Here is a 496,947-nt window from a genome sequence, read left to right on the forward strand (position 1 = left end):
TATTATTAGAAACTTTCATTAACATTTAACTGCTATACTGTCTATAGTATTGTCTTTGTTTAAAAATAATCTAATATTTATTCACTTAAGAAATTGGAGAAGTTCCTGTTAATACCAAACTCTAAGGGGACACAATTCCAGAGCATAGAGTTCAGGGTCACCTGGTGCCAATGTAATCTACAATGGTTTATACCTCGAACACAGGGCCTTGCTGTTTGTGAAAGTGCGTTTCATAGTTAAGGAACCTACAGAGAGAACAAATTAAATCATGATTCAGCACAAGAAGCCCCTGGTCTATGTAGAAGTGAGTTGAGTTATATATGGAGAATAAAGTGCAAATATGCTGAAAAGGGCATGGCATGAACCTGTTAGATAATATTTATAGGTAGTGATCCTGATTATATATGTCTGGCTATGGTATGGTGTAAACTGTGTGTGGCAAGACAGACCAAAAAGTATTCTAATTGAGTAGGTGGGGTTAAATTGGAAAGGACAATCAAGGAAGGCTGACACAGAGAGAACACCAGTAATACAGTTGCAAATGCACCACAGCAGTTTGATAAAGCGAAAGGATAAGAGTAGTCACAGTTTCTTTGCTATGAAAAAGCAGATAATGGTATGACTTAGAAACTCCAGGCTCGTGCTCTTGTAATCAGATAATGAGATTGTAAGAGAGTGTCTCTTTTTGTATGATCCTTACCCAAATATTTGGACTGATGCTGTCTTTTCTACTCTGAAGTGAACTGGGCCCTGCTAACCAAGCTCCAGAGAGTGAGCTCTGACCCTTAAAGTGTATGTACATATTGGCTAATTCCTGATTGACATAATTAACGTACCTATAAGACCATAGTAAATGGTTCAATGTGTACCTAGGACTGGTAAGTTAAATGTCTGTAGCACTTATTGTACGACCACTGCAGTGAGATAATGAAAACGTGGCACAAGGTCTGCAATCACAGTCTAGTTGGGCAGCATTTAAACTACAAACCCGACATAGCAAAATAAACCCCTTTGCCATGTCCACATTTTCCTTTTTAATATTTATAAGAACTGCTATGGAAGGCCTTAGCAACCCATGAAGCATGATAAGAATTTTTTAAAAAGGACATGTTATTTTATGCTTTACATGTCCTGACAGTAAACAATCGCAGTTGTTGTTTTCTCTGTAGTAAGGCAAGTAGTCCCTTTGGGTAACATGGGTTTTCACTAGCCCAACCGCTAAGTGCTAACGCCCATTTGGGACCACTGAATGTAGTACTCAAAGGTATCAAATTAATTAGTATATTAAACCCGACTTGTTGCTGAAGTTTGATTTAAGGTAACTTTTAACATTAAGGTGACTTTAGAAAGTTACCACTCTCTTGCCCCAATCTTCCGGTAGCAGTTTGTGATTACCTACAGGAGCTATCACCTGGTACAGCCTCCTGCCCTCCTGACAAGTGGTGTGAAGCATTTCCAGGAACAAAGGGACCTTTTGGTGGGATAAAGTGTGGTCTCCAGCAAAATGTATGGAGGGCTTTGGTCACAGATGGCCAAGCTTCAAAGAGGCTGCCGCCTGTGATAGGCAAATGCAAGATGCACTGTAGCCTGCCCACTGTTTCGTGTAGGTAGACAGGCTGGCATTTCTCCCACAGGGAAAAAAACCCAGTGCAGAACCAGTTTCCAGGGGAGGGAAGGTTGCCTCATTATACTGGACACATCTCAGGGGTATATTCATAGCTCTGACCTAGGGAAGAAGGCTCCTGGCATCTTGGATTTGGGCAGAGAGGTGCACTGTGATTTTGTTCAGTACCAACCCCACAGGAAATGATGTAAGAGTGGGTAGGGTTGCCCTGTGGGAATTATTGCCCTGTTGGCTAGGGAGTCCTCCTCAACCACAAACTTGAAACTGGCATAACAGTGTTATTCCTGACAATCAGCCTCAGAACACTGCTGGATTCGGAAAGAACAGAAGAACTGAACCGGCTAAACCTGTGGACCTCAGAAAGAAAGGCTGCACCAAGGGTGATTGCACCTGCTGCACCCACTGAACCAAGAGAGGACTTCAGAAATAGAAGGGCTGCTCCTGCTGTCGAACCCATGGCAAGAGACTGTAAGGCTGGATCTACTCCTACTTGTCCCAAGGACCAGTGAGTGGACTCCAAGGGCCAGTTTGAAAGCCTCCTATTAAGCTTCAGGTGCACAAAAGCTAAAGAAGTCTGCACCTGTACAGTTCCCAGCTGACCAGTTTGTACTGGACTTGCTCTGGACTCTGCTGGTGTAACACATGAGATCTAGCCCTAGCTCCAAGAGGTGCTCCTCAGGTCTTGGACTCTTAACTGGTGCTAGAGTGTACTTTTTCTCCCCACAGATCTGTAATGTGCAAGCTTAAGCAAAATATAAAGTTCTTTGGATACAGAGGCCAAGGATCATAGAGAATTGCTACTTACCGGTTCATAGGTAGCCTTGAACGCCGAGAAAACCAAGGCTCTGCACCGGACAACTGTACTTCACCTGTCTGTCTAAGTCAAACCCAATGCCGGAATCAAGCTGCAGAGGACTCAACTTGACCGTCACTGAGAAAAAGAACAAGAACAGTTGCTAAGTGCAAACGTAAAATCTTGACCAGGACCAACCCAGCACCTGCCTCCGACCCGAATTACACTGATGTTGGCCTGAAACTCTGACTTTGCCTTGAACCCTTGCGTTCCAGGTTCACAGACTTCCGCTAAGAGTGAAAAGCAGTGATTTATCAAACTTTTTACAACTTTTGGGAGTGACATGCAGTGCTTTATGAAAACATTACAAACATCATAACTCTGGTTCCATTCATCAGATTTTTGTCATTCCAGTGCCTAATTGAAGATAAAAATAAGTAATTTTTGTATAAAGAGGAGTGGGGTTTTTATTGTGTCGTGTCTCTTATTAACCATTATGATACTGTAAATGTTTTACACTTGATTTCCTTTGAGTTATGCCTAACTGCTCTGTGCTACATGGAGCTGAGCTAAGATTTGATTTAAAGAAACTGAACTGGACCTGATATGGAATAGTGACATTATTACTTGGTGAGTTGTCACAACCACTCCAACCAATAATCGATTTTTCTCAGAGTTGAAAGGAAAACCTAACATTTAAGGTTTAGTTACTGGTGTACAAGGAGAGGGAGGAAAAGAAATAGATGGAGATATTACAAAAAAGAGGCTACAGGGAAGAAAAGTATGCCAGCTTTTATGAGTTAATATGGAGGGATTCGGTAAAAGAAGGGATTGGGAAAAAGGCCGGACTTTTGTCTGCATAAAAAGATGCATTGAAACCCGAAGATGAAATGACTGATGATACAGAAATAATATAAAGCGAGAATATTAGTGGGCTGACAACAGTACCACATGGATCTCTCTGTAATAAAGGCTTTGGTAGTAAAAGTGCAAGTCTACACCTCTTAGAGCTAATGGCAGTGTTGCCTTACAAAGAGATCTTTTCTGCCTGTGTTTTTCCATATGACAGGAGCATTGGCGGGATATGGATCTTATGACCACTCACAAGTAGGTCTATTAGAGTGAGACCTCATCTCTGTCTGTGCTACCACATGCCACCTCAAGTACCAGGAATTTGGAGTAACAGCATCTTGCCTTCCAACACTAGGTGGGTCTTTTGCTCCAACCATCAAGCAAGAAGTTATCTCCAAACCATGCTATTGCCTCCTCTTCGTGAGCAATGACATAACTCTTGGTGGTCTGCCCTTGCCGCCCCATATTCTATTTGTGGAGCACAGTTATCTTTCTTCACCCTTACCTGCAACCTCATTCATTTTATTATTACTCCACACCCAAGTATGCCCTCCCATTCATGTATGAGATTCTTCGCTCTTTGATTTCATACTTCACTATCCTCATTCAAGAAAGACCTATTCAATCACTCTCCTGCAGGAGATCGCTTCAAGTACAAGTCAGCAAATATCCTCCATTATTCTTCATGTCGGCTCCTCCGCAAAGGTGAAGGAGTGTTGTCCAACTGCCTGGCGCAGAGCCAGCTAACAAAAATAAAACGATGCTCTAGCATCCTTTTATTTTTCATTTGCCAGCTTGTGTAAGCAGGGGCAGGGCATGTGCGTGTGGAGGAGGAGTGCTTGTGCACTCCCTAGTCCCTAAGTGCTCATGTGTGTGTTAGCCGGCTGTCTCAGGCCGACCAAAAAACACATGCACACTTAGGTTTCTCCAGCCTGGCTGCTGGAGAAACCCCCACAGACTCCCTGGTCTGAGCAGGGTGTCTTTTCAGCCTTCTCAGACCAATCCCAGCGCTGCTCTGCAGCACAGGGATTGGCTGGGAGTCTGACCCAGGGGCTGCTGAGATCCAGGAAGAGACCAGCAGAAACAACGGGAGCGGGAGGCGGCCGGTGGCGGCAGGTACATTTTAAAAATAAATATTAACCTCTCCCGTGTCCCCCCGTGCTCACTCTCGCACCCCCCCATGCTCCGCCCACCACCCTTTGTTACTGGTGGCTGCCATTGCCTACACTTTTTTCCACGACTCGTTTCTCAATCCCATCTGCGAGATTAGAACAGAGCTGTGATTAGTTAAAGAAATAAATGGTATATATACAATATGTTTTTGCAGCAGGAAATGGCCATTTGGGGCCACAAAAAAGCACATTCTACTGTACATATACTGAATTGCGATTTGGTAATTTGTTCCCGAATCACAATTTGGTTTCGCGATTCAGTATTTTGAAGGGGCATGTTTGTTTTGCTACTGAATTCAGGTTGCAAAACATAGATTTTTCACCTTCACCTTGAAGGAGGTGGTAATCTATTCGCAAATGAAAAGGAGTGTCCAAGGGACCTCTTCCCGTTTCAAAATGTAAAAAAAAAATATATTTTTAGAGCAGGCAGTGGTCTCATGGGCAGCAGCCTACTCTAAAAAAGTGCAACCTCAAAGTTTAATATTTTTCTTTTTAAACACATCCCGTTTTCCTTTAAGGAAAACGGGCTGCTTTTAAAATAAAAGTTTGCTTTAATAAAAAGCAATCAGTGACATGGTGGTCTGCTGACCTCAGCAGACCACATCCCTGTAATGGCTGCATTTCCTCATGGGTCGCAAATTGCAGGCTACCTCATTAATATTCATGAGGCAGGTCAATTTGAGACCCACTAGGAATCAAAAGATGTACATTTTCTCACGTCAGCAACTGTGATTTCCTATTCGTGATTCGGTAAGAATCGCAATTAGGAAATCGCAATTCTAGATTTTAGTACATCTGGCCCCAAAAGTTTTGCATTATATCGCTTGACAGGCAATTTTTTTTTTAAAGAGTTTTATATAGCGCGAACTAGACCTGAAGATATCGGGTATCAGAGCGCTTTACATAGCACCAGTTTCGTTACATGAGGACACATTCATTTTTGTTAGGCACGGGTAGATTAAGTGATTTGCCCAGAATCACAGGATGTTAAGCGACGTTGCTGAGACTTGAACCTGGTTCCCCAGCTTCGACGTTGACCGCTCTAGCCGCAAGGCTACATCCTCTCCCCAACCAGTAATGCTTTTGCCATTTGTCAATAATTGTGGCCGTGAGTAGGTTTCAGCAGTGAGCACAGCTTGGCCACTCATCACCTCCAGCCTCAGCAGGCCATCAAGAGAAACAAAGATGCCCTCTGCCACAGGTTGCCCTAGAGATGACTCGATATAAAATGCTTCTAGTTTTTCAAGCTCTGTAAAAAAATATAAAGAATTTCTAAATTAAAATTAAGGACTACAGCAATGTAAATAAGATGCCTATTCAACTCAATGTAACATTCATATTCTGTTACAAATAGCGTATCATGTCTATACAGGTGTTTGTCTATATTTTGTATCAATATAGGGCTTTGGGGGGGGGCAGCCGGAGCTCAGTGGGCTGGTTGGGCTCCTTTGGGCTAGCGTTGGGCTTGCTGGGCTGGGGTTGGGCTGGTTTTGGGCTGGGGATCTTTATAACCGGCCATCTTATGTCACGAGCCACCATTTTGGTGGTTGTGACACAACAGCCGGTTTGCAGGGTACACACTGGGCTTGTTGCTTTATCACTGGGCTGGTCGATTTGTTGGGCCTGTGTCTGGTTGATCGCATTGCGGCGTCCATTCGGGATAGTGGGTGAGACATTGGTGGCAGCGGGAGGTTTGCAACGGACGCGGCAGCACAGGAGCATTTGCAGAGGGTATGGCGCGCTTGGAGGATCCGCTGGTGCTGAAGGTCATCCGCCTCCTTGAAGACGCGGGCCGCACAGACCTGCTGTGGCCCGAAGCGAAGGTGAGGCCCACTAGACGCGCAGCGAGTGGCGTCACAGCGGCAGTACTTGCCTGCGAGCCGCCGCGCACGGTGAAGCGAGTAGCAACGGAGGGGGGGGCGTGGCTGCATGGTGCCAGCGGCAGAGCCGTTAAAACGTCGGCATGGGGGGAGGCGGGCGCGGTCCCGAAGCCCCCTTTGAAGTTTAGGGAAGGAGGGGGGGGGCCATGCAGACAGGGCACAAGCAGGTGCCGCGGGAGGCACAGCAGGCGCGGGGGGCAGCGCCCAGAAGCAGAAGCGGGGCAATGGGCGATGCGCGGTGGCCACGAAGCAGGGGAGGGGCGGTACGGGGACGCGCCGGCACCGGGAAGCAACGGGGGTCCTCTCCTCTGATAATTGACAGCTCTGAGCAAGGGGAAGGGGAAGGGAGCAGGGGGGGATTGTGGGGGGTCAGAGGGTCCACACGGAGGGTTTGAGAGCAAAGGGGTGCAGGCCAGGCCGCGGAGTCCGGGGTGGGGGAGGGGCCAGGTGGGTGGGAGGTGGGGTAGCGGGCTTGGTCTAGCCGCCCTGGGGGTCCGTGAGGGCTCTGGATGCAGCGGATGGGCGCTGGGGGTGCGTCGGGGGGGCCTTGGGGGAGATGGCAGGAACGTCGGGTGTGGGGGGGGTGCAGGAGAGCCAGGGGAGGCTCAGGGGTGGCGCGATCCGCCGGGAACTGGAATCTCTGGTGTGGAGTGACAGGGAGGAGGGGGCAGGTGGCTGGGGGGCCGGGGGTGGGGCTCTCTGGGCAGTGGAGGGGAGTTCGGGGCATGGCGGTCTACACCTTCGCAGCGCGGGGGTCATTCGTCTGGGAGGGGGATCCCGGGGGGACTCTGGGGGATGGGGCAGAGCGGGGGACATTTTTAACCCTGGCATGTTGGACTCCACCTATTTCTTTCGGCAGGAAAGTGTGGCGAGGTGCTTGGGAGAGCAGCATGCGGCTCCAATCCACCGAGGGGATGAGCCGGCTCTGCCTTATGCAGGCGGTCGTGCTTCCATGTGGGACCTGGCAGTGGCATCATATGGGAGGCGGGGCGGTAAGTCCCCGGCAGGCCCCACCCCGAAGGGTTGATGCGGCCACCGGGGGACAGAGGCAGAGGTCCGTCAGTTCAGATCGGGACCCAGAAGAGCGGCACACAAAGCAGAGGAGGGAGAGTGTGGATTTAGGAGAGCTGCGCACATGTAGGGAACGGGCTGGGCTGAGCAGGCTGGAGCCCGCGGAGGGCGGCCTATGGCAGGAACACATGGGGGGGCTGGACACCGGGGAGGGTGGTGCGCAGTTGGACTACAATGAGGAGAGCGTGGAGGAAGAGTAAATACTGGAGCAAAGGCGGGGGAGGGTCAGGTTGGGGGGATCAGAGTAATGCTCTTGCTAGTTTCTTGCAGGATGCGCACCAGAGGCCCAAGGCAGGGAGAGTGACGGCCCCCCCTGCTCCACTGGTTCGGCGGCGGGATGCAGTGCGGACACCGACCTTGACACCAGGTAAGGCACGGAGCGGGGACCGGGTCAGGAGGGGGCCCTCGGGACAGGGTCTTGGTTGGCACAGATGCAAGGGGGAGGAGACGGGGGTGCGTTTGAATAAACGACCATATGTTCAGGACACTGGGGTGGGGCCAGATGAGGTGGGTACAGGCGGGGACGGGTCCTCGGGCAAAGAAATAGATGGGGGGACTCACAAGGACGGTAATGAGGGGAAGGAGAGTCATAATGTCCCAGTGCGCAAACTGCCGTATATGGGCATTACGAAACCCTTGGGGGCACACTTGTTGTTGGCTACCAAGGAGAAGATATGGAAAGGGGAGTACGTGGATATCCTGAAGCTCCTGCACCAGGAGTTGGCCAAGCAGCCGAGAGTGCCACTGAATATAGAAAATTGGTCGGCGGTTTTCTTGATTTTCGCCAGTGTATACTGAGAAAAGTACCCGGATAGGTTGGTCGCCCTTTTTAAATACATGGATGTGATCCGGCGGGCGCAGGTCACGTATTGGGGTTACGCGTGGTCGCACTATGACGAGGAGTTTAGGGCGCATTTGGCCTGGGACCCGGAGGCGAAATGGGGGGAAATCGACTTGGATCTGTACCAGCAGACCATGGGAGGGGTGAAGTTTGGCAAAACGATTTACACGGCCAGCGGGTTGCCGCTCGCGCCCGCCCCTTTTCAACCTGCCCCACCTGTGGGGGGGTGGGGCAGGGAGAGAATACCGTCGGTGCCATGGTGGGAGCATGTTGGGACTGCAACAAGGGCGTTTGTGCTTGACAATATTGCAAATTCCGGCACAAATGCTCCATATGCGGGAAGCGTCACCCGGTGGTGCAATGCTGGGGAACAGGAGGTGGCAATCAAGGTCAGCAATCGTCGCCAATGGGGCAACAGTTGGGAGGCAGGGGAGGTAGGGGAGGCCAGGGGACTCTGGGCAAGGGCGCTTACGCCAGTTGAACAGGACCGGCTGGAACCCCTCTTGGCGTCTTATCCACGGACCGAAGACGCGGGGCTGCTACGGCAAGGTTTTTGGGAGGGTTTCCGGCTGGGGTACGAGGGTCCGAGAATCCTGTCCGGTTTGACACTACTGCACCATCATCTGCGCTTGTCGGCAGGAACGAAGGAGGACCTGCGCATGTGGCGGGCCTTCTTAGAGCGATTTAATGGTATTCCGATGGCTCCCCCGGAAGATTGGGAATGGGACGTGACCATCTCCTCGTACGCGGCGGGGGTGAGCAGTTTTGGTTTGTACTGGCAGGTGAGGTGGTGCGCCACACTGGCAGGACGGGGGGAGGAGCATCGCTTTCTTGGAACTGTTCCTGCTAGTAGTAGCAGTGACGGTGTGGGCATGGGTGTTAGCACACAAAAGGGTGATTTTCAAAGTGGACAACATGTCAGTGGTCCATGTCGTCAATAGGCAGTCAGCTAGGGACCCACAGGTGCACAAGTTGTTGAGGGTGTTTGTGCTGCGATGTTTGGAACATGACATCTTGTTTCAAGCCCGGCATGTGCCAGGGGTGGACAATGACATTGCGGATGCTTTGTCTCGTTCACAGTGGCAGAGGTTCCATGGGCTAGCCACGGAGGCAGACGAACGCAAGACGCCAGTGCCTGCGGTACTGTAGTCAGTAGGAGAGAAAGGGTCGTACAACTGGTAAGAGGGTCTGTGGCCGTTTCCACATGGAAGGCATACGAGCAGGCATGGCGGGAATTTTTGGATAGTAGGGCGGGGTGACATGACGATCGATGGGAGAGGAGCGAACAGGTAGTGCAGTTTATTCTGGCGATGATGGACAGGGGGATGTCGAAAGCGACGATTGCAGGCAAGTTGTCAGCCATAGCATTTATGGGGAAATTGTGGTGGGGCTATGCGCCGTCGGCGGGGGAATTGGGCGCACGTCTATTGGAAGGTTGGGTGCAAGAAAGGGGCGCCAAGGCCCATCAGCGTCGTCCCATCACGGCGAGTATTCTTGTCTGCTTGATACAGCTCCTGCTGAGCGTCTGCCGCAACCGGGAGGAGACCACTTTGTTTTCCACACTCATGTCGTGGATGTATTTTGGGGCCTTTCGGGTGTCTGAGCTGGTGGGGCCGAGGGGAAAGCCAGGGATACAATGGGGGGGAGGTGTAATTGCGGTCCAGGGAGGTGGCGGTTCTGTTGCAGTGCTCGAAAACTGATCAACGGGGAGCGGGGAAATAGGTTGTCATGGGACCCTCGTCGGATCGGGCGGTGTGCCCAGCGGGGTGGGGGGAGACTTTGGCGTCCAGGGTGGCGGTGGCAGCGGGGGAGGTTTTTCGCTGGGTCGACGGGGGAAGGGTGACAGCAGCCCAGGTGCTTTGGGTTCTTTGGCACGCCCTGCACATCATGGGTGAGGACCCCAGACTTTTTGGGACGCATTCTTTTCGCATAGCTGCGGCGACGGATGCAGCGAGAAAAGGGTGGGGGAGGGAGGAACTTGTGCGCTTGGGGAGGTAGAAATCGGACTGCTACAAGACGTACGTCAGGTTGCAGGGTGTCGGGATGGAGGAGGAGGCATGAAGTGCTGTTCCCCTGTCTTACATGTGTGTCTTTTCAGGTGCGGTGGCGGGGCTGGACTTGGCCGGTTTGTCCATCCTCATCTTAGGACACTCTTTCGTGAAGCGAGCGGAGCGTTCCGAATGGGACAAGAACAGGAATTTTAATTTAGAGTTGGATCCTAGGCTTTTTCGTTGTCATTGGCAGGGAAAGGGGGGCATGAGGTGACAGGAGCTATTTCCGGCGTTGAACAAGGTGGTCGGGGGGGAGTTTGTCCTGATGTTTTAGTCATCCACTTAGGAGAAAATTATCTGGTGCAATGCAAGGGCCTGGCGTTGTGGAAGCAAATGAAGCGGGACTTGCTGGAGAGTCGGAAACAGTGGTCAGGTTGCCATATCATATGGTCTGAGTTTATCCCTAGGAGAATTTGGAGAGGGACTGAGCGGCCGGCGGCCATAGATAGGGCGCGTAGGAAGATCAATAGGGACATGAGGATTTTCTGCGATAGGGAAGGGTTAGGTAGGATGGAACACCCGGAGCTGCGCTATGCGGCAGTGTATTTCTTTAGAGAGGATGGGTTCATCTGTCTTGATATGGCATGGAATTATACATAATACAGCTGAAGGAGGCTTTGGACAGGGCTATAGGTGTGTGCAGATATCTGAAGCGTCAGGATGCCTAAGGGGTGGTCGAAAGCCGTCAGTCCCGACTTTCGAGTGGCGTTTTTTCCTAAGTCATTGGGGATATAATGAGGTATGGTTACAGTGTGATAGAACATAAGAAGTTACCTAGTTAGGTAGGTGTAGAAAAGTTAGGAATTGTACGTTTGTGTTTATAATTGTTGCAGGGAGAAAACATGTTTAGGGGAGGGGGTGGGGGGTAAGATAGGAAGACTGTATTTTGTGAGGATTAGTTTTGTACAGCACAGACCAAGGGACGTTGTTTGCAAGGTGCACCTGTTTCCAATAAAGCGGCCTTTTTCACACCAACAAGCTAGTCTGTGGTCTGTGCTGCCCCCCTGTTTCGCCCAAATGACCATTTATGCAACAGAGATCGTTCATTGAATTCTTTTGGCATTCATTAATAAGTGTAAATTACGACCAAATACAGTGTCATTTTCTCGATCAACCTCAGACGAAACTTTGAGTTAAACCTACAAAAACATAACTTTATTCCTTGCAGGTTATGTTCAGTTGTTTGCAGCAGGTGCTTAACCTACTAAACTACGAACACGGTCATGAACCCGTGGGCCAGCAAGTCACAAAAACAGCTTCTCAAAAATGCTGGAGCTCACTGCACTATTATTAATACTGCGTTATGCAATCTGAAAGTTACACTTAGTGCTTCACTGCCGGCCCATTACCCCTCCGAAATATTTATGATTGTTTAAACTTGTGACCTTAATTTTACAGACAGATCTCTGTGGCAAGTGCAGAAACCCCCTGAGATATCTTTCCAGTATTATAGTTGCTGGAACCACATTTATCTAGACTGCAATGAGCCATCTCACCAGCAGATAGCTCAGTGGTTAATGCTCCTGCCAAGATAAACTGAAGAAAACCTGAAAATAACAGATTTAGATTTTGGTGGGGCTAGCTTAGCCTTCTTTTAGTAGTGAAATAAAAGACAACACTAAGTTCAGTGATGATAACTGTGACTATCTTACATTGCCTGTAGACAGCAAGACTTTGGGAAGAACTAGTATTTAAATAATACAAGTAAAATTGTGTGTGAATGTATCTTCAGTTGTAAACAAGCATAGGCAAAACCAACAGGTCTGGTTTAAATTTACTTATACATATAAAGGTAGCCAGGCTTAAGTGTGCGCTGGAGCATACGTTAAGAACAATGAATTGCAATGCATGCAATCCAATGCAGGAAGAAGGATACATTCAAACAACTATTAGCATAAGCTACGAGAGCAATATCATAGGTTTGTTTAGACATCCCAGCTGTCAAATTCAGTGGTAAAAATTGGTAATTTTCACGTGGGTGGGTTTAAAGTCCAGCTATGGGTTAAGCAATTATAACACACATAATCAACCAATATGAGGTGTTTTTTCTACATTTTTATGGCTAGGCTTGACAGCACAGCTGTCACCACACGAATATGTGACTGGCGTGAAAGTGCATTCGTAAAACAGATCTATTGGCATTGCCAATGCTTGTTCTTCATCTGTGTTCCTCTTTTACCACCTCTTGATGCGAAAAAACAAGTTATCTACAAAGATTACAACATAAAGCAAAAGTTTTTACAGTCATGGGTTTTTACTGTACGAAAGGATATATCAAGCGTGTTATATTTTTAAGCAATGTTTTACAAGAGATTGATCATCATACTGTATTCAAACAAACAAGTGCTGCAAGTGACGGTGCATTAAAAAGTGAAAATCAGTGAGCTATAACAAATTACATGAAAAAAGTACAAAAATAAATGAGCATTTACAATATGTAAAGATAGCCCATACCCATGGATTTCAAGATTGAAACAATTACAAACAAAATGCTGAGAACATTAGAGTTTGGGTATCCAGCAGTCCCTGATATGGGTAGGTGGATGGGAAATCGATGTATCGACCCCTAATTAGACAAATTGTCTGGTGTCTTCATCAGGATGGACATATGGTAGTCAACTATTAGGGAAAGGTATACAGTCCATCAGGCTCAACTCAGTAGAAAAGCTGACTGAGCAATGGTTGAACAAACAAGAAGTTGGATCTCCTAGCCTGACAAATCACAAGTAATTACAACAAACAGGCAGGAGAACAAAAGTTGCACATTCATAGTATACAATCTTGCATTTCCTGGGATGAGATTGTTCAATTGTCTTCTATGATAACGCCATACTGTCTTGCCTGTAAATTTCCAAAAAGGAAAGTACTGTAATAGAGACACGGTTGAAGTAAACCATTTGTTTTTCATTTTCAGCAATAGAGACAGAAAAAATGGTGGAAGCCAAGCGGTTAAACGAGCTTGCCAGTCAGAACATGGTAGCCACGCAAATGCAATCGCGTCTACGAGGCTCTAAAGGAGGCGCAAGGAGTTTCCTTCTTCTGAAATCACTCACTCGGGGTTAAAGGTTAAATTGCGTACAAGGAAAGGCGTATGTCCTCTACGAGAGGGACCACGTGAAATGTTCTCTTATAATTCACCATAAATTAAAGTGCTTTCTCTGACCTGCCACCGGAGTCTACCTCATGAATAAGGGATACTTTTGTTCAGCATGCCGGCACTTGTAAAAACATTTTGTGTTTTCTAATCCTTAGGTAAAGTGCTCTGGTCCCTTACCTACAAGCTAATTCACTTAATAATCGTTTTTATTCGAGGAATGCGCAACAAATGGTGCTAGTGGATCGATTCGCAGTTGCTTTCTCTTTAGAGGAAACTCAGCTTAGAAACTTTTTACACTGGAAGTATAGCAGTCCCGCAACTTTTTGGATGAAGCCACCGAACCTCCAGGATGTACAATATTTTTATGGCCCAATTCACTATTGTTTGTGTGTACCTAATTATACTCACACCAGCTCTTTATTGAGATGTGGTTGGAGCACAAGCTCTATTAGAGAAATGGGAGTTTCTGTAAATCCCTGCACCATGTGGCAGACATAGAGACGGTGCAGGGCTTTACAAGGGAGCACTATAGGTGCCCCCTAGGCCCACAACCATAAGCCCAGGGGAGAAAAGGGCCCTGCTAGGGGCCCCCAAATTCGCTTTCTGACGGGCTTTCCATGTCGGAAAGCCCGACATGGAAATCCTTTTGGAAACCGACATCATAATGCCGACCACGAAAACGCAGTCATAAAGGGATTATGTGAGGGTTGGAAGCTCATCAACCAACATCCAAATCTGCCCCTTAGTGTTTTAATATGATTTAACTAAGGCGTCATTTATGGCACCATCAAGTTAGTTGCTGCTGAGGATTTGCATGTCAGGGTCTTTTTTTACTTTTTATTTCTTGGTGAGCGACAACAGTGTCTGTGTGCCGATATGAACAATGTTGTAGTGCCAGCCCAAGCCGAAGTGCCCATGTTGTCATCATTGATATATAAGAGCTGGAGGTGAATTAAAAATAAAGCCTGAGTCTGTTAGGAAAGGTTTAAGAAATTAAGCAAAGTGGAGGTACTATGTAAATAAACAGGAATATGGCCTCATTGGTGAGTGTTAGAAATTGGGTCTCTAGCTGGCAAAAGCTTGCGCCCTGTTCAAGTAGGGACCACAATCCTAGTCAGGGTAAATTGGATACACATCCTAAATTGACATGTGCTCACCTTCTGGTAGCCTGGCACAGAACAGTCAAGCTTAACTTAAGAGGCAATGTGTAAAATATTTGTGCAACACTTACATTACAGTAACACAATGAAAACACCACCAAAAAGACTCCCCACCAGTTTAGATAAACAGAGAATAGTTATCAGAGTAAAATAAGATCAAACAAGAAAAACCTATTAAGTAGAACTTGATATATGAATTTTTAAAGAATAAAATGAAATATAGTGCTTAGTAGTTGTCAGAGTGGGAGGAACGAGATGGAACCTTTCAAAGATCCCGAGGAAGACATACCATCGGGTATGTCAGGCAAAGCCTTGACAATCTTTCAATTGCCTTCAAGCCCATTCAGCAAGGTCAGGCATGGGATAGAGAGACAACAGTAAGCACCTCCATCTTGGAGCCTGAGCTGAAGGAGGAGGAAAGGATAGAAGCACTCTGTCCCTTTAAATCAATGGCAACCGTGGAAGTGAGGCCAGACGCTGATCCGAGTGTCGAGTGTTCAGGATCCTGATGAGGAGAGGAAAAGAAAATCCAGGAAGACAACAGGGGTGAATTGGACACTGGCGGAAGACGACAGAACAAGAAAAGTGAGAAGATGGCTCTAGTTCCCAACCTTGAGTGGAGCACCAGTTTATGGGGAAGAAGACGAGTCGGAGATGGCGAAAGGGAGCCAGAGAGCCACCGGACAGGCGCAACATCCAGCAATGTTTCAGGAGGAGCCTGATTTGGCAGGTATGATCACGTCTCCTGGGAAGATATGGGAGGCAGGAGGGGGAAGAGGAAAACCTTTGGGAAGATGACGCAACTTATCAATAATTACTGATTAAAGAGTAACTTTGCATGATATATGTTGATCGGAGCACTTACTTCTAGGAGACAACTAATTTTCTTTTTTTTGGGCAAAAGAGGTAAACAAAGAAGATGACCTTCCAGCCCTAATTAAAAAGTTACACGGAACTAACCTTTTTATTCAATTTCCCTTTTTGGGTCCTGATAAAGTGGAGTTTATTCCCACATTAAAGGTTTTTTTCTTTTTAGAAGCGTGTGTCTATACACTGGGTGAAGGTGATGGCAAACTAAGCACCTATATTAGGGATTCCTCACACCCCTACCTAATAACTAAAGGAAATAATAAGACCAAACATGCCTACTTACCTGTGGCCTTTGTCTTCCTCCGAGGGGCGTAAGAAATACTGGTGGTCCTGGTATCCCAATCACCTGAAGGAAAAGAAGAAGACCTTCTTTATTGAACACATCAAGAACAAGTTGTGATTCTTCATTCAGTATCACTAATAAAGCTACATAACAAAACAATGACTACATTTCCACTGAGTGTTAAAGCCCGCTTTATTACAGAAGTCAAAAGCGCTTAGGGGTTACATGAGGTTGATCTGGACCAGGGTACATCCAAAGTTCCAGCCAACAGTGATGGAGCACAGGCCGGCTACAATATCCATGCAGGGCCTGCTGAAAAAGTACCTTGGATGGAGCAAGCATTGGCGTCGAAGTCTCGATACGTCAGTTCCAATTCACCCAGTCAGGTCATTGCGTCATCACCGAGCCTTGCAGTTGGGTCCTACGTCATCGTCGAACCTGTCATGATTCAAACATTGCGTCGAACCTCACAGTCGGGTCCTGTGTCATCTGCGAGCTGCACAGGGATGTCCTCGAATCCGCTCCATGTCGGCGTCGAAGGGCACTGTGTCGGTTCTGATTGGTGCAAAGTCGTCACTGCATCTATTTTTGTGGGAAAATAAATGCAGAACTCACTTTCAAGGCCCAGGATTGGATTGGCCCCTCTTAGCAGGGCAAGAACGACAGTTGGTAGAGTCCAGCATCTGAGGCAAAGTTGAAGGAAGTCTTTGATGGCCCTGAGACTTCAAAAACAGAGGGCAAGCCAGCAAGCCCTTGGAGAACTTGGGTTGAAGGATGTAGAGAGCAGGCCCAGTCCTTCTCACTCCCAGGGCAAAAGCAGCAACCCAACACAGGTAGCAAAGTGGCAGTCCCTCCTACAGCACAGGAATCAGCAGGCAGCAGGCCAACACAGCAAAGCAGTTAGCAAAGTGGCTGTCCCTCCTGCAACACAGCAGCTCTTCTTCCTAGCAGAATGTCCTTGGTTGCAGAAGTGTTCTCAATTGGTGGTGTCATGGGTCCTGTACTTATACACAGTTGTGCCTTTGAAGTGGGGGAGACATCAAAGAGGCCTTTGAAGTACACAAGCTCCCTGCCTTTCCTGCCCTAGCTCCAGGATCACTATAGTGGGGGGGGGGGGTATAAGCTCTTTGTGTGGGGAGAGGCATAGCCCTATTCATGTGCAAGTGTCAGCTCCTCCCTCCCAATGTAGCTCAGGAAGGCCCATCAGTCTGGTGATGGGCCATCAGGATATCAGTTTCACACCCCAGCTCCCCTTGTGTGTGACTGTCTTGAGAAAATGCAAAAGGTCCATCTGTCACACACCCCAGACGTGTAATTTGAGACAGGCAGAAGCACAGAATGGTAAAAGTAAGAGAATGACAACTTTCTAAAAGTGGCATTTCCAAAATTACATTTTAAAATCCGACTTCACCATAAATTGTGACTTTAAATTGTGATTCCAGAGACACCAGATCTGGGGGTCCAATCTATTCCTAATTGGAAATTACATTAATAAAATGTAATAAGGTAATCCCAATGCTATCTTATGGGAGATTTAGGCCTTGCAGTAGTGAAAAACGAATATAAGAGTTTTTCACTACTAGGACATATAAACTTATTATTTTTTTAATACACTGCACCCTCCCCTTGGGCTGTCCAAAGCCTACCTTAGGGTGACTTATATGTACTGAAAAGAAAGGTTGGGCCTGGCAGTAAGGTTAACTTCCCAGGTTGACATGGCAGTGTAAACTGCAGACACAGACCATGCAGTGTCAGGCCTGAGACGTGTTCATAGGGCTACTTAAGTGGGTGGCGCAATCAGTTCTGCAGGCCTACTAATAGCATTTAATTTACAGGCCATAAGCACATGTAGTGCACTTTACTAGGAACTTATAAGTACATTACGTATGGCAATTGTGGATAAGCTAATGTTACCATGTCTAGAGTACATAGCATGTGAAGTTTAGAACTGGTTAGCAAGAGTAAAGTGCCCAGAGTCTTAGAGCCAACAAAAATAATTTCAGCAAAAAAAAGGGGAGGACGAAGAAGGCAAAAAGTTTGAGGTGATCCTGCAGCAAGGGTAATTTCCAACAGCGGGGTAATACCAGTAGTTCATTAACTTCAGTATCTACATGTGAGTGTATGGAGCTTCCAGTCAGTTCAGGTCGACTTAGCCCTAGGCGCTTTTCTGAGATTGATACCTCATCTCCCGCTATGCACCGTATAGCAACAAGGAATGAGATGGCACCGGCCCGCCTATTTTTCTCATATTCCTCTATCCATAGAATGCACTTGTATAAAATTTAGAAGCAATTTGGAAAATAAAAGAATGGCGTGGTTGCACATACCGTCCACTCTACCCTTCCCAAATTAAAAAGTGATACCAACAGTGCATACATCATAGGAAGCAGCAATGCAATCTTTCCTCAGGCACAGAACAGGTACATCATGTTAGCAGAATGACAAATAACAGGGGAGGTCCCAACTGTGCGGACCTCCTGTCACTGATAGTGTTTGGAAGAAAGGTATAGGGTGCAGGCACTCACACGAGGGAAATTCTTCAGGTTATATGTACCAGAGAGAATGATACAGAAGTACCTTCCTCCATGGACTTTCTGCCCCTAACAGTGTATGCAGGAGGAGGGAGGATGAGTGCATCAGGTTGCTAGATGGTTCAGGGCAGGGACCTGCTGATGAAGCCTCTGTCCAGGAGTATTGCTATCAAAAGCACAGCAGGTGCAGTGCCACAGGGCCCTTGGGAGTGATGGGGAAACTTTACTCCAATTAGTGGCTATGTTTTACTACTATGGGGATGGGAGCCCAGTTTTTCGTTTACATTAGGGTGCAGGGATGCCCTTTTTACACCACTACCTCTTTTATCTCTTAGAGACCATTTAGGGCCAGATTGCTCTTTTGACCCCTTTACACTTACTGTTGAAGTCCTTCATCCAAATACTAAGAGTCTCATAACTCACAGTCAGTTAGCCTAAGCTGGCTACCTAGACAGTCCTCCGCTTGCCTTCAGATATATCTGCCAGTTCTCAGGGGGCCTTGACTTGCCCACACATTAACTCAGACACTCATAAAAGATACTTATCTGGAGTCATTAACCCTGTCTTAGGAGTTTATGACCCTCAGCTCATTAATTAGCCCTTAATGGACTCTCTGACACCCTTGACTGTAGTTATTTTAACCAGCAATGTAGTAAATGCTCTTTGTGTGTGGTAAGTCATGTTAAAAGGGGAAAGTCCATTTACCTGGTCATCTCACACCTCAAGGTTGCGTGATAGACTATACTACAGACCTTATTTGAAGTTTTTAGGTTGCAGGACATCTGGTAAAAAGTGGTGAATGTTCCATCCCTCCTGTTTAGGGTGCTTAGAGACCCTAAACAATCTAAATAGTTTGGATGGGAAATCCGTTCCACTGGTCAAGAGACACAACTGCCCAAACTGGCCAGTGCAGCAGAGTGTCTCTTCTGTATTCCCGAATAGTGCTTCCTTCTGACATTGTACAACGGTGGGCATTCCTCCCACCAGTTGCAGATTCATCCACTAAGGAGCATGGACCACATGTGCAGAGAGTATATTCCAAGGGGTAATTAAAATCCCCCGGGTAAGGACCTTCCTTCTATTAGTCCAATAACTCTTAATACATTGACTATTTTGCAGTAAGGCCTCTAATTTACCATCACATTAGGCAATTTGTATACACTTTTCTGTGATCCTATTGCAGTTAGAATGTCAATAACATGAATGTATTTATACAAGATGTGACTACCTGGCAGTATTTTTCACTGCGCAAGTAGATTGTCTTTTTTCTAATATGTTTCAATTAAGTTCGTGATTATTATTGACAGAGGTCACTTTTAATTTTACCTCTAGTATTAAAATATTATTTGAACATTTATTAAACTTTGTTTTGTAATGCCCACGATCTGTTGCCTCTACATTTGTATTCTGTTACTTCTTTTTTTTTTTTTTTTTTTTTTTTTTGGTCCTCATCTCACCCATAAACACCTGTGGATCTTATGAAGCCGCTTAAACGATCTGTGGGGAAGGCACCGCCTGGCTTACCACATATGTTTCCAAAGGTCGACCAGTCCCATGTTTAGTGTAGGTATCTGGCGTAATCATTGGACCTAAATATTTAGCCGTAGGTTATGGCCCCAGCTCATAAAAGGATGCCAAAGATTGGTAGATTTTTCCTCTACTCCGCCATATTCCAGACTAGCCATAGCAAAGGTAGCCTTAAGCCAATCTTCTCTGTTAGGAGGTTGAGGGTCCTTCCATCTCTTACATATTTCTCTGCGTGCAAGCAGAACCAAATATAACAATAGACCTCTTTGTTGTTGTAAAGCCCTTGTGCAAAATGAGCCATCATCTCCAAAGAAAATCAATGACATATTAACCTCGATGTTAGACTTAAACACATCTTTGAGGATGACTCCAATTTCCTTCCAGAAGGTCTTTATTTCTGGGCACTCAAAAAATATGTGGAGGTCGTTAGCTAGAGGAAACTTACACCTTGGACAGTTCGGGGTTGGCGCTGGGGCAAATTTCGCAATTCTTGCTGGGGTGTAGTAGAGCCTATTGATGACAAAGAAGTGGTTCTTTTTGAAAGCCGCAGGTTTAATGTATTTATACAACAGCTTCAGTGATGGCTCAAACAATACTTCTATTGTGGGCTCAAAAGGGGACTGCTCCCAAATTTTGGTCGCTGGGGAGGTCTTTGGATCTACAGCTTCTAGGGCTAGGTTGTACCACACCGATATCTCTTTTCTTATAACCAGGGTAGAGTGACATAACCTTTCTATCTCCCAATTTCCTTTCAATTGCTCTTTCTCAGCCTCAAACCACGAAGCTAGCTGTAGGAATTTAAACCTAGAGAAACCGGTGCCAATCCTAGACCTCAAAACCTCCCAAGGGAGTATCCCCTCTGGGTCTGCCAATTCCGACCAGATTGTAATTCCAGCCCTCTTAATAGATAGAGCCAAGCCATCCTTTAAACAGTGAGGTGTCCCGGGGGAATCCCATATGGGGGCATAGTGTGAATAATACCCTATCCCCCATGTTGTTCTGACTTTATACCAAAGAACCAAGGCTGCCCTTAAAACCTTTAGGCGAACTTTCTTGAAGAACTTTGGAGCACCAAACTTGTACAAAAAGGCCTCTTCGCTTCCTCCCCCCGCCTCCGCTCTCGCCATCTCTCCCAGGAGTCTCCCCCAAGCCGAATTCTCGGGTCTCATCAGTAACATGCGGAAAGCTTTAAACTGGAAAGCTACTGCGTACCAGCTGTATTCTGTTACTTCTTGAAGAGGACAGGTTGGGTAAGAGGTGGTCTGATAGCCGACACATCGGTAGTTGGGTGAAAATATGAGTCTTGAGGAGCAGTCTAAAGACGGGGAGCTTGGGTGTTGGTGAGTGATGCTTGAGTTGTTCTTTTAAGAACAGCAGTTGGGTCTCACTGAGCTGCTCTTCAAGAACTCCCTGGGGCATATTAACTAGGAAGTAGCGGAGCGCTGCGTTAGCCCCTTGCCACGCTCCGCTACTTCCAAAACACAGGGCTGCACAGTATTTATAAGGACACGGTGCAGCTTTGCGTTTCACCCTGCGCTGGCGCTAATTTTAACTGCCTAGCACCAACGCAGACACCCTTGCACCATAGTGCAAGGGTGCCTGCGTTGTAGAGGAAGATTGTTTAGGTGCAGGAAGGTGTCTCTCCCTGCACATAAACAATCTGAAATGGCATTTTGAAACTTCTATGTGTGCTACTTAATGCAGCACTCATAAAAGTTGCAAAACATCATTTTTTATTGATTGTTTATGTGTAGGAAGGGTCCCCTTCCTGCACATAAACAATCAATGGCCTTTTGCCGTTTCTATGTGTGCTGCACAATGCAGCACATATAGAAACAGCAAAAACGAGGAGAAATGAACTGTTTTTCTTTTTGCGCCTGTTTAAGACCAGGTTTTTTGGTGCTGCCCCATATTTATGCTGCACTTGTAAATAGGGGGCAGCGTCAAAATCAATGGGTGTAGCGGTGGAACGCCCACCGCAACACCCATTTCCCACCACTTCCATGCTAAGTATAGCGTGAAAGGGTGCCTTATTTATAAGGCAGCGTAAAGCTACATTAAGTGGCTTAACGCTCCCTTGTAAATAAGGCGAAGACCCTATCCCCACCACAAAATCCAAAAAAGTGACTTTGTGGTGGCGATAGGGGCTTGTAAATATGCCCCTCCGTTTCATGTGGTTAGTGCCAAGCATTTGACTTCTCGATCCTCTATCGAGATTTTAGAAGTGAGGTATTTGGATAATGATTTACTTGTTGGAACACAACTTGCCTTTTGTGCTGCCTTGTTAGTTCTGTTCTTTATGTTTGGTAGTGTCCCTCAGTAAATGGCTTTTGTGTGATGGCTACAAGCATGAACATGGATCAAGAGCCGGGGGTTAACCTCCAGGAAGCACGACAGTAGAAGATCTCACCCATCACTTCCTACAAAGTACAATGCGTAAGGAGGGTCACTGCAGCGTTAAAGGCCCGAGCCGAAGGCGAGGGACTTTAACAAAGCAGAGGGACTTTAAAAGCCGGTATAGCCGTGCTACGAAGGGCTATAAGGCTATTAGAACATTCTGCCACTAGAGGGCAGAATGTTCTAACAAAACAAAGCCTTCAGGGAGCGCGAGGGGATTGAAATCCCCGCAGGCTCCCTGAAGCCTTTGTTCACAGCCAGAGCTGTGAACAAAGACACATTGGAATGTTGGTGCTCCGGGCTTATACCGGCCATTATAAGCCCGGAGCACTCCATTGTTTTCAATGGAGCTCCCAACATTCCAATGTTCTAATATAGCCTTATAGCCCGCCGTAGCGGGCTATACCGGCTATTAAAGGCCCGCTGCAGCGTTAAAGGCCCGAGCCGAAGGCGAGGGACTTTAACAAAAGCAGCGGGACTTTATAGCGGTATAGCCCTGCTATGAAGGGCTATAAGGCTAGTAGAACATTCTGCCGCTAGAGGGCAGAATGTTCTAATAAATTAAACAAAGGCTTCTCGAAGCTCGAGGGGATTTAAATCCCCTCGAGCTTCGAGAGGCTTTTGTAAAACATTGGAATGTTGCTCTGCGGGCCTTTACCGGCCCGTAGAAGCATGGAGCACTCCATTGTCTACAATGGAGTGCTCCACATTCCAATGTTCTAATATTCATTATAAATTGGAGCATTGACATCAGTGAATTAGCAAAATGAAATGGTAGCATTAAGAGCTTCTGAGACCAGCTTTACTGATGTCACAGCTGACGAAAAATGCTTACAAATGTAAACTGGTCATGGGAAAAGTGTAGATCCTCTTCATCAGTGCTTAATTTGTAAAAAAAACGTAGTGCCAGGGCTCTCGACAGGAGGACACTAGAGCTTGCACCATCTGTTGCCCCTGGCAGCACTGACAATGACAGCACCAACACACTACTAATCATCATACTCTTAAAGGTGTGACCATTCATACTATTACAGCCCCCAAAGCTATAAGAATGGCTTTGGAGTCAAATACTACTAATTGGAAATGTAAATTTAAATAATAAACAGAAATTGTTGTGCTTGTACCAAAATTGGCAGACACTTCTACCAAGTGGCAGACAGTCATAAGCCCTGGAGCTGGCAAATAAGTGCCGGTGCTGAGCACCAGAAAGCACCGGCACAAATTAAGCACTGCTCTTCAAGCTCCTGTGCTGACCTATTTGTGGTGAGACACACACTGATGCAGTGCAATTGGAAAGCAGCTTTCTTTATTATCTGAAAAGGCGCATCTTGTGCATAAGACTCTAACTGTTGAACTACGGTGGGTGAGTTTTAGGAGTGGTGCTGGTTTTGGTGATTTATTTTTTTGTGGAGTTTTATATAGCGCGAACTAGACCCAGAGGTATCAGAGCGATTTACATGAGCACCAGTTACGTTACAGATGGACACATTCATTGTTTGTTAGGCACGGGAAGGTTAAGTGATCTACCCAAAACCACAGAATGTTGAGCATCCCTGCCGAGACTCGAACCCGGTTCCCAAGCCCTGAGGTCGACCGCCCTAGCCCTTAGGCCACATTCTCTCCCAAATTTGTGAAATTGAAGTATTGCCCCCTGGAGTGTTATAAGATGCAGCGATAGGCAAGACCTTCTGATTTTACTACAAGTATGTGTATAATACACCTACTTATAGGGACTTTCTCCCATCCATCCATCCACAGCCATTTGTTTATTGTTGTGTCAGTCAAATTTCTCCTATCTCCACTACATCAGCCCATTCCAGACACTGACTTACTTCACTGTTAGTGAGGGCATTCTGCGCTATCACAAGGAGCAAATGCACACACAAAGAAGTTCCCTACTACAGCAATCTGCCCTATTTTTGGACCACAAATAGTTTCGCTTTTGGCCATTTTTTTATATTGCTAAAGGCTCTGCAGGTTCTCCAACAATAATGCTTTACAAAAACCATGAGAAAACAAAACAAGCAGTGAGAAAGCTGATTGTTATTCTTATTTGCATTTGGGATCACTGAAATCTTGTGAATTGGACACAATCTACATGCATTTCATTAACGGTGTGTGGTTTTGTCAAACTTACTTCAAAAACATACCTCTAGGCTATGTTCCCATGTCGTTAGCTCAACATAGGTTTCATGGCTAATTTGGGGTATGTGGTGGGCGGGATGTGGGCAAAGACTTGTATATTCTGCGATTAGAGCAGGATCATGGCCTGTTCAAGCTTGCGGTATCCAAATTGTCATGGTGATGTAATTGTATATATATCAGATATAAACACCGGAACACCTCCAGTGCACAGCTTGGAAATACTGGTGAGCGCAGTTCACAGACGTACACTCTGATCACCTCTCCAGGTCGACCTTTGCACGAGAAAGATGACAAAAGGGCTTTCTCCTGACCTCAGTCGGTAGAAAATGACCATTGTTCTGCATTTGGTTGGCATGGAGGGTAGACACTGAGGGCCCGATTCACAGAACTAACTTAAGACAAAATCCTAAACTTACTACTTTTGGTATTCACAGAAGTTAGGATTTTGTCTTAAGTTTGTCTTAAGTTTGTCTTAAGTCTGTCTTAAGTCTGTCTTAAGTCTGTCTTAAGTTTGTCTTAAGTTTGTCTTAAGTTTGTCTTAAGTTTGTCTTAAGTTTGTCTTAAGTCTGTCTTAAGTTTGTCTTAAGTCAAATTTAGGACAAAATCCTAACTTCTGTGAATACCATAAGTAGTAAGTTTAGGATTTTGTCTTAAGTTAGTTCTGTGAATCGGGCCCTGACTTTCCAGCACTCCCATCTCATGTTCTGTCATTCGAATCACTTGAGTGGTTTCAAAGGCAGCTCAGAATTACACATTGCTGTGGGGGGTAGTTAAAGATTGAGGAGGTAAGTTGATTCTAAAATCATTGAGGGGTCCAAGTCAGGGCTAGCGCAATGCATGGGCAGTGTGGGCAGCTGTCCAGGGCCCCTTAGTTAGCCCTCCAACTTGGGCTTTGCACCAATGCAAGACAAACAGGCAACAGCATGCAAGTTGACACCTTGCAAGTGTGCCACCTTATGAGACCCCCCTCCCCTGGCCTCACTGCCATGGTGTAGCAATGGGCGCCATTCCCAGTTACAAGAAGACACTTTCCTTGGGTTTGTCCGGCAATTAGGCCTTCACCCCCACCCACGCAGAGGCATAGCGTGATGGCCATTGCCCTGCTGTTTAGCTCTTGGCAGTAGTAACCCTCTCTGCAGATAAGCAACCCTCACACCTTCAGCCCTTGATGAGATGTTAAGAGGTGCTTGCTTGTAGGTGGCTGAGAGGGAGGGGCTGCAGCCTGAGGAGCATCTATACAGATGCAAACAGCCCTGAAGGTGTCACGACTATGCAATTTAGTGGGGCCTCGCACATTCTCTTTCTGCCCAGGTCCTCAAAAATCCTAGAACTGGCAAAGTGAGATAAAGCAACAATAAAATGCCGCTACAAATATGCGATCTGGCTCTTGGGTGTTGTGTTGGCAGCTTTCGGAGCACAGAACCGGCCCAGATCAATAATGCTGAGGGATTAAACTGATTTAGCTCAAGGTAATCCATAGTGACAGGCATTCCATTACAAAGTGCTCCTTGTTTTACTGTTAACTCCTGAAACAGGAGGCTGGTATATTTCTTGCCAGAGGTATTCTCAGACCATATTCAAAACAGCACCGCTTGGACACCACCAATTTCCACTTTAGGCGGGAAGAAGAGGGAGAGGACGATGCTAACCAACTGCACAAACGATTCCTTGTGCCTGTCAAACAGCACAGGTTGGCACCTTGACGGGCACGGCCCAATGTCGCAAGCCTTTAGCGCAACGCTTTCGCTCATGCTAGTCCTGGTTGTGTTTTCTCTGGGCTGCACGGTAGAGGCGAGGAAGGTCTGGTCCCATATCCAGAGACCTTGGGGAATTGCGGTGGGTTTACTCTGCCAGTTTGGAATCATGCCCCTGACGGCCTACCTTCTAACTCTCGGTTTCCCCGTGAAGCCCGCGCAGGCTGTCGGGGTCCTCATCATGGGGTGCTGCCCCGGAGGGATCATATCTAACATTATCACATTATGGGTGGAAGGAGACATGGACCTCAGGTAAGACTATGTTGTGTCTTTGTCATATTAACTTGTGTTGCCTGCAATGTATGTGTCAATTTCCAGAACAGTGGAAGCCGCAGACTGCTAAGTAAACACTTTACTCCCATACTTTCACAGAGGCCACCCCATCCTCCAAAGGTGAGCACATGTTCGCCTCAGGGTTTGCTGGTGTGGGTGGAAGTTTATTACTTTAAAATAAATGCATGCGCGACATAATAAGCATTGCCAATGTCGTGTCATATTAAGTGACATTACTTTTCAGAATTATGGAGGAGAACATTGATGTTAAGCAATGAGTTATGAATATGTGTAGGTCTATGTTTTCTTAACTTGTTTTTCTTTCCTTTTTTCTCGCCTCCCTGATATGCATCTGTGTGTCTTCACAGAATAAGGAATTTCAGTTTGGAAATAATTGGAGATTGAAACGCAATTTTAATTTATAATATTAATGTATTCTGAAAGAAAAAACTGTTGTCACAAAAGCCCTTGATTTTGTGTGTGGTTTTCTAATTTAAAAGTAATTAACAAAAAAATATGGTGATAGGTTTCTAATTTCTCTTTTGAAAACACTGCACAGTGCCACACATTTCCCACGTGCATGTTACACGCATAAAAAAGCCCAGCCAGTATTTAAGGACCATTGTAGTGGTATTAAGGCGTTGCCATGCCCATCTTGAAGTGACGCTACAGAGGAACCTGACCGCCTTAAAAAACTATGGGTCCTTAACCGAGGTCCATATTCTGCTGAGTTCCTTGGATCTGTCATCGTGACAAATCGGTCCTCCTTCTGGAGACTTGAAGCCTCCTCATTGACTACCAGTTTGGTATCTACACTTTTTTAATTTGTAAAAAAATAAATGTCAGGAGGCAGCTTGCACCAGCCCATTTCTCCTGTTAGCACCGCCTAAAACAGAAACAAATACTAACCATAAAAGTGGGAAGAGGATGTGGCTACTGGCCAGAGCTGCAGTGGTCGGAGCTGGGTAACCTGGTTCGAGTCTAGGTGTGGGCTCAACACCCTGTGATTCTGGGCAAAGCACTTAATCTCCCCGTGCCTACCACAAATGAATGAGTCCTTAACTGGTGCTCATGAAAAGCGCCGGTGTTGATGATTAAGAGTGGCTCAAATTAAGCACTGGCCATGCCACAAGCAATTAAATCATAAACATGAGAAAAGAGTCGTTCAATACCAGACACCAGGACCACTCTTGTGCTGCTCTGATAATGCCCGCGCTCTCTGCCCAGCAAGGGAAAGTGCACATTTAAAGCTACCCTTTACAGGCAACATTGACGGGCAGTTTCAGGGGGCGGTTGGGAGCTAAAAGTAGTCCTGGAAAATGGGTTTCTACCAGATCACTAGTGTAGCGAGTGAATGTAGCGAGTAAATCTAGTGGGTAAGTCTCGATGGGCGCAGGAGGAGTCGAGAGGGCAAATGATATACTTGTCAACCAGAAAATTGTGTTATTCCCTTAGGGCTGTTTGCCAAACTGGGAAGATAATGAATGAATGAATGAATGAATGGAATTTGGTATAGCGCAAAATAGCTACTCCAGCTAGAGTGGCCTGGTGCTAAGATTGAGAAAGCTGTGACTAATTCTTGAAAAGCCAGGTAATGACACCATATTGCTAATGGTGCCCGCCCCCAAAGCAGCCTCCTGGTCCTGGGCCTACCAGGGGTTATCCCTGTGTCTCATATGGCCAGTCCAGTCTGGGGTAAGAACAATTATGGTGCTTCGAATCTGTAGGGAACTTCCGCACCCACCCTATATAACACCACCCATTCCTACTGTCAACACCAAATACATAAAGGCTCTGGAATATTACGATTGGCCTACATATCCATTACAGCTCATTTAAAATAACCAAGCTTAAAAATGTGGAGGGAATCGAAACAAAACTATATGTTGTTACGTGCAGAAGAAAACATACATCCCCAAAGAAAATCAGAACACCACACTCTCTTCCTGCCGCCATTTATCGAGGAGATCTTCAGTTAAGCACTCATAAACCTCTACTTTTAAACTCAGCCACCAGGTAAAAGCTCAAACCACCAAATACACGGCTATAGGCACCTTTGCCTAAAAAGACTTTGAGAACCAAGATATCTGTAAAATGTATATCATAATTGCAGGTTAAAAGTTATTTAAAAGAAGGTGCTGCTCATAGCATATAAAAAATATTTCCTGAACCGGATTCCACAGTGCTGAGTTAGTGGGATTTCTAACAGTGGAAGGCATGCAGTGTTCTCTTGTGTGTGGAGGTGTGTGTGTAATTGAAATTGAAATTGTAAATTGTATTTATATTAAGCTTACTACCCATGACAAGGCATAGAAGCTCTTTGAGGCCAGCAGCACGCTACTCCAGAACCCAGGGTTAGAGTTAAAATTAATAATGCAGAGTAGTAATATGTGCTTGCTTTTTGCTTGTGGATTAGTTGTTGTAAGTTTGTGATGTTTGTGCTCTTGAGATCTCATGCATTTACTGTAGTGTTTCGCAAGTTGTCGATTAATCGAAGTGGATTAGTAAAGGGAAGATGTGAGATCTTACTGGAAGCGGTGGACTGCACTGCCCCTAACATAAACTGAACTTCCCGCTTTTCACCCCCAATTTCTTCATTTGATCCTCTCGGATGGATCTTTTAACTTCGAGAACGGATTTGCGCTGAATTGTATTGAAGGGACCAGGGGTACAGTAAGAAGCACTATACAACAAGATATAAGAATATATCAAAGGAGGATCAAAGGGAGACATTTTTACCGACCACTAGAAGACTAATCCCTTTAATTCTAAAACTAATACCACAGCACATAAATCTAGGGTCAAATCAAAAAAGATCAAGCAATTCAAACATGTAAATTGTCTACACATGAACCGTGAATCCCATCAGCCACCAAAATAGCAGCCCATATCAGTCAGTCAGTCATGAAAGCTTTATTCGATTTTCAGAGTAAAATCATAAAAGCGTACATACATATGAATAAATATGTATCATTTGGGATCCGATATGTATCATTTGGGATCCGATAGCCCTGTCTGAGCCATCAGAAAGATCAAGGCTGCAAACAGTACGTGCACCTCTCTATACATCTTGAGATGAGGTGTATAATTGTATTGAAGGGACCAGGGGTACAGTAAGAAGCAACCACGGTGCGATTTCAATTAAAAATATGAAAATGAACTTTTGTTGCTCCCCAACCGGACATGTCCAAACAATTTAAATGCATATGACAATGTAGGGAGTAAAAGCACATTAGGCCTTACAATGAAAACTGGACCAATAGTACAGTGAAACCACGAAGGTTTATTAAAGGTTTAAGTCATTACAAATGGTTAGGAGTAAATTAGTCATTTAAATAAGATAATCAAATAAAGCTCAGAATAAATGCAATTAATAAAATAGCAGAACAAAGTATAGTTCAGCTCAATAATATCTTATAATTCAGAGATCCAACAAACATAAAGATCAGAAAGAGTAATCCCACACCCTCAAAATTGGGCTTCATTTATAATGCAAATATATCATGAAAAGGATACATGATGACAATAACAGTAAAATCAAATGGATTGGACCAATCAGGTTAAAGAAGAATGCATTTCAGAAATTACATTCTTCAATAATATCCTACAGATTCACACAATGCAGTTTCCATCCCTAGTGCCCGTCAGATGCCTACATTATTAATTCAATTTCTCCACATAATTTGCAGGGACAATTTCTCATGAGAAACCATGATGGTCCTGAGAGGTGAGGCACTGAAACAATTAGCTCTTAGAGGAAACTTGTGCTACAGAACTCTAAATGGAAGAAATATCGGTCTGTACCTGGAAAGGTTACATTAAATCTCAGAAAAGTGTTTACAAAGTTGCTACTATATGAATCGTCTGAACACAGGGTGAGGTAGAAAAAACGAGAATTACATGTCGAAAGACGGCTGCAGACAGCACCAACCATTTTGAAATCAAGGCCTACATTACTTGTTAGCATACGCACAGTTGCTCAACAAATTTGCTGCGCTACGTGGTGCATGGGAGAAAATAGTGTGGAACCATATCTACTATAGTAGCCTGCTGCTGGTGTCATCCTTGCTTTGGCACTATAAAAAGGCTGCCTTGTGGACAGCACAGTCTAGCTTCATGGTGCAGAGGAGAGTGTGCGCTGTCTAGCATTGGATTGTAGTAAGAGAATACCCTTCCAGTATAAATTCCAATGCTTAAACAAAACCAGAAATATCCCCAGGGGCGGCCGACATGGCTCGCGGGTGGGAGTCGGGCGCGGAGCAGGGGTGCTTGTGGGCTGCTTTTAAAATAAGCGTCTTCTCTCCTGCTCGCCTGTGTCCGACTCCAAGTCGGAGCAGGCAGCCAGCCTCCCACCCCATAGCCAATCACAATGCTGCAATGCAATTGGTCTGAGCACCATGACACGGCTCTCAGCCAGGGGCTGTAGGGGTTGGCATGTTCTCCATGTAGGCTGTAAATCAGCCTGCATGGAGAACAGGGAAGTGCGCATGACTTTTTGGGTGGCCTGAGAGGGCCAACCAAACAGTCACTGCGCACAGGAGTGTTCTACAACTCCTCCTTTGCAGGCCTGCCCCACCCCCTCACACACTGCTGCAGCAGGAGGAAAAAATAAAATGATAATAACATTCTGTTATTATCATTTTATTTTTTCCTTTCTTTACAGCTCCTGTCAGTGGGTGAGGCTCCTCTGCCTCAGCAGAGGAACTGCCACTGAAGATCCCACACATTGCATGTGTTCTATCACTACAGCACACGTGCAATGTGCATTTTGTTTTTTAGAAATGAACGAATTTCTCCTTGCTAACACCTGCTTCATTGATTGCACTATTCAGTAAATTGGGGTTTGCATCAAAACCTATGGGTATTTGTGCTGATCCATCCCATTAACACCCTCATGATGCAAATCAGCACAAAGGGGAGTTTGTGCTGAGATAAGGCACTTTCCAGTAAAAACACCCTGTGTGCAGAATAGTTTAAGAAAATATTGATTAATAATCTGACCTCACAATTGAATTGGATTTTTAATAGCTATTAAATATAGTTATGTAATTACTTTTGCAAGTTGACCCATTTTCAAGGTACACTATTAGTATTTAGATTTGTACTCTGTTTTTTTTCGTAGGAAAGCTAGGCCTCCAAGGTGAAAAAAGTCTTTTGGCCCTGTCACTGTAGTGACATGGGAACCTTAATGTTCCACATTTCCCACATTAAGACTATGCACTTTGCTTTGTGCGCTACTAGGGCTAAATAGGGGTGACTTATTAATGTTTAAAAGAGAGGTTTTTACCTGGCAAAAAGGGTATTTGGACAGGTCCCAATGCAGGTTTATCCTGCAACCATCAGGCCACACAGTGTAGATCTGAAGCAATGTTTTCACTGCAACTAGAGGGAGTGACGCAATGGGTGCTGCAGTTTAACAGTGGAATTCAACCTCTAGCCTTAGGTGCACTTTGTACACCACATAATGGGAATTTATGTTCGAATCAAATGTACAAAGTAAGAATAAGCTAATTCAACCATGTTTAAAGGGTGGAGCACAAGCACTTAATAACTGGTTAGCAAGAGTGAGGTGCACAGAGTTCTAAAGCCAGTGCAAATATAGAGTCCAGCAAACTGCAAAAAATCCAGGGTGACCATGCCATAAAATGATTTTCCTACACGGACCAACCTTGGGCAAGACCTAGGGTAGACTACTGAATCCGTTGATGGACTTACCTGCTCTGTGATAGAATGTGGACAACTTGCTAATTTTGCAGTGGCACTTGTCTGTTCTATGGCCCTTTGAGCATATCTGCACTCCTCTGCTAATATCTTCCCTAGCCACTAACTCTGCCCATGGGGAGCGCTTCTCCTCACCTGCAGACCCACTTGTGGGGCGACTACCCCTAGCTTGCTTACACATGTGTCCCAGTAGGCAGACAGTATCACCATGGACAACAAGGTGAGGTGGCCCATTCTGCCCATTATATCAGCCTTCTATCCCCAATTTTGGGCACGCCCTGCCAAAAAGCTAACAACCAATGGAGGACAGTGACAGCTGTCAGATTCAGAAACCAGGTCCAGAGCCATCCATTGTAAGGTAGAAGCTCCAGTATGGTAATGTCTACTACTTTCTGGGACCTTACTTCCAGCTGGGGGACTGGCAAGGGGGCAGCTCCCTTTGGTCCTCTTATGTTTCTCTAAGTGGGGGCCTACAACTTCAGGATGAAGACAATCTCCTTCGACTCTAACTTCCACCATCTCAGGGTGCCACCCTGAGACTGGCTCCTCAGCTCAAGGTATGTACCCCACGAATGAACATGTGCCTGGCAGTCCAGGACTTTCTGGGCTGACACACAGTCCCCCTCAAGGGAGGTGGTCTACCTGATGCAGGTCTTCTGTCCTCTATCTCTGTGACACTGCAGTCAGCACCTGCAGGTCAGAAATGGCCTCACCAGGGTCTGTCTTGGGGTGCACTTCTCTATGAGCAGCAGCTCCTGACCGTCTGGTCCTTCTACTATGGATGAGAACCACCTTCCAACCTTTCCTTTCTGTCTGGGCCTCAGTACCCTCTGTTTAGGGATGGTACACCCAGAAATCTGTGCTTTTGAGGCACCCCGAGAGCAGCCAGTGGGAGCCCATTGCCAAGGATGCAGTCCATGGGAATCTGGGGACTGACAATAGCCCTCCTCTGGGCAAGTACCTCCTCTCACTCTAAGGATACCATGGCCATAGTGGACATACTCCTGCCTAGGAGCCTGCAGGAGTGTTCCTAAGTTACCAAGCCTTACGGTAATGATTAATATAATCACTTCTGTAAGTCGGCTGCGTAAAAAAGGGTAGAGTCATGACTAAAAATTGGACATTGTAGTGGTGTTCAAGAACTCCTAGATGGCAGCGAAAGAAGGATCAAGTAGTGCGCCATTCTAGTGTTTCAGGAAAGATTCCCTGTGAAGCTCAGAATAGAATCCCCAGTGTGCAATTGTTCTACACTGTGCACTTCACTGAAGTCTTTCTGAGAGTAGGTAGGATTTCCAAGTGCTCCAACATGTTAGTTAGATGATGTCAAGAATTCCTGTCATGCGAGGGGAGGAAAACGGTAACCAGCGAAAACGGACTACATCTCCCAGGATGCTTAGCGGTTGAGAGGTTATGTAAACAGGAGAGCTGTTACATAACTCAAGGAAAACACACCCTTATGTAAACAGGAGAGCTGTTACATAACTCAAGGAAAACACGCCCTTATGTAAACAGGAGAGCTGTTACATAACTCAAGGAAAACACGCCCTATAAAGGGAGGAACCGGGAGGTACAACGCTGTCGGATATTGTGTTTACACCGACGTACCTGCTTAGTGAAGAGCAGTGTTCAGGAGTGGTGCTCCAGTAAGGCAAGAACGGAGGTAGGTCGAGTCGTTACTCCCTGGGCCGTGTCTTGCCCCATCGTCACCTGTGAAGGACCCGGAAGCTCTACCGGATAACCATTGAGCTTCGCTTTTTGACTCGGCTGAGTCAAAGCGCAGTGGCGCTTTTGCTGGTTGGAGTCGTAACTCCCAGCCTGACCAGAGATACAGGGACTGCCAGCTGTAACGCACACCAGGAGGTGTTTGCCGCGTTACAGACTCGGAAGTCCACAGGATCGATCGAGCGGCTGCTCTCGGTTTAGTCTTCTTTGCTTGTGATTGGGGTATCGGTGACGCATCACCAGGAGGTGACTCCGCGTCCCGGTGCAGTCTGAGGAAGAGGTTGAGCGGCTGCTCCCTTCAGGTAGAGACCCCGGCTGGGTGTTCCCTGACTCCTCGATTCTCCCAAACACTCTTCGTGCCCCTCACAGCCTACCGATTGGCATTGTCGGCCATTTCATTTCTGCCCTCTGTTGGCATACGCCGGGATCGGCGTATATGCAGAGGACGGTTAGGACCATCCGTGCTGTGGGCTGGTAACGTACTTAGCCTGGAGGATTCCAGTGACTATAACCTTTGTTTATTCCTTGTATTATTTTTGCCTTCATTAAAATAACTAAACCTTCACAAGTGGTTGCGTTCTCATTATCGTGTCTGTTAAACGATCCTGAGACGTTCAGGGCGTTACAAAATATCCGACCTTAATAACACTAACTGTCTCCCGGTCGATAACAGACATGGCAACACTTGATGATGTGCTGGCTGCTTTAGCGACCGTGCAAATTGAATTGGCTGCCTCCAGGCAAGAAACAGCCGATGTAAAAGCCAGACTGGATGCTATCCAATTGGACCCGCTCACGCCCAGCACCTCCCTCACGAACCAGACCCCTGCGGTAGTAGTGGAAATGCCGGTAGCCGTCCCCTTGGCAACACCAGAGAGGTACAGTGGGGATCCTAACACAGTGCAGGTATTCCTCACACAAGTGGCGCTACATTTATCGTGCAAACCAAGGGCGTTCCCCACGAGTCAGGCTCGTGTGGCTTTCCTTATATCCTATTTGGCTGGAAACGCGGCACAATGGGCCGTACCTCTGGTGAGCAGGGACGACCCCATCTTATGTGATTGGGGTGCTTTTCGCGAGGAATTCCTGAAGGTCTTCGACAGAAGGGCTGACTCGTACACGGCGGACCGTGAAATGCTTGAGTTGAGACAGGGATCCAACGACCTGGTGCAGTATCTCAACGCGTTCCGAAGGCTGGTTGCGGAAACCAAGTGGCCTGTTGCTAAACAGACGGCGCTCTTCCATCACGGGCTGTGCGATGAGCTCAAGGACGCCGTGGCTCATATTGACCCACAACCCAAGACATGTGAGGGCCTTATCAACCTGGTATTACGGCTGGAACATAGGCTAAGTGAAAGAAAGGGGGATCATGGGAGAAAAGGAAAATCCCTTCCATCCTATGTGACAGTGGGAAGTCCTGAAACTTCCACCGCATCCAAGGGAGAACCCATGGACATCGGCGCAATACGAGCGAGCCTCACAGCCACGGAGAAAGAGTCACGCCGTAAACAAGGATTGTGCCTATATTGTGGCAAAAAAGGCCACTATGTACGTGAATGCCCTGCCAAACCGAAGACGTCACGTTATCGGGCCAACCGGTCGGTAACAGCCGTGGTGGACGTACCGGCGGAAAACTAGAGGACTCCCAGACCAAAGAAGGGGCATCTCGGAGTCACTCATCCATCCCTTCACTTTCCAACTCGGTCACTAAGGGACAACGACACCTGTTTCTCACGGTGCACGTGGGAGTGCATGACCAGTGGATACCCGTTGTGGCCATGGTGGATTCAGGGGCCACTGGCATGTTTATGGACCACAACGAGGCATGCAGGCTAGGGCTAGTGCTTCTTCCCAAAGCTGTACCCGAAGACGTCTATGCTGTAGACGGAAGGCGATTGGTGACGGGGCCCATCGGGCAGCACACGGGGGTCCTTCCGATGAGAAGTGGGAGGAACCATTTGGAACAAATCGATTTTAACATCATCCGAGCGCCCCATTATGGCGTCATATTGGGATTGCCGTGGCTACAGAAACACAACCCCTCTGTGGATTGGCCAACACATCGCATCGAACTGACGTCACCGTATTGCATCCTGCATTGTGGAATAGGAACGGAATCCCTTGACGCAGATGAGAGCGGGAGTCAGACGGTGGCTACAGCGGCAGAAAAAGGTGTGGCTCTCCCCCAGGCTTATCACAGTTTTGAGGATGTATTTGATGAGGTGAAGGCGGAAGTGCTACCACCGCATAGACAGTTTGACTGCCAGATCGACCTGGTGCCAGGGGCCAGCGTTCCCAGCGGCAGGCTGTATGCCCTGACGGAGCCTGAAAACGTGCATCTCCGGGGGTACCTGGATAAACTCCTCAAGCTAGGATTCATCCGCCCGTCCAAGTCTCCGGCCGCCTCGCCACTCTTCTTCATCCCGAAGGCTAATGGGGAGCTGAGAGCCTGTGTGGACTTTAGGGCATTGAATGCGATAACCGTAAAGAATCGGTACCCCTTGCCTCTCATCAGTGTACTCCTGGAATAGGTCAAGAAAGCTCGTATCTACACCAAGTTGGATTTGAAAGGGGCATACCATCTGGTGCGCATGAGGGACGGAGACGAGTGGAAGACCGCCTTGAAGACCAGGTTCGGCCTTTTTGAGAACCTCGTCATGCCGTTCGGTCTGTGCAATGCCCCGGCAGCCTTTCAGTACTTTTTGAATGAGGTATTCAGAAAGGAGTTGGATATCTACGTGGTCGTATATATCGACGACATCCTCATCTATTCGTCCAGTGTGGAGGAGCACGTACACCACGTCAAAGCTGTGCTCCAAAAGCTGAGGGAAAACATGCTGTTTTGTAAACTCAGCAAGTGTGACTTCCACGTCACATCCGTGGAATTCCTCGGAGTGATGCTGAGTCCAGAGGGACAGGAGATGGCAGAACGAAAGATCAAGGCGGTGAAAGAATGGCCGGTGCCCCAAAGCGTGAAGGACGTCCAAAGTTTCATTGGCTTCGCCAACTTTTACAGGCGGTTTATAGATGGATTTTCAGGATTGGTGGCCCCAATCACACAGCTACTGAGGAAGTCCAAGGAGTTTGTCTGGTCCCCTGAAGCGAACAAAGCCTTTGAGGACCTGAAAAGCGCCTTTGGTAAGGCACCGATGTTGGCTCACCCCGATCCGGATCTCCCCTACGTGGTGGAAGCGGACGCATCGGATGTGGCGCTGGGGGCTATCTTGTCCCAACGCAACCACGACACAGGGGTGCTTCATCCCGTTGCGTACATGTCCCGCAAACTCAACGACGCCGAACGCAACTACCATATGGCGGAGAAGGAGCTTCTCGCAATCAAGGACGCCTTCACCGAATGGAGGCATTGGTTGATGGGGGCAAGACATGTGGTATCGGTGTACACGGACCATCGGAACCTACAGTTCATGACGGCCACAAGACACCTTTCTCCCAGACAGCTGCGGTGGATGATCTTCTTTGCGGGGTTCAACTTCCGCATCACATATCGGCCGGGGACGGAAAACCGGAAGGCGGACGCCCTGTCCCGTCAATCTGCAGTTAAGGAACCATTGCCTGCGACCGAGCATTCCATCATTTCCCCGAGGATGGTATTGGGGGTTATCCAACCGGATACTTTCCTGAGGGGAATAAAGAGAGGGATCAGGTCATTCGCATGGCGGAGGTGGCTCCTCAGTCACAGAGAATGGCAGCTGAAGGACGGGATACCCCTGAAGGGCAGGTGCCTATTGATACCCACGCCTAGGCTAAGGAAACAAGCATTCATCTGGTGCCATGACTCTCCATGCGCAGGTCATTTGGGCTTTGAAAAAACTGTGGCTAGCATGGGACGGCATTTCTGGTGGCCAACCATGAGAGTGGATGTCAGGAGGTGGGGACAGGAGTGTCCTACGTGTGCTACCATGAAGGCCGACCATGGCCGAACCCAAGGGCTCTTACATCCACTTCCGACCCCGGATAGACCATGGGATAGCATATCACTGGACTTCATGGTGGGCCTACCGGTAGACCAGGGGATGACGGCAATACTGGTGGTGGTGGATTACTTGACGAAAATGGGGCACTTCATCCCCTGCAAGAGAGTCCCTACGGCCGGGGAATTGGCGTCACTACTCCTAAAGAATGTGGTACGACTGCATGGATTACCTGGGGTGATCGTGTCGGACCGGGGGTCGCAGTTTACTGCGCAATTCTGGAAGACTTGGTGCACTGCGCTGCATGTTAAGACCGCCCTGTCCACCAGCTACCACCCTCAAACGGACGGCCAAACCGAGCGCCTGAACCAAACGCTCAAACAGTATCTGCGATGTTTTGTGGACCAGGGCAGGGAAGAATGGGTCGACTTGCTATGGGTTGCAGAGATCGCCTATAACAACGCCACTCACAGCTCCACACAGTCATCTCCGTTCTATAGCAACTATGGCCAACTTCCCAGGTTCTTGCCATTTCTACATCCGTTCAGAGAGGACAGGATTCCCGCCACAGCGGACAGGGTGGCACACATAAAAGACACGTTGATGCGCTCAAGGGCTGTCCTAATAGAGGCCAAGAGAAGATACAAGGCTGCGGCAGACAGGAAGAGAAGGCCCGGGCCACTGTACCGCACTGGAGACTACGTCTGGATATCCACAAGAAACATGAGGTTTCGAAAGAACAGTGTGTTCCATCCCAAGTACATGGGCCCCTATCGAATTACCAAGTGTATGGGTCCCGTGAACGTGAAGGTGTGCTTGCCCCAGTCATTGCGGATACACCCTGTCTTTCATGTATCATTGCTCAAACCAGCACCCTCCAAGCCGTCTGGGACACCTAGGCCGGTATGCGTGGAGTCGGAGGTGGAGTATGAAGTGTCGGGCATACGGGCGTCCCAATGGCGCAGGGGGAAGCTGTGGTACCTGGTTGCGTGGAAAGGCTATGGCCCGGAGGAGCAGTCATGGGAACCGGCTGAAGGGGTTCATGCTCCGCGCTTGGTCTCCTTGTTCCATCGGCGTTTTCCTGCCAGCGCTGGACCCGTGGGGAGCCGCTGAGAGGGAGGATGTACTGTCAAGAATTCCTGTCATGCGAGGGGAGGAAAACGGTAACCAGCGAAAACGGACTACATCTCCCAGGATGCTTAGCGGTTGAGAGGTTATGTAAACAGGAGAGCTGTTACATAACTCAAGGAAAACACGCCCTTATGTAAACAGGAGAGCTGTTACATAACTCAAGGAAAACACGCCCTTATGTAAACAGGAGAGCTGTTACATAACTCAAGGAAAACACGCCCTATAAAGGGAGGAACCGGGAGGTACAACGCTGTCGGATATTGTGTTTACACCGACGTACCTGCTTAGTGAAGAGCAGTGTTCAGGAGTGGTGCTCCAGTAAGGCAAGAACGGAGGTAGGTCGTGTCGTTACTCCCTGGGCCGTGTCTTGCCCCATCATCACCTGTGAAGGACCCGGAAGCTCTACCGGATAACCATTGAGCTTCGCTTTTTGACTCGGCTGAGTCAAAGCGCAGTGGCGCTTTTGCTGGTTGGAGTCGTAACTCCCAGCCCGACCAGAGATACAGGGACTGCCAGCTGTAACGCACACCAGGAGGTGTTTGCCGCGTTACAGACTCGGAAGTCCACAGGATCGATCGAGCGGCTGCTCTCGGTTCAGTCTTCTTTGCTTGTGATTGGGGTATCGGTGACGCATCACCAGGAGGTGACTCCGCGTCCCGGTGCAGTCTGAGGAAGAGGTTGAGCGGCTGCTCCCTTCAGGTAGAGACCCCGGCTGGGTGTTTCCCTGACTCCTCGATTCTCCCCAACACTCTTCGTGCCCCTCACAGCCTACCGATTGGCATTGTCGGCCATTTCATTTCTGCCCTCTGTTGGCATACGCCGGGATCGGCGTATATGCAGAGGACGGTTAGGACCATCCGTGCTGTGGGCTGGTAACGTACTTAGCCTGGAGGATTCCAGTGACTATAACCTTTGTTTATTCCTTGTATTATTTTTGCCTTCATTAAAATAACTAAACCTTCACAAGTGGTTGCGTTCTCATTATCGTGTCTGTTAAACGATCCTGAGATGTTCAGGGCGTTACAGATGAAGGTAATGGCATCCTTATTCGTCATCTAGTTTCTTCGTTTACAGTCTGGCCGAGTAGTACCTAGTCTCAGGAGACTAGTGTACCTATTCTGAGTCACCTCAGTATTCACGCACTACGCTGTCCTCCAATTCTGACAAGTATCTTCCGCCCAAAAATACATGTCTACTAATCTCCTGACTAGGAGATTACATTCAAGTATCGCACCTGCCTGGAGAAGTGAGCAGTGCTCTTCACGTTCGCTTGAAGAAGCAAGCAGCCTTCTTCTCGCGACGCTCAGAAAAGTGAGCAGTGTTTCCAGCTTCGACTCGAGGAAGGGTGCAGCGTTATTTGCCCTCCTGAGTCAGAACTAAAATTACTACCGAGCACAAATTCCTGCAGTTCTTCAACTGAAGAACTCTTCGAGGAAGTACTCCGAAGATATAAGCTAAGTAACTAAAGAAACGAACTGTACATGAAATGATTCAGTCAGTGTTGAGAAAATAGGTTTTAATAAAGAGAGTTAATATCAAATAGTTGTTAATTGTTAAAGAAATCCAAGAACATAAGAACTTTGGGTCTAAGGAAATATCATATTCACTTACCAGGAAATGAACTGAAGAAGTGGACAATATCTTGAGATGTATAGCAGTTGAACCTGAAGAAAAAACACAAGAAGGTTAATTATAATCTTCTAGGTATACACAATAAAATACATACTCATTAACAAAAAAAGGCAACTATACATCACAGAAGAGGCAAGGTCTTAATCTTTTTGGGGTACGTAATTATACATGGTATCAGAACATAGACATTTTTAGAGCACCTGGGATTGTATTGATTAGTGTAATTTGTTAAATTTCCTCAGTTGTTCAGTAAACCTAATACCACTGGATGCAGATAACAAGAACTTCCCTAGCTGAAAGATAGGCGTACTCCAACGAGGAGAGAAGATAACCACCAAGATTAGGCAGTCTCTTCTCTTTCCCACCGCCTTTCCCCCTTGGAGCACTCCGGTCACACAGTTAAATTTGGGGCGGAAGGTTTCATGAAGGGAATTGGGAAAAGTCTTCATTCTGCTCCTGTGGGAGTTTGGTTAAGCAATACTTCTGACAATTACTTTACAGACCTGCCCTGGGGAAACCACCCTTGCTACGACCATGGTATAGCTGGGGCAGGTACCATGCAGAGCAGTGATAGGGACCCCATTCACTGTGGCATCCTGGATGTAATGTCTACTAGTTTCTGGGATCAAAAGCTGACCTTCTTGTTCCACCTCCCAGAGATAATATGATATGCTGTACCCTCTCCTCCTGGTAATAACCTACCCTTACAGCTAAACTGGTCACCCAGGCCGAGTGCCCACCTGTGAGTGGTTTCCTGGAACATAGAGACCTCATCCTTATGCCCGGTCTGTAGACAGTCATAACATCATGCCTGGTGAGATTGTACCATGGGCTGCCTTCTTCCCACCAAAACCCCCCTTCTTGTGCTCAGAAACGTTCTGGGGATCCCTCCTCTCAAAACTCTTTTGGGGTCCTTTAGCAAAGTTCTCTGTGTTATCCTGGCCTTCCCATTCCCTCCACGGTAGGGAACCAGAACAACCCTTTCTAGTGGTCACACCCGGTTACCTATTTGGATACTCTCGTGATGATGCAGAGCTCAGCTTCTGTCCCAAGATTTCTGGGGAGAGTGAGCTTGGAGTCTATCAGGTGCTGGTGCAACGCTTTTACTAAACTATACAACCTATCATAATCCTTTAACTTACAGCCTTCCATGAAACCATCCAGTGCCTCTCTAGATGAGTCCACAAAATCCAGCCAAGACTGGTGTGAGTTCATATGGCTATCCATGACCTTCAGGCCATACCTTTCTGGGGTTACACCAAATTTTCAGATAAGGGCTTGCTTCATTGCAACATACCTAACCTGGTCATCTGCATCTAGGGCTAATAGTGTATCCCTCCCAACTATAGGTATGTTCTTCCATATGCTAACCCCCCCAGTCTTTCTATGAAACTCAATGCATACACTATTTTGGTCCTGAAAGCCTAGGGGTGTATGGACAAATGTCAATAGAGTGTGGAGGAGTGGAAATAAATATGTTTAGCAATGCTTTTACACACTTAGATACATATTTCACTCCCAGGGTTTATATTGGTATAACTAGATATACATTTTCCCACAGAAAACAGGAGAAGGAAGAATCAGTCAGCAACTATGCAACAGAATTGAAGAGGTTAGCCATAGACAATAAGTTTGAAACACTTCATGAAAAATTTGTAAGGGATACATTTCTGATGTTTTCCAACTATCCAGCCATATATAAGTGAGGTTCTGGGTGAATGGTGATCCTGAACATAAGGATATCACAAATATTGTACAAAAATTATAGATGCCTGAGTGATGCACCAAAACTGTAAAAAGGAGGCCAATAGAGTAGAAGGCGAAGTGGTAGAAAAGATTAACATCAAATGACAGTTTAAGGGCAATCACACTAGAACAAGGAGGGAAGGGATAAAGGACGAATGAGGTGGAAAACAACACTGCTTTAGATGCAATAGTTGCAATCACTTAGCATACAGCAGGAGTTAACCGGTGCTTAAACAGAAGTGTAGTAGGTGTGGCACTGTAGGACATTTCTCTAAAGTGCGTAGGAAGAAATCACGCAATCCTAGAGTTAGGTGGGTGGAGGATAGAACACCGAGTGATGGTTCAACAAGACAGTTGTAATGGTGTCTTAACTGTGAAGGAAAGTATGCTTCTAAATATGTGCCCTATGTGGTGTTGGAATTCAAATTGTTGTAGATTTGGGTTCTTACCTAAAATCAGAGTGATTATAGCATTGGTTAGCGGTGGCAGATGGTTTTCTAATATCTACCCCCTCTCCAATGCCTATTTCCAAAATATCTTACAAGAGGTACATTATGTTTATCAGACCAGATGGTTGTTACCAATTTAAAGACATGCCACTTGGATTAGTGTCAGCAGCATCATCCTTTCAAAGATGGATAAAGAAAAAAAAGTAATATATTTCCAGGATGACATACTTTTTGTGGGCAAAAACTAAAAAGGAATATGATTCTAAGTTGGAGAAGGTCCTGAAAATTATGAATAAGAAGGGATTGACAGTTAAATATTCCAAATGCAAATGTGCAGAGAAGAGAGTTAGTTCGTTATTTGGTTCACTAAATTAGCAGATTTGGGATAAAACCCAAAATTAAATTCAAAAAAGCAATTTAGAAAACTCCTGGAGCACCAAATAAGATGTAATGTCCTTTCATTTTTGAGGCTGGCCATAATTTATGCCAAGTATGTTAATAAATTTGTCAACAAGATGTATCATATCAAAAAGGTATTGGAATGAGAAATCTAAATTTGTATGGTCAAATGAATGTAAAAAAATGTTGTCATGATATAGAACACTATCTGTGCGGCTCCTCCCTTGGAAGGCTTTGACCCTTAAAGTAACAATGTTATTAAAACAGATGCAAGCAAAAAAGGATTGAGAGCTATCTTGACACATCAAGTTGAACGTGGGAATGTATCAGTTATTACTTAGCTTCACAAGTTATTTCACCAGCCAAATAAATATGGATGGTTATTCAATGAGAAGCTCTGGCAGAGTGTATGGCCTCTTAATCATTCTAGAGTATTTGTATGGGGGCAAAGTATTAATTGTTAGGTGTGACCACAAAGATTAAGCAAGGATGCTGACCACAGATGGAAAAGTGAAAGCTACAGCTAAAATGTCACAAAAGTAAATGCTGCTACAAGACTGTGGGCCTTATTTAGGTGTGTCAGGCAGGCTGCTGTCCGTTAGGTTGTCAGAAGTGTTGCCTGCCACTCGGGCCTGACCACCGCCCATCAAATTACAAAATCATCGCTGGCCCCGCGGTGATCTCTGTGCCTAAAGAGAAGCTGCCTTCCCAGGAAAATTTGGTGCACCGCCACCGTCTTTTAGACAGCCATTCACCAACTCTTTTTGTTTTTCAGAAACAAACTCCCACATAGCGAGTCTGTTTCTGAAATGCAACAAAATAACGACCACCACACCCTGGGAATTTTTCCCCAGAGTATGAGGACCATTAGTTTTTTGTTTTGTTTTGTTTTGTCACAGACAGTAAAAAAACATCGGAACATCAGCCCTAAATAAAGCAAGCGGTCTGGAGCTCTTAAGGACAGCCCCTACTCCATAGGGTTAGCAGAGAAAGCATTCTGCTGGCAGAGCGAAAGGGGGCGCCACCACTGGAATGCCGATGGTCACCCTGACTCATAATTGAGCAGGCAGAGCGATGGGTTATCAGACAGCTTACTCCCTCACATTTGTGGCAGGGTACTCTGGGGCCCTACAGCTATAAAATGCAATACTTACCTGGCTAGAATTTTTTTTTTACTAAGTGTCTATCAAGAATTCAAAATGAGGAAGGGATGTCTGGAGATTTTGAGTAGTGTATGTGTGGGATAGTGGATTTTTCACTGATCTCAAAGATGAATGGGTAGGTGAATATGAGAAATGTTTGCATGTTGTTAAACTGCATTTGGGAAGTAAGAAATTAGTTATTTTGTTCAGGAGGCATGGTGTCTAGAGGAGATAAAGTCATCCCTCTTGAACCGTAATTAATATAGCAGAATTATTTCTGAATGGCACGGAGGACATATTGGAATCATAAAAACTGAAAAAGGGTTTGAAAACGCTGTACTAGTGGCCTAACGTAGACAGTGAAATTGAAAGAGGGTTAGAGAGTGCGATAATGATTAAGTTATGCTAAGTCCCATGCACAGCTCGGATGTGGAGAGTGATGGTGATGCAGAGGAGTGTTCCATGAGCAGTGTTGGGGGTCGTTTTAAGTAATTATAGGATCAGTGATGGTTCTGGGGAATCTCACGCTGCTGTGAGTCCAGATATGGGGATACCCTGAGTGGAGGTTGGAAGGAAGTGCCAAAGTTGAGCGTTGGGAGGAGAGTGCCTACTAGAGGAGAAATAAAAGCCCCCCAAAGATTTGATGATTGCATTTGAGAATGTGAAGCTGGTCACTGCTTTGTTCATTGTAAAATGTAGTGTATTTGGGAAGCCTCTTGTGTCTGTTACTGTTCACCACACTTTTGGTGTCTTGTATTCCATTCTCCTTTCAGGGGTTGATCATTACAATATTTGTATGCTTTCAAACTTTGTTTATGTAGAGGATAAGTACGTGTGGTGTATTCTCATGTCCAGGAGCGCCAGAAGAGTTGGCAATGCATAGTACATCCTCAGGCTGACCCAACCTCCTCTACTCCAAATTGAAACACAGCAATGCATAGGACTCACATTTTTACTGGGGCTGTCACAAAGCAGCCTGAGACGCAGACCACCAGTGCCACTGCTGTGGTGTTTCCTATTGATGCATTGGAAGGCGCTGGACTGGACCCACTGGAAAGGATAACAGGAAGTGGGTTTTGGGAACTGAGCAGCTTCCTGTACTACGCCTTCTCAAAAAGACAGCTGGACTGGTAATAGAAGTGAGGACAGAAGGAGTGGGTGCTCCCCATTAGTGACTTAGACTTCACACGTCACATCATCACATCTCTTGATTGAAAAACAGTATACCTTCTGGCAATTCTAGGCGGGATCCTTGAGTTAACCAGTGGTTTTGACAAGCACTTGTACAGAAAGATTTTTGACTCACGATCTAGTTTGTGTTGCCACAGGTGCCTTTATGTAAGTGGTGAGAAATTCTGGGGGATATTTACAAGCCTCTATCGCCACTGGAACATCACTTTTTGCGACATTCCTGTGGCGATAGGGGCTTCCCCTTATTTAGAAGGTGGCTGTGACGGGGCCCCTCGGGTAGCACCAGGGACGCAGGAGGGTACGGACTGGTGGACACCGGTGACGAGGGTCCCTAACGTTCTTCCTTCTCCACAGAATGAGTGGGCAACGGACATAGAGGAACAGTCTCCGCCGGCCGGGACCGGGCCCTTTAACTGGATCGAGCCCGGCGCTCAAGCCCCGCCCTGGGACGACGTCACGAGGCCGGGAGATTCAAAAGGAGGCGGAACCAGGAAGTGGACGGACGGCGATTCCCGGAGGAAGGACGAAGGCGAGTCAGAGTACAACGGTGACGAGGAGAATAGCGAAACGAGAGAGAGGACATCCGAGGAATCAGAAGGACAGAGAGACGAGAGACCCGGCGGGTACGGACTCCGTGAAGCGCCCTGCCACGTTCCCAGGGGAGGAGCGTGGCTCGGACAGGTACGGGACCGGGTAGCGGGTTGGATGGGGAGGCGGGAGAGCCCGAGTCACTCGAGCAACCCGTAAACATCCCTTCACGGCGTAGCTTGAAAAGAACCCCTCACCTTTTCTACCACTTCCCTATTAGTCAGTAACAACTACGGTGAATCCTCACTCCCCGGTCCTTGGTGCTAGGGCTGCGCGCCTCTACCTCACAAAACTAATATCGTCCCTTATCTCTCTCTCCCTTGGGGCATCCGGAGAACCCATCTCGGAACTACTGACGACATCATAGAGGGAAGGAAGAGAGATCCACCCCGGCACTCCTCGGATACCACCACCATCACGGATCCAGCGACTTTTGCCAGGGAAAGGCTAACCAGCCGGACAAAAAGGAAACTTATTTCAATAAAACCACGTTTACCGAGAGTTCGTGTCGTGTCCCTCCTTGACGCCCAATCACAGTGGCTTTCAGCCACCTAACGTGGCTTAACACCGCCTTGTAAATAAGGCCCCCTGTCACGCTAAATTTAGCATGAAAAGGGGTGGGCAATGGGTGTTACAGTGGGCGTTCTGCCACATCACCCATTGATTTTGACGCTACCTCCTATTTACAAAGGTGGCGTAAATATGGGGCAGCGTCAAAATTAAGACCAGGGAAAACCTTGTCTTAACGTGGCGAAATGTGGAGAAATTATTTATTTCACTCTTTTTTGCTGTTTCTATGTGTGCTGCATTGTGCAACACACTTAGAAAAAGCAAATTGCCATGAATGATTGCTTATGTGCAGAAAGGTTTCCCTTCCTGCACATAAACAATCAATAAAAAAATGACGAATTGCAAATTCTATGTGTGCTGCACAATGCAGCTCACATAGGAGTTGCAAATCGCCATTCTGGATCCTTTATGCGCAGGAAGGGATTCCTTCCTGCACATAAACAATCATCTCTAAACGCAGGCACCCTTGCACCATGGTGCAATGGTGCCTTTGTCGGTGCTAGGCAGCTGAATTTAGCGCCCGCGCAGGGAGAAACGCATGGGCGTGCCGTATTATTGTAAATACAGCGCATCCCTGCGTTTCTAAAGTGGCAGAGCACAGCGTTAGCAATTTTGAAGCTAACCCGCGCTTCGCCACTTTCTTCTAAATATGCTCCGTAGTTTCTTGATGAATTAAGACAATCAATCATATTTAAGATGGTGTGCTAACTGGGTAATCACTGACTGTGTACTGTGGGTAACATAGAATGGAGTTTTCTGACAATGGACTTGGATGAAAATCATAGGCCAGTGCACCCTCTTCTTCTGTACCTCACCCTATCCTGAGAGAAGGGTCCCTGATTTTCCCCAGCATTGAGGATGGGTAAAAAGCCCATCCAACATTCTGCAGAGCAGGGGTGTTCAATTTAGGGCAAGTACAGAATATCTACAGAAGAAAGAGTTACATAAAATAAATCAACATGATAATTATTTACATAGTCTGTGCTAATACTGAAAATCGCACACCCCTCCTTGACCTATGATGGATGTCCCCACTGTTAAGATAGCGTTGGTTCAAAAGACTGTGTGTTCATGGATAACCGTCTGTTCATTCTGGTAAACCGGTATGTTTTCTGGCAGCAAGGCCAGTATCATGAGTATCCTGAGTAAGGCTCTACCTCATTATGGTGTGTTCCTCACTGACTGAGTGTTAGAGTCTATTAGGGCTTTGGGGTGTCAACGTTTTGGCAGGGCCGACAACCATCCCCATGCCACAAACTCATAAGAGACCATGTGCCCCAAGATGCAGATGCACATCTGCGCGGAGGCGTTGAGCTTGGCCAAACTCTACGTTAAATTCTCACATGATTGTAACTGGTCACCCATGCACAATTTGTACCCTGTCCCTCTTGTGCTTAGCGTAGAAGATGGTAGAAGCCAGAGCCACAGTAACTTTTCTAGAGCTTCACAAGATTACTGTACATGTTTACTTAAGATAATGTAAACCTCACGCCTTTGTTTCAAACGAGTAGCAGTGCTTGGTCACTGCATTTGACACTTGTGCTGCCTGAAGTAGATGTTCTGCACTCACTCCAAACTCCAAGAATAAGCCCTGACTGTTCTACCCCACCACCACCTGAAAGTGAAAGTTAAAGGTCTAAAAGGAGGCCCTTGGAATTTCATTTAGCTTGCAGTTGCATCTGGTTTCTGCATTTCCAGGAGCAGTGGCAATACTGTTGGAAGGATAGCCTGAATGCCACCTAGTTCTGCAAGTCCAGGAGAATATTTCAATTCTCTCAGGGATTCGAGGAAAGTTTTCAGTGGTTTCTAGAAGTCTTAGTACAACAATTTAAATAAAGCTGACGCTGATCTATTTCTTGAAAACGTAAGAGGGCTGTTAATATTCACCCACCTTGGTTATGGAAGTCAAGCACTGTGACAGAGATGATCTGCTCAAAGGAGCTGCAGTTCACTGGTACAGGTTGTGCTTTCTGATAAATACTTCAGCCATCCATTCGAGCAGCTGCTTCAAGCACCAGGAGAAGATGAACAGCTCAACCAACACGTCCTTGCTCCCCACCAACAGAACCATAGTTAGCGTTGGGGGATACAGCGCTGTCCACAACCTTCTAGGAGTGGCCGTGTCTGCCATGCTTGCCCTGGTTATCTTTTCCCTGGGCTGTACTGTAGAGCTGGGCAAGATGTGGGCCCACATTAAGAAACCTTGGCCGCTCTTTGTGGGAATGGCGTGCCAGTTTGGGTGTATGCCTCTTTCAGCTTATGTACTGGCAACAGCATTCTGTGTGGAGCAAGCCCAGGCCATTGCTATTCTGATCATGGGATGCTGCCCCGGGAGCATCATTTCCAACATCATCACTTTCTGGATTGATGGCGACATGGACCTCAGGTAAGCACACATTATCTTCTACTAGTCCTAGTGGGGATCAGATTGTTTTGTTATTGTTCGAACAGTTTCTAAAAAGGTAACAAATACAATGCACGTCAAAGGGTAAAATGTGGAAAAGCGCAGGGGAATGCCGCAGAAATAGACACTATAACTCATATGCGCCTGGGGTTTTTGGTCAATGGGTTTGCAACGTTTTATGCTGCTGAGTTAAACTCCATTTGAGCTCATGGAGCAAAATGTAATGTACAACGGTTTAGAAATTAGATGATTCTTACTGGCTTCGCCTCGTGAAAAAATGTGAGCACTGGATTCAATTTTCTGATAGTTTTTATATAAGCTCTCGAGAGAGGGTATATTAAAAAGGATAATTGAGCATGTTTCATGTGTGCCTTGTGGGATGTATTAAAGAGGGGGCACTTCTTTGTGTCTTAAACAGTTGTGAAGTTGTTACTGTTGAGCTATAGTGTTCTTGCCATAAAAAATGTGCGTCTTACATTTGTTTCCTCCTCCATTTTTATGGAGATACTGGTAGAGATCATAGAAATGACAGCTCGAGCGCTTGAGATCTTGGAGAGGAAATGCGGGATTCATCATCAACAAGCAAAAGCAGGCTGCACAGGAAATGGGACTGAACAACAAGTACTAACTTGGCCCAATCAGAAGAGATTAGCAAGCTGGCATTGAGAATGGTTGATGCAGATCTAGACAAGTTGCATCGCTGCCTAATGCCCACATGTCTTGCATGACATCATCAGGCAGAAGCATTTTGCTTTTAGTTTTTCCAGTTGTATGGTATGGTACGGTATGGTATGGTATGGCATGGTGAGTATTAAGGTATGGTGTGATACATAGAATTTGTGTAACGGGCACTTGCCATTGCTATGGCTGTATGGTTGCATTGCGCTGTGGTCTTACACGTCCTGAGATACAAATCCTGATCTTTCTGAAGATGGTACACACAAAAAAAGAGAAAAGTGATATGTGTGACTTAGTCTCAGTCACTGCTAATTACTCTGAGTCATATTTCCGTTTATGATTTTACTCTCACTGTGCCACTAAATACAGAGTCCAATCATATGCAAATCAGCCTCGGTCCAACAGGACCAGTCCAACTCAAACTGGCAGACCAGACCACATCTCTCCTCTAAGGGAACACAAGCAAACTCAGATCAGATTGGGCCTGTTTGGGAATTGTTAGTGAGGTACAGATTGGGTCCTGTGGAATAGTGAGCTAGGTGCATGCCCTACCTTGGATGGACATACATGTCCTACGTAAGGCATCCCACTGAGAAAAGTAAAAAATCGATGCACGGAATGCTTGAATTAATCTCAGTCACTGTTAAATATTCTAACTAGACCACATTCCAGTACATGATGGTTTTTCCCACTGTGCCACTGGAGACAGGGACCAGCCGTATGAAAATCAGCCCTGTCTTACTCTAACAGAAAGACTGCACCCTGAACTATTAGGCCACACGAGCAGGAGCACAAGGAACCCCACACCTCTGAAGGCATTGTGTGGCCACATCAGCGAGGTGCAGCTCGAGCCCTGTGACACTGCGAGCGATGGGACTCATGGCTGTCTGACTGAGAAAAATACAAATGTGATGGAACTCCGAGGTCCCCTGCACACGCTAGTGGTACATAGATTTTAGTTAGTTCAGTGATGAGTGTAGGAAAGAAAGAAACACTGTTCATCCACTGCTCTGTGTGGTTCCAGGATTTATTGTCCTTGTTGTGTGATCCTTGGTACAGAGTCTTAGCCTAGCCAACAAGTGTTTCATCGCTACCATGAAGTACACAGCGACTTCTTCAGGGCTAAATTCCTATGATTACGGTCCTTATTGTTGGTTGTACTTCCGTCCCGAAGGTAAATAGTAGTAGATGGTCTCAAGGGTAAGAGAGATCAGAATTCCATTTAATTAAATTTTCCTCATGAAGTAGATTCTATATTCTGTGATGCAGACAAGTATTCAGATTATGCAGCTACTAATTATTGTGTGACCCGATTCGTAGGGTTATGGCTGTCAGCCAGCTTTGATTGTGTTGCCGCCGGTCACCCGATCCGGTGAAGCAGCTGGTGAAGTCTCCTGTGTGTAAGAGGGACGGCGCTGTGTACTTTATGGTAGCGACAAAACACATGTTGGCTAGGCTAAGACTCTGCACCAAGGAACGCACAACAAGGACAATAAATCCTAGAGCCAGACAGAACCAGACAGAGCAGTGGATAAACAGTGTTGTTTTCTTTCTTACACTCACTACTGTACTAACTCAAATATATGTACCACTAGCATGTGCAGGGGACCTTGGAGTTATTTGTCTGCTGTTTACCACAATCTAGGGAGAGGGGTGGTTCTCCCTACCCTTTTGCACTGCACTTACGCCTAAGATCACCCTATAATATTTGCATACTTCCTCAGAGCGCCATCACCCCACTAGAACAACCACCGGGCGTGCAGTGTCCACAAATTTGATGGGTTGCCTGTTTGAATAGAGATTAACCACTGGTAATTTGTCTCGCTCACCTTCCCGTCCCTCGGCTGGTCTTCAAGGACAGAACAAACCTCTTGTATAACACTTACTATTCAGGACCAAGGTGAGAAAAAAATATAAATCACCACAAGGTGCACACTAAGTTAATGCAGGATGAACTTACAACAACAGGCAGCACCACATACGCAAAGGAATGAGACCGAAACAACAAGTACTAACCCGCCCAATAAACAGGTAGAAAGAGGGAATTGAAAATAGGTGGTACATATGCTGCCCAGCTGTAGAGCTAGCAAATATCCTCGTCTTGCATGACATAAATTCTTTACGTACGTTATGGTATAGTATGCCATGTTACGTTATGGCGTGTTGCGTAATATTTATTTAGCACAATTACGCCATTCCTATAGCCATAATTTGAGTGCCGTAGGGACCTGCAAGTCCTACAAAGCACAACACTGATGGCTAAAAACAAGGACTGGCTGAAGGTGCTACACCTGCCCTGCAGTCCATTCTGTTATTCTAGCTCACGTTGCAGGTAGAAAAAAAATAGTGCCCAGCTGGCAAAGGAAACAGGTAGAACCAGGATGGAACATACCCTCAGTTACAGAGTGCTCAGCTATCAAGAGGCACAGGCGTGGAAATGGTGAGCTAGAAGCAGGCAAGTAGTACTCAAGACCCAGATGCCCACGACAACGAAAGACTACAAGGAAGACAATGCATCACTCGAGCTATGTGGAAACTGGAAACAATGTTATGAATCGATTCTAAATTAGGTCCTAGAGTATTGTGGGCAACGGTTACACGACATTCTGCAGGCCCATCAGAACAGCACTCCCCCCAGTGGACATATAACTGATCCTGACACCCATCGCTTTCTTTCTTGGTTTGTCATATATTGATTCTGTAAGAGGCAGCTCTAGTTATCAGGATCTTGTTTTCTTTTGTGTGAAACGCAACACAGGCATTTTGACACCACCAGCCACTGTTCTTATCACCCGTCCACCACAGTTGTAAATTCCTTGCCTACATGGTGCTACTGCTGCAACTGTGACTTTGCCGCACAATCAGTTATAATAATAATAAAGGGCATTTTTATAAAGCGCACAGCTACCTCCGCTGAGGTGTCCCGGCACTAAGGCGGAAGCCAACAGAGCAGAGCGAACGAGGTGCTAATCCCTATGCCTGAAAAGCCAGGTTTTCAATGCCTTTCTGAACTCCAGCTCTGAGTTCAGCATGCGTAGGTGGAGAGGCAAGTCAGTCCACAGTTTGGTGGTTCCCACCCCAAACGATCTACCCCCTAGCCTGGCTTTGGAAAAGCGAGGGACAGTGAGGTAACGTCTGTGGTTGGATGTCAAAGACCTCTCCTGCTGGTAAAGGAGAAGTCTCTTCCTCAGGTAACTAGGACCCCTGCCTTTGTAGGCCCGGAATGCAAACGTAAGGGCCTTGAATTCAATTATATTGGCGACTGGGAGCCAATGGAGTTGTCTGAGATGAGGTGAGATATGGTGGCCGAGTGGAACCTTACGGACTAAACTTGCGGCAGCGTTCTGCATTGTTTGCAGCCTTCTGATCAGACAACGGGGTAAGCCCAGGTAAAGGGCGTTGGCATAGTCGAGGTGCGAGGTCACCAAGGCATGCACAATGGTTCTTCGGCTTTTATCCGGTAGAAAGTAAATACATTTTCTGCTAGTTCTCATCTTTCCAAAGTAGGCTGCCAAAACTTGCTGGACATGGGTCGATAGGGACAGGTCTTTGTCCCATCGAACACCAAGGTCCTTAACCGAATCCTGTACTGGTGGAGCGCCGAGATCTACAAGCCACCAGAGGACTGGGGTGGGTGGGAAGCTTGGTTAAAAAATAGAGCCTCAGTTTTATCGGCATTGAGCTTTAAGAAGTTACTGTTCATCCAGATAGCATTGTTTTTAAGACAGTCTCTGAAAGATTAAAAGACTGACGATGATAGACATCTGAAAGAAAACATCAGCTGGGTGTCTTCCACATAGGATATCACCTTGACCCCATTCTATGCGATGAGATCCGCCCGTGGTGTCAGATCGATGTTGAAACATAGTGGGCTCAAAGCCGAGCTCTGAGGCACTCCACATCTGAGTGGTTTCGCAGTGGAGGTATAGGAGCGGTGAAAGACTTGTTGGTCTCGGCCGTGGAGGTAGGAGGCGATCCATTCTAATGCCGTCCCCCGGATGCCTATTTGCTTAACTATGTCAAGCAGGATAGGGTGTGACACCATATCAAATGCTGCAAACAGATCGAGAAGTACCAGCATGACTGACGAGCCTCCGTCGACTGACCATCGGATGGAATCTACTACTTCAATCAGTGCCGATTCCGTGCTGTAACCAGTGCAGAAGCCAGATTGAGAATCATGCCGCAACTCGTTGGCTTCTACAGAGGCGGCCAGATGCTGATGGGCCAGTTTCTCCAATATTTTTGCCGGAGCTGAAAGTAAGGAGATTGGCCTAAAATTACTGGCTACTTCGGGGTCGGCGTTGGTCTTCTACAGGTTAGGTAATAAGAAAGAATGTTTCCAAGCAGAGGGGAAAATCCCTAACCTAAGTGAGGAATTCCAGATAGAGCTGAGGGCCGGGTTGAGCCATTAGGCTAGTAAACTATACTGCTGTGCTGGCCAGGGATCCCCTGGTGACCCGGATTTGCATTTCCATAGTTCAGCCAGCGATACCTCCGCGGGAACCATTGAAAAGTCGGTGAACACCAGCTGGTTATTGATAAGGCAGTGGGTGTCACCCTCCGCACTGGGGCAGGGAGATGGGGAAAAAGGAGGCATAAATCTGCAAAATGTTATCTTCGAAAAAGTTCGAAAGTCTGTTGCACAGGTTCAGAGAAGGGATAGCTGAGTGCTCAAGTGCTGTGGGATTAGTGAAAGATTTCACAATCCTAAATACTTCCCTGGAGGAGTTATTAGCACTCGCGATTCGGGTGGCCAGTAAGTCCCTTTTCTTGTTGTTGAGTAATGTATGATATTCTTTCAAGACTTTTCTGTGAATAATTTTTGCATCATGTGAGTAGGCATTTCTCCACTCACACTCCAGTCTTTTGCAATCGCTTTTTTTGGCACTGATATCCTCAGAGAACGATGGTGCAGAGGGGGTAGCTCTTGTAGAGCTGACAGATCTCCGTGGAGTGATTTTATCGAGGGCCCCCGTAACCCAAGCATTCAGGTTTGCCCTACTGTCGTCAGGGTTATTCGTGAGGGGGAGCCTAAAATCCTTCAATAATGGGCCTCATGCCTCCGGTGTGACCCTGCTACAGTTTCTCCTAGTTTCCTTAGGAGGGGCTATGGCCCTAGAAATGACCTTAAGATGGAGCTGGAAAGGGACCAGATAGTGGTCAGACCAGATAACCTGTATTGGCTTGTCCACTTTTACCGCCTGCAAATTTGAGCAGATGAGGTCCAGCGTGTGGCCAGCTTTGTGAGTAGGGGAGGAAACCAATTGGGTCAGGTTAAAGCGAGCAAGCGACGAAATTAATTTTGTGCTATGCGTACAGAGTGGGTCGTCCACATGAAAATTAAGGTCACCTGGGACCGTAAAGTTAGAATACCGGGTACAAGCCTGGGCGACATAGTCTGCCAAAATTGGCGTGGCACTGCGGCAGCAGCCCGGGGGCCGGTAAAAGAGAAGCCCAGAGAAGGAGGCAGTGGGGAACAGTTTTATACAGAAAGGGATGTCCTTCTATACTGCCTATTTGACTAAAATTGGCAGTGACCATCTCCCAAGTGTCTTTGTGAATTATAGCCACCCCACCCCCAAGTCTGTTGTTCCCCAAATTAGCACAGACTATGCGATAGCGTCTTCACGTAACCAAGTCTCCGAAAGAAACATTAAGTCCCAATCATTATCTATGAAGGATTGGTGTATATCGAGTGCGTGTTTAGGTAGAGACAGGCTTTTAATTCAGAGGAGCTGGAGGTCCTGGGAGGCGCGAGACCCGCTGCCGCTGCCTCCTGATTAGCGAATTTGGGGTTGAGGGTGAAATGACAGCTAGGGCAGCAATATGATCTGTCTTTCTCTCTCAGTGTGGCATAAGAAGCACCAGGGTAAATATTGGGCCTAAGCGCCAGTAAATCATCTCGGCCCCATCCTACCGTAAGGCCTGCAGCCATTTGGGCAGCATGTCTGGTGCTGGCCGCAGTCCAGACGCGGACAGGTGCAGACGGGCTTGCCTTCGGCGCACCAGCGGTGCGTCCGCTGCGCGCATCCGCTGTGACTCCGAGTCGCCGTGTCAATTAAGTCCCAGACAGTCAAAAGAACTGGACTGCTAACTCCCTGAAAATGGCGGCGGTAAATGTCACTGCCAGCGCGAGGCAAGATGGCGCTCAAGCGGGACGTCTTCATGCCACACAGTATGGTAAGGGGAGGCCGGAGTCAAAGACCCAAGAAGGTAAGTGAATTAAAATAATCTAAAAAGAGGATCTGTGCACCCTGCAACACGCAGCAGTGCACAGCCTGGATAAAACAAATTAAAATCAAGCCACTAAAAGAGTAGGTAGTCACACATAAAAGAGAAAGGCTGAGCACCCTGCAACATGCAGCAGTGCACAGCAAGAAAGATAATAGATAAGAGGCAGGAAGTGGCGAGTTACTGGCAGACACGGACAGCAGTACGGGCTTCCACTCTGAAGACCATTGCGCGTCCGCGTTGCCGTGGTGATTAAGTAGCAGCCATTCAAAAGAACTGGACTGCTAACCCCCTAAAAATGGGGGGCGGAAAATGTCACCGCCGGCGTGAGGCAAGATGGCGCTCAAGCGGGACGTCTTCATGACACACAAATGTGAGTTCACAAAAGACCAGTAAATGTTGTGATCCGTGATAATCCATCTCACATACTACTGTAGCCAGATGGTGTCTACCACGGTCGCACATTGGCAAGGCAAGTAAAGTCACCTGCCATTCTGAAGGTCTAATCCTGCAGGGATGTGGAATTCCTATAGCCCGACACCCAGGACATATTGTTTGGGGTCAAGGGCAACAAGTTTTCATGTGTATTTTTTCATGTGTATTTTGTCCTTGGGACAAGTAGGCCCAACCCCCTGCAGTACAAACCCTTTGGCTGCCAGTTTGCTGTACCACATTATGGATCAGGGAAGGGCACTGTCTGCAGCTAAGGTAATATTTTTGTCCATATGTTAATACTGTTCAAACTTGTATCTATGGTTTATTAATTGAAAGCCTTTATTATTAGGGTGAGCCGAAGCTCTAAGTAAATGTTGTAAGCTCTGACTGCACTACTGACAGTGGTAAAGTATAAATATATGTACACACGTTTTCAAAGTTTAGCAATATGAGGTTACGTATAATGCTCCCAGAATGCTGTCTGATTTGATGCAAATATTTGCAGAAGCTTGAAAGCAAGATTGATGATTCTTTGCTTTCAAAATAAAATGTTCATAAAAAAATGAAAGCAGGTAAAAAAAAACACTTCGCTAAACCACTGTAAAAATGTAGGTACCATTTCTTTGCAGCATCATTTAGTAACATGATGGATCTCCCTTATATCCACTTACTCTTCACTCTGCAGCGGGTCCACCCCCCAATACCATCTCAGCTCTTTACCCGCTTATAATTGACTTGGGTGAAGTAGCTGTTAGGCTGGAAACAGATGAGGGCTGTCAAGTCAGTACGCCGGTAGATTTAGGGACCCCCCTGCTGCCATCCCCCTCGGCCGCTATCAAGTTACTATCTTGGAACATTGCAGGGCTAAGGAGGAACCTCACAGATCCTGTTTGGAGTGATTTTATCGACAAGTTCGATGTTATCCTCTTTCAGGAAACCTGGAGTCTGCTCCCCCTGCACAGATCAGGGTTTACTACCTTTTTCATTCCAGCTGTTAGGTCTACACGAGGCCGACCATCTGGGGGTCTCTTAATTTGGGTCAATATTAGCTTGAACTGGACAGCTAAGTGGCACCCAATTTCATCTTATGACCTCCTGCACATTTCTATTAAGGGGTCAACCCATCAACTTCCCCTAGAAATATTTAACATCTATGCTAGGGGCACTTCTGGCGGAAAAACTAGCCCGACTGTTTCAGCTCTTGAGTCTGAACTTTCTGTAATCTCCCCTAAGGCGGGTGTCATAGCTGCCGGGGACCTAAACTGTACCTTTGAGCCCCTGAGCAGTGATGACATCCTGGGCACTGGCGATATTGACTCCAAACAGGGCATACCCCAACTAACGCTTCCACCGTTAAAGAAATGGTCTAAGAGAGCAGTACAAATTAATGCTCTCACTTTGGAGTTCAACTTGAGGGCTACAAACGGGCGAACCCATTCAGATGGCTCGGGTGCTCCCACATTCACGAGAACTGGTGTCCCCTCACGTATCAACTATATCTTGCTGAGCACAGAGCTCTGGCCGGACCTAATTGATATGGTTGTGGTTGATAGGCCCGAGAGTGACCATAATCCCCTGTTCATGCAACTCAGACGGGGCTTCGTCACTACTTCCATCGAGCCCCTAATTGAACAAAGGCCCGGGGCAAGAGACGCTGCCCCCTCAAACTGCAATAGGCGCTTCAAGTGGCCTAGGGTGGCAAAGCGAGAGCTGGACCTGTGTAAAATCAGAAGCGTAATTGTAGATGGTATTGTAGCTATGGATTTGCCCACGGGCTGCCCCTCGAACACCCTCCCCCCAATGAGTTTATAGAAGTCTATCAAAGGACGGTAAAAAGGATTGGGAACTTCTTCGAGACGCAGGTAAAGGGTGACCACAAGCGGCACCCCCCAAAAACAGGAAACCCTTGGTTTTCACAAGATTGTATGGTTATGAGACAGACCCTATCCCGAGCTATCAAATCCAAGGACCAGCCAACTATTACTAAGGCCCGGAAAATGTACTATATTACCATAAGGAAGGCAAAGCGATTGTGGGACGAGTCCCACTGGCAGGACCTAAAGGCTGCAGCCCTGCTAAAAGATTCGTCCCTTTTCTGGAAACTTATAAATGTCAACACCAGGAGCGGGGCTGATCTAATCCCGAACCATATAACAGGCTCCCAATGGCACTCACACTTTACAAACCTTTATTCATCTAGGGAAAGAGTGGATCACGAGGAGCAGTTGTCGGAACCGGAGTACTCAGAACTTCTGGAGTTGGAGGCCGATTTTAGCCTAAATGAGGTCCGGTCCGCAATAAATATGATTGCCCCGGGGAAAGCAGCTGGCCCTGATGGTCTCCCAGGTGACCTATTACTCCACGAAAAAGATCTTTGGGCAGAATTCATCCTCCGGATTCTTAAACATCTAACCCAGGGCTGTCCAATTCCGGACTCCTGGAAGGGGGCGGAGGTGGTGGCCATTTACAAGAAAGGGGATAGAGGGGACCCTGCCAACTACAGACCGATTAGTTTAATCGATGTAATTCAAAAAGTGGTTGGCAGAGTCCTCTTAACCAGGGTCAAGGCCTGGACAGATGAGGAGGGTATTTTGAGCCATCTGCAAGCAGGTTTTAGGGAGGGAGTAGGTACTATTGACCAGGTCTTTAGATTTTGTATCATTTACTGGAAATCTGTGGTCATCGAAAAAGGCAGCCTCTATTTGGCATTCATTGATTTAAAAACAGCCTTTGACCTGGTGCCACGATTACAGCTGTGGCAGGTACTGCATGATCAAAAATGCTCCTTGCCCATAAAAGAACTGCAGGGGCAATATTGAAACTTCAGAGGCTCTCACTTAGTAGGCCAATAGCGGCGGCCGTTAAGGTTTACGAAGGGAAGGCACTGTCAGTAGCCCTCTATGGGGCGGAACTGTGGGGATTTGAAAACTCGACAGAGTTACTCAAATCCGAGAATAAGTTTTTTAGAGACTTAGTCTCGCTTCCCATGTCCACCCCGCTAGCTCCACTTCGCAGCGACCTTGGTAGACAAACCATCAGCAACGTGGCCAGGTTGCGCCCGATACTGTACTGGGCAAGGATTAGAAGATCCCCTGAACTCCACCATTATGCTTCCGCCCTGGACGAGTTACTACATTTGGGAGCTGATCATAAGATCCCCTGGGTAATGAACTTGAAAAAACAACTGCAAGAAATTGGCTTGGAAGAAGCCTGGGTGAGCCAGGCTCCTCCCCCCAAACTAATGATAAAAAAAACTTATTGGGATTGGGTCATGGCTGAAACCCTAAGAAAACAGGAGGGTGTGCTTAGTGTGAACTTCCTGGATGCGAAACCGGCTCCTAGCTTGGAGCCTTTTCTGGATTTCATTGAATTACCTGAAGACAGATCATTATATCTTAAGTTGCGATATGGCACTTTTCCACTACATGATTTCCAAACTAGTTGGAGCAAGGCAATTACATCCTTAAAAGGTTGCCCAGGCTGTGCCTCGCCTACAGAGTCTATTGGCCACTTCATGTTTGCCTGTCAGGCCTACAGACAACCTAGACTAAGGTGGCTAAAACCTGTCTGTAAAAATCTGGGTATAAGGTCTGCCAAAGAGGCACTGCGCATTCTGCCCTATGATACCTCTGTTCGAAGTGTAACCTGTGGGACCGCTAAATACCTGGGTTGGGCTTGGAGGTTAAGACGCAGGTTACTTAAGGCGCACCATTCACAAGTAAATCACCCTCATTCTTGATTCTTGCAGCCCATTACTGTTTACATTACTAATTGTAGGGGATATCTGATTATGATATGTGTATATACAAGCAGTTTTATCTTTTTTAATCTTTTTAATCATATATGGATTGAAACCATTTGTTGTAGTATGTCTTTCTTAACTGTTTTAAATATATGCTGTACAGAACTTTTATGATATTTTTTTATATGTCGAATAAAGTACTACAACAACAACAACAACATGATGATGCATGCTAGTATTTCCCAAAAATATTCATAATAGAAAAATCAGTTTCAATAGGATTATGGTAAACAAAAATAAACAAGCATTGGCAAAGCCAGCAGGTCTGAAATTGGTGGTCAGCTTTTTAGTTTTGTCAATGTGTGAATTGTTTTCGCATGGTTTGTAAACCCTTATCGGCGTGGGGCTGCCTGGCCTTCACCATTATAACAAACGTTTGGCAAAAGCAAAGTTGTTTTTGGTCTTAAAAAGCACACACTGCCACAGTTACTGGCACTGAACAAAACTTTGTGTGCCGATATGCTCCTTGTGAAAGAGCAGAATGCTGTCACTCACAGTGAAGCCAGATGATACAGAGAGAGACAGAATTTTAATAAACTCAAAAGGTCACGGTCAACGCCAGACCAAATTAGGGACCCAATTATTAAGGAAAGTCTCAAAAGTGCATCCATGGTTTATGTCCTTGCATTAAGTGCAGCTATACGGCTTTCGTGAATTCCCAAGAATTTACAGAAGTAGGTCAAGAAATAGTACTCCTAGAAAATATTTGTGAACTGCATTTTAGCATGAGCAAATCTGCATGTGTAGATTTGCTCGTGCGAAAATCTGAGTGTTTGCAAGTTCACTTTCCCTCCAACCACTTTTTTCCCCAACTCTGGAATAAGGTTTACATCTAATGCAAAGGGAACAATTGATGGACAGAATGCTCAACACTGCAAACATTCCCCACCAGTCACAAAGATCTGGGTTTAATCCATTGTTCTTTTGCTCACCACGCCACCCCAGTTTGGACCCAGCCATATGCAAATCAGTCTGGACCCTGTGCCTCATGGGAACAGTCCAGCCCAAACTGCCAAGCCAGGTCCTCCCTGGACCGGAAACAAGCATCTTGGGACCAGTTTCGGGGTATCACCCCATATCAGCCAGGCTAGCTTGAATCCAGTGGTGCAGTGAGCACGGGACCCACGTCTGGGCATCGCCTTCCCATTTGGGGCAACAAATGCAAAAGTAACAATTGATGGACGGAATGCTGAACAATGCAAACATTCACCCCCAGTCGCAAAGATTTTGCATTTGTCACCCCGAGTGGGATGGGTATGCCCAGAAGTGGTTCCCATGCTCTCCATGCCACTGAAGACAACCTATCCTGGCTGATGAGGGGTGTAACCCCTAAACCGGTCCTAGGATGCTTGTTTCCAGTCCAGGGAGGACCTGGCCTGGCAGTTAGGACCATTGGGTGCAGGGTCAAGACTGATTTGCATATGGCTGGGTTCAAACTGGAATGGCATGGGGAGCAAAACAACGATGGGCCCGATTCACAGAACAAACTTAAGACTAAATCCTAAACTTAGTACCAATCTGTAATTCACAGAATGCACCTAGTACTTCTGGTATTCACAGAATGAACTTACTACTTTTGCTTTTCACAAAATGAACTTAGGACTTTTGCTATTCACAGAATCCATTTACGACCACTAAACTTACGTCCGCACTCGGGCCGGAACTTCCGCACCCGAAGCGGAATTTCCGGGTCCGGAGCGGAAAGTCCGCATACGGGCCGGAAAGTCCGCTTACGAGCCGGAAAGTCCGGCTCCGGGCCGGAAGTTCCGATTACGGGCCGGAAAATCCGGTTTGGTGGCCATTGATCATGTGAACGATAAAGATGTGTTGTACCTGCACACCTATTCTTGAGTAAGAATCAATGATATAAGAACAAGTAGGTTTGTTATAACTGGTATCAGCGTTCTGTCATGTGTTAGGGTTTCAGCCCTGGCCCTATCTATGACATTGAACATGAAAAGGTGTGGAGTGATCCACACCTACATGATGCACAGCAATCGCACTCCGGAGAGTTTTCAAAAGGTAGTATGCAATTTTAATCAACCAATATTACAAAATAACATGATTGTTTGATATTCTAATACATGATGTGAATCAAAAGCGTATTATTAAGCATACGTTATGAGTAAATGAAACATAATTCATGATTGAAATACTTGACAAACAAAATGAATCTGCTGAACAATGTGATTCCTTAAAATTCAAAATATATCAGTATTTTCAACATTTATCCCAATGCATTTCGGGTTATTAACCCTTCTTCAGGGGATTCAGTTCATGTGCATCAGAAAGCAGTTCCACGTTTACAACACTACAAAAAAATGAAACAGTCGTGCTTAATTGACATCGGTAATACTAGGATTTGCACTCATGGTCAGAAGTGTGTAAATGAGCAAAAAGTTGTATTATATAGCCCGGTGTTGTTCAGAAACGAAGAGAGTGTTCGTAGCCAAAGAAAAGTTTAGTGAATATCGTGCAGGAAACGGGTGATAGGATCAACGCAACCTGTGTCCAAAGGAAAACTCAAGTGAATATCGTGCAAGAAACAACCGGAAAAAAGGAGAGAACCAAAGTCGAATCGCACTAATGTAAAAACCATGAAAGTTAGTGTATCATACTCACATTCAGGGGTCCAAACAAGAATATAGGGACCGTAATCTTGTGGCAGTATTAGGCTATTGAAAAGGTACGAGAATCTTATTAGTGCGCGAACGACTTTCTGAAAATAGTGACTATCAAGAGAAAGCATTAAAATCTTACCCTTCCGTATTCTAAATGTAATCCTATTCAAGTGTTGGACAAGTCTATGGGGATAAAATAAGCTTAATTGAGTACGGTGTATGACCGGCACAGAACTAATGGGTTAACGAAAGTTCAAAAGGTAGCGAAGGTTCAAAAGGTAGCGTAGCTTACCCGTCACCAGATCCGAGAAACGCGAGACGTGGGAATCCTGATGCGTTCGTAACAGCGACGCGTCATCATTGTGAGTCGTGAAAAAAGGCTTTTTTTATAGGCAACCTGGGTTGTATGAAAAACTTTATTGAGCCCTCGGTTGAAACTTGGGTAGCTGTGAACAATCCTATGTGGCTAATGAGTGTCATATAAAGATATATCATCATACTAACTACGGAAGCAAGAAATAATAAAATCATAAATTGAATAATAGGGTAGTATGGTCTCAGGACGTACTTAAAGCGATTAGTCACTCCAGTAAGTTGTGGGAACCAAAAAAATTAAAGTGGAAAATATAAGCGCGTAAGTGTCGGTGACAAGAAAGAAATTCACCACTATCCAATTTATGATTTTATTATTTCTTGCTTCCGTAGTTAGTATGATGATATATCTTTATATGACACTCATTAGCCACATAGGATTGTTCACAGCTACCCGAGTTTCAATCGAGGGCTCAATAAAGTTTTTCATACAACCCAGGTTGCCTATAAAAAAAGCCTTTTTTCACGACTCACAATGATGACGCGTCGCTGTTACGAACGCATCAGGATTCCCACGTCTCGCGTTTCTCGGATCTGGTGACGGGTAAGCTACGCTACCTTTTGAACCTTCGCTACCTTTTGAACTTTCGTTAACCCATTAGTTCTGTGCCGGTCATACACCGTACTCAATTAAGCTTATTTTATCCCCATAGACTTGTCCAACACTTGAATAGGATTACATTTAGAATACGGAAGGGTAAGATTTTAATGCTTTCTCTTGATAGTCACTATTTTCAGAAAGTCGTTCGCGCACTAATAAGATTCTCGTACCTTTTCAATAGCCTAATACTGCCACAAGATTACGGTCCCTATATTCTTGTTTGGACCCCTGAATGTGAGTATGATACACTAACTTTCATGGTTTTTACATTAGTGCGATTCGACTTTGGTTCTCTCCTTTTTTTCGGTTGTTTCTTGCACGATATTCACTTGAGTTTTCCTTTGGACACAGGTTGCATTGATCCTATCACCCGTTTCCTGCACGATATTCACTAAACTTTTCTTTGGCTACGAACACTCTCTTCGTTTCTGAACAACACCGGGCTATATAATACAACTTTTTGCTCATTTACACACTTCTGACCATGAGTGCAAATCCTAGTATTACCGATGTCAATTAAGCACGACTGTTTCATTTTTTTGTAGTGTTGTAAACGTGGAACTGCTTTCTGAAGCACATGAACTGAGCCCCTGAAGAAGGGTTAATAACCCGAAATGCATTGGGATAAATGTTGAAAATACTGATATATTTTGAATTTTAAGGAATCACATTGTTCAGCAGATTCATTTTGTTTGTCAAGTATTTCAATCATGAATTATGTTTCATTTACTCATAACGTATGCTTAATAATACGCTTTTGATTCACATCATGTATTAGAATATCAAACAATCATGTTATTTTGTAATATTGGTTGATTAAAATTGCATACTACCTTTTGAAAACTCTCCGGAGTGCGATTGCTGTGCATCATGTAGGTGTGGATCACTCCACACCTTTTCATGTTCATTGATCATGTGAGCCAAGGGTGAACCTGTCCAAGTCCCTACCATCCCCCACCATGCATCAGCTGACACACTCCAGCCAATCCTAGCTCGGCAGCACGTATAACTGCAGAGCAGACACACACAAACCCTTTCAACATGTCACTGAATGTGTTTGTTGCACTGCCCCTTGCCATGCAGCAAAACCACTTGAGGAGGAGAGCAGAGAGGATCTTCAGACAGAGGATCAACTTATTTGGAATGTCCAGTCAAGATATAAGGGCCAGGTACCGTTTCCCTCCTGAAATCATCTTGGATATGGTATGTGAGTGGGAGCAGGAACTTGACTCCGTGACCTGCTGCTCACATGCAATACCAGCATACCTAAAGATCCTATCAGCGCACCATTTCTTTGCCACTGGCTCATTCCAAAGGGTCTCCAGTGACCATGTGGGCATATCCCAGGCGAGCCAGTCGCGGTGCCTGCATCAGGTACTGCGATCCATCACTGCAAGATCCCACCACCACATACATATGCCTCCGACACTGGCCCTGAGACAAAGGGCAGCACGAGATTTCTTTCGCATTGCACAATTTCCACGTGTGCTGGGTGCAATTGACTGTACCCATGTGGCCCTTAAGCCACCCCGCCACATTGCACACATCTTCTGCAACAGACACCGATGGCATTCCATCAACGTGCAAGCTGTCTGTGATGCCAGAGGGAGGTTCATTGATGTGCATGCGGTGTTCCCCGGCAGTACCCATGACAGCTTCATATTCCGCATGTCACCTCTTGCCCTGCGGATGGCTGCGGAAGAATTTGGCAACATGTGGCTACTGGGTAAGTACCAATCGTTAGAAAGGAGGAATATGTGTTTTTGGAATGTCTGAATGCCCCCCAAAATTAACCATTGTACTATAAGAATCATAAAGCTAGATACAGGGCCCATCTGACAATGCATGTAATACAGTATAGATCATGTCCTGTGCAAGTCAAAGAGGGAAATCTAACCAACTGCCCTTTGCCCTCTACTCAGGTGACGCTGGGTATGCACTCACCCCACATCTCCTCACCCCTTACAGGCGTGCAGACACTGTACCACAGCGTAGGTACAATAGGGCACACATACGGACCCGAGCCATCATAGAGCGCACTTTTGGTCTGTTGAAGTCGCGATTCAGATGTCTCGACCATACAGGGGGGGTGCTGCAGTACTCCCCAGAAGTAGTGTGCAAGATCATTTTAGCCTGTTGTGTCTTGCACAACATTGCCTTAACGCATGGCTTACAGATACCGCTGGAACCTCGGCTACCTATGAATCTGGGAAACCGGGCCATGGCACATAACCGAGGTCAGGGCATGCAAGTCCGTGAGCAGCTTGTTGCCACGTTTTTCACATGAGCAACCTGTAGTGGAATAGACTAAATGTGGATTGCTGTCTGTTGCCAATGATGAAACTTGGATATACACGACTGTGTCAATAAATTCCTTCCTGAGGCAACTTTGCAAGCCACACTAACTGCATGTTAAACACAGCTCTTGACAGTAGTCAAAAGGTTGAGCCTGCATCAGCACATGTGCCCATGTCAGCGATCAGTGTAGTGGATGTCCCGAAAGAATCTATAGCCGCAGATGCAAGATGATACATGTACTGAGAGACACAGCCGGACCTCATGAGGATGGGTCTCTTAATCAGAAAAGGCCATAACCATAGCATTGTCGGCCCTGTGCCATCAACAGATGTGACTCCCCCACAAATGATGCACCCACGACGTGAGTGATGCAATGGGTCAATCAGACACCATGGGGCAGATTAATGTGGGACTTGCGGCCCTTTCACGCTGCCGTTGCGTCACTTTTGTGACGCAGCGGCGGTGCAAAGCCAGCGCCATGCTGCGGGGTATGTACTATATGACGCATCTGGGAGATGCGTCACGTTGTAAAGGCCTGCGCCACATGTAGGCGTTCTGGCGCAGGGGGGGGGCTTCCGGCGCAGGAACGCCTCATAAAAGTGGCTGGCTGAAATCTACAATATTTCACGCAGTCACTTTTAAGGCCATGCTGCGTCAAAACCCTGCGCCTGCTTGAAGCAGGCGTAAGGATTGACGCAGCATCATAGGGATAGGGCACCCCTGAGCCTTGCTGGAGCTGCGTTGTGCATGCGACGCAACTCCAGCAATGCGCCGCCTTTCCAACGGGGGATGCGTCACACATCTGCACATCCGAGCAGCAGGGTGCACCAGATTGTCAATGCGGCGCATCTGTGTTGGCACACGGGTGGGCAGATGCATCGCAACTCTTCTGACGCATCTCTGCTGATTAGCAGAGATGCGCCAGAAGCCGTAAATCTGCCCCCATGTGTCTGTGATATGTCCACACTTCTCAAACACAATGTTCCGGAACACATCACACAACTCTGCAAATGAGCACCTAATATGGACTACATGTACCATAATGCAAAGCATGAGAAACTGAAACAGAAACTGCAGAAATGTCTTGAAATGGTCTCTTCACCCTCTTGTCACATTTAAATAATTCTCACATGCACTGTCTTTTCTATCCACAACAGAACAGCAGGATGGCAGTAGATGTGATTCCAGATTGTGGATGGATCTGGATGAATACAAAATGGCAGGCAACTATTTCCTGTGATGTATTTGCTGCCTCCCACTCCCTGTCAAACATTTCCTGTATGGAATTATATGTTCCGGGTCATTTTCGGAATTTGCGGCCAAAAAGCGGAAGCTCCGATGACGGAGCGTACGGCCCGTGTGCGGACGCTCTGATTACGGAGCGTACGGCCCGTGTGCGGACCCCCCGCTCCGGAACCGGAAACTGCGCTCACGGACCGTAAACTCCGAAAATGACCTGGAACACATAATTTCATTCAGGAAATGTTTTACAGGAAGTGGGAGGCAGGAAATACATCACAGGAAATAGTTGGCAGCCATTTTGTGTTCATTCTGAGTCATCCTCTATCACAGACAGATCCTCTGACATCCTGCTGCTCTCATCCTTCTTATTATCCCCATAATGGCTGAGGGTTACGAAGAGAAGGCACCCCCTTTCACTGAAAGTGAGTTGGACATCTTGGCTGAGGGGGTGCTGGCCAAATTTTCTCAGCTATATGGGGACCCTGAACACCAGCTGAGCAATGCAGCCCGGGCCAGGCTGTGGGCCAACATCGCCGAGCGCTGCAGTGCAGTGGGAGTCCACACCAGGAGTGCGAGGGCATGCCGCAAGCGCTGGGAGGACCTAAAACGGTGGGCCCGGCACAAGGCTGAGGAGCTGGTGGGACAGTCTTCCCAGCACCATGTGCATCGTCCTCGCCTATCCCCACTGTACAGGAGGGTCCTGCGATCAGCTTGGCCGACCCTCCATGCTCAGCTGGAGGAGCATGAGCAGCAGGGACATGGTAAGTGCATCATATGCTAAATGTGTCTGGGAGTATGATGTGAATGAAACAGTGCTGTACCATTGTGTGTCCGATGCCTCCATTCACAGATTCCGTGTCCATGCAGCAGTAACCAAGCTTACAAAGGCACACTGTGGCATATGGACTGTACAGGGCTGTACAGGGCAGAGTGCATTTTGGGAGTTGGAGTCTCGTCATGACAACTGGCTAAATGAGCCATAATTGTGCATTTGTACTGAAATCTGCTCTTCCCGCACCACTACAATTGGCACTAGGAAATCATGTGTGCATTGGATGAGCAATGGTACAGACACTGTCCAGTGTGCGCATGGCAGGCCAAAGGGTATTGGATGCTATGACTTGCATTGCATTTTTAGAGTTTGGGTTCCAATTGTGACAAAACATCATGTGCCATGGAGTCAAGACAGACTTTGACATCCTTGCATCACTCTTAAGCGCTTCTAAATTTACAAGGGGTGTCCACTGACAGACGTCTCAGCCTCAGTGGCCTGTTTCACATTTCACATGTACAGGTAGCTGTCACTAAATTCCCCCAGTGTTCAGCGGTGTACTGCATTACCATATCAGTCACCAAAGCCAATATGTGCCACTGGATTGTCAGTACATGTGTGGGGACAGCCAAAGGCTAGACTCACAATTTAGCTACAGAAATAGGCCAGAGCCTCAGTGCATGTGTGACCCACATTCGCCACTTGTCGTGTCCCATACAATGCTACAAAGCAGATGACACTTGTCCAGACCTTCAATAGCTGCGACTCCCTATGAATGTCCATAATCTGAGATTCGGAACTTCATGTTCTCCATTGGTGGACTGCTTTTGGAACCTGCACATGTAGCTGTGGCAGGACACACAGATCACCAGAATGCCAGGTTGAGGGTTGGCCAATACAGTTGTGTAAGCCAAACACATCCACGTGAGATGGCCATGTCAGACTCAATCCAGTAAATGACGGTGAACATACACGTAATGTCAGCTCATAGACACTGACAACTATTGAGTGTGATCAGAGGAAAATAAGTCTGACCTTGGCTCCTATGAATGTGTCTCGCCCTGCATGACACAAACATAACATTCGGATTTTGCTTACATTACAGCAGGCACAGCTGGCGAAACAGAAGGGCAGCAGGACCAGGTCCGGAGCAAGAGGCCACCAGTGCGGCGGCGGCTACACCCTCTTTCCACCAGCGAGGAAGAGGAGGATGAGGAGGGACCCTCAACATCAAGAGGCAAGGGGATTGCGCCCACCCAGACTGACAAGGGACACCCTGATGCTGGTGCCACATCCCGGGTGGAGGCTGCAGACATTGAATCAGGGGGGGGGGGGGGGGTGAACACGACACCTCGGACCATGAGGTGTTGGGGAGCTACTCTCCTCAGGAATCTTCACCTGTGGTCCCTGAAAAGGTGTCCTCGGGGCAGGCCAACAGCCCCTCCCTACCTCTAGAGTTCCCCATTCCATCGGGGGACCCAGCTGCATCCCCTGCAACCAGTCCCCCTCATCGTAGCCACCAGCTCCCCAACATCATTGGCTCCGGACCTCAGGCACCACATCCCTCCTTTTCCCCCCAGGCCCCTCCCGGTGTTGTTCCTCCTGTGGCTGTGCCAGTGGACTTGATGTGGATGTGTGAGGGTCAGCCAGACATGTCCGCTCGCATCCAGCTACAAGTGTGTATGGAGGTACGCATGATGCGAGAGGACATGCTCCGAACAATGGCCACCCTCACCACCAGCATCAATTCACTGTCCGCAGCCATCTCGTCTGTTGTCTCCCCAATCCCTTCCCATACCACTGTCAATGTCTCCCCCTGTCCGTTGGCCCACACTGTTTCCCCCCGTACTCCTCGTGTGGCACGAACCCAAGTGGTGCCTGTTCCTGCACCCGCCAGACGTGTGCCTGCATCGGACTCTGAGGATCTGGACATTGTGGTCCTAGAGGATGACCAGAAGGACACTTGACTTTTGACGGGAACAATTATTTCATTTTCCCCTTGTAAATAGACTGTTTTCCCTGACGCTCCCTGACGTGTTATATTTTTTTTGCCCCACCCCAATCCAGGTTCCCATCTCCCTCTGCATTAAGATCATCATTTGTTTTCCTTTCTCCCTTCCAAACGGACGGTTGCTCTTTTGTACCTTCTTAAAATACAATTCGGAATACTAATAACTTCCACTTGTTTTACTTCATTCTGAATGTCTGGTTCTGAATATGGACACATATTTGGTGAGTCATCTGCTATGCACATAAAGGCTGGTTGCAATGATGGGTTACACTTGTAACTGTGTCACACACACACACATACCTTCTCACATCTCGAGGCCACCTGCAACGTTACACAGGACATGATACACAATAGATTTTTATTTTTGGTAGGTGTTTATTTGGTGCACACACAATCACGTGATCACATTGTCCTGGGTTCCTGTCACTGGTGAGTGCGACGCCGCAATTTGGGGGGGGGATGACCGCTCCGAGTGCTCAGGTCTGGCTCGCCGCCTACGTGGAGGTGGGTACTGTCCAAGGGACTGTCCAGGGTCATCCACATGTGCTGGGGCAGATGGTGTATGCACACTTGATGGTTGTGCCTGGACAAGGGCAGGTTGTGCAGGTGGTGGGAGTGCCTGTACAGGTGGTGGTGGTGGTTGTGCAGGTGGCGGGAGTGACTGTACAGGTGGTGGTGGTGGTTGTGCAGGTGGCGGGAGTGACTGTACAGGTGGTGGTGGTTGTGCAGTTGGCGGGAGTGACTGTATAGGCGGTGGTGGTTGTGCAGGTGGCGGAAGTGACTGTACAGGTGGTAGTGGTTGTGCAGGTGGCGGAAGTGACTGTACAGGTGGTGGTGGTTGTGCAGGTGGCGGGAGTGACTGTACAGGTGGTGGTGGTTGTGCAGGTGGCGGGAGTGACTGTACAGGTGGTGGTGGTGGTTGTGCAGGTGGTGGGAATGCCTGTACAGGGGGTGGTGTTGGGAGTGCCAGTTCAGGCCGCTGGTGTGGATGTCTCCCTTTGCTGTGTTGGTGTGCAGTTGGTACAGGTGTGGGGATGTGCTGTCCTGTGGGCAGATATCATGGCTCCCCTCCCTGCGTTGACCGTGAAGGGAAAGGTTGGCTCACTCTCAATATGCCCTCCATCATCTTCATGGCCAAGGCATGGTGTCTTGCACTCTCTTCCCTCTGGATGGATAGCATGTCTCGCATATTTCTGGACATGTCCTGCCAAGTCCTATCCATCCTATCCAACACTTGGCTCAGCCTCTCCACCGCCTGAGGGAAGTGGACCATGTCCTGCAGGGAGTCCGACATGGCGGACAGGGTAGCCCCTATGGCACTAATGTCCTGCCTCACATCGCTCTGCTGTTGGAAGAAGTCCTGCTCCCACTGGTCATCACAGCCAAGTGCAGGCCCTCTCTGCAGCTGTCTGCCATGGATGGGATGTGCAGGTCCTACGGCAGGGGGTGGGGTGGGAGGTGGGAGCCTGTGGGCAGGTGAATGGTGCCCAGGGGATTCCAGCAGCACAACAGGGCTGGTACTACCCCCAGATGGTGGAGAGGATGGCAGGGATACACTGTCTAGGGAACAGTGGGTAGGGGAACCACCATGTTGCTCCTGGACGTGAGGACTGTGAGGGAGTGATGTCTGTGTTGTGATGCGTGTGTGCTGTGGCTGGTTTGCTCGAGTCTGGGGACAGGCCATGGTATGCCTGGGAGGAGGCGGAGGGACGTTGCTTGGCAGAGGAGTTGATGCCCTGACCGATTTAGCCAATCTGGCACAATATCGCGCATTGGCATCTTCATCGTCAGACATGTAGTCCTCATCATCCACCAAGTAGAGGTCCTCAGGAAATTCTTCCTCCTCCTCCTGAGCAGTGCTTGCAGCCGACATCACAGCTTGGAGGATCAGGGGATTCTCCCCTCTGATTCCACGTCGGCCCGCACTGGTCATAGGCCTGTCATCCTCGTCATCAGCATCCCCTGGAACAGAGGTTGCAACCGTATTAGGGATTGACCTGGTATGACATGTGGTGCAACACAAGGGTTTGTATCAACTGTACTTTGCATCAACAGATGAGGATCATGTGACCTGTGTAGGGTACCACCACAAATGACAGCTCACACCATAGCACTGAGGTGTTACACATATACAGGCAAACTCACCAGCTCCGGCCACAACTCTCTGTCCCTTGGTGTTCCCCCCTAGTGTCACCTGCTGGACCTGTCTCCTCACGGGCCTAGCTGTCCCTGAACCAGCAGCTGTAGAGGGAAGTGACAACATTCTCAATTATCTGCATCACCAATTGTCAGACAGGCACATGACACTCCTGATTTGTATTTTACTTTGTACACAACAACTGCTGATTACATGCAGAGGGGAATCAGGATCTCTGTCATGGCTTTGGAGTCGAAGCCAGTGACACACCTCATGCTAGAATTACCTGAAGGACGGCTGCGCAAGGGTTGGATGTCATTCAGTCCCCGGGATGGTGCATGCTGCTGGGGTGTAATCCGGTCAGCAGCTGTGATAAGACATACAGGTCTATATTTTGCAATAACAGATGGTAGCTCTGAGCCAACATGTCATTCTCAATGACCATTTGTGGGTAATCCAGAACTATGTGCAGCATGTTTAGCTCCTGAACTTTACATTTGGGCACCTTCTCCCATGCAGCAGTTGCCAGCCATTCCCTCCACACAGCAGTGACATCAATAAGATGACACATCAACAGACACCTCATGCTAGAATTACCTGAAGGACGGCTGCGCGAGGGTTGGATGTCATTCAGTCCCCGGGATGGTGCATGCTGCTGGGGTGTAATCCGGTCAGCAGCTGTGATAAGACATACAGGTCTATATTTTGCAACAACAGATGGTAGCTCTGAGCCAACATGTCATTCTCAATGACCATTTGTGGGTAATCCAGAACTATGTGCAGCATGTTTAGCTCCTGAACTTTACATTTGGGCACCTGCTCACATGCAGCAGTTGCCAGCCGTTCCCTCCACACAGCAGTGACATCAATCAGATGACACATCAACAGACACCTCATGCTAGAATTACCTGAAGGACGGCTGCGCGAGGGTTGGATGTCATTCAGTCCCCGGGATGGTGCATGCTGCTGGGGTGTAATCCGGTCAGCAGCTGTGATAAGACATACAGGTCTATATTTTGCAACAACAGATGGTAGCTCTGAGCCAACATGTCATTCTCAATGACCATTTGTGGGTAATCCAGAACTATGTGCAGCATGTTTAGCTCCTGAACTTTACATTTGGGCACCTGCTCACATGCAGCAGTTGCCAGCCGTTCCCTCCACACAGCAGTGACATCAATCAGATGACACATCAACAGACACCTCATGCTAGAATTACCTGAAGGACGGCTGCGCGAGGGTTGGATGTCATTCAGTCCCCGGGATGGTGCACGCTGCTGGGGTGTAATCCGGTCAGCAGCTGTGATAAGACATACAGGTCTATATTTTGCAACAACAGATGGTAGCTCTGAGCCAACATGTCATTCTCAATGACCATTTGTGGGTAATCCAGAACTATGTGCAGCATGTTTAGCTCCTGAACTTTACATTTGGGCACCTGCTCACATGCAGCAGTTGCCAGCCGTTCCCTCCACACAGCAGTGACATCAATAAGATGACACATCAACAGACACCTCATGCTAGAATTACCTGAAGGACGGCTGCGCGAGGGTTGGATGTCATTCAGTCCCCGGGATGGTGCACGCTGCTGGGGTGTAATCCGGTCAGCAGCTGTGATAAGACATACAGGTCTATATTTTGCAACAACAGATGGTAGCTCTGAGCCAGCATGTCATTCTCAATGACCATTTGTGGGTAATCCAGAACTATGTGCAGCATATTTAGCTCCTGAACTTTACATTTGGGCACCTGCTCACATGCAGCAGTTGCCAGCCGTTCCCTCCACACAGCAGTGACATCAATCAGATGACACATCAACAGACACACATGTATGAGAAGATTACTGATAGGAAGGGATAAATGACCCAGATTCCTCCCCATTACACTGCTATCACCTTTGCCATTCAGACTTACCTATTTCCAGAGTCTCATGTTGTTTGTTGTCAAGTCAGTAAGGGTTTCATGTGTGAGATTTACAATAGTCAGGGACATGATGTTGCTCATTTGTGCTTCCCCACACATGAAGTCACACATATTTGTATGAGAGAACACAGATGTCTTATGTCCATCCTTTGAGTGTCCTCTCTTTGCGTACTCTATTTCCCAGATCATGGTACTACTTAGCTGACGACGATTGGTGTCTTGTACAGCAGACATCCAAACCTCTTTTGTCAAACACTCACCTATACATGTGAATACAGTAGGAGAGGAGGCATGCAGAATGTAACATTTGGTTTATACTCACACATTGCGGATAGGCTGAGAGGCTTTGATGCCTTCTGCCTGCACGGGATTAGCGTGTTGCACTTCTGCCTATTCATTTAGCAGGTGTAACTGCATGAAGATTCACCTTAGCAGCTCCTACATTAATCTCAAAGGTACACTACTGGCATCAGTGTTGGCCTCAGCCATGCAATTTTCATCACGGTGTTTCCTATCATTGAATTGCAAGCCGGTTGTGTTTTGGTCACTTCATATGACTCATAGTACTATTGAATGTCCATTCTGCACTCACTTGGCATACATTTTGTGTCATCCTTTCATTAGCCACCAGGGTCTGATCTTGCATGGGTTCAAATGCCATATGTGAGCATATTGTGATGCAGATCAACAGTGTTGTAATACACATGCAACATACGGCGGACGTGAAAGGCACATTTCATGAGCAGTCAGCCTGATATATTCTTGGGTTCCCCTCCCTTGGCCCAGCACGGGAACAGTGTGTGGGCCCTGAACAGATGTCACAGCCAACCTTGTAGCAGAAGTCAGTGTGTGTCTTTGATTCTGGGGGGACCTCGTTGTACCTACAATGATAAGTGTGTTTTGCTACTTTACATTCCGGCAGCCACATGTGATGCACTAGATTTCTGGCACAAAGGATGAGCACAAGCAGTTGTGGGCACCAGCGTTGCATTAGTGTGTTATACGTAATATCATGATTGCTCCCACATAACTTCGAATGGGCCCACTACCTGGATGCACCCTATATCACAATGACATGTCTACGGATCCTGATGTGAGGTCCACTATTGTGTTTTGTTGATGGGCAACACAAAAGCCAGACAATGTAAGTGGTACATGACCAGGTGTGTGGACTGGGAATTTGATCTATATTGGAAACATTCAAAGTTGGACAGTGTATGCATTGTCAATACTAATGACCCTGGGATCTCACTTGTTCATCATTGCCATATTTCAATCAATTACTTTGACTGATTACGTCTACAGACACCATTACAACATAGTGGGGGCACCCTTTTGAGTAGTTGTGGCACTCGATAACAGGATTGGATTCCCAGGTCTGGGGCTGTTGCTGTAAAACATGTCATGTTCCGCAATTACGAAGGTTTGATGAGCCAAGACATGTAATATATTGTCTTCAGCTGTTCACAATTATAATTAGCTAAAGGTGGATGTCCATTGACTACTCCAATAGTAATGCAGCTATTTGTTCATCTCTGGTTGACTTTCATATGTGGGCACTATATGTCCCTCGGTCACTCCTGACAATGTATGCATTTTGACCATCTCCTGGCCACTTTGACTTACCAGTCGGTGAGGGTGTACGCCACCGCCTCCCAGTCGATGCAGGGACCTCTGCTGCGGCAGTTGTCTGTGCTCTGGCTGAATGTGTCAATGGGTGAGAAGAGAGAAAACTAAACAAATGGGAAATGTGCTTGTGGAACTTTTCTGTGATTTCCCCATTTCTTCTGCATGCTAACAGTGTTATGCAGTACTGCTGCTGACTGGGCAGGTAGGAGCAGTGTTGCATTGGGGTCGTAGTGGCGTGGCAGGGTGGGAAATGTACAAATGAATAGGTGTCTGACTTTTGGACCAGATGGTTCTCTCACCTTCTGCTTTGTGCTTTAAGCTTGCACGGGGTGATTTACTTCTTAGAGATTTAGTGGCATGTTTCCACGCCCCTTGTAATACATTTACACCGCAGTTGCGTCACTTCTGTGACACAGCGGTGGGGTAATACAGGTGACACATTTAGACTTATTCACAATGTTATGCATCTATGGGGATGCCTCACGGTGTGCGGTCCTGCGCAACATTAAACATGCATCAGCTGTGATGTAGGCAGGGTGTGTGTTTATTTGGTTATGCCTCGTACAAGTGATGCATTGTAATTGACGGCATTTCACGTAGTCACTTTTCATAGGGTGTTGCCATGCAAACTTAAACCAGCTTGAGGCACCTGTAATGAGTTGCCCTGAACGTTAGGTGTAGGCGGTCCATGGACATAGTTGGAGTTGCGTCACACTTGCAACACTACTCCAGCAGAGCATCCCCCTAATGCCATCAGTTGCAACACCCATCTGTCTATCCCAGCTCCACAGTGCACCGCATTGTCAATGTGACGTATCCGCGGCTGCACAAGAGTTGGATTCGGTGTGGCATTGTTACTGGCGCATCTCTGCTGTTATTTGTCAATTGCTACTTAGCGGGCTGGTGTATTAGTGCTACTGGACAGTGGCCATGTTTTCAGAAGTGGGGGAGGGATTTGCCATTTCCATCGCTAAGGATTGTGGGACTTGTAGTGCTACATACAGAGGGTGACACAGGAGTCTCTGACTGACGAATTAATTTATACACTTTGGACTACTTCCTTATTCACACTGACAGTGCAACACAGACATTCTATTCATGCACTTTATCTTTTCATCCCACTTACCTGGTACCACGTAGCGGACGTCACTGACAGGCAGCCCATGGACCAAGTGGGGGTGTATGGTTGTCAGGATGTTCTCCTCCTGTGTGGTGAGGCGGATGCGTGGTCCAGAGTGTGCGGCTGGGAGGATCCGTTGTAATTCCATCCTGGAGTATTTCTCCTTTACCCTCAGCCGCTCATCCTGCCATTTTTTTTAAGGTCTTGGACAGTGCGCCTCTCCTCCCCCAATGCTGTGACAGCAGTGGCTAATTGCTGCCACAGGGCTGCCTTCTGGGTCCCACTGGTGCAGTAGGGTGGGAGTCCATAGAGGCGTTTGTGGTGCCTGACAATGAACTCCACAAGCATGGTGGTCTCCTCTGCTGTATAGTTCCTCTTTCTCTTCAGGAGCTCCATTTTTCTTAGCCGGTCTCTGCTTGCAAATACAAACTGTGTGTGGCCAAACCTGTTCCTTCACTGTGTGCTGCTTTTAAATGTTTTTTGCTGCTGGTCAATGAGTGTTAATTGGCTTCAGCTGGATCATGGTGGGGGATGGTAGGCACTAGCAACATGATGGCTAACTGGAGCTGTTGGCTGGGATTGGCTGGAGTGCGTCAGCTGATGCATGGTGGGGGATGGTAGGGACTTGAACAGGTGTTTCCCCTTGGCTCAAATGATCAATGGCAACAGTTAATGTAGTCTGGTCCCAATTCTGATGTTCCGGCCCGGGAGCGGATATTCCGCGTCCGGAGCGGACTTTCCGGCCCGCGTGCGGACTTTCCGCTCCGGGCCCGTAAATCCCGCTCCGGGTGCGGAAATTCCGGCCCGAGTGCGGACGTAAGTTTAGTGGTCGTAAATGGATTCTGTGAATAGCAAAAGTCCTAAGTTCATTTTGTGAATAGCAAAAGTAGTAAGTTCATTCTGTGAATACCAGAAGTACTAGGTGCATTCTGTGAATACCAGATTGGTACTAAGTTTAGGATTTAGTCTTAAGTTTGTTCTGTGAATCGGGCCCCTAGTATTTAAGCACAGATCTCTGTACTGGGGAGAATGTATGACATTGTTCCGCATTCTGTCCATCAATTCTTCTTTTGGCAGAAGGTTTACGTCTGCCATTGTCAGGAGTAAATTGCCAACATTTCTTAGTATGGGAACAGATTAGAGAAGAGTTGTTGAAAACCCCTAAAACATGCAAGTTAAGAGGTTTGCACAGACTCAAAAGGGCATTCTAACCCTAGAACTATTGCTTACCACTACCTTCAGCCGCAGTATGTAGATCTGCTGAATCGTGGCAACATAAAGGGATTGCAAGTATTCAAACAACACTTTGGTATGAGCCCTTGCATAATCAGAGAGGCTATATCAGAGCTCTTGTATAATGAGATTGCTGCCATAATGTGTCGCCGCACTACATGGCACCAAATGGACAAGTGGATTTTGTTACAGGACAAGTAGATTTATGAAGCAACCTGCCCCATGGACAAGTAGATATTTTATTAAACCCCACACTCCTGAATCCTGCAGATCAGGAATAGAGGGTCTCTAGAATAAGGCTAGGAAGAAGCAAAAAGTCTTCCGGGGGCAGAATGCAACCAGATACCAGGGATTCTTTTTAAAATCATAATTAGCGGTTGGGGCTGCCCAATATGGGCATTCCCATGCCCCCACCCGCCGCAAAAATGACAGCCTTTCTGCCCCCCTGGGGGGGCAAAAAGCCCACTAGATGCCAGGGATTTTTGGGGGCAAATCTGAATTAGGGTGGGGGCTGCCCAAAATGGGCATGCCAATGCCCCCACCCCTCCCCCACAAAAATTACAGCATTAGCCCCCAATCTGGCACCCGGGTGGCAAAAAGCCCAGTAGACGCCAGGGATTTTTTTGGGCAAATTTGAATTAGGGTGAGGGCATTGGCATGTGGACTTTCTGCCCCCCCTGGAGGGCCGATGGGGGCATTAGCCCCAAATCTGCCTCGCCAGGGGGGGAAAAAAGCCTACTAGACACCAGGGATTTTATTTGGGCAAATTTGAATTAGGGTGGGGGCTGCCCAAAATGGGCATGCCCATGCTCCCACCCCTTCTCCCGCAAAAACGACACCCTTCCTGCCCCCCCTAGGGGGCAGATGGGGCAGTAACCCCCAATCCCCCCCAGGGGGGTAAAATGCCCACTAGAAGCCAGGGATTTTTTGGGGCAAATTTTAATTAGAGTGGGGGCATTGGCATGCCCTTTTTGGGCAGCCCCCAACCTAATTAAAATTTGCCCAAAAAAATCCCTGGCATCTAGTAGGCTTTCTGCCCCGCCTGGGGGGCAGATGGGGGCAGCAGCTCCCAATCTGCCCCCCCAGGGGCAGAAAGTATACTAGATACCAGGGATTTAAAAAAAATTATAATTAGGGGTGGGGCTGCCCATAATGGCCCCCACCCCTTCCGCCGCAAAGGTGCAGTCTTTCTGCCCCCCTGGGGGGCAGATGGGGCAGTAGCCCCCAATCTTCCTCCTGGGGGAGGCAGAAAGCCCACTAGATACCAGGGATTTAAAAAAAAATGTATTATTAGTGGTGGGGGATGGCCAATATGGGCATGCCCATGCCCCCACCCCCTGCAAAAATGACAGCCTTTCTGCCCCCCCGGGGGCATAAAGCCCACTAGGTGCTAGGGATTTTTTTGAGCAAATCTGAATTAGGGTGGGGGCTGCCCAAAATGGGCATGCGAATGCCCCCACCCCTACCCCACAAAAATTACAGCCTTTCTACCCCCCTGGGGGGAAAGATGGGGGCAATAGCCCCCAATCTGTCCCCTGGGGGGCAAAAAGCCCAGTAGATGCCAGGGATTTTTTTGGGCAAATTTTAATTAGGGTGAGGGCATTGGCATGCCCGTTTTGGGCAGCCCTCACCCTAATTAAAATTTGCCCAAAAAAATGCCTGGCATCTAGTAGGTTTTCTGCCCCCCCGGGGGGAAGAAAGACTGTGATATTTTGACCGGTGGCATTGGCATGCCCATATTGGGCAGCCTCTAAGCCTAATTAAAATATAAACAAAATTCCCTGGTATCTAGTGGGCTGTCTGCCCCCCCGGGGGCAGATTGGAGGCTACTGTCCGAAAGATTATTTTTTCCCAAATTCTTATGGGGGGAGCAAAGGCCCTTGCCCAAGGGGCCGCTCGCCCCTCCCTGCAGGGGATTCTGGGTAGGAAAATGTTGGGCCAAATCATTTCTCAGGCCCACGTGTCAGACACCTTGCCCGGGCATCATCTTTGTGAGTGACTGGTACCACGTGTGCAATGTGTTTTAGCATAGAAGGTGAATGTATGGCCAGCATCGGTGTTATTTGTCTACAAGTCAGGGCCTCCTTCTCCCCCAGGCCAGTTAACCCATCATGAAGCGTTGCACCATTGCGGTGGGTGCAGGTTAACTTTCCGGATGTCAGTCAGTGCAGTCCTGGTGTTTGTTGTTGCCCAGTTCCCAGCATGGCCTTGTGCTCCCCACAACAGAGCCCAGTGTCAGACATCGTGTCAGTCCATTCCCACTCCCTGTGAGGCGAGCATGGTTCAGTGTGAGCTTGCTGGGCAATGTGGGTGGGTGGGGAATGTCTATGACTGCAACTCCCATCATGCTCTTGGCTACACCCCCCTTCCCAGCATGCCCATACTTCCTTCCTTTTGACTCTGCTTCCCTGTGAGGGGGTGTGACAGCAATGGCAAGATGGCTGACTGTACATTCCTGGTGTTTGTTGGTGCCCAGTTCCCAGCATGGCCTTGTGCTCCCCACAACAGAGCCCAGTGTCAGACATCTTGTCAGTCCATTCCCACTCCCTGTGAGGCGAGCATGGTTCAGTGTGAGCTTGATGGGCCATGTGGGTGGGTGGGGAATGTCTATGACTGGAACTCCCATCATGCTCTTGGCTACACCCCCCTTCCCAGCATGCCCATACCTCCTTCCTTTTGACTCTGCTTCCCTGTGAGGGGGTGTGACAGCAATGGCAAGATGGCTGACTGTGCAGTCCTGGTGTTTGTTGGTGCCCAGTTCTCAGCATGGCCTTGTGCTCCCCACAACAGGGCCCAGTGTCAGACATCTTGTCAGTCCATTCCCACTCCCTGTGAGGCGAGCTTGTTTCATTGTGAGCTTGATGGGCCATGTGGGTGGGTGGGGAATGTCTATGACTGCAACTCCCATCATGCTCTTGGCTATACCCCCTTCCCAGCATGCCCATGCTTCCTTCCTTTTGACTCTGCTTCCCTGTGAGGGGGTGTGACAGCAATGGCAAGATGGCTGACTGTGAAGTCCTTGTGTTTGTTTGGCTACAAGTCCAAAGAGTGCCCCTGTGCTTCACACAGCAGTACCCAGTACGATGTATATTTGGGTGATATTTCTCTACGGTGTGAGTCAATGCATTCTACCCGTTGAATTGTGTGGAGTTTGTGTTGAGAGGTGTGTGTGTCTCCACATGCTGGTAAGTATGGTCAGAGCTGTCAGTCCTCCTTCCCACCCGGTCAGACATCCCACCATGAAACGGGCTTCCATTGGAGGGCGTGCAAGTTGTCTTTCAGGATGTCAGTCAGTGGTGTCCTGCTTCTGATTGGCGCACAACCCCTACCAGGGCCTTGTGCTCCCCACAGCAGGACCCAGTGTCAGCCATCTTGTCAGTCATTTTCCACTCCCTGTGATGTGGGCATGGTTCAGAGAGGTCTTGCTGGACCAATTTTGAGGGGGAGCTTTATCTGCGACTACAAACCCCTTCATGCTTTTGGATACACTCACTTTACCTTCATACCCACTATTCCTTCCTGTCAGTCAGCTGCACTGTGAAGTAGTGTGTTTGTGGTGGCAAACTGTCTGGCAGTGTTTATTTGGCTTTGCGCCACTGCCTTGCCCTATTTGTTTGTAGGTTTGTACATGTCATGGCACAGTTACAAGTCACTATGAGATGGCAGGTATTGTGTTTGTCTGACTAGCATACACATCTTGGGATGATTATCTATTGGTTATTTTGGCTTTGCTAACAGTGCATGGTTTCACTGTCCCCTTGCCACACAATATTGAGTATGTTGGTTGTGTACTCACCAGGCTCTGGTATGTCTGCTAGACCATGGACGCTCTCTGGTGGTAGGATGTCCCGCACCTTCTCCTCCCAGGTCCTGAAGTATACTGGTTTGGCAGGAGGACCACCGCCAGTGCGCTGATTCAAGGCGTGATCTTTCTCGATGAGTTTCTTGACCCTCCTGCGCACGTCAAACCACCTGTTCTGGATATCGACCTTTGTGCGCAACATTGGTGCTTGTGCGTTCACCTTGTCCATAATCCTCACCCACACCTTTGTTTTCTGTGACATGGGGGTCCTTTGGTCCAATGTACCAAACAAATGTGGCTCTACTCTGATGATCTCATCTACCAGCACTTCTAACTCACTATCTGTGAACTTTATATTCTTCTTTGGGGGCATGGTGATGGGTGGTGGTGGTGAGTGATGTGTGTGTGAGGGTACAAGTGAGGGTGGGTTAGTGTTGGTTTTGCTAGCTATATGTGTGGGTGCTTTTGGTGATGTGCTAATGGTGTGAAAGTTGTGTGATGGGTGAGTTGTGAGTGTGTCTGTGGTTGCTGTGTGATGGTGTTTTCTGCTGGCTGTTGTCTTCTATTTGCAAAGGATCATGGTAGTGATTGATGTCCTTTATATAGGTGCAGTTGTGGGTGTGTCTTTGTTCCAGTTTTTTTTTGTGGATATTTATTGACTTTGTCATTGCTTGTTTGGTCCTTTTTTTGTATTTTTTCCTTTGGGTTTTCTAGGCATGAAGAAGACGTTCTTCTGACCGAGACGGACGCTGATGTTGGCTCGTGCGGGCTTCTCCGGCTCGTTCACGCTGACTTTCTTCTGTGTTTCATACGCGTCGGTCGCAGAGATCTCTATTGCTTGAGGTCCCTGTTTTCTGTACATGTCGGTCATGCGGCTTTGGCTCCGTGCGAGTCGGTCTGAGTTTACACGCATTGCATCGTACTGTGTGGATCGGACATCGCGAGTATGTGTCGGTCGGGTTCATTCCTGGTACGTTTCGGTCGGTGCAAATCGCGTCCATTTTCCAGGCGAATCACTGTTTTCCCTACGGCTCGGTCGTACGGCTTGTATTCCGTACGTGTTGGTTGTAATTCACACGCGTTGCATCGTACTGCACGGGGTCGTACGGCGCCGGTCCGTGTCGGTCAGTCTCCGTTCCGGGTCCATGTCAGTCAGTACGTTTTGCGGCCGGAATCAGAATCGGCCCCTAAATGGGGGAGGGTGTTGTGAGGGGATCACTGACAGAATTTCAACCACCACAATATCGACCTACACAAATATCCAAACCTAAATATCGTTGTCAAAAATATCGACCTCGTATTTTTATAATTGTAAATACAAAAATATCGGAAACAAATATAGTTGTAAAAATTATCGATGTACAAAATATCGTTAAAATAATGTAAAATAAAATAAGTATTAAATGTAACTTTAAAAAAAATATTTACTTTTATTTGTAAATTGTAACAATTATAAGTAATACATTTAAATAAAAAAATAAACACAAATATAAAATGTAATATATATATTTACTTAAAAACAATTAATAAATAATAATTTTAATTAATTTGAAATGTTCTAAATATATAAAAAATTATCAATAAAGAAATATATACATACACCTGTAACATAAAAAGTAATTTTTTAAAATTATAAATTAAAACATTAAGGTGCCAATTCCAATCCTGTAAAACCCGGGCACGAATGGTCGTACGGAGCGTATTCTCCATACGACTCGTACCTGGGAAATCCACCTTACAAACCAGCAAGTACGATTCGTACAGATATACCATTTCCGTACAAACTGTACAAAACTACGAACGGCTAAAAAATACCAACTATTCTGATCCGGGACATCGCGTACGTGACGTCCGTACGGAGTCAGGCAGCGTTTTATGGACCAGCAAGTACGATTCGTGCCTACGTCACTCCGCACGGCTCATTTTTTACGGCAGCCAAAAACTCCCGGGGAATTGAGTACGACGCGAATAAGGAGCACCGGTACGCGTCGGACAGCCATGGACCCCATCCTACGTGTCATCCCGGCCCTCCTAGCCTACGACCTGGTGCAACGAACCCGACGCACACGCCGCAGAAGGTGAGAACAACACCCATGGGTCAAGGGGGGGTGAGGGGCATGAAACATAACCCCTACCCAAATTAAAACATACAATATGGAGGACATACATTACCTCCAGGGTCTGGTCACTTCTGGGGGCGTGTCCACCAATCCCTGCGTACCGCAACAACGGAAGTGGACATGTACGCGTACCCGTCACCACTACAATGGTGGTACGGACCGTACCCCCGCTCTGAGGGCGTGGGTACGGTCCGTACCACCATTGGAGTGTGCCGTAGGGGTACGCGTGGTACGGACCGTACCCACGCCCTCAGAGCGTGGGTACGGTCCGTACCACGTGTAACCCTACAGCACCACCACAATGGTGGTACGGACCGTACCCACGCTCTGAGGGCGTGGGTACCGTTCATACCACGCGTACCCCTACGTCACCACTACAATGGTGGTACGGACCGTACCCACGCTCTGAGGGCGTGGGTACGGTCTGTACCACGCGTACCCCTACGGCACCACTACAATGGTGGTACGGACCGTACCCACGCCCTCAGAGCGTGGGTACGGTCCGTACCATCATTGTAGTGGTGACGTTGGGGTACGTGTGGTACGGACCGTACACACGCCCTCAGAGCGTGGGTACGGTCCGTACCACCATTGTAGTGGTGACGTAGGGGTACGCGTGGTACGGACCGTACACACGCCCTGAGAGCGTGGGTACAGTCCGTACCACCATTGTAGTGGTGACGTAGGGGTACGCGTGGTACGGATCGTACCCACCCTATGAATGCGGTGGTACGGTCCGTATCACCCATACCCCTACGGCACCAGTACATTTGTGATACAAGGCGTATCCAAGCCAGGAATGTTGGCTTAGGGCCTGGTGCAGCATATAACCAGTATATTGGGGTGTGTGTATGTCCAGGACAGCAGTGTACTGCACCAAAGGTGCGGGTGGGTGGGTGGCTGCCTAGGATTCCCAGCAGTGGACAAAGACATGTGAGGTGTGGGTGCCTATCACTCCCAGCAGTGGACAGAGACATGTGAGGGGTGGGTGCCTATCACTCCCATCAGTGGACAGAGACATGGGGGTGGGTGCCTATCACTCCCAGCAGTGGACAGAGACATGTGAGGGGTGGGTGCCTATCACTCCCAGCAGTGGACAGAGACATGTGAGGGGAGGGTGCAGAGGAATACCAGCAGTGGACAGAGACATGTGAGGGGTGGGTGCAGAGGAATACCAGCAGTGGACAGAGACATGGGGTGGGTGCCTATCACTCCCAGCAGTGGACAGAGACATGGGGGTGAGTGCCTATCACTCCCATCAGTGGACAGAGACATGTGAGGGGTGGGTGCCTATCACTCCCAGCAGTGGACAGAGACATGTGAGGGGTGGGTGCAGAGGAATACCAGCAGTGGACAGAGACATGTGAGGGGTGGGTGCAGAGGAATACCAGCAGTGGACAGAGACATGTGAGGGGTGGGTGCCGAAGAATACCAGCAGTGGATAGAGACATGTGAGGGGTGGGTGCAGAGGAATACCAGCAGTGGACAGAGACATGTGAGGGGTGGGTGCAGAGGAATACCAGCAGTGGACAGAGACATGTGAGGGGTGGGTGCAGAGGAATACCAGAAGTGGACATAGACATGGGGGTGGGTGCCTATCACTCCCAGCAGTGTACAGAGACATGTGAGGGGTGGGTGCAGAGGAATACCAGCAGTGGACAGAGACATGTGAGGGGTGAGTGCAGAGGAATACCAGCAGTGGACAGAGACATGGGGGTGGGTGCCTATCACTCCCAGCAGTGGACAGAGACATGTGAGGGGTGGGTGCCTATCACTCCCAGCAGTGGACAGAGATATGTGAGGGGTGGGTGCCTAGCCCTCCCAGCAGTGGACAGAGACATGTGAGGGGTGGGTACAGAGGAATACCAGCAGTGGACAGAGACATGTGAGGGGTGGGAGCAGAGGAATACCAGCAGTGGACAGAGACATGGGGGTGGGTGCCTATCACTCCCACCAGTGGACAGAGACATGGGGGTGGGTGCCTATCACTCCCATCAGTGGACAGAGACATGTGAGGGGTGGGTGCCTATCACTCCCAGCAGTGGACAGAGACATGTGAGGGGTGGGTGCAGAGGAATACCAGCATTGGACAGAGACATGTGAGGGGTGGGTGCAGAGGAATACCATATGACTCCCAGCAGTGGACAGAGACATGGGAGGGGTGGGTGCAGAGGAATACCAGCAGTGGACAGAGACATGTGAGGGGTGGGTGCAGAGGAATACCAGCAGTGGACAGCGACATGGGGGTGGGTGCCTATCACTCCCAGCAGTGGACAGGGACATGTGAGGGGTGGGTGCCTATCACTCACAGCAGTGGACTGTCACAGCACGTAGGTGAGAATGGAGAGAGAGGAGAGAATGCGGGACTACGACTCCCAGAATGCCTGCCAATGAGTGAAGCGGGTGTCCTACTTCTCTTTTCACCTTCTTCTCTATGTAACCTCCTCCCTCCCTGAACACGGGGCTCGTCACCTGATTGCAATGTTAGACGCCGAGTCCCGTCAAGCCCTGAGTATCCGGTGTATTCGGAGGAACCTCGTAAGACCACAGACCTTTGCCGGGTAAGCCTGAACCTTGCCCCATCGCGAATTCCCTGTCGGATTTGGAGCGAAGCCAACGCGGATCCCAGCGCTAGACCTGGAGTGAGCGCTTGTTGTCTTGGCTCTTGAACGGCGGACTGCCCTTCGGACCTCAAGCACCAGCATAGGTGCGGAGCCCCGTAGGCAGACAAACCACGCCTACCTTTCCCGTCCGTCACCGGAGCACCCGCGCATAGGAGCGCGAGTCCCTGCACACCGGGGGTGACTTCCACAGTGCCCCTTACCTTCCTGAGCACCCGCGCATAGGAGCGCGAAAACCCGCACTCGAAGGATACCTACGCTGCCATACCTTGAAGCGCAGAAGCGCTTACTACTTACTTAGTACCTTATCTTGAAGCGCAGACGCGCTTACTACTCACTTTGTGCTGTACCTTGAAGCGCAGAAGCGCTTGCTATTTACTTTGTGCCATTTACTTTGGAGAGCTGTGGCAAGGCTCTTCGGAACATGCGCAGGAGTGCATTATAATTGATTCTGAGACATACGTCATAGGCAAATACCGTTACGTGGCGGTTGGCAACACACGTGCGCCGCAGAGCGCTGCATCCCTTTATTATTTACATTAAGAGGATTAGCTGCCAGACCAGGATTCTAGTGCAAGACGCACCCCTATGAGGTCGGAAGAGAACTGTGCCGCCTTCCTAAGTAGACTGGGTGCTTTCTTCCTGAATGCCTGGGGCATCAAGGTACGTGAATGCCATGCACTAATGTAAGGAGTGGCGGAGAGGGGAGAAATAGGGCTCCATTCATGGTTATGTTGTGTGTCTTTACTGCAGGAACGGATGACGAGAGAGAGTGAACGATACAACTCCTTGAAGTTATCCCAAGAGTCCTGCGGCCTCTACCTCCTTGTTTCCTTTACCCCTTTTGTCCCTTTCCCCAGTCTTTGTGGTCTTCCCCGATGAGGTGGCTCTTGTTCCTCTCTGGGGGGAGCACATAGATAAGGGCAGGGGTACCCAACGTCCAGCATCGCTCCCGCTGCAGCCGGCTTAAGGTGAGAGCCTACACTCCACTGTGACAGAGTGACGAGCCCACGGTTACTTGCAGCCTGAGCGATGGATACCAACACCGTGCTTACCTCGGTGCTAGAAACTCTGACCGCTTTACGAATGGAAGTGGACGCCTTTAGGGGCGAAAACCAGGAATTGAGACACGAGATGGGAACCATGAGAAGAGAAGTGGCAGGTCTGTCTCGGGTACCCCCCGCAGGCGCTCGAGGGCCATCCTACATCCGTAATTGGACTCTTCCGCCTCCCTCTTCCTCCAACCCTTCACCCGAGCAAGGGGGGAGTGGAGGACCATCCACTATCCAAGTTATCCAACCCTTACACTTGCCTTTAGCCCCTCCTGAGAGGTTTTTTGGGGACCCAAAAAAGTTTAGTGTATTCTTAGGGCAATGTAAGCTACACTTTATGTGTAAACCTGCTGTCTTTCCAACTGACCAGACCAAAACCGCGTTCATAATGTCGTATCTAGGGGGGAACGCGGCTAGTTGGTCCTTTCCTCTTATAGAGAAAAATGATCCAGTCTTACAGGACTTTACAGCTTTTTGCGAAGAAATGCGCAAACTATTTGATAGAAAGGCTCATCAGCTTTCTTTAGACAGAGAACTCATTACCCTGAGACAGGGGTCACAAGATCTCTTATCTTATATCACAAATTTCAACAGATTGGTAGTGGAAACCGAATGGCCAGCTGAAAAACGTTCCTCCTTGTACTATCAAGGGCTCAGAGGAGAACTAAAGGACGTGTTGGCCCAAGTGGTGCATATGCCAGCCACGTGTGAGGAGTTAATTGACCTGACAGTCCAGCTAGATCACCGATTGCAAGAGCGGAAGACTGATCGGCAACGGCCAGAAGCCAGATACATGCCGATCCGGCTAAAACCCCCTTCTGAAAGTACTGCGGTGCCCAGCGATGGAGTTGAACCTATGCAAATTAGCGGAGTAAGAGGACCCCTGAGCGCGGAAGAGAGAAACCGTAGAAGACTCCTGAAACTCTGCATGTATTGCGGGAAATCAGGGCACTTTATTAAAGACTGTCGAACCAAACTCTCTACTACCATCAGGGAACAGAAAGAGGTCAAGAAGGTGCCAGTAGTGGAGCGAATGTCCGAGCCTTTGGGAAACGACTATGCTCAAGCAAGTTGAAGACCCCTTGTTTGAGTCAAGCAGCAGAAGAGGTCTTTGCCGCTCAAAGCCATGTGATACAACCCATGGCTCCCCACCTGCTCATCGGGGTAACGATGCAGTGGCCGGGATCGGACCCTGTGATGGGTTACGCCTTGGTAGATTCCGGAGCCACGGGCAATTTCGTAGATCAACGCTATGCCAAAGATATCGGAGTTCCATGCATAAAAAAGGAGATTCCAGAACCAGTGAAAGCGGTGGATGGAACCGATCTAACCTCCGGTCCGGTGAGTTTGCATACACAACAACTAGTGATGCAAATCGGAGCCGAACATTTTGAGGGTATAAAATTTGATCTAATAGATGCCCCTCATTTTAAATTGATATTGGGTCTGCCTTGGCTCACATTACACGATCCTTATGTGAGATGGGCAGCCAGAACGGTGACCCTAAACTCCTCCTATTGCAAGGAACATTGCACCTATACCCGAGTTCACACGACTACCATCCCTGAGAATCCTGCAGTGCTACTGGCGCTTGGATGTAGCACGCCGGAAGCGGATCCGATTCCGGAATTGCCCGCAGAATATCACAGATACCAAGATGTGTTCAGTGAAAAAGAGGCCAGTAAGCTACCCCCACACAGAACATATGATTGTGTCATCGACTTGGAACCAGGAGCCAGCATACCGTGCAGTCGCATATATGCACTCACAGAGGCTGAGACTACTTATCTACAACAATACCTAGAAAAACTGCTGGTCCTGGGGTTCATACGTCAGTCTACTTCTCCCGCCTCTTCTCCCCTGTTTTTTATACCAAAACGTGAAGGAGGATTGAGGGCCTGCATCGATTACAGAGCATTGAACAGAGTGACAAAGAAGAATCGCTACCCCCTGCCATTAATCCCTGTACTACTGGACCAATTGAAGGGAGCTACTGTGTTCACCAAGTTAGATCTCCGAGGCGCCTACCACCTGGTGCGCGTAAGGCAGGGAGACGAATGGAAAACGGCATTTCGGACGAAATTCGGACTCTACGAATACATGGTGATGCCCTTCGGCCTTTGTAACGCCCCTGCCGCCTTCCAATACTTCATGGATGAGGTATTGAGAGGCCTCCTGGATGTGTCATGTATAGTATACATAGACGATATACTGGTGTATTCACAGTCCTTAGAAGAACATAAGAACCATGTGGCAGAAGTACTAGAACGACTCCAGCGGCATGCGTTATACGCCAAACTAGAAAAATGTTTGTTCCACGCCTCTACCGTCGAATTTTTGGGATATATCATCGGTCCCGAGGGGTTATGCATGGATCAGAAAAAGATTCAAGCTATTTTGCAGTGGACCTCTCCATCCAGCGTTAAATCCCTACAAAGCTTCCTAGGCTTCGCCAATTTTTATAGGCGATTTATAAGAGAGTTCTCCAGGATTATTCAACCATTAACTCTCCTGTTACGAAAGGGAGCTACCTTTCGTTGGACTGAGGAGGCCGAACAAGCATTTCAGACCTTGAAATCATGTTTTACGACAGCCCCTGTTCTACGTCATCCGGATGTTAGTCAACCATTCGTGATGGAAACAGACGCATCATATTACGCAGTAGGAGGCATCCTTTCCCAGCGCCATCCCGAAACGGGACAACTTCATCCGGTGGCCTTCTATTCGAAGAAATTGACGCCTAGCGAAGTGAACTACAGCATAACGGACAAAGAGCTGTTGGCCATCAAAAGGGCCTGCGAAGAGTGGAGACACCATTTGATGGGGGCTCGACACATGGTGGAAATCTACACCGACCACCGTAATCTACTTTTCCTGAAAAGCGCTCGTGCGTTGACCCCGCGCCAACTCCGGTGGTCCTTATTCTTCGCCGATTTTGACTTCATAATCAAGTTCCGACCCGGGCCACAGAACGGAAAAGCAGATGCATTGTCACGAATATCCTCTGAGACGGAAAAACAGCCTCTTGAAGAACCCCCATGTATCTTGCATAAGGCCACCTTTCAGACCGAAGTATTGGCCACCTCTGCGACAGGGGCATTTCTACGCGAAGTGCGTAACGGAACCAAGAGAGTGAACACGAAAGCCTGGATAGCCAAAGACCCCGAGCATCGTGTTCTCATTGACCAACTGCTGTATGATGATAATCGTCTATACGTACCAGAGAAATCTCTTCAACTACAGGCCTTACAGTGGATACATGACACCCCCCTAGGAGGACACCCAGGCAAAGATAAAACGATTCAACAAATGTCCCGATACTTCTGGTGGGAAACGATGTCTACAGACTCCCAGCAATACGTCGCTGAATGCGCCGTGTGTACACAAGCCAAGGCAGTACATCAACGACCCCAAGGGCTGCTGCGACCAATACCGATACCTCCGGCACCTTGGCACACGGTGTCGATGGATTTTATTGTCGATATGCCACCCAGTCTTGGCCACAACACCATTTTAGTGGTTATCGACCACTTAACTAAGATGGGGCACTTTATAGCCCTCACCAAGCTACCCACGGCTGGAGCATTAGCTACCATCTTTCTGCAGGACATTGTCCGGTTACACGGAATTCCAGCAGTTCTAATCACCGACAGAGGAACCCAATTCATCTCTAGATTTTGGAAGGCCTTATGTACCATTCTAAAAATCGAGGCCAAATTATCTACAAGCTATCATCCCCAAACAGACGGCAAAACCGAGAGGTTGAATCAAACCCTTGAACAATACCTTAGGTGCTTCACCTTGCAATATCACGAAGAATGGAGAACCCTGTTATGGACTGCAGAATTCACGTATAATAACACCCACCACTCTTCGTTAGGGACATCCCCGTTCTTCTGTTTACATGGGTTCCACCCTAACATGTTACCTTTCGAACAGCCAGGAACATCCACACTACCTACCATACAAGAACACCATGCCCGTTTGAAACTCATACTAGCCAAAGCCAAACTCCACCTAGAACTAGCTCAAGCTCGAGACAAAAATAATGCAGATAAAAGGAGAGTTCCATCCCCTTCCTATCAAGTAGGAGACAAAGTATGGCTGAGCACAAAAAATTTACGTCTCAAGGGAAACACTAGGTTACAACCCAAGTTTGTGGGGCCGTATGAAATAGTGGGCTTGGTCAATCCAGTAGCTATGAGACTACAACTCCCAGACACGTGGCACATACATCCAGTCTTTCACGTTTCCCTCTTACGCCCTTATCGCAGTGGCACGAGACAACCAGTAAAACCCTCTCCTGTAGAAATAGATGGGGAGGTGGAGTATGAAGTACACGAAGTCCTAGATTCTCGAAGGGTCAGAGGGAGGTTACAATATCTCATTGACTGGAAGGGTTATGGGCCGGAGGAAAGGTCCTGGGAACCAGTAGCACACTTACATTGCCCACACCTCATTAGAAGATTTCACACACGGTGTCCCAACAAGCCAGGTGGTCCGCCGAGACGGCGGACATTAAGAGGGGGTTCTGTCACAGCACGTAGGTGAGAATGGAGAGAGAGGAGAGAATGCGGGACTACGACTCCCAGAATGCCTGCCAATGAGTGAAGCGGGTGTCCTACTTCTCTTTTCACCTTCTTCTCTATGTAACCTCCTCCCTCCCTGAACACGGGGCTCGTCACCTGATTGCAATGTTAGACGCCGAGTCCCGTCAAGCCCTGAGTATCCGGTGTATTCGGAGGAACCTCGTAAGACCACAGACCTTTGCCGGGTAAGCCTGAACCTTGCCCCATCGCGAATTCCCTGTCGGATTTGGAGCGAAGCCAACGCGGATCCCAGCGCTAGACCTGGAGTGAGCGCTTGTTGTCTTGGCTCTTGAACGGCGGACTGCCCTTCGGACCTCAAGCACCAGCATAGGTGCGGAGCCCCGTAGGCAGACAAACCACGCCTACCTTTCCCGTCCGTCACCGGAGCACCCGCGCATAGGAGCGCGAGTCCCTGCACACCGGGGGTGACTTCCACAGTGCCCCTTACCTTCCTGAGCACCCGCGCATAGGAGCGCGAAAACCCGCACTCGAAGGATACCTATGCTGCCATACCTTGAAGCGCAGAAGCGCTTACTACTTACTTAGTACCTTATCTTGAAGCGCAGACGCGCTTACTACTCACTTTGTGCTGTACCTTGAAGCGCAGAAGCGCTTGCTATTTACTTTGTGCCATTTACTTTGGAGAGCTGTGGCAAGGCTCTTCGGAACATGCGCAGGAGTGCATTATAATTGATTCTGAGACATACGTCATAGGCAAATACCGTTACGTGGCGGTTGGCAACACACGTGCGCCGCAGAGCGCTGCATCCCTTTATTATTTACATTAAGAGGATTAGCTGCCAGACCAGGATTCTAGTGCAAGACGCACCCCTATGAGGTCGGAAGAGAACTGTGCCGCCTTCCTAAGTAGACTGGGTGCTTTCTTCCTGAATGCCTGGGGCATCAAGGTACGTGAATGCCATGCACTAATGTAAGGAGTGGCGGAGAGGGGAGAAATAGGGCTCCATTCATGGTTATGTTGTGTGTCTTTACTGCAGGAACGGATGACGAGAGAGAGTGAACGATACAACTCCTTGAAGTTATCCCAAGAGTCCTGCGGCCTCTACCTCCTTGTTTCCTTTACCCCTTTTGTCCCTTTCCCCAGTCTTTGTGGTCTTCCCCGACGAGGTGGCTCTTGTTCCTCTCTGGGGGGAGCACATAGATAAGGGCAGGGGTACCCAACGTCCAGCATCGCTCCCGCTGCAGCCGGCTTAAGGTGAGAGCCTACACTCCACTGTGACATGGACAGAGACATGTGAGGGGTGGGTGCAGAGGAATACCAGCAGAGGACAGAGACATTTGAAGGGTGGGTGCAGAGGAATACCAGCAGTGGACAGAGACATGGGGGTGGGTGCCTATCACTCCCATCAGTGGACAGAGACATGGGGGAGTGTACATCATTATCAGAGGACCACAACTCCATGGGTGTATGTACGCATCCCTAATTTTCGACTATGTTGATATTGCCATAACAACACATCACTGACAGCAGTGTCCCACTCCCATGAGAATGGATGTCTTTTCCCCACTGCATGACACACCACATGTGGGTGTGAGGACAAATGACACATGCATACCCATCCCTGGCTTTTGCAGCACAATACACACACAGAGATCATGCCACAAGACTGTATAGTCATGTCAATGCCTACTAAACTAAGAGAGCCAAAGGGAACACACACTGTCACGCACTTCCCAGGACTGATAGGAATGTACAGGTGCTGGGACAGCCACCAAGATGTTGTCTCTCATGGAAGGAATAGGGTGGAGTTCCCACAGATACAATGCCCACAATTGTGAGTCAGGTGCTCAAATACCCTGCAGAACAAGTACCATATGTGTGCTAGGCTGGGATTACACACATGCATAGTGCGGAAAAGGGAGAATTTCTCCATGAAGGCATGGCAACGTACTCAATACACAAGTACAGTGACTAGCAAGGATGGCACAGACGATGCAGCCGGAGACATTGCTGAGCAGGCATGGCCATAGTTGAAGGCATCCGTCACCAACAAAGGGAATGTATACACAGGTCAGCACAACAATTGTGCAACTCTCTGCAGGGAAGATGTCAGGTGCCACGGAGGAAGGAACACTCCTTGGTACAATGTCTCAAAAAACAAATAACACACACAACCAAAGATTCTTCGCAGAGACCTTGTGATGGCACGCAGATCCCATGGTCCACCTCATGACCATCAGACTCGAACCTTTGCCAGAAACATAACACATTACCACAACCCCAATCCTGGAGCATCAGCACCAACATCAATACCTGAAATGCGATAGTGTTCAAAGTAAAAAGAAAATGCTTTAATCAGCATAAAAAAATTATTTTCAAGAACACTATATACACAGGCCAATGGCCAGTCCAGAATAGAAGTCCTTGGGGGGACACATGGGCACGTGTCTCCCCTAGCTTGCCTGCACAGTGGAACCCTCAGGTTCGTCGACTGGGTTGGGGGCATCATGTGGGGAAGGACCAGGCACCGCAGGGACAGGAGGTGTAAGGGTAGGTGTGGTGGGTGCAGGGCCAGACGCCTCCACCACAGGGGGTGGGGCAGCGCCAAAGGTGGAGGTGAGCTCGGCGCTGCATACTTCTGCCAGGGCGTCCAGTGTATCCCCTGCACCGGAAGAAACCACAGGCACAAAGGAGGGGGGGGGGGGTCAGAGGGATGGGGTGCAGCGCTTCTGGGGGAGGGGGTGGACATGGGAGGGGACTCAACTCCCCTGCTCGGGGAGTCCCTTGCCCGCTTGCGGGCTGGTGACACAGTGGGGCTGAGGCCCAGCACAGACATGTATCTCTCCTTGTCTGACTGTGTAGCAGGGGAGCCAAGGGAAGTGCTTTTGGAGGGACTGGGTAGTGAGGCATGCGGACTCAGACTGTGGCTGCGTGTACGTCTGTGTGCCCCAGACCCAGTCGGTGTGCCTTTATCCCCCTGAGTGTGCGTGCCAGGAGGTGTGTGCTTGCCCTTATGTGGTGGTGTGCTGCCTGTGTCTGGTGGGGTGCGTGCTTGGGAATGTCTGGGTGTGCATGGGACAGGTATGGGAGTGGGAAGTGTGGATGGGGCTGGGGTGGGGGGGGACGAAGCGCTACAGGAGACTCACTGCTGCCGTCAGTGTAGAGTCCATGGACCTCAGCAACATCCGTTGCTCAGACATCGTTGCTGACATGCCCTCCATGAACGACACCATCTGTGTCAGCAGTGTGGTGTGGCCATGGAGGACATTCAGCATTGATGTCTGGCCAACCTGCAACTGCCGCTGAATGTCCACAGACTCTGCAGTGAGGGCAGCAGGGGTGACAGGGGCAGGGGGTGCGGTGCCTGGCACGAAGGGGACATGGTGGTGCCCTGCACGGACAGAAAGGACCGGAGCAACTGGGAGGGCGGTGATGGTAATGGAGGAGGCGGGGACAGATGTTGTGCTGCTGCCAGGTGTTGTAGCAGCCTCCGCCTCCTCAATGAGTTCAGCCTCGGACCGGTCAGCCTCGTAGTTTCTCTCACCACCAGACAGGTCCTCCGCCTGACTCCCCTCGCCCTCTGTGCCACTTGCTCCCGCAGACTCGCCAGCACTGGTGGCACCGGTGCTGGATCCCTCCTCCAGGTCCATGCAGGTGTCTCCATCGGTTTCCTCCGATGATGCTGTGGGCAAGGTGAAGATACAGAAAATAATCAGTCACCTGTATACATCTGACACATGAGTCAAAACAAAATAGGTCACAGTGCATATCAGGCAATGCATCATGAGTAACATCTAGATTACTCCGCACATATATAAGCCCTGTACTCCCCAGTTGGTTGACCCACCATGCCACTTGGAAACAAGGAAAAATAGGACACAACAGCCAAAAACTTGAATTAGAAATATACTCAGAAGCTAGTGTCTGGGAACAGTTGAGCACAGCAATACTATGAAGGCATGCCACCTCTTGTTTACTGTGAAAGAAACAGTATTGGTGCACCCAAGGCTAAATAACAGACCTCAATGCTAAAGGTGTCCCCACACTCAGAGACTGTAAGTACTTTGGAAACCCAAACGAAATACATTTTGATCCCTTGGGAATCACACCACTTTACACAATCTACATGTTTAGAATGTGTGACTGTGCCACTTTGTGAACAGAACACATGTGCCTGTATAAAAGAAGTCACACAAGGAGGTGCACACAAAACTACATTTACACAGTCATTGTATGAGCTGCCAGCCTTATTCAAAGAAGACACTGTTAGAAAGAAATGGGGTTTCAGAAAGTACATATACATGGGACCACGGCGGTCTGGACGACTTGACACTCGCAAGTTGGTATCACCAACAGCCAAGGACTTACCCAAATGCCACCACACTGTGGGAACATGGATATGTATAATCTGAAAAACAGTCTGATTCAAACTGTGCCTTTCGGTAAAATGTATAACTTGTTCCCTGAAAGTGTAAAGGTGGTTTCTTGTGCACTTCCTTGGGAGACATCTGTCATGCAGGCACATTATTGTCCTTTACAACAAAACATCAAAGTCAGGCATTGAAAACATGAAGACATGTTGACAAGTGTAGTGAGTGCCAAGGTACAAGACTTTTTGACTAACAACTTGAATCATGCCACCTGTCACATGGCCATCCGTACCATGATGACACAGTTGGCAACACATCTGACCCACTGCCTGTCATGTGGAGTGGCACACATGTCCAAACACAGGACAATGCATAAGCTAATGGGCATGCAATTGTGTTGGAATAAGGCACACCTGCACTGAGGAGACACCCTCATGGCAAGCCAGAATGTCCACACAGATGTCAGCACACAAAGACAAAACTACATAGCATCTGGACCACACACTGGTGCCAAAAATAGATGAGCAGGAATCATGTATTTAAACTATTGACACTTGCTGCAAAGCACAAACATTAAACCCTGCACAACATCACTGGGTCACTGCATGTTGAGTGTCTGTCCAGACAATTATCACACACAGGTCAGACCTGGCAAGGAGACATAAGGTTTGGACATGTAGGCCTCGCCCGCACAAACCCACCATACCTGAGACAATGTGATTGAGACAGATCAAGAAGTGACACCTCTTAATCAGGGTTTACAAAAATGTGCATCAAGAATTCCCAAATGTACTCCACATCACCTCGTGAGGCAACCAACACATATTTGTGACAAACAACCATCAACAGATAGTTGTGAATAGACACACAGGCACTGCCCAGTGTGAGTATGCACAAGCCAAATGGGGTCACCCTGTCCAGTGGACACATGTAGCACACTTTAGATAAATACAAATGAGGCCAGGGAACAATGCCACAGAGGCCAACCTATGCTGAACACACAGAGAATGGGCACAGTGTTGGATGACACACATGATTACGAGGCAAGGGTGTCTCAGGGGACTGTAGTGGGCACACTGCTCCATGGTCCTGGAATGATCTGACTGTAACATGAGCAACCGTCCTGGCCTTATGCATATCTCCCACTCATGCACATCATGTCTGAGGACACAACATCGGTCATGCATGCTGCAAGTCTGTTCATTTGAAACCTCACACTCCTATGTTGAGACTCAGCATCAGTGCCAACAAATATGGACCCCCAAATGACTGAACAGGACAGGGCACAGGCAAGGTACCAACACATGTCACAGACCACCCCCACACATGATGCAGAAAGCAATGTGCACTTGGATTAACTGGCAGCCTAGATGACCATGTGCAATTGTGATTACACACAGACCAGGGGACACATGTTAAGGAGAGGAAGGGAGGAAGAACAGCACCGGTTGACTTGGGGAACAGGATATGCACTGCACATATAAACCCTGGCAGTGTATCCAGGCGACTGAGCACTTCCAAAAGCTGGTGACGCACAACAAACACACATGTACCTACCCCCTCCTTGCTGCTGTCTCTTCTGTAACTGCCTATCCATGTCAGGGAAGACCACCGCCAGGACACGCCTCATTTGGTGGGTCAGGCGTCGGCACCCGCCGTGGGGGCGTGGAGGTGAGTCCCCCAGCTGGACCCGGGCGATCCTCCGGGTCCAGCACTGGATGTCCTACCACTGTTTTCGGACTTGGGCTAGGCGCCGACTGCGACCCTCCACCGATCTCACGGCCGTGGCGGCCCGCTTCCAGATCTCCCCCTTCTCGTAGGAAGCTACCTGTGAGGATGACAAAGTGAGACAACATCACTACACCTGCTCCATGTCAGAGAGACACACATTTGAACATCTTTGATGTGTTGAACAGGGCATAGGATGCTGCCAAGGAATAGCATCTTTGTCTTATGGACATTGGCCTCTTTGGAAGCCCCAATGCACTACATGGCATTGAAAGTACACAGGTGGCATGAGGGGTGCGACACACTCCATGATCATGGCACACACTATGCATCACAAGCAACACCAGGCTGATGGACAGCACCTCCAAGCAGTTACATGCTCCAGGCCACTGACGCAACCTCAGCAGAGTACACAGACACATACAGGCACAGATCAATCACCTGCCATTGGCAACAGCGGATACAAACCTCACTCTGCACATGTGCCACTTGCCTGTGGGGTGTCACAGGTGTGGGGCTAGCTCAGCAAGTCAGACACACAGCACGGCTTACTTCTCACATCAGATGGGTAGAGCTGTTGCCTCCTCCATGCAGCTGTGGTGCAACACTACACATAGACACTCACCCACATGACAAGGAACATTCATGCACATCAATGTCCAGGGGGCGTACACATCACTTGGACACTCTCACCACAGCTCCACTCAACTCACACACATCTGTGGGTACAGTCACCTGTCACACCGGGGGGACCACTGAATCACCTCAGGACTATAGACAAAAAATGCCACAAAGGATTAGCCAGGCTGAATGTGTCATGCACTATGCAGTGAATGTCACAGTAAGCACAATGCAAGTGAGGAGTGCACACATGAACTATATCATGCTCTCCATGGGAGACATAAGCCATTCCCCCCCTGGGACCCACTCTAAACAACATTGCATGTCTGTCACTCCTGGACACAATGCCAGAAGTGACAGTCACAAAAAAGGTGCACAGTCAAAGGACGTGGAGTCAGCACTCACCTGCTCCCCTGGTCTCCCATACAGGCTGGTGTACTGTGGGAGGATGACATCCAGCAATGCCTCATTCTCCTCCTGGGTGAATGGCTGGGCCCTCTCCACAGACCTTAACATGGTGCCAGAGGAAGCACAGACAGCAGCAGTGTTGTCAACAGGAAAGTTGTGCAGGCAAGTGCCCTCTCATGGGTTCTAGCTGACTTATATCTGTCTTACTGAGGGGCATTCATTTGGAAGAGTGCATAGTGATTGGTCAGATTCATTCGCATCTTACGTTTACTCCAATCCCTTTCCACATACACCAGTGACAGCATTTGCATTGTTCAAATTTTGAGCATCATGTCAAGTCAACAACCACTTTGCAACATTGTATTTTGTGGCCAACTGACCTTTCCAGGACACCTGATGGAAAAATTTGAACTGAAAACTCTGTATCCATGACAACCAGCATGCATTTAGTGCATAATACTTGTCCCTTATGTGTCCCTTATGTAATTTTCAAATCCACACACAGGTACGGTGCGTTTCACACGTACCCCTACGGCACCAGTTGCACAGTGCGTTTCACACGTACGTGTAGGCACTGGTAGTACACGTACCCGTACGTGTACTACCAGTGCCTACACGTACGTGTACTACCAGTGCCTACACGTACGTGTACTACCAGTGCCTACATGTACGTGTACTACCAGTGCCTACACGTACGGGTACGCACTGGTAGTGCACGTACGGGTACGTGTACTACCAGTGCGTACACGTACGTGTAGGCACTGGTAGTACACGTACGGGTACATGTACTACCAGTGCCTACACGTACGTGTACTTCCAGTTTCTACACGTACGGATACGCACTGGTAGTACACGTATGGGTACGTGTACTACCAGTGCGTACACGTATGTGTAGGCACTGGTAGTACATGTACGGGTACGTGTACTACCAGTGTGTACACGTATGTGTAGGAACTGGTAGTACACGTACGGGTACGTGTACTACCAGTGCATACCCATACGTGTAGGCACTGGTAGTACACGTATGTGTAGGCACTGGTAGTACACATATGGGTATGTGTACTACCAGTGTGTACATGTACGTGTAGGCACTGGTAGTATACGTACCCGTACATGTACTACCAGTGCCTACACGTACGTGTACTACCAGTGCCTACACGTACAGGTACGCACTGGTAGTACATGTACCTGTATGTGTACTGCCAGTGCCTACACGTACGTGTACGCACTGGTATTACACGTACCCGTACATGTACTACCAGTGCCTACACATACGTGTAGTACCAGTGCCTACACGTACCGGTACGCACTGGTAGTACACGTACCCGTATATGTACTACCAGTGCCCACACATATGTGTACTACCAGTGCATACACGTACGGGCACGCACTGGTAGTACACGTACCAGTACGTGTACTACCAGTGCCTACACGTACGTGTATGCAATGGTAGTACACGTACCCGTACGTGTACTACCAGTGCCTACACATACGTGTACTACCAGTGCCTACACATACATGTACTACCAGTGCCTACATGTGTGGGTACGCACTTGTAGTACACGTACGTGTAGGCACTGGTAGTACACGTACCCGTATGTATACTACCAGTGCCTACACGTACGTGTACTACCAGTGCCTACACATACGGGTATGCACTGGTAGTACACGTATGGGTACGTGTACTACCAGTGCCTACACGTACGTGTAGGCACTGGTAGTACACGTACGGGAACGTGTACTACCAGTGCCTACACGTACGTGTAGTACCAGTGCCTACACATACGGGTATGCACTGGTAGTACACGTACCCGTACGTGTACTACCAGTGCCTACACATACGTGTACACACTGGTAGTACACATACCCGTATGTGTACTACCAGTGCCTACACATACGTGTACTACCAGTGCCTACACGTACGGGTACGCACTGGTAGTACACGTACGGGTACGTGTACTACCAGTGCCTTCACGTACGTGTACGTGTACTACCAGTTCCTACACGTACGTGTACTACCAGTGCCTACACGTACGGGTACTCACTGGTAGTACACGTACGTGTAGGCACTGGTAGTATACGTACGTGTTTACGGTCCGTACCATGCGTGCTCCTACGGCACCACTACTATAGTGATACGGACCTTACTTGTATGGTCCGTACCACGCGTACTCCTATGGCCACACAACTCTAGTGATACGGACCGTACACACGCCCTCAGAGCGTGTGTACGGTGCGTTTCACACGCTTACACTGTTGATAGGATACGCACACGAAAGGAATGGAGGTCTCGGACTCGCACAAGGATGTACATCAAGTCATTGTCATTGCTGTCCTACATGTGCAGGGCCTAGGTGTGTCAGGCAGTGATATTGCACATGTCTCCTCATGTATTTGCACAATTGATGTGTGATGTCATGTCATGTGTGATGGGGCACTATGTGGCACACTTCCCCTTCACACTTTGCACATGTGTGCATATAGTACAAACGTGTCAAGCACAGCATCACTGGTATGGCACAATCACTACCACCCGCAACTGTCCCTGATGCCAGGTACAGGGACACTAACAACTGACATTTAACGACCAGCGTGCACCGATGTGACAATGTCATGTGTGTGTCATGTGTTCCCATGAGCTTGCTGTTGGTGTTCCGTCAACTGCATCTGCTGTTGCTGCATCCAACATGTGTCTGTGTGTAGATGGGCATGGCACACATCTACACACACCATGCCACATGTGGATTTCCACGTAACGTGTGTCTGTATGCATCGAACATGATATTTTTACATGAGGACATATCTGCGTCGTCTCAATGTCTGTGTTTTCTGTTTTCACGGGTGCTCCTTCATCACAATGTGTGTGATCTGTACATTTGACATTCCATGTGATCTGTGCATCTAGCTTGCCGTCAGCTGTCTGTATGAGATGACATCCTTCAAATGCAGATATGTGGATGTATGTCACTCTTGTGATGTCTCTGGTTGTTCACCGACACTGTCCCACAGCTCGTTTCAGGGCATGTCATGTAGGGTGTAGCTGGCTTTTCGTAGGAGTATCACCTGGCTGGCATACGTGTCCTGGATGTATTGCACAGACCAGACTCTGTATTTAGCAAATGTGTATTAGCAGTTGAGCATGTGCTCAGTTCATTGACATTGATGTTGTTATGTTCTCACTCTTCGTTATTCATTCCAATTTTCTGCAGGGCACCGCCTGTCCCCAGACCAATGCCAGACTTGGGTGCCATGAGGGAACGTGGCTGCATACGACGTTACAGATTCACCCAACAGTTGATTGAGGACTTGACCGCCAAGCTGGCACCACACCTCCAACCACGACACAGGTATCCTACTGCGCTGACCCCCAAGATGAAGGTGATGGCAGCCCTACATTTTTTTGCCACAGGTACGTTTCAATTCACCATAGCTGATGTTGGTGGCATGTCACAGACGATGTTCAGCCGTGTCCTGCATGATGTTTTAGCAGCCATGTTGGAGCACCTGGATGAATTCATCCATTTTCCGACTCCTGAGGAGTTGACAGGTGTCAAGGGTGATTTCTATGCCCTGGGAGGGATGCCCCATGTCATTGGGTCCATTGATGGGACACATGTGTCTTTGGTACCACCACAGGCACAGGAGGTCGCCTATCGCAACGTAAACATTACCACTCTATAAATGCCCTTGTGGTGTGTCTTGCTAACATGCTGATTTCCCATGTCTGTGCACGTTTTCCAGGGTCAGCACACAATGCCTACATCATGAGGCATAGCAGGGTGCCACAAATGATGCTGCGGCTGCACAACGAACGAGCATGTCTTGTTGGTGGGTATACTTTGTTTGTCCTGTGTTTTGCGGTATCTTTGTATCTTACGGCATCTCCCGACCAACTTCTTTACATGATGTTTCCATGTAGGGGACTCTGGCTATCCCAACATGCCATGGCTGATGACGCCTCTCTGCAACCCAAGATAAGCTGCAGATCACCGTTACAACAATGCACACGGGCAGACCAGGCGAGTGATTGAGAGGACGTTTGGCCTCCTGAAGAGCCGATTCCGGTGCCTTCACAAGACAGGCGGGTCCCTCCCATATGCACCGGCAAAGGTCTGCAAAATCTTCCTTGTGTGCTGCATGCTGCACAACATGGCAGTGGAGAAGGCAGTGCCACTCATCCTGGAGCAGCATGAGCAGGAACATCCACCTGTGGAGGATGAAGGGCTTGGTCACGAGGCAAGTGAGGAGGAGGAGGAGGATATCCAGAGTCAGCTCATACGCAACTTCTTCTCATAATTGTGAGTCACTGGGTCTGAGTGTGCACGCTTGGAGCCTTGTGTGGCATGTGTTGCAATGTATGTGTCCAGCTGACTGTATGCTAAGTGACTTAGATGTGTGTTCTGATGTGTCACTCGAGTGATGATGTCATTCCACTCATTTTAGCTGAGACACTACATTTTCAATTCGCATGGTGACAACACTATTCCTGTAGAGTGAATGACCATGTATGCGGATAACAATCTTTTAGCTGACTTCTTGTGTGTCTGTCATCCACAGGTTCTTGCGCATGTTGTCTGGTCGTGTCATCGTTGGCCTCCTGCTATTCCTCATGAGTATTGCAACGTGTGCTGAATCAGCGTTCCATGCACGGACATGGGGAAAAGTCATTTTGGGTGAGGATTGCAGTAAGGCATTTTGGGGGTGTCACGTGTTTGGAATGTGTGGGGACTGCTCCTGTGCATGTTGGCTTACCATGCATACATGTCGACTCACCATGGGGCACATGACATGTAGCATGACTCCCATGAATTGATAGTCAACCTTCGTGACAGTCATCTGTAATGGTTTGTGGATTCTGATGAAGGCATCAATGTGTGTAAAACGTCCCTCAGAAACATACGGGATGCTACGGGTGGACATAGTGTGGGACATCCCCATACGGGGCTCAATGGGGAATTGCAGCCTCTCCATGTGCAGCAGGGGGTGTTTGGCTCATCCCCTTAACTTGTGTGCCAGGCCATTTGGATTTCCAACATCTGTGTTGTGAAGGGGGTGTCCAGTGTAGGTCCCACATGTTCAGCCAAATGACCTGTGAGTCTGTTCATATTGATGCATTGATGCATGGCGGAAAGTCTATGACCCTGCTGAGTTAACAACTTATAAATCCCTCCTTATACTGTACAAAAAGGCCATTATATCTAGGAAAGCTGAGTACTATGCGGAGCGCATTGCTAGCGCGCTCAACATCCAAAAGGAGACTTTCAAGATCTTGCAAGAACTTAGCAAAAAGTCTGACATCAACCCTGCAGCAGCACCTTCTGACTGCAATGCTCTTCAGGTATTTTTTCTTCAGAAAGTCACTGACATTCTTCTAGAGATCAAAAACATACGGTAACTACATGTTCCTCGGAATTGCCCACTTCTCCATCTTTTAAGGGCAATCCTATTACCAGCTTTCCGCACCCAGACTCAAGGACTCTTTCATCTTTGGCCTACGGGTCCAAGTCAGGCTCCCCTATTGACGCTTGCGCCCCCCGGATCTTTAGAATGGCACTACCTGCTTTGGAGAATCAGATTCTCACGCTCCTGAATAAGTCCCTGGGAATCGGTCAGGTCCCCGCTAATATGAAGGTGGCCAGAGTTATTCCACTTCTAAAAAAAACAGGTGCTGACAGGTCTATATTAAAGAACTATAGGCCTATCTCTCAGCTTCCCTTTTTGGCGAAGGTCTTGGAGAAACATGTTCTGATAACTCTCTCAGCATTTCTGGAGAAGCATGAGATTCTCCAGGTCCATCAGGCAGGATTTAGAGCCCATCATAGTACAGAGTTGGTTATGCTGTCGGTCTTGGACGAACTCAGACGAAAGGCTGACAATAAAGAATCGAACGCCCTGATTTTATTAGATCTGTCAGCGGTGTTCGACACGGTCTGCCACCAAAAACTACTCTCTCGTTTGGCAGACCTGGGCATTCAAGGACAGGTCCACAAATGGCTAGAATCCTTTCTATCAGGATGAACACAGAGGATCTAATTGGCTGAGCAGGTATCGGACAAGGGCAACATCTCCTGCGGAGTCCCTCAAGGGTCCGCACTTTCCCCTCTTCTCTTTTTTTTTTTTTTTTTTTTTTTTTTTTTGAAACCGTTTATTGCAATCTCAAATATATACAGGTAGGGGCCTACAACCTTCTGGCCGGCCGCTAAAGTGACGATAACAAATGACATACATACAGTGAGGCACTTAGCTTTACATAGACACTAAGGCAGGAGGTATCCACAACGCGGGCCATGTGGCTCTGAGCCCACAATACGGTTTCATTTTATACAACACAACAACATAAATAAACACACACCCGCAAGGCAACCCACGATCGAAAGTGGCAGCACGTGCTCCTCAAATGGGGGACCCCAAACCAACCACTGAAAACCCCCGAGAGGGGAAGGGAAACAGGTCTGGGACCGGGAGAATACTGTGCTCGGAACTGAGGGAGGGAGCAAACTAGGGGGATGGAGCTGGTGAAGCGGGAGGCAACAACGGCGGCTCGCAGATATCCCCGCGGTAGGCGTTCCAGGGGCCCCATATCTTCACCCATGCCCCAGGCTTACCCCGCGCCACATACACCACCTTTTCTCGGAACATGCACCAATCCATGTGTTCTTTCCAGGCCGACACCGCCGGGGACCTCTGGGATCCCCACAGCTGTGCAACGTCCCGTTTAGCCACCATATAGCCCAGAGTCACCCATCGCGTCTGCGGAACCGAGTAATCGGTCGGTTCCCACACATTCAGCAAACATCTCCTCGCTTCAGGCAACAGCGCGACATGCGTAACCGCTCGCAGGACCTCATGCACACCACGCCAGAATCGCTCCACCCTCGGGCATTCCCACAAAATGTGCAAAAAGGTCGCTGAAGCACCACACCCACGCCTACACAATCCGTCCTCGGCATAGCCCATACGCAGAAGCCTTGGCCCCGTCATGTACACCCGGTGGAGTATCTTAAGCTGGACGAAACGAAGGCGAGCCGGGATGGCCACCTCCTTCGGAGAGGCCACCGCGGAAATCCAGTCCTCGTCGTCCAACTCCAGCCCATCGGCAACCCAGGCCTCGCGGAGGCCAGTCAGTAAGCCCAAACGATCATTTATCAATTTCTTGTAAATGAGGGAGATCGTGCTGTCCGGAACATGGCCATCTAGCACTCGATCCTCCAGGGGGGAGGACTCCGGGATGGAGGCCACGTCTGGGAAGACGGAGCCCAGCGCGTGACGGACCTGCAGGTACCGAAAGTATTCACTGCCCCGCAGCTGAAACTCCGCCTGCAACGTCTCTAATGTTTTAAATCCTCCCCTCGTCCAGAGATCCCCCACTGTACTGATGCCTATAGTGTCCCACTGCTCAAAGCCCTTCGAGGTCCACAGAGAGCCCAACCTCTCAGACGCATACAGCGGTGACGCCCGGGTCAAACGGTCCTTCCAACCCATAGCTGCATTAGCCGCGTGCCATACTCGCACCATGACCCGCGTGGGTCCCGTCAAGCGGGAATCGGGCACACTAGCGTAGAGCGCTCGATTGTAGTCGCCACCGGGTAGGAGCATCTTGTCCATTTCAAATGCCGGGTTTAGGGCGGGCCCATAGAGGCCCTGATTAATTGCAGCTAACTGGGAGGCCCAGTAATACCGTTTAATATCCGGGAGGGCAATCCCTCCGTCGTACCACGGGAGCGTCAACTTTGCCAAGGCTATACGCGGCCTCCCATCCCAGAACAGGCGGCGCTGTAAACCTTCCACTTCACGGAAGTAGCGCGCTGGGACCAAGTCCATAGTGTTCTGGAGAGCGTACAGGAAGCGCGGCAGTGACATCATCTTGAACAACGCCGCCCGGCCGAGCGGCGAGAGTGGCAAGCGCCTCCAGCGCGCGACATCCTCCTTCAGGCGCCGGAGGGGGGGAAGCAAATTTCGCTCGTAGCGGGCCACCGGGTCCAGCGTAATGTAGACACCCAAGTATCGAAATCCCTCCGAGGCAATCTGGATCGGACAGCCCCGCGGGAGGACAGGAGCCTCCCCGGAAAGCACATAGACACAGGATTTGGCCCAGTTGATGACAAGGCCTGAATTGCGGCCAAAAGAGTGCAGAACATCAACCAGGACAATCAGTGATTTGCGCGGGGAGGCCAAGTACAAAAGGATGTCGTCTGCATAGAGAGACACTCGGTCCTCATACTCAGGGGTCCAACGGAGACCTCGGATAGAAGGGTGCCACCGCAGCCACTCCGCCAGGGGCTCCAAGGCTAGTGCGAACAGGAGCGGCGACAGGGGGCAACCCTGTCGCGTGCCCCGTCCCAGCCCGAATGGGGCCGAGACTCGACCATTCACCACCACCTGTGCTAGTGGGTCCGAGTACAACAATTTGACCCAGCTGATGAAACCCGGCACAAAGCCAAATTTCGCCAGCATCGCCCAGATGTACGGCCACTCGAGTGTGTCGAACGCCATAGTGGCGTCCAAAGACGCCAAGATGGCCGGCTCCCGCACGAACGGAACACGCGCTAGCACGCCGTGCAGGCGTCGCAGATTAAGAGCCGTATTGCGGTGGGGGATAAAGCCGGACTGGTCTTGGTGGACCAGGTCGCCCACCACGCCGACCAGCCGGTTGGCGAGCACCTTGGCGAGGATTTTAGGTTCCGCATTCAAGAGCGAGATAGGCCGATAGGATGTGACCCGATCTCGAGGTCTCCCCTCCTTGTGGATGACCACGATGGTAGCCAGACGCTGGTCCGGTGGGAGGGAGCCCCGCGAGTGGGCCGCAAGGAACATTGCGCGGAGGTGGGGTGCCAGTACATCCGGTCGCAGCTTGTATAACTCGATGGGAATGCCGTTCGGGCCCATGGCCTTGCCAGAAGCGACCGAGCGGATGGCGAGGGCGATTTCGTCCGAGGTGGGGGCGGCATCCAGCAACTCCCTGTCCTCCACAGAAAGGGAGGGGAGCGCGATGTCACGCAGCAGGGCATGGGAATCCTCCTCCGAGCAGGGAGAAACCGGGGAATATACCTCGCGAAAATAATCCGCGAAGCAAGAAACAATGCCTTCCGGCTCAATGACACGCACACCATCCGTCTTCTCAATCAGCGGGACCACACGACTCGCTCTCTCCTTCTTATCCAGCCACGCAATCAACTTGCCCGCCTTATCACCCACATCATACAATCGCCCCTGTTGCTCTCTGCTGAGGCCCCTGGCCGCCTCCGTGACGAGGGCCCTATAGGCCGCCTGCTTAAGGTGCAGAACGTGGAGCGCAGCGTCAGTCACCCCACTCCCCAAATCACCCTCCAATTCAGTAATTTCGGCATCCATCCGGGTCACCTCCTCCTGTGCGCGCCTCCGGGCATGGGAAATGAAGGAGAGGGCCTCCCCTCTCAGCACTGTCTTGAAAGCCTCCCACAGGGAGATAGCCGATAGGACTGACCCCACATTCTCCTCGAAATACCGTTGCAAGGATTTAATCAAGTCAGCGCGAATAGTGGGGTCGCGCAGGTACCAAGCGTTGATTGGAGCTACCCTGCCCTCCCCCCTCGGGAAGACATCAAAGTGCAACAGGAGCGGGGAGTGATCTGAAATGCCCCTCGCCAAATGGCGCACCTCCCCCACCCTCCCGGCATAGGCCGCAGGGACAAGGATATGATCAAGCCGCGAAAGGCTACCATGGGCACCCGAATGGAAGGTGTACTGCAGCTGAGTGGGATGCTTTAAACGCCAGCAGTCCACCAATCCCAGTGTGTCCAAAAGGCCCGACAGCCACGCCTGTGCCCGGGGGAGGTCCCTAGGGGGATAACGATCCATAGTCCCAGAAACCACCGCGTTGAAGTCCCCCCCGACCACCAGAAGCCCCCCCGGAAGGTCAAGAAGGAGGCGTCCCAGGTCCGCAAAGGTGGTGGACTGTAACCCCGGTGGGACGTACACTGAGACAAAGACGACTACTTTGCCCTCCATTCTCCCCACCAAAACAGTGTAGCGTCCCCTCTCATCATGGCGCACCTCATCTATTTCTAGCGGGAGCGAGGTCTTGACCATAATGCCCACCCCTCGTGAGCCTGACGTAAAGCCCGAGTGGGCCACCAAACGATAACCACGTCGATTCATGGCACAAAAGGAGTTACCAATAAGGTGTGTCTCCTGCAGAAAGACCACATCAGGCGAAATCCGTTTCAGATATTGCAGGACCACACCCCGCTTAATCCTATCCCCCAGCCCGTTAACGTTCCAGGACAACACAGTCAGGTCCCTACCCCCCATCACATACAGATGCCATCATTTGTCCCCCCGAGAGCAACTCAAAAAAACCAGTACAATAAAGGGCTTGCCTTGCGGTAGAAACGAACCACACCCCACCCCAACCCACCCATCCCAACAGAACTCCCCCCACCCTGCACCCCTGCATGAGCCCAAACAGCCCCCCCAAAGTGCAGTGTGCCTGTCGCCCCATAGAAAGAAAACTAACTAGTACCCCAGAGGAGGAGGGAGATCCCCCAACAGACCCCGCACGACCTCCACAGGAGGGGAACTTACCCTAATAGTCAATGGTGACAATGGTGACAATAACACAGCCCGGAGCAAGGCCTACCATTAGTCCCTTAGGCCTGACCCGGCGGGCCCTCCCCACCAACCGCACCCCCCCCGCCCCCCCGGCCCCGATCCCCGGGCAAAGTGTCCAGCCAGTCCCCGGCCGCCTCGGGACGATCAAAAAAGTGCGTGCGGCCATCTACCTCCACCCTCAGCTTAGCTGGAAAAAGCATCGAATATTTAAGATTCAGGTCTCGTAGGCGACGTTTGACACCCAGAAAGCTTAGTCTCTGCTTTTGGACCGCCGGGGTAAAGTCAGGATAGAAATTAATATCCATGTTGTCAAGTCTGACTGGCCCTTGGAGCCTAGAAGTCTGCAGGATAGCGTCTCTGTCCCTAAAATTGAAGATCCGGGCGATGAGAGGCCTCGGAGGGGCGCGGATCCTAGGCCTACCCCCGGGGACCCCATGGGCCCGCTCCACTGCAAAGAATTTGCTCAGCCCCCGAGGCTGTAGGTGGGTGAGGACCAGGTCCTCCACGAACAGATCCGCTGCCTCCGCCTCTCGTCCCTCTGGCACCCCGATAATGCGGACGTTGTTTCTCCGGGCCCGACCCTCGGAATCCTCCAGTCGACGATTCATCAGGGCGCTCGCCTGGCCAAGCCTGCGCACCTCCTGTTGGAGGGCCGCCACGTCAGTTGTGAGGCCCGAGGTAGAGTGGGCCAAAGAATCGACCCGGTCATTCGTTTTAGACAGATCGGCTCTCACGAGGCCCACGTCCACGAGGACCGAGTCGATCTTCTGCGCCAGAGTGTCAAAGCGCTGGTCCACCGAGGCCTTCATCTCGGCGATGGCGCCCATGACGTCCCGGAGGGTCAGGTCCGTGGGCGGAACAGGAGCATCAGTCGGGCCCGTGGGGGACCTACGCAGCACCTCTGGAGATCCCTTCTGGAGGGTGTAGCGGTCCATGTTGTTGGATTGTTGGGCCGTGCCACGACGGGTCGACTTCACCTTGGCCCGGTCGCCATCTTGTTTTGTGGCCATGGTCGCAATCCCCGAATCGAGCCAATCTCCTCAAAAAGGGGGCAGACAATCCCGTTCAAGGGCGCCGGGGGGGGGGGGCGACCACCGCTCCTCAGGACGGTTCGCAGCCGGCGGGCCGGCAGGGCAGCCCAACGAGGCCACAGCACCGCACACCGCCCCGCAACCCAACCTCGCCTGGCAGCGAGGAGGGCGCAAAAGCGAAAGTGAAAGTGCGGGGCACGCGAGCCACCCAGCCTCGCCCGCCGCTGTTGTTCACTTTGTGTCCGGATCGCCCCACAACTCCAATACGGGGGGCCGGCGTGGAGAAGGCCGCAAACCTCAATCGATGCTCCTGCCGGTGTCCGAGGTCCGATTTAAAAACGGAAAACGGGCGTCACCTCTGCTCGGGCTCACAAATACAGTCCCCTCATCTGGGACAGGATTCTGTCAGGATTTATGCAGGAGGTCGCGGAGGTCCTCGGGAGCCTCGCACCTACGCGGCCATCTTGGTTGCGCGCTAGGCTCCTCCCCTCCCCTCTTCTCTTTAATATATACCTAGAGCCCTTGGTGGCTGCGTTAGCCAAAATGGACTGCAGAGTGTTCAACTATGCGGATGATACTCAACTCATCCTAAGGATTGAGAATTCAGCCTACGCCCAACAGTCTGCTCAGAGCATACTCAGGTTCATAGTTAACTGGATGATGGCTAACTCTTTAAAAATCAACCCTGACAAGACGGAGGTCCTTTTCTGGCCCCAGGAGTTAGGAGTCCCCCCCATTCCAGTACCTGTGGGGAAAAGACTGGGCATAAAGATCGACTCAGAGCTCTCTATGACCAATCAGGTTAACGCGGTGGTCGGACCCTGTGTCGGTCTTCTGAGACAGCTGAGGAAACTGGTTCCCCTCCTCTCGGTCTCGACCTTGAGGACAATCATAGCAGCTACAATAGTCTCTAGACTCGACTCTGGGAATGCGCTATATGTTGGGCTACCTCAGAAACTCACAAATAAATTGAAGATAGTTTTGAATGATGCAGCTAGGCTTATTTTTAGATTGCCCAGAAGAACTCATGCCACCCCCCTGCTGAGTGAATTGCACTGGCTACCCATTAGGCAAATAGCCAAGTTTAAGGGTTTGTGTATTACTCACAAAGTCCTCTACCGACATGCCCCTGAGTACATAAAAGAACAGGTACTCAAATACGTGCCAGGACGTGTGCTACGTTCAGTGGAAGCCAGTAGACTAATATGCCCTCGTTTCAATTCTACAACCAAAGGAGGGAGAGCTTTCTCGGTCCTCTTGCCACAAGTATGGAATCAGTTGCCCGGAGAGCTACGGAAGGAACCCAGACTTTTACCCTTCCGAAAAAAACTAAAAACCTTCCTTTTCAGAGAAGCGTTTAATATGGTTGTAAAACCCTCCAGTACCTGAGGACCCGGCCTACTCTGTTGTTTATGTTTCTTCCTCTGTCTGAGCGCTATGAAACCTGTCGGTATATATGCGCTATACAAGATTAAATTAACAATATCCATAACAATTTCCCTTAGTGTGAGCCTGAGTAATAAAGGGGTTCCTCACCCTCCAAGGTGCCTCATCTCTGTCAATGCAGGTCTCTTGCCACTTTGCATGCGGCATCTCTGGCATAGTTGTCAAAGATTGTGCATATGAGTCTATGTGTAGTTTGGCTACATGCATGCAGTTCTTCATGGGTTAGAATCTCTATTGTGCATGAAGTCCATGGTTGTGTATGTATTTGGGCATGTTGGTCCCCACAACGGGCCGTCAACGCCTGCTGAGGGTGTGTCTCCTGTGCGTAGCTCGCCCTTCTGTTTCCTGATCCTGTGTCAGTCATCTTTGGTGATTGTGCATCCATTTTCTCTGGGTGTGCCATGGGTAACCGGACACTCCTTCCTTTATATACGCCTGTTGCAGTTGTCCTTTCTGACATCCTTGTCTTTGTGCGCTACTTTTGGCATAGTTTCCAGGACATGCCGCCTGCTGCTGCGGCCCCTGCAGCAAGGGCCCCCAAAGTAGCGGGATTCGGCAACACACACGCCTCAAAGATGCTCCTCCCTGCCTCCCTCCACCCATTCGTTTGGCTGTCATCATCTTGTCTGTGCCACTGTTGCGGCCATGCGGTGCCAAAGGCAGGACCGTCAGCACATGCAACGTGCACATTGCACGACCCTCATGTCCTTGCATGACCCACATCACACTACAGTCTGATGTTGCAGCCACCCTCCAAGCAATGTCCATCCAAAAATCAACCGCCTGCTCTCAGGCATACCCTAAGCGCACACACGACACCTTTGCGTGCTGAGTGTGCAACTCCAACTGCCTACACAGCGCTGCCCCGCCTTCCAGGCCCTGTCACACCAACCAGATCATGTCCCTTCTACTCCACACCGGCTCCGTCCACCAGCAAGGCCATGGGAGTGGGACTCAAGCCTTCAGCTTGTAGTATAGTGGCGTCATCTGGCACATGGCCCAGAGATCATCTCTCAGCGTGTCAATCTTCAATGTGTCCAGGACCCCCCTCTCCACCATCACATGCGCACACAACCTCATCATCATGTCGTATGCCATTGACACCCAGGTGCTCCTCACCCTCACCAAAGACGCAGCCATTGCCAGTTCCAACATTCAAGAAGGCATGAGGTCCGTGGATGAATGGCTGAACATCAGCCACCTGAGGCTGGACTTGTCCAGGACTGAGGTAATCATCTGAGGATTGTCCCCTTACAGCTGGCTCAACTCCTTGTGTCCCACCCGCAAGGGCCCTACACAAGCACCCAGTGACCACGCACACAAGATGGTGTGCATCATGGATTTGTCACTCACATTTGCCATGCAAATCACCAGCATCTGTACCTCATGCTGCAACACCCTCTGTATGATGCACACGATCCACAGATAGATCCACTGCAAGGAAAGACAGACCATCCCCCGGGTCCACGACACCAGCTGTGTCAACTACTGCCCCGCCCTCTACGGAGCAAGTACATCCAAACTCACGGGAAACTTGTCCACATCCAGGGTGCATCTGCACAACTCAGCTTCAACATCCCGCACCCCATCCACATCACCGTCCACCTGAGATAGCTGCAAGGGATCACTGTGTGCTGTAGGATGACCTTCACACTCCTCACACACACTCAGGAGGCAGTCAACAACCCCAGACCCCCAAATCAACCTTGTACGTCTGTCATCCAAGACCCCTTTGGCCCAACTCTATGCACCCGAACTTGGCCTGGCCACCATTCGTCACATCCACAAAACTCCAGCATGAAGGAGATGGTTCTCCCACCTGGCCAAACATACCTGGGACTCCATCCCCGGGAACCTCCACATGAGCCATGACCTCTAGGCCTTCATCATCCTCTTCCTGATTGGTCTGTCCGCACAGTATTGCAAGCCCCCCTCAGCAGCTTGAGGCCATCACGGGTGAGTATTGGGCTCCCAGGCTGTATCAGATGATACATTGTGACCCGTGTGTGTCCTGTACCGGACTCAGATCCCAGGGTATGGATGGCTGGAGTTAGTTCAACACTCAGGCATAGTTTGACATTTACCCACACGTATGTTGTAGACTAATGCAAAATGACTGCAACATCTAATAATAAATAAATAGTTTTATTCTCGGTGGGGTGCGTGTTTTGTTAGAAAAAAATAAGGTGCTCTATCGGGTGCATAGAATCCAAAGTTCACAGGGGGAGATGGAATCCTTGGCATTTGAAGTCATCAGAGTCCAGACCACAGTGTTGGTCATCATTGGTGAGACTGTGACCAGCAAGTCCATGAGGCAGAGAATGTCAGTGAATGAGGTGCTGCTGTTGCGCATGAAGGCCAGGTGCCAGGCCAGGTGACCTGGGAGATGTGGATGGTCCGCTGCCTCTCACGGTCTTTTCCGTGGACGACCCACCTTCCTCCGGGGACCCTCAGATGCAGGACTTGATGATGCTTGGGACGCTCCGTCAGACGAATCCTCCTCCTCCCTCCCTGTGGCTGGTGTTGGTCTTCGCCTGGTGGCACAGGGAGGGTTGGCCATGTTGTCGGCGATCTGACGGAGTGAACGGCTTATGTCCATTTGCACCACCAGGAGGTCAGCCAGTCTTGCCTCCATCCGTCCTTGGTGTTGTCGTTGACTGGCGTGTTGCCCGGCCTGCTGATTCTTAATGTCTGTGATGGTCGCCACTACCTGACTGATAGCCCTGGTGTCACGCCGGTATGCCTCCATGATGTTGCGTACGTGTAACATACCGGTCCCTTCAGCTGTCTGGTCAGGTTCTGTCTCCACTCCCACCACCCCTGCCCACACGAGCCTGGCCTGCCGTTGTGGGCACATCGGGTCTACGGGACCCCTGAGGGATGGCAGTTGCGGTGTTGTCTGCCTCCTCCTGGGTGTCCCTCCAGGTCAGACTGGCTCAGTTGTTCAGTGTGGGCAGGGCTCCTGGGTGTCTCCTGGGATGTGGCAGTAATGGGGGTGGTGGTTGCCACAGATGTACCTGAAGCAGGTGCTGCAGGGGCTTGGACACCAGAGGGGCCAGGTGGGTTGGGGTCATCCGCGGAGTGTTGTGAGGTGTCGCTGCCGGTGGGATCAGGTTCCTCCCGAGCCTGGGACTGTGGTACTTCACCCCCATTGTTGGGGGGAGATCCATGACGTTGCCCTGTGTGTGAGAGAGAGAGACAATGTTAATGCTGTTTAATGCGACATCCATGTTTCATACATATTCTAGTTGCCACAGTTCCTCCAGGTAGTTGTATGTGCCTAGCATTCACATCAATGTTCACTTGTGGATGGGTATGTTGCAGGGGACTGGTTGAAATGTTCTCCAGGGTGTTTGACATGTCGAAATTGGGCTTGGATGCTTCTTTGGCTGTGGCTTGATCTTGTTGTGTCACATGTCCATTGTGAGAGTGGGTAACTCCATTGGCTGCCCTGGGGGTGTGTGCTTGTGTAAGGGGTGAGTGATCATCCCTCAGACCAACGCTGTTCAACCTCCACATGGCCCCCCTCACACAAGTGGCCCGCCACCACAACCTCAACATCATCTCCTATGCCGACAACACCCAGCTCATCCTCTCCCTCACCAAGGACCCGCACACCACCAAAACAAACATCCATGAGGGTCTGAGGGCCATCGCCGACTGGATGAGGAGCGGCCATCTGAAACTAAACTCGGACAAGACGGAGGTCCTCATCCTCGGACCCACACCCTCAGCCTGGGACGAATCCTGGTGGCCGACCGCTCTGGGGACAGCACCAACACCCACCGACCATGCACGCAACCTGGGATTGATCCTCGCATCCTCCCTCTCCATGTCCAAGCAGATCAACGCCGTCTCCTCCTCCTGCTACAACACCCTACGCACGCTCCGCCGGATCTACAGGTGGATCCCGACCAAAACAAGTAGAACAGTGACACAGGCCCTCGTCAGCAGCAGACTGGTTTACGGCAACGAACTCTACGCAGGACTCCCATCCAAACACCAACGGTGGCTACAACGCTTCCAAAACACCTCCACATGACTGATCGTCAATGCCCCCCGCCACAGCCACATCACCCCCCTCCTGAGTGACCTGCACTGGCTCCACATCGACAAGAGGATCACCTTCAAGCTCCTCACCCACGCACACAAGGCATTCCACAACGCCGGACAAGCCTACCTGAACATCAGACTCAGCTTCTACACCCCCACCCACCAGCTCCGCTCCCGCAGCCTCGCCCTCGCAGCTGTCCCCTGCATCCAACGTATGACTGCCTGCGGCAGATCCTTCTCCTACCTCTCCGCCAAGACCTGGAACACCCTCCCAACCCACCCACGACTGACCCAAGACCTACTTGCCTTCAGAAGACTCCTCAAGACCTGGCTCTTCGAGCAGTAGTGGACCCCCCCCCCCCCCTCAGCACCTTGAGACCCTCACGGGTAAGTAGCGCGCCTTACAAGTACCCTGATCGATTGTTGATTGATTGATGGTGCCTGCTGGTGGGTGTAGTGTGATTTGGCAGTGGGTCTCCCAGGTGATGTATCTGTCCCCCCATGGAGCATGCTGCCATGTCAGTGAGTGTGAGTTCCTGTCCAAGATATCTGAGCTTGTTGTGTTTGTGTTTCAGTTTGCAGTGGTCACAGGAGGGCCTTGTGCTGCCTACAGCAGGGCCAAGTGTCAGATACCTTGTCAGTACTTTTCCAGTGCCTGTGCATTGAGCATGGTGCATGGGTATGTACCTGGGCCATATGCGCTGAGGGCAATGGTGTCTGTTTCTGAGTTGTACAATATGTTTTGTGATCCCCACCCTCCCAGCATCCCGGACATCCAGTATTGGGTTTGTGTAGCCTGGGACATGGCATGGCCTTGCTTTGTGACTGGGGCATACACATGTTAGTGACATGAGCGTTGTTTTTGAGAGTGGTTGTGTCCGGGGAGGGCTTGGGGGTAGGTGAGTGCATTTGTTGTAGTTGGGGTGTGGATGCCATTACCCCCATGTTACGTAAGTTGTTTGTGTACTCACCAGGCTCGGCAACTCCTTCGACTCCGTGTACTCCCACCGGCAGAAGCAGGGCCATCACCTTCTCCTCCCAGGGATGGTAATGTACCGGTCTGCGGGGCAGCCCACCTCCAGTGATGTTGCTCTGGGCGTAGTCCTCGTTCATTTTGCGCTTGACTGCACTCAGCAGATCGTACCACCTGGCTTGGCATTCATTCCTGGTCCTTCTGATGGGCGCAACAGCATTCACCCGATCGACGATCCTCTGCCACAGGCGTGATTTTTCGGCTATGCTGGTCTGTCTGACCAATGTTCCAAAGAGCTGTGGCTCGACTCTGATGACTTCGTTGACAAGGATGTCCAGCTCCTCCCTTGTGAACTTTGGATTCTTGTCTGTGGGCATGGTGTGGGGTGTGGGTGTGGATGGTTGTCGGTGTGTGGGTGTGAATGTGTAGGTGTGTGTATGAATGTGTAGAGGGGGTATGTGTGAAGGAGGTTGTGTGAAGGTGTGTAAGTTAAGGTGTATGGGTGCAGTTGTTTGTGTGTGGTGTCTGTCAGCAGTGGGTCTGTTGCAAAGGCTCATGGTTTGTGAGTGTGGGCCCTTTTTATTGGTCCATTTGTGGATGTGGCTGGGTTTTAAATTTTGGTTGGTGTGTTATAAGAGGTGGTTGTGAGTTTGAGCCTCTGTTTGCCTGTTTGGGTGTGCCAGGTCAGTCTTTTAGATGTTTTTTCTACTGTAGACGTGTTTTGTGGTGTTGTGCGAGTCGAATTGACCCTCCTTGTGCTGTTTTACAGTGTCCTGGTTCTGTAAGAGTCGTTTTAGCGTATGTAAGATGCGTACATACGCGATGTTGTTGTACAGTGCTCACATATGCAATGTTGTTGTACGGTTCATACATACGTGATGCTGGGGTACGGTGGTGGGGTACGGTGCGTCCAAGTATGGGGCTGGGATACGGTCTTGGGGTGCGGTGCGTACAAGTACGGTGCTGGGGTATGGTGCATCCAAGTACAGGGCTGGGCTATGGTGGTGGGGTACGGTGTGTACATGTACGGGGCTGGGGTACGGTGTTGGGGTATGGTGCGTACATGTACGGGGCTGGGGTACGGTGCTGGGGTATGGGGTTGGGGTACGGGGCTGGGGTACGGTGCATCCAAGTACGGGCCTGGGGTACGGCGCTGGGGTACGGTGCGTCCAAGTACGGGGCTGGAGTACGGTGGTGGGGTACGGTGCGTACAAGTAAGGGGCTGGGGTACGGTGGTGGGGTATGGTGCGTACATGTACGGGGCTGGGGTACGGTGGTGGGGTACGGGGCGTACACATACGGGGCTGGGCTACGGTGGTGGGGTACAGCGCGTACACGTACGGGGCTGGGGTAGAGTGCGTTCATGGGGGGGGTACGGTGCTGACATATGGGGGGGGGCTGTACGACTCGTATCACGGGCACAAGTTTACCCGGATACGAGTGGTACGGCGTTCGCTCCGTACGGGGCCTTTTCCATGCGCTTGTGTTTTCGGAAGGGCGGTACGGATCGTACTTGCGCGCTCGGACTTCAGTTTTACGATTTGTATGTAAAACTGTCCGGGGGCGTCTCGTAGACTTTTCCCTTCATGAAATATGATAGCGATAGTAGTATGTGTTTTACCGGAAATTGATATTTGTCCTGCTTTAAAGTTAGTAATCTGAGTCTCTAATTTTGTGCCATCTACCCTGCATTATTGTACTATTAAAATAACATACATGCACCTTCGTGCTACACATAAAGTTGACACAAGTTCTGTTCAACAATTTGGGCATACATTGTTTTGCATAGCTCATCTCAGCAATCTGTCAAAAGTCACACTTTTGAAATCTGGGAACGATAAAAAAATTAAATGCTCTAAATCTATTTCTGTAGTTGAGGTGTATGAGCAATCTCCACATTCATGGTTCCATGAGTAACTAAGTCCAAATATTTCATCAATAGTTATTTCTTCTTCTCCTAAAACAGCAAACATCACCATTAAAAACTAATTTGCATCCTCTTGAGATTTTGGAATAAACTGTACAGATCCACTCCATGTCTACAAGGTCTCAAATGTGTGGCACACAATGTGTTTTAGTTCTGTCACGATACAGACAATGCAACAAAACACACAGTGCAGAGACCACACAGTTCTGTTGTTTCTCTTCAATTGCATCTACAACACAAGGTAATGCAAACAATGCGTTTAGCACAACATTAGCATAGCAGTATACCCCAGAGGGGTTTGACAATTGATAATCAACAATATCTTCCTCATTTGAAATTTGTGTTTCTTGTCACTTTCATTTCCTTCTTTGCAACAACATCACTACATTGATTTGAAAGTTTCAGCTTTGGACAGATGGAGTGTTTATCATAAACTGGATACTGTCCTAAATGAGGAGCATAAAGACTTCTTAATTGGTTGTATTCTTTTACACAAATGCAGCAATATTCAAACCAGACAATCTCCTAACTCAAGACAAAGCTACAAAGGGCATACCTTCCTTAAACACTGTACTAGCAATATTAATAAATGCTGCATGTACACTTAAGCCTTGTGATTTATGAATAGTAACAGCATATGCTAGAGAAATTGGAAACTCTTTCCGTCTAACAGATATATCTTTAACAAGTAAAAAACGTGCAGTATATTGTCCGATTTGCTTTGCATTGTCATTTTGATCAAATTTAATGACAAGGTCCTAGCTCCTCCCCCACAATGCTGTGCTCGTGCCCGCTACACACACCACACATGTAGGGTCACCGGCAAGATTCTGATGGAGGATCGTTGTTGAGAGGCATGATTCCTGCCCCATATGGCCCCTATTTTGACTGCATAATTGATGTGAATTTGAGCCGGAGTAGTCACCAAATGCTGAATGTTACCCTAGGGCCATTGCCACAGCACCGATCCCTCCACTGTCACTGCACCTGGCCAGCTCGGCTTGTGGAGGCAAGTAGGTACAGGTGTACGGCAGGACAGGCCCAGGGGAAAGCAGAGGTGTTAGTGCAAGGTTTTGGTGCACATTGTGGTACAGGGCGCTTCTTCCCTCTGTCTGTGACTCCTCTTTGGTGCTTGGTGTCTGATGTGCAGGGGGGTTGGTACTGATATCGGTCTCAACCTAGAGTTGAGTAGGCACTGGACTGCCTTTAATCTCAGCTTTAACCTCCCCTCCCAGCCCTACCTTCCTACGTCAATCTTTTATTAAAAACCCTGCTCCCAAGTCCAAGTAGAGCCAAAGCACCAGGACAATACTATCAGCATAGGACACTGGAAGTTACTGGCTACCCTATAGCCCCAGGGGCCCTGGCCCTGGGAGTGTGTGGATTAGGCAGTGGCCTGCAAGCCCAGGGGGGTGGTAAATGGATCCTTTTGAATTGTTCCATCTCTTGCTTACAGCTACTGCGCTGCTTCCTCCTGTCCTATATGGGCAATATATTTTGATATCAAATTCTAAGCCGTCGCTGGTCCCTCCACTGAGGAATAGAGGGAAAGCCATGCTTAAGCCACCTGCACCGCTGGGGGACCACAAGCCCCATCAGGCCCCATAACTCTGCATTACTAAACACATGCAACGCTGCCCTGTCATAGCCCAGAAGAGGCCGGGTTGGGCCACCTCTCCAACGTTCAGGATCTTAAGATGGCGCAAATAAGGGCCATGGGGAAAAAGAAGGACAATCGTCAATAGACAGGAGGAGGAGAAATTATACATTCTCTTAATTCCTTTCTCATTAGAGCAGAGAACATTTTAACTAAGGAGATTGATATCACAGAACAAAGGCTCTCAATTGAGGAGGTAAGAAGTGGCAAAATTATTGTTGAAGACCCGCTGGGATATAATGATATTTTGGAATCTGGGATGGAGATGGTCCCTCCACATAGCCCACAGACATTACAACTTGCACATCATGGATCTCGATCTTTGGTTCCAACTGACCCCCCCGACAATTTAGTGCACCTAAATCTACGAAAGAGAAGAAAGCACTTGGACTTGATCCTACATCCCAAGGCCATTTATCTGTCAACTTGGACGATCTTTGTCATAGATTGTATGGCATCTTTCATAAGTCGATTTGAATTGATAGAGCAATGATTGTCACAAATATGTATGCATCCTGAGACAAATCAGAATACGCCCGATAGAACTCTATCTAGTGCCCTGAATCCCCTATGAACTCTCTTATGACAAAATTAGAGGCGAGAAGTAAAACTAGGTATGGGGAGGGAGACATGGGCCCACAACGAAACATGCAGCAGTAGGTCCCCGCGAGCATATCACAACTAGATGCAATGCTCCCTTAGCACTAGTTCAACCAGGCTCAAGTATTGCTGTAACCCCTAATCTGGCTAGTCACCCCATGAACCAAACAGCTCCTCAACCCTTGCCTTCAGAGATAGTCTCAAAACCAAGCACAGAGGTAGCAGCAGGTAGGGAAGAACGTGGAGGGAGGTCCCAGAGGATCCAGATATTAGATCTGCCACCGTCCGCTGCCCCATATGTCCTTGTGTTGGTAAATGTACCAGAGCTAAGACAGTCCAAGGTTGAAACGACAGAGCAATTGATGGCTGTCAAGGTTTGCAAGAGGCGGACCCAATTTGTCAGTGCATATTCTGATGGCAAGACGAGTAAAATGGGTAGGCACGCACAGAAAAGGTTATTGGGGCATGTATGGTGGTGAACCTAGATAGTCCAGGCTTAGTAGGGAACCCCCTCGGCCAACTTCCAAATATCCCCTCCCTAAATTCACAGATATTTGCCCTGCCATTACGCTACTTTTATAAACCGCAGAGCTCCCAGAGGGTAAAGAGGGGGAATTCTACAATCACTGATACTTTAACTCAGGGAAATGAGATTCAAAGTGCTTCTTCTCAGAAATAAATGCTCCCTGCTAGGGAACTTCAAGGTCTGCGACTGACTGGATGTCAAAGACAAAGTATTAGCTGAAGACCGGCAGTATAGAGTAGCGCCCGCAAAGAAGGATGTTGAGGTGCAGGGCGGGATAGACTTCCTAGGACTGGTTATGTGGACTTATCTGAAGGCTCTAAATAATCTGCTGATGACATGAAGTCTGGTGATCTTAAACACTATAAATCCACTTACTTGTGCCATGGACGTGACATTTGGGAGTGTTGATAAGGGGTCCACTTCGGAAACGATTAGTGGGAGAGTAGCAAAAATTACAGGGTTTAGTGATCACACTGTCCTTGAGGGTGACCTGAAATGGGAGGGTAAGCCAAGGTTGGTTGAATAACTTTATTCGATGTAAAAAAAAACATCATAAAAGTATATAACAGGTTAAAAAAGAGAAAAAAAACACTTCATTATTTACATTATTATTTTTTTCTTTTCAGTAGCATGAACTTGAGTCCACTATCCCCAATATGGCCAAATTGCATATTCAGTGGGAAATGTAGCATACAACAGAGTAATACATAAAACCAAATTGCAATACATTTAAAACCCAACCATAGCGGGTGGACTGGGAAAAAAATGTGATCATAGCAAGCTTATTTATCTATTATTTCATTTGACAGGCTTTTGCCTTATCCTCCATGCGTTTCCTAGAAACTTTGCTGTGCCACAGGTTACACTTGGAATTAATGTCTCATATGTTAATATACGTAGAGCCACCCTGTGGGATGAACAACCCAAATTTATGCAGACTGGTTTTAGCCACCTTGACCTCACTTGGCTCTAAGCCAAGGAATTATGTTGATAAAGTGCCAAAACCACTTTTATGGAGGTAAAATTGATATGCCCTAAAATGGGATAAAGTAGATAGAGCAACATTACTCCCCCAGGTGTTGCAATCTAAGCAGGCTGAGATCATGACCTGCCTAGACCTGTGCAAAAACCCCAAACACAGAAAACTCACATTTGAAGAGTTACTAGCTGAAATCAAGAGTCTTTTGAGACAACCATTTCAAACCAAAATGTCTCCTGGAGAACGGTAGCTTGATACATCATGCACAAGGGGCCCCTCAAACCTTCACAATGCCTTGCACAGAGTCCCAAGAGATGCTCCTTTAATTAGGAGAATGAGGATCAAATATAAGGAGGCCAGAACAAATAGATTAAAATTCCTAAGGGAGAAAGCATGGGCGGATCTGAAACGAGCATCGCAAAAATGAAAGACAAGAGAGAGTTTTGAAAGACAGTGAATGCCCCATTCCAAAAAGAGGCTGAAGGTCCCTCATTAGGCACTCATATTAAGGAAGCAGATTGGGTGGCACACTTCTAAAGTGTCTTTCAAGGTCCCATGGAGATGTCGAGTCCTACTAGTTCCTGAGTAGAGGGAGAGAATAGCCCACAGCTAGCGTTTGAATTGGCTGAGATATTGCAAGCAGGAAAACAATCTACCTCACTAAAAGCCCCTGTAGACGTATTCCTGGAGTCCCAAAAGCTATCGTTCCCTCTTTTGATGAATGTCTTTAATGTTATAGCTAAGTTGGGCCCTCCAAATTGTTGGAAGCACTCAATAATTATCCGAATATATAAAAAGGGGGATAAGGGAAACCCAAAACAACTATAGACCAATATTTTTGATTGATAGTATGGTTAAAATGATGGGACGTCTATTACTAAACAGATTGGAGAACTGGGTAGAGGAGAGAAAAGGTCAGACAACAGCCCAGTATGGGTTCGGGAAGGGCAAAGGGACCATTGATCAATGTATTAACTTGAGTATGGTGGTTGCCAATTACACAGTGGCAAAGAAGGGTCATCTCAACCTGGCATTTAGGACCTCTCTGCCACATTCGATTGCATAGTCCATAGTAGGCTATGGTAAATTATTGAGACCATGGGAGGAGATCCAGTAATAATTAACTTCATAGGACAGCTTCATGCTGGGGCAACGGCCCGTGTCAGGTAAGGAAGAGCGGGGTAATGTGCAAAACCATTTGGTATTGGGTAAGGAGTAAAGCAGGGGTGTTTCCTCGCACTATTCCTGCTCTCACTCCACACAAATAGAGTGGAAACGGTTTCAGAAAAATGCACTAAGGATATTCCGCAAATAGAGGCGTCCCCCCCACTCAATACTCCTCTGTGCAAATGATGCAGTGCTCCTGGCAAGAACCCCTAGAGCGCTGCAGAGACTCATAGAGGAATACACTAGATTTAGGGACACTTTGGATCTACACCTTAATGAACCTAAATCATATGTTTTAATCACACGGCCGCCTTTGAAGAAACCCCCAGTTTTTAAACTAGATCACCATAGAGTAGAGGTGGCAGGCACGTTTTTATACCTTGGGATACTTTTTGATGGAACATTCTCATGGACAGACATTGTCGCAAATAGAGCCTTGCATCTTGAGAGAAGCATTGGAGCCCTTTCTAACTTCTCAAAGAAACTGGGGAATGAGCCTATACCAGAAATTCTACAAATCAACATGGCAAAAGCAAAGGCCATAGCCACATGTGGGGTGGCAGTGTGGGTCATGGTAGACATAGGCTGACTACAATGAGTGGAGGATGCTTTTGCCAAAAGTTTGCTTTCACTGCCCCAGAGTTTTTCAAATTACGTCTGTCATAGTGATCTCTGTCTTCTCTACATAGGTGATGTAGTTGGCCTGGTCCCATTGTTAAAATGGCACTCCATTTGGAAGAGGGAAACAGGGGCATATTATCAAGGACGGCGTTAAAAATTATCGCCGGTTTAGCGGCAGAAAACTGCCGCTACAGCGGCGATAATGGGCTTGATAATATGCCCTGGAGAACTCCAATAGAAGCCCATTTTCACACCAGAACATGGGCTTCTATTGGAATTCTCAAAAAATTAAAAGCAGTGTTAGTTTATATAATACATCTCCCTCAGCAAAACTAGACAAGCAACTCTATCTGGCTTTTGTGCATAATCTGCTGCATCATTTCATCTTGGTTAGCTTCTGTTTAAATCTCATACCGCTCATACTGGGATTCCCGGCAAATATCTATTTGTACAAAACCTTGATTACATGCCCTTGTGATGGAGTATCCATTCAGTCAGTTCAGCACATACTTTTTGTTTGTTCCTTTTACTCCCAACACAAGAAAGGATCAATAGTACCATATCTGCATCGTGCTAACGTTACTCAATATAGACCGGTACTGCCACACTTTCAACAGATAGAGATCTGGTGTGCTATGTATTGGCCACCTTCAAGGCCGCACTGGCCATAGCGGGCATCAGACGTTTCCCCAGGAGACTGGAAGGGTGGGGCCGGTTTTCCAGTGGGGGGAGCCAGTTTTGTTACTGTGGACTGGTTTGCAGCGGTGCTGCAATATCGGCCCCCTGTAACAAAAGCAGCAGTGCTTCACACTTTCCCCCCAGGGGGATGGTCTGACAAAATTGCCAGGGCTGCATGGGGCTCCCAGGCCAGCCCTGGCCATCTTCTCTGGTCTGCCATGAAGTGCAGGAAATAACTAGAGATCTCTGGGATAGGGAATGTGTGTCCCACGAAAATGGTCAGGTAAGGCCCCATGTGAAGTTGTATTAGCTTAATGGACTCTTTATTACCCCCTTTATGTAACCCGGCTAGGTAAGACTATGATACTTAAAGAAGCCTTGAACATTTCCACATAAATTACTAGTTCTAGATGTTCTTATAGAATTTATTAATAGTTTAAGACATTTTAATATTTATATATGATTCACAGAATCCATCAGACAAAGGTCTATGATGTTTTTAGATAATAAATGTAATTTGATCATCTTAAGACAAATAGTTGTGCTTATTAATTAAGATGTAAGCTTTTATGTACTTTTATTCACTAAAAATTATGCAAATAAAGTTTTCTGACTGACTGACTGACAAGGTATTCTACCTCATTCCTGTTTAGAAAATTAATACATTTAATAACTTTACCCATAGCACCATTAACCAAACCTTCTTCAACATTTAAAATTTGGAGCAAAGTGACTCTACAGTTTTTGCATACACTTAAACATTTCTCAAATCTGCAGTTCGTGAAACAGGTTTCTCTAATTAATCCAGTTTTGTTTGTAACTTTTCATTTAGTAATACAGTGACACCTTGGTGTTCCATTTTATTTATTGCCTTCAGTTGCAAAATGCCTTTTTTCTCCAATTCCAGCAATTCATCGTGGAAAGAAGCACACTCCTCCAAAAGTAGACATTAGACACACAATGGGGTCGATTCCGATTCTGTATTTTTTTTTTTCGTACGACTCGTAACCGTAATTTTTTTGTACGAATCGTACCAGTCACATCCGACCCGTACGGGAAAAATACATACGGATCGGCCCGATCCGTACGAATCGTATCGGGAAAAGTTGTACGAGATGGACACGGACCCTTTTCCGTACGAATCGTAAAAATACAGTCCGACCGTACAAGTACGATCCAGACCGGCTGTCCGATCGTACGGAAAACGTCCCGTACACGGGGAATGACTTTACCAGCTACAAAGCGAAGTTTGTAAGACTCATATCCCGGGAAAAGTTGTTCCCGGGGTGCGAGTCGTACAGGGGTACAAGTCGTACATGCCCCCCCAGCACGTATGTACGGTGCGTACCCCCAGCACGTATGTATGGTGCGTACCCCCAGCGCGAATGTACGGTGCGTATCCCCAGCGCGTAAGTACGGTGCGTACCCCCAGTGCGAATGTACAGTGTGTACATACGCGATGTTGGGATACGCACCGTACATTCGCACTGGGGGTACGCACCGTACATTCGCACTGGGGGTATGCACCGTACATACACCACGCACGGGGGTGTTTTCCTGTACGACTCGTACCCCTGGGGACTCAGCTTTTATGGCTGTTATTGGCTCCCGTAAAAAAAGAGCCGTACGGAGTGACGTAGGGACGAATCGTACTTGCTGGGCCGGAAAACGCTGCTTAAATGCGTACGGACGTCGCGTACAGGCTGTTCAGGATCAGAATCGTAGTTTTTTTTTACCCGTACGGTCTTTTGTACGAAACGTATGGAAATAGGCTTTCTGTACGAATCGTACTTCCTAGGTTGTACGGAAAGTTTAACGGGTACGAGTGATACGGAGAAAACGCTCTGTACAACGATTCGTAAAGCCTTTTTCCAAGATTGGAATCGGCCCCAATATGTTTACCTTCTTGTATAAAACTGAACATTAGTTCTGCTGCTGTCTTCGTTGATGGATAAAGTTTTTTAAGAAGACGGCATTCTAGAACACATCATCCCTCTTTTGAAAGAACACCCACTTTAATATCCTTCAGAATATTACAATATCCAATGTCAAGCGCTTGTCATATATATTGCAAATTAATTCTTTTTATTCGAAATTTACCCAAATATTCACATTTCCAATACTTCCCAAAGAATTCCTGGTTTCACCATGAAGCAGTGTTTTGAACATTGGCTGACCCTTCACAGGTATAAGTTGCAGTAGGTGTCCAAAACTCAAATATTTTCCTCCAAATAGGACATCATAATCCATTCTCAAAACATCTGTTATTCTTAAATGCACAAAGGCAAAAATTAAGGTTGAGACTATGCTCACCTCATCAATGACTAAATGTTACAACTTTTTTCACACTCTTGACACTTCATGACAAGCTTCACCGGATAACTTTTGGTATTCCAGTTTGTTGTCATGCTTCACAGGCAGCATCAGAAGATGCTGTTAAGAAATATATTTGAAATTGTTTGCAGGTAATCCAGTAGATACTGTAACCACACACGATAAATTACAGTTTGTGGTCTTCTGTAGAAAAGCCGTAAGACCTTGTATTAAGAAACTTTTATCAGTACCAGCTCGAATGCTGACATACAATAGTATAGGCTTCAATGTTGAACATGCACATTTTTTCTTGTAATGAAGCAATCCATGCACAACTGTTGCTTTCAATTCCATATGTATGTCCATTTGCTCATCATTTAGTTGTCCAATGAAATCTGTCAAAATCAATTGTTTCCTGTCATGCTTGCTCCATTGCAGTCTCCATCTCATTAATTGCAATAGCAGCTTCATTTTGAACGATTAGTTGTCCAAGTGGGTCCTGACTTTGAGGACCTGAACTTTGGCTGCTTTGCAAACTCTCCTTAGCTACCTCAGCAGCAATTGTCTATTGTATAAGCTTTATTTCGACAGCTCATGTCATAAAAGCTAAAAAAAGAATAGGACACTGTACCCCACATTTTTTACTCCGCTTGCCATTACCCTGCATTTTTCACTCTGCAAAAACTTTTCCAATGCAGGGCTTTACAACGCAATCCATTCCAACGCATTCCCCATTCCAACGCAATTGCTATTCAAACTCCAGTGAGGCGTTTCTTTGGGGAATGCATTGTAACAGTTTGTGGTGTAAAGCCCTGTGTTATAAAAGATTTTGCGGAGTAAAAAGTGTGAGATAATGGCATGCGGTGTAAAGCATGCGGGGTAAAGGATATTTCCCAAAAAAGAAGTATAAAAATAGACAATTCAATTCATTCAGCAGCTTGTTACAATAACATACAAGAAATTGTTCATCATGATTCACAGCTACAGTGAAGGAGCAGTATAAGATTCGGCAAATCAATGGTAAAAGACAATTGGTACAACATTACAATATTAACACGTACTTAAAACAGTGTGGAAGGGAAGGAAGAGCGTCACGGTATTTTTGCACTACGGGCTACTTTTGATTGAACCTAATACACAATGCCCAGCAGATCTTTTCATTGCTTTTTTAACCCTCTCAAGACAGAGATGGAGAGTAATTATGTACAGTAAAGTGCATGTGCATAGCAATTGAGTGAGACATATGAGTTACCATCCTATGAGCCTTCGGGAAACTGTGTATGAAGGTCATCCTTCTAGATACTGTGACGTCCCTATCTGAGCCTTCCTCCTTATAATCCATGTGTGACTTAAAAACTTGGCCACTCCACAGGGAAAGAGTGGTCTAGAATCTGATTTCAAAATGTGCAAGGAGTCCTGATGGTTCTGTGTGCCCAGTTGCCAGCAGATCGGTTTTAGCCATTTGGACCTGGGTTTGGCATAGGCCTAGCATGACATGAGCAACGGACTCCACTGGGTCCTTGCAGCTTAGGCAATCTCTTGGGGTTTGATTGCGTGGATGCGAATTAGCTGTTACCTCACAGACAGGGACTGTGCCAAACCTAAAATGGATGTATTGCATCCTGTCTCGAGGGGCCTGGCTTATGTCTAGGTAGGGCTCCCGATATCTGCTCTGTTTATGGAGGAGAAATTCTGTGGTGAGTTTCCCCGGATTGGGTTTGCTGGATTTTTGCTGTTCCACCCATTCCCAGTAATATCGTTTGAGCACTTCTTTTCGGGGTGGATCTTGTTTGGCCCAATGGGCTTGGAGCCCTGATTCAGACATCAGTTTCCTGGCATTTGTGATCCAGCCTATATTATTGCTCATGTCTATCCTGATAACCTCAGATAAGGCTTGAGCATAGGGTAGGAGCGCCGAGGTCCGCCTAATGCAAGCCCAGAAAAGCAGCGGGTGGAGCCTTGAAATATCACCAATGGAGCGCCTGCCCATATCAAGCATTAGGGGAGAAAACGAAGTGCTTTGAGGCAGCATCACAATGTCCCTTAGGAAGTTGTAGTCAGATCTGCAGAGATCGGGAGTCCTATCGAATCCCAACAGCTTTGCGCCATACAGAGCTGTGCTGACTGCTTTTGAGGCATAGACCTGAAGGGCTGGAGCTATAGGTCTGCTGTCTGAAGAGCAATGTTCCTTTCCTGGTGACCCCATTACTCGCTTATGGCCCAGTAGCATCTTAGTTAGGTGAGGCTTCCATGACATTTTGTCTGAAAGACAGACACAGAGATAATCAAATTGCCAACTCTTTCCAAGGGGGTCCCCTCTAACATTGGGCTGCCTTTGTAAACCTTGTGGGGGTTAAAGGCCATACATTTGTTTTTGAGGTGTTAATGACTAGGCCCCTAGTGTCGCAGAAGAGGTGGAATCTATCAAGTAGTAGCTGCAACCCTGCTGGGGTTTTCGACACCAGGAGTGTGTCAACTGTAAACAAAAGAGTCAGTATCTTCTCCCCCCCAAAGTTGGTGCATCGGCTGGTTCTTATTTATTATTTTATTTATTTAAAGATTTGTAAAGCGCCTGGTGACCCGAAGGCATCCCCGCGCTGTAAGAGCTTGAATTAGTCAAGAGGGGAGAGAGGAATTATTTTGGGAAAAGTAAAGTTTTAAGTTGCTTGCGAAAACGCAGGTAGCAAGGTTCCAACCGCAGACTGTGGGGGAGCGAGTTCCAGCGGGTGGCTGCCTTAACGGAGAAGCACCGGCCTCCAGCACGCACCCTCCTAAACCTGGGGACAGTCGCAAGTCCCTCATTGTCCGAGCGTAAAGATCTCGGTGCTTTGTAAGGGGTTACCATATCTCCCAGGATCAATGGACCTTGTCCATTGAGAAGCTTGTGAGCGATGCACATTGCCTTGAACTCGATCCTTTCTCGGACTGGTAACCAATGCAGAGCCTTGAGCGCAGGTCTGGCAGAGGTTCTGGAGGGGAGACCCATCAGCATCCGGGCCGCCGCGTTTTGGGTTCGTTGTAGCTTGCCCAGAGAGGCTTCAGGGGCTCCTAAATAGACAGCATTGCTGTAGTCCAATCGTGCCAGGACCAGTCCTTGAACCAGGAGTTTCCTGGATTGAAGGGGGAGCAGAGGAAGGATCTTGCGGACTGACCGCATAAGTCCGAAGCAGGTTCCCGTTGTTTTAGTCGCCTGGGTCTTCATGGAGAGGTCCGGTTTGAGCCAAACCCCAAGACTCTTGATTTCTTTCTTAGGGGCGGGAACCTCACCCATAATATCGGGCCAGACAGATGGTGGAATTGCTGACCACTTCTTCCCCATCAGCATAACTTCTGTTTTGGACCCATTAAGTTTGAGTGAGGACTCGCAAATCCAGAGATGAATTTTCTGGAGGCAGTGCAGAAGATTATCTGGGCATTGCTCAAGATGAGAGAGAGAGACGACCAATTGCGTGTCGTCCGCATAGCTCACAGTCTTGATGCCGAAGGGGGTGACTACGTCCTCCAAAGGGGCCATATATACATTAAAGAGAGTAGGACTAAGTGAGGAGCCCTGGGGAACCCCACTTGTCAGAGGAAGAGAGTCAGAGCGGGAGTTGCCATCCCAGACCTGGAACGAGCGGTCCGACAGGAAAGACTCTATTCTTGTTGCAGAAAGCTGACCACTCCGTTCATGTACAGAGAGAATAGGGTGCGAGCCAGCACACAACCGTGTCTAACTCCCTTGCTGACTGGGATGCGCTCAGTCAGTTGGCCATGTGCCCCCCATCTAATCTGGGCGTAATTCCCTTTGTGCAGCTGATCTACTACAAGGTTAAGAATGGGTTGCGGGATGTCCATGTCTTTAAGTACGAGCCAAAGTTTGTACCTGGGGACTAAGTAAAATGCAGTCTTTAAATTGACAAGGCTAAGCAGAGACTTCCCTTGCCGATCACTACCACGTTCCAATAAAGGAGTAGAAGGCAAAATGCCTGATTGATGATCCCCATCTTAACCCTGAAGCCAGCCTTGTATTGGGATCAGATTGCATTATCGTCTGCCCATAACTGGATCTTCTGCAGGAGAGCTCTACAGAAAACCTTTTGGAGGGCTTCGATCAGGCTAATGGGCCTATAGTTTGAGGGTTCATCTCTACCTCAATTTTACATAAATTGTGACCACCACTGCACCCTTCCAGGACTCTGGGAGTGGGGCACCGCTAGCTATTGCATTTGACAGAAGTAAAATATAGTGGGCCCAACTTGGGATATCAGCTAGGAATAGAACCCCCGGGATGCCATCTGGCCCTGCAGCTTTGGACGGTACTATGTCGACTGATTGTGGCCTCTATTTCTCCCAGGGTAAATAATTATTTATCCAAAGATTGGCTATGAAAGGCAGCCACCTCCGCTGCAGGCATGTCCCCAGAGGTTGTGTAGAGCTTCCAGAAGTGGTCGTACCATTCCTGGCCATTTATGTGATTGGGGGATGATTGAGCCCCTGAATAACTGACCCTGGTGGCTTAGGACCAGAATGACTTGGTGTCCTTCTCTTCACTTGCTTCCTTAAGCTGCTGCCAATAGGATTCGTCCCATGTCCTTTTTGCAGAACACAAAATGGCCTTGTAGTGCATCCTAGAAGTATTAATTAGGGAGCAGTTCTTGGTTTTGATGGCTGAGGCTAAGATCGAGCACTCGCATCTGCAATCCTCTGTGTACCACGGGTACACTCCTCCTGTGGAGATACTAGGCTTTTTATCTGACCTCTGAGCTTCAAAGTTGGAACTGAGTCAATCAAAAGTTCAAGAGTGGGCTGTGACTACATCGGCCACTCCATTTTTACTTTTGGCCAAAAACTGAAGCTCAAGGACACCTACTGACAGATCATGTTGTATGCCCTTGATCTTGTTAACTTGCAGACCCACCTTTAGCCATTTGAGAGATCACCTATTGTTAGAGAGATAGATCTCCTTGGTGTAAGTTGGGGGTGAGTTGCTCTTAGGGTGGTGGAAGGCTTCCCACAGGGGATTCATGCTAAGGCAGAGGGGATTGTGGTCTCTGTCTGTTGTGACACCCACACTTATATCGACCAGATCTCTCCAGAACCTCAAGTCAAGGAGGATGTAGTTGATAAGGGATGGGCAATTAACTCTGTTGTACGTATTCACACCCTGCCTGTCGGAGGGAGTTCTTCCATTTACAGCCCTCTGGCCGTAATGAGTTGGAGCGCCATCTGTGTCCATTTTTTAACTGGGGGGAGGTCTACGGAGGGGACAGCCCATTTAAGGTCGTCGTCTGCGGAACCTATTATTTCTTCTTTGTGGAGAGGCTCAAAAGTGCTATTGAAGTCACCTGCAACCATTAATCTTGAGTGGGTTGTGCATCTAGCTAGTCTCTCTTCCATTATGATGAGAATGGGTGAATGTCTACACCCTTTGGTCCCCCTCACATAGATGTTGAACAAATCAATAGAGTATCCCCCCAAGGGTCCCTTGATGCGGATCCCCAGGATATCTGGGCTAGGGCTTGGGATGAGGGTGATCTGGGATCCCAAAGCAGTACCCACCCAGATGATCAGCCCCCCTGATGGACTCCCTCTCCCTATTGTAGTTACAGGTGAACAGTAGCATGCATAACCGGATTTGAATAGGGGGACCAGACTCCAGGACTCCTGAAAAATGCAAAAGTCATATCCGTCAATTAGATCATTCCAATGAGGGAGTGACATTTTGCTGTTTAGCCCAGTCACATTCCAGGATATTACCCTAAGCTGTCGATGATAATCAAGGCTAAGGGAGAGTGCAGCATTTGGGTTGGAAGGGCAATGGTTAATGGGAGCCTGGGTTGATGCTTGAGGGTTTTGGTTCTCACTGGAAACCAACCCGCTGAAATTGGTCAAGGTGCTACTGGCATCTACTTCTGGCAGAAGCCCATCCTCCCTTGTATAGAGCGACTTCTGTTGAATCTCAGCCCATGGGCGGTTATCTGCATGAGTGAAAGGTGTAAGGTGTAGCCTGGAGAGCTGGTGTTCTTCCCTCGAGAGTCAATCATTAGATTCTAAGTAAGAAGCTCTAAGTGTTTTCCCTAGGGGTGATGGTGGAATGGGTTTACCCTGTTCATGGGGTATAAAGCGTTTAAACTGGATTATGGAGGTGTCAGGGTAGCAAGTTCAGTATTCTAGGGCAAGGAGATTTTCGGCCAGACCCAGCCCTTTGAGTGTAAGTTCAATGCAGTCAAAAGGTTGAGCAAGAAGGGTGCATCTTCGAGCCCTTATGATGTTGTCACGGATCAAAGAATGGCATCCCCTGATGTGACGTATCCAGTGGATTGTTTTGTTGATGAAGGTGTCTTCCCTCTCTTACCCCATTCTCCTACCAAGTTTTGGGACATTGACCATAAAATTTGTCCGGGTGGGTGGCTGGCTTGGGGGGACTGGTGGTGTTGGCTTATTCCTTCCATGGTATAACAGTAATTGCCCTCGGGACGGGTTAGTATTACTGATCCCAAGGTTATTGGGGGGACCATGCTTATCCATTGGTTAAGGCGGATAGTTGACTCGATTGGGCGTGGGTTTGGGTTGTACGTGGGTGCATGGGGTGATAACAGGGTGTAGCTGGGGGCATCAATGATGACGGGGTCCCTTTGGTATGTGGTTGGCCAATTTGGCATGGGTTAGTTGCAAGTGGGTTGGCTGCCTAATCCTATTGTGGGTTCATCGGACAGTGGGGATCGCGGGCCATTCTGCAGTAGTAGTTTAACTAGTGTTGGTTCCACGTCAAGGATGCCTTCGCATTCGCTTTGCAGGCTGTCAATGTGGTCTAAGACACAATTGCTGCCTGGATGTTTGGAAGATTTCCTGACCTTTTTCCCCTTCCCAGCTTGCCCACCTCCAGTACCCTCCATAGCTTTTCTCGTCCCCATCCCTCAGGCCTCAAAGGGCACAGCCCGAGGTAGATTGGAAACAACAGTGGTCTAAACCTTTCCAACACAAGGTGGCAAAGTGCCAAAACAGGGTGGCTGTAGTGAGAGCACCCAACCCAACTGAAAATCAACAGTCAGAGGGCTTTGATCCGGCCTACGAAGTAAATTAGTGATAAAGGAAAGACAAGTGTTGGACTTGGCCCTTTTTGCAGGGTCATCCCTAAACTTTTTGCCTTCCTCCTGCATTTTTTCTGACCTGTTGTTGGCTGTTTTATGACTCTGGGCACTTTACCACTGCTGTTCAGTGCTAAAGTGCATATGCTCTCCCCATTGTAAATGTATATGTTGGTTGGATTCCATGATTGGCTTATTTGGTTTACTATCAGACCCCAGTAAAGTGCACCAGGAGTGCCCAGGGCTTGTAAATACAAATGCCGCTGGTGGGCTTGCAGCACTGGTTGTGCCACCCACAGACGCGGCCTGGTAAAATGTGTCTAGGTCTGCAATTGCAGAACCTGCGTGCAGTCTGGTACTGACATGCTGACTGGCAAGTGCACCCACTTGCCAGTCCCTAAACCTTCCCTTAACTTCATGTTAGTCACCCCTATGGTAGGCCCAAGGACAGGGTGCATTGTAGCATAAGGTAGGACAAGCCCTGATGTGTGTGGCATGTCCTAATAGTGAATTACAGCCATTTTCGTGTTTCACTATTGTAAGGCTACCCTGTTCTCATAGGCCAGAATGGGCTGTTAAGATTGTTACATCCTATAATCCTAACAGACACAGGGAACATGGTAGAAAATCGATTTTAGTATGCCTGAACTCAGAATAATAAGGTACATCTTTTAGTAAGGTTTATTTTAATATTCTGCGTTTGCAAATGCCACTTTTAGAAAGTTGGCCTTTGCTTGCCTAACCATTTCAGCCCGCCTCTGCGTGATGTGTATCTGCTGTCTGGCTTGTGTGAGTGACAGGGCTGGGGAAACCCAGATGGGCAGGGCTAGGTAGCCTGGAGGTGATTAGGAAGATTGACATACAGATGGGTGGGAGGAGTACACCTGGACTCTGAATAGGGCTGTGCTCTGCCACCACAATGCTGGCTCCGCCTCCTGTGGAGCGTCTGATAGCTCTGCCCTGCACCCTGAAAGAAGAAGCCTGCATCGCATCAACAAAGTGCTCCAGAACTGGACTGAACTAGGCAAGGGCCCCCCTGGCCTGAGAGAACAAAGGATTTGTGGTATAAATGTAGGAGCCCTGCTCCTAAGAAACTAGATCCTGTCCTGCCAAGAAGAAACCTCTGTCCGACCTGAAGGAACTGGAAAAGCTGCATGGAGGAGTACTGTCCCTGACCTGGGGGATTGGCCTGCAGTGGTTGCCTTGCTGCTGAAGAAGAGGAAGAAAAGACTCAAGGAACTTTTATTTGACTTGTGCTGAGAGATCTCCAAGGGCTTGTGAGTGAGTTTGCCCCCTGAACGAAGTCCCAGGACCAGTGGACTTCACCACCGTGAGATTGCCTTGGAAAACGGACCGTTTTCCCCGCATCTTCAACTCGAACTGCTGCGTACGTCTCGTTGATCTCAGCGTACCCCCTGAAAGCTGGTATCCCGCTGTCCGGTCCGAACAACGTGACTAAGGCCCCTCTACGAGCCGTAGCTCGCACCACAAACGAAGGTATCGTCCGGCCTGAGCAACGCGACTAACAGGCCCCTACAAGCTGTAGCTCGCACCGTAACGGAAGGACTGCGAACCGTACTTGCTACTATCCCCTACGAACCGTACTGCCGGCGTACGCTCCTTTCCCCTGCTTTGGAAAGGCTGCGGTGCGTACGGTAGTTGCGTAAGTCTCCCCTGTGCGGAGCGTACTGTTCGCTTGTATCCAGTGCTTTGAGTCAAGATTGCTGATCACATGGTACGGCACGAACGCCGCGATGAACGTTGAACGCACCGTCCCCTGAAGCCCAGCACGCCCAAGGTCTAACGTACCGTAGTACGCATCGCACCAGGAGGACAACTCACCGTACATCGCGCTTGATGTCAGCGCAGCATCCGTGACAAACTCATCAAGTAAAGGTACTGTGCCTGTTCGCACCGTAGGGTGTACGCTTCATCCTGAAGCCCCTACAGTGCGTGTGAGACCCGTTCCCAAGCAGTTTTTACCGCGTACGAAGCGTACGGACAGGAACGAAGCAGACAGAACTTTAAAACTACGCTAAAATCAAGAACTCTTTGTTTAATAAGTATTGTGGGCCGTTTTTACGTTATCTGGTCTTGTGCTAAGCCTAAACTATATATCTAAAGTATTATTTTTCTATATCCCAGTGTGGAGTCCATTTGTGGGGTTGTCACTGAGTTACTGTGTGTGTGTTCACAACTGCTTAACCTGAACGCTCTGAGATAGGCCTTGTCTGCTCGCGCCAAGCTACCTAGAGGGTGAGCAGGGGTTATTGTTTGAGTGTACCCCCCCACCCTGACTAGAGGAACGGTTCCCTGCTTGACACAAGTACCTACCTGTGTCAACCAGAGACCCCGGATTCTAACAACAGGGAGAATACTTTCCAGAAAACACAAAACGACAAAATGCCTGGGTAAGTCTTCCCAACAGCAGGTAGAGGATCATAAGAAAGCTACTATGAACAAATGTCTAGATTTGCCACAGAATGACCTAAAAAACTCGAGCAATACCATATAATCAGCGTCAATGGGCAGTGTCAATGTCAGATAGTGAGCCAGGAGACAATCGTAAAATAGCTGTGGCCTGGATGATGCGCACCCGAACCTGGGCCTGAACCGGCAGATGAGGGGAAGAAAAGCAAATCAATAGCCCCTCCCTCCTGGGAGCGAAGGCTTCTGGGGGCCTGTAGTCCCCAAAGGGGTGCTGCAGGGGTTGCGGTGGCAGCAATGGCAGCGTCCCGTGTCGTGGGTGTAAGGTGGCGCTTAAAAGCACGTCGACAGCCCCTTCCTCCTGGGAGTGAAGACTTCTGGGGCCTGTAATCCCCCAAGCGGTGCTGCAGGGGTTGCGATGGCAGCATTTGTATCTTCCTGTTGAATTTCACAATTCAATATTTGTAAATAGTTTAAAGAGACTGAGCACTCAATGTATCCTTTGCAGCATTAAAAGAGTCTTCCTAGCAGTCAAACTCTCCTAGTAATTCTGTTTCAGAACGCCAAGGTTTAAACAGCTGCAAAAGTGCAAAATAGAAAAATTCTCTTTTGTCAGCAGCCTGGCAACGCAGTTTTTTATGGTTAATTAGACTTGCCTTGCTATGTTTTACCAAACACCCATTGTAACCAACTAATTCAAATTTACCTTCATCTAAACTTTCTGTCACATTGTTTTTATATGTGTTTTACTGGAGCACCTCATGTAGACAGGCAATTTCTAGATGTACACTCCTTTTTGGACGGTAAGTGTCAGCATGTTTTTTCCACAATGTCTGTACAATGTGCTTCAAATTCTACAAGATATTGAATATCTGGAAAAGATTTCTAAATCTGTTTGGACTAGATGCTAGGGCTAGACTCACCCAGACAATTATTTTTGACTTAGAATATAAAGTAGCAGTCATTAGATCACAGCATTCAAAGGATCGAATTTATCTGTGCAGATGCATCTTCAAATTGAAGCTGTAAAAATTTATTTGTTAGAGACTTTTCAGCAGAAATCTCTTCCCACACATCTTTAATCCTCGTCTTCTCAGATTTTGTTATGTATTTAGTAACATAACGAGAGATAGCTATAGAGTTGTCTTCCACAAATTGAATATCCACATTGGTAGTCCCCATTTTCAAAATAACAGGATTGTAGTCATTAATATATTTTGAAGCCTCTGTTTTTCTTGCGGTTATTTGTGTTTTTTGGTGGTTTACGTGTAAGTGCATGTCCCACTGCGGACATTTTACTCTTCCTTTTGAAATAACAGGTCTTAGAGATCCAAAACAGCATTTTGTATAAAACTTTCCTTTTGCTCTGTACTTCCGTTGGCAGTACTTTCCACATCTATGTGATTGGAAACGCAGGGTTGTATGACATAATTTCGAAAGACAAAAATTCGACCTACAAAAATATCGCTACAAAAATATCGTGGTCAAGAATATCGACATCCTATCTACAACATAGTAAGTACAAAAATATCGATAATTTAATATCGATGTCAAAAATATCGTAATTCAAAAATATTGTTTTTTTTTACTTAAAAAATATATGTAAAATAAACCTAATAATACTTATAAATCAAAGAAACATAATAAAATATATTTTATAATATGTAAAATTTATAATAAATATATATAATTAAATAAAACTTTAATTAAACATATATATATAATATATAATATATACACTTACTTAATTACTTTTAATAATAATTTCTGTAACATATACATTATTAAATATTTATTACCAATACATCTATACACATAAAACAATAACAGTAATAAATATTAAATAATTACATATAGCAAATAATAATCAATATTTTTTATTTGAATAATTTTTATTATTAATTATATATTACAATAGATAAAATATTACAAAACATATTAAATATCAGACACAATAAAACTACTAGTCCAACTTCAACAAAAACAACAGTAAGGAAAATGTTGGGTAGCGTAGGGGTAAAAATAACTATTCCAACTCCCGAGAGTGCAACAGTAGGGAAAACATTGGATAGCGTAGGGGTAAAAATTACTATTCCAACTCCAAAGAGTGCAACAGTAGGGAAAGCGTTGGATAGCGTAGGGGTAACAATTACTATTCCAACTCCAGAGAGTGCAATAGTAGGGAAAGTGTTGGATAGCGTAAGGGTAAAAATTACTATTCCCACTCCAGAGAGTGTAATAGTAGGGAAAGTGTTGGATAGCGTAAGGGTAAAAATTACTATTCCCACTCCATACAGTGCAACAGTAGGGAAAACGTTGGATAGCGTAGGGGTACAAATAACTATTCCAACTCCAAAGAGTGCAACAGTAGGGAAAACGTTGGATAGCGTAGGGGTAAAAATTACTATTCCAACTCCAGAGAGTGCAATAGTAGGGAAAGTGTTGGATAGCGTAAGGGTCAAATTTACTATTCCCACTCCAGAGAATGCAATAGTAGGGAATGTGTTGGATAGCGTAAGGGTAAACATTACTCTTCCCACTCCAGACAGTGCAACAGTCGAGAAAAGGTTGGATAGCGTAGGGGTAAAAATTACTATTCCAACTCCAAAGAGTGCAACAGTAGGGAAAGCGCTGGATAGCGTAGGGGTAAAAATTACTATTCCCACTCCAGGTAGTAAAACTGTTGGGAAAGCACTAGATAGCATAGTGATTCTATGAACATCATAACCAATTCAATAATTTCTTATAAAAAAATTGCATGTTAACAATATTTTTAAAAATAATTATTATTAAATACCAATTATGTAAAATAAATGTTTAAATAAATAAATTTCAATTACATCCCACACTAATCCCCCTTTAACCCACAACACACTACACATACAAAATACACAATAGATTTAAATATCAATTTATCTCTTATTTACAATTAATAATACATTCTTTATAATTAATATAGTTATTATTTGACTAATTAATACATATTACCTACAAAATTACAAATATTCACCTATTAATTATTAATTAACAATACATTAATTAGCAATAACAACAAATAAAATACAATAATAAATTATTTATATTTACTATATTTAACTAACTAATAACAATTAATTAATAATAATTACAAATAAATAAAAAATATCATTATTTATTTTATTTTAATTACATCCCACCCTATTCCCCTATAAACCCACAACCCACTACACATAAAAAATCACATAATTAATTTAATTATCAATTAGTCAGTTAATAAAATTAAATCACCAATTAATTACTAATTAACAATTAATTAATTAACAATAACAATAAATACATATTAATAATAAACTAATTATAATGTATATAATTAACCAATTAATAAAATAATTTTACAATTAATAATTAATTAACAATGAATTAATCTATTAATATAATTAATTACCAATAATTAATTAATTACCAATTAATTAATCATAAATACCAATTAAACAATACATATTACTTCATTAATAATAATTAAATTACTTCCCACCCTATTCCCCTATAAACCCACAACCCGCTCTGATACTAAAACGCTAAATTAAATTTAAAATAATTATTAATCTCTAAACATTTATTTTTAAATGTATTAAAATACATTACAATAATCTTTAACATACAAATAAAATACATATTAAATTACATTACACTAAATAAATATCGCTATTATTGACATCAAAATTTTTGCTTACGATATTACTTACATCGATATTAATTACTTCGATATTATTAACTTCGATATTACTTACCTTGGGATCGATTTTCTGTCCATCGATATTCTTGACTTCGATATTCTGTACCTACGATATTAAAAACACGATATTATTGTAGGTCGAAATTTAAAACTCAATATTTTGACTAAACACCGAAGCGCAGTAGTTGCTGATTTAGGCCCTTTTCCTCAGTTTCTTTTGGAATGCTACATGTAATATGCTCCTCCATTAAAGAAATTATCGGCTCATCTGTGTCTGTTACAAATGTAGGTGAATCTTTTAACCATAGCAGGATGTGCATATAAGGAGCGTCTCTTGCTTGGTACTCTCTTTGACAAAAGAAATCAGTAAATTCTCCATGAGGTACAATTTTTTTGTGGCAGATGAAGGACAGCGTAACTTGAGATCTGTGGTTAAAATACTTACACACATTTGCAGGATCCAAAGAGCACAGTTCACCTTGTGGTTTCAATTCGATGCCTTGAACGTTAGAGTTTGCTTCTCTCAAAAAGTCATGTAAATCATACCATGCATACTCTGCACAACTCTGGGTTACAAACAAAGTTGCTGCAACATACACTTCAGATCACTATGACAATAATACCACTATACACATTGGACCCCCACTGTTACATGGAAGTTCACAAAGAAAAAAATCTTAATGTTTCAATTGATCCCTGATGAATACTAAAAATACTATGGCAGAACCATTTATACACAGGGACATGTCTATGCCTTCCTTGTACCTCTTCAGCTATTTCTTCCTCCACATTTCTAGGAACCATCTCCTCTTTTGCAATTGGAGTATTGTCTTTTACCTCATAGCACCAGCCAGTCGTTTTAACTGCATGCACTAATGCGTTCTCTTGGAAATAGCTTTTTTCAGTAAAGAAAGTCTCAATACAAGACGCATACTTCCATTCTCTTTTGAAATTAAGTAATAATTACATTTATTAATAGGCCTTTTTTGGCTTTTTTTCTTCATAGACAACACTGTTTTATCCAGTGTTCTCATTCTGTTTAGTATCAAGATAAATAGTTTGTGCTTCAGGGCAAATGCTTCATCCACCACACTCTCAATATATTGTTTTTGTTTCAGTGTTGCCCTTCTCTTCTTACACTGCTTCAACTTTGGTACCAAATTTAGTTTTACCCTACTTCTAAACATTCTCTTTCATATTTCTTTAAATTGTCTCTGCCTCCCTGTCAAATTAGGTGTTTTTTGTAACATTTTCCACTTCAATACGACTTACTCCTTCTACATCGTGAGTTGATAGTAAACCTTGTATTTTATGTGAAACTTTTTCCTCATTTTCCATTTTCATATATACTGTTTTAACAAACTCCTTAGTTGTCTTACCAGTAGCTCTTTTTTCCAGTACATTCTCCACATCATGTGCTTTGTTACTCTCACTTTGAAGGAGATAGTACTGTTTCTCCTGTTTGTTTCTCCTTCTTTCTTGGCATTTTAAATCCTCCTCTTTAAACACAAGTAAATATCTGAAGAGCAAATATAGAATACATGTAACTTTATATTATATACTACTTCATTACATACTATAAGCAAATCAATAGCTACATATGTGGTTATGTCAGTTTGTAACATGCTATCGAAATATCTAAGTATAACTGTATAAATGTGTATATGTGTATATAACTGACTGTTTGAGGGGTGACTAGCTGCGTCACTGATTAAGTGGATATGTAAGTAACTGTATTAGTGCCTCTGTGTCTGCCACTGGATGTGTAAGTAGCTGTGTGGGTGTGTCACAGTCTCTTAGTGATTAGATATGAGTTTAAATGAGTATATAACTAGCTGCATGAATTGGTAACTGTGCTAGGAGTTGTTTGGGTGTGTAGCTATGTGTGCAATTGGCTCTGTTGGTAGTGCATGCATAACTGCTGTGAGTAGATATATAACTGCCTATGCCACTGTCCGGCTGGCTGTCTATAAATCTGTTTAAACAAGTATGTGAGTAGCTGTATGTATGGGTAACTTGGTGTGTAACTATGTATCGGTATATAACTGTATATGCAACTTACTGTCTGACTGCTGGGTACATGATTGCCTGTATAAGTGTGTATGTGGGTGTAACAGTGCCTGTATGGGTGTGTGAATGACTTCGTAAGTGAATACATTAGTGAGTAAATGAGTGTGTGAATGGTCTTATAGATGTGCTACTCACTATGTCACTCGATGTCTGGCTATATGCGTAGTGGGTCCATAACTAATTTTCTGGAAGTGTAACTGTGTGTTTAACTGTCTGTGTGCAAGTTATACACTATTAAATTGAACACTATAAGCAAGTACCAACATCTAATTTCAAACACATTCATTCATTTTGATTAAATAACATATCTATATTTTCAGTATAGCAATTCTTCTTCCTCCTTTGCTGCTCACTATACTTTTTGGTAATATTATCATCTACTCTCCCTTTTATTTTGCCTTTTTCTATAATTCTACAAGCTAAACATTTTCTTTTAGCTTATATTTCACTCATAGATTTATTTTAAATACATTTTTCTTTTATAGTACAACCTAATTAACATACCGGTAAACTCTCTTTGATGTTGTTCAACTTTTATGTAAATATCTGATTATATCTTTTCCAGTGCAAATATGAAGTCAGAAATCCCTCAATTCTCTTCCACTTTCAGCATAAAATTACCAATAATGGCTACCCTTCCTACCGTCCTCTCCTTCATACTCCTGTACTTATCAAATCACAGAGTTGCTTTCATCTTTTATATTATTATACCACTCGTAAATGGGCACTATTTTTTAACCTTTCCATGTTTCCTATAAAGAGGTCCAATTTGGTAGGTTTTTGTGCGACCTGTGGAGCCTCTGCGATGCTCAGTGAGGGCCCCCTGTAAATCCTCAACAGATCTGCGGATCCACACGGAATCCCTGAAAAGCATTCAACAATCTCATGATAATGCTTTGCGTTTACATTTTTGTTCTAAAATATTACTAATTACAACAGATACACTCCGCACTGAACAATTTATTTACACCAGCATACTCTTAAGTTTCACAGTGCAAACACTTTTGTTCCCTTTCCCCACACTATTTTAGCTATGTTCTGTAGTAACCATGTTTCATGTAGTCTCCGCCTACCAGTAGGTGAAAAGTTCACAAGACTTTTGCTAAACAACATATTAGCTTACATTGACTGTAGCAGGTGTGGTTGACTGTTAGCATTTCCAAGCTTATCCTAACCAACATAATTTTTTTTATTTTTCCAAACCCAATCCCAGAGGTAGTTACTTTTTTTTGTTAAAGTTGCTACCAAACTTTAGTTCCCTTCACATGCCCACCATCCAATCAAATATGTTTTTCTATTTTTTACTTGCTGTCGTCCTTTTTAGCTCCGTTTCATCTTCAAAACTGTCTTATTCTGCTGCAACCTTTTCCTGTGTGCTACTCCTGCTTTTGTTTAAAATGGTCAGAGTCTTGCCTGTGGGCCGTAGTTTTGTTCTTTGGGCCAGGGAAAGTGTTAGAAAGAGTGGAATTTGCCAGGGACCTAGGTCTACCTAATGTAGACACTATTTTGGTTGGCCAGAGAGGGTTAAAGCGGCATCAGTTTCTGCCTTTGGTTGAAAGCACTGCAGATTGGCAACATCCAGACCTCATGATTGTGCACTGTGGTGGCAATGCCCTGGCACAATTACTGGGTTAGGACTGGAAATCCTAATTAAGGATAAATTAGGTAAATTAATTACAGTTTCCCGCATACTGCCTTAGTGTTCTCTTACATTTGTCAAACACAGAAGTGGTAGTGGTCAACAGAACTTTGTCCACAGACAGAAAACCAGAAAGCATGCCAGTAAAACAATTTTTGCATTCCTCAGAGGACACAACATGGGCTTTATATACCATAATAACTGACGGTTCAATATGGACAGAACTTATCGTAAAGATGGAGTGCATCCTGTATGTAATCATCATCTACACAACATAAGCACAAAACAACCCTTTTCCCAAACACTGGTTCTTTTTGCTTTGAAATCCTTTTAAAAGAAATTTTCACTTAGAACTGCTAAATTTCACTGGTTTTGGAGTGGAACCTGAGCCTAATTATAACGTCCCTATAATCTTTGATTTTTCAGTGATTTTCAAAGTTTTTTTAAATGCTAATTCCTAACTATAACGTCCCTGTAACCTTTGTTTTTTCCCAGTGGATTTCTATGGTTTTTTAACTAGTAACTTCTGACCAGCTCTCAGCGGTATCCCTGTCTGAGACTTACTGAAGGTAACAGAAGGGGTTTTTGGCCCCCAAGGACCCTCAGCATCCAAAGGGATTTAATCCCCCAACTAGCAGTGGAGGCACACTTTCAGAGTCGTGGAGAAAGGGGGCATGCCTCTGACAACCTCTCAGCAATCCCACAGTGTAGGACTTACTGGAGGCAACAGGGAAGGTAGTTGGCCCCCAAGGGCTCTCTGGAGCCAAGGAGACTTCATTCCCCAACCAGCAGCACACTAAGAGGTGTGTTTGCAGAGTGCAGGAGAAAGGGGGCCTGGCCTCCGTAGACCTCTCATCAATCCCACAGTGTGGTACTTACTGGAGGCAACAGGGAAGTAAGTTGGCCCCCAAGGACCCTCTGGAGCCAAGGGGACTTCATTACCCAACCAGTAGTGCACCTGGAGGTGCATTTGCAGAGTGGTGGAGAAAGGAGGCATGGCCTTGGAAGACCTCTCAGCAATCCCGCTGTTTGGAACTTACTGGAAATAGAGTGAGGGATTGTTGGCCGTCAAGGACCCTCAGCATTCAAGGGGACTTTGTCTTCCAACTAGTAGTGTGCCGAAAGGTGCATTTGGAGAGTGGTGCGGAAAGGGTGTGTGGCCTCTAACCATCTCTCAGCAATCCCACTGATCCTCAGGTTACAAAGGAACTTCATCCCCCAACAAGTAGTGTGCCAGGAGGTGGGGTTGCAGAATGGTGGAGAAAGGGTTGTGGCATACAAAGACCTCTCAGCAATCCCACTGTGAGGGACTTACTGGAGATAACAGGAGGTCTTGTTGGCCCCCAAGAACCCTCAGCAGCCAAGAGGACTTCATTCCTCAACCAACAGTGCTCCAGCAGATGCTTTTGCAAGTGGACAGGGACGCCAGTGACCTGCCAGTCTTTTTTTAATTGTTTTTATTTATTCTGGGAGGGGGCCCACATGGCCCCCCCTTTCCTGTGCCAATTGCAGCCCCAGGGACCCCATCCCCCAAGGCCAGGCCTATTTTGAATAAGGTAGAGGGGCCTTACAACTCCCCTTCCCACCGGGACCAAGCCTTTTTCATTTTTCTTAACTAAAAAGGAGGGGGCTGAGCTGCCCCGTCCCAGGCCAATGTGGGCCCTGGGGACCCCCCTCATCCCCTGGGACACCCACTTTCTAGTGTTGAGGACCGTGGAGGGAGTCTCAAGGTCTCCACGTCCTTGACGGCTCCCACCTTCTGCAGGAGCCGGCATTACTTTGACACAGAGGGAGCTGCTAACATGCAGCTCCCTCTCCGTCAAAGCAATTGTGCTCCGCTTTGAGCAATCAAGAGCAAAATGCTCTTGCGTGCTCAAAGCCAAACACAGTTTGCTGTGGCTTGGCAGGAGCCATAAAGCTCCTGCCAAGCCATAGCAAACAGCTGTATCCTGGGGTGGGCATTGGTGGAGCTGGGCATGAGGGGTGGCAGGACCCATAACCCATCTATGGCTTCTGGAACGGGCCACGCATCCCCCCTCCATTGCAGAACACAGCCCCGGAGAGGTGGTGGTCTCTGGGGTTGGGGGCTGTAAGGCCCCCCATTTTAATTGTTTACATTTGCCCCGGGGAGGTGGTGGTCCCCGGGGCTGCGGAGGGAGCTGGCCCTCAGCATTAATTTCACATTTAGCCCCAGGGAGTAGCCCTGGGCGGAGCCCTCCACTCTGCCCACGTGAAGGGCTCTTCTTTTTTGTAAGGAAATTAATGCACTTTATTTATTTTCTTCACAGATGACGTGTTTGCAGTCACAATGAAGAATGTGAAAGAGCGAAAATATCTTCCCCTTACTCAGCTCAATTAGGCTGAAATGCATCTTGTTTGGAACTTTGCTGGTAGCAGCTTATATATATAAATAACCTTAGCTTTATGTATATGAATATGTTCACAAATGACAGTTTGTATGGAGCACAATGGTTTAATTTTGTACAGCACTTTTGATGTGAATGTTAGATATATATAGCGTCGTTGAGAGAGGCCAATTTGGGCAGAATTGGCAAAAAGAATACTTGCTTTTATCCGTAGGCGTTTTTTCTAATTATTACCCAATGAGTAGTTTGTACTCAGAGATCTCGAATAAATATTGCTCTGGTACTTTACAATTGTGTATGAAGTAAAAGCCCACAGGGGCATGACCGCACGTTTCCAAACATATGAATGTTTTTAGTTGTCATGACTACGTCCAAACATTTTGAACAATGCGACAAATTCAGCAATGCGAGTGCACTTTAAAGCAGACGTGCATGAAAGGGAATTCCTCACTGTTATAAATTATTTTGTCATGAATCTTTACAATGATGTATTGTTTAATTATTGTGATCTGCAAACACACCACGATTCATTTTATTTTGATTCAGAGTGAGTGAACTCGGAATTGTAAAGTCTGTTTTCACTTGTTATGGAAGTTTAATCACATGACTATGTAAATGTCAGGAAGTGGCTACCACAGTACTCGTGATCAAGGGAGTGTTTCCCGAAACGCGTCGAGTTGGTCTGCTTTAATTAAATAAAATACCGTCTGGATAGCATTGTGTTTCCGCGGCTTGCTGTCACTGAAAAGAAGGTTAAAAGGCGTGGGTTTGTGTTAAGAGGCTCGCCTCCTTGCCGCGGACCTCCGTTGCAAGAGGAAGGGGAATGGCGTTTACAGTGCGCAGCACTGCTCAGCAGTTTGAGATATATATTTATATATATATATATCTATCCAGACTAACAGGAACCCATTCGAAAGGAGGCCACAAGAAATAAAATATACTCCATTTATTTGGTTTGGCAGCTTGCAAGCAGGTTCACAGTCCAAGCACACAGCAAACAGTTGAGACGCTAAACGCGTTTCGGGAGTGATCCCTTCGTCAGCAGCGTCATCTCATGAAGCGGGAAAGCGCCATGTTAGCATACACCTGATAGTTATACCTCTGCCGATAGGCGTGGCCATCACGCTGGCCTTGTGGGGCATGTAGTGCATGCATCGTATTCCACAGTGGGTGCGCTTCCCCAAATCATAGTTCAAAGAAATAAATCCCAAGTGGGTTGGTGTGTGGCTAAGGCGGATGCCTGCCCCGCTTTATAACTGCCAAACGAAGCGTCACTGATGCCCCCCTGTAGGGCATCCGATCTTTCTTTCCTCACGCTGAATCCGTCAGGCATCAGCAAGGATCCGCAGCCGCGGTGGGCCTCCTTTCACGACCGGGCAGGCCGTCAAATATATCCAGACTAACAGGAACCCATTCGAAAGGAGGCCACAAGAAATAAAATATACTCCATTTATTTGGTTTGGCAGCTTGCAAGCAGGTTCACAGTCCAAGCACACAGCAAACAGTTGAGACGCTAAACGCGTTTCGGGAGTGATCCCTTCGTCAGCAGCGTCATCTCATGAAGCGGGAAAGCGCCATGTTAGCATACACCTGATAGTTATACCTCTGCCGATAGGCGTGGCCATCACGCTGGCCTTGTGGGGCATGTAGTGCATGCATCGTATTCCACAGTGGGTGCGCTTCCCCAAATCATAGTTCAAAGAAATAAATCCCAAGTGGGTTGGTGTGTGGCTAAGGCGGATGCCTGCCCCGCTTTATAGCTGCCAAACGAAGCGTCACTGATGCCCCCCTGTAGGGCATCCGATCTTTCTTTCCTCACGCTGAATCCGTCAGGCATCAGCAAGGATCCGCAGCCGCGGTGGGCCTCCTTTCACGACCGGGCAGGCCGTCAAATATATCCAGACTAACAGGAACCCATTCGAAAGGAGGCCACAAGAAATAAAATATACTCCATTTATTTGGTTTGGCAGCTTGCAAGCAGGTTCACAGTCCAAGCACACAGCAAACAGTTGAGACGCTAAACGCGTTTCGGGAGTGATCCCTTCGTCAGCAGCGTCATCTCATGAAGCGGGAAAGCGCCATGTTAGCATACACCTGATAGTTATACCTCTGCCGATAGGCGTGGCCATCACGCTGGCCTTGTGGGGCATGTAGTGCATGCATCGTATTCCACAGTGGGTGCGCTTCCCCAAATCATAGTTCAAAGAAATAAATCCCAAGACGATCGGATGCCCTACAGGGGGGCATCAGTGACGCTTCGTTTGGCAGCTATAAAGCGGGGCAGGCATCCGCCTTAGCCACACACCAACCCACTTGGGATTTATTTCTTTGAACTATGATTTGGGGAAGCGCACCCACTGTGGAATACGATGCATGCACTACATGCCCCACAAGGCCAGCGTGATGGCCACGCCTATCGGCAGAGGTATAACTATCAGGTGTATGCTAACATGGCGCTTTCCCGCTTCATGAGATGACGCTGCTGACGAAGGGATCACTCCCGAAACGCGTTTAGCGTCTCAACTGTTTGCTGTGTGCTTGGACTGTGAACCTGCTTGCAAGCTGCCAAACCAAATAAATGGAGTATATTTTATTTCTTGTGGCCTCCTTTCGAATGGGTTCCTGTTAGTCTGGATATATTTGACGGCCTGCCCGGTCGTGAAAGGAGGCCCACCGCGGCTGCGGATCCTTGCTGATGCCTGACGGATTCAGCGTGAGGAAAGAAAGATCGGATGCCCTACAGGGGGGCATCAGTGACGCTTCGTTTGGCAGCTATAAAGCGGGGCAGGCATCCGCCTTAGCCACACACCAACCCACTTGGGATTTATTTCTTTGAACTATGATTTGGGGAAGCGCACCCACTGTGGAATACGATGCATGCACTACATGCCCCACAAGGCCAGCGTGATGGCCACGCCTATCGGCAGAGGTATAACTATCAGGTGTATGCTAACATGGCGCTTTCCCGCTTCATGAGATGACGCTGCTGACGAAGGGATCACTCCCGAAACGCGTTTAGCGTCTCAACTGTTTGCTGTGTGCTTGGACTGTGAACCTGCTTGCAAGCTGCCAAACCAAATAAATGGAGTATATTTTATTTCTTGTGGCCTCCTTTCGAATGGGTTCCTGTTAGTCTGGATATATTTGACGGCCTGCCCGGTCGTGAAAGGAGGCCCACCGCGGCTGCGGATCCTTGCTGATGCCTGACGGATTCAGCGTGAGGAAAGAAAGATCGGATGCCCTACAGGGGGGCATCAGTGACGCTTCGTTTGGCAGCTATAAAGCGGGGCAGGCATCCGCCTTAGCCACACACCAACCCACTTGGGATTTATTTCTTTGAACTATGATTTGGGGAAGCGCACCCACTGTGGAATACGATGCATGCACTACATGCCCCACAAGGCCAGCGTGATGGCCACGCCTATCGGCAGAGGTATAACTATCAGGTGTATGCTAACATGGCGCTTTCCCGCTTCATGAGATGACGCTGCTGACGAAGGGATCACTCCCGAAACGCGTTTAGCGTCTCAACTGTTTGCTGTGTGCTTGGACTGTGAACCTGCTTGCAAGCTGCCAAACCAAATAAATGGAGTATATTTTATTTCTTGTGGCCTCCTTTCGAATGGGTTCCTGTTAGTCTGGATATATTTGACGGCCTGCCCGGTCGTGAAAGGAGGCCCACCGCGGCTGCGGATCCTTGCTGATGCCTGACGGATTCAGCGTGAGGAAAGAAAGATCGGATGCCCTACAGGGGGGCATCAGTGACGCTTCGTTTGGCAGCTATAAAGCGGGGCAGGCATCCGCCTTAGCCACACACCAACCCACTTGGGATTTATTTCTTTGAACTATGATTTGGGGAAGCGCACCCACTGTGGAATACGATGCATGCACTACATGCCCCACAAGGCCAGCGTGATGGCCACGCCTATCGGCAGAGGTATAACTATCAGGTGTATGCTAACATGGCGCTTTCCCGCTTCATGAGATGACGCTGCTGACGAAGGGATCACTCCCGAAACGCGTTTAGCGTCTCAACTGTTTGCTGTGTGCTTGGACTGTGAACCTGCTTGCAAGCTGCCAAACCAAATAAATGGAGTATATTTTATTTCTTGTGGCCTCCTTTCGAATGGGTTCCTGTTAGTCTGGATATATTTGACGGCCTGCCCGGTCGTGAAAGGAGGCCCACCGCGGCTGCGGATCCTTGCTGATGCCTGACGGATTCAGCGTGAGGAAAGAAAGATCGGATGCCCTACAGGGGGGCATCAGTGACGCTTCGTTTGGCAGCTATAAAGCGGGGCAGGCATCCGCCTTAGCCACACACCAACCCACTTGGGATTTATTTCTTTGAACTATGATTTGGGGAAGCGCACCCACTGTGGAATACGATGCATGCACTACATGCCCCACAAGGCCAGCGTGATGGCCACGCCTATCGGCAGAGGTATAACTATCAGGTGTATGCTAACATGGCGCTTTCCCGCTTCATGAGATGACGCTGCTGACGAAGGGATCACTCCCGAAACGCGTTTAGCGTCTCAACTGTTTGCTGTGTGCTTGGACTGTGAACCTGCTTGCAAGCTGCCAAACCAAATAAATGGAGTATATTTTATTTCTTGTGGCCTCCTTTCGAATGGGTTCCTGTTAGTCTGGATATATATATCTATATATATATCCACTTCACACAAATGACGACGCCGTGTGCGGTTTTTTATTTGACTTATTTATTTATTTATTGTCTTATATAGATAACAGCGAAATTTGCACAATTTGTTACAATCTACACAAATTATAGATTGGTTTATTACGCATTTTGCACTTTATTGATTGCAAGAGTGTTGAAGTGTTTTTTCCATGTCTATGACACTAATGGTCACATGTTTACAATTTTGAACTTTGAACCCTGTGCGCTTGCTATTTATTGGATCATTTCTAATTCTCACGTTGTCATGTGAACAAGGCTCTGCTGAGCCGAAACGTCAAGACGACATCTTTAACGAAATAAATTAAGCACTTTATTGAAGGTCCGTGTCTGCCTGTGATTTGGAGCTGTGACGGTTATCGTCGTCTTCCTTGTGCCTAGCGGTAACTGGATATATATATCTATATATATCCACTTCACACAAATGATGACGCCGTGTGCGGTTTTAAGTTTTATTTTCTGCCGCTGCCAAACACGTTTCGACTGTAACAACAGTCTTGTTCACTGGACCAGTGAACATGGCATTGTCATTTGTGTGAAGTGGATTTATAGGACCCGTTCCCGAGGGCTCCGACGCAACTCTCGATCTGGCGTGGCAAGAAATGCTTGAGGAGGACAAGAGAATATATATATATATTTTTTTTTTACCTATACAATAGTTTTGTAGTTGATATACTGAATTCAATATTTGGGTAATACAAAATTTGAAAATGACATTTTGGTACTATGGATACCGTGTACAATTACTACTACTGTTTCTTGCGCACCTTGGTACTTGCTACTAGCAGGTCAATGGTACAATTAAAAAAAATAAGATGAACTCGCTTTTCTGGTGCTTCCAGTAAATATTTTGTTCCCGCTAATGCTGTGAGGGAGCTGCAACAAACGAAGAAGCAGGGGCATAATACAGTGCCCTGCACCTCCACACTCTGCTGTGTAGAGGTGGGGCCCACTGATGCCCATTATGGCCTACTACTACAAATAAAAAAGACATCAGTTGCACAATGTAGGCCAGATGAATGCTTTATTTTTGTACGGGCCTCTTTGAATAGTGGGTGAAAACTCCCTCCTCTGCAGATGCACCGCCAAACAGGCCTGAAATAGGCACGTTAGGCTGGATAGAGACTAATGGAGTAGAGATCTGCAGGAATCAGATGAGACACATGCACCAAAGATAGAAGGTGGTTATTAAAGAGTTCTGTTTTCTTTCCTTTCCTTTAAAATCTGATGTCTTTCCATTTGCTTATTACTTGGAAAGCAGCAGCAAGCAGTTGTTTGTCGACTTTCTTTTTGGATGTTGCCCTCAGGTGGTATTTAAGACAAAAGGTCTGGCAGGAAATGGAAAACTCAGTGAGGGAATCATTTTAGAACTCTGCAAGTGCAGGTACTGTGAGCTAAAAGCTGGTGAGTGCAATTGCAACACAGGTGCAAGTAACATTTGCTATTGTTTCTAGATGATCATAGCACCGATTAGTTTATCATATGCGTTGTGTACTTTGCAAGCCTGCATAAGTGAACGCTGTCTGTCCTATAATTATTTTTTGTAAGACTACTTTGCAGAAGCAAATGATCTTTTGTGTAAGTCTAGATACATGAGAATTTAAGGCAAAGTGTGTGTGCTGCGGACTCCAATCCCGGCTACACTACTTGGCCCAATTTTTTTATCTTAGGCAAACCAGATGCATCTTGTTTTGCAATACTGCGTCATTTAAGAACATCTATGAGTAAACAGCTCAGAGTGCGCTTGTCAGAATATACTCTTAGGGCCTCATTACGATGTCATCGATCAGACCGCCGACAGCCCGTCGTTTGGTATCCAACCGCTGACAGCCCTCCGCTTCCAACCGCGCTATTATGATACTGGTGGTCAGACCTTCAGCTGTCGGGCGCAGCACAGCTGTCCCTGCCAGGATCATAGATCCCGACGGTGCGGCGGTCAGAAATGCGTCCCAGAATGGCAGTGTTCCTGAGGCAGGCACCACTGTCAGGATTACGATATCCCTTTCCAACAACCTTTACATGGCGGGGATCACACCATATAAAGGTTGTCGGAAAGGGATCAAAGGGGCCCCAAACAGGGCCCCCTGGCATTGGAGCCCAGTGTAAAATGTGCCGGGGCAGAGCACATGTAGTGCCCCATACATTGCACTGTCATGTGTGCACTGATGTGCTGAAGGCGCTGCACAGTGGCAGCATCTGCTGCAGTACTGTCCTGTGGCAGCATCATGCCCCCGTCGGGGTACCGCTATGTTCCAATTACCACCCCGGCAGTCCTATTGAATTTGGGTGGTCAGACCACCACATACTCGTCGGGCAGTCTCCTGACCACTGCCAGGGCTGTCGGCGGTCTGACCACCCTGCATCAATTACACATTAGAAATTAAATTGTGGGCCTAATTCACAAAGGTAGACTGACACTTTTGTGAAAGTTTACTACTTTTAGGTATTCACAAACTATGTGACAAGTTTTACCACTCCACACTCCCTATACCTCTGTGTACAGAGTTCTCCACACCCGGAGACTCTGCAATTGGGTGGAGAACTCTGCACAGATAAGTTAGGGGAATATAGAGTCATGAAAATCCACACACAAGGGCTTATTTATGCGAGGCTTGCCCCACTGGAGCATCACTTTTTCTGACGCTCCGGCGGCGCAAACATCTCAACTATATCTATGAGGCCACGGAAAGCCACTTTGCATGTCTTTGCATGACCTCATAGATATGGAGTAAGACAAAGCAGAGCAAGTCCCTGCATTGCCTCACTCTGCGCCAAGGAGACATTCCATGGGCTTTGCAGTGTGTTTTCCGAAGCAACACCCATGGATTTCGACGTTGCCCTAGATTCACATAAACCTACACACACTTTTGTTGAACATTTTTCTCACATCCCTGCTCTCAGTAAGAAAAGGAACTGTAGTCAAGAATAGTCGACAGAGTGAATGATGTCAGTACCACCCTGCATACACAGGACAAAATAAGGAAGAGGTGGAATGACCAGAGGGAGAAGGAGTGTTCCATGGCCTCCAAGCAACACCTGGAGGCCCTGAAGACTGGTGGTGGTCCTCCCAGTGATCCATTACAACTTTTCCCTGGGAGGAGAAGCTCTTTGCCATCCTACATTCTGAGGACTTGACCGGAATACCTTGGTGAGTGGAGTCTGGTAAGTTACACCTCACTAACTGTCACATTACCTCACTGTCCTGTTTACTCTCAACTCAGCTTTTGCCATTATGTTGTGTACCTAGTTTCCTAAAATGCAATCCTCAAAGTATCAGAGATGTAGGTTTGTCTGTGTTAATGTATATTGTTGCAGAAAAGATCACATGACTCAATCTCCATTACATGCCACATGTTGGAATGCTATCTGTAAGTGTCTTACTATAAAAATATTATTTTAGGCCCCTTGATATGTATAAACATGTAAATGTATGGTCCACTCCAACTTCATTTTGACAACAGGTATGCTACACTAACCATTTTGCAAGTGTTGTCAAGTAAATATTGAAATTACTACAATTACAAAGAGGCCCCGTTTCTGTAACTCGAAACAAGATGAAATTGTGATTTTGTCCATTCTCACTTGTCTGACATGTTACAAATGATGTTCATTTCTCATGGAGTTAATCATTTTGCAAGTGCTGGAAAATAGAGATTGAAATGACTATAACTACCATGAGGCCCTGTTTCTGTAACTTAAAACAAGATGACATTGTGATTTTGCACACTCTCACATGCCTAACATATTACAACTGAATTCCAATTCTCATGTACTGAGCAATCTACATACAGTGCTGTACTCAGAGACATGTCTGCTTACTTAGCTTTATATCGTGCTGGTCTCTTCAACTGAAACTATTGATGTCATGACAAATGAGCAGCTAAAATATTGGTAAAGAAACAAGGTAACTCAGCTGATTGGAAGTGGCAAGTGACCCATTGGCTCTGCACTGCTCACATGATGACAAAACTAAATGTCAAACAAGTTGTGTGATCGCCTGGTTTGTACTCACCTAGGCTTTAGAATGGTCATATACACGTTACTGCTCTACTATATTGCCTTAAATGTTTTTGAGATGTAATGTTTATTCCTTAATCCAAAATGCAACATCTCAGGACATCTAATGAGCTGCTTAATTCGAGTACATGTATTTAATGTCTCCAAATGTCTTGTTAACAGGTTAAATACCACTGAATTATATCACAAAAGTAATTTCTACCTGTTTTGTTTTTCCTAGGTTTCTACTCATTGTGTTGTAAAACATTTGGATGCAGATATCACAGTTCCACCAATAATAATGTTCTCTATGTCACAAGAGGCCAATCTGGCAGAGCACCTGGCCAGAGCTTGGCCACCGAAGAGACTCCCACTCCAACCCAGGATCAAGCCCTCAGTGATGACAACACTCCTGGAGATCTGGACGTGGATGACGGTGCTGGTCCATCTGAAAGCAGAGTCCGGTCAACTACCAATATTCTGACTTGAGCAGACACATGACTAACTAAAATCATAAATTACCTAAAGTTGTATGATGTTCTGGGTGACAGTTGTCCCAAACAGCCCACATGTCTTCATTGTGTCAAGAGTGATGCTCTCTCACTACTGTTTCTCATCTGATGGTGGCCCTCATAGCATACAGTGCATTTAAGATGCAGTGACTGGCCAATACTTTCCATTGGTAAATTGAAAATATACAGCACCATGAGAGTGCAAACATCACTGGTGTTATAAGTGCATGTGCCTACATGTTGGCATGTGTACCTTACCCTGTTGTAGTTTCATCTGCACTACTGTTTCCAAACTGATCTGTGTCTTCATAAGTTGATGTCTGATTCCATCACAAATATGTATGCACGCCAATCTATATTTGGAAATTTGTATTTTTGATAGGTATACAGTTCATGTGGTACCACTGACAGGACTGTGTATACATTGGTGGGTGGTTGACACATACCCTAAGCCATCACTGAATGTTATTGGTCAGGTCCAAATGATGAAGTAATTAGGGATGTGACAGGTATACTTATAGCAATTTGTCACTATTGGAATTTCCATGGCATAGATGTGGGAGTATTCAGTTATGTGAACTGCACATGTTGATTTAGCAAGGTTAACTCACTGGCTGGTGACGTGCATCAGGGAGTGATATGCAGAAATGTAGGGACTATATGTGAGTGTCTACATTCAGTGTTGCAAGGCAATTTGTGTTTGCAATACAAAAAGGTACTGTGATGTGCCTTTCCATTAGGACAAAAGGGAATCCACCTTTATCTGTCATGGAGATACCCCGAGCCTCAACAACCTTCAATGGTCATATAGCTTTTAGGCATGCAATGTAAGAATGGTGCTGTCACCAGTACCAAGCTGGATTGGGGAGGTCCCAAGGCCTAAGTGAACTCTTATGCTGTAGATATTTGTAGCCAAATCTCCCAAAACTTTGGCCCAGATTGTCTACTACTTCTCTGTGCTACATGTGATACATAGCAATTCTACTTATGTACAGCTTTAATTAGACTATTCTGACAGAGGGCATATGAGGAAGTGTCAAATAGGAAGTGTCAACAGTGTGAAATAAGCAGTTGCATGTCAGCTGATTTCTGCTACTGCACATATTGCTGCAACATAGCCGTATTACTTGACCATCATTTCATCATGATGTGGTTTTAGTTTTATGAACATTTGCTGATTGGAGAGCCTTGGGTGGAATCTGTTGAAATGATTTGGTTATAGCCATCCTGTTTGATGAAATCAGGCCACTATAGTATACTACAAGGCCAAAGTATACAAGGTGCACAAGCATCCTTTTAGCTATATGAGGATGGAGTTGAGACAAGTTCACTCATACTATTAGAGCTGCCTGTGGTTATGACATCACTGTCGGCAACTGTTTACAGGTCATGTAGCATGCATGCATGTGCTCAAGCTAATGTTGAAGCCATTATAGTGGACTTTGTGTCTGGAGTCCTCTGTGCACTTTAGAAATGTTCTGTTGTAAAAGCTAATGGTCCAGTGTGTTAACACAGAGGCAAAAAACCTATTTTACATGTCATTTCAGCATCATACTAGGCAGGCGGAGGAGACAAGCAGCTGGCTGCTGTGTTTCCAGTTGTTACAACAAACAAATGATGGACGGAATGCTGACAATGCAGACATTCTCCCCCAGTCAAGAGATCTGGGTTAAATCCATCGTTCTTTTGCCCACTACACCACCCCAGTTTAGACATGGCCATATGCAAATCAGTCTTGACCCTGTGCCTCATGGGAACAGTCCAGCCCGAACTGCCAAGCCATGTCTTCCCTGGACCGGAATCAAGCATCCTAGGACCGGTGTCTGGCTATCAGCCGTCATCAGCCAGGATAGCTTGACTCCAGTGGCGTAGTGAGCACGGGTCCCACGTCTGGGAATACCCATCCCACTTAGGGCGAAAAGCGTTACAACAAACAAATGATGGACGGAATGCTGACAATGCAGACATTCTCCCCCAGTCAAGAGATCTGGGTTAAATCCATCGTTCTTTTGCCCACTACACCACCCCAGTTTAGACATGGCCATATGCAAATCAGTCTTGACCCTGTGCCTCATGGGAACAGTCCAGCCCGAACTGCCAAGCCATGTCTTCCCTGGACCGGAATCAAGCATCCTAGGACCGGTTTCTGGCTATCAGCCGTCATCAGCCAGGATAGCTTGACTCCAGTGGCGTAGTGAGCACAGGTCCCACGTCTGGGAATACCCATCCCACTTAGGGCGAAAAGCGTTACAACAAACAAATGATGGACGGAATGCTGACAATGCAGACATTCTCCCCCAGTCAAGAGATCTGGGTTAAATCCATCGTTCTTTTGCCCACTACACCACCCCAGTTTAGACATGGCCATATGCAAATCGGGCTGGACTGTTCCCATGAGGCACAGGGTCAAGTCTGATTTGCATATGGCTGGGTTCAAACTGGAATGGCATGGTGAGCAAAAAAACGATGGATTTAGGCCCAGATCTCTGTACTGGGGTGAATGTATGACAATGTTCTGCATTCTGTCCATCAATAGTTATTTTTGCATTTGTCACCCTGAGTGAGACGGGTATGTTCAGACGTGAGTCCCGTGCTCTCCATGCCACTGGAATCAAGCTATCCTGGCTGAAGAGGGGTGAAACCCCGAAACCGGTCCTAGGATGCTTGTTTCCAGTCCAGAGAGGACCTGGCTTGGCAGTTCGGGCTGGACTGTTCCCATGAGGCACAGGGTCAAGTCTGATTTGCATATGGCTGGGTTCAAACTGGAATGGCATGGTGAGCAAAAAAACGATGGATTTAGGCCCAGATCTCTGTACTGGGGTGAATGTATGACATTGTTCTGCATTCTGTCCATCAATAGTTATTTTTGCAATTGTCACCCTGAGTGAGACGGGTATGCTCAGACGTGAGTCCCGTGCTCTCCATGCCACTGGAATCAATCTATCCTGGCTGAAGAGGGGTGAAACCCCGAAACCGGTCCTAGGATGCTTGTTTCCAGTCCAGAGAGGACCTGGCTTGGCAGTTCGGGCTGGACTGTTCCCATGAGGCACAGGGTCAAGTCTGATTTGCATATGGCTGGGTTCAAACTGGAATGGCATGGTGAGCAAAAAAACGATGGATTTAGGCCCAGATCTCTGTACTGGGGTGAATGTATGACATTGTTCTGCATTCTGTCCATCAATAGTTATTTTTGCAATTGTCACCCTGAGTGAGACGGGTATGCTCAGACGTGAGTCCCGTGCTCTCCATGCCACTGGAATCAAGCTATCCTGGCTGAAGAGGGGTGAAACCCCGAAACCGGTCCTAGGATGCTTGTTTCCAGTCCAGAGAGGACCTGGCTTGGCAGTTCGGGCTGGACTGTTCCCATGAGGCACAGGGTCAAGTCTGATTTGCATATGGCTGGGTTCAAACTGGAATGGCATGGTGAGCAAAAAAACGATGGATTTAGGCCCAGATCTCTGTACTGGGGTGAATGTATGACATTGTTCTGCATTCTGTCCATCAATAGTTATTTTTGTGTTTCCAGTTGTGACACGACAGACACCGAGGGACCCAGTGGCCCACAGGGTGAGGGGAGTGCCACAGAGGACGCAGACTTAATATCGTCATCTGCAGAGTCATCCTCCTGTGGATACTCCCTAGTGGTGGAGGAGCACACAGGAACTGCACTAACACCTTCCTTGTCCACCACCCACCGTTCCACCTCCACCCTCCCTGTGGGGGGAGCTGTCTCCTTCGCTCCAGGCACCTCAGCCCCTGCCCCTGTCCCCCCACTGCCCTGAGTGAGGAGGCTATAAACCTCCTGATACACATCTCTGTGAGGAAGACTGCACTACTGAATGCCAGGGGCAAAGCAGCCATCTGCAACAGATTCTGGCCTACCTGGAAGGCGTTCACAGTGCTAAGTCTGGCCTGCAGAGGTCTTTTCAGGCTCTGGCCTCCTCACTCACGGCAGCCTTCCACCCACCCCAAACTTCAGCACTACCCCCTGCCTCTTCCCCATCCTACGTCCCTATTCCAATGCCTGTCCAAACCACACTCTCACATATGCATCCACCCAATTCAACAGCCCCAAGCAGCAAATGCAAACAGAAACACCACAAAACACAGATGCACACAACCTCTCACCTGACATTTAGCACCACCCTCCAGCATACCCCAAACAAAACACCCATACCCACAGACACATCAACCGACCCCAGCATATCCAGACACCACACCTGCACCCCAGCCACATCCACCAAAGCATACCCCCAGGCACCACACTCACAGACATCCACACCTTATGCATTACTCCAGACACCACACACACAGACACATCCACAATACTCAGCATGCCCAGCACCTCATCATGACACCCCCCCATAAAACTCAAATACCCATACTCACCTACACAACAGACACCTTCAAAACACACCTCAAACAAGCACAAGACACATCAGACCCACAGACACCTACACCAACACACACACAACTGACACTTCCACTCACTCTACCTCCCAAATCCTACTCCCTTCGGAGCATACTACCCATTTTCCCCATGAGAGCTTGCTATTTGCCCCTGCTCTTACTCCTGTCACACCCAAACCCATCCCTTCTGCATGTCAGTCAACCCCTCACTAAACTATTCCCCCATCAGGAACCCAGAACTACCCCTGAGAAGAGAAGGAAACCCCCTCTCAAACCCAAGATCACCCCTCCCAAGTTACATCATTGAGGTATCTGGACTGCCCAGTAGATGCCCCTTCCTGGGAAGGTTCCCCTTGCAGTTTTATTGGAGGCAAGCGCAGCAGTCCAGAGGACTTGAACTTTACATATGGATTGCCATTGTTTTTGTTGTATTTCTATTGGACTAATTGAGAGATGTATCCCAATTGTGAGAATAAATCATGATTTTTATTTTCACCAAATTAGTCCTGCATTAATTTTGCTTTGCATTCGTTTGAATTCTAGCAGTGTTTCATTTAAATACGTGCAGTACATATGTTTATTTAGCATAATGGCAGGTACTACTGCTTACTTTTTAAACGTCTACTATGTTAAGTGCATGCACTGGTTAACATGGAATATGATTGTCATTCGAATTTAGGTGCAGCCATTCAACATAGTAGTGAAGACTTGCTCCATAAATTAGTGGTTGACAATTGCTTTAAGGATAGTTAACTACCGGTGTGTTTGATTCAACTTCATTACTAATAGGTATGTACATATATGCATTGCACCTTGTTATATAATGTGACCATTGAAGTAGTATACAATGCAGGACTAGCTGTGGACAAGGGGAATAGCTACATAGATGATGTAGTAGAGTAAGGCTGAAAAGTTTGTTTTAGAGATATTCTCATGAGAATGAGGCATGCATGTTCACACTTGGCACATGCACTCTAACGAGTTGCATGCACCTTTAAGTTTCTTATCCCATAGAGCACCACTGTCAACTACACTGGCGTCGGGATTTTTTGAGGTGTCTACGATCAGTGATAAATTGCATACATACTGTTTACAACATGGAACAGACATTAATTGATGTAGTACTGAGTTTTTTCTTTGTGTTCTGGCAGGAAGCTGTTTAAGAATATTGTTTGTTTACATATCCTCCCCCTCAAAAAGGGTGCATACCCGAAATGCATTGGGGTTTAATAATAAGGGGTCATGACAAATGTGCTACAATAAACAATGTTTGACTCTTTTCTCGCATGTTCACTTAGCATTGTATAAATTTAGGTGACTTGCAAATGATGTATATTTGGTCACAAAATTTGAATTGTAAATACAATTGAATCGTGTGCAAATCTGTTGAATCTTGTTTACACGATTAAGTATACTGTTGAAACCTTCGTGGTTCATTGGCTGTGCGCTTCGCTTGAGCACGTGTGTCTTCGCACTCACTTTTGTAACTCTTTCTTTAGGGACAGAGGCAGATCCCGTACACGAGGCAGCACACATTGTTTAATTATTATAATCTCCATAATCTAGTTAACACCACATTAGTCAGGTGTGCAGGTTGATATTCACCATTGAAAATTGGGACTGCCATTTTTTAAAAAGTAATGTATCACTGACAGTCACCCCTTGTGTAGAGAAATTTCTACATGAACTTAGATTGCCCTTAGCCCAATGATGTGTGATGCATATTTTCAATTATGAAAATGCTCAACACAATTGTATGGTGAGTTTTTCCTTTTAGATTTACTATCCCTTTTTGTGCAAGTGTGCATTGTTTGTTGCCAACTAGCACCAAAGTTATGGACACAATGTTGTTGTACAGGTGTGTTACTTTAAATGTAGTTAACATCCACATTAGAGACATTTGCATCACACTTAGTGATGCTATTGGTTACCCCTGATATACTTGGAGCCAAGGGGCCTGTGCACAGAGAGACGTTTAGAGGCATGGGCAAAGTAGGCTCTGGCCCAGGAAGCCAGACTTTCAGGCTGCCCCCTGATTGAGTCAACCCTGTTCTACTGAGAGTCTTGCCATGATGACCTTGAAATACTTCTTCAACAATTGGTTGAATTTACATTTTACATAAACTACTTTATAATGTGAGAGATGTGTGTGGGAGTCTATTACAGACATTTTGCTGAGAAGGTGTGTTTCTGTTTCATGCAAAATCCATACTTAGGTTTATTTCATAACAACACAGGACCTAGCATTTTGGAAAATGGGAAGGTGTCCCAAAGTGTATTTGATGTAATGTTAGTGAGGAGCTGCTGTTGTGTTGCAATATTTAAAACACACATCACTATCCATGAATATTAGATGTAAACACATTTGGAATTTGGAATGGTGTGTCAGTGACCTAGCCAAAGAAGACAACAAAGAGGTGCATTTAGGTCATACTTTCAAAGCTGTTCTGAACAGGGACCCACAACATATGATGGGGCTTGGGCACCCAAACACCTCAAGATGTCCTGGCTGTACATCTGTTAACTGGGAAGCAGATGGAAACAAGGTAGATTGTGACTTTCCGTTGGTTGTGTCCATAACGGTTTGGATTTTGGATGTCATCAAGCAGCAACAGCAGGATGTGTACGATCGGCTCCATGGCGGCACAGGACATGTGCAGCTGAGTACAGGTGAGTTTCAGCCTTATTTCTGTCTCTTTCTGCCCACTTAGCTGTGGTGGTTTGTCCACTACAGTCACATTGGCAGGAAGGCACATCGTGATTAGGCTGGCGGTAACACTGGTAGTCTGCCCTCCGGCAGATGCATTGCCTATCCCTCTGCCAAGGTCAGGAGTTCCTGGCGGCGGTGGGTCCATGGCGGTCTTTTGTCTATGAAACTGCATGCATCATAATAGGGCGGGCAGCTCGCCAACTGAGGGGCAGTAAATCCAACGTCATTTCGAGGGCGGTACCATGACCTCCAAACTCGTAATCAGGCCCTGAGATGGAAAGATTTTTCTAGAACCATATGTTGTCATTAAATTGAATAAAACATTTTAAGGCATGGTTTTCAAAAAAGTTTAATATATTTTAGAGACTGTACAGTGGTGAGAAGGATACATCGGGATGGCGTACAGTGCAATCAGTTTATTGAGAGAATGGTTGTGTGATGGGGGCCCCCTCATCCTACCTTGGGGGGGGGGTTCAGGGATCATTATCCCACTGCAGAGGGGGTAATGCTCATTCTTAGGTGTGCGCTGTGTTGCAATTTGTCAAAAGACTGAATGATTCAGTCCTGGGGCAGATTCATCTTTAAGTTGTGTCGCCCTTGTGCCAAACAAGGGGGCGCAAGGGTAACGCAACTACTGAGTTCGATTTATCAAGCCATCCAATGTCACCATGCATTGCCCTGCATGGTTTGATAATTCTAGAGGAATGCAACGCAAATCACTGCATTGTGTTACCCTGCCCCAAGGAGCCGTTGTATGGGTGGAGCATGGGTGTTCCCATGTATACACTCACGTATTTTGGCTAATTCTCAGATTTACCATTGCTGGTGGACCTGGTAATGTGTCAAAATGCCATGCCTCCCCTCGTAAGGCGTAACAGGTAGAAATCTCTCTATTTCTCCTCGTTCTTCCCGCTTTCCATGTGTGCTGCAGAAAACACATAGAAAGCTTCCCCCTTTCTCTGTGTGCTGCAGAAAGCACACATAGAAGGAGGAAAATGTCTCAGAGGATTGTTTTTGTGGGAAAGGTGTCCCTTCCAACACAAAAACAATCCTATCCGCAACACAGGCACCCTTGCACCACTGTGCACACCCGCACACCACTGTGCAAGGGTGTCTGCACTGGCGTTAGGCAGCACATTGTGCGCCAGTGCAAAGAAAGAACAGGAATGCGTCGTTTGGTGTTAAATATGGAGGATTTCTACCCTTTCCCTTTCACGCAGCGCTGCATGAAGTAATAATAAATCTTCCTCGAAGTTTTCAGAATACTGTTGCACAATTCTTGAAAACAAGTGCCGTGCTTTCAATGAACCTACATTTCTAATAATCTCGCCGTTCGGAGGAATCGGAAAAGCAGAAACTTGTTTTTCAAGCCGAAGCTTCCACTATACAAATGTTGTCTTCACCTTCACTGCTGTCTCCTCTCCATTTGCACCGCACGAGAGTTCGGCATGGGCGAATAAAAACAAAATATATCAAACATTTATTTTTAGTCCGATCGAGAACGAGCGGAGCCTCCTCGCATGTTAAACAGAAGCGCTCCTGTTTGCGTTTCTAAAACCGTGAGAATTCATTAGGAATGAATTATTTGCAGTACTAAGGTAACCAATAGTAACAGGCATTCCTGCTGCTTAGATCCCACTTGGGCTAATAATGCAAAACGAATTCGAAAGTGGGGAAAGTTGGACGGGTGCCACTCTCCGAGTCCGGTGCTGGGACAGTGCTTCAGTGGTGCATTCCCGAGCAAACTTTCGAAGAAAGATGTTGAAAAACTGCCTGAATATTTCCTCGAATCTTCAGAATGAAACTTGCGGTGATCTGGCGCTTCAGGCTGGGGGAGGTGAAGTTGCCTCTGTAGTGCTTGGCGCGGTGATGACAGTCATGCTAGGACTGGTGGTGTTTTCTCTTGGCTGCACCGTGGAGCTAGCAAAGGCGCTGGCCCACCTCTATAGGCCTTGGGGGGTCGTCTTGGGGCTGCTGTGTCAGTTCGGCCTCATGCCGCTCACCGCCTCCATTTTGGCCGTCACTTTCTCCGTGAAGCCGGCTCAGGCCATAGCTGTTCTCATCATGGGATGCTGCCCGGGAGGCACCGTCTCCAACATCATCAGCTATTGGGTCGATGGAGACATGGATCTCAGGTAAGATTACACTTGTCTTGATGTTCTTTTTTTACAACTTTGAAGTCTTGAGGATGGAGTTGTGAGTGTAGACGGATGGATGAAAGTGTGAGTGGGTGTGGGTGTATGGGTAGATGGATAGACGTTTGGGTGGGTGGGTAGATTGATGGATTAGTGGATGAAAGAATGGGTGGGTCGGTAGTTTAGTGGGTTAAAGGATGGGTGGGAGGGTTGGTGAACTAGTGCATGGGTGGGTTAGTGAATGAATGGATGGGTGTGTTAGTGAATGAATGGATGAGTGGGTTGGTGAATTAATAAATGGTTGGTTGGGTGAATAGATCGGTAGTAGGGTGAATGGATGGGTGGGGTGGGTGGATGGATGGATTGGTGGGTTGAACGGATGGATGGGTGAATGTATGGATAGAGCAATAAACAAGGAGTTAAATGGATGAATGCTGAGATTTCTCTATCGCCATATACCCTAAGATTTTTCTGAGACTGCTTAATTGAAGGTTTACGTCTGCGGTATTTTTTGATGAGGCAACATTTCTGTAATGTCTGTTGCATTAATCTCAATATAGGATGTGTCCCAAATCATCCTCAAAGTTTTTTGCCAGTCTTTGCCTCGAAGAGGCCATGCCTTGAGCAAGTGGAGTCCATGAGTAAATTGTTTCTAAGAGTGCATGCTGTACAAGGGTGCCATGGGCCCCAATGCAAGCAAGAAAAATGCCCCCCCCCCCCTCCAATGAGTGATGTAACAAAACTTGAGGGGGTCCCTGATGCTCCGGATCCACTTCGGAGCTCTCAGGTCAGGGACCTGCCAGTACCGGATGGGGCCCGCCAGAGCACCGCTGGGGCTTTTGTTACACCACTGCCCCCAATTCCTTGTTTTGGTAGAGAAAACAATCTATAATTGTGGTACAGGGATACAGTGGTCCCCTCACACCACAGGGCCCTGGCTCCAGTGCACATGCTGCATTATTTATACTTATGTCCCTACTGCACACAACATAAGAAGACATTACACATAGGCATTTTCCAAAGAGGGACGAAAAACAGGCATTCTTAGTAGAGATTTTGAGGAGATGCCAAGGAGATCGAATACACATTAGGTCACCACCAGCAAAAGTTTACTTTTTTGGATATCTACAAAATTACATATATTTACTCATCAGGTTTGTTGGAATGCATAGCAGACACCCACATGGTTCTGGCGCAAGTAGTGCCAAAATAGTGGGAACATTTAACCAGTGGTAAAGATGTGCAGGATATACATAAAAAATTATGCCATCTACTGTAAAACTATTAAAATAAAACATGAATACCATATTGTTTAACCAACCGCATGCAAAAGTTTTACTTTGCCTATATATACCATGCGCTCAATGAATTAGTAAAGTAGCCATGACTCAATCATTAACTTGTATACCGTACAGATACTGTAGCACATTATAAAATGCACAATTTGCACATGAGCCACACAAGAGTGTTTTTGAGTACCCAAACAGCAGTAGCAATTATGCACAAGCAGGAGCGTAAATTATGCATTGTGCAGTGTAAATGCCTAAACCAAGACCTTTGTGAATCAGCCTCATAATGTTTGAGGCTAAAACAACAAGGTGATGGATGGAATGCTTGAATTAATCCAAGCCACTGGCATTCACTTGGGGCCACATCTCCAGACGTCATTTTTCTCCCATCATGGCATCTTAGTTTGGGCCCAACCATATGTGTAAAAGTCTTGACCCTACTCCTCATGGGAACTGTCCAGCCTGAACTGCTAGGCCAGGTCCTCCCTGAACCAGAATACAAGGAACCTAGGTCCATTTTCGTCCTAGTTAGGGCTCTTCAGAGAGGTATAACTTGGTTCCAGTGGCACAGTGATCCTAGGACCCACGTCTGGGCATACCCGACGCACTTAGGGCTCAAATGCAAAAACAAAGTGATGAATGGAATTTTTTAATTAATCCCAGCCACTGGCAATCGCTAAGGTCGCATCACAATTCATAATTTTTCATTTACCATGCCACCTCATCTATATGCAAATTAGTGTTTACCCTGCTCTTCTTTGGAATGCTGCCTGGGAGGCACTGTCTCCAACATCATTGATGCTTTTTTATGTATAGACACTAGATCTTTAGGATGTTTGCAAGTCAATGGAAACATAGTATTTAAAGCAATCTGACTGTGACAGATAATCTATTATTGACTGCTGTTTCTTTACAATGATATGAGCTTTCTGTCTATTGTTTTCTCCCGCTCTTTTGTGTACAAATTGAGAAAGTTCTGTGTGTGTTTTTTTATATGACCCGCCCTTGATACAATATAGGTTTTTATGCCTTTTTGATATATATATAACAATTTATTGTGTTGAAGAAATGTAATGGTTTACTGAAGGCTTGTAAAAAAAACATTTTTATTGGCATTTTGTCTTGAACAATAATCGATACATTACTAGAATATTCAATATCGCATACATAGTGTGATGAGACATTATACAGTAGTTGTTCACCTTTTACATTGATTAGAAAGTTCTGTCTCTCACTCATTGACAACATAGCTGCAAAGAGTCACATTACACATCACATCACAGTACTCTCGCCTCGGTTCTTTAATCACTATCATCTGACAATGGTTCCTCATGTGGGGGTTCGCAGATATTGCCCCGGAATGTATTCCACCTTCCCCACACCCTAGTCAATTTTGTGGGGCACCCCCTGTGGACATAGACTGATTTCTCTATTATCATTGTGCCGTCCATGTCACGACACCACTGTTGATGGTTAGGGGTAAGTCTTGATCCCCAGTGCTGAGCTATACTCCGCTTTGCCAATGCCATACCCAGTGTCACCTAGTCTTGAGCCGCATGGTTGAGATCTGTAGGCTCCCAAATATTGAGTAGACATCCCTTTGGTTCCGGCTGAACCGTAACTCCAGTAACCTGAGAAATCGTGTGCATAATCGTCTCCCAATAAGATGTGATTGCCGGGCATTGCCAGAGTGTGTGCCAAAATGTGCCTGGTGCACCACACTGTATCAGGCAGAGTGGTGTGTCCGTACTGCCTAATCTATGTAGAAGTGTTCGCGTATAGTAAGTGCGGTGTAGAATTTTCAATTGTATTAGTTTTAGTTTATAAGGTATCGCTACCTCTTTTGGGGACGCAATTCCCTCCTGCCAATCTGCCTCATCCAGTTCTCCCACGTCAGCCTCCCATCTTTCCTTAAGGGCTGTTGTGGGGTCCGGCTGATTATTTATTATTTTCCAGTAGGTTTTGGGAAATGGCTTTTTTGCTCAAGTAGTCCATCAGAAGTCTGTCCTCTTGCAGTGATGCCTCCGGCAATTGTGTGCCTGGTGGAATTATTGCCATGTGTGCATGTCTAATCTGCATATATCTAAACGTTTCAGTTCGTGCTAGTCTGTAAGTGACCTGTAGTTGGGTGAACGTGACAACCCTGCCTTTTTTCCACATATCTCCCTTTGAGATACCTATCAAGTCCCATTGTCTAAATCCCTTGGTATTTCGCAGTTTACCTAACCGCCGGGTATCCCATAATGGTGCAGCCTGCGTTACGACCCCCTTCCAGCCCAGCGCTCGTTGTGCTGCAAACCAGACTTGGACGGTGTGTGCCGTTGGGCCTGTGAGAGACATCCTCCTGGATTTATTGTACAATACCCCCAGAATCTCTTCAGCTTCCAGTAGATTGTAAAGTATGCTGGGGAAACTGGGATCGGGGTGTTTTGCAAGACATATAAGAATCTGGTAAGTGCCATCATCTTAAAAAGGGCTGCCCTGCCCAGTAGCGTGAGTGGTAGTGATCGCCAGTGTTTGACATCTCGGCGGAATCGCGCTAGGGGCTGCAGGAGGTTTTCTTCAATGAAATGCGTGGCCTGATGTGCTATATATATGCTGAGATATTTAAATCCCTTTTCAGCAATCTGGATTTTGCAGTTACGCGGGAGCCGCAGCGGGGGACCGTGGGGTACATAGAGGACCAATTTTGCCCATTTTATGGTATAGCCCGAGACCCGCCCATATGCTGCCCATATATCTAATAGGCAATTAATAGAACGCGCAGGGGATGCCAGGTACAATAACACATCATCCGCATATAGCGAGATGTGATCTTCTCATTCCATAACCCATTTTATCCCACGAATGACCGGATCCTGTCTTATCCATGCCGCCAGTGTTTCCAACACTATTTCAAAGAGGAGCGGTGACAGGGGGCAGCCCTGTCTCGTCCCTCTTCACAGAGGGAAGTCTGCCGAGATGCGACCATTTACCACAACCTGTGCCAGGGGTTTTCTGTATAACAATTGCACCCACACGCAGAACTTGGGGCCGAAACTCATGTGGCAGAGGACTGCAAAGAGAAAAGGCCATTCGACCAGGTCGAATGCCATACGCGCATCCAGGGACAAAATTACTGCGGTCTCTTCGATAGTAGGCCTATGCGCCATGACACTATGGAGCCTCCTCAGATTCAGCGCTGTGTTACGGTTCGGCATAAATCCGGATTGGTCCGGGTGGATCACTGTTGTGAGATATGGTTGCAGCCTCATGGCCAGTGCTTTAGCAAGTATTTTAGCTTCTGTATTTATCAAAGAAATCGGCCTATATGACATGCATTCCTGCGGCGGCTTGCCCGGCTTATGTATTGCAACTATTGTCGCTCAGTGCTGATCTCTGGGCAACTCCCCTTTTTCCAAACTATCCTCGTACATGTTAAGCAGATGGGCTACGAGCTGAGTTGCTACTTTTTTGTAGAATTCTACAGGAATACCATTAGGTCCTAGGGCTTATCCCGTATGTAATGCGCCTACTACTAGCGCGAGCTCGTCTGGAGTCGGATCTGCTTTCAGCGCTTGAGTTGCATCACGGGACAGTGTGGGCATTTGTATGTCCTTTAGAAAGGCTAGATTTTCTTTTATTGTGTTTGTGGCTGTGGGCGTGTATATTTTCTCAGAATGAGCCGCCAAAGCATCTACTATTTGCTGCGGGTCTGTGGTGATAATCTCAGTCTCCAATTTAAGTTAGGCCACCCATCGGCTAGCTCTTTCCTTTCTATCCAGTCAGGCTAGGAGCTTGCCTGCTTTATCACCAAGTTGGTAAATAGTGTGCTGCGTGCTGGTGAGTTTGGATTTCGCCTCCTCCCATGCAAAGACCCTGTATTCTTGTTGTGCTAAATTTAACTTATGTGTCGTGGCATCACTGGTGTCTGTGGCATGTTCAGCCTCTGCCTGGGCTACGCCTTGTTCCAAAGTCTCAATCTGCTGTCTTTGTACCTTTTTATGCCTTGCAACTAGTGAGATTGCCAGGCCCCGTAATACAGTTTTATATGCCTCCCACAGCATCGTTGGAGAAGACACAGAATTTTCATTGTCCGCAAAATATTGCTCTGTGGCTGTAAGCAGACCTTTCCCAATCTTACGGTTTTTAAGATACCCAGGGTAGAGTGGAAACAGTCGGCGTCGTCCGGGGTGTAGGATGCATATGTAATGAGCACTGGTGAGTGGTCTGAGATGCCCCAGGGTAAGTGAGGATCTCTAATACCCTTTCCAGCCCTGCTGCCAATGTGAATATGTAGTCTATTCTTGAAAGACTATTATGAACTACAGAGTGGAAGGTGTATTGTCGCTCCTGCAGGTACTTGGCTCTCCAGACATCTATGAGACCAATGGCGTCAACAAAGTCCACTAATTTAAGGTTTGCACTACTGGGGTCTCTAGGGGGTTTTCTATCTATGGATGCGTCAATCGTAGCGTTAAAGTCGCCCCCTACAATAAGTTCACCCTGCGGGAGTGATAACAGGAATTTCCCCAAAGCAGGGAAGGTTGTCCGGTACAGCGTCGGTGGGATATAGACTGATACCAGATTGTACGACCGTCCCTCCCATTGACATGATATCGCTGCAAATCGTCCTTGGTTGTCTGTCCAGGACCCAGTTACTATCAGTGGGAAGCGTTTATGGACCAGAATCCCCACCCCGAGAACCGTAGGTGAATTCAGAGTGTGCTGCCATTTTGTAGGCCCATCTATCCAGGGCTCTGCAGGCCGAGCCCATCAAATACGATTCCTATATCAGCGCGACAGCCGGACCCTTACGTTTAATGTATTGGACCAGTCCCCTTTTTATCTCGTCACCCAGACCATTTACATTCCATGAGATCACAGTGAAAGGAAGTGACATCTCCCTAGAGGTCAATGACTGGGTGTTTGAAACGTCCGTGAGTGTGTCTATTCGTGTCGTGTGTGACATCATCTATGTAGGAGTAGAGAGCGCCCTGTAATCTCAGCGTCATGTTGCCATCATGTATGCCATCAAGTAAATCACTATGTATCTGTAACAAACCAAACAATAACTTGTTTAACTGACCCCTACCCACCTCCCTCCTCCCTGCCTCCCTGCACGGTGGACTTAGAACTACCCGCCACCCCAACTTAGCAGAGCACTTATTTCCCAGAACTTTGTACTTGTGTGAGGGGGAGAGCCGTTCAGCGGTCTCCTGAAGTCCCTCCCTTATACTTTTATTTTATAGTGGTAATTTGCTCACACCTACATTTCACTGCTGCAACAGCAAGTGTTTCTGGTGACACCAGTCCGTATGTCTATTGTAATCCTGGTCAGTGGATTTCCCACAGCAAAGTATGGTGGTGTCGGGTCTGTGCGCCCAAGCCATTGGGGTTGTCCCCCACTTCGTCCCAAGGTCTGTGAAGTGCGACATCAATCCGAGTTCTCAGCTGCGTTCTGTTGCGTACCACCCAAGGCTTCCAGCTCCCTCGCTCCCGACAACGCAGATGCCATGGCTTGATGTCTCTGACTCTGTCCCTGACTCCTGGGCCCCGCAGCTGGGCGCCACCCCTCCAGCCAGTCGTGGGCTTCCTCAGGTGTTGTGAGGAACCAGGTTTTCCCTTCTGCCTCTACCCTCGGTTTCTCAGGGAACAGCATTGCATACTTAAGTTCTCGATTGCGCAGTTCTTTCTTGACATCCAAGAAATTACATCGCTGCTTGGTCACTGCTGCCATGTAGTCTGGATAGAGGGTCACAGTGCAGTTTTCAACATGTATTGGGGAGGCAATGCGCGCCGCCTGCAGAATTTTATCCCAATCTCGGAAATTGAATATATGTGCTAGTATGGGTCTGGGGGGGCCCCCAGCCGGGGTCTTCCCCCAGGCACTTGGTGGGCCCTTTCCACGGAAAAGAAGCTGGACACCTCACGTGGCTGTAGTTGATTCCTAATGAGGTCTTCTATGAAGAGGTCCAGTGCCGGTCCCCCCACATTCTCCGGTACTCCAACCAGGCATACATTGTTCCACCTCGAGCGGCCGTCCTGATCATCAAGCTTGTCTGCCATTTGCTTGTGTGCCAGTTCTAGTTTCCGGACCTGTCGCTGCAAAGTCGCCATGTCCATGGAGAGAGCTGCTGTGGTAGTTTCAACTTCCGCTATTCTCGTACACATCTTGGAGACATCCGCACATAGTAGTGTAATGTCTGTGGAGATTGTGTCAGTAGATGTTTGTACCTGGTGTAAGGTGGCCATTATGTCCTGCAGGGTGACCTCCTTAGGTTTTGCGGTCTGTGAGCCTTCTCCGCGTTCTGTGAGTGCCTCTGGCGTGACCGGCTGGTCTTTGTGGTAGGCAGATTTGTCCAGCTTGTTGCTTTGTACCGTGCGCTGGCCCCGTCCTACCATGTTATCTAGCTCTCCGGGCGGCGCCATTAGGCACTCAGGGGGGGGAGAACAGTAGTCACAGCCTGCCTGCGGGTGTATCGTCCACGCGCGGCCTTTAGGTTTTCCAGTTTCCCACTTTCGCCTCTCTAAGAGCAGGTATTACCACACGCGAGTCACTGCAACCCGGGTTAATTTTCAGTTCGGCCTCGCCGCCTCCACCCTGTAAGTCTATTAGGCTCCTCTGTTGCTGCAATAGCCCCCTGCCCTGCTCCAGTTTATCTAGGCAATGCTTGTCTCCCTCACGTGTAGCGGCTGCCAGGATCCTGTGTGTCAATTGTTAGTGGGAACTGCGGGCCGATATGTACAATCCGTCAATTGTGTACTTTATTTCACAATGTGGGGCCGCCAGATGATGGCCTGAGGATGCAGGAGAGTTTATGGCCCAGGGAATGCAGGGCGCGTGTCATTCATTCCACCAACCTTAGTACTATGAGCTCCGTTACTTCTGCACAAGCAGGCCTCGCCACCGTGGGATATCTGATACTTGAAGCGCACTCCTGACGTGCGTGGCGGGCGGGTTTTGCAGTGGGATGCCAGCCATCTGCAAGCCGCCCAAGTCCCCCCCGGTCCCTACCTACGCCCGTATTGTCTGCGTGGTGCTATTTGCAGATTATGGTCCCGGTCCGGGCCCCAGCATGGCTCTTGGTTGTTTTTCGCCCCTCCAGGCCGTCTGGTGAGGGCGGCGCCCAGAAATCTTTTTGGGTCCGGGCAGCTGCGTCGGTGATCTATACGCCGCGTTGTGAGGCTTGGCCTGCGGCTGCCATCGGTGCTATCTGTGCCATCCTGGTCTCTTCTACATCCGCATGGATCCGAGCCAGTTCCGCCTCCGCCCCAGGCAGCGCTCGAGTCACGCGAGGCCCCGGCGTATCTTCGGTGCCCAGGCGGTGACTCTGCCCAACGGTCTCAGTCTCTGCCGGGTGCTCGTACGGGCTCAGACTTTCAGCATCCCTGCGCTTGATGTTCCGGTGTCACCTCTACTGATTGGATTGCGATATGCCACCGGAATGATGACAGGATTAGTAGGGAGAGCCGTCGTCGATCGCGGAGCTCTCTTAGGCTGCGCCCGTTTTCATTGGCTGCTAGCTACGCCCCCAAAGGCTTTTTTTAAATGAAAATGATTTAAATTATTGTAATAGATTGTCTTAATAAGAGTTAATAAAAAACATTCTTTAGTATTTTAGATTTGTGAATTTATGTTCTGATGATGCTATATGGTTATATTGTGTGGATGTAACTGAATTGATTGATTCTGCTAAAGAGGAAATTTGGTCTTTCACTTGCTTCTTTGGAAGAGTCCAGCCCGAACTGCCAGTCCTGAACTGGAACACAAGCAACCTAGGACTGGTTTTGCCCTTGTTAGTGCTCTTCAGCAAGGTATAACTTGGTTCCAGTGGCACAGTGAGGTGGTGGTCTCCGGGACATATGTAAACTCCAGGAGGGGGGGTCAATTCGGTGCCTCTCCATTGTTATAAATAAAGCCCTAGGGAGGTGGCTGTCTCCGGGGCTCTTGGAACTCAATGGAGATGGGTTCCTGTCACCCCAGCCTAAATATCACTAAAGCACGGGGGAAGTGGTGGTCCCCAGGTTCATAAGAGGCAAAACAGAGGGCAGAAAAACATGCAGAAAAGTCAAAAAAGAGGGCAGAAAAATGAGTAGGAAAAAAAAACAGGGCAGAAAAATTAGCAGGAAAGGCAAAACAAAAAGGGTGAAAAAAACAAACAGAAAAGGCAGAACAGAAGAGGGCAAAACAGACAGAAGGAAATCTAGCAGAAATGGCAAAACAGAGGGCAGAAAACAAGCAGAAGAAACAAAACAGAGCAGATGAGGGAGAAACAAAGAGCACTCAAACACTCACATACCCACTCAAAGACTCATGCACCCACTCACAGATCCACTCAGAGACTCATGCACTTATCACATACCCATTCAGACACACACACACACACTCAGAGACTCACTCAGAGACTCATGCACCCACTCAGATCCACTCCGACACTCATGCACTCACTCACAGACCTACTCAGAGACTCATGCACTCACTCATAGACCCACTCAGAGACTCATGCACTCACTCATAGACCCACTCAGAGACTCATGCACTCACTTACAGACCCACTCAGAGACTCATGTACTCACTCACATATCCACTCAGAGACTCACACATCCTCTCAGAGACCCACTCAGATACTAACACAATCACTCACAGACTGAAACACTCATGGTGGTAACTGCAAACCAATTCAGACACTCTCACACCTATTCACAGACCCACTCAGACACTTACTCAGACATTCATGCACCCACTCACATACCCATTGAGTCACTCACTCACTCACACACCCACTGAGACACTCATGCACTCACTCACACACTGACTCTCAAAGGTTACAGGTCACAGTAAGAAAATTAAATTAAATAAACCTTAGAAATTCACTTAAAGAAACAAAGTTTACAGGGATGGTATAATTAGGAAATAGAATTGAAAAAAACTCTAGAAATTTAACCAAAAAAACAAAGGTTACTAGAACGTTATAGCTAGGAAAAGGAATTAAAAAACCTTAGAAATTCACTGAAAAAACAATGGTTACAGAGATGTTATAGTTAGGCTCAGATTTCACTTGTACAAAACCAGTGAACTCAACAGTTATAGTTACCTGAGCTAACTATAACTTATGTCCCGCAATGCTCTGCTTATGATCTCACATATGACATCACTCATGACATCATCCACAGAACCACTCTCACACCCACTCACACCCCCATAGAACCTGTAATACAGCCACTCCCACACAACCCATCACATACCCATTCATGGACCCATATCGGTACTCACACAACCAATCAGTCATCCATAGAGCCACTCAAACATCCACTGACTCATACTGTCACACACCTACTAACTCACCCATACAGCAACTCATAGACCGACTCACTCACCAATACTGCCACTCACACATCCAGCCATACAGATACTTACACACTCACTCATACACCCTTACAGCCACTCACACACCTACACAATCACCCATACAGAAACTCACACAGCCACTAACTCACTGATATAGCTACTCAGATACCCACACACCCTTACAGTCACTGAAACAGCTACTCACTCAATTATACAACTACTCACACACCCACAGAAACACTTACATACCCATTCATACATCTATACAATCACTCACACACCCACTCACTCATCCTTACAGCCACTCACACATCCACTCCCTTGCCCACCCAGCCACTCTCACAACCAGTCAATTACCCATACAGCTACTCACACACACACCTATGCAGCCACTCGCACAGCCAGTAATTCACCCGTTAAGCCACTCACACACTCACTCTCCAATACAGCTACTCACACAGCTACTCACTCATCCATACAGCTACTCACATACCCACTAACACATCCATGCAGCCACTCACTCACACACCCACTCACACACCCATGCAGCAACTCAGATATCCACTTATACTGATACAGTCACACAGCTGCTCTGATGACATATGTTAGAAATAGCATGACTAATTACTAGTAGAGAAAGAATAGTAATTTACCTTATGCTGTAGTTGATTATATATCTTTAAGTTTCCGAAACATTTTATGAAACACTCCTGAGATGATGCATTCAGTGATGTCATTTGAGATGTCGACAGTGATGTCACTGACCATGTCATGAGGGATATAATATGTGAGATCAGAAGCAGTGCATTGCAGGGGCTGTAGTGCTAGAGGCACTCTTGTGGTTTGACGCGCAGTGATGACATTTGACTACAATTATTTTAACTGACTTTAGTGTGTTATTTCATCCTAGCCTGGATGTACGACGGTCCTGCACATGCCTTGCTTCTCTTCTTTCTTGTAGTCTTGCTGTCTTTCAGTGAGAGCTGTCATGGAGTAGAACTGCCTTGCCAAGAGCAGAGCGTGTGGGATGTGCATTTGAAAGTGTGAAAGGGAGAGAGAGTTGTGGAATGTACTTTTTGGTCTCGAAGCGCAGTGTTGTGGGCAGTGATGCACACATGTGCTCAGTGTTGTACATTGAGAGATGAAGTGTGTGAATCTATGAGCAGTTGTGCACAATTGTGCATTGTGTTGTACATTAATGAGAATTATGAAGTGCTTTCTATTGGCTTTGACATGGCCTCATGTCATCCTTTTTCCTGGCTTTGCCTCGCTTCAGCTTTTCTGCATGCACATTAATGCTTGCAAGTTGCTTGGGTTATTCACGTTCAAGGTCTTTCTGTTTTTGTGAGGGATTGTTTATGTACTCTGAAAGGCTTTGTGAGCTTCGTCAAGATAAAGGCTGGAACATGTGAGATTTGGAAAAGGGGACGTGAGAACTCCTTCCTGCCGTGGGAATTCTTGCTTGGAACCTGGCCAGTTATGGTAAGATTCCTCTGGCCCAGGGGGAGGTCTTTCTCAAACCTTCTAGTGTGTTTAAAGCTGAGTGTTACTGACTCGGAAACCGGGAGTTTGGAATCTGAGTGGGGGCGGATGTGTCTACCTCAGAGAGTGGACCCTGGTTGCTGAGGCTCTCAATCATGGCTGCTTACTTCCCCAGTCTGAGATGCAGTGTTTGCACCAAGTGATGTATTGAGTTTTGGTTATTGCCATTGTGATGTTTGGCCAGTGGCTTTGATCATTTGAGGTGTTTTCTTTGTGATGTAGGAGTGAGTTGAGGTGCACATCCAAAGTAATCATCTGATGTGCATATATATATATATTCACTTAACAAACTCATGACATCACTGATGACATCATCCTTTTGATAGAGTGGCGGTCGCGCGAGTTATAGTTATCTGAACTAACTATAACGGGGGAATTTAATTGTTTTTTTACGAGTGAAATGTCCACCTAACTATAACATGTGTGAAACCTATTGAATTTGCAAGGTTTTTTAAATGCTAATTCCTAACTATAACGTGTGTGAAACCTTTGTTTTTATCAGTGAATTTGTACGTTTTTTTAAATGCTAAGTTATGTATTTATTATTATATTTTTTATATATTTATTTTACAATAAACTACGTATTAAACATTTTTTTTTGAATGGTTTTTCACCGTGCGCGCACCCCGCGAGTTTTTAAAAAAAAACTTAAAATGTTTTTTTCTGCCTTCAGGGACCCCCTGACAAAGGCTAGGGGGTCAGGAACTCTCTACCCTGCCCCCTTTTCACATTTGCCACCTTCCTTTTTCACTCTCGCACTCAAAACAAACAAAATGGTGGCCGACACTTCCTGATTTCAACCGATTCGAACGTTGACTGACATGTAACCACCAATCAGAATTACGCTTGCGCACGTTAGGGTGCGCGGCTATAGATATTTATGTACTTTAACTGCAATTTTCTCAGGAACTACTGAACAGATTGACTCCATATATGCAAAAGGCACATCCCTGACCTGAGGACTACCTCTTTGCCAAATTTCAAGTAATTCTGTTCAGCCGTTCGGGCTGTACCTTCGACTAAAGGTCCTATGGGAAAATGCATGGGGAAAACGCGTTTTGGGACCCCCCTTTTTTCTCGGCCCCTGCTTGACGAATGCCCCCGAAACTTTCAGGGTAGGAGCTGAGCGGAGTGCCCCATTAGTTTTGAAAATTTCGCCAGGATTCGTCAACCGGCGCCAAAGTTATTCAAAATAGAATTTTGAGATTTCCTATGGAAACACGGTCCTAACTATAACTATCTACTGGCGACCGCCAGTAGATAATATTTATATATATATATATAAAAAAAAAAAAAAATATATATATATATATATATATATATATAAAAAGTTTCACCATGCAAACAAGATTGCACACGTGCACTCCTTCCAAATATAGAGCGATTTTAAGATAAATCGATTTGAATTTATTCAAAGTGCATTAAGGCCAAAAAAAAGTAAACCCTACGCGTTTCGGCAAAAAAACACCTTGCTCATGGGTAACTTCACACATAGTGAAACAACATATATACAAACATAGATATTACGTACAACGTAATAATACTAAACATAAAGAGTGGACAAATGTCTTAAAGAAAAGTCGGCCGTCTTAGAATGGTTTAGAAAAGCGATTATCCAATTTACATTCACCTTTTACATCAGATGGAAAAGAAATTATAACGCCGGATAAAGAATGTCATACATTGATATCACATCTGGCCCACAGAAATTTCCAAAATTCATATTTTCTTATTTTAATTTATAATGGGCCACCCATCTGGCTAGGATCTATATATCCTTTGGCCGCCCAGCACACTGACCTAATTAGCATGTTTGTAAAATAAACCGAGCAGAGTCTCCAGCAAATCACTAATACATTAAACAACCTCTGAACAATCCATATTTAAATAATTGAAAAGCAATCATATAAATGCATTTCAAATACATAATTCCCAGGTATGTTGGTAACCTAGACAAATATCATGTTACAGTCGATCAGATCTGCATAAAGATCAAAAACAATCAAAATGAATTCAATATTAATTCATATTAATTCAATTCAACAATTGGACGTATCAATTTTAGCACCTGGGTCTGAATAGGGCTGTGCCTGCCTTCCACAATGCTGGCTCCACCTCCTGTGGTGTGGGTGTGTCGGATGACCTTGGCATACACTGACAAAGGAAGAAGGTGCACACTGGCAGAATGCACCCAGAACTGGTTTGAACTAGGTACAGGCCCCTCTGCCTGCAGAGGACAAAGGATTTGCTAGTATAAATATTGGGAGCCAAAGACTTTAGAACTGCTTTGGATCAAGAAGACTGCCAAGAAGAAGAGCTGGAGAAGCTGTGAGGAGGAACTACCACTTTGCTGTGTGCTTTGCTGTGTTGGCCTGCAGTGGTTGCTTCTGTCTTGGGCAGTGAAAGGACTGGACTGAACTTTCTGCAATCTTCTTTTGTGAGTTTCTCCAAGGGCTTGAGGTAGAGCTTGCCCCCTGTTCAAGAAGTCTCAGGAACAGCAAAGACTTCAAGCTCTTCTGCCCTCAGCCCTGGGAACTGCGTGTTTTGTGCTGCAACAGAAGAAAAGCAACCCGACGACTTCGGCGACGCCGCTGCCGACTCCATGTCCTAAAGGCACCGCAGAGGACACCGCCGCAATGCCGCACCGCGACTCTGGTCTCACCGACGATGCCTGCTGACACCACCACCGAGCTGCACTCTGCACCGCCTCACTTCACGACGACGCCTTGGTATCCCCAACGACGCCGCTCCAAGCTGGACTCAATGCCGCTGCTTGCACCGTGGTTTGAGGGCACCGCTTGTAAAGTTACACAACGCATCACCCTCATCCTGCACCGCAGCCTTGGCCTCCCAACGCCAGTGCCATCGACTTCAGTTCGTAAGCCGACGACAGCGCTTCAGCAATGACAATGACGCTGCTTGCACCGTGACCTGCCAGCACCGTGACGAGCACCCCCTTCATCTCACACCGCGACCCTGGTCTCACGGACGACGCCATCTGACACCGCCACCGAGCTGCTGCTCGCACTGTGACCTGAGGGCACCGCACACTGCACCACTGCAATTCGCACCGCAGCACCCTACGCCTGCTGACGCCAGCGCTCCTGACTTCAACAAAGAGGAGTTCGATCTGCAACGTGTGTGACTTCGAGGGCCCGACGACTCCTGCACTGACATCCAGAACCGACGCCTGTGGACACCGTGTTTTCAGAAGCTCAACGAGAGGTCATCGACACCCTGCATTTCTGAAAGGTACTGTTTGCGGGTCTTCCCGACACTGTAGCTGACCCGCGATGCCGCGGTCAGCCAGAACTGTTTGGTTTGTTGTTCACGACGCCGTGATAGCCCCGGATGGAGCTATCGGCATCAAGGAACTGTTTTTCAAGGATACTTTGATAACTTAAGATTTTTTAAGTACTGTATTGTGGATTTTTATCGTTTTTGGTCTTGTCTTAAGAATATCAAAATATTGGATATTTTTCTAAACTGGTGTGGTGTCCTTTTGGAGTGCTTACACTGTATTACTGTTGGTTATGTGCAAATGCTTTACACACTGCCTCTAAGATAAGCCCGACTGCTCGTGCCAAGCTACCAAGGGGGTTGTTAGATTAGTGTCTGATGTGACGTTGATCCTCTTCTCCGGCGATGCGAGGCGCTTCATGTTGTGAAGCGTCAGCGGCAGTTCGGCGTCACGCTTCTTGCTCGTGAGTCGCGCTTCCAGCACCTTGCGACACGCAGTCCCTTAGAAAGCCCAGCACAACTGCAGGCACTTCCAAATAACTCTTGGGGAGCTGGTTGGTGAAGTCTGTTGTCCCTAAGACTTCAGCAGGAGGCAAGCTCTTTTCTCAAGTCCTTGGAGATCCTTCACAAGTTGAATAAAGTACACAAAAAGTTCCTTTCTCCTCTCTTTGGCAGTCAGGCAACCACTGCAGGCCAATCCCTCAAGCTTAGGGATAGTCTCTCCTCAGTCTCCCTGGTTCCTCTCCTCAGCACAGGTTTCTTCTTGTTTCCCAAAGTGATCTAAAGTTCTGGGGTCTGGGTCCCCCTTTTTATTCACAATTTCTCTTTGTTCTCTGAAGGCAGAGAGGCATTTGCCTAGTCCAAACCAGTTCTGGGCAGTCCTGGAGCACTTTGTTGACAAGACTCCTTCTTTCCTTTCACAGTGTAGGCTAGGGACATCAGACGCACCACAGGAGGTGGAGCCAGCATTGTGGAGGGAAGGCACAGCCCTATTCAGGTCCCAGGTGCAACTCCTCCCACCCATCTACATGCAGATCTTCCTATTCAGCCCTGTGCTGACTCACCCTGTCTCCTGAAATCCCCCAGCCCCTGTCACTCAAACTCCAGACAAGGAATACACAACCAGAGGCTGGCCTGGATGATTAGACAAGAAAATACCTACTTTCTAAAAGTGGTATTTTCAAACACACAATGTTAAAACCAACTTCCCTAAAATATGTATTTTATCATTCTGAGTTCAGGCATAATAAACGCGAATTTCTACCATGTTCCCTGGCTCAGTTAGGATTATAAGATGTAATAATCAAACTGCCCATTCTGGCCTATGGGCAATAGGTAGCTTTGCAATAGTGAAAAACAAAAATGGCTGTAATTCACTATTAGGACATGCCACACACACAAGGGCATGTCCTACCTTATACTTACAATACACCCTGCCCTTGGGCCTACCATAGGGGTGTCTGAAATGAAGAAAAGAGAAGGTTTTGGAACTGGCAAGTGGGTACACTTGCCCAGTCAATACGGCAGTACCAGACTGCACACAGGCTCTGCAATGGCAGACCTGGGACACACTTTACAAGCTGCTTCCGTGGGTGGCACAACCAGTGCTGCAAGCCCACCAGCAGCATTTGATTCACAAGCCCTGGGCACCCATGATGCACTGTACTAGGGTCAGACAGGTAAACCAAATAATCCAATCATGGAGTCACTAATCCATACATCAATTTAACATAGGGAGAGCATATGCACTTTAGCACTGATCAGCAGTGGTAAAGTGCCCAGAGTTATAAAACCAACAAGAACAGGTCAGACAAAATACAGGAGGAAGGCAAAAAGTTCAGGGATGACCCTGCAAAAAGGGTCAAGTCCAACAGGGGTGAGCAGGGGTTATTTTAGGAGTGTAACTCCCTTACCCTGACTAGGAAGAAGGGTCCCTATTTGGACAAAGGTGCAAGCCCTTGCCAACTAGAGACCCCCATTTCTAACAAAGTGCAAAAAAGTTCTTCAACCTACTATAGTCCTTGAACAATGAGTTCTCAAATATTTTCAAAGCTTGGCTACATTTGATTTGATTACACTTTATGTATTTCGGGCCACTGTCATTCTCTTCTTCCCAGCTAGGTGTAAATAGTACAAGCTGTATTTTCTAATGCATTGATGTTTCGACCCCTACAGTCAGTATGGGTTACTATAATAATCCAATTGGGTCTTCCTCAGGATTCAAACTATAAGCATAAACCTATCCAAGCCTTGCTGATAGATATTTGCCCCACTAGGTGGCATCACAAGAATCACCTGATCAATTCGTAAATCCTTTGAATCAGGACAACTGAAGCATTGCCTCATACCGGCTCGAGTAGATTCTGAATTCATTCGAACCAGTGTGATGTAATACTGCATCCTTTCTGTATCATTCACTGAAATGTGCCACACATCTTATTGCTTATAATGGGCTGATCCTCTGAGGGCCCATTGTGTGACTCCACAATGCTTTAATATAGTATACTCAAAGGATTCACTAATTGATCAGGTGAACAACCCAGGTTGAACCCAAACAAACTCAGGTCGCAGTTGTGAGTACACAGTGTTGCTCAAAGCCCCCTCCAACAGTGGGTGATGACTTTTTCTTCGCTACAGTGAATCTTCTGGTATTGTGGGTCTTCACTGGGGATAGTGGATTGTGGCCAGTATTTGTTAGCATATTGGTTCTTCTAGGTACCTGGTCTCTTCAGTGGAATGCTCATGGAGTCACATTCAATGGTGCCCCATAGATACACATGTCAGTCAGCTCTCTACCTAGGAGCAATGTCCATGCAGATTATTCTGGCAGACTTGCAGAACTTCCCAGGTTTCTGGTCCTGCACATGGCAAGGGCAGTTGATGGTAAATACCCCACCGGTAGAGCACAGAGTGTTTTTAGATTGCCCCTGGTGTGGGACTTCTGATTCTGGTGGAGAAATCTTGGCACACTAGCTGGAAGTTTCTGTCCCATCTTTATACTAAAGTTTCAGGCAGCATTTGTGTATACCAACAGCCAGCTCAGTAGCTGGATGTGGGCAGTTCTTCCCTTTTTCTTATTCCTCTCACACTGGGTCAGCCATGGTCTTTGTGTTCAGGTGCCCTACCACTGAACAATGAGGCAGTAAAGGGCAGGGGAAATACCTCAAGATTCAAAGGGACCTTCAATCTTCTCTCTTCTACACCCAAAAATCTTATACACTACTAAGGATTTCTGAAATTACCTTGAGGAGCCCTGTAATTCACGCTGTTTGGAGCTCTCTCTGGTCTCCATTGTAGATACCATTTGGATGTAGGAAAACAAAATGGATTTCAGTTTGGTCCTAGACATGCGCTCTACACGCTTCCTCTGCATATGGAAGTAGCATATATAGGCATGTCATCCATGACCCACATGGATGGACAGAAGAACCAGGTTACAAGGGTCCAGCAGAACACTTTAAAAAAGTGCCGGATAGGCCGTAAGTGACTGTTCCTGAGGCTACAATGTTATCACTGGCACCGCTCTTATTCCTATACCACTCAGTGAGCTGATGGTAGTCAAGTAAGAAGGGGGACCCCTGAAAACAGATACGGGCAGGTATACCAGGGGAATATACAAGTACCAAAGAAAAACAAAGTACCTGCCACAAATAGATAGTGAGTACGGCCCTGAGGAGGGTCCGGATACTTAAGAGCTTCAACCAAAGGGCAAAACCAGGACAACAAGGATAACAAGTAGACAGAGTCTGAACAGATTAAGATATTTTTAGAAAAGGGTCTTTTTATTTCATCATAATTCGTTATATGGATATAGAATTCATTTTTTTGGAGAGGGTTTATAGAAAGGATTAAAGAAAGTTAACAGAGTAAATTCAACAAAGTATTAGAGAGGATAATCGGGATAATAACAGTCCCAAGAACCACTCCTTCAGACAACCTTACACTCAGATACTCTCACATCCGACAACATCAACAAACAACATACAACATAAATGTATGTAGATTAAAAACATGTGCAAAATAGAGATAGTCATTTTAACAAATCAAATTGGAAAGGGTGGACTATAAGCAGCCCATACAGCTAAAAAGCACCAATAGGCACGTTTACAATAACAAGAAATGTGGTGACAGAGTGCCGACGCGCGTTTCGGTGGACAAGCCCCAACGGGGGCTGCACCTTCATCAGGGCGAAGGAGGGCAGAGATGGTGGGACAAGCACACCTATAAACAAACAAAAATATAGAACAATAAGGGGGAGGTTATAAAAGGGATAAACAGTGTGTGGTTTATATACATCTAGGGCTCCAGTTGCAAAAAAACATTAGCAATTACATTGAAATACATAATACAATGTTAGACTCTGAACAGAGGTTTATAGAGGATTAGACCTATCATAATAAATCAGGTCTAAATAAAGTCTAATCTCCGTCCTAGAGAGTAATCCTTTATTTCATTTTATTATTTTTTCCTCACTATTATGGTATGTTGAGTCATATGTACCAAATGTCTATTACATACTTTTTTCCTCTCCCATTATTGGACGGAGATTAGATCTCCATGTTTGCACCTTATTCCGATGTTCCCATATCTATATCCATATCGCTTATATGTTCATATTATTGCTTCAACCATTTGTGGCTAACCAGTTCATGACTTATGATTGACTTTATTTAGACCTGATTTATTATGATAGGTCTAATCCTCTTTTTCTTTGGTACTGATGGTAGTCAAGTTCAGTAAGAAGGGTGCACAGGGTATGCCCCTCCTGATCAGGGATCGCGTCTCGATGTCATAGTTTTTGTCAGAACAAAGGTCTACTGACAACAAACAAGGCTACCCATATATACCCCCAGGAATATGTGTCAATAATCAGAGCCACAGAATTACCCCTAAAATAAGTCATATAAGAGGAAAGTTTACACTGCTTATTATGATTGCGAAACAATTTTTGCAAAAAATGCTCAATAATCAAGATGTTCATTATACATTCTTTGCACTAGACTTGAAACAAATTTACAAAAATTTACATAAAATCTAGGTTTTTTTTAAGGCTTTTCTCAAAAATAGTTGAGCATTCTTCAATGTAACAGAGTAGCACATTAAACAAACTGTAAAAACCTAAACACATTGGACATTCACATAATAGCAAAAACAACTGAAGAAAGTAGGACTAGAGAGTATCTGCTATACAATATAGAAATACTACAAAAGTGGAACACAAAAATATTTATCCATTTAGTCTGTCCTTTTCGATGTTTTGGTTCTCATAATTATTCCAGCTAGCTGTTCAAGATAGGTGGGTTAACTCCGGCCTTGTGGGTGTAAAATATAATGAATATAGTGAAGCCACTCAAAAACTACAGAGGAAAAATCAAAACAATCAGACAACACAATATACCCAGTGAATATATCACCAAATCATTTATAAAAATGGACAATTTCAAATTCTCCATTTAATTATAAATAGTTAATTTGATCAATAATAAACCACGTACATTTTAGGAATTAAAAATACACAAATTTGGCATTCTTCCTAGTATCGAAATGAAGATGATGTAATCAAGCTGTATAGATAACGCAGCATTCAACTCGGATACGAGGTATAAAACAATTCATTTATCAATACCGCCACCATACATCCATTATTTCAAACTATAGGGCACATTTATCATGGTTTTGCATTAAACTTGCACCACGCAAGGGGGCCCAAGGACAACGCGAAACCTAAGTGCGATTTATCAAGCCATGCAAGGCTACCTTGCATGCCCCGAGTTGCTTGATAAATCAGGCATAACGCAAAGCAGCTCAAATCGCTGCATTGTGTTACAATGTCAAGGGAGGAGTACCATGGGTAGAGCGTAGTTGTTCCCACGCATCCACCCATGGATTTTGGCACATTCCCACATTTACCATCACCGATAGACCTGAGAATGCATTCAAATGCTGTGACTTCCCAGTGGAGGCGCAACAAGGAGAAATATCTTTATTTCTCCACGTTGTTTCCACTTTTTAAGTGTGCTGCATTCTGCAGCACACTTACAAAGAGGAAAATGCCTCTGAGGATTGTTTTTGTGCAGGAAGGTGTCTCTTCCTGCACAAAAATAATCCTGTCTGCGACACAGGCACATTTGCACCACGTTGCAGGGGTGCCTGCATTTGCTCCGGGCAGCACATTGCACATCAGCAGAAGGAAAGAAAAGGAATGCACTGTGTCATGTTAAATATGGCGCATTCCTGCCCTTTCACGCAGCGCAGTAAAGCATCTTGCTACATTGCATGAAACTTTGATAAGTCAGTCCCTTGGTTTGTCAACTTACTCACACATGGTAAATAGAATTGAGCCATAACAGGATTTAGTCAACTGTAACACTGGCACAACAGCATAAAAGGGCTTCAGCCTCCCCCCTCCCACGTTAGATTTCGCTTACCGGGCGGATCCAGCAGGTCTGGTTGACCAGTCCACACACAAACATTTTGCTGACTTTTCTCTCCTGACAAGGCCATTGTCAGTTTGTTAGGCCACTATAACAATTTCCCCTAACTCCCCACTGACCCCAATTTCCTTGTCCCATATGATACCCGACTCTGTTCCTGCATCAGCAATGATCTGCTAAGTATCAGACCTGGGTGTGAATCCAAGCCCCAAAGAAAAAGACAATGAAGCAACTATCAGTTTGTAAATAAGAAACAGTGCTCTGGCAGGAAAGCATGGCACAGATTTTGCCTTCCCTAGAATAGGAAATACAAGTATTTATGTAATCCAAACAAAAAAACTGAGTTGTGATTTCTTTTATTGCTTTAGTGCTGTTTGGTCTTTCCTTACATACAGCACAGTGTGGAAAGGTGTTTATTATATGGTGTAGTTCTGCAAACTCACAGTGTAATAAACTGTGTAGATATAAATTGTTAAGCAAATAATAAATCACTGCTTTTCATTAAAATTGAAACAAGCATTGGCAACTACTCCAGTTACTTTGAAAACTTTTCTAAAGTTGTGTTCGGGTACTCTGGCCCAAATTGGGCAATTACTTTCAGCATGGAGCAATTCACTGAGGCCGATAAGGCTTGGCTCTCGCCCGACATCGCCTTCTTCACAGAGACCTGAACCAACGCATCCTCTGCCCCCGACATCTGCACCCCTATCTCAGACGGATACAAGATCCAGAGGAAAGAGTGCCCCAAGCACCCAGGCGGGGGCCTCGCCAGTGCCCACAAGAGCACCCTCCGCCTCATCACCTCCAGTGAAACCTTCTCCTCCGCCGAACACCTGCACTTCCAGAATCAAACCACCCCCAAAGCCACACTCTGAGGAACCCTCATCTACTGACTCCTGGCCCCCGAACACCCTACCCCACCACCATGACCGACTTCATCGCACCCCATGCCATCGCCTCAACAAACTACATACTCATTGGAGACCTGAGCTTCCACCTGGACAACCCCAGCGACCTCAACTCCACTATCATTCAAGACAACCTTGCCAGCATCGGACTTAAACAACTTGTCAAAACGTCGACCCACAAAGCAGGACACACCCTTAACCCCATCTTCGCGACAGGAAACAGCGTCCACTTCAGCCACACAACGCAGCCGCCATGGACCGATCACCACTGCGTACACTTCACCATCAACAAACCCAAGGCACCCAAACAAGCCCCACGCCCACCACGAAGGAGCTGGAGCAAGGTTACCGATGAGCAACTTAACTCCACCCTCACCCGAAACAACCACACCTGGGCACCCGATGCAAACGACGCAGCCAGAGAACTCCACACCTGGATCTCCAACTGCGCAGACGAGCTTGTCCCCGACAGACAATGCCCCAGGAAAGCCACCTGGTTCACCACCGCTCTCCAAGAAGCCAGACGCACCTGCAGACGCCTGGAGAAGAACTGGAGAAACCACAAGACAACCAAAAACCACACCACCTACAAGGACGCCATGACAGACTACCACAACCAGATCAGAGCCACCAAGAGGAACTTTATCCACAACAAAATCCTGGCCAACTCCACCAACTCCAAGGAACTTTTCAGTGTAATTCAAGAATTCACCAACCCACGCAGCGAAGCCACAGACATCACCCCATCCCAAGACCTCTGTGACAAGCTTGGAACCTATTTCCACCTCAAGATCAAAAACCTCTACTACAACTTCATTGACCATCCACCAGGCACCACAGACGCCCCCCCCCACCCCCCAGAAACAACTGCCAGCCCACCATCTCCAACTGGATATCAAACACAGCGGAAGAAACCCCCTCAACCATGAAAAGCATCCACTCGGGGACTCCCACCGATCCCTGGCCCCCTCACATCTACCAAAGAGCCACGGCCGCCATCACACCCGAACTAAAACGCACCATCAACACCTCCTTCAAAACAGGCACCTTCCCAGACGACTGGAAGCGTGCAGAAGTCAGACCCCTGCTCAAGAAGTCCACAGCTGACCCCACCGACCTCAAGAACTATCGGCCCATCTCGCTCCTCCCCTTCGCAGCCAAAGTTGCAGAGAAAACAGCCAACAGGAAACTGACATGATTCATTGAACAGAACACCGTCCTCGACACGTCCCAATCCAGATTCTGAAGCAACCACAGCACAGAGACCGCACAACTTGCCGCCACAGATGACATCCGCACCCTCCTGGACCAAGGCCACTCCACAGCCCTCATCAAACTTGACCTATCAGCGGCCTTCAACACCATCTCCCACCGCACACTAGTCGCCAGACTACATGATGCAGGCATACAAGGAACAACTGTGGAGTGGATCGGATCATTCCTCACCATAAGAAGCCACAGGATCAGGCTCCCACCTTTCCTCCCTGACCCCATGAAAATCACCTGTGGAGTCCCACAGGATTCATCCCTGAACCCCACACTCTTCAACATCTACATGGCCCCCCTCGCAGCCATCGTCCGACAACACAGCCTCAACATCGTATCCTACGCCGACGACACCCAGCTCATCCTCTCCCTCACCAAAGACCCCACCACTGCCAACTTCCAGAAAGGAATGCAAGACGTCAAAGTCTGGATGACCAACAGCTGCCTGAAGCTCAACGCCGAGAAGACAGAAGTCCTCGTCCTCGGTACCTCCCCTTCTGCATGGGACAGCACCTGGTGGCTGACCACCCTCGGAAGCCCACATACCCCCTCAGACCAAGCCAAGAACTTAGGCATCGTACTTGACTCATCACTCACCATGAACCGACAGGTTAACGCCGTCACCTCCAGCTGCTTCACCACCCTCCGCATCCTCCGCAAGACCTTCAAGTGGATACCCCCTGAGTCAAGGAAGACAGTCACCCAGGCACTCATCTCCAGCTGACTGGACTATGGAAACACACTCTACACCGGCATCAAGTCCCTACTCCGCAAACTCTAGGCAATACAGAACACCGCTGCCAGACTTGTCCTTGGCATCCCCCGACACGAACACATCAGCCAACACCTACAAAGTCTCCAATGGCTCCCGATGGAGAAAAGAGTCACTTTCAAAATCCTCACTCACGCCTACAAATGCCTACACAACAGTGGACCCAAATACCTCAATCACAGAATCAACTTCCACATACCCAAAAGAAACCTCCATTCTTCCAATCTCGCACTGGCTGAAACCCCACACATCCACAGAGCCAGAGCAGGTGGAAGATCCTTCTCTCACATTGCAGCCAAGACCTGGAACGAGCTACCGACAGACGTCAGACCCCCCCCTGAACACCTTCAAGAAGACCCTCAAGACCTGGCTCTTAGGCTCAACAGATCTGCGGACCCCCCCCCCCCCTCAGCGCCTTGAGACCCTCACGGGTGAGTAGCGCGCTTACAATTCCCAGATTGATTGATTGATTGATTGGCAGGACAGTTGCCTTGCAGTCAAGTCAAAACAATCTCCAGTCCAGTTTCAGGCTCTATGTGTCAACCAAAAACAAGTAGAGAGTTTCCCAGGCTTAACCAGAAGGGACCGGGTACGTAACAACGTTTAAAAACTGTCAAATTTCCCTCATGCATTTGCTCACAAGTCTCCAACTACAAGTTACAGATCAATGTATATTGAACCAAAGATAAGGAGTCCATAAGACTAAACACAACAACGATAAAGTCTATTGTTTTTTTATTTGATTTGAAAATTGTTCTGTATCTCAAATTTATATTACAATAATTTATCCACAATTATCAGAATGCAGTAGGGTAAATCTTCTACAAAAAACAACAATCATGTATGAAAAATAACTCTCAATGACAGATAAAATCATTAATTGCACATAATTAAAGCAAAAACATTTTATAAAAACATTCAATATAGAGATTGGTAATGCATTGCACACATTTAAAATTAATATACAGACACAAATATGGTTTTGTCCTCTTGTCGACGCGTTTCGGTGTAAGATATGATTTGTAACACCTTCTTCAGGACCAATGAATTAAAAGCAGCTCTCTCTATCAAGTTAAAACAATCTATAAAAAGAGAATGTATATAATTACAATCCATACATATACTTATGGTGTTCAACCCCATCTTTGGTTCGACACACTTGACTTTGGATGACTATTAGTCTCGATAGAATTTTAGGAAGAATTCTAGAATAATACAGGGTCTGTTGATAATGAACGGTGTAGAAAACTGCACCTGAGATTATCCCAGCCTCACAATTCTAAGACCTATATACGGCCTATCTTGTTATTGCCCATCAATATGTTAAATTGCTCAGGTATGGTATTATCAGTTTTGATGAAGGGCCTGCAAATCATTACATTATGTCAGGGGTATATTTTAAATGACTAAATCCTCCCCCACAACAATTAATTTCTAAATTAGATTGTTATTTGATTCTGTTATTGCTGGAAATGGGTCAAAATGATATATAGGCATATACTCACATGCAGTTAGGACCATTTAGAAGTAGTCCTTAAGTGACCAGAATAGCGTGTTGGCTCAGTACATCACGCTCCAATCTAATTTAAAGAATATACATATATATTTTTATGTCATGAAACATCTCCTTCAAATATGTCTCTTTTGTTTTTAAGTTGTTGGTTATATACTTACAAAAAAAAGTTTTTGACTCTGGATCGTAGTCTTTAATTAATTAAGGCGGCGTGACTGACTTGATCCACCGTATTTCAATCTAGTGTCAAGTAACATTGAAATTATTACTTAATTGTCTCTATTTCTCCATTGGTTACAGAGTTATTTATTCTAAGAGAAATGTTATGTTAACCAGTGAATGAGTGCTACTCACCCTAATAGAGCGGATGTCTTTTCTTAAAGCCGCTTGTTAGAGTTACAGGTAGATTATCATGTTCAGGTTCAATTAATTCTGTATAGACACAAATTCAATATGACCTAATTAATATCAAAAAGTAGATAGTGTACTCTGATAACTACTAATTTTATTGCATATTAATTTGCTTACCTAAAATTTCAACAACGGTCTATTCATTGATATCTTTTCTCTGTATGCGCAGAATGACCGATTATTCCGCTGAGCACCAAGGTGTCTGTAGATCTAACCTTCGTGTTTCTTTTTTGCGGAAACGATTTCTAAAAGTTGAAGGGAAAGACCGCTCTAAATGATGTAATGCTGGAAATTGTAACTAATGGAGCCATTGTAGATATCATTACAATTTAGGATATACGCCATATGCGTTGTCGGATGGTTAAACTCTGTATATCAAACTAACTTAAAAAGCGCCGTGCTCACTTGTAGGAAGTACAAGGTACCCCGACTGACATTATTTGTGCGCTGAGCGTCATAACGCGCTGTTATGAAATAAGTTATACCTGTCAGCAAATAGAGAGTATTAACCCCTTATTGTAATAAATTTGGTGGTGTCGCCTCTGATGGTTATATATCGCAGCCACCAAAACGCACGACATTTGAATGAGCGCCATGCTCACTCATAAGGAAAGCTTGATGCCCCGACTAATATTCTTCGAGCGCTGTGCGTTATAACGTGACGCTGTGTCATAACTAGTTCCTATTAGAAAACAGACTATATTTACCCCCTGTTTTTTACACTATATCTGGTAGTACCACGAGTTCTTACCTTTCAAGGAGCGTAGCGTCACCTCATATCGGCATCTCTGGTCTGGCTCACCTACTGAGATTCTGTTGTCCATCCTTTTTATACGTATTTACGTTTCCGGCAATAGCTTAATTACGTATATACGTATACTGCGGCCATTTTGGTAGTTTTGACGTCCGCTATGTCTGCATTACTTAATTTGCATATTTTCGTGCCGCACAGGTTCTATTTTTTATATATAATAAATGACATCAAGGCCAACTTTATAAAACTTAAGACGCTGCGGCCGTATCAACTGTCATATATTCATTGTATTCACATGTATCCATACCGTGCAGCCATCTCGCTAGTTTCTAGCACTATTTTTTTCGATAGAGACTCAAAAAAACTTTATTGAATCTCAGCCGCCACGTCGAGTTTACAGAGAACCTTACAATGAATATTGATTTTTATAGAATGGGGTTATATCTATATTAATTTCTTCTATTTGCATACAATCTAAGGGGATGCTTTGATGATAGCTACATGTTCTACATTCCCATTGATCGCAATAAGATGTTTTACGTGCTGCTAACATTGGCATTCGTGATTGCGATTACTGGAAATTAGTGGGGCTCATTGATCGAATTTCCATATAACTAAAGTAAGTTTAAAGGTGAGTATGTGGTACCATATAGGTATAAAGGGGTATAGGACTAAGGGATCAGAATGACAGGCCCTCTAAAAACAAGGACAACAATTAATGTTGTAAATAATGTAAATCAGTTTACCTAACAATTCTTTCCCACTCTTCTCTATTATTGAGGCCCTGGTAGTAGGTCTTGAATTTAGACATGAAAAATTGTTCTCTTTGTTTTCGTCTTTTGTCCATGTCGCCGCCTCTCGCTGAAATTTTTATTTTTTCAAGAATGAACCATTTGAGATCATCTTCCTTGTGTTTCATTTCTTGCCAATGATCAACCAGAGGGGCATTCTTTTTGCCATTTTTCAAGGCCGACCTGTGCTCTGTAAGGCGAGAACGCATCTCCCTACTTGTCTCACCTACATATCCATTTTGGCAGGGACAAATTAGAAGGTATACCACATTTTTTGTTCGGCAATTGACCATTTCATTTATCCAATGAGTTGTGTTATTCAGCACGATCTTTTGTTCTTTTACAATGGTTTTACAATGTGTACATGAACTGCACGGGAAATTGCCTTTCAGCTTCATTCCATCATGGATACTGGTTTGTATACTCATTTTTGGTTCACTGAAGGTTCTTACTAACTCATTCCGAATCGTTTTATTCCTTCTATAGGAAAAAATAGGTTTATTGAGTGGACACTGGCCTGGTTTATTCAATAGATACCAATTTTTGTTTATCAAATTTTTAAGTTTATTGCTCAAGCCATTAAAATTAGTCACCATGACAATTTCTTGTAGGGCTTTTTGGGGCCTATCATTGGGTTCAAAAATGCTGTCCCTATTATAGTATTTCGCTCTTTTGTGCGCTTCTTTGATGAGTCGTTTGGGATATCCTCGATTTAGGAGTTTTTGTTGCAAAGCCAGCGCATGAAATTCGAAATCTTTGTTTTCACTGCAATTTCGTCTAATCCTTAAAAACTGACTAAACGGAATGCTGTCCTTCTGGCATTTGGGATGATAACTTGTATGGTGTAGTAATGTATTCCTATCTGATGGTTTAGTGTAGAGTTCTACTTTTAGTTTATCTTCCTTTACCTTTATGGTAATGTCCAAAAAATCTACTGATTCTTTACTTCTATTTCCTGTAAATTTTAAATTGACATCACCACAATTGAGCCAATCTAGAAAAGAAACCAGTTCTACCTCATCTCCTTGCCAGATAAAGAACACATCATCTATAAATCTGGACCACTGTTTGATGTTTTCAAAATAAGGAGCGACTTCATTATAGATGTGTCGGTCCTCAAATTTGCCCACGTAAAGACATGCCAGGCTGGGAGCACATGGGGCTCCCATACTGGTGCCTTTGATTTGACAATAGTATGTATTAATGAATAGAAAGATGTTATTCATAAGGATGATTTCTATGCATTCAACAATGAACACTTCCAGGGGCGAAAGATCTCGTCCTTCTTCACTGAGTATTTCCTTTATCATCTCTACTGTATCATGTTGGGGTATGTTGGTGTATAGGGACTCAATGTCCAAACACACCAACCATTGAGTCTCTGGATTGAAACTTAGTCCTTCCACCTTTGAAATCATATCAGTTGTGTCTTTTATGTATGATCGAAGCTTTTTAACAAGGGGGCTTATAAATTTATCTACATATTTGCTCAGTGGTTCTGTGATGGAATTAATCCCTGATACAATGGGTCGCATAGGGGGGTCATTGATGTTTTTATGGACCTTTGGGAGGCCATAAATGGCTGGAATCAATGGGTGCTCGTTATGTAGGAAGCGAAATTCATCTTCGCAGATTACACCGTCTTCCTTCGCCAATCTCAAGAGATTGCTGACCTTGTCTTTCAATTTAAGCCATTCATCTGCATTGGATTTCCTGTAATGTAACGGTACATCCAATAGCTTTTGTATTCTCCTGTTGTAATCAGTCGTGTCAAAGACCACTATACTACCGCCCTTGTCGCCAGGTTTGATCGTGATGGAGTCACAGTCATGAAGGTTCTTAAGGGCAGTTGTTTGGCTTTTCGTTAGATTTCTATCCGTCCAATGTCTTTTGTCAAACATGGCTTCTAGCCCTCTAGTGATGACTTTTTCAAAAGTGTCCACTTCTTGGCTCACCATCCCAATTGTGGGTGTCCATGTGGACTGGGGTTTCAATCCAGATCTATTTTGAGTGGGCCTGGGTTCCTTATTTTCAAAGAATTTTTTTATTCTGATTTTTCTAAAAAGGTCACGTATATCTTTCTCCATTGTGTATTTGCATGCTGGCGCGCTGGGCGCAAAACCTAGACCCTTTTCTAAAGTGGAAATTTCATCTGTTGTTAGTACCCTGCTAGAGAGATTAATAATTGGGGCTTTAAGGGAACCCGTTATTGGTCCCAAATTTTCTGGCTGCGAGTCCGCATATAGGGTCTCCTCTGTCCTGTTTCCCTTTGCTGATTCCCAGAACGGCCCCTGCCTCTCGTTCTGAATGTTTGGGGGTGTCGCCGTTGTTGTTGCCCTAAAAAAACCGGGTAATCCCGGCTTCCACCTGCTCCTTCCTCTCTAGAATCATTTCTTGGTCTAGTATCAGAGTTTCTCTCTCCCTCTGAATCAGAGCTATTGTAAGAGGTATCTGAGAAGGTGACTGTTTTTTTAAAAAATTGATTCTTATTATACTGATTTCTAGGTCCATACCCTGTAGGTATCGGCTGGTCATAGTAATCTTTTTGTAAGTATGGATATATCAGCTCTGTATTGAATTTAGCAATATCCTTACGTAGTTTATTGGATTTCTTATTTATTAAGTAGTCCCTATAGCCGGTTATATCTTCCTGGATTTCTTCCAGTTTACGTTTGGCATCCTCTAGGGCTGTATTTTCTTTTAGTTGTTTTTCCAGGGTTTCTATTTCTTCCCTTTCAATTATAATAATTTCTTGGGCTGTTTCGATTATTAACAGCATCCAATCGCGACTACAGCGATTGGCTATTAGGGTCCAGTTTTCTTTGAATTTTTCATTTTTTACAAATAATCCGGGTTCGTTTTTAATTTGTAACCCTTTAGGGATTATGCCCTTTTTGCAATACTCTATCAAAAAGTCAGAGTGGAGTTCGGTACGAATCATTTTTTTCTTTAGATTCCATAAATTGTTCCATTTCTCATCATCTCCTTTTGTCAGGGTTACAGTGTTTATAGTCTTAGAAGTACCGTTAATTATTTTATTAAATTGGTCTTCCGAAAACCCAAATGTACGAAGAGTGTCCATTATCCTCAAAATCGACTCTCCAGCTACAAGAGCTGTATAAACCAAAAACAAGTAGAGAGTTTCCCAGGCTTAACCAGAAGGGACCGGGTACGTAACAACGTTTAAAAACTGTCAAATTTCCCTCATGGATTTGCTCACAAGTCTCCAACTACAAGTTACAGATCAATGTATATTGAACCAAAGATAAGGAGTCCATAAGACTAAACACAACAACGATAAAGTCTATTGTTTTTTTATTTGATTTGAAAATTGTTCTGTATCTCAAATTTATATTACAATAATTTATCCACAATTATCAGAATGCAGTAGGGTAAATCTTCTACAAAAAACTGACAGGTATAACTTATTTCATAACAGCGCGTTATGACGCTCAGCGCACAAATAATGTCAGTCGGGGTACCTTGTACTTCCTACAAGTGAGCACGGCGCTTTTTAAGTTAGTTTGATATACAGAGTTTAACCATCCGACAACGCATATGGCGTATATCCTAAATTGTAATGATATCTACAATGGCTCCATTAGTTACAATTTCCAGCATTACATCATTTAGAGCGGTCTTTCCCTTCAACTTTTAGAAATCGTTTCCGCAAAAAAGAAACACGAAGGTTAGATCTACAGACACCTTGGTGCTCAGCGGAATAATCGGTCATTCTGCGCATACAGAGAAAAGATATCAATGAATAGACCGTTGTTGAAATTTTAGGTAAGCAAATTAATATGCAATAAAATTAGTAGTTATCAGAGTACACTATCTACTTTTTGATATTAATTAGGTCATATTGAATTTGTGTCTATACAGAATTAATTGAACCTGAACATGATAATCTACCTGTAACTCTAACAAGCGGCTTTAAGAAAAGACATCCGCTCTATTAGGGTGAGTAGCACTCATTCACTGGTTAACATAACATTTCTCTTAGAATAAATAACTCTGTAACCAATGGAGAAATAGAGACAATTAAGTAATAATTTCAATGTTACTTGACACTAGATTGAAATACGGTGGATCAAGTCAGTCACGCCGCCTTAATTAATTAAAGACTACGATCCAGAGTCAAAAACTTTTTTTTGTAAGTATATAACCAACAACTTAAAAACAAAAGAGACATATTTGAAGGAGATGTTTCATGACATAAAAATATATATGTATATTCTTTAAATTAGATTGGAGCGTGATGTACTGAGCCAACACGCTATTCTGGTCACTTAAGGACTACTTCTAAATGGTCCTAACTGCATGTGAGTATATGCCTATATATCATTTTGACCCATTTCCAGCAATAACAGAATCAAATAACAATCTAATTTAGAAATTAATTGTTGTGGGGGAGGATTTAGTCATTTAAAATATACCCCTGACATAATGTAATGATTTGCAGGCCCTTCATCAAAACTGATAATACCATACCTGAGCAATTTAACATATTGATGGGCAATAACAAGATAGGCCGTATATAGGTCTTAGAATTGTGAGGCTGGGATAATCTCTGGTGCAGTTTTCTACACCGTTCATTATCAACAGACCCTGTATTATTCTAGAATTCTTCCTAAAATTCTATCGAGACTAATAGTCATCCAAAGTCAAGTGTGTCGAACCAAAGATGGGGTTGAACACCATAAGTATATGTATGGATTGTAATTATATACATTCTCTTTTTATAGATTGTTTTAACTTAATAGAGAGAGCTGCTTTTAATTCATTGGTCCTGAAGAAGGTGTTACAAATCATATCTTACACCGAAACGCGTCGACAAGAGGACAAAACCATATTTGTGTCTGTATATTAATTTTAAATGTGTGCAATGCATTACCAATCTCTATATTGAATGTTTTTATAAAATGTTTTTGCTTTAATTATGTGCAATTAATGATTTTATCTGTCATTGAGAGTTATTTTTCATACATGATTGTTGTTTTTTGTAGAAGATTTACCCTACTGCATTCTGATAATTGTGGATAAATTATTGTAATATAAATTTGAGATACAGAACAATTTTCAAATCAAATAAAAAAACAATAGACTTTATCGTTGTTGTGTTTAGTCTTATGGACTCCTTATCTTTGGTTCAATATACATTGATCTGTAACTTGTAGTTGGAGACTTGTGAGCAAATCTATGTGTCAACCTCCATAGGCATCAATGGAGTGGCCCTGATGTACAGGATACCGGATGCTGAAGGATGCTGATCCGGTTGACAGTAGTCTTTATGAGGACACCCTTTGGTCCATGAACACAGTGGGTCATCTTTGGCCACAGAGGTTGATGTCCGTCAAAGTTGGTCGAATTCCAGCCAAAACCCAGTTTTCACTGGTCTACTGGTCTCCGGCTAAAGCGAAACCAGTAGTTCCCTTCAGCTGATGTTATTGTCTGTTTTGGGTGACCAAACTGCACTCCGATAACTTGCGCTGGTTCAACAGCCTCAGGTGCAACTTTTGAGTGTTGAGACTCACTCTCACAGGCTGCTCTTCAGTAGTCAGTGGCTATGAAGTGATTGTGGCTACCAACTCATCAAGGCAGGCTTCTTCAGCTTTTGTGGCCCTGGAGCTGTAACAGGAAATCAGCCAACTGACTCTTGGTGTTCACTTGTTCCTTCTGGGGCTCGGGGGCAACTTTTCCTTGAGCAGGCCACCACAGGCACACTCCAAGGACCAGCAGGTCCCGGGAACAGCAGGGCAGCTCTTATTTGGTCTTCTCTCCAGTGAAGACGTGATCTCTGGTCTGGGTGCCAGAGGTGCCACTTATATGCCCACAACTTCCCCTCGGAAAATGTCGTGTGGTTAACTACTAGCTAATGGGCTACAAAGTCTCTTCCCGCCTGATGATGATTTCCTGCAAAATGTGCCCTCTAGCTGCCCCAGAGTCCAATATTCTAACCACTCCCAAGATGGCAGACCCCCTCTCTTGATGTGTGGAGCTTTATAGCTCACCCTAGAGATGTGGCTACCTGAGGGCATTTCGCACACAGAAAATTGGTTTGGCAACTATTTCTCCCTCTCTGTTCCAATCTCAACCTGTCTTCCAGAAGAAAAGAGTAGCTCCTCACATGTGTGTCAACCAGTTGCCCTTCAAAGTCAGCTCCCCTTTGAAGCTCTCCTTTTGGGCTAAGATCCTGTTGGGCCTTCCTAACAGGGAGAGCTAACACCTCTTCAAACGGCAGGCCCTTTATGTTCCTTCCTGGGAGTCATTCACACATCTCCCCAGGAGAGCAGAAGGCTGTCTTGTGGCCAGCAATTCTAAACTACCACTGGAAATCTTGGGCAACAGAGTGGAAACTTTCTAAAGTTGCCATGTGCTTAAAAGTTACATTAAATATTGACTTTGGCATAATGTTGCTTTTAATGTAACAATTGTTTTGATACCCTGAAATATCAACTTTAGTAGTCCGATTCAGAAGTTAGCACAGCTGAGTTGTCAGCACGTAACCCTGTACTCGTCAATTGGGAAAACCCAGCCAACTTTTTTAAATATACAGCACTCTGCCTTAGTGCTTGATTGACATACCTTAGTGATGACATATATATTAAAAAGGAAGGTCTGGACATGTTATTCATTTAAATGGCAAAGGTATGTTGGAAGTTCAAAAACTGCTCTGCCAGGGAGCAATGGCAGGCTTGGAGTCTTGTTTTGCTGTGTCACTTTCACAGTGGCACAATAAGTGCTCCAATCCATGAGGGGCACATTAACTTACAGGCCCTGGGACCATTTACTAGTGACTTATAAGTAAGTAAACTCATGCCAATTTGGATGATCCAATCGAACATCTGAAATCACCTTAACCCACAACCACATTTGCATCCTGAATGACCTGGACATCTTTTTAGATTGACATAACCTCTCCAACCAAGATCCAGCCCAAATGATCTATAAGCTCTCATCTTCTTCCATCTTGTCTTTTTACTACACATACCCTGGATGCAATTTGTTCTTAATTACTTAGCTTAATTATTTTAACACAGATTCTTCTCATCATCTGGAGTGACCACCACCTTACCTCAGTTATTGTGCCATAAGAACATCAGCTACTGCAAATAATGACATGGCAGGGGACCCACTATTATTGTTGCGGGCCATGGGATGAGACTCATTGCCACCCCTCCGGCCCCAGCCTCCAGTGTAAGCCGGCATTGCTCCTGTTAGCAGGGAGCAGCTAAAAATGCTGCTTCCTGTGCATGAGAGAAATTCTCTCCTCTGCTTCTCTACCCAGTTCACAGGGGGTAGGGAAAAAGATGAAAAGTCCACTCCCACAGTGCAGGAGTATTTTTGATGCTCCCACCAGCTGGGAGCAGACTTAGTGTTTTCTCTTACTTGGTAGGAACTTTAAAATTGCTCCCGCCAAGTGAAAGCAAATACCAGTTTCCTTGCTTGCAACACGCAGGGAAACCTTTAAGTCCCGGGGGAGGGCATATCTGGAGCTGGCCGTGGCGATGGGGTCCCCAGGGCCATTAATGGCTCCAAGAGGGGTCCCCCCTCCTTTTTTTCATGGCCAGGCCCCAGGGGTTAGGATCCCTGGGGCCGAAAATGGCTCACGGAGAAGGGCAGCATGCCCTTCCATTTACTTTTTTGTCTGGGCCCGAGTGGTGGTGTCACAGGGGGTCGAAATTGGCCCTGGAGAGGGGCAGCATGCCCCATCCCAATACTGTAAACGCTGGGCCCTAGGAGATTGGATCCCCAAGGCTGAAATCAGCCCTGCAAGGGGGCCAATGTGCATCCCCTGCCCAAAATTTATGAGAAAAATCCCCCCTGCACAGGAGACTGTGGATGCCATGGATTCACAGATGCTCCACAAATTTTCAGCCAACAATTAAAATAAAAGATGTTGGTCCCCAGAAGGGGGAGGGGGGCCTGTGGCACACTACCACTAGTCCTAGGGGGTCAGGATATTACTCCCCTTCCCCCCCCCTTTTTTTTTTTTGTTGCATTTGTTTGGGACTCGGGCTGCGTCCCGAGTCCCAAGATGTCTGCCAACACTTCCTAATTGAAGCATCGACAGCCAATCAGATCTCACCATGAGATCTGTCAGACCCTCCGTGTCCCTTGATATCTATAAATCTTTTTTTTTATAACTCCAAAACTACTTAATAGAGATCTTTCTGGACTAGGATCTAGCTTTCTGCCTAATTTGATGTAATTCTGTTCAGCAGTTCAGGATGTAGTCATGTTTAAAATCCCTGTAGGAAATTGCATGGGGAAAGCATGTTTTGGGGACCTCTCCTTTTCCTCAGACCCCATTTCATGAATCACCCCAAAACTTTCAAGACAGCAGCTGAAGTAAGTGGCTAACTAGTTTTGACAATTTCGTGAAGATTCCTCAAACGGCACCAAAGCTATTAGCAAAACAAAAAAACGCTCTGTCTATGGAAACTAGTTCCTAAATATAACTACTACTATCTATATCTATAAATTTATCTAGATATATTTATAGATATAGATAGATATTATCTGGGGGAAAAAAGTGAAAGTGGAGCTATATGTTGGTCTTCTAAAAATAAAAAATAATGAATTTAGACCAAAAAAACCCACTGAAAATCACCAGTCATAGTAACTGACATAAGTATGTGTGTGTGAGTGTGTGTATGTATATATATATTCACTGAAAAAAACATAGGTTTCAGGCACGTTATAGCTAGGAATTAGCATTTAAAAAACCTTAGAAATTCACTGAAAAAAACATAGGTTTCAGGGGCGTTATAGTTAGCTGGACTTTTCACTCGTACAAAACCATAGAAATTACCCCGTTATAGTTAGTTCAGCTAACTATAACTCGCGCGCCCGCAATGCACTGCTGATGACGTCACATATTACATCACTCATGACATGGTCAGTGACATCACTCATGACATCAGTGATGACATCTCAAATGACATCACTGATGACATCACTGATGACATCATCCAGTGAATGTGTGTTTTTCTGAAAATTACATATGTTTTATATATGTATATCTCAAGGTCGATGGAAGAATAAATGGGTATATAAGTGTCTAAATGGATGATTTGTTTTTGAAAAATTGATTGTATAACTGACTGATTAAGTGTATCTTAGTGAATACATGGCTTAGTGAGTAATGTTTAAATATGTAAATATCTGTATCAGTCTCTCACTTTGTGTATAAGTGGCTGCATGGGTTGGTGAGTAGCTACATGAGTGTCTATATAGGTTATTAGTTGGTTTTTTGAGTATCAGTATAAGTGTCTGATGTCTGTATGGTTCGGTGGGGGGGTATTACGTAGTGCATAGGTGCATGAATGAGTGACTCACTGTTTGTATGTGTTGAAGACACATACAAACAGTGAGTTTGGGTGGATGAGTGTGTGCATGGGTGTGTTAGTGAGTGAATGACTGTCTCAATAGTGTCTCTATGAGTAACTACATATGTTTTAAACTAGTATATGTGACTATTGGTGTATATAAGTGAGTATATGTGAGAGTGAGAGACTGAAAGAGTTCCTGTATGAATAAGTATGTGTTTCTATAAGTGATTGTTAAAAAGACTAAGTATGTGTAAGTTTCTGTAGAAGTAAGTGTGGTGGTGTGTGTATAACTGTATATGCAGGTAAACGGATGTTTGATTCTTTATTAGCATGAGTGACTATGTGTGGGAGTAACTTTATGGATGAGTGGCGTTGTGTAACAGGATGTATAGGTGTATGAGTACATATGATGAGTGAGTACATGTATGAGTGACTGTATAGGACTGTTGGTGAATGAGTGGATTTGGATCTTACAATTACTGAATAGGTTGTTGTAACTGGTATTGGTATGTCCATTGTTTTGAAAATTTTAATTTCTATTTTTGAATGTGTGTATCAAAGGTTATATTAGGGGGAGAGGAGGTCTGCCACTCTATCACAAGGATGATGTCATCAGTGATGTCATCAATGATGTCATGAGTGATGTCACTGACCATGTCATGAGTGATGTAATATGTGACGTCATCAGCAGTGCATTGCGGGCGCGCGAGTTATAGTTAGCTGAACTAACTATAACGGGGGAATTTCTATGGTTTTGTATGAGTGAAAAGTCCAGCTAACTATAACGCCCCTGAAACCTATGGTTTTTTCAGTGGATTTCTAAGGTTTTTTAAATGCTAATTCCTAGCTATAACGTGCCTGAAACCTATGTTTTTTTTAGTGAATTTCAAAGGTTTTTTAAATGCTAATTTCTAGCTATGCCTACAGAGATAGGACATGTGAAGAAAGAAGGAAAAACGCACAGAAAGAAAAAAAAGAAATGCAGAAAGAAGCAACAGAAGTCCTCAAAGACGAAGAAAAGTGCAGGAAGAAGTATAACGTGCAGAAAGAACAAACAGAAGAGCAGAAACAAGCCTTGTTGCAAAATCATCCTGTACCCTCAACTTTTTCAGACGGATACTGGTGGTAACTGAGTCTGTCCTAGAGCCAGTGCTATGTTAAAAGACACTCAGAATACAGTGAAAACACCTACATACACTAGGGCACACTATGTGTTGAGGTCCCCCTGTGATCAGCATGACCTCCTCTGTAAGCCCCTAGTATATAATAGGGCAGGGGATTAAAACTACCTCTTAAATCGCACCACAGAGCGCGTTTGAACACGTCACCTCATGCCCCGTCCCCTCCCTTCCCCACTGTGTAAACACGCCCTGTAGCCGTTTTAAGTTGGGAGATTAAGTCCCCTTGAATGCTGAGGGTCCCTAGGGCCCAACTAGACCACTAGGTACCTCCAGTAAGTGCCACAGAGCTGCGTTGCAGAGAGGTGTAAAAAGTGGCACGGCCTGCACCACCTCTCTGCAACGCAGAGCAGTGGTGCTTACTGGAAGCACCTGGTGGGCTAGTTGGACCCCAGGGTCCCTCAGGATTTAAAGGGAATTATTTCCCCAACTTAAAAACGCGCCACAGGGCCTGTGGGCGTTCTGAGTTGAGAGATTAGGTCTCCTTGAATCCTAAGGGTCCCTAGGGTCAAACTAGCCCACTAGGTACATCCAGTAAGCGCCACAGAGCTGCGTTGCATGGAGGTGTAAAAAGGGTCGTGGCCTCAGAACACCTGTCTGCAACGCAGCTCCCTGGCGCATACTGGAGATACCTGTTGGGCTAGTTGGCCCTCAGGGACCCTCAGTATTGAAGGGGAATTAATTCCTCAACTCACAACTGGCCAGGGGGCGCGTTTGCAGAGTGCTGCAAGGAGGGGGCGTGGCCTCCGGCGCGATGCCGGTCTTTAATTTATTTATTTTTAAGAAGGAGGGCTGTGTGGCCCCCTTTCTTTTTCTAATTCATTAGCCCTGGGGACCCAATAGCCCAGGGCCTGCACCCTAATTTATTTTGTTGAAAAAAATTTAATTTTGCCCTCCCAAGGCCTTAATCGGCCCCGGGGACCCCAACCCCCAGGTCATGGCCTTTTTTTTATTTTTTTATTCTTTAGGAGGGGGGCTGTGTTGCCCCCCTCCTCAGGCCACTTATGGCCCCGGGGACCCCATCCCCCGGGGCCGGCCTTTGTTTTTTATTTTTATTTTTTGAAAATATATTTATAGAAACACCTAAGACATGCTCGACAAACCGTATGTACCTATCACCATGACGATTTGCGTGATATTCATTAAAAGGCGACTATGCATACAATGAATCCACGTAGAATGTATTCACACCGCTAGTGAAGCTCTGACATGTCTGACACCCTACCGTGCCTAATCCCGGCGCCCCCGCTGGTGGGTACTCTCCAAGTAGACACCCTTGTCGTTTATTTATACAAACATGGGTAGCTATTGACGGGCACAATTAATACACATGCACACCAAGCCATTCAAAGGGGATTCGACAAAAATTCGACCAAACTATGCAAGAAACCCCCTCACGGTTAATAAAACACACATCCACCGCCGGATGTGTAATACTTTTTATTTTACTCTCTGGAAAGGAGACAAACCTCACTTGAGAGTCACAGCGTGCTCCTGGCTGAGCCCAATGCTGTGTTACACCCACCAGTGCCCGCCGAGTGCCACACACCTCTGTGTTGTATTCCACCAGCTAGTGCGTATGCTATGACACTCTCTAGCCCATGTGCACTGTAACACCACCCCGTGAATATGTCATGCCACACTTGCCTTCGCACGGGTTATATTGCCCCATCTAACATGCCTTCCTCGATGCCTATGTTATAAAGCACAGCGCTATGCCATACATATTACAATCTGGGATCCATATCTTTGTCACAGTGCATATGCAATGTTACACTACCCAGCACATATTTTATATTACAACTTTAGAGACTAGTTAGGTTACACAACACTGCCCTGTGCATATTACACTCCAAGGCGCATATCGCATAGCACGCGCTAGTGCCTGTGCTATCTAGCGCTCTCCAATGAATCTGTCATTGCGCACAATGTATTGCATATTATATTTCACGCCCCGGTTCATCTTATATCACACTTTTTGGTGCATAGTTTATACCATATACTATATCTAATTTTCATTTTCAATCGTGCTCTCAGGACTATGTTCTATATAACACTGCATCCACCTAACCTTTTAACGGGCATTACATTTTGCGATGGGGGGTGGAGGGTCAGGGGGTGTTTCTGCCAAGTGAGCCCGGAGTCACAGTCACAAACGTCCTCTTCTTCCTGAATAAAAGTGAGATTATGCTGCATACTTGTTCATATTTTAAGAAGTTCGCACAGACACACATTTTAAAAACAATAAAGTTCCTAATACCCACCTTCTCTGAACAGTTAGCTTGCTGCCCCATCCACCTCCTCCCTATGCTCTGTTGTCTGAATCCATGGACTAGCCTCCTCCCTCCTGCCATGAATGGTTTGATGTGCTGCCACTGCCCTCCATTTAGCATGATGTACCAGTCCACTCCTCCTGCCCCCATTGCCCAATTCAATGGCCCATCATTGACCTCCTGCTTAGCCTCTGTGCTTAGATTGCTGCCCCTATTCTCCTCCCCCCCTGCCCTCCGATGTCTTTGTGCATGCCCCTGCTCCATCCTTTTTGCCCACCATGTTCCATGGACCTGCCACTCCTATCTACTCTGAGTGTTCTGTTGAGCTGCCACTCCCCTCCCAGCTGCCTAGCATTGTCAGATGACTGTAACCTGTCCCTGCCACCTCCACCCTGCCTGTCCACATGCCATGCCCCTATCCCCTTCCTCCTGTCCTCCATGGTCCATTTTACTGCCACACCCTTCTGCCCTCACTGGTCTGTTGTGCTGCAACTGCTCCTCCTGCTTGCCCCGCGCTGTCTGTTGTGAGGCCCCTTCCCCTGAACTCTCTTGTCTGTGCCCAGGTCATGACCCTCCCTTCTATCCTCCATGGTCCTTTGTGCATGCCCCTGCACCCTCCTTCTTGCCCATCATAGCCATTGTGCTGCCACTAACCCTCCTGCTTGCCATGCATGGTCTTCTGTGCTACCATGGCCCCTCCCACCTTCCCTGTGTGGTCAGCTAGCTGCCCCTGACCCCCTCCCACCTTCCCTCCATGGCCTGTGTGTATGCCATCATAGTCTCACTGTTGCTCTCCATGGTGTGTCTTGTTTCTAGTGCCCATCCTGCCTGACCTCCATGGTCATCTTGCTGCTCCTGCCTTGCCCCCTTGCCCCCAGCCCTCTGTTTCCATGTGCAGACCCCTATTCCCTCCCTCCTGGCTTGTCTGTTCCATTGTAATGCCCCTGATCCGTCCCTCCTGCCCTTTATGGTCTGTTATGCTGCAGCTTTCTCTCCTGTCTGTCCATTATGGTCAGCTAGCTACCATTGCCTCTTTCCCCTCTGTTCTCTGTTGTCCATGTGCATGATCCTGTCCCCTCCCTATTGCTTTCCATGGATTGTTGTGCTGCACTCCCGTCCTGCATGCACTGTGTGGTGTATTGTGCTGCTGCAAACCCTGATGCCTGCCCTGTAGGGTCAGTTTGGTGCACCTCTCCATATCCCTCCTGTCCTCTGTTATCCCAGTCCATGTCCCTACCCCAATTCCTCCTGCCTACCATGATCCAATGTACCATACTTGCAAACATTTTGAACATGGTAAGAGGGAGATTTTGAAAAAAAACTGGGGTATTGATTTTCCCCTTTGAGTTACATTGAAACAGAGGAGATTGTAGACAGGAGACAGATCAAATAAATCCCATTTGAGCTTAAAAACATTGGACGTTTCCTGGCTGAAACGGGTCTGTTGGCATGTATGGTTGTACTACCACTGCCTCTTCCTTCTGCCCACAATGGACTATTATATTGCCACAGCCTCTCTTGCCAGTCCTGTATTGTTGGTTTGTTGCCCCTGCCCCCATTTCCACTGCCCTCCATAGTCTGTTGTGCTGCCACTGCCCTTCCTGCCTGTCCAGTGTGGTCAAATTGTTGCATCTGCACTCTCCTACCTGCCTTCAATTTTCAGAGTCCGTGCCCCTGGCCTCTGCCTCTCAACAGTATCCCAATGAACAACTAGATTGCTAACATTCTATATTTATTACAAAAGTGTGGAACACCTGACGTCATCTTGATTTAATCAAAACTGTAATACCTAGAGTATTTCCTTTGGAAATTACATATATGAGAGGGTCTTATATGCATCAAAATTATGGTTAGTGCTCTAAAAAACTAAAATGAGGACAGATTTTCAGAGCTTTCAAATAGCGACAAAGAACTTTTAAAATTTTTGTAATCTTTATGTTTTTTTATCCAGTTGACCACTTGATTAAATGTTGCACCTAGGGGAGAGGATGTGGTGTTACTTCCAGAGCTGCAGACTTTGCAACTGGGGAACCAGGTTGGAGTTTCTGCTTCAGCTCAACATTCTGTGATTCTGGTCAAATCACTTAATCTCCCCATGGCTACAACCAAAATGAATTTGATCTTGTGTGATGTAACCAATGCTCATGTAAAGCACTCCAATACCTGACTAGTCTGCACTATATAAAACTGAAAATACACAAAAAATAAGTGTTTTGCACACTTCTGTCATTTGGCTATACTTGGGCTACATCTGGGTGATATTTGGGCTACATTTGGGCTCTTTTGTCTCTGGTGGCCATCTTGCGAGATTTATTTGTTATGAAGTTTCCTAATTTCCTCATTTACTGCAGTCTCCTCATTGGGAATACTTTCAGTTTTTTATTTTGGTTCCATCAAGAAGGCATTCATATGTGTCACACATTTGCCATAAATTCTGAATGTAAGCACTCTAGTTGCTCATTAGATCACTGTAGTAAAACTACTGCTCACCAGGGAAGTCTGCTGCTGGTATTCAAAGTGCATGTTTCAGTCTGCATGTCAGAATTTTTTTATGAAATAGAAGAGGATTTGAGAAGTCAAAATGTGCCCTAATTTTTCTTTCTGCAGACCTAATCATAATTTCTATGGCAAAATGAACTCCCTCATTTTGTTCCTTTGTAAATTAAATGTTTTAAGTGTTACCACTTTATTCCAATCAAGATGGCTTCAGGTGTGCCATACTTTTGTCATAAGTAAGACTGTTAGCGCTCCAGTTGTTCGTTAGAACACTCTGGGACATTCTGTCATTGGGCTATACTTGGGCTACATCTGGGTGATATTTGGGTTACATTTGGGCTCTTTTGTCTCTGGTGGCCATCTTGGGAGATTTATTTGTTATGAAGTTTCCTAATTTCCTCATTTACTGCAGTCTCCTCAGTAGGAAATACATTCAGTTTTTTACTTTGGTTCCATCAAGAAGGCATTTAGATGTGTCACACATTTGCCATAAATTCTGAATGTTAGCACTCTAGTTGCTCATTAGATCACTGAAGTAAAGCTACTGCTCACCAGGGAAGTCTGCTGCTGGTATTCAAAGTGCATGTTTCAGTCTGCATGTCAGATTTTTTTTATGAAATAGAAGAGGATTTGAGAAGTCAAAATGTGCCCTAATTTTTCGTTCTGCAGCACTAATCATAATTTCTATGGCAAAATGAACCCCCTCATTTTGTTCCTTTGTAATTTAAATGTTTTAAGTGTTACCACTTTATTCCAATCAAGGTGGCTTCAGGTGTGCCATACTTTTGTCATAAGTAAGACTGTTAGCGCTCTAGTTGTTTGTTAGAACACTCTGGGACATTCTGGCATTGGGCTATACTTGGGCTACATCTGGGTGATATTTGGGCTACATTTGGGCTATTTTGTCTCTGGTGGCCATTTTGGGAGACTTATTTGTTATGATGTTTCCTAATTTCCTCATTTACTACAGTCTCCTCAGTAGGAAATACTTTCAGTTTTTTACTTTGATTCCATCAAGAAGGCATTCAGATGTGTCACACATTTGCCATAAATTCAGAATGTTAGCACTCTAGTTGATTATTAGATCACCGTAGTAAAGCTACTGCTCACCAGTGAAGTCTGCTGCTGGTATTGAAAGTGCATGTTTCAGTCTGAATTTTTTAATGAAATAGAAGAGGACTTGAGAAGTCACTCAAAATGTGCCCTAATTTTTCTTTCTGCAGCACTGATCATACTTTCTATGGCAAAATGAACCCCCTCATTTTGTTCCTTTTTAAATGAAATGTTTTAAGAGTTACCACTTTATTCCAACCAAGATGGCTTCAGGTGTGCCATACGTTTGTCATAAGTAGGACTGTTAGCGCTCTAGTTGTTCTTTAGAACACTCTGGGAAGCTGCAGTAGAACACAAAGGAATCAACTGACAGTCTCTGCCCTTGTTGGATGTACATGTTTTACTGAGAATGTCAGACTTCATTCTCACATGACTGAGAAAGATAATGTGAATTTACAGAAAATATGCTCTCAGTTTAGCTTATAGATCACCTTCCAAACCTCTGTGGGAAAAGCATGAGAAAATAGTTTTCTCTCAAACATGATTCATGATATCACAGCAGAAGGTTTTTTCACATGGTAAAATCACCTTAGAACACACCACAATTCCTAAAATGAGTATGGTACCATCAACAAATGATTTATAATGTAACTAAAGTCTTCAAACCTTCTATTAACTGCAATGCTTTTTAATGAGGTGCTATCATGTATATTGGTCCCAAGATGGCTGCCAACACTTCTTGGATGAAGTGCTGACAGCCAATCAGATCTCACGATGAGATGTGTGGTTAGGCTCCGCCCAGATATGTATGTGATTTTACTTTTGATTTTCTCAGGAACTACTGAACGGATTTACACCATTTAAGCAAAAGGCACGAGTCTGAACTGAGGACTACCTCGTTACCAAATTTGGTGTAATTCCGTTCAGCACTTCGGGCTGTACCTTCGACTAAAGGTCCTATGGGAAAATGCATGGGGAAAACGTGTTTTGGGACCCCCCTTTTTTCTCAGCCCCCGCTTGACGAATCACCCCGAGACTTTCAGGGTAGGAGCTGAGCGGAGCGCCCCATTCGTTTTGAGAATTTCATGAAGATAAGTCAACCGGCGCCAAAGTTATTCAAAATAGAATTTACAGATTTCCTATGGGAACTCGGTCCTAACTATAACTATCTACTGGCGACCGCCAGTGGATAATATATATATATATATATATATATATATATATATATATATATGTCTTTGTGTGGATATAATCCGAGAATTCTCAGCAAATAATCCAGCGGCACACCCAGGACAAAACAATAAGTTTATTTATTGTTTCAAACGAACAGAACTACGCGTTTCGGCGAAGCCTTTGTCAAGTTAGTGACCCGTGCCCCAATTCCCCTAGAAATACAGGTCAAGGTTGATAGACAGTGAAGAAATACTATCGCGGTCAAACATTTCATTTGTGTAAGTTTTTGTGATTTGAAACAATCCATGATAATGTTCAAAGCATACCAATAATTATAATCATGTTGATACAATTATTTACAAGTCCACCAGAAATTTTCTAGAAGAAGGAAAATTATATTACTGTCTATTGACATGCTAATGCGATGTCTCAATAATAGCACAAATTCATGTATGAATCTGATAAAGGTACCCGGAGTACATGGAATAACGTACTCACATTGTGACATAGAATGATTCACTACATAGACATTCCCTATAAATCATAAACATTTAGATTTAGCTTTGGTCACATCATAAATATTGCTAATGGTCAACCAATATTGTTAATAATCATCTGAAATACAATAATTACAATAGAAAAGGACAGGAATAATACAAGTCACAGTACAAGTTATCCATACTAAAGTGCAGACAGTAATATAATTTTCCTTCTTCTAGAAAATTTCTGGTGGACTTGTAAATAATTGTATCAACATGATTATAATTATTGGTATGCTTTGAACATTATCATGGATTGTTTCAAATCACAAAAACGTACACAAATGAAATGTTTGACCGCGATAGTATTTCTTCACTGTCTATCAACCTTGACCTGTATTTCTAGGGGAATTGGGGCACGGGTCACTAACTTGACAAAGGCTTCGCCGAAACGCGTAGTTCTGTTCGTTTGAAACAATAAATAAACTTATTGTTTTGTCCTGGGTGTGCCGCTGGATTATTTGCTGAGAATTCTCGGATTATATCCACACAAAGACATAAAAAACGGAGTTGCGACTGTGGCTGGCACCGGCGTCGATAGGAAGGAGAGCGGAGATTTCGCAACAATTTCTTGAAAACTACATATATATATAACCAAAACATCGTCCAGACCTAGAGCCAGTTTACTTCCAGCTCCCATAGCGGAAGAGTCTGTCCCGGAGGTTCTATCTGATTCACCAGCTACTCCCGAGACAATCGATAAGGCCCAATGTCCTAGACTAATCACAGCATACAGTGAGAACGAACGCAAAATTAGATCCATCATTAATAAAAACTGGGGAATAGTACTCACTGACCCCGTTCTGAGAATGAGTCTGCCATCTAGCCCCACTATAACATTCAGTAGAGCCAGAAACATGGGGGCCGTGTTAGATCCTACCAGCCCTGAAATAAGAACTAAACCCAACTGGTTAAAACCCAAAGATGGTTTCTATAAATGCTCATCTTGCCGGGCGTGCAAGTTCGGGGTGAACACAACAGAATACTGTACTCCATTCAGCCCTACACCACACAAGATAATGGGAAACTATAACTGTAAAACTGATTTTGCAGTTTATGTTCTCACTTGTACCTGTGGGCTCAATTATATCGGAAGCACAAAGCTACAGGTACATGAGAGAATCCTTCAACATCTACGTGCCATCTTGCATAGTGATCCCAATTACCCAGTGGCACGCCACTTCAAACAAGTTCATGGTAACAATTTATCTTGTTTAAAATACTATGTGGTAGCTGCTGTCCCTAAACCACGCAGAGGAGGGAACAGAGAGGCTTTGCTCAGGAGATTGGAAACCAAATTTATTCTTAACTTCGATAGCAAATGCCCAAATGGTCTGAACAACACCGAAGATATGTACACATGCTTGTAAATAGGTATTCTGTGTGTTACCCTGAGCAGTGTGCTTTATATCGTACAGATTTTTTGAGTTTGTTTTTTGACCTGGTTCTAGATGATCTATTGTTTGAGTGTGTTGGTATTGGTAAATTTCGTGGTCACGAAAAAAATGTTCAGTAATTTTGGACTAACGTTTTATAACGGTGATTAATTGTGTGTTTCACTCATTTACACTTCGGCAGAGACACTGTATTATAAGGAAAGCATGTATTGGTCTTTAAAAAAATGGTTAAACTTGGACGTGGTCTAAGTTTACAATATAACTTTCCAAACAAAAGCTGGTGCCATCCCATAATATATTTCACTTTGTGTAATATCTCAGCCGAGTTTGGGTTGCAAAATGCATTTTTTATTTTGTAACCATTTTACATTCATTATCTACATTAAACACCACATCAATTTGCACATGGTATATTTGTAAAATAATTCTACAATTAGCTCTGCTATGCACTTTATCTTCTTTGCACATTTCCTTCTAAAAGTCGCAAGTCAGTTAATGATTACATGCATTTATGCAGTTATAATGAATTTTTGCACTGTTTATAACGTGTATTTGGATTTATCCAGGGATTTTTAGATTGCCAAAATGAAGTCTTTTGATTTTGGAATTATATTGTAATTTCAAAAAGTTTTATTTTGTTTTTCTCCAGCCGACAATAATATACATTTCCGTTATAATATGATGGGAAATGCGGTTGGGGTTTTGTCATTATGATTTTTTTGGCACTAACGAGTATGGACATTACATTGATTATATTCGAGTCATGTAGTCTGTTTACTATGTTCTCCATTAACTTTTGGAACATGTGACTTTGGTGGGAAGGGCATATCACTTAAAATGGCGAAATCCACTCACAGCCTTTATGTGAACAATCTGTTGACTGCTGCTAGGTTTTTAATAAACATCTTGCCTGGAAAAAAGAAGTGGTTCGTTTCTCTTTCTTCGCTGCCGAGGCTTTGGTAGAAGTGGAAGGAGTGTTGTTTGCGATATATATATATATATATATATATATATATATATATATATATATATATATAAATAATCCAATCAACAAAGTTTGTCCCCAATGGAAGAGCCAACACAGGAAGGTTAATCTTCGCCGATTTTAATGATGGCTACAAACAAAGGTAAGCAGAGACACTGCATCAGTATATCCTCGCGAGACGCGTTTTGGGTATTTTCTCCCTTAATCATTGGCACTCCAAACGTCGAAACAAGACAGACTTTTGCAAACCAGTTAAATCCCTTTAACCTGCCCCAGTGGGCGGGGCCATTCGCATAGCTTTCTGGGTCCGGTAGTTTGCACAGTGTTCCTCAAGCGTGTCTGTCTTTGGACTCCGTATTAAAATATCAATTTTACCCCAGTGGGTTGATACAGTCTCGTTTGAGCAAGTTGTAATACTATGCCAAGCATTGCATTGCTACCTCCCGTCGAGTTGGTGGTTCTCATTCAGCGCCACCTCTGGGTAACCACACAAGCGGCAGGGCTCTTCCACGGCTGGGACACAGCTGCTAAAATCCAATCAACAAAGTTTATTCACTGAAAAAACTAAAGTTACAGGGATGTTAGGGAGTTAGGTTGAGATTTTAAACACACAAAACCATAGAAATTCCCCAGTTATAGTTAGAGTTACTTCAAGGAACTATAACTCGTGCTCTAAAGTAACTAAAACTCACACCCTTGCCATGCACTGCTAATCGCCTCACATATCAGATCACTCATGACATCTTCTATGAAATTATTGACAGTATCACTCAAACATTTGCAGTGAAATTTTTAATACAAAATCTGTGCATGGCGAGGATGCGAGTTATAGACACCTAACGGCATGAGTTATAGATAGTTGAGATACTTGCTGGTGTAAAATCTGAACCTAACTATAACGTCTGTGAAACCTTTGCTTTTTTTGTGAATTTTTAAAGGTTTTCAAATTCTATTGCCTGAACATAATGTCCCTGTAACTTTTGTTTTTTCAGTGAATATATATAACTGGCCGAATTATGCAACACCCAGCTACAACTATAGGTTGTTTTAACTATACACAGACCCTGAACAATATCCAATGAGTGCAGTGTATGAAAAGATCAGATTATTTAAACAATGAGCCCCCGAGGCAGTGGGGACAAATGAGTGCAATAGCATAACAATAAAGAGACTCTTTTTCTCGAGATTAGTGACACTGGAACTTATACAATGGGCGGACGGAGAGCACAATGGGAAAAAGCAGGTATGGATGTGTTTCGCGGTGTCACAACGGCAGTGGGCATGTGGCAGGAGAAATCGACAGTAGTGAGGACACGGCACACTGTGATAAGAGATCTGGAAAAAGCACGCATCGCGGAATCCCCAAAATGGCAGGAGATGCCATCATTGACCAGGTATATTTCGTGTAAAAGAATACCACGTGGTCTGCGTATTTTTGTGATGCCTACATTTGAAGATATGGATTCAAATTGATTTGAAGTATGTAAATCCAATACAGAAGGTTGTTCCTTCAGGCTTATGGAGATACTTATAACACATGCAAAGCGCTGCATGGAAGAACAGACGGTGATCATGGATTCACTCCTAAAGGATATTGAGACAGCAAAGAAACAAGAAAAAGTGAAAAATCTACTTAAAAAGATGGAGGAACGTATTGAGAAGCATAAAGAAGAAACACGGATGCGTAAAATTTAATAGAGACAGACTGGATTATCAATTTGGCAGGATTTACATTTTTGCCAAGAAATATGAACCTTTCAGAGCAAAGGAAAAGCTCAATATGAGGGGTTGCACACCAGCCGACATCAGTGACACGGACGTAAGTTCCGAACCTGGGTCCTCTGTGGATGAGGGGCCAGGGAGAGATTGGATTTTCAGGAAGAGATGTGGTAGCTGAGGATGGTGACGCTCCAAAGAGGTAGGGGGCAAAATCGAGGCCGTGGGCAAGGCAATGTAAAAAGAGGAGGGGTAAAAGGAAAAGGAAAGGCAAATACATGATGGAACCTCTGGACTAACATCCCTGAGTGACATAATAGAGGATGAAGAAAATACAGTCGTTAACATCTCTAATGTCCCCCTCACATCGGGTAAATTGAAAATCTTGAATCTTGGCCCAAGTTTTGGCCCATCAGTCAGACAAGGCTTTGTCAATCTTAGGATAGAGACTTATAGGTTTACCAGGAAATTGAAACCGTGCAAGCATTTTTCCATGAAAGACACCAGGATCACAACCAATGCAAATAAAATGGATTAAGCAACTGTCCAATACTCCATTGGTGACATCCCGGACATAGTAGTAATCAGTAGCCTGGACATGGAAGGAGGCATGAGTGGCCCTACACTGGCAGTAAATGAAATGGATATTCCACAACTAGAACAAATATGGTTCTCGACTTACCACACAATCAATAGTGGAATGAAACCAACAAGCAAGTTCACACCGCAACTGCCAACAGGTAACTTGGTGGATGCATTTCATGAACTGTTAACAGAGGAAAACAAGCTGAGGGTTGCAGCATGCCGTAAGCAGCATAGCAACTTTACAGCACAGGATAGGTGTGAGCTGAATGAGTTAAGGAATAATTAGTCCATTATCCTGAAACCCTCAGACAAGGGAGGGAACATTGTTGTCATGAGTACCAACCAGTATACCAAAGAGATGACCGGGCAATTGAAGGTCACAGAACATTACTTGGAACTGAAAAGTAACCCATTTGTGACCATCAGAAGGAATATCATGATATGTTAAAGGGCTGGACTGACTTGGGGCTATTGTCGACTAAGGAATATCGATATCTAAAGATCAATCACCCCAAGACACCAGTAATTTACTGCCTCCCAAAAGTGCATAAAAGCGTACATAATCCACCGGGGAGACCCATTGTTAGTAAGATAAGGTCGCTACTAGAGAACAGCTCCAGGTTTTTAAATCTGGTTTTATGGAACTATGTCACAAACTTACAATCATATATACAGTAAACGCATGATTTTCTACGCAAGATTAATAATATTCCTTGGCATAGAAGCTATTTAATGGTAACCATGGATGTCTGTTCTCTCTTTCTCTTCAACAAGAAGGTGTACCTCCAGAGACAAGGCAAGGCGATGGGGGTAGCATTCGCCCCCACGTACACCATCTATATAGGTTGGTGGGAGAAAGAGGTGGCGTGAGTGGACTGTAATGCGCACCACACTGATTAGATCGTTATGTGGGTGCACTTTATAGATGATATCTTTATCCTATGGGATGGGAATGAGGCATCATTGAATGAGTATGTAACATCTCTGAATAGTAATCCATACAACATACAATTGACTGTGAAATTGAGCTCATAATAAATCTAGTTTTTAGATGTAAAACTGCAAGTGAGAGATAACTACTGTATTTCAAAAGAAAACTGCCTGCAATTTAATTTCTGCATGGCAATAGGCATCCTCGATCACTGAAATGGAGCATACCATACACTCAACTTTTAAGAGCATGCAGGATCTGCTCATCAGATGAATTGTTTGAAATGGAAGCCAGGTCCATGATTTTGAGATTTTTAGAGAGAGGATATCCAGAATGAGTTCTAAGGGAAGCAAAACAGAGAGTCTTGACTAAGCACAGAGAGCAACTATTGTTCACAACCACACAGATGAATGGCACACCAGGAAACAATAGCAAACAAAAAAAAAGTGGATTTGGTTCATTATGGGGTATAACATGGAGCATAGCTCCATCTGTTCCCTGATCAAACGGAATTGGCACATACTGCAACATGATGAACACCTCAAAGAGGTAGTGGGCCAGTATCTAAGCATAACATATTGCAAGGCTCCATCTTTGAGCGATATGTTAACTAGATCAATGTTCCATCAGGAACCGGACTAGCTCACTAGTAGAAAACAGGGCTTCAAGAAATGGACCACTTGCAAAGCTTGCAAATTTGGAGACCCAACCATACCACTTATGTGACTTTTGACGGAAGGACGTGTAGGATCAGGGAGAAGATCACATGTGAAACTGAGCTTGAGGCCTATGTTTTGGAATGTGGTTGTGGCATGCTATATGTAGGAAGCACTGTCAATAAGGTCAGACTCAGGATCCTACAGCATATTAGGGGTGTCGAGCACCAAGATAGAGCTTACCCCATGGCTAAGCATTTTTGGGTGGAGCATCAGGGCAATTTGGCATCCTTACAGCACTATGGTATAAACAGACCCTCCAGGATTTCACGATTTCGCGATTTCGCGGCTTGCCGCGAAATCGGCACTTTTGTAAAAATGCCGCAATTTTTACAAAAGTGACCTAATCCCGTAGTTGATGATGAAAGGTTTCTGGAACGTGGCCACAAAAGTGTGCCTTTGTCCATCAAAACATGTGTAACCACAGAGGTTTAAGGGTGCTCAAAATCTTCTTGTTCTGGAAAAACAACTCCGCTGTCCCGTTTTCAGGTATTTCATCATTCAGCAACCATTTATTGGGATGCAATGTGTTAAAGAAATGGTAGAACAGTGCGATGCCAATCCAACGCAACCTGAGCCCACCCCAGATCTGCTCCGCCCTCCCTCAGGCCACTCAGCCAGCTCCTGGCTGCCCCTGTAGAGCTGTGGTGTCCAAAGACAAGTTAATGTTAATCAAGGCCCAAAGTGGGGCCGAGAGTGTGTAACGATGTAAGGAAAGAGGGCTCTAGAGAACGAAGCTGTTACAAGTTAGCTCTGATGCAAAGAACAGCGGCATGTTTACCAAAACAGACATTACTCCGGAGTTGAAAAAGCCCTGTCCTCTACACTTTCAGTGATTCATTATTCTACAGATGGCAAAGTACATATTTTCCAGAAATAGAAAAGAATGGAAGCGAGGAGGATACCTGAAAACGGTGCAAGAATGCACCTGTGTGAATAAAAGGTTCGCGCATTTTATTCCCATAAATGAATACATTGAAGTCTTATACTTGACTTTGTAAAAGATCCCTGTTGAAATCAGAAGGGGGATAATTAAAGGCAAGTCAGTTTTTGTTCTCTCACCTTCCGGTGAATAGAGAGTTCCTACCTGCCGCCTGCCCCCGTGCCGGAGAGGGCCAGCCTCTCCCGACTATTAAGGGCTGAACCTACATCACTTTCTTTTCCATCACACGGCAGTAAGAGTCTCATTTCCACCTGTCACTCTCATTGATTTACATGCATAGGAGGCTTTGCTGCAATTGTTTTATTATTTGTATCTGGGAAGCAGCCAATACTCTTGATCAATAAGGCAGTGAAGCATACATTAAAGAGGTGCAGTTGTCGGTAAGTCTCTGCAGTCTCGCCCGGAGTACTTCAGGGCCCGCAGAGGGGCTTCTCTGGGGATGCTTCTGATACAAGACTCTACACACTGGCATTAGAGACGGCCAAGAATGATCGACTGACGTTGACATGTAGAGGTGTCAGAGGGTGTAGAAGAGGCAGTGGGGCCAAAGGTTTAAGGGTGCTCAAAATCTTCTTGTTCTGGAAAAACAACTCCGCTGTCCCGTTTTCAGGTATTTCATTATTCAGCAACCATTTATTGGGACGCAATGTGTTAAAGAAATGCAAACGTGGTATTAACATATAAATATTGATCTGAGTCCATTGGGGACAAGCTTGTAATTGTGTTCTCTGCCTCTTGAAGGTCTCAGAGCATCTACAAAGCTAGCTTCTGTGAGAAATGCCTTCTGGGACAGAACAAGTAGTCTAGAGTAGCTTGCAGAGCCACACCCAGCAGCAAGAGTGCTAGGGGGCCATGCTAATGGAAGACCAATGTGCTTTGCAAATGACAAGAACTTGAAATACAAGGCACTTCAACCAGTGAGTTTGCAGTTCAGATCACAGGACTGGACATATTGCTTATTACTTAGTTCTGAGCAAGCATGAGGGAGAGATCTTCAAAATGCACTAGCATCAAGTATCTTCCAGGTAAGGAAAGGTTGGCGGTAATTGCAGTGTTGCGCTGTCGTGGCTTAGGCTTTAGATGCATGGATAACGCGCTACATAACAGCATATTGGCAATGAACTACGATTCCCACCGGGCCATGAACTCTTGTGTAGTCTGGACAGCTGGCCTCCATCTTGGATATCTAGGCATACCTTCGCTTGTGGTTGATGTCATCTTGGCTGGGCAATTGTGCTACAATCCTGATATAGCCGGGAGCTTGCTAGGAGGACCATGGATTTTCTTGACAAGAACCCTTTGATTTCCTATGGATTTGTATTGAAGGACTTTAGAAGATTGAGAGAAGTACTTCAGGAACAATAATAATAATACATTTATAAAGTGCAGGGCTACCCGAATGCGGGTTCCCGTCGCTACCAATAAGGAACAGATGCGCTTTAAAATAAATGGGCAGTGGTAGGATTTCAAAAGGTTTGCATACTAATAAAGTCAGTTATTTTTCTCACAGTGGACCTTCTCGGTCCTGCTCAAAGGGCCATGGCCTGTCCACGAAAGCGGTGTCCAGCCGCCCTCAGACCTTAAGGTGAGAAAAGGGTTACGGATGTGCCAAACACCGGTCCCGCAGTGTGTCAAAAGGTGTGATAACTGCTACCAACCTATACTAAAGCAAATGGAGAATTGCATTTCCAAAGGATAACAGGCTTCACCTGTGGGCTGCTTCCTCTGTTCCATATTCCAGGTTGCCTATTCAAAGTGGAATACTCTGCTAAAATACTTTCCATTGATTTAAGGCTGAAAATGAATGATTATGAGTAAAATAAAGTGCCGCAAAAATGCCGCTAAATTTCCATATTTGTGCCGCTAAATTTCCATATTTGTGCCGCTAAATTTGCGAATCCATGCCGCTATATCCTGGGGGGTCTGTATAAAGCATATTAAGATTCACCAACGCAGAGGTAACAGGGAGCTTGATTTGCGTCAGTGTAAATCCAGGATGATTGTTCTTTTAGTCACTGAAAATCCATGGGGTCATAGTCTTGATGCTGACCTGCATGTTCATCTATATAGGATTAGCATGTGTACCTTGCAAATTGTTGAGGCATACATTGAGGATCATAGAATGCTTGGAGGGTGCCCCATAACTGAAGGATATAACAGAGCTTGTTCTGGATTTTATTGCATTTTACTGCATTTTTGTTGTATTTTAAATGGCTTTATTGTTTGCACAGATGCTTTGCACAGGCACTTATAAGATTGGTGTCAGGGACACAGTAGCTTTTAGTAGAGCATTCAGACTGAAAAGGCTTTGTACTCGAGTTGGAGTCAAAGTGCCCTGTTTTTGTATACACAGGAACATTCTATATATTTAGAGAAATGCATGGATATTTTATATGCATAGATATCAGCATGTAATCAAGGGGAGTAGAATTTATGCTATGTTTAATTAACAGGTGCCTTATAGGTTTGTTATCAAGATATAATTTGTATAGACAGGCAATTGTACTTTCTGATGTAGCAGTAGCACTTTAAGTTAGATACAAGAGGTCTCCCATGGGAAGTATCCATATACATGCAATTGCACTTTTCAACATAGGGATATCACGTATACCTATGTATTGGCAGGAGCACTTTAGATAGGTTTGTTATTAAGTTACAATGTGTATAGACAGGCAATTGCACTTTCTGATGTAGCAGTAGCACTTTAAGTTGGTACAAGAGGTCTCCCATGTGAAGTATCCATATAAATGTGCTAGCAATTTTTCAACATAGTGATATTCCGTATACCTATGTATTGGCAGTAGCACTTTATAATGCATAATTACAGACATATGACCAAGGGGAGTAGTACCTATGTAATTTAGGAATAACAGCTGCACCTTAGATATGTGACCGTGATACATGGTTCATAATAGGTATTTGCATATATATATGTAGCAATAGCACTTTAAGGTAGATAGAAAAGACCCCTATTGGGAATTTACCATATATATATTAATTTGCACTTTGTGTTGTGAGTATATAGAGATGTTTTTATTAAGAGGATGAATTATGTGATTGTTGAATAAGTGTTGCACTTTATATATACCATAGAGGAAGACTGTTTACAATTAGGCACTGGCACTTCAGATACAATTGTGGAATATTTTTTATAAATAGGTATTTGTACTTAAGGTGCATGTATGAAGAACAGCAGCGCTATGAGATAAGATAGCATAGTCAAAACTTCTATACAATAGGATTTTGCACTTTAGGTCGAAGAGAGAACTTAGATACAGGAAAGGCTCTCCTTTGAATTTGAAGGCACCATGATAACCCAAGCAATAAAATTGTGATGAGTGCAATGGTGATGATAAACAGGAACTGAATACAACTGAAAATATTGGATGTGCACAAGGGATTACAATGTTGATATGTAACCAAAGCCCTGGGTGATATGTTTTGAGTGTATGATACCCAGATTGGAAACATAAAGTAGTTTTTGATGTAATGAGTTATATAACAAAATGTGACTCCAAAATGGCTGCCAACGTATGACCTGAATATGCGATAGCCAGGCTAGACACTCCAAAAGGGAAGTGAGTGAGGATCATGTAACAAACATTGTTTTAAAAAAATTAGAATATATATATATATATATATATATATATATATATACAGCGAATCACACAATATACGACAAAGACGCTGAGTTCAAACGTAGAAGAAACAGCATGCCGTGGACAGCAATCATTGCAAAAGTTGTCTTTAATTCACCAAGGTTTTGACAAAACTCAACGCGATTCGGGGTTGCCCCCTTGCTCGTCTTTGTTGTATATATATATATCTATATATATATATATCATCGTCATCATCAAACAAAGCTTCCCCAGTTTGAAGACGCACTGGAAGAGCTGATGAATTTAAAGGAAGCTGGCATTTTCATTCAGATGCATTTATTTGCCTTATGCGTTTCAAAGCACTCAGCTTCTTGATCACAGGCATGATGATACTGCACAGAAATGGTGAAAAGGCCCTCCCCTCTGCATGTCCATTTAATTAGCCTTCCGTTGGCGTCACAAGTGAAATCAACTAAGTGTTGCATGCTGGGATCAGTATTGCACTTTCAAAATTCCTTTACTTTTAGTGGGCTTCTGTGCAGTGTCAAAGTGTTCATTTCATTAAAGAGCCGTCCAGTGGTCCTCTGAGATGAAAATGTTCAGTTTCTTTCTCTTTTGTTCTGCTGTTCCGCTCAGGAAGACTCGGAGTAGTTCCATGTCCTCGTGGCCCCCTCACCTTGACCTTCAGGGGTGGTGCAGTCTTCCTGGCTGGACTGCCGGCTATAAATCATCAAACAAAGCTTCCCCAGTTTGAAGATGCACTCAAAGAGCAGATGAATTTAAAGGAAACTGGCATTTTCATTCAGATGCATTTATTTGCCTTATGCGTTTCAAAGCACTCAACTTCTTGATCACAGGTATGATGATACTGCACAGAAATGGTGAAAAGGCACTCCCCTCTGCATGTGTGTGTGTATATATATATATATAGATATAGATATAGATATAGATATAGATATAGATATAGATATAGATATAAACCATTTTTGTTTTGGTAATATCTTTGGAGCCGTTTGAGGAATCTTGACCGAAATTTTCAAAACTAGTTTGCAACTCAATGTAGCTGCTGTTTGGAAAGTTTCGAGGTGATTCGTCAAGTGGAGGCTGAGAAAAAGGGGGGGTCCCCATGCAATTTCCCATAGTGATTTTGAACACGACTACAGCCAGAACCGCTGACTGGAATGACACCAAATCTGGTAGAAAGGTAGATCTTTGTCCAGAAAGAGCCCTTTTTGCAATTTGGTGTAAATATGTTCAGTAGTTTTGGAGTTATTAGTGAAAAAAGATTTATAGATATCTAGGGACGCTATTCTTATCTGATTGGCTGCCACCATTTAACCAGGAAGTGATGGCAGCCATCTTAGGCCTCGGACACCCAAAAAAACATAAGGGGGCCGGGTAGGAATATGCTGACTCCTAGGCCTGGTGGTGAGGTCCAACAGGGACCCACCAGTGGACAAAAACAAACTTCTTTCAACTTTGTAATGACATTGTGGTGGTCTCCCGCACTAGCTTTTCTGTGCCCCCTCCCATGTGAGCCAGCTCCTGGGGGAAAGACCTTTTATATTAATAGAGAGGGGAGTGCAAGCAGCCCCCCGCCAGGCCAATGTTGGCCCTGGGGACCTCATTTCCGGGGTCCTGGCTTCAAACCAAATGGGAAGCGGTGCCTTTCCCAGGCCGCATTTGGTGCCTGGGACCTCATTCAGATGTGCATACGAAAGGGAGGGGGGCCGTGCAGCCCCCCGCCTGGAGCCAATATGGGCTCTGGAGACCCCATACCCAGGGCTGAGCTCCTGCTATGCCCTAGGATGCCTACCCCCGGGATGTAGCATGTTTGCTCTCACTTGGCGGGAGCAATTTTAAAGCCCAAGCAAGCGGGAGCAAATACTAAGTGTGCTCCCAGTGGAAAGGAGCATGAACAATGATCCTGCCAACTGGGAGCAGACTTTTAATCTGTTTCCCTGCCTGCACTGAAGGGGGCAGGGAAACAGATGAAAAAATTGTTCCCAGCCACAGGGAGCAGCTTTTTTTACTGCTCCCTGCGGGCGGGAGCAATGGGGCACCCACCTGTTACTAGCTAGGCCCCAGAGGATGGAGTCCCTGGGGCCGTAATCAGCCCAGAGAGAGGCCCTGTGCCCCCCTTCCTATTGATAATGTGGCCGGGTCCTGGGAGATGGAGTTTGTATATCTAGCTCAAACTAGATGAAAAGTTACCAAAAACAAAGCAACCTGTGCAGCTGAGCAGTGGAAGGCCCTTCATGAAAGTATTTTTGCCCCTGTTAATTCCCATAAGGATTTTGAACATGGTTCACAACCCAAACAGCTGGATGAAATTACACCAAATTTGGCAGAAAGCTAGCTCTTGGTCCAGAAAGAGTGTTGTTTGTTACTTGGCATAATTCCAGTCAGTGATTTAGACTATGCTACACCACTCTAATGTACTCCTCCACTCCACTCTACGATAAGTGAATAACCTCTATTGTACTTTACTCCAAACTAAGGGCCTGATTATGATGGTGGTCGGACTGCCACCGACAGACCGCCTGTGGCAGTCTGACTGCTGACAGCCCCTTGGTCTGCCCGCCAGATTACAATACCAGTGGTTGAACCCATAGCAGTTGGGGGGAAGACCACTGCCTCCAACAGGATGAGTGATCCCGATGGGGTGTCAGTCAGATTTCGTAGGCCCGAATGCCACTGGTGCCGAGGCAGGCATCGCCATCTGGATTACAATATCCCTTTCCAACAGCCTTTAGATGACAAGAAGACCGAAACAGGGCCCCCATCCATCACGGTGGCACATGTAGTGCTCCCACGGACCTCCATGCACCGGGTGCCATGCACCACATGGTGCATGGTACAGGATGCATGGACGTGCATGAAGTGTTTTTTTTTTACAGTGGCTTGTGTTGCACCCTTTTCGTGGGCCGCAGCACAAGCTGCCTTTGAAAAGGAGCACTTTGCAATGACCATCCCGGTGGTCACATCGTAATGTGGTGGCTGGACCGCCACCTGCCTGTTGGGCGGTCTACTGACAGCTGGCTATCATAATCAGGCCCTTAGTTATTCTGCTCCACTTATAATTAATGTAGTGTGTTGAGCGATGTGACAAGACTGTGTATGCAGGAGCGCGACTTATAGTAATATGAAGGTGTTGCATGCATTCTCAATTTAGAAAATTAACTATAAGTTTGGAATTTCATTACATGGTCAGTGACACCACTGATGACATCTCAAATGATATTAGTGATGACATCATCCACAGCATCTCTGACGTACCCACTCACACCCCTGTAGAATCTTTTATACACCCATCGACACTCCCACACAACCATTCACAAACCCATTCACAAAGCCATACCAGTACTTGCACATCCACTCACTGATTCATAGATCTACACAGACACCCACTCGCTCACCCATACTGCCACTCATAGACCCTCTCACTCACTAATACAGCCATTGACATCTACTCATACAGGCACTCACACACTGAGTGAGTCACCCATAGAACTACTCACACCCCCGGACACTCATCCATACAGTCAATCATACAGCCGCTTACTTACCCAAACAGTTATACAACCAACCACTTACTTTCTCATACAAATAGTAACACATACTCACTCAGCTTTACAGTCACTGATGGAAGCATGCACTCATCGATGTAGCCACTCTCAGATTTACTCACTCACATAGTCACTCATATACCCCATCACTCATGTTTACTACCTTTCACATACTCAATTACTCCCCATACTGACACATGCACTCAATCACTGACACAGTCATACAGACACTCACTCACCTATACATCTTCTCACACAAGCAACAGTACCCCATACAGCTACTGACTCACTCACTCACTGATCCATGCAGGCAGTCACACACCTCCTCACCCATAAATACAGACACCCAGACAAACTTAGACATAGTCAGACAACCAATCAATCACCCATATAGCCATTCACCTACCCACTAATATACTCATACACCCACTTAGACATTAACTGACAGAAAGATACACAACTAGTCACTCACCTATACATTCACTGAGAAATCTAATCACTCACTTATACAGTCAGTCATGCACCCCCTGAGTCATCCATACAGTCACTCATACATCCAATGATTCAACAATACATCTTGCTATATATATTTAACACTCGTAAACTTTAGAAAAAACACTCACAGTCACGGATGATGTTATCACTGATGTCATTTGAGATGTCATCAGTGATATCACTGACCAGGTCATCAGTGATGTAATATGTGAGGTCACAAGTAGTGCATAGCGGGGGCACAAGTTATAGTTAGCTCAGCTAACTATAACAGCTGAATTTCTCTGTTTTGGTACAAGTGAAATGTCAGCCTAACTATAACGTCCCTGTACCCTTTGTTTTATTCTGTGAATTTCTAAGGTTTTTTAAATGCTAATTCCTAACTATACCATCCATGAAACCTGTGTTATTTTCAGTGAATTTCTAAGGTTTTTTAAATGCTAATGTCTAACTATAACGACCCCCCATGCATTTTTTTTTACGTACCGGCGAGGTGGCAGTCCCCGGAGCTGCGGGGGCCCACTCGGGTCCCACATCTATTTAGATAATTGCCCGAGGGACCTGGCCCACCCGGGGCCTTAAAAAAAACCAAGCACGGTAGTCCGCGCTTCGTTTAAAAAAAAAAATCGGCACCCAGTGTGAATCCCGCTGAAAATTAAAAAAAGAAATGCTTTTTTTGGTCCCTGGGGTCCCTGTGGGACCCCCTGAGCATGCCGAGGGAGCCAGGGTGTTTCTGCCCTGCTCCCTGTTCTTTATTTTTAATATTTTTGAACCTTTTTCCTTGTGACTCAGTTCAACCGAGTCACAAGATGGCTGCCAACTCTTCCTGGTTGGAACTGTTGGCAGCCAATCAGATTGCAGGCTCGAGATCGGGAAGGTTTGTGGATCCTCTGCAGCCATATTTGTATATCTGACAAAATGTTTACATTTCGCAGGAACTACTGAACGGATTTATACCATTTAACAAAAAGAGTGCTTTCTGAACCAAGAGCGAGTTTTTTTGCCAAATTTGGTGTCATTCCGTTCAGCAGTTCAGGTTGTAGCCGTGTCTAAAGTTTCCTATGGAAATGAAAATGGAGAAAACATGTTTCTGTATGCCCCCTTTTTCTCGGCCCCTGCTTGACGAATCACCCCGAAATTTTGAACACAGTACCTGAAGTGACTGGACCATTAGTTTTGAAACTTCGCCAAATGGTGCCAAAAATATTGGCAAAGGAAAAATGCTTTTTGAATAGAAACAGGGTCCTAACTATAACTACCTAGGCAGTTCTCTCCCTAGACTTCCCTCAATAACATATAGGAAGTCAGTGTCTATGGCTAATGTTTTAGTGAAGAGCAGCCCGGAACACAAGGATGGCTCACCGCTAGAAAGGGGTTTTTCAAATGTTCCAATTGCAAAGCTTGTCTTTATGGAAGCAATAGAACATCCTACTTAACCGCCTTCAGTGACAAGCCGCAAATTATTAAATACCATCTTACATGCAGAACCGACTTCCCAGTGTATGTGCTAGAATGCAGCTGTAAGCTGGCATACATTGGAAGCACTAAGTTGGCAGCACATAAGAGGGTTCTTCAACATACTAGGGCCATCACAAACAATGATCCCAACTATCCGGTGGCCCGTCATTTTAAAGAACATCATGAGAGCAACCTAAAACATCTTAGATACTTTGTCATAGACACTGTTCCGCCACAAAGGAGATGGGGAGATAGAGAAGGAAAACTAAGACGTCTTGAGACACACTACATTCTTGAGCTAAACACTAAGCAGCCAGGGGGGCTTAACACGAGTGAGGACCTTTATACATATTTATAAGATATATAGTATAATACTAGCATTGTTTAAACTTGTGTTAATTACATTTCTGTAATGTCATCTTAGCCCTCAATTTGAAAATCAAGAGTCTTTAGGCCTGTTTGGATATTTTGACTGATAACGATATGAATCATCAACTTTCAAGTATTACTGGGTTTTAAATTTTGAGTATTTATGGTCCATTGATTGTCCGTACCAACTGACATATGGTTTTTGTCTGATACATTTTGTACATTTCTTCAATTGAACTTTGATAATGAGGTTTTAGAGAGAAAAATATATTTTTAAAGCAATAACAAAAGTTTGTTTTACTGGGTTTTAAGATGAATGAATTGTATTTGTAGGACTATATATGTAACTATTTAATATTTATTTATTTATTTACATATTTATAGATATATATTTATGATTGTGGGAATCATTTGTCTCAGTATTATAAAATCCCAGGGATATTTTCTGAAACCCAAATTTATTTGCACATGGTGTCATTTGCACAGGGGCTTTTCTTAGGCCAGAATCGTAAATTAATAGACAAGATAAAAATATAATACCATTCATGGCAATTGACATGACGTATTTTAATTTAGCACTAGCACTTTACACAGGAGACACTGCTGGGGTATTATATTTTGGGCACTGTAGGCACTTTTTATCATATTTAATTACTTGAACTGGTATTAACATAGATTATGATAGATAAGAAATGAAAACTTTGCATTTAAGCGAGAAATTTCTACAAAATGACAGGATAAAACTCAATGATACAATACTATATTTGTATTATCCAGGACAAAATGGTAAAGATACCTGTTTATTCAAACAAAATGTCAAACTGGTTGTTAAGAAAAACTTTATCCATTACATTTTACGATTGTATTCACAACAGTGTCAATGACATGCATTCATGCATGAAATGTACTGCATATATTTTTTCTATGCCTAGTATCAAGTAATTTCACTGGCACTTTAAAAAGAGGTTTCACGTAACTCAATACTGGCATGTGATCAAGGCAGGGATCTGCTGAAACACGTCATGGCAAACTTGATGGTGCGCTGAGCTAAACAATAAAAAATTGGCACCAAACCTGGGTCTACGCTCATTTTCGCAAAGAAGGCTGTAAGTGAGGTTCATGGCATATATATATATATATATATATATATATATATATATATATATATATATATATATATATATATATATACATATATATATATATATAGAGAGAGAGAGAGATAGGTATATATATATAGATAGATAGATATACACATATACATTTATTATTATATACATATATAATGTATATATATATAATGTATATATGTATAAATATTATTATATACATATATAATGTATATATAGATAATGTATATATGTATAAGATATATATACATCCAAGAAAGAAGTGACTCAAACAGATAGATTCACCAAAGAACAAAAATATATTTCCATTACAACGTTTCAGCTTCCGCCTTCCTCAGGTTGTACAAGATGGTTTGCTCTGTGGCTGCACAGATGACACAGCTGAATTTTCAAAAAGCATCATGATTGACGATTCCTTTTGGAATGTGGAATCAATGCAGTCCTGAGAGCTCTTGAGATATTCAGTAATCAGGTTGTGTTGTCAGTAATGTTCAGTCCATCTGGATGCAGTGATTTTAAACGGTACATCCAGAAGTTTTCCCTGGAGTCCAGTAGTTCTTCCTTTGAAACATGTTCTACGGGGAAAATCTTCAAATCTGAAAGTGAATGATCCACAAGGTTGAAATGATTGGCTATAGGCTGGTCAATTTTCTTATTAATTATTGCAGATTTGTGGTTCCTGAATCGTGTACGGAGGTCATTCACTGTTTGGCCTACATATTGTTTTTTACAGGTTTGCCATTGGCAGTGAATCACATAAATAATGCATGTTGAGCGACATCTGAGATGCTGCCTTATTGCATAGGTCCTTCTTGTAACAGAACTAGTTACAGATGATGTTTGTAAAAGATATTCACACGTGATGCACCTTTTAGAGTCACAGCAATGAACCCCTGCATTTCTTACAGCTTGTTTGAGTTCAGCTCTCACAATAAGAGATCGTAAATTTGGAGTTCTGCGGTAAGCAATGACTGGTGGTTTTGGAAAAACCTTTTGCAATTTTTCACAAGTGGACAGTAAGGGAAATGTTTTTTGCATTATATTTCTGTAGTTAGGAGCTGATGGATGATAGTCAACTACAAATGGAGTTCTGTCACTTTTGTTTCTGCCGTTGGTATTCCAAATAAGTGCTTCTCTGGGTAACTGCAAAGATTTGTCAATTTGTTGCTGTATGATATGCAGAGGATAGCCTCGCCTTTTAAATAATGTATCAAGCTCCTGTAGATGGTCTTTACAGGTTTCCTCATTGCTGCAGATGCGTCTTATTCTGAGTGCTTGGCTGTAGGTGATGCTCAGTTTAGTGTGGTGTGGGTGACATGAAGTCCAGTTTAGATACAAATGAGCATCTGTAGGCTTGTGGTACAGATCGGTTGTAATTTTGTGTTCATGAATGGTGAGTAGCACATCCAGAAAAGGGAGATGAGGCTTCTGTTTAGTATTGCTGCTGGTAAATTTGATGGTAGGATGGATATTGTTGATATAAGCTGTAAATTGTTCCAATGTTCTACTTCCTGCATTCCATATTATAAATATGTCATCAATGTATTGTAGCGATACCTGTGGTTTGATGCTAGAAGTAGCAAGTATACAGTTCTCTAGTTTGCCCATGAAAATATTTGCATAGGATGGAGCCATTCGAGTGCCCATGGAAGTCCCTTGTATCTGCAGCTAGTGTTTACCATTGAATATAAAGTTGGTGGATTTAAGGATAACTCTTGCAAAGTTGGTAAGCACATTTGTTGATGGCTTTTTCACAGATCTTTTATTAAGAGCTTCAGATAATGCCATAAGCCCATCCTCATGTGGTATATTGGTGTATAATGATGTAACATCAAATGTAGCCAGAAGAGTATCATCATCAAATGTGTAGGTTTGGTTTAATTTTTAAATAATCTGAAGGAAGTGACTGGTATCTTTAACAAATGATGGAAGTTCCTGTACAATGGGCTGGAGGTGCAGGTCGACAAATAAAGATAGTCTCTCAGTGGCTGTGTCATTGCCAGAGATGATGGGACGGCCAGGATTGTACATTTTGTGAATTTTGGGAAGCATATAAAATCTCCCAGGTCTTGGTTTGGGATGAACAAGTATATCTGCTGTTGTTTCATCAATGAGGTTTAAGCTCCTGTATCTTACAACCATGTTCTTAATTTCTTTGTTCAAGTCTTCTGTGGGAACAGTTTCTAAAGGTTTGTAAGTGTTGGTATCCATTAGTTGTCTCATTCCTTCCTCAATATAATCACTTACTTTCATGGCATCCACTGCACCACCTTTGTCTGCCGGTTTTATAATGACATCCATTCTCTGTTGAAGGAGGTGGACAGCTTTTCTTTCTTCTCGGGTGATGTTATCAAAAATCCTTTTAGGTGTTGATTCCTTGATGAGTTTCTTGATGGATAAAATGTATGTATCAAGGACAGTATTTCTACCACATTGAGGAGTCCATGATTTGGGATGGCGGAACTTCTTAAATGGATCTGGAAGGTAGCTTGGCAGATCAACATTAGAATTATTGTAAAAGTATTCTGCAAGTCTGCATCTTCTCTCAAAGGTTTTTAGGTCTCTCATCATGTTGGCAGTATTATGGTCCTTCGGTACAGGACATAAATAGAGACCTTTGCTCAAGAGGTTCAATTCGCCTGGTGATAGGAGCCCTCTAGTCAAGTCAATAACTGTGTCGGATGTCTGGAAGGGTTGTAGCTGACTGATGCTATGCAGCCTTTTTTGTCTTATAAATCTTCTATTCGTTTTCTGCTGTTTACTCACAGGGCTTTCACTGACAAGAAAATCTCCAAAAACAGAATGATTTATGCAGTGGTGAGTTGGAAGAGGAGGTATATGACATCTCAACATATCTCTTTTTAGTTTTGCAGATTTAATTTCAGTAGCTTTCCTGGCAGTCATCTTTTTTACAACTGCAATCCTCTGTAGTATGTGTGGCACTTCAGAGTCACTTTTTGTGTTCTTTAAAAGTTCCAGTTCTTTTTTTAGCTTGACTTTAAGCATCTGCATTTTTTTAATGGTTATTTTAATAGATACCAATAGTAGGGCCATTGATGAGTTATGCAGTAAAATATTCCATGTAGCGGACCATTCACAACTAGTTAGTTTAAAAGGTGGCTTAGACCTAACCTCCAACCCCATAGGATAGATGTTAAGTTTTTTATAGATTTATAAATGTGCTATTGTAAATTGGCACTAACTGATTTTCTCCAGGATGAACAGCGCATATCTAGGATGTAGATTTGTTCTTGACATGGTGGTTGCTTCTGGCTTGATTATCGGATCCAGAGAGGAACAGGTTTGTAATCCCAAAAACAGTATACTTGAAGATGAAGGATCACAAGAAAACAACAGCCAGCCAGAGCAAAAATCTGGATCCCAAAGGATACAATGAGTCACAGAGAAATAAAATATCCAAGAAAGAAGATTCACCAAAAACAAAAATATATTTCCACTACAACGTTTCAGCTTCCGCCTTCCTCAGGTAGTACAAGATGGTTTGCTCTGTGGCTGCACAGATGACACAGCTGAATTTTCAAAAAGCATCATGAGTGAAGATTCCTTTTTTGGAATGTGGAATCAATGCAGTCCTGAGAGCTCTTGAGATATGCAGTAATCAGGTTGTGTTGTCAGTAATGTTCAGTCCATCTGGATGCAGTGATTTTAAACGGTACATCCAGAAGTTTTCCCTGGAGTCCAGTAGTTCTTCCTTTGAAACATGTTCCACAGGGAAAATCTTAAAATCTGATAGTGAATGATCCACAAGGTTGAAATGATTGGCTACAGGCTGGTCAATTTTCTTATTAATTATTGCAGATTTGTGGTTCCTGAATCGTGTACGGAGGTCATTCACTTTTTGGCCTACATATTGTTTTTTACAGCTTTGCCATTGGCACTGAATCACATAAATAATGCATGTTGAGCGACATGTGAGATTCTGCCTTATTGCATAGGTCCTTCTCGTAGCAGAACTAGTTAGAGGATGATGTTTGTAAAAGATATTCACACGCGATACACCTTTTAGAGTCACAGCAATTAACCCCTGCATTTGTTACAGCTTGTTTGAGTTCAGCTCTCACAATAAGAGATCGTAAATTTGGAGCTCTGCGGTAAGCAATGACTGGTGGTTTTGGAAAAACCTTTTGCCATTTTTCACAAGTGGACAGTAAGGGAAATGTTTTTTGCATTATATTTCTGTAGTTAGGAGCTTCAAAAATAGAGATAGGCACCCATACAGACACTCAGACAACCAATCAATTGGCAATATATACACTTATTTAGCTACTCATCAACCCATGCAGCTGCTTACACACCAACTGACAGACTGATACAGACATTCACACAATTTAGTCACGAACCCATGCATTCAGTAAGACACTTTTAATCACTCACTTATACAGTCAGTCATGCACCTACTAAATCATCCATTTAGACACTTTTACACTCACTCATTCTTCAATACACCTTGGCGTATATATATATATATATATATATATATATATATTACCAGTAGGTAGATATAGTTAGGACCTATTTTCCATAGGAAATACGCAACATTCTATTTGGAATAACGTTGGCGCCGATTGACGAATCTTCGCGAAATTTTCCAAACTCTTGGCCAGCTCCGGTCCGCTCCTATTAAATATATATATATATATATATGTTCCATACAAACGCCACACTGCTGCCGAACTCCTTATGCGACGGGTGCCTCCTTCGTGCAAGTGGCATGCACGTAAAAATGAACCAACAACAAAGGTCCCTATTTATAGGAACACACACGGGGCACTCTCGGGTTCTGTACTGCTTGCTTTATTACACCAAGCATGACGCGTTTCGTCTGGCACAACTTTTTCAAATGCTGTTCGGTGAACACAGTAATCTCCGGTATAGCGATCTTTTAAACACCACATTGAGCCCCTCCCACATGATGTTCGGCGAGGACGGACTCTTCTGGCAGCTCAGGCATTTTGATGTTTTATTGCCGCCATCTTGGAGTATGTTTTCCTTTACTTCACAGTCTTTAGTAGTATAATTTAAAGTTATTCTTCTTACTTGTAAGCCTCCATTTAGTAATGGGAATTAGGAAAACATTTCTCCTCAGTCACATTAGTTCTCTCTTGTGGTATTGTGCGGAGCAAGGATGTTCCATTAATCAGACCCCCTCGTCGACCGTTTCTCTGCCATCACTTTCTTCTACACCTCAGAGCGCCGATTTGAGTAACCTTAGCTCCTTCATGTGGTCATGAATCAACTTCAAGTCGATCAGTGTTTCAGAACTGGCCACGGCGGTTCAGGCAGCACAAATTTAATGTTCCATACAAACGCCACACTGCTGCCGAACTCCTTATGCGACGGGTATATATATATATATATATATATATATATATATATATATATATATATATATATATATATATATATATATATATATATATATATATATATATATATATATATATATATATATATATATATATATATATATATATATATATATATATATATATATATATATATATATATATATATATATATATATTCACTGAAAAAACCATAGGTTTCAGGGGCGTTATAGTTAGTTGGACATTTCACTCGTACAAAACCATAGAAATTCCCCCGTTATAGTTAGTTCAGCTAACTATAACTCATGCGCCCGCAATGCACTGCTGAAGACGTCACATATTACATCACTCATGACATGGTCAGTGACATCACTCATGACATCACTGATGACATCTTAAATGACATCACTGTTGACATCACTGATGACATCATCCTTGTGATAGTGTGGCAGACCTCCTCTCACCCTAATATAACCTTTGATACACACACTCAAAAATACAAACTAACATTTTCAGAACAATGTACATACCAATACCAGTTACAACACACCTATTCAGTAGTTTCAAGATCTACACACACATCCACTCATTCACCAACAGTCCCTATACAGTCACTCATAAATGTACTCACTCATCATATGTACTCATACACCTATACATCCTGTTACACACCGCCACTCATCCATAGAGTTACTCACACACAGTCACACATGCAAACAAAGTATCAAACATCCATTTACTTGCATATACAGTTATACACACACTACCACACTAACTTCTACAGAAACTTACACATACTTACTTTCTTAAACAATCACTTATAGAAACACCTACTTATTTGTACAGGAACTCTTCCAATCTCTCACTCTCACATATCCTCACTTATATACACCAATACTCACATATGCTAGTTTAAAACATATGTAGTTACTCATAAAGACACTATTGAGACAGTCATTCACTCACTAACACACCCATACACACACTCATCCACCTATACATTCCTGCACACATGTTTTCTTCAACACATACAAACAGTGAATCACTCATTCATGCATATATGCACTAAGTAATACCCCCCACCGAACCATACAGACACTGAGACACTCATACTGATTATCAAAAAACCAACTAATAGCCTATATAGACACTCATGTAGCTAGTCACCAACCCATGCAGCCACTTATACACAAAGTGAGAGACTGATACAGATATTTACATATTTAAATATTACTCACTAACCCATGTATTCACTAAGATACACCTAATCAGTCAGTTATACAATCAAATTTGACAAAAGAAAATCATCCATTTAGACACTTATATACCCATTTATTCTTCCATCGACCTTGAGATATACATATATAAAACATATTTAATTTTCAGAAAAACACACATTCACTGGATAATGTCATCAGTGATGTCATGAGTGATGTCACTGACCATGTCATGAGTGATGTAATATGTGACGTCATCAGCAGTGCATTGCGGGTGCGCGAGTTATAGTTAGCTGAACTAACTATAACGAGGGAATTTCTATGGTTTTGTACGAGTGAAATGTCCAACTAACTATAACGCCCCTGAAACCTATGTTTTTTTCAGTGAATTTCTAAGGTTTTTTAAATGCTAATTTCTAACTGTAACGTGCCTGAAACCTATGTTTGTGAATATATATATATTTATTATACTATGTATACATGTGAAAATGTCTCGGTCCGCCTGTTTGCCTTGGTGGCACAGAAAAAATGGGTGGAACTGATGTCAGCACGCCGATGAGGTCCTCTTAATTCTCCGATTACGTCATACGGTGTCGCGAGCGGAGCCGTGCTATTATGACGTCCTCGTCGACATGGGAGAGCTAGGAAAGAATTTCCGTGGAATGCTGGTGCAGGGGATATTCACCTAAGTGTTCAGGCTAGTCCTTTGGGAGCAACTGTTATTGTTGCCACTCCAGAAACCAAAACCAGTGATCCGAGGGCAGAGGCCCTGCAGATGGCACATGAGGTGGGGTGCCCAGTCGTGTGCACCGGTCGGACAGAGAAGTGACAAGCACCACAACCCACAAAAAAGGTAACGAGGGCACTGAATAACACAGGATCATCTCTGTATCTGGCAGGAACAACAAAGTTAAAATGCCCTAGTACCAAAATGTAGAATTAGTGCTACAACGGTCTTCAAGAGGACCTGCGATGCTGCTTCTGCCTCCCGTACCCTGGAGGCAGCACATGGATCACACGGTACGGTCATACTGCGATGGGACGCACACTCATTGACCTCTCATGGCACTGCTCCACACTTCAGGGAGGACGCTTTCCATTAGCTATGTTTTCTGATGACGTGTCACGCCGGCCCCGTCCAACAACAGAACTCCTTTAAATCCAAACAGACTTTTCCACTTTCTCACTGGAAGTGAAACCAGGCCACGTGGACACTTTCACAATACAACAGCTGGGAATGCACTTTTCGGTAAAAAAAACACATTCCTTCCTCCTAATCAATCAAATAAACTTCTCACTGAAGAACAGGGGCCAGCTTCGATCGGTAAACAGCCGTTACAATGACTTTTTTACTTCGCGATACCATTACAACGCATGCATTACCACGCATGCGTTGTACATCGCAAAGTCATTACTACACATTTTTTTAGAACGCATGGTCATTTACCACGCATGCCTTTACAACAAATTTTGTTGTAAAGGTATGTATGGTAAATGACCATGCGTTCTAAAAAACATGTAAACGATCCACGTTGTTGTAAGGAAACAGAGGCTGTTCCGTTTCCTCACAACGACGTGCACCGCCCCTCAGAGACGACGTGAAGCAGGAACCATGAGGAGAGAGGGACCACGAAGAGTGAGAGGTAAGGGGGATTGGACATGAGGTGTTTTTTTTTCTTCTAGGGTTTAGGGTAGTGCAGTGGTGTTTGGGTAGTGAAGGGGGTCATGCTGGGGGTAGTGTTTTAGGGTTTAGGGTAGTGCAGTGGTGTTTGGGTAGTGTAGGGGTTGTGCTGGGGTAGTGTTTTAGGGTTTAGGGTAGTGCAGTGGTGTTTGAGTAGTGTAGGGGGTCATGCTGGTGGTAGTGTTTTAGGGTTTAGAGTAGTGCAGTGGTGTTTATGTAGTGTAGGGGGTCATGCTGGGGGTAGTGTTTTATGGTTTAGGGTAGTGCAGTGGTGTTTGGGTAGTGTAGGGGGTCGTGCTGAGGTAGATTTAGGGTTTAGGGTAGTGCAGTGGTGTTTGGAAAGTGTAGGGAGTTGTGCTGGGGGTAGTGTTTTAGGGTTTAGGGTAGTGCAGTGGTGTTTGTGTAGTGTAGGGGGTTGTGCTGGGGGTAGTGTTTTAGGGTTTATGATAGTGCAGTGGTGTTTGGGTAGTGTAGGGGGTAGTGCCGGGGTAGTGTTTTAGGATTTAGGGTAGTGCAGTGGTGTTTGTGTAGTGTAGGGAGTAGTGCTGGCGGTAGTGTTTTAGGGTTTAGGGTAGTGCAGAGGTGTTTGTGTAGTGTAGGGGGTAGTGTTTTAGGGTTTAGGGTAGTGCAGTGGTGTCTGTGTACTGTAGGGGGTCGTGCTGGGTTCTAGTGTTTTAGGGTTTAGTGTAGTGCAGTGGTGTTTGTGTAGTATAGGGTGTCGTGTTTTAGGGTCGTGCAGTGGTGTTTGGGTAGTGAAGGGGTAGTGATTTAGGGTTTAGGGTACTGCAGTTATGTTTGGGTAGTGTAGGGTGTCGTGCTGGGGGCAGTGTTTTAGGGTTTAGGGTAGTGCAGTGGTGTTTGGGTAATGGAGGGGGTAGTGTTTTAGGGTAGTGCGCCCAACCAGCCACAATATCCATGGACAAAGGGGATCCTGACTCTTTTGAACGCTCCACCAATTGAATAATTTGGGTCAAGGACCCTACCACGTCCAAGACCTATCAATTCCTTTCTTGGGATCCCTCATATACTTGGAGAAAAAGGTACATAGTTTCTCATCAATTTCAGGCGTGTGTGCCACCTTCCCCTTCAGTGAGGACCTGGGGCATTCTCCCCTCATCCTGTTCCTGGAGTAAAAATGGTCATCTGGAGAAGACATGATAGCAGAGGGTGTGAGCACAGAACAAATGCCCTTAAAATCCTTAAGGCAGCCCCCTCACCGGTGCTCCAACAGCTGGGCTTTCCCCGAAGCTGTTATAAGAAAAGACTGAGGCGCAATACCAATTACCACCACCAGGTGGTGCTGGCAACTAACGTGGCCATGTGGGGAAATCACCGCATAGCAGTGTCAAAATTAGGCGAGGGTTGGTCAGGAATCAAGCGGACACTAAAGGAGTGACCGGATTCCCAAACGCGCGTAAAGACCAGCGGAAGCGCTTGACGGAGCTCGAACCAGACGTGCCTGACAGGATCTCCTCGTGCGCAGAGCGCACAGCGGGAGAAACTGTGAGGGGGAGAACGCTCTCGGGCAAGAACCTGCTGTGCAGGGAATATGAAACAATACCAAGGCAATAATGCAAATAACGTGCACAAGAAACCGCTATACAAACTGCAACAATGTCAGATTAAGCCAAGAATGTAAGGAATGCACTTAACTGACGAGCAGTGAAGAAAGAGGAAGCGGAAGGGATGTCACAATATTATATATGATGGACTGTGATATGATTGGACTATAGTTGCCTTGGAGACTACCCCCTAATGGTTCATGGGTTGTGTAGTCTTTTGTTTAATGATTGTTGTGTTACGTTTTCTTTGAACTGCTATGCAAATAAAGTGAGGAAAGATATACATAAGCCTCGCCTCTGTCCTGCCATAGAATTCATTAAACTTTTTTCTAATTGATTTAGAAACATAGATCATAAAAGTGTACATAAAAACAGTAAATCCTCTTTCCTAATAAAATACAGTGAGAATTAATTAAAACCAGTAGGTAAAAACAGGTGTTACAAAGCCCGGTTCAGAGCAACTTCAGGTTAACAGAATCGTAAAGTTCAATGTTTCGCAAGATCAATCTCATGTACTTCGTGCAAAATATGCAATAAGGGGTCCAAGTAAGATGTAACGCTCCAATACCTGACCAGTCTGCACTATATAAAACTGCAGAAAAACTTAAAAAAAAAGTGTTTTGTACACTTCTGTCATTGGGCTATATGTGGGCTACATCTGGGTGATATTTGTGCTACATTTGGGCTCTTTTTTCTCTGGTGGCCATCTTGGGAGACTTATTTGTTATGAAGTTTCCTAATTTCCTCATTTACTGCTGTCTCCTCAGTAGGAAATGCTTTCAGTTTTTTACTTTGATTCCATCAAGAAGGCATTCAGGAGTGTCACACATTTTCCATACATTCCAAATGTTAGCACTCTAGTTGTTCATTAGATCACTGTAGTAAAGCTACTGCTCACCAGCGAGTTAACTGGAAGTCTACTGCTGGTATTGAAAGTGATTGTTTCAGTCTGCATGTCAGAATTTTCTAATGAAATAGAAGAGGATTTGAGATCTCACTTGCCCTAAATTTTCTTTCTGCAGCACTAACCATAATTTCTATGGCAAAATGAACCCCCTCATTTTGTTACTTTTTAAATTAAATGTTTTAAGTGTTACCAGTCTATTCCAATCAAGATGGCTTCAGGTGTGCCATAATTTTGTCATAAGTAAGACTAGTTGTTCTTTAGAACACTCTGGGAAGCTGCAGTAGAACACAAAGGCATTAACTGACAGGCTGCTCCTGTTGAAATGTAACAGGAAGATATTTGAGATCTCACTTAAAACATGCCCTAATTTTTCTTTCTACAGCACTAACCATAGTTTCTCTGACAAAATGAACCCCCTCATTTTCTTCCTTTTTAAATTAAATGTTTTAAGAGTTACCAGTTTATTCCAATCAAGATGGCTTCAGGTGTGCCATAATTTTGTCATAAGTAAGACTAGTTGTTCTTTAGAACACTCTGGGAAGCTGCAGTAGAACACAAAGGCATCAACTGACAGGCTGCTCCTGTTGAAATATAACAGAAAGACATTTGAGATCACACTTGAAACATGTCCTAATTTTTCTTTCTACAGCACTAAAGACCACAAAGGCATCAACTGACAGGCTGCTCCTGTTGAAATATAACAGGAAGATATTTGAGATCTCACTTAAATCATGTCCTAATTTTTCTTTCTATAGCACTAACCATAATTTCCATGACAAAATGAACCCCCTCATGTTGTTCCTTTTTAAATTAAATGTTTTAAGAGTTACCAGTTTATTCCAATCAAGATGGCTTCAGGTGTGCCATAATTTTGTCATAAGTAAGACTGTTAGCCCTCTAGTTGTTCTTTAGAACACTCTGGGAAGCTGCAGTAGCACACAAAGGCATCAACTGACAGGCTGCTCCTGTTGAAATATAACAGGAAGAGATTTGTTATCATACTTGAAACATGTCCAAATTTTTCTTTCTACAGCACTAACCATAATATCTATGACAAAATGAACCCCATAATTTTGTTCCTTTTTAAATTAAATGTTTTAAATGTTACCAGTTTATTCCAATCAAGATGGCTTCAGGCGTGCCATACTTTTGTCATAAGTAAGGCTGTTAGTGCTCTAGTTGTTCTTTAGAACACTCTGGGAAGCTGCAGTAGAACACAAAGGAATCAACTGACAGTCTCTTGTTGGATGTACATGATGTACTGAGAATGACAGACTTCATTCTCACATGACTGAGAAAGATAATGTGAATTTACAGAAAATATGCCCTCATTTTAGCTTCAGTTTTCTCTCAAAAATGATTCATGATATCCCAGCAGAAGGTTTTTCACAGGGTAAAATCACCTTAGAACACACCACAATTCCTGAAATTAGTATGGTACCATCAACAAATGAATTCTAATGTAACTAAAGTCTGTCATCACACTTTATAGTTCTCCTTTTGGTAACCCTCAAAATCTTCGATTCACTACAATGCATTTCAATGGGGTACTATCATGTATATTGGTCCCAAGATGGCTGTCAGCAATTCCAGGATGACGTGCTGACAGCCAATCAGATCTCACAATGAGATGTGTTGTTAGGCTCCGCCCAGATATTGAAACGTTTTCTTTTTCTAATTTCTCATGAACTACTGAACGGATATATACCATCTTTCTGAACCAAGGGCTACCTTTTCACCAAATTTGGTGTAATTCCGTTCAGCAGTTCGGGCTGTAGCCGTGTCTAAAGTTTCCTTTGGGAATTAACATGGAGAAAACACGTTTTGGGACCCCCCTTTTTCTCTTCCCCTGCTTGCCGAATCACCCCGAAACTTTTAAGATAGGAGTTGACCGGAGCACCCCACAAGTTTTTAAAATTTCGCGAAGATTCGTCAACCTACGCCAAAGTTATTGGGAAAAGAATGTTACAATTTTCCTATGGATAATAGGTCCTAACTATAACTACCTACTCGCGACCGCCAGTAGGTAATATATATTAAAATATATATATATATAAAATATATTTAAACTTTACAGAAACACTTAGTCAGTGGATGACGTCATCAGTGATGTCATTTGAGATGTCATCAGTGATGTCACTGACCATGTCATGAATGATGTAATATGTGACGTCATCAGCAGTGCATTGTGGGGGCGCGAGTTATAGTTAGCTCAAATAAATATAATGGCGGAATTTCTCTGGTTTTGTATGAGTGAAATGTCCAACTAACTATAACGTCCCTGAAACCTGTGGTTTTTTCAGTGAATTTCTAAGGTTTTTGAAATGCTAATTTCTAGCTATAATGTCCCTGAAACCTATGGTTATATCAATGAATTTCAAAGGTTTTTTAAATGCTAATTCCTAACAATAACTTCCCTGAAACCCATGTTTTTTTAAGTGAAAAAATAATATATATATATATATATATATATATATTACCTACTGGCGGTCGCCAGTAGGTAGTTATAGTTAGGACCACGTTTCCATAGGAAATCCGCAACATTCTATTTTGAATAACTTTGGCGCCGGTCGACGAATCCTCGCGAATTTTTCAAAATAGGTGGGGCGCTACGCTCCGCTCCTACCCTGAAAGTCTCGGGGGGATTCGTCAAGCGGGGGCTGAGATAAAAGGGGGGTCCCAAAACGCGTTTTTCCCATGCATTTTTCCATAGGACCTTTAGACACAGCTACAGCCCGAACGGCTGAACAGAATTACTTGAAATTTGGCAGAGAGGTAGTCCTCAGGTCAAGGAAGTGCCTTTTGTAGGTTTGGTGTAAATCTGTTCAGTAGATCCTGAGAAAATAGCATTTAAAAGCATATATATATGTGGGCGGAGCCTAACCACACATCTCATCCTGAGATCTGATTGGTTGTCAGCACTTCATCCAAGAAGTGTTGGCAGCCATCTTGGGACCAATATACATGATAGCACCTCATTAAAAAGCATTGCAGTTAATAGAAGGTTTTAAGACTTTAGTTACATTATAAATCATTTGTTGATGGTACCATACTCATTTTAGGAATTGTGGTATGTTCTAAGGTGATTTCACCATGTGAAAAAGCCTTCTGCTGGGATATCATGATTGAGAGAAAAATATTTTCTCATGCTTTTACCACAGAGGTTTGGAAGGTGATCTATAGGCTAAACTGAGAGCTTATTTTCTGTAAATTCACATTATCTTTCTCAGTCATGTGAGAATGAAGTCTGACATTCTCAGTAAAACATGTACATCCAACAAAGGCAGAGACTGTCAGTTGATTCCTTTGTGTTCTACTGCAGCTTCCCAGAGTGTTCCAAAGAACTACTAGAGCGCTAACAGTCCTACTTATGATAAACGTATGGCACACCTGAAGCCATCTTGCTTGGATTAAAGTGGTAACTCTTAAAACATTTAATTTAAAAAGGAACAAAATGAGGGGGTTCATTTTTCAATAAAAAGTATGATTAGTGCTGCAGAAAGAAAAATTAGGGCACATTTTGAGTGACTTCTCAAATCCTCTTCTATTTCATAAAAAAATTCTGACATGCAGACTGAAACATGCACTTTCAATACCAGCAGCAGTTTTCCCTGGTGAGCAGTAGCTTTACTACAGTGATCTAATGAGCAAAAAGAGTGCTAACATTCTGAATTTATGGCAAATGTGTGACACATCTGAATGCCTTCTTGATGGAATCAAAGTAAAAAACTGAAAGTATTTCCTACTGAGGAGACTGCAGTAAATGAGGAAATTAGGAAACTTCATAACAAATAAGTCTCCCAAGATGGCCACCAGAGACAAAAGAGCCCAAATGTAGCCCAAATATCACCCAGATGTAGCCCAAGTATAGCCCAATGACAGAATGTCCCAGAATGTTCTTAAAAACAACTAGAGCGCTTACTGTCTTCATTATGACAAAAGTATGGCACACCTGAAGCCATCTTGATTGGAATAAACTGGTAACACTTAAAACATTTAATTTAAAAAGGAACACAATGAGGAGGTTCATTTTGCCATAGAAATTATGATTAATGCTGAAGAAAGAAAATGAGGGCACATTTTGAGTGACTTCTCAAATCCTCTTCTATTTCATTAAAAAATTCTGACATGCAGACTGAAACATGCACTTTTAATACCAGGAGCAGACTTCCATGGTGCAGTAGTTTTACTACAGTGATCTAATGAGCAACTAGAGTGCTAACATTCAGAATTTATGGCAAATGTGTGACATATCTGAATACCTTCATGATGGAATCAAAGTAAAAAACTGAAAGCATTTCCTACTGAGGAGACTGCAGTACATGAGGAAATTAGGAAACTTCATAACAAATAAATCTCCCAAGATGGCCACCGGAGACAAAAGAGCCCAAATGTAGCCCAAAATCACCCAGATGTAGCCCAAATATAGCCCAATGACAGAAGTGTGCAAAACACTTATTATTTTGTGTTTTTGCAGTGTTATATAGTGCAGACTTGTCAGGTATTGGAGTGCTTTACATGAGCATTGGTTACATCACACAAGAACACATTCATTTTGGTTGTAGACATGGGGAGACTAAGTGATTTGACCAGAATCACAGAATGTCGAGCTGAAGCAGAAACTTCAACCTGGTTCCCCAGTTGCAAAGTCTGCAGTTCTGGAAGTAACACCACATCATCTCCCCTAAGTGCAACATTTAATCAAGTGGTCAACTGGATAAAAAAACATAAAGATAACAAATAATTCAAAAGTGCTTTGTCGCTATTTGAAAACTCAGAAAATATGTCCTTATTTTAGCCTTTTAGAGCACTAACCATAATTTTGATGCCAATAAGACCCTCTCATATATGTAATTTCTAAAGGAAATGCTCTAGGTATTACAGTTTTGATTACATCAAGATGATGTCAGGCGTTCCACACTTTTGTAATAAATATAGAATGTTAGCAATCTAGTTGTTCATTAGGATACTGTTGAGAGGCAGAGGCCAGGGGCACGGACTCTGAAAATTGAAGGCAGGTAGGAGGGTGCAAAGGCAACAATTTAACCACACTGAGCAGGCAGGAAGGGCCGTGGAAGCACAACAGACTATGGAGGGCAGTGGAAAGGGGGGCAGGGGCAACAAACCAACAATACAGGACTTGCAAGAGAGGCTGTTGGAGGCAAGATCTATTACGGGTCAAGGAAGCTAGGGGCGGTCCCCAGATCCCCGGGAGCCACCACAGAACTGAGCAGGAGAGTGAGTCAGGGACAAAAGGGGCACCTTAATTTGAGCCGGGGTGCCTAGGAACGCTTGCTCCAAAAATGAAGAAAACAGACATATGAGACATGGAATTGGAGGCAGAATACAATGGCAGTTTAATGAGAAGATGCAACTTCAAAGAAACCGCAGAATAGAGACATAAAGTACAAAATACAGAATCCAGATAATCATACAGCTGTCATGATATTCTCTGTATCTCAATTAATGTACTGACAGAGAGAGAGAGAAAACACATCTATAAATGCATCATGAGAAACAAGTTACACCAAGGAAAATGTTACCTAGGAACACTCACATTTACTCTTAGAGCAAGCATTCCTGCAATTACAATACAAAATCTTTTAAATGCAAAAGTAAAGAGAACAATGCTTAAACATAACATGACATTTCATATAGGTAAAATAGAATAAGATACTTCAAGCAAAGCAGAGCAAGACATTTTAAGCAAAGGAAGACAAGAGCTCCCAGCTCTTGGGGAAAACCTGCACTGCCTGTTAACCTACATACAGACGGCGAGGTAGTCCGTCGATATCTGTGGGTGCTCCTTTTTTATATCATTTTGTGGGCTCCTTTGCACGCTACATCTACCTACGTATGCTACCCAAAAGCTTCGTCTGCAGATTTTACCAGACATTTCGTCATTTACCCACTTAATGCTGACAATGGACTGGGTGAAAAGGTCAGTCTCTCAGGCCAATCGCTTATCGTAAGTTCCATAGAGCAAGCAGAAAATAATGGGTATTGTACGGGAATTCAATATATTCATGTATAAAATCTCCTCAGTTCTCCTAACTTGACGCTCTGCGGTTGCCACTTCCTTAAAAGCGGGAAACCTGCCCAGGAAGCAAGTACCAGTCCAGGATGCAGCCTACTGTATGTCAACAGCTTCAGGGGGATGTTGAACTTTGATACCGAGCACGGAGCACTCGGGTAGGGTGGGGGCTACTGGTTTGGAGCAGAAGGCCTCGCAGACCTGCCTTCAGACTGCTATACACTAAAATTGCAGAGCTATGGTCAATTTAACAAAGAGGCCTACATATTGAACAGAAGGGCCTACACAGGGGTTTTATACTGGCTGAGTGGTAAGGATGTCTCAGGATAATTATATAGCAACACAGGACCCGCTGGTCAATTTAATACGGCCTACAAATGCAGCTGGCAGGGCAAGGACAAGGGTCTCATACTTCAGGTGTGGACAGAACGGGCCAGGGGCCCCCTGTGATACAAAATCTACCCTCCTTCAAGCCTGTGGCAATGTAATAGACCATTGTGGGCAGAAGGAAGAGGCAATGGTAGTACAACCATACATGCCAACAGACCCGATTCAGCCAGGAAAAGTCCAATGTTTTTAAGCTCAAATGGGCTTTATTTGATCTGTCTCCTGTCTACAATATCCTCTTTTTCAATGTAACTCAAAGGGGAAAATCAATACCCCAGTTTTTTTTCAAAATCTCCCTCTTACCAAGTTCAAAATGTTCGCAAGTATGGTACATTGGATCATGGAAGGAAATGGGATAGGGACATGGACTTGGGTAACAGAGGACAGGAGGGACATGGAGAGGTGCACCAAACTGACCCTGCAGGGCAGGCATCAGGGTTTGCAGCAGCACAATACACCACACAGGGCATGCAGGACGGGAGTGCAGCACAACAATCCATAGAAAGCAAGAGGGAGGGGACAGGACCATGCACATGGACAACAGAGAACAGAGGGGCAAGAGGCAATGGTAGCTAGCTGACCATAATGGACAGACAGGAGAGAAAGCTGCAGCATAACAGACCATAAAGGGCAGGAGGGACGGATCAGGGGCATTACAATGGAACAGACAAGCCAGGAGGGAGGGAGTAGGGCTGGGGGCAAGGGGGCAGGGCAGGAGCAGCAAGATAGCCATGGAGGTCAGGCAGGATGGGCACTAGAAGCAAGACACACCATGAAGAGCAACAGTGAGACTGTGATGGCATACACACAGACCATGGAGGGAAGGTGGGAGGGGGTCAGGGGCAGCTAACTGACCACACAGGGAAGGTGGGAGGGGCCATGGCAGCACAGAAGACCATGCATGGCAAGTGGGAGGGTTAGTGGCAGCACAATGGCTATGATGGGCAAGAAGGAGGGTGGAGGGGCATGCACAAAGGACGATGGAGGATAGAAGGGAGGGTCAGGACCTGTGCACAGACAAGAAAGTTCAGGGGAAGGGACCTCACAACAGACCACACGGGGCAGGCAGGAGGAGCAGCTGCAGCACAACAGACCAGGGAGGGCAGAAGGGTGTGGCAGTACAATGGACCATGTAGGACAGGAGGAAGAGGATAGGGGCATGGCATGTGGACAGGCAGGGTGGAGGTGGCAGGGACAGGTTACAGTCATCTGACAATGCTAGGCAGGTGGGAGGGGAGTGGCAGCTCAACAGAACACTCAGAGTAGATAGGAGTGGCAGGTCCATGGGACATGGTGGGCAAAAAGGATGGAGCAGGGGCATGCACAAAGACATCGGAGGGCAGGGGGAAGGAGAATAGGGGCAGCAAGCTAAGCACAGAGTTTAAGCAGGAGGTCAATGATGGGGCATAGAATTGGGCAATGGAGGGCAGGAGGAGTGGACTGGTACATCAAACTGAGGGCAGTGACAGCACATCAGACCATGCATGGCAGGAGGGAGGAGGCTAGTCCATGGATTCACACAACAGAGGATAGGGAGGAAGGGGATGGGGCAGCAAGCTAACTGTTCAGAGAAGGCGGGTATTAGGAACTTTATTGTTTTTAAAACATTGTGTCTGTGCGAACTACTTAAAATATGAACAAGTATGCAGCATAATCTCACTTTTATTCAGGAAGAAGAGGACGTTTGTGACTGTGACTCCGGGCTCACTTGGCAGAAACACCCCCTGACCCTCCACCCCCTATCGCAAAATGTAATGCCCGTGAAAAGGGTAGGTGAACACAGTGTTATATAGAACATAGTCCTGAGAGCACGATTGAAAATGAAAACTAGATATAGTGTATGGTATAAACTATGCACCAAAAAGTGTGATATAAGATGAACCGGGCGTGAAATATAATATGCAATACATTGTGCGCAATGACAGATTCATTGGAGAGCGCGAGATAGCACAGGCACTAGCGCGTGCTATGCGATATGCGCCTTGGAGTGTAATATGCACAGGGCAGTGTTGTGTAACCTAACTAGTCTCTAAAGTTGTAATATAAAATATGTGCTGGGGAGTGTAAGGTTGCATATGCACTGTGACAAAGATATGGATCCCAGATTGTAATATGTATGGCATAGCACTGTGCGTTATAACATAGGCATCGAGAAAGGCACGTTAGATGGGGCAATATAACCCGTGCGAAGACAAGTGTGGCATGACATATTCACGGGGTGGTGTTACAGTGCACATGGGCTAGAGAGTGTCATAGCATATGCACTAGCTAGTGGAATACAACACAGAGGTGTGTGGCACACGGCAGGCAATGGTGGGTGTAACACAGCATTGGGCTCTGTCAGGAGCGCGCTGTGACTCTCAAGTGATGTTCGTCCCCTTTCCAGAGAGTAAAATAAAAAGTATTACACATCCGGCAGTGGATGTGTGTTTTATTAACCGTGAGGGGGGTTTCTTGCATAGTTTTGGTCGAATTTTTGTCGAATCCCCTTTAAATGGCTTGGTGTGCATGTGTATTAAATGTGCCCGTCAATAGCTACCCAAGTTTGTATAAATAAACGACAAGGGTGTCTACCGGGATTAGGCACGGTAGGGCATCAGACATGTCAGAGCTTCACTAGTGGTGTAAATACATTCCACGTGGATTCATTGCATGCATAGTCGCCTTTTAATGAATATCACGCAAATCGTCATGGTGATAGGTACGTACGGTTTGTCCCGCATGTCCTAGGTGTGTCTATAAATATATATTTTTAAAAAATAATAAAAAACAGTGGCGGGCCCTGGGGATTGGGGTCAAAAAAATATAATTAGGAGACTGGCCCTGGGGGATGGGGTCATCAGGGCCAATAAATTAGAATAAGAAGGGGAACCAAACAGCCCCCCTTCTTAAAAAACTAAAATAAATAAAAGACTGGCATCGTGCCAGAGGCCATGCCCCCTCCGTGCAGCACTCTGCAAACGCGCCCCCCTCCAGTATGCGCCAGGGAGCTGCGCTGCAGCCAGGTGTTCTGAGGCCAAGCCCCTTTTTACACCTCTCTGTAACGCAGCTCTGTGGCGCTTACTGGAGGTACCTAGTGGTCTAGTTTGACCCTAGGGACCCTTAGGATTCAAGGGGACTTAATCTCTCAACTTAGAACAGCCACAGGGCGCGTTTACACAGTGGTGAAGGGAGGGGACGGGGCCTGAGGTGACGTGTGCAAACACGCACTATGGCACGTTTTAAATTGGGGATATAATTTCCCTTCAATACTGAGGGCCTCTGGGGGCTAACTAGCCCACCAAGTGCTTCCAGTAAGCGCCACTGAGCTGCATTGCAGAGAGGTGGTCCAGGCCGTGCCACTTTTTACACCTCTCTGCAACGCAGCTCTGTGGCACTTACTGGAGGTACCTAGTGGGCTAGTTGGACCCCAGGGACCCTCAGGATTCAAATGAACTTAATCTCCCAACTAAAAATGGACACAGGGCGTGTTTACACAGTGGTGAAGGGAGGGGACGGGGCCTGAGTTAACGTGTGCAAAAACGCCCTGTGGCCTGTTTTAAGAGGTAGTTTTAATCCCCATGCCCTCTTATATACTAGGGGCTTACAGAGGAGGTCATGCTAATCACAGGGGGACCCCAATGCATAATGTTCCCTAGTGTATGTAGGTGTTTTCACTGTATTCTAAGTGTCTTTTAACATAGCACTGGCTCTAGGACTGGTTAGTCAGGCTCAGTTACCACCAGTATCCGTCTGAAAAAGTTGAGGGTACAGGATGATTTTGCAACAAGGCTTCTTTCTGCTCTTCTTTTTGTTCTTTCTGCACGTTATCCTTCTTCCTGCACTTATCTTCGTATTTGAGGACTTCTGTTGCTTCTTTCTGCACTTCTTTTGTTTCTTTCTGTGCATTTTTTCTTCTTTCTTCACATGTCCTATCTCTGTAGGCATAGTTAGAAATTAGCATTTAAAAAACCTTTGAAATTCACAGAAAAAACCATAGGTTTCAGGCACGTTATAGTTAGGAATTAGCATTTAAAAAACCTCAGAAATTCACTGAAAAAACCATAGGTTTCAGGGGTGTTATAGTTAGCTGGACTTTTCACTTGTACAAAACCATTGAAATTCCCCCGTTATAGTTAGTTCAGCTAACTATAACTCGGGCGCCCGCAATGCACTGCTGATGACGTCACATATTACATCACTCATGACATGGTCAGTGACATCACTCATGACATCACTGATGACATCTCAAATGACATCACTGATGACATCACTGATGACATCATCCTTGTGATAGAGTGGCAGACCTCCTCTCACCCTAATATAACCTTTGATACACACATTCAAAAATAGAGACTAAAATTTTCAAAACAATGGACATACCAATACCAGTTACAACAACCTCTTCAGTAATTCTAAGATCCACATACACATCCACTCATTCACCAACAGTCCTATACAGTCACTCATACATGTACTCACTCATCATATGTACTCATACACCTATACATCCTGTTACACAATGCCACTCATCCATAGAGTTACTCACACACATAGTCACTCATGCTAATAAAGAATCAAACATACATTTACTTGCATATACAGTTATACACACACCACCATACTTACTTCTACGGAAACTTACACATACTTAGTCTTTTAAACAATCACTTATAAAAACACATACTTATTCATACAGGAACTCTTTCAATCTCTCACTCTCACATATACTCACATATATACACCAATAGTCACATATACTAGTTTAAAACATATGTAGTTACTCATAAAGACACTATTGAGACAGTCATTCACTCACTAACACACCCATACACACACTCATCCACCCATACAGTCCTGCACACATGCTGTCTTCAACACATACAAACAGTGAGTCACTCATTCATGCACCTATGCACTACGTAATACCCCCCACCGAACCATGCAGACACTCAGACTGATACTCAAAAAACCAACTAATAACCTATATAGACACCCATGTAGCTACTCACCAACCCATGCAGCCACTTATACACAAAGTGAGAGACTGATACAGATATTTACATATTTAAACATTACTCACTAAGCCATGTATTCACTATGATACACTTAATCAGTCAGTTACACAATCAATTTTTCAAAAACAAATCATCCATTTAGACACTTATATACCCATTTATTCTTCCATCGACCTTGAGATATACATATATAAAACATATTTAATTTTCAGAAAAACACACATTCACTGGATGATGTCATCAGTGATGTCATTTGAGATGTCATCAGTGATGTCATGAGTGATGTCACTGACCATGTCATGAGTGATGTAATATGTGACGTCATCAGCAGTGCATTGCGGGCGCCCGAGTTATAGTTAGCTGAACTAACTATAACGGGGGAATTTCAATGGTTTTGTACAAGTGAAAAGTCCAGCTAACTATAACACCCCTGAAACCTATGGTTTTTTCAGTGAATATATATATATATATATATATATATATATATATATATATATATATATATATATATATATATATATATATATATATATATTCACTTAAAAAACCACAGGTTTCACACACGTTATAGTTAGGAATTAGCATTTAAAAAACCTTGCAAATTCACTTAAAAAACCATAGGTTTCACACATGTTATAGTTAGGTGGACATTTCACTCGTAAAAACCCAATGAAATTCCCCCGTTATAGTTAGTTCAGATAACTATAACTCGCGCGGCCACAATCCACTGCTCATGACGTCACACATTACATCACTCATGACATGGTCAGTGGCATCACTCATGACATCACCCATGACATCATCCTTGTGATAGAGTGGCGGTCGCGCGAGTTATAGTTATCTGAACTAACTATAATGGGGGAATTTCATTGTTTTTTTACAAGTGAAATGTCCACCTAACTATAACATGTGTGAAACCTATGGTTTTTTAAGTGAATATATATATATATATATATATATATATATATATATATATATATATATATATATATATATATATATATATATATATATATATATATATATATATATATATATATATATATATATCCTACTGGCGGTCGCCAGTAGGTAGTTATAGTTAGGACCGTGTTTCCATAGGAAATCTCAAAATTCTATTTTGAATAACTTTGGCGCCGGTTGACAAATCCTCGCAAAATTTTCAAAACTAATGGGGCGCTCCGCTCAGCTCCTACCCTGAAAGTCTCGGGGTGATTCGTCAAGCGGGGGCTGAGAAAAAGGGGGGGTCCCAAAACACGTTTTCCCCATGGATTTTTCCATAGGGACTTTAGTCGCAGCTACAGCCCGAACGGCTGAACAGAATTATGTGAAATTTGGCAGAGAGGTAGCCATAAGGTCCATGAAGTGCCTTTTGCAGGTTTGGTGTAAATCTGTTCAGTATTTCCAGAGAAAATACCATTTAAATCAATATATATATCTATACGCGCGCAGCGTGCGCGCACTGAGCAAGCCCTGTACGCGCACCCTGCCGTGCGCGAGCGCACTTCTGATTGGTTGTTAGATGTCAGTAAACATTCGAATCGGTGGAAATCAGGAAGCGGCGGCCGCCATTTTGTCTCTCGCAGTCTGAGGCAGTAAAAAACAAAGGGGGAGAATGTGTAAAGTGGACAGAGTGGGGAGATATTGACCCACTAGGCATTGTCAGGGGGTCACAGTAGGACCTTGTAGGGCAAAAAAAAAGAATTATATTTTTTTTTAAAATATCGCTGAGTGCGCGCACCCAATGCGCACCCGAAAAAAACTTTTAACAAAAAAAAGAAAAAAAAATCACAGTAAAGTGTTTAGATATTAGGTGGCTCTAAAAAGAGCCCTTGTGTTCATTGAGTGCTTTTTTTGGTAGTACCTACAAGTAAGTACCGATGCAGAGTCTTAAGTTCAAGAGGAAGACTCTGTTGCCTTCATCAGTGAAGTGTACACCATCTCCTCTATAAATGTCTTGCATGTTGTAACGCAAGTTGTTGTGGTATATAGAACCCATACCATAGTCTCTGAGGAAAGCAGAAATAGATTTGTTGACGTGCTTCCTTGCTTTGTCAATCTGCGGACAATTTTGGTTGGACCAGTTCCACTTTTGCCTTTGGCATATATTAGAATATACAAAGGCAGTTTGTGGAAAAAGTGACATCAATTGCACAAAGGTGTCCTTAACAAGCATTTCCAGACCTACCCCAGTTAAAGTGCCTAGGTCATTTCCACCACAGTGCACAATAATAAGGTTAGGCTGTGGGAGATGTAGAAAGGTTTTCACCAAAGGCATTAATTGGTGCCACTTTAACCCTCTCTGACCAATCCATTTAATGTCTACATTTGGCAAAGCAAGGTCTCTCATCATACCTCTTATTACTGCATACTTTTCACTCCAGAAGACATAGCTGTGACCTACAATCCACACTGTGAACATCTTCCAAGGAGATCTGGATGCACTCAGGATGTGTCTTTCAGCAGAATGACAATATGAAAAGAAAGACAGTTGAAAAAAGGAGGCATACATATTTTTTTTTAACAAAAAGAACTGATTGGCTGATTCAAACTATTTTAAAGTTAAAACTAGGCTGTCTGTATACATTTTTAGAAGCATGTTTTGTATTGGTTATGAAAAATGTGTTGCCACTGAACATTACTTTGGATTTGCTGAGAGGTTTGACAGGTCAAGCACGCTTGCTCTTTGGATTTGAAACATTGTGTGCTGAACTTTTGACCTCTCTGCACACACCAGTGTTCCATGACCTGTTGCTATGGCAGCAGGCAGAAGTCATGTTGGGGGAAGGGTTCAGTTGGAAAAGGGTTGAAAATGACAACCAATAAAAAAGTGTGATTCCATTTGAAAAAATGTGGGAAGGAATGTTAAAAAAAAGAGCCAAAACAAATAAAAGGATACAGATAATATATAAATGAATACATAGGATTTTTTTTTTTTTTTAATTTACAATTTAATAATTCAAAAATTAGCATTTAAAAAACCATACAAATTCACTGAAAAAACCATAGGTTTCACACACGTTATAGTTAGGAATTAGCATTTAAAAAACCTTGCAAATTCACTTAAAAAACCATAGGTTTCACACACGTTATAGTTAGCTGGACATTTCTCTCATAAAAAACCAATGAAATTCCCCCGTTATAGTTAGTACAGCTAACTATAACTTGCGCGACCGCAATCCACTGCTGATGATGTCACATATTACATCACTCATGACATGGTCAGTGACATCACTCATGACATCACTGATGACATCTCAAATGACATCACTGATGATGTCACTGTTGAAGACATCAATGTGATAAATTACCACATCTTCTCACACCTTTATAAAACCTTTGATATACCAACTGAAAATTACACAGTTCCATTCTCAAATCCATAAATAATGCAATACTAATAACTGCATACCCAAAAAATAACTTTTAGGTCTTCATTCACCTCCACACACTCACCTGTACAGTCACTCATAGTTACATTCAGTCCATAAAAAAGTATCATATGAATTTATACATACATCTATATAGACACTCACACACTAACAATCATCCATAGAGGTACTCTCACACCTAGTCATTCATACAAATACACTGCCATTTACTCATCTATGCAGTTATACACACTCAAGTTCACTCACACAAAAATAGTATCATATTCTTATGCTCAATTAGAATCATTGACACAATCACACATTCATCCATACAGTCACTGTCACAATCACACACTCTCACATCTAGCCACTTATATACTCTTACACACATATATAATGCCTTTTACATATTTAGTTAGTCACAAATGTACCACTGAGATATACATTCAAACCATAACACAGCCATACATACACTCACTCAACCATACAGTCCAACAGAGATGCACTTTTAATAACATCCAGTCATAGAATCACACACTCACTCATCTATGCACACTCACACACACTTTACCCACACAAACACGCAGGAACTCATACAGATACTGAGACAAGCCATCAATAACCCATATAGACACTTATATAGCTATTCACAAAACCATGCCACCACTTATACACCAACACACAGACACATACAAAACATTTATACAGTTTATGCACTAGTCTGAAGTAAGATGCAGTTAAAGGACTCACTTGTCGAGTCAGTTACACAACACAGAAAATCATCCCTTTACACACTTGTACACCCACTCATTCTTTAACAGGCCTTTCCCTATATTTATAATTTTTTTTGCAAATTAAACATTCACTGGATGACATCATCAGTGACGTCATCAGTGATGTCATTTGAGATGTCATCAGTGATGTCATGAGTGATGTCACTGACCACGTCATGAGTGATGTAATATGTGACGTCATCAGCAGTGGATTGCGGTTGCGCAAGTTATAGTTAGCTGTACTAACTATAACGGGGGAATTTCATTGTTTTTTTACGAGAGAAATGTCCAGCTAACTATAACGTGTGTCAAACCTATGGTTTTTTAAGTGAATTTGCAAGGTATTTTAAATGCTAATTCCTAACTATAACGTGTGTGAAACCTATGGTTTTTTCAGGGAATATATATATATATATATATATATATATATATATATATATATATATTCCTGGATTCCGCCACTCATCCCCATCGCAAAAAACGGAACGGACCACGGTAATGTGCCTTCTTCAATCATTTATTATTTAGGGTGCAGGTCTCGCCACAACGCGTTTCAGCCCACCACAGGCCTTGATCACATGACATTGGATACGCGTCATCGCCGTGTTTTTAAAGTGATACATGCTCATATAATTAACAGCACGTGTGCAAACGTATCAATAGACATAGAAGACATTTCTGTGTTCACGTAACGTTGCAGGTAATGCCTCCATTATACACTGTTGTTGTATACAATCCAAAATTGAAGGATATACATGTATAAACGTCCAGTAAATAACAATTAAAATGCAAATATCTTTTTAAAAGTTAATTTTTGGGGAAAACACATCTCAAAGAAATTTTCATTGTGTAATCACCAAACACGTTGCTGCTTAAATATACACATTAATGTATCTTTATTGATATCAGTGAGGCATGAAGAATGTGATTTCCAATTCTGAAGTGTTAGGTCTTCGTCTATAGCAGATAAAGTGCTGATGCAACAGTGTATGTGCAAAAATAGCAAAATAAAGTGCTAATAAATTATCATATATGAATAAATGTAGTGCTGAATAGCAATTCGACATCCCATGTTGGAAATGGGTAACCATTTAAAACTAGTACGTTTATAGTACAGCAGGATCTAGAGCCCTAAATTACCGCAATGTACCAAACTGGTTGATTATTGCAATCACGGTATAAATACCTGTATGCGCCCTGAGCAATTTGTACATGAGCAAGGAGTCCATCAGGGAATTGTTGTAGTGCATGGATACAATAAATACATAAATACCTCAATAAATAGGAAAAAATGAATAACTAGATGATTAAATAGATTGTTAAATAGATGGTTAAATACCTAAATGTTTACATACTTAGAAATGTACACATGCATACAAATCCACATATCATAATATCATAAATAAATAGATATATAATCAAATGTGTTTAAAAGATACATATAAAATTATTAATCCTAATAAAAATATATATAGGTATTAAAACATGCGTGACTCTTACATATTCATGTTTGCTAAAAAAGGTACATATAAAAAAATATATATATGTCATATTGGATCATACATGATACACAGGAAACACCTCCAAATGCACACAGGAATGAACCCGGAAGGACTGTATATAATTTGTAAACACTACTGATAACTCGATAACTTCTGTGCACAAACATATCAGTGTAGACAGGTGTGTAAGTCCTCCGTGATATTCAGGCCCCCAGGGTGCTTGGAATCTAGTTCTACTATGTATTTAGTTTCTAGTTTCCTTAATTTACATTCACGATCCCCTCCTCTCCTGCTTGCTGGTACAGAATCAATTACATAATACCTTAGGTGTTGTTTATCGGCATTATGTTTATCCCGGAAATGGCAGGCCACAGGATAAGTATTGTCCTGGTTCGTTATGGCCCGCATATGTTGCAGTACCCATTTGTGAACAGGTAGTTTTGTACTGCCAACATACCGGAGATTGCATTGACAAAACAGAATATTCATATGCATATTCAGTTTTGCAGGTAAGGAGTATGGAAATAGTGTGTTGTCTAGAACTAAATGGTGTCATATAGGTTAAGGTATTAACCCCTAGCTGGCAGGCCTTACAGCTCTTGCATTTGTAGAACCCCTTCTGCGTTTTTAACCAGGATGTTCCTTCTAGTACTTCAGGGCTGGTCTTCACCAATTCATATCGCATAGAGGGTCCCCTACTATACGTGATTGATGGTTTTACAGGAAGAATTGGGCCAATGATCATATCACTTGTTACAAGAGGCCAATTTTTGTTGATGATGGACTGAATCTGTTTGTGCTGCCTATTGTATTCTGTGATAATCCTGAAACTTCTGCTGGGTACCAGATCCTTAGTAGTACAAAGTTGTACACTCTTGTGTAGTAATTGTGCACGGGGTAATTTCATAGATTTTGTGATGCCGCTGTTGACAATCTTGTGTGAGTAACCCCTGTGCAGGAATCTCTCTTTGCATTCAATCTGAGCAGGCAATATATCACTGTCCTCACTCTGCATACGTTGCAGCCGCAACATTTCTCCGTAAGGGATATTATTGATAAGGTCATGGGGGTGGGAACTACCAGCATGTAATGTTGAGTTCCCCGCTGTCACCTTCCTGTACAGTTTAGTTTAGATTTTATTGTTGTCTATATAAATCAAAGTATCCAAAAAGCTGACTTTAGTGGGACTAATGGTAGCGTAAACCTTAGATTGAGATTGTTCTGGTTAATGGCTTTAATAAATTCATTGGCCTCGTCATGTGTGCCCTTCCAAACTACCAGAAGGTCATCTATATACCGTAGCCATTATTTGACATTCCTGGTAATGCATGATGTGTGTTGTTTCCAGAGGACCAGCTCCTCCTACCACCCCATTAACAAACAGGTGTAGCTAGGGGAGAAACTGGCCCCCATAGCAACGCCTTGTATCTGCTGGTACAGTATGTTATTGAACATAAAGATATTATTTGATAAACAAAACATACCCATTTCAATCAACATTTCATTGTGGGTCACAGTGTTTGTAGTCTTATTCGTCAGATAGTAAGCTAGTGCGTGTACCCCATCATCATGTCTTATACAGGTACACAATGAGCAGACATCAATAGCAATTAATAAATATTCTTGTTCCCATTCAAATTTGGATAGTTTCATAAGGAAATCACTAGTGTCTCTCACATACGAAGGCAGGGTCTTTACTAAATCTTGGAGTAAGTAGTCTATATATTGTGACATGTGCTCCAATAGGCTGCCAATTGCAGATATTATGGGTCTTCCAGGGAGATTCAGTGGGTCCTTGTGCACTTTAGGTATAAAGTAAATAGTGGGTACCACAGGGTTCTTGTTCTTTAAACAATCATGTTCCTCTTGTGTTAACAGACCCTTCATTTTCCATGAGGCCAAATTCCTGTAATGTTTTGTATACATTTCTTTTCAAAGTTGACATGTTGCATCTTGCATAGCAGGATCGGTCATTCAATTGAGAGTAGGCTTCCTTAAGATAATTGTCTTTTGTCAGAATGACAATGTTTCCCCCTTTGTCGGAGTTGCGTATTACCAAGTCCTTATTTGTTTGTAATTTAGAGATAAGTTCTCGATATTTGGTGTTTTGCCTATTGTGGGTGACTTTCCCTTTTTGTACTTTCAGTTTTAGTTGTTGTACTTCACTTACCACATTTTCATAGAAAATATCAATCAAGTCTCTCAACAATATAGGGTTAAAGGTGGACTTGGGTTTAAAGGCAGTGGGGGTTACTGTTGTCACTTTGCTAGGGCTTTCCTGTGTATTTGCTTGACCAGTCCCATCTGGGTTAGTGTTTTTCTGATTTGCGATGTTAGTGCCTGCTGCCCACATATCCTGTATTTCATCAATTAAATTTATGTCAGATTGTGTTAAATTAGATGCCAGATCTTCTAATGAATTTCCTTGAATGGATTCACTAATATCATCAGTTCGTTTGGTATTTAAAAGAAAATGTTTCTTCAGTTTCAACTTCCTAACCGCCTTGTAAATGTCTAATCCCAAATTGGAGTAGTTGAAATTCTTGGCCGGACAGTAGGAGAGACCCAGACTCAGTATTTGCATATCTTCTTCACTAAGTTGTACATTCGTCAGGTTCATGATCATGTTGTTTCTAGTGGCATTCGGGTGGCTTTTTATCTTCTCTTTCGCCAATCCGCATCGCCTCTTTTCCGCTCGTTTTTTACAGGCTTGTCGTCGTTCTTTTCTGTTCCGATTTCGGAGGATTCCTGGTTGTTTCTGTTTGCGCGTGGTCGGAGAGTCTGTCTCCGATCGGTTACTAAAAAACCCACTTCATCCACCAATGATATTTTTTGTGCTGCTGATGTTTGGGCTTGTCATGCCATGTTATATATAAATAATCACACTTAGGAAATAAGCACTGGCAAAGCCAATAGGATTGTCCTTGGCTGGCAGTATTCAGTTTAATTATACTTAATTGTATTACAAAAAGTCATATAGTTATTCAATAACAGCAACATTAACACCTAGCTGAGATAAGAACATTTTTAATTAGGCAAATTTGAACTAAGTGAAGAGGCAGAGTGCCGTCACTCCAAGCAAAGAGTACAAATACTGATCCATTGCCCCATTGTATATGCTGTGATGAGTGGAAGCAAACTGTGAATGATAATTTAACTGACCAATGAATGAAAAACCATGACCAAAAGCCCTGCTATATATTGTCTATTAGGTATGAATTCTTGGAAAAAACCAATTATTGGGACAAAACAATTAGCTGTCCAAACAGATAAAGCTGTCTTGAAGGCCAGACCAAAAATCATCTATAGCTATTTGTGGTAAACGACTATAAAAGTAAAAATTAACTCCATCTGGTGTGCGCTTTGCAAATACCCTATAATAATACATGTTTGTAATGCAACATAAAGGCTAGGAGGTACGAAAGTGTGTGCCATCCTGAGCAGTAAACACTTGTATGGCACTTGATAAAACCTGTGATTATTTATTTATGTATTTGAGTTTTATATAGTGTTGGCTTGACCCGGAGGTATCAGAGTGCTTAACATAAGGTTCCACAAAATTACATCTGTTCAAGTTACATCAGTTACTAGAAAAGTATTTCAAGAGCGTAGAAGATTAAATAAATGGAGCTTCGAAGGGTAAGAGGGTGAGGTAAAGGGGTAGGAGGGAGATAGGAGGGAGAGACGAAGGAGAGTCTGCCCAAAGTCTGGCTGGGTAGGTGACAGTTGAGGGGGAAGTCCACAGCCCATCTCCTCTTTATCTATCAAGTAGCTCCACCGGGCATCGGCCAAAAAGCTAGGTCTCCACGGTCAGGGGCCTCCCTTAGGGTGATTCAAATGGATATTTTAAAAGAGTCAATTAGAAAGGACCGACTTTTCAACAATGAATGCAGAAATTCCAAAAGCTGGCTGTTTAGGATTTTTATCTGTTTTGGCATAAACAATCAGAACATCGGCATCCGGCCCAATGGTAATCCAGAATTTGTTGCCATTCAAAACATAATAATCACCTTTTTTCTGCTTTCAATCTCATAGAAACAACGTCTGAGCCAGCATTTGCTTCACTCATTGCAAGAGCACCAACATGTTCTCCATTGCTCAGCTTGGGCAATTATTTCTCTTTCTGGGCTTCATTGCCATTTCAGACTAACAGGTTGACACAAAGGTTTGAGTGAGCACCATAGCTGAGGGCAATAGCTGCGGAGGCTCAGGACAAACTAGAGAGGTGGCCCCACTGTCCAAGGGAACAGGGCACTGTTAAACAGTAGAGCAATAAAGCTTCCCCTGGATAGAAAAATAGCACCAACACTTCCACTTACGTTCACACCATATACACCATGCTTGAACCATTAAGTTCAATCCAACAATGAGGACTTGATACTAAATATACACCCCAAATCGAGACGTAGCACTCAAAGTTATTTTATTTTTTAGTAAAAAAGACTCTGTATACCAGAGTGTTCATAAAAATACAAAACAATTCCAAGAATCAATAAAAAATCATACATCGCATGCAATTTAAAAACTGATACAATACATACTAGTGTTAAAATCCGGCGAAAACACTGCAATAAATCAAACCCACAAATAATAAAATAAGCATGGTTTGAAAGTAAGTGAAAGTGTTGGTGCTATTTTTCTATCCAGGGGAAGCTTTATTTCTCTACTTGGGATATACCTGCAACAACTCATGATAGGTGTAATTACTCTATGAGTGCTACTCATTGTATTGTTCTTGGAATGACTTAGTAGTTCTTCCTGGGAACGAGAACGAAGGGATGTCAAGATTTTTGCAGCACGTCTTTTGATATTCTGAGCTATCTAATCAACTATTAAAATTAAATTAAACAAGTTCAGCTAATGGGGTAGGTCAGGAAATTCACATATCCTCGCATGGAAATCCTGAGCTCTACTGATAGGACACTTCCTCTAAAAGATCTCATTGGCTCCGGCCTTTCCAAAAAGGCGGTCTTTAGTATGTGAAGCAGGGTAATGCCTGAACCTCCCTGTGTCGTGAAGTTGAAGAAAAGGCTACATTAGTGTAACATAAATAGTAGGCCTGGGCGGTAAATTCCGTTCCGCTCGCGGAATTTGGGTAATTTTGCGTTCCGTGGAGAACGCGGAATTGCCCAAAATTCTGCGTTCCGTGGCTTTGCGGATTTTTTCGCTTGTTCGCTTTCTTTTACGCAAATTCCGCCCACCCCTAATAAATAGGTAGCAGTTCAGGGACTTACCAGTGTGGGAATGTGAAAGGTACAAAGGAGGAATGGCAGTACATCTCCAAGATCAATGCTTCAGCATATGGCAGCATGGCCGTGTCCGACAACCTGGGCCTTCTCTCTTTGCCAATGATGCGATCTGTGGAAAATTCGAGATATAGGTCAGGGCCGGGATAATGTCTGGCCCAGGGCATCCAGGCGCTCTCCTAGCACAGGGGAAAATTAAGGTGCATTTACCACTTACCCATCTCTGCCTGCAGTTTCTTCTGTATTTCTGGATAAGCCACAAGGTACATGAGGCTCCAGGTTAGAGCTGTTGTGTCAAACACTACCAAGGAAGTAGGAAAAAGATGGAGGTGAGCAGATGAAGACTTTAAGGGATGAGGTGGGTCTGGGAATATCATGATGCAGATAAGATCACTCTGCAGATTTGAGGTAGATGGGAGCTGTGGTCACACATGTCTAGTCTCCCTAGATTGCTCTGCTGAGTCACCCCTCTCCAACACTTCCCCATACATATGTGATCACCTCCTGGGACACAGCATGCTTGTTATTCTAGGCAGCTCTAAGAAAGGATGCTATGGAATGCTGGTTGGTTTTACATTTACACACAATACTAAGTGTTGTTTAGGCCAGCCCACGAAGAAGAGGTACGATATAGGCTCACTAAGGTGTTGTCTAGGTTTTAGGTTCTTCACTGATGGGAGTTCCCTAATCCACTGTCCCTTTGTTATGGTTATTTGTTGGCGTTCTCGTCCACCTTCTTCTCCTGGCAGTGGTCGATCAGAGGGTCTGTTATGTCCCGGATACTGTCCTGGAGGAGGACAGGCCAGCAAGTTAAAACTGTGTTGGGAATGGTCATAGAGCAGCAGAGACTGGGGAATGATAATGTGAGAGATTCAAAAGAGGTAGAACCAAAAAAGAGCAGACCTTGTCTGTTACCTCTATGAAACATATGTGTAAATCTGATTTGAAGTACATTTCCCGAACACAAATTGATGCCATGTTGGCATTCCTGAAGTGGCACCAAAAGCCAAGGTGATTGACAAGGCCACTGGCAGCGTGGCACGAGAGGGCAGGGCCGCATATCAGACGTCAATGCGTGGGTCAAAAGTGCTTATAAAACTGCAGCAGTGGGGGGCAGTTGTGTTCCACCAAAAGGAAGAAAACACAGTGAGCCGCTTGGTGAGTGGCGGGCTAGACTGCAGAGGAGTCAATAGATCGCTCCTCTGGAAGACTAGCAAGGTTAATTAGGAGTTGTATTGTAGCCAATGCTAGTGTTTAAAGAATTTCTAAGCTCCGCGTATTTTAGCAGATGAGTTGAATAAGCCACCGACAGGAAACACTATTTACCCATACCACGCATGTGTGGTTTTTTTTAACATGGAAGTCATAAATCCCTAGTGTTATAGACTACAGCCGACATATGTTTGCAATTGCTACATTTTATCGCACTGGTACTTATATTGCGTTGACAACCCCTGTTGAAGAGCGGATTACATCACCTCATATGACACATTAATTGTGCTTTTTTTTATACGTTATGAAATGCCACATTGTACTCCATATCAATATATACATTTTACATAATTTCTCTACTCCACTCCTTTTTTGTTGCACTTCACCGCATATCTTCTGATTCACTTTACCACTACTTCCTTCTTCCGTCTCCGTTGCACATCACTTCCTCTGCTCCCCTGCAATAGCGCCCATGGCGCCCTGACTGCGCCACCGCTGCTGCACTTCATCACCGCCCCCTCCTGCTGCACTAACCGCCTCTCTCCCTCCTATTGAACGTCACCCCGTCTCCTGCTTGCACCTATCACCTACTCTCTCCGGTCTCCCTCCTGCTACCCCCCACCGACCGCAATTCTGTCTTCTTCCCCAGGATTCCTCATTCCCTCTGTGATATTCCTGTTTGGATGTTAGCAACATTTGGTAGGATATGGGGGTCGGAGAGTCCTTACCTGCACGCTCTGGCTCCAGAAGCTCTGTGTAAGGTATATTCTGGGCCAGTGCAGGTATATGCAGGGTTGGTGCAGGTACCTCTGCTGGAATGGTGCAGGTACCTCCCCTCTGCTGAAACAGTGTACGTGCTCTTCTTTCCCCTCTGTGGTAGTGCAGGGCACAGTTGGACTGGTGCTGGCACGCTCTGCAGGGATGCTGCAGGTCTGCTTCAGCAGCGCGGTGCAGGCCTCTGCTGGGATGGCGCAGGTATCTATGCTGATCACTTCTCTCTCTCTGAGCAGGACGCAGAGCACCCTGAGCTGTATGCAGAGAGCCGCCCCTTATATCCACCTCTCCACGCACGGATTGGCTCCCCGCCCTGGGTCATGTGGCCAAAGTACAATAAAAAGCACTTGCGACACCCCCGCTCCCCTGCGATGAGCCCAAGCAACGCACACACCTCTGAGCGCATGAGCGGTCCTGGCACTGTTGCGCATATAATAATTACAGGGCACGGGGGCATGGAGCCAGGCAGCACTTCCGGTGTGAGCCTAAACTAGGGTGGCATGGTGAGCAAAAGAATGATGGATTTAACCCAGATCTCTTGACTGGGGGTGAATGTTTTGATTTGTTCTGCATTCCGTCCATCAATTGTGTGTCTTTTGCTTTCTCGCCCTAAGTGCGCCAGTTATGCCCTGGACGTGGGTCCTGTGCTCTCCATGCCACTGGAGTCAAGCTATCCTGGCTGATGAGGGGTGAAACCCCGAAACCGATCCTAGGATGCTTGTTTCCAGTCCAGGGAGGACTTGGCCTGGCAGTTTGGGCTGGACTGTTCCCATTGGGCGCAGGGTCAAGGCTGATTTGCATATGGCTGGGTCCAAACTGGAAAGGCATGGTGAGCAAAAAAACGATGGATTTAGGCCCAGATCTTTGTACTGGGGTGAATGTTTGACATTGTTCTGCATTCTGTCCATCAATTGTTCTTCTTGCATTTGTCACCCTGAGTGGGACGGGTATGCCCAGATGTGGGTCCCGTGCTCTCTATGCCACTGGAGTCAAGCTATCCTGGCTGATGAGGGGTGAAACCCCGAAACCAGTCCTAGGATGCTTGTTTCCAGTCCAGGGAGGACCTGGCCTGGCAGTTCGGGCTGGACTGTTCCCATTGGGCGCCGGGTCAAGACTGATTAGAATACGGCAGGTTCCACACTGGAAAGGCATGGTGAGCAAAAAAACGATGGATTTAGGCCCAGATCTTTGTACTGGGATGAATGTATGACATTGTTCTGCATACTGTCCATCAATTGTTCTTTTTGCATTTGTCACCCCGAGTGGGACAGGTATGCCCAGACGTGGGTCCCGTGCTCTCCATGCCACTGAAGTCAAGCTATCCTGGCTGATGAGAGGTGAAACCCCGAAACCGGTCATAGGATGCTTGGTTCCAGTCCATGGTGGACCTGGCCTGGCAGTTCAGGCTGGACTGTTCCCATTGGGCGCAAGGTCAAGACTGATTTGCATATGGCTGGGTCCAAACTGGAAAGGTATGGTGAGCAAAAAAACTATGGATTTAAGCCCATATCTTTGTACTGGGGTGAATGTATGACATTGTTCAGCATTCTCTCCATCAATTGTTCTTTTTGCCTTTGGAAGCTGGCACTTCTGTACCGTGTACGACCGCAGCATCCCAAATCATTTGACTAGTTTCAGGGCAGGGACAGAGGACCTGTAATGGTAGGTTGTCCTCAGATAGACCAAGTGCCTATACATATAAAAGAGGTTATTCCAAGAGTAGAACTGACTACATAATGGTTAGTGTCAATTCATGGGGTAACTTAATTGATTTAAAAGTAGAGGCTAGAGACAATAGCGATCACTTTCCATTGTGCCTGAAAATGGTGGGATCCCTTTTCGAAACTTGGACTATCAGAAGTAATACTAATGCTAGAAATGTAATCCAACCGATAGTTAGAAATAATAGTAGAGCTCTGAAATGGCTGTTTATTGTAAGCAATCTGGATGCTATGATGAAGATCTATAATATTTTTTCAGATGCCTTAGTCCCTTATATTGGTATATCCACACAGGACATTCCCATCGTGCAGATCCACCGCACTATGGTAGATAAATTGAAACCAAAATTGAGTAAAACCCCTAGAGAACATGAGCCAACTAGAGTGACTAACCATCCCTCACGTAATCATTGGTACAATAATGATTGTCGCAAAGCTAAAAGTGAATTACTAGAGGCTGTAAAATCCAATGACATCGAAGCACTAAGGAACAGAAGGGCCAAGTATAAAAAAACATTAATGGATACAAAAAGGACTCTGGATGACCGCATTTGGAATGACTTGATCATTGCAGCCAAGAATAAGAATCATGCAGGGTTTTGGAAACTTCTCGCTAGGGACAACAAAACCAGAACCACTAGCATGGATCTCTTTTTGGACCCAGACACATGGCATGGTCCTTTTACGTCACTGTACTCTGAGGTTATCACCCAACCTACATGTAGGCTTTTAACAAACAGAGCATGCCCCTTAGTAACTACCCAGAGCGGATCAAATTCAGTTCCTTATTTTAGCCTAGAAGACACAGTGGTGGCAATAGATGCTCTGAAACCAGAGAAAGTCCCTGGTCCTGACAAACTGCCTGGAGACCTATTGAGACATGACAAAACAGTATGGGCAGCTTACGTAAACCTTCTTTGTAACGCTGTGGCAGCAGGAGCCCCATTGCCAGAGTCGTGGAAAGGGGCTGAAATAATCCTAGTTTTTTAAAGGGAACACGGAAATATCCTGTCAATTATAGGCCTAAAAGCTTAATAGATACTCTACAAAAGATCTACGCAAAACAGATCCTGTCCAAACTTAACAACTGGATAGAGGGCATCAACATTTTAACACAGTACCAAGCTGGGTTTAGAGCGAGAACAAGCTCAATAGATCAGGTCTTTAGACTTCTTTGTATAGGATGGAAATACACAGACTTAATGAAAGGACACCTGTACATAGCATTTATTGACTTGAAGGCTGCCTTCGATCTCATCCCTGGGGATTCCCTTTGGAATTTCCTCAAAACTCAGGGAGTCCCCGAAGATCTTCTGACACAGATAGTTTGATTGCATAAAGACAACTACGCAAAGGTCAGATGGGCACCAAGGGGTGAACTCACAGAGGCGATCCTTATAAGGAGAGTAGTTAGGCAGGGGTGTAATCTGGCTCCCACCCTTTTCTCACTATACTTAAATGATGTAGTGAGGCACCTTCAGGGATGTAAACATGAATCACCAAAGTTGGGAGGGGAGCCAGTGCAGGCTCTGTTATATGCTGATGACACAATTTTGTTATCACAAACCCAGATGGGACTGCAAAATCTGCTAAAGTCTTTTAGCGAATATTGCGTTTTAAAGGGCTTTGAAATAAATTCAACAAAAACAAAATATATGGCCATAAGACCACATAAAACATTTGAGAAAAGCATTACAGTTCAAAACCAAAGGTTAGAATATGTGACCAATTTTAACTACCTTGGTATTACGCTAGACACTAAATTGACATGGTATCCACATCTACATAAAAGCAAGGCTGTCCTGCTCCAAAATACCATGCCAATACTGAAGAAACATCAAAATAGTGTAACCAAGGCAGTGTCTCCAGCCCTCAAGGTTTATAAATATAGGACACAATCCACAACATTATATGGTGTGGAGCTCTGGGGGGTAAAAAAACGGAACATGTTTTTAGGGGAGGAAAATAAGTTCCTAAGGATGTTATTAAGCCTGCCCGTATATACACCCATGATTCCTATCATTCAGGATCTTAATATGAAACGTTTAGACCAACAGGCCATACTAAGACCTCTGTTATTCTTGGTCCGTTTGTGGACCATAGAAGAACTTATATATTACAGAGAGGGGCAAATTGAGATTTTAAGATTAGACGACCAAACAACACTGCAGTGGGTTAGACACATGCGTCTATGGTTCTGTAAACTAGGTCTAAATTATTTCTGGGATGCTCCCAGCTCACAAACGCTTCTTTCAAAAAAGATCTTGAAAAAGACATATGGGGGATATGTGCAAAACAGCATTCCTCACTGCATGAAACTAGGCAGGCTAACATCTCAGTTCTTATTAACAAAACCGCTCCCTCTCTTTGAACAATAACTAGATAAAGATCAACCGCAATTGTCCAAGTCTTTATATATGACGTTTCCCTTCTACTCTTACAGGTCAATTGCAACCCAGCCAAATTTTTACATAATAACAGTGATGACAGAGAGGTATACTGTCCTTAAGGCCAACCTAATACAGTTGAAAATTACTCTCATCTGTTATTGCTTTGCCCAGCGTACACTATCCTTAGGAAAAAATTGATTAAACCTATCTGTTTGAATCTGTGAATGAGGTCAGAACCCGGAGCTATCAGGATTCCTAACACCGATACATCCCAGAATTGTTTTTTAGTGTAAGCAGATATCTATTTGCTGTTAATCTAATACACAAGGGAAATGGCATGAAAATTTTAATCAGCTGCTGCAGTCAATATTTTAGATGATTTTAACATTGTATACTGCTGAGTATGTAAAAACACTTTCTTGCACTTGCACTTTATTAATTTCTGCCTTGATCTGGCGTTATACAAATGATAGGAAATTATAAAACTGCACTAGTATCATAATTTATTTTTAATATTTCTAATTGTTGTATCCGTTATTTATTTATTCATTCACTTCTCTTAAAACAAATTATGAGACTACGGATTGTTATTGGAAGATTGTGGTTGCTGTAGGTCGTTTTTAAATGTCTATGCATGTATGGATTGTATAAACTTGTATATTTTATTGTTTTTTTAAACAGAATAAAGACTATTGAATTTATTTGAATATATATATATATATATATATATATATATATATATATATATATATATATATATATATATATATATATATATATTCACTTAAAAAACCATAGGTTTCACACATGTTATAGTTAGGTGGATATTTCACTCGTAAAAAACCAATGAAATTCCCCCGTTATAGTTAGTTGAGATAACTATAACTCGCGCGCCCGCAATCCTCTGCTCATGACGTCACATATTACATCACTCATGACATGGTCAGTGGCATCACTCATGACATCACTGATGACATCATCCTTGTGATAGAGTGGCGGTCGCGCGAGTTATAGTTATCTCAACTAACTATAACGGGGGAATTTCATTGTTTTTTTACGAGGGAAATATCCACCTAACTATAACATGTGTGAAACCTATGGTTTTTTAAGTGAATTTGCAAGGTTTTTTAAATGCTAATTCCTAACTATAATGTGTGTGAAACCTATGTTTTTTTCAGTGAATTTGTACGTTTTTTTAAATGCTAAGTTAAGTATGTATTATTATTTTTTTTATATATTTATTTTACAATAAACTAAGTATTAAACATTTTTTTTTTGGGGGGGGGGGTTTCACCGTGCGCTAAAGTTTCCTATGCAAAAGAAAAAATGCTTATTTTGCCAATATCTTTGGCAGTGGTTGACGAAACCTTGCGAAATTTTCAAAACTTATGGGGTGCTCCAGTCAGCTCCTACTTTGAAAATTTTGGGGTGATTCGTTAAGTTGGGGCAGAGAAAAAAGGAGGGTCCCAAAACATGCTTTCTCCGTGTTAATTTCCATAGGAAACTTTAGACATGGCTTCAGCCCGAACTGCAGAACGGAATTACACCAAATTTGGCAAAAAGGTAGCTTTTGGTCCAGAAAGCACGCCTTTCTTTAAATGGTGTAAATCTGTTCAGTAGTTTTTGAGAAATGTAAAGATTTACAGATATCGATATATGAGAATTGTGAGATCTGATTGTCGAGCTTGTTTCTGATTGGCTGCCAACACTTCAAACCAAGAAGTGTTGGCAGCCATCTTGTGACTCGGTACCGAGTCAAAGGAAAAAAAGGTGAGAAAGACTATAAAAAAAACCAGAAAAGGGGGCAGGGTAAAAACATCCTGACCCCCCAGGAATGGTCAGGGGTTTCCACAGGGAACCCCAGGGCCCAAAAAAGCATTTATTTTAAAACAGATTGTCCGGAGTCGCGTCGGGTGCCCGAATCCAGTGGAATTCTTTTTTAAAAAACAAAACTCGGTCCACCACGCTTTGCTTTTTTTAAGCCCTCAGGTGGGCCAGGTCCCGGGGGCAATCCCGATTTATGTAGCTGGGACTCGTGGGGGCTCCCTGCACCCTTGGGGACCACCACCTCCCCGGGGCCTTGCTGATAATGCGTGGGGGCACGTGGCCCCCCACTGCCCCGGGGACCACCACCTCCCCTGGGCTATTTTATGTAAATGCATAGGGGAGCTTCTTCCCCCCCACGCTGCCCCTGAGACTGCCACCTTCCCGGGGCAACTTTTTAAAACTTTGAGTGGGGGGCTCGAGCCCCCCACACTGCCCCAGGGACCACCACCTCCCCAGAGAACACTTTCTTTAAATACAGGGGTCCATTGCGGACCCCCAGCCCTGGGGACCACCACCTCCCTGGGGCTTTAAAACAGTTGGGAGGGGGGACCCCCCTCCTGGGGCCCTCCATGGCCCTGGGGAACACCACCCCCCAGGATCAGCTCCAGCAATGTCCCGGGGTGCCCACCTCCGGGACATTGCAGTTTGCTATGGCAGGGCGGGAGCAGTGATCCCGCCCTGTCATAGCAAACACTGCTTTGCTTCATGGAAGCGAGAGCAGGAAACCTGTTCTCACTTCCATGAAGCAAAGCAGAATTGCTTTTGGACAAAGGGAGCTGCTTGTCACATGGCCCCCCTCCCGTATAAATAATTTCTTTTTTTAAATAAACGAGGCCATGCCCCGGGGAATGGGGTCATTTGAGATGTCATTAGTGATGTCATCAGTGATGTCACTGACCAATTCATGAGTGATGTAATATGTGACATCATCAGCAGTGCATTGCGGGGGCGCGAATTATAGTTAGCTCAACTAACTATAATGGGCAAATTTCTCTGGTTTTGTACGAGTGAAATGTCCAACTAACTATAACGTCCCTGAAACCTGTGTTTTTTTCAGTGACTTTCTAAGGTTATATATATATATATATATATATATATATATATATATATATATATATATACTGCTCACAAGCCCCCCCAGCCCTCTTGCCAGTGGTGCACACTCAGGTGTAAGAGCTAGATAATTCCAAGAATTCCTTCCTGTTGAGGACAACGAGCAAGCACTCCAAAGTGGTGATGCCAATTTTCTTTTTTTCCATTAGATCTTTAAAGTAAGTGATTGGCAAACCCTATGCGCTTCAGAGAAGCTGTCTCAATCACTAGTGTATATATGTGTAAACACACACGCACACACACACACAGATGCTCAGAAAAGATTTTACTTGACCACAGTGTGCAGCTTCTAACATAGTGCCAGCCTCTTACAGGAACACCTCTGCCAAATATGCAAATTGGGAATAGGTGGCACATCAAGTTGCTTTGATTTTCTTATTTTATTTGTGCAGGGGTGCAACACAGAATAACCACATGCAGAATATGATTATTCTGTGTTGCACCCTGGCACAAATAAAATAAGAAAAGTAAGCTGACTTGCAGAAGCAGTGACCACTGGGTAGTTATATTTAGGATCAAGTTTCCATAGGAAATTTAATTTTTGACCAATGTCCTATTTGTGGCACAATTGATTTGCATACAATCGTATTATAGGTCCATATTTGATTTTCTGATTTGGAGACCATCTTAAAACTCAGTGGTGTTTGCGAGGTTCTGAGTTTTATGTAGGGAGTGAATTGAGCAAGCCCAACTACTTAGAGATCGCAAGCAAGCAGTAGCAGGCCAGACAACAACCCCCACCTGGAAAGAAAACTCCTTAACTTCCAGCCAACAGACTCCTTGGGTGCACACACAGATGCAGACGAAAATAGGAGACACACTAGCAGAGATATCACAACACACACACACTCACACAGTCAACAAGGCACATACACGTACTACTGCAGGCCACGCGAAACAGGACGGACAATTCATATCTTCTGACGAGTATGTGCTGTCAGTCATCAAACATAACAGATTCTGTAAATCGAAATGCCCTTTTCACAAAAGCATTGTAGTTCACCAGCTGTCCTGAAAAAAAATGACAGATTTTAGGTTAATATTTTAATTTGCTATCCACAGCTTCTGAAATATTTACACTGCAAACTTATGACGGTTTCTGAGTCACATGGTATATTTAGGCAGTGTCCAGCTTCACATGTACATTTACTTTCTATATGATATAAACCACTGCCATTTTAGGGTTTGGACACAGAATTAGTCACAATAAAATGGTGATTCGGTGACTGATTGAGCTATAGTTTCATGTAGCCGAATAATGAAAGAGGAGACAACATAGCTTGGCAAATGATTGATTGCTCGCTGGGCTGTACCAGTAGGCAACTTGTTGACCTCTTCCCCGGCACATTCAGTATCTTTTCAGTTCCCTCGATGCTAACTGAGTGAATGAAATTGGGATATTGTTGCTGCAGAGATCATGAGTGTCTATGTTGGCCACGAACAGGCAAACAAATGACGAAAACAGCCCTTGGCAGTGGCGCGAGGCTACATTTTTAGGTCTCGCCTGATTCAGCGCTTGCGCTGATCTGGCCGAGACATTTTGTAAACAGGCTTTTTTAAAGTGCTGCCTGGCCTAAAGCTACAGTGCACGTGAACGTGCACGTGCGCCCTCCGTTGCACGCGATCATAATCGCGATCGCGATCACTTTCACTTTCACGGCCGCTCTCTCCCCCGACGTGAACTTTGAACACTGTTTTCTTTTTGCTGGGACTCCGACTCCGTATAGCACTAACAGGGGTGGCAGGTTTTAGGATTTATGTATTTTTATTGGAAATTTATTTAGGTATGTGTTGCTTTAACCTCACAAACGGGTCAGCCGACTGTGCCAGCGCTTAGACGCAATAGGGATAATTTAGGAAGGTAAACAAAAGTATGGGCAGAATTATTTTTGAATGTTAATAATATCGGCGAGTACAAAGCAACCGCAATTTTTATCACACTACAATTATTTGTCTGCTGTGAGGAATATATTCAATACACAATACAAAGGAGAGATTGCTATTTTTATGTATATCTGTAAACAATCAATGACCCTGTTACCTTGCATACAGGATGTCTCTGAGACAGCTGCTCTATGCCATCTGCTTTCTCCGCGTTAGCTGTGAGTATCACCCGACGCGGAGCTTGTAGCATTGTTTTGCTAAATGCTGGGGACATTTAATCCCTGCTTCTTTATGAATGACTTCCCTGTCTTTTCGCAGTTGCAGGCCTGTGCTTCTTAAAAGTTGGGAAAGACTAATTAGGAACATCAAAACATTCTTTGCAAATGCAGACATTTACAGCACCCTTGCCTTCAGATGCATTCGAATTTACAGCTGCTGAACTACCAGCAATTGATAAAAAAATAAATAAATACAGCCTCACATTTTGGATCTGCCATTACCGGGGTGGTTAACGGGTGTTTGTGACACATTCCTAACTTGCTGTTTCAGCAAATGACCTCGAGGGAGGAAGGGTGGAGGAGGGGAAAGGGAAGGGGTGTTGGGCTGCACTGAGGGACCCCTTGGAGGCGCGAGTTTGAATATATTCCTCTCTTCTTATTTGTAATAGCCAGGATACCTTTATTGAAGTATATTTCACACAACACATGGCGCTCCCTTTAGTTTCAGTGTCGAAGCCACATTCCACCAACACGTTTTCTTTATAAACAAACACTCGTATTTTCACCATCTGCAGTTTGATTTGACTACCTATATTTATTGCTCCATCTCACACAATTCTACTCCATGCCATTCCATGCCTTACAATTCCACACCACTCAATTCCACATCCCACAATTACATGCCACACAATTCCACGCTACACAAATCCACACCACACAATTCCACACCACAACACACAGTTCCACTACACGCCCAAAAATTATACACCACACAATACCATGTCTCACAGTTCCACGCCACATGATTTCACTCTACGCATCCCAATTTCACTCCACTGCACATAATTCGACTCCACTCCATGCCACATAATTCCCTTGCATGCCACAGAACTTCACTGAATGCCACATTATTCCACTCCACTCCATGCCACATAATTCAAATCCTCTATACATAATTACGCTTTATTATATGCCACATAATTTTACACCACTCAATGCAACACAATTCCACGCCATGCTACACAATTCTATGTCACATAATTATACTCCACACCACATAATGCCACTCCACATCATGCCACATAATTTGACAGAACACCACATAATTCAATAGTGTAACATAATTCCACTCCTCACTACATGACTACACTCCACACAATGGCATTCCACATCACACAATTGCACTCCAAGTTACACATCTGCCCTTCATGCCACACAATTGCTCTCCATGCTGCACAATTTCATGTCTCACAATTCGACTCCACGCCACAGAATCCCACGCAACCAAGTTCCACGCAACGTAATTCAACTCCACACCACATAATTTCATGCCATATATTACCCCTCCAAGTCACATAATTCCACTCCACCTATTTTCAATCCACTCCATACCACATCATTTCACACCATGCCACATAATTCCACACCACTCAAGGCCTCGCAGTTCCATGCCACACAATTCCACATCTCATAATTCCACTCATGCCACAAATTTCCACTCACACAATTCCATGCCACATAATTCTACTCCATACCACATAATTCCACTTCAGTGCACAACATATAATTCCACATCATGCCACATACTATGCCACATAATTTCACTCCCTACAACATAATTCCACTCTGTGTCACATAATGCCTCTTCCCTTTCGTGCCACATAATTCAGCTCAACATATTTCCACTCAACTCAACACAATTCCTTGACATGCGACACAATTGCACATCACATAAATCCATGCCACATAATTCTACTATATGCCACACACTTTCACTCCACACCACATAATTCCACACCACGTCACATAATTCCACTCCACATCACTTAATCCCACTCCACACAATTGCACTCCATGTCACACAGTGGCACTCCTCACAATTCCATGTCTCAAAATTTCACTCCATGGCACACAATTGCACGCCATACAATTTCACACCACACAATTCCATGCCACACAATTCCATGCCAAATAATTCTGCGCCACTTAAATCCAATCCATGGCATGTAATACCATGCCACACAATTCAAATCAACATAATTCGGCTCCATGCCACATAATTCCACGGCACGTAATTCCACTCAACACCACACAATTCATTACCATGTCACATAATTCCACTCCATGCTATATGATTTCCACTCCACTCAGTGACACTCCATGTCACCCAATTGCACTCCACATCACACAATTGCATTTCACGCCACACAATTCCACGTTGCACAATTCCACTCCAGTCAACACAATTACACTCCATGCAACACAATTCTGCACCACACAATTCAACTCCATGCACCTAATTGCACTCCACCCTCATATTTCCAATCCAAGCCACATAATTCCACTCCATATCGCATAATTCCAATCCTCTCAATGCCGCACAATACCATGCCAAACAATTCCAGGCAACACAATTCTTCTCCACATAATTTCACGCCACCTAATTCTCCTCTACACCACATAATTCCACTAGTCAACACCCCACAATTCCATGCCACACAATTCAACTCCATGCCACATAATTTCACTCCATGCAACATCACATGACTCCACATCATGCTACATAATTCCACTCCATGAGACATAATTCCACTCCTTACCACATAATTCCACATTGTACCACACTGTACCACCTAAATTTAATCTCGCCAAACCAACATAATTTCACACCACACAATTCCACACCACACAATTCCATGCCAGACCATTCCATGTCACATCTCATAATTCTACTCCACGGAGCATAATTCCACTCCTTGCCACCTAATTCTATGCCACACCACTTGATTTCACACCATGTCACATAATTCCACTTCACGCCACTGAATTCCTCTACACACAATTGCACACCACGTCACATAATTGTAGTTCACGACACACAGTAACATGTCTATCTCAGTGAATGCAAAATAATTCCACTCCACATAATTCCATGCCACATAAAGTGCTCTCCACTTCTCATAATTCCACACCACAAAATTCCATTCCATGGCACACAATTCCATGCCACATAATTCCATACCACACCCCATAATTCCACACCACATCACATAATTCCACTCCACCCCCATACTTCCTTTCCGCAGAATTGCACTCCATGTCACACAATTGCATACCACGCCACACAATTCCATGTCTCACAATTTCCCTCAACACCCCACAATTCTAGGACACACCACACAAATCCACACCAATTAATTCCATGCCATACCACATAATTCCACTCCATGGCACGTAATTCCATGCCACATAATTCCACTCCACTATTAATGAATCCACTCAATAACATAATTCCACTAAGCGGCACATAATTCAACTCCACCACATAATTTCATTCCATGCCACATATTTCCACTCCATTCCATGAAACATACTTCCATTCCTCTCAACACAATTCCATGCCACACAATTCCATGCCACACAATTCCACTCCACACAATTCCACACCATATAATCCTACTCCACGCCATGCCAACTAATTCCACACCACATCCCTTAATTCCACACCATGCCACATAATTTAACTCCAGGTAACATAATTAATTTCCATACAATTGAAGTCTATGCCACACCACACCAATCAATTCCACATCTCACAATTCAGCTCCATGCCACACAGTTCCAAGCCACTCAACATACTTTCATGCCACATAATTTCACCCCACACATCATAATTTCACTCTGCATATTTCCACTCTACTTGACACCACGTAATTCTACTCCCCTCTACATTTGCAGAACAAGCATTTGCAATGCAATAGGTCTCGCATTTACGCAAGTTTGAGCTATTCACATTACAAATACCAATGCCTTTTATTTTTGTTTTCTTTTTTAAAACTTAAATAAAAGGCAGTGTCATTTACAATGCCAATAGCTTAAACTCGCGTAAATGCGAGACCTATTGCATTGCAAATGCTTGTTTAAGTCTCTCATCAGTGCTTTAAATGGGCCAGTACTCACCGGTACTGAGTACTGGCACTTCCAAATTTTCTAGCCACCAGTACCGGCACTTTTTTTAATCAGGGAGAGTACCGGTACCCTGATTGATGGCACAGCAGGCTCGGGTTTGGTATCTCCTCCAACGCAGGACAGATGCGGCTCTGCTTCTGGATTTCGCAAATCGCCCTGGGTCCTTTAAGTAGCCTATTTTGCTGAGAGGCTGTTAGATTAGCAGCGCCCATTTGAATTTCCCCAGAATCCAGGTGTTGGGGAGGGCTTGTGTCACGCAGTGATTAACAACCCTAAAGCTGGCTTTCTTTTCATGTTTTTTTTTCATCACAGGAGCTGCTTCCCTGATTGTGCCCCTTCAACACTAATGGCTGCATTTACATGATAACAGTGAGGGATCCCTGGGTGTGAAGGCAGCCCTGCCCAAAGAGCAATAAATAGCAGGGACCGCTGCAGCACCGCAGGAAGGATAACTGGCAATGGACCTGGTTGGGGGGAAAACGAGATAAACATAGAAGGAAGGGGAGGGGAAAGTAAAAAAGTGTGGTGACAGCTGAAGTTAGGATTGCCACTTTTTTCCGATAAAAATACCAGAAATTTGCTCAATTGGGTGCTTAGAAATTGTATTTTAACATAAATTTATGTAAAGTAAAAAATATGCTGTATTTCTTGAAGTAACTGGTTTAACTATTGATGAACCACATGCAAACTCAATCGAATTGCCTCTTTTAATGCTAGGAAATAGTCCGATAAAGAAAAATTAAATAGCCTTTAGCCTGAAATTTAGTTTAAAATGTTGCCTTGAAGAATTTGAAGGGCCGCGAGGGCACGTGGGCGCGCTCAGGCACATACTTTCACAGCTTGCAAATACTTTTAGAATCAATCATTTTTATTACGTGGCTGCAGGAAATCAAATACACAGCTTAGCTGCCTACATCGTACTGCCGGCAGAGCGACACCACTAAAGGGACACAGCGTTTAGGTCTACATCCCTGAGGACGACCCCGCGATTTGCAAATACTTTTGAAGTGATTAAATGATTTATACTTTTATTCGCTGTAAAAATATCAATCCTGATTTAGCAAACTTTTTCTTTTGCGAGCCTTTATTTAAAAATGCAGGCCTCAACAGTAAGCGTGCTCTATCAACACAAATAATGAAATAGAGCACAACAAAATACTTTCCAGGTGGCAAATTTAGGGTATGGGTACATCATGGAATGGAGAAGAGGAGGCAAGAGGTGAAAAAATATTGACAAAATGTAAGAGACTTGTGGAGAGAGTAAACGAGAGGTAGGAGTAAGAGGGTCAGAACCACGGAGAGAAGGTTAAAGGCTGACTAGAAATGAGAGGTGAATCGAGAACGGAGAGGAGATGTGGGTGTAAAGACACTGAACCAGCAAGAGACAGGAAGAGCCTGGCCGTAGTGAAAAGGGCAGAGACAGTGCTTTAAATGGGACAATACTCACAGGTACTGAGTACCAGAACTCCTTATTTGTTATCACTGTTAGTACTGGCACTTAGCAACTGGTAGGCTCACTGGCTGATAGTGCTGGTGAGCACTAGGCTGTCCAAGAAGAAGCTGTCTCTGACAGTCAAGGCGCTTCTGTAGTCCTGACCTCATCCGCTGCTGAATATTCAGCATAGGCTCCTTTGCATGGTGGAAGGCTTTTGTGTACGTCTGCTTGTTTGTTTCTGTGTGTGTGCACGCTTGACAATATATAGCATTGTGCCAAACAATAACAAATAACGGATTGACATTAAGAATTTGCAATATTACAAAACAAGGAAACGCTAACATATCCTGTTTGGCTTTCATTTTGTGTGATGATTTAACCTATTTTGTTTACATAAATGCATTTCTGTTGTGTTTTGATATGTGCTGCAACTGGTATAGAAGTCATTAAGTATCATTATGTCTTGCCCTTAGCCCCGCCCCTAGCCACGCCCACTTGCCACACCTCTAGCTCATTTTAATGAGTACCTGCACTTATTTTCTACCATTTAAAGCACTGTCTCTCATGTCTCACCTAAAGAAATTATGTGTCACAAGGCACTCTTAACCCCTTGGCTGCGGCAGGAATTCCGCCGCAGCGCTGGGGGGGGTTTGGGGGCAGCGCGGTGGCGCTGTGCTCATGACGGAGCCACTCCGTCATGAGTCACGGTTGAGCTGTGCTCATGACGGAGTGGTTCCGTCACGACTCCGCCCACTGCGCTAATCGCCCGAACAGGCGGGGAATTAGCGCCGCGTGGGCGGAGCGGCGGCCAACGGCCGCAGCATGACGGAACCACTCCGTCATGAGCATACGGCACCCGTGGCTCATGACGGAGGGGTTCCGTCATGAGCGGGGAAGGGGTTAAAAGAAGACTAAAATACAGCATATCGAATCTCATGGCATAAAGGGGAGCTGCGCCCAATGCCAAAAGCCCACTTTTCTCAAAACTCCAATCAATTACGTCTTAGATGAGAGCATCGACACCCCCGTCGCCCATATCCTGTACTACACACTCTCTGACCGGAGCAATTGGGCATGATAATTAAATAACATTTTTGGTAATTGGAACTCTGGAAATTAGAGTTCAAGATAAGCACTGTAAATGTGGAATGAAAAGGAGCCGCAAAACACTGTGCAGGTTTGCCGCCGACACCCCACTTCACTCAATGGATTTCATGTTTGTTATTATAAACACAATATTTCCTGTGACCACAATTAGTGCAGCTGAAAAGAGACACAAAGCAGAAACCTGCCGAACCCTCAACAACACTGTGAAGAAAATCAACTCTTATTCTAGCCGTAAGACCATCAGCTCGATTAGCAGCAGCAGGAATGCTGTGAAGGAGAACGTGAGGTGGAGGAAAGAGAGGGAAGGCCTGCCAAATGTTCTCGAAGAATTCTCAACCTGTCAGCTCCCTGGTGTGCAATTTAGATGCTAATTACACCTAATTTTTGTAAACAAAATGGGTAATAATGGAAGACAAAAGGCAGCCACACCCAGGGCCGGCATTAGCACTGGTGGAGCCCAGTGCGCCAATCGTTTTCGGCGGCCCCACACCCAATGACCGCCTCCTCCGATTCTCTCACTACCACGGTCAAAAGTGCCCATCATCTCTCCAATTATAAGTTATTGCTAAACACAGCGGCCCCCCCTGAGGTCAGCGCCCCCTCCACAGGTCAGCGCCCAGTGCTGCCGCACCAGTCGCACTGCCCTAAAGCCGGCCCTGGCCACACCAAACAAATGAATAGTGCACCTTTCCAAACCTGCGCCAAACTCATCGAAAGCACAAATTCAGTCAAATTAAAGTACATGCCTTAGTAACTTAACTTCCATCTTAGCTTGCAACGTGCAGGCTTCGTTTCCCGAATTTCAGCCATGCAAGAGGCAAAGCCTGCAGCCAACTTGTCACGATCGTGTTTCTCTCTCGAGCCAGTGCACACTCTACCTCGGAGGCTGCTGTCTGGCGACTGGTCACGCCGCCAATGAGAATCAATCCTGAAACTGCTCTTATGCTGTTATTGCCATGAGAGAAGCATCGGGATTGGGGAGAGCAGGCTAACCCAACGCTCCTTTTGCAACTGGGGGCCTGTGTCTGCAATCCCATGGCTTTTAACACAGCTGCTGGAATGATGTGGGCAGAGGTGCGCATATCGGGCTGGCCGTAGCAAGACAGCCAGCCATTTCAACATGAACACCGCTCTTTTCGTGTCATCCAGGCTGCTGCCAATCAAGGAATCACGCCCCGGTTTCACACTCGCTGGTGATATTGGTAATGAGACCATTAACCCCATATTTATTAATTTACTTGTAGTTTTATTTTTATTTTTTTACATATTTATATAGCGCGAACTCGACCCGAAGGTATTGGAGCGCCTTACATAGCACCGTATTTACATTACACATTCAGGCACTGGGAGATTAAGTGATTTGCCCAGAATCACAGGATGTGGACGCGACCTCGAGGCTCGAACCCTGGTTTCCTGCACCAGAGGCGGCAGCGCAGCCGACGGACCACATCCTTTACTGTTACTTTATGGTTTACTGCTGTGCTCGCCCAAAAGGAGGAACCGCCGGTGTTTTACCACTGGTGTCCTGCAGCATACCGTTACTCTTGACCATTTTAAACCATCTCCATCCTCCATATAGAATTTCATATCATCCAAATAATCACTAGGGGTGGGCGGAATTTGCGAAAGTGACTTTCGCAAATTATCGCGAAAATGTTAAAAATCTCCGCAAACACGCGGAAATATCGCGAAGATGCGGAAGTTTTTTTCCCGCCCGTTCACGGTATTTTCTGCGTGGTTGCTCGCGGGCGCGGCCATCTTGTTTTCACTCTTCTCGCGGTGCATGATCGCGAGAAGAAAGACGTGATCGCGCGACCAATGACATTACTGCAGGCGCGAACTGTCGCGAGACAGTGCAAATGGCTACCAACAATCCAACATCTCATGGAGAACGCGACCGGATCGGGAAAACTTGTCGGCAAACGCGGGGATTCAGGTAAGGCGATCGCGCGCGTGCGAGAAAGTATTATTTTACAGCGCGAGGAAGAAACAAATTATCGTCAAGCTGCGGAATGCGAAAATTTTGACATTTTCGCGCTCTCCACGGAACGCGAAAATGTCAAATTATCGCAATTTCCGCGAGCGGAACGGAAATTTAGCCCAGGTCTAATAATCACGTAACATTTCCGCTTAATAGCTTTTTTTACAATAATTTCAAAACATAAGGAATTTGACCATGTAGGCCACCAGAAATTATGTTAATGTTTATATTTTATGTTTAGGATTTATACAGTGCATGGCTACCCAACAGGACTTCCTAGCACTAATGAACAATTTACAAGACATAGACCACAGGAGGAGCCAGTCAGTCAGTCATTAAATTTTATTTCTTATCCTTTTCCGTGCATGAAAATACAGACATATCAAAAATCAAGCATATATGTTAAGAACAGGTATCTTAAAAATGTTCAATATAAAATTAATTAATCTAAAATTCATGTTTGTACATAGCCAAAAAAAAGACATATTAAAACCAGAGACTAAATGAAGGCCAAATAGGCCTATATAAAAATAATATTTGGATGGATAACATCATATAAGCAGTGTGCATAAAAGTATATACCCTATTTGGTCCTGCTCTTAGTCCATATATAACAGGCTGAGACCCTAGCAGAAGCCATTAAAAGAGCCAGGCCTTTCATTGTTTTCTAAAGGGCACTTCATTAGCGCAGTGACGCAGCGGAATAAACATGTGAAAGTATACAAAAAAAGTGATGGCTAGAATGTTTGCATGAATCTCAGCCACTTGTAATTGCTCGGCACGCATCCCAGCCTATCGTTATTTCGCGCACCATGCCACCAGGCTTAGCCCTGTTCCAATAGGAACAGTCCAGCCTGGTGCCATGGTGTGCACAGCACAGTAGCGGTGGGCTGGGATTCGGCCCATGTAATTACCAGGCGCTAAGGTCAATTCAAGCATTCCATCCTTTTCCTTTTAGCATACTTCAGAATAGACATACAGGGGCAGATTTACAAACCCCTTGCGCCACTTTTGCGTCACTTTTCCCATGTTGAAAATTACGCAAAAGTGGCGCCGAATAAACATACAAACCCCCTTGAACAGAATATTCTGAAGCATCTTCCGTGAGGGTGCCAAAATGGATGGCAAAAAAAAAGAAAATGCAGCAACCCTCCCACGTAACTGGGTTGAACGGTTTTGTAAATTTCTAGGGGCAGGCTTCCCAGATGCAGTTTGTGCAAGCTCGGCTGCATTAAGTACCAAAATGCCAAGATGTGCATTCCACAGAGTTAGCACCCGTGGCATCGCCTTGTCACAGTGCGTTTCCCATCCGTCCAATAGAAGCTTTGATTACTGCGCGTGGCTGATGAACCCTGCAGGCCAAAGGCTCGCGCCCTGGACGCAAAGAGGTAAAGTTCACCTGAAATCAGCAAAGCATAGGAACTTTAGCTTAATTCTTCCCGACCAATAGAAGCTTTGATTACTGCGCGTGGCTGATGAACCCTGCAGGCCAAAGGCTCGCGCCCTGGACGCAAAGAGGTAAAGTTCACCTGAATTCAGCAAAGCATAGGAACTTTAGCTTAATTCTTCCCGACCAATAGAAGCTTTGATTACTGCGCGTGGCTGATGAACCCTGCAGGCCAAAGGCTCGCGCCCTGGACGCAAAGAGGTAAAGTTCACCTGAAATCAGCAAAGCATAGGAACTTTAGCGTAATTCTTCCCGACCTGCTGTTACTGCTTAACACCAGAAAACGCTGATTGTGCGCTGCAGCGGACTCTGCCTTGTCATCATCGAACTAAGCCGTGAAACATGCGCTAACAAGCCACATGCTAAGCCATGGCAGGCGAGAATGTATTACAATATTTTAATTACTCTTTGTGCAAAAGTGCTGCATACACAGAACGTTAATCCTGAGAACCTCTGTGCTATTTATAGATTTTACGGATGGAACAGAGGAAAGCAAATAGCAAATAAAAGGGAAGTCTCACTTTCGTACTTGTCTCTCTTCCAGTTGGAGTCAATAGGAAAAAGAAAGACAAAAATCACTGGTTGGCCTTTACAGTATCTGTTTCCTTTTGAAAAGTCATAGTACTTACTGATCCATTGAAAGTGCAGCAGCCCTGTCGAGAAGTGCCACGGTTCCCAGATAAATACCTGGCAGTACTGCCCCCTTAAAAATGCGGCTTTGGGGCCAGGCTTGTTCTTAGATCCGTGAAGTTGTAGGGATTACTGGCCTACTGTCCCGGATGTCGGATACTGATTTAGCCATATGTCCATATTCAGCCATTCCATGGTTTACATGGTGGTCTTGCGCAGAAGTGACACCACGATAAATGATGGCAGCCAATCTAAAAAGTGCCATTGGAAACAGTGCTTTCCATGTCCTCTCTGTAGGCTGCTAAACACGGGGGAGTACTTATGGGACCTTAACCGATTTGTTTGGGTGAAATCCAGCTACCACCCTCCTGTAAATTAAGCCCTCAGTCTGCAATGAAAAAGCTAGCACCCCAGGTCTCCTGTGACACTCTGGGTAAGGTTGCTCAAAAAGTCAAGGCCTAGCTCAGAGGCAGTGAGAAGGCTGTCTCTGTCTTATGCAGCATATTGCTCCAGCTAGCGTGACCCCATAGAGGGCTAGGGCGGTTGGTTGGGGTGATCTGTATGCATGCCGTGTGCAAGTTGTTTGAGTGATAGCTGGAGGCGCGTGCCAGTCATGTTATGGGGCGCTTGGTTCAGCATGTCGTGGATGGCTCTGGTGAAAGAACTAGCAAGGTTCTTGAGAAAGAAGTTAGGGGGCACTGTGGGTCACTGTGTGGCATGTGTGTAGGACCTAATGTGAAGCTATTGTGTAGGTAAAGGCCAAACTCCTTCAGACCGAGAGTTTATTAGCAAATGGTAACAATAGTCAGTGGCGGTTTTGCACTCTCTGAGGTTGGATGGCTCCATGTCTCTGTGGTGACAAGAGGTATGGAGTGTGTGAAGTACCCGAATTCTAGGCAAAATTACAGTTCTGTGTAGGTAAGCAAAAGTTATAAACTAGTCAAAATAAAGTATTCTTGAGATCTGTTGGAAATGATTTTAGTTATCTGTGTCATGGCATATATTCAGAAATATTTTTTTCCTCTTTGTAGATACAACCCTGTATGTGTTTAGCCTTTTAATGGTCTGTAGGCCTAGGGCCTTTTCAAATCAGGACTTTCTTGTCAGAAATGGAATGGAGGGAAGACGGTCTCTGCAGTTTAAAGGTTTGGATAGGGAAATCCATGGCATACCTTGTGCCTTTCTACAAAGGTGGTTTCAATTTCAGAGACAAGTGTTAAGTCATTCATGTGCAGTCTGGATGGACATACTCAAGTGTGGTCCAGAACAAAGTGGAGCTATGTGTATATATCAGTGTTGAACGATGGCTAGAGATGTGTGCTTAATATCACCTGGAAGACACAGAAATGAAGAATGAAAATATAATGCGGAGGCTGAGGGAGCTGGCAGATTATGGTTCTGTACGCGATAGTGCAGTCATGGAGCTATGTGTATATATCTATGTATGTGAATTGTAACAGATTTATAAAGCAAAAACCTAGCAGCAAGGGAACTGGGTACTGTGCAAGTGGGCAAAGGCACAAATAGATATTAGAGGCAGGGTATTATTGACAGGGAAGTGCAATGAGGCCTATGAAGGGTCAGGCAGTCATGAGGTGTTGTCTGAACTGAAGAGTCTTTAGCTTCTTGTGGAAGTGGAGGAGGTTTGGAACCTCTCAGATCTATATAGGGATGTTATGTTATAGAGACTTGTAAAGCGCACGATTACCAAGTAGGTGTCCTGGCGCTGTCCACTACTCCCTAGTCCCAAGAGTCAGAATTATTTGCTGAACAACCACGTCTTCAGTGATTTTCTAAACTGCAGTAGGTTATCCATACGTCTCAAATAGAGCGGCAGTCCGTTCCATAATTTGGCTGTGCCGTAGGAGAAGCTGCGTCCACCCCAGCGAGCCTTCTTTATAGCGGGAATCATGATCAAGCTGGCATCCGATGAACGGAGACGACGGGCAGGAACATACCTTTTAAATTGATTTATCAGGTAGTCTGAGCCATCGCCATTTAAGGCCTTAAAGACCAGGCATAGAGACTTGAAGTGGATTCTACTTTTGATAGGAAGCCAGTGAAGGTCTCGGATGGCCATTGATATGGGTGAAAATTTTGGGATGCCCTTTAGAAGTCTGGGAGCCGCATTCTGCAATAGCTGCAATCTGTGCAGCATGGTTTCCTGAATATTAAGGTACAGACTATTACAATAGTCCAATCTGGACGTTACGAGGGCCATTACCACAATTTTTCGACATTCTAGAGGGACCAGAAACAAAATCTTTTTCAAAATTCTTAAAATATAGCCTGTTTTAGAGGCTACCTCTTTAACCTGTAGTGCCATGGACAGTTTGTCATCTACCACCATCCCGAGATTTTTTACCTTATTGACCGGGATGGGGAGAGACCCCAATTCCTGAGGCCACCAAGATGGGGTCCAGAAATTAGGGTTATTCCCAAACAGCATGACCTCGGTCTTGTTTGAGTTCAGCCTAAGGCAGTTATTGGCCATCCAGTGGGCCACTTCCAACATACAGGACTGAAAATTAAGGTCCAATCCCTTTTCCCGACCAGGAAGTAGAGACACCACGATTTGCATGTCATCTGCGTAAGAAGTGACACTGAAACCGTGGCGTCTAATAATGGGAGCAAGGGAGGACACATAAATGTTGAACAGGGTGGGACTCAAAGAGGACCCCTGCGGGACCCCACACGGAAGAGAAAAAGGTTCGGAGGAAAAATTTCCTAAGGCTACTGTTTGGCTCCGATCGGAAAGAAAGCAGTTTAACAATTCCCACGCTTTTTGTTGAATTCCACTTTTTCTTAGCCGGTCCATCAACAGACCGTGATGGACCGTATCGAACGCGGCCGATAGATCCAAAAGGATCAAGGTCGCTCTGCCTCCCTGATCCACCGCCGACCTGATCTGTTCTGTGGCCGTGGTCAGAGCGGATTCGGTACTATGTCCCTCCCGAAATCCATGCTGGGAGGAATCCAGCATTATGGTATTCCTCACAAAGGCAGTGAGTTGTTGGTTCATTGCCTTTTCCACTAATTTAACTGGAAGAGGGAGACGAGAGATTGGCCGGAAATTGTTTGGATCAGAAGGATCCAGGTTAGTTTTTCTCAAAAGCGGGAGAATGGAAGCCTCCTTCCAAGTTTTCGGGAATGTCCCTGCTTTAAACATTCCATTAAAAATAGTAGTGAGGTATGTGGCTACAGGCACGGGAGCCAATTTAATGATTTTCAATGGACAGGGGTCCAATGGGGATCCAGAATTGGCTTTAGCCAGTAGATCCAAGGTATCCTGCAGAGTAAGTGGCCTAAATTCCTCCAGGAGTACTGACGTCAAGGTCAGATCTTTGGCCTCCGGTTCAAACTCCCGCTCAGTCCTAATAGAGTCACTGAGACTGGCAAAAATATTGTTGACTTTAGTTAAAAAAAATGATGCGATTTTTTCACAGAGTTCTGTACTAGATGGCACGGAGGCGGGTTTAACTGAGGATAAATTTGTGATGGTGAAAAAAAGCTCTTTTGTGGAATTGTTAGCCGCAGATATCTGAGCGGCGTAATGCTTCTGTTTTGCATCACATATCATGCGTTTATAAGTGGCCATACTAGCCAAATATAACAGTTTTTCCTTATCCGTGTATCCCCATCCTCCACTTTCGTTCCAGTTTCTTACATGTACATTTTTGCTGTTTTAATTCCCCCGAGTACCAGGGGGCGGAGGGCACCCTTCTTTTAAAGACGGCTTGTTTGGGTGGTGCCAAGGCTGCACAGGCCTGCGTAAGCCAATTTGTGTGTGATGAGGCAGCCTCCTCCACATTACTGGCAATGGGAGTGAGAGAAGCATTAAGTGCCCTAGTCAAGGTCTCTGCATCCACCCTGTTCCAGGCTCTGACTTCTCTCCGCTCTGTTTGGTAACGCCCATTGGTTTTGTGGGGTGTGGGAGTAAGGTTAAACATAACTCCCGCGTGGTCTGACCAAGACAGAGGTAACAGATCTGAAAAGGATAGTTCTGGAGTGTTGGAAAAAACCCCATCAAGGGTGTGTCCAGCCATTTACGCGTTGAGACAGTTCTGCTGTTTCCATGATATTTAGAAGGCGAGCCGTGTCAGGGTCATCTGCCTGCTCTAGATAGAAATTGAAATCCCCTAGAATAGTGTGTGAGTTCCCCAACAGAGCATTCTCTAAAAGGGTTCCTACTGTGGGGAAAAAAGAGGATTTAGCGCCAGGGGGAAGGTAAATGAGGATGCCATTAAAAGAAAAATGGCTTGTTAGTCTCAGATTAAATGCGAGTGCCTCGCAAGCAGGCAGGGTCAGTGCTTTAAAAGTTACCTGAAAAGAGCTATGATATAGGATGGCCAGGCCGCCCCCCCTCTTGTTAGGTCTATTGAGAACCTCACAATAAAAACCTGGGGGTATAGCTTTGACTAAGTCTGGACCGGATGCCCCATCCGTCCAGGTTTCTGTGATAAACGCAATTTTGATGTCTAAATCCATCAGAAGGTGAGCACATTCAGTACTGTGTTGTACCAATGATCTGGCGTTTATGAGAATACAGCTAACTTTCTCCCGAGTGCTGCTCCCAGAGAGTTCATCCTCTGTCAGGGCTTTGAACATAAAGGTGGAAAGGGCATTTGACAGTTGCAGCAGCGGCCTGGGGACAGGCATTGACCCGTATCAACCGGCCAGCGTATGCAATTAGCATTCCTCCCCCTAGGTTTTAGCTCTAATAAGGTAGCTCTAGAGTAGTGCAATCGATTGTACATACCAGTGTCCCGTTGGGCATGGAGTTGTGCGCTGAGCGCGACCTGGGCGCGGACGGGCGCAGACGGGCTTGTCTTAGGCGCGCCTTCGGCGCGCCAGCGGCGCGGTCGCCCCAGTGGCCCTAATGAAGGCGTCTGTCAACAACTAGACCGCCCACCAGAACTACATCTCCAAGATGGCCGGCGCTACCCCGAGAACCCGTTCCACAGGAAATACCTGTTCGGGTCTGGGTAGCGTCGGGAAGGTAAGAGAGGCGACTGAGTTCACAAATGCTTTTTAAAAGAATACAGTTTTTAAAAACTTATGTGCAAATGGTGCTAAAAAGCGAATGTGCAAATGAGCAATAGCGGGTTAAAATACTTCAGTAAACAGTCACCTCCGTTGTGGATTACAAGGTTGCTGCAGTGGTGATTATGACGCGCTATCCCTACTCCCGGCTCAAGCCTCAGGAGTGTGTGGACGCTGCGCGGTCGCGCCAGTGGCCCTAATGAAGGCGTCTGTCAACAACTGGACCGCCCATCAGAACTACACCTCCAAGATGGCCGGCGCTACCCCGAGAACCCGTCCCACAGGAAATGCCTGTTCGGGTCTGGGTAGCGTCGGGGAGGTAAGAGAGGCGACTGAGTTCACAAATGCTTTTTAAAAGAATACAGTTTTAAAAAACTTATGTGCAAATGGTGTTAAAAAGCGAATGTGCAAATGAGCAATAGCGGGTTAAAATACTTCAGTAAACAGTCACCTCCGTTGTGGATTACAAGGTTGCTGCAGTGGTGATTATGACGCGCTATCCCTACTCCCGGCTCAAGCCTCAGGAGTGTGTGCTTCAGATTCTTTCGGCATAAAAGGGCAAGGGTCACTGGTCTTCTCTTTCTTGCATTTCCTTGGTTCTTTTCTTCTGCTGTTGCTTCTGCCAGAACTGCAGATGCCCACAGACAACTTGATAAAGTGGCTTGGTATCATGAGGTCTTGTTGCAGACTGCTTTGGAGATAATGCACTAAGTGTTGAATGTGATGCTGGCAGTCAGGGGGACCAACAAAGCACCCTGAGCAAGTGTGTATGTGTGGCAATGTTCGATCCAGAGATGTGCTTCCATAGTGGCACAACAAGCAGCTATAACTGCTATGAGTAAGGGAGTCGCATCTTGGTACAAACCTAACATATGTTTAGTAAGCTTGTAGTAGTTCAGAAGTATATAGTTCCAAGGTTTGTGTAACAACAGGCAGATCAGATGTGTGGGAACAGCCAGCTAAATGAAAGGGCTGGTGATATGATTCTCTCGAGAACATCAAGCCTCCAATTTGTGATCTCCTAAATTTAAGGTTTTCTATTTGCAGAGGAATCTTAGATCAGATGTTAGACAAGGCCGTTTCTACTGTACTTTTCTTTGAAGATTGGAAGGTAAATTCCATATACTAAACTATGGCAATGCAGAGGGTCTTGAAGGAGACTCTTCTGGGTATAGGAAGCCAGTTCAGCACTTGCAGTGATAGGAGGATCTCGTCATGTGACTGAAGATTCAGAGGTGTTTAGCCACTGGAGTCCATGGACAAATAAATACAGGTGTACAGAACTAAAGATAATTGAAGTGCCAAAGCCATGGGAGCCTGAGCATGAAGAGAGTAGCCAAGGAAAGGGAAGATTCTCCTGAGAATTCTTAGATGAAGAAATGTGTTCCTGCCAATCATGTTGATTGGAGGCCCAAAGATGCATCCTGAATCCAGAGTGGCTCCTAAGATCTGCACAAAATGCTAAGGATTGTGATGGCTGCCCAACTAACTAGGCCACCAAGATGAGAGCATCACACGCTACAAAGATCTATTGCTAAATATTCCCAATTTACTGGTATTACCTCAAGATGAATTTTGGACATTCCAGTCAAAATTTTTGATTTGATTTGTAATTTGTAAAGCGCGACAATCACCCTAAGGCATCAAGGCGCTAGAGACCGACTGTCCGGAAAAAGGTTGAAGAGGAAAGTAGCCCAGATGGATGCAAAGCCAAGAAAAGCCAGGTCTTAAGAGCCATTCTGAATGGTAAAAGAAGTGAAATATACCATAAGGGCGAGAGGAAGGCTCTTGGGACCACCAGTCGCATTTGAAGCGAAGATCGAAGGGGTCTACTAGGGGGGTGCCAGCTGAACATTGTTTTTAATCTGGATGGGTAGGGAAGATACAGTGACTTGTGTACCATGCAGAGTGACTTGAAGCTAATACGTTTTTCGATGGGGAGTCAGTGCAGGTATTCTAGTCCCTTCCTGGCAGATTGTTTCCTGAGAATGTCCAGAACAAGTCTTGCCAGTGCATTCTGCAGCACCTGAAGTTTGTACTGCATACTCTTATTGGCGACCAGGTATAGTGAGTTGCAGTTATCGAGTCTGGACATTACCAAGGCCAGTGCTACCTGTATTCGTGCTGGTTGTTGGATGAGAGGGAAGATTATTTAAGCACCCTTATGAGCCAGGTACACGTATAGATGGTGCAGTTCGTTTGAACATTAAAGTTAAGTTCAATATCCATCAGAACTCCAAGGTTCTTAGCCTTCTTGCTCGGGACAGGACAGCAACCTAAGGATTGAGGCCAACACTTGCTGTTCCACTTTGATGTCCCTGATCCGAATATCATTACTTCTGTTTTCTCCCCATTAAGTTTCAAGAAGTTAACAGACATCCATTCTGCCACTTTTGTCATGCACCCGAGAATGTTTTCTGACGTTGAGCATGAGCCTTTGGGGATAGCAACCATGATCTGTGTGTTATCTGCATATGACACTACCTCCAATCCAAATGAGTGAATCCCGGTTGCTAAGGTGCCACATATAGGTTAACAAGTGTGAGGCTCAGAGAAGATCCCTGCGGTACTCCACAAGGTAGGACAAAGGGATCTGAGTCAAAATACTGTAGTTTCACCCTTTGAGATCTCCCTGTCAGGATTGAGGACAGGAGGGCTAGTGCTCGATGAGAGACACCAAGACTCTGGAGTCTGTCCTACAGCAGAATAGGTGAGATGGTATCAAATGCTGCTGACAGATCCAAGAGAATCAGCAGCACCCCCTGTCCTTCATCCACGGTACGCCTGATGTAATCAGTGGCAGATATTAAAGCAGTTTCCATCCCATGGTGTTTCCTAAATCCAAACTGAGAATCATTAAGCCATGATTGTTGTTCTGCAGTTTCCATCAGTCATAGAGGGTGACAATACATGATCTGAGTGCTCTGCAATCAATGCTTGATTATTGTTCTAGTTTTAGCTTTATCTACGTGTCATCAGCATAACTGAGCAGTAGAGCATCATCATTACAATCACAATAGAGATGTAATGTGCATCCGCAGGTATTGCTTTAGTAAAGGAAGAACTAGAACCTTAAATTTATCATGCAGTAAAAATAAAAAATTGTCAACACACAAAACACCAAGGTTCAACCGCCGGATCCACTTACTGTTCATAACCAGTATTCAGTTTTTGATCACTGTGCTGTTAAAAAACAAAGTGTTTGCAAAATGTACAGATCAGAATCATAACACCAAAACCAATGGATGTACATTGAGGTGACTTGCAGAGATATTAATGTTGTATGTACCCTGGGGGGCTGGCACATGACCCACAAATCACAACTGATGTCTACATATGGCAAATATTGTGACCCAAGGCCAATACAAAACACAGATTTCTTATTTGATATTAACCTTAGTAATACATGTATCTCAGTCTCCAATGTTTGCCTTCGAGTTTTGAATGGGCACATCTGGTGAATCAGGTCTTTTGGTACTGATGTTTACCCTGGTCATAGTACAAAACACAGTCACACAAGGCGTTGGTAGCTCAAAAATCTTTTGAACTGCTTGGCAAAGTTTAGAGTTACTTCCTCCAGGGAACATAAACTATGAATGTACTGAGGGTTGTTGTGTCAAATGACACAGGGCAGGTCCAATCATGTAAATGTTGCTGTTGTTGATGATCTATGACACTTTCATAAAATTGCTGGTGAGCTCCTAAGCTTAATCTGTCAAAAGATTGATGAAGTGCCTGGTGGGTGAGATTTTCAGTAATAGATGTGGGCAGCTTTCAATCCAACTGGTTGATGGTCCTCAGTACATCGCGGCAGGGTTAGGATATCCAAGTATAGAATGCCTGGTGGGAATCTGGGGTGCCCTCGAGATGGAGTTGAAGTTGCTAATCATCTGCGTAATTATAGAGCCTGCAGCCGCGCTAGGAAAGACTTTGAATCAGAGGTCAACTGTAAACATTAAACAGCAACGGTGAAAGGGATGAACCCTGAGGCACATTGCAAGTAAGTTAAGAACTGGAAGAGGTGAATGGGCCGAGCTGGACCTCCTGTGTACGACCACTTAAGAAGGAAGATATCCAGTTCAGAGCCAGACTGAAAAGGCCTGTGCCTCTAGGCGGTCCACCAAAATAACATGGTTGACTGTATCAGAGAGAGTTCGAGAAGGACCAAAGCTGTGACCCACCCCACATTGGTCTCTAGTCTTAGCCCATCAGTAACCTACAGCGCCATTGCTTCAGTACTGTGGTTTGGGCAAAAACAGTTTGAAGTGGGTGCAAGAAGTTAGAGACATGAAAATAATTACGCAGCTCCTGGTGAATATGTTTCCCGAATTTTGGGTGAGTAAGGAAATAGAGAAATAGGTACCTGTAAGGTCTTACTTGTTTGAGGTTTCTTCTTTCTACAATCAATGAATGGTTTAATCAAGTCAAATAGCAGAGGGGAAAGGGAACCCATAACAAAGCAGACAGGTGAGGGCAACATGGCTAACAGAAGAAAACTGAGCACAAACACCAAAACAAATCTCTGGAGAAGATTGTAAGTGAAGACTAAGCCCATCAAAGCATAGCGATGGTCAGATGTTCATGGCATGCCAGCAAGAACTCACTATGTTAGGGAGAAAATTAAGTAAAACCCAGCGCAAATGTCATCACTGCATGTCTGTCTGGGGAACAGGATTCCTTCAACCTGACAGAAAGGAAGAGCAAAGAAGAATCTTTCCACCAATGAATTAAAGGAAAAAATAGTAAAGCCATTTTGGGATCTGCTTCAAACCATTACTTCAGTAGAAACTCCTAAAATAAATATGGTGATTAGATGCCAAGAGGCTTCAATATAAATTTATAATATATCATCCTGCCAAAACAAACGAAACACTTATGTGATTTTCATGTTTAATTGATTAATTCTGCTGACTATTAATGATGATTTGTTTTGTTTAATCAGAAGTTAGTCTAGATCCTTCTAAACTTGATGGTAACTATGTTTATACAAATCCCAAATGCACTGTTTATTGCTGTGGAGGTTGTTGATATGCAGTGTCTGCATTCCAGTACAAGATTTCAGTTTTTCACTGATTAAGCTCCTAATCATTGCAAGAATCAACCTTAATAGTTAAATTGTTAATTTCCTTCTCTTCCCGAGCTACCTTGCTTGTAGTTACTAAGCCCAAATTCTTTTTTGAGGTGCCGTCAAGTTGGAATGCCTAGCTTGTATTCTATTTGTAAACACAATTGTCATGGGCTACGCATAGAATGCAGACAGGATCGACATCTAGCTCAGTGCCTGATTGTAAATTGTGGGGTGACATTTTGAACAGTACAAGGCCTTTCACACTTATTGATCTAAATTGATCTTGAAAATTGTATCTAAAGTAAGTGCTAGTTTTTTATCTTATGACTGCCTTCAAATAATTCCACAAGATCTGATCAAATACCTTACTCAACTTCTAATAATGTAAGGCTTAGATTTCATACTATCAAGGTTGGCATCTTAAAGTTAAAGACCTAATTACAGCATTTAACCATGTACATTTTCATCATCACCCTAAAGTTATATGTTGTCTTTCTTTACTTTTCAGCCTTACGATGACAACATGTTCAACAATACTTGCCATGGGAATGATGCCCCTGTGCCTCTTTATCTACTCTCGATCTTGGGAGATGTCACACAGCATTAAAATACCATATGCAAACATAGGTACTGCTCTCCTTTATTTTCTTCTATTAAGTGTTGTCTATTAAAGTATGACTTTTCAATGCCTCTAACCTAAAACTGCTCCAGTGGACACTCAATATGGACAAGTCCCTTCAACCTAAACAAAGTGATGGAACCAAATGTGCAATCATGTTCAAGACTCACAATTACTGTTGATTAGAAAAGGTATTTGCATGATTTTAAGAAGTTATTGTTGTTGCATAGAAGCACCGCCAATCAACTTTTGCATATAAAAGGATTTCTTACGCCAAAAGTTGATGCAAGTGCAGCTCGAAACGTGTTTATATCACATACGCCGACGACACCCAGCTGATCCTCTCCCTGACCAACGACCCCGCCGCCGCCAGAGCCAACCTACACGAAGGGATGAAGGACGTAGCCGAGTGGATGACGACCAGCCGCCTGAAGCTGAACTCGGACAAGACGGAGGTCCTCATCCTGGGCTCCTCACCCTCCGCCTGGGACGACTCCTGGTGGCCTCCCGCCCTGGGCACCGCACTCAAACCGACAGACCATGCACGCAACCTGGGCTTCATCCTGGACTCCTCCCTCTCCATGACCAGGCAAGTCAACGCCGTCTCCTCGGCGTGCTTCAACATCCTACGCATGCTACGGAAGATCTTCTGGTGGATCCCCACCGAGACCAGGAGGACCGTCACCCAGGCCCTCGTCACCAGCCGACTGGACTACGGCAACGCCCTCTACGCCGGTACCACCGCCAAGCTCCAGAAGAGACTCCAGCGGATCCAGAACGCCTCAGCCAGACTCATCCTCGACATCCCACGAACCAGCCACATCTCCGGACATCTGAGAGACCTTCACTGGCTCCCCGTCAACAAAAGAATCACCTTCCGCCTCCTCACCCACGCACACAAAGCGCTACACGACCAAGGCCCGAGCTACCTCAACAGCCGAGTCAACTTCTACGCTCCCAAACGCCACCTCCGATCAGCCAACCTCGCCCTCGCCGCCGTCCCCCGCATCCGAAGAGCGACCACAGGAGGAAGGTCCTTCTCCTACCTGGCCGCCAAGACCTGGAACTCCCTCCCGACCGACCTGCGCCTGACCCAAGACCACCTCTCCTTCAGGAAGAAGCTGAAGACATGGCTGTTCGAGCAGTAGCGGCACCCCCCCACCCCCAGCGCCTTGAGACCCTACGGGTATGTAGTGCGCTCTATAAATGTCACTGATTGATTGATTGATTGACATAACTCCAAACCCTTGCTATTCTTTGTAAAGGGGGTGTAACTGCGTCAGAGCTATGGAAACATGGCTAGGATTCCATGAACAGCCAGATCTACTAATGTTGCGTGCCCTAACTTTAAATGGAACTCTAACAACAAATTAAATGAGGTGCAAACAATGGGCATGTGAAATACCATATAAAATTTCCAGGAGTGATATGTAATTTCCGTAAAAGTGCATATTTTATATTTACTCTTGGATGGTTGTCCGCATCTTTATATTTGTGCCCACTGCTATATCTCTGATGTTGCAGCACTCTGATACTATGCAGTTGGGTGTTTGTGCAGTTGTGAGCAGCAGAGATACGTTGTGTATCTCTGCTGCTCTGCAATCACCCAACTTAGTTGCATGTCTAGAATCAGGAGATTCTTTATGAGCTCACAGATAAAATTAACTTAATGTACGGCAGAATAGGACTATTGAAATCAATCAATGCTTTGCATTCAGACCTATAGGGGAAGATAATAACTGATGTCGGGCATTGAGGAGAATTGGAGAGCTTTAACCCCTTCGCTGCTACTCCGCCCCTCTCCTGTCTATGCTAAGCCTTTTTTTGGCTATTTGGGGTAGTTCGCGCTTAGGCCCCTGTAACCATTTGGCCTCATAGGTATCCACTTCAAATTTGTGTCCTTTTTTCCCAAAACCCAGAGTTTTCTAAAGGTACCCAGGGCTTGTGGATTCCCCTGGAGGGGACCCAGAAATTAGATAAAATACAGCTAGTTATTATTTTTTTTAAATGGGAGAAAGTGCTGCAGAAGAAAGCATCTGTTTTTTTCCCCTACAAATGGTATCAACAAAGGGTTTGTGGTGCTGAAATCACCATCATCTCAGCTTTCAGGGACAGGCAGACGTTTGTCAGAAAACCAACATTTTCTACACCATTTTGGCATTTTACTGGGAAATAGCCTATTTTTGCTATTTTTGATGCTTTCAACCTCCTTCCAGTTAGTAGTAGAAATGGGTGTGTCAAGAATTTTCAGCTACATTTGAGATTTGCAGGGGATTCTGGTTATGAAAATATTGGGAGATCCACACAAGCCATACCTCCCTGGACTCCCCTGGCTGTCTAGTTTTCAGAAATATACGGGTTAGGTAGGTTTCCCTGGATGACCACCGAGCCCGGGACCAAAAAGGCAGATGACACCCTTGTAAAACCAGGTTGGTTTGTGATAGATACTTGTTGATCTCTCCACAATACGTTATGGGCAAAACTCTTTCCTCTCTTCCACTGCCTCAATGCACCAAGAACGCCCGCTGGGAACAAGAAACACCTATCTGCTCCTCTGGATGCCTGGAAGCAAAAGGCTTCCAGCGTGTCCGGGGCTTCCTGATGACATCGGCATACGCTGTGCGCACTGACATCATGGATTTGCCGGGGGGGGGGTTGAGGGTGGCAGCTGAAATTCTTTCGCTGCCAGATGGGCTGCCCATGGGGGGAGCGCCAGCACATCCCCCATGTGTGGGTGCCATGACGGAACGGTTCCATCATGACCACACGCCCCTGTGGATTATGACGGAACCGTTCCGTCATGAGTATAGAAAGGGTTAATGCAAACACAAGGAGATGATGGATGGAGTGCTGAAACTTTTCATACACTCACCCCCGTCACAGATCTGGGCTGTATCCATCATCATTCTTTAGCTCACTTCGCCACCTCAGTTCAGACCCAGCTATATGCAAATCAGTCTTGACCCTGTGCCTCTTAGGGGACCGTCCAGCCCGAACTGCCAAGCCAGGCCTTCCTTGAACTGGAAACAAGCATCCTGGGGCCGGTTTCTGGGTTACACCCTTCATCAGCCAGGCTAGCTTGAATCCAGAGGCAAAGTGAGCAAGGGACCCACGTCTGGGCATGTCCTGCCAACTTAGGGCGAACAAAGCAAACACAAAAAATTAGATTCTGGAATTAAGACACCGGCTGTAATTTGCACACGATTGTGGCATTCCGGTGCTTCATTAGCCTTGGCTTCATTCCAGGTGGACAAAATGTAAAGGAGGCCTAAGCTCAAACTACCCCAAATAGCCCAAAAAATGATTAGCAGTGTGCGTGTTTGTGTGTGTGTGTGTGGGGGGGGTGATAGGCCTAGCAGTTCAGGGGTTAAATAATTCAGAACAGGGGCTTGAGGGTTAGCCAAATTTTTAGGTCTTCTCTCCAGGCTATTTGGTCATGTGGTGCATTCCAGGGGGCTACGAGGACACTATTGGTCACATGTCTGGTTCGAGGCAGAGCAATAGGCAGTTAAGGGTGCGAGTAACACCAGTGGGATCCCTCTTTTTTCTGGAAGGTGACACAGCGGCAGCATAGAGGCCCTAGTTGTGTTTTTTGGCTCCACTCTCCCACCCTTGGCTTGCAAGGGGGGAGAGAGCTTGGTGTGGGAAAGAGTGCTTTAGCTGTGATGGGCATGTGTACAAATTGGGGCTAGTTCATGTAAGATGTGGTTTGTCATTGATGGATAGGAGCTTTAGGCGGTGTTGAAGCGCCTGGATATCCCTTAGGGTGAACTCGTGCTCTACATATACTGATTGATTGATTGATTGTTGCTGGAGGTTTTAAGGCTAACAACTGTTTTGTTGCATCTTGAGGTGGGCAAAGCAGCTGGGGAGCAAGTGGGGAGATGAGAAAGTTGACATTTCTGGTAGAGTCAGGAAGCTCATGGTTTACAGCATTAATAAGTTTATGGAAAGTTCAGGTTACAGGTAAATGTGACGTCAAATGTGGTTGACTTAGTGAGGTTTTTGGGGTCGTCATTTAGGGTTGGGGTAAGTGAGGTTGTAGATCACACTGATGTATAGTGAGGTATGCTTTTAATCTGTAAGGCTATGAGCCAGGGGTAAGGGTGGCCTTTTCCACAAGCTAACTGTTGTCAGAGTAGTTTATGGTCTGTGCCGCCTCACCCAATAGGTGATGTGCACACCAACTTCAGTCAGTAAAGGGAAGACTGAGCCCTCCTTTCACCTCTGGGCCCTGGTGCCACTCTACTGGCTGTACCACTGAGAGCCACGCTCCTGCAGATATGGTCACCTTTGGCAAGTCTATGGTTTGCAATTACATTAATAAACAGGTCTTGTATGAGGCCCAGACCTAGTCCTTTGAAGTTTCACAATATTAGGTAGAGTTTGAGAAGTTCAATAAAAGACACAAAGCGTATAAAACTGTTGGAGAGGCAAATTCATGTTTTCACTGCTCCCTTTAAACAAGATGGCCGCCAATGGGCGGTTGATTGCAAGTAAAGCAGATGGCACTGTAGCTGCTGTTTTTGAGCAAATGTAAGAGAATGTCTGCTCACAAAATGAATATTTGCATTTTTGCATACCTGAGAGGATGTCTGACACTGATACCTTGATCGAATTAGCTGTCATTTATCAGTGAGAGGAGCTTTACTGGCAGTGAAAATTCTCAATGTGACCTACTGTTGATGACAACGGTTAAAATACCATTGCATGCCGGTAAGCTTGATTATCTCATTAAAATGCACTGAACTAAATAGCATTTTGGATGACCAAGACTGAAACGTAGGCATATTTATTGGTAAAATAAAAGGAAGTTGTTGAATCCTGTTCTGTGTGTGGCAAAGTGTTGCAAAGTGTCACAAGACAGCCCAAAAATAGGCTGATTAACTTACCATTTTGAAAAAGCATGCAAGCACAGCACAAAACTGTGACGTGCCATGAGAGCACCTGCACAATCTTTAGTAAATAACTCCCTAAATGTGCAGTGGTTAGTAGAATCCTTCATATGAGTGGCAACTAACCACCTGTCCTTAGCAGCCTCTAATTCATACATAGGGAAATGGATAGCTTGAGATCTACCAAAATCTTATTTCCTGTTCAGTAGTTCTAAGTGTGTCATAGACGATGAGAGCACAGATTCAGTTGATGTTGACACACTCAGCACTTTAAGGTGCAAGAACACTCATGCTATGGGTTTGAATATGCTCCCCATGTCCTTTATTCCATCTGAACTGTCTATATAGGCCTGAAATGCATAAAGGAGAAGACTTGTGGGGAACCAATGCATTAAATAAAGTGCACATGATGCCTCCTTCTTCTACCATTCGCTTCGGTTTGACTCCTCCAGAACCCTCTTGAACTGCCACCATGCTGCGGAATGAAAATTGTTTGACATTCTGCTACTGTTGACAAATTCGATCATCACCTTCCTGAAAGGACTGGATGTCCTGTCCCTTCACATCCCTCAAACAAAAAGAATAATATTATATACTCCGCTTTCTATATTTCCTTTCTGCTCATGGCTTTATCCACACTTATTGTGGTAGGGTCTGGAGTAGCCAAGCTAAGCACAACAACAGGCAAGTCAAATCTGGACACAGCTGTGCAGGTGTTGGTCAGTCTTATGCTACATTCTGCTCTTCTTTAGAAACAGAGCATGGGAAGCAGCACCACACCATGTTCTGCTATTGTGCAGACCCTGGTATATCTTATGCCTCCCTCTGGTCTTAAAGAGATGGGTGTAGCAGCCATGGCACAGCACACACTACCTCAGGCAGGCAAAGATAACCGTGGAGTAGGAACTTTCTGTACTTGGAAGCACCAAGATTCGGAACTTACCAAAGTTTGGAGAAAAAAGAGTGAGCGCAACTAATGGAAAATTAAGCACACACCTCAAAAAGTATAGTGATTCTTACAATACAGTCCAAGTACAAATGTTACAATTGATGGAAAACAGTGATTATATCCAGTTACTCAAGGGTATCCAGTACAGAATAAAATTATGATCCTTGGCACTAAACTTTGAATGCTTTCACGCCAATTATGATTGTTGTTTATTATATGTGGGGTTTCGAGAGAGGCTCTGCAATACTCTACGTCACATAGAAAATGCCTATTTGAGTGTTCAAGAATGTAGTAGTGAGTTACTGCATTCCTATTTTAAGGCGGGACTCATTTTCCCAAAGTTTGAAGTGAATATATATGTGGGAATTTAATTACCTCAATTTCAAAACGTTTCTCATACAACAATTATTGTAATGGCTTTACTGTTTCTTCAGGTTCATGCAAAATAGTGTCCAAGGCATTATTATAGTACATGAACCTATTCCACACAGATGATGGGTTGTAAATACGTATATTATTTTCTTCATTGTTCATCATTATCCATGCTCCTCATCATATAGTAAGCTTCCAAAGAGGAAAATAACAGCCTACGGATTGACAGCTAATGCTTGTTTCGACCCTCAGTAGTGCACAGGCCTTGGGTTTTTTCAAGGCTTGTACAAGAAAACAGATTTGTGTAGGTTAGTGGTAAATTAGGTTTCATAAAGCAAAGGGCAACTACATGTCTTCTTCAGATAGACAAGGTATCTAATTAAAGTCACTTTCCTGATGGAGGCAATTCCCTCTTGTTTCGCCTTTATCTTGAATGGTCCTATATCCGTCTCAGTAAATCCATATCTGGATTTACAGATACAGGGACTAATGGCGTGGGGAAAGAATTACTGGGGAATTGCAATTTAGGTCCAGAGGGTCTCCTGAAAAATGAGGAATCAAGGGGATAATCAGTAAGTCCAGGTCTCACCCCTTGTAATTCCTCATCTTCCTATGGAGTTTCATGCCTAAATTCTGACTGCAAATGTTTAGGTGAAATACGAAAAAAATCTATAGTGTTCCTGAAAAGCTCATATTTTCGATGAAGCTGAAAATTCTCGTTATTCATCCCATCAAAACTACCACGCCTCTCTAAATGAGTGCTAATTTGTGTGTTATGCATTTCTCGTTTTATGAATTCTGTGCTTCAGAATAGAATGCTAATTGAGTATTTAGGACAGAGCACTGTTACCTTGGAGCGTGTGCAACTGTTGGGAAATAGCCAAATGTATTTCTAAACTAGACAGCTCTAACTTAGCATGATCATTTGATTGCCACGTTGCCATTTGTAGAAGAAACTGAATCAATATAATTCAATTTAATACAGTATGCTAACCAGTTAAAGACTTGTGCAAGTGACAAGAACATTTGCACTTGTGCCAGTCAAACCAAACATGCTTTGCAATGACAATCGGTCTGGCTCATATATGAAATACACTCAATTAGTTCAACATACTGATACATCCTTTCATTCACCCACTTTCACAACCACTATACAAAAAAGCTTAACCACATATACATAATAAATTAAAAAGAAAAAAGTAAACAAGCTGCTGGCTAAATATGGTGGGTATGTGCTCTCGCACTAGCAAATAAAATTAAACATAACACTTGAACAATGATGTACTATGTCCAGTGACATTCCATATTGTTCAACAATATGAGAAAGTTACTGGGCGGAGTGCACGGCACTGCAGATGAAATGAGCGTTAGTAGACTGATAAATGAAGAAAATTAAACACTAAAGGACTGGTGCACCAGCCCTGGAACTGAAGCGCACTCACTTTAAGGCAGATGCGTCCTGCAATCATACAAATGCCATCACTCACAGGACAAAAAAGCCAATTGCTCCATACTGTCATGGATGGAAGCAGAGTATAAATGACACTTACTTAGACCAACGGCAATACAGCCCCGCTAAGTATCTTTATGTGTGAGTGAACATCAAATATCATTATATATATAATTAAAAAACAAAGGTTACAACTTAGCTATAATTAAGGGTTATTAAATTACAGCAACGCATTTAAACTACATGAACATTATAAATACCATAGTTTTTTTTTTTTTTTAAATCTGTTTATTATTTTAAAGCATGGTACATCTCGCCGTCGTCTGTGATCGGCGTACAGACAAACATAAAACATTGTAACAACATTACAGTTCCGGGCTAATCACAGAACACAAAGTGCACTGCTAAAATACAGCAAACGTCCTGCGGCAGGCACGCAGTACCAACCAACTAGTAGCCACCACCTTGTTAATTTACCTGGGCACAGAAGGAGATCAAACAATATTCAATCAGCCTCATTCAGTGCCGCCTCAGCAAGAAAGCGTCTGAGCGGCTCCCAGATATCCTTGGGTCTGGAGGTGGCGGGCAGCTCCTCTGCATACAGTTCTAAGTTTTCCCGACAGTATACCATGTCCGACAACCATCCACACACCTTTGGTTTAGCTGCACTGTCCCATGTAAACAGGGTGCGCCGCTTGGCCAACAGAAGGGCAACCCTCACAAACCTGCCCACCAGACCCCTCAACTGAGGCACGGAGGTCAGCAGACACACCGCGGGTTCGCACGGAAGCTCAGCGCCAGTCATTTTGTGAATGTGATGTAGCACCTCTCTCCAGTACTCAGACACTGGCCCACAGCCCCACGCAAGATGCAGAAAGTCCGCAGCCCCCTGCCTGCACCGTCTGCAACGATCCGACTCCCTCAACCCCATTCTGTGCAGTCTGGACGGGGTATGGTATATTTGATGTAAGTACTTGAAGTGGATTATACGCAAGTTACCATTAGGGGTGAGGCGGCCCGTTAGCTGACAAATTCGCTCCCAGTCCTCAGTTGATATCTGGGGGACCAGCACAGCATTCCATTTTGCTAAACTACCATCGGGGCCATGAACCGTCTCCTCCTGTACTGCTCTGTATAATTTTGTGATTAGCTTCTTCCTGGACGGGGTCACCAGCAGCAGCTGTAGGGCTTTAAGTGTGGGGGGTTCAGCGGGGAAACAGGGGTAGTGATCTCTCATGGCCCGCCTGAGACGGTGGCAAGTGTACACAAACAGGGGTGTGGGGTTCTGTATGTATGCCAAGTCCCTCTGCTCTAGATAACGGCCCTGTGTGTAAAGGTCCTGCATATGTGTTATACCCGCTTCTTTAAGTGATGTGAGAGGGCCAGCTTCCTGCGCAACTGATAAGGCCGCGTGGTGCACCAATGGCAACGCCGGCGCATATAACGGTAGTCTCTGCGTTCTACGTCCAATCGCCTGCCAGGCCCCAATAGTCATGTCCAATGTGTTAATCTCAGTTCGCGGCGTGTGCCGGACAGTATGCGTTAGTATACCTCTAAGTGGGGTGGGATGGGCGTCCCCGTCTTCCACCTCCACATGTGGGACAAAGCTATGCGGTCTATACCAAAAATACGCATATTGCGCCTGTGCACACAGGTAGTATACATAGAAGTCCGGCGCCGCAAAGCCCCCCCTGTCATACGATAAAGTCAACGTTTTCCAGCTAATCCTAGGGTGTCTTCCACCCCAAATTAACCGCAGTAGTTGGGCACGCAGCGTTATGAAAAATTGTTGGGTCAGCCTAATCGGAATATTACAATATAAATATAGGAAACGCGGGAGAACAACCATTTTTATCACAGCGATACGATCCGCCAGAGACAAGGGGAGGCGCAGCCATCCGTCCACCTGTTGCACTAGTGCGTCATATGCCCTACCATAATTTTCCCGGATCACCACCGCAGGATCACGGTGGACCCACACCCCGAGATATTTCACTGGTTCCGTCGTCCAAATCAAGGGATACTCCATGTGGGGCTGTGACGTGATCATCGTAAGCGGTATGACAACCGATTTGTCCCAATTGATCGCAAGTCCGGCGTACAAACCGAATTTAATGTATTCCCGGAGTACCGGAGATAGGTGTGTCTGGGGATCTCTAATGAACAACACCATATCGTCGGCATACATCGATATGCCCACCGGCCGGAGATTGAAATTTAGGGCGGCCGCCCTGTGACATTGCCGAATCTTGCAAGCCAGTGGCTCAAGGGCCAAGGCGAACAGGAGAGGGGACAGAGGGCACCCTTGTCTAGTACCTGGACCAATCCTAAATGGCCCCGACGTGTGGTTACCTACTCGCACCACCGCCGATATATCAGTGTATAAGAGCTGGATCCACCGTAACGTGACCTCTGGGAAACCAATCCTACGTAATACGCAAAAACATATATTGCCATTCCACGGAGTCGAAGGCTTTGGCCGCGTCCAGCATAACAGCGGCTGCCGATAATTCAGGATTGAGAATATGAAACATGGAGAAAATAGTCCGCAAGTTATGGGAGGTGGACCTTTCCGGTATAAACCCGGACTGATCTGGGAGCACCAGACAGTTCATCAGGGGCTGCATTTTGGTGGCTAGAATCTTAGCTAGTATTTTTGCGTCTAGATTGATCAGCGACAGAGGACGGTAGGAGTCGCAACTGGATGATGGTTTATCCTTTTTGAGGAGAGTGATAATCATGGCTTGTCGCAAAGACGGGGGCAGGATGCCGGCCTCATGTGCCTCAGTATACATTTCCAAAATGTGCGGGGCAAGTAGATCAATGTACGCCTTGTAGAATTCGGCCGATAGGCCATCAGGCCCTGGGGCCTTATTGTTGGGAAGAGACATGATGGCGTCGCGGATATCGTTCACGTCTATAGGCAGGGATAAGTATTCCCTATGGGAGTTGGAGAGCCACGCACATGCTATGTCCGATAAGTAGTCTGTCAAGTCCGCCCCGCTCACCTCACCCTGTGTGGTATAGAGTGTCTTGTAACAGTCCTTAAATTGATCCACTATAGCCTGTGGCCTGAAGTGTTCATTACCGGCGGCATCCACTATTTTGTCAATCTGCTGATGATTTGCCCGAAAGTGCAGCTTAGCGGCCAAGTTCCTGCCGGGTCGTCCTCCCTCCCCATACGCCCTAGCCACGTGCCGCTTCCCCCTGTATTTTATTTCTGTGTCGGCTAGCTTTTCATATTCCGTAAGCAGTGTTTGAATGCGTGCAAGCACCGCCGTGGACGGCGCTGCGTAGTAGTCCCGCTCCAACCCTTCAAGAGCTTTCTCAGTTTTTGCGAGCTGCCCCCTAAGATCTTTCAGAATACCGGCGGTGGTGCTAATGCAGACCCCCCGAATCGTTACCTTGAACGCCTCCCATAGTGACGCCTGACTAGACACCGAGCCTGTGTTTTCAGTGAAGTAGTTCACGATGGCCTCCCTAATGGTGTCTGTGTATATAGGATCCCGCAGTGCCTCCGCTCGAAAGCGCCAAGTGAAGGGTCGGTGTGGGTTAGTAGGGATTCGCAGATGTAAGTATACCGGGCTGTGATCCGATAGTGTGCGCGGCAGATTGTTGACGCCGATCACCCATCTATTTGTCTCCTCACTCAATAGCCAGTAGTCCAGCCGGGACCAGCTGTTATGGGCCGGTGTGATGTGCGTACCCATGCAAGCCTGCTCATTCCGCAACCTCCAGACATCCACCAGCCCCATCTCCGCCATAGCTTCACGGACACACTGAGCCACTTTAAGCGTGCGAGCTCCCGCCGGGTTAGACTTGTCAACTTGGGGGTTGAGATGTGTGTTGAGGTCACCTCCCCATAGCACCGCAGCCTCCGGCCAGGAGCGCACCTTAGCAAGCATCTGTGTAAAGGGGAGTGGGTCATCCACTACTGGACCGTATATATTCAGGATCGTGACATAAGTCATGCCCAGCCTGCCCTGCACTGCCGCCCAGCGTCCCTCTGAATCAGTAGCGGTGTGTGTTGGTAGGAATGGGATACCCTTTTTGACCAGTATAACCACTCCCCGCGCATAAGCCGAGTATGAGGAAGCGAGCCGAAACCCCGCCCATCTGTGAGCCATCGCAGTCTCTGTATGTTTAGTGAGATGCGTCTCCTGCAGTAGTGCAATCTGAATGTTATGCCTGTCTAAGTAGTGTAACACTTGACGTATTTTTTTGGGGGTGTTAATCCCACGGACATTCCAAGTCAGGCATCGGCAGTCGTCACCCATTGTCTGTATGCACCAGCACAGCTCCAGAGCCTACCGCCACACTACGCTCCGCATCACAACACGCATCTCGCTTCATCTTCTCAGCAGGCACATCAATTGACGTCCCCAATCGCATCCGGAACTGTATTGAACACCCACCCCCCACCCACTTCAGCAACCCAACCTTGCCAAAGACAAACCCCAATTTCGCACACAGAAAAACAAAAACAAAACCAAGAACAAACCCCTGAGGTAGCAATACCAAAGAAAGGTGGGGAGCACCCATCGGGGGAACGAGTTGGCTGCGAATACCTCCCAGTCTTTTGGGGAGGGGCCGCCATACTGTGGCTAATGCTCTCCGTGGGTATCCCACCATCCAAAACGCCTCGCAATCATCCATTGTGCAACTCGAGCTCCCCCAGTACAGCGGCGAAACGACATCATGAGGGAAACAGCCAGGGAGCCCCAGCCGCCCCCCCGCATCACAGCAGCCAACCGGCGGAGACAGCATGCACACGGCATCGAGACATGCCCGTTACTAGATGTGAACACTTGCACCCGCTGCAACGCCCCAGAGTAAGCACCAAACTGGTGCACATGAGTCAGAACAAGTGCAATACGAGTACATCGCAGGTATCAACATGTGTAACCCAGCAAGCATCCCACGCAAGTCGGCCCCCCAGCAGTCTGGTAGATCAGGCCCAGGGCAAACTCAGCAACGGTCCATCAAAGTAAAAGGGCCACAGTTAGTCCTCGATCTCGGAAGTGGAAGCGGAGGGCTGCCGCCCCCTTCTCAGCGACTTGGCGTGGTCCATGGCTGCTTTCGGGTTAGTGAATATCTTAGCGGTGTCATCCTTGCCAATCCGAAGACGCGCTGGATATAACATGGCATAGGGGACCTGTTCCTTCATGAGCAGCTTCTTAACGCCGAGAAATTCTTTGCGGGCAGCTTGAACCGTGGCAGTAAAGTCTGGGAAAAAGGAGAGGACATTCCCCTGATAGGTGATCGTGGTTTTCTGACGAGAGACACGGAGCAGTGCGTCCCGATCTCTGAAGTTCAGCAGTCTAGCTATAATGGGGCGCGGTGGAGCCCCCGGAGGCGGACGCGCATTTAAAGACCTGTGGGCGCGTTCAACAGCAAACATGGTGGAGAGATTCGCAGGCTCACAGATATTTCGTATCATCGTTTCGATGTAGTCCTCCAGACGGCCCACATTGGTGGACTCCGGCAGGCCTAAGATTCGTACGTTATTGCGCCGAGAGCGCGCCTCAATATCCTCATTCTTGGCCTGTATCACCGCCAGCAGCCGTGCCATTTCCGCAGTCTTATCGGAAACCTGTTGGAGACCATCTTCATTGTCCGATATACGTTGTTCTGCCTCGCCCAGGCGCACCCCCTGCTTGTCCAGCCTGGCGGAAATGGAGTCCATGCGTCCACTAAGAGCCTCTATTTTGCCATCGATGGACTGCAGGCTGGCCTGGATCGCCGCCAGTGTCGTTTCCAGAGTCGTGGGGCCCAGCGCGGCAGACTCCAGCTCCGTGTCCGGCGTCACGGGCCGCGAGGGTTTCCCCCCTTTGCGGGGCTCGAACGTGAGCCTCGGTTGTGTTTTGTCCGATTTGCCCATGGTCAAGACCTGACCGAGTGAAGCAGCGGGGGCAGGAGGGGCCGGCAACGCACCCCCAGAGCAGCGGGGAGCAGAACACAGGCCAGCAGCAGGACTCAACCAGGGCCGGAGGGGGGGGGGGGACGGCTCGAGGACAACTCCTCTCCGTGCACACCAGTCAGTTCCAGTCGGCCCGTGCGCCTCCAACACCCCCAGGTGACACCACAGGCCCCACGCGGGAAGCCAGCCGCATGCACTCCACAAATGTCCAGATCTGTCCCACAAGTCGCAGCACTCCAATCCCTCCAGAGGCGTGTATGGCAGGGAACCTTGCAGGGCGCCAGGTCCTACGAAGGACGTAATGGGGTATCTCGCTGAGCGGCCGGCAGCCCGCGCGCGCCCTGCCCCCTCCACTCGCAGCTCCCACGGTCACCTCTCTTCTCCGTGGACTCCACGTGCGTAGTCGCTCCAGCAGGTGTGCCCGCACAGCAGCGCGAGCAGGGCACGGGGGGGGGGAGCCCGCCGCCAGCCACAGGGCCCACGCACCCGTCCGAAGCCGGCAGCTCGCGTGCAGCTCGCACCGCCCACCTCACCTCCGCATCCGCATCCGCCAGGCCACCACTCGTCTTCGCCGCTGCGGCGGTAGGGGAGTCCCAGGTCAAACGCCGTCGCTGCCACTCTCCGCCATCTCCGCACACAGCACCAGCTTCAGGTATGGAGCGCAGGGCCCCCAACTCGCCGCTGATCTACGCCGCCCCATCTGCTCCGCACACCGCAGTCGGCTACCAAGATGGCCGCCGCGACCGGCGCGACTCTCCGATCGCAGCCTCAGACCACGGATCTGCCTCCCGACAGAAGTCTCCGCCAGCACAGCGTCCGGAGCGTCAGTCCTCCAGTCGGGCGTTAGGCGATGGGCAACCAGAGAGCAGGATAGTGTAGGATAGTTACGGCGGCCGGCGGAGCAGCACTACAGTGCAGCCATCTTGCCGCGCGCCAAGCCACGCCCCTCATAAATACCATAGTTATAGTTTTTTTTTTAAACTTTCATTTAAACATGATTTATATGACTTATAGTATGGTCCACAATATAACATGAAATATCTACATTAATGATTTAGTCAAAAATTATAAATCACCATATGTATAGCAAATGTAAATGAACAAATTTGTATCTGCATATCACAATGTATATATCGTTGCTAAATTAAAATATTTGTTAAGATGCTATTGTTTAATGAAGTAAACAATACTTATGCAATTGGCAAGTTATAGTTATTCGACTGAATCATTGATGTAGGTATTTCATGATGAATTGTGGACCGTACTATAACTCTTATAAATCATCTTTAAATGGAAGTTATAAAAAAAAACTATACAAATTGTATTTCTATCTGTGTAGTTTAAATGTGTTGTTGTTGTAATGTAATAACCCCTAATTATCACTAAGTTGTAACCTTTGTTTTTTTGTGACTTCATTTTTGTTTAAAGTTTGTTAAGTTGTGACCCTATGTAATACAGTGTATTTAATGTTCTGTGAAATATTTTATTTTATTCATAATTTTGTTTTTTTAATTTGGTAGAATCGGGCTTCTGTGTAAAATGTTTTACTTTTTTTCACCTGAAAAGTGGTAAGCAGGACATAGGTTGTATACTAGCATTATGCAGCATTATCTGGGGGGAGACGAGGTTCGAGGTTTCTCCTGTACTGCAGTACCATCTAGAGAGGACTGCAGTACCTTGTGTTAGTAACAGAGATTCTGGTAATTCTTTTTCCAGCCAACGAAAATGTGGTTTCTATTTTTGGCTCATTTCTGTTGTACATTTGACCTGTTCAGAAGTCAAACAGGCCTGTTTCTGCTTCTGCTTTTTTGGTGGATATTTTCTAGACATGGCTGAATGAAGTCAACCTGTTGCTGCTGCTTCAGATGCGTTGAAGGAGGAAGAGGAGGCCATTGCTATGGACCAGCAGGAGCTGGAGCCCCAGAAACAACTGAAGGAGTAGGTGGTTTGGCAATCCTTCAGTATTCCACCAGGGTAGAAGTGAACACCCAGCAGAGGACTTGATGTTTGTGCAAGAAATTCATCTCACATGGAAAGGACAGCAGTACTCCTTAGTGACAATCAGAATTAGGAAGCACCTTGGTGCCATGCATTCCACCTGTTTTGCGCATGCAGAGAGTAGGCCTGAGTTGGAATTGGCCCAAACGAAGGAGGGAACCTCTGCTGGACCTCGGGATATTTCACCTGTTGCTGTTCCTTTCACTTCCGGCGTAGCCACTGAAGTACAACCGCAATCTCGTACTACTACCCCACCCACCATTCTACCAGCTGGCTTGCAAGTTGCAGTCAATCGGCTTTAGCAACAGCGCAACATAGTAGAGACCACATTGTAGAAACTTTGGCTTACTATCAATATTGAGAAACAGTTATTGTTGCAGAGGAAAGTGACTTGAATATGCACCCTGACATTGTCATTGCTCACCACTGTTCTCCCCAAAACCCAATGGGTTTTCCATTTTTGTTTTTATGGCCCAGGTTTTTTGGTGCCCTGTTAGATGCATGTTTTGCTTGTTTTATAGTTGGCCCCACTGACCGACAGTTTCAGGAGAAAAAGAACGCAAAAAAGTACTTTTTAGAACTATTTTCAAATTCATTCTAGTAAAAAGCTGATTGCTATTGCTAACTTTTAACTTACAGGTAGTAATATATAACATTTGAAGAATAAAAGAGAAGGTACGTCAATGGTAGGTCTCATGAAGTAGCTACTGTTTACAAATAATATTTCTAATAGTCTGCCTCCTTGTATGACTGAACAACAGAGAACAAGTCATCTCTTTGTTTTTGTAGGTGTGTTTATTAGACATACTAGCATTTGTGGGTTTTTTGCATGCACAAGAATATTATTAGCACAAACTCATGTCTTACGTTGCAAACATGCAAAACTACTCTTACCATTTTCCTTTTTCTATCATCCACTTTGTCCTTTTCGTGGTGTGGGTACTTTATCTCTCATACATTTTGAGTACATTTTAATTATTTTCTGATAATCTTTTGAAGGCATTGTGGTTATTTTGGTAATACCTGTACATAAAAGATTTCTTTTTTTTAAAGGAAAAGTTCTATTAGTAATAATTAGAGTGAAGCATAGCTCAAACATTAACTGCACAGGTAACATGTTTGTTTTGATAAATATTATGGCACCTTATTTGTATTTATCTTTAATCCAAGTAAATCGTGTTATTCTTTTCCTAACAATAGAACAGTAATAAACAAATAAGTGTCTCTCCAAGCTTTACTTGAAATACAGTTTTCGTAGAGCAGTACAACTAATGTAAATACATTTTGCATAAGTTTAGCTATCTTGAACTATGTTTGTAGCCATCTGATAATTTTAAAGCAATAGCAATTTGTGATACATCCAAATGTGATTTATAACAAAGCATAGTTTTGAGTATTTTACTCATGTGATTAAAGTTAATCTGTGGATCACATCAGTTTTTAACAAACCACCAAGTCTATAACAGATACTTAGTGAGTTGCTCTTGTAATGCTATAGTCTAATGGTTTAAATGGTCATATGACCTTAAAGTTTAGTGAAATGTCTATAGCTACTGTGTACTATGTTTAAAGTATACAGTCTAGTCTTTTTCTGAATGAATGTGCTTCCCTAATACAGTGCAGGTTATGTTAGCTGCCCAATCTCACATATAACCAATCAGCCTTTCAGAAGTATAATATGTTACATACAATGTAATTAGCCAGTGTTCTAGCCCAGTACATCCACGTTTTACTTTACTACATTCAGAGTATTTGTTGAAGGTGTTTGGTAGTCCTCAAAAAGATTGTTTCTGTGTGGATAAGCTTATACAGTTATATCTTTTGGGCAAGAGGGTATGCCAAGAAAAGAGGAATTAAGCATAATTTAGTTGAGATCACATGGGTGGAAAATAAGAGATTTAAGGTGGAATAACATCTTACCTCTCATTTCATCTCTTACTAATTGTGAGCATCCTCATTTTTAAATATTTAATTGTGGAGGTAATGATACTGGTCACCGCACTGGTATATGAATTAAAAGAGAGATGAAAGCTAGTTTAAAAATGTTATTGATTTTTTTCCTTGCGCCCATTTTGTGTGTTCTAATATTTGCCAAAGGTTAAAAAGGAAGTACTCAGTAGAAAAAGTGGGAAAGTATGAAAATATGCACAGACATATAAATGAAACAGTGTCTCCCTTCCTAAATGATCACACCATATCTTCCATATACCACCTCAACATTTTGTTTCCCAAACCTTATTTAAATTGTGCAGATGGTGTACATTTTACCGCAATTGGTAATAATATTGCCATTAATAACATCCGCCAACTTCTACTAAACCATTTCTAAATCCAAAGTAGACACTTGTAATAAAAGGGTCTTCTAAGAGCCAACTTAACAGGAGCATGTGTAAATATGAATATATATGAATTATTTGGAAAAAAATACTTTTACTGTTCTGTGGTAGTCTAGAGACCAATGCGAAAGTACTGCTGTACATAATTTAAAAAAAGACTTTTATACATTTCAAAACATTACTGCCTACATATCACCACTATATTGACCTAATTAGAATGACACTTTGAAGGCTCAAACACATTGTTAAAGTGTACTGCAAAACACACTGAAACTGCTGCATAAAACAACATGGCTGCCTTCTGGTTTTGGAAAAGTGTACATTAGGCAATTAGATGATCCCTTGTCATCGCTATTTACTGAGGTTGTACCGCAGTGCTACCACAGCCACAGATTAAGCTGAAGTAAATACTTTATAACTTAACATTTACTCACTCTACTTGCCAGCAATACCCCACAGAATCATCTACACCTTCTACAAGTCATACTGCCAAATTCTACTAAAATCCAGCTGAAGGTTTTAATGCTATACAAACGTTTATGGAAAATGCATTGGATTTCAAGTCCATTTTGGGATCCCCCATTTTTCTTTGCACCCTCTTGTTATGAACCCCAATGTACCCCAATATAGGCCTAGGGAGGTACGCGACCTTTTACCTACATCTGTCCTATCATTGTTCTACATAACAGGTCTGACGCTGACCTTGAACCTAGTTAGACGTAGAGCAAATGTTGTGTGGTTTTCTCCGAAAACTAGCCTCATGCATAAAGCATGAGGATTCTCAGAATCACAGCAGGATGATCATCTTCTGCATAATAACTCTGTATAAATGTCACCTCTATCATCATCCTTGCCCATAGTACACTTCTAGGTAGAACCCCTGAGGGTACCTTTCGGGTATATAAGCACTACATCTTTGCTGGGCAAACCAGAAGAGAAAAACACTTCCATGCTGACCTGCTGACGCAAGACGCTGAGGTTCCTGCATGCAGACACTTCAGCATTCAGTGGTCTTACATCCCTTGTGGGGTGTCCTTCTCAAGACCAAGACCGGGTGCTCCAATCTCCAACATCAGGCAATGGAGTTGGCTTTATCCTAAGGGGATTCTTGACTATACACCTACATAGATGCTAGATACACTTAGGTACATCTAGTTAGAGTTTGCATAGTAGGAGCATGCATTATTACTGTTATGCATCTATATGCCTGTATATTTTCACTTTTTTAGCACTATGCTAGAATTCTACCTTTTCTTTACTCTACTGGTACTTATAACCATATATATCTGTTTCTGTCTTATGGTTGTTGCAGCATATGTATTTTATACTAGAATGACGCTGGTTCAATAAATGCTTATTGAAAACGTCTCACTATTTATTCTGTGTATATCTCTGAGACAAAGTGAGCACGAGTGACTGTGCAAAAAGTACAGTACTGTTTCCACGATCCCTGAGGGGTCAGGGTTGTCATGTTCGATAGTTGCCAGAAACTATTCGCTCCTAGGTTAGAGGAGCTGGTAGTGGAAATGTGAGCTAGCTGGACTAACAGACTAACGTCCTTTGGGGGTGTCTGGAAGCAGACGGGACACCAATCCCATAGTTTATGTCTAAATGTGCAGATCCTATATAGATTTGTAGGAACTACACGACATGGCACAGCCAACATTGGTTTGGTTCTTATTTAACGGTCAAATCTGAGTAGTTCAGTAATGCTTTCTCAGAGACCCCTATTCACACAAACCCAGAGACATCTGGAGTAGGAAGGGAAAAATCTGCCACAGTTAAGTAGATATATTCTTTGTATTGGCTGTAGGTTTTTCAAGTTTGAGAGGATTATAGTTCCCTACATTGTGCATAAAACCATATCTTATTTTACTTGAAACTATTTATAACAGTGTCTGTTGAAGATAACCCAGCGGCAGCATCACATGCAAATGCAGAGGCAGAACAGGAAGGTGCTATAAACATTTCAGAAAATGTCAGAAATGCACTTACTCTCAAATTAGCAGATTATGGAGTCCCAGCATTAGTTGGGACTGTTACCTTCGTGGTTGAGGCACATGAAGCGTACAGAACGGAGGTGTTCTATTCATGGATTGAATTCCCACCTGCAGACACATGCACACATACATTTCATTCTTACATTCCAGATGAAATACCAGAAGAATACAATGCATACAAGTGCATAGAGGTTCCGTTAATGTACCAGGAACAGTAGTTTAAAGGTGCCCTCCCACACAACAAAGAAAAAGTGAGACTTGGTCCGTTCTGCAGAGACAGGAGTGACTTGGCCAGTTTTGGCTACTTACACACCACATCCAGAAGTTGACACATTGCCAATAGCACTTACGTCCACTTCACAAAAAAATAAAAAATAATAAAACTTTACAGAAACTTGACACAGTTTGTTATGAGAACACTCACACTTTAACCCACAAGGGTCACACTAGCAGGTCAACTACAAGGGACTGCAACCAAAATTTCCCCACAAACACTGAACACAGTTATGGGAACAATGCCCACTAAGAGTGAGCAAATGCAGTTCTGGATAGCACAGAAAATAGCACAGTTAGAGGAAGTGTTTCCAAACACAAGCCCACAAGAAAAACACAGGATACTAACAATTTTCTTGCCGAAGGGGATAGCTCCCCTGATAGAGGATTGCACCGCTTGGGGTACAGTCTTTGCTGCCATCTATATCAGGACTCATGGCACACCTTCAATAGCAGTGATACCAGAAGTATTAAGACAAATAAATCATGAGTATGGAGCAGAACCTGCTCTGAACTTAGGGATGAAATTAATAGCCATGTTTTCCCAGGTATCTACAATTATGTTAGCAAACATAAAAGGGGAAGCAGCAGCGGTGGCTATATGCCAATGCTGAGGAAATGCCCTCTGGCACAACAGGAGCAGGATTTACCCAAAATTCTCGAAGATACATACACAGATGCTCTTTTACTTGCATTGATCACCGTGGTAGGATCCAGCGCCAGGTACTACACTTCCCAGGCTCCCCCACAACACCGTCACTGCTTTCTGTGCCCGGAGGCACTTGAATTTGGCTGAGAACTCCCGCTGCGCGGGATGCTCTTTCACCTGCATTGATCACCAGGGTTGGAGCCAGTACCAGGGACTGCGCTTCCCAGGCTCCCCTGCAACACAGTCACTGCTTTCTGCGCCCGGAGGTGCTTTAATTTGGCTGATAGCTCCTGCTGCACAGGACGCTCATTTACCTGCATTGATCATCGGGGTTGGAGCCAGGGACTGCACTTCCCAAGCTCCCCCGCAACACCGTCACTGCTTTCTTCTCTCAGAGGTGCTTAAATTTGGCTGAGAGCTCCCGTTGCACGGGACGCGCGTGGGCGAAGCCCGGGCCAAGGGTGGGCCCGTCATTGCCAGGAAGAGGCTAGCAGGGCCACCTCCCTTTAATTAGGTTAATGGACACCTGAGGTGGCCACGGGCGCATAAGGTACTGTGTTGCTTGTTACTCCCATCTAGTGGTTGGCCAGAACTAGAGATTAGGGACATTGCACGTATTATCAACTCTCATTTCTTCCATTGATTGACTCTCCACTAAGACTTTTTGGAAGGAGTTTGGGTGTTGCCTGTTGGCCGGGGGGACACTTTGGGATATTGGGTACTGTCCCCTTCTGATTAATAAACTATAAAAGCCGTAATCGACACTGCCTGGCAGTAGTGTACTGGGGTAGTTTGTATGGGTCTAAGCTTTGCTTCTAGCCAGTGTAGTCACGCCTCCCTAAATATTCTTTAGATGACTTGCCAAGGTAGGGCCCCCTCTTACTTACTCACTTACTCACTTCTTGCCCCTTGCTCACCCCTAGCGCCTCACCTTCATTCCTGCTCTGAATAAACAAGTGCTGGATTGATTAGAACCACCACTACTTTACTGTTGCATTTGGTTAAGTAGGATTCATACTACAATTATTCCTTCACACTTGTGGTGACGCTTTTAGAGGCCTCAGAATACTAGGATATTGGGAACAGAAAATCTATGGAGGGTATGGGAGGTGTCCAGTCTGGGAAAAGGAAAAAGTTCAGGAAATCATTAAAACATCCAGCTATCAATTGCATAGTAGATCGCATCAACAATTCGATAAGCGAGTGTGTAGACATTTTAGATCCAGGAGCTCCCACCGCTACCCTGCTCACCACCCCCCAAAATCCTATCAAAAAACCCAATCCCACACTGACAACTCTGAGTGATACTTGCGCCCCTGTAATCCCAGCCATGTTTAAAAAAACATACGTCAGAGAGGTGTGCGCACAAAACAAGGAGGCCTCAACACACACTACTGGGATTCACTGCCCCCCACCCACAGATAATCTTAACACCATCCCCGGCGCTCCTAAAATGTACTATAGTATATTACCACAGTTAGAATCTAGTATCCCTTGCACTAACAGGTTCACTCTCCTAATGGCCCTATCTGATGATAAAGCCATTGGAGTTCGATCCCAAAATTGGCCTGAAGCTCTAGAAGTGATCACAACTACTCCCAACTCAGAATCCCTGAACTCAAGTACCCACCAGCATATTATCGATCTGAGGTCTGAAGTAGGGTCTCTACGAGCAATGATTGAAGGACTCACTGCTTTAGTTAAATCGATATTGCACACTAGTCCTTCACCACCATTTTCAGTTATACGGGAGCCTGGTGTTCCAGTACAACAAGCACAGAAAGCAACACAAGCCAAATATCAATCAAGGGATAACCCTCATCCGCTAACCATCATTAGCAGCTGCTGTTTCCCATAGCCAAACATCTTCCTACATTAATGCCAACCCCTTTAACCCCCCGTTTTATCAAGCTGTTGTGCATGGCCCCCGCAACCATCAGAGGATTCGTAATCTGTCTCAAAACCAGTCATTACCCCCTTACAGGAGGAACCACCCATTACACACAGTCCCTCCTCGCTTGCCACATGCCAATAAAATCTTCATGGTCAATGTTCCTAAACTTGGCACGAGGCAGGGATATGAGGGGGAGGACTCCCTGATTAACAAAGCGATCCATTGGATCTGCTATGTTATGGGTTGTCGTTCGGTCATCAGAGACAACATTATTAGGGCGCGTAGATGCAAAATCATCAGGACAACCAATAGATTGCATTGAGCTGACATTAAAAGGATCAGATTTGGCCGAAAACCTTCTCGCCCTAGAATTTCGTACCTGCTCACCTGACTCTTCCTCTATTTAATTCAGGTGCTCTACTCCCCGCATGTCAGCTCCGCTTCTATCGCTGGACAGAAGAATAAGCAGCTCCAATTTAGATCATAATGACTGACTTCTGGAGGAAGTTTGTTGGTCCTCCAGATTATATTCCCCCCATCCACGCCAAGGTGACATTAGCCGGGGTGAAGAGCCCAAACGGAAGGTGCCAAATATAACCGTAAATGGTCCGCTACCTGCTGCAGGTGAGAGTAGTGTTGTTAATAGCCTTATTGAGTTGGAGGGAGCTCCTCTTAGCATGGGCGCGCCTTCTACTACAGATTATATTATCCTAATACACAAAATGCCCATGAAAGAACAATCAGCTATAGCTATAGTATCCTGTAATGTGGCTGGTCTAAAACAAATACTTGACGACCCGGATTGGCATAGTTTCATAGGAAAATTTGACATCTGCCTATTTCAAGAGACATGGTTACTTACTGCCCCATTTAAGATAGGTTACCAAACGTCCTACAAGAATGCTACTCCATCGCAGAGAGGAAGACCCTCTGGGGGCCTTGTAATATGGATCAGAATAACACTGGGGATGCGATCCAATGATCACATCATAAACTCCCCAGACCTGTTTGCAGTGCAGCTACACAATAACAATGGAAAATTGTACTTGTTCAATATCTATCATAGATCAACCAGGCAAAACCTAAATTCAGAGACCATCGACACATTAGGTGGCTCCCGGACCATATAGATCCTAGCGACACTGTGATTGTATGTGGGGACTTTACTGGTGCCTACGAGCCATTAAATGGATTAGAAAATGTAACAGAGGATGAGGATATGGCTATAGGGTTGCCTCAATTAGTGGCAGTCCACCAAAACCTTATACCAATACTGCACTACAGATAATGCAGCTCACCATAGAATACCATCTAAGGGCATGTAACAGGAGGGTATTTAGTAATGGGGATGAGAAGGCTTCACTTAACACTTTTAAATGTGGTAGCTCACAGTCGAGAATAGATTATGTAATGCACAGTGCCCACAGCTGGAGCAGGATAGTGAGCTTCAAAATAGAGATGAGTGAGGACAGTGACCATCAACCACTATGCTAGGAAGTAATTGGTCAGTTAACAGGGGATGATCAACCCAATATTGGCACGCAAAACGTACATCCCTAGTAGGAAATAACCGAAGATCCATTAAGTGGCCTAAGGTGACAGGTAACATAGAGCTAGTGACAAGCATCTATAACACCTTTGCTGAGGTAGTGGCCGCCCATCTAGAGACAAGTGATTTGTCTGTAACATCTATGCACATTCTCTATGTTGCAAATCTAGAGCCCCTTCTCACTAAAAACAGGGAGAGTAAACAGAAACCCAGTTCTAAGTTGGGATTAAAAGTTAACCATGATACACAACAGAGTGTAAAAGAACTAAAAAACCCTTCTCGAATGTCTAAAGCAGGGAAATTCAGTTTCAGTTAGGAGTGCCAGGGTTGCTCATGGGAAAGCATTGGCTACTGCCAAGAGGAATTGGGAGGAAAATAGCTGGCTCAACCTCTTGCAGGCAGTAAAAATAAATACCTCAGTTGAGTTCTGGAAAATAATAGCATGCGGGGCAAGACCCAAGTAGTGAGGACGGAGCATTATTTAGACTTGGCAGTTCGGACAGAGCATTTTACTAGCTTATAGTCCAGTTTCTGGCCCACTTCCACTTTGACAGCAGACATTGAATCTGCTAATAACGAGGGAGATAGCGAAGTGATCGTTTTCTCATTGAAAAAAACCAAATGCACTATAGAGAACATCAAGCAGGGGAAAGCACCGGGATTAGATAGACTCCCCGGAGATCTATTTAAACGCGATAAAAAAGTTTGGGTTCCATATGTCAACTCCCTTAGCAATGCAATAGCAGCAGGCGCCCATATACCGCAAACGTGGAAAGGGGTTGAAAAAATCCCTATCCACAAAAAAGGCAGTAAGCAGAAACCCGAGAATTACAGGCCAATTAGCCTGATAGACATACTTCAAAACATCCTTGCCAGACAGTTACTAAACAGGCTAAATGACTGGATAGAGACCAACAATATACTGTACCCATATCAGGCAGGATTCAGATCATGCACTAGCACAGTAGATCAAGTCTTTAGACTTTTGTGGATCATCTGGAAATACGTCAAGATAAGGGAGGGCCACATCCATGTAACATTCGTTGACTTGAGGGCAGCTTTTGACCTTGTACCCAGAAGCCTACTATGGGATTCATTAAAAAAACAAAAAGCCCGCCCCCCCCCCCAGCTTATTAACACAGATAAAAAGGCTGCGCAATGAAAACTATGCTAGAGTGCGTTGGGGCATGAATGGGGAACTTACAAAGACAATCCCAATAGAGAGAGGAGTGAGACAGGGGTGCGTACTTGCTCCCACCCTGTTCTCACTCTACATCAACAACGTGGTTACCTTTCCTACAATAAATTGTTGGATTGTAAATTAGCATGGGAACAGCAAGTTAATCACTCAGCGCTACGGTTAGCCCAAGGGTCAGGGGCGGTCCTCAAGAAATACAGTTTGTCCTCAAGCAAATCTGTGACACCAGCCCTTGAGCTATACAAATGTAAGGTCCAGGCAGCAGCACTGTATGGATCAGATCTATGGGGCATTAGTGATACCAAACATCTAACAACTGGGGAAAACAAATTTGCGAGGAGATTATTGCGGTTATCCCCATCAACACCACTTATCCCAATATTCCACGACTTAGATATGAAGCGCATAGGGCATTTCATAACTCTGCGACCACTGCTCTATTGGATATGCTTGTGAAAAACACCAGAATTAGTAGCACATAGAGAAGGTGTCCGAGAATTATTGGCCATTGATACATACCTCACCTTCCCTTGTTTGAGATTCGTAAGGAAATGGCTCATAGAGTTAGGTCTCGGAGCATATTGGACTGACTCGCACAGTCTATCATCAAGCTGTACAAACACACTAACGAGAACTTATTGGCAACACACACTGAACGTACTCCACTGTGACCCGAGATTAGGAAGGTTAATATCTCAATTCTTCACCATTAAACAAAGCCCAAGCCGGGAAGAATTTCTCAATAGTGTACAGTCGTATATAACATGAACTTTGTACCTAAAGTTAAGGTAAAATATTCTACAGACTAAGAACCACACATCAAACTGGGGGTCAAGGGAGATCGCTCCCGTATTCTATGCACTACAAGCACTTTAGGCCCTACAGAAAATACAGCACATATTTTATTTTTCTGCCTTGTGTATGATAGGGCAAGGAGGTAATGGATCCGACCGTTTTGTAATTCAATGGGATTAAGAAAGCACCAAGAGGCACTGAGGGTACTGACAACTAGCACTGTACCACATGTCATATTTGCCTTATCCCGATATTTGTTTATAGTGGGACTGATGTAACAAGCACCAATGCATGTAAGACTGCTAAAGTTTTTTTTTAGAATTGTACTAAATAACCAGTCACTTTGTCTTTTTTATCTTTATTGTATTATAAGAAGTTTTTAACTAATTTAAAAAGAGAATCAATTGGGGTGGCAACAACAGAATGCTATGGTGCTTGTCTTAAATTGTTTTATATGAAATTGTAGATTATTTTTATTGAGAATATTTTTATACACGGTATGATGCATTTTAGATTGCATTTTGAATGATTGTACTTCTATGTAACTTTTATGACCCTTGGCCGAAATAATGTATGAAATGACATACACCGAATTAGGTAGAGATAATTTGGGAGCTAGAACTATTAAACCACAAGTAATGGGTAAATCTGAAAAGGATAAAGTGAAGCAAACACCAGATCCATCTAAAAAGAAGTGGGATAATAAACAACAAAAACATAAGCAGAATACATCACAATCACAGGGTGGGTCAGCTCAACAGGAGCCCTCGGAAAGGAGGTATAATCTTAGAAACTTTGATACCATTAGAAAACCTGACTGGTATCAGGTTACTGATACATGTTCCTCTGGCCCTTTACAAGGTTCATCAAAAACCTCAGCGAGGGAAGGATGATCTGAACATAGATCAGAAGAGCGAGTCAAGCCAAGACACACACATTGCGCTCCAGACTATAATATCAAAAAAGAAGACAAACAGAAATCAAAACCTCATTTTATAAAGAAGAAGGTAGCAGGCCTTTAGATAAGAAATGCCAAGGCTGCTGAGCACAAATGGGGAATGAGCTCTGACGATGCTAGACAGCACAGCAGAAGTAACAGCACACCAGAACCTGATGGAATTTCTGGTGACGGCAATGTTGAATGAGCATATCATGGTGGAGACACCTGATGCTAGGGTAAGTGTCCCACACCAGTTATATGAAATAACACTCCATATGGAGGGGACATACCCCGCAAAATTAAAGGTCTCTTTTGGGAGAACCTTTGCTTTGGATGTAACATTCTTCTAGCAGAAAAAGATTGGCCCCCTGAGTTTGTTATGGATTGCCCAAAGGGAGAAACAGTACTTTTACCAGCTTTCTCTGACCTCGATTCAGAATCCCTAAAGCACTCATATGTGCAGGAGTGGGTGGTAGTATTAGCTTCTGCATTATACTGCAACCATGTAGGGTGGCATGCTGAGTCACCTCACCATGAAATCCCAGTAAAAAATACTCCAACTCCACAGAGACAGTACCCAATGAAACATGATGTGAAAAAACAAGTCATGGAGATCTTAGATCAACTTGAATACCAAGGTTCAATAGAGACTTGCACCTCTTCAATGAACAATCATTTGTTTCCCGTAGCAAAACCCAGCAATTCATACCGTCTAGTTTTCGACCACAGGCATTTGAACACACACACAAAAACATTTGCAGTACGAAATGCACACAGTGCCGCATTAATGAATAACATTGTGCGGAACAAAAACATAAAAACACTAGATATCTCTTTTGCCAAAATATAGTGGCTGAGAGCAGATATTTGACAGCATTCTCAGCCTTAGGCACACAGCGGCAATTTTGTAGACTGCCCCAAGAGTATAAGAATAGCCAGGGCTTTTTCTCACATGGGTATCAGAGTTACTTCAAAATTTTGATGAGGAGGCATTGTCCTATGTAGATGATATTTATCTGACGGACGATGAAGTATTGGATCATTTGACCAGGGTGAACCGCATAATTTTGGAGTTCACCTCCGAAAGCTACAAATGTAACTTTAAAAAATCAAAAATTGCCCATCTCAATGTCCTATTTTTGGCATATGAGCTTTCAAGTGAAGGGAAAAGCCTTGCAGCAAACTTTTTAGAAAAGTGTGCACTGCTCCAACCTCCAAATTTGCAATCCATTTTAGGATTCCTAAATTTTGGCAAAACATACATTTTGAATTACGCAGAAAGAGTGAAACCTTTCTAAGACTTAATTAGACCAGATTTCTCAGTTCAAAATTGGGCACAGGAACATACAGAGATACTTTGTTCCATATAGGCTGACATAATAGCTTCCAAGCACTTACACACATGTGTAAACACTAGGAATTTGGTGATCCGTGTAATAGCGGGACAATCCGGATACACTTACCTTACCTCCAATGAAGGCAAAATGGTACCCACTGTATAAAAATCACATCTGTACGCAAACGCTGAAATGTGTTTTGTATCAACTGAAAAAATATTGACTGCAGTACAGACTGCTGTGGTGAGAGAAAGAACACTGGCTCAGGGGAAACAAATTATTGGTGTGACTCCAGTACCAACCTTAGAGGCAGTTAGTGGAGAGGTGTGGCTCACTGGTTAGAGGTGGCAGACCCGTAAGCAGAGAATCGGCCAGGGACCAGGGTTCAATTCCCGACGCGGCAGGGTCGTGGACCAGGGTCAAAACGGACTCGATAATTCTCGCCTCGGTACCTACTCTAACCAGGAACACACTCGGCAACTCTGGGCATTAAGCTTGCCTCATCTCTACAACGGCCCCCCACAGACGCCGGGGATGCCTGGTTTCACCTTGGAGATACCCAGAAAGGGAGTCACAGTGCGCTTTACAAGTACACCCACATTTACAAAAGCAAGCATTCCTAAGTATTACATCCACAATGGATACAATAAGCTAATTCTCTCACAGCGCCCATGGTTGTTGACAGTGCCCCAGATTTACAACATAGCGTAAATCTGGGGTAGCACCAAAACTAACACCTTCCCAAAGCAGGCACAACAGGGAGAAATGTACACATTTCTCCCTGCTTGTTCCTCTTTCTATGTGTGCTGCATTCTTTTGTGCAAGAAGGTGTCCCTTCCTGCACAAAAACAATCATGCCAATAATACAGACACCCTTGCACCATGTGATGCCTGCGTTGACGCTCGGCTGCAGTTTGTGCACCAGCACTGGCAGAAAGGAGTCGGAATGCGCCGTATCTTGTAGATAGGATGCATTAATGCCCTTTTCTTTTGACATAGGGCAGTGCTGCTAGAAGGCTTGCGACGCTGCCCGATGCCACAATATTGTAAATATGCCCTTAGTATTGGATCAGACCAATAGCCAGTCATGCCTAAGGCTCTGGATGAGAGAAGCAAAAATTCTCAATTTGTAAATTAAAATTACATCTAAGCTTTTGTGTTCTTCTCTTGTGAAGAGGCTTGTTATGCATGAAGTCCTTACAGAAGGTTTTGTTCGCGGTTAGCAGGTAAAATATGTAGTCTGATGTTAAGGACTATTCAGGGATTAGCAGTAGGGCCAAATTTACAAATACCGCACCACTACAAATCCACCAAAAGTGATGCAAACCAGTACAAAGTGTTTATTTAGGATTTATTTCCAGCACAAAATTAGTTTTGCACTGGAAAATAGCCCTAAAGTAACGCAAAGTATCTCTCTGCACTTCTTTTACCCTACTTTGTTTCAAGGGGCGCCCCATGGGTGATACATGGGCATTCCCACACAACTATAAATGTTTTTGGGCACATTTCTACCAATAATTGCACATGAGGCTTTTTGCCAAAAATGCATGCCTCCTTCAGGTCGCCGCAAAGTAGTAGAAAAGCTGTATTTTCTCCAAACATTTCCAACTTTTTCAGCACATATCTTCATAGAAAACTACATTACAATGCAGTAACAATCCATTAAACAGCTACCACTTGTTTCACTGGGGGGCTGTGTGCTTGCCTTTGACTCAGTACAGCACCCTGTCAGCTTTTTAACGAGGTTTGAGCTATATAAATACCATATACATACATGCCTACTAATACAATATTTGCATGTGTGCTGCAGTCTACAGCACACTTACGAAGCAGGAAATGTTATAAAGTGAGTATAATAATAATATTTTTACTGGAAGGGGACCCTTCCCGTACAAAACGTATGCCAGGCGCCAGGTACTGACTTTTGCACTATTGTTCAAATGTGTGTGGTGGAGCAAGGCAGCTACAAAGTGTGCCAGGACTGGCTCTGTCCTACTTGCTCCCTTCCACGCAATGCAGCACAGCAACCAAAGTTGCTGCACTACATTGCAGGAAAACATATTAAGCTTGCTGCTTAGTTTTTCCACATAGGCTGTAGCAAAAATCCACCAACGGATGCAATGAACCATTAATGCAGATATGCTTTCTTCTCGCTTGTCTGTGAGATGCATGCCTCCAATGAGTAATGTGGTAAACACTGCACTGGATATTTCTAGGTATTCAAAGCCATTCTTCGCTTTCCCTTTTAGGAATTGCATTATTAAGCCTGGTTGCACCGGTGGCTGGTGGAATGTTTGTGAATTACAAGTGGCCAAACAAGGCTAAATTGATTTCCAAAGTAAGTGCAGAGTCTACTTTTTTCCATTTCTCTTATGAAGTTGCAGTGGCATAGGAATTATTATGTGGTAGCCTTTGACACAGTGTGAATTTACCTTTCCTTTAGACCTACCTGGAGCCCAGGACTGACACAGACCCATGAATGCACAAAAGATAGTGGCACACGAGTCAGCTTAAGTTTTTAGGTAGCAGTAGTAGTTTTTATAGTAGTTGTATCACTTGTATCAGTATTAGTAGTAGTGGCAGTAGCAATAGAACTGTAGGTAGTAACAGCAGCAGCAATAGTAGTAGCAAGAAAAGCAGGAGTAGAGAAATTAGTAAAAGCAGTAGTACTAACAGTAGTAGTAGCTGCAGTCAAAGTAGCAGTAGAAGTGGTAGCACTGGCCAAAGCAGTAATAGTAGCAGCAGTAACAGTGCTAGTGGTATTAGAAACACTAGTCGTAGTAACAACAGCAACAGTAGTATTGGCAGTAGTGGTGGTAGTAATAGCCATAGCAGTATCAATAGGAGTAGTAGTTGGAGTAGTACCAGTAGCAATAATCACAGTTAATTATAAAGTGCAAACTATGCCATACTACTGCCGCTTTAAGGAGATAATAAATTGCATTATTAGAGTCTTCGCCATAGTTTGAAATTACTTTGCCTTGTATAGGTACCTGGAGACCCAGGAAGAGTAGAAGATGGTAACAGAAGGGACATCTGAAAGAAACCCTGGTATTAGTGGTGACACTCGTAGTAGTAGTAGCTTAACTTGTAATTGAATTGATGTCAGTAAAGTATTGACATTAGCAGACACAATAGTACCAGCAATGCTTGTACTAGAAGCAGCAATAGTAGTCGTGGTAGCAACACTAATAGTAGTAGTAGTAGTAGAAGTAACAGTTTTATTTGCAATTAACAAATAACAAAATATGGCCTATATGCATAGCCTCAAGCCAAATACAAGAATATACAATAAACAATAACAACAAAAAGCCTTTTTTAGAGTCTGATGGATGGGATTTGCTGTCACAAATGTTGCCGATGTCCCATCTTCTATATTACAAGCTAATTATAGCCTATGGTATATGGCGGAGGGCAGAGTATCCCATCTCCAGAACTCTAAATAATTACCTAATTTGCTTAAACAGAAGCATATATTAAATAACAACAAGATCTGTTTTCCTGAAAATACCCTGGGTGTGCTGTTTTTGTTTCCAATAGGTTGGGTCAGTCATCGGTGGCCTCCTAATGCTTGTGATTGGAACTGCCAGTGCTGTGTTATACAAGGGATCCTGGAACATGGATCTCTCAATCGTGATTATCGGGATGATCTATCCACTCATTGGGTACATGAGTGGGTTCGCAATGGCGATTGTCGTGCGCCAGCCTTGGAGAAGGTAAGCCAGACTGGTACTTGAAAAAGTATTTTGAGAATTGAGTTGGCCAGGTAGAAGGTTTATAGATATAGAGGTATACATTACAGTACAACATGGGAATGATATAGGAAAGCCTTACATCATCAAAACAACTTTTTGTAGCACAAACTTGGCCAAAGGGCATTACAGGGGTTTACAAGAAAACCAAATTATGTGACCATTTTTTAGGCGCAGGGAGATAAAGGGATTTGGCCAGAATCATAATATATGAAGCCAAGTTTAAAACTGGTTACCCAGTTCCATGGTAAGTAGCTCTAGTCGATAGGCCAGATCTTTTGCTAATGGTTTTTATTTTGATTCAAAGAAGTTTCTAAAATGTAATTTGTGAACCTTACAATAGAGCCCAGGTTCGTCTATGAAAAATGTATATTTTACTATTTTGATTTGATTGAGTCAGATACAGTTAGCTGGCTATTTGCTGTGCAAGGAAGATGCTTAGGGCCAGTTTTACTAACACTTGACGCAATTTAGCAAGTCAACTTGCTGTACTGCCTCAAATGGAGAGAGCAAGAATGCACCATAATCTACCTTGGGGTTTGTACTTCTCTTAATTGACGGGAGCTACCCTTACAAATTGAGACAAAGTAGCTGGCAAGCTGGGACTTACCAGGTTCCCCTTCACTGTTTTCTCCCATTCTGGACATTACCAAGTTTACCATGCCCAAAGACAGTGACTCCCTTGAAGTATGGCACCAGCAATCATTCAAACGAATAGGAGAAATGTGGACATGGAAGTACTTATATTCTTGAATCGAGATTATGCTTGGCCTGAAACTGAGCACTGTCGATATACACAGGTATGACAGTGGATATTGAACTCCACATTCAAGGTACTGGTAAGTCACCTGCTGATGAAATTTGAGCATGCCTCCCTACAAAAGACAATGGCAAAAAGCTTATCATGGGTATTTATAAACTCCTGAGTTCTAACATGCCTTAGAAAACTCCAGGGCAAAATGGATGGAAATTAGAGATCAGATTGCTTTTCTCAGAAGACAGAGAGTGGAAGATATATGTTAGGAACCACAGTACAGCTAAGTTAGTAATCACCAGAAAATCCCTACCTAATATAGCTACATACTGGTACTACACATGAGTAAACCTTTGGGAATGGGACAAATATGAGTTGACAAATGCTGGAGGGGATGTGGGACCAGTAATACCCTCACACACCTAATATGGCTAAGACCAAAATTTCGGTATTGATGGGATTCTTTAAATAACGTTGATTAATTATTACACACCACTATCCTGAGGCTCTAGACATAGGTTTTGTTGTAGTTTCAAAGTAAGTTTATTAGAATAATACAAAAACAAAAGTAAGCAAAACAGCACAATAAATATGATTTTGCGGTTAAAAGAATACCTAACTAGGTGGGTTATAAATGTTAGAAAAGAAGGAAAGTCTCGAAAAACAAATACATATTAACAGTACTATATGAACAAGAAGGACATTAAAAAAATCATAATATCAAAATAAGGAAGTTCAGGCAGGTTGTAAAACTTCTTGTTGTACTGGAGTAGGCATAAAAGAACGTTTGTCATTATCATCAATAAACTTAGTCACAGTAGACCATAATAATAATTGTTTCATAGCAAGCAAATAGGGTATACATATGCTGTATCTAATCTATGGTTATGACACAATGCGTACCACCAAGCCTGAAAAGGTAATTTAGTTGAATCTTTCCACTTTTTTGTAATTTGTTGAAATGCAACTGTGTGGCGGGGACACGACCGCCGCCGCGACAAACTGGAACTGGTGGGATTCACCGCCCTCTCTTCCCCTACAGCAGCCGCTGGACCGTTCAGCAGGGGACGCGTGGTATCCCTACCCATCCCAGGACTGGACATCGGAGTCGGGACCGGGTCCCTTTAAAACGAACTACTTCACGGACGAAACCACGCCCCCTGATGACGTCCTAACAGAGGGCGGGATAAAAACAGAGGAAACCCGGAAGACGACGGACGGCGATTCCCTGGAGGCGGACGGAGTGTTGCAGTGGAGAAAGGCGAGGAGTTGGGAAGAGGAGCGTCGTGGAGAGGAGACCGAAGACCAGAGAGCCGAGCGGAGTGGAGACGACCGCGACAAGCCAGGAGGCCAACGATCCTACGAGGCGCCCCGCCACGTTCCCACGGGAGGAGCGTGGCTTGAGCAGGTACGGGGGAAAGTAGCGGGCTGGGTGGGAAGGAAGACGCAACCACCGCCTTGAAAGTACTTACCACCGTACTAGACAGCTCTACACTTCCCCTCCCCTCACTGAGCACGTACCCACATAATTGCGATACCTCGAGCACGAGAGCACTTGGTTTCCCTCACTCCCGGCCCCCGATTGTTATTATAACGGCTCGGTGTCCTAATACCTGGTCTCTTCTTGTCTTGCATTGTGTCATTGGACCGAACACCCCGGAGACCGCCCGGAAGACGGAAGCAAGTCCCGAAGCCTCGAAGGAAAGACTCCACAAGAGACACTCAATCTGGAGCCCCCTCGTAGAGGCCTCTCCCCGGCGTCAAATACGAGACGACGAATAACACGTCAAAGGGCCCTGTTACCTAAAATAAAAGCCTCGTTGCAACGCACTGGTTTGGTTGTAGAGTCTGTTCCTAGCACCCCGCCACAACTGGTGTCAGAAGTGGGATCACCATCGCAGTCCGTCTGTAGTACCGAGATGGACGCTCTCATCCAACACCTCATCAAGGGGCAAGAAAAGCTGGAATGGGCTGTGCAGAGGCAGATGACATCGGCCCAGGCAGATAGAGAACAATTTCAAAACACCATAACGGCCCAGATTGAAAGTCTCCAGAAGGTGGGCCCTGTGGCTACGGTTGCACAACCTGTGGAGGTCCGAACCCCGACCCTTCCAAATCCATCTGGGATGGCATTACAAAAGTTTGTCTCCGGAGAGGATCCTGACGTCTTCCTCATGAACTTTGAAAGGGCGGCCAGGGCTTTGGGGTGGCCTGAGGACAAATGGCCCTTCTTCCTGGCCCCCCTCTTGTCAGGAGAGGCGCAGTTCGCATACCAGGTCGCCAACCCCATAGGGAACTCCCCATATGCGACCATTAAGGAGGTCATCCTAGATCACCTGGGTATAGATGGGGAAGCATATCGCCTTCGATTCAGGAAAGAACGGGGTACCCCTGGGGAAAATCCAAAGACATTGTTCTTCCGGTTAAAAATGGCGGCCGACAAATGGTTACGTCCAGCCTCCAGCACGAAGGAGGAGATAATGAATCGAATATACATGGAGCAGTTCATGGACTCGTTGCCCTATGCAACTCAACGGTGGCTAAAGCAGCACACAGGACTTACCCTAGAACAAGCCATAGAAATGGCCGCTAACTATGTTCGGGCCCAGCCAAAGACTTTGGGGTGGGAGACCGAGAAAAATGTAAAAGGTCCATCACTGATGAAAGTGGAGAGGAAGGGGAAGTCAGCGCTGGAACCTCCCCGACCCCGGCCTCTGAGAATGGAGGGACCACCGACTCGGGGACCCCAGTGCTTTGATTGCGGCGAATGGGGTCACATAGCAAGACTCTGCCCACGAAGAAAACCTACAGAAGAACCAATGGAGGTCGGATACCTCCCCCGGACCGTTCTGTATTCTGCCGAATTTGGTTCTTCCTTCTACGTGAGTGTAAGGATGAACGGTTTGAAGGTTCAGGCCCTGTTAGACTCAGGCTGTAGACAGTCCGTGGTTCGCAAGAGGCTGGTACTGCCCTCACAATATGTCACGGGTACCCAAGTGTACATACGGTGTGTTCACGGGGATGTCAGGCCCTACCCCCTTGCCCAAGTGATCCTGACTCATGCAGACAAAGAACCATACAAAGTAAGGGTGGGGGTGGTGGATTCCCTTCCAGAAGACATGATACTGGGAGTCGATAACCCGGGATTCTTGTCTTTGTTCCAGAGGTCCCTGTCTCTTTCCCCCTCCTCCGGGCCCCATTCTGTACCTGCACTACTCTCCCCGGACCCATGGGTATTAGACCGCAGCTTTCGGTTCGCGCAGGCCAGTGATCCCACGCTGGTCAACGCGTGGGAGAGTGCGCATGCCACCCACGATCAGGATCCAAGAAGGTATCCCCGGTTTAGGATCACAAAGGACCTCCTGTATAGGGAAGGGGAGGAGGGGGGAGATGCCCAGTTGCTAGTACCGGTGTCCTTTAGGGACCAGGTACTGTTCTTTGCACATACCCACCTGACGGCCGGACACAGCAGGAAAGAGAAGACCACCGACAATATCCTTAGACATTTTTATTGGCCTGGAATTTACAAGGACGTGCAGGAATATTGTCAGCGGTGTGAGGTATGCCAGAAACAGAATGTACAGAGACCACCCGCTGCACCCCTGCAACCTATGCCCACCATAGGCCGACCGTTTGAGAGAATCGGCATGGATCTGATAGGTCCATTGCCCAAGTCTACGAGGGGTCACGTATATGTGTTAGTACTGGTGGACTACGCCACCCGGTACATAGAAGCCTTTCCCCTCCGGACTCCCACAACGGAACACATAGCGGAGAAGTTCATTGAGCTATGCTCTCGAGTCGGATTCCCGAAGGAGGTCCTCACGGATCAGGGCACCCCGTTCACATCCAAGCTAATGAGGGAAGTCTGCAAAACGTTGAATATACATCACTTGCGCACATCAGTGTACCACCCGCAAACAGATGGGCTGGTCGAGCGCTATAATCAAACGTTGAAAACGACACTAAAGAAGATGCTTGTTACAGAAGGTACGGACTGGGATAGGCTGTTGCCATTGGCGCTCTATGTCATACGAGCCCAGAAACAGAGCAGCCTCGGTTACTCCGCCTTCGAACTTCTATATGGGCGACAACCGAGGTCCTTACTAGAAATTACGAAGGATGCCTGGGAGAGGGAGGAAGAGCAAGAGCAACGGTCCTTATTAGACTATACACAGCACCTCAAGTCCAAGTTAGGCAAACTGCGAAACCTGGCGTACTCCAACTTGGAGAAACAGAAGGAAAAACAAAGAAAGACCTATGACCGAGGGACCAAGCTGCGTTCGCTACAGAAAGGGGACTGGGCCCTGCTCCTACTTCCTCCTATCGCGGGAAAAGGGAAACACGAATGGAAGGGGCCTTACGAAGTGATTGATACCATAGGCGACACGACCTACCGCCTGAAGGTGACGGCAAACAAAGTTCAATCGTATCACATAAACTTGTTAAAGAAATGGATTGGGCCCCCTCCAAAAGCATTGAACCTTCTTATTCCCACCCACAACAAGCAAAGCACCTTGAACGAGTTGATCATCAATGAAGAAATGACACAACAACAGAAGAAAGACCTAGAGGAGACGCTGTTACCCTATCAGGATATATTCTCGGACATCCCGGGAAAAACGACGTTAGTGGAACACAGCATCGAAACACAACCCGGAAAACGAGTTAAGTTAAGGCCGTTTCGTATCCCGGCGGCCCGTAGACAAGCCATAAAAGCAGAAGTAGACGAGATGCTACGGCTTGGGGTTATCCGCCCCTCAAAGAGTGATTGGGCCTCCCCCATTGTGATGGTCCCGAAACCGGATGGGTCGAGGAGATTCTGCATGGACTTTAGAGCGCTGAATGCCATATCCTCGTTCGACGCCTACCCTATTCCACGAGTGGACGAGCTAATCGAAAAACTTGGCGAAGCAAAGTATATCACCACGTTGGACCTCACAAAGGGGTACTGGCAGGTACCACTCAGAGAAGCAGACAGAAAGAAGACGGCCTTTATCACGGACGAAGGCCTCTTCGAGTTCACGGTTCTACCCTTTGGCCTCCATGGGGCGCCTGCCACGTTCCAGCGTTTGATGAATACCATACTCCGGCCGTATCACACATTTAGCTCAGCCTATCTAGATGACATCGTCATTTATAGTACCACTTGGCCAGAACATCTACAACATCTGCAGACCATCCTCAAAGCCCTACAACAGGCGGGACTGCATGTCAACGCAAAAAAATCCCGAGCAGCTTTTCACAGCGTAAACTATCTGGGTTTCGTATTGGGTGAAGGCACCATCACACCCCAGATGAACAAGGTTCGAGCTATCGAGGGGACCCCCTTCCCTCGGAACAAGAAAGAAGTACGGGCGTTCCTGGGTCTAATAGGCTACTACCGCCGATTCATACCTAACTTTGCGGACCTAGCAGCCCCCCTCACGGATCTCCTAAGAAATGATGTAAAGCCCCGAGAGCTCCTAACGCCCAGTGAGAAGGCACGACATGCATTCAACAGTCTTAAAACGGCTGTCACCACCCACCCCATCTTAGTAACACCTGACTTCTCCAAACCCTTTATTCTGGCCACAGATGCGTCTGACCTAGGCGTAGGGGCGGTGTTGTCCCAGGAGGGGGGTGATGGGTTGGAACACCCAATACTGTATATCAGTCGTAAGCTATTCCCTAGAGAAACCAGGTATCCAACAATAGAACGGGAGTGTCTAGCAATCAAGTGGGCCATAGATAAATTACAGTATTATCTAGAAGGCAAACCGTTCATTCTTTATACTGACCACGCACCCCTCCGGTGGATGTGTCAAAACAAGAGTCAAAACCCCCGCATACTTAGATGGTTCCTCTCCCTCCAACCTTATGCTTTCACTGTTCAACACAGGAAGGGGATGGAGAACGGGAATGCGGATTACCTGTCCCGAGTCTTTCCTCTCCCCGATCGGGAGAATCCAGGGGGGGAGGTGTGTGGCGGGGACACGACCGCCGCCGCGACAAACTGGAACTGGTGGGATTCACCGCCCTCTCTTCCCCTACAGCAGCCGCTGGACCGTTCAGCAGAGGACGCGTGGTATCCCTACCCATCCCAGGACTGGACATCGGAGTCGGGACCGGGTCCCTTTAAAACGAACTACTTCACGGACGAAACCACGCCCCCTGATGACGTCCTAACAGAGGGCGGGATAAAAACAGAGGAAACCCGGAAGACGACGGATGGCGATTCCCTGGAGGCGGACGGAGTGTTGCAGTGGAGAAAGGCGAGGAGTTGGGAAGAGGAGCGTCGTGGAGAGGAGACCGAAGACCAGAGAGCCGAGCGGAGTGGAGACGACCGCGACAAGCCAGGAGGCCAACGATCCTACGAGGCGCCCCGCCACGTTCCCACGGGAGGAGCGTGGCTTGAGCAGGTACGGGGGAAAGTAGCAGGCTGGGTGGGAAGGAAGACGCAACCACCGCCTTGAAAGTACTTACCACCGTACTAGACAGCTCTACACTTCCCCTCCCCTCACTGAGCACGTACCCACATAATTGCGATACCTCGAGCACGAGAGCACTTGGTTTCCCTCACTCCCGGCCCCCGATTGTTATTATAACGGCTCGGTGTCCTAATACCTGGTCTCTTCTTGTCTTGCATTGTGTCATTGGACCGAACACCCCGGAGACCGCCCGGAAGACGGAAGCAAGTCCCGAAGCCTCGAAGGAAAGACTCCACAAGAGACACTCAATCTGGAGCCCCCTCGTAGAGGCCTCTCCCCGGCGTCAAATACGAGACGACGAATAACACGTCAAAGGGCCCTGTTACCTAAAATAAAAGCCTCGTTGCAACGCACTGGTTTGGTTGTAGAGTCTGTTCCTAGCACCCCGCCACAAACTGCAATGAGTAGGTCTAAAATCCATACATTGGAAGGACAGGTTACCCAATCATCTGTTAAACTACCTTAAAAGATATTTCAATAGAGAAAGGGGCTGTACAATGAAATATTGAGTTTATCTGAGCCCATATAGATTTCCAAAAATCTTAAACAAAAGAACAAGTGAAAAGTAAGTGCTTTAAATCAGCAGGCATTAAAGAACATGTTCAGCAAGTATCAGAGAGATCAATATACAGCTTATACAGGCCAGTGGGGGATAGGAAAAGTCTATTATATGAATTGCCACTCTAGAAGTTTTCCTAATTTTGGCCCACATGGAAATAGACCATTCCAAACACAAGACCTGTTCCCAGGCTGACTCTATGGTAGTCTTGACTCTAGTGATACTGGGTGCCCGCAAATGGGAATAGATGGCAGAAGCTTTGGGGCAAATTAGAAGGAGGTTAGGTAGCTGACTAACAGGAGCTGGAATGGTGAGAGCATGTGAATTAAAGTGAGCATATGCAAGACAGATGGTAGTTTGTAACAACTGGTATTTATTTCAAAAATAGGCGGGTAAGTCAAATAAAAGGTGGGCATGTGATAACGAGATAATAGAATCGTTTTCAAATAATTGGTTCACCCAAATTAGACCTTTCTATCTCCAGGTTTTCCAGTAGAAAGTTTTACCATGGATCAATATGAATTTATTATGCCAAATAGTGGGCTTTAAAGGTTACAAAATCTATAGGTGTGGAGGGCAAAACAGATTTAGCAATTTACTCGAGCACTTAAGAATGGGAGTTGATAGAGTTTGTGGTTTCACGAGTAAACAACAGATATTCTGGAAAAGAAAAAGTAGAAAGGTAGGATTGTTCAAGGTCAACCCATAATGGACAATATAATGAGGTATACAAAATCCATTGAGAGGACTGGCCTTATGATAAGCAGAGAGGTCAGAAAACATTTCCCCTCTGTCTGATTTTGGATGTGTGAGTTTTGGTATTGTCATTCAGGATTTTCTATAATTCCATAGAAATGAAGATAATACAGAATTTGTTTTTTCATCTTGAAATGTATAGCTCTTGGTATGCTATAGATCATATAAAGCATGATGGGAGTCAACATCATCTTAATGGTATCTAAACAACCCCATCCAGAAAGATGTAGAGGGTGCCATTTAGTAGTAAATATTGATATCTTCTGTAAACACTTTTCCTTGTTTAAAGAAATTGAGGTTTTAATGGATTGGGTAAAATATAGACAAATATTTTATGTGTTGAGGACTCCGCATGAAATGGATAAGGCAAAAGTAAATTTGTTTAAAAGCAGGATTTGACACTTTGTTTAATTTATGACCAGATACTAATGCGTATGAAGTTACTTCTTGTTGAAAGGTAGGAACAGAAGACTGGGGTTGTGAAAGGAATAATAAAATATCATCTGCATGAGCTGCTAATTTAATTTGCAAACCATTGGATTTCTAAGCTTGAATATCCGGATTCAGGCATATATTAAACATAGAGGGCCCCAATGCTAAATTAAAGAGTAATGGGGAAAGAGGGCATCCTTGTCAAACACCCCTTCCTAATGGAAAGTATAAAAAAGTAAGATCATTACCAAAAATTGCTGCCTTAGGGTTTGAGTAGAGAAGGGATATTAAAGTTATAATTTTTGGACCAAAACGGAACCATTTGAGTGTTTGAAAAATAAAAGACCAATGTACCCTGTCAAACGCTTTTTATGCGTCTAAAGCAATTGCTGCGAGTGAGTCAGAATTATGAGAAGGCCCCGTGGTTCACCGACGAACTCAAGAGCTCCAAGAAGAACTGCCGAGCCCTCGAGAAAGCCTGGAGAAGAGACCCAACGCCGGACAACATGACTACCCTCAAGCTGGCCACCCGAATGCACCATCAACTGATCCACGCCACCAAGAAAACAGCATTCAAGGACCGGCTGGACAACAACGCACACAACAGCAAGGAACTCTTCAACATCGTCAGAGAGCTCTCCAACCCCAACACCGGAACCAACGACATCACCCCATCGCAAGACCTCTGCAACTCCCTCACCTCCTACTTCCACAACAAGATCGCTGACATACACAACAGCTTCAGAACACAACCAACGCTCCCCACGACCAAACCAACGCCCCCCACCACCACCCTCAACGCCTGGACACCGATCAACCTCGAAGACACCATCAGCACGATGAACTCCATCCACTCCGGATCCCCAACCGACCCCTGCCCTCACCACATCTTCAACAAGGCCGACGCTGTCATCGCACCCCACCTGCGGGACATCATCAACACCTCCCTCGACACCGCCACCTTCCCTGAGAGCTGGAAGCACGCCGAACTCAGCGCTCTACTAAAGAAACCAACGGCGGACCCCACCGAACTCAAGAACTACTGCCCCATCTCGCTCCTCCCGTTTCCAGCCAAAGTCATCGAGAAGACCATCAACAAGCAACTGGCAGCCTTCCTCGAAACGACTGGTTCCCTCGACCCTTCCCAGTCAGGCTTCCGGGCCAACCACAGCACCGAGACCGCCCTCATCGCCGCCACCGACGACATCCGAACCCTGCTGGACAACGGAGAAACAGCGGCCCTCATCCTCCTGGACCTCTCCGCGGCCTTCGACACTGTCTGCCACCGCACCCTAGTGCAGCGCCTCAGCAACGTTGGGATCGAGGAGAAGGCACTGGAATGGATCATCTCCTTCCTCACCGGAAGGACACAGAGAGTCCGCCTGCCCCCGTTCAGATCAGAAGCCACGGAAGTCATCTGCGGCGTCCCTCAGGGCTCCTCGCTCAGCCCCACCCTCTTCAATGTCTACATGAGCCCCCTTGCGGCCATCGCACGCCAACACAACCTGAACATCATCTCCTACGCCGATGACACCCAGCTGATCCTCTCCCTGACCAACGACCCCGCCACCGCCAGAGCCAACCTGCACGAAGGGATGAAAAACGTGGCCGAGTGGATGACGACCAGCTGCCTGAAACTGAACACAGACAAGACGGAAGTCCTCATCCTGGGCTCCTCACCCTCCGCCTGGGACGACTCCTGGTGGCCCCCCGCCCTGGGCAACGCACCCAAACCGACAGACCACGCACGCAACCTGGGCTTCATCCTGGACTCCTCCCTCTCCATGACCAGACAAGTCAACGCCGTCTCCTCGTCCTGTTTCAACATCCTGCGCATGCTACGCAAGATCTTCCGGTGGATCCCCACCGAGACCAGGAAACGGTCACCCAGGCCCTCGTCACCAGTCGACTGGACTACGGCAACGCCCTCTACGCCGGTACCACCGCCAAGCTCCAGAAGAGACTCCAGCGGATCCAGAACGCCTCGGCGAGACTCATCCTCGACGTCCCCAGACGAACTCACATCTCCAGACACCTGAGAGACCTGCACTGGCTCCCGATCAACAAAAGAATCACCTTCCGGCTCCTCACCCATGCACACAAAGCCCTACACAACCAAGGCCCGACCTACCTCAACAGCCGCCTCAACTTCTACGCTCCCAAACGCCACCTCCGCTCGACCAGTCACGCCCTCGCAGCCGTCCCCCGCATCCACAAAGCGACAACAGGAGGAAGATCCTTCTCCCACCTGGCCGCCAAGACTTGGAACGCCCTCCCCACCGACCTACGCCTGACCCAAGACCACCTCTCCTTCAGGAAGAAGCTCAAGACCTGGCTGTTCGAGCAGTAGCGGACCCCCCCCCCCCCCTAGCGCCTTGAGACCCTCCGGGTGAGTAGTGCGCTTTATAAATGCCTATGATTGATTGATTGATTGATGGAATATCAAAAAATAAACGTACTGTCTGAAATAAGGCGTACCTTAACAAAACCAGATTTCTCCTTATCAAGTAGTTTAGGGAGACACAACTCCAGCCTCAAAGCTAAAGCTTTAGAAAAAATCTTATAGTCAATATTTACTAAAGATACAGGTCTGTAATTTCTGCAATAGTGCAAATCCTTTCCTAATTTGGGAATGAGACAAATTAAAGCATCCAAAAAAGAACCAGAAGATTCATGTGACTGTAAGAAGAAAGATATAAGAGCATGTAGCTTTGGAAGAGGCAACTGCGAAAAGTGTATGAAGAACTCCACTGTAAACCTATCAGGGCCTGGTGCTTTATCTTTTTTGAGTACATGTAATGCAGCGTGTAATTCTATTTGCGAGACATCAGATTCTAGGAGTGTAAAATCAATTAGAGTATCAGGATGTTTGTGAATCATAGAAAGGTAATATATAATGCCATTATCAGGAGTTAAAGCTTCCAACTAAATAGGGATTTATTAAACTGAAGAAATCCCTCAAAGATTTCAGAGTCTTTATACTTTTTGAGTTTGTTATGCTTGATCTTAAAATAGTTTGCCAACATTTGCCTGATTTATTCTGACCCCCAAAAAATGTTGCATTAGATTTTAATAAGTATAATGAAGCAATAAGTTCAGACAGTCTTTCGAATTGGTAGAATAATAGGTATGTTCCAGTATCTTTATTTTTGCTAAACGTTCTATGGTATGCTTGTGAGCACTGGTTTGTTTTTTAGAAACGTAACAATGATAAAATCACGAGCAGCCACTTTGAAAGCATCCCAAATATTAGAAAGAGGCAAGGTCTCAGTTTGAATGAAATTAAAATATTCATTAAAGAAAGAAGTAAAAGAGGAAGTAAATATAGGATCTAAAAGTAATGAGTTATTAAAACACCATCATTTATTCACATTAGTTTTATTAAATAGACCGAATTGAAATGAGACGGGGCACGGTCAGATAATGGTATAGAGCCTACATATGCAGATTGTAAGGATTGAGAAATGTTATGTGATACACATAAATAATCTAATCTTGATTGAGTCTTATGCACAGGGGAAAAATAAGCACATTCTCTCAGAGTAGAATTTATGAGCTTTATTCAGTATAAATTAAATCAAAGAATTAATCTGATTACAATCCCCCGCTAGGATAAGATTGTCATTGGAACACTGAAAACCATCTCCTGGTGAAGTTAGACCAAAAGGAAGAATCATCAGCAGTTGGGGCGTAAATATTAAACAAAGAGACTGGAATCTTCCCAACCGACAGTTCAGTAAACAACCTATGACCTGAAACATCTGAATCCTAAAAAATTAGTTTAGTACAGAGAAATTAGCAACTCCATTCCTCTTACCATCCCCTGGAGAAAAGAAAACTGCAGCTACCCAACCCCTTTTTAATTTTTAAGATACTTTTTCCGTAAAATGTGATTCCTGTATTAAAGCTATGTAAGATTACAATTTAGATAAGTGCAATAAAACATGCTGTCTCTGAATAGGAGAGTTTAAGCCTCCGACATTCCATGAAATAACTTTTAACGCCATAAAAACTTTGCCAGAGAAAGGAGATAAATCAATCAATCAATATAAACTTTATTCGGATAAAAGTGCATATCCATAAAAGTACAGACACATATTCCAAAAACAAAGAAACAATTAAAACATCAACTAGGATTAAGATTAAAATTGGACCTCCAGTAATACAATGCACAAGCTGATAATGGAACAAATCATTAAAAACATATAGCCTACAGGTTTAAAAAAAAAAACAACAAAAAACGATGAAGTAAAGTGCTAAGATTCAGCAGGGGAACATAGAATTGCGAGTGCAAACCACCGCATTCAGGAAAGAGCCAACCCGAAAGTTTAGTTCATCGTCTTTTAGAGCAATGGCCTTCCCATAAGGTACCTTGTAATCAATCTCGGGTGAAGCTTTAAAATAAGGAATCAAAAACCTTTTAGTAAATATTAAATAATAAGATATGTTGGTTATTGCATGGACATGGCAAGAGATCGAGGATAGGAATAAAACCCGCGGGGAAAGAGAGCATAAATTTCATGGTGTCAGTCCTCAGCCGGAAGAGTAAACCCCTTTCCCAACGGCCGATTGATTTTAACAGGTAGCTGGAAATCGCGCATGAGACATTCTCAATGTGCATATATCTAGTGACAGATGTTTTTTTATGCTCTATGACAAGTCTAGCATTCTTGTACGATGCTGTGGGCTTGAAGGTAACACTGGAGAGCAAATTGGGGGTACAACTGGTTTTATTGGTCTATGTACACGTTTACGGATGGGGGTTGGTCTGTAGTACGATAACGGTGTTTCCGTAGCAGTCTCTGGAGAGCCCCTCTTTTCTGCTGCTCTCGGTCTGCCCCTTGTTCGGTCCAGTTTGGGGTGGCTCGGTCCGCGGGAGGCGGCGTAGTGCAGGGTGATAAGGGAACACAAAAAAAAAGAAAGGATTCCAGGTATGAGTGTTCTACTTTCAGACTGATACGGTGAGGGAGGGGAGTGAGGGACCACTCGGTGCACAGCACAGCAAAACAGTGAGATCGGGTGCTTGGGGTGGGGATTACCGGGATACCAAAAGCACACAAGTACCAAGACAGTCCCCTAAGCGTCTGTAGATGGCCTCCCCTTCTTTCCCACCCAGCCTGTAAAACGCTCGCGTACCTGCGAGAGCCACACTCCTCCTGGAACGTGGCTGGGCGGCTCACGGTATCGTTGGCCTCCTGGCTCTCGTTGCGCGTAGTCAGCTCCTCCTCAGGGTTTCATCACCTTCCTTTCCTCCCTTGCTCCTCCGTCTTTCACCGCTCCCTCGTTTCTCTCCTCTTCTCCGTCTGTCTCCGCTCCGTCGTCTCGCTCTCCTCCTCTGGTGTATGCACACACCTGTGGTAGCGTTCTTCTGGGTTTTTCTGGCCAAACCTATTCATCATAATCGCTGGGGGCGTGGCTTTGCGACGGTCCTTCCCATTTAAAGCAACGGGGCTCTGTTTCCTCACCCGAGGCGGGGAACTGTAAACCAGAGTGGGTCCACTCCGTTTGCTGGTGAAAGAGAAGAGGGGAGAGGGTGTTGGTCACCTCTGGGGTCATGACGGGGTTACCCTCAGTCTGCTTCCCCTTGTTATACACCACCCCCATAGGATTCTCCCGATTGGGGAGAGGATAGCGAGAGAGGTAATCCACACTACCATTCTCGGTGCCTTTCCGATGTTTAACTGTGAATGAGAAGGGCTGAAGGGAGAGAAACCATCGCAGTACCCTCGGGTTTAGGGAGATGTTTCAGCTCATCCACTGTAGGGGAGCGTGATCCATGTAAAGGGTGAAGGGACGGCCCTCTAGATAATATCTCAGTTTGTCCACAGCCCATTTTATTGCCAGGCATTCTTTCTCAACGGTAGGGTATTTCAGTTCACGGGGAAAAAGTTCCCTGCTAATATACAGGATGGGATGGTCAGTACCCTCAGGGGACATTTGAGAGAGGACAGCCCCTATACCATAGTCGGAGGCGTCCGTGTGGAGAATGAAGGGGCGGGTGAAATCAGGGGAGGACAACACGGGACTGGTGGTGATAATTCGCTTTAAGGAATTGAAAGCCTTCCACATTATCGGTGTGGGCGTTAGGAGGGTCTGGGCTCTAACCTCCTGTTTGAGAGTGTCCGTGAGGGGGCAGCTATCTCGGAGAACTGGGGAATGAAGCGGCGATAATATCCTACTAGCCCTAGAAAAACCCTCATTTCTTTCTTCGTACTGGGAAAAGGGGTTTCAGCTATGGCTCTGACTTTCTCTATTTGAGGTTCTATCATGCCATGTCCTAAAACGTACCCAAGATATTTCACCTTTTGATACCCCACCCTTGACTTCTTGGAGTTGATATGCAAGCCCGCTTGTTTTAGTGCCAACAAAATGGTCTGGAGATGACGTATGTGGGTTTCCCAATTGGGACTGAAGATCACGATGTCGTCTAGGTACGCCGACGAAAACGACTGGTAGTCTCGGAGTACGGTATTCATGAGGTGCTGGAAGGTTGCGGGTGCCCCGTGCAAGCCGAATGGTAATACAGTGAACTCAAATAGTCCGTCCGGGGTAGCGCAAGCGGTTTTCTTCTGGTCTTCTTCACGCAAGGGTACCTGCCAGTACCCTTTGGTCAGGTCCAAGGTGGTGATGAATTTGGCTTCTCCCAATTTCTCTATTAGTTCATCTATACGTGGAATGGTATAGGTGTCGAAAGAGGAGATCTCATTCAGGGCTCTAAAGTCCATGCAGAACCTTGTACTTCCATCCGGTTTTGGCACCATGACGATGGGCGACGACCATTCACTCCTAGAGGGCCTTATAACTCCCAGCTGCAACATGTTCTCTACCTCCTTTTGTATGGCTGCTCGTTGGCCGCTGGTACTCGGTGGGGGCGTTGTTTAATGGTCCTTCCCGGTGGGGTTTCTATCCGATGTTCGGTCAACTGGGTTTTGCCCGGTTGGTCCGAAAAGAGGTGGGCGAAGGGAGTCAAGGCCTTCAGGAGGTCTTCCTTTTCAGGTTCTCTTAGCTCTTCATTTACCACTAAGTCTGCCAGGGTGGAGAGGGAGGGGGCAAGCGTCGGTAGTGTCAGGTGTGCCGATATTGGTGAGGGCCCTAACCTTTTTTTTAACAAGTTGATGTGATACGTTTGAAGTTTTCGTGAATTCACTTGGAGCTGGTAGCTGGTCTTCCCTATGGTCCCCACCACTTTATATGGTCCCTTCCATTCAGCTTGGAACCTCTTCGTGGATGACGGTAGCAGGACCAGTGCCCAATCGCCGATTTCCATTCGCCTCCACTTTCTCCCCTTGTCATAATATGTTTTCTGTTTACTTTGGTTTTTCTCCAGATTGGAATAGGCGAGGTCTCTCAACTTTCCGATCTTGGATTTTAAGGCCTTCGTGTTCTCTAACATCTCCCGTTCCTGTTCCCACTCCTTACCATTCACTGTCAGCATTTTCTTTAAGGTGGATATCAGAGTCCCGTTATACCTCTCAACCAGACCGTCGGTTTGGGGGTGGTAGACCGACGTTCGGATCTGCCGCAGTTGCAGAAGCCCATAAACCTCTTTCATCAATCGGGACATAAATGGAGTCCCTTGATCCGTTGGGACCTCTTTGGGGAACCCTACCCTGGAGAACAATTCCAGGAATCTTTCCGCAATAAGGTGGGTGGTAGGGGCCCTCAATGGGAAGGCTTCTGGCAACCTTGTGGCATAGTCGACTATTACGAGGGCGTACTGGTTTCCCCGCCGGGTCTTAGCAAGAGGTCCTATTAGATCAATCCCCACTCTCTCAAAAGGGGTCCCTATGATCGGAAGAGGTTGAAGAGGTACAGCTGGGGGGCGGTGGGTGTTCTTCTTCTGGCACACTTCACAAGCCTGACAGTGAGTTTTTATATCCTTATACACTCCTGGCCAGAAGAAATGGCGCAACACATTCTGCGTGGTTTTTTCGCTTCCTATGTGAGTGGGAAAAAAACATGATCTGTTCCCTAAAGGCCATCGGGACTATCAGTTGATGGGGGTCCTCCCTATTCCCCTGCCTATATAATAGCCCATCCTTGATCAGGAACCGGGGAAACACTGGGTTGGGGCTGTCCTGTTCCCTGTGTGCCTGTTCCCATGCGTTAACCAAGGAGGCATCATTTGCTTGGGCGAATTTAAAGCTTCTGTCTAGTATCCAGGGCTCGGGGGCTATCAGGGCAGGGAGTGGTGTGTATGGTGTCGATCCCAGGCTTACTGGTGTGGATTGCTGTTGTAGAGTGCAAAGGAACAGGTCTAAGAACTTGGCGTTATCTGTTCCTATTATAAGTTCCTCTGGCAGGGAATCAAACACTCCCACCCTGATGGAACACTGTGTTCCCTCGGGCAGGCCCAGGGGTATAATGGCAACTGGATAGGGTTTGACGTCTCCATGCACACATCGGACGTGAACCGTGGTCTCGGGGAGGATCTGGTTGGGCATTACGTATCTCCCCTGTATAACGTACTGCCGGCAACCTGAGTCCAGGAGGGCCTTTACATATTTCCCATTCACCCGTACACTTACATGGAATGCGCCCCCCATCTCGGCGGTATAAAGGATGGATTTGGGGACGTAACCGACTTCCATGGGTTCTTCAGAAGGTTTCCGTTGGGGGCACAGCTGTGCGATGTGCCCCCAGACTCCACACTCAAAACACTGGGGTCCTCGAAAAGATGGCACTACTGGTCTTGGGGAGGGTGCCTTGGAGGGTTCCAGCCGGGTTTTTCTATCATATCTGGTCCCTATGGGGCAGGTTGGTTTCTCTAATTCCCATGCAGGTTGTTTGGGTTGGGCTCAAGCATAAGTGGCAGCCATGTCCATGGCTTGTTCGGTGGTCAGACGTGAGTGTTGGCGTAACCATTTTTGCGTGTTTTTAGGTAAGGCCTACAGAAACTTGTACAACTTGTTTTATTGGTCTATGTACACGTTTACGGATGGGGGTTGGTCTGTAATACGGTAACGGTGTCTCCGTAGCAGTCTCTGGAGAGCCCCTCTTTCCTGCCGCTCTCGGTCTGCCCCTTGTTCGGTCCAGTTCGGGGTGGCTCGGTCCACGGGAGGCGGCGTAGTGCAGAGTGATAAGGGAACACAAAAAAAGAAAGGATTCCAGGTATGAGTTTTCTACTTTCAGACTCATACGGTGAGGGAGGGGAGTGAGAGACCACTCGGTGCACAGCACAGCACAGCAAAACAGTGAGATCGGGTGCTTGGGGCGGGGATTACCGGGATACCAAAAGCACACAAGTACCAAGACAGTCCCCTAAGCGTCTGTAGACGGCCTCCCCTTCTTTCCCACCCAGCCCGTAAAACGCTTGTGTACCTGTGAGAGCCACGCTCCTCCGGGAACGTGGGTGGGCGGCTCACGGTACCGTTGGCCTCCTGGCTCTCGTTGCGCGTAGTCAGCTCCTCCTCGGGGTTTCGTCACCTTCCTTTCCTCCCTCGCTCCTCCGTCTTTCACCGCTCCCCCGTTTTTCTCCTCTTCTCCGTCTGTCTCCGCTCCGTCGTCTCGCTCTCCTCCTCCGGTGTATGCACACACCTGTGGTAGCGTTCTTCCGGGGTTTTCTGGCCAAACCTCCTCGTCGTCATCGCTGGGGGCATGGCTTTGCGATAGTCCTTCCCATTTAAAGCAACGGGGCTCTTTTTCCTCACCCGAGGCGGGGAACTGTAAACCCGAGTGGGTCCACTCCGCTTGCTGGTGAAAGAGAAGAGGGGAGAGAGTGTTGGTCACCTCTGGGGTCATGACGGGGTTACCTTCAGTCTGCTTCCCCTTGTTACAGATGCGTAGAGGGCCCTTTGAAGGCATTTATTGCTAGTGGTACCAAGGTCTGAGGGATTTAAAAATACAAATTCATGATTCACACTAACTAAACTTTTGTGAACCGAGTCTGTTCTCTTCACCCTGGATGCTGCCACTATTAGCATGACCCCAAACTTCAGTACCATAAGTTGCAATTGGTATGCATTGGAGTCTAAAAATTTTAACAGTGGCGGATACCACCTCTGTGTTCCTCGGCTTTGGCAGCCCAAGTATCATGTTAATGGAATTTGTGAACTTCCTCCTACAATAGGCCACGTGATCAGTCCACAATCCATTCGATGCAAATACCAAACCAAGATATGGGAAAGTGCGAGTGCTCTGTAAACTATTGGAATTTAAAACTATTGATGAATTAAAATACTTCTTAGACCCACACGCCATTAAAAAATATTTTTTTTAATTGGTGCATAGATCCAGGGCTGTCATGAACTCTACGAAACCACGCACCAAAATACGGAGAGCTTTTGGGGTGCGCCCCATTAACACTGCATCGTCGGCATATAACAGGGCAGGAAGTTTATTACCATTAATGTGTGGGACATCCTGAGTTAATGTTACCAGGGACTTGTTTAAATCATTGATATACAAGATAAATAGGACACAGCCCTCCCTGACCCGCCTACCAACCTCAATGTCTTCGGAAACATCACCATCCCTGCTAATGCGTACTCAGGCGTATAGATCTTTATGCGGGTAAGCTAAAAAAGATATGAGGGACTCTTCCAGCCCATAATTTAAAAGAGTGGTCCACAGCCGAGACCTGTTGACAAAGTCAAAGGCCGACGTGAGGTCCATGAATGCCAGATATACAGGTGATTTCTTAGCTATATTATCTTTGCCAATGATTAAGTTGAGGTTAAGACATTGTTCCACAGTGCCGATGTTACTCCTAAACCCCAACTGACACGGATGTAAAATCTGACATTCCTCGGCCCATGACCTAATCTTGTTGTACAAGACCCTCCCCAAAATTTTCAGCGTATTATCAATCAGGGAGATCGGCCTGTCACAACTCAGCGGTCCCCCTTCTTAAAAATCGGCATGATAATACTGGAGGACCAAGTATGGGGTATGGAAGAATTAATTAAATTATTAAAAACATTTAGCAATAGAGGCGCACACAAATCTGGGTAGCTTTTGATAAGGTCAATAGGCAAACCGTTAGGCCCGGGAGCTTTGCATCCCAGGCTCTGATCAATAGCCTCCACTACCTCCGATAAGTCAATCAGGACCCTAGTAGTTAGTGTATACTCTTTGATAGCTGATGATGGAGCCGGGGCAGTATAAATCTTGCTAAAATGAGCTTCCCAAGACTCACTCGAGATATTGCAACTGATTGATGACATAGGGTTTCCCAGTGACCTCATGCCTTTGATGGCCAACCAGAAATCCTTGCCATTTTTTAGTGTGCTGGCCCGAGCAAGGTTTTCCCAATGCTCTTTTGTAACTTCTCCTTTCTAATTGCTATAGCTCTTTTGTAACTTAACCTAAGTGATTTGATAAGGGAGCTATCTCTGGGTTTATTAGCAAGCGCCCTTCGAAGGGCTCTATTAGCTAAGGAGCAATCAGCATTAAACCAACCTGGGTCTGATTGAACTTTCTTATTGGGCCTAGACAACAAGGATTTTATACCTACACAAAGCTCTGAAAAAGCACCAACTACCTCCGAGTAGCGTTCTTTAAACGTCAAACAAGTGTTAATCAGATCAGGGTGAGATCTTACCATCCTGCCAAATACCACTTTATTATCTATACCACGCCAAACCAATCTAAGGTTGTCAGTAGTGGGAGTCAAATCCCTAGCACCCTGCTCATTGTCATAAATTGGTCTAGACGCGGAACTCAGGGTTAGATTAATCGGATTGTGATCCCCCTTTAGTGTGGGAATCACCTCCGCTTTTAACACACAATTTTCTAGGCAGGCAGTAATAAAAATATAATCAATAGTAGAAGTCGAGCCCCATCCTCTATAGGTAGGTTATGTATGGCCATCACTCACTGGCACTGATGCAAGCTCCATAACATCTAAAAAGTTATTAGAACTTAAAAGATCTAATAGTTGGTCCCCCCTATGACATATTGGTGCCGTATCAGTAGGATAGATGGCTGAATATATACCCTTTGGGATTTTTACATTAAAATCGCCTCCTAAGCAAATACCCTCTGGTTTAACACAACGATTGGCTGTCTGCAAATTAGAGATAAAGGTAAACAACTCGATAAAGTTCATATTGGGAACATTCTTAAAATCATTATTATAAAAATTAATTAAATAAAACGAAATCCCCCATGTATAAATTATGGCCTGAAATGTATCATTCTTAGTATGGAGGGCCCTGGCACGTCCCCCTGCCCTAATATTAATCCAGGTTGAAAGACCTTCAACTGGCCATCCAGAATCTGGGCTAGGAGCTACAATGTTAAAATATTCAAACCCCTCTAGGTATAACTTCCGGGTTGCCCAGGTCTCTTGAAACATCACGATATCTTGGTTGTGAACCAACTCCAACCAGTCTGGCAAGTTTAATTTAGATGCCAGACCTGCGACATTTCAACTCAGTATTTTAAGGGTAGAATCTTCATTAAATACGGTTGGGATGTCGGGTTCACGGGGCGGGGGTCCATTTCGGCAGGGTACTAGCTCTACTACCTCTGGTATTACTGGGTTTATGGGGGGAATAGACAGTCAATCCTGGCTATCCAAACCTGGTAAGGGCATAAACCTATTAAGTAGAGGGAGACGGCGGGCAGTGAAGGGCATATCAAAGGGTAATGCCACTGGGGAAGGTTTGTAGAAATACCCCAATGGCAGGGCCCAAATGCTGGTGGTTAAATTAGCCTGGTCCTCCTTTAACGATAGTATTGATTTGGCCACAGATGGTCTGCAAAATTAATAACTATGCAGTCCCCCTTAATACGTTTTGGGGACAAACCCACCCATCCAACTCTCCTTGCCATAATAATATTATCTATTAGTGATGCCCTAAACCTTTTATGTTTGGAAAGCCAGTCTAAGCTCTTATGACGTAATTGCTCCCATGATTCTGTTTGATTAGGCCTTAAAGGGAGCACTCCTGCTAAAACCACAACATAAGGGCACGCCTCCGGAGGTAAGTTTAACACCTCCCTGCTACCTATGAGGTCTGGAAAGCAGGTAGTATGGGTGACACCCACTCGCAGTGTGCTGGCAGCAGCATGAGTATTAATCCGAACCACAGAGGGGATGTTGGTAACAGGCGTAGTTTGTGTCACATTTCCATCAAGAGTGCGGTTTATACCGCCATTCTCAATGATCCTTTTTTCCCCACCATTGCCCCCAGATGCAAAACACAACCGAATTTTATTACACATATCACAGGGAAGAGACACTGGATTTAAATTAGGCGCATCGATCAAAGTGTTTAGATGGGTTGGTACGTTGTTCGATGGTATAGTTGGCATTCCCAGAGCAGTAGGCACACTGGAACTAACTTGCGCGGGGGGAGCAGTATTAGAAAACACAGACTGGGGCATAGAGAGCACAGACTGAGGCATGGCCAAGCGATCCCTCAACGTAACAAGAAAACTGTCAAGTGCGCCTTTAACACATTCAGTGATGGTGTCCACAATATGGCTTATGACCGCTTCACTCCTGATACTACTATCAAAGGAGAACCAATCAGTCTCAGTCTGAGTTCCGATAGAACAGCAGGGGGATCGATGACTGGAGTGTACACCTGGGCCAAGACCGTGGTAGAATTAGTAGGTGGACGTATCCAAGAACTCAGCGATGTACATGATGAACAAGGTCAGGTCGGCTGTTTCCTCTTGGCACTTACTGCCTTAGCTGGCTTCCTTTTGCGTTTCGCCCCAGTAATTGCATCAGCGCTCATCGGAATATCTGATATATTAGTGTCTAATAAGGGGGCATGGGATACAGTACCGCCTCTGGGGGCCACACAATTAGTGATAGAACTGCCCGGTACACTAGTGTTCAAATTGGTGCCCTCCATTGTTTGGAGTAGGAGGGGAGGAGGTACCCCCAAACCGAGAGAAAGGCGCCTCTCAGTCAGTTCGATTTCATTACTAACAATGCTGACCGCTCTTTCTAACATACTGTCGATACTTGTTGTGGTGGGCCTTGATGCCAACTGGCCCACACGCTTCCCCATAGTCCCATTAGCAGATATGTGTAGGAAATAAAACAAAATATACTTGGCTCACTTTGGGGAATAAGTTCAGTGAAACTCCAATGAAAGGGAGGTGGCCCAGCCCAGCCCAGTCTCCTCCAGTCTCTGACGGGCGCAGGATGGGCCCGCCCTTGGCCCGCGCTTCAGGGGTCTGGCGCTGTTTAAATCGCGCCTCCGGGCGTGCTTCGCCATGTCAGGCAAGCGACGAAGCAAAGGACTCTGGGGAATGTGGTTCCCTGTCCACGGGAGCCAAGGAAGCCGTTCCCCTCACGGCAGGTAAGCAAGGCGTCTGCTGTGGTGGCGTTGCCCTCACGGCGATGGAAAAGATCCCCCAATGCTGTGTGTCTCGGCAGAGACCTTCAGGTGGCGATATTTAGATATCTGCAGGCGCAGTGGAGAGTGTAATGAGTTATTGTTGAGTCGCTTTTAATAGTCCCTTCACCGCTGCACTAGCGCTGTAGTGGGATTGTCTCTCTTGCCGATCCCTGCCCGTTGTTGTTGCCTGTAACCTTACAGGGTCATGGGGTCCTGAGAGTTGATTGTGGGCACTGATCTCCCTTTTGCCTGTCTTAGCAGCGGCTGTAGTGCTTCTATAGAGGAAGTATGATGTATGATATGCTCACCTCACAGCTGGTCTTGCTTCCAGATCTTCACGGGGGGGCAACCTGCCGCTCCCGAGAGTATATTATATCCACAAAGAGTGCCGCTGTTATACTACCTTATTTCTCTGTAATTACTGCATGTACACAGAGTGGCTCAATATTCTTGTCCCTCGTGCTGTCAGCTAGGGTCACGCCGAGCGAAGCCTCAACTCTGCTTAAGTTCAGGTTTTCAGCAGTTACCTCGCACGGCCACAATGTGACCCCCACTGGGCGCAGTCCCACCGCCAGCTACTGCAGCGGGTACTCTATGCAGACACTATTTCATGCAGTGATGGGATCAGCTTGTATATGCGGTGGTGATTCTGTTATTGGCAGCTTCCTCCGGTCGCTAGTTCGAGTGCGTAGTCACATCGCGCCCGGCCTCTGCAAATCAGTTGTTTGTCTCTCGGCAGCAGCGCTGGACCACCCGCACTGCGGAGATAAGATTAGCCAGACATATCATAAAAATACCAAACTGCAAACCATGTAACCACTAACACAATCATGAGAGTATTAAGAAGAAAAGGAAGGTAAATAAGGAGAAGGAAACAAGAGAGTGTGCTAAGAGAAAAAATGCAACAAGAAAATAAAAGAAAGGGAAGATCCAAAAAGAACTGGAAGAAAGAACAAAAAGGAAAGAACAGGAAGGAGGTAGAACATACCTAAAAAAAGTCAAAAAAAGATCCAAAAAAGATGAGGGGATGAAACCATATGGAACAAAGACAACTGCAGCACATGAGATATGAAACAAGAACAAGCACGTACAATAGGATGCCTAAAGAGGAAGAAAGAAAGAAGGAAAACAATTAGTAAGGAGTAGCAACAATATTGAGTTTGAAAGTCAAAATGTTATGTGGCCAAGTAATAACACAAGAATATATAAAACTTCCAGCAAACAGTCAACTTTAAAGAGACAGAGATTCAGAAGCTCCGGAAGTATCCATATTTTCCATCTTGCAAGAGTTTATGAAGCTCTTCAATCTGACAGGATCCTCATAAGTGGTCATCTTATTTTTGTTTGTAACCTTGAACAGGCAACGGTGAAAAAGACCATAACGAGCACCAAAAGAACAGAGATTAGATCTCATGCTTAAGAATTCTCGTCTGTCACCCGTGCTCTTGGCATAGTCCTTGGAAAATAATAATGACTGGATTAAGAAACAGGGTTAGCTGATTTAAATGCCAAAACTACTGCAAGTCAGTATATTCCATAAAATACAAGATCACTCCTCTTGGACGTCTTAAAGTGGAAACAGTAGCTGACTGATGACATAATATTTGTGCACGTTCACAAGTGTAATAACTTGGGAAGAAGAGATTTGAAAAAGGAGAGAGGATCCAATCCCTCCAATCCCTCCGAACCCTCTGGTAATCCATATATGCGAAGGTTTTTTTTTTCTATTTCTATTTCCAAGGTTATCAACGTGTTGCAGAAGTGAGGACACCTGTGATTGAAGAGCACTCACTTTGAAATCAGTCATTCCAAAAGAAGAGATGCTCCGTTCTACTGCATTCAGTCTCTCATCCATCTGAGATAATCTGTCTGTAGGATCTTGTAATTTAGCATTTGTTTCTTCCACATAAGGACGTAGAACATGGATTTACTCAAGTAGTAAATCCATGGAGGCAGGTGATGGTGACTATGCAGGAGAAGGGGGATCATGTTTCAAGCTTTTGTTAGAAACAATACCAGATTTCATTGGAACAGAAGTTGTAATAGAAGACGAGCTACTTTTAGATGCAGAAATTAAAGAATCCTCCATTGTTGCAAACATTTATAAATAGCTGAACTTTTAATAAATCTATGGGCTGAAGATGACACAGAGGAATCAAACTTTTTTAATCTGCTCATAAATTAAGCAACAGCATTTAAGTTCCTCCATAATCAATAGTAATGCATTTGCTGAATCAACTAAAGAGGCAAAAAGTCACAGTCTGAGGTAATTATAAATGAGAATAGCAGAAATGAGTGCTGGAAGAAAATGTTAAGTCACAAACATGGTAATGAGAAGGAAAAATACTACATATGTGGAGAATTAGAATTAAAAAATGCAGGTTACCTGAAGAAATTCAGAGCCTCCATCATGTCATAACGTAGCAGCCCTCAGCCTCAGCTTTCCAAAATAGTTCAAGAGAAGAACAAAAAGGAAGAATGACTTTGTTGAAATTAAGTTCTGGAAATGCTGTAGTCAAAAGCTACACTGAGCGTGTCATCTTAGCTCTGAGTTCCACTGCAGGGAAGCGGCCACATCGTAAAATGGCGGCCGCCACTGAGTGGAGAACCACGCTGTAGTAGAAGAGGAAGTTCATGTCAGCACCGGACTTGCAGGCAGGGAAAGAAATACCGTGCCTGTGTGTGGTACCGTAGCAGCAGAAGGGGCTTGTTGTAAAGGCGAAATAACACTGAGAGGCTGCCTTCGTCCTGCGCTGGTCTGACAGGAGTCACACAGAAGCCACCATCTTCCTTGGGCGTCCCGTCCTCTCCATGCCACTGGAGTTAATCTATCCTGGCTGATGAGGGATGAAACCCTGAAACTGGTCCTACGATGCTTGTTTCCAGTCCAGGTAGGACCTGGCCTACCAGTTCGGGCTGGACTGTTCCCATTGGGCGCAGGGTCAAAACTGATTTGCAAATGGCTGGCTCCAAACTAGAATGGCATGGGGAGCAAAAAATGATGGATTTAGGTCCAAATCTCTGTACTGGGGTGAATGTATGACATTGCTCTGCATTCTGTCCATCAATTGTTCTTTTTGCATCTGTCACCCCGAGTGGGACAGGTATGCCCAGACGTGGATCCCGTGCTCTCCATGCCACTGGAGTCAAGCTATTCTGGCTGATGAGGGGTGAGACCCGGAAACCGGTCCTATGATGCTTGTTTCCAGTCCAGGGTGGACCTGGTTTGGTAGTTCGGGCTGGACTGTTTCCATTGGGTGCAGGGTCAAGAATGATTTGCATATGGCTGGGTCGAAACTAGAATGGCAAAGGGAGCAAAAAAACTATGGATTTAGGAACAGATCTCTGTAATGGGCTGGATGTATGACATTGTTCTGCATTCTGTCAATCAATTGTTCTTTTTGCATTTAACACAGGGATCTGCATTTACCCCAGGGCTCGTAACCAGGGTACAAATGTTAATATTTGTACTGTTTCCACCATTGACCTAGGCGGAAATTGTTTCATTTATTTACTCACTTGTAATGTTGACATATGTTTTTGCTCTCCTCCATAGGAAACTGATAGCCAAACTGAGCGGCAATATCTGCATATTTGAATGTTTTTTTATGTATAATAGTATTAATAGGACAATAGATAACTAGAATGTGAAGCTGATTGCATTCATTTTTAACATTTCAAAATGGTTGGTGTCCCTTGCAGCCATCTTTTCAGTATGTGGTCATCTTTTTGTTTTTGTCTCACTCTGCACACAGACGATTCATGTACAAGAAACTTTGTAAACAATGTTTGAGATGCAATGGCACTTTCTCAGGTACAGATTGTTTTTTTGTTAGAGTGGCGTACAGTTGAGTAGAGTGCATTTGAGTGCCATACAGTGAAATAAAGAAGTGTGTTGTAGAGCAGAGTGGAATATAGAAGTAGAGCATAGAGTGGAGTGGCATATTGTGGAATACTGTATAGTGGAGTCACATAGAGTACAGTTGCGTACAGTGGATTGGTATACACTATGGTGGAGTAGCATAGAGTTGAGTGATGTATAGTGTAGTGCCACACAGTGTAGTGGGGTATTATGTACATGACAGTTTGGAGGATTGTAGATTATGCTAAGCGACTTGCACACGTTATAGTTAGGAATTAGCATTTAAAAAACCTTGCAAATTCACTGAAAAAAACCATAGGTTTCACACATGTTATAGTTAGCTGGACATTTCACTCGTAAAAAACCATTGAAATTCCCCTGTTATAGTTAGTTCAGCTAACTATAACTCGCGCGACCGCAATCCACTGCTGATGACGTCACATATTACATCACTCATGACATGGTCAGTGACATCACTCATGTCATCACTGATGACATCACTGATGACATCATCCAGTGAATATGTGTCTTTCTGAAAAATAAATATTTTTTATATATGTATATCTAAAGGTTAATGGAAGAATAAATGGGTAAATAAGTGTCTAAATGGATGTTTTTTTTGGTAAAATTAATTGTATAACTGACTTATTAAAAGTATCTTAGTGAATACAGTGATGTAATATGTGACGTCATCAGCAGTGGATTGCGGTCGCGTGAGTTATAGTTAGCTGAACTAACTATAACGGGGGAATTTCAATGGTTTTTTACGATTGAAATGTCCAGCTAACTATAACATGTGTGAAACCTATGGTTTTTTCAGTGAATTTGCAAGGTTTTTTAAATGCTAATTCCTAACTATAACGTGTGTGAAACCTATCGTTTTTTAAGTGAATATATATATATATATTACCTACTGGCGGTCGCCAGTAGGTAGTTATAGTTAGGACCTATTTTCCATAGGAAATCCGCATCATTTTATTTGGAATAACTTTGGTGCCCGTCGACGAATCCTCTCGAAATTTTCAAAACTTTTGGCCAGCTCCGGTCCGCTCCTATCCTGAAAGTCTCGGGATGATTTGTGCAGCGGGGGCTGAGAAAAAAGGGGGGTCCCAAAACGTGTTCTCCCCATGCAATTTCCCATAGGACCTTTAGCCGCAGCGACAGCCCAAACTGCTGAACGGAATTACACCAAATTTGGCAGAGATGTAGACCTTGGTTCAGAGTCGTGCCTTTTGCTTAAATGGTGTAAATCCGTTCAGTAGTTCCTGAGAAAATCAAAATCAAAATCACATATATATCTGGGCAGAACCTAACCACACATCTCATCGTGAGATCTGATTGGCTGTCAGTACTTCATCCAAGAAGTGTTGGCAGCCATCTTGGGACGAATATACATGATAGCACCTCATTAAAAAGCATTGCAGTTAATAGAAGGTTTTAAGACTTTATTTACATTATAAATCATTTGTTGATGGTACAATACTCATTTTAGGAATTGTGGTGTATTCTAAGATGATTTTACCATGTGAAAAAGCCTTCTGCTGTGATAACATGAATCATGTTTGAGAGAAAACTATTTTCTTATGCTTTTCCCACAGAGGTTTGGAAGGTGATCTATAAGCTAAACTGAGAGCATATTTTCTGTAAATTCACATTATCTTTCTCAGTCATGTGAGAATGAAGTCTGACATTCTCAGTAAAACATGTACACCCAACAAGGGCAGAGACTATCAGTTGATTCCTTTGTGTTCTACTGCAGCTTCCCAGAGTGTTCTAAAGAACAACTAGAGCGCTAACAGTCCTACTTATGACAAACGTATTGCACACCTGAAACCACCTTGATTGGAATAAAGTGGTAACTCTTAAAACATTTAATTTAAAAAGGAACAAAATGAGGGGGTTCATTTTGCCATAGAAAGTATGATTAGTGCTGCAGAAAGAAAAATTAGGGCACATTTTGAGTGACTTCTCAAATCCTCTTCTATTTCATTAAAAAATTCTGAAATGCAGACTGAAACATGCACTTTCAATATCAGCAGCAGACTTCCCTGGTGAGCAGTAGCTTTACTACAGTGATCTAATGAGCAACTAGAGTGCTAACATTCTGAATTTATGGCAAATGTGTGACACATCTGAATGCCTTCTTGATGGAATAAAAAAGTAAAAAACTGAAAGTATTTCCTACTGAGGAGACTGTAGTAAATGAGGAAATTAGGAAACTTCATAACAAATAAGTCTCCCAAGATGGCCACCAGAGACAAAAGAGCCCAAATGTAGCACAAATATCACCCAGATGTAGCCCAAGTATAGCCCAATGACAGAATGTCCCAGAGTGTTCTAACGAACAACTAGAGCGCTAACAGTCTTACTTATGACAAAAGTATGGCACACCTGAAGCCATCTTGAGTGGAATAAAGTGGTAACACTTAAAACATTTAATTTGCAAAGGAACAATATGAGGGGGTTCATTTTGCCATAGAAATTATGATTAGTGCTGCAGAAAGAAAAATTAGGGCACATTTTGACTTCTCAAATCCTCTTCTATTTTATAAAAAAATTCTGACATGCAGACTGAAACATGCACTTTGAATACCAGCAGCAGACTTCCGCGGTGAGCAGTAGCTTTACTACAGTGATCTAATGAGCAACTAGAGTGCTAACATTCAGAATTTATGGCAAATGTGTGACACATCTGAATGCCTTCTTGATGGAACCAAAGTAAAAAACTGAAAGTATTTCCTACAGAGGAGACTGCAGTAAATGAGGAAATTAGGAAACTTCGTAACAAATAAGTCTCCCAAGATGGCCACCAGAGACAAAAGAGCCTAACTGTATCCCAAATATCACCCAGATGTAGCCCAAGTATAGCCCAATGACAGAATGTCCCCGAGTGTTCTTAAGAATAACTAGAGCGCTTACTGTCTTACTTATGACAAAAGTATGGCACACCTGAAGCCATCTTGATTGGAATAAACTGGTAACACTTAAAACATTTAATTTAAAAAGGAACACAATGAGGGGGTCATTTTACCATAGAAATTATGATTAGTGCTGAAGAAAGAAAAATTAGGGCACATTTTGAGTGACTTCTCCAACAGAGGGCCCACTCAATCCCGGCAACCGAGGCAGAGACAGTGCAAGTGATTCCCCTTTCACCACCACAAATAGAGGTGACACCCCATGATGCGCACAGTAATGTTCTATCATGGAACATAGCAGGCCTGGCAGACAAGTTCCAGGATCCTTTATGGCTACAGTTTGTTAGGCAATTTTTAGTAATTTGCCTTCAAGAGACCTGGGTGGTGGACTGTAACTTGTTTCTAGAGGGTTCTAAAGCTTATTTTGTTCCTGCTTCCCCATCACCCAGTGGTAGAGCCAAAGGAGGTTTGGTTATTTATATCTCCCTGGCCGTCGATTGTCAGGTACAAATTTGTCCTCCTTTTAGCCAGGGCCTTCAGGCCATCATTCTTAAGAAGGGGAACAATACAATGACCCTGATCAATTTTTATAACTCACCGAACAGCAAAAAGGGGGAAGGTAACATCATACAGCTAAGTCACTATCTAAGGAAGTTATGTGATCTCAGCTTACACCCCTTGATGGTGCTGGGAGACTTCAACACTCATCCCTGTGGCGACCCAAGGATCACAAATATGTCCGACATGGGATGCCACAGAATGAGGGGGTTTCATTTTGACCATTCAAAACAGGGGGATGAATTAAACAACCTAGTCAATGAATTTGACTTACTGACACTAATGTCCCTCTCTGCCCCAAATTGTAAAACCCTGACTCCTACCTTCAAAGGGAGAGGTACCGGATCTTTTATAGACCATATTTTAATTTCTTCTTCCTCTCAGTCCCTTTTTCAGAGGTTTACCATCAAGGACAGTGGTTATAGTGATCACAATCCCCTTTGTGTATACCTCTGTGGTGTATTTCTACCCAGCAAATCCAGGGGAAGGGTACTGGGAACCATGAGACCTATAGACGGTGGGCGCCGCCTTAAATGGTCCCAGATGGACCCAGATGCTTTCCACAGGAAGGTGAGAAACTCATGTGCAGCTGAACTTGCTTTTTGTGTCCAACCGGAGAGTCTACCAAGGGATGTTTCTTTGTGCTTTCAGAGATATTTCGCGCAAAGCAGGGGAACTTTTGAGGGCTCCAGCCTGTAAGGTATCTAATTCAAACCCAAGATGGTTCGATTCCTCTTGCTCCCAGGCAGCACGTAAGCTAAAGGAGGCCCTGAAAGTTGTTCCAAGAACCCCCCCATACATACGGGCATGTCGTACAGGATACAAGCAGGCTCTAGCTACCCGTAAGAGAGCTCTGAAGGAGGAGGCATGGAGGGAGTTCCTAGAGTCTAGCACATTAAGAAATGGCACACGGTTTTGGGGCATCGTCAACAGACCCCTGTTTTCCGAAGACACAGGCAACATCTTAGATTCCCACATCACGGAAGAGGAATGGGTGGCCCACTTTTCATCCATGTTTAAGGGTTCCATGGGTTACCACGACCAGTTACCCCGGGCAACAAACACTGACTATCTGTTTTTTGAGTTAACAGAGGTAGAGGCGGGAATTGTGGGCCTAACCAGTAACAAAGCTCCTGGACCGGACGGAATTCCGCCGGACCTTTACAAATCGGATCCATCTTTCTGGGCCCCGATCCTGGTGGCTGTATTGAATGCAGCGGCCAGGGATGGTAGCCCCGAATCCTGGGCCATCTCTACCATCGTGCCAGTGTTCAAAAAGGGGGATCGAAACAGTACGCACTGCTATCGACCTATCTCTCTCATTAACTCTGTAGTTAAGGTGGTGGGAGGGGTACTATTACAAAGACAATCTTTATGGGCAGAGGAGCATAATATCCTTGCCGACACCCAATATGGGTTTCGTGCGGGGAGGTCGACGGTGGCCGAATGTTTAAACCTTTACCTGATCCTTGGCAAGTACACGTTGGCCCGCCCAGGTACGATCTACACGGCCTTCATGGACCTATCTTCTGCGTTTGACTGTGTAAACCGGGTCAATTTGTGGCAGTCCATGAGGGCCATGGGGGTGGAGGCCTCTATTGTGGACTTTCTAATGGATCTGCATAGGGATACCAAGGCAAATATTAGGTATGCACAGGATCTCCGGGTTTCAAAGGAATTTAATATTGAAAGGGGGGTGAGGCAGGGCTGTATTCTTGCCCCCTTCCTGTTTAACCTATACATCAATAATCTTGAAGGAGCCCTGGTAGCCACAGGGGCGGATTTCCCGCGTGTAGGTCACCGGGGTCTTCCCGTCCTCCTATATGCGGATGACGCCGTCCTGGTAGCGAGAACTGCTAGAGGACTCCAATCTTTACTAGACGCTTTCTTGAAGTTTATGGGGTCCTGTGACTTAGCGATTAATAATGCAAAATCCTATGTCTTGCAGGTAGGGGCTCGTCCCACGAAAAAGTATTCGTTTTCCGTAGGTTCTGCGAAGGTCCCCACAACATCAGTTTTTTCATACCAGGGGGTCCTGTTGGATGATTTCTTGAAGTGGGGGCCCCTTATTCTAAGGAAAAAGGGGGAGCTTATCCGAATAACTGCTGCCATTTTCAACTTTGCTGCTAAGATGGGGAAGCGCCCAATTGCAGCCGTGTTGAAAATCTATCAGGCTAAGGGAGTGTCAACTGCATGTTACGGTAGTGAAGTCTGGGGGTATACCAAAACTGACGCGCTGCAGGTGGCAGAGAATAACTTTTTAAAGCGCCTATTGGGAATGCCAACCTGTTTATCTAATCTAATAGCTCATTAAGAACTGGGGGCCCCATTTTTAGCTGATATTATTGCCTTGCGTCCCCTAGTGTTCTGGCTTAAGTGCTGGTCAAACAAGGAGCTAAAGCTCACCCAGCAGATCCTAACAGACTGTATGACCCTGGAACAAATGTCCAGAATTCGATGGTTGCAATATGTTAGAGGTCGCCTTACAGAGTTGGGGCGCCCAGATCTTTTCTCAAAACCGTCAACTATAACAAAAAAGGATGTGGAACTGGTTAAAAAAGCATTTATTTGCACCAGGAAGCTAGAAAGAGATGAACAGAAATTATGTAAACCAAGTGTCTGTAAATTTCTGACCCTAAAAACCCATCCATTGGCTGAGCCATACCTTTTGGGAACATTGACCACCTATGAGCGGTTTTTACTGTCCAGGTTTCGTCTCGATTTTTTCATCTTTTAATTGCCGTTCCGAAAGGGTGCAGCAGAGGACAGGTGTTAGCGACAACTTGTCTCCACAGGACATGCTACACTTTATGTTCCTCTGTAAATTCTATGAAGTACCTCGGAGACATTTTTTACTCCCCCTCTTAAAGAGGCTTAATTTTAACCAGGTTCGCCCAGCACTTTTGTATTTACAGCTGTTGAAACCAGACTGTATAATCTTCATTGTAGGCTATTTGAAATCCTTGGTGAGAACCAGGGCCTGCCTGGAATATTAGTTATTTCAGGGGTAGGAGGTACTCATAGTTTTAAGGTATACCTCTTATGTGTTCCCTATTTTTAGCACAGAAACGTTCTTATTGTACCTGCCATATTTTATTTGTAATCTCTTATGGCTATGGACTGTAAATTATTTTAATGTATTTCTTTTTTTTTTATGGGATGTGTATATACATTGTGACTTTTATGGTTTTCACATTGTAAAACCGAATAAAGTTTTATGAAATGAAATGAGTAACTTCTCAAATCCTCTTCTATTTCATTTAGAAATTCTGACATGCAGACTGAAACATGCACTTTTAATACCAGCAGCAGACTTCCGTAGTGAGCAGCAGCTTTACTACAGTGATCTAATGAGCAACTAGAGTGCTAACATTCAGAATTTATGGCAAATGTGTGACATATCTGAATACCTTCTTGATGGAATCAAAGTAAAAAACTGAAAGAATTTCCTACAGAGGAGACTGCAGTAAATGAGGAAATTAGGAAACTTCATAACAAATAAATCTCCCAAGATGGCCACCAGAGACAAAAGTGCCCAAATGCAGCACAAATATCACCCAGATGTAGCCCACATGTAGCCCAATGACAGAAGTGTGCAAAACTCTTATTTTTTGTGTTTTTGCAGTTTTATATAGTGCAGACTTGTCAGGTATTGGAGTTGCTTTACATGAGCATTGGTTACATCACACAAGATCAAATTCATTTTGGTTGTAGACATGGGGAGATTAAGTGATTTGACCAGAATCACAGAATGTTGAGCTGTAGCAGAAACTCCAGCCTGGTTCCCCAGTTGCAAAGTCTGCAGCTCTGGAAGTAACACCACATCCTCTCCCCTAAGTGCAACATGTAATCAAGTGGTCAACTGGATAAAAAAACATAAGGATAACAAATAATTTAAAAGTGCTTTGTCGCTATTTGAAAACTCAGAAAATATGTCCTCATTTTAGTTTTGTAGAGCACTAACCATAATTTTGATGCAAATAAGACCCTCTCATATATGTAATTTCTAAACGAAAGGGCTCTAGGTATTAGAGTTTTGATTACATCAAGATGATGTCAGGCGTTCCACACTTTTGTAATAAATATAGAATGTTAGCAATCTAGTTTTTCATTAGGATACTGTTGAGAGGCAGAAGCCAGGGGCACGGACTCTGAAAATTGAAGGCAGGTCGGAGGGTGCAGAGGCAACAATTTGACCACACTGGGCAGGCAGGAAGGGTAGTGGCAGCACAACAGACTATGGAGGGCAGTGGAAAGGGGGGCAGGGGCAACAAACCAACAATACAGGACTGGCAAGAGAGGCTGTGGCAATATAATAGACCATTGTGGGCAGAAGGAAGAGGCAGTGGTAGTACAACCATACATGCCAACAGACCCGATTCAGCCAGGAAACGTCCAATGTTTTTAAGCTCAAATGGGCTTTATTTGATCTGTCTCCTGTCTACAATCTCTTCTTTTTCAATGTAACTCAAAGGGGAAAATCAATACCCCAGTTTTTTTTCAAATCTCCCTCTTACCAAGTTCAAAATGTTCGCAAGTATGGTATATTGGATCATGGAAGGCAGGAAGAATTGGGGTAGGGACATGGACTCGGATAACAGAGGACAGGAGGGACATGGAGAGGTGCACCAAACTGACCCTACAGGGCAGGCATCAGGGTTTGCAGCAGCACAATACACCACACAGGGCATGCGAGACGGGAGTGCAACACAACAATCCGTAGAAAGCAATAGGGAGGAGATAGGACCATATGCATGGACAACAGAGAACAGAGGGGAAAGAGGCAATGGTAGCTAGCTGACCATAATGGACAGACAGGAGAGAAAGCTGCAGCATAACAGACCATAAAGGGCTGGAGGGACCGATCAGGGGCATTACAATGGAACAGACAAGCCAGGAGGGAGGGAATCGGGGTCTGCACATGGAAGGGCTGGAGGCAAGGGGGCAGGGAAGGAGTAGCAAGATGACCATGGAGGTCAGGCAGGATGGGCACTAGAAACACCATGGAGAGCAACAGTGAGACTATGATGGCATACACATAGACCATGGAAGGAAGGTGGGAGGGGGTCAGGGGCAGCTAGCTGACCACACAGGGAAGGTGGGAGGGGCCGTGGCAGCACAGAAGACCATGCATGGGAAGGGTGAGGGTTAGTGGCAGCACAATGGCTATGATGGGCAAGAAGGAGGGTGCAGGGGCATGCACAAAGGACCATGAAGGATCGAAGGGAGGGTCAGGACCTGGGCACAGACAAGAGAGTTCAGGGGAAGGGGCCTCACAACAGACCACGCGGGGCAGGCAGGAGGAGCAGTTGCAGCACAACAGACCAGGGAGGGCAGAAGGGTGTGGCAGTCAAATGGACTATGGAGGACAGGAGGAAGGGGATAGGGTCATGGCATGTGGACAGGCAGGGTGTAGGTGGCAGGGACAGGTTACAATCATCTGACAATGCTAGGCAGTTGGGAGGGGAGTGGCAGCTCAACAGAACACTCCGAGTAGATAGGAGTGGCAGGTCCATGGAACATGGTGGGTAAAAAGGATGAAGCAGGGGCATGCACAAAGACATCGGAGGGCAGGGGGAAGGAAATAGGGGCAGCAAGCTAAGCACAGAGGCTAAGCAGGAGGTCAATGATGGGGCATAGAATTGGGCAATGGAGGGCAGGAGGAGTGGACTGGTACATCATGCTAAATGGAGGGCAGTGGCAGCACATCAGACCATGCATGGCAGGAGGGAGGAGGCTAGTCCATGGATCCAGACAACAGAGGATAGGGAGGAGGTGGATGGGGCAGCAAGCTAACTGTTCAGAGAAGGTGGGTATTAGGAACGTTATTGCTTTTAAAATGTGTGTCTGTGCGAACTACTTAAAATATGAACAAGTATGCAGCATAATCTCACTTTTATTCAGGAAGAAGAGGACGTTTGTGACTATGACTCCGGGCTCACTTGGCAGAAACACCCCCTGGCCCTCCAGCCCCCATCGCAAAGTGTAATGCCCGTGAAAAGGGTAGGTAAACGCAGTGTTATATAGAACTTAGTCCTGAGAGCACGATTGAAAATGAAAACTGGATATAGTGTATGGTATAAACTATGCACCAAAAAGTGTAATATAAGATGAACCGGGCGTGAAATATAATACATTGTGCGCAATGACAGATTCATTGGAGAGCGCGAGATAGCACAGGCACTAGCGCGTGCTATGCAATATGCGCCTTGGAGTGTAATATGCACAGGGCAGTGTTGTGTAACCTAACTGGTCTCTAAAGTTGTAATATAAAATATGTGCTGGGGAGTGTAATGTTGAATATGCACTGTGACAAAGATATGGATCCCAGATTGTGATATTTATGGCATAGCGCTGTGCGTTATAACAAAGGCATCTAGGAAGGTACGTTAAATGGGGCAATATAACCTGTGCGAAGGCAAGTGTGGCATGACAAATTTACGGGGTGGTGTTACAGTGCACATGGGCTAGAGAGTGTCATAGCATACGCACTAGCTGGTGGAATACAACACAGAGGTGTGTGGCTCTGGTGGGTGTAACACAGCATTGGGCTCAGCCAGGAGCACACTGTGACTCTCAAGTGAGGTTCGTCTCCTTTCCAGAGAGTAAAATAAAAAGTATTACACATCCGGCGGTGGATGTGTGTTTTATTAACCGTGAGGGGGGTTTCTTGCATAGTTTTGGTCGAATTTTTGTGGAATCCCCTTTGAATGGCTTGGTTTGTGTGTGCATTAAATGTGCCCGTCAATAGCTACCCATGTTTGTTTAAATAAACAACAAGGGTATCTACTTGGAGAGTACCCACTGGCGGGGGCACCGGGATTAGGCACGGTAGGGCGTCAGACACGTCAGAGCTTCACTAGCGGTGTAAAAACATTCCACGTGGATTCATTGTATGCATAGTCGCCTTTTAATAAATATCACACAAATCGTCATGGTGATAGGTACATATGGTTTGTCCAGCATGTCCTAGGTGTTTCAATAAATATATTAAAAAAAAGAAATAATAAAAAACAAAGGCCGGCCCCGGCGGATGGGGTCCCCGGGGCTATAAGTGGCCTGAGGAGGGGGGAAACGCAGCCCCCCTCCTAAAGAATAATAAAAAAAAAAGGCCTTGCCCTGGGGGTTGGGGTCCCCGGGGCCGATTAAGGCCTTGGGAGGGGAACCATGCGTCCCCCTTCCAAATTTAGTTTTAAAAAAAAAAATGGATGGGCTCCCCAGGGCCAATAAATTACAAAAAGAACGGGGGCCACACAGCCCTCCTTCTTAAAAAAATAAAATAAATAAAATAAATAAAAGACCGGCATCGTGCCGGAGGCCACGCCCCCTCCTTGCAGCACTCTGCAAACGCGCCCCCTGGCGAGTTGTAAGTTGGGGAATTAATTCCCCTTCAATACTGAGGATCCCTGAGGGCCAACTAGCCCAACAGGTATCTCCAGTATGCGCCAGGGAGCTGCGTTGCAGACAGGTGATCTGACGCCACGCCCCTTTTTACACCTCTCTGTAACGCAGCTCTGTGGAGATACCTAGTGGGCTAGTTTGACCCTAGGGACCCTTAGGATTCAAGGGGACTTAATCTCTCAACTTAGAACGGCCACAGGGCACGTTTACACAGTGGTGAAGGGAGGGGACGGGGCCTGAGGTGACGTGTGCAAACACACCCTGTGGCGCATTTTAAGTTGGGGAAATAATTCCCTTTCAATCCTGAGGGACCCTGGGGGACAACTAGCCCACCAGGTGCTTCCAGTAAGCGCCACTGCACTGCGTTGCATAGAGGCGGTCTAGGCCGTGCCCCTTTTTTACATCTCTCTGCAACGCAGCTCTGTGGAGCTTACTGGAGGTACCTAGTGGTCTAGTTGGACCCTAGGGACCCTCAGGATTCAAGGGGACTTAATTTCCCAACTTAAAAAGGGATATAGCGGCACTCTGGTCCCAGGCCAAGCCACCGACTAGGCGGAAATGGAGAACGGGAGTGGACTAGTGCGGTACCCAAGAGGAGGCCCTCTTCAAGGCCCGGGGCTGTCCCAAGCTTTTTGATAAGGTATGGGGCAAGTGGTTCAACCTGCGGCCCTAGGGGGCGCATATGCTTTTTGTCTAAGATTGATCGTAGGTGAATGTGTTCTTATTTTCTTTGCAAATACCTTACAGGTCTATGTCCTTTTTCTTTCCATTGGGTCTCTTCAATCATTGTGCATGATTTTACTGCCAGGGATGTTTCTTTGTAATTTGTTCTTGAAACCAATAAATTTGATTATCAAAAAAAAATCTAACTTAAAACGGCCACAGGGCGTGTTTACACAGTGGGGAAGGGAGGGGCTCGGGGCCTGAGGTGACGTGTGCAAACACTCCCTGTAGCGCCTTTTAAGAGGTAGTTTTAATCCCCCTGCCCTATGATATACTAGGGGCTTACAGAGGAGGTCATGCTAATCACAGGGGGGCCCCAACGCATAGTGTTCCCTAGTGTATGTAGGTGTTTTCACTGTATTTTGAGTGTCTTTTAACATAGCACTGGCTCTAGGACTGGTTAGTCAGACTCAGTTACCACCAGTATCCGTCTGAAAAAGTTGAGGGTACAGGATGATTTTGCAACAAGGCTTCTTTCTGCTCTTCTGTTTGTTCTTTCTGCACGTTATCCTTCTTCCTGCACTTTTCTTCGTCTTTGAAGACTTCTGTTGCTTCTTTCTGCATTTCTTTTTTTTCTTTCTGTGCGTTTTTTCTTCTTTCTTCACATGTCCTATCTCTGTATGCATAGTTAGAAATTAGCATTTAAAAAACCTTTGAAATTCACTGAAAAAACCATAGGTTTCAGGCACATTATGGTTAGGAATTAGCATTTAAAAAACCTTAGAAATTCACTGAAAAAACCATAGGTTTCAGGGGCGTTATATAGTTAGCTGGACTTTTCACTCGTACAAAACCATTGAAATTCCCCCGTTATAGTTAGTTCAGCTAACTATAACTCGTGCGCCCCCAATGCACTGCTGATGACGTCACATATTACATCACTCATGACATGGTCAGTGACATCACTCATGACATCACTGATGACATCTCAAATGACATCACTGATGACATCATCCTTGTGATAGAGTGGCAGACCTCCTCTCACCCTAATATAACCTTTGATACACACATTCAAAAATAGAAACTAAAATTTTCAAAACAATGGACATACCAATACCAGTTACAACAACCTATTCAGTAATTCTAAGATCCACATACACATCCACTCATTCACCAACAGTCCTGTACAGTCACTCATACATGTACTCACTCATCATATGTACTCATACACCTATACATCCTGTTACACAACGCCACTCATCCATAGAGTTACTCACACTGTGGTAAATATTTCGTTACCGGTACTATTTTTTATGCGGTAAAGTCTTAGTGAGAATAACTCAGTAAAAATAAGAGGCAGAATCCGTGGTATTAGAGGTTTTAAAAGGCTTTATTCCTATACAAAGGAATACAATTCGAATTGTGGGCCTTCTATTCCATCACCACGAAAGTTCAGGAAGGAAGGGGCATATATTATTGACAGATAAGCAGTTTTATAGAAAATGCATTACAGTGAAACAGATGCAAGAGGCGTAACAGCTGATAATACAGAAAAACTGTGCATACGTAACTAATAGAGGCGTAAACATGGGTGTAACTAAAATACGTCATTAAACATGATGTCACAAGTGGGTGGATCCATAGAAGAATCCTGCAATGTCAGCAGAAATATTTGGCAGAGATGCGCGCGCAGCCGCATGACGTGTGATTGACGTGCAACTAGAGGGTGAAGGGGACTTGACATTTAGCTCTACATGTGGAGACAGAAGTCTGGGGGTCATGTCAACCTAATCCCAAATCATATCTAATATTCTATGTTTAAAGAACTGTGTTATCCAAAAGGAAAGGTCTCTAGGATAGAATCTATTCTATACTGACTGTTAGTGCGTGTACAAGCGTCTAAGTGTCTACACTAGATGCGAGGGGGTAGGAATATTCCATGGTAACGGAGCTATGAATTACTTGCATGAGGACAGCGAGGCCTGGCCCCTTTGCACGGTAGCTGGAGGAATGTTTACCTAAACTACTAGACAGGAATGCATCGGATGAGGAGCGAAGGAGATAATCTTGAAGGTGAAATACAGTTTTTGGCAGGCGATAGGCTGGATCAGGCACCGTTAGCCGCGCAGGGAGTAGGACAAAGTTCATGGATACAGATGCAGGCTCAGACTGGAGCTTTCAGAGGCAGAAGGCAGGAAAAGGCTTGATGACAGAATTCGGGCCTACTCGCCTGAATCTGTAAAATGTGGAAAGTGAACCATATAAAGTCGGTGGCCTTTCATACTTAGGAATGGAATATCTGACCCATTCATGGCGGGTCTGAAAGAGGACAGGTTGACGGTGGACGCACATATATTTGCGTCTTCAAAACTGGAGTAGGAGGGAACATACATGTACTTGTAGCATGCACATGGAGCCGTTGGGGTCTACGATAGGGGACATAACTGGTCACAAAATTCATATTTCCTCATTCCCTCCTTGTCCCCTACGGACCCTCAGGAGATATCGATCTTCATTAATCCATCGATCTGTTCATATAGCATCATTTGTTCTTCTTTCTTCTTCCGGGATCTTGAACGAAAACTTGGATGTGGGATACACGATGTGGCACACAGACCACAAATCGCTGGCCCACATTGTAGACATAAACAGCAACTGAATAGTATGAGAAAGCCAATACCTAGGAAGGATAGTATTCTCCATCCCCAGGCTGACAACACGCCCCAGAACCAACCGGACCAAGTCCAGGTGCCTGGACTCTGGTGTATCTGGCTTATAATCTTATGAAGGCGGTTTATGGCTTTATATACTGACGGCGAATTTTCTGGTATGAAAATGCAACAACTTGATCCGATGACCCTACAAGCTCCGCCCCTATCGGCCAGGATGACGTCAAGGACAAGACGATTTTGAAGCACAACAATCCGCATAGCAGACTGCTCTTCTGTTAAATTGCCTAAGGCGGAAATAGTCTCGTTCACTACTGCTTCAAGGGTTCTGGTTAATCTACGTATCAGTTTACTATTAGTGACTGTACCTATATAGGGAAAGAACCCTTTATTGAAATCTGTGTATTTTTCCCATGCTGTTTCAGTATAATCGACAATTGGGAGATCTCTCTGCTGTCTATTGTGTACTAAATGGGTATTTCTATGATAATCAGGAGGAGCTAGGAAAACAGGTGGCAGAAGGAATGCTATGTAACAAGTACCATCCCAATCTAAAGGTAGACATATATATGCGGTCTGGCCACATATGAAGTAGGAATGATGGGAAGCTCTAAATGTAGACTTGCCTTGATCACTGAATTTTATTACAGTGGTGCATTTACTATGGCCCATGTGTATGGAACCATTCTTTCTTATACATAATTCCCCTTTTACTGGGAATACTGACATGGCGGGCAAGATTGGTGTAGCTTCAGATTCAACGTTCAGGATCATGAGGTTAAGTGTAATATTACCTAATCCATATACTTCATTTTCTAGATCAGTTCCTGTTCTTTTGGGAAGTCCCTCCTTGTTAGGGTAGCAGACTTTAAGTAAAACTAGGTTCAGGTTTCCCCAAACCCAGTTGTCTTGATAAACTGCGGAATTTGAATCTACGGAATTAATCAAACTAAACCATGCTCCACAGGAGCCATTGTGTGTGAACGGATAAGGAAAGAGGGGCAAAACTCCCTTATAGTTCTGATAGGGAGGGAGTCGGCCACATATCCAACAATTCGTGGCATTGCTGGTTTGATGGGAATGATGTAACATACTAATGAATGTGTTGTTGCGCAGCGCAAATCTATAGGACAACTCATGCGGAGGTAATTCGCTAAAAGAATGTTATGCAGTTACATTGTAAGCACGCTTAAGAATAGGGTAATACATATGCAATAGTATGCTAAAAATAATGATCAGAAGACTTAGAAAAAACAAAATTAATAATGTTACTGTACAGTGACTACGAAGTGATTTACAATACGCATGCTTTTTGAGCTGCATCTGATGATTTCTTTCTCTATTCCGGTCTAGAGGATACATGTCAGAGACAAATTCAACCGATTCACCTTGGAGAGGACTTAAACAATCAAATTGTCTGACTTACTAGACCTCAATTTTAGTTTGTAAAGTTCTGGTTTGGTTAATTCAACCAAGGGGAGCTTTGAGTCTGTCTTTGAGGAAATACAGTGTTGGGTATTCATGCTGGATGGTAGTCCATAAAATTTCTTGATATGACTCGAGTGCAACCACCCTTTGCGACCCTCAATCTTCACGGCAGTCCTTGTAGTCAGTAGAACCAACTTAGGCGACTTCCACCTAGGATCCAGTTGGGTCTTCCGGTCGAAATTCCTGACCAAAACCAGGTCACCAGGAACTACGTCATGGGGCTTCACCTCAGTATTATCGGGAAAAGCTGCGGTTACCTGTGAACGACAAGATTGTAGTGCAGACATCAAGGAAGCCAGGTAATCTGTCAGCATATTACAGTCAACATCAGTGATTTTGCGAGGTATAGGCGTCCCCCACATATTTGGTGGTCTACCGAAGATCACCTCGTACGGGGATAGCCCAGTTCGAGAATGTGCTACCATTCTCATGTAAAAGAGCGCAACTGGTAAGGCTACTATCCAGTCGACACCTTTTTCCCTACATATTTTGGACAATCTAATTTTCAGAGTTTGATTATGGCGTTCCACGAGACCTGCGGCCTCGGGATGCCGGACACAGTGGAATTTCCATTGGTAGCCTAATAGAAGGGAAACGTGTTTCATTAGTTCGGATGAGAACGGCTGGCCGTTATCTGAGTAGACAACACGTGGTAAACCGTACCGTGGGAAGAATTCTCGAACTAACTGTTTGGCAGTAGTCGGGGCAGTGTAATCTGAAACCGGGTATGCTTCTGTCCAACGGGAAAGAGCACAGACAACTACGAGAACATATTTGAATCCTCGACATCGTTCCATCTGGATATAATCCATCTGGAGGACTTCAAAAGCATGATCGGGAGTTTGAAATCCACCCTGCTCTACGGGGATGCTTTTACCTGGATTAAACTGACAACATATCATACAGGTACGAACTTTTTGTTTAGCTGCTGCTCGCAAGTGTTTGTTGAACCAAATGTGTTGAATGCTGTCTAGCATAGCTTTTTCTCCTAGGTGCGCTGGACTATGTATTGTGTTAATGATAACTTGAACCATTGAGTCGGGAAGAAACCATATAGATTTTTCCTTCGTCATCCATCCTTGATCCGTTTGGATCCCTCCTAATTCAGTCCATTTCTTTATTTCTTCTGGTGTAGCATGTGTCTGTATGTCAATTACATCAAGGGCGGGATCCTTAACGGTCATGCAATGTGTTAGTGTCGGAACTATTGTCTTTGTCATGTCAGTTGTGAGAGTCTGATTCTGAGCAGTCTGTTTAGCTGTTCTGTCAGCTAGGTCATTACCCTGAGAAATGATATCGGTAACTTTTGTATGGGCTTTGCATTTCATAATCGATATTGCAGTAGGTAGATGAATCGCGTCTAATAGGGTTTGAATGAGGGGTCCGTGCTGGATGTGGGCACCGTGAGAAGTTAAATAACCTCTCTCTCGCCACAGTACGCCGAAGTCATGGACGACTCCGAATGCATAACGTGAATCTGTGTATATGTTGACTTTCTTATTTTTGGCTTGAATACAGGCTTGTGTCAGAGCGATGAGCTCTGCTGCTTGAGCTGACAAAGTGTTAATACGATTTGTTTCAATGACTTCAGTGTCTGTTGTGACTGCGTAAGCAGCCACTAACTCTCCTGTACTTGTTCTCATACATGACCCATCTACATATAATGTCAAGTCTGGATCTGACAAAGGGATATCTGTCAAGTCTTGTCTGGGTTTCGTCGTGATAGTAATGACTTCGACACAATCATGTGCCAATGGATCTGTTCCGCCCACTGGTAACAGTGTGGCAGGATTTAACGTATTACAACGTCTGATTTCTATGTGTGGCTGAAACAATGTCAATTCGTAACCGGTGAGTCTCGCTATAGTCAAGTGTTGTGTTTGTGTGCGGTTCAAGAGAACCTCTACTGCATGTGGTACTTGTACTGTCAATTGATGTCCTAACACTATGGCATCGCTTTGTCTGATTGCTAAAGCTGTTGCTGCCACCGATTTCAGGCACGCAGGAAGAGCCTGAGCTACTGGATCTAATGTACTAGAGAAATAAGCACATGGTTTGTGTGATCCTGCTTGTTCCTGAGTGAGTACTGACAAGGCAGTACCTTCGCGTTCTGTAACAAAGAGTGTAAACTGTTTACTGTAACATGGTGTTGCTAAAACAGGTGCTTGGCATAAAGCTTTCTTTAAGCTTTCAAAGGCGTGTGTATGTTCTTGAGTCCAAGGGAGGACAGTCGATGTGGCTGCCTCCTGTGTTGTCAACTGGATGAGTGGTTTTGCTAGAAATGCATATTGAGGGATCCACTGCCTACAGTATGAAGTGAGGCCTATGAATGCCCGTACCTCCTTTTGTGTCTTGGGTGGTGGCATGTTAGCGATTAACTGGATGCGGTCGGATGTAAGCTGCCTTCCCTCCTTGGACAGCGAGTGCCCAAGGTAGACAACTCGCTGGACACAAAATTGCAGCTTAGAAGGGGACACCTTGTGCCCCTTGTCGGCCAGAAATTTCAAAACCGTCAGTGACGCTTTTTCACATTCGGGTTCGCTTCGAGCGGTGATCAGCAGATCATCGACATATTGAAGCAAGGTAGTGTTAACTGGCATGTGGATACTGTCAAGTTCTCGTTTCAGTGCTTGGCTATAGATGCTGGGGCTTTCTGTAAATCCTTGAGGTGCGTGTGTGAATTTAAAACTTCGTCCATTTAAACTGAACCCGAACAAATATTGACTTTCCGGATCGATTGGGACACTAAAGAAAGCATTCTTGAGATCAATTACAGTGAAGAACGTTGCTTCTGAGTCAATAGCTGTTAGTAATGAAGAGATATCTGGGACCACAGGGTATTGTGGTACAATACATTTATTTAATTCGCGCAGATCAATAACTAATCGATATACTGGTGGTGCTTTTGGATCCGTTCTTTTAAGAATCGGAATTATCGGGGAATTACATACATTGGAGTCGGTTTCGACAACCACTCCTTGTGCAATGAGCTCGTCAATGATTTGCAGCAAAGCCACAACAGCATCGGGTGGTAACTTGTATTGTCGTATTCGTGGTAGTATTACTCCTGTTTTTAGTGTGACACGATATGGTGTAATATTCATGCAACCAACATCAGTGGGGCCTTGTGCCCATAAATGTGTAGGTAAATTCTGCAGTCGGTGATCCATGTCTCTGGACACGTAGTGACCTTTAAAGTCACGTAAAAATAGTCGTACTCCTTCCGGAGAACAACATATTATAGCTCCTAGAGCTTTCAATGTTTTTATACCTAACAAGTTTTCTGGACATGATTTAGTAAGCAATAAATCTGTAGTACGTGTCAATGGACCAATCGTAAGTGGAAGGGGTTGTGTCACGTCATTTATTACAGGTTTTCCTGAGAATCCAAGGGAAATATTTTGTGAGCCTGAGAGGGGTGCCCCTGGAACTTCACTGCGTCTTATAGTTGTTCTGCTTGCCCCTGTATCAAGTAAAATCTTTCTGTCTTCCCCTAATAGTTCACTATGTACATAAGGTCCCTCTTGGTCTACAGGAACCTCAATAAGGGGTAAGCCAACTTCCCTCTCCAGGCTATGTCATGTATATCGCTGATAATCGGGATAATCTGCTTGTGCATACTGATACATCTGTTGTGTTGTTGCTTGTGTTGCAGCAATAGGCTGCGCTTGTGGTGGTGCTACGGTCTGTTGTGGAGCTACCTGTTGCGGAGTTAATTGTTGTGGAGCTAACCTAGGTTGTGCATGCTGAGGGATTTGTTGTTGATTCTGATCCTGTCTAGGTGGACGTGGTCTCTCCTGGGTTCTACCTGTAGCAATATTATGTTTCAGGACTGGACAATCGTGTATATAATGACCTTGCTGTTTACAATAATTGCATGTCCCTTTCGTAGGACCTGCGGAATCACCCTTTTGATGACCATCGGCTGGAACTGACTGTGCAACAAGCATTTTCATTTTTGTATCTTTCATACGTCTTTGTTCGTGTTCTTGTTCTTCTCTAATTCTATTGCGATGATATTGTAACATCTGTAACATCTGTGATGGGGTATTACCTTGCCAGGTACTTTCGAATTTCAATACTCTATTCTTGACTTGCAGCAGAGAATTCTCAACTAATTTTGTCACAAACAGATGCGGATATGACTCACTACTGGCTTTTATACCACTATTTATACCAAAACATTTTTCAAATCGGGAATAGAAATCACTAGTGTCTTCATCTGGTTTTTGTTTACAGGCTGATATTGCACCCCAGTCTTCCTTTTTCGTAGTTAATAAACGTGGCAGTACCTGCACTAGTAGTCCTGCTAGTGCTGTAGTCTTTTCCCCAAGTCCTGATCCTGCAGCTCGGGCCTTCTCTTCGTTTTCTAATGCTGTCCAATCTATCTTTTGGTCTCCCACCTCCCATTCCTTTTCTTTGAGTTTCTCATAAACACCGGAGGGTAATAGGACTTTTAATATTTTCATAATATCGGGGTAGGTATACTCTCCCATGAGAAACATGTCTTTTATCTCGCGGTGGAAACCTGCTGGGTCCTTGTCATGGCTGGGTACTACTTTCTTCATTTCTAATAATTCTAGTTTAGTTATAGGCGTGTACACAAACACGCGTGTAAAATTATCACCGGCACCTCTAATTGGGTGCACTTCGCGTAACGGGTTCTGTCTATCTATGTGATACATTTTTCTTCCCATGATGGGAACTGGAACGTGTTCTGGGCATACGAAATTTAAATATTGGTTTCGGGATTCTAGAATTTCTTTAATCAAATCAGTACTTGACCCTCTCCATATGTTCGTGAGCAGTTCTGTCAATATGTCAGGTAAGGGTCCTGGATCGGAGTGTTGGCTTTTATATAATATAAGGAGGTGTTGAATCATGTATATACTAGCTAAACGCTGTTCGTATGGGTCAAGATTCAGAAACGTGTGTGCAAGTACATCATCATTGTAGTCGCTGGGACTGTCAGCCCATTGTACTGCTGACCTAGCTAATTCTTGTTCGTCCATGGAATCGAGCATATGGTACCCTCTTCGATCTCGGAGTAATTTATCAGCGGCTTGGAATAGATGTTCAGGGGATTTTGTATTTAACATAGGGTTTGGAAAATGTCTATTATATTCTGGACGTATTGGACGTATCGGGTCGTTAAAATCTCTAGTATTATTATGGGGTCTTCCTCTACCTACATAAGCTATCGTTTCTACTTGCTCTGATTCTTGCTCCTCCTCCTCTTCTGATTCTACTCTGTCTGTTTCTCGTCTTTCTTTATGTATTCCTTCTACTTCCTTGCGGATCTTTCGGCTCATGGCGATTATACACGCCTGTCTATCGTGTTTCTCTTCTGATATGTTCTGACCCCATTTGACAAGTCTTTGCATGGTATCGTGATCTGCCCCGGGCCTGTCTTGATTCCTAATTACACAATTTATGAAAAAACGTAGTAGTTGTCTTTGGACATCCACTTTCTGATATTCCATAGCTTCGTTAATACTTTCTGGACCTCGCCCTGTGTGGACAAAGCGATATATTTCGTCTAGGTGTTCACCCATTCCTGGTATTGTCATTAAATATAATGTAGCTCGTCTTATACGTAGTGATGATATGAGCAACTTATCCTGTCTACCTGGTACTGGGTCGTATCTACAATCCACAAGCTGTTCTTTAAACATGTCGGATGTCGCTAGTTGGGGTGTACGTTGGAGTGCTAAATCTCTAAGGGTCTGTTTATTTCGCGGCGGGGTGGCAAACATGTCTGTCGTACCTCCGGTAGCACCGTCTAAGGTGCTAGGCACGAAAGGATTCGTTGGACGTAGGATAGAGATTGTAGATGTGGGAAAAACTGTAGAAACGGACGGGCCTGTTGGAACTTGCGGAGTTTGTGGTTGCGGAGGTACAGACGAATGCTCTTGGTGTTGGACACCATCGGCAAGCGGTATGTGTGGTATGGCATTAGCATACTCGGGAGCTGCGTCATCTAAATAGGAAGAAAGGAAAACGTCCTTTGCTGTTTTGGGATGTGTTTTGGGATGTGCTTTTATCGGGAGTAATGGAGGAGTTAAATCTTTTGGTATTTCCGGAGTGGCCTTAGGTAACCCTTCGGCCAGAAGAGGATACATACCATTCATAAGAGTGTTTCTTTGTCTATCTACTTGTTCTGAGTTTACTCGGGTACCTTCCTCAAGTAATAGATTTTTCTCGGGTTTTATTTGAATTCTCTCTACCTTTCTCTTCCTGTCTGAGTGCTTTTTCTGTACGTCTATATGATTCTTTACGCCATAATTCAATGGCATCTTTCTGTGACTGTCTGGCTTTCTTTTTCCATAATTCTTCTTCTACTCTCATGATGCAATCTGCATCCCAGGTCCCTGCTGCGGGCCATCTCTGATTCTCTGGTAATTCTTTGGTGTAGTCCACCCATAAATCAAGAAATAATACGGCATCTAGACCATGCTTATGATACATAAAGTATCCTGGAGTGTCCCTAGGTGGAATGGGAACAGCTTCTTCGAGTACACCTTTTCTAGTTTTGATCTGTCTTAGTTTCGAAAAGAGCGGCATTTTTAGATCTTGTTTCTAGAACACACTTTATACGATGAACACAATAATGAACAGTCATTCACGCCACAATATATAGAACGTTTTTAAAACATTTAACGCTTAACAGTTTTACGAACAATAATAACTAATAAAAAACTAGTTACTGACATTATACTGACACTAGATAATACTTATTTATATGCAAGACATACTATATATACTGCTAAACAGTACAGATACACTGCTGAAACAGTGCAGACCGGATTTGTGTACCCAAACCCGTCTTGACCGGCACAGACTATGTGCACGTAAAATGCCTCCCCGGTAATGGTACTCACCGGGTAGCTCGGAACGGAAGGCCTCGGAACGGAACTGAAACTGGACCGGACTGGACTCGACTCGACTGGACTCGGCACTTCGGAACCTGGTGGGACTCTGTATACCTCGGATCTTGCTCTCTCAGCTAGGCTCTGGTCGGGATACTTCGCACGTCTCACCGCCTCGTCTGGGTGTTGATCGCAGCCTCAGTCACCCCCGCTCGGCCGGAGGGAGATACAGGAAATCCTGCGGGTACGCGTAGTTGTCCGTTCAGCTGTGGCAGGAGACCGGGCCTGCAACGCACCGCCGGCGCGTGAGATGAGAAAGTGTCCCTATTCGGGTGCCAATTTATGTGGTAAATATTTCGTTACCGGTACTATTTTTTATGCGGTAAAGTCTTAGTGAGAATAACTCAGTAAAAATAAGAGGCAGAATCCGTGGTATTAGAGGTTTTAAAAGGCTTTATTCCTATACAAAGGAATACAATTCGAATTGTGGGCCTTCTATTCCATCACCACGAAAGTTCAGGAAGGAAGGGGCATATATTATTGACAGATAAGCAGTTTTATAGAAAATGCATTACAGTGAAACAGATGCAAGAGGCGTAACAGCTGATAATACAGAAAAACTGTGCATACGTAACTAATAGAGGCGTAAACATGGGTGTAACTAAAATACGTCATTAAACATGATGTCACAAGTGGGTGGATCCATAGAAGAATCCTGCAATGTCAGCAGAAATATTTGGCAGAGATGCGCGCGCAGCCGCATGACGTGTGATTGACGTGCAACTAGAGGGTGAAGGGGACTTGACATTTAGCTCTACATGTGGAGACAGAAGTCTGGGGGTCATGTCAACCTAATCCCAAATCATATCTAATATTCTATGTTTAAAGAACTGTGTTATCCAAAAGGAAAGGTCTCTAGGATAGAATCTATTCTATACTGACTGTTAGTGCGTGTACAAGCGTCTAAGTGTCTACACTAGATGCGAGGGGGTAGGAATATTCCATGGTAACGGAGCTATGAATTACTTGCATGAGGACAGCGAGGCCTGGCCCCTTTGCACGGTAGCTGGAGGAATGTTTACCTAAACTACTAGACAGGAATGCATCGGATGAGGAGCGAAGGAGATAATCTTGAAGGTGAAATACAGTTTTTGGCAGGCGATAGGCTGGATCAGGCACCGTTAGCCGCGCAGGGAGTAGGACAAAGTTCATGGATACAGATGCAGGCTCAGACTGGAGCTTTCAGAGGCAGAAGGCAGGAAAAGGCTTGATGACAGAATTCGGGCCTACTCGCCTGAATCTGTAAAATGTGGAAAGTGAACCATATAAAGTCGGTGGCCTTTCATACTTAGGAATGGAATATCTGACCCATTCATGGCGGGTCTGAAAGAGGACAGGTTGACGGTGGACGCACATATATTTGCGTCTTCAAAACTGGAGTAGGAGGGAACATACATGTACTTGTAGCATGCACATGGAGCCGTTGGGGTCTACGATAGGGGACATAACTGGTCACAAAATTCATATTTCCTCAACACACATAGTCACTCATGCTAATAAAGAATCAAACATCCATTTACTTGCATATACAGTTAAACACACACCACCACACTTACTTCTACAGAAACTTACACATACTTAGTCTTTTAAACAATCACTTATCGAAACACATACTTATTCATACAGGAACTCTTTCAATCTCTCACTCTCACATATACTCACTTATATACACCAATAGTCACATATACTAGTTTAAAACATATGTAGTTACTCATAAAGACACTATTGAGACAGTCATTCACTCACGAACACACCCAAGCACACACTCATCCACCCATACAGTCCTGCACACATGCTGTCTTCAACACATACAAACAGTGAGTCACTCATTCATGCACCTATGCACTACGTAATACCCCCCACCGAAACCATACAGACACTCATACTGATACTCAAAAAACCAACTAATAACCTATATAGACACTCACCAACCCATGCAGCCACTTCTACAGAAAGTTAGAGACTGATACAGATATTTACATATTTAAAAATTACTCACTGAGCCATGTATTCACTAAGATACATTTAATCAGTCAGTTATACAATCAATTTTTCAAAAACAAATCATCCATTTAGACACTTATATACCCATTTATTATTCCATCGACCTTCAGATATACATATATAAAACATATTTAATTTTCAGAAAAACACACATTCACTGGATGATGTCATCAGTGATGTCATCAGTGATGTCATTTGAGATGTCATCAGTGATGTCACTGACCATGTCATGAGTGATGTAATAAGTGACGTCTTCAGCAGTGCATTGCGGGCGCGCGAGTTATAGTTAGCTGAACTAACTATAACGGGGGAATTTCAATGGTTCTGTACGAGTGAAAAGTCCAGCTAACTATAATGCCCCAGAAACCTATGGTTTTTTCAGTGAATATATATATATATATATATATATATATATATACATGTTATCTACTGGCGGTCGCCAGTAGATAGTTATAGTTAGGACCGTGTTTCCATAGGAAATCCGCAACATTCTATTTTGAATAACTTTGGAGCCGATTGACGAATCCTCGCAAAATTTTCAAAATAGGTGGGGCGCTCTATATATATATATATTTCTCGGAAATGGTTCAAAATCCGGATGAGAGGCGCTACGTAAAGGTGCGTGATCCTCACGGTTCGAACCCAAGCCGCTGTTATATACCAAATATCTTCTCCGTGGGAGAAATCAGGGTCGCACTCCAGTTTTGTCAATTTGTAGAGGTTTTATTTCAGTGTACCATCAGCAATCGTGCAAGACACACAGGTCTCCAAACCAACGTGTTTCGGTATTCTCACAATACCTTGTTCATGGTTAATTTTGCACATCACGTGATTGGTTTTAAATAAAGAAAAAAACTTTCAAAGGAAATGCTGAATACCTCATTTCTTGTTCCTGTCAGGACTCACTCCATCGACTTATGGGAGTTGTAGTCCAATATTTTTATGTACAAACAAATAGTTCAATAAAGTTAAGGAGACATTCAAACAAAGTAGAGTCAAACTCTTTCAACAAGGCGGGATAGTGAAACAAATCAACATTATCAGGTCAACCTTCAGATATTATAATCATAAAAAGATGTGCATCCATTATTACGCATTTGGCATGAGCTGCATGAATTCCTGCAAACCTGCAGCGCAGTAGTCAAAAAACAAATCATAACAATTCAGCATTAATTTTTTTCTTTTTTTCAACATTGAATTTTGAAATGTTTGGGATCAACCTACAATGAGTCTTGTTGTGATCAACCATTTATCCCTTTCGTGGAAAGTCTGTGATGCCCTTTTAGTCTCCTCCAGTGGAGTGTCTCACTCGGTTTTCCGGGATGAGCAGTAGGTATGCTTATTCATTATGGTTGCTATGTATTTGTAGTTTGATAGTTAAATGTGTATATAGAGTTCTTCCGACTGATTCAATCCATTGGGTGCCAAAGTCCTGAAGTTCAGGATGTGACGTGATTCCCGTTGGCGTAGCATTTTCTCTCTGTTGCCACCGCGTGTCAAAGTAGGGATGGATTCTATCCCGTGGAATTTCAACAATTTCCAATTACCATTGTGATGGGTGTCCATGTGTTTTGCCACTGCGTTATTCTTGTCTCTGTTTTTCGTTGCGCGAACATGTTCTAAGATTCTCTTTTTTAGTTCGCATATGGTGCTCCCCACATATTTTAACTTGCATGGACATTCGATGATGTAGATGGTGTATTGGCTTTTACAAGATATCAGATTTCGTATATGCCAAACTTTCCCACTGGCCATTGAAATTTCCGAAGTAGGTTGTGCAATTTGACACACCTTGCAGTTGTGGCATTTGATGAATCCTTTAGTTTTGAGCCACGTTTCCTTTGGTTGTTTTGTTTGTAAATGACTGTGTATAAGTCGATCCTTCAGGTTAGTCGCTCTTCGAAATGTTATTGTTGCTTGAGATCCCATTTTTTCACCAATTGTACCATCCATTTGCAAAATTTTCCAATTTTTTTGTATAATCTTGGCTACTTCCCTTGATTCCAAAGAGAAGTCCATGATTAATCGGATGGGGTCCATCTCGGGTGGTTGTTCCATTCCTTTTTGTTTTAGGCACTCATTTCTGGGACTTGCGTTGGCTTTAGACCAGCATCGATTGACAATTTTTGCATTGTATTTCCTGGCTTTAAATCTTTGGATTGTCCCGGCACTGTGTTTCTTCCATTCCGATTCTTCGCTACAAATTCTTCTTAGCCGTAAGAATTCACCATACGGTATGCTCGATATTAGGGCGGGTTGATGGAAGCTTGTTGCTTCCAAAGTCGCATTGGTAGCTGTTGTCTTACGATGAAGTGTTGTTTCCAGATGATCATTTTTCACGTAGATTTCAGTGTCCAGAAAGGTCGCTCTTTCCTTACTGATTACATAGGTGAATTTCAATCCACTTGTACTGTTGTTAAGTATGGAGAAATAGTCCTCAAATTCATCAACCTTTCCGTTCCAAATGATGAATAGATCATCGATAAAACGAGTCCAGCTCACAATGTGTGTGGTGTATTTCTCATTCTGGTTATTCCATGCGACTTTTTCCTCCCACCAGCCCATTGTTAAGCAGGCGTAGCTGGGGCTGAATGAAAAACCCATAGCCGCCCCATTCTTTTGCCGGAAAAGGTCCTCACCGAACAAAAAGATGTTACATGTTAGGCATGTTGTGATCATGTCCAAAAGCATATCGTTATGGTGTTTGTAGTGTAGTGGATATTTCTGTCTTGTAGGAAGAAGCTTATGGCATTCAAACCCAATGCATTATCGATGTTGGTGTACAGACCAACCACATCCATTGTAATTAGGTAATATGTACTTTGCCACTTGATTGTTCCAAGAATTCTTAACAAATCTGTTGTGTCCTTTATATATGAACGTAATTTGGTTACGTATGGGATCAAAAAGAAGTCGATGTAGTTGGAAACAGGTTCTAGTAAGGAGCCTTTAGCTGATAAGATAGGTCTCCCCGGTGGATTTATTTGATTTTTATGAATTTTCGGGAGAATATACATTGTTGAAATTGGAAATTGTTGAAATTCCACGGGATAGAATCCATCCCTACTTTGACACGCCGTGGCAACAGAGAGAAAATGCTACGCCAACAGGAATCACGTCACATCCTGAACTTCAGGACTTTGGCACCCAATGGATTGAATCAGTCGGAAGAACTCTATATACACATTTAACTATCAAACTACAAATACATAGCAACCATAATGAATAAGCATACCTACTGCTCATCCCGGAAAACCGAGTGAGACACTCCACTGGAGGAGACTAAAAGGGCATCACAGACTTTCCACGAAAGGACTCGTTTTATCGATGATCTATTCATCATTTGGAACGGAAAGGTTGATGAATTTGAGGACTATTTCTCCATACTTAACAACAGTACAAGTGGATTGAAATTCACCTATGTAATCAGTAAGGAAAGAGCGACCTTTCTGGACACTGAAATCTACGTGAAAAACGATCATCTGGAAACAACACTTCATCGTAAGACAACAGCTACCAATGCGACTTTGGAAGCAACAAGCTTCCATCAACCCGCCCTAATATCGAGCATACCGTATGGTGAATTCTTACGGCTAAGAAGAATTTGTAGCGAAGAATCAGAATGGAAGAAACACAGTGCCGGGACAATCCAAAGATTTAAAGCCAGGAAATACAATGCAAAAATTGTCAATCGATGCTGGTCTAAAGCCAACGCAAGTCCCAGAAATGAGTGCCTAAAACAAAAAGGAATGGAACAACCACCCGAGATGGACCCCATCCGATTAATCATGGACTTCTCTTTGGAATCAAGGGAAGTAGCCAAGATTATACAAAAAAATTGGAAAATTTTGCAAATGGATGGTACAATTGGTGAAAAAATGGGATCTCAAGCAACAATAACATTTCGAAGAGCGACTAACCTGAAGGATCGACTTATACACAGTCATTTACAAACAAAACAACCAAAGGAAACGTGGCTCAAAACTAAAGGATTCATCAAATGCCACAACTGCAAGGTGTGTCAAATTGCACAACCTACTTCGGAAATTTCAATGGCCAGTGGGAAAGTTTGGCATATACGAAATCTGATATCTTGTAAAAGCCAATACACCATCTACATCATCGAATGTCCATGCAAGTTAAAATATGTGGGGAGCACCATATGCGAACTAAAAAAGAGAATCTTAGAACATGTTCGCGCAACGAAAAACAGAGACAAGAATAACGCAGTGGCAAAACACATGGACACCCATCACAATGGTAATTGGAAATTGTTGAAATTCCACGGGATAGAATCCATCCCTACTTTGACACGCGGTGGCAACAGAGAGAAAATGCTACGCCAACGGGAATCACGTCACATCCTGAACTTCAGGACTTTGGCACCCAATGGATTGAATCAGTCGGAAGAACTCTATATACACATTTAACTATCAAACTACAAATACATAGCAACCATAATGAATAAGCATACCTACTGCTCATCCCGGAAAACCGAGTGAGACACTCCACTGGAGGAGACTAAAAGGGCATCACAGACTTTCCACGAAAGGGATAAATGGTTGATCACAACAAGACTCATTGTAGGTTGATCCCAAACATTTCAAAATTCAATGTTGAAAAAAAGAAAAAAATTAATGCTGAATTGTTATGATTTGTTTTTTGACTACTGCGCTGCAGGTTTGCAGGAATTCATGCAGCTCATGCCAAATGCGTAATAATGGATGCACATCTTTTTATGATTATAATATCTGAAGGTTGACCTGATAATGTTGATTTGTTTCACTATCCAGCCTTGTTGAAAGAGTTTGACTCTACTTTGTTTGAATGTCTCCTTAACTTTATTGAACTATTTGTTTGTACATAAAAATATTGGACTACAACTCCCATAAGTCGATGGAGTGAGTCCTGACAGGAACAGGAAATGAGGTATTCAGCATTTCCTTTGAAAGTTTTTTTCTTTATTTAAAACCAATCACGTGATGTGCAAAATTAACCGTGAACAAGGTATTGTGAGAATACCGAAACGCGTTGGTTTGGAGACCTGTGTGTCTTGCACGATTGCTGATGGTACACTGAAATAAAACCTCTACAAATTGACAAAACTGGAGTGCGACCCTGATTTCTCCCACGGAGAAGATATTTGGTATATATATATATATATGTATATATATATATATATATATACATATTATCTACTGGCGGTCGCCAGTAGATATTTATAGTTAGGACCGTGTTTCCATAGGAAATCGGCAACATTCTATTTTGAATAACTTTAGCGCCGATTGACGAATCCTCGCGAAATTTTCAAAATAGGTGGGGCGCTCTGCTCCGCTCCTACCCTGAAAGTCTCAGGGGTATTCGTCAAGCGGGGGCTGAGAAAAAGGGGGGGTCCCAAAACTTGTTTTCCCCATGCATTTTTCCATAGGACCTTTAGTCCAAGCTACAGCCCGAACGGCTGAACAGAATTACTTGAAATTTGGCAGAGAGGTAGTCCTTAAGTCAGGGATGTGCCTTTTGCAGGTCTGGTGTAAATCTGGTCAGTATTTCCTGAGAAATTAGCATTTAAATCAATATATATATCTATAAGCGCACTCCGAGCGCGTACGGTAAGCTTACCGTATGCGCACGCTGCCGTGCGCGAGCTTAATTCTAATTGGTGGTTACATGACTGTAAACATTCGAATCGGTCGAAATCAGGAAGTGTCGGCCGCCATTTTGTGTGTCTCACACTGATAAACAAAGGTGGAGAACGTGAAAAGGGGGCAAAGAAGAGAGTTGCAGACCCCCTAGCGTTTGTCAGGGGGACCAAGAAGGTCCCAAAAGTATGAAAAATACATTTTACTTTTTTTTTTTTAAATCGCGGGGTGCGCGTATGGTAAGCTTACCGTACGCGTACAGCAGAAAAAAAACAATAAAAAAAATAGAACTAAAAATCAAATTTCAGTGTTTAGATATTAGGGGGCTCTAAAAAGAGCCGTTGTGTTTATGAAGTGTTTTTTTTTGTGGTACCTACAAGTAAGTACCGATGCAGAGTCTAAAGTTCAAGAGGAAGACTCTGTTGCCTTCATCAGTGAAATATACACCGTCTCCTCTATAAATGCCTTGCATGTTGTAATGCAAGTTGTTGTGGTATATAGAACCTGTTAGAATCCGGGGTCTCTGGTTGGCGCAGGTATGCACTTGCGACAAGCAGGGACCCTTTCCTCTAAGTCAGGGCAAAGGATCACCTCTTTAAAAATAACCCCTGCTCACCCTCTAGGTAATGTGGCGCGAGCAGTCAGGCTAAATTTCCAGAGGGCATAAGGTTAAGCGTTCAAGTTGTCCCACACAATAATCACCTCCCCACCACACAAAGACACAAGGCTGTATTTATAGTAAAATATATTTCTTTATATAAAAGGTTTTCTTTCAGGCAGGTTGCATAAATACAGTTCTCTTGGGGAAATAATCCAGTTACTCTTTAAATGCTCAAAGGTAGTCCACAGGTCTTAATAATGGCAAAGTTCTGATTAAAATAAGCTTCTTAGGGGCTCTGCGCACTTCGTAGTACCGTTGTTAGGCTTTGGGCAAGGTTTTTAAAGGGCCTTGCCGTTTCTCACGCCTCTCGCGTGAGCACGAGTACGCTTGCCGAGTCTCACTCTTCTCGAGTGAGCACCGGTAATGCTTTTCAATGTAGTTCGGCTCAAAGCAGGTACGGTTCGAACTATGCTGCTCCCGAGGCCAGTACGGTTCAGACCAAGGCTGGTACGAGTCGAACCAAGGTTGCTAAGGTTCAAAACAGGATACTTCAGGGGTCAGTACGGTCCGTACAAAGGCAAGTACGGGCCGTATTTACGCACAATTATTTCAGATGGACGTACCCACAGTACGGCTCGAACTACGGGGCAAGGCAGTACGTTTTCCAAGCGCAATGAATTCAGATGGAAGTACGAACAGTACGACTCGAACTACCAGGCAAGGCAGTAGTTTTCAAAGCAACAGTACGACTCGAACTACCAGGCAAGGCAGTACGTTTTCAAAGCAACAGTACGACTCGAACTACCAGGCAAGGCAGTACGTTTTCAAAGCGCAATGAGTTCAGATGGAAGTACGGACCGTACGTAGGCAGTTACGGCCGTACTTTTCGCGCGATGGTCACAAATACCTTCTTTTCACGGGGTTGGTCACGGCGGCGGCCTCGGGTTTCCACGGCGCGGTGTCTCACGTCGCGGTGTCGTCCCTCGCAGTCAGAGGGCGGCGGTGCTTCGTGGGGCACCCGAAGAAGGTCCCAGCCACACAACCAAGGGCAGAGGAGGGGGAAGCAGCTCCAGGGCAATCCACAGCGCTGTTGCAGCGCGATCAGCTTTTCAGGGGATCACAAGTGTGCACAGGGCCTCGCGGTGATCTTGACGGCACAGGGTCGCCAGGGCTCGGTGCGCAGGCCTTCAGGTGCCTTTCTCCGCGTTGCGAGCTATGGCTCGGAGGGGCTGGTACTTGCGGTGCTTGGACCAGGGAGGCAGGTCCTTGCGGTGCTCGTGGTAGTCCCAGGTGGCAGATGTCGCGGTGTGGAGAAAGGGGGAGAGGCACACAGGTTCTCTGGGGATCAGCGTCACGGAATTGCGTCCAGCTACTTCTCCTCTTCTGGGGTTAGGTTGCGCCCACTGTTCCTGGGGCGCAGATCAGGTGGCAAGTTCACAAGCAAGCCCTTGGAGATTGTTCAGCACAAGTTGATTCAAAGTCTTTTCCTTCAGTCTTTTCCTCTCGTTCCAGCAGACAGGCACCCACTGCAGGCCAGTCTCTTCAGGCAGAGAGACAGTATTCCTCCTTCAGCTTCTCCAGGTCCTTCTTCAGGCAGAGGTTCGTCGTTGCGTAAACAGGATCTGATTTCTTAGGAGCCAGGCTCCTACTTTTATAGTGCGATTCTTTTGTTCTTTAGCGCCAGGGGGCCTGGGCCTGGCTCAGTCCAGTTTTTGAGCACTTTGTTGTGGTGACTCTGCTCTTTTCCTTTCAGCAGCAGGGCAGAGACATCAGCCGCTCCACAGGGGGCGGAGCCGGCTTTGTGCTGTCAGAGCACAGGTCTATTCAGAGTCAAGGGTGGACTCCTCCCACCCATCCTGGTGTAATCTCTCTACCCACCACCTGGCAGCCAGCCTGTCTCTGGGGATTCCCCAACCCTGCTCCTTACTGTTGCTAGGCAGAACACACACACACAGCAGAGGCGGACTGAAATGGCCATGTCAGTAAATACTAACTTTCTAAAAGTAGTATTTACAAACGCAGGATATTAAAATAAACTTTACTAAAAGAAGTATTTTATTATTCTGAGTTCAGGCATACTAAACATAACTTCCTACCATGCTCTATGAGTCCACTGGGAATACAGGGTGTAGTAATTCCAGTAGCCCATTCTGGCCTATGGAGAGCAGGTAGCCTTCAATAGTGAAAAACGAAAATGGCTGTAATTCACTATTAAGACATGCCACACACATCAGGGCCTGTCCTACCTTATGCCTACAATGCACCCTGCCCTTGGGCCTACCAGAGGGGTGACTAATATGTAGTTAAGGGAAGGTTTAGGGACTGGCAAGTGGGTGCACTTGCGCAGTCAGCGCGACAGTACCAGACTGCGCGCAGGTTCTGCAGTGGCAGATCCTAGACACATTTTACTAGGCCGCTTCTGTGGGTGGCACAACCAGTGCTGCAAGCCCACTAGCGGCATTTGTATTTACAAGCCCTGGCACTCCTGGTGCACTCTACTAGGGGCTGACAGTAAACCAAATAAGCCAATCATGGACACCAATCAATGTATACACTTTACAAAGGGAGCACTTGCACTGTGGCACTGATTAGCAGTGGCACAGTGCCCTGAGCAGCTAACACCAACAAAACACAATGAGGCACATCAGCAAAAAGTGGAAGGGAAACTCACGCCAAGGTGCCAGGTCTAACAGAACCCATACCATAGTCTCTGAGGAAAGCAGAAATAGATTTGTTGACGTGCTTTCTTGCTTTGTCAATCAGTGGACAAAATTGGTTGGACCAGTTCCACTTTTGCCTTTGGCATATATTAGAATAAACAACGGCAGATTGAGGAAAAAGCGACATTAATTGCACAAAGGTGTCCTTAACAAGCATTTCATGACCTACCCCAGTTAAAGTGCCTAGGTCATTTCCACCACAGTGCACAATAATAAGGTTAGGCTGTGGGAGATGTAGAAAGGTTTTCACCAAAGGCATTAATTGGTGCCACTTTAACCCTCTCTGACCAATCCATTTAATGTCTACATTTGGCAAAGCAAGGTCTCTCACCATACCTCTTTTTTCTGCATACTTTTCACTCCAGAAGACATAGCTGTGACCTACAATCCACACTGTGAACATCTTTCAAGGAGATCTGGATGCACTCAGGAGGTGTCTTTCAGTAGAATGGCAATATGAAATGAAAGACAGTTGTAAAATGGAGGCATACATTTTTTTTTTAATTAAAAGAACTCATTGACTGATTCAAACCATTTTACAGTTAAAACTAGGCTGTATGTGTACATTTTTAGAAGCATGTTTTGTATTGGTTCAGAAAATTGTGTTCCCACAGAAGATTAATTTGGATTGCAGTTAGGTTTGACAGGTGAAGCACTCTTGCTCTTTGGAATAGAAACATTGTGTGCTGAACTTCTGACCTCTCTGCTCACACCAGTGTTCCATGAGCTGTTGCTATGGTAGCAGGCAGAAGTCAAGTTGGGGGAAGGGTTCATTTGGAAAAGGGTTGAAGTTTTCAACCAATAGAAATGTGTGATTTCATTTGAAAAAATGTGGGAAGCACTGAGATTTGTAATTAACAAGTATATGTGTGAAAAAAGAGAGGAAACATTGCCATTTACTGGTTCTGGTGAGAGGAGAGAGGTGAAGAGCTCTGAGATTCTGACTCTGATAATCTGCTGTTTGAGTGCCACATTTCTTTCTCAACTAAATAATTTTAAAGGTGAGATATGAGTTTGAAAGGGGATGTATGTGGTGAATTTTGATATAAATATCAGAATTGTGATTCTTCTTTTGTATTCTAAAATGTATTATTAAATATTAATACTTTTTTCTTTTTTTTCAGATTGAGAAAGAAAATTTAGGAAAAAATAAACATTTTTTCTAGCAATTTAAATAAACCTGTCAAGAATTCCTGTCATGCGAGGGGAGGAAAACGGTAACCAGCGAAAACGGACTACATCTCCCAGGATGCTTAGCGGTTGAGAGGTTATGTAAACAGGAGAGCTGTTACATAACTCAAGGAAAACACGCCCTTATGTAAACAGGAGAGCTGTTACATAACTCAAGGAAAACACGCCCTTATGTAAACAGGAGAGCTGTTACATAACTCAAGGAAAACACGCCCTTATGTAAACAGGAGAGCTGTTACATAACTCAAGGAAAACACGCCCTATAAAGGGAGGAACCGGGAGGTACAACGCTGTCGGATATTGTGTTTACACCAACGTACCTGCTTAGTGAAGAGCAGTGTTCCGGAGTGGTGCTCCAGTAAGGCAAGAACGGAGGTAGGTCGAGTCGTTACTCCCTGGGCCGTGTCTTGCCCCATCGTCACCTGTGAAGGACCCGGAAGCTCTACCGGATAACCATTGAGCTTCGCTTTTTGACTCGGCTGAGTCAAAGCGCAGTGGCGCTTTTGCTGGTTGGAGTCGTAACTCCCAGCCCGACCAGAGATACAGGGACTGCCAGCTGTAACGCACACCAGGAGGTGTTTGCCGCGTTACAGACTCGGAAGTCCACGGGATCGATCGAGCGGCTGCTCTCGGTTCAGTCTTCTTTGCTTGTGATTGGGGTATCGGTGACGCATCACCAGGAGGTGACTCCGCGTCCCGGTGCAGTCTGAGGAAGAGGTTGAGCGGCTGCTCCCTTCAGGTAGAGACCCCGGCTGGGTGTTTCCCTGACTCCTCGATTCTCCCCAACACTCTTCGTGCCCCTCACAGCCTACCGATTGGCATTGTCGGCCATTTCATTTCTGCCCTCTGTTGGCATACGCCGGGATCGGCGTATATGCAGAGGACGGTTAGGACCATCCGTGCTGTGGGCTGGTAATGTACTTAGCCTGGAGGATTCCAGTGACTGTAACCTTTGTTTATTCCTTGTATTATTTTTGCCTTCATTAAAATAACTAAACCTTCACAAGTGGTTGCGTTCTCATTATCGTGTCTGTTAAACGATCCTGAGACGTTCAGGGCGTTACAAAATATCCGACCTTAATAACACTAACTGTCTCCCGGTCGATAACGGACATGGCAACACTTGATGATGTGCTGGCTGCTTTAGCGACCGTGCAAATTGAATTGGCTGCCTCCAGGCAAGAAACAGCCGATGTAAAAACCAGACTGGATGCTATCCAATTGGACCCGCTCACGCCCAGCACCTCCCTCACGAACCAGACCCCTGCGGTAGTAGTGGAAATGCCGGTAGCCGTCCCCTTGGCAACACCAGAGAGGTACAGTGGGGATCCTAACACAGTGCAGGTATTCCTCACACAAGTGGCGCTACATTTATCGTGCAAACCAAGGGCGTTCCCCACGAGTCAGGCTCGTGTGGCTTTCCTTATATCCTATTTGGCTAGAAACGCGGCACATTGGGCCGTACCTCTGGTGAGCAGGGACGACCCCATCTTATGTGATTGGGGTGCTTTTCGCGAGGAATTCCTGAAGGTCTTCGACAGAAGGGCTGACTCGTACATGGCGGACCGTGAAATGCTTGAGTTGAGACAGGGATCCAACGACCTGGTGCAGTATCTCAACGCGTTCCGAAGGCTGGTTGCGGAAACCAAGTGGCCTGTTGCTAAACAGACGGCGCTCTTCCATCACGGGCTGTGCGATGAGCTCAAGGACGCCGTGGCTCATATTGACCCACAACCCAAGACATGTGAGGGCCTTATCAACCTGGTATTACGGCTGGAACATAGGCTAAGTGAAAGAAAGGGGGATCATGGGAGAAAAGGAAACTCCCTTCCATCCTATGTGACAGTGGGAAGTCCTGAAACTTCCACCGCATCCAAGGCAGAACCCATGGACATCGGCGCAATACGAGCGAGCCTCACAGCCACGGAGAAAGAGTCACGCCGTAAACAAGGATTGTGCCTATATTGTGGCAAAAAAGGCCACTACGTACGTGAATGCCCTGCCAAACCGAAGACGTCACGTTATCGCGCCAACCGGTCGGTAACAGCCGTGGTGGACGTACCGGCGGAAAACTAGAGGACTCCCAGACCAAAGAAGGGGCATCTCGGAGTCACTCATCCATCCCTTCACTTTCCAACTCGGTCACTAAGGGACAACGACACCTGTTTCTCACGGTGCACGTGGGAGTACATGACCAGTGGATACCCGTTGTGGCCATGGTGGATTCAGGGGCCACTGGCATGTTTATGGACCACAACGAGGCATGCAGGCTAGGGCTAGTGCTTCTTCCCAAAGCTGTACCCGAAGACGTCTATGCTGTAGACGGAAGGCGATTGGTGACGGGGCCCATCGGGCAGCACACGGGGGTCCTTCCGATGAGATGTGGGAGGAACCATTTGGAACAAATCGATTTTAACATCATCCGAGCGCCCCAATATGGCGTCATATTGGGATTGCCGTGGCTACAGAAACACAACCCCTCTGTGGATTGGCCAACACATCGCATCGAACTGACGTCACCGTATTGCATCCTGCATTGTGGAATAAGAACGGAATCCCTTGACGCAGATGAGAGCGGGAGTCAGACGGTGGCTACAGCGGCAGAAAAAGATGTGGCTCTCCCCCAGGCTTATCACAGTTTTGAGGATGTATTTGATGAGGTGAAGGCGGAAGTGCTACCACCACATAGACAGTTTGACTGCCAGATCGACCTGGTGCCAGGGGCCAGCGTTCCCAGCGGCAGGCTGTATGCCCTGACGGAGCCTGAAAACGTGCATCTCCGGGGGTACCTGGATAAACTCCTCAAGCTAGGATTCATCCGCCCGTCCAAGTCTCCGGCCGCCTCGCCACTCTTCTTCATCCCGAAAGCTAATGGGGAGCTGAGAGCCTGTGTGGACTTTAGGGCATTGAATGCGATAACCGTAAAGAATCGGTACCCCTTGCCTCTCATCAGTGTACTTCTGGAACAGGTCAAGAAAGCTCGTATCTACACCAAGTTGGATTTGAAAGGGGCATACCATCTGGTGCGCATGAGGGACGGAGACGAGTGGAAGACCGCCTTTAAGACCAGGTTCGGCCTTTTTGAGTACCTCGTCATGCCGTTCGGTCTGTGCAACGCCCCGGCAGCCTTTCAGTACTTTTTGAATGAGGTATTCAGAGAGGAGTTGGATATCTACGTGGTCGTATATATCGACGACATCCTCATCTATTCGTCCAGTGTGGAGGAGCACGTACACCACGTCAAAGCTGTGCTCCAAAAGCTGAGGGAAAACATGCTGTTTTGTAAACTCAGCAAGTGTGACTTCCACGTCACATCCGTGGAATTCCTCAGAGTGATGCTGAGCCCAGAGGGACAGGAGATGGCAGAACGAAAGATCAAGGCGGTGAAAGAATGGCCGGTGCCCCAAAGCATGAAGGACGTCCAAAGTTTCATTGGCTTCGCCAACTTTTACAGGCGGTTTATAGATGGATTTTCAGGATTGGTGGCCCCAATCACACAGCTACTGAGGAAGTCCAAGGAGTTTGTCTGGTCCCCTGAAGCGAACACAGCCTTTGAGGCCCTGAAAAGCGCCTTTGGTAAGGCGCCGGTGTTGGCTCACCCCGATCCGGATCTCCCCTACGTGGTGGAAGCGGACGCATCGGATGTGGCGCTGGGGGCTATCTTGTCCCAACGCAACCACGACACAGGGGTGCTTCATCCCGTTGCGTACATGTCCCGCAAACTCAACGACGCCGAACGCAACTACCATATTGCGGAGAAGGAGCTTCTCGCAATCAAGGACGCCTTCACCGAATGGAGGCATTGGTTGATGGGGGCAAGACATGTGGTATCGGTGTACACAGACCATCGGAACCTACAGTTCATGACGGCCACAAGACACCTTTCTCCCAGACAGCTGCGGTGGATGATCTTCTTTGCGGGGTTCAACTTCCGCATCACATATCGGCCGGGGACGGAAAACCGGAAGGCGGACGCCCTGTCCCGTCAATCTGCAGTTAAGGAACCATTGCCTGCGACCGAGCATTCCATCATTTCCCCGAGGATGGTATTGGGGGTTATCCAACCGGATACTTTCCTGAGGGGAATAAAGAGAGGGATCAGGTCATTCGCATGGCGGAGGTGGCTCCTCAGTCACAGAGAATGGCAGCTGAAGGACGGGATACCCCTGAAGGGCAGGTGCCTATTGATACCCACGCCTAGGCTAAGGAAACAAGCATTCATCTGGTGCCATGACTCTCCATGCGCAGGTCATTTGGGCTTTGAAAAAACGGTGGCTAGCATGGGACGGCATTTCTGGTGGCCAACCATGAGAGTGGATGTCAGGAGGTGGGGACAGGAGTGTCCTACGTGTGCTACCATGAAGGCCGACCATGGCCGAACCCAAGGGCTCTTACATCCACTTCCGACCCCGGATAGACCATGGGATAGCATATCACTGGACTTCGTGGTGGGCCTACCGGTAGACCAGGGGATGACGGCAATACTGGTGGTGGTGGATTACTTGACGAAAATGGGGCACTTCATCCCCTGCAAGAAAGTCCCTACGGCCGGGGAATTGGCGTCACTACTCCTAAAGAATGTGGTACGACTGCATGGATTACCTGGGGTGATCGTGTCGGACCGGGGGTCGCAGTTTACTGCGCAATTCTGGAAGACTTGGTGCACTGCGCTGCATGTTAAGACCGCCCTGTCCACCAGCTACCACCCTCAAACGGACGGCCAAACCGAGCGCCTGAACCAAACGCTCAAACAGTACCTGCGATGTTTTGTGGACCAGGGCAGGGAAGAATGGGTCGACTTGCTATGGGTTGCAGAGATAGCCTATAACAACGCCACTCACAGCTCCACACAGTCATCTCCGTTCTATAGCAACTATGGCCAACATCCCAGGTTCTTGCCATTTCTACATCCGTTCAGAGAGGACAGGATTCCCGCCACAGCGGACAGGGTGGCACACATAAAAGACACGTTGATGCGCTCAAGGGCTGTCCTAATAGAGGCCAAGAGAAGATACAAGGCTGCGGCAGACAGGAAGAGAAGGCCCGGGCCACTGTACCGCACTGGAGACTACGTCTGGATATCCACAAGAAACATGAGGTTTCGAAAGAACAGTGTGTTCCATCCCAAGTACATGGGCCCCTATCGAATTACCAAGTGTATGGGTCCCGTGAACGTGTGCTTGCCCCAGTCATTGCGGATACACCCTGTCTTTCATGTATCATTGCTCAAACCAGCACCCTCCAAGCCGTCTGGGACACCTAGGCCGGTATGCGTGGAGTCGGAGGTGGAGTATGAAGTGTCGGGCATACGGGCGTCCAAATGGCGCAGGGGGAAGCTGTGGTACCTGGTTGCGTGGAAAGGCTATGGCCCGGAGGAGCAGTCATGGGAACCGGCTGAAGGGGTTCATGCTCCGCGCTTGGTCTCCTTGTTCCATCGGCGTTTTCCTGCCAGCGCTGGACCCGTGGGGAGCCGCTGAGAGGGAGGATGTACTGTCAAGAATTCCTGTCATGCGAGGGGAGGAAAACGGTAACCAGCGAAAACGGACTACATCTCCCAGGATGCTTAGCGGTTGAGAGGTTATGTAAACAGGAGAGCTGTTACATAACTCAAGGAAAACACGCCCTTATGTAAACAGGAGAGCTGTTACATAACTCAAGGAAAACACGCCCTTATGTAAACAGGAGAGCTGTTACATAACTCAAGGAAAACACGCCCTTATGTAAACAGGAGAGCTGTTACATAACTCAAGGAAAACACGCCCTTATGTAAACAGGAGAGCTGTTACATAACTCAAGGAAAACACGCCCTATAAAGGGAGGAACCGGGAGGTACAACGCTGTCGGAGATTGTGTTTACACCGACGTACCTGCTTAGTGAAGAGCAGTGTTCCGGAGTGGTGCTCCAGTAAGGCAAGAACGGAGGTAGGTCGAGTCGTTACTCCCTGGGCCGTGTCTTGCCCCATCGTCACCTGTGAAGGACCCGGAAGCTCTACCGGATAACCATTGAGCTTCGCTTTTTGACTCGGCTGAGTCAAAGCGCAGTGGCGCTTTTGCTGGTTGGAGTCGTAACTCCCAGCCCGACCAGAGATACAGGGACTGCCAGCTGTAACGCACACCAGGAGGTGTTTGCCGCGTTACAGACTCGGAAGTCCACGGGATCGATTGAGCGGCTTCTCTCGGTTCAGTCTTCTTTGCTTGTGATTGGGGTATCGGTGACGCATCACCAGGAAGTGACTCCGCGTCCCGGTGCAGTCTGAGGAAGAGGTTGAGCGGCTGCTCCCTTCAGGTAGAGACCCCGGCTGGGTGTTTCCCTGACTCCTCGATTCTCCCCAACACTCTTCGTGCCCCTCACAGCCTACCGATTGGCATTGTCGGCCATTTCATTTCTGCCCTCTGTTGGCATACGCCGGGATCGGCGTATATGCAGAGGACGGTTAGGACCATCCGTGCTGTGGGCTGGTAACGTACTTAGCCTGGAGGATTCCAGTGACTATAACCTTTGTTTATTCCTTGTATTATTTTTGCCTTCATTAAAATAACTAAACCTTCACAAGTGGTTGCGTTCTCATTATCGTGTCTGTTAAACGATCCTGAGACGTTCAGGGCGTTACAAAACCATTGATTAATAAATAAGTTATTTTGTTGGTCAGGTAAGTGTGAAATTTCTGTATTTATCACACATTTAGTTTCATGCTCCCTTTTTTTCACTTCTCCTCTCTCTGCTTTTCTCATTTCCGTTGTACTCCCTCAAGGACCTTGTAGGGTGAATAAAACATTTTTTTGATTTTTTATTTAAAAAAACAAATGCGCGTACCGTACGCGCACGGTAAAAAAAAAAAATTAAAAAAATTAATTTAAAAAATTTAAAAAAAGTTGTGAGGTAAGGTTGGCTCTTAAAAGAGCCGTTGTGTTAATACAGGGACAGAGGAAAGAAAGAATGGGAATATTAACAAGGACCACAGATGTGCTGGTCTATCTTATTGTTTATTAGGGAAATACTGGTCTCCTCATGAACAATTAGACCATAACATCTGGAGCACCTCATTTGTACCCTCTGAAATCGAGGGTTCGTTTCCAGAGGAGCAGAAGAGGGTGATGCTCCCACCGCAGAGGAAGTGCTCGGCTGAGCTGCCGAAGATGTACTCGGCTGAGCTTCTGCGGGTGTGCTTGGGTGACTTACTGAAGGGTTTGCTTCAGTATGTCGAGCAAAAGTCCTTGGATGAACATCCCTAAGGTGTCTCAACATAGTGTGATTACCAAAGGAATACTTCTTCCTTGGATTACCTCTAGATAACACACGCTCACAAAGTGAGCAGGTAACTAAAGGAGCATTTACCTTTTTCTGCCCCTCAGGAAATGTAAAATACTCCCAAATAAAAGAACTCTTCTGTTTCCTCCTTCTCTGTCTGATGATGCTGCTGCCCTGCTCACTCTCAGAAGAGGACTGCTGCTCTGCCATTGTATCCCAAAGACAATTCAGCTCCTTTTCCTAAGTAATCACAAGCAGTAATGAGGGGAATGGGTGTGGTGTAGGAAGATTCTGGAACTGAAAGTAGTTTAAACCAATCAAAAGTGTTGTTTCTTGATCACATGACCAACCGTACGCGCACGTTAAGCTTACCGAGCGCGTACGGTAAAAGTACGCATGCGCGTATGAAAGACACACGCACGCGCGCATGCGCATTACAGGCACACTCGTACACTTCCGCGTAATGTGCGCGCGCGCGTATAAAGCATGCGCTTACGCGTCACGTAAGAAGTACGGACGTGTCCGCAAATTGCGTAAGCATGCGCACACGGAGTATAAATATTACGTACGCTCACTGTACATAAAGCGAAGCGTGCGCTTACGGTAAAAAAAAAAAAAAAAAAAAAAAAAAGATAAAGGTTTGTTGAAGATATTAACTATGTTATACAACTAAATCTAACCATTTATTTAAAAAACGTGTATCTTTCTATTTTGTAGAATGCATTAAAACCATGAATATATACATAGGTAGCATAGTGTTTAAAGGAAAAAAGAAAAAGAAAAAAAATGATGTAAAAAACCAAGCAAATTTAATGAAAAAACCATAGGTTTCACACACATTATAGTTAGGAATTAGAATTCAAAAAACCATGCAAAAACACAGAAAAAATCATAGGTTTCACACATGTTATATTTAGGAATTAGCTTTTAAAAAACCTTGCAAATTCTCTGAAAAAACCATAGGTTTCACACACGTTATAGTTAGGAATTAGCATTTAAAAAACCTTGCAAGTTCACTGAAAAAACCATAGGTTTCACACACGTTATAGTTAGCTGGACATTTCTCTCCTAAAAAACCATTGAAATTCCCCCGTTATAGTTAGTTCAGCTAACTATAACTCGCGCACCCGCAATCCACTGCTGATGACGTCACATATTACATCACTCATGACATGGTCAGTGACATCACTCATGACATCACTGATGACATCTCAAATGACATCACTGATGACATCACTCACGACGTCATCAATGTGATAAATTACCACATCTTCTCACACCCTTACAAAACCTTTGATATACCAACTCAAAATTACAGATTTCCATTCTAATATTCATAAATAATGCAATACCAATAACTGCATACAAACATATTAACTTTTAGGTCTTCATACACCTCCACACACTCACCTGTAAAGTCACTCCATAAAAAAGTATCATAAGAATTTATACACACACCTATATAGACACTCACACACTACCAATCATCCATAGAGGTACTCTCACACCTAGTCATTCATACAAATAATCACACTGCCATTTACTCACCTATGCAGTTATACACACTCAAGTTCCCTTGCTCACAAAAATAGTATCACATTTTTATGCTCTATTAGAATCATTGACAAAAGCACACACTCATCCATACAGTCACTGTCACATTCACACATTCTCACATCTAGCCACTTATATACTCTTACACACATATATACTGCCTTTCACATATGTAGTTAGTCACAAATGTACCACTGAGATATACATTCAATACAGCCATACATACACTCACTCAACCATACAGGCCATCACAGATGCACTTTTAAAAACATCCACTCATAGAATCACCCACTCACTCATCTATGCACAGAGTCACACACACCTTACCCACACAAACACTCAGGTACTCATACAGACACTGAAACAAGCAATCAATAACTCATATAGACACTTATATAGCTATTCACAAAACCATGCCACCACTTATACACCAACACACAGACACATACAAACATTTATACAGTTTAGTCACTAGTCTGAAGTAAGATGCAGTTAAACGACTCACTTATCGAGTCAGTTACACAATACAGAAAATCATCCCTTTACACACTTGTACACCCACTCATTCTTTAACAGGCCTTTCCCTATATATATAAAAGATATTGAACTTTTTAAGAAAATCACATATTCACTGGATGATGTCATCAGTGATGTCATCAGTGATGTCATTTGAGATGTCATGACATCAGCTTGAAGCCAAGTCCCAGAAAAAAGTAAAAAATAAAGAAAAGGGGTCAGGTTAGGAATGCAGATTCATGCTGGATCCGCAAATCTGCAGCAATTTAAAAAAAAAAAAGATATGCATGTGCATGAAGGGTGGGGGCTCATGGGGCCCCCCTCTTGGACTCATCAGAAGCCCCGGTGACTGTCTCCTCCCCGGGGCTGTGACAATGAAAATGCGGGGGCCCTGCTCGCCTCCATGCAACCTCAGGGACCATCACCTCCCCGAGGCACACTGTATTTTTTTAAAACATTCGGGTTAGGCCCTATGGCATCTCCCGCTGCCCCGGGGATGACCACCTCCCCGGGGCACTTTTGACTACAAATGCGAGAGGCTCCCTCGGTACCACCACTGCCCAGGGGACCACCACCTCCCTGGGGCACACTGTATTTACGAGATGGGAGGGGGCTGTGCGGCCCCCCTCCAGGAGCCTTGCATGTCCCTGGGAACCGCCAGGGACTGCTCACGCAAATGTCCCAGGGTGCCCACTCCCGGGACATTGCAGTTTATATTGGCTTGGCAGGAGCACCCCTCCTACCATGCCATAGCAAACTCTAGTCACCGGATGATGTCATCAGTGATGTCATTTGATTTGATTTTTTTAAGAGGTTTTTTTTATTTGGAGAGAGTAAAAGCATTCATAAGAGCAAATATTACAATTTGGTAATTCATATTGTGAAAATTCCATACATCTGATATAAATCTTGTGTAAAACACATGGGTAGAAAAGTGGATAAAATTCAATACGATGAAACATGAAGTAAAAAAACAGATAGGAGGAGATAGTGAATGATCAGCTTCTCCTATAGCATGATTCCTGGGAGACCTTACATTCCTACAAACCCAACCCTCCTTCTCTCATCCATCCAAAGCCAGCCAATACCTCCCACCCCTATACCTTGTGAGCCACTTACTCATTGGCACCCAGATTTTGAGACCTCTCCTACTTTGACGCCGAACCTTACAATTAAACAGGGTTCTTTCAAGATTGTATATGGCCAGTAAGTGGCCAGGCCTGATAAGTGGGGGGATCAGCATCCTTCCACTGAGTAGCAATCAGCAACCGGGCTACAGCCACCATAATAAAGGTAAAGTTAGTCTGTGATACATCGAGTTGTTCCTTATTGTCGTAGCCCAGAAGCATCAATAATGGAGTTATGTAGACCCTTACACCCAATGCGTAATACAAAAACTCCTCAACCTCATCTTTTAGAAGTGACAGTTCCCCCACAGCTAAAAAACATGTGTATCAAATAGGACAGCCCTTGAGCACACCTAGGGCACTTATCATTCTCTCGTTTACCCAAACAAAAAAGCTTAGCAGGAGTAAAATAGAGGTTGAAAATGGTTTGATAATGCTGAGCTTTTAAATTGGCTGAGAGAAAGATTTCCCTACCTAATGTGATCTAAACTGATATAAATCTACGTCAGGATCCCCCAGTTTCCTAGCCCAGTTGGCTTCTACCTTATCCAGGTCATCGGGAACTATGTCTACTAAGATTTTGTATATAGACTGGAAATAGACAATGGCTTCCAATAGTGTTATTTTATTTAAGGAGAGCTTTTTGGTCCCTAATTGAGTTAACAAGCTAGTAATTTGTATGTACTTAAAATGAGACCCTACAATTACTCCATATCTCTGTTGGAGATCTATAAATGAGAGAATTTGGTTGGCTGAGTATAAGTCCCCTGCCCTGGTTATGCCCTTTTGATCCCATTGCCAGCCCATGGATATCATACATTGTTACGGGAAACAGGGGGGAGTGCCACAAAGGTGTGTATCTCTTATACTTGTGCATCTGCATACGTTTAGCCACTTTGCTCCAAATTTTCCAGGTCGCTATCACCACCTTCTTGTAGTAGCTAGCCTCTACTTGTCGGAGAAGCATACCATGTGCCGATCTTCCTATAGGTAACTCATATATAGTGGGGATATCCATGCCAAGCTCCTGATCTCCGATACTCATGCTAGCATTTTCTGATGTAAACAACACCACCATCTGTTGTAGAAAAGCTGCTTAGTAATAATATCCCAAATTAGGGGCTGCCCACCCTCCACGTTTTTGCAGCAGAGTTAATAATTTAAGAGATTGCCGGATTTTTTTGTATCTCCATAAAAAACTAATAAAGATTGAATCTAATTGCTTTAAAAAATGCATTCATAAGAGCAAATATTACAATTTGGTAATTCATATTGTGAAAATTCCATACATCTGATATAAATCTTGTGTAAAACACATGGGTAGAAAAGTGGATAAAATTCAATACGATGAAACATGAAGTAAAAAAACAGATAGGAGGAGATAGTGAATGATCAGCTTCTCCTATAGCATGATTCCTGGGAGACCTTACATTCCTACAAACCCAACCCTCCTTCTCTCATCCATCCAAAGCCAGCCAATACCTCCCACCCCTATACCTTGTGAGCCACTTACTCATTGGCACCCAGATTTTGAGGCCTCTCCTACTTTGACGCCGACCCTTACAATTAAACAGGGTTCTTTCAAGATTGTATATGGCCAGTAAGTGGCCAGGCCTGATAAGTGGGGGGGTCAGCATCCTTCCACTGAGTAGCAATCAGCAACCGGGCTACAGCCACCATAATAAAGGTAAAGTTAGTCTGTGATACATCGAGTTGTTCCTTATTGTCGTAGCCCAGAAGCATCAATAATGGAGTTATGTAGACCCTTACACCCAATGCGTAATACAAAAACTCCTCAACCTCATCTTTTAGAAGTGACAGTTCCCCCACAGCTAAAAAACATGTGTATCAAATAGGACAGCCCTTGAGCACACCTAGGGCACTTATCATTCTCTCGTTTACCCAAACAAAAAAGCTTAGCAGGAGTAAAATAGAGGTTGAAAATGGTTTGATAATGCTGAGCTTTTAAATTGGCTGAGAGAAAGATTTCCCTACCTAATGTGATCTAAACTGATATAAATCTACGTCAGGATCCCCCAGTTTCCTAGCCCAGTTGGCTTCTACCTTATCCAGGTCATCGGGAACTATGTCTACTAAGATTTTGTATATAGACTGGAAATAGACAATGGCTTCCAATAGTGTTATTTTATTTAAGGAGAGCTTTTTGGTCCCTAATTGAGTTAACAAGCTAGTAATTTGTATGTACTTAAAATGAGACCCTACAATTACTCCATATCTCTGTTGGAGATCTATAAATGAGAGAATTTGGTTGGCTGAGTATAAGTCCCCTGCCCTGGTTATGCCCTTTTGATCCCATTGCCAGCCCATGGATATCATACATTGTTACGGGAAACAGGGGGGAGTGCCACAAAGGTGTGTATCTCTTATACTTGTGCATCTGCATACGTTTAGCCACTTTGCTCCAAATTTTCCAGGTCGCTATCACCACCTTCTTGTAGTAGCTAGCCTCTACTTGTCGGAGAAGCATACCATGTGCCGATCTTCCTATAGGTAACTCATATATAGTGGGGATATCCATGCCAAGCTCCTGATCTCCGATACTCATGCTAGCATTTTCTGATGTAAACAACACCACCATCTGTTGTAGAAAAGCTGCTTAGTAATAATATCCCAAATTAGGGGCTGCCCACCCTCCACGTTTTTGCAGCAGAGTTAATAATTTAAGAGATTGCCGGATTTTTTTGTATCTCCATAAAAAACTAATAAAGATTGAATCTAATTGCTTTAAAAAATGCATTCATAAGAGCAAATATTACAATTTGGTAATTCATATTGTGAAAATTCCATACATCTGATATAAATCTTGTGTAAAACACATGGGTAGAAAAGTGGATAAAATTCAATACGATGAAACATGAAGTAAAAAAACAGATAGGAGGAGATAGTGAATGATCAGCTTCTCCTATAGCATGATTCCTGGGAGACCTTACATTCCTACAAACCCAACCCTCCTTCTCTCATCCATCCAAAGCCAGCCAATACCTCCCACCCCTATACCTTGTGAGCCACTTACTCATTGGCACCCAGATTTTGAGGCCTCTCCTACTTTGACGCCGACCCTTACAATTAAACAGGGTTCTTTCAAGATTGTATATGGCCAGTAAGTGGCCAGGCCTGATAAGTGGGGGGGTCAGCATCCTTCCACTGAGTAGCAATCAGCAACCGGGCTACAGCCACCATAATAAAGGTAAAGTTAGTCTGTGATACATCGAGTTGTTCCTTATTGTCGTAGCCCAGAAGCATCAATAATGGAGTTATGTAGACCCTTACACCCAATGCGTAATACAAAAACTCCTCAACCTCATCTTTTAGAAGTGACAGTTCCCCCACAGCTAAAAAACATGTGTATCAAATAGGACAGCCCTTGAGCACACCTAGGGCACTTATCATTCTCTCGTTTACCCAAACAAAAAAGCTTAGCAGGAGTAAAATAGAGGTTGAAAATGGTTTGATAATGCTGAGCTTTTAAATTGGCTGAGAGAAAGATTTCCCTACCTAATGTGATCTAAACTGATATAAATCTACGTCAGGATCCCCCAGTTTCCTAGCCCAGTTGGCTTCTACCTTATCCAGGTCATCGGGAACTATGTCTACTAAGATTTTGTATATAGACTGGAAATAGACAATGGCTTCCAATAGTGTTATTTTATTTAAGGAGAGCTTTTTGGTCCCTAATTGAGTTAACAAGCTAGTAATTTGTATGTACTTAAAATGAGACCCTACAATTACTCCATATCTCTGTTGGAGATCTATAAATGAGAGAATTTGGTTGGCTGAGTATAAGTCCCCTGCCCTGGTTATGCCCTTTTGATCCCATTGCCAGCCCATGGATATCATACATTGTTACGGGAAACAGGGGGGAGTGCCACAAAGGTGTGTATCTCTTATACTTGTGCATCTGCATACGTTTAGCCACTTTGCTCCAAATTTTCCAGGTCGCTATCACCACCTTCTTGTAGTAGCTAGCCTCTACTTGTCGGAGAAGCATACCATGTGCCGATCTTCCTATAGGTAACTCATATATAGTGGGGATATCCATGCCAAGCTCCTGATCTCCGATACTCATGCTAGCATTTTCTGATGTAAACAACACCACCATCTGTTGTAGAAAAGCTGCTTAGTAATAATATCCCAAATTAGGGGCTGCCCACCCTCCACGTTTTTGCAGCAGAGTTAATAATTTAAGAGATTGCCGGATTTTTTTGTATCTCCATAAAAAACTAATAAAGATTGAATCTAATTGCTTTAAAAAATGCATTCATAAGAGCAAATATTACAATTTGGTAATTCATATTGTGAAAATTCCATACATCTGATATAAATCTTGTGTAAAACACATGGGTAGAAAAGTGGATAAAATTCAATACGATGAAACATGAAGTAAAAAAACAGATAGGAGGAGATAGTGAATGATCAGCTTCTCCTATAGCATGATTCCTGGGAGACCTTACATTCCTACAAACCCAACCCTCCTTCTCTCATCCATCCAAAGCCAGCCAATACCTCCCACCCCTATACCTTGTGAGCCACTTACTCATTGGCACCCAGATTTTGAGGCCTCTCCTACTTTGACGCCGACCCTTACAATTAAACAGGGTTCTTTCAAGATTGTATATGGCCAGTAAGTGGCCAGGCCTGATAAGTGGGGGGGTCAGCATCCTTCCACTGAGTAGCAATCAGCAACCGGGCTACAGCCACCATAATAAAGGTAAAGTTAGTCTGTGATACATCGAGTTGTTCCTTATTGTCGTAGCCCAGAAGCATCAATAATGGAGTTATGTAGACCCTTACACCCAATGCGTAATACAAAAACTCCTCAACCTCATCTTTTAGAAGTGACAGTTCCCCCACAGCTAAAAAACATGTGTATCAAATAGGACAGCCCTTGAGCACACCTAGGGCACTTATCATTCTCTCGTTTACCCAAACAAAAAAGCTTAGCAGGAGTAAAATAGAGGTTGAAAATGGTTTGATAATGCTGAGCTTTTAAATTGGCTGAGAGAAAGATTTCCCTACCTAATGTGATCTAAACTGATATAAATCTACGTCAGGATCCCCCAGTTTCCTAGCCCAGTTGGCTTCTACCTTTTCCAGGTCATCGGGAACTATGTCTACTAAGATTTTGTATATAGACTGGAAATAGACAATGGCTTCCAATAGTGTTATTTTATTTAAGGAGAGCTTTTTGGTCCCTAATTGAGTTAACAAGCTAGTAATTTGTATGTACTTAAAATGAGACCCTACAATTACTCCATATCTCTGTTGGAGATCTATAAATGAGAGAATTTGGTTGGCTGAGTATAAGTCCCCTGCCCTGGTTATGCCCTTTTGATCCCATTGCCAGCCCATGGATATCATACATTGTTACGGGAAACAGGGGGGAGTGCCACAAAGGTGTGTATCTCTTATACTTGTGCATCTGCATACGTTTAGCCACTTTGCTCCAAATTTTCCAGGTCGCTATCACCACCTTCTTGTAGTAGCTAGCCTCTACTTGTCGGAGAAGCATACCATGTGCCGATCTTCCTATAGGTAACTCATATATAGTGGGGATATCCATGCCAAGCTCCTGATCTCTGATACTCAGGCTAGCATTTTCTGATGTAAACAACACCACCATCTGTTGTAGAAAAGCTGCTTAGTAATAATATCCCAAATTAGGGGCTGCCCACCCTCCACGTTTTTGCAGCAGAGTTAATAATTTAAGAGATTGCCGGATTTTTTTGTATCTCCATAAGAAACTAATAAAGATTGAATCTAATTTCTTTAAAAAATTGCCTTCAACCTCAAGGGGAATAGAGTATAGTATTTAGAGAACAGGTATAGTATCTTAGGAAAAACTACCATTTTGAGTATATCACATCTTCCAATAATTGAAAGATGGAGCCAGTCCATGTACCTTAAGTCCGCACTAATCTTATTTAGTTTGGGGCTCAAATTTATTGACCAAATGGAGCTAACCCTACTACTGACTCTGATCCCTAGGTAAACCGCTGTGTCCTGCCTTCGAGGATCCTCACAAGTGGTATTAGAATTACAAGCAATCTGTGTTTTCCCGTCATTCAAAAAATAGCCTGATTTCCAGCCATACTCCCTGGCCAAGCTTTGTATTTGTACTATCGTTACTTCCGGATCTGGAGTCACTAAGGCAATATCATCAGCGTATGCCATTACCTTGGTTTCAAAGCCATTAATGTATATTGGTTTTATTGGAGGATTTGCTGGATAAACAAATCGAAATATAAGGCAAATAAAATTGGAGAACAGGGACCCCTGGCTACCTGAATGCAGCCTGATTCCTGGCCCATAATTTACAGCCTGGCATAAGGCCTAAAATACATTGCATGTATGGCCATTATAAAACCCGGCCCAAACCCCTTTTGAGCCAAGATATCGCACAGATGCTGCCAGGAGACTCAGTTGAAGGCCTTTTCTGCGTCCAGAAGGATCATAGCCATCTTCTATCCTGTTACGTCTGCTATAACGAATAAGGCTATGGCACGCCTATGTGATCGGTGGTGCCTCTTCCAGGTATAAAACAATGTTGCCATCATGAGACAAGATGGGCTATGATCCTACCCAACAGAATTGCTAAAATTTTGGAATATAGTTTGGCATCTGCATTTAAAAGGGGATATGGGCTGATAGGACGCAGGATTACCTGAAAGCTTATCCTTTTATAGGAAGATAGCTATATCTGCTCCCTGCCAGGATTCTGGAGGGACCTCGCTTTACTGTACAACTAAGAACAAGTCCAGAAGTAGGGGGGCTATCTCTGCCTGTATTACCTTGTAGAGCTCCAAAGGACTTCTATCAGGGCGTGCCGCTTTCCCTGAGGCCATAAAGTGTAGAGCATGTAGAACCTAGTCCAATTGTTATATCCCTTTCCAATTTCTGTCTTGTCTCCTGGTCGACCTTCGTCGGTCCCCCATGATTCTTTCAATCTCATCGATATGTAAAGGGTTAGGATTGTCGTACCGGTATAGATCCTGATAAAAGCTTTCAAAAACTTTAATAATGTATTTTAAACTTGTGACAAAGCTTCCGTCCTGCCCTTTAATCCCAGGAATATTATTTCTATCAAGTTTCTGCCTTGCCCCAGAGGTTACCAACTGTCTCGGCGTGGAAAGACAACATGGATTGGTGTATGTTTCGGGAAAAGGTGGTGTATGTTGCGAGAGGTAAGCCTGGGAAATGGGTGAAAGTGTGGGGCCCCTGGAACGCCTACCGTGGGGGAATCTGTACCCCGCCGCTGGCGCCTGATCCGTCACCGGCCCCATCTCCTTAGCCTGCTTGTCTCCCGGGTTCTGGGCATCGATTCCACTTTGTCTCCGTCCTGACCTATCCCCCCCCTGCTATTTCTGTGGATCGGTAGGATCCCCCCTGGGGAGCACATGCGGCTGTTTCGATTGTGGGTTGCCTTGTGGACTTGTTTTCTCGTTATTTATATAAAAATGAAACCGTTGTGTGGGGTCCGAATGGTGCGGCTGCCGACGCTTCTCTCCACTCCTGTGATCTCTCTTCTGCCGCAGCGTGTGTTCCACTGCTTGTATTATATGCTCTTCCTGTTTGCTAGCGGCCGGCCTGAAGGTTGTAGGCCCATCTTTGTATATCTTTTGGATTCTGTAATAAACGGTTTCAAAAAAAAAAAAAAAAAAAAGTTTCTGCCTTGTGCGGAGTGCTAGCAGCTTGCCCTCCGATTCTCCGTACTCATAGCTCTCATTCTTATACGTCTGAAATCCTGCAGCACTCCTCCTGCTATATTAGCTACTGATCTCAGATTTAGCGATCCCTTCTTTTTGCTGTAATGCTAATTCAGTCACTTCCTGATTCTGCCCGATTGCTAAGATGTGCTTCTTTTATAATGACCCCAGCCTTTCAATCAAGCCACTAATTTCATCCCTTTGTAGTTTCCTGGTCTTTCCTACAAAGCAGTATTCATTTATCGCTGCGCTTTATACTTTTAAGCCAGCTTGGTTTAGGAAATTACCTGCGTTTTTAAATTAATATCCTATTTTGCTATTTGAGTTAGTTTCTTTGATATTTTTTCCCTGTTTTTAGCCGGACTTACTGCCCACATTCCCGCATTATAAATTGTGCCCCCACCGCTACTTTAGCGGACCGAATCTGTGGATCTCGTCGTGTTTTTCCGCCATCTTGGGGGTAGCCGGAGAAGTCTCGTGGCACCATCGTGCTGAGCGCTCTAGTGCTCAGGCGGAGGTGAGGGGAGACACTACTTTAGACGACCATTTGGTCACTGTGGCTTAAGGGAAAGCAGTATTCATTTATCGCGGCGCTTTATACTTGCCAGCGCTTAAGCCAGCTTGGTTTAGGAAATTACCTGCGTTTTTAAATTAGTATCCTATTTTGCTATTTGAGTTAGTTTCTTTGATATTTTTTCCCTGTTTTTAGCCGGACTTACTGCCCACATTCCCGCATTATAAATTGTGCCCCCACTGCTACTTTAGCGGACCGAATCTGTGGATCTCGTCGTGTTTTGCCGCCATCTTGAGGGTAGCCAGAGAAGTCTCGTGGCGCCATCGCGCTGAGCGCTCTAGTGCTCAGGCGGAGGTGAGGGGAGACACTACTTAACCCTCCCATTTTGGTCGCGCAGCGGTGACGCGCAGCGGTAGCGCCTGACTCATGCCTGAGTAGGGCAAGACTCTGGCCCGACTCAGCGCTAAGGAGGCGCGGAGGCGGGAGACCTCGTACAAGCTATCATCTACATCACACCATTACAGGTATGTCGATTGCATCCTTGCCTTCATGTATTGTACCTTACTTACACTGCCATAAGGTGTTAGGCCCTGATACCCTGCCCGATCCGGTATGTTGTGATCAGGATAAAGTTGTTTTAACTACTGACCCCATTATTAAGGCTCCCTCTAATTCTCCGGTATTGCGAGGTGGACTAATTAACGCCTGTTCGCTCTGTAAAAACTCTCAGAATATACATGATCTTATCACTGACAACAATCTTGACTGGCTTTTGATTACAGAAACTTGGCTTAAGCCTTGGTGTAACCCTGACCTTGCCATAGCCCTCCCGCAGAGCTTCTCTATCCAGCGTTTGGATAGAATTGAACAGCGGGGAGGGGGCCTTGCTATTATCTATCGTAGCTCCTTAAAATGTTCTTCCCATGAACTGGCTGACATTAAAGGAGCGGAAGCGCTCGCCTTTTCTTTGGGTATCCATGACTCATTCACTTTTTCGGGTGCCCTTATCTATCGCGCTCCGGGTTCCCCAAAGGAGTTTCTGGAAACTGTGGGAGAAGTTCTGAGCGATTTAGCACTCAGATTCTCCAACTTTACAGTATTGGGCGATTTAAACCTGCACCTTGACTCCCCCAACGATCCAGGAGTTGAGTGCTTTATGGATATCATTAATGTACTTGGACTCACTCTTTTGATCCATGAACACATGCATTCAGCAGGTCACTTATTGGATTGTATCTGCTCCAACTCTACTAGGCTTGTAGTTAAACCACCCTGCCCCCAGATCTGGTCGATCATTTTATTATTCCTTTTCATATTTCATTAAATTATAGAACTATGGTCACCGTCACAAATAATATTAAAATTCCTAATTTAACCAGCAAACCTAACTGGAAGAAATTATCTAGTAGACTTGATGTGATAGATGCTCTTATAACTAGCATACCGGTGCTAACAGGCAATACCTCTGCAGATAATCAAAACTTCTGTGATTGGATGACCGCGGCAGGCCACCGGTTAGGCCCTACCAGCTCTAAGAATGTAAGTTCTATTAAAACTAAAAGGAGGGCCCCCTGGTTCTCACCTGTTTTGAGAACAGAATTGGGAGAATTAAGAGTACTGGAACGGAGGTGGCGCAGGAACTATGAGGCCACTGCCCGCGATGCCTATAAATGGGCTAGATGAAAATACCATGCAGCTATAAAGTCAGCTAAGAAAGCTCACTATTCACAGGCCATCTCCATGGCAGGTCAAGGGCAAAAAGATATTTTCAAGATAGTAAAGGATTTTATGAATCCATCAGTTCTTTTGCAGGAGATCCCTCCATCTCAAAGTCTCTGCAATGAGATATCAGATTATTTTGAAAATAAAATCCTTGATATCGTGAGGACTTTCCCGCCAGTGCCCTCTATTTCAGGAGATGTTGAAAGAATAGAGGGGAAGAAGTTCCCTACTTGTATGGAAACGTTTGTCCCTGTTTCCTTTGAAGATACCTCTAAGGTTCTTCTTGCCAGTAAATCTGGATCCCCTTTTGATCCATGCCCTCCTTTGGTCTTACAGACCCTAGTAGTAGCAATTAATCCTATCATCAATGGTATCATCAATTCATCTTTAACCACGGGTGATATTCCCAACGACTGGAAGCTGGCTGCTGTCAAGCCTCTCCAGAAAAAGGCTCTAGCCGACTCAACCACCCTATCTAACTTACGCCTGATCTCCTTGCTTCCAGTGATGTCCAAACTGACAGAGAAGTTCGTTAATAACCAACTTACGAGCTTCCCGGAAGAAAACAATATTTTACATCCAAACCAGTCAGGGTTCCGGTCAAAACATTCTACCGAGTCTGCCCTGCTGTTTACAGCAGAGACCCTTCGTATGGCCATCGACCAGGGAAAGAAGGCTGTTTTAATCCTACTTGACCTGTCGGCAGCCTTCGATACGGTCTCACATAACATCTTAATAGACCGGTTGGCTGCCGCAGGAGTAGGTGGGGTGGTTTTGGCTTGGCTTAGAAATTTCCTTAGCGACAGGCGCCAAATCACAGTGCTGGGTCATTATCAATCTGAAGCTAAGGTCCTCAGCTCTGGAGTCCCCCAGGGATCGAGTCTAAGCCCTATACTTTTTAATTTGTCGATGGTTCCCCTGGTAAAACTGATCGCATCTTTTCAGATCAGTACAATCTCATATGCTGACGACACTCAGCTCATCCTAGTACTGGACAGTGAGCGGTCTGGCGCTGAGGAAAATCTTAAGGAGTGCTTGGCAGCAACATTTAATTGGATGACTAATAATCACCTTAAATGTAATGCCGGAAAAACTGAAATCCTGCCATTTGGAAAGCAAAATTTGTTTTCCCCGAAAATCTGTTGGCCTGATGATGCAGAAGCCCCTCCTAACACCATTACATCTGCCCGAAATTTGGGCATTAAGTTTGATAACCAACTATCCTTTAAACAACAAGCGGTTGCCGTAGCTGGCACATGCTTCCATATAATAAAAGCTTTAAGGAAGTTTTTTGATCTTCTTCCGTTGCCAGCTAGGAAAACGGTTGCAGTGGCCCTAATCACTTCCAGGTTAGACTACTGTAATAGCTTGTATGCTGGAGCTAATAAAGCTGTCCTTTACAGATTACAAATGGTCCAACATGCAGCGGCCCGCTTAGTACTACGTTGGCCCCGCAAGTCATCAGCCTCAGCAGCACTTAATGCGCTCCATTGGCTACCAATTGTTAAAAGGATTCTTTTTAAGATCCTGTTAATTACCTTCAGAGCTTTTCAACATCAAGGACCAAAATATCTATGTAATGGTTTTAGACGATATTACCCGACACGTTGCCTAAGGTCTGTGGGTCAGAATCTGCTCATAATCCCCAGATTTAAGTTAGCAACTAAAGGCAGCAAATCCCTCTTTGTGTTGGGTGCCAAGGCCTGGAATAAGCTCCCCCTTTCTTTACGATCCCTGTCTCATGAAACTCAGTTTAGGAAGGCAGTAAAAACCTGGGTGTTCTCTCTGACCGATGCAGCTTGTACAGCACTGGTGTAAATATGTAGTGTTTAGCGTGAATAGTCTCCTTTCCTTCCAACCCCTCCATCTGGGTTGGGTGAGCGCCAAGATACTCCCTGGAGTGATAGAAGCGCTATAAAAGTACTCCTTACATTACATTACATTACATTACATTACAGCTGATAGTTTCACCCCGTAAGCCAGCATTGAAGCTATCCCAAACCATTCCACGTGATACATGATATTGGTTTGCCTCAAAGTAATGTACCACCCACTGCCTGATGTGTTGTATACACAGATAATTGGTAAGTCATTTTCTATTGAATATCCACTTGGACCGGACTTGAACTCCCGCTTGAATAGCCAAATTTATGATTAAGTGGTATTAGAATTGCAAGCAATCTGTGTTTTCCCGTCATTCAATAGCCTGATTTCCAGCCATACTCCCTGGCCAAGCTTTGTATTTGTACTATCGTTACTTTCGGATCTGGGGTCACTAGGGCAATATCATCAGCGTATGCCATTACCTTGGTTTCAAAGCCATTAATGTATATTGGTTTTATTACCTGATCTTGGAGGATTTGCTGGATAAACAAATCGAAATATAAGGCAAATAAAATTGGAGAACAGGGACAGCCCTGTCTTGTCCCCCTGGCTACCTGAATGCAGCCTGATTCCTGGCCTATAATTTACAGCCTGGCATAAGGCCTAAAATACATTGCATGTATGGCCGTTATAAAACCCGGCCCAAACCCCTTTTGAGCCAAGATATCGCACAGATGCTGCCAGGAGACTCGGTTGAAGGCCTTTTCTGCGTCCAGAAGGATCATAGCCATCTTCTATCCTGTTACGTCTGCTATAACGAATAAGGCTATGGCACGCCTATGTGATCGGTGGTGCCTCTTCCAGGTATAAAACAATGTTGCCATCATGAGACAAGATGGGCTATGATCCTACCTAACAGAATTGCTAAAATTTTGGAATATAGTTTGGCACCTGCATTTAAAAGGGGATATGGGCTGATAGGACGCAGGATTACCTGAAAGCTTATCCTTTTTTAAGAAGATAGCTATATCTGCTCCCTGCAGGATTCTGGAGGGACCTCGCTTTACAGTACACCTAAGAACAAGTCCAGAAGTAGGGGGGCTATCTCTGCCTGTATTACCTTGTAGAGCTCCAAAGGACTTCTATCAGGGCGTGCCGCTTTCCCTGAGGCCATAAAGTGTAGAGCATGTAGAACCTAGTCCAATTGTTATATCCCTTTCCAATTTCTGTCTTGTCTCCTGGTCGACCTTCGTCGGTCCCCCATGATTCTTTCAATCTTATCGATATGTAAAGGGTTAGGATTGTCGTACCGGTATAGATCCTGATAAAAGCTTTCAAAAACTTTAATAATGTCTTTTAAACTTGTGACATAGCTTCCGTCCTACCCTTTAATCCCAGGAATATTATTTCTATCAAGCTTCTGCCTTGTGCGGAGTGCTAGCAGCTTGCCCTCCGATTCTCCGTACTCATAGCTCTCATTCTTATACGTCTGAAATCCTGCAGCACTCCTCCTGCTATATTAGCTACTGATCTCAGATTTAGCGATCCCTTCTTTTTGCTGTAATGCTAATTCAGTCACTTCCTGATTCTGCCCGATTGCTAAGGTGTGCTTCTTTTATAATGACCCCAGCCTTTCAATCAAGCCACTAATTTCATCCCTTTGTAGTTTCCTGGTCTTTCCTACAAAGCTGATAGTTTCACCCCATAAGCCAGCGTTGAAGCTATCCCAAACCATTCCATGTGATACATGATATTGGTTTGCCTCAAAGTACTGTAGCATCCACTGCCTGATGTGTTGTATACACAGATTATTGGTAAATCATGTTCTATTGAATGTCCACTTGGACCGGACTTGAACTCCCGCTTGAATAGCTAAATTTATGATTAACCGATTGTGGTCTGACAGGAATATAGGTAGTTTCTTAATTCCTGCTGCAGCAAGCATAGAGGAAGAGACCAGAAAATAGTCCAACTTGACATACTTTTTTTTTTTCGCTTTCAATTTCTCTTTATTATTTTATATATGTGTGTTAACACAACACATAAAGCGGTGCTCAGCATAACACCTCACCTTCCACTTTAAGGTGCTGTGTGGTGTCTCTTTTGTTCTGAGATATCTCTTTCTACAACTCCATCACGTAATCAAATGGTGACGGGCTGTTCACTCCCATAGGTCTCGTATTCCGTCTCATACATTTTTGGGACAGCCATGATGGTGGGCAATGGGCCCTCATGTGGCAGGCTCCAAGGTGTCTCCAGACAGGAGGAGCGGTCCTGGGTCTGCTTCACATCTAGAGGTAGCTGGTAGGCCTCCTGGGCCAAGGTGCAGAGGCTGCTGTGTGGGATATGCGCAGCCTGAGGTGGGATCCTGGGCAGCTTTGTGGCAATGGGAAACTGGATTGTGTCATGAATTGGCCCAGGGCGTCTAAGGGCTGTGGTTGATTTTTTGGACAGGGGGCTCTCCTTGAGGCAGTGACCCCAGGCCTTAGGGCAATCTTCATTCACCCAATATGTAAGGAGGTCTTTCTTGGGATAGCCCTCGAGCTCCTTCTTTGTAGAAGTACGAAAGTCTCGCTTTGTGGTTGTGGCGTAGATGTCTGTCTGGTTGAGGATCCCCTGGTCTCTGATGTAGTACGGTATTCCAGCCACAGCTTTATTCTCAGTTATGGCAACCCCGGACTGCGAGGACCTCTTGGCGTGGTGTCCTTCCAGGGTGAAGGACTGGGGTCCGGCATGGAAGATGGTGATCACGGGGAGGCATGGCTGCCCAGTGAACTGGGCCTTCGTCTCGCTGTGCTGGTGTCCAGTGTGCAGCGGGGTCCTCCAGGCGCGGAGCTTCGGCTTCTCCCATAATTCCTTGTTGTAGTGCACCTTCCAGTGGGGTGGAGCGATGGGGTGGCTGGGCTTGGACAGGACCCCTCTGCCGTACTTCCAGTTGTGCGTTGAGCCTGTGGTGGTCTCGTAGGCATTGACCAGCTCGTCGTACGCAAACACTTGCTCTTATCCCTGGAGAAATCTGGGCAATGGGTCCGAGAGGGTAGACTTGCGTAGAGGTTCAGTTAGACATCTACCCCAGGTAGCGGCTTATAATGTGTCATCTGCCTGTGCAGAAAGGCTGCTCCGGGCTCCAGGGGGGTATGTGATCCTGGTGGAGAGAGCACGGCAGGTCAGACTGGAAAATAGAGAGGACACGGCTAACTCTGCCTGAAGTGTCCCAGGGCATGAGCCTCCTTCCAGAAGCCAAGGGTGCCACTGAAGTTGGGAGTTCTGGTGCTGCTCGTAGGGCAGGGTTGCTGGCGCTGCTAGCACAGGGGTGGATGATGCTTGTCCTAGTACAGGTGGTACTGGAGCTAATATGGGTGTTCCTGATCGCAGTGGTGCTGCAGCTTATTATGGTACTGGAAGAACTAGTCGTGGTGGCGCTTCTGCTAGTATTAGCAGTAATGCGGATGCTTGTGGTACCGGACCAACTCCTGACAGTGGTTCTGGTATAGGTGATACTGCAGTAGTGGTAGTACTGGCCTTCAGGGTGTTATGTCCCACATCGTCTTCTAGACCTCTTCTCATGGGCTAGTTTCAGATGCACTCTCCAGGCTTTAGCCCCCTTCTCTCTAAGAAAACCTTGGTGCCGAAGTTGGGGGACAAGAGCTGGGCTTCGAGGGAACTCATTCTAATCACACGGCTCCAGCGGGATCCCGGAGGAATGAGTGTTCCGGTGTGCTGCCAGTCTGAGGGCTCTGCTGGTGTGGAATTGGATCTCCCAACTACTCGAGCGGCTTCTTAACTCACAGAGTTCAAGTTGCGTATGATCTCCCATTTTCCTGGAGACATTCTTGACCCCCTCTGTTTGGAGGGTATCCTTTTCGGCCGACCACTGGGGATGATTCTGCTTCCCCTCCTGCCCCTGACATACTTCATATGAGGACATGAGAAATATGTATACCCTAGGTTGGTGGGGTACTTGGCAGCCCATACATCAACTAAATTGTGACTAGCTTTTAACGCAGACACAGCCTTATTCACTTGCAGCTTCCTTCCATGATATTTATATATTTGGTCCCTGCTCACCTCCTGATTTATATTCAGATCTCCACAGATTACTAGCAGGTCTGGCCAGGATGCCAACTCAACTTCTAAGTCATTATATCTTTGGGTCATCCTAGTTTGACCCATACATGGTACAAACCGTCAACCCCACGGATAGCGACACAATCGCTCATCCCCCCGCTTATCCTCCAAGACTCATTTTACAGAGCCAATGTTGTTTCTTATGGGCATAGCAACCCCCCTTATGGTGGAAGTTGGTGTAGAGCATGCTGCCAGGGTATAACCTTTAATCGTCAGGATGTCCCGCTTCCCCCACAGAATGTGTGTTTCCAGTTGACAGATTACGTCGACCCCTTGAGTTCTTAAAGCCTAGGCTACCCTTATACGTTTCATCCTATCATTTAAGCCTCCCAATTAATTGACCATATATTTATCTTATCCATTCCCGTAATACAGGAGGTTGCCATTCCTTATACTCTCAGTTGTATTTCCTAATTGAATCCTCTCACATGCCTTATTTTGCTCTCTCTCCAATTCCCCCCTACTCATTTTCCATGCCAAACACCCAGTGAACCCCTCCCCAACCCCCCAAGCCCTGACTGCCCCTCCCTACTCTCCCCCTCCCCTATACAGTGAGTCCTCCACCCCCTCCCTACCCACCCCAAACTGATAGGCAGCCAGACTGATCGCAGTCTGTGGTGATGAGTGCTGCTCCCTGACCAGTATTCCAACCATACTCTTCATGGCAGCATTACATCTAAAAAAAAAAGCGCAAAAAGAAAGAAAGAAAAAAGAAGAACCCCCAAAAGGACAGTGGATGATGATATCATATCCTTAGCTAGTTATTTCCATATCCCACACCAGCACCTACACTAATATCTATTTAAGGTTTTGACCCCCATCCCTCTAAGTCTTTTTTGGCCTTAATCTCTGAGGTAAAGAACTGGATTTGATCCCCCTGGATCACTTGAAGGCGGGCTGGATTTAGCAGAAAAGCTTGCCCCCGTTATCTTGAAAGAGTTTAATCATCTGATGTAAATGCCAACTTCTCTCAACTGTAAAATGGCAGAAATTCAGCCTGACAAAAAAGAAAAAATTTCCCCCACTCTCCTTCGCCTCTGGCCTAGCCTTCTCATAAATGGTCTGCCGCAGGAGAAAGTTGCTGAAGTAGACAAGAATAGCACAGGGCTTCTTATCTGGTCTGACTGGTAGCCTTAAGTTAAATGGCACCTGGTGTGCCCTCTGTACTTCCAGTGACCAGTTACAGCCTTCCAAGTCAGGGAATGCTTTAGCCAACATGTCTACCATAAATGACCGAGCATCCAAGCCCAACTTGCCCTCCGGTACGCCAATAATCCGAATATTGTTTCAGTACTGTCGGTTTTCTTGGTCCTCCAGCTTCCACTGTGTGTCTACCAGCTGTGCCTCATACACTGTTGTCTGTGCTCGAGTGTCAACCAGATCGCTCTCAAAATCCTCCGCTCTGGGTTCAATATTGGGAGTACTCCTCAATGGCACATGTTTTCGCCACTTTCCTTACTGATCCTTGGAGCTTTCGAATGGCTGGACATGACCACTGACTGTCCTGATGGGTTTCCTCGTGGTGGGAGAGTATGCATTGTAAGATAGTATACGGAGTCTGAAGTTTTGGGCAGTAGAGTCTTGAGGAGGCGATATTGCGGTACTATGCTAAAGCTCTGCACCTGAATAATCCCATTTAAGATCTTTTTTATGCGGATTGGATCGACCTGACATTTTAGGCGGTTTACGTTCTGTAGCCATTGGATCAATTTTGCTCGTATCTGATATGTTCCCGTTATCACTAGACTCAGGCAATGAGTCTGTCCCAGACCCATCTCCGACCATACCTCAACTGACGTAGAAAAAAAACAGTCATTAGCCTCAAGGTCTTTTTCACTAAGTGTTGAGCCAGTAGCTTGTGCCTTTAGCTGCACAGTAACCTGCGAGGCCTGTAAAGTATTAACCTTGAAGACACCGTCCACCCCCCACCTGCTTTGGAGGCTGGACTCCAGACAGACCAGCCAGGTCTGTACAACTTCCTCTAGCCACTGCATTCATAGGATTAGAATTGGGAGGGGTTAAGGTCACCTCTATACTTGCAGCCGATCCACTCTGATCTGTTGCATCATTAACTGCACAGGCATCACTTCTCGTCCGTGAATTCTCCTCTTTCTGAGCCTCTGCATGTTCCTGGGGCTGTTCCTGGGCTTCTTGCTGCTGTTCTGGGCCAGAGGGGACAGAACTCCCTCCTGTTGAAGCTTGCAGCAGTTCCAAGACGGATGACCCAGGTGGGCGTTGCTGAGGTGGAGTACCGCCTTTGCCCCTTCTCTCGTCCGCGATCTCTGCCCGGGTCACAGAGATCCCTGCTGGATGCTTCCTGCCATTCCTCTTCGCCTGACCAGTGGTGCCCGCTCCAGACCCAGTACCTCAGCAGACTTCCACTGGCATCCCGCCTTTCGGAGGGGGAGCCACCACCAGGACGCTCTGTGTCTTCCACCTCACGCTTTCCCCACCGAGGATCTTTGGCCCCATCTCCTGCTGAGGGGAACGGCTGCTGGCACCCTCAGCAACTACTGCACTCCCCACTGCTCACCAACTCTGTCAGTAGCTGCCACAGTCTCCAAAACAATTCAGCCTGACAAATGGATGAGTCTGCACCGACCGGGACAGAACTGTAAGTACGCTGGTACAGTTCCCATTAGCTCCTTTAAAGCATGCGATATGAGGGGGTTCTTACTCTTGCTTCATCATGCTGCCTTACTGCTTCACTGCACTAGGTCAGGGAGCTGCAGCGCGGTGTACTCAGGCAGTTGCCATCGTGCCTCCCAGTGATGTCATTTGAGATGTCATCAGTGATGTCACTGACCATGTCATGAGTGATATAATATTTGAGGTCATAAGCAGTGCATTTTGGGGGCGCGGGCTATAGTTAGCTCTGCTGAATTTCTCTGGTTTTGTACGAGTGAAATATCACCCTAACTATAACGTCCATGTAACCCTTGGTTTTTCCAGTCAATATATCTATGTATCTATGTATCTATGTATCTATCTATCTATCTATCTATCTATCTATCTATCTATCTATCTATCTATCTATCTATATATTATCTACTGGCGGTCGCCAGTAGATAGTTATAGTTACAACCTAGTTTCCATAGGAAATCTCAAAATTCTATTTTGAATAACTTTGGCGCCGGTCGACGAATCCTCGCAAAATTTTCAAAACAAATGGGGGGCTCCGTTCAGCTCCTACCTTGAAAGTCTCGGGGTGATTCGTCAAGCAGGGGCCAAGAAAAAGGGGGGATTCCAAAACGCGTTTTCCCCATGCATTTTTCCATAGGACCTTTAGTCGCAGCTACAGCCCGAACGGCTGAACAGAATTACGTGAAATTTGGCAGAGAGGTAGCCATAAGGTCAAGGAAGTGCCTTTTGCAGGTCTGGTGTAAATCTGTTCAGTATTTCCTGAGAAAAAAGCATTTAAAAGCATATCAATATCTATACGCGCGCACCGTGCGCGCACAGTGAAAAACCTGAAAAAAATAAATGTAATAAATACATAACTTAGCATTTAAAAAACCGTACAAATTCACTGAAAAAACCAGAGGTTTCACACACGTTATAGTTACGAATTAGCATTTAAAAAACCTTGCAAATTCACTTAAAAAACCATAGGTTTCACACATGTTATAGTTAGCTGGACATTTGACTCGTAAAAAACCAATGAAATTCCCCCGTTATAGTTAGTGCAGGCAACTATAACTCACGCGACCGCAATCCTCTGCTGATGACATCAGATATTACATCACTGATGACATATGTGTCTTTATGAAAAATAGATATTTGTAATATATGTATAGCTAAAGATTAATGGAAGAAGACATGGGTAAATAAGTGTCTAAATACAGTGATGTAATATCTGACGCCATCAGCAGAGGATTGCGGTCGCGTGAGTTATAGTTGCCTGCACTAACTATAACGGGGGAATTTCATTGGTTTTTTACGAGTGAAATGTCCAGCTAACTATAACATGTGTGAAACCTATGGTTTTTTAAGTGAATATATATATATATATATATATATATATATATATATATATATATATATATATATTAATCACACAAATGCCCGAAAGCTTTTAGAAGCGCACACAACAGCAGATGAAACCCAGAGGTTTATTAGCAATACAGGAAACTCGCATCAGCATTCCTTGGTGAGATTAACTTTGACCTGACGCGTTTCGAGTTACTCCTCTTTTTCGAAGGTCATCAGCAAATATGCATTTGGCGCAGGGAGTTTGAATCACATTTTATATACCGCCCTCAGTGGGCTGAGCTTAGTGCTGGTAATGACTCCTGGGATCTGTAGTTTTAGTCCCACAAAACTCACTTCCTTTAGTAGGTCCTGCGTTACAATCCATATATTTAAAAGCATTGTGAAATCCTGAGTGGGACCCTGAATGCATTAAGCGAGTTGAAATGTCCCCATCTGCTGTGCTGCATGACGAGTGAAGACACAGTTCTCACCTCGCAGCCTCCTCTCATCTTGTGGATGGTGCCGCCTCCCACGACAGGGCTGCCGTGTAGTTAATTAATCACACAAATGCCCGAAAGCTTTTAGAAGTGCACACAACATCAGATGAAACCCAGAGGTTTATTAGCAATACAGGAAACTCGCATCAGCATTCCTTGGTGAGATTAACTTTGACCTGACGCATTTCGAGTTGCTCCTCTTTTTCGAAGGTCATCAGCAAATATGCATTTGGCGCAGGGAGTTTGAATCACATTTTATATACCGCCCTCAGTGGGCTGAGCTTAGTGCTGGTAATGACTCCTGGGATCTGTAGTTTTAGTCCCACAAAACTCACTTCCTTTAGTAGGTCCTGCGTTACAATCCATATATTTAAAAGCATTGTGAAACCCAGAGTGGGCCCCTGAATGCATTTAGCGAGTTGAAATGTCCCCATCTGCTGTGCTGCATGACGAATGAAGACACAGTTCTCACCTCGCAGCCTCCTCTCATCTTGTGGATGGTGCCGCCTCCCACGACAGGGCTGCCGTGTAGTTAATTAATCACACAAATGCCCGAAAGCTTTTAGAAGCGCACACAACAGCAGATGAAACCCAGAGGTTTATTAGCAATACAGGAAACTCGCATCAGCATTCCTTGGTGAGATTAACTTTGACCTGACGCGTTTCGAGTTACTCCTCTTTTTCGAAGGTCATCAGCAAATATGCATTTGGCGCAGGGAGTTTGAATCACATTTTATATACCGCCCTCAGTGGGCTGAGCTTAGTGCTGGTAACGAGGTGAGAACTGTGTCTTCACTCGTCATGCAGCACAGCAGATGGGGACATTTCAACTCGCTAAATGCATTCAGGGGCCCACTCAGGGTTTCACAATGCTTTTAAATATATGGATTGTAACGCAGGACCTACTAAATGAAGTGAGTTTTGGGGGACTAAAACTACAGATCCCAGGAGTCATTACCAGCACTGCACTCAGCCCACTGAGGACGGTATATAAAATGTGATTCAAACTCCCTGCGCCAAATGCATATTTGCTGATGACCTTCGAAAAAGAGGAGAAACTCGAAATGCGTCAGGTCAAAGTTAATCTCACCAAGGAATGCTGATGCGAGTTTCCTGTATTGCTAATAAACCTTTAGATTTCATCTGCTGTTGTGTGCGCTTCTAAAAGCTTTCGGGCATTTGTGTGATTAATTAACTACACGGCAGCCCTGTCGTGGGAGGCGGCACCATCCACAAGATGAGAGGAGGCTGCGAGGTGAGAACTGTGTCTTCACTCGTCATGCAGCACAGCAGATGGGGACATTTCAACTCGATAAATGCATTCAGGGGCCCACTCAGGGTTTCACAATGCTTTTAAATATATGGATTGTAACGCAGGACCTACTAAAGGAAGTGAGTTTTGTGGGACTAAAACTACAGATCCCAGGAGTCATTACCAGCACTAAGCTCAGCCCACTGAGGGCGGTATATAAAATGTGATTCAAACTCCCTTTGCCAAATGCGTATTTGCTGATGACCTTTGAAAAAGAGGAGAAACTCGAAACGCGTCAGGTCAAAGTTAATCTCACCAAGGAATGCTGATGCGAGTTTCCTGTATTGCTAATAAACCTCTGGGTTTCATCTGCTGTTGTGTGCGCTTCTAAAAGCTTTCGGGCATTTGTGTTTATATATATCTATATTCACTGAAAATAACCACAGGTTTCAGGGGTGTTATAGTTAGTTGGACATTTCACTCGTATAAAACCAGAGAAATTCGGCCATTATAGTTAGTAGAGATAACTATAATAATCCACATTTATAAAGCGCAAACAATCACCCGTAAGGGTCTCTAGGCGCTGGGGGCCATCGGGAAGATTAAGCAAGCTATTGCCCAGAGTCACATGGTGCTGGACTAATCTGCCGCCGGCGCCGGGGATCGAACTGTGATCCCCAGATTCCGGAGTCAGTCGCCCTGGCCGCGGCGCCACACCTCTTCCACTATAACTCGCGCCCCTGCAATGCACTGCTGATGACGTCACATATTACATCACTCATGACATGGTCAGTGACATCACTGATGACATCACTCATGACATCTCAAATGACATCACTGATGACATCACTCATGACATCATTGATGACATCATCCAGTGAATGTGTGTTTCTTTAACGTTTAAATATGTTTTTGATATATATATATATATATATATGTAGGCTGTCTGGAAATCGGTTAAAACCGATTGTCCCCGACAGTACCCTACCAGCTGAAAATCAGCTGACTCGATTTAAACAGAGTATCGCAGATTTTTTACATTTGTTGCATTTAAATTTGTTGCACTGCTTGGCCACTTGAGGAAGCCAAAGCAGTACAAAAAAGCAATCCAAGCTACGCATCGATAATTCCAATAACCCGTCCCGCCCTCCTCCCGCTGTTCATGGTGTTGTTTGGTACCTTCCTCCTGCCATCTGTGGCCTTGCTTTCCTGTCCCGCCCTCTTCCCAGTGTCCATGGCTTTGCTGCTCACCATCCCGCTACCCTCCTGTGCTAATTGTTGACCTATGGAAAATTAAGTTATGCTTTCCCTGCCAAGATCGGGCGCCTTGCTCACAATTCAGCTGAGCTCTGCTATCTGGTAGTTTAATTAGAGTGCTCCTAGCTGTGCAGTTGTCTCCACACCTCCTCTTCCCCCAGTTTCTTTTATGATGGCCGCATTTGGCCCTCCCTGGGGGTCTTGTCTCTGCTGGGAGCAGAGTCCTCAATGTCAACATCTGAGAATCAAAGGTACCGTCGGTGCTGATCGAACCCCGGACTGATGTCTTTGATACAAATTCAAAGTTTTTGTTGATGCAACAATCATATTCACCACTCTTTTGTTTCCTTTCTGCAGCATTTCATCTCAAATTGTAGCTGTTAAATTGGAATCGTTGCCGATTGCTCGCCCTCAGCAGTTAGGAAAGGCACCATACACAGCCCAATGGCTTTGGTTCAGTTGATCACTCTGGACAGAGGCGCAACTAGAGTCAAATTTCGGGGAGGCTAAGAAAAAATTTCGGTGGGGTCTGATTCTTCAAATAAAAGGCAGAGTGGAGCTGCAGGGGCTCTAAGCAGGGGGGACATTAAAGCCTCATTAACAAGCAAAAGGTCTTTAAAAGGCCTGTGAAGTACTCGGGTGCAGCTGTTTGTGTGCCCGAGAAGCTGTCTCTTCCCGGGCTGACACACACAACAGGGGGGTGCTGAAGCCCTTTGAGTCCAATGGGCGTTGCGCGCCTGGCTCTGGACATTTATTGAAATCGGGGCTCATGTTACACCAACAGAGCGAAGTTTTAGGAGCGCAACCTTATGTGCAAGTGACCAGGCCATTAAGTTAATCAGATCACTTAAGGAAGCCCTTGCCTCACACACCAGGATACTTCTTTTGGCTGTTGGCTCGAGGCAAAGACAGCTGTTGCACGAATGAGCATTGTGGGAGGTGCAATGTGATTAAATGGTGAAAACTGACTCAGCATTTCATCTGCTTATGCTCGTCTTGCAGGAAGGATGGGGCCTTTTAGTTGTGGATCATGGGATTAACATTTCAGCAGTTCATCTACATCTTCCAGGAAGGCAAGCATGTTTTAGTTGGTAATGATTAGCAGCACTTCATGAATTCAATGTACGTCTTACAGGAAGGAGGACTTAATGTGTTTCAGTTAGTACTGGCGCTCAGCATTTCAACTTTCTTTGCATTTCTTTTCCCCCTGCCACTCATAAAAATTTATTTCACTATAAACCTCACCTGTTAATGCCGCGTGAATAAGAACAGAGATTAGGAAATATTAATAACATGCGCAGGCAGAACTTTGGGTGCATTTAAGGTGACATCTGTACATTCTATAGCACCTGGAGGCAGCCTCATGCCACATCAAACACCATACAGGTAGCCACATTGTCCTTAGAGTATACACGCAAACCGGGGACATATTAGAAAGTGCAAACACAGCAGAGAAGCTAATCTCTATTTTAAAAAAATAATATAAATCAAATCAAAAGATAGGGGTGCAGTACAATATATTAACTAGTCACTAAGGGAGCATTGCAGCATTGAGGCACATCACAAAAAGGGGTACCTTACAATATACACGCAAGAAACAAGTGAAGGGCTAGTTGTGAAATATGGGCAGGTCAAAAGAGGAGTGCAATATGCTGGAACCCCAAAAGAAGAGCTTTATAACACGCAAGTACAACGCAAAACGAGCTGCTTTATAGCTCAAGAGAAAACCACAAAAGCGGCACATTCTATATAGGGGCACATAAAAAGGGTACATTTGAATATAGGGAAAGTCACAAAAGGGTTGCTTTATTGTTTATAAGCAGGGCATTATTGAGCAGGTCAAGTCACAAGAGTGGACGCATTTCCCACGCGCATTTTGCCTTTACTTACAATGTTTGGTTTTAAAATTCTACCTCCTATTCTATCCCTTAGGATGGTGTTGGGGGTCGGAGGGAGCACAAACCTCCCCTCTTCCTTTAACAGAGAGGTGGGTCTGTACCTTTTAACAATGTTAAAGTGAACAGCCAATTGCTGCCCAGCATCACTTAGGAAGAAATGCCGCAGCCCCCACCCCCACACATCTACCTCTATCAACAAATGTGCCATAATGAGCACTTGTATTTGTTAGCAGTGCACATTTCATATGCTGCTACAGTTTTTATCTGTTGGCACAGTGCCTTATATCTGTTAATGCTGTACCTTGCATCTGTTGCACTTTGTATCTGTTAGCACAGTGCCTTACATCTATTTGGGGCCCCCTGCACCAAACAACTCTGAATTTATTATCTATTTTTAGCTCATTCACGCCCCCAGCAACTATGGTTTGATAATTATCAACCCTCTTCCTTGGCTAGCCTTTATTTGGGCCCACTGCTGAAACAAACCGCCTCTCTGGCCGGCAACAGAAAAGCCAGAAGACTAGATGTATGAACAAGATAGCTGCTTGTGGGCTAGTGCCTCACTTATGGGCCTGTGCACAGGGTGGGTGTTTTGTATGCTGACTGCACTCCTGTCTCAGCCCTATGAGGAAGAGGGAATCTAAGTCAAGTGGTACAAGACTGTGATCGTACCAACCCAGTCAAGGAGAGGCCATATAATGTCTCTCTGCACAGCACTTTGACACTTGGCCTGCCCTAGGGCCTTACCTTGGCGAAGCAGTCTCCAACTGGAATGTGTCATAAAAGTAGACAGATTAGTAAATTGACCAAGCCTTGTGTGGTGTAGGTACTCTGTCAGCACCATTAGGCATATGGTGTATATTGGTGTTTTTGTTTGTTGCACTGCCTGAGGTGCCCGGGACTGGTATACAGTGTCAGGTAGCACTAGACTGATCTCACCAAAGTGGTAGCAGCTCTACAAGGTTGATGCAGACAGAAAGTGAGCACAAAATGCCAATTTCCACTGAACATTAAGGGACACATGCTGATATTGCTCTTACAAATGCGGCATGTTACTGCAATCTTGATGCCATAGTTCTCTCCTACCTCTTGTAGAGTCCCCAAAGCGCTTTCTGGTTGATCGAGTAAGTAGCTACTTTGTTGTGTATGACCGCAGAGTTGCTTGAGAGGCCTGCTGTAGGCAGACCCTACTGAGGCTCTAATCTACAGTTGGGCATTAACTTTGGGGGGAGGGCCCTATGCAGTAATAATGTTACTGCAATCAAGAGGTGAATTGAGAATACAGGAGCAAATACATTTGATAAACATGCAGAACAGCTGTCGCTAGAGTAGGGCGGCCTCATGTGCATTGAGGGACTCTCCCTTGCCTCTGCTGTGGGTCAACCCCTCCTCTTCCCATGAGCCCTATTCTGAGCTCAGCCATGATCCGGCCACAGCCTGCTGCAGCCCTTGTTCGATGGTTTGCAGCCCAGGCTCCTTCCTGTGAAACATCTGTGTATCCATCAATGTTGAGAGGGCCTTATCATAGATAAAAGTTTATATGGGAAGGGAGGATGGAGCATACATGACCAAAGACTCACTGAAGAAGTATTGTATGGTGTACTACAATAAGTTTGATTTGTAAAAATTTATTTGGACCTCATATACACTGTACATACACTCTGTATATATCATGCACTATCAGTGCGGAAAGCAGGCAATAATAAAAGCAAAAGGTTCCATAAACACCGGAAAAACACTGTTTCTGTTGTTTTTAATGGTGCATAAATGTGTAACCAGTGATAACCACTGTTTTTTTAAGGTATTGAAATCACTGGAAAACACTGAAAAAACCCCACCAGAATTTACCAGCAATAGAAACTGAAAACAGGAAAGTCTATATAAGCCAAGATGTATTGAAGAATGAGTGGGTGTATAAGTGTCTGAATGGATGAGGGGCGTGACTGATTGTATAAGTGACTGATTAAGCGTATCTTACTGAATGCATGGGTTAGTGAGTAAACTGTATAAATGTTTATATCAGTCTGTCAGTTGGTGTGTAAGCGGCTGCATGGGTTGGTGAGTAGCTACATGAGTGTCTATATGGGTTATTGATTGGTTGTCTGAGTATCTGTATGGGTGCTTGAGTGTCTGTGTGGGTGGGTTGGGGGGTGTGACTCTGTGCATAGATGTGTGAGTGGGTGATTCACTGGGTGTATGGGTTCAAGAGTACATTAGTGATGGGCTGTATTGGTGGGTGAGTGTGTGTATGGGTGTGTTGGTGAGTGATTGTATGTCTCAGTGGTACATGTGTGAGTAACTACATATGTGAAAGGTAGTATATGTGAGTTTATGAGTATATAAATGACTATATGTGAGAGTGAGTGAATGTGAGAGTGGCTGTATGGATGAGTGTGTGCTTGTATCAGTGATTGTATAATGGAGTAAGTATGTGTTAGTATCTGTATGAAATAACTGAGGTGGTGTGTGTATAACTGTATTGGTGAGTAAATGGGAGTGTGATTGATTCTTTGCATGACTGACTAGGTGTGTGAGTAACTCTATGGATGAGTGTCGGTGTGTGAGTGTCTGTAAAGGTGTTTGAGTTCATATGATAGTGCTGTATTGATGAGTGACTGCATGTATGAGTGACCGTTTAGGTGAATGAGTGGATGTGTGTGTAGACCTAGGAATCAGTGAGTGGGTATGTAGTAACTGGTACTGGTGTGTCTATCGTTTCGAAAATGGTAGTCTGTATGTATATCAAAGGTTATATTAGGGTGTGAGAAGGTGCATCAGATTATGACATGGATGATGTCATCAGTGATGTCATTTGAGATGTCATCAGTGATGTTATCAGTGATGTCACTGACCATGTCATGAATGATGTAATATGTGATGTCATCAGCAGTGCATTGGGGGGGCGAAAGTTCTAGTTAGCTCAACTAACTATAACGGCCGAATTTCTCTGATTTTGTACAAATGAAATCTCCAACTTACTATAACATCCCTGAAACCTGTGTTTTTTTCAGTGAATTTCTAAGGTTATTTAAATACTAATTTCTAACTATAACGTCCCTGAAACCTATGGTTTTTTCAGTGAATTTCTAAGCTTTTTTAAAATACTAATTTCTAACTATAACATCCCTGAAACCTATTGTTTTTTCAGGAAATACATATATATATATTCAACACAAACAAATCTGAGATAGTTTCACTTCAGATAACTATAACTCGCGCGCCCGCAATCCTCTGCTCATGACGTCACATATTATCACTCATGACATGGTCAGTAGCATCACTCTTGACATCACTGATGACATCATCCTTGTGATAGAGTGGCGGTCGCGCGAGTTATAGTTATCTGAAGTAACTATAACGGGGGAATTTCATTGGTTTTTTACGAGTGAAAAATCCACCTAACTATAACATGTGTGAAACCTATGGTTTTTTAAGTGAATTTGCAAGGTTTTTTAAATGCTAATTCCTAACTATAACGTGTGTGAAACCTTTTATATATTTATTTTTCAATAAACTACATATTAAATTATTTTATTTTTTATGGTTTTCCACCGTGCGCGCCCCGCGATTTAAAAAAAAAAAAACAATTAAATAGTTTTTTCTGCCTTCGGGGTCCTTCAGGGACCCCCTGACAAAGGCTAGGGGTCAGGAACTCTCTACCCTGCCCCCTTTTCAGGTTCGCCACCTTCCTTTTCCACTCTCGCACTGAAAACAAACAAAATGACGGCCGACACTTCCTGATTTCGACCGATTCGAACGTTGACTGACATGTAACAACCAATCAGAATTACGCTCGCGCACGTTAGGGTGCACGCACGGTGCATTGCTATAGATATGTATGTGCTTTTTACTGCAATTTTCTCTGAAAATACTGAACAGATTGACTCCATATATGCAAAAGGCACTTCCCTGACCTGAGGACTACCTCTCTGCCAAATTTCAAGTAATTCTGTTCAGCCGTTCGGGCTGTACCTTCGACTAAAGGTCCTATGGGAAAATGCATGGGGAAAACGCGTTTTGGGACCCTCTTTTTTCTCGGCCCCCGCTTGATGAATCCCCCCGAGACTTTCAGGGTAGGAGCTGAGCGGAGCGCCCCATTAGTTTTAAAAATTTCGCGAAGATTCGTCAACCGGCGCCAAAGTTATTCAAAATAGAATTTTGAGATTTCCTATGGAAACACGGTCCTAACTATAACTATCTACTGGCGACCGCCAGTAGATAATATATATATATACACATATATATATATATATATATATATATATATATATATATATATGTTCCTTACTCCTTTCTCCAATCGGTTCCCCGTAGTTTTCTAAAAAGGCACGAACTTCACTTACTTAGTGCTGATTTATTTATTTATTTTCACAGTGCATAGCCGCCATGACGCGTTTCAGACCTCTATATATATATATATGTATGTATGTATATTTACATAGATATATATATAGGCATCACGTGATGTATTAGAAGTCCCGTCACTGCATTGGGCTCTAAAGGTGGACTCCAACACCCAGAATGCAGTGCAGCAGCAGGAATAGTGCGAGGTGCCTTGCAGCTGTGAGGCATAGCAGGAGCTAGTGATCACATGATGGGGTGTGATCACTTTTAAACAACTGAGAAACAGACTCCCTGGAACATCAAGGACACTGAAATGGGCACTGAGGAAAGCTGATCAATGGCTGAAACGCGTCTGCCTAGCGTTTCAGGGACCCTTGTATCGCCAGCGCTTTTACAACATTAAAGCCTACTTTTGAACCCCCGGAGCTGTGTCACACTCTTTTCTTCTTAGAAGAGAGACTGGCAGCTATATATATATATATATTCACTTAAAAAACCATAGGTTTCACACATGTTATAGTTAGCTGGACATTTCACTCGTGAAAAACCATTGAAATTCCCCCGTTATAGTTAGTGCAGGCAACTATAACTCACGCGACCGCAATCCTCTGCTGATGATGTCAGATATTACATCACTGTATTTAGACACTTATTTACCCATGTCTTCTTCCATTAATTTTTAGCTATACATATATTACAAATATTTTTTTTCAGAAAGACACATATGTCATCAGTGATGTAATAACTAACGTCATCAGCAGAGGATTGCGGTCGCGTGAGTTATAGTTGCTTGCACTAACTATAACGGGGGAATTTCAATGGTTTTTCACGAGTGAAATGTCCAGCTAACTATAACATGTGTGAAACCTATGGTTTTTTCAGTGAATTTGTACAGTTTTTTAAATGCTAAGTTATGTATTTTTTTTTTTTTTTAAAGTTTTTTCACCGTGCGCGTACCGTACGCGCACAGTGCGCTTCAGGCACCGTGCGCGCAAAGCGCACCAAGCGCCCACGATGCATTGTTCGTGCCGTGCGCGCACCCACAATTTTTCGCAAAAAACAATATATATTTTTTTTACCCTTGGGGGTCCTTCGGTGACCCCCTGACAAAGGCTAGGGGGTCAGGACCTGTCCATCCTGCCCCCTTCTCACGTTTTCCCCCTTTGTTTTTCATTGCCTCAGACTGCGAGAGACAAAATGGCGGCCGACACTTCCTGATTTCGACCGATTCGAATGTTTACTGACATCTAACAACCAATCAGAATTGCGCTCGCGCACGTCACCGTGCGCGTACGGTATGCTTACCGTACGCGCACGGTGCGCGCTTATAGATATATATATGCTTTTAACTGCAATTTTCTCAGGAACTAATGAACAGATTTACACCAGACCTGCAAAAGGCACATCCCTGAACTGAGGACTACCTCTCTGCCAAATTTCAAGTAATTCTGTTCAGCCGTTCGGGCTGTAGCTTGGACTAAAGGTCCTATGGAAAAATGCATGGGGAAAACGCGTTTTGGGACCCCCCCTTTTTCTCAGCCCCCGCTTGACGAATCCCCCTGAGACTTTCAGGGTATTTTTTTGACTTATACTGGGTGCTCCCTTGTGTCTGGACAAAGCTATACCTCTCTGAAGAGCTCTAATTGAGCGAAACACTGTGTCAGGGGTTGCTTTTACTCATTTCGGGTTGGCTTGGTTGGTATTTTACCAATTCAAAGCTGTAATACTGTGCCTGGAGTGGTAAATGGATTTGTCATTTTACAGCTCAGCAAGGACAGCACTGTGCTAGTCCTATGCTTAAAGACTTTGCTGTAGAAATGGCAAAAGACTTTGTCCATTTCTATCTCGGCGTGGATAGCACTGTGCTAATCCTGTGCTGAAAGAATTTGATAGAAAAGCAGACATTTGCGGTGAGCAGATCTAGAGTGTCACTTGTGTTGAGAGTGCTCTATACAGGAGCTGCTTTCCACATAAACTTGAGAACTACCCAGAGTTCTCTGCTTCTTTTTTGCATATACATTTATATATATATATATATCCAAAAAGCGTGTCCCCAAACAATCCACAATCGTATGGATAAAAGGACTCCAATTATGTGCAACAAACTCCGTTTATTCCAGTATCATCCGCTCCAGCTCGTCATGACGCATTTCGGTCACTGATGTAATCTTGATCACATGAGGGAGCACTGCCCATACAGAGCTTAAATTCACACTAGCGTCACATCACATGACATGAGTTTAACAGTGTACATGGAAAACAGACTAAGCGTACAATTGAGTTTTTGTTAGTGCTATATTTTTTGTGCAACCTATACCATATTACAATCACTCAATGTTGTTATACATGTAAGACGATATTCCATACTATTCCATAATTATCTTCATTGTATAAATACAAAGATTGTCGTGTACCAAATTTGAAATAATCATTCGGTAAATAAATATAAGAAAAATATACATTTAAATATGCGCAGAAAAACAGATAGAAGTCTACGACCAATATTCATAAAGACAATCTCAGTGATGCATTACCCATATACATATATATAAATAAATACATATTTAGATAAATACTTAAATAAATATTTCATAGACCCCATTGGTGTCTTCATTAAATGGGCTCACATATGTTGTTCTTAATAACACTCCAGCCTCAATGGGGACTTCTGTTAAATATCTGCATAGTGCGTGTTTACAGTGTCTAACCCATTTGGCTAATCTATCCATCACTCTGATTTATTAATATTGAATTGGCATTGTAGTTCATATGTGCCCTGTGGCTTTTTTTATGTCTGCTTAAATGCTTAACAAAAGACTTGAATATTCATTCACTAATAATACTTACAGGATAAATATATATATTGGACCACATCAGTTTCACCCATTGATAAAGTGCATAAGTGCTTAATAAAACTTCATGCGCTAAGTGTTTTACAATATAAAGTTCTATTGTCTAATCTAAAACTAAGTTAAACTCATGTATCTGCAAGTTAAACAACAAATTTAAGACCTAAAAACATGTTCTACAGCCTCTGATCGTACTGAAGCTGGGAATCCAGTCCGTGTTTTCGCCCAGATCCTGCGACGCAGAGCAGCAGAGCAGGAGCGGGAGCAGAGCAGGAGAGGAGGATGCAGAGAAAAACATTAACAGCCGGCGGCTGATAATCACCCCGCATACCCGCATATCCGCATTCCTGTGCCTCCCTTTTACTTGGGAAAGAGAACAGACGATAACGCAGCAGATTGCCGGCTGGGTGGTGGGCACGGCTGCGACTGCTCTTTTCATCTGGAGTGCTCTGTTGCCCATGTTCAAGGACGGAGTGACGAGCAAGGAGTGCCAAGATTCGCCGAGAGATGCCGGTAGAACTGCTGTGAGCGGGCCATCAACATCCACAAGTATTCTGGTTGCATTCAGCAGTATCCTTCTAAACATATCTCCAAATGCTCAGCTCTTAGTGATTTACCGCACCAGCCAGCTAAATTCAACTTAAGTCAGCAATCCAGGCATATAAGGCTAAAGAACCACTCAGCAGATCGAGGATTTGAGAGATTTGAGGGCACATACTCACATGCAGAGGAGGAGGAGGAGGAGCTAGTTGCGACCCGCAGTCCGAGGAGGCGAGGTGACGAGGAGGCAAGGCGGGGCGAGGTGCGCAGCATACGGCGGCGGTTGACTTTCTGTAGAGGAGGAGGAGTGGCACGGGAGCCGCGATCTGCGAACTACTGAAGCTGTTGAAGTCATGGATGTGTGGGATGTGTGGGAGCGCAGGAACATGGATTGGCGGCAGGTGCCGGTGCCGGCCCGACCGAGAGAGGTGAGCTGAGGTGAGCGGAGCCAGCGTGGCAGCCTACGCCCCCAGTTCTTACATCTGCTCTTGTTCTTGCTCTTGCTCTAGATCTAGCTCATGTCCCGGCCCCCCCTTGTTCCCCCCCCGGCTCCCCCCCCAGTCGAGGCACATTCAGCGCCAGAGTGTTGACAGTTTTTGACTTTGGTTCCCGGGTGCAGTGTACTCCAGCCGCCGCTGTTACCACCACCGCCGCACACTCGCGGTTTGGGGTCTGGGGCCGTGCCGGGATCACCATCACCTGATCCCGCAGCCCGTTTTTGGCAGCTGTAGTCGGGTTCTGCTTGGCTCAGGTGTTTTGGGTGTTCCAGGGGCCGAGGAGTGTTTCAGCCAGGACCACACAGGCAGCGGGTGGTCAAGGCGGCCGGGCAACCCACAACCTAGGGTTCAGGCGAAGGAAGGGACGAGATCCATCCAAGTTGCCTACGCCGTTTGTTTGTCTCCGTTAAAAGGGTGAACCCAAGAGACGGCTCGCAATTGGCACAGAAAGGTAAATAAAATAAAAGAATCTGTGGCTAGTGCAAATTTGAGCAGGAAATCAGCAAGAGCTTGGAAACATCAAACATTATGGACAAAGAGCCATCTATACAGACCATCTACAGAGAAAAAGGCGTTTATAGGAGCCTATAGGAGCCCACAAGAGCCCACAGGTTCCGGTACTAGAAAAATTAAAAAAAAAGGCACAACAACAACAGAATGAGATCTGGAACGGATCGACAAACCGTCCCAAGCAAAAAACAGATAAAAAAACAACACAAAAACTGTACGGTCTCCCAAAGAGGCCTCTTTTCAATTACCAAAAGGCGAGACTGTGGCACAGGGAACAAGAGAGAGGACAGACTTGGGAGGTTTGGTCCCAATAACGGACAATTCCGGCCCAATCCCTGGAAAACAGCAGCAAAAAATTAATAAATTCTTTGTATCTGCAATTATTGCACCAACAAAGGAGGCCTTAAATCTTCCGAGCCCAATTCAGCCTGACAAGATAAAACCAACAGCCCTGTCAGAGTCTTTTTTTCAGGATAATCAGCCAACGGACTTATTTAACCACGAAAGAACAATCACACCAACTACTTCAAGTACCCACATAGAGAAAACCAACCCTCAAGGAAAAAATACGGAGACTGTACAGGTCCAAGTCCACAAATTAATTGGGCCAATTAACAACTCTGAACTCACAATGGGTACGGTCAACAAAACCCCAAGTCCAATAAGTATACAAGATACAAAGGACACATATAAAACCCCACCACACTTATTGACATCATTGGGACAGAAGTCACCTGAAAACATTTTTGTTGAATCAGGATCCACAAACAATAAAATAAAGATCAAGGCAAGTTAAGTAAAGTGAATAAAGTGGGAGCACTAGGCGGCCCGACAACTCAGAGACAAGAGGGGAGGATGCCAGGGCAAATTCCCTTCTAGAATCAAGCGTCTTAAAACCGACTGAAACAACTAATACAAAAACAAAAATAAAGAGGGCTCTTCAATTAGGGCAAACCATAACATCACTCCCAACTTCAAAGGAGCATAGGCCGGGGCCAGTGGCATCAACACCGCGTAATTTAGAGGTCTGCAACAGCGTTCACAGAATCTTGATTGATGATTCCAGTAGTGACGGAAGTAACGCAAACAATGACCATCAGTCGGAACCCATATCAATTTCATTAGCAAGTAGGTCTGAACACCCGGACGATCCTCTAGGGAACTGAGGGAGCCCACAACCCAATACACATTGGGGAAACGCCCTAATTAGCTCACTGGACCAGGCAATAAGAGCACTTAACTATCAATCCGACAAAATGGAGGTTCAAATAGACCTAATAAACATCATTGCAGAGCATATAGCAAACATAAGCTCTAAGGCAGACTCAATAATGACCTTACTGGTTAATAAGGGAAACACGGACAAAATCACCAACACAGACAAACACACTACAGGAAATACAAATCAAATCCCAAACAAAGTCAAACAAAACAATTGTGAATGTGGGAGTATAATTGAAAAACTTGCGTCCCTCCCAGATATTTTAAAAGATATCCTAGGAGTAGTAAAGTCTTCATGTGAGCCAAAGGGAAATCGGGAAAGCCCATACAAAAACCCTAACAAAGAAGCACCAAAAGCTCCATCTCACCGAATAAAACAGAGTACCAGTAACGAAGGGGTCCGAAAAGTCAACCCCCCCTCAAATAAAGAGTCTGAAGAAGGAGTAATAGAAATTCACGAGGTACAAACAAACAAACAACCGCCCACCCCTCAATTGGAGCACCAAGACAAACTAACAAAAAGACAAAGGAAGAGAGCTAGGAAGGCACGGCCCAAACAAAAAAACAAACAAACCGTAGCCTCTGAACACCTCGTCCCTATTTTCACAAAGAACGTAAGTCAAGGGCTCGAAATGAATTATGTCACGCCGAACGTCTCCACCAGAAGACAGGACCTATTATACTCGGAAAGGGTGAGCTTCTCGTTTCAGAATTCGATAACGGTAGAATCTTCTCATGAATTAGAATTAATAATTTCCGAGGTGTCGAAGCTGAGCAAACAACAACCTGCAGGCTCCCACAGTCCCAAGACGACAGTAAAACAAACAGCATCTCCAAGTTTACTGGCGGAAAATTCTCGAAACAAGGAACTCGTAAATGAACCAGCCCTCCAAGACATAATTGCCAACATAGAGGTCAGCCCGGCCCCATTAAATGAGAAAAAAAAAGAGAGAGCACGAAAAATGGACAACGGGCCCTCGGGCGACCTAATAAGCAAGCAAAATAGGGAACCTAAACCCGTACATCTAGGAATAGACCAGAAGTCACTCAAGATCACCACAAACGTAAGGGGCAGGAGAGTTACCTTAAAGAGTGTTACTCATGAACACAAGCAAATTACTCAATATACAGAACTGGGAAACGTGAAGTTAACGGAAAATAGTAACGTGGCAACCAAAGGTCAGGCAAAACTCACAACCACAAACACTCGGACCATTAGAACAAAAGATCTTGAAATGGACCAGGAAGGAAACCAAAAAAAAGATCTGGACGAGATCGAACCAGTACTGACCTTTATTCCGGAATACGCAACAAAGGGTAGACAGGACATCCTAAATAGAGGAAACATTATAAAACTAGTCAAGGAAATCCCGGAATTAAATGGAATAGCCTCACAAGATATTGAAGCAGTGGAGTTTCAACAAAACAAAGCAAAGTCAGATACTGAAAACTCGGTCATTACTTGGACATCAAAGGAGCTTGCAGTTAAAATCTTTGCCCATAAAGCAACATTCAAGAGCTGGGGAATAACCCTGAAGCAACATAAACGCCCTAGATATCCCTACCCCCTCTTTAATAGCTCAGTCCATCTAAAGGAGGAGGTACCACAAAGCCTCAAGTTAAAAACGTGCCTGCGCGCAGCACGGGCATCGTCCCAGGGAAAAACACCAGGACCTAATAATAACTTTAAAAATCAGACACTCAAAAGCTGGCCCCATTACAGCAACCAGGACTGGTCATGGATTCCATCGGCGCTAAGCAAAAAGAGTTCCTAGAAATGTCGCAAATGCCTTAGCTAGAGAACAAATACAAGACCTACCCACGGAAGAAATAAACCCGGCCATGATTAAAATATGCTCATGGAATGTGCACGGGTTCAGTAGCATGGAGCAGGATCAAGAAACCCAATCATTTTGTTGTGAACATGACATAATTCTCCTACAAGAGACCTGGAATTCGACCCACCTCGGAATTCCAGGCTATATCGACTATCACATACTAGCAGAGAGGCAGTCTAAATACGGGCACCCACGAGGCGGCCTATCAACTTTTGTGTCGCAAAAATTTAACTGGGAATTAGAGGAACTGGACATTGGGCTAAACTGGGTTCAAGTCACAAAAATCACAACAAAGCCCCAGCACCAGCTTCTATTATTAAACATCTATATACACCCAGATCGAAAAGCAAAAAACGAGAAAATGGGAATGCTAACCAAACTCATCAAAATCCTGCAAAAAACCAACAAACTAAGCTCATTGATAATATCGGGAGACTTCAATTGTAACCTATTGAGTGCCGATAAGGGTAGACCCAACAGGGAGAAAAAAGTAGCAAACGGGTCCAAACAAGCACCACTGTGTAACCCAAAATCATTGGGCTTAACAATCCTAAACAGTAAAAAAAAAGTCACTCTTTGCCGGTACCCACCTACATGAGCGTAAAGGTTAAATCTACTATAGACTTTACAATTGTAAGTGTCAGTATAATAAACTCTATAGAGGAATACTCAATAGTTCAGCGCATAGAAAGTGACCATTTCCCCCAAATCACACGAATAATCATCGCAGTTACCACCCAGTGATGAAAAATTATGCTCGCTACAGCATCATCCAAAAAAATTTAACCTCCGGAAAATAAAGTGGAGAGGTGGTGAAACAAAGAACATCCAGTCCACAGCTAGTAACTTTGTGACTAAACTCGGGAGCTTAGAACACGGAGACCCCGTAAACAACTGGGAAAACGTATTAGAGGACCTGAAGGAAAAGCATTCGGTTCTGCCAGGGGCAAAAAGGGACGGAAAAGTAAAGTCAGCACCATGGTTTAACTCTGAATTAAGACTCGAAAAGAGAAAAATAACCAGGGCGTTAAAGATCCAACAAAGAACGGCCGCACAGGGAAACAAATTAAACAAGAACAACATTAGAAGCATGAGAAAAAAATACCGGAAAAAGTTATGGATGGCGAAGGCACTATATAAAGAATCGATCTGGGAAAAACTGCTATTTACAAGCAAAAAATCAAACTCCCGAAACTTTTGGGGCATTATTAATGAACTAAACTCAGGCGTTGTACTGCAACAGGACCCCGAAATCGGGGACAGGATCTGGGGAGACTATGTGAAAAACCTTTACCTAAAAAAGGACACACACAGAAACGAAAATTATCGAGGTCCATTAATTAATATCAAACACGACAACTTGAAAAAGTCATATGCGCCAGCAAAAGAACGCATGAAAACGCGAACCTCGAAAAAGACGTTTCCCACCAAGATACTTTGACTACCCGCACCCATTTAAAAAAGCTAATTCAAAAACTAAAAGCAGAGGGGGCTCCTGGACCAAACGGCCTCCCAACTGCAGTATTCAAAACCAATGAAGAGTTCTGGGCCGAACACTTAACAGTGTTATTTAATCACATTTTTACAAAGGGAAACATACCTGCTTCGTGGAAAGGAAACATCATTCACCCAATTCACAAGAAAGGGGATCGAAAACACCCAGGGAACTACAGGTTGATTTCCTTAATTGACGTTGAAGCCAAGCTCTATGCTTCATGTCTTTTGGAAGAGCTGCAAGACTGGGCAAAATCCAATAACATAATCCCTAGCATCCAAATTGGATTTAGACAAGGGATGGGGACGCCCACAAACCTGACCACCCTGGTCCTGCTAATGGAGAGCACCAAAAAAAAGAACCATCGTCTATATGGGTGTTTCGTCGACATAAAAGCAGCCTTTGACCACGTAAGTAGGTCAAGACTATGGGGAAAGTTAAGAAAATGGGGGCTGCCGGATAAATTACTAAACGCAATAATCGGTCTATATAGCGATACATGGGCAAAGGTAAAACAAGGGAACAGGACCAGCCTAACACAAAAAATTGAGACCCAGGACGGTCTAAAACAAGGCTGTGTCCTAGCCCCTAGTCTTTTTAACTTATATTTAGCAGACATTGGAAGCAACCTTGAAAAAATCGAGAGTCATGCCCCGAAACTTGGCAATGTTTCTGTCCCAATTCTGCAGTACGCAGACGATATAGTATTACTAAGTAAAACATCAATAGGTCTGCAACGCTTAATAAATGTGGTATCATCTTATTTAGTATAAGAAAATTTGGAGCTGAACAAAGAAAAAACAAAAGTGCTCCGGCTAGTGGAGGGGAAGAAACTGAAATTTAAATGGTCAATCAACGACTCAGTCCTAGAAGAACAAGACTCATACAAGTATCTGGGGATGACCCTTGGGCAAGGTAATTAAAAAAAAAAGCACTCTCTTGTACTAAAAGGGAAGGCACAATCATTAATCTACGCTTATAGGCAATTGAAACTAAAAATGGCCGGCCCGAATTATACTCACCTATTAAAAGTAATGGCTTCACAAATCTTACCTACTTTGTCATACGGGTTAACTACGTGGCTAGGAGGGGAGGCAAAAATTTTAAACAACCTACAAAACAAAATCTACAAAGTAGTGTTCAACCTGCCGCACTCAATTTGGCGTACAGAACCAAAAATTCTGGTCAATGTCCATTTTTGCAAAACTGTGTCATAAAACCCATTCTGCCCCAAGCGATTCAATGGACAATATCTGCTGGGAGGAAATTAATTAACAGGAAAACCAGCCCAATACCACCTTATGGGGAAGTTACCTTAGCACCTGTTTGACTATATTGGATCTACAAGAAGTATGGAAAAAAAAAATAGACCAGGAGTACTTCTGTAAAGTAGCCAACGGCTCGGCAAAAAGGAATTCTCTTTTAGAAGACAAAAAATCTGTAACGAATCGGCGCCACGCATGGACAGTAATTAACTCCTATACCCACCAAAAACCACAGGGATATTTAGCCTTACATTATAGTCAACATTTAAAGAAAGCTTTTGTAGCTTACCGAATGGGCATGCACTATTCAAAGGATTTAAGGCACTCTTGGAAACATCAAATCGAAAGCTCCCACTGTAGACTGTGTGGATACCAGAAGGAAACTTTGACGCATTTGTTATGTGCATGTCCAGCTTTACTAGCTTTAAGAAGACGACACCTACGGGCCATCTTTATCACGTTAAAGTCCGCAATTGCCGGCAAGCAGTAACAAGCTGGCTAGGAGGTACTTCCTCCATCTTGGCATGTCGGGAATTAAATTAATGACCAAGGTAACAAAACTGCTACAAGTAAGTCAACTGACAAATGGCTCCTAAGGTTTAGCACAAAGAATGGATCAAGGCAGGAAGTCCGCTGTGGCAGAAAGGACATTACTAAAATCTTGTAAATGAACTTAACAAGACACTATATTGGATGAAATATGATCAGTGTTGTCTTTTTACTTAAAATAGAATATTTTTTTTCTTTTTTATTGTTATAAAACTCGTAATTTTAAAGCTGTTCAATTTTTATTAATCAAACAATAAAATAAACTTGAATGTTCTACAGCCCTTACATTTTATGCAGAGATACATAACTCTTATCTAGAGGTATTTATACACTACTCATTCTAATAGATTCTAATAGATTCGTGTTGACCATCATAATTCATTGTTACTCATATGTAAGACTATACGGAAGGACAGTGGTATAAGCCTATACCGACCTGTGCAAATGTACAAAAATGAATACATAAAGGACTTCTCAGCATTTGTGTAGGTATGATCACAAATACCATCATTAAATATGTTCTTGATTTTAGCATAGAATCAGTCATAATTAATCAAAAACGTGATAAAAGTGCATTCTTAAGATTATGAATAGGAAACTATATCAATGATTTCATATATATAGCAAATAAATATGTTATATAATAATCATAAATATCCTATTAAATCCTACAAAAGTAATGTCAAACTTCAAAATTTCACATTATATGATCCTGCTAATTATTATCATCTATGTACCCATCAATACACTGTGATTACAGTAAGTTTTACATCTCATTACTGTTATTCAAGCCCTGTGGATATTTGGAATCTAATTCTAAAATAATTATTGATTCCAATCTCCTCAACAGCCTTTCTCTATTCCCTCCTCGCCTAAGGGGGGGGGGTACAGAGCCGATAACAAAGTATGTGAGGCAGTCGAGGTTGTTGTGATGTATGCTTTTAAAATGCCTTGCCATTGGATACGTCTGGTTTGAATTGACTATCGCTCGCAGATGCTGAAGGATTCTTACATGCACCTGTAGCTTCATACTAGTGTAGGCCACAGGTGTACGTCAGCACATAAACTGCATGATCCATAGAGCAGTTATAGTTCTCTCTCAGTGGGATAGGTTCTGTACTGAAAGGAGTCCTGTACTCTGTAGTATTTATACCAAATTTACAGGCTCTACATGATTTACATTTAAAAAAGCCTTTCTGGTTTAACCATGTTGTGCCTGTTGCAATTTCTGGACTGTTTTTTACCAAAGTAGTTCTCATTGAAGGTGCCCTCCTGAATGTAAGTGTTGGTTTACTGGGAAGTTTTTTGCCTTTATTGTGTCTGTTAATATGATCGGCCAATTTTTATTCACAATGCTCCTGATTTTATTCTCTTGTCTACTGTACGTAGGTATTAATCTGACAGTATTATCATTATCAGTGCTGCTTTGTGATTTCACGGGGGTACCAGTACTGGATTGTTACTTTCTGGCACCATGGTTTGTCTTTTGCTAGATGAATTTGTAGCCACTTTCTCAACTGCTTGCTTAAGTGTGTTTTGATTATAACCTCTTTGGTTAAATCTGGCTATTATATCATTTTGGCATTTTATTAATTCTTCCTTGGTACTACATATTCTTTTCAGTCTCAATAATTCCCCGTAAGGTATACTTTGGATGAGATGCTTGGGGTGAAAGCTCTTTGCATGTAGCGTTGAGTTTCCTACAGTTTTTACGGTGCAGTGAGGTTTCTAGTTTCTGTTCAGCTACATAGACAGTAACATCTAAAAAGTCCACAAACCTTGTATTGATATTGACTGTAAATTCAAGATTCAATTCATTTTCATTGATGGATCCCACAAATGTCTCTGCACTTTCAACATCACCATGCCAAATTACAAAAATATCATCAATAAATCTCATCCATCGCATTACATATTTTTTCATTGCAGCAGAGTGTACCTTCCAGAGGACCTGCTCCTCCCACCAGCCAACATGCAGACATGCATAGCAGGGAGAGAAGCAGGCCCCCATCGCTACACCTCTAATCTGTCTGAATAATTCTTTACCAAAAAGAAAAAATGTGTTATACAGACACCAGGTTATTAGACCCAAAAACGTTTGATTATGCTTCAACAAACCAATAGATCTCCTGTTTAAAAACTGTTGCACTGCATTAAGACCCGCTGAGTGATCTATGCTCGTGTAGAGCGAGATGATATCTAAAGTCATTAGGATATATTCTTCAGTCCATAATATACCTTGTAGTTTTTTAATGAAATCCCCCTTGTCTCTAACATAAGAAGGCAATGCTTGCATAAAGTCTTGCAGGAAAAAATCTACATATTGAGATATGTTTTCTGATACACTATAATTTGGCAGAAATTATAGGTCTACCTGGTACTGGGAAAGTCTCTTTATGAATCTTTGGTAATAGATACATTATAGGTAGAGTAGGATATTCTTCATGCAGGAAGTTCAATTCGTCTTTGGTTATCAGACCCTCTCTTTCATATTGCAACAAGTCTTTCTTAAATTTGTCCTTAGCAGTGGTTTAATTTTTATTGTTGGTCCATTCATAACACGCATCATCATTGAGTTGTCTTAACGCTTCTGCCATATATTGCTCCTTAGGCCAAATAACCACGTTACCTCATTTATCAGATTTATTAATGATGATGTCTTTGTTCTCTCTTAATTTTTTCATTAATTTGCCATATTGCTTTTGAATATATCCTTGTTTCGTGTCTTGTTTTTTACTCTTGATGTATAGTTTTTTCAAATCATAAACATCACAATCATGGAAGATATCTATGGCGTCTCTTGGCATCACCGGACAGAAGGTTGATTTAGTTTTAAACGGGTTGTGCGCAATCTTATTTGTGTCTTCTCCAAGGTCCTGAAGCCTTGTTTGCGTGGAATTACTTTCTTTATTAAGTGTTGGTTCACCAGATTCACTTGCTAAGTCATACATGGTCAAGAGCAGGTTTGCATCTGATCCTTTTAATTTTACCTCTTGGGTGTCACTCACACATTGCTCCTCTGGTTTACGCTGTAGGCCTTCTTGATAGTAAAGAATTTATTGAGCTTTAGCTTTCTGATGAATTTAAACATATCTACTCTAGTCTGTCCGTAATTGAAACATTTACAGGGCAGAAAGACAGTCCAATTGAGAGAATCTGGGTTTCCTCATTGGCGAGCATGACTTCAGACATGTTGATCACAATATTTTTACCCTCCATTGTTGTTGCCTTTTGTTTTTTGTTTTTTCTACTGTGGAAATATGGATTTTTCTGGTCAGTTATGTCCCCTATCTTGGACCCCAACGGTTCTATGTGCATGTTACAAGTACATGTATGTTCCCTCCAGTTCCAGTTATGAAGACGCAAATACATGTGCGTCCACCGTTAACATGTCCTCTGTCAGATCCGCCATGAATAGGCCGGATATTCCATTCCTAAGTACGAAAGGCCACCGCCTTTATATGGTTCACTTATGCCATTTTACAGTCCAGGCAAGTAGGCCCTGATTCTGTCATCGAACTTTTCTTGCTTTCTGTCTCTGAAGCTCCAGTCCGAGCCTGCATCTGTGACCATGAACTTTGTCTCATTCTCTGCGCGGCTCACAAAGCCTGACATCAGCTTGCTGCCTGCCAAGAACTGTATTTCACCTTCGAGTTATCTGCTTCCCCCCTCAGCCGATGCATTCCTGTCTAGTAGTTTAAGTAAACATTCTTCCAGCTACCGAGCAAAAGGCCCGGCTTCTCTGTCTTTATGAAAGTAATTCATAGCCCTGTTACCATAGAAAATTCCTGCCCTCGCATTTAGTGTAGACACTTAGACGCTTGTACACGCACGCACAGTCAGTATAGAATAGATTCTGTCCGAGAGTCCTTCTTTTGTGGATAACATAGTTCTTTAAACATAGGATGTTAGATATGATTTGGGATTAGGTTGACTTGACCCCCCAGACTTTTCGTCTCCACATGTAGAGCTAAATGTCAAGTCCCCTTCACCCCCTAGTTGTACGTCAATTACACGTCATGCTGCTGCGCGCGCATCTATGCCAAGTATTATCTTATAGATCCACCTATATATGACATCATAACCAATTATGTTCCTTTTTACTCCTTATTACACCCATTTTCGGTTACGCATATGAATCGTCATTTTCCTTATCAATTGTTACGCCTACTGTATTCGTTTCATTGTAATGTATGTACTATAAAAGTCATTTCTTGTCAATAATGTATGTACTTCACTTCCTGAACCTCCGTGGTGATGGAACTTGGAGCAACCGATTATAATCGATCATTGGAATAAAGCCCATTCCGAACCTCTAATACCACGGATTCTGCCTCTCATTTTACTGAGCTATTTTATTATGTTTCTGTATCAAATTAAGTCCCGGTAAAGGAAAATTATTTACCACATGAATGGCGCCCGAACAGGGACACTTTCTCATCTCACGCGCCGGCGGTGAGTTGCAGGCCCGGTCTCCTGCCACAGCTGGACGGACAATAACGCGTACCAGCAGGATTTCCTGTATCTCCCTCCGGTCAAGCGGGGGCGACTGAGGCTGCGATCAACACCCAGACGAGGCGGTGAGAAGTGCGAAGTATCCCGACCAGAGCCTAGCTGAGAGAGCAAGATCCGAGGTATACAGAGGCCCACCAGTTCGAAGTCGAGTCCAGTTTCCGACGAGTCGAGTCGAGTCCAGTCCGGTCCAAGTCCAGTTTCCGAGGCCTTCCGTTTCCGAAGCTACCCGGTGAGTACCATTACTGGGGAGGCATTTCTGACGTGCACATAGGTTGTGCCGGTCAAGACGGGTTTGGGTACACAAATCCGGTCTGCACTGTTTTAGCAGTGTATATGTACTGTTTAGCAGTATGTCAAGTATTCCGAAGTATCTAGTTATTGTCAAAGAATTATGCTTGGTGATTAGTTATGCAGACGATCATCATTGTTGGTTATTTTAAAGGTTAAAAAAAAATGTTTAATGTTTAATGTTTAATGTGTTAAACGTCCTGCATATTGTGGTATGAATGGTTGTTCATTATTGTGCTTTTGTACTAAGTGTGTTCAAGATCAAGTATCAGATCAGTTCTCAATATGCCGTTCTTTTCAAAATTAAGACAGATCACAACAAGAAAAGGGGTACTCGAAGAAGCCGTTCCTATTCCTCCTAGGGACACTCCAGGGTACTTCATGTATCATAAACATGGCTTAGACGCTATATTATTTCTTGATTTATGGGTAGACTACACCAAGGAATTACCAGAAAGTCAGAGGTGGCCCACAGCGGGAACCTGGGATGCAGAGTGCATCATGAAAGTAGAAGAAGAGTTATGGAAAAGGAAAGTCAGACAGTCACAGAAAGATGCCATTGAATTATGGCGTAAAGAATCACATAGACGAACAGAAAAAGCACGTAGACAGGAAGAGAAGAGTAAAGAGAATTCTAATGAAGTCCGAGAAAATCTATTAATTGAGGAAGGTATCCGAGTGAAATCAGAACAAGTAGACAGACAAAGGAATGCCCTTATGAATGGTATGTACCCCCTTCTAGCCGAAGGATTACCTAAGGCTACTCCAGAGATAATACCGAAAGACTTGCCACCCCCATTATTCCCAATAAAGGTACATCCTAAGGGGCATCCTAGAACCGCAGAAGATGTTTTTCTTTCCTCATATTTAGATGACGCAGCTCCCGAGTATGCTATTTCCGCCCCACATAGACCGCATACCAGGGAGGTCCAACGCCAAGATCCAGCACCCGTACCCCTACAGCAACAGATCGTGTCACAAGTTCCGGCAAGCACATCTGTTTCTGCATCTGTTCCTACAGCTACTTCTATAGCTGTGTCCACACCTATAGTTGCTGTGTCACGTTCAACGAATCCTTTCACACCCGACACCCCAGATGGGGCTACGGGAGGTGCTACCAATATTTTTTCTACGCCACCCAGAATAAATAAACTTACTTTTCAAGAGTCAGCTCATTCACGTACACCCAAACTCATAAATGCCCGTACGCTTAAGGAACTTCTTATAGATTGTAGATATGACCCTGTGCCCGGTAAAGAGGACGAAATGACCCTGGCATCATTACGTATCCGACGAGCCGCAGTGTACTTAGGGAAGTTACCAGGAATGACTGCGCATCTAGATAAAATATACCATTTTGTCCAAACAGGGCGAGATCCAGAATGTATTAACAGAGCTATGGAATACCAGAAAGTGGAGATACAGGGGGAACTGTTACGTTTCCTCATAAATTGTGTGATCAGAAATCAAGACCGACCGGGGGTAGACCCGGAAGCAATGCAAATTCTTACCAGATGGAGCCAGAATATATCAGAAGGTAGACATGATAAACAAAATTGTATAATAGCCATGTGCCGAAAGATCCGTAAAGAAATAGAACGCCTACACGAAGAAAGATTAGCGGTAGATGAGTTCGAACAAAACGAGGAGGAAGGATCAGGACTGCCCACAGGACAGTCAGACACTATAGCCTATGTAGGTAGAGGAAGATCTTGTAATAGTAATAGATGTCTTATTGACCCGATACGTCCGATATGTCCAGACAATAACAGGAGTTTCCCAACACCCGTAGTCCATATGAGGTCTAACGAGCATTCGTTCCAAGCCGCCGACAAACTACTCCGAGAACGAAGGGGTTATCATTTCCTCGATTCTATGGATGAACAAGATTTAGCTAGGGCAGCTGTCCATTGGGTGGACAGTCCCGGAAAATATAGTGATGATACAGTAGCACGCACATTTTTGAATCTCACCCCAGATGAACAGCGTTTAGCTGGGATTTATATGATTCAACAACTCATTATACTATATCAGAGTCAGCATTCGGACCCTGGTCCCTTACCTGACATATTGACTGAATTGCTTATGAATAGATGGAGAGGTTCAGGTACTAAATTAATTAAAGAAATTCTAGAATCAAGAAAGCAGTATATTCTTTTTGTATGTTCAGACCGTGTCTCATTGCCCATCAAGGAAAGAACCACGTATTACATGGATAGACAGAACCCTCTACGAGAAGTGCACCCAATAAAGGGCGAGGACAACGAGTTTAAACGCGTATTTGTATATACGCCCATATCAAAAATAGAATTGTTAGAAATGAAGAAAGTGGTACCCAGTCATGACAAAGACCCAGCGGGTTTTCACCGAGAAATTAAAGACATGTTACTCATGGGAGAGTATACCTATCCCGACATTATGACAATATTAAAGGTATTGATGCCTGCTGGCATTTATGAGAAACTCAAGGAAAAAGAGTGGGAGGTAGGAGACCAAAAGATAGAATGGTCAGTATTGGAAGCAGAAGAAAAGGCCCGAACTGCAGGAGCAGGACTTGGGGATAAAACTAAAGCACTACCAGGTTTATTAGTACAGGTACTGCCACGTTTACTAACTACAAAAAAGGAAGATTGGGGTACAATTTCAGCCTGTAAACAGAAGCAAGATGAAGACACTAGTGATTACTATGCCCGATTTGAAAAATGTTTTGGTATAAATAGTGGCCTAAAAGCAAGTAGCGAATCATACCCACATCTGTTTGTAACAAAATTAGTAGAAAATGCCCTACCCCAAGTAAAGAATAGAGTATTAAAATTCGAGAGTACCTGGCAAGGTAACACTCCATCACAAATGTTACAAATGTTACAATACCATCACAATAGAATTAGAGAGGAACAAGAACATGAACACAGACGCATGAAAGACACGAAAATGAAAATGCTAGTTTCTCAGACAGTTCCAGCTGAAGGACATAAGAAGGGTATGACACATTCCGGTGATTCAGCAGGACCTGTAAAAGGGACATGCAATTATTGTAAAAAGCCAGGTCATTACGTACACGATTGTCCAGTTTTCAAACATAATATCATCATAGGTAAAACACAAGAAAGACCACGGCCACCTAGACAGGACCAGAATGAACAAGGAGCTCCGCAGCATGCACAGTCCATGCCAGCTTCACAACAGTCTATACAGTTTGTGCCAGCTGCACCAGCGCTGCCTGTTGCTGCCACACAAACCACGACACGACAACTGTACCAGACCGCACAGTACGACTATCCTGATTATCAGCGATACGCATGAACAAGCCTAGAGAGGGAAGTTGACTTACCCCTTATCGAGATCCCTGTAGATCAAGAAGGACCTTATGTACATAGTGAATTATTAGGCCAAGACAGAAAATTTTTACTCGATACAGGGGCAAGTCGAACAACTATAAAACGTAGTGAAGTTCCAGGGGCACCCCTCTCAGGCTCACAGAATATTTCCCTTGGTTTTTCAGGAAAACCTATTGTTAATGAAGTGTCACAGCCTCTTCCACTTACAATAGGACCTTTGACCCGAACTACAGATTTATTGCTTACTAAATCATGTCCAGAAAATCTGTTAGGAATAAAAACACTGAAGGCTCTAGGAGCTATAATATGTTGTTCTCCGGAAGGAGTAAGGTTGTTTTTACGTGACTTTAAAGGTCATTATGTGTCTAGAGACATGGATCCCCGACTGCAGACTTTACCTACACATCTATGGGCACAAGGCCCCACTGATGTTGGATGCATGAATATTACACCATATCGAGTCACATTAAAGGCAGGAGTGGTGCTACCACGAATGCGACAATACAAGTTACCACCAGATGCTGTAGTGGCTTTACTGCAAATCATTGACGAGCTCATTGCCCAAGGAGTGGTTGTGGAAACAGACTCTAATGTATGTAATTCACCGATAATTCCGATTCTTAAACGGACAGATCCAAAGGCCCCGCCAGTATATCGATTGGTTATTGATCTGCGCGAATTAAACAAATGCATTGTGCCACAATTTCCTGTGGTCCCCGATATCTCATCATTACTGACAGCCATTGATTCCGAAGCAACATTCTTTACTGTAATTGATCTCAAGAATGCCTTTTTCAGCGTCCCAATAGATCCGGAAAGCCAATATTTGTTCGGATTTAGTTTAAATGGACGTAGCTTTAAATTCTCACGCGCACCTCAAGGATTTACAGAAAGCCCCAGCATCTATAGCCAAGCACTGAAACGAGAACTTGACAGTATCCACATGCCAGTTAACACTGCTCTGCTTCAATACGTCGATGATCTGCTGATCACCGCGAGAAGCGAACCGGAATGTGAAAAAGCATCACTGACAGTTTTACAATTTCTAGCCGAAAAGGGGCACAAGGTGTCCCCTTCTAAGCTGCAATTCTGTGTCCAGCGAGTTATTTATCTTGGACACTCGCTGTCCAAGGAGGGAAGGCAGCTTACACCCGACCGCATTCAGTTAATAGCTAACATGCCAATACCCAAGACACAAAAGGAGGTGCGGGCTTTCATAGGCCTCACTTCATACTGTAGACAGTGGATCCCGCAATACGCATTTCTAGCAAAACCACTCATTCAGTTGACAACACAGGAGGCAGCCACATCGACTGTTCTCCCTTGGACCCAGGAACATACACAAGCTTTTGAAAGCCTAAATAAAGCTTTATGTCAAGCACCTGTTTTAGCAACACCATGTTACAGAAAACAGTTTACACTCTTTGTTACAGAACGCGAAGGTACTGCCTTGTCAGTACTCACACAGGAACAAGCAGGAGCACACAAACCGTGTGCTTATTTTTCTAGTACATTAGATCCCGTAGCTCAGGCTTTGCCTGCATGCCTAAAATCAGTGGCAGCGACAGCTTTAGCAATCAGACAAAGCGATGCCATAGTGTTAGGACATCCATTGACAGTTCAAGTACCACATGCAGTAGAGGTTCTTGTAAATAGAACGCAAACACAACACTTGACTATAGCGCGACTTACAGGGTACGAGCTTACATTGTTTCAGCCACACATAGAAATCAGACGCTGTAACACATTGAATCCTGCCACACTTTTGCCAGTAACCGGAACAGACCCACTAGCCCATGACTGTATTGAAGTTATTACTATAACGACAAAACCCAGACAAGACTTAACCGATGTCCCATTGTCAGATCCAGACCTGACGTTGTATGTAGACGGTTCATGTATGAGAACAAGTACAGGAGAGTTAGTGGCTGCTTACGCAGTCACAACAGATACTGAAGTCATTGAAACTAATCGTATAAATACTTTGTCAGCTCAAGCCGCAGAGCTTATTGCTCTGACACAAGCCTGTATTCAAGCCACAAATAAAAAAGTCAACATATACACTGATTCACGTTATGCATTCGGAGTTGTACATGACTTCGGCGTGCTGTGGCGAGAGAGAGGTTATTTAACTTCCCACGGTGCCCACATTCAGCACGGACCCCTCATTCATGCCTTATTAGATGCAATACATCTACCGACTGCAATATCAATTATGAAATGTAAAGCTCATACGAAAGTTACTGATATCATTTCTCAAGGCAATGATCTAGCCGACAGAACAGCTAAACAGACTGCTCAAACCCAAACATCCGACATGACAAAGACAATAGTCCCGATGCCGACACATTGTATGACAGTTAAAGATCCTACCCTTGACGTAATTGACATACAGACACATGCTACACCAGACGAAATAAAGAAATGGACTGAATTAGGAGGGATCCAAACGGACCAAGGATGGATGATGAAGGAAAAGTCTGTGTGGTTCCTTCCGGATTCAATGGTCCAAGTTATAGTTAACACTATACATAGTCCAGCACACCTAGGAGAAAAAGCTATGCTAGATAGCATTCAACACATTTGGTTCAATAAACATTTACGAGCAGCAGCCAAACAAAAGGTCCGTACCTGTATGATCTGTTGCCAGTTCAACCCAGGAAAAAGTGTTCCCGTAGAACAAGGTGGATTTCATCCTCCTAATCACCCTTTTGAAGTCCTCCAGATGGATTATATCCAGATGGAACGATGTCGAGGATTCAAATATGTTCTCGTAGTTGTCTGCGCTCTGTCCCGCTGGACGGAGGCATACCCGGTTTCAGATTACACTGCCCCGACTACTGCCAAACAGTTGGTTCGAGAATTCTTCCCACGATACGGTTTACCACGTGTTGTTCACTCAGATAACGGCCAGCCGTTCTCATCCGAATTAATGAAACATGTTTTACTTTTGTTAGGTTATCAGTGGAAATTCCACTGTGTCCGACACCCCGAGGCAGCAGGTCTCGTAGAAAGACATAATCAGACCCTGAAAATTAGATTGTCCAAAATATGCAGGGAGAAAGGTGTCGACTGGGTAGTAGCACTACCAGTTGCACTCTTTTTCACAAGAATGGTCGCACACTCTCGAACAGGGCTATCCCCGTATGAGGTGATCTTCGGCAGACCACCAAATATGTGGGGGACGCCTATACCACGCAAAATAACTGATATTGACTGTAATATGCTGACAGATTACTTGGCTTCCTTGATGTCTGCACTACAATCTTGTCGTTCACAGGTAGCTGCAGCCTTTCCCGACAACACTGAGGTGAAACCCCATGACGTAGTTCCGGGTGACCTTGTACTTGTGAGAAATTTCGACCGAAAGACTCAGCTGGAGCCCAGGTGGAAGACACCCAAGTTGGTCTTGCTGACCACAAGGACAGCCGTGAAGATCGAAGGCAGGAAAGGATGGATTCATTCAAGTCATATCAAGAAATTTCATGGACTTCCTTCAGATGTAAACAGCCCACCTCGTGTGTTCTCACCAATTGACTCAAAACTACCTCTGGTTGAGACCGACAGTAAAGAACTGTATAAACTGAAATTAAGGCCTAGGCCGTCGGACGATTTGATTGTTTAAGTCCTCTCCTAGGTGAAGCGGTTGAATTCGTCTCCGACATGTATCGCCTAGACCTGAATCATGGACAGTCGCGAAAAATAATGAAACGACAGGCGTATTGTAAATCACTGCGTAGCCATTGCATAGTGACATTATTAATCTTGTTTTTCTTAAGTCTTTTAATAATTACTGCAAGTATATTGTTGCACATATATTACCCTATTGCCAGAAATGTTTACAATGTTACTGCTGAACATTCTTTTAGTGACTTACCTCCGCATGAATTGTCTTATAGACTTGCGCTGCGCAATAACACTTTCATTAGTATGTTACATCATTCCCATCAGACTAGTAATGCAACTAATTGTTGGGTGTGTGGCCGGCTCCCTCCCTATCAGAATTATGAAGGAGTCTTGCCTTTCTTTCCACATCCGTTTACACATAATGGCTCCTGTGGAGCATGGTTTAGTTTAATCAATTCCATAGACTCAGATACAGCCGTTTATCAAGACCATTGGGTATGGGGAAATTTGAACCTAGTTTTATTCAAAGTCTGTTACCCTGACAAGGAGGGTCGCCCCAAAGGAACAGGAACTGATCTAGAAAATGAAGTATATGGATTAGGTAACTTTACTCCTAATCTCATGGTTCTAAATGTCGAATCCGAAGTTGAACTAGTTTTACCAACAATGTCAGTATTCCCAGCGAAAGGTGAATTGTGTGTAAGAAAAGTTGGTTCCATACATATGGGCCATAGTAAATGCACTACTACAGTAGAATTCAGCGATCAAGGCAAATCTTCATTTAGAGCTTATCGCCACTCCTACTTTATATGTGGTCAGACTGCATATATGCGTCTACCTCTAGATTGGGATGGTACCTGCTACATTGCATTCCTTTTGCCACCTGTTTTCCTAGCTCCTCCTGATTATTATAGAAATATTCATTTAGTACACAACAGAGAGCGGAGAGATCTCCCAATTGTCGATTACACTGAAACAGCATGGGAAAAATACACAGATTTCAATAAAGGCATCTTTCCCTATATAGGTACTGTTACTAATAGTAAGCTGATACGTAGATTAACTAGAACCCTTGAAGCAGTAGTGAACGAAACTATTTCCGCCTTAGGCAATTTAACAGAAGAGCAGTCTGCTATGCGGATTGTTGTGCTTCAAAATCGTCTTGTCCTTGACGTCATCCTGGCTGATAGGGGCGGAGCTTGTAGGGTCATCGGATCAAGCTGTTGCATTTTCATACCAGAAAATTCGCCATCTGTATATAAAGCTATAACTCGCCTTCATAAGATTGTAAGCCAGATACACCAGAATCCAGGCACCTGGACTTGGTCCGGTTGGTTTTGGAGCGTGATATCAGCCTGGGGATGGAGAGTTCTATCCTTCCTAGGTATTGGCCTTCTCATATTATTCAGTTGCTGCTTATGTCTGCAATGTGGACCAGCGATTTGTGGTCTGTGTGCCACATCGTGTATTCCACCACCAAGATCTCATTCGTCACGGAAGAAGAAAGAAGAACAAATGATGTTATATGAACAGATCAATGGATTGATGAAGATTGATATCTCTTGACGGGCAAGTAGGGGACAAGGAGGGAATGTGGAAATATGGATTTTTCTGGTCAGTTATGTCCCCTATCTTGGACCCCAACGGTTCTATGTGCATGTTACAAGTACATGTATGTTCCCTCCAGTTCCAGTTATGAAGACGCAAATACATGTGCGTCCACCGTTAACATGTCCTCTGTCAGATCCGCCATGAATAGGCCGGATATTCCATTCCTAAGTACGAAAGGCCACCGCCTTTATATGGTTCACTTATGCCATTTTACAGTCCAGGCAAGTAGGCCCTGATTCTGTCATCGAACTTTTCTTGCTTTCTGTCTCTGAAGCTCCAGTCCGAGCCTGCATCTGTGACCATGAACTTTGTCTCATTCTCTGCGCGGCTCACAAAGCCTGACATCAGTTTGCTGCCTGCCAAGAACTGTATTTCACCTTCGAGTTATCTGCTTCCCCCCTCAGCCGATGCATTCCTGTCTAGTAGTTTAAGTAAACATTCTTCCAGCTACCGAGCAAAAGGCCCGGCTTCTCTGTCTTTATGAAAGTAATTCATAGCCCTGTTACCATAGAAAATTCCTGCCCTCGCATTTAGTGTAGACACTTAGACGCTTGTACACGCACGCACAGTCAGTATAGAATAGATTCTGTCCGAGAGTCCTTCTTTTGTGGATAACATAGTTCTTTAAACATAGGATGTTAGATATGATTTGGGATTAGGTTGACTTGACCCCCCAGACTTTTCGTCTCCACATGTAGAGCTAAATGTCAAGTCCCCTTCACCCCCTAGTTGTACGTCAATTACACGTCATGCTGCTGCGCGCGCATCTATGCCAAGTATTATCTTATAGATCCACCTATATATGACATCATAACCAATTATGTTCCTTTTTACTCCTTATTACACCCATTTTCGGTTACGCATATGAATCGTCATTTTCCTTATCAATTGTTACGCCTACTGTATTCGTTTCATTGTAATGTATGTACTATAAAAGTCATTTCTTGTCAATAATGTATGTACTTCACTTCCTGAACCTCCGTGGTGATGGAACTTGGAGCAACCGATTATAATCGATCATTGGAATAAAGCCCATTCCGAACCTCTAATACCACGGATTCTGCCTCTCATTTTACTGAGCTATTTTATTATGTTTCTGTATCAAATTAAGTCCCGGTAAAGGAAAATTATTTACCACACTACACTGCCTCCTTTCTCTTCCCCTCTTGTTTCTCTTTTTGCTGGTGCTCTTGAAGTGTTCCATGGCTTTAAGGTTTGCCGTCTGTTCAAACTTAAAAAATCTAATCTATGTATATATTGTAGAGTGATGGTACCCACTCTGTAGTTATAGTTAGGCTTACCAGAGAAAGTAATATCTCAGAGTTCTGTCCCTTAATAAGTTCGCACCCATTTGATGAACCTCCATGAAACTTTGCAGACCTGTTGCACCTGTTAATTGTTGAAGGATTTAAAGTTCTGCGGTGTTTGGTCAATGTTATTTTTAGGTACATTTTGCCTGTGTTCTGTGTTACCGTCTTCAGCTCTAGGAAAGTATTAGGGTTGGTATTTTTCCCCTACCTATTATCCCTTTAATAAAGTGGTAATGGGTAGGTAAAAATATTTATACGTTTCGTTTTATTTTAAAAAAAATACAAAGTAATTTTTTTTTTTTAATCTAATTGTTCAATACTTAGAAATACAATGTAATACACTATATTTTACAAAGTGAGTGTACAAAAGTGTATTTTCTATTTTTAACATTTTAAAATAGGCACAAAAAGTCTATGGAGTAGCACGTTAATACCTACAAATTACATGCTATTTAAACAAAAACTGCTGTTCACCCTAGACTGCTATAAAAATGTATAGAAATTTTTAAGTTATAAATCTCTACCAAGTTCCATTTTTAAAAAAGTGGTAATGAGTAGCAAACAACAATCAAACCTAATACTTACCTAAATCTAAGTCACTAATCCAGAATGCTGCGAAACGCAGGTCACAGCAAAACTGTGATAAAAACTATATGGCTGCCCTTTACCTTTGAGAAACACATGTACCATTGTATACCGCAAACTTGCCATGGCATACCTTGGCACAATATAGAAATACACGTTTTTCTAAGTTATAAGTTTAACACTACTTACACTGTTTATAGATACTATTAAAACATCATAATGTAGTATTCCTGCGACATAAAATTAACATCTGTTCACACACTTTCATGCCATGTCTGTTTCAATTAACACACTTCACTGTATCCCACTCCACTCTGTGACACTTGACTTAATGCCACTTCACTCTATGTGATTGCACTCCACCTTATGTCACTCCATTATACGCTACTACATTGTACACTTCTCCACTGTATGCCACTCCACTATACTCCATCCCATACCACTCTATGCCACTCCACCCTACACCACTCAACTTTATGTTATTATACTGTACGGCTCCAAACTCTTCTTTCTCTGAAAGTTCTGGATGAGAATAAAATCACCAGACCGAATATCATGTCCTGGCCCCTTTTTGAATGTTCTATTTTTGATCACAGTAATTGTATTATAACTGTTGCATAGGCACTGAGATTGCTTAGCATCACACTACACAATACATGATACAAGCATTAGTTGCAGGTAGGGATTTTTTAGTTTTGACGTCATAATCTTTCATCACACTCCACACATCTTCCACACTATAAATTGGGTTACAAGCCCACTAGGCGGCCTGATTGGCTACCACCGTTTTTTCTTTATCTTCCACATCAGATCGTATCAATATATACCCCAGTCGCTCCCTCGCAGTTACCCAGTCTCCGTCCCCTAGTCCACGTACGGGCGTTCTGCTGCTCAGTAATGCCAGGGGATGGAGGAACAAGGGAGGAGTAGTAACAGAAGTAACAGGCACCAACGTTTCTGCCAGCTGCGATGTAGATGTAAGGGCAAGAGAGAGAGATGCCGAAACAATAGGCGTAGCAGGAAGACTGGCAGTTATCGCAGCCACAGAAGGCAAAGCCAAAGAAAGAGCAGGAGGCCTGTGGCCGAAGCAGCTTGATCAATAGCAGAAGAAACAGAAACAGCAGAGACAGAGGGAAGGACGACTGAAGCTGGGGCATGGCAGGGTATATTCTCTGTGGGGCGTATGGGGGTGGAGGTCGAGTATTTAACAATTCCTCCACAAATGTATCATTTTCTTCTCAGGCAACATAAGACTTTTCACATTGCAATCGAAATTTCCTATCAGCACACTCTATTCCTTTTTCTTTTTTCTCTCTATCATGCGCTGAAGCTTTTTTGAGTCAATGTCTGCATTCACCCCTTCCGGGCCTCTTTCTCTGCTTTCATTCGTCTCTGTTTAGCTTCCTTTTGCCATGTTCTGAGGGAGTCAAACATCGACTGCCTACTCCTTTTCGCAAACAATTTTTCTTGTAGAAAATTAATTTTCTGTTCAGCAAAAGTGCCGGTCAACGGCCACTGCAACTCAGCATTGTCCCTCGTATATTTGTGCCATAACGTACTAAACATAATAGGGCCAAGGCCATGTTTTACGTACATGTCAAAATTTAGAGTACTTTCTGGAGGCGCCGGCTGACTTTCTTCCAATAGAGCATCAGTAGAACAACCACAGCCCAAACAAAATAACTTACTTAAACAAGGCATTTTCAAAGAAAACAAATTCACTGCTTATGCCCAACAGATATTTGCAAAAATCTTTACCAAAGTCGTTCCTCAGACCTCATCAAATACAAATCAAAGTGGTACCATGTTCATAAAGAACTCAATCAAATTCAAGCATTTGTCCAAAGACGGTCCTCAGACCGCATCAAATACAAATCAAAATGGCGCCATATCCACAAAGAACCAAAGCAAACTTACCTTGTGCGCACAGGTCAAACAAGTTTATTCTCCACTGCTGACTCTTCAGACAAAGCGGTCAGATCCAAGGGTTTCGCCGTTCAGGCCCCCTGTTGGGATGATCGCTGGGCGAGGCACTGCCCGTTAAGACAGACAGGGCAGCTGCAAGTACCAGACTCTCTTGTGCAGGGATCCCCGGTGCGCCCATCTGACGCAACATGGCCCCGACCTCCTAGCCCGTCTGCAGGCAAGGATGGGTCACCCGATGGAGTCCCTGTTCGGGCACCAACTGAAGGAAGTGACCCGTTTAGGGTCACTCGGGTCACTCGTAACCACCTCTCAGCCTCCCATACAAATGAAGAGCCATTCAGACAGTAGAGAATACAAACCAAAGGTATTTATTATTCATACACTCGAGTGGAGTTCGGTCTGACCAGCCTCCTTGGATTTCTTCAGAGGGTCTGACCTCTGCCAACATGGTAACACATAATGTACATCTTCAGAACCACTAAAGGCACGCCCAGAATTTTCCAGTTGGTAGCTGGTGAACAAAGGAGATACAGAACGATGAGCTGCAACCCTGGGACCGGGTACTTTCTATCTCAGTGTCAAGGTGCCCACTGCTCCAAGGGTGGGAGCAGGCCTACCTAGTGAGAAAGGTATGTGATGACAAAATAGTCTATTCGTTAGTACAGCAAAGCTCAACCTTGGAGAAATATAACAAATATATTGCAGCTGCTTTCTACTGAGGCAGCCAGAATGAGACAGAAGTTTCGATCATGGCTGAAAATGGCAGCTGATTACAAAATGATGCAGCGAATACTAACTTAAATCGTACAATGCATAGAGAAGTTGACTAAAAGCATTTCTATTCCAACACTTTATACACACACATATCAATAATTCCAATGGAAAAGACTTCAACTGTACCACAGGTAAGCAGATGATTTGAAGGAGAATTGTACAAGCACAGGTGTTTCTCGTACAACTAGACATTACCGGTTTTATTTAACATTTTGCTTAATTGTTTATTAAATATAGTATTACATGAGATGTTCTGCATGAAAGGGATTTTGCATTCCTTTTCTTTACCCCTGGCAAATTTGTGTTCACAGATGTCGAACGATTGCCCTGGAAACTGGAGCTCAAAATGTACAGATGTGCTCCACTGTGCTCCAGCTTTCTTTCAGTCCAGAGCAACTTGTCCAGATGTTTGCTTTCCCTCTGATTTATGGCTCCTTCCAGCTCTTAAATGGATTGCTTTTAGTTGCAGGTGAGTTGAATCAAAATAGTAAACACTGATGAAGCCAGGTAAACATGTGAATGCAGAAATTTTAACTAGACAGCAACCAGATAAATAGTTGTGGGTTCTCCACTAAGTGGCAGCACACCCAACATTAGCCTGCCCCTACAACTGGCAACTATGAAAGCTTTGCAAACCGGTGTAGTGCCAGTGATGTGATCGTATGCAAAGCGTGTTGCAGATGTGCAGAACAGATGGCAAAGAGGGTCAGAGACCTGGTCAGTTTTAGTGAGAAGTTCTTTTGTATGTCAAGATTTACCTATTGCTCTTTTGTGAATGTTTGATAAGAAGCTCTTAATAGTATGGTTCTTAGACATTGAATTGGTGAGTACTGGGTAAATGCCTTCTGGCAACTTCCACTTGGCCATTCACTTCCATCTACTATGGTACTTCATCCTGTATAATCATAGCTAAAGAAATTGAAGTAGGGAGATTATTAAAGCTCTCTGCTATCCACAAGGGGTTCATGGCACCAAAGCAGCAAGTGTATATGAATCAATAGCTGGAATTCATAGCAAAAGAAAAAAACTAGTTTTAAGGCACTTCCAGAGTTTTATGTAATCTTGTAGACAGAGTTTAAAACCTTGGGGAATGGTTGGGAAAAGAAGCGGCCACCTAGATGTGCCTGCCACATTATTCAGCTAGAGAGGAAAACTAGACTTGGATAAGTAAGCCCAGGTGCAGGCTGAGAAGCGTTCAGCCTCTTCTGGAGAATCCTGGGAAAATCCTCTATAGAGCATTATGTATCAAAATGTTTAGTCACAAGTGAATGAAGTACTGAATTGGCCTTAAACAAGGCCCTGGTGTGCAAGACGTGAGGCCTGGTAGCAGTATGATGCTCATCTTGAAGCATTGGTCAACATAGGCAGGGTGGCTCAAATACAGGGAATTGAATTGACCCAGGCTTAAGGCAAAAGTGGCTACTAGTATTTAAGCATCAGAGTGAAGCAGAAAGCAAAACACCTTAGAAAATACAGGATATAAAATTCAGGGTAAAGCATCCACATGTACCTGATGGGTAAAAGATGGATCTTGACATATCTTCAGGCCGAAATAGTGGGCAATGAGGAAGGAGTACCTCAGAAAACCATTACCTTCAGTTTCTCAAAGGCCAGCTCATGAGAGCTATTAACGCACCATTCTGCAATGACCACAATGACCAACACAAAGATCTGAAAACAAATTGCAGCGACACGGGACATTCTGAGTCAGAATCAATAGTAAACAAACAAACTCAAAAAAATATGTAAGAACAAGGACAAGAAATTAAGCAATGAACAGCAATGGGCTCAAAGATAAACCCCGAAGATCTCTACTGGTTAAATCCCCAAGAAAAGGAATGAATGAGGCAATGATAATGTGATGGAGCATTTACTCTCTAATAAAGCTTTATTTAAAAGACAGAGGTGGAGCAGCATGGAATGGCATTTGCACCATGAAAATCCATGGTGCAAATCCAAGTACAGGCTGCACTCTAGCGATTGGACGTTTTTCTTGAATTGAGGTTTAACATCAATAGTTCAGAAACATCTCAATGACAATGAAGCACATTTTGCCCCCACAATGATGATGGAGAGTTGACGATTTAGAAACTGAGAAAGCTTAACAGCAGATTAGCAAAATTACAATCTCAAATCAGTCAGATTAGTCATAAATCAATAATCAGCTTTTTACAGCATGGTTTGATATAATCAAAAGCATGTCAAATAAGCAAATACAAAGACAAGATATTCAAAGATAGTTACATGTAGATTGAATACGAGTCTGTGCCCCAAAGAGTAGACAGATGCATGTGAATTCAAAGGTGGACTGAAGCAATCTGAATCTAAGTAATACAGCAATGCTCAATTAAATCATACAATTTCATAGATGTCAGCACTCCTTACATTTCCTTGAAAGTGAGGACCAATCAGCATTGAATGTTCCTTACTAAACTAATTTCGCTCATGTTCTCAGCCATTGCAGAAAAATGTTTGCAGTTGCACAGCCATCAGAAATTTCTCGCACAGGACAATAGTTTGTGGTAAGGACTTCTCCCAGGCACAGGTGCACAAGACTCATTATTTTATTTTCAGTGAAACTCGCAGGTATAAGCAATTTACATAGAAACTAAGACTATTGCTACATTTTAATTTGGTTAAGCTACCAGGACTCATCTCCTCAAATAAGAAAAAGAATGTGATAATCAATAGCCAAAACACATTTTCAGTGTTAACATGAATCATTTAATTGAGGCCTACATTAACTATGGCTAACTTAACAGAATCACACTGTAACTATGGATAACAACAACATGAAAATCACTAACTATGGGCAAACTGAACATGAAAATTACACTTTAGTTAAAAATATGTAATTTGTATTAGTACAACTGTCTAAGCAAAATGAAAAATAGTGACATTGCATCACCAGAGGCAACCACACCCTTATCTTTGGCTAAACATTGGTGAGGCGAGCAAGTGGCTACAAAGAAAATAGCTAGGATAGGCAGCAGGAGCCACCTCTACTTTTAGGATTGGGAATGAGCAATGATTCAGAAGAAATCAAATGGAAAGTGTTAAACATATATAGATGAGAATTCAGATGACATATCTAACGGGCTCATCTCTGGTGCAACAGAGGCACAATGCACACACATTCTAGTTTAGAGTGCTTGATGGGAAAAATGTCAACAGAAATATCTCCCACTTTACAAATAGTAAAGCTACACAGTTCTTCAAAAAGTTATGAGACCAGGTTTTCTGATTTGCAAAGCAAGCATACAGAAAATCTCATTAAATATGGTGGAGAGCTCTGTAGAGAGACTAGAGCCTAAATAGTGTGATGCTTAAGATGATATGACAAATTGCAACGTACATATTTCTTTACATTCTCTTCACAATAAAAATATAGACTCAATGTTACAGGTTTGTTGTGCAGTTTTATACAAAGTAAACTTGACCCAAAGTGACTGGGCCACTTTATATGAGCATCAGGTACATTACACAAGGTCACATTCATTTTTTTAGGCACAGGGAGATTAAATGATTTCCCCAGAACCACAGGATGTTGAGCCGATGCCAAGACTCAATCTTGGTGCCCCAGTTCCAAAGTTGACAGCTCTGACCATCACGCCACATCCTCTCCCCGGTTGAGCAGTTGAAGAATTACACAGATTTTTGGGCATTGCCAATGTTTAAGAGGGCATACATAACTTCCTGGTTAGCACCTCTATTTTATTTAGGGAAGAAATTGTCAGACATTATGGGTCAGATGCACTAAACATGGTTGCAAATGTTCCAATTAAGCATTTGTGACTGATAAAATGCTTTTTGCTAAGCAATAATCCCATTTTAGGGGTCAAAAATGTTTTTTCAAAATTTAAAATGGAATTCGGAATCAATACCAATTTGGTTATCTGGGAGGGGCGTGTTGTGTTCACCCTTTCTAAATAGAGTCAGTATCTTACGTATCAATGTTTAGAAAACGTAATCCATTTGCAGCACATTGATGTGTAATAGGGACCAGGGTAACACTGCCAACTCTTAAGAGTTCAAGGAAAGGACTTTTTTTTAATGGATCCTGAATTTCTTAACTGAAAATGTGCTGCAGTTACAATTTTTTTTTATTTAAAAGCAATCACAGACATGGTGGGAAGATGGCTTCAGCAGCCACCATCCCTGTGATGACCTCCAATTGCAGTGAGTCGCAATGTGCAACCTGTCTCATTAATATTCATGAGGTAGGTCAGATTAAGTCTCACTATGATTCGAATTGTTATTTTTCAGCTTATTGTTAAATAGGCTGATTCTTAAAAATGTTTGATGGTTGCAAAAAATACTGGTCGCAATTTATGACCAGATATTCTTACATCTGCCCCTTTGTTCTCTATGGCAACAGAGAGACATTTACATTAGGCAGGTAATTTTTAAACCTGTTTTCGGCTTGAATTGTGCACAAATTCTGTACTATGTACTCCCAAAATATAATTGTATTGACTCTCACATTAGATAAGTATGTTTACGTGCCTACAATGCCAGTGCTATTGCACATCAGTTTTCTAAGCACACAATACTGAGTTAGAGGTTGTGGGTCTTAAAATTCAACTTGGGGACTTTCACGTTCATTAAAATCAACAAACTAACAAAAAGCATAATAAAAGCAGACCTATTCTGTACTTTTGGTTTAAAAGGCTGAGCCATACAACCTATTATTTTGCAATACAAACACACATAATACGGTTTGGGATTGCTTCTTATCCTATAAGATTGTTGCTTATCCATCACCTGAATCTTAGTGTCTTTAACTAATATGGCCTTCAGTTTGATGTGCTAAGGTGCTCCATTTTCAGCCTCCCAGTGACCTCCTCCCTTCCCATCAACATTAATTTTCTTATCGGAGCCAGTAGTTTTTTTATGGTTTAATATTCATGGTCCCAGACACTACATACAGCATGGTTCTTTTTTCTCCTACCATCCTTCCATGTATGTATATGTTGAAGCCAGTATTTTGTGAGTTAAAGTCATTCCCTGTGACAGCATGCAAATAATTATTATACAGTTAATAGTTATTCATCATTAAGTGCCATTGAATATTACGAGGTATGACTTCATTATAGTTCCCATACAAAACATTTACAGAGCTGAAGCCCTTTACCTGCCTTCTTAATAATATTACCCATTGAGAAAGTTGCCTTACATTTAAAGAGCTTGGATCTTTGTGTTCACTGTTTCCAAGAAATTAATTTCATACCAATGATAACCATTAAAGGTTTTGGGTCCCTTCCCAGGGCTCATGGATTTTGAAGCTGTGTGGATCCCTTCTGTAGGACTCCCTCACATTTCATAAACCCCACTAAAGATGCTGTTCCTCTTTGTAAATAGTGACTATGCTGAAAATATGACATCTAATTATAAAAATATAAATTCTATTTTGCGTCAATCATTAGCTACATAATATTGGTCGGGTAGCCTCTCAAAGACTTTCAGCCAAGTATTCACTTTTCTCCGGAAGCAGAAGAATAGATCAAAACTCTGTGACGATAAAGCATTTGAACAGTGACAATGCTACCGTGTTCTAGAGTGTGGAAAAGTGGATTTCCCTGGTCAGTTATGTCCCCTATCTTGGACCCCAACGGTTCTATATGCATGTTACAAGTACATGTATGTTCTCTCCAGTTCCAGTTTCTAAGACGCAAACATATGTGTGTCTACTGTCAACATGTTCTCTGTCAGATCCGCCATCAATGGGCTGGATATTCGATTCCTTAGTATGAAAGGCCACCGACTTTATATGGCTAAGTTACTCCATTTTTACAGTTCAGGCGAGTAGGCCCGATTCTGTCCTCAAAGCCTTTCCCTGCTCTCTGTCTCTGACAGCTTCAGCTTGAGCTCGCATCTGTATCCATGAACTTTGTCCTACTCCCTGTGCAGCTAACGGTGCCTGCCTCGGCCAGTTTTCGCCTGTCTGCCAAGAAGTTGTATTTCACCTTCGAATTATCTATTTTGCTCTCCAGCCGATGCATTCCTGTCCAGTGATTTAGGTAAACATTTCCTTTAGCTCACAAGCAAAGGACTCAGTCTTTCCGTCCTCCTGCAAGTGATTCATAGCCCTGTTGCCATGGAAAGTTTTCTATCCCTCGCATCTCATATAGACACTTAGACGCTTGTACACGCACACAGTCAGTATAGAATAGATTCTGTCCGAGAGTTTCTTCCTTGTGGATAACATAGTTCTTTAAACATAGGATGTTAGATATGATTTGGGATTAGGATGACTTGACCCCAGACTTCTCGTCTCCACATGTAGAGCTAAATGTCAAGTCCCCTTCACCCCCTAGTTGCACGTCAATTACACGTCATGCTGCCGCGCGCGCATCTATGCCAAGTATTATCTTATAGATCCACCTATGTCTGATAATTCTAACCAATCATGTTTCTTTTATTCCTTATTACGCCTAGTTTCGATTATGTCACTGTCACGTCATTTTTCTTATCAAATGTTACGCCTTCTACATTCGTTTCATTGTAATGTACTTATTATAAAAATACATGTCTGTAAATAAATTATTGTACTTCACTTCCTGAACCTTCGTGGTGACGGAACCTGAGGGCCGCGACTCGAGTCGGCCATTTTGAATGGAATAAAGCCCATTAGAAACCTCTTATACCACGGATTCTGCCTCTCGTTATTTTGAGCTATTTTACTTTAATTTAAGATTCCGCATGAAATTCAGTCCGGTAATATTTATTTTATTTACCACATAATGGCGCCCGAACAGGGACACTTTCTCATCTCACGCGCCGGCGGTGCGTTGCAGGCCCGGTCTCCTGCCACAGCTGGACGGACCATAAACGCGTACCAGCAGGACTTCCTGTAAGCTCCCTCCGGTCAAGCGGGGGCGACTGAGGCTGCGATCAACCCAGACGAGGCGGTGAGAAGTGCGAAGTATCCCGACCAGAGCCTAGCTGAGAGAGCAAGATCCGAGGTATACAGAGGCCCACCAGGTTTTCCGAAATTCCGACGTCCAGAGGGTCCGATGTCCGCAGTTATCGAGTCCTGTCCATTCTCTGAGGCCTTCCGTTTCAAGGAGCTACTCGGTGAGTACCATCGCCGAGGAGGCGTGTTGACGCGCACATAGGTTGTGCCGGTCAAGACGGATTTGGGTACACAAATCCGGTCTGCACTGTTTAGCAGTGTATATGTACTGTTTAGCAGTATATCAAGTATTCCGAAGTATTCAGTTATTGTCAAGAATTCAGCGTGGTGATTAGTTAGGCAGACTGTCATCATTGTCGATCATTGTTATAATGTTTAATGTTTAATGTTTAAAGTATTCAGAAAATGTCTTGCATATTGTGGTATGAATGACTGTTTATTGTTCACTGTTCATTATTGTGTTTCTCGTATTAAGTAAGTTCAAGAGTAAGTATCAGATCAGTTGTCAATATGCCGCTCTTCTCGAAGTTAAGACAGATTACCACCAGAAAAGGGGTGCTTGAAGAAGCAGTTCCTATTCCTCCTAGAGACACTCCAGGACATTTCATGTACCATAAACATGGCTTAGATGCCATATTGTTTCTTGATCTATGGGTAGATTATACCAAAGGATTACCGGAAAGTCAAAGGTGGCCCATAGCGGGAACCTGGGATGCAGAGTGCATCATGAAAGTGGAGGAAGAGTTATGGAAAAGAAAGGTCAGACAGTCACAGAAAGACGCCGTTGAGTTATGGCGTAAAGAATCTCATAGACGAACAGAAAAAGCACGTAGACAAGAAGAGAGGAGTAAAGAAAGTTCAAATAAAGTTCAAGAAAATCTATTAATTGAGGAAGGTATCCGAGTGAAATCAGAACAAGTAAATAGACAAAGAAATGCTCTTATGAATGGTATGTATCCCCTTCTAGCCGAAGGACTACCTAAGGCTGTTACGGAGGTGCCAAAAGACTTGCCACCCCCATTATTTCCAATTAAGGTACATCCAAAGGGGCATCCCAGAACCGCAGAAGATGTTTTTCTTTCCTCATATCTAGACGATGCAGCCCCCGAGTATGCTAACGCCACACCACATAGACCGTCTGGCGGAGGGATTCAACGTCAGGATCAGGTATCTGTCCCCGTGCAACAGCAAGTCCCGATACAAGCATCGGCAAGCACATCTGTTTCCGCATCTGTTTCCGCAGTCGACTCTACAGGGGTATCGACACCCATAGTTGCTGTATCACGTTCGACGAACCCTTTCACACCCGACGCCCCAGATGGGGCCACGGGAGGTGCTAGCAGTATTTTTACGCCACCTAGAATAAATAAACTTGTCTTTCAAGAGTCAGCACATTCACGCACACCTAAGTTCGTAAATGAACGTACGCTTAAGGAACTTCTTGTAAATTGTAGATATGACCCGGTGGTTGGTAAAGAGGACGAAATGGTCCTGGCATCATTACGTATCAGACGAGCCGCAGAGTATTTAGCAAGGTTACCAGGGATGGCTACGCATCTAGATAACATATATCATTTTGTTCAAACAGGACGAGATCCAGGATGTATTAACAGAGCTATGGAATTCCAGAAAGTAGAGATACAGGGGGAACTGTTACGTTTCCTCATAAACTGTGTGATCAGAAATCAAGATCGTCCGGGGGTAGACCGGAATGCAATGCTTATTCTTACAAGATGGAGTCAGAATATATCAGAAGGGAGACACGATAAGCAAAATTGTATAATAGCCATGTGCCGAAAAATACGTAAAGAAATAGAGCGTATTCATGAAGAGAGATTGGGAACAGACGAGTTTGAGCAAGATGAAGTGTCCGAAGCAGGGAATTCTGCAAGACAGTCAGAGACCATAGCCTATGTAGGCAGAGGAAGATCTTGTGAAAATACTAGATGTTTTTCTGATCCCATGCATTCTGTATGTCCAAATAATAGCAGAACGTATCCGACGCCTGTAATAAATCTGAAGTCTCCTGAACATTCGTTTCAAGCCGCAGATAAAATACTACGAGAACGAAGAGGTTACCACCTCCTCGATTCCATGGATGAGCAAGAATTAGCCAGGTCAGCCGTTCACTGGATTGTTAGTCCTGAAAAATACGGTGATGAGACCGTAGCACACACGTTTCTCAACCTCAGTACAGATGAACAACGTTTAGCTGGAATCTATATGATTCAGCAACTCCTCATATTATATAAGAGCCAACATGCTGATCCTGGTCCTTTACCTGATATATTAACGGAACTACTTACGTACAGATGGAGAGGTTCTAGTAACAAGCTAATTAAAGAGATATTAGTGTCACGTAAACAGTACGTTCTTTTTGTAAGTCCAGATTCTCTCTCCCTGGCCCCCAGAGAAAGAGCACCGTACTACATGGATAGACAAAATCCTCTACGAGAAGTGCACCCAATAAAAGGCGAAGACAATGAGTTTCACCGTGTATTTGTTTACACACCTATATCAAAAATGGAATTATTAGAAATGAAGAAAGTAGTACCTAGTCATGACAAAGACCCAGCGGGTTTCCACCGAGAAATTAAAGACATGTTACTGATGGGAGAGTACACCTTTCCTGATATTATGACAATATTAAAAGTGCTTTTGCCTGCTGGCATATATGAAAAACTGAAAGAAAAAGAGTGGGAAGTGGGAGACCAAAAGATAGACTGGACAGCATTAGCAGAGGAAGAAAGGGGCCGAGCCGCAGGTTCAGGGCTCGGGGATAAAGTTAAACTATTACCAGGTTTACTAGTACAGGTACTGCCACGTTTATTAACTACAAAGAAGGAAGATTGGGGTGCAATCACAGCCTGTAAACAAAAGCAAGATGAAGACACAAGCGATTATTATGCTCGATTTGAAAAATGTTTTGGTATAAATAGTGGTATAAAAGCAAGTAGTGACTCATATCCACATTTATTTGTGACAAAATTAGTGGAAAATGCATTGCCTCCAGTGAAGAATAGAATATTGAAATTCGAGAGTACCTGGCAAAGTAACACTCCGTCGCAAATGCTACAAATGTTACAGTATCATCACAATAGAATTAGGGATGAACAAGAACACGAGCATAGACGCATGAAGGATACAAAAATGAAAATGCTAGTTTCTCAGACAGTACCAGCAGATGGTCACAAAAAGGGTGTGACACATTCTGGTGATTCTGCAGTTCCTGTAAAAGGAACCTGCAATTACTGTAAACAACTAGGCCATTATGTACATGATTGTCAAGTCCTGAAACGAAATATAGCTACAGGTATTGCAAAAGAGAGACCACGATTAGTTAGACAAGATCAGAATGAACAAGGAGCTATGCAGCATGGACAGTCCGTGCCAGTTCAGCAACAGTCTATGCCAGCCTCACAGCAACCCATACAGTTTGTGCCAGCTGCACCACCGTTGCCTACTACTGCCACACAAACCACAACACAACAAATGTATCAGACTGCACAGTATGAATACCCTGAGTATCAGCGTTACGCATGAACCAGCCTAGAGAGGGAAGTTGACTTACCGCTTATCGAGATTCCGGTAGATCAAGAAGGACCTTATGTACATAGTGAATTATTAGGTCAAGATAGAAAATTCTTACTCGATACAGGGGCAAGTCGAACAACCATAAAACGTAGTGAAGTTCCAGGGGCACCCCTCTCAGGCTCTAAAAATGTTTCCCTTGGTTTTTCAGGAAAACCTATTGTTAATGAAGTATCACAGCCTCTACCACTTACGATAGGACCTTTGACACGAACTACAGATTTATTGCTTACTAAATCATGCCCAGAAAATTTGTTAGGAATTAAAACTCTGAAAGCACTAGGAGCCATAATATGTTGTTCTCCGGAAGGAGTAAGGTTGTTTTTGCGTGACTTTAAAGGTCACTATGTGTCTAGAGACATGGATTCCCGACTACAGAACTTACCAGCGCATCTATGGGCACAAGGCCCTACTGATGTTGGCTGCATGAACATTACACCCTATTGAGTTACATTGAAAGCAGGAGTGGTATTACCACGAATGCGACAATACAAGTTACCGCATGATGCTGTAGTGGCTTTGTTGAAAATCATTGATGAGCTAATTGCCCAGGGAGTAGTTGTAGAAACAGACTCCAATGTATGTAATTCACCGATAATTCCGATTCTTAAACGAACTGATCCTACTGCTCCCCCAGTGTACCGATTGGTTATTGATTTGCGTGAACTAAACAAGTGTATTGTACCACAATTCCCTGTGGTCCCTGATATATCATCATTGTTGACAGCAATTGATTCCGAAGCAACATTCTTTACTGTAATTGATCTCAAGAATGCCTTTTTCAGCGTCCCAATAGATCCGGAAAGCCAATACTTGTTCGGATTCAGTTTAAATGGGCGCAGCTTTAAATTCTCACGCGCTCCCCAAGGATTTACAGAAAGCCCCAGCATCTACAGCCAAGCACTGAAACGAGAACTTGACAGTATCCACATGCCAGTCAATACTGCACTGCTTCAATATGTCGATGATCTGCTGATCACCGCGAGAAGCGAGCCAGAATGTGAAAAAGCTTCTCTGACAGTTTTACATTTCCTAGCCGACAAGGGGCACAAGGTGTCCCCTTCTAAGCTGCAATTCTGTGTTCAGCGAGTTATTTATCTTGGTCACTCGCTGTCCAAGGAGGGAAGGCAGCTTACACCTGATCGCATTCAGTTAATTGCAAACATGCCAATACCGCAGACACAAAAGGAGGTGCGGGCTTTTATAGGCCTCACTTCATACTGTAGACAGTGGATTCCCCAATACGCATTTCTAGCGAAGCCACTCATTCAGTTAACCACACAGGAGGCAGCCACGTCGACTGTCCTCCCTTGGACTCAGGAACACACACTAGCTTTTGAGAGCTTAAAGAAAGCTCTATGTCAAGCACCAGTTTTAGCAACACCATGTTATAGCAAACCTTTTACACTCTTTGTTACAGAACGCGAAGGTACTGCCTTATCAGTACTCACTCAGGATCAAGCAGGATCACGCAAGCCATGTGCTTATTTTTCCAGTACATTAGATCCCGTAGCTCAGGCTTTGCCTGCATGCCTGAAATCAGTGGCAGCGACAGCTTTAGCAATCAGACAAAGCGATGCCATAGTATTAGGACACCCATTGACAGTACAAGTACCACATGCAGTAGAGGTTCTTGTGAACCGAACGCAAACACAACACTTGACCATAGCAAGACTTACTGGTTATGAACTGACATTGTTTCAACCACACATAGAGATCCGACGGTGTAATACATTGAATCCTGCTACACTATTACCTGTAATTGGAACAGACCCACTAGCTCATGATTGTGTTGAAATCATTGAAATAAAGACGAAACCTAGACAAGACTTGACAGACGTTCCATTGTTAGATCCAGACCTGACGTTGTATGTAGACGGATCATGCATGAGAACAAGTAAAGGAGATTTAGTGGCCGCGTATGCAGTCACAACAGACACTGAAGTTATTGAGACACATTGTATAGATATTCTGTCAGCCCAAGCAGCAGAACTTGTTGCTCTAACACAAGCCTGTATTCAAGCCACGGACAAGAAAGTCAACATATATACTGATTCACGTTATGCATTTGGAGTCGTACATGACTTCGGAGTGCTTTGGCGGGAGAGGGGTTATTTAACTTCTCATGGAACACATATTCAACACGGGTCCCTCATTCATGCTCTGTTAGACGCGATTCATTTACCGACTGCAATATCGATTATGAAATGCAAAGCACACACGAAGGTTACTGATACCATTTCTCAAGGCAATGATTTAGCTGACAGAACAGCTAAACAGACTGCTCAGAATCGCACATTAGACATGACAAAGCCAATAGTTCAGACACCAACACAGTGTATGGCAATTAAGGATCCCACACTTGACGTAATTGACATACAGACACATGCCACAGCAGAAGAAATAAAGAAATGGACTGAACTAGGAGGGATCCAGACAGATCAAGGATGGATGACGAAGGAGAAATCTGTATGGTTCCTCCCCGATTCCATGGTTCAAGCCATTATAGCTACAGTTCACAGTCCAGCACATTTAGGAGAGAAGGCTATGCTAGACAGCATTCAGCACATTTGGTTCAACAAACATTTACGAGCAGCAGCTAAACAAAAAGTTCGTACCTGTATGATATGTTGTCAGTTTAATCCAGGAAAGAGTGTTCCCGTAGAGCAGGGTGGATTTCAGCCTCCTGACCATCCTTTTGAAGTCCTCCAGATGGATTATATTCAGATGGAACGTTGTCGAGGATTCAAATATGTCCTTGTAGTTGTCTGCGCTCTCTCCCGTTGGACAGAGGCGTATCCCGTATCAGATTACACTGCCCCGACTACTGCCAAGCAGCTAGTTCGAGAATTCTTCCCACGGTACGGTTTACCACGTGTTGTATATTCAGATAACGGTCAGCCTTTCTCATCCGAATTAATGAAACATGTCTCACTCTTGTTGGGATATCAGTGGAAATTCCACTGTGTCCGACACCCCGAAGCAGCAGGTCTCGTAGAAAGACATAACCAGACACTGAAAATCAGACTGTCCAAAATATGTAGAGAGAAAGGTGTCGACTGGATAGTAGCATTACCAGTTGCACTCTTTTACATGAGAATGGTAGCACACTCTAGAACAGGGCTATCCCCGTATGAGGTGATCTTTGGTAGACCGCCGAATATGTGGGGGACGCCTATACCACGTAAAATAACTGATGTTGACTGTAATATGCTGACAGATTACCTGGCTTCCTTGATGTCTGCACTACAATCTTCTCGTTCACAGGTAGCTGCAGCCTTTCCCGACAACACTGAGGCGAAACCCCATGACGTGGTCCCCGGGGACTTTGTCCTGGTTCGGAATTTTGATAGGAAAAGCCAATTGGATCCTAGGTGGAAGTTGCCTAAGCAGGTCCTGCTGACGACCAGAACAGCTGTGAAGATCGAAGGACGGAAAGGATGGGTGCATTCCACCCATATAAAAAAATTTCATGGACTACCTTCAGATATAGACACTGTGCCCTGCACTCCCTCACAGACTGATTCAAAACTTCCTTTTGTTGAACTGAATGACTCTCAGTGCTATAAACAGAAACTCAGGTCCAGATCTAAACTGTCGGACGATTTGATTGTTTAAGTCCTCTCCAAGGTGAAGCGGTTGAATCTGTCCCGACATGTATCCCTTAGGTCTGAATCATGTAGAGTCCAGAATCATAATGAAACGACATGCTTATTGTAAATTACTGCGTAACCACTGTATTGTGACATTATTAATTTTGTTTTTATTGAGTATTTTAGTAATTATTACGAGTATGATTTTGCACATATATCATCCTGTTTCTAAACGTGTTTTCAATATAACTGATGAACATTCTTTTAGTGACCTACCGCCACATGAATTATCTTATAGACTTGCGCTGCGCAATAACACATTCATTAGTATGTTACATCATTCCCATCAGACTAGTAATGCGACCAATTGTTGGGTGTGTGGCCGACTCCCTCCCTATCAGAATAACAAAGGAGTTCTGCCTTTCTTTCCACATCCATTCACACACAATGGCTCCTGTGGAGCATGGTTTAGTTTATTAAATTCCATAGACCCAGACACAGCAGTTTATCAACAACATTGGATATGGGGAAATCTGAATCTAGTTTTATTCAAAGTCTGTCACCCTAATAAGGAGGGTCACCCCAGTAGAACAGGAACTGATCTAGAAAATGAAGTGTATAAATTAGGTAATTTTACACCTAATCTTATGATTTTGAATGTCAAATCCGAAGTTGAACTAATTCTGCCCACTATGTCAGTATTTCCAGTTAAGGGTGAATTATGTGTAAGAAAAGTTGGTTCCATACATATGGGCCATAGCCAATGCGTTACTACAGTAGAATATAGTGATCAAGGCAAATCTTCATTTAGAGCTTCTCGCCATTCCTACTTCATATGTGGTCAGACTGCATATATGCGTCTGCCTCTAGATTGGGATGGTACCTGTTACATAGCATTCCTTTTGCCACCTGTTTTCCTAGCTCCCCCTGATTATTATCGAAATGTTCATTTAGTACACAATAGAGAGCAAAGAGATCTCCCAGTTGACGATTATACTGAGACATCATGGGACAAGTATGTAGATTTCAATAAAGGTATCTTTCCCTATATAGGTACTATATCAAATAGTAAGCTGATACGCAGACTCACCAAGACTCTTGAAGCTGTAGTAAACGAGACTATAGCCGCCCTAGGCAATCTGACAGAGGAACAATCAGTGATGAGAATTGTTGTTCTCCAGAATCGTCTTGTCCTTGACGTCATCCTGGCCGATAGGGGCGGAGCTTGTAGGGTCATCGGATCCAGCTGCTGTATATTCATACCAGAAAATTCGCCATCTGTATATAAAGCTATAACACGCCTTCATAAGATTGTAAGCCAGATACACGAGAATCCAGGCACTTGGACGTGGTCCGGGTGGTTTTGGAGTGTGATATCAGCCTGGGGATGGAGAGTTCTATCCTTCCTAGGTATTGGCCTTCTTATGCTCTTCAGTTGTTGTCTATGCCTGCAATGTGGACCAGCGATTTGTGGTCTGTGTGCCACATCGTGTATTCCACATCAAGGTTTTCGCTCAAGATCCCGGAAGAAGAAAGAAGAAGAAATGATGCTCCATGAGCAAATCAATGGAATGATGAAGATTAATGTTTCTTGATGGGCAAGTAAGGGGACAAGGAGGGAATGTGGAAAAGTGGATTTCCCTGGTCAGTTATGTCCCCTATCTTGGACCCCAACGGTTCTATATGCATGTTACAAGTACATGTATGTTCTCTCCAGTTCCAGTTTCTAAGACGCAAACATATGTGTGTCTACTGTCAACATGTTCTCTGTCAGATCCGCCATCAATGGGCTGGATATTCGATTCCTTAGTATGAAAGGCCACCGACTTTATATGGCTAAGTTACTCCATTTTTACAGTTCAGGCGAGTAGGCCCGATTCTGTCCTCAAAGCCTTTCCCTGCTCTCTGTCTCTGACAGCTTCAGCTTGAGCTCGCATCTGTATCCATGAACTTTGTCCTACTCCCTGTGCAGCTAACGGTGCCTGCCTCGGCCAGTTTTCGCCTGTCTGCCAAGAAGTTGTATTTCACCTTCGAATTATCTATTTTGCTCTCCAGCCGATGCATTCCTGTCCAGTGATTTAGGTAAACATTTCCTTTAGCTCACAAGCAAAGGACTCAGTCTTTCCGTCCTCCTGCAAGTGATTCATAGCCCTGTTGCCATGGAAAGTTTTCTATCCCTCGCATCTCATATAGACACTTAGACGCTTGTACACGCACACAGTCAGTATAGAATAGATTCTGTCCGAGAGTTTCTTCCTTGTGGATAACATAGTTCTTTAAACATAGGATGTTAGATATGATTTGGGATTAGGATGACTTGACCCCAGACTTCTCGTCTCCACATGTAGAGCTAAATGTCAAGTCCCCTTCACCCCCTAGTTGCACGTCAATTACACGTCATGCTGCCGCGCGCGCATCTATGCCAAGTATTATCTTATAGATCCACCTATGTCTGATAATTCTAACCAATCATGTTTCTTTTATTCCTTATTACGCCTAGTTTCGATTATGTCACTGTCACGTCATTTTTCTTATCAAATGTTACGCCTTCTACATTCGTTTCATTGTAATGTACTTATTATAAAAATACATGTCTGTAAATAAATTATTGTACTTCACTTCCTGAACCTTCGTGGTGACGGAACCTGAGGGCCGCGACTCGAGTCGGCCATTTTGAATGGAATAAAGCCCATTAGAAACCTCTTATACCACGGATTCTGCCTCTCGTTATTTTGAGCTATTTTACTTTAATTTAAGATTCCGCATGAAATTCAGTCCGGTAATATTTATTTTATTTACCACAAGAGCAGAAATCATACTTCTGGTTTTATTAATGTGAGGCAGTGCTTAACATAAGCCTCAATAAGATACATTACACAACAGGTTCAACAATCACCAAAAGAGAAATAAAGTTTGAGAATGAAGTCAACAAGTTTATAATCCCTTACGACAAAGACAAATAGTTTGCTTTTGCAAAGGTTTCTCCAGGCTAAATTTACTCCACACTTAAATTAATGTCCTCTTAGCCTGAGAGAAATAAGCAATCCTTTCTTCAATTAAGATTCAGAAAATCGCCAGCCACCACAGTTAAAAATCTGTATATTGGGGTTTGTTCCAAAATTAGTTATCACTATTTTAATTTGAGGAAAATTATGCAAATTATGCAAAATTATAATCCCAAAGTATTCCTCAGAGAAGTCATCCATGGATCTGGTTAGCAGTGGTTCCATAAATCACAAACTGCTCAGCGGGGCATTACTCATGTCAATTGTAGGTCAGAAAAAACACAGCAACAGAAAATACCAAGGGGCTGATTAGCATCGGGAAATGGGACCACCCACTATATCAGCAGCGGTCCCGCATGTGCTATTTGGATGCGCCTGCCACACTGGCTGGCGCATTCCGCATTTTTTGCATTGCGGCGGGCGGTGCTGTCAACAGCACCCGCCGCAATGCAAAAAAGGCACTTGTGCATTTCCATTCACAACGTGGCAGGCAACGCGCCTGCCATGTTGTTCATGCAAATCAGGGGGGGTACCACAGGTACCCCCATGTGCCCCCTCCAACCCCCCAACACCCTGAGGGCCCGCGACGGGCCCCCAACAGCCAAATCTGCATGCCTCATTGCCGCCACGGAAAGGATGTTTCCCGCATGCATTTTAATATGGACGGCGGTGTATATCAGACACCGCCACCATATTCAACCCTTTACTGCCCGGTCAACTCTTCGGTACCTCCCGCCATACTGATATCGCAGGGGTAATTGGCATGCGGGTGGAGTTTTATGGCGGGTGGATCGCCATACTAATAGGCCCCCATGTGTCCAGCAGCATGAGTACATCAATGATCAGTGATAATTTATCTTCTGTACCTAGCTTGATCAAAAAAGATATGTACACCTTCAAAGCTCTTTCAGGAATCGGTACTGAGCTACAGATAGTTCAATATTATGTGAAGGGAAAGGAAAGATGTCATCTGAATGGCGGATTTTGGATGGTGCCTATAAATTGTTGACGATTTGTCAGAAGAGATGGATGAATTATGTTAAAAGCAGCATCAAAGAGGATACATGGAGGGTAGCCAGAGATATAGATGTTTGAGATGGTGCCAGGTCGATAATGCTACTAGGAATAGAAAATGTCAGCGGCCTTCTGGTGGGTGAGCAAAATAAGCAGGAGGTATTGTTCCTCCCTGTGGGGTGCTGGTACCTTCAGAACTACAGGTGTGCCTGCCCTTTACAAGAAGGATAAAGAGCTGGCTTGAAGCCTTAAACCTTAGTGTAAAATTTTGATTTGGACCAATCATCAAAATGGTAACTTCTATGCTGATGCTGTTGATGGGTTCAATATCCTGACAGAGTTTGCAAGCTCTGAAGATTCCAGTGGCTGCCCTGGGTTTGTTTGTGACGAAGATTTTTTCTACTGCTCTGATACTGTCAAACTCCCAACAACAGCCTTTGTCTAAAAAATGCCACTACAACTATGACAGAGCAGGGTTTTTTATATCTTAATCTTTGGGATAATCATTAAATAACCCCCACCACTAGTCATATGGACCTTTGTTCGTCAACAACGAAAAGTGAAAAGGAGCAATCATCTACACAAAAGATCTTTCACTGTAAGGAAGAATACAATATTTGTCAGCATAACAGTTAATTTTGTAATAATACAGCAAGTGTGTTCCATAAAGAAATGTTCCTAATGTTAATTAAATTAGAATGAAATAGAATAAGGTGTCAGTTCAGAGACCCAATAAAGAGTTATGGTAAGAGAATTATTTCATGGGCATAAAGCCTTTCCACATCAATAAAAAAAAAACAATCAAGCTGGAAAGTAAAAGTATTCTAAGATATAAATCAGCAGACATTTTAATAAATTCTGAAAATAGGCTAAGTAATCTCCCATGATGAGAGATATAATCTCAAGAAATTTAGAGATGGGTCTCCAGCAAATGCAAGTGAGAGAAGACCCTCTCTGCTCTAGGGACACACACTAATTAAACACCCATTATATTAGATAGTAACATGGTTTTCACTTCGCTCACAGCATCCAATAGGATTTCAATAAACCCTTGGAAATAGGCAAACTCGCCAATTTCTGATGTCTGCAAAATGGGCCATAGACACAGGTTCTTGAAAAGATACAGTCCTTCCCATGGATCGTCGTTCCTGTTGTCCCCGCTCTTCCTGATGAGAACCTCACTATCAGTTGTCTAACACAAAATAAATGCCTATTCACTAACTAACGAAAGGCTTCTGGAAAGTTACAGCAATTGCAGCAAAAGAGAAAAACATCTCGTGCAAAACAACAGCTCAATGTAGAAAACAGCCCTTTCAATTCTAGTGAATTATTTTTCAGTTAATATGGCATCAATCAGCACACAATTATTTCTTATATATGTTTATATTATCTAAGTATGATTACCTACTACAAAAAGCATTTAAATATACATATTACTTTGCATATACTTTTGTACTTTTTGGCTAAATGCAGTTAATTTGCAATATGAAGAAATTCACTGGGTCAGCTGTAAGCTTACTTGTTTTCTGGATATGTTTCTGTTGTGTAAAACACCTAACTTATCATCAGGCTGAATGGTAACTCAGAACTGACAAACCCTCTTTCAAGACTGCCTGTCTGCCAAAGCCATGCAGTTGAACTAAAAATTATCTTTGAAAAAACACAGGTCCAGGTGTTGGGATTGAGAACTCCCCAACAATCTCACATATAGTGTCCTAACGAATTGGGATCTTCTCTTACCATAATCTGTACGTCTCTTGATCTTGGGTTCTCCTTTGATGAGGCTCTCATACTGTTCACTTAAATAAATACATTAACAGAGAATTGCTTTTTTGCCTTAGAATCTGTTACAGGATGTATTCATGGTATCTTTACTATTCCAGGCTCGACTGTGGAAATTCCCTTTAACTCAGACTCTCCAAAAAAGCTTATCACTCTGCTTCAATGCATCCATTACACGGCTGTCAGCGTTACCACACTCTCCGCTTTTCCCTCTTGGCTCATATGAGGAATCACATTAGTTTACCATAGTCAAACATTTGGGGCCAGAAGTTAGGACTGTTTTATGCGGTCGCAAAGGGGATTTCAGTCCCTTTGCGACCGCAAAATAGGACAGCCCAATGTACCAACCCTATTTTGCGAGTCGCTGATCAATTAGCGACTCACAAAATAGGGTTAGCGACTCGCTATTAGGAAGGGGTATGCTAAGGGCGTCCCTTCCTAATAGCGACTTTAAAACCTATGTATGAATGTTTTGCAATTGCGGTCGCAAAACACTCGCATTTTACCACCCTTCTCAGAAGGGTGGTAAACCACTCGCAAATGGGAAGGGCCCCCAGGGGACCCCTTCACCTTTGGGAATGGATGAGCAAATATTTTTAAGAGCAGGTAGTGGGCCCAGGGACCACTGCCTGCCCTTAAAAAATTAAACTGAAATGTTTCATTTTAATTTTTTTAATGCATCCCGTTTTCCTTTAAGGAAAAAGGGCTGCATTAAAAAAAAACTGCTTTATTGACAAAGCAGTCTCAGACATAGTGGTCTGCTGACTCCAGCAGGCCACCATACCTTTGAGTGCCAGTCATTTACAATGGGGTCGCAAATTGCAACAGCCTCATTAATATTCATGAGGCATGCAATTTGCAACCCCATTGGAAATCGCAAACAGTGTCTGAGACACTGTTGCACATTGGATTTTGCGACTTGCAAATTGCGACTTGCAATTTGTCGCAATTTGGGAGTCGCAAATTCCAATGGTTGTACATCTGGCCCTATATTTTTTAAAGTATCTTCATTTGTCACAGAACTGTTATCGGCAGTGGCTTCTCTTTCTAGCAGAATCTGCTTGAACCTTCATTATTTTAGGTTCCCTGTGTGTTCTTCCTTAGCTTGTCAGTGGCGGCTAGTGACATTTGAAAGTGGTGATGCGATTCAAGAGCAGAAGGTTTCTGGGCTCACAGAGAGCTAACAGGAATAACTTAATAATCGCCCTGTTCCCATGTCAAATTAGTGAAACTATCACTTTCAAATGTCAGAAACCGTTCCATTGCTCTCATGGAGATCTGGAGGTGCATACATGGTAAAAACTAAAATTCACCTTCTAAAGATAAATGCATTTCACAAGCTGCAGCCTCCATGGCGATAACACAAACACAAACAATCACTCAGCAGACAGGAGCAGACACGGAAGAAAGCACCTTCAAAAGTAAAACTGCACCGCATGTCTTCTTCCTCTTCTTTTCAAGGAACACACTTCGAATACCACAACTCCATTGCCCCTTACTTACACATACAAGATGTTCACCCAACAGTCCACAACACCATGAAAAGTTACAAATACCAAACAATTAGCTCTTGTGCAAAGAAAGCTGCCAAGAGGCAGCTCACCAACAATGAAATACACAAATCCCACAGTGAAGGGGTCCCCAAACACCAGATCCTATCTCAGACTCCCCCACTGCAGGCCAAAGGCCGTTGGCCATCAACCATCAATTTAAACACCGGCGACTGGTCAACGGGACCCACAGCCGAACACCGACCGGATCTGTGCTCCGCCTGGTCAGCCCAACAAATACACCTGCAAAGAGAGCGAATGACAGATGGGCCTAGATGTTGCCCTCTCTCCTTCAGCGGTGGCATGTACTCCAAATAAACAAACACAAAAGTAATCATCAACGTCGGTTCATCTGGCTAGAAGGAACCCCACTTCCCGCACCCACAAGACCAAGAAGCCCCAAGCAAAAAGCAAATGAAAAAATCCTACTAATGTTGTACCTGCTTCAAGGCTGTTCCCGGCACAAGAGAAGTGCCATGATTGGTTGGGGCAGGCCAACACAGTGCTCCCTCTCAGACAAGGAGCCCGTGCCAGCAGTCCACCCGGCTGTCACATATCTATTACATTGGTGCAGGCTGAATTGCGCATGTCTGGTCGGCCATCACAATACAGCCAGTGAGTCCGACATGTCCACTTCTGGCTTTAGGCAAGTAATTTCTGCTGCCAATCAGTAGCAGGAGTGGCTCCGTACCCGAGACGAGACACGGTGGGTGCACCACACTAAAAAATTTATTTTTGTTGCTGCCCTTGCAGCATGCGTGGCGACCATCCTCCACCCTAAAGGAGGAACATCCGCTCTCTTTGTTTACCCCACAATAAGCACTCTTTGTAAGTTGGTTAATACGTCGCCTCAGTTTAACTCTTAGACTTTAGAGACCAACCACTAGCATCAGAACACCAGGGCTGTGTTACCGTTGTCATTCATTCACTCATCACTGTTCTTGTGAAAAGCATTGAAACATTTGGTTCTAAAACTCAAGCATTCCTAAACAAGCAGAAGGTACTGATTTACCTGAAGTACATGACACACAGGATGCTCAGACCAATCACAACGCTGCAGCATTGTGATTGGCTTAGGGGAGGGAGCCTGGGTGCTTCCTGTTCCTGCGTGCGTCGCAGTCGTTGATGGGGAGGACGCTGGAGAGCTGGCGGGCGGGATGGTAAGTGCTTTTTTCTTTATATTTTTCCCCGATTTTCTTTTTTTTAACACCCCCCTGACTCCCACCCGCCCACCACTACTCCTCGGTAGCAGCCGCTACTGAAACTAGGTGAACATTGTAAAATTAAAGGATGAAGACCTTAGAAACGGACCAGAGAAATGTAAATGACCGAAAGAAAGACAAGCATTAAAAATGCAATATGTCTCGCCTTTCATTAAGTTAAAGCCATTTGCTTTGCTATACAATACCATTAGCAAAACAAATGGCTTTAACTTAATCAAAGGCGAGACATATTGCATTTTCAATGCTTGTTACTGTTCTTGTAGACTTTCTGATTTAGGGGATTACAAGACTGGCAATACCAAAGAGCTGAAGGGAGAGGATCTCTTACTCCAGGGCGCACAAGGTTGGAAGGGCGGTGGAGTCATTTTGGTTTGGAAACGAGGCTATAAGATCTAATATCAACTTCTCTAGTAGGAGAAACTATATCTAATCCACTTGCCACATCATTCAGGGAAGCCACAATATGAACTGGGTTTGGAATACGTAGACCCTATTGACAACCACCAGAACCACCCTGCAAATTGACATTCACCTCTCCACTCAAGTCTATGAAGCCTGCTGCACAAACCTCCAATCGCTATGAACTGTATATAAATATGATTTCAGTGTTTGCTTTACAGGGTATTTATTGTTGAAACTTCTACATAATATTCCGTTTGATTCACTGACCTATAAACCGTGAAAACTAACAGGTAAGAGATAAAATCCATTTCAAACTCCAAATAAAAAAAAACACATTTGCAATACTCATCAGAAATGACATTTCATTCAGCCCCTCATGCTCTTCCTACTTCTACACATACATGCGATGTGTATACATGTAGACTCATGCATGCCAACTCAACAAGTAGATGAGATGCAAAGACTGCCCTGCCCATACTTGTATGTTTACGCTTGAATACCTTTTCTTTCTCTGCAGGAGTCGCGTGATTAGTGGCAGACTTAATTTTCTTCATTTTCTCCGTGTGGATGGCACACTCCTTTTTCAAGTCGTCAATTTCTTTAACCATGGCTTCTGTGGTCATCGAGCTGATCAGATCTTTTAATTCTAGGATAAACCATTGGAAAAGAAAGTTCAATGCATAATTGAATAAGTATTAAAGAATAAAAGCAGCCACTTCAATGAGATAAACAATGTGGATAACGGTACAGTCGCATCACACGGAGGATCTGGACTGCAATAAAACCTCTGAGCATGTACCATACTAAACAAGCATTGGCATAGCCAATAGGTCTCGCCTTTGGGACCTTATAAGTGTTTAGCCATGCAACAGTTGCATAACTAAACACTTATAAGGTCCCAAAAGCGAGACGCATTGGCTATGCCAATGCTTGTTTTAACTGCTGCAATCTATTGAAGCCTCAGGGAAAACATCAAAGCGGCCGTGGGGCCGCGAAAGTGATCGCGATCGCGATCAAACATCAAAGTGGCCATGAGGCCGCAAAAGTGAAAGTAATCACGGTAAAGCGCGAGGCGCGCGCCCGCGCTCATGCACTGTAGCTCTAGGCTGGCCTGGTAGCACCTTTTGGAGCCCTCACAAAATGTCTCGCCAGACCAGCGCATGCGCTGGGTCAGGCGAGACCTAAAAAAAAATGCAGGGTCTGCTGTGAGCTGCATGACATAAGGGTATCACGAAACATGTCTAGGTGGCGGGGATATGAATGACTAAAATCCACGCACCTATAAAGTAAGAAAACTGGTAAAAAATCAAGTAGGTAGACCTGGGCTCTACTGCATAATGAAGGTAAGCAGATGGGCAAGGGTTAGGGATCAGAGTTGACTTAAATGAAGAATTGTATTCACTCAAGTTATTACTCAAAGTGGAATTACCTTTACTGGAAGGTGCCCATCGTTAGGGTAAGCAAAGACAGCTCAATTTAAATGAGGTAAATGAAAACGAAAGTGATCGCGATCAAACATCAAAGCAGCCGCGAAAGGGAAAGTAATTGCGGTCAAGCGTGGCGCGCGCGCCCGCGCACATGCACTGTAGCTCTAGGCTGGCCTGGTAGCACTTTTTGGAGCCCTCTCAATAAGTCTCGCCAGACCAGCGCATGCGCTGGGTCAGGCGAGACCTAAACGCCAGACCAGCGCATGCGCTGGGTCAGGCGAGACCTAAAAAAGTACTACTACCAGCTATTTGGGTATATAAACCAAGGTACAGTTCATTGTCCCTGGGAGATACATTTATTTTTAAAGACTGTAAAAATGAGTGCACAGGCAGAGCTTATTGTGACGGCGAAACTGAAGCGATTATGAAAGGGGAGACTCTGCAATTTTTTTCAGGATATTAATGAAGGCAACAAATGCCTAGTGGAAGTTCAGACAGAAAAATAAGGGTGGGAAAAAGCTGAAATGGCTTTCACCAGCGATCCTTACTGCACAGGTTAGAGACGGTTTTATAAAATCGTCAGTTTCACATGGTTCACAATCCTCAAGATGTTTTCTTTTCCCCCTAGCTTTGATTTGCAAATTTGTGTTGTTTCCTGAGGCTCTGACAGCTCTTAAGTGTAAAACAATATCCCGATTTTTTAATACGGGGACGAGTCAGACACAGATTTGAACGGGCACCTCAAGTCCAAACTGAGTGATGTGGAGAGACTGGGAACAAGGTGAACAGGGAACTCGATGGGAAAGAGGAGGTCCCACGGAAATGAGCTCAAAGAGCTGAGGGCAAAAAGGAGGAGAAGAAAACGATAAGCAAAAATAAAAGGATAATTAAATGCATTGTGATTGGAGGTTAATGGATGATAGTTATGAAGACAGGGCCTGAAACTATTTATTAACAATAAAATTGCCTACATAACCCTAAAATTAAATATGGTGCTGTCATGTTTAAAAGTTTGTATTATTTCTAAGCAAAACGTTTTGATCTTATTTCAAGTTCAGTTTGAATTTCATTTAGAAGCTTCGTAAGGAACAAAAATCCTTATTAAAGTGGCCTTCTGATCACAACTAAAATAGTGAGGGCTACTGGTTATTTCTACTGTATATCGATGTTACCAGTTGTTCTTTTTTTCCATGACACTCACTATCCAACAATATCAAGAGGATATCACATTTCAATTCCACTATCTTTAAGTATGTGTGGTGGGACTTGGTATGAGTTGATAAGGGACTTAGACAATTGATTTGTTTGAGGAGCATGTAAGTAAGAGAAAGTGAATAGGTGAATCTGTGGAGGTTCAAAGAGAGTGTGAATAGGTGAATAGATGAGAGGGTAGGTGTGTGGACATGTTAGCAGGCAAGTGGCCACTCGGTGATGAACACAGTGATCTCACTCAAGAGAACGAGTAGTGAATGAGATCAGCCAAACTGAGGATCCTCCTGCTGCCAAGTCCATGGATCCTGGCAGTGACCTTAACCATTAAGGTCATAAAAGTGTAAAAGTCATGCATACAAGTCAGTTAATATATCGACTAGATGAATATCTGGCTTAATGGTTCACTGTGCTTAGAGACTGACCAAGTTTGTGAGTATACCCTTTCGGATGACAGAAAGTGAGTGACTTTATGAGTGAAAATGGGTGGGTGAATGCAGGAGCGAAAGTGTGATGAAGTGAGTGGGTGACAATTGGAGAGAGTTGGGCATTGGAGACCTGAAGCCAATGGTCTACCATGATGCAATTGTTGGCATATGTGATGAGGTGTGTGATGTTCTTTGGGTCATCAGATGTGATGCCACTGGGGATTACATTTGTGCTGTCAATAATGAGATCAATCATAGTGCAGTACAGGAATGAGGAAGCTGGTAATTTAAGGTTTTGGGTTTTTTTGTGCCTTAACCATGTCACTTCAATAGAGGAAGCAGTAACACATTCTGTTTGTTGGATCTTCTGCTTGATAACAAACAATACCTTTCACTGAATTTATTCAGGATCAATACATGTTTGAAACCAGAAGTATTCTAGAGGCATCGCAGAAGATTTTTATTTCAAAATCAGCCTAAATAGATGTTACTCAAACAGTGCTTAACGTACCTTTTTTTGCATTTTCAGCTTATCAGATGTACAAAAGAAAATGTGGTAAGAGAAATGAAAAAAGGGACCTGGATCGTTCTGAAATGTGTTTCAATCAAAGTGTGCAGAATGTGGGTGATACAAGGATAGAAAATGAGACTATTGAAGTGAAACAACAGGCAATCAAGTAGAGCCATTGATTTCTGATGGAAAGACAATTTCAACATTGGTTGGTGGTCTTCAATGCTCACATCAGAAATCGTGAGACTGTGAAGTTGAACGCGGATGCCTATTCACAAATTGGTGCACACCTTTCTGAAAGGGATTTCTGGCTCAGCCCAAAGCATCTAAGAACTGTGCCAATGAGGCTCAACTTCAATTTCTGGTAACAAATGTTCTGGAGGATTGACTTCTTAGTAGCATACACTAGAACATCATGAAATTATCACTCCTTTATAGTTAAAGATAGTTTTCATGTCTTTGGTGACTGTGGTTTAGGATTCCATCTAGTTTTGTATATGTTACTTAGCAACTTGCCATTGTGGGCACTCTAGGGGGATGCAAGGAATCACAGCCTGTGATATTTGTCTGCAGATCACAGTTGGGTATGTAGAGAAACCAATAATTTCACCTCCAGGTGCTGAATATATGTGAATGAACCTGGAATTTATCAGATTTGAAAAGTTCAACAATTTCAAATCAAATTCATGCAAGTAAAAGAATTATTGTTTTTATTACCAATTTGTGACTAGGGAACATGAATATTGCTCATGCTTGTAAGATGACACAAGCATATTGGTTATTTGAGATTCTTCTAAGCGTTTACAAAAATATATCCTACAAAGTTTTAGCAAATGCCTAATTGTGGAGCTAAGATAAAATGACAAACATAACACATGGATGAGAAGGAGCCAGAGACATAGTGGAGCCAGCTCACTGAAATTCAATATAGAAATAAATGGATTCTTCAAAAAGATAATGTTAAAGTTGTAATAAATTGCTGTTGTGTAGTTCCTATAAAAAGGATACAGGATCTGCCCGTTTAGACAACATACACTGTAGGATTGGTGTCAGACAAACTCTGATCAACCCCACGGGCATGTTGGCCTTTTGTACCAACTAGTTCACAGTGCCAGTATAATCTCATCTTACCAAGGAGAGAATAGTTCCTGGCAACCAACGAACATGACAACCCTGATCCCTCAAGACCGTGGAAACAATACACTACTTTTCGCTCAGTCACTCATGCTTACTTAGTCTAGCTCAGAGAGATACACAGAATAAACAGGCTGGGCGTTTTCAATAAGAATTTATTGAACAGTTGTTATTCTGGTGTAAAATAGATGAGCTGCAACAACCGTTAGGCAGTATAAGATGTAAATGATTAGCAGTACTATAAAGGTAAATGGATGATATTGCTCTACCATCTTACAATAATCATGAATACATTTGAGTATACAAAACAAATGATCAAAAGATGCGTACTCCTACAATACTTCCCCAACTAGATGTACCTAAGTGTACCTAGCATGTCTGTAGCTGTTAAACCAAGAATCCCTCTAGGATTTAGTCAACCCCATTACCTGAAGTGAGAGACTGTGGGACCCCGTCCTGGTCTTGAGTTGGACACAACAGGAGGGATGTTAGACCACTGCGAGCTGGAGTGTCTGCATGCAGGAAACTCAGCGTCTCTGGTCAGTGTGTCGGCCGGGAAGTCTCGGTCTCCTCTGTCTTATCTTAGCAAGATGTGATGTATATGTACCCATAGCTCTCCCCAGGAGTCCTACCTTGCTATGTTACTGGGTCGGCCTAAGGATGACGTTGGACATGAACTTTGTACATAGATTTTATACAGGAGATTGTAGTCCTGCTGTGCTTCCAAGAATCCTCATGCATAATGTATGACATTTCGAACTAGGGAAAACCCGCGTTCTCAATGCAGTGTAGTATCTAGGTAAAAGGCCAGTCCCTGTAAACTGTGACAAGTGTAATGTAGGGAAGAATATAGGTGAAGGGTAATGAAGTTACCGAGGTCCATATTATAGTACCTATATGGAATATAACATTGCCTAAGGTCAAGGAGGTGATAGATACCCAATTGGTGTGGTAGGAGGGAACAGCCAAGCCAGTAACTGCTCTTTCACTTCAGTGATACTGATTATCTATCAGTAAGGCTCTATCAGTTCAGGCTCTAACTCTTCATTAGAAAGCAAAAAGAATGGAGAGTGATAACTGAACAAAGTGGTTTTGTCAAAGTTGAGGGTGAGGTGGATACCTATGAGAGTATTTCAGTGTACAGCAGCAAGTAAAGAGATGGATTAAGAATTGAGGAGCTTGAAAAGAAAAGAGGTCACTAAGAGATAAGTTTAGGCTTAGACCAGAGAGAATGAGTTGTTGTAAAAAGAAGCACCCAGATTCACAAAAAAATCAGAAATTTGCTTTCCAGAGTTACTTCATTACATTGGGAGCAAATTGTCAACTGTCTAGGAATTCGCACAAAAAATAACTATACCTGTTACATTCCCTGGAGTACTCACATGCCTAACAACTACTCTTTTGAAAATGTAAAGGCAAATACTTCAGACTAGGAAAATATAATATGTAACTTCACGTGAACTTGATAACTTGACTTTTTTTGTGGAAAACATAATCCCCAGATAGAAGGCCCTTTCCTTGCACCTGCACAGATTTGCGCCGCCACTTAATAGAAGTAAATCTCTTTCTGAGTTTGGGGCAGGGGATATCTGCAGAAATTTATGGATACCCACACACTTGGAAATTTGTGGGTTTAAATCGACTTGTATGTATATCTCGAACCCATCTCTTTGAGGATACTTAGTCACACCTCAAATCACACCATTCTGGTGTAGTTTTATATGTAAGTAACTCCATTTACTAGTGCACTTTTGGTGAATAACCAGGTAAAATATGCACTCATAAATGTGGTCATTTTTGCACACCACATAGATGTGCAATCAAATTTATGAATGTGGCCCAAAGAGAATAAGACACACAGAAGAGTGGAGTTTGCGTCAAATGTATTGAAAGCTTTGAGGGCAGTCAATAGATCATTTATTACTTGTCAGGTCTGATTATCAGAAAGTGGCACATTTTAAACATTTCATTTGATGAGAAGAAGCAATAAGATGTTGGAAATAATCAAGAAGCAAATTATTACAAGCTCAGAGTTTAGGTGGCATTAGTGACTTAACCAAGAGATTTTTGGATTAAGGAGAGAGTATGTGTGAAATGTCCAAATTGTGGCCATGCTGACTTGACTGACCCTTGTTAATCTGATACAATAGTGAGAACAGATTCATGAATGCAATCGTTAATTATTTATTGACAACAATTAATTTAAAAGCGGTGCCTTAACTAATCTTTTAAGCATGTGGTACTGTTATTTAATGAGGGTCTACATTTCATTTTACCTGGGTCAAGATCTAAGCCACTGTGTTTAATATTTTAGACTATGAAGATCATTGGAATGGACCTTGAAACTTGAGAGAATCGTCAATCAATACATGGGTTCTGATTCAGACATTTAGATTCACAGTTAGAGATGAAAGGAACAGGTGGCACACCATACATACTCCAATAGTTAACACATCCAAACACAAATGTACAGGGCACAGTGACGATACAGAACAATAATTTTCATTCCGTGTTGGCTACCATAGGATATAAAACCAGATCCAGTGGTTCTGGATAAAGAAGCTTCATCCACGTAATGTGGCATGCATCATGATCAGCTGCCTACCCACCCTGGTAAGGTGACAATACCAAGGCAGACTCGACCTCCAGTTCTTAGATAAAGTATGATAGCTGGATAGAGTGGGGATACAGATATTCAAAATACCTTAGGCTAAACCCATGGAATAACTGAAGGGCCATGATAGGTCCAGGGCATTCAGCAGGGCAATTAAGATATAGGATCCCTATACAATTGGTGAGCACATCTGCATACAGATGAACGGATTGCTTACCTTCACCATGCAAAGGTGGTAGCGTAGGGGTGGATAATCATATCACATAATCATTATGATAGAGGTAATTCTCTGTGAAATAAAACATAGTTAGAATGCGTGTTCCTCAATGGTGGCACTGCAAAAGACACACTAAAAAAAGGTGATTCTGTAAAAATAAAGCAAAGTTATGCATACTCTAATGCACTCAAACTTACCCAACTGAGGGCTGGTGCTTACAACATGGTCCGGACTTGAGCAAGTACTTTCTTTAGTCACACACTTAGAACACAATAAAGTTTCCTTATAAACAATAGCACAGTACTGGACTCGCAGGAGATTGGAAATAATCACAACATGGTTAGTTATCATAATGTCACCTTGGAAGGACTGGGACAGATGGTTAACTAGTGATATCTTGTTCTACATATTGCCAGAGGAATAAAACATATGACCAGGCACCTGTATAAATGTACTACTTCTTCGCAGGCAGGGAAAATTGACTCAATATGCTAATGTTTCCTAAGAGTCATGAGGCCCATTTATTGGTTTAGTAAACACCGCAAATTGTAAAGAAAACAAATAGTTATTTGTGCTGATTGCAAATGTTTTAAAAATGGGAGGATGGCCAAACTAGATGTACCTGAGACTAGCTGGTCCTGATTGATAAGACCGCTAAAAGACTATCAGATGCACTAGTGATCAAGATTAAGATGAGTGAAAATGCACCGAAATCACAGACTAGTATATATGTCTTCAAAAAGAAACTGGATGTGGTGGACAAAAGCATCACAGAGTGTAGAAATTCCCTGACACAATCAAAAGTTGATAGGTTTCATAAAGGTCTGAAGAAATCCTCTCATAAAACCACTTACCCATATTCCAAAGACGATTATGAGGAAAAAAGACCAGGACTTTCTGACTCATCATCTTGGAGCAGTAGATCTTCAGACTTCGATACCCCTTGTGATGAGAAGAAAATGACCAAGGGCAGACATGGTTGAAGAAATAATCAACCTATAAAGTACACACCATTAAGCCACAACCTCTTCAGGAGTGGGTTTGGCTACAGACATATGGCTTTCTACTTTATCCACCTCCTCTGACTATCCCATGGCATTTCCAGAACCCTCCTTTTTTTAAACTAAGGCCATGGGGGAGGAAGAAGGAAGGATTGGGGAGTAAGTGGGAAGAAAGCAGATCAGTACCTGAGCCGACAATTGCAGAAAGAACCAACACCAGGAATGAGTAAGTCATGATACCTAACACAGACATAGTGCTTAACCTGAGCAACAGAATCATTTATGAAACTGAAAGAAAAATCATTAATAAAGGTCTTGGCTTTTTCCCTACCCCTAACAACAATTTCTTGAAGCTTAAGATGGAGGTGACTGAATTCCTGAGAAAAATCAGACTGAGAGACTTCTTTTACAGTGCAAGAACAGATGATTTTGAAGATAAAAACGCTGATTTACGGAATAAATCACATTTGTCACAGCAGCACGCAATATGACCCCGAAGAGTTGGCATTCAAACAGGCAGGGAACCTGGGCTGGACAAATTGAAGAAAAAGAGAACATTTTAAAATATCAGTAGGGGAAGAGAGAAGCTCTTCAAAGGCTGTCAGTTGGTCCCTAAGTTGTCATCAAACCATTTAAGAAAGGCAGAGCTGTGGTTATACCCCTAAGGAAATGTATCATACAGAATTTCGATGACTTTTTAATGCTGAACACAATTACAAACGTGTTAAGAAGGATCCTACACCAGATGACATGGAGGAAATAGCCTTCCTGGTAAGCAATTGTCTTGATATCCACTGGATCAATGAAGAGGAAGCAGTATTCTTACTCAAGAAGCAATCAGAGGTCCCATACTTTTATATACTACCCAAGGTACACAAGAACAAGCATCCTCCTCCAGGATGTCCTATTGTCTCTGGCATAAATTCTATACTGGAACCACTGTTAGAATTCTGTGACTCCTTTTTTAGACCCTTCGTACAACAAATGCCATCTTATCGAAACGTTACAAGGGATGTATTTGCAATTTTGCATGGTAAAGGTAAGCAATATTTCTTTCACCTGCAGCAGATGTGCTCACCAATTGTATAGGGATCCTGATTAACCGCCCTGATGAATATACTGGAACTTTCAAAAACCATAAGCTGGGGGCAGAAACATGTCTGCAATAAATTGGATTTATTGGCCATTGTACCCATAAAACATCCCCTTTTTCTTTTTAAGATTTTATGTATACCTAGGGTACCCACCAATAAAGGGAATTCCCATGTGTTTCCTAAGGTATTTTTAACTTCTAGCTCTCTGCTTTATCCAGCTTTTATACTTTATCTATAAACTTCCTTACAAAATGGAGGTCGAATCTGCCCTGGTAATATCATCTTACCAGGGTAGGGTAGGAAGTCGATGATGAAGCATGCTACATTACGTGGGTGAGGCTTCTTTGTCCAGAACCACTAGATATGGTTTCATAGCATAGGGCAGCCAACACAAAACAAAAAGTATGGTTCTGTATTCCACTGTGTCCCGTACCTTTGTGTTTGGATCCTGATCAAGACATGACACAAGAATTAAGTGTATTCTTTTAAGACATACTTACAAAATGAAGTGCAAGTGGAGGCATTAGTCCTATAAGAAATCATTCATCCTGACTATGTAATAAACCTTTAATTTTGGAAAACAGCATCCTTGAAAACATTGCTGGGTTAATATAGAAGGGATTTCCAAAGTTCCAATTTCCAGTGTCTTGTCTGTAAAATGTTTGTAAACACATTGCTAAATGCAAGACCGTAGCTAAAATTACACACTTGAAACACAGAGCCTCCCTGTGGAATGTATGTTATGTTATGTTATCTTGGGTTTTATTAAGCGCTCAGCTACTCAGCAGACTGTCCCGGCGCTGACAGACCCGTGACCATATAGCTACATCCGGGGGAGAGATTTAAAGGCTAAACAGCCATGTTTTAAGAATCTTTCTAAAAGTCGTCAAGTTGTCGCTCTTTCTTAAGGCCAATGGGAGGGCATTCCAGGCCCGAGGTGCAAGGTATTTAAAAGAACGCCCTCCGATCCGGGCGCGCCTGATTGCCGGGACCGAAGTGAGTGACAATGACGAAGAACGCAAAGCTCTGGCAGGCCGATGAAAACCGATCCTCTTCCTCAAATAGAGGGGACCGGAGCCATAAAGAGTCTTGAATGCCGTAGTAAGTGCCTTAAATTCAATGAGCTTCTGAATAGGGAGCCAGTGCAAAGATTGCAACAGTCCTGAAGCATGGGAACGGTGGCTAAGGCCACAGATAGCCCGAGCAGCTGAGTTCTGCACAACCTGAAGCCGTGAGAGAAGGATCTTCGGAAGACCCAGATACAGGACATTGGCGTAGTCCATCCTAGAGCCTATCATGGCCTGTACCGTGATCTTCCTATGGGCGATGGAGAGGACAGGAAGAAATTTCCTTAACATTTTTAAAATGCCAAAGCATTGGCCAGCTAGGCTCAAGCTGTTTAGCACTGATAGTTTATTTTTGTATCTCTATTTGTATTGGTTTGAATGCAAACATGCTTTCTGCATTAAAAATGCTCTCAGTTTAAGCTAATTTGCTAATTGAAAAGGTATTTTTATATGTTGTATTGAGAAAATGTGCGTGGAAAGCTAACGTGAGGTGGAGGTTTTTCAACACATTTGTAATAAGTCCAGTAAATGCTGGAAAAACCTGAATTGTTCAGAACCTTGAGAAAGGAATCATTTTATATGAGTTACCTATATAATACACATATATCGATACTTTGTAAAGTCTAATGCTGTGAACCAAATAGTGAAATAGTGAGCTAGGAAAGCCAATATGTTGAGTTAGATTACAAAATGTATAGTTTATTAAATGCACTATTTGATCTGCAGATGACCTGGGACATTTGGAGTATCATGATATAAGTCAAATGGTCTAATGTGGGCATTGAAACTAACCTTTATTTTCTTATTCTGAAGTACTGAATATTTAAAGACAATCTGCATCACTGTGTTGTCCACACTGTATGTAAGTCTTACATTTCTGATATTAATAAAACTCTTAAAACAAAATGATGTGTGAGGTTTCTGTACTTAAGGTTTACATGACACTTACATTGGAATTACATTTCTTAAGTCCATATTATTGTACTACATGTAGCTCAACACCATGCAGCCATAAGAACAGTGGATCCGGATAGTGATACAAAAGAAAAAGATTTAATTCTATATGTGAGTGCCTCTATATTGTTGAAAAAGTATTATTCCTGGCCTTACCCAGTATCCAATGTCAAGTAGCTCAACATTTTGGGTGATTTGAGGGTCCCTATTCTTTATTTGTTAAGTATTTATGCTGCACTCAGGACTTTCTGGCTGTGCCGATCTCTGTAGACGACGTCACCAATGCCATCATGGCCCTTCGTGGGTCTACCGTCCCAGGCCTGGACAGCTTCACCAGGGTCTTTTATAAAACGTTCAAAGACATCCTGGACCCCCGGCTCATAGAGGTGTATGCTGAGGCCCTAGAGAAGCAATCGCTACCCCCCACCTTCCGTGAGGCTGTTGTCATACTGTTATGCAAACCCGGCAGAGACCTGACATTGTGTGGCTCCTACTGCCCCCTGTCTTCATCAAATCTGGACTACAAAATTTTGGCCAGAATTCTCGGTATACGTTTATCTCAATTGATGGAATTCATCATCTCCCCTGCTCAATCAGGCTTTGTTCCCCATCGTTCCATCTCACTCAACCTCCAGATGCTTTTTTCGACCTCACACAGGGTCAATCCGGAAACCCCGGCCGCGGCTATTTTTTGGACACTGAGAAAGCGTTTGATACATTAGAATGGCCCTTCTTCAGATCCATTATGCACCGCATGGGCATGTCGATGGGATTTATCGCCACCACCAGATTGCTCTATAGTCACCCTACAGGGCGGCTTCGTCTGAACGGTACACTGTCTCAGCAGTTTTCACTATCCCGTGGCACCAGGGAGGGCTGCCCGCTATCCCCGATACTATTCATTCTCACAATGGACCCGCTAATCAGACACTTTCAGGAAAAACACCTACATAAGGGCCTCCAATTCAACACTGGCCCGCTATTAGTCAAATATCTGGACATTCATATCCACCTGGACACGGCCCACATTCTCCGTATGAATTATGGTTGGGCAATCCCTGCCATGGAGGCACAAATTGAACGCTGGCTGCGACTCCCACTGTCCATTGCTGGTAGAGTCACCATAATAAAAATGGTAGTTCTTCCAAAGTTCTTATATCTTTTCAACAACATTCCTATCCCACTCACAAAGAATTTATTTTTAACATTGCGATCCTATCTCATACGACTGGTGTGGGGCAGCAAACAACCCCGGGTTCGCTGGCAAGTGTTGACCCTCCCGTATGAAATGGGGGGATTGGATTCCCTGACTTCAAATTGTACTACTTAGTAGCCCAAGCCTGCTACGCCTATGCATGGTACCACCCGGATGCCAGAATACCCTACCTTTGCCCATAATCGGATTTTGTACTGCCCGAGAAACTATCCGCAGTCCTGCCCAAAGGCATCCCAAGAGACCCCAACGATATACAAACTGTCTCAACCACCAGCTGGGTCTGGGACAGACTGAAGCAGTCAACTAACACACACATGCTTTACTCCTCTGCACTCCCTCTCCCGAACGCACTCTGGCTCCCAATCACGGGTGAAAAAGTGGTGCAGCGCACGTTAACCAAATTTGACATCACCAAAATAGGTGACCTGTTCCCTGGTGGCCACGTCTCCGCAGTGGCAGACGAAGACTGTTTTCGCAACGCCACGTTCATGGATCACTTCATTCTTAAGCGCATCAGCTCTGCACTGAGGGCTGCACTGCCCAGTTTTCCTGTGGTACCGGAATCGTTCCACCCACTGTCCTTAATCATTGAATCAGGCAACGGGCGACATCCAAACTATACAAGGCCTGTTCTGACCTTATTATGGTATCAGACGACAAGATACGTAAAGCTTGGGAGGACGACCTAGGGTATCCCATCGCAGACGACCAATGCTCCGCATGCTGCACAATGACAAAGGAGGTTTCCCTCAATAGTCGCCACAGATTACTCCATTTTAAATTTCTGCGAAGGGTATATGTCACCCCAGCCAGATCCCACAGACTTGATCCCTCCAGACCCCATACTTGTGGCAAATGCTTCGCTCCTCATGCAGACTTTGCTCACCTCACGTGGACATGCCCCAAACTACAGTCTCACTGGGAGTTGGTCTCCCATTCCAGAGATTGCATTACTGGGATATGTGCTCAATTTCCCCCAAAAAATCCGTAGTATGGCTGCCATTAGCTTTTTATTGGTTAAACGTGAAATAGCATTGCACTGGGGCCGGAAATCAGTCCCTACTTTACAAAGTTGGCTGCACAGCTTAGCGTACTGCAGCACAAACAGCAAAACATACTCTAATACACTACCCCGTACATCACGCCACAAAGACATCTGGGGACCATTCAGGGCATACACTGAGGCTACCCGCCACACCACTACCACACAACTAGAACACGGAATAGTCCCAGTCGGGGTCGGATAGACACCAATGGTACCATAATGATTGTGCAGCAATATTGTCCGCACCTTCAGTAAAATGTATCTAATTGATTGTACATCTAAGACGATGCCTGTCCGGATTTACAAACTTGGGGCATGGGACTACTGGGGGCAATCTTCACAAATTGTATCAGGGCGTATTGGAAACGCATATTACCATCAGCCACTGTACGTTTTCATTGTTAATATTTTACTTAGTTACGTTAAAATGGTCGAACCCATTTAATGTCAATCAGTGGCTGTGTCATTGACAGGGAGCTCATTTGACTGTATTGCATATTCATGCTAAAATGATAAATAAAGTTAAAAAAAGTATTTATGCCGCACTCTAACAGTAATAAAGTGAAAACACAACACAAGAGAACCCCACACCAATTTAGACAAACAGAATACATTTTAATAAATAAGATGAAACTAGAACAACAAAAACCCAATCAATAGGACTGGAGATATGCATTTTGAGAGTTTTTGGTAAGTATAGTACCTAAAAGCACAAAGTACCACCCCTGTCATCTGGTCGTGCTAGACCGGAAGAAAGGCACAAGTTTAGGCCGACTCCAAAGGAGTGTGGCCTGATACAGGGACCAGGTAATTCTAGCTGAAAAGGTTACCTTCTAAAAGTCCAGCTTGAAGAGTGCAGAACTTCAGGATTTCACAGGAGGAATTCAACTGATGCCAGACAATGGTCCAGGATCTGGGGAGGCACCTCTTTGGGATCAGGATCTCAGCAAAGGCCAGCAGGGCTCAGACAGGTACAACTGCAAGTCCATGAAGGTCTAGTTTCAGCAAGTCAGCTGGGCAGTTGCAGGGAGGCAACGGGATCTTGTTGTTTCCCTGAGTTCAGAACAGAATGTCAGCCAACTGATCAATTTTTTGTGGGGTTGTAGTTTATATATATCGCAAACTCGACCTAAAGGTATTGAAGCCTTTTACATGAGCACCAGTTACATTACACAAGGACACATTCCCTTTTGTAGGCACAGGGAGATTAAGTAATTTGTCCAGAATCACAGGATGTGGAGCTGATGCAGAGACTTGAACCTCGTTCCCCAGGTCCAAATTCGGCAGCTCTGGCTGTTACACCACATCCACACCCTTGGAGTCACTCACATTGCCTGGGATGAAGGGAGTAGGTCTAGTCGTCCTATGCAGAGAGCAGGAAGGCCTCAAGCAGCAGATGAGTGCTCTGTTGAACAAGGCAGGCCTCAAGCAGAGGGCAGTCCTCTGGGAAAAAGACAAGCCTTCTTCTGTAATGTTGACAGGTCCAGCAGTGTATTGATGATAGGTTGTTCTGGCTGTCCAATATTTATACCTGGTGCCAGCCTTTAAAGTGGGGATGAAATGCTGGCTCAACTGGTTCTGTTGTTGTTGTAGTACTTTATTCGACATATAAAAAAATATCATAAAAGTGCAGCACAGTCTGTAATAAAACAATTTAAAACATACTACAACAAGTAGCTTCAGTCCATACATAGTTAAAAAGAATAAAAAAACTGCATATATATACACGTATCATTTTCACATATCCCCTATGGTTGATAATGTAAGCAATAATAGCCAACAGGGTCAAGGAAGTGGGTAGTTTACTTGTAGTTGGTGCGCCTTAAGTAACCTGCGTCTTAACCTCCAAGCCCAACCCAGGTATTTGGCGGTCCCACAGATTACGCTAGGGACAGATGTTTCGTAGGTCAGAATACGCAGTGCCACCCTGGCAGACCTTATACCCAGATTTTTGCAAACAGGTTTAAGCCACCTTAGTCTTGGTTGCCTGTACGCCTGGCAGGCAAACATTAAGTGGCCAATGGACTCTGTGGGCGAGGCACAGCCTGGGCAACCTTTTGAGTGCGTGATAGCCTTGCTCCAGCTGGTTTGAAAATCATAAAGTGGGAGTGTACCATATCGCAA

General features: G+C 44.8%; 1 protein-coding gene and 1 pseudogene across 1 annotated transcript; one reads left to right on the forward strand and one right to left on the reverse strand.

Annotated features, from left to right (window-relative positions):
• Nucleotides 1-165,262: 165,262 nt before the first annotated feature.
• Nucleotides 165,263-486,588, forward strand: SLC10A6 (solute carrier family 10 member 6). The gene is made up of 6 exons (XM_085640859.1): nt 165,263-165,639; nt 295,180-295,298; nt 326,095-326,183; nt 327,386-327,561; nt 458,142-458,299; nt 484,500-486,588. The coding sequence occupies exons 1-6, from the start codon at nt 165,263-165,265 to the stop codon at nt 484,649-484,651; spliced, it is 1,071 nt and encodes a 356-aa protein (XP_085496985.1). The 3' UTR covers nt 484,652-486,588.
• On the reverse strand, nt 413,887-417,657 carry LOC146866463 (stabilizer of axonemal microtubules 3-like; annotated as a pseudogene).
• Nucleotides 486,589-496,947: the final 10,359 nt, after the last annotated feature.

The sequence above is a fragment of the Triturus cristatus genome, chromosome 2_1 (genome assembly GCF_964204655.1).
Source record: "Triturus cristatus chromosome 2_1, aTriCri1.1, whole genome shotgun sequence".
In the NCBI taxonomy this organism is placed as follows: domain Eukaryota; kingdom Metazoa; phylum Chordata; class Amphibia; order Caudata; family Salamandridae; genus Triturus; species Triturus cristatus.

Bases quoted from the DNA above. Each gene is read 5' to 3' on its own strand.
- SLC10A6 (XM_085640859.1), top strand. From the start codon at position 165,263: ATGTTGAAAAACTGCCTGAATATTTCCTCGAATCTTCAGAATGAAACT. The intron at 295,299-326,094 runs GTACTGCTCTCC...TTTCCCTTTTAG, and splicing joins AATACCATATGCAAACATAG to GAATTGCATTATTAAGCCTG. The intron at 327,562-458,141 runs GTAAGCCAGACT...TTGTGTTCACAG, and splicing joins GTGCGCCAGCCTTGGAGAAG to ATGTCGAACGATTGCCCTGG.